The sequence below is a fragment of the Lepidochelys kempii genome, chromosome 1 (assembly GCF_965140285.1).
Source record: "Lepidochelys kempii isolate rLepKem1 chromosome 1, rLepKem1.hap1, whole genome shotgun sequence".
NCBI lineage: Eukaryota > Metazoa > Chordata > Testudines > Cheloniidae > Lepidochelys > Lepidochelys kempii.
Genome location: NC_136380.1, coordinates 291,113,195 through 291,689,910, shown reverse-complemented (window position 1 = coordinate 291,689,910; position 576,716 = coordinate 291,113,195). Strand labels below are relative to the sequence as shown.

Sequence of the window (576,716 nt, the reverse complement as noted above, 5' to 3'; positions counted from 1 at the left end):
AGTGGATGAGGGGGCTCAGGGCCCCTCCCTGCACACTTGTGCCTCTGTACAGGGCTCAGCCACAACTGATGAAGAGAACAGGTACTGCTGTAGGTTACTGCTAGACTGTGCTGCTGGTGCTGGGCCCCCCCAAAGGGGCGTTGGCTCAATTCAGAGATCGAGCCCACTCTGCACCCTTTCCAAGTGTATGCATCCACTCTGCACCCTTTCCACTCTGCACAATTTCCAAGTGCTTCCACTCAGTGTATGCTCCCAGTTGGTCTCAGGGGGATTTATCACTGAGTCAGCTGAAATCTGAAACTCCTGGTGCTGCTCAGCTCTTGGTGCTGATCTCTCGAGGTCCCTTCCTGTTCTATGATTCTATGGACAGTGGCTTAAAGCCATGATTTGGTCTGAGGTGCAATGTGCTTCTAGGACATCTTAAGTTTCAGCAATATTTTAATATGTGAGTCTACACTGTAAAAAGCTTCTGCTCTCCAGGAACTGGTACCAGATTGTAATTTGAGGTCCCACAGAATAATAAGGTTGAAAAAATACATTAAACAGAAAAAGCTGTATACATTACGGTTTGCCTAGGCAATAGAAATTACTCTATTTTAACTCCTGACATCATTTAATCTTCTTGGAGTAGGGATCTTGTCTTCTAATCAACAGTAAAACATCGCATACACCTTTGCTGCTATACAAATAAATAAATAAGAAGAAATAGAAACTATTATCCACAATGCTCAGTCATCCAATATAATCTGAATAGAGGTCTTCATGTCCACATACTCTATATTGAGCTCACAATAATGTTTCAGTATATTTGGTTTTACCATTCATACTAGTGGTTGGCATGACCGCTCGGTTAGCATGTGATCAACATTGTTCCTGGTAAACTCTCCAGAAATAGGCTGTGTTGGATGTGTGTCACTGGAACAAAGTGTGCCGTGTTTGGATTTGCATCAGTAATATTTCATGCTACATCATAAACAAAACACATCAAACAAACAAACAAAAATCCCACAATCCATCCATTTGTGTGAGAGAGATTAGGTACATGTCTAAGTACCATTCAAGGGTCACAATCTCTGGACACAATGCTCAGAGCTGCTTTGGGCTATTTAATGAAAGTGCCAGGACATTTGCTGCTTGCATAATGAATGACGTATCTCTTTATGCTGGTCTCTCTCAAGATCCACAACCTACGGTACCCATGATCTTGATGCTCCCAAACCTCCGATTTACCCAGCTGAACTGGAAATAAGTCCTACAGCTGTAAAAGTTTCCTTGACATAATATACATAACGTGCCACCTTAGAGATTTCAGCACCAACTTCTGTTGAGACTGAACATTAAGAGGAGAGAAGGAAGGAATTTTTAGCAGCAGATAGCTCAATGTATTATGTTACTGAATGGTGGGTGCTAACTATGGTTGTTATTTTAAGGAAAAGATACAGCAAAAAGCTATAGCACAACATACATAGAGCAGGAAACGAGAGGAATTGCTGCAGAATTGGTTATGCATTATCTGAACTTTGCATTAATGTACATTACTAACATTTACAATCAGGAGAGAACTCTTGCTGTTGTAGAGGTCTCAATTATGCGTGATTTAGAACCCAAGTATTCTGCTCAGGAGAGCATATGGGATCTCTGCAAAGGGTGAAGGAATCCTTTCCCCCAGACAGACTGCAATCGTGGCTGCAGTCCTACTCTGCTAATGGCAAGAGTAGGTTCTGCCTCCTTGTTGGGTAAGGACCCGTGGATCTTCCACCCTGTGTCGGAATGCACTCCTGTATTTCCACAATACACACTATTGTAATAATCTTTGCAGAAGGTATGCCTTTGGAGGTATCATTTGAAAACTCATAACTTGCTGATCAGTAATATTATGAAAAATGCATATAGTGACATTTTATGTAAAGATATGAATATAAGCTGAAATCATGACTGAAGTACGTTTCCCAAATAAGTCTAGGGAGTGGTTAAATTTGTTTCTCAAAGACAAAGGACAAGCTGACACCTCAGCCAGGTGTCAACAAAGCTGATGGGCCATTGCCTACCAAGCGGCCATTCTTTGGCAAGAAATGGATCAGTGGCAAAGAGATCTTCATCTTAGCAAAGAAATAGCATGGAGTTTCCTTCCTTCATCAGAATGCCTGTCTCCTGGTTCTCAGCTGGAAATGCATTTAAAAGAGAACCTAAAAAACTACATGGTGAGGAGGGATACCCTTTCTCCCTGTCTGTTTCTGGCATTGCACCTAAGAAGACAGAGGAAAACAGCCTTTGGATTTTGGGAGAAGGGGTCCTGACCTAAAGAGTTTGGTCAGTAATGCAGTTGGAACCATGTGGATTCTTTGTACTCCAGTAGATTTTATTATGTTTGTGTTTTGTTCTGTTCTGTTGGGGTGGGGGCGCAGAGGGATTTTTATTGGCCTAAGTTTAGAGTGTATCTGGCTCTCATGCACACTTTCTAAACTACCTTGCAAAATTCCCCTGTCTGCTGCTCCCGTTCACTAGATCCGCTGGTCTCTTAGAAACTGGCTTTTTAAACCCCTGTTCTCCCTGAGTAGCCCCACCCTTGGTTAGAAGTTAATGGATCCTAAAGGGATGAGGGATCAGAGCTTGTTAAGAAGCTCTTTGCCTTGCTTAGCATTCTTATAATCCTTTTAGAAATATCTGTAAAGACTCTGCATTCATACTGTGTCCTGTAGAGGTGCACATTTCTGTAGGTTTAGGAAGATCAGAGTTGGTAGCCCTGTGGAAAATATCTGCAGCACGGACAGGTTAATAAAACAAAGACATCTGAAATAAGAAACCAAGTAAAGAATGTTCCCGTTGATTAGAAAGTGAAAGGCAAGATAAAACTAATTTCTCTCTGCCTCTCAGGAGGCATAGTACATAATATATGTGGATATTTACTAACAGAGAGCAAAACTGCTGATAGAATATCCTGCATTCACAATGCATGGAACTGTTTCAATCTATTTGGAACATCCCTGTTCCTGAAATATTTAATCTTTCAGTGTTAATTTCAATATGTGACAGCCTAGCACAGTACTATTAAATGCACACAGAATTGCTGTTATTTAGAACCCTGTAGTTTCTAGTAATTATCAGCTAGAAAGTGTGCTTAAACTGAGTACCAGGGAGCCTTGTGTTCGTCTCCTTAATGAAAGAAATGCACCATACTAGAGTTAAGTGATTATGACCATAAGCCGCTTCCTGCTGTTTGACCTGTTGAGAAAGAGCTACAGAATCATAATGAGGAAGAATCAGACATCATAGAGCATATTTTTAGAATGGAAGCCTCCTGAAACCGGCAAAAAAAGTTTTAGAAGTAGATGTAAAGAACTTTTATGGAATACCCTTAAACTGTTGCAGGAAAACTCACACAGATACAGTATGTGTCTATATATTTATATGTGGGGGAAGTATGATCTTGGGAGTAAGCCATAGTACTGGGACTCTGGAAAATTGGATTCTATTCCCAGCTCTTCCACTGACTTCTTGTGTGACCTTGAACAAGCCACTTACAGGGCTGAGTGAAATTCAGAGGACCCGTAAAAGGCCTTTGCTTCGCTCAAGCTCTGCTTAAGTTTTATTTTGAGAGCAAGAAGAGTTTCAGCAGAATACATAATGAAAACTCATTATTGTTCATGTGAATGGATGGTTTCATTCCCTTGCCCATCATGCTGAAATGTTATGCTTTGCAACATCCTTTGTGGACTGCTGAGCTCTATTTTATAAACTGTATTTTTCGTGCATTCCCTTTGATGATCCAGATACTGAAAAGAAAGCTGTGAGAGTCTCTATCTAATGCATATTTATTTTTACATTTTCTTATGAAGATAATGTCTTGATATAAAGGATTTCTTTGTTTCTAGTACGGTATATTAAAAATCAGTTAATGTGGCTTTTAACTAAATGCCAATAAGACATTAAAGAGGAACTTTCATGCTGGAGAAAACTAAAATGTCTCAAATTTAAACATGAGTTAATTTCATATTCATGGGTTTTTAGGTTTCTTCTTGCCTGTTTTTGTTAACAATTAACAGTTATATTTCATCAGGAGATTATCAGTCTTGACAGGTACCAAAACTTAGTTAGCTTAAAGTTGTTGTTTCTTGCAAGTGTTGAATGATTTCTCCACATTTCATTTGCTATAGCAATTATAATAGACTCTCGCTGTCCAGCTGATAGTAGGCAGTCATTTTCTCATGGCATGAGAACATTGTAGCAACCTTGCTGTACACATAATCCACATCATTTGTGCAGTTAGCTCTAGGAGAGTGATACTTTGATAGGCATGTGCAGGTTCAAACAGTCTTCTTGAATGGTAGCAAAGCCCTTTCAATAAAGGAATAAACCCTGTCTGCAATGCTACCACTATAGGATATGTGGCATCATCATCCAGGCCATTCACAATCCTACTGAACAATGCCTTGTTTTATTCAATCAGAAAAAGAAAATAAACCTGGTACCACTGAAGGACCTCTCTTTCACTGCAGAGATCTTTCCATGGGCAGGTTAAGCTGTTTTGGGCGCAGATTATGCTGGCAGGGCAATGCGAAGCGTCCATACTACGCTAGATAATCTGATTTAAGAAGAGCCTAAAAAGATTCTCATTTACACTAAAGTCCATTTGTACTGCTCTGGCATCCACTTTAAAGCCCCTTTATGCTGCCAGAGTGGTATAAAGGGGTGTTAGCATAAAAGAGAATCAGACCCATAAATGCTAAGTCTAAGATAGTCGACACGGAAGCAGAGTGCTGAGAGAGATTATTATCCACTGGCCATTGTGAAAACCTCTTCCACTTCAGAGCAAGCAGGTGCAGGGAAGACCCAGATTTCCACACCATTTAATTCCTGAAGTGTCATTCTTCAGGGGGAGCAAAGCCTGAGTGAAATTGCTGCGGTGTGGAGGCTCTGCACCTGTCATGCATCATGGGGGTTTCTCTGTGTCTCTTCCAAATAGGCCAGTGCAGAATGACCCCGTGAGGGTGTGATGGTTTGCTGGGTGCGGAGGTCTGTGAATCACTCTCTTACCCCCCTGCCTTCAGCAAGAGAGAGACTTGCTTGTGCTTACCTGGGTGTCCCTGAGACCTTCAACCGGTTAGCCACCGAAACAATCTCCTCAGGGCTCTGCCAGCCCTTATATTGCCTTGCAGGTTAACAATAGGTATACCCCAGTCCCTGAACCCCCCTGTAGTGTTCAGCCACTGATCCACTGAACAGCCACAGTAATATGAGATCTGCTGTTTCAAGGGTAACAGTACACACACCAGCATGTTGGGTTCAACTGAGAATCAGCTCCTATATAACATCACAGCACTGAGATATATTTAGAGTGAAAAAAATCATAAGTTTATTGTCAAAGGCTAAGATTTAAGAACTAGTGAGTAAGGATAATAGAAACAACAACAAACTTAGGCTAACCATCTGTCTAAAAGTAATTTTATCTCACCTAAATGTCCTTTATAGTGCTTCCAACCAGGGCAGATTGGGATTCAGTTTTCATGAAGGTAATCACACTGCCCAGTTACTTCCTCAGATGCTGAATAAAGGGGTGTCCTTTTGCCTTCTCCTTATATCCCCCAAAGTTCATTGTTTTCCACCTGAGTCAGGGTGACTTCCTGTGGTTTATCCCCTGGTGTGCTGACTCCATGTTGTCTTCACATCCTCCTGTTGACTTCAGATGTAAATGACATTTCCATTCTGTTGACTTACAATGCTTAATTTACATGTGAACTATGGTAGACAGATAAACATACCTCCTCTCTCTGGCAGAAACCTGTTTGTTAACCCTGCTTTGATTAATTATACATACATATATATACACACAAACACACAAAACTTTTTACATAATGTCATTGTGAAATGTAGGTACAAACCCTAATGTTCAGCATGATCCTGGCTTCCATTTAAGACTTCACACAGTATTCTTTGTGGATAAATGCTATGAAAGCAATATGCTAGGTATACGCAAAAAGAAAAGGAGTACTAGTGGCACCTTAGAGACTAACCAATTTATTTGAGCATAAGCTTTCGTGAGCTACAGCTCACTTCATCAGATGCATTGAAAGCTTATGCTCAAATGAATTGGTTAGTCTCTAAGGTGCCACTAGTCCTCCTTTTCTTTTTGTGAATACAGACTAACACTGCTGCTACTCTGAAACCATGCTAGGTATAGTGAGTTTGTCAGGGCCATCAGGAGTTGCTGTTACAGAACAGTGAACCCTTTGCCAGCTGGCATTGAGGGTTCTTGGAATCACAGAGGGCAGGTCAGGGGAGATGCTGCTGATTCCACATAGGCTTGGATCCCATGGTTCAAAAGCCGGAAATAAGTACTACATCGTAGCTCTGAGGCCTGCCTGCAAGTATGAGATGGTGAGAAGTTCTATCCCAGGCACCGGTATTTACTTCCTACCACAAAGCTCAATTACTCAAGATTTATACAGGGAGGGGTAAGCTTCTCTCTTAATACAGAAAGTCCCAACACAAATAAAATACTATAATGACAGCATTTAAAATACAATCCTTATTTAACAAAATTGTTTCAAGCTACAGCATTGAAAGTTGCATTGCTAAAAAAAATACACACACACACACACAAAAATATAACCTGCCCCTAAAAAGTCCTAGGATAAACGTTAATTTGTCCATTAACAAATGGTAAAGCAATAATGCAAATAACGGTAGAGTGCCAACAAAAATCCTTTACAAACTTTCCTGGTTCAAAGTATCAAACACTTTCCTGTTGTAGTATTTCTCTGGTTGCTTTCAAATAGTGTATTATCCACTCTAGGATATGGAGCTATTTTTCTTCGAGATTGCCTTTAGTACCATATTGAAATGACAGCATATATTTACTCTGTGCAGCTACTTTTTCGAGGGGCTTGAAAGGTGTTCTCTGGGAACGATTTTCCCACAAGAACTGAAGCAATGGAAGATCATAAAATAAAGCTGTCAAAGGCTAACATGTTCTTGTTGACTGACTCTATGTTAAGTTACTCTCTTTTATACATTATGGATAAGATGGAGGTTTGTAGCTAGTGTACAGATATGTTTGTAGAAGATTATAATATAGAGATGCTCCCTCAAAAGGGACAGTTATGAATATAGGAATGTGGAGATCTGCCCTGGAGGCAGGGGAGTGGGAACACCATATGGCTGTGTGCAGCAGTTCATCACAGTAGCGCTTCAGTTTGTTTTATAAAAGTTGTATTCCTTTCTCATTCACTGCTTTGTCATTTAATGAACCCCAAGATTGTTCCCTGGTGTCAGAAGTGCTGAATGAGAAGGAAACTGAACTCATTTGGAAGTTAACTCCTGTGTTTGCAACTGAAAGCAGAGACAAAGGGAGGCACCAGAGAAGCACCTGGAGCACCAGTCACAGAGGCTTTTGCATGTATTTGATGAGCACAATAGGAGCTTGACTAGCTTAAGAAGGTGAAAAAGCCAAAAATGGATGTGTTGCAACCTCCATCCAGTCTGCAACTGTCAGGCAATATAGGAGAAAACTGGAAATTATTCAGAAAGCTTTGAATTATATTTAGCAGCCTGAGGGGCAGAGGAGAAAAATGATAAAGTTAAATCATCTATCTTTTTGCCTGTTGTTGGGGAGGAAGCATTGGATATTTATAACAATTTTAAGTTTGAATAAGGTGAAATCATGAAGTTAAGAAAAATACTGACTAAATTTGAGGAACATTGAATGCCAAAAGGGAATTAAACCTTTGAGAGACAAAATATTTTCACATGCATGCAAAAAAATGATGACACCATAGAGCACTATGTCACAGAATTAAGGAAACTCAGTAAAACTTGTGACTTTGGTGAGCTGACAGTCTCTGGTCAGAGACAGAATCATTTGTTGCATTGAAGACTATGTGTTAAGAGAGAAACTGCTCCATGAAACAGACTTAACTTTAGAAAAAGCTCTCTGCATATGCAGGGCAGCAGAAATTGTGAAAGCACAAGCCAAAGAGCTGTATTCACCAGAAGGGATTATCCATGTACTAAGTACAAAAGAATCAAGCCAAAATAGGTCAAAAGTGGAACCAGTTGCTGTGGAAAAGAATGGAACCACTTGCTTTGAAAACCAGTGCTAAGGGGAATATTGGGTACAGAAGGTGTGGATTGCAGCATGACCCCAAACTCTGTTGCCTTTGGGAAACTGTCATAAATGTGAGAAAAATAACCATTTTGCAAAGTGCTGCAGATCCCAAATGCAGAAAATTCAGGTGCATTCAGTTAAAGACAATCTGGTTGAGGAGTTTTTCATAGACATACTGGGATCAAGCAAGCCTGAAGGGAGGGACTGGCCTATGACAGTGAATGGAACAATTATGCCACTGAAACTGGACAATATTCTGTCTGAGACTAATAAGAAGAGACTAATAAGAAGACCAAAACTGGAACAAACAAAATAAAAGTAACTGGTTATTCTGGAACAAATATACCAGTGAAGGGGACACAAATTTTAGGCCTGGCTGCATCTGAGAAACTCAATTTGGTAAAACGGGTGCTCTCACTACAATATCATATTGAACATGGCTATGAAGCACTCTTTTGGGAATATTGTGACCTGTTTCAATGGTTGGGTTACTTGCAGGGTGAACATATAATCCGGATAAACCATCAGGTTTCCCCAGTTATCCATCCATGTGGAAAGGTGCCATTTGCACTCTGTGATAAACTCAAGGCTGAGCTTGCAAGGATAGAAACAATGCAAGTAATACAAAAAATTGAGGAGCCAGCGAATTGGTGAGCTCCCCAGTCATTGTGGAGAAAAGAAATGGCCAGCTACGCATATGCTTAGATCCCATAGACTTCAACAAGGCTGTAAAAAGAGAAGATTTCAAACTACCAATCAGAGAAGAGATTATGGCTCAAGTTACAAATGCTCAATATTTCAGTAAATTGGATGCATCCTCAGGGTTTTGGCAGCTAAAATTAACTGAAGAAAGCTCAAAACTATGCACATTTAATACCCCATTTGGAAGATACAGATTCTTACACTTACCTTTCGGCAAACCTTCAGCACCAGAAGTGTACCACAAAACCATACATACGATCTACGAACATATTAATGACAGGTTTCAGAGTAACAGCCATGTTAGTCTGTATTCGCAAAAAGAAAAGGAGTACTTGTGGCACCTTAGAGACTAACCAATTTATTAGAGCATAAGCTTTCGTGAGCTACAGCTCACTTCCTCAGATGCATATCGTGGAAACTGCAGCAGGCTTTATATATACACAGAGAATATGAAACAATACCTACTCCCACCCCACTGTCCTGCTGGTAATAGCTTATCTAAAGTGATCATCAGGTGGGCCATTTCCAGCACAAATCCAGGTTTTTTCACCCTCCACCCCCCCACACAAATTCACTCTCCTGCTGGTGATAGCCCATCCAAAGTGACAACTCTTTACACAATGTGCATGACAATCAAGTTGGGCTATTTCCTGCACAAATCCAGGTAAGGATCTACCTGGTTACCAGTTAAGGATCTACAACCTAGTTAAACCCAGTTAAGGATCTACAACCTATCCTAAAGGATGACCCAACACTCTCACAAATCTTGGGAGACAGGCCAGTACTTGCCTACAGACAGCCCCGCAACCTGAAGCAAATACTCACCAACAACCACATACCACACAACAGAACCACTAACCCAGGAACTTATCCTTGCAACAAAGCCCGTTGCCAATTGTGCCCACATATCTATTCAGGGGACACCATCACAGGGCCTAATAACATCAGCCACACTATCAGAGGCTCGTTCACCTGCACATCCACCAATGTGATATATGCCATCATGTGCCAGCAATGCCCCACTGCCATATACATTGGTCAAACTGGACAGTCTCTACGTAAAAGAATAAATGGACACAAATCAGATGTCAAGAATTATAACATTCATAAACCAGTCGGAGAACACTTCAATCTCTCTGGTCACGCAATCACAGACATGAAGGTCGCTATCTTAAAACAAAAAAACTTCAAATCCAGACTCCAGCGAGAAACTGCTGAATTGGAATTAATTTGCAAATTGGATACTATTAATTTAGGCTTAAATAGAGACTGGGAGTGGCTAAGTCATTATGCAAGGTAGCCTGTTTCCTCTTGTTTTTTCCAACCCCCCCCCCCCCCAGATGTTCTGGTTTAACTTGGATTTAAACTTGAAGAGTGGTCAGTTTGGATGAGCTATTACCAGCAGGAGAGTGAATTTGTGTGTGTATGGGGGTGGGGGGGATGTGAGAAAACCTGGATTTGTGCAGGAAATAGCCCAACTTGATTGTCATGCACATTGTGTAAAGAGTTGTCACTTTGGATGGGCTATCACCAGCAGGAGAGTGAATTTGTGTGGGGGGGTGGAGGGTGAGAAAACCTGGATTTGTGCTGGAAATGGCCCACCTGATGATCACTTTAGATAAGCTATTACCAGCAGGACAGTGGGGTGGGAGTAGGTATTGTTTCATATTCTCTGTGTATATATAAAGCCTGCTGCAGTTTCCACGATATGCATCTGAGGAAGTGAGCTGTAGCTCACGAAAGCTTATGCTCTAATAAATTGGTTAGTCTCTAAGGTGCCACAAGTACTCCTTTTCTTTTTGCGAACATATTAATGGTGTTGATACCTGAATCGATGACATCATCATCTGGGGCTCAATGAAACAGGAACATGATCACAGACTTTGGGAAGTCCTGGATACAACTATTGCTGCAAACCTCAAATTAAGTAGGGAGAAATGTGTTTTAGGGGTTACAGAACTGACTTTTGTTGGGCACATTATTTCCAACAAACCTGACAAGAGGAAGATTTCAGCCATTGAAATGATGCCACGTCCCCTGTCAAAGAAAGATGTCCGGTGGTCCCTGGGAAGGGATAATTTCTTAGAAAATCCATACCTAACCTATCTATCAAAGCAGCAACTTTGAGAAAACTCCTAGAGAATAAAAATGAATGTTACCGGGGGGCAGAAAAGGAGGAATCATGGGAAGATTTAAAATAATAATTGATACAAGAACCAGTGTTGAAATTCTATGCTCCAGGAAGGCCTATTTAAATCTCAGCAGGTGCTTCACAGTCTGGGTTAGGTGCAGTGATTTTACAGAAACATGAGGATTATTGGCAACCAGTGGCATATGTATCCAAATCACTGACTGAGGAAGAAACCAGATACCCACAGATCGAAAAGCCACTTTTAGGAATATTGTTTGCCTGTCAGAGAGTCAATGGGTATATGTGGAAGTTGAAATAGACCACAAGCCCCTGATAGCATTATTTAACAAACCGCTAAATGACTGTACTGTAAGGATTCAAAGAATGATCATACAGCTGCAAAAATATCATTTGGTTGTGAGCTGAGTTCCCTGTAAGCTGTGCAGCCACACAGCAGCCTATTTAGCACCATGCAGGTGCTCAGGTAACCTGCCCAGCTGGAAACTGCTGCAGTCAGGGGTGGGGTGCTCCTCCCCTGGCCTCAACCCGGCCCAAGACTTGCCGCGGCCAGGGGAGGGGCGGCCTAATTGGTCCAAATCCTCACAGTAACTCGGGCATTGTTTGGTTCATATTCTTGCACCTCACAGTGGAGAGGGCTTTGATTGGTTTAGAGCCGTGAAGGAGCGCAGACTATCAGGCACCTCCTGCCGGTCTGACCCGTCCACTCCAGGACATAATGTGTGCTGGAACTTGTAATCTGTGCTGGCCAACACACCCTGACACCGGAGAGAAGATTTTGTGATTGGTTCTCGTTGGGCAATGAAACATTGTTGCTAAGGTAGAGGCTGCAGCGGCAGAGAGAGGCACCTCTCCCCCCAGCCCAGGTGCTGCTGCAGGGAGAGAGAGCTGGATGGAGTCCTCTCTCCCTGCTGTAGCCCCGGAGCACCCTCCTGCACCCCAAACCCCTCATCCCTGGCCCCACCCTAGAGCCCGCACCCCCAGCTAGACCTCTCACCCTTGCACCCCAACCCTCTGCCCCAGCCCTGAGCTCCTCATCCCTGGCTCCACCCCACAGCCCACACCCCTAGCCAGAGCCCTCACCCACACTCACACCTCAACCCTCTGCTCCAGCCCTAAGCCCCTCATCCCCGGCCCCATCCCGGAGCCTGCACCCCCAGCTGTAGCCCTTACACCCTTGCACCCCAACCCTCTGCCCCAGCCCTGAGCACCTCACCTCTGGCCCAACCCCAGAGCAAGCACCTCCAGCTGGAGCCCTCACCCCCCACATACACCCCAACCCTCTGCCCCAGCACTGAGCCCCCTCCCACACGCCGAACCCTTCGGCCCCACTCTCACCACATTAATTTTGTTATGTGCACTAATACAAAGGTGATGTGTCACATATCACCTCCATATTGGTGCACATAACAAAATTCATTACACACATGTGTGGGAAAAATTAGAAGGAACACTTTTTTGACATACATGCCTGATACATTCGTGTTCACTGCAAATGCACTTTCCAGAGCAGTGGCTCCCACAAAACCAGAGAAGACTTCAGAGACAGAGATGCAAGCCTGTGTAGTAGATCTGATTGTAAAGTTAATTCCCATAGCTAGCAGGAAACTACAACAAATGAGAGAGGAAACAGAGAAAGTTGAATTGTTGGGAATCCTTAAAGAAGTGATAAAGGATGTCCTGAAGAAATAAGCAGTTGCTGTCTAAGTATAAGAGACTATTGGAACTGCAGACATGAATTTACTTTGAATGATGGGGTGATTTTCAAGGGCAGTAAGGTTGTAAGCCCAATAAACCTCCAAAAAGAAATGCTGTAGAAGATCCATGAGAGTCTTTTAGGAATTGAGAAGTGCAAACAATGAGCACAAGAGGTGCTGTATTGGCCACGGATCAATCACAAAATCACTAATGTGATATGAAACTGCTTTTCCTGCTTGAAATACAAGCCATGCCAACAAGCACAGCCACTGAAACTTCATCCAGTTCCACAAAGGCCTTATGAGAAGGTAGGCACTGATTTATTTACCTGGAAATCAAATAATTATTTAATAGTCAGATTGTTATTCTCTGTATCCTGAAATTTGCACACTGCACAGTACTAATAGTAAGTCAGTGATAGCCAGCATGAAGGGAATCTTCTCCAGACATGAAATTCCAAATAAAGTCTCTAGCAATAATGGGCCACAGTTTTCTAGTGCAGATTTTAGGCAATTTGCTATAGATTGGGATTTTCATCATAAAATATCATTATGCCCAATCAAATGGACTTGTGGAAAGGTCTATATGGACAGCAAACAATCTTATGAAAAAGACTTTTGACAGTGGGGGTGATTTGTATAAAGCGTTACTGGTTTACCGAAGTATACCCCTAGAGAATGGCTTTTCTACAGCTCTGATGTTAATGGGAGGAAGGATCAGATCTAATTTACCAATTACTGATAACCTGCTGAAATCTCATAACAATGAAACCATATGGAAGATGAAAGAAAGTCAGAAGTGGAAGCAGAAATATTGTTTTGACAAAAGAGCCTGTGTCCTTCCATCTCTTAACCCAGGTGATGGAGTGTGCCTGAAGAATAACACCTCTAATACTTGGGGCCAAAGGGGTACCATTAAAGAACAGCTGCACCCAAGGTCTTATGTCATCCAGACATACCAGGGGACGCATTTCGACATAATCGAAGGGATCTATGAGTAATCCCAGAAATATTCAAACACATTGACAGCTGATGTGGACTCTTGCATTTCCCATCTGACTGATCCTTTACCATTGACACACAAAGGAAAAAATGTCAAGGAATAAGAGAACAAGGCTGATACTGAGAAGATCAGAGTGGGAGATTAAACGTTCTGAAGGACTCAGAGACTTGCTGACCTGCCTGGAGATGGAGTATTTGAGGAAAGTGAGTGGTAAAGACTCACTCAAGAGTGATGTGCTGGTAACCTCCCCTCTCTAGGTAGTTGACACATTGGGTTTATGGAAACGTACTAGATGGGTTGAGAATTTAATGTCTGTGTTATTAGATAGCTGTTAGCTGTTTTATATATATCTATAGAAGTTAGTTTTTCTTTAAGATGGAAGATGTAGAAATATGTTTGTAGAAGATTATAATTTGGAGATGCTCTCTCATAAGGGACAATATTATGAACATAGGAATTTGGAGATGCGTGCTGGAGGTGGGAATTGGGAACACCGCATGGCTGTATGCAGCTGTTCACCATAGTAGCTCTCCAGTTTGTTTTTAATAAAGTTTTATTCCTTTCTTATTCACTGCTTTGTTATTTAATGAACCCGAAGATCATTACAGCTAGCATCTTACTGCTAGGTGGGTGGGCATGCTATGGTCATAAAATATAGAAGGCAGAGTAATCCTAATTCATTATTAACAATTTTAAACTATTTTGGAGAGAATGAGAGAAAAGGGTCTGATTGTCCTCTCAGTGATGCTAGTCTAAGGCCACAGTTCTGCAAAGATTCACACACATATGCATGGAGTAGCCCATTGAAATCAGTAGGACTATTTGCAGTGTATAAAGTTAAGCATTCACCTATGTTTTTGCAGATCAAGGCCTAAATCCATTGGAGTCACTGGAGTTCCACTGTTATAAAACCACTGTAAATGAGAAAAGAATGAGGCCTAATATGTGGGTGGACAGTGGTGACGATGACTCTCATCTACTAACATATTCCTGAGATTACAACACTAATAAGACATTTATTATTTAGCCTGGGGGAAAGTGAGTTTCTTATGATTCATTACAGCTAAATAAGCTTCCATCTTTTGCTTTGGTACGGACAGCTGCAGTTAAAATATTTGCGTAAAGCCCATGCTAGAGTTAAGACTGGGGTGTAGTTTCCATCCCCCTTTTTCAGTTTATCATAACTTTATCAAACAAATTCCTCTCAGGCACAAACTTTCCATACTTGATTTCAGTCCAAAGTGCATTTTTATTAGTTCCAGTGATTCTGATAATTTGAACTCTGATCATTTACCTTCCTATCCATTTCATCTGTGATTCTCTACTACTGAGATGTCAGGAAACACCTTGTACTATTATTTATGTAGCGATAGATAGATAGATAGATTAGATAGATCTTCATAGTGGAAAAAGGACACAGAGCCTCAGAAACAAAACTCTTGCCCCAGACTCCACCCTAAGAGCCTGGCCCCGAGCAAGAAGTCAAATATAATTCCCAAGAAGGTCAAGCACTGATGTAAGCACATATTTAGTAGCCTCTCTCTTGTCCCTGCCTTCCCCCATTGCTACCATCCACAGTTGCCTGTTAGGAACTGGCATAAAGTTTACAGAGGTGGCAGAGGCCCTTTTGTCTAGCTACTCTGACCTACCACAGGACTTCAATAGTATGGGATGCCTTATGTGGTCCCCCTCAATACTGTGAATTTCACACATTAAAGCCTGGGGGAAATACATGGTTTCAGAGTAACAGCTGTGTTAGTCTGTATTCGCAAAAAGAAAAGGAGTACTGAAATACATGTTCTTCAGTTATTGTATATTACAATTTGTGCCTATTTGATAGCAGAATAGAAGACCTGCAAAATGAATGCTGACAATATTTTTTCCATTTTTAAATATTTTCCATCAAATGTTTTATTTCTCATCTTTTAAAAAACAAATCCTGTTGTATTTGTTAATTTTTTGTGTTCTAAAGAGGCCATTGGTACATGTATCAAACTTGGAAAACTAGTCTGTTCCTCTGCCACCCAGGGCTGTATTAAATGATGTTAAGTGCTGTGATTTCTCTACTCCTTCAGATGTTTTTAACTGGGTGAATATTTATGAATTCTGATCACTCCTTTTCTATATGCAACTAAAATTTAGGAAAACTTCAGTTATGTGAAAAAATGTTTGACAGAAATTCTCATTACATTGAACATGTAGGTAAATGTCCCAGTTATCTAGAAAAAATACTAAATACTGACAATCACCTGGTTATACACTATATACTTCTGATGCCACTCTACCTTCATCAGTGTGATAATGCTTTGATGCCAAAGATCATTTCACCTTAGTTTCCTATAAAAGGGTGATATTCTTTATGGCCCCCAATTTAGCAGGATACTTTAAGCACATGAGTAGTTCCTTTGATTTCTATGGGGCTATCTGTGCTTAAATATCCTGCTAGAGCCGATCATCATAGACAGCTGTTGTGCATTTGTGTCTAAACGAGGGAACAATGTGCATACAGTGTCACTAATACCTTGAAAGTCAAAGGCTACGCAGGCATTATCAGTGCTGACAATGTTAAATTTTATTCCTATTCTGGCAGTATTTGGTATTTTTCTTATAGCCCTGACTTCTGAGTCCATGGATTACATGAGAATTCCAGCTTTCCAAATGCACATTGGAAAACATAATCCCAACTATACATATAAAATTGGGTCTAAATTAGCTGTTACCACTCCAGAGAGAGAGATCTTGGAGTCATTGTGGATAGTTCTCTGAAAACATCTACTCAGTGTCATCAGCACCAGTCAAAAAAGCTAGCAGAATGTTGGGAATCATTAAGAAAGGGATAGATAATATGATAGAAAATATCATATTGCCTCTAAAATCCACGGGACGCCCACATCTTGAATACTGTGTGCAGATGTGGTCACCCCATCTCAAAAATATATATATTGGAATTGAAAAAGGTTGAGAAAAGGGAAGGGGTATGAAATAGTTTCCGTATAAGAAGAGATTAATAAAATTGGGACTTTTCAGCTTGGAAAAGAAATGACTAAACGGGGATATGACAGACGTCTATAAAATCATGACGGGTCATATAAAATCATGGAGAAAGTAAATAAGGAAGTGTTATTTACTCCTTCTCGTAACACAAGAACTAGGGGTCACCAAATGAAATTAATAGACAACAGGTTTAAAACAAACAAAAGGAAGTATTTCTTCACACAATGCGCAGTGAACCTGCGGAACTCTTGCCAGAGGATGTTGTGAAGGCCAAGAATATAACAGGGTTTAAAAAAAGAACTAGATAAATTCCTGGAGGATAGGTCCCTCAAAGGCTATAGCCAGGATGGGCAGGGATGGTGTCCCTATCCTCTGCTTGCCAGAAGCTGGGAATGGGCAACAGGGGATGGATCACTTGATGATTACTAAGGCTACAAGTCTGTCTCGGAGGTCACAGAAGTCATGGATTCCTTTACTTTCTGTGACCTCCGTGACTTCTGCAGCTGCTGGTGCTGGCCCAGGGGCTGCCCGAGCCAGGCAGCCCCTGGGCCAGCAGCAGCAGTTTGGGTGTGTGGGAGGGGGCTCAGGGCTAGGGGCAGGGGTTGAGGTGCGGGGGAGGGCACTTACCTGGGGTGGGGGCCCCTGCAGCTCCTAGGCAGCAGAAGGCGGGGAGGGTGTCTCCAGCAGGCCCCGTCCCTGCAGCTCCCATTGGCTGCAGTTCCTGGCCAATGGGAGCTTTGGCAGCGGGAGCAGTGGGGGAGCTCCTGCCATGGCCCCTGCCTCTGTCGCCTAGGAACTGCAGGGATGTGGAGCTGGATAGGAAGCCCATGCCAGCCCTGCCACCCTCCCTCCCCCAGCACCAGCGGGGGTCACAGGTCATCTCCCTCAGCGTGCACGGCACCCCCAGACTACCCCCCTCAGGGCACCCCCGCCCCTCTGCCCAAGTTTTAGTCATGGCGGGTATTTTTAGTAAAAGTCATGGACAGGTCATGGGCTGGTGAGTTTTTGCTTACGGCCCATGACCTGTCCATGACTTTTACTAAAAATACCCATGACTAAAACGTAGCCTTAAAGATTACATGTTCTGTTCATTCCCTCTGGGGGACCTGGCATTGGCCACTGTCGGAAGACAGGATACTGGGCTCGATGGACCTTTGGTCTGACCCAGTATGGCTGCTCTTATGTTCTTATATTCTTTCATTAAAATAAAGGAGGTTCTAGCAGTTGCAGAGAAATGCTTGAAAACGTGCACCCGAATGGCTCAAATAACCGAAGGCAAAAGAAAAGAATCCAACTTGAACTATTTTTTAAAATTTTATGATTTTAAAGTCTAACATGATTGTGGGAGGCCTGACTTACGATTTTTGAATATTTGGGGTTGGCTGAGAACTTTTTTCCCAAAATGCGAAAGCTGCATGTAGTACACAAGTTCTTTTTTGCAGTGAGATTTTCTTGCTTTCCTGTAAAGCTTAGTTTTCTCATACAAAATGAGAGTCATTTTAGTCAGAATGTGCCCAAGGTGAACTTCCATTTGCACAGCACATTTGCTGGTATTATGGATTGCTTGTCCACAAGGTAATTATGTTCTCTTGGTTTGACATTGAAAAATGAGGCCAATCACACAATAGGAAATCAAGTCAATTTGTTAAAGCTTTGGTTCAGCAAAATTTTATATGGCAATGTTTTCATGCTGCAGAAACCCATAAAAGACTTGGGAACTCAGCTCCCATGGTTTTCAGCAGACTTCTGCACAGTGGGAGAATGAAAGATTCTTCACTGTGCTGGTCCTCACATGCATACACTCTTTTTTAGGGGAAAAAAGCCAGTTTCACACTGTTATAAACAAAGCATGGTTTTGTGACTTCAGTAGAACCTTAGAATTATGAACACCAGAGTTACGAACTGACCAGTCAACCATACACGTCATTTGGAACTGCAAGTATGCAACCACGAAGCAGCAGAGCCAAAAATTAAGAGAAGCTAATACAGTGCACTAATGTGTTAAATATAAACTACTAAAAAAATAAAGGGAAAGCAGCATTTTTCTTCTGCATAGTAAAGTTTCAAAGCTATGTTAAGTCAATGTTCAGTTGTAAACTTTTGAAAGAACTGTAATATTTTGTTCAGAGTTATGAACAACCTCCATTCCCAACGTGTTCATAATTCTGAGTTTCTACTGTATCTGATGATACTGGTGCAGTATGTGGACTGTAAATCACTTGGTCATCTTCTTCCTTCACTAATGCCAGTGTGTGTGAGTTATAATATATATTTATACACAAATAATGGATACAACTTCTTGGGTGGACTGGCAAGGACACAGGGATGGTCATAATGTGAGTTCTGTGCTCCCTGAGTACAACGTGTGTGTGTGGGGCACTGCAAGAAGCACTCAATGCCCCACAGGAGATTTGGCATGGTTCCTCCCAAACTAGACACCACCACCTGGTTTCAGGGTTGTGCTGAGGGAAGCACATATACACCTACTGGTCAACTGTGCTTTCTTCTGCATATATGGAGAAATTTATGCCTGTGTAACACCGACAGACCCCCGTCGTTAACAGGCGGGATTAAACCTAGGACCTCTGAAGCTTAGTGCATGAGCCTCTACCACATGAGCTAAAAGCCATATGGCTCTAAGCTAAAGCTGTAGAGCAGACTCATTAATCTCTAAATGGTCTCCGCGCCACTAGAGGGGACAGGAGCACCTCACCCAAGAGGTGTGTGGGTTACATCTGCTCTTGGCATCTGGAGACATAATGCCCTCAGCCACCACTCCTCAGGTATTGCTCACTCTTCTAATCCCAGTGTGGATCAGCTCATAGGGCCAAGTTTCACAGCTGTATCTGATAGCAGAATTTTGTCCACTGAGACATAATTTAGGCCATGATTCAGCAAGGTATTTAAGCATGTATCTATCCTGAAGAGCATAATTATTCCCATTGGATTTAAGGTTAAGTACATGCTTAAGTACCTTGCTGAATCAGGGCCATACTAAAAATGTAAATATTGTGATGTATTCATTCTCACCTGAAAAAGTGACCCATTAGGCTTAGAAATCTGTGCATTAAATTAAAGAACTGATCAGTTTTTAAAAGTTAATCAAATAAGTGTCTACCTTTTCACTGTCTACCTAATCCACTAGTTCCTCATCAAAGAGTAAATCAGAGACTAATATGTGAATCACAGCAGAGCATGTGAGCTGGGGAAATGTTATGCCAGCATGAGAGGAAATGACTTTCCTATATTCCAAAGTATTCCCAAATTCCTGAAAATCCCTGAAGTGGAGAGACTCTTCCCCAAAAATATTATTGCAACATTTCTGTAAATTAGGGCATCCTGAATACAATTTAAAAATAAACTTTTTTCACCCATGTATTTTGCCAAAAGGTAGCCATTGAAATACAGAGCATCTGTTTTCCCATCTGCATGAGGGAAGCATTTGGACTATTCCAAAGGGGTACAGCATTTCCAATGAGATTTAATTTGAGTTAGGAGCTAAGGGAAGGCAGGCCGATAATTGGCAGAAGGCTTTTATTCTCCCCTCAGTAATAATGGGAATTATCTGTGCATGAATAAGAGAAGAATATAGAGTTTATAGAGAACCTTACAAATGGCCTCAACACTATCCAGGAGGTTCTTACACAGAATAGACTCAGCTTTAACTGATGGCCACCTTTCTTGGTAGATATTAATGCTGTTCCCAGTAGGAAAAGTGATTTGAGGTAGGCACCTCCATAATTACATTTCTTTTTAATCAAAAAGAAATTAGGTTTGATGAATGTAGCCAGGCTTGAATTCTTCCAGGTCATGTCATAAGTCTAATGGATAATCCAATCAGCAACCAAAGCAAAGAGCAAATGCAGACCTTTTGCTGCCTGCCTCAGCTGCCCTGAGAGGGCTTTGCTGGCTGCTGCATGCTGCTGACATTCACCCTTGTACAGTGAGATTTAATTTTAACATCTCACACATAAATGAACAAGGCATGAACTTAAAATGGTGATCCAAGAACTGGATGTCTTGAGAGCAAATCTTACTACAGTATTTTTAGTGTTGCATGGCAGTAGTCTATTAAGTTTTGTAGATTTAAAGAGGGAGAGTCTGCTTGTTAATGTTGAGGCCCACACTGTGAGCAGCCCCTTTGCCAAAGCAGTCAGGAAGCTTCTCTCTTGCACATCTGGACAATAACAGTCCCTGAACTCCCTGTGTTCTGTGTGGTGCAGGAACTACTTGCTTCCGGACTTGGGTCTGCTTCTGTTCAATATCTTCATCAATGATTTAGATAATGGCATAGAGAGTACATTTATAAAGTTTGCAGACGATACCAAGCTGGGAGGGTTGCAAGTGCTTTGGAGGATAGGATTAAAATTCAAAATGATCTGGACAAACTGGAGAAATGGTCTGAAGTAAATAGGGTGAAGTTCAGTAAGGACAAATGCAAAGTACTCCATTTACGAAGGAACAATCAGTTGCACACATACAAAATGAGAAATGACTGCCTAGGAAGGAGTACTGTGGAAAGAGATCTGGGGGTCATAGTGGACTATAAGCTAAATATGAGTTAACAGTGTAACACTGTTGCAAAAAAAAAGTGAACATCATTCTGGGATGTATTATCAGGAGTGTTGTAACCAAGACACAAGAAGTAATTCTTCTGCTCTACTTTTTTTTGTTGAAAAGGATCTGGGGGTTATATGGATCACAAACTGAATATGAGTCAACGATGTGATGTAATTATAAAAAAGGCTAATATGTATTAACCAGAGTGTCATATGTAAGACATGGGAGGTAATTGTCCTGCTGTACTCGGCACTGGTGAGGTCTCAGCTGGAGTACTATGTCCAATCCTGTGCCCCACATTTTAAGATATCGACGAATTGGAGAGAGGAAAGCAAAAAAAATTATAAAAAGTTTAGAAAACATGACCTATGAGGAAAGGTTATGGGCATGTTTAGTCTTGAGAAAAGAATACTGAAGCGGGGGACCTGAAACAGCCTTCAAATACATTATGGGCTGTTATAAACAGGACAGTGATCAGTTGCTCTCACTGTCCACTGAAGGTAGCACAAGAAGTAATGGGTTTAATCTGCAGCAAGGGAGATTTGGTTTTGATATTAGGAAAAAAAAAACTTTCTAGTAGTTAAATGCTGGAATAGGCTTCCAAGAGAGGTTGTGGAATCCCCATCATTGGAGGTTTGTAAGAACAGGTTGTCAAACACCTGTCAGGAATGATCCTGCCTCAGGTCAGGGGGCTGGACTTGATAAGCTCTCGAGATCCCTTCCAGTCCTACATTTCTTTGATTCTAACCCTAGGAGTGAGAGGGTAGAACAGTTTTCAAGCTCTTTTAATCTGTGGTAGTACTGCTCAGGATGCTACACAATTGTGATGGCGGCTTAATAACGTGGAGGCCACAAGAAAACGAATAGAGGCCTTCATCTCATTTTAGATAGGCCAATGAACTGCCATCACAGGGTAACAATTTTTAATTGTGTTTCCTATTCCTGTGCACTATTGTTCACAAAGCTATTTATAGGCATTATTTTCTAGCTTCCTACTCATGTCCCTGAAAGTTTCTCTTTTCCTCCTCAATCTTCTTTGATATGCCATTGGTACCCTTATGTCTGAGTTTTTCTGCACTGTTCTAGCTCAGCCGCACCTTGTGGTAGAATAACAGACTTGATGCATCAATCTGAGATCTAAAAATATGGGAAGCAATAGTGTGGACTCTTCAGATTCCACTACTAAAATATTGTTCAGAGAAGAAAATGGGCCAGTTTCTTATCTCATTTTCACTGGTTTTCTACTGATGTATCTCCACCAATAATGTCACAAGTGTGGCAGATGTAGGGGAGGATATGGTACCAGCTTCTGCCAGTTGGGAACTCCTAGTGGGGCAGCAACTGCTGCAACTACTGGAAGATTCAAGACAGCTAGCTGCCACCAACAGCCTTCTAGCCTGGCTGTCCAATAGACTGAAGGGAGCAGAGAGAGAAGACACAGTGCAGAGAATACAGGCTTCTGTAGGACTAGACTCATAGAAGTAGAGTATAGGGGATAGTAGGGTAAGAGCTAGATTGGGTGGGGGGTTGGTTGGGACTCAGAGAAAGAATAATAAAAGGATCACAGAGGGTTACATTGTTTTCTCCTACCCTCTCTTTTACTGAAAAATGTCCCATATTTAGTCTAAAAGGAGGCAGGGCATAGAAGAGGAAAGAAGATGTGCCTCCTCCCACCTTCTCCACCAACAAAACACTGTCCAGTGACACCTCCACCACAGAGAAAATGTGTTCACTTATTATGAGCATGAGCCATCACAGTTTGTATCTGAGCACATGATAGATGCCCAGGTCCTCTGGCTTTCTGCCAAGCATTAAAAAGTAGTTAAAATAAACAAAAACAAGCTTGAGAGCTTGTTTCAAAAGATTGTTACCACAAACTGTCAAGGTTCCTTCCCCACTCTGAACTCGAGGGTACAGATGTGGGGACCTGCATGAAAGACCCCCTAAGCTTCTTCTTACCAGCTTAGGTTAAAAACTTCCCCAAGGTACAAACTTTGCCTTGTCCTTGAACCTTATGCTGCCACCACCAAGCATGTTAAACAAAGAACAGGCAAAGAGCCCACTTGGAGACGTCTTCCCCCCAAATATCCCCCCAAGCCCTACACCCCCTTTCCTGGGGAAGGCTTGATAAAAATCCTCACCAATTTGTTCAGGTGAACACAGAACCAAACCCTTGGATCTTAAGAACAATGAAAAATCAATCAGGTTCTTAAAAGAAGAATTTTAATTAAAGAAAAGGTACAAGAATCACCTCTGTAAAATCAGGATGGTAAATACCTTACATGGTAATCAGATTCAAAATATAGAGAGTCCCTCTAGGAAAAACCTTAAGTTACAACAAAACACAAAAACAGGAATATAGATTCCATCCAGCACAGCTTATTTTACCAGCCATTAAACAAAAGGAAATCTAACACATTTTTAGCTAGACTACTTACTAACTAACAGAGTTTCTGAGACCGCATTCCTGATCTGTTCCCGGCAAATGCATCAACCAGACAGACGAACCCTTTGTTTCCCCCCCTCCAGATTTGAAAGTATCTTGTCTCCTCGTTGGTCATTTTGGTCATGTGCCAGCAAGGTTATCTTAGCTTCTTAACCCTTTACAGGTGAAAGGGTTTTGCCTCTGGCCAGGAGGGATTTTATAGAACTGTATACAGAAAGGTAGTTACCCTTCCCTTTATTTTTATGACATAAATATTGGAGCATTTTATGATTTCCTATTGGGTTCAAGAAATCTCCTACGTGGTTTCACAAGGAATAAATTGTTCTTTCCCTGTTTTAATCATAGAACAGGAGTCTAAGTAAGATACTGCTCTTTCCTCAGGATGCTGTGGCTCAGCCTTTATGTACAAAGGCTGAGAAACTCAAGTGGCTTCTTGTGTCTACCTGAGGTTTAAATCATGAAACAAGAAACTAATTTCCCACACTTATTTATAATGACAGCAGGGTCAGTTGAGCGAACGCCTAATGGAACAGATATTGATGCATCCATTTGTGCTATGGAGAACAGCTATGACAAGCTGAGAGACACACACATTGTGCAATTTAGTTCAAATGACCTCCTTCCCCTCTCCATGTTTCATAACAAACAATTACAGAATCATAGTGTTGTAGCTGTCTCGTCAGAACAAAAACAACCTAACAAAACCAGAAAGGGAAACTGTGAATCTATTACAGGTCCTAAATTTAGTGTTTATAATGTGTTTTTTGTGGGGGGAGGTTAGCTTTTAAACAGATAGTGGCGAACTTTTCAACATTAAATCATATCCTGCCCAAATTTGCATTCACACATATGTGAATGTATGACTATCTGAAGTAATAAAGTGAGAGGGAACATCATTGTCATTTACAAATATATGATGAGAATCCTAATGCCAGTAACAGAAAGGAACTGATTAGCACATGATCAAGGGGGCATAACTAGGAACAAGGGGATGAAATTAGGGAAAAAGAAGTTTTGTTTGAATACCAGGAAAAACTTCGGAATGGTGAGATCTACTAGGTTATGGAGTAATCTCCCAGGGGAAGTGGGGGTGGGGGTGGGGAATTCTTGACACTTAGGATGTTTCAGATTAGACTGGACAAAGCACTAGATGCTCTAACTGCCTGGAGGAATCCCAAACTGGTAGGGTGGTGGGCAAGATATCTGCAGATGGCTTTTCCATTTCTCCTGTCTGGGAAGACTGCAGAGGCAGTAGAGTTAATGAGCAGTTAACGAAGTAGGGCAAGGCAAGGAGCCACCCCTGCCTGAACAGAGAGAGAGAGAAGAAGCAAGCACACCAAAATAATTTCCCACAGGGGAAGAAAAGCAGCCCTGCCATTTACTAGAGATAGCTACTGTAGATAGGGAAGGTGGGCTTTGGGGCATCCTACAGGGGAGTACTGTGTGTAGCCCTAGACTCTCCCCACCCCAGACTGTTCCTGTTCTCCCTCTTCATCAAACAGGCAATGGAGCCTCCGTCTACCAAGGCAAACTGATGTGTGTGGAAGTAGTCCATGGATGGTTTGCTTGGGGAGAGGAAGGGAATTTGTCAGAGTGGGTGGTTTACCCGGGGTTAGGTTATTTGGGGGCATGTAATGCAATGTATGAATCCAGACATAAAGATGCAGATGTAACCCTTCCTGTGAAGGAGCAGCACCAAGTGAGCCAGAGTAGAATAAGAGGTGAGGCTGGAGTCCTATATGTGCTTTTATCAGGATGATTGTTTTCCCTTTTAAAAGCAACACACAGCATGGGCATGGTGCACGACAGGTGCTGAGCACCCTTCAATGCTGACTAAAGGGTTGCAGATTACATTGTGGCACCTCTGAGGATTGGCCCCCAAAACACTATTTTATAAGCTAGGAAACTGAAGTGCATGGCTGAGTCTGGCATCTGACATGCTTCTGTGAGCAATTGTTTTCTTCATTAACCCGCCAGTGCTAATGAAAAGGAAGGGTTTGTGTGCATCTTCCATTCACTTTTTTTGTGTCTTGATTGATTTAATAGGCAGGTCTTAAACCAATACAATTTACCTTGCCTAAATAATACCTCCAGCACCTACTTAGTTTAGTTAATTAAAATTTAAACAAACAAGGTTCCTCCTTTTAATTATTAGAGACATAATCTATCTTTGAATGATGACTTGCTGTCTATGTGAAGTGAGTTTTGCAATCACTTTAAATCAGTCCTCAGGAGGCTTTACATTTACAGGAGGCCTTTACATTTAAGGAAGCTGATTACACTTTTATCAGTCAGAAATGGTGTAAAATACACTACTGTGATAAGTTAGCTAGGATGTCTGTCTGCTGTTGCCTCCTCTTTGATGGAATCAGAACATCAGTTGTCCCATCATCACTATCCTGGTTTCTACTGCTTTCCTTAACTCAAGTGGCAGGAGCCAGACCATCTGATTCTGTCTCTGCTGTTGCTGTTAGTTAGCTGTGGTTTGTAGCGTAGTGAAACAATCAACATGTCCCAGGTGACCACATACTTACAATATATATATTGAAGGGTTGTTGAATATCATGCATATCTGGCTTGCATAGTCTTCCTTATTTCAGTGGAGAACTTATGGAGACAACTTCCACCCCTTTCACTCTCAGCTGTGTTAATCTAGTCACTTCCGTTAATATGGAATAACTGTTGTATTGGACGTCAAGCCAAAACAGCAACATTTAAGTATTCTAGTTAACAGTTGTTGTAATATTAACTGGTTTTAAACCATATTTTGAGAACTACAATACAGTAATCTGGGGTAGGAGTTATTCTTATACAATAATTCTGTGAGTGCCTAAAGCAACATGTGAAGAGTTAGAAAGTTGCTTTGTTGTGATGCAAGGGAGTAGTGTTCCCACCACACCAATGATGTAAGGCAGAAAAGTAGTCTTTGTGGGGCCACTGCTCCCTCTCTGGTGCAGGCAGGTAAAGTGGGTAGGGAGGGATGGGGAGTTGGTGGAGCCTTGCCGCTCCCTAGCTGAACCAGTGTGCCCAGGGACCAGGTATAGGGCAGACATAGATTACTTCCTAACCCAGAGAAGGCCTAAGGGGGTGACCAGGAAGCAAATGGTGACTCTGAGTCACAATCTGGTTCTAGATCTGTTCCCAGGTAGTACAACTAGGTGCTGATCCTTCCTGGGGTTGTGGCAAAACTATAATTTAGCCCTAAATTAGTTTGTTTTCAGCCAAAATTACCTGAGGTTTCCATGATGCCATATAGAATTTGGTCTTCTAATAACTGAGGAGGATAGACAGAAGATGCCTCTGTGTCCTAATTAGATTTTATCTGACAGATCGGGCAATTGAAAGTAACCCTACCAGCCTTTAGATTTTGATTGCCAGACCAAATATATATATATATATATATATATTTCAATGATTCTGCATGTCAGGTCATGTGAAGGTGATGAAAAGAGTCCTGCCAAACCCTGGAACAAAGCAGTGAGGGACAGGAGGCTGTGGCTGGCTGATAGTCCTTTCAAGATGGGTGGGAGACATTGAATGTTCCCAGACTTGTTTACAGGGAAGAAAAAGCCAGGCAGGAGGTACCCAATCCAAGGGAGAGAACAAAGAGACCTAATTATAAGAGGCAGCAGTACTTTGAGGATGTAAAACATGAGACAATTAACAGTCAAGCACCCTATGATTGGGTTCTGAGTAGAGCTGGGCAAAATATTTTGGCCAAAACTGCAGTGACACCAAAACATTTTATAAATTGATGTTGGTTTCACAGAACTGTTTTTGTCAAAGTCCTCCTTCAAAAAGTCAATACATTTTGAATTTTTGGTTTGAAAAGACATTCAAATTATATTTCCTCTGCAGGATATCAAATGCGACTCCTTGGAGGTATGACTCACTAGATAATTACCTATGCAAGTCATATTGAGAGACATTAGTAAGCACATAAAAAGTAAACTTGCAGATCAGTGGTGGCATTGACTGTTGTTAGAACCTGAATTGACCATGAAGCTGTTATTAGGACAGCTGTAAAATTTTGGAATTACCAGAATAATTCTAGATATTATCAAGGGAAAAGACTAATTTATCTTATATTTAAGAGCTGTGATCAGCCACTGTAATTATGCTATCATTAAGGTCAGGCAAAAATTAAAGAGAGGTGATTGTGACATAGCAGACATTTTGAAAATGTCTCCTCTTTGGCTATGTAACCATTTTATTGCTGTCATTTTGACTTTCAGTTTAATAGTGCAGTGATTCATTGAGCAATAAGAAATTGGTCATTCTTTCTGAATGTTTTGTGTTATGCTCCCTGATGCACTATCTAATAAAAGTTTTGTCACAAATTTCCTCTCTGGTTTCTTCATTATTCCCTTTATTGTTCTGCAAACATTCTGGAAGCCTATATATGAGCTATATCAAACTATGACATGGACTACCAATGCTAGGACTTGCTGGTGGTTCAAAAAACGACCCAAATAGAAATTAACATTGTTTTTGGTCCATGTAGCCAATGATAACATATAGGATAAGGGACAGAAAATTACATGATAGAAAATATTGTACATACTAAAAAGGGAAGCAAGCAACTGTTCCACTACATTACACTATTAGGTCTTGTCCTGAATTCTCAGTGTATCAATAACTCTTTGAGCTATGTACTAAATGTCCTGGCTTTTGTACCACATCAGCAGTTAGCTTGTAGCACTCATTGCTGGTGCTACAGTGCTGTAAGTGGAAGTGTAAAGCTGCAGATACTTCTTGAAAAAAAAAACAACTGGAAAATATTTACAAACCATACTTCTGGTATAATAGATATTTTCCTTCTCTCTCTCTCTCTCTCTCTCTCTCCCTCTCTCTCCGTTTTTTTTTTTTACCAGCACTTTCATAGAATATCAGGGTTGGAAGGGACCTCAGGAGGTCATCTAGTCCAACCCCCTGCACAAAGCAGGACCAATCCCCAACTAAATCATCCCAGCCAGGGCTTTGTCAAGCCTGACCTTAAAAATATCTAAGGAAGGAGATTCCACCACCTCCCTAGGTAACGCATTCCAGTGCTTCACCACCCTTCTAGTGAAAAAGTTTTTCCTAATATCCAACCTAAACCTCCCTCACTGCAACTTGAGACCATTACTCCTTGTTCTGTCATCTGCTACCACTGAGAACAGTCTAGATCCATCCTCTTTGGAACTCCCTTTCAGGTAGTTGAAAGCAGCTATCAAATCCCCCCTCATTCTTCTTTTCTGCAGACTAAACAATCCCAGTTCCCTCAGCCTCTCCTCATGAGTCATGTGCTCCAGTCCCCTAATCATTTTTGTTGCCCTCTGCTGGACTCTTTCCAATTTTTCCACATCCTTCTTGTAGTGTGGGGCTCAAAACTGGACACAGTACTCCAGATGAGGCCTCACCAATGTCAAATAGAGGGGAACGATCACATCCCTCGATCTGCTGGCAATGCCCCTACCTATACATCCCAAAATGCCATTGACCTTCTTGGCAACAAGGGCACACTGTTGACTCATATCCAGCTTCTCGTCCACTGTAACCCCTAGGTCCTTTTCTGCAGAACTGCTGCCGAGCCATTCGGTCCCTAGTCTGTAGCGGTGCATTGGATTCTTCTGTCCTAAGTGCAGGACTCTGCACTTGTCCTTGTTGAACCTCATCAGATTTCTTTTGGCCCAATCCTCTAATTTGTCTGGGACTTTGGAATTTTGTATAAAAACAAGTTAGTTGGTTCTCAAAAGTCCATCTATTCTTGCTCTTTATATTCATACTTAGGGATGGGTTAACTGGGCTGGCTAATATGACATTGTCCAAAATGTCACCCATCTGTCTAAAGCTCTGATCCTGCAAAGACTTATACACATACATAAATTCACATATATGGGCAGTTCCACTGTACTCTGCATGTATATAAAGTTAAGCACGTGCACACAGTAAATGTTTTCAGGAGCAGGGCTAAGGCCTAGATCAAAGGTATTCAGGTACCTAACTCCCATTAAAACCAATTGCTGAAGGGATGACTATAGTATGGTTATGTATTCACTTGGGGAGGATTGTGCCTTCCACAGATCTGTCCACTGAACGCCTACATCCCACAAGGAAAGGGTGCTCAGTTGTCTGTGGCACCCTTGCCCCTCCTTTGGCCCCTCCACAGTGTTTTTAGGTGTGTAGTTTGCAACCCCTACTCATTTGAGTAGCCCCACTGAAGTTAATGGGACTTCTCTAATAAGTAGGAACCACTCCTGGGAGTAAGAGTTATAGAATCCACTATAAAATGCTCTTCCTCGCCTACCTAGCCTGAAGGAATGAATGTATTAGGAAAGCTGTGGCACTGAGAATTGTTACAGTACCATGCGTAATTATGGGCTCTTTGCTTCAGAAAAGACAACAAATGAAAGACATTAAGTAGTAAGTTTAAGGAAATTAAAAAGCATTGCAACTTCACATGTTACAGCTTAAAAGCTGGCAATAATAAAAGACTATTAGTAGCATTATACACAAGCAGCAATTATTTTAAAATTTAAAAAAAGAACCTCCCAATGTTACCCTACTGTATTATGAAAAAAAAAGTGTGATGTTATTACTGTCTGAAAGCTAAGCAGAAGCCAGATTGTCTCTCTCAACAGCAATTGCACCAGCTGTGCAAGTGGTCATTCTATAATCCTACATCAAGATAATGCCCTTTTAATCTTGTCCTTCGAATGTGATTCCTGAAAAAGGACACCATGTCCCCTTCTCTGTTATTGTATATTCTGCAGCCAAATTCTTCCTTGTACGCTTCACAATTATTGTTCTGGGCTGAATAAGCCTCACATCCATAGAGCTGATCTGAGTTTTCTAACACAAAATATCATTATTTTAATGTTGAAGATTCAAATGCACAGTTGCTTCAAATACATATTACAATTATCTGGGCGCACAAACATTCTTCAGCTCTGAAAATGAAATGAGGTTTCTTTTTCCACATCTTCCAAACCTTGTTTCTAACAAGCTTATGTTGGGGTCATTTCATTTCTATTGAGATTAAACTGGGAATACCACTGAAAGGTGTTTTTAAAAAACAAAACAAAACCCCTGGACCTGATTCTACAGCCTTCACATAAGTAGTTAAATTGACCTCAGTGAACTACTTACCTGAGTAAGGGCTGGAAGATCAGGCTCATGTGGTTGTAATTTTGTAAAAGAAAGTTTGCTTTTTCTATTTTTTTAAAAAGGATATTAACAATAATTGGGTATTTATAAAAATATTTATCAGCTTGATATCTATGCAAGAAGTAATATACTTAGCCATTAGGTCCAAATCCTGAAAAGACTGATGCTCTTGCTTAACTTTATGCAGTCCGTAGTTACAATTGAAGTCAATGGGTCTACTCATGGTGCATAAAGTTAAGTACGTACATAAGTCTTTTCAGGATTGGGGCCTTAGATAGTACTTTTATCTTGAAGGCTTTTTGAAGCATGAAATGATTAAGCCTCACAACATTTGTGTGAGGTGGTTAAGTAAATATTATTTCCATTTCACAGATGGAGAAACTAGCAAAGGGTTTAAGACCAGATCCTCAAAGGTTTTAAGGTGCCTAACTCCCATTAGGTACCTAAATCCTGCTGAGGATCTGGGTTTTAGTGATTTTCTGAAGATGACAGAGAAAGTCATAACCAGGATTAGAACTAAAAGTTCCTGATCCAATTCTTGTTTTCACACTGTGATAGCCCCCAATAACTGTTATGCTGCTAATCTATTTTCTTTCACCAAAAAGGTTAACATCTAACTGCAACTAAACAAAGGTCAATGGTTCCATAAATGTAGTATAATTTTTAGAGCTATTTCAAGCATAGCATTGTAAAAACAAAGACAGACCTCCGATATGCTAATGAAGGGGATTATTTTAAAATAAAATATTTTCAGAAAGTTTTTATTTGTCAGCATAGATACGGAAGCTATTTGTACTATCATTACAAAGGGTGAATTGGCAGCATAGCTATGGTTTGATATTCTCATATTTTAATGAATTCCCAGAGCACTTTTTAAAAAATGCTGGATAATATGGGATTCTAGAGACCAATAGTATAACGAGAGTGAACAGGGCCACACGAGCACAGCTGAGAGTAGTGGCAGCAGCAGCAACTGCTGTTCAAGAATCTGGTATAAAATGTTTGTCTAATGAAGGGTCTGAAACTTTTTAGACTGAAAATCATATTTCCACCTGCTGTCACATGACTAAGTACAAAGGTCACCTAACAGATTTGATATGGATGTTCTCAAATTAATATGAACATCATTAATATGTTTATGTTTATATTAATCCTGCATATGTTTATATTAATATGAATATGTTTATGTTTATATTAATCCTGTTTATGTTTATAGTAATATGAATATGAAAAAATGATTGAAGCCACTAGCCTTGTGGACAGCTCCAGTAATACTGGCTGATAGGTGAAGCTGAGTTAACAGATTATTAGACTTTAAGAGAGGGGATTCCTTTTGGTAGACCCCATGTTGTATACTGAGTGCAGTATTAATCGCTGTAATGGAGGAAAGAAATTATTGCCTGCAAGTTAGTGCAGTATAGGAAAACTGTGGTTACTCATGGAGCAGAGTTGGTTCCTTGAACTGATTTATTTATACAACCTCCAAATGAGTACATGCCAACATTGTCCTTGGAAGGGGGCCAACTCTAACACACACACCACACTGAACTAAATGAGAACAGCACTACTCATCTCAACTTTAACAATTCCACAGTAGTTCAGTGACTGCAAGTGATCATCACCTTAGTTTTACATCTCATCTTAATATGGGTCCTCTAATAGCACAGTATGCTACCCCTAAACATATTGTGGCATTGATTCAACACTGAATCAGAGGGAAGAGTGCCCTGAACCTTAATGCTGAGTTTTAGCACTTGAGCCGGGGTGATGAACACAAGAGCTTTGTATTCCTCTGTGGGTATCCTGTCCTAGTACAGGGCCATTCGGTAAGTGGTATTCTTCCTTCTGAAGCACTACAGTGGGGATGTTGAAGAATAGCAGCAGGTGAGTCCAATTAACTCCAAGCAGGATATAAAGGGGTGGTGGTGGCCATTTTGGGTAAAGGGATGAAGGAGGTTCTGGAGGGAAACCAAAGACCAGCTAAGCTAAGAGTAGAAGCTTAGTCTGAAATTTTAATGGTGTTATTATTTTGGAGGTTACCAGTAAAGGGGGTGAGTTTGGACACCAAGCCAGGGTCTGTGCACTCTACTACTAAGAACTGGGTAGATGCCAGCTAGCACATGTGCACGCATGCTTTCAACACCCTCTGGGTTTTTCTTAGGGGTCTTTCATCTAAGTACTGACAAGGCCTGACCCTCCATTGCTTGTGAGACCACTGACTGAAGTATTATGGCAGGAAGCCAAATATAGAATCAGCAGAGCTCCTGCAGAGCTGGTCTGGAACATTGGTACCTTTTGCTGGCCTCTCTTCCTGGCTATAGTGACAGTCACTAACTTTCTAGGCTACTTCATCTCTCATACTAAGTTCCACCTATCATAATTAGGGAGCAGCCATGAATTACAGAAGAATTGTGCCGAGCAACATCAGAAATCCTATGGGCTTTGCGGAAGGATGAATTCCAGGGTGTGGATGAAAGGAGCAGTGAGGGGAAGAGATCTATGGGATGGTGCTGATTCAAGAAGAAATATAGGGAAGCAAAGGTGGCTAAGAAAAGTAAGGAGAGCAGTGAGAGAGAGAGAGAGAGATAAAGTGTTGGGAAGCTGTATGTGTGTATGAGAGAGAGAGTGATGGGGGGGCAGGGAACAAACAAACAAGCAGGTGGAGAAGAAATAATAAAATCAAAGAAGCTATATACAGAGGAGGCAAAATAATGAAAAGCCATTGCTGGTGACTTTGAAAGTTGCCTAAGGGATTTGGCTGCCTCAGTGGCTTTGAAATGGTGAGGCGCTGATATGGAATGATAGGAGTGAAGAAGTTGAAGAGAGTAAAGAAGTGGATGATGCGAGGGGGGTGTGAGAATGAGAGGCCATTTTAAAGTTAACACATCTGTAATAGTTTGCACATAACTATAATATTTTCCCCAAGCTGCATTGTAATTCCATGACGGAGAATGGATAAGACCAACTGCCATCTGGGAGGAGTTTCTGGGTCAATTGTGGCTGTTGCGTAGGGCAGGATGTCAACCATGCACTCCCTTCTCCCTCCAGTGTGAATGATGGGGAACAACTAAGATACCAGGAAAAGTCTCATCTCATGGAAGTCTTAAAAGGTCCAGAAAAGAGCAAAAGCTTAGAGTTAATGGAGGGGATTTGTATTTGACAAGCATTTGCAGAGACGGAGGCTCAGGGTATGTCTACACTATGAAATTAGGTCGATTTTATAGAAGTCGATTTTTCAAAAGCAGTTTTATACAGTCGATTGCGTGCGTCCCCACTAAGTGCATTAAGTTGGCAGAGTGCGTCCACAGTACCATGGCTAGCGTAGACTTTCGGAGCTGTGCACTGTGGGTAGCTATCCCACAGTTCCTGCAGTCTCCATTGCCCATTGGAATTCTGGGTTAAGCTCCCAATGTTTGATGGGGCAAAAACATTGTTGCGGGTGCTTTTGGGTACATGTTGTCAGTCGACCCTCCCTCTCTCCCTCCCTCCATGAAAGCAATGGCAGACAATCGTTTCACGGCTTTTTTCCTGGGTTAACCGCACAGACGCCATAGCATGGCAAGCGGGAGCCCACTCAGCTCACTGTCACCACTGCTGTTGTGGGCAAGTCTACTGTGAGGGCTGCTGTGATCCAAGTAGCCAATGCAATCACTGACATTCTGTTATCAAGGGTAGTGACTCTGGGAAATGTGCAGGCCTTTTTAGATTTTAGGTGCATCATACTCCTGTCCTTTGTCACTGGTGAAGAATTCTTGCAGGCGCACATTCCACAGGAAACAGCTCCAGGGCTCCTGCTCTTTTGCCTTGGCCACACAGCAGCAGCTCCTGGGTTCCTTCGCATCAATGAACGGCTCCACTGCTTCCGCTGCAACTCTGCAGCAGATGGTGCAGTAGGACTGCTAGCCATCCTCATCAATGGTGTTTTGCTCGCTCCACCACTTCTGCGGCAACTCTGCTATCCTGATCTCCTGCGAGCTGGAGGCTTCTGCCTCAGGCTGCTCTCCCAGCTGGCAGCACTGTGCAGTTTCACCTACCCCAGCCTGCCCCTTGCTCCCATGGCTCATGAAGCCTGACAGTAGTAAGGAGCATTTCAATTATAGGCTGAGCAAGTGCAGAATGGTGGTAGAATGTGACTTTGGACGTGTAAAAGCTCGCTGGCGTTGTTGGTCAGACCCCAGTGCAACCAACATTCCCATTGTTATTGCTGCTTGCTGTGTGCTCCATAATATCTGTGAGAGTAAGGGGGGACGTTTATGGCGGGGTGGGAGGTTGAGGCAAATTGCCTGGTGTCTGATTTTGAGCAGCCAGACACTGATTAGAAGAGCACAGCAAGGCACACTGCGTATCACAAGAGACTTTGAAAACTAGTTTCATGACTGGCCAGGCTACGTTGTGACAGTTGTGTGTGTTTCTCCTTGATGCAAACCCACCCCCTTTGTTGATTTTAATTCTCTGTAAGTGAACCACCGTCCCCCCTTCAAAATCAAGTAACTATTGTTTTGAAACCATGCATTCTTTATTAATTAAAAAAATTGAGATAACGGACAAGGAAACTGCCAGTGGTTTTGGGTACGTGTCGTCAGTGACCATTCCCTCGCTCCCTCCCTCCATGAAAACAACGGCAGACAATCATTTCTTGCCCTTTTTCCTGGATTGCCCACGCATACGCCATAGCACTGCAAGCGGGAGCCAGCTTCGCTCACCGCTGCAGTTGTGAGCATTGTAAATATCTCACATTTGCCCTTGGAGATTTTGGCATATATATTAGCATTACGTCTTTTGGAACAGAGTTCTGATAGCAAGGATTCGTCTCCCCATACAGCGATCAGATCCAGTTCACCCCGCTTTCGGGGGACTGTATGGCCACCTGTGCTGATGAGCTCGCCATGCTGGCCAAACAGGAAATGAAATTCAAAAGCTTCTGGGGCTAACTGCCTGCATGGGGGACAAGTAGGGACAAGCAGGGAATGGTCACCACTTTTACAAACCACCAGAGACTAACTATGGTATCTGGGCAGAGGGGCAGAGTTGTCGAGCTATTCACGTGCCTAAAGACCCAGATAGGCACTTTTGAAAATCCCACTAGGTGCCTATCTGTATTTTTAGGCACCTAAATATCTTTATAGCTCTGGCCCAGACTCTCTGTAGGGTGGTGTAAGGTAAGGGCCAGAGACAAAAGGATGAAATCTAGCATCACCAGTGATTTGTAGGGCACAGGGGAGAGGGTCAGAGTCAGCAGTACTTGTGATAAGAAGGGGGAGCATTCTGAGTGGGTGGCAGAAGGGCAGGGCATGGAAAGAGGGTATTTCAACATCGTGTAGGAGGGGCCTATAGTACATTTAATGTGTGCTGGTGGGGGGATCCATACTGTTAGGTGCCTGCTTCTACGTTGGATCTTCACATGAAAATAGCCTGATGTATCTATACTGTAGTACACAATTGCCAACTACACTGATATCAGCCTTGCAAGGCCTTCCTATTGTGATGTATCTCCAACATACAGACTGTATACCATAGATAATACCCATCTTTAGCCATCCTAGTTTTGTTCAGAGTTTATTTTATGTACCACAATCTCCTGGTGTAACTGTGCTGAGCCAACAGATATACAGCAGGGATGTTTATTGCTTAGTTGTATTGCAATATCAACTTGGGCCTGATTCTGAGAAATCCTGAGCACTTTCAGCCCTTTCAGCAGTTTTGGCTTTATTGGGAGTTGCAGGTGCCCACTACCTCTCCGGATTCTGTCTCTGATTTGCAAAATCCGAAAATCAGTACAGAGCTTTTATTTTTAAACAAACAAAACAAAAACAGACAACTAAACAACTCCCATCCTACCATAAAGTACTATTAACTGACATCACTTCTGTGATGCTCTACTCTGGACACCTAGAACCATAAGCCACCCTGTTACTGCTCTGTCTTAGAGAGAGTGAGGCGGTTAGAACCATTTGTCAGCTCCCTGCAATAGTCCAGGAGATTCTGCCAGTCATAACCTTGCTGTGCAGATAAGATTCAGTGTCCAGTCCCTCTCACTGTGACACTTACAGAAATTAGGTTTGCTGCCCCCAAAGACAGCTTACACACCAGCCTGTTGGCTTGCAGAGCATGCTCTTTACCTTAAAATACCATTTATAGTAAAACTAAGAATAACTTTATTAATAAAGAACAGGGATTTAAGTGATACCAAGCAAGAATAAAAGACAGAGAAAAGGGTAGCAGACAAAACAACCCCCCACCACGCATTCTAGTGCTAAAACTTAATTCTAGCAAGCTATGTCTTTGCCTAACACAGTTTCTCACTTACATCAAACTACCAGCATCTCCAGCCCTCCTGGTAAGAATATCTCCTGTTCACAGAATCCGAGGGTGCTGATTCCTACGTGATGGATCACTAGAAAGTCTTTCTGCTCCCGTTATATTTCCCAAAGTCCATTGTCTTTGCTTCAAAAGCAAGGAAAACTTCCTGAGGGTTCAGACTCCAGTGTCTCCTGGTATGGTCACCTAGCTATTTCCTCCACTGCTTGTTAGCCTGATTGCTTTGTTTACCTTATATGCAAATACACTTTTATTGTCTATAGCTTACAAAGCTTGACCCAGACAGGTAAAGCCACATTTCTTTGTCTAAAGCAGGCTTGGTCTAAAACATATTTTAGGAACACATTTCCAGCACACATACTCAAATCTTTATACACAACCTGTACATACATCACACAATGATATTCATGACCAGCATTTCACTAGTTTTTATGATACCTTACAAAACACTGTTTGGCTAAATATTCTAACAGTGTGTTGAGTGTGTCCTTTCCCAGTTGGCGTAAAGGGGCTATTAGGGTCACAACTTCATTTACAGAGTTAGGCTAATTATTTATGGCCTCAGAGCCATCACTTACACATGCTTACCTACGATTATATTTACAAAAATGTGCAGGGAGAGGAGGGAAGGAGGAGGCATAGAAAAATATTTAGGGCATTTTAATGACATCACAAGCACTGGTTTCTTCTATTATTAATAGAACTGTCTATAGAGTGGACTTCTCAAAGTTTTCCATGGCGTGGACCACATCTGAGTAGAATGTTCATCAGCGCCTTCCTTTTGTTGATCATTAAGGCCACCTCCAATAGCAAGTACAGTTACTGCTAACATGAAATAGTCATAACATAACAAATATGATTTAGCAGCTGGAAACAAGGACAGGCAGGATCATATGGAGCAGTCACTGCTCCTGCTGGTTTATAATCACGTAGCACAGCTCAAGCAGTATGTCTTTTGCAGGTTTATATGTCAGTTAGATGATCAACAGTAGCTTTAGAAGATTTTCATTAATGATAGAACATTGTCATGGCATTGGAGTGCTAGTGGCACATAGCTGCACTAAAAATTAATTGTCAAATAGGGTGAACGACTGAACAAGGAGAGTGCAAAACCTAAGCAACATAAAACTGAAGCTTTGTGTTTGCAGTATAAAAACAAGCAAAATAAAAAACCCTGAACACTAAGGAAAGCAAGTTAAATCTCACGTAGCTCACACTGTCCTTGAATTGGAACATGTGGATTCTCCATCAATGACAGTTTTAAAATCAAGATTGGGTGTTTTTCTGAAAGCTCTGCTCTAAGAATTACTTTGGGGAAGTTCTATGGCCTGTGTTATACAGGAGGTCAGACTAGATGATCACAATGGTCCCTTCTGGCCTTGGAATCTATGAAAGAATGATCTCATATGATTTTGGCTATAGAAAACTACAAACACCAAGATTTAGGGCAGGTTATTGAATGTGTGTGAAGCTGAAGCAAGAGATTAATTTTTGTGATTAAAAAGCCATGGAAAAGAGCCTTTTTAAAAAATAGGTCTGTCAATTAATCACAGTTAACTCATGCTATTAGCTCAAAAAAATGAATCACTTTAAAAAAAATTAATGGCAATTAATCGCACTGTTAAACAATAGAATACCAATTGAAATATATTACATATTTTTGGATGTTTTTCTACATTTTAAAATATATCAATTTCAATTACAACAGAATACAAAGTGTACACGACTCACTTTATATTATTTATTACAGATATTTGCACTTAAAAATGATAAACAAAAAAAAGTATTTTTCAATTCACCTCATACAAGTACTGTAGTGCAATCTCTTTATCATGAAAGTGTAACTTAACTGCACTCAAAAGCAATGTAAACCTTTAGCGCCTACAAGTCCACTCAGTCCTACTTCTTGTTCAGCCAATTGCTAAGAGAAACAAGTTTGTTTACATTTAAAAGAGATAATACTGCCTACTTCTTAATTAAAATGTCACTTTAAAGCGAGAACAGGCATTTGCATGGCACTGTTGTAATGGGCGTCTCAAGATACTTATGTGCCAGATGTGCTAAAGATTCATATACCTCTTCAAGCTTCGTCCATAATTCCAGAGCACATGCTTCCATGCTGATGATGTTTGTTAAAAAAAAAAAAAAGCCTTAACTAAATTTGTCACTGAACTCCTTGGAGGAGAATTGTATGTCTCCTGCTCTGTTTTACCCACATTCTGCCATATATTTCATGTTATAGTAGTCTCGGATGATGACCCAGTACATGTTGTTCATTTTAAGAACATTTTCATTGCAAATTTGACAAAATGCAAAGGAGATATCAGTGTGAAATTTCTAAAGATAGCTACAGCACTCGACCCAAGATTTAAGAATCTGAAGTGCCTTCCATAATCTGAGAGGGATGAGGTGTGGAACATGCTTTCAGAAGACTTAAAAGAGCAACACTGTGATGTGGAAACTACAGAACCCAAAACACCAAAAAAGAAATCAACCCTCTGCTAGTGGCGTCTGACTCAGATGATGAAAATGAACATGCATCAGTCCGCACTGCTTTGGATCGTTATCGAGCAAATCCATCATCAGCATGGACGCATGTCCTCTGGAATGGTGGTTGAAGCATCCAGGGACATATGAATGTGCATATGGCATGTAAATACTTGAGACACCGGCTACAACAGGGCTATGCAAACGCCTGTTCTTACTTTCAGGTGACATTATAAACAAGAAACGGGCAGCATTATCTTCTGCAAATTTATACAAACTTGTTTGTCTGAGCAATTGGCTGAACAGGAAATAGGACTGATTGGACTTGTAGGCTCTAAAGTTTTACATTGTTTTATTTTTGAATGCAGGTTTTTTTGGTACATAATTCTTACATTTGTACATTCAACTTTCATGATAAAGAGATTGCACCACAGTGCTTGTAGTAAGTGAATTGAAAAATGCTATTCTTTTATTTTTGATAGTGCAAATATTTGTAATAAAAAAAATATTAAGTGAGCACTGTACTGTACTCACTGTATTAAGTGAGCAGCATTTGTATTCTGTGTTGTAATTGAAATCAATATATTTGAAAATGTAGAAAACATCAAAAAATATTTAAATAAATGGTATTCTATTATTAACTGTGTGACTGCAATTAATTTTTTAATAGCACAATTGCTATTAATTTTTTTAATTGCTTGATATCCCTAAAAATAATAATAATTATAGTTGTCTCTTTTGCCAGTAGCACTACTGTAGTTGAAGGTCTGTCAGTATTTCCATTTAAGCCTCTAGGGTATATAAGCAAACATAATAATACTGAGCAGTTATATGATGCTTTACAACTTCAAAGCACTGCACAGACTAATAAATACTCACAATGCTCCCATGAAATAGGTATTATCACCCCAATTTTACAGCTGGAAAGAGAGAGCGAGGTTAAGTGATTTGCCCAAGATCATATTAAACCAGAATTACAGTAGGATTAGTCCTGGTTTCCAGGGCTAATCTCAGTCCACTAGATCACATTGCCTCTCAGCTATGCCAGCTACAAAGCTGAAGACATGGTAGTAAAAATTTAATTCAGGATGTAATTTGGGGAAATGAGATCTTAGCCCAGGAGGGAAATTTTTCAGGTATTTTTAGTAAGTGATTTTTAAAACTCTATAACTGTTAAACAATTGTGCAAGGGGTGGTGGCATTTATTATTTAAACAAAAGCTGGTTTAAAAACATAACTTTTCAAATATTACTTTGCCATATAATCCAATTACTTTAATAATGAACTGAACACAACTTTAAACTGTGTAATCCCAGTACATATGGGCAAACCCTGCAGCCTCCTCTTTTCCTGTGTACCAAGGGCCTATAAGCACAGGAAGACTGGAGAAGGTTTTGCTGCACATGGATAGGAGGCAAGATATGGGAATGTTGCATAGTAGATCTACAAACCTGAGGTAATACCCCTATGCATGCTGGATAAAGGGGCTGGAGCCAGGTAAAGGTGCTCTAAAAGCCCCATATCAGAAGATAGAGAATTCCATTGGTACAGAAACTGAAGAAGACCCCTCCAATGACCCCTTTCACAAGCCCTGGTGTACGGGGTGTGCCGAGATGGGCCTGAGGTGTATGTGTAAGGGCCCTGTGGTGAGCCCACAGCACAGCTTTGCAAAGATTCTGGACAGCACTGCGGCCCAAAGGGCAGCCTGAGGAGGCTGTCATAATTTAGGCCGGTCCCAGAGCAGTTTAAAGTACACCAGAATCTGCTTTGTCTTCCCAGCAGCAATCTACAATCAGGAGGGCACAAAGGTGACAAAGCTCCAGGGCTGAGTTCTCTGCTACACTTTTAGTGGCATAGCCCAGAATCTCATCCTAGATGCTTAGTTACCAGGTCGGTAGGTACCTTAGAAAAGCCTATGGCCTTGTTCCTGTATACTCTTTCTCCAGTGACAGATCCTTATTTAGGCAAATAGTCCCACTTAATCCAATGAGATTACTTGCATAAGTAAAGGTTTGCAGCACCTGGCGTTTTGATCCATTCCTCTTCTAGGTCACAGAGCATGGCTTTGAAGGGGTTTCCTGTGCCTCCGTGGAGACTAGTGTGTGGGAACAGGGGCTGAATATTCATGCTGCCTCTGTTATCAGCACATGCCCTGGGCAGGTTCCTCCCAATGCCTGTGGAACTCATCATTGCTCAGTACTGGGAAGATTTGGCACTTTTCAAAGAAGTGTCAGAAATACTTTCTCTTATACCGATCAGCATAGTCACATTACACAGGAGGAGTATAGCATATGGTTCAAATAATTGTTCTTTATGTATAGGGCTGCTCATATGTAGCTCAAGTAAATTCATAACTTTGAATATAGCCTCCAGGGTGCATATCACAGCATGAATAGCACACGATAGAGCTTATGTCAATAGAACAATGTCTGATTACCACAGCTTTTAGCTGTAACCATCTTTTATTATCAGATGGATCTGCCTTTGGCACTTTGTGCAGGTATCTCATCCACTTTTCCATATTAACTATATTATAACTTTCTATATATCTTGTGACTAAACTAACATCTACTTTTGGTGATCAAAACAAACAGTTGATATTGTTACTTTTTAGCCTTTTTAACCCAAAGTGGCATGTTTTAAATAGGGACGGGCCCAAGTCACAAAGTTCAGCTCCAGAGCTCAATGTTTGGTTTTCTCTCTGGTCACTCCCCTCTACTTTACATCCTGTTTTTTCCCTTTCTTTCCCCTCTGTGGTTTTGTCCACAATCTTCCCCAAACAGATCACAACCCCAAAATTATGTGAGATCAAGCAAAACTTTGGGACCCATATTATTTCAGTGGCTTTGCCCATCCTCAATACAGATTTAGTTCCAGAGCTTCTGATTAAATAAAATGAAGGATCAAATCACCCAACTCAGTGAAATAAGGACTTAAAAAGAAGTGGAGTTACTGAAATATCTCATACAGCTGCATATGGCAAACTGCTTTATTCTCTTGATACAAAGTGCTGAAGTTCCGTCAATATTAATGAATGTAATATCAGCATCATACTCTGTACTAGATTTTCAAAGGTGTTGAGGTCAATGGGAGCTGGGTCAAACAGGCAACTTATTTAACTTAAATCTGGCTAGAGAAGACTGATATTTGGCTCCTGTTTCTGAAAAAGTAACAAAAAATGTTTAAAAGGATAGAGTGGGAGATGGCTCCTTGTGGGAAGGGTCCACACAGCCTGATCTACACCCTGCATTTACTGGCAGCTCCTGCCTTTCATGTAGTTTTGGAGTATCTTCCCTTGGGTTGATGGCAAGGACACACATGGCCTCCCTGATCTGGGAGTCACTGGCACAATGAGATGACTTTGTTTTTCGCTTAAAAAAATAAAAGAAAGAAGGTCACTAACACATCTTCCAGAGCAAAAGAATGTTTCCATAAGCCAGTGGGCTAACTCACTGGCAGGCACACCAGAGTGTCAAACTGATCAATGAAATTGTTTTCAATTGTTCACTTTATTAATATAACTTCATAAGCAAAGTTTTATGAATGAAACAACATTCATTCATAAAACCAGTTACCCCAATAACTGGCTAATTGAGTTTCACTTTCAATCCAATTGCTGCTTAAATCACTGAAACTTACATTGGCTTTTATTAGGACCAAGTGGTCTTCAGGCTATCACCTGATCCTGGCCTGATAGTCTGAGCTGGGAGGCAGATCACTAGCCAGGAGGGGGGATTAACCCAACTCCCCCTTAAAGTGGAAGACAGCCTGTGACAGTTTCAGATGTTGATTTTTCCCCAGCAGGGAGTGATCCTCAGAGACAGTAGCACTGTTGTCCTATTGTTACTCTCCCTCACTCATCCCCTTTTGACCAGCACTATTGAACTACCACTCTGTTTTCTACCAGCTTCATCTCGGTTTCGTATCTGCTTCCCTTCTGTGTCTACGTACTCAGAGATGTAAGATAACCTATTTAGACTGCTACCCTTCCATATATGGAGTAGCACTTTACTCCATGAACTGTCCACTGAAATCAGTGGATCTATTCAGAGTAAGAAGTTACTCCATGTGAGTAAGCATGGCAGAATCTAGCCCACAGGTGCTAATCTTTGGAGAGTGGGGGAATTCTAACTGCAGTCCACTGTCCAGCCACTTCCTTCAGTGGCAACCACAGCCAATTATTTGGTCACTTCCTCATTGGTGATGGGCGTGCGGAGACCCAGTCCAGCCCACTACTCTGGGTCCTGGCTCAGGGACCCTGTAGATAGCAGCCACTTGCTGCATCTTCTCCAACTGCTCGATCTCTTTCCCTGGGCCACTTCCCTGGTCCATTAGCACCTTCTTCACTCTTACCTCAGGGTCAGCATGCCAGTCCTAGGAGCCAGTCAGGAGCTCGCTCTCACTCCCCTAATCCTGCCCAACACTACTCTGTCCAGGATGCAAGCTTTCTTCTATCAGTTCTCCATCCTTAAGCTCAAGGGAGCAAATGAACCTGCTCTGCCTGCAGCTCTTCTTATATGGGCCTGCCAGGATCTGATTGGCTGCTCCTTGCAGCCCCTCTCCTATTGGTTGCTTTCTGCGCAGCTTCCCTAGGGTTCCATTAACTTCTTACAGGCTAATGTGGGGCTGACACCCCATCACACATACCCACCAAATGCTTCTGGGCTCTCCCATCTTAAATTAGAAGTTGGATAGGTGTGGTAGTGATCTAAAATCTTTTATGGAAGAGTCCTATATATTAGAAAGTTAAGTTTTAAAAAGATGTAGAAAAAAATCCTGTAAAATGAAATAGGTAGTTGTTTCCCTTCTATCAAAATCCGTAGAACAGCTAAAAAACCACACAGAAAGATTGTCATTAAATACTGTTATTTAGAGTCATCTCTATACAACAATTAATTTTATTGAAATCTATTGGTTTGTTCCCTATTGAAATTCAAGGGGACTTTTCCCTAAGAGATACACCCAGTATTTCAAGAAAGAGCTCAGGAACCGCTGTGATTATTTTGTCTTTCCTTGTTATAAGATATTAAAATTAATAAATAAATACAAATAAAAATTTAACCAAACTGATGAATAGTCTGGGATTTACTGACCTCTAATGGCTAAATTAAAAACTGCTGTCTTCTGGTTATCCTGTGCCTCTAAAATGAAAATATACTTACAGTAGTTATTTGTCTTTCAGGACAATGTCTGCCTACCTACAGTGAAAAAACATGCATCTTTATATTAGCCTAGTAAATAGCACCTCACTCACCTGTTTGAATAATTTGACAGATGAGTCATGTATATACAGTAGTCTAAACTTGCTGCCTTGTATAGATTCACTTTTCTAAGTATCTTACCTGCTTTTATCATCACCTATCTTGCCTGAGACTCCAATACCTCTTGATTGTATATTGTTTTGCCGTAAAGAACAATTTTAAGAAGGTTAGTAGCATGGCCATTTAAAAATCACCATTTGTTTAAATTGATTAAATTGGACCCCCCACTGTAGTGGGTAGACAGGTTGTAGCAAAAATATGGGGACCCAGAATTATGGTCAAGAAACTGTATGTCTTGTAACCTAGTGCATGAAGCACTGAAATATGAGTCAGGAGACCTAGGTTGTAATTCCTGACTCTTCCCCTAGCCTATCAGGTGACCTTAGGCGAGTCACTTCACCCAGGCATGCCTCAGTTTCCCCATCTGTAGAATGGGGCTAATGCTTCCTTTGTAAAGTACTTTGAGATAGTTGGAAGTACATCACTATATATAAGATTTAGGTATGATTCTTACAAGTTCAGGTGCTAGATGCTTGATTCAATAATCAACTATACAAAATTAAAAAGATACTATATGTATTTTAATTCGCAATAAAGGAAGAGAGCCCACAAGCCTTTGCAGAATATATTGTACTATAGTGTAGATGGTAGAATATATACTGTAATTCAACAGAGCATGGGGCACAGTTCACCTGAAAACAAGTTTTTGAAATAAACATTACATTATTTAAATCACCACTTGGAAAGTGTGCCAACAGCAATCCAGATCTATAGGAAATGGACTAATATTTATCTCAGCCTACAGAATTTGTACTGATCAACAGGGCATCCACCCTATCAGTAAGAGATAGTTACTGTTCAAACAGAAATATGTTTCACGCCTTTTCAATTTCACAGACGGACTTGTGGAACAGTTGGCAGGAGCAACCATCATTAGAAAATTATGAGTGAAAAAATCTATGCATCACAGTTAGCTACAGACTGGTTTGTAACAGATAATTAACAGTTTTCTAAATTATATGCAGCCATTTGGAACTTTTGTCAATTAAATGGATTTATATTAATAAAATAATAGTCCAGAACTTTCAATGGAAGAGAAACGCGTTTTAAAATAAATGTTAACTGACTAGAAAAAAGGCCTTGTTCTATGGTCTTCAATGTCACAACCTGCATTCCACTCAGGGGCCCCTCAGTAATATTTCTTGCAAGGATAATATTTGTAACATCTAAGAAAGATGAGGTTTGTGGCAGCAAGGAATTCAAAAGTACATGCTGACACGTACAGGATATTTATATGAGCTAATTATGATCATACTTGTCAGGTAATTAGATAGAATGAGCATAGGGATAATTGAGAATAGTTATCTGCAGACACAGGGTCAAATGGAAAATTGTCTGAACATGGGAACAGGTAAAGGTATACTGGAATACTGAAGAGTTTCACCACATGGAAGTAACACACACTTCCAGCAGTAACAGGAAAACCCTAGAGAGGGTGACCAGATGTCTCTGTTTATTGAACAAAGCAGATGAGTACCTAGAGTTCATTAAAAAAAAAAAAATGAAGCTAGCATTCCCCATTGACTCGTTTGATGAATTCACCAGTGTGATCCTGAAATACGAAGACTTTGTCCAGCAGAAGAGCAGAGAGAACCGAACATTTGCCTTCTGAAGCTATTACATCGTCATGGTGCAAATCTTGCTTCTTTGTCATGAAAGCAACCTATGAGTCTGACTGGGATTTGCACTTTTGCTATCTACTTCATGATGCTGCAGTTCTTCTCTTAGAATTAGGTGAACTATGCCAGCCTTCCATCATATTGTCTAGAAATGGTGAAACTGCCCAGCCTCTGACACCCAGAATGTTACACAGAACTCAGCGCTCCAGGTCAGCGGACAGTCCAGCGTCAATGTGTACATGGATTCTCCTCAGTTTCTTGGTCTCATGCAATTGAACAAACCTGCAATGAAGATTCAAAAACAAAAGGTGACTTGGTTGGATCAACACAAACCTGTTCAGCACTTTATCACTAGATCTTAGCACAATGTGAGAGAGCTGCTGTAATGAAACAGTGTGAAGTGATGGCAGGCATGACTCCAGAGGTACACAAATGGAAAGATCTTGATAGCACAAGAATTCAGAATGATGAGACAGCCATAGTGAGCATGCTGTGCACTACTGAATGTATGATCAATCTTTCTGATGCTCCTCAAGATGGACTAGCATGTTTAAATTCAGGTGTTGTTGCCACCAGTGAGATTACAAATGACTTGCTTGCTGCTCAGGAAAGAGGTGAAATTACACTGATGGACTTCTTGAACCAGCGACTGTTTTCTGCTACTCAGAACATTTTTTTCTCCTGTCAAAAGCCCGAAACTGAACACATTCAGTGATCAAGTCAAGCCAAAAACAAAAGCACAAACTGCTGGCAAAGACGTGTTTCTTCATAATGACAAGAATCTCTTTGCAAGACTCCTTGTATTAGGTCAAAGTAGGAAAACCAATCTCAGGGAAATCTTGTCCTACTCTTTGGGAGCAGTTTTCTACTCTCTTACTAGTGCTGATGGTACTCTGGCAAAAACCAGAAGATCATCTCTGCTTGATCTTCTTCAGTCCAAAGGTGAAGACTGCCTTACTGACCATGTTCCAGAGAACAGCACAATAATCTTTGATGAAATTGCTGTCATCCAAGAACTATGTGATGTTCCTTCCACATCTGGTAAGCTTGAAGACACCATGTACATGATTTAGCTTGCAAGAAAGTACAAGTATACTTGTTTGGACTTTCTCACAGACCAGTATCCTATGTGAGCATCAAAATGTGGAATGGTCACACCTAGCAGCTGGTGGCTCCCAAATCTACAGAAAGGACCAGAAACCCTCCTCTCAGTGGAAGAAATTTCTTTCTGATGGTAACAATAAGGAGGCATGGCAGAAATTATTGTGGAGGTATGCAGATTTGCAAGCTGTAGGTAAGGACATGGGCTATATAGCCCCTGGAGAGGAGTGTCACTGCCTGACTATGCAGAAGGGTTCAGTGACAGCCACAGTTATTGATGAATTAAGTTGTGACCACAAAGAATGTGACACACATATATTTCTTCATTTGAAACCTGCTGCCAGCAACTACCAGAATGTGATAATTAGGAGCCAAGATACAGATGTTGCAGTCATAGGCATCAGTCTTAAGTCACAATTGCCAGTCAGTTTGCATTTCTTCACTGATGTTGGGAATCAAAGCCACATTATTGATTTGGAGAAAGTCACTTCAACTCTAGGCTCTGTACCTCCCTTACTGAACACCAAACATTCACAGGATGTGATGCTACAAGTGCCCTGTATGGGCAGGGAAAGAGACAGATATTTGCTGTGGCCTCTGAGAGTGAAGAGTTCTTTCCACACACCTTGGGAAAGGCGTCACACTTCAAGGCACAACATTCCTTGTGCTTGAGAAATGTGTGTGCCAGCTGTGTGACCAAGCTTCATCCCAGCATGTCACTAATGCCTGATACAAGGTGCTCTGCCTAGCATCATCTGCTATAACGAGGCTCTCTTGTTAACAGGATTAATGCTCTTTCCTTTGCTGACCATTGATGGCGTTTAGAAAACAAGGAGCTTGCCATCAGCTGAATGACAAGAAGTCCAGCACCAGAAAGCATGTTGCAGGCAGTGCATTGTGCCTGAAAGCATGTGAAATGGCCAGTATACCTGATTTGCTGCTGAGCTTTCCTAAACAGACTTGTATAAGTGTCAGACATGCGAGGAGACTGACAAAAAGGCTGCTAACCCTGTTATTCCCAAAGATGGCGTGTCCCATGAGAGTTGACTTTGATGAGCAGGATGTCATGATTGTCAGACTGGGAAATAAAAATGTATGTACGAGGGGATAAGCACGACAATGCCAACAGCAATACACATTATTCAAAATGAACACTGGATTTGAATAAGAAAATAAAATTTTGATTTATATCAATAATTACATCAATTCATATCAATCCAGATAAGCTGTCGCTAATACATATTTGAGAATTAGTGTCATGTAACTGGGGGATTCCAGTAAAAGGGTTTATGTTACTTTTTTCAGTACTGTTGCTGAGGAAAATATGCTGGTTGTCAAGGAAAATAGTAATAATAGTAATAGTAATAGTATTTACATAGAAAAATGCATCAGATAGATTAAAATGTATCATTTCACATACGTGAGACTGGTGTACAAACACTCCCCTTGAGGATAAATGTAACGTAGAGACAAGTCAACAGTGAAAGGCAAGTATGCCAAGAAAAAACAGTTATGGGGATGGGTAATATCTTGACCTATACTTTCTACCAGAAGATTGACTGACATGGTAATTTATTGCACATAACCTGCTAGACTGATGATTGGGGAAAATATTTATGCATAAAACAACCCAGCAGGGCAAGAACAATTCCTTTCTTTATCAGATTTTATTGTCCATAAATACTAAAAAATAAAAGAATCTTCATCCAGATTGGCTATTTGCAACATTTAGTTCTTGTGTATGACTTTTAAGTTCCTCAGGCCATCCAGTCTTGCCTTTAATATACTTCCATATACATTTCAATCATTTTCAGCCACTGGGCCATTACAGGACAAATATTATTTAAGTTATATACAATAACCCTTCATCGGTATGGTGTCAAAATTGGTAACTTTGGATGCACTGTGACAGAAAACTACAGAGTTTCTTGTGGAGAACTTTTAACACAAGATCTCTCAGGTAATTGGCTATATAAATCTGCAGAGAGCAAGTAGTGCCCCTGTTGCCAAAACAACTCATTTTCTAAGCATAATAATGAGCCTCACCATATTACCTACTATTCAGAAAAACACTTATGTATATGCTTAACTTTAACCTTGTGCTGGAGTGCTGTGCTGAATAAGCACCTTAGAGCTCATGATATAGAAGTTAGAAGCAAATTTACCAATCAAAATAGGCTGGTGAGCATGGTAAAGGTAAATATTTCCTTGAGGTTTTGGTACAAATCATTCAGCATTCAAGCAGGAACCATAAATGTACCAATGTCCCCCACCTCCAGCCAGGATGCGATGGGCCTGAAGATTCTCTTTGTCCTATTTCTGCACTTACAGTAAAGTCTGCTGAGAAAAGCCTAGAGCCCGATTTTTTGGGCTGAGTGTTGGCTGAAAGGGACCTGGAACTGTGAACAAAGATATTGCCTCCCACTGTGTTCAGAGAAACAGGAATTTGTTCTTTTCTTTGTAAATAAACAGGATTATATCAAAGATATTTGAATCCATCCTGCCAGGTGGGGAGCTGGGAATTTTATGGGGAGCATATTTTGTTTCAGAAACACCAAAAGGTATTCACTGGGGGAAGGTTTCAGTGTTTCCAAAACAAAATATTGTGGAATTTCCCTTAACCAAAAACTCAGCATTTTCTGTGGTTCTCTCCATTCAGGACAAAAACATTTCAGAAAAAAATGAATTTTTTTCACAGAGCTGAAATTGCATTTCCTACCCAGCTCTAAGTGTTTTCTTTGTGGGAAATAGTCACACAATGCAAATGATTGCCGTACAAAGACAAACTTTGTTGAAACTGCAACAAAATGGGGCACACACAGAAAATGTGCAGGCCTGTGCAAAAAAGCACAACAAGCACCTCACAAGGGCAATGCTTGAGGATTTCAGATTCATCAACTTGCAAGTGACAACATGGAGTCCACTGAAAGCTTTTGTGCATCTAGAACAGAAAGCAGTGGAAGTAGTTAGCAGTATATTGGGACTTCATCTTGCCATCAAGAGAGTTCACAAGTGCTGCAAGGGACAAATCCTGTCTCTCCTCTGTGAGTGTAAGGGCCTCAGATGCAACAGAACTGCTGAGGTCTATTGTTCATGGACAGCATGATTTCTATGGCTGTATTTCACTGGGCTTCTGTCTATGGCTGCACACAATAGCTTTCTGCGAGCAGCAGGGGAAAGAGGACAGTGTTAGATCAGCAGTCCACTGTCTCCTGTACAAGAAGTTGTACTAGGCCACGAAGGCTTGGAGTGTATCCTCCGCCAATCAGTGGCCTATAGATGGAGCTTTACCCCCACATATAACCATGGAGATTTTCAGTGGCCAACTAAGGCCTAGTCTACAGTACACGGTTATTTTGGAATTAGCCGAGTTACCTCGAAATAAAACTGGTTCCGTCCACATGACCAAACCAGTTTTTTAAATTTAAAGGGCTCTTTACTCTGATTTCTGTACTCCACCTCGGCAAGTGGAGTAGCGCTAAAATCGAGATTGCAGTTCCGGGTTACAGGTACTGTGGACGCAATTCGAGGATATTGGCCTCCGGGAGATATCCCAGAATGCTCCCTTGTGACCGCTCTGGGCAACACTCTGAACTCCGATGCACTAGCCAGGTAGGCAGTAAAAGCCCCGGGAACTTTTGAATTTCCTGTTTGGTCACCATCAGCACAGGTGACCATCAGCACAGTACACCATCACAGGAGACCATGCAGAGTCCACCATCTCAAGAGACCACGCAGTCCTGGATTCACAGATGAGCTCCAGCATGGTCCGAATGGGAGGTACTGGATCTCATTGCACACTGGGGAGACGAATCTGTTATGGCAGAAATACGTTCCAAAAAAAGGAAAGCAAATACGTATGCTAAAGTCTCCAGGGCCATGACGGAAAGAGGCTACTCCAGGGACACAGAACAGTGTCGTACAAAAATCAAGGAGCTCAGGCAAGCGTATCAAAAAGCCAGGGAGGCGAACGGGCACTCTGGGTCACAGCCCCATACATGCCGCTTCTACTGTGAGCTGCATGCAATTATGGGGGTGACGCCACCACTACCCTACCACTGTCCATGGACACCTGCAAGGGGGGAGTAGCACGGAGTGAGGAGGATGAGTTTTTGGAGGACAACGAGGAGGAGGAGGAGGAGGACAGTGTACAGGTGGCAAGTGGGGAATCTGGTTTCCCCCCTAGCTAGGAACTATTCTTAACTCTGGAGCCAATAGCCTCCCCCTACTCCCAAAGCATGCTCCCGGATCATGACCCTGGAGAAGGCACTTCTGGTGAGTGAGAACTTGATCAGAGCCACACAGTGGGGGGTAGGAAGAAACTCAGCCGCACTGGGCTGTTCATGTTTAGTTTAAAGGGCTCATCCCTTCTCAGAGCCTCATTGGAGCCATGCTGGGCTGTTTGCGTTTAGTTGAAAGGGTTCATCCCTTCTCAGAGCCTCACCGGAGCCACGCGGTGTGTGTGTGTGTGTGTGTGTGTGTGTGTGTGTGTGTGTGTGTGTGCGGGGGAGGGTGTTGTGTGGAGCAATCATCCCAGAGAGCCCACAGGCTGCCTGCAAGCTGAATTCTGTTGCCTGGCCACTGTCTGCAAGCTGAATTCTGCTGCCCAGCCACATGTGATGGCTTACTCACACCAAAGTGGCAGGCACTTCAGTATAAGAGACAAAATGCGACCTTGTACAGAAAGAACATGTGCTGTGTACTATGAATTGCCTGTTTCACTGAGAAACAGTGTCCCCTTTGTTTTCTAAAATGTATCTTTTAAAATACTACCCTCCCTTTTTCTCCTTCTGCAGCAGGTGCAAATGTTTCAATGTGGCCCCTATCTACTTCGTCCCAGAGGCTGGTCCAGATTATAAGTCGGAAAAAAAGAACCCAGGACGACATGTTTGCAGAGCTCATGCAGTCCTCCCGCACTGATAGGGCCCAGCTGAATGCATGGAGGCAAACAATTGTGGAGATGCGTAAAGCGTTACATGAATACAAAGAGAGGAGGGACGTGCGCAATGAGAACAGGCAGGATGCTATGGTCAAGCTCATGAGAGAGCAAACTGACATGCTCTGCTGTATCTAATGTGGGAAAGGCAGAAAGGCCACAGACTGCTGCTGCAGCCCCTGAATGACCGCCCTCCTTCCTCCCCAAGTTCCATAGCCTCCTCACCCAGATGCCCAAGAACATGGTGGAGGGGAGGCTACGGGAACCCACATAGTCAACCCAAGAGGATTGCACAAGCAGCAGAAAGCTGGCATATCCTAAATTTTGATTTGGTTTCTGGACTTGTCCTTCTCTCCTCCTCCTCCACTCCCCTAATCCAATACCCCTCGCCCCCATCTAGCTTCTGATTTCTCTCAATGTTTTGTTTAACAAATAATAAAGAACTGTTTTTAAACAATTGTGACTTTATTTCCTTTAATATATATATGGGGGCGGGTAACTTTAAGAGAAACAAACACAACTCTCACACTGTACCCTGGCCAGTCATGAAACTGGCTTTCAAAGCTTCTCTGATGCGCAGCATACTCTGTTGCACTCTTCTAATCACCCTGTTGTCTGGCTGTGTGAAACTGGCTGCCAGGCGAGTTGCCTCAACCTCCCACCCCGCCATAAATGTCTCCCCCTTACTCTCACAGATATTGTGGAGCACACAACAAGCAGCAATTACAATTGGAATATTGGTTGTGCTGAGATCTAACCGAGTCAGTAAATTGCACCAGCGCACTTTCAAACATCCAAACACACATTCAACCACCATTCTGCACTTGCTCAGCCTATAGTTGAACTGCTCCTTACTACTGTCCAGGGTGCCTGTGTACGGCTTCATGAGCCAGGGCATTAAGGGGTAGGCTGGGTCCCCGAGGATAACTATAGGCATTTCAACATCCCCAGCAGTAATTTTCTGGTCTGGGAAGTAAGTTCCTTCCTGCAGCTGTTCAAACAGACCAGAGTTCCTGAAGATGCGAGCGTCATGCACCTTTCCCGGCCATCCCACGTTGTTGTCAGTGAAACATCCCTTGTGATCCACCAATGCTTGCAGCACCATGGAAAAGTACCCCTTGCGGTTTATGTACTGGCTGCCCCGGTGTTCCGGGGCCAAGATAGGGATATGTGTTCCTTCTATCACCCCGCCGCAGTTAGGGAACCCCAGCTCATTAAAGCCATCCACAATGGTCTGCACATTTCCCAAAGTCACTATCCTTGATAGCAGCTGGTCAATGATTGCATTGGCTACTTGCAGCACAGCAGCCCCCACAGTAGATTTCCCCACTCCAAACTGATTCCTGACTGACCGGTAGCTGTCGGACGTTGCAAGCTTCCACAGGGCTATGGCCACTCGCTTCTCAACTGTGAGGGCTGCTCTCATTTTGGTGTCTTTGCGCTTCAGGGCAGGGGACAGCAAGTCACAAAGTTCCATGAAAGTGACCCTACGCATATGAAAGTTTTGCAGCCACTGGGAATCATCCCATACCTGCAACACTATGCAGTCCCACCAGTCTGTGCTTGTTTCCCGGGCCCAGAATCAGCATTCCACGGCATGAACCTGCCCCATTAGCACCATGATCTTCCAGTTGCCACATGCCATGCTGTCTGTGTCTATGTCTTCATCACTATAGTAATCGCGCTGTCGTTGCTTCCTCGCCCAGTTTTGCAGGTACTGCACAAAGTGCTGGATAATGCACGAGGTATTTACAATGGTCAAAACTGCAGTGGAGATCTGATCGGGCTCCATGGCTACGGTGCCTGCATGGATAATCCTGGAAAAAGAGCGCAAAACATAGGAGAGCAGAGCGGCAGCGGAAGCTGTGCTGTTTGGTTCACGGTAGCTGAACAAAGGCTGAAAATGGTTGTCTTCTGTGGCTTTCATGGAGGTGGGAGCCCAGGACAGACAACATGGAGAAGCTCGGAAGTGTGGCAATAGCGGGAGAGCAGAGTTGGCGGCGGAAGCTGTGCTGCTCGGTTCACGATGGCCGAGCAGAGTTGAGTTGGAGAGGTGGATTCATAGTAACAGGAGAGCAGCGGTGCACCATCTGCTGAAAGCAGTCTGGCGTCTGCACTCCAAAAAGGTGCGGAAGGATTGTCTGCCATAGCTTTCTGAGGACACACACCCAGAAACACCCGCGAGAATGTTTTTGCCCCATCATGCACTGGGAACTTAACCCAGAATTCCAATGGGCGGCCGGGACTGCAGGAACTGTGGGATAGCTACCCACAGTGCACCGCTCTGACATTCGATGCTAGCCTTGGTACTGTGGGTGTAATCTGCTGAATTCACATGCTTTAGTGGGGACACAGAAGACCGAAAGTATAAAATAGCTTCAGAAAATTCGAATAGAGTAATTTCGAAATAATTTCGTACTGTAGACGTACCCTAAGTGGCTCTAGCTGGTGGCTGGGAAGAGGAATTGTCCTTAACATCAGGATATTACCTCAACAGTATGGAACCACAAGAATTTCATATTATTACCACCTCCTTGTTCATTATTATATAAGTGCAAAAGTTCTTTCAGAGCTGGTCAAAAATCTTTCATTCAAATTTTTTGTTTTGTTTTTTTTTTTAATGGAAAAATGACTTTTCAACTGAATGAAAAAAATTGCAGAAAATGTTTGATTTCGTCAAAATAGTTAAATGAAAAAATTTTAAACAATTAAACATTTCATTTAGGTTTTCAGAAACTGAAAACTGCTGGGGTTTGATCCTACACAAACCCTGCCCTCTTCCTGCTTTCTTCCCTTTTTATACTCCTCTCCCCCAATTTTCCTCCAAAAATTTTCTTTTTCTCTTTCTCTGTGTTTTTACTGCCTCTCCTGTCTTCAAGTGGAAAAAAGCAATAAGGGGAGAGGAAGATGAAAAATAAATAAACAAAAAAACCCAAACTGGAAATGTTTTTGATTTTTAAAACCACAGTGAAAACCCCCCTATTTCCTCTGAAGTTTTTCCTGGAAATTAGTTTGTATTTTGGACTAACCATAATCTGTTTATTTTCTTCCAAACTACTGCCTGAAGTACCTAATGACCTTGAGGGGAAAGTTATGTTTACATTAACATTATTTACTTACAAAAGGGCAGTATTATAATCCCCTTTATTATTTATATATTATTCAATATATAAACAATAACCTTTCCTTTCACATAAATTCCTATACCTTCAAGCTTTAATTTTCCTGCTGTTTTGCTAGAAAGTTATGATAGCTATATCAGAACATGCAGAATACTATAATTTATTATTCTAGATTAAATTTTGTACCAATAAATGTTACAAAGAGAATGTACACAAAAATCTTTGCTAGGGTGAAGCTAAGGTTCTAGGCATGTATTCATGGTGAAAGGTCTTATTATCTTTCAAGAACCCACCTCCCAAGTGTCTGAAACCCAGGAAATGCAGAATTAGGGTTCGAATTACAAAACAAGGTGTCAGAGTAGCAGCTGTGTTCGTCTGTATCCGCAAAAAGAAAAGGAGTACTTGTGGCACCCTAGAGACTAACCAATTTATTAGAGCATAAGCTTTTGTGAGCTAAAGATCAGGTGCCATCTCTTGCCAAGTCTTTATGCCTCAGCCAAGTGCTGACACATTCGTTGCTGGAAACCAGTCTGTCTCACCTGTGTGTTAGTGTGGTTAAGATGGGTATTGGATTTATAACAATGTGCTTAGTGTAAACTTTTGCACTTTACAAAATGCTTGTAAATTGCTGCATGCATTAATCTCACTTATAATGTCTTTATTACATGCTATAAAGTAATATTTACATTTTTATTTTATTACTGTAAAAAATGTTTGCCCTGAAACTGTCAACCAGTCAGAAGGGATAATCTTTGCCCATCAGGGAGGACTATCAAAACTAAATGGGCCACTTTGGGACATCATAATGCAAAGACTTTGCTAATTGCCCCTGCATAGGCTACATGCAAAAGGACTTGTCTCATCTGCTTGAAATCTGAAAGAAGGAAATAAAGACAGTGAAATGTGCAATGGCAGTGTAAAGTGCAAACAAAAAGGTTAGAATGTATAAAGACTGAGATGGAAAATAATAGTGAAAATGTTACAGTACCATTTGATAAAACAAAGACAAACCACCCCTGAGAATACTGTATTCAGTGCTGGTCACCCTATCTCAAAAAAGATATAGCAGAGATAGAAGGATTTCAGACACCAAAAAGTGATTACAGTAATAGAAAGACTTCCAGATGAAGAAAGACAAAAAACTGGGAATGCTCATTTTAGACAAGAGATGAATAAGAGGGTACACGATAAAGATATAAAGTAATGAATGGTATAGAAGAGGGCTGTCAAACTCATTCAGAGGACAAGGCCAGATTCCCTATTTAATTAATGATTCGTGGGCCAGGTTATAAATACAGGATTTCATACTCGCCTCAGTCCATGGGAGATCCCCCACTGATGACAGCGGGATGTTTGCACAGACATCAAGGGCAAAATAACACAGTAATTAAACTTATATTTATGGTTTATTCTGTACTTGAGTGTCACGGTCAGTATCACTAACTGAGACAATGTCCTCTCTGTTAGGGCACTGCTACTTCTGTCCTTTGTTTTTCTTTCTTCTTATCTTCCCTTCCCTCTTTCTCTCTCAGTTTCTTCTCTTTGCAAGTCTCATTTGTTCTTTCTGCTGCATTTCCTTCCCTGCTGCAACTCCCAATTCCCACCCCTTGACAGCTTCACTGCCAGTCCCCTTACTGTTCCATCTTTTAAAGTGATCAGCAACAGAATAGTTAATGTTCACATTAAGATATCATCACTGGGCTTTAGAGTTGACACACAATTGAGGTTAATAGGGAAAGGACAGGTTTCAGAGTAACAGCTATGTTAGTCTGTATTCGCAAAAAGAAAAGGAGTACTTGTGGCACCTTAGAGACTAACCAATTTATTTGAGCATCAGCTTTCGTGAGCTACAGCTCACTTCATCGGATGCATACTGTGGCAAGTGTAGAAGATCTTTTTATATACACACAAAGCATGAAAAAATACCTCCTCCCACCGCACACTCCTGCTGCTAATAGCTTATCTAAAGTGATCACTCTCCTTACAATGTGTATGATAATCAAGTTGGGCCATTTCCAGCACAAATCCAGGTTTTCTCACCACCACCACCCCCCCCCCCCACACACACAAACCCACTCTCCTGCTGATAATAGCTTATCTAAAGTGACCACTCTCCTTACAATGTGTATGATAATCAAGGTGGGCCATTTCCAGCACAAATCCAGGGTTTAACAAGAACGTCTGGGGGGCGGGGGGTAGGAAAAAACAAGGGGAAATAGGTTACCTTGCATAATGACTTAGCCACTCCCAGTCTCTATTCAAACCTAATTAATTGTATCAAATTTGCAAATGAATTCCAATTCAACAGTTTCTCGCTGGAGTCTGGATTTGAAGTTTTTTTGTTGTAATATCACAACTTTCCTGTCTGTAAGCGCGTGACCAGAGAGATTGAAGTGGTCTCCGACTGGTTTATGAATGTTATAATTCTTGACATCTAATTTGTGTCCATTTATTCTTTTACGTAGAGACTGTCCAGTTTGACCAATGTACATGGCAGAGGGGCATTGCTGGCACATGATGGCATATATCACATTGGTGGATGTGCAGGTGAACGAGCCTCTGATAGTGTGGCTGATGTGATTAGGCCCTGTGATGGTGTCCCCTGAATAGATATGTGGGCACAGTTGGCAATGGGCTGTGTTGCAAGGATAGGTTCCTGGGTTAGTGGTTCTGTTGTGTGGTATGTGCTTGCTGGTGAGTATTTGCTTCAGGTTGGGGGGCTGTCTGTAGGCAAGGACTGGCCTGTCTCCCAAGGTTTGTGAGAGTGTTGGGTCATCCTTCAGGATAGGTTGTAGATCCTTAATAATGCATTGGAGGGGTTTTAGTTGGGGGCTGAAGGTGACAGCTAGTGGCGTTTTTTTATTTTCTTTGTTAGGCCTGTCCTGTAGCAGGAGACTTCTGGGAACTCTTCTGGCTCTATCAATCTGGTGGAAACAGCAGACTGGACTTCTACATAGAGTGCTTCCGCTGACGTGCACGGGCTGAAATTGTGGAAAAGCAGCATCACTTGCCCCATAACCTCAGCCGTGCGGAACACAATGCCATCAACAGCCTCAGAAACAATTCTGACATCATAATCAAAAAGGCTTACAAAGCAGGTGCTGTTGTCATCATGAATAGGTCAGAATATGAACAAGAGGCTGCTCGGCAGCTCTCCAACATCACTTTCTACAAGCCATTACCCTCTGATCCCACTGAGAGTTACCAAAAGAAACTACAGCATTTGCTCAAGAAACTCCCTGAAAAAGCACAAGATCAAATCCGTACAGACACACCCCTGGAACTCCGACCTGGGATATTCTATCTACTACCCAAGATCCATCAACCTGGAAATCCTGGGCGCCCCATCATCTCAGGCATTGGCACCCTGACAGCAGGATTGTCTGGCTATGTAGACTCCCTCCTCAGGCCCTACGCTACCAGCACTCCCAGCTATCTTCGAGACACCACTGACTTCCTGAGGAAACTACAATCCATCGGTGATCTTCCTGATAACACCATCCTGGCCACTATGGATGTAGAAGCCATCTACACCAACATTCCACACAAAGATGGACTACAAGCCATCAAGAACACTATCCCCGATAATGTCACGGCTAACCTGGTGGCTGAACTTTGTGACTTTGTCCTCACCCATAACTATTTTACATTTGGGGACAATGTATACCTTCAGATCAGCGGCACTGCTATGGGTACCCGCATGGCCCCACAGTATGCCAACATTTTTATGGCTGACTTAGAACAATGCTTCCTCAGCTCTCGTCCCCTAACGCCCCTACTCTACTTGTGCTATATTGATGACATCTTCATCATCTGGACCCATGGAAAAGAAGTCCTTGAGGAATTCCACCATGATTTCAACAATTTCCATCCCACCATCAACCTCAGCCTGGTCCAGTCCACACAAGAGATCCACTTCCTGTACACTACAGTGCTAATAAACGATGGTCACATAAACACCACCCTATACCGGAAACCTACTGACGCTATTCCTACCTACATGCCTCCAGCTTTCACCCTGACCACACCACACGATCCATCGTCTACAGCCAAGCTCTGCGATACAACCGCATTTGCTCCAACCCCTCAGACAGAGACAAACACCTACAAGATCTCTGTCAAGCTTTCTTACAACTACAATACCCACCTGCGGAAGTGAAGAAACAGATTGATAGAGCCAGAAGAGTTCCCAGAAGTCACCTACTACAGGACAGGCCTAACAAAGAAAATAACAGAACGCCACTAGCTGTCACCTTCAGCCCCCAACTAAAACCCCTCCAATGCATTATTAAGGATCTACAACCTATCCTGAAGGATGACCCAACACTCTCACAAACCTTGGGAGACAGGCCAGTCCTTGCCTACAGACAGCCCCCCAACCTGAAGCAAATACTCACCAGCAAGCACATACCACACAACAGAACCACTAACCCAGAAACCTATCCTTGCAACACAGCCCATTGCCAACTGTGCCCACATATTTATTCAGGGGACACCATCACAGGGCCTAATCACATCAGCCACACTATCAGAGGCTCGTTCACCTGCACATCCACCAATGTGATATATGCCATCATGTGCCAGCAATGCCCCTCTGCCATGTACATTGGTCAAACTGGACAGTCTCTACGTAAAAGAATAAATGGACACAAATTAGATGTCAAGAATTATAACATTCACAAACCAGTCGGAGACCACTTCAATCTCTCTGGTCACGTGATTACAGACATGAAAGTTGTGATATTACAACAAAAAAACTTCAAATCCAGACTCCAGCGAGAAACTGTTGAATTGGAATTCATTTGCAAATTTGATACAATTAAATTAGGCTTGAATAGAGACTGGGAGTGGCTAAGTCATTATGCAAGGTAACCTATTTCCCCTTGTTTTTTCCTACCCCCCGCCCCCCAGACGTTCTTGTTAAACCCTGGATTTGTGCTGGAAATGGCCCACCTTGATTATCATACACATTGTAAGGAGAGTGGTCACTTTAGATAAGCTATTATCAGCAGGAGAGTGGGTTTGTGTGTGTGGGGGGGGCGGGGGTGAGAAAACCTGGATTTGTGCTGGAAATGGCCCAGCTTGATTATCATACACATTGTAAGGAGAGTGATCACTTTAGATAAGCTATTAGCAGCAGGAGAGTGTGGTGGGAGGAGGTATTTTTCCATGCTTTGTGTGTATATAAAAAGATCTTCTACACTTTCCATAGCATGCATCCGATGAAGTGAGCTGTAGCTCATGAAAGCTTATGCTCAAATAAATTGGTTAGTCTCTAAGGTGTCACAAGTACTCCTTTTCTTTTTAGGGAAAGGACAGTTCACATCGCTAAGTCATTGCTTCAGCTGTCTGCACAACAGGAAGATACAATAACATCGGCTAATACTTGGTTCCCATTTACAAGGTTATTTCTGTATTAGAAGGCTAGAAACCTACTGAGTTTCAGAGTATGTCAGGCAGGCCTAGTGTGACCTGATGTCCCAATATTAGTGGGACCATCCCAATATTAGGGGCTTAGGTTTATATAGGCACCTATTACCCCACCATTACTCCCCGCTCCCCAGTCCGTATTTTTCACACTTGCTATCTGGTTACCCTAGGCAAGCCTCATAAATACACTGTATGTGCTGAGTTCAACCTGTGGGCTGTATGTTCAACACCTCTGAGGTAGGGAAGATAAGATCATTCCTGAGTCCCAGAGCAGCACTTTAATAGTCAAAAGTAGGTATCATCCCAAAGGCCTAATTTAAAGTCATTATTATTTTACTAATCAAACTAAAAGACATTCCAGAAAAGCTGAAACAAATAACAACTGTAAGTGTGTGAAAGACAACTGTCTTTAGCATCCACAGGAGCAAAATCCCATTGATAGACAATTGTTTTCCTTTTACTTTCAGTGGGACTTGTAGTCCCACAGCCATGGACAATCTCTCCACTAGGCTGAGAATGCTGATTCAAATCAATCTCTTGTACAATTCCTTTCAAGTCAGGGAAGGTGCACCAATGATAACATAATAAAATTTACTGTGATGAATTTATATCCTGCCTTAAAAAAATTGCAAAATAAAAAATAGTGGATAGCAAACTTTCAAATAAGGGTCCCTTCCTCCTCAAAGCCCTAAGTTAAGAAACCAATTAAGCGATTCACCTATGCCAATATAATTGACTGTAGGGACTGTCACCACAGTATACGTTCACTAGGAACAATTTTTCACGGAACTAACATTAGAAACAAAATATTAAATTTCTGAACCCTCCGAAAAAGGAAATTTTACAATTTTTATCCTGGTGAATAAAATAGATGTGTCTTCTTGCTAAACACAGGGGGCATAATTAAGGGTTTGTGCAGTAATGGTAAATGTCCACAGTGTGGTGCCAGTGTTGCATAACTGGTAGCATCTGAAGGAAAGTCCGGGCCTTCCTTATATGATGCAAAGAGAACAGGAGGACTCGTGGCACCTTAGAGACGAACCCATTTATTTGAGCGTGAGCTTTCATGAGCTGTAGCTGTAGCTCACGAAAGCTGATGCTCAAATAAATGGGTTCGTCTCTAAGGTGCCACGAGTCCTCCTTTTCTTTTTGCAAATACAGACTAACCCGGCTGTTACTCTGAAACCTTATATTATGGAAAAGTCTGTCTTCTGCAAGTATTGCAAATACATTCATCAGAGGCCCCAAACTCTGGCTGCGTCAGGGACACTTTCTTCCATGCTGCCAGTATGAAATGATCATAAAGCCAGTTTAGTTGGCTTCTAGAATATTCCCCTGCTTAGGGAGATACCACTCAAGTGGCATAGCATGGCCTATGCAAGGGGAATGGTCAAGTGAAAGAGGGCATGCAAGGGGATCTCTTCATGCTGGTGAGCTCCAGTCCTACAATAGCTCATTGGGTTATTTGCCACTAATGTAAACTCGAGCAGCTGTAATTTATACTGGGGACCAGCGCAGAGTCTTCACAGTAGGACTGGATGAAAAATTTCCATCAAAATGGCTTTTGATGGAAAAATGGGATTTTTGACTAAACACATTTTTTTCACAAAAAGTGTCTGATTTCTGTGGGAAATCTCGACTTTGTCGAACATCCAAAAATGGAAAAGTTTGGTTAGGAGCAGAGAAATAGGGGAGGGGGAAGCTTTGAAGGGGGAAAACCGTGGGGCTGAGGCTGAGAAACCAGGGCTAGGATAGAAGGAAGACTCCACCCGGGACCAGGTCTGAAGTAAAGAGACCACTAGGCTGGGGGAAACTGTAAGAGAATCAGAGGACTGGAAGGGACCTCAAGAGGTCATCTAGTTCAGTGCAGAGGACTGGTATTACCTAGACCATCCCTGACAGGTTTTTGTCTGACCTGATCTTAAAAATCTCCAGTGATGGAGATTTCACAACCTTTCTAGGCAATTTATTCCAGTGTTTAACTAGCCTGAGAGTTAGGAATTTTTTCCTAACGTCCAACCTAAACCTGCCTTGCTGCAATTTAAGCCCACTGCTTCTTGTCCTATCCTCAGTGGTTAAGAAGAACAAGTCTTCTCACTCCTCCTTGTAACAACCTTTTATGTACTTGACAACTGTTATGTCCCCTCTCAGTCTTCTCTTTTCCAAAACCCAATTTTTCCAATCTTCCCTCATAGGTCATGTTTTCTAGACCTTTAATCATTTTTGTCGTTCTTCTCTGGACTTTCTCCAATTTGTCCACATCTTTCCTGAAATGTGGCGCCCAGAACTGGACACAATACTCCAGTTGAGGCCTAATCAACGCGTAGTAGAGCAGAAGAACTAGTTCTCGTGTCTTCCTTACAATACACTTGCTAATACATCCCAGAGTGATGCTCGGTTTTTTTGCAACAGTGTTACACTGTTGACTCATATTTTGCTTATGGTCCACTATGACCCCCCAGAGCCCTTTCTGCAGTACTCCTTCCTAGGCAATTATTCACATTTTGTATGTGTGCAACTGATTGTTCCTTCCTAAAGGAGTACTTTGCATTTGTCCTTATTGAATTTCATCCTATTTACTTCAGACCATTTCTCCAGTTTGTCCAGATCATTTTCAATTTCAATCGTATCCTCCAAAGCACTTGCAACCCCTCCCAGCTTGGTATCATCTGCAAATTTTATAAGCGTATTCTCTATGCCATTATCTAAATAATTGATGAAGATATTGAACAGAACCGGACCCAGCCCTGATCCCTGAGGGACCCCACTCGTTATGCCCTTCCAGTATGACTGTGAACCACTGATAACTACTCTTTGGTTTTCCAACCAGTTTTGCACCCACCTTATAGTAGTTCTATCTAAATTGCACTTCCCTAGTTTGTTTATGAGAAGGTCATGTGAGACAGTATAAAAAGCTTTACTAAAGTCAAGACATACCACATCTACTGCTTCCCCCCATCCATGAGGCTTGTCACCTTGTCAAAGAAAGCTACCAGGTTGATTTGGCATGATTTGTTCTTGACAGATCTATGCTGACTGTTATTTATCACTGCTGACTGTTACTTATACTTATCAATTTTATGGGAAATTCTCTTTTGCTGGAGGAGATGGACTCGTATTTTGGGGGTGGTGATGTCTGGTGGTCTAGCCCTTTATCATCTTACTCCACTGACATTTCAGAATGTTTAACAGTGAGACATAATCCAGCATATAAATATATTTTATTCCTGAATGGAAGAGAATACCAAGGAAGGTGATTTGCATGTTTGCAGCTCTGTAAAGTATAATGGACAAAGATTTGCTTAATTAAGGTGCCAGGGTCCTTTGAATATTCTGTATTCAGCTTACAGTTTCCTACAAAAGACCAAAGACAGTAGCAGTTAATAATTAGGGCTTTATTTCTTTGAAAAATGCCATTTATGCATTTTTTCCAGCTCTTCTATAACTTTTCTGTTGACTAGAATAAATGTAAACAGAGCCCTCAAACAGGCTATAACTCTCCTAGGTTGAAATACACATTGGATGTGGCTGCACAAACAGGAAATTGGACTGTTTTATTGTTCCTCATGGAAAAGTTATGGAATTTGTCCTTTAAGTGAAACAACTAGTGAGTCACAGGAATGCTGCAGGGAGGGCACAAAAATGAAAAAAAAACAACAACAACAAAAAACAAACCCAAGATAGAGTGCCCTTTGCTGTTTGCTTCTCCTGGGAGCGGAACGTTAATTTAATAACTTATATATTTATTTGTCAGTTTCCCCCCAGGGGATAAAAATCAGCTTGTTTACAGTGCAGATTAGCCCATAGCTGAGAATTACACTCATAAATCACAGATCATTTCCCCTCAGTGGGAGGATTTGGGGACTTGTGCAAGGTTCATGTGAGTGCTGTGGCATTCTCCCTGTTCTCAGAGCTAACCTAAGGATTAAGGGCAGGTCTGGGAATTGAATATATGGGATACTCTCCAAACATAATTGATATAAAAATGTGTAGAGTAAAGGGGGGCAAGATCTTTAGGTTCACCCCACTCCACTGACCTGCTGCAGAAGGGGATCTCAGCCACGTATACATCTAACAGAATGGGGTTCTGGTCCATGACTCGGGCTCCAAGATGCAACGATAATATAAATAACAAGACTCTCAGCAATGGGTCCACATAAACTGGTTTATGGCCTCAGGCTTTTTTCATGGAAAACATACTTAAAACCCACTGAAAACTGAAATTATTCTTCAGAGGCCTCAAAGGATGGCTTTGCTAATGAGGGCCCCCATGAGTTTGCTCCAGCTCTCTAGTGAAACAGGGTCCAGGATACAGCTAGCTGCTGCACAATGCTGGGAAGAAAGATTCCTTCCCTCCTGCCCTTGTAAAACTCCCCAGTGGCCTGTGGCCCCTTGGAATGCAGGCTGGGTCCTGGATTTGGTTGGTAACAAGCATAACAGGTCAGTCATTTCTGACTCATTGTAGAAAACATTGGGTGATGCTACAAAGGTGGAACGGCCTCATGTGGCCTTTTGGCCTCTCACCATGGTTCCTCCTAAACCACGGGCCTTTGCGTTTGTGTCCTCTGCTGGAAGGTACTGTGCACAGACAAGTGTCTGACTGGCAGTGGAGATATCTATCGTTGGGCTCTAAAGCTTCCCATTTCCCTGGCCATTGCCCCATACTGTGATGGCAAAGGGCTCCAGAGCTACCCCTTCCCTCATCCACTTGTAAGGCTGCCAGCTGGGGGAAAGAGGTCACGGGAGAAGGAGGAATCAGCTTCAAAGTGTTGATACCCACCTCCTATTGTATAATTTTACAGTAAGATTAAACTACACTATGGTAATTTCGAAGTAGCTCTCAAGAATGATAGCTCCTTTACCCCAGACAGGGCTCTTTATTTCATGTGAATCTGGACCATTGAATCAATCTGCAAGGGATTAAGAGAGTAACCTGTCTGAGGAGATGTCAGTGTCCTCGCTGTCAGAGTACTGGCATTTTCCAGGCTGCCAGCGATACCAATGCTCAGTTCATTATCTATAAATAGTGCACGTACGCACACACACACACACAGTCCGGCGGCGACGTTTTCACAGATAATTTACAGTAACAGGGCACTGATATGGTAAGAAAAAATACTTCTCAGCTCAAGAATCCTTAAGGGAACTGAATCACTGATGTCTATACTGGAATGCAGGAACTTTAGTGAGCTAACCAGTTCCCTGTGGACTTCCCTGATAGTGGGACAATGATCTTGTCATTTGGACGTGAGTCAAGAATTCTGAGTTCTATTCCAAACTGCCATTCACTTAGTGATTTTTCCCAATTATTTCATTTCACTGGGCCATTTGTAAAATAGGGCTCATGATCCTTCCCTATGCCACAGGAAGATTGTAAGGAATATTAATGTTTAAAAATGCTTTGAGAACTTCAGAGGAAAGGAGCTGTATTGGTGTAACGCATTATTATTACAAGATTAACATTTTCTTAAACTGACTCTGTTTTATGTAGCAAGAACCATTAGAAATAGACAACATGCTTTTTTCTAATAATCTTACAAAATGACTCAGTTTGCATTGTAATAGTTCTAATTTTAAAATTAGAAAGGCCTTAAGTGCCTTAAACTGAGAATATTCCTTTTGTGTACACATCTGCCATATGTAGATCTTCTTCATGGATGGACAGGATCCCAGTTTTATCCTAGTCATGGCATTGTGTATCGGACATATTTTTCTGAAGATCTAGCTTTTGATAGAAATTTCACAACACAAAACTTTTTAAAATATAGTAAGAATCTTACAATGAAGGTAACTATGTCACTGGGTGTGTCAAATAAATAACATCACAACTGTTCAGGTGCTGGAGACAGATTATTATTGTTTATTATTTGTATTGTGGTAGCAGTTACAGGCTAGGGCTCCTTTGCGTTAGACACTGTAGTAACACTGTAGTAAGTTCCTTGCCCTTAAAAGATTACAATCACTCCTTTCTTTTTTCTTTTTTTTTTTATATAAAGTTGCTGGCCAGTTTCTTCTTGCCTTCCCATTTTTAACTTTGGCCCCTCAGTATTAGGCCTTTATGAACAATGTCCTAAACAGAGGAAAGGTTGCACAATGGATGATCAGGAAGGGACTTGTGCCAATATGTGGATGATTCTGATTATCTCTAACACTTGGTGAGGCCTACTTCTTAGGAGCCAAAGCGCCCCCTGATATAGCCTGAATATGGTCTCTTAATGTGCACTTTTTATTTCAGTGTCAAAAGTTCCACTGCTCTGGACAATCCAGGGGTATGTGTTTTCATTTAGCTCAGGGGCGGCCAACCTGTTGCTCCGGAGCCACATGGGGCCCTTCAGAAGTTAATATGCAGCTCCTTGTGTAGGCACCAACTCCGTGGCTGGAGCTACAGGTGCCAACTTTCCAATGTGCCGGGGGTGCTCACTGCTGAACCCCTGGCTCTGCCACAGCCCCTGCCCCCACTCCACCCCTTCCTACCCCCTCCCCTGAGCCTGCAGTGCCCTCACGTCTCCCCCTCCCCCTCCAGAGCCTCCTGCATGCCACAAAACAGCTGATCGGGAGGTGCAGGGAGGGAAGGGGAGGCGCTGATCGGCAGAGCTGCCATGGGTGGGAGCTGGGAGCAGTGTGGGGGAGCTGATGCGGGCCTGCTGACATATTACTGTGGCTCTTTGGCAATGTACATTGTTAAATTCTGGCTCCTTCTCAGACTCAGGTTGGCCACCCCTGATCTAGCACACTAAATACCATCTCTGTCTTTGCTTTCTGGAAGCTTGCAGGGTTTGTCAACAAACAGTCTGGATAGAATCAGACAAAGTCCTGCTTGTACATGCTGTAGCTATCGAGCCAATCTTTAGGAGTTCTTTTTTTTAAACTGTTCTTCCATTTCCATGTATTTATTTGTAAAGACATTCTCTTTGTTCTGCCTGTATTATCCTTAGTATAGAGACATCAACTGATACTTTAAGAAATAGTTAATAAGTGAAATATTTTATGGTGCTTTCTGCAGCAGCAAAGTTAAATCACTAAGGGCCTGATCACCGCACCACGACCATCGGTGGTAAAGCCTACTGGGGGGAGGAAAACTCCACGGAGTCTCTCAGTATTTCTTCTCAATAGTTCCATCTCAGTGGCGGAAGAGAGCCGGGGGGAACTGAATTTGCATTATCCCCATGGAATGAGCCATGGGGCTTGTACCCAAAATCTGCCAATCCCCCAGGATCTGCAGGTAATCAAGGCCATCAATGTAGAGGTCCCATCCCTGCACACTAGCTCTGGAGCCTCAGGGCTCTCTAATATCAAAGCCTCAATGAAACTGTGCTACCAGGGATACCCCTGGCCTCATGGCTGACCCCAGGACCTTCATTAAAATGGAATTCTTGCATGGATGGAGCAATGTGGTAAAGGCAATATGACTCCAGGCTGTATTTCCCTTCCCATGAAATCTCTCTTGGTTTATGGCAGAGCCAATGCTCCCACCCCACTCTAGACAGAGATGATACAGTTCCTGTTTAAACCCATACAGTCCCTGTCCCTTTCCCCTACATGAATCTCACCCCCGCTGAGCACTTCCATGGAGCATAGAGAAATAGGGAGATTGCTGCAGAAGGGACGGCTCAAGAGCAGATGGATCTGCCCTGGTGAGGTGCTGAGTGCCTCTTGCAAGGTTCTGAGCACCATTAACTCCCAGGGCAATAGAAGTTAAGGGCACTCATCACCTCGCTAAATTGGCCTCTTAATCCAATCTCACCTGGATTTCTGTGACAGAGATGTATATTCATAACTACTTATAAGAAGCATAGACTATTTTTATGGAATTATATTAAGTTTAGGTTGCACATTGCATGAGACACATACTCACCTTGGGTCTGATGCTGAAGTTCTTATTCCCTTTTTACTCAGTCCTAACTTAGGCAAAGCTTGTGGAAACTTTAATAAGAGTTTGGCTGCATAAGAATTTCAGGATTTGGTCCTTTTAGGTGCTATGATTAATTAATGAATGTACCTGAACTTGCAGTTTTTACTCAGCCAAATCGCCCACTGAAGCCTTGTTGACGTCAATGGGAGTTTTACTTGAATAAGAACTGCAGGGTCTTTGTTTCTGTACAGTGCTTTGACCATACAAAGTACTACTTAAGAGTTGTTAATTATCATTATTGACAAGACTCCATAAAAGCACACACACTCCCTTTTGATATGGGATCAAACTTTCCACTTTTTGGCATGTCCCATGCATAGTGTAGTTAACCAGTTCTCTATTTGTCCTGTCTCCAGCTGCCTGATGGTCTGAAATGTACATTGTGTGCCTTTGTTTTTAATGGGAAAGCATTTGGGATCACCTTAAAATTCATGCGCACTGTCAGTACAGGAACATTTGTAACATACGATCTGTTCCTTATGTCTTTTTTTATGTTTTTCCCTGTCCAGCTGTATGTGTATTTACAGGTTATTTTTTTCTTAGTGAATTGCAGCTTGGTCTTGTAGCACTTGCTATTTATCAAGTAGGACGGCTGCAATTGTAAATAGCTGATTGTTGTAATTTCTAATTAAAACATTTTCAACAATTATTAGGGGTGAAATGCTGTCAGTGACACCCATGCAAATCAACTGGACCAAATTCATCCCTGGTGTAAGCAGGTGCTGTTCTTTATTACTTCACTTTTGACACTCACTTACATCAGAGATGAATTTGGGCCATTTGTATTACAGTAGTGTGTGGAAGACTCAACCATGATCAGGGCCTCCACTGAAGTAGGTGCTGTACAGACACGTAGTAAAAGTCAGTCCTTAACCCAAAGAGCTTAAATTTAATTAGACGAGACAGACAAAGGGTGGGATGGGAAACCATTGGCGTGGCTGATGTTTCATGGGTGTAACTGAGGGCAGAATATGGCCCATGAGGTAGAGATATTCAAATCTTTATGATGACTGTATCCAGAATAGCTTATCCTCTCTTTGGGCTATTTGATTCCCACTGATGAGGCTCACTGCGCATGGGGCAGTCACTTATGAAAGTGGGCAGGCAGTATGGCCACCAACACCTTCACGGCTTCCGCCACGGAAGGTCAGCTATCGTCTCCAAAAGCTCCTAGGAGCCCCACATGCACAGCTTTTCACAGAGCTCCTTTCCCTGCTCCCTCGGAGCTGCCTTTTCACCTCCCTGGCATTTGCCAGTGACTTCCCACCTCCTCTCTCCTGGCCTTCCCCTAACTGAGTTCCCCACTCTGTTTATGTAATCGCCACTGATCCCCCTTGCAGCTGGGCTCAGTCATTTTAATCAAGTCTCCGATATCACACTCAGCTAGGAGATAGCTGCCAGGTCACTGCCAGTTCTCCTTAAAGGGCCAGTCAGCCTGTGCCAGAACCCTTTCACTTTGCTACCTGAAATGCATGAATGCATGACCATCAAAGGGCCAGCACAAAACCTAAGCTTTTAAGGGGGATTTAAATCCTCAAGATTGCTCCTCCTAAGTGATTCTTAATTGGTGAATAGGATGTGTGCTGCCACTCTGCACAGGAGTGAATTTCGTCTCACATGAGCCATACTCAACTTCAAAATTATTGTCAGGAGAGATTTAAAGGCATTTTAGTTGCTCTCAGCTGTCTTCTGTAATCTTGCTTCAGTTTACTCCCCGATTGATTTAAAAGAAAAGACTGTCTAAGATTCATTTGCCATTAGAGGTAAATGAGAGGGCCTTAGGGAAGAGAGATGCTGCATACACCACCAGTGACATACGGGATTTAGTTAGGTAAATGATCCACCATTAAATATAATTGTCTAGTTTCTAACCAAAAGGTTATATGGAATAGGCTAGCCTAGCAAAATTGCATCTGAAATCCTGCAATGGGAGGCACTGTAATTCAGAGATTAATTCCATTCTTCCAAAATAGTAAAAACTTATACACTCCCTCCAGCTAGTAGCAGTAAATGAAATGCCACATTATACAATATGAGCTCATTAATTACCTAGGTCAAATCTGTCAAAAATAATATGTGCTAAAATACAGAAAATTCTTTAAATAGCTTATTGTACCTATCATTATAAATGTAAATGTGATTAACAGCCAAGTTTATATTGGAAAAGGGTCTGCTACATACCAGTGCCACTTGCTAATGGCCTGTCATGCTTTCTATGATACGGACCATTTATTCAGGGGCTGATTAGTGACTGCTTTAAATCCCCTAGGGTTAGAAGTTAGTACAGATTTCCACAGCCCGTATGCAACACTTAGAAACTGAGGGTACATCTACATTGCAGTAAAAAACTCATAGCAATGAATCTGAGAGCCCAAGTCAATTGGCTTAGGCTTATGGGGCTCCGGCAGCAGGGGGGGAAACAGCAGGGTCTCAGAGCCTGGGCTGCAGCCTGACCCCAAAGATCTACGCTGCAATTTTTTAACCCTGCAGCCTCAGCCCCACAAGCCCAAGTCAGCTGATACAGGCCAGCCGCAGCCATGTCACAGGTCTTTTATTGCAGTGTAAACATACCCGTAGTTATGTTTTGTAAAAATTAGCTTAAATAGTTTAAGCCAATGTTTCTCAAACTGGGGTCTGTGGACCCCTGGGGGTCCGCAAGGGTACTCCTGGGGGTCCACGGGCCCCGCTGATCAACTCCTCCCCATCTGTCCTTCAACTCCTTCCCCTCCCTCCCAGCGCCTCCCGCATGCCGGGGAACAGCTGTTCAGCTGAGAGGCACTGGGAGGGAGGCAGAGGAGTGGGGATAGGGTGTGCTCAGGGGAGGGGGCGGAATCATGTCGGGGCCACCAGCCCCACTGATCAACTTCTCCCCCTCCCTCCCAGTGCCTCCTGCATGCCTGGGAACAGCTGTTCAGTGGCATGCAGGAGGTGCTGGGAGGCAGGGGGAGGAAAGGGAATGGGGCACATTCGGGGAGGTGGCAGAAAGAGGTGGGGAAGAGGAGGGGCAGAGGTGGAGTGAGGGCGGGAAGAGGTAGGGTGGGGGTGGGACCTTGGAGGAAGGGGTGGAGTGGGGATGGGGCTGGGGCTGAGCTGGGGGAATGGGGATCTGCAGAAATTTTTAAATCAAAACGGGGGTCCTAACATTTGAGAACTGCTGGTTTAAGCTATTTTGAGCATCAAATTAGTGACTCTTGGTGGTTAACATATTTTTGTAATACTATAGTCTCAAACAAGAATTATCCTGGGCACATACAGTAAGACTCCTTGGTGTTTTTATCTGGAAGGAAAAAAAATTGAACACATAGCGGTGTCTATATACAGCTCTCATTCTGCAACAGAACTGCCAGTCAGAGATGCACATAAAGATCAAGGGCAACATGTGGCTAGTACAATTTCCTGTAGGACCAGAAAAGCTTCTTTATGACTATTCTGGTTTATTGGATAAATGTGTAATTCTGTTTGTTACTGCATACACCCATTAAACTGGACAAGTCCCTTGGCCTGTTACATTTACCAAATGCCTCACCTAAAGTGACATGTCTCAAGGACCATGCAAGTTCTCATTTTACTTGTATCTGTTCGCAAAGGCCCTGTAATTCTTTATATGCTTCATTGTTTTTCCAAAACTAAAGCATCGCTTATACTAGTGATTGTGCACCCTAGGAGGAAAAGGCATTTCAGTGTCAAGCTGCCAAGGAGTTTTTATAAAGAACAATAAGCAAACAGACAAAACTAAAACTCTGAATAAGACATTAACAATGTCACTTAAAATTTATATTTGTAGCTTCTAGAATATTTTCCCCAGTACCCCAGAATTCCTCCCTGGATAGAAGAATGACCTTTTGGTTCAGGCACTACACTGGGACTTCCTCAGGCAAGTCACCTGATCTCCCTGTGCCTGGGTTCTCCATCTGTAAATGAGGATAATACTACATCCCTATCTCCCTCACAGTGACGATGTGAGGATAAATACATTAATGTCTGAAAGAAATTCAGATGATACAGACTGATCTCCTCCTCCATCACACCCATAGCGACTGGGATGCCCTGTGTTTCTTTCATACCCTAGTGATGATTCCTATATGTGCTCTTCTTTCAACACCGTCCCCCTTAAGGTGAGATCGTTACAATCATTTTTCTGGGTGATGATGACTTTTTGGAACTCCCTCTAGAAACTATCAGGCCACTGCTGCTCTTTCACTGACAAAAGGGTTCCCTCTTGAGATAGAACCTGTCCTTGACTAATACTAATCACAATGGCAGCTGAAAGCTGTGATGCTGTTTTGTTTTATACTTATTTGGTTTTGAAATTGCCTAAATTATATCTGTTTTCAGGTTAATTATGCTAATAAAGGACACTTCTGAGTTGAGATCTTGTGTGTATAGGTTGTCACCAGCCAACTCAGGTAACAAACAGGGGTCATAATGGAAGAACAATCCAGGCATTTTTTCTATATGTGAGGGAATGATATTCTAATAGGTCTCATCTGAGGTTTGTATAATATTGGCCTAAGATACAACACCGTAATGGGTGTAGACAACTGGGGTGTTGAGAAACTCTCATGCCCTCCCACCCACACAACAGGGAGAGCATTAGTAAAGGAAATAATGTGTTTGAAACAGAAGCTTGTTTGGACAAACTTTTTCTGCTCCATAAAGTTATCTCTATCCCACAATTTTCGCATCTATTTTAAAAATCCCCAGCACCCACATGGGACTTGTCGCTGTCCGCCATCTCTGACAGAAGGGCTGAGCCTGCACAACTCTGCACTACTGTCATGAGCGTTGCAAACACAGGCCACGTGATCCTCTGGTATTTGCAGATGCAGAGTTGCTAGAATTGCTGTGGAGAACATGACAATTTTCTGCAGGGCAGATTGCTGTGGGACATCGCGAGAACCAATTTAAGGTTGTTGGTATTCGCGGCACAGCTGCAAATGGTGGAGCACTGCTTCTGATCCTGAGAAACTAGCACTGACTGGTGGGATCACATTGTAATGGAAGCTTGAGATGACGAGCAGTGGCTGCAGAACGTTTGGATGTTTAAGGTCACATTTCTGGATTTGTGTGCTGAACTCATCCCAGCCCTCCAGCGCAGAGGCACCAAAATGAGAGCTGCACTGACAGTGGAGAAGCAAGTGGCAATCACACTGTGGAAACTTGGGAAGCTGGATTGCTACTTGTCAGTGAGAAATCATTCTGGAGTTGGAAAATCCACTGTGAGGGGTATTGTCATGCAAGAGTACAGGGCCACTAATTGTCTCCTGCTATGCAGGACTGTGACTCTGGGCAATGTGCAGGACATAGTAGATAGATTTGCAGCAGTAGGGTTCTTGAAATGCGATGGAGCAATATTCATCACTCATATCCTTATTTTGGCACCAGACCACATTGCCACAGAGTACATCAACAGAAAGTGCTGGTGGATCACCAGGGACACTTCACTGACATCAATATTGACTGATCAAGAAAGGTGCATGACGCACACACCTTTAAGAACACAGGACTGTTCAGAAAGCTACAAGCAGGGACTTTCTTTCCCAACTGGTGGATTTCCATTGTTCTCTGTGATCTCTGGGTAGTGGAGTTCACAATTGTGACCAGAGCTGTCAGTGTTGGGCACTGCAGGACAGCTACTGGAGGACTTTTAGGGTCAATACATGTAATGCAATGTCTACGTTGGTGATGTGTGACCTCAGTATATTGACATGGCTCAACGCCGCTCAGGGAGGTGGTGTTACTATGTTGGTGTAATGGGGAGTTTACATCAGTGGGAGACAAATGTAAATGTAGACCCAGGCACAACTAGTTCGATGCAAGGTGGCTTATGTTGACCTAACTTTGTAGTGTAAGACGGGCCTGTGTGATCTCTCTTTAGCTTGTTTGATAACCTCCCTGTTTTAACAAATGATTCTTATGATAAATATTGAATTTCTCTAATTCTCAAAAACTAGCACTTTAAAAGGTTGCATTATGTTAGTATCATGTGAGTAGAGCTGGTTGACAAACTTTGCTGAAATTTCTATGAAAATACAAGACAAATTTTGTGTGAAAATGTCCCATTTTTCAACCAGCTCTACATGTGTCAAACTGATGATGACATGAGAGCAGTGCTAGGTCAAGCTCTACATGGCTCAAATGAATTTAAGCACCTATATGATGTGGTTTACTTTAAAACAGAAGGGACTGCAAAAGTATTATTGTCAAGGTTCCTCCCCCACTCTGAACTCTAGGGTACAGATGTGGGGACCTGCATGAAAAACCTCCTAAGCTTATCTTTACCAGCTTAGGTCAAAACTTCCCCAAGGTACAAAATATTCCACCCGTTGTCCTTGGATTGGCCGCTACCACCACCAAACTAATACTGGTTACTGGGGAAGAGCTGTTTGGATGCGTCTTTCCCCCCAAAATACTTCCCAAAACCTTGCACCCCACTTCCTGGACAAGGTTTGGTAAAAAGCCTCACCAATTTGCCTAGGTGACTACAGACCCAGACCCTTGGATCTTAAGAACAATGAACAATCCTCCCAACACTTGCACCCCCCCTTTCCTGGGAAATGTTGGATAAAAAGCCTCACCAATTTGCATAGGTGACCACAGACCCAAACCCTTGGATCTGAGAACAGTGAAAAAGCATTCAGTTTCTTACAAGAAGACTTTTAATAAAAATAGAAGTAAATAGAAATAAAGAAATCTCCCCTGTAAAATCAGGATGGTAGATATCTTACAGGGTAATTAGATTCAAAAACATAGAGAACCCCTCTAGGCAAAACCTTAAGTTACAAAAAAGATACACAGACAGAAATAGTTATTCTATTCAGCACAATTCTTTTCTCAGCCATTTAAAGAAATCATAATCTAACACATACCTAGCTAGATTACTTACTAAAAGTTCTAAGACTCCATTCCTGGTCTATCCCCGGCAGAAACCAGCATATAGACAGACACACAGACCCTTTGTTTCTCTCCCTCCTCCCAGCTTTTGAAAGTATCTTGTCTCCTCATTGGTCATTTTGGTCAGGTGCCAGCGAGGTTACCTTTAGCTTCTTAACCCTTTACAGGTGAGAGGAGCTTTCCCCTGGCCAGGAGGGATTTCAAAGGGGTTTACCCTTCCCTTTATATTTATGACAATTATGCTCCGGTAAAATGCCAGACATAGAGCAATCTACTTCAGCCAGCTCCCAAAATTACCAACTCCACCAACGGGCCTAAAGTATCATACAGGCTGAGAAAACAATAGGAACTCCCAATAATTCCTCCCTCTCCCCAACTCTCCCCTTGAACACATTTCTGATGTCTTATATACGCTATCCCTCAGGGAATCAGCTGCCTGTTTCCCACAAGGTTCATCAGCATTCTTGGAGATAGCACCTGCAGATTTACCTATATGTTACCAGTGTGCAGGGAGGGGTTTTAACCACCTCTTTTGCAGTTTATGGGTTCCCTTCTGTCCATCACAGAGGCAACAGAGGATATGCACTGTTTGCCTGTAATTATAGATATTTGGTAATTGTTACAAAGAACAGTTCATCACAGTCCAAAAGGAGGGAACTAGTCTGTTTTGTCACTGTTCACTGTTTGATGTATGTAGGTCTAGGTTCCAGTTGCAGCAGAACAGCTCGGCACTGGAGGATGGAGTTGAGTGGTCAATAAGGAGGCTGGTGCCTCTCAGCTCTCCTTCATTTTAGGCTCATCTCATCTCTATCCAGCACAAATCTGGTGTTAGCTCACCTTCATCATTGTTAAAAATGTTATAACAGAAATATGGGATCAGGACATCTTAGTTACAGACAATATTATCTGTGATAAAACAACTAATCCCACAATGTATGACAGGCAGGGCCTTCAGTGCCTGGGCTCCAAAGCCAGGAACACCAGAATCCTAATCCTGGCATTGGCACTGGCTTATTAGCCACTGCAGGCACTCAGTACCTCTGAAAATCAGCTTACTTGGTTGCCTAATTTTAGGCACTTGCTTTTGGCCGTACTGTCTCTCTGTCTCGGTTTACTTATCTGTAAAAATACATACCTCAGAGAGGAGCTGAGAGTATTAAATCGATTGATATTTGAAAAAAGTCTCTGAAAAAGTACTGTCTTAAATATTATTTAAAAGTGAACTGGAATGCTTTTTAAAAATAGAAAACTGACTAAGATTCCAAATTATTAAGAGCATGTTTGTGTACAAGTTAAAATTTACAATAATAAATACATCTCTCTGTTCTTTGTATCTGTCAAGACTTCAATTCTGAGATCAGGATCTTGTATTTCCTACATCACAGTTAATGACTTCAATAAGGCCTAAAAGAATGCACTGCTGTAGGTCGGAATTATGTCAGCACCTATTGTAGAGGAAACAATGAACCCCATACTCACCTCCTAACTCCTGCCGATTTTTTTTTTTAAAAAGTCTGTTAGTTCCCCTTTAAGTCCCAATGGATTATTATTAGCTTGTCTTTTATTTTAGTTCTATATCATATTCTGAAGTTTAAAATTATAGCAATATAATGTTTAATCATATTCTTACCTTCTTCGTGGAACTGAAAGATTTTTAAAAATTTTACCAGAGTTCACTCTGTCAAGTGGCCATTCTTGGTAAGGAAAGGGGGCTGGAACAAACAGATCTGCATCTTAGGAAACAATACCATGAAACTTTTTTCATCACGAGACTCCATGACTCCGACCTCACAGGAGGAATTAACTTTATCTAGGGGTAACCCTTAGGATAATGCATTTCAAAGGAGGACTGGACTATAAAGTGCGGGGCCAAAACATCCCCAAAAGATCTCTCCCTATCCATCTCGCTCTCTCTTTCACCTAAGATGACAAAAGAAACAGCCATTTGACTTTGGGAAAGATCCTGACCTGAAATTTGATCAGCCCTGTTGCTGGGAGCATGTGGTAATAATTTTAACTTGAACCAAGTCTAGCTTATTAAGTTTTAGCTCTAGAAAGTGATTTATCTTTATTTCTCTTGTAAGCATTTCTGACTTTAATGCCTTATATTTGTACTCACTTAAAACATATCTCTTTGTAGCTAAACAAACTTGTTTGATTCTTTAATCAAAACTAATCCAGTTTTGTGTTTAAACTGAATTGTTTGGATAACTCCAGTTAAAGTAGCAAATTCTTGGATATTGATCCCCTTGGAGGGGCAACAGACCTAAAATATCTCAACAGGAGAGTCAGAACCCATTTTTGGGGGGGAAATTTGGAAATGAGAGTGTGTTGGGGTCACCCTGCATGTGGTAACCATGGCTGGTGAAAGCCAGAGTGTGACGGATGTGTGGCTGGCAGGCTGCAGCTATACACAAACACTCAGGGTGTGACCTGCATGCTGAAAGGCTGTTGTGAGTGGCCCAGGTGGGAGCTACAGCAGCAAAGCACTGGGAGACACTCCACGTTGCAGGACCAGGGTGATGCTGCCCCTCACTGGTCAGTATTCCACTCGGAATATCATAACATAGGATAGACAATAAATTGAGCAAGTGGGAAAGTCAAATCGCTCCAATACTGAAAAGTAAGTATGCCACAACAGTTAATTGTAGTATTACTCATTACATACATTTCCAACCCATTTAGGATTATGAATCTCTTCTAATTTATTTAAGTAAACAATGCTGACTTGCCTGATTCTCAGTCATGCACAGGGAAACTTATCTTCCATGTCCATCGGTAACAAAACATGTAATTTGTCTTTGTTGTTAAAACTGGAAGTATGGGAATATATATTTTTAAGCATTAAATTGGAAAATTAGATAAAAAGGAAAAAAAATTAACATTCTATTGATGTCAGTCTGTTTTGAGAATTTAGCAAAACCAGTTCAAAGATTTGTATGTACTCAGCTTACATGAAGACCATTTAGTCCACCTTGTGGTTCAGGGCTGTTCCTTAACTTACATTTTTTAGTGTCTTGTCCAGTCTCATTTTATATGTCCTAAGAAATGGGGCTTCTTCCACTTGCCTTGGGAGATTATTCCATAGCCTAACAGCTGGCACAGGAAGTTTTTCTTGATTGTCAATTAATTTCTTCTTCCCTTTACTTCTAGCTATATCCCCATCCTAAATAATTCCTCTTCATCCCTGGGGCTAAATCATGGAGCCTTTACTTAGTTCCTCTCCAGGTTACACTCTCAATAGGAGTTTTGGAAAGTGTAGGGGACAATTTCCTGGTGCAAGTGCTGGAGGAACCAACTAGGGGCAGAGCTCTTCTTGACCTGCTTCTCACAAACAGGGAAAAATTAGTAGGGCAAGCAAAAGTGGATGGGAACCTGGGAGGCAGTGACCGTGAGATGGTCGAGTTCAGGAGCCTGACACAAAAAAGAAAGGAGAGCAGCAGAATATGCACCCTGGACTTCAGAAAAGCAGACTTTGACTCCCTCAAGGATCTGATGGGAAGGATCCCGTTGGAGAATAACATGAGGGGGAAAGGAATCCAGGAGAGCTGGCTGTATTTTAAAGAATCCTTATTGAGGTTGCAGGAACCAAACCATCCCAATGTGTAGAAAGAATAGTAAATATGGCAGGCGACCAGCTTGGCTTAAAAGTGAAATCCTTGCTGATCTTAAACACAAAAAAGAAGCTTACAAGTAGTGGAAGCTTAGACAAATGACCAGGGAGGAGTATAAAAATATTGCTCAGGCATGCAGGCCTGAACTCAGGAAGGCCAAATCACACTTGGAGTTGCAGCTAGCAAGGGATGTTAAGAAAAACAAGAAGGGTTTCTACAGGTATGTTAGCAACAAGAAGAAGGGGAGGCAACCTAGTGACAGAGGATGTGGAAAAAGCTAATGTATTCAATGCTTTTTTTGCCTCTATCTTCACAAACAAGGTCAGCTCCCAAACTACTGCACTGGGCAGCACAGTATGGGGAGGAAGTGACCAGCCCTCTGTGAAGAAAGAAGTGGCTCAGGACTATTTAGAAAAACTGGACATGCACAAGTCCATGGGGCCGGATGCGCTGCATCCAAGGGTGCTAAAGGAGTTCGCGGGTGTGATTGCAGAGCCATTGGCCATTATCTTTGAAAACTCATGGTAATCGGGCGAGGTCCCAGATGACTGGAAAAAGGCTAATGTAGTGCCCATCTTTAAAAAAGGGAGGGAGGAGGATCCAGGGAACTACAGGCCAGTCAGCCTCACCTAAGTCCCCGGAAAAATCATGGAGCAGATCCTCAAGGAATCAATTTTGAAGCACTTCGAGGAGAGGAAAGTGATCAGGAACAGTCAGCATGGATTCACCAAAGGCAAGTCATGCCTGACTAACCTAATTGCCTTCTATGACGAGATAAGTGGCTCTGTGGATGAGGGAAAAGGAGTGGACGTGTTATTCCTTGACTTTAGCAAAGCTTTTGACATGGTCCCCACAGTATTCTTGCCAGCAAGTTAAAGAAGTATGGGCTGGATGAATGGACTATAAGGTGGATAGAAAGCTGGCTAGATCGTCGGGATGAATGGGTAGTAATCAATGTCTCCATGTCTAGTTGGCAGCCAGTATCAAGCGGAGTGCCCCAAGGGTTGGTCCTGGGGCCGGTTTTGTTCAATATCTTCATTAATGATCCGGAGGATGGTGTGGATTGCACCCTCAGCAAGTTTGCAGATGACGCTAAACTGTGAGGAGAGGTAGATACGCTGGAGGGTAGGGATAGGATACAGAGGGCCCTAGACAAATTAGAGGATTGTGCCAAAAGAAATCTGATGAGGTTCAACAAGGACAAGTGCAGGGTCCTGGATTTAGGACAGAAGAATCCCATGCACTGCTACAGATTAGGGACTGAATGGCTAGGCAGCAGTTCTGCAGAAAAGGACCTAGGAGTTACAGTGGACAAGAAGCTGGATATGAGTCAACAGTGTGCCCTTGTTGCCAAGAAGGCTAACAGCATTTTGGGCTGTACAAGTAGGAGCATTGCCAGCAGATCGAGGGACATGATCGTTCCCCTCTATTCGGCATTGGTGAGGCCTCATCTGGAGTACTGTGTCCAGTTTTGGGCCCCACACTACAAGAAGGATGTGGAAAAATTGGAAAGAGTCCAGCGGAGAGCAACAAAAATGATTAGGGGGCTGGAGCACATGACTTATGGGGAGAGGCTGAGGGAACTGGGATTATTTAGTCTGCAGAAGAGAAGAATAAGGGGGGATTTGATAGCTGCTTTCAACTACCTGAAAGGGGTTCCAAAGAGGATGAATCTAGACTGTTCTCAGTGGTAGCAGATGACAGAACGAGGAGTAATGGTCTCAAGTTGCAGTGTGGGAGGTTTAGGATGGATATTAGGAAAAACTTTTTCACTAGGAGAGTGGTGAAGCACTGGAATGGGTTACGTAGGGAGGTGGTGGAATCTCCTTCCTTAGAGGTTTTTAAGGTCAGGCTTGACAAAGCCCTGGCTGGGATGATTTAGTTGGAGATTAGGTCCTGCTTTGAGCAGGGGGTTGGACTAGATGACCCTCTGAGGTCCCTTCCAACCCTGATATTCTATGATTCACCTGAGTCAGGAGATTTTACAAACCAAGAGTCTGATTCTTCCATCCTTACTCAAATTGAGTAAAAGCTCACTCTGCCAGTAGTCCCAAAATCAGCAAGGCAATCCCACAATGTGGTTAAGGTTGGCAGAGTCAGGCCCTTAGTCAGTATTTCAGGATCTGGCCATTGGTGTTTAGATGTACCTTTCAAATACTTGAAGTATGAGGGGGATACCAAATATCTGATAAAGATCAAGGAGTTGCTTTCTGCTGGGAACATCTGGCAACTTTCACATCAAAAGTCTGCAATATGCGTTATCTCTGTGGGAATCAGGATAATAGTACCAGGGGAATAAAGTCAGTTCATAAAACCTTGCAAAACCCCAACTATTATATGGGAACTGATGTCTCCCACAATAGAACTTTGGCAATTCCTGTGTCAAATGTTTAATTTTTCTCAGAAGGCAGAGGATCAGGTCACTCTAGTTGATTTCCATTTGAATTTATTTGGAGCTATGAATTTTGAGCATGAGTTGAAACAACCCATTTTTATTTTCCCCAGTACACCAGAATTTCTCCCTGGAAAGAAGAATGTCTGGTTCAGGCACTGCATACTAACACGGTACATTCAAACACAAGGAGCATGGCTGGAGGGCAGTACATGACTGGTAGGCCTAACACTGAGGTAGCTAAGCGCACCATAGAATAGTATCCGGGAATAGTGTAAGCAGTGATTCCAACCCCCCAATACGAAATGGTGAAAGGACTATCTCCATCCCTTTGAGCCTTTAAGATAGTGTTTAGACCCAGCGTGATTACTTTTGAAGGCCTCCTTTTCTCTCCTTTCCCTGGAGGCCTGCAATGGGGGAACTCACAGCCAGAACACTCCCTTGGCCAGGACTAGGTGTTGCAGAGGCTATTCTACTCTAGCACCACCTATTGTCTGCCACTCTGGTTCTGTAACTGTCTGCAGCTTCTGTGGCCCAGCCCCCTGGCCAGGTCACCTTTCAAGTTCAGTCCCCTTTTGGGGTATCCAAGTCCAGCTCTAACCAGTCGAGCCCTAACCTGTTTTTTGTCACTTGGCCTCTTCGAAGTCCTCTCACCCAGCTCTGCCTCGATCCACAGCAAGTCTTTCCAAAGTGAAACAGAACTCAATGGAATCACACTCTTCTTTTCAGAGTAATGGTCCCAGGACTTCTCCCTGGGGTCCATCAGTAAAACTCATGTCAAACCAAACAGCACTGGAGCATCTTTTGCCCTTCTCTGGGCTTGAGTGTCTCATCCCTCTAGACTCCTCTTCAGGAACACTGGCCTCAAGGACTGCCACGCTGGAGCCTTTCCAGCCACAACTCAGCTCAACTGGTCTCCTCTTCAGGCAACTCCCACTGCTGGGCTTTCCTTCTTTTAAATCTAACACTTGATTCAGGTGTAGTGGGCAGAGCTAATTGCATAAGGCTAGCTGACCTGAGGCCTCCTGGCCCTGGCCTCTTTATCTCTCAGTGCCTTCATTTCTGACTATATGAAACCTAGATTCCCTTAATCCTTTGACAGTGCTTCCACAGCAGCTTTCGGTTTCAATGTCCTCTTCTTTTACTACCCACCCCAACCTCTGGACATTCCCAAGGAAATATGGTAGGATGACAGGCTTCTCTCCTGCCTATTCCACTTCCAGATCCTCCCTCTTCCTTTTCCATTCCTTCTCTTCTTTTATATGTAAGATATCTTGAGTTTAGTAAGGCTTTTGACCCAATCCCACATGGCATTCTCATTTGCAAACTAGAGAAATGTGGTCTAGATGAAATAGAGGTGGGTACACAACAGGTTGGAAATCCATACTCACAGAGAAGTTATCAATGGTTTGCTGTCAAACTGGAAGGGTGTATCTAATGGGATCCCACTGGGATCAGGCCAGAGTCTGGTACTATTCAATATTTTCATTAAGGACTTGCATAATGGAGTAGAGAGTAAGCTTATAAAATTTGTAGGTGACACCAACCTGGGAGGGGTTGCAAGCACTTTGAGACAGGATTAAAATTCAAAATGACCTTACTGTATTAGAGAATTGGTCTGAAATCAACAAGATGAAATTCAATAAAGAGAAGTATGAAGTATTTTACTGAGGAAGGAAAAATCAAATGCACAGCTACAAAATGGGGAATAATTGGCTAGGCAGTCATACTGCTGAAAAGGCTCTGGGGTTTATAGAGAAAGACAAATTGTATATGAGTCAACAGTGTGATGCAGTTGTGAAAAAGGCTAATATGCTGGGGTGTATTAACAAGAGTGTTGTATGTAAGACATGGGAGGTAATTATCCCACTCTATTTGGCACTGAGGAGGCCTCCGCTGGTGTACTGTGTCCAGTTCTGGATGCCATATTTTAGGAAAGGATGGACAAATCAGATTGAGTCCACAGGAAAGCAACAAAAATGATAAAAGGTTTAGAAAATTAGACCTATGAGGAAAGGTACACAAAACTGGGCATGTTTAGTCTTGACAAAAGAAGACTGAGGGAGGACCTGATAACAGTCTTCAAATATGTTAAGGGTTGTTATAAAAAAGTTGGTGATCAATTGTTCTTCATGTCCACTGAAGGTAGGGCAAGAAGTAATGGGCTTAATCTGCAGCAAGGAAGAGTTAGTTAGATATTTTTTCCTAATATCTAACCTATAAAGATTGTTAAACTCTGGACTCGTAGGCACCAGCTCAACCCCCTGCTCCGCCCCAGGCCCTACCCCCCACCCGACCCCTTCTCCCAAACCTCCACCCCGTCCCGCTTTTCCCCACCCCCCTGCTCCACCACAGGCTCTTCCCCCTCATCCCACCCCTTCTCCCAGGTCCCCACCCCGCCTCTTCCCCCCTGCTCTGCCTCTTCCCCACCTCTTCCCACCCAGTTCTGCCCCCTCCCCTGAGAATGCCTCATTCCCGCTCCTCCCCCTTCCTCCCAGAGTCTCCTGCATGCCGCAAAACAGCTGATTCCAGTGGGCAGTAGGTGCTGGGAGGGAGTGGGAATAGTTGATTGGTGGGGGCCGACAGCGGGCAAGAGGTGCTGGAAGGAAGGGGGGCAGCTGGCTGCCAGTGGGTGTTAAGCACCCGTGGCACCTATGCCTGGGCTGGGGCCAACTAGCAGCAAAAGGGGGCCTCTCGGTGGGGCTACGCAGGACTGTTTGAGGAGGCACAGCCTTCCCCAGCCTATTATACACGCTGCCCATGTATGTCTTCCTGTTGAAAATGTTTAGAGAACAAAAAAGTAATATATCATCATTAGTTAGCAATATATACTAGAAAATCTAGCAAGTTCAACCATGTTCATGAATGATGTGTACATATATAAATTATATTGAAATGAAATTATCCCACCCAAAGGCTCCTAAAATGTTTTGACCTCAATTCATTAACCCTGGGTGTTCCAAGGCTTTTATTAGAAATTTTATTAGAAAATGACATTACAAGCTGTAATGAAATATAGGTCTTAGGAAAGATCAGAGCTGGAGAATGCCATAAGCCCGGAATTAACCCTGAGGATATATCCTGCAATAGTCCTAGCCAAAGTTCAAATTGAAGCAGTTGAGGGCCAGATTCCGATTTTTGCTAAAATGATGTAAATCCAACCGGGTGAACTTCAACGGAGTTCCTTTGGATTTAGGCTTCTGGGCCTGAGATCAGAATTCATTCTTGACTGAGTCTTGAAAGCTGGCCAAGTCCATCACTGGCAAATATGACATGGAAAGCAGGGGGAAATGAAAGTATAAGATTGCAACAGTATAGTAACTTGTTTGGAACACTGCAAACTCCACTGGAAATTCTGTCAAATATGTTCTATATAATTTTTAGCTCAGGGAAAACAGATATAGCAGGGCTGGGATTATATTCTCTTTAATGTTTTTACTTTCATTTTTTTTATTGTTGATGCTATACTGTGGTCATTATTAAATAGAGCTGGTCAGAAAAAAAAATCCTGCAGAAAGTTTAGACAAAAGTGAAAAAAAATTGTTCAAGTTTTCCATGTAAAATTTAGACTTTTTGAGGAATAAGTGAATAGAAAAGTTTTCAGTTTTGGCCAAAATGCTTTTGTTGAAAAACCAAAAATGTTGGGGCTTTCAACTTTCTGATGAAACTGTGGAATTTTCTGCAGAAAGAAGAAACTTTTTCTTTTTGTCATTTCATCAAAAACTCAATTTTGCATCAAAAATCAGTTTTGATGGGAACATTTTTGACCAAATATACTATTAAAGTACTTAATGTTCTTATTACCCAGTGGCCTACTCTTCTGAATCTCCAGAAATCAAGCATTGTTAGCATTCTGTACAAGGTGCTGTAAATTGATCTTATTCCCACAATCTTACTGTAGAATTAGATTTGTAGGAATGGGTTCTCTAGAGTTTCTATTTCACTACTGCACATGGGTGGCAGATATTTAGAGATTCCAAACATGCTACTCTTGCTTTCTTTGTGCTTTCTTATATCCCCAGACAACATCATGGAGCACTTTAGGTCCAATCCTGAGGTCTTTATCAGTACTTATTTGGGAAATCTTCCCTTCGAATCTATGGTATCTCTGTCCTAGATAGTTATATGACCTTCATCACTGTAGCCTCTGAGTACCTACTAGCATATGGGAGTTTTGCCTCCTAAGGGCTGAAAGTCACAGTCCTGCTCCAAACCCACTTTTAGGCACAGAGGTAATGAACTTGGGTAAGAACTGAAAAGGTCAACATACACACAAGAGAGAGCAGAGACACCTCTGCATGGGTTTAGATATGCTCGGAGCATGTCTGCTGGATTAGGCCCCACAGGGGAGAGAGCTGTGGGAACCCCTAGTTTGTGAATCTGCTGGGGTTTAGGTTTGAGTTAGGTACCAAGTTGCTGGGCACTGTCAGAACTGAGGCAGCGGTGCCCATTCCCTGCCACCAAAATTCAGGCACCTCAGGGACATTAACAGAAGAAACATAGGTGCTTAGAGACTTTAGGTGCCTCTAAGATTAGGCAGCAGGTGAGCAGGGGGGTTGTGAATGACAGTGGTGCCTAAATGTTGGACTTAGGCACTTAGAGAGGCAGCAGGGCACCTGCATCCCCCTTGGTGTCTACTGTGAAATGAGTTGTGTCAAAAATATAAAGGGAAAGGTAAACACCTTTAAAATCCCTCCTGGCCAGAGGAAAAATCCTTTCACCTGTAAAGGGTTAAGAAGCTAGGATAACCTCTCAGGCACCTGACTAAAATGACCAATGAGGAGACAAGATATTTTCAAAAGCTGGGGGGAGGGAAAAAACAAATCTCTCTGTCTGTCTGTGTGATGCTTTTGCCGGGGACAGAGCAGGAATGGAGTCTTAGAATTTAGTAAATAATCCAGCTAGATCTGTGTTAGATTATGATTCCTTTAAATGGCTGAGAAATTAAGCTGTGCTGAATAGAATGGATATTCCTGTCTGTGTGTCTTTTTGTAACTTAAGGTTTTGCCTAGAGGGATTCTCTATTTTTTTAATGTAATTACTCTGTAAGGTATTTACCAACCTGATTTTACAGAGATGATTCTTTTTATTGTTACTTCTATTAAAATTCTTCTTTTCAAGAACTGAATGCTTTTTTCATTGTTCTTAAGATCCAAGGGTTTGGGTCTGTGGTCACCTATGCAAATTGGTGAGGATTTTTACCAAACCTTCCCCAGGAAGTGGGGTGCAAGGGTTGGGAGCATTTTGAGGGGGAAAGACGTTTCCAAACAATGCTTTTCTAATAAAATAAACCCAGATAAACGTTTGGTGGTGGCAGTGGAAGTCCAAGGGCAAAGGGTAAAATAGTTTGTACCTTGGGGAAGTTTTAACCTAAGCTGGTAAAAGTAAGCTAAGGAGGTTTTCATGCAGGTCCCCACAACTGTACCCTTGAGTTCAGAGTGGGGAAGGAACCTTGACAAGTTAGTAGTCTCATCTCAGTTTCTAATCGACAGGGATCCACGCTTCTAAAAAATGCCATCAAAATCAGTGCCCTAGATGACAGTCACATAAGAAAAGCCAAGGACAAAATGGCCTTAAGCACTAATTTGCCCTTTCAGACTCCTACAGGTGATCCCTGGAGATCCAGACTGAGGCACATTGATAGAGTAATGTGGAAAAACTGCCCAAGCTGTACCTGTTCTTTAGCTAGAGAACTTCATTCTCCATGGCTGTTGAGCCAGCTCTACGCATAGTTTTTGGGGGGAATATATTAGTTAAAATATTCAAGATTGGACCTATAACTTGTTAGTAACATTTCTTATTTGTACAGATACAAAAAGAATGTGAGATTACAGATAAAACTCTGTCTGCTTGTTTTTCTGGCTTTTAGTTAATTTAACAATAACTTATTAATTGGGAAGCTTCACATCTGTTTTTTTAAGAAAACACGCATAGGGATATCACACCACTTCTGGTACTTGACTCCTACAAAATCTATTTCCTGGTGAACAACAATTATTAATGAAATACATATCTAAATCCCTTCTCACTTTCTCTTGAATATCAGGCACAACTTACTTTAGAAAATAAGATAAGACTATATAAAAAAAGGCCAATGTACCTTCTTCTTTGTTTTTATCTTCTTCTCTCTATATACATCTGTTTCCCTTCACCGCCATCCATGTATGCTTTGAAGCAGCAAAGCACTTAAAACATATAATTGAAGACAATGGGCTTGCTCAGGTGTCTAAAGCTATGCATATGCTTTAGTCCTTTACTGGATCAGTGCCTTAATTCTTCCCTGCACCGATATATATTTTTTGCTTCACTGGCCTTTCGTGATACCTCGGACCCTCTCTTGCGCCCACTGAAGTAAATGGAATCACAATCAGGTGATTATTCTATACTTTTTACCCATTATAAGGAGAGATTTGCTTAAACGTGGCTTACTCCTAATCATTCTGAGTTGATTGCCCCCTTTTTTGTGATCTTAGCCAAATAATGTTTTGGATGAATCATTAACGGCAATTTTCTTCATAATTCTTCAAACTTGAATTACCACAAAGACTTCATTTGCCTGTGGTCGGGACATAACCTAAACCTTTTACGGATAGTATTGAATGACTCTTCCCTTTTATAATGTGTTACACTACCTCAAGGACAATGAGTGCATTTGCTCTTAAATTGCATTAATTCCATGTTTATTCTCTCTCGAGTCTTCTACAGTTAACATTAGTATATCCTGAATGATAAGGGAGCATTTGAACTGCATGCATACAAGTTCCTCGCTATAATAATGATTGTTTAAATTTTAAAAGGCTGCTGACTCTTTTGGCTCCCTACTTCATCAGCTGCTCCCCATTACCACAATGATTATTGCTTCAGAATAGAAGTCTTCCAACAATATTTTTGTCAATGAGAGGGGTGTTAAATTCTGGGATTCGGTCAAATCCAGGCATCTCTCTGGAGAAACACATTAGAGTAGAAAAGATTGGCATGCTATTTACAGGTCATTGAGACATGGGGGTCTTTTTTAAATATAAGGAAAATACCACATATCTACAAACTGGCAGATTGTACTGATATCACTCCATGTTAGTGTTCTGTTGCTATTAACATTTATAATAATGAGCATTTTTTCTCTCTCCACTTGGTTTAATTTTTCAGTAGATTTAAACTTGGATAAGGTCATGGAGGATAAGTCTATCAATGGCTATTAGCCAAGATGATCAGGGATGCAACCCGATGCTCCTGGTGTCCCTAGATCTCCAAATGCCAGAAGCTGGGACTAGATGGCAGTAGATGGATCATTTGATAAATTGCCCTGCTCTGTTCATTCTCTCTCAGGCATCTGGCACTGGTTGCTGTCAAAGACAGGATACTGGGCTAGGTGGACCATTCGTCTGACTCAGTATGGCTGTTCTTATGTTCTTATTTGTAATGACAATCTTCTATTTTATACCTAAGTGTTTAAAAAAGTGACTGGGAAGTGCTCTCTTTGCCTGTACATTTCAGACGAATGTTGGGTGCTTTAGTAAATTAGGGTAGACTATTATGATAGAGAGAAAGCTGAGCCAGAAAATAAAATTGCTTGAGATTGTGGTCTGTATTTTGCATCACTGATACTTAATCCTTACACGGCACTTTTCATCCACAGATGTCTCAACAGTGTACAAAAGAACGTATCATGATCCCATTTTACAGAAGGGAAAACTGAGGCACACAGAGAAGTGAAGTGTCTTAAGGTCAAATAGTCATTGTCAGCTGGGAATATAATCTAGGCCTCCTATCTCCCAATCAGAACCCTAGACATGGTGACTTAGATTTCTGTGGAAGGAGGGTTGTGAAACTGTCTGTGTATACATGCTGTGTAGTGTTATAAAGCCTAACTGCCTTCTTGCTGTGTGCCAGAATGTGGTAAGGAGACTCGTACTAATTATTGAGCCGCATTAACTCTCCTTCTGTCTTCCAGACTCATTAGAGAGGACAAGTAGGGCAGTATTGAGTGGAAGACCAGTGACAGCACGGCTACTGATGCAAAGTAATGTTAATATGCTGTCACCCTTTTGTTTACACATATCTGTTGGATGTGTAATGTTTTCTAGATCCTTTATGTGGCTCAGTTGTATTGGCTTACTAATTTAGATTGACAGGTTTCAGAGTAGCAGCCGTGTTAGTCTGTATTCGCAAAAAGAAAAGGAGTACTTGTGGCACCTTAGAGACTAACCAATTTATTTGAGCATAAGCTTTCGTGAGCTACAGCTCACTTCATCGGATGCATAAAGTGGAAAATACAGTGAGGAGATTTATATACACACAGACCATGAAAAAATGGGTGTTTATCATACACATTGTAAGGAGAGTGATCACTTAAGATGAGCTATTACCAGCAGGAGAGTGGGGTGGGGGAGAGAAAACCTTTTGAAGTGATAATCAAGGTGGGCCATTTCCAGCATATTTCCAGGAGTTAACAAGAACGTCTGAGGAATGGGGGGTGGGGGGAAATAAACAAGGGGAAATACATTTACTTTGTATAATGACTCAACCACTCCCAGTCTCTATTCAAGCCTAAATTAATTGTATCCAATTTGCAAATTAATTCCAATTCAGCAGTCTCTCATTGGAGTCTGTTTTCAAAGTTTTTTTGTTGAATAGTCACTTTTAGATCAGAAATCGAGTGACCAGAGAGATTGAAGTGTTCTCCGATTGGTTTATGAATGTTATAATTCTTGGCATCTGATTTGTGTCCATTTATTCTTTTACGTAGAGACTGTCCACTTTGACCAATGTAGATGGCAGAGGGGCATTGCTGGCACATGATGGCATATGTCACACTGGTAGCTGTGCAGGTGAACGAGCCTCTGATAGTGTGGCTGATGTGATTAGGCCCTGTGATGGTGTCCCCTGAATAGATATGTGGGCACAGTTGGCAACGGGCTTTGTTGCAAGGATAGGTTCCTGGGTTAGTGATTCTGTTGTGTGGTGTGTGGTTGCTGGTGAGTATTTGCTTCAGAAATGTGCTGGAAATGGCCCACCTTGATTATCACTTCAAAAGGTTTTCTCTCCCCCCATCTCACTCTCCTGCTGGTAATAGCTCATCTTAAGTGATCATTTTCCTTACAATGTGTATGATAAACACCCATTTTTTCATGGTCTGTGTGTATATAAATCTCCTCACTGTATTTTCCACTTTATGCATCCGATGAAGTGAGCTGTAGCTCACGAAAGCTTATGCTCAAATAAATTGGTTAGTCTCTAAGGTGCCACAAGTACTCCTTTTAATTTAGATTGAAAGTTCCTTGGGTCAAAGCCCAGATCTTCCTCTATGATTTGCTCAGTGCTGAGCAAATAAATAAACCAGTATAAAGACATAAGTCACGTGCACAGCAATGTAAATCACTTGTATCAAAGATCTTGGGAGACAGGCCAGTCCTCGCTTACAGACCCCCCCCCCCCAACCTGAAGCAAATACTCACCAGCAACCACACAACAAAAACACTAACCCAGGAACCTATCCTTGCAACAAAACCCGTTGCCAACTCTGTCCACATATCTATTCGAGGGACACCATCATTGGACCTAATCACATCAGCCACACCATCAGAGGCTCATTCACCTGCACATCTACCAATGTGATATATGCCATCATGTGCCAGCAATGCCTCTCTGCCACATACATTGGCCAAACCAGACAGTCTCTACGCAAAAGAATAAATGGACACAAATCAGACATCAAGAATTATAACCTTCTAAAACCAGTTGGAGAACACTTCAACCTCCCTGGTCACTCAATTACAGACCTAAAAGTCTCAATTCTTCAACAAAAAAACTTCAAAAACAGACTCCAATGAGAAACTTCAGAGCTGGAATTAATTTGCAAACTGGACACCATTAAATTAGCTTTGAATAAAGACTGGGAGGGGATAGGTCATTACACAAAGTAAAAACTATTTCCCCATGCTAATTTTCCCACTACACCTTCTTGTCAACTGTTTGAAATGAGCCATCCTGATTATCACTACAAGTTCTTTTTCTCCTGCTGATAATAGCCCACCTTAATTGATTAGTCTCGTTAAGAGTCGGTATGGCAACACCCATTTTTTCATGTTCTGTGTGTGTGTGTATATATATATATATCTTCCTACTGTATTTTCTACTGCATGCATCTGATGAAGTGGGCTTTAGCCCACAAAAGCTTATGCCCAAATAAATTTGTTAGTCTCTAAGGTGCCACAAGTACTCCTCGTTCTTTTTTTTATATCAAAGAGTAACACAGAGTGTAATGTTCAAAAGAGTTTAGAAAAGAAATGTGCTTTAATAAGTGGTTAAGAGACAAAAGTAGAAGCCAAAATTCCTGGGTTATTTTTCCCAGCACTGCCAATGTTATATTGTTTAACCTAAGGTAGAAGTGTTGCAAATAATTTCATAGGACTGAGCATCTAAAAAAATTACCATATAAAGGAGGAGAATGTTATCTTCCATAGAATTGTCTTTTTGAAGTATCTGAGCACAATCTATTTAATAACTAATGATAATAACCCTGCAGCCCTTATTCAAAGAAACTCCCATTGAAGGCAATGTGAGTACTAAATCCGGAGTTCTGCTTATGCACCTGTTAGTAGTGTTAGCCCCTTACAGCAAGTATTATACTTCCACACCAGCACAACTGATCAGTGGAATGATTTAATGCATGGTGGAAGGAAGGTAAAGGGGCTCTGAATGTGACCTATGAGCAAATGGTACAGGACTGCTCAGGGGAAGTCAGGATTTTCGTGCAGATTACCTCCCCAGTGCCCCTGAAAAACTTTCCTCAGACCTTGCCCTTCTCTTCTTTCCCATGCCCAGGGAGAGTGAGGCTCCCATCTATATCTGCTACTTTGGGGTTGGAAATGGGAGGGCTTATTGGGAGGTTGCTTTCTTCCCTCTCTGGTTACTAGAAAGTAAAATGAGTTACATCTTATTCCACCCATAGATGACAGATCCATTACTTGCCTTGGGCTACATTGCCAGTCAGTCTCCCCAGAATACTAATAGATAGGAATGAACCCACCTTCGGGTGCTGAGGAAGAATTCTGCATGCTCAATACCTCCTCAGCACCATCATTCAGGCCCCTGATGAGATAGAAGGCAAGACTGGGCATCTGCAAAAATCTTATGCAATTACTCTGAAAAAGTGGAAGAAGGCTCCAGGATTTCATTAGACCTCTCCAACTGTGGAACCCAACCAAGGACAATTTCAGTGAGCTCTCAGTTATGGAAACAAGTAAGGCCAGGATTTATCTCCAAGTCAGTGCTGCAGGATTGGGTCCAAATTGGGTTTTGCATGTGTGAGCACTGCAGAATGTGGTCCTAGTTTGGTAGTAAAGAAAAAACGTCTTCCAAGTAGTACACTATTTACTCACAAATTAGGAAGTGACTAGTGGGGGGGGGGAATGCTTCTTGCCAACACATCTGTTTCTTATCAAGAAATCAGATCCAAGTCCTTGCTGATTCTTGCATCACGCCACTTATTCCAGTGGTTCCGTCTAAACTTTTTGAAACTGCTGTTATCCCATCATCACCACATGAATAGTAGAGTGCAGAGACACCAGTCTGGTCTCACTTCAGATTGATTTCATTAGGAGCAGGAGCCTTTAAGGGAAAAACTCCAAATGACTTCAATAGAGCAGAAATTAGTGCTCTATCACACTTGAGTGATGATATTTATAATATTTAGTGGAAAGCAAACTGCATATTCTTTGTATTATGATATACATCCCACATGAACTATACATAATATGAAGTAATTTAAAATTTGTTCAGTCCTGAAAACCTTATGTGCATGTAACATTAAAAATCAATGCAGAGTTTGCCTGACCCTGACTCTCCAGATCCTGGTATTTATTAATGGTCTTCTGTATTTGTTTTTGAAAAAAAAACAACCACTTATATAATGCTTCTCAAACAAATCCAGAAGTTTATTGAAGCAAGTTTATACATTTTAAATGAGCAATTATTTATTCATTGGTTGAAAACAGGAAGAACAAGAAATTGTTCATTAGCACACGAAAATCTTACCCTAACATTAACTTCAACCAACTATTAAGAAGCACTTTTGTATCTGTACAGAACACCTTAATTTTCACTCTGAAAAAAAAATTTGTTTAAGCAAAAGAAGAAACTCAAAGTAATAATTACAAAATGTTTGGAATCTCAAATCCTGTCCTATGCAGTTTTATCAAATCAGTTACAAGAACTACATAGCACTTATGAAATACAGCTGCATGGGAAATCACCAAAATTTAGGCATAGATTTTGTAGCATACTTGGAAAACAACTAAAAGACTCTGCTAAAATTTTGAGCCATAATTTGTTTATATTTTATGCCGTTCATTGCCCAACTTTTCATTAAGATTATTTCAAAGTTTTTATTTGTCTTGTCTATTTTAATGTATATCATTATAGAAAAATTCAGGCTAATAACCTTTGATAAAATGTTATAAGCACACCTAGTTGCATAGATGTCATGTACAAAGATAGTAGTATTAACAAAAACATAAAATTAGTCAAAGAATAGCATCTTCATATGAGACATATGCAACCTAAATATGTATCTGATGCTTATGCAGTACACACTGTGTGTATATATACACACACATTTTACACACACACACACACACACACACTCCTTCAATACATACATACATACATAGATTTGGACCAAATTTTATCAACAGGTTCGCATACATTTACTCATATCTATATGTTTTATGTACAACTGTGTACAAACTTTGGTCCTTCAGGCTTTTAAATGCACATTAAAAAGAAAACATAAAAAGAACAATATACCATTTTAATGTTGTAGGCTTTTTTCCCCCATATTTTTGTTCCTGAAGAAATAGCTATCGTTTTCTATAGGGCTAGCAATGCATGAAATCAATCTTTTCTCTGTCAGGACATAGTCTGCCCTCATTCTTTGCAAAACTATTACTGAAATGGATGGAAGCTCCATTAGTACTGTGGAGGCAGAATATAGCTTAATTAGAATGCAGTTCCAATTATTTCTATTATTTCCCCTTTTGAATGCTTAGAGAGATATTGGGCCCAATCTTGCTCTGAATGAAAAGCATATTTAGGGTCAACATGCCCAATATTTAACTAGCCAAACAATAACTAGGGCTCAGTCTTGTTAAATCCCAAATCCTCTTTATTTTGACCTACCAACAACAGAGGTAATTTGTTTCTGATCAGAGGTATGAGCATGCATGTGATGCAAGTATATTTATAAATATACCACTGCTCTTCCACTCTGCTTGATTTTTCATTCTCAAGAGCATGCTGGAAATTCAAATCGGAGTCCTGCATATCACCAGCAAAATTACTGAAAACTTCCATACCTGATGTGCTCAAAAGAATGGAGCAGACAGGTAGAACAGAATGACAGTGTGATAGGTGTGCCTCCAAAACCACACAAAAATGATAGGTCTCATTTTAGGATCACGAGCCTCAACGTTGTCCTTTTAAGAGATTCTTAGGACTTCTAACAAACAGCAAAATTTGTTCAAGGAGCTTCAAAACCAAGCTTTCATGAAAATGTGTTATTAAAGTACTCAGATGCTATAGGAATAACACACAGCAAAGCGTAAGTTGTAGTGGGATACTGGCACACTTTAAGAGTAGTTATGATGATGAATTATGGTTACATGTCAGTACACTTCAGTTGGCAACCATGAAGCAGTGTCTCAATTAAAATTATGACCATGAAACGAAGTGTTAATTATTTTATAAACAAAAAATAAAGTTAACTTTAGAAAAACTATGGTCATTAGTACTCTTTCCAGAGCAATTGCCCACATTCCACTGCTTTGTATGTCATTAATACTTTTCATAAAATAATTTACAGCAGTTCAAAATAGTTTATTTAGCAATATGGTACATTTCATGATATGGCTACTGCTGTAGTTAATTGTTCATGACTAGTGCCTTGACAAGCTTGAAGTGCCACACTATGATACTCACAAGTGCTGTTATTGCACTTGAAGAAGACCTGTCTCTTCTGTGCAACTGGCTCAGGTTGGAATGGGGATGAATTTGGTAGATTTTGATTATTTGGGTGAACCCCTCCACACATCCAAACTGTTTGTTGGGCTTCTGTTGTTGGTAAAAGAAGTCTGTCTTCTGCTAACGCTGTCAGAATCTTCTTTACTCAGCTTTTGTTTTATTTTTTGACAGCAAGGGAAGCTCTGTATACAGTCTTGCAGGAGGTGTCCACTAAAGAACATGTAGATCCATGGATTGCAACAACTGTTCAGACTGGCCAACAGAGCAGTGACTGTAATGACAGTGTTTTCAGAATCTATTTAAAAAAAAAAAAGTATACTGTTTTAGTAGCAGAATTAAAGGAACATTGCCAACATACAGTCAATTTCTTCATTAACCATTTGATTTTTTATGTTAATTGTTGAACAGAAATGAGAAAAGCAATCCTGGAACTGAACAACAACGGACATTTAACACTGTAATAAATACTGTCACTGGTCTGGTTGGGTGCCCTCTATTGGCGGCCCTTTAGATTGTTGTGGGGGAATCCAGCTTCTGGATCCCCAGGTGTTATAAACCCAAGCACTGTCCCAGTCTTGGGATCCCCAGGCACATTGTTAGAATGAAGACCCGCTCTCTTACACTCCATCTGGAGAGCTGTGAACTCATGGCACCCTACCCAGCCCCTGTAAACAGTATGAACTCCTCAGGCTCCCCCATCTCTTACACACATCTCTCCCATAATCTCACCAAAGGTGAGAGACTTCTAGTTTACCTCTCCAAGGGGCCATCATGTGGAAAGTGTTACATATAACACAGACATACAATCCAGAGTTCTACAATGCTGCTGCTCTTCACTTAATCACATGAGAAATACACAGATCCATACAAAAATAATAAACTTCATGCACTTCCCTTCCTCAGTTTCCTCACCACTCCAGATCATTCTTTGGGCTGGAGTCAGGGACTGTCCAGCATCCTTCTGTTACTTGCATGCTGACACATGGAGTATTCTCCCCTCAGCTAGTCCTCTGACCTAGGCTGCCCATGCCCTTCCTTCCTCCCCTGTAAGTCTTTATTTAAAGCCCTAACTGGTCACCTGGCTTCCTTTGCTCTGCACCTGGTAAATTTCCATTTTTTTCCAGTTCCCCCTCCCCTCAGAGAGGGAACGTAAAACTGTTTCTCCTTTAGACCAGAGCTCATCCATTCTTCCAAGTTGTTATCACCTGAATAGAGTCCTTGAGTTCTATGACCCTCCTAGACCAGATACGAGGAGGAAGTGACACAGCCCTCCTAGCCCACAGTGGATACAACAAAGCTGATTCAGCAATTTTCACAGTAACCACTTCATATCAACCAGAATTCAGCAGTTGTACAGATAGATCCTCCAAATCATCCCAAGGACACAATCAGGAAGTCCTTAGTCAGGTAAAACTCCGATAGAAGTTAACTGGACTTTTATCTGAGTAAAGATTAATTACTTCTGGTTTGGGATCTAAGAACCCAAGACAACAAAGCACTTCAGCACATGTTAACCTGTAAGTGTCAGCAGTTCCATTGACACGGAGGCTATGCATACCCTACCACTTATGCTGGTAATACTCATGTCGCTCAGGGCTATGAATTAGCCACCACCCTGAGCGACATAAATTACACTGACCTAAGTGCCGGGATGGACAGCACTATGTTGGTGGGACAGCTTCTCCTGCTGATATAGCTACTGCAGCTTGTTGGGGGCGGGGATTAATTCCCGTCATTTTAAAGTGAGTACACTAGAGATCTTACAGCGACGCAGCTGCAGCTCTCTAGTGTAGCCATAGCCTAAGTAAGTGCTTTGCTGGACAGGAGCCTTCAATCCCAAACCTGAAGTCCAAATTCGATTAGGTAAGAGTGAAATTGACATCACTGGCAAAACACTAGCTTCAGCAAGGCCAGGATTTCACCCTAAGTTTTTTCTTCCAAAATGTATATAGGCGCTGATCCAAAGTCCATTGAAGTCAATAGAAAGACTTTGAATCAGGTCCATAATGCTAGAGATCAGAGAAAGATGCTCTGTTTTTTTCCTTCAACTAAACTTTGTCATAGAAAAAAATTCATCCTCTTACCTCTACTAGTTTAATTAAATTGTCAGACTCTTTCAAGTACTTAGTATATTCAATTAAAAGTGGCCTCACTTTATGAATATTAAGTCTCCACAGTGATATATTCACTGTGTTGTACAGTTCTACAAGATTTTTAGAATGTCTCTTCATATTAATCTCTCTATTTAACAAGTGAAATGTCCTGACAGGTTTTTTTTTCTCCTTTTGAAATCGAAATTATATTAGTCTGCCTCAAACCTTCAATTCTATTTATATTTGATCAACTATGGTATGTATTGTGATTGAACTCAATCCCACATTTCTTGGTAATCAAAGTTCCCACTATTGTCAATGACAGTCTGAAATACAAAAGTACAATATAGTATCATCATCTAACGTTTGTGGCTTCCAGCTTTCACTTTACATGTTTTTACATATATATATGTATGCGTACATTATAATGAATGAAAATTACTTCCAGAATTTTATCCATAGCAAGGGCAAAATGAATTCACTGTGGTATTTCTGGAATAGACTTTTTAATTTAAAAACAAAAAGCACATCTAGAGTTTTGAATTTTGGGGAAACATTTTACTAAATTATGTTTGTTCAAATTAATTCAGCAAATGTTTTAATCAGAACCATTTACCTTTTATTAAATCAGAAAGCAAATGTGACCATTTCCTTCCAAAAGAGCTGATTGTTTACAAACAGCAAATTTATAATCTCTAAAAGCTTTTGTAAAACATTTGAGCTTAGCACTTTTTTTAGGCTGATGATACTTTGATATTTTCCTTGGCTGTGTACAGATAGCTGAAGTGTCAGACACACCGTGAACACCTGGGAAATGCAAAATTCTCTTCTTTTTCTATGTTTTTCAAAAGGTAGAAGTATTACAAGGCAAACATTTAAGTCATCACAGAACTTTCAAGCAGGCATACAAAATGGTTGGCAGCCTTCCTGGTTACTCTAGGGTAGTGGTTCTCAAACTTTTTGTATTGGTGATCCCTTTCGAACACCAAGCCTCTGAGTGCAACCCCCCCTTAGAAATTAAAAACACATTTTTAATATTTAACTCTATGTTAAATACTAAATTTAAACCCTATTGCTTAAAATGAATTTACCTTTTCTCACTGCTTTTAAATTAAGATTAAAACACATTTTTATCAAATTAAATATAAGTGGAAAATTTATTTTTAAGTAGAATTTTATTTTAATACTTGACTGCAATTAATGACCTGAAGCAGCCAAAAAATCAGTGAGATGGATGATGCTGTTTGACACAAGAAGTTTTATTTTTGGTGTTGTTTTAGAAAGGGCGCATCTGATGTCGTCCTTCACATCAAGCCGGTTTCAAGATTTTGTCTTTATTGTGAGAAGGCTGGAGAATCCACTCTCGCATTCGTAGGTAGTGGGAAATGGCAGAAGTACTCTCAGGGCCATTTCAGACACCAGTGGGTATTCACTTGCAACTGAGCACCAGAACTGGTTTAGAGGCAGCTGTGTGAATTTTGCTTTCACTTCATCGTCATTGATCATGTCAACAAACTGTTCCTGTGCGTGAATATCATCAGTAGGTAACTGCTCAGCTGTCACACTGAAAGGGTTCTTCACCGGGGAATGGAGTGCTTCTGGTAGCACTGGGAAGTAGTGTGAGAACTCTTCATGAAGGGCTCTCAAATATTCACTGATCGCTGACTTGAGAGCGCTATCAACGTTAACTTCCTCCTCCTCGCTGAATGAGGAAAGTGTCGGAAACATGCCATATCTGTCTGTGTCCAGCTTCCTGCACCACAGATCCAACTTCATCTGGAAGGCTTTGATTTTATTAGTCAGGTCTATTAATGTTGAACATTTTCCCTGAAGTGACAGATTGAGATCTTTAAGATTGAGATCTTTAAGGCTACCAAAGATATCAACTAGGTATGCCAAGCAGAGAAGCCATTTCTTGTCATTGAACATTTTGTTCAGCTCTTGTTTCTGTTTTCGCAGGAAAAACTCTGCCATCTCTTCACAAAGTACAAAAATGTGCTTTAATGCACATCCCCTAGAAAGCCACTGGCCTTGAGTGTGGAAAAGCAGAACTTCATATTCACCACCCATTTCATTCCAGAGCTCTCAGAAGAGACGACTATTCAGAGCATGAGCTTTAATGTAGTTCACTGCTCATATAACAACATCCACCACAGCATTAAGGCATATTGGCAATGTCTTTGCAGCTAGGACTTGACGATGGCTTCCACAATGAGTGACAATCACATTAGGTGAGACACACTTTACCTTCTGCTGAAAGCCAGACCGTGCACCCATGATTGCTGGAGCACCATCAGTACAGATACCACAAAGGTTTTTCCACTCAATGCCATTGCTTTCGAAAAAAGGCATTCACCTTATTGAAAATGGCCTGTGCTGTTGTGGTTGTTTCAAGTTGTTCACAGAGTAAGAACTCATCCTTAACATCCCCGGTATTTACACACCGTACGAATGCTATCAGTTGTGCGCAGTGAGTAACATCAGTGGTTTTATCAAGTTGCAGGCTGAACATACTGAAAGCAGAATGTTTAATTTCGTGCACAATTTGTTTTTTGATGTCTTCAGACATCTCACTTATTCTGCGTTGCACGGTATCGTTAGACGTAGAGAGCATATTCAGTTTTTTGGCAGTATCATTGCCAACCATGAGTGCCACAATCTCATTGCCTGCTGGCAGAATAAGCGCCTCACCTGCTGTATGCGGCGCTTTGGTACGGACAGTTCATAGTGGCACAACGTAAGAGGCCTCCAGAACTGAGGACGTTTGCTGTCGGAAACTTCCATCAGCATCAGGCCTGGCTGCCTTTGTTGGGTCTTCTCTGCGTTTGAAAAAATCCATGTTTTGATTTTTATGCTCAGAATGTCTAGTGCCAAGATGTCGCTGCAGTTTGCATGGTTTCATTGATTCAGCAGACAAAACTTCACCGCCAATGACGCATTGCGGTTTTTCAATATCAGAGGTGATGATACTGGTAAAACCAAGTTTAATGTAAGACTCGAGATACTTTCATTTTTTAGCGGTTTTAGCAGTACAGGTGGCCATTATTTTCAGGAGTAAGTTTGCACTTGTGTGTCTGATTGTTAATTAATAAAGTACTTGTTCAGCTGCTAAAGAATCAAGCCCTCTAATGTTGTCTCAGTACCAGGGCCAGCTATAGGAAAAATGGTGCCCTGGGCAAACTTCTATTTGGCGCCCTTTCTTTGGAGGTGGAGTAGAGTTGGGGGTGGAGCTGGGCTGGAGGAGCTTGGGGCTCTGAGATCCGCACCTGGTGGTGATGGTGGCTCACAACCAAGTGCCTGGCCGGGCTCCCAGCAGGTGGCAGGGCTTGGGGCTGACAACCCTGTGTGTGGCAGGGCTGGGGGTTAACAACTTTGTGCCTGGCTAACCCTGATAACCCTCAGCATGGCCAGGCTCCACCTGACAACCCCAGTACAGGGGTCCGGGCTCACAGCATCCTGGATGCCCCAGCTCGGGGCTCACAGCCCCGCTCCTGCTTGGGGTTGGGGATCACAACACCGCGCCTGGCCGGTGCTGAGGCTCGCAGCCCCGCAACAAGGCAGGATTAATCTTTTGTGGGCCCAGCAGCAAACATATTTGTGTGCCCCCATGGAGGCAATGGAACATGGGGTGGGGAAGTCCGTCCCCGGAGCAAGGGGCTGGTCAGGGGCAATGGGGCATAGCAAGGCAGGGGCAGTCCCACCTCGCCCAGTGTGAGGACACCATTTAGAAACGCGTGCTCCTGCAACCATGGGGGTGGGCCCATGCCGTGCTCCTGCAACCCCCAGTGCCCCCCCCCGACTCCCTATACCCAGCCCCCCCACATCATCACCCCTGCCCAGCGCACCCCACCCTCAGCCCAACCACAACTGCCCAGCACCCAACACTTCCTAATGCTCCAACACGCACAGATCTCCCCCACCTCCACTGCCCAGTGTCCTTCCCCACAGCCCCACCACCACATCTACATAACAACCCCACAACAGACCCCCACTGCCCAGCACCGCAAAACACACAAACCTCCCCCACTCCCCCAAGCCCTGCCCCCGGCCCTGCTGAGCCGGCACAGAGCAGGGATTCCCCCTCCCAGCACAGTGCTAGGGGGCAGGACAGCTGAAGCTCGGGAGCACAGAGCAGTCCTGGGGCCCCACCCAGCCCTACCCACCTGGCACTGGTGCTGCCCATGGCAGAGGAGGCATTTGCTTGCATGAGGGGGTGGGGGAGCCACCAACGTCCCCAGCCTGCTGCTTCCGCAGAGCCACAGGGAGAGGCACCCCCTGCCCCCAGGGAGCCCGAAGTGGACAGTCACTAGCCCGGACTGGCAGTGGCAGAGAGGAGCCTGCTGCTGGCCAAGAAGAGCAAGCAGTGGATGGGAGAAAGGGGTCACGGCATAGGTGCAGACTTTTGGTTTTGCTGGTCGGTGCCCCATCCTGGCTCCACCCCCTCCCCCAAAGCCCTACCCCCACTCAACCTCTTCCTGCCCTCGCTTTGCCCTATCCCCCTCGACAACCCTGAATGCCTCCTGCCTGCCGACCCCCCCCAATGCCTCCCAACTGCTGCTCACTCCTTTCTGCCCCCTTCTGCCTTAAGGGCAAAGTGTGTGTGCTGGAGGGTGCTCTCCCAGTTTTGAGGGGAAGCTATTTTCAGCATATTTATACACTTTCATTCTAGTTATTGAATGTGTGTCTATCATTGGTATCTCCCCTTCCTGATGTTTCCCACTCTCCACCTGTGTCCCTTTTCCCGGCTCTCTCTCTGCTCCCCATCTGCTATCGGCTCTGTCTAGCTCCCACTCCCACCCACACACTCAAAGCAGCTCTGTCTCCCCCTAACCCCACCCCCTGCGGCCAGCCCAGAAACTGCCCGCCCTGACACAGAGAGCAATTTAATTCAACAGCCCAGCACAGAAATGTCCCATTCATTCATCCTGCTGTATGGCTGTTGTGTGGCTCCAGCTCCTCCCAGTCCCCAGGGCTGCAGCCCACCCCCGACTCCCTCACACACTCTGCAGCTTTTGTGGGAGGGGAGCCCCTCGTGGAACCATAGTCAAAGGCAAGGGGGGAAGAGGGGGTTGATTCCTCCTCTGGGCTGCTACAGCCTGAGATGAGCTCAGGTGTTCCAAGGTGAAGCAAGGCAGCATCTCCTGACTTGAAGCTGATGCGGTGGGGGGAATGCAATCAAAGGATTCCCTGTGAGCTGGAGGGGGGAGTGTGGATCCAGGGAAAGGAAATCAATACTTCCTGACACGGGGAGGAGGGGATGCTGATCTGGGGGGTGGGGGAATAAACTTCCTCTCTGGGAGGAAAAGCCCCTCAGGCAGGCTTGATCTGGGGGAGGGAGGGGGAGAGAAAGGGAGAAAACAGCTTTGAGCTGGGCAAGCGTTATTTTGTCAGGCATGAGAGCCGGCCAGGGAGAAGAGCCTGCAGGGAGGATGTGACTAGAAGTACTGGTGTGTTGCCCCCTCCTGTCCCTCCATGCACAGGGGAAGGGATGCAGATCCCCAGGGCCTGGGTCAGAACCGTAGGGGTTGGGAGTTCCCAGAGCCCGTGTGGGAGGGGTCCGGGCACAGGCAGGTCCGGGCTGGGGGAGGCTACTCATTTGTGGCTGGGGCTGCAGTGAAGCCCATCTCACCTTTGGCCATAGCCAGGCACACCCAACTGGCTGGACGGAGCACTGGGAGGGGGTGAGCTGCTGGCCCCAGCCCAAGTTCGCTCATCAGACACAAGGGCAAGCTTTTCTTAAAGAGCCATGTCCTTTGATTTGTCCCCCTGCCTAGCACTAAGGGGGTCTGCATCTGGTTTCTCCTGGCTGGAGTGGGGCACAGGTATTGGAGGAGACACCAGAGTGGGCTGAGAACGGCTGGCTTGGTCCTCGAGAAACCCCCTGACCCGTACTCCCCCCATTACCCTCCTGCAGCCAGCCGAGAAGCTGCCTGCCTGTCTCCTCCCAGCCCCCTGCCAAGAAGCTGCCCACACCCCATCTCTCCCACCCCTCCACAGCTAGCACAGAAGCTGCCTTGCCCTGGCTGCTTGTCCCCCTAGCCTAGCTCCCTCTGCCCTGAAAATTAAAAGGGCTCACATCTGCCTGCAGTGGAAGGTGGGAGCTTCAGCAGCCTCAGGCGAAACAGCTGATAGGTGGGAGACTTTGCGCCAAACCGATGATTGGCCGCAGCCAGCCAAAGAGCTGATGAGGGCTGCTGCGCATGCTAAATAGCTGATTGGCAGTTGCCAACAGCTGATCTTCCCGGTGGCGCTTGTGGGTCATGGGGTGGGGAGGAACTGGCAGGCAGGGACAGGGGTTGGAGAGAAGCCCTGGGCTGGCCAACTGAGTGGAGCAAATGGTGGGGGGAGAAGCCGGGGGTGTAGAGGAGCCAGCTGCTCTGGGCGCAGCGCAAGTGAGTGGGCTGGGCCGGAGCCCCTTTTGAATGTGGGCCCGCCCCAAGGCGCCACTGGCGCCATTGTAAACCCTGTACTGCCCTGCAGCCCAGCGCCTGGCCAGAGCTCACAGCCCCGCTCCTGGCCAGGGTTGGGGTCAGGGCTCGCAGCCCCACAGTCCCCCATGGAGGTCAGGGTTGGGACTCACAACCCCGCATCAGGGTCGGGGCTTGTGGTTGCAGGCCAGCGCAGGGGTCGAGACTTGTGGCTCGCAGCCCCGCTCCTGGCCAGGGTTGGGGTCGTGGCTCGCAGTCCCACAGCTGCACCCAAGGGTCAGGGCTCATGGTCAGGGCTCACAGCCCGGTGCAGGGGTCGGGGCTCACAGTTCGCAGCCGCGCGCTGGGGTTGGAGCTTGTGACTCCCCACATAACCAGGTCACGACCTCCAGTTTGAGAGCCAATAGTTTAGAACAATCACGTTAAAACAAACAAAAAAACACCACATTTGTAATAGTATGGAGTTCAAAAAGATTTGCTCGTATCAGTTGAACATTGTGTTTTGATCTAACCCAAGCAAGACAGCAAGGCATTGCATCCAGTCCTGCAGTTCTTATTCATAGAACACACTCACTGAAGTCAGGGGTATTTGTCCATGTACTGTATGATTTAGCCCCTCAAGGTTACCTAGCTGTGGTACACTGTAGAATCTTCCCTAGATCTCTAAAGGGTCTGATTTTGCTCTCATTTACTTCAGTGAGAGCAGGATCAGGCTCTAGGTTTACACCCCTTCCAGACACAAACTTTACAATGAAGTGGAATCCCCAGATTAGTTATTTATTTTCTCCTTTTAATCTATTTGAATGCAGGTAAGTGGCAAAACTGAAATGCATACAAGACTGACAGGAGAAGGCTTTCCAGGTAGCAGCTGCATTTCATTAATTATTGCACCAGAGCATTATGTCTGTCACTCAGTAGCAAAAGTAAAACAGTAAGTGAGAAAACATTCCTGTGGTTATTTGCAAGTTACTTAACTCATACATGCAATATAAACACAAGTAATCCTTTAGTTTATGTAAAACTTTTTCAGAAACATGATGATTTTTATTCAACGTTTCCCTAAAGAAATAATTGAGGTGGAGACAAATCGTGCCATCAGTTTTTCAGCAGAACTCCACATTTGTTTTACCAGGGAGAGTTGCTTAAAATCAAAAGCCCCATTATTCAAATTGTTCCTCAAGAACAACTGAAACAGCTGGGTTTCCTTGTCAGAGCCCGCAGGGTCATAACAGCAACTATCAAGGGCAAACTATTAATTGTAAAAAAGGCAGGGTTTATTGCTCTGAGTGAAACTAACTCATTTCCCCATTATAGTCTAAAGAGATAATCTTTGGTCTGCATTTTCCCTCTGCTCCCCCAACACACCCACAGCAGAAGGCAGGGGAAGTACTTTACATCTCTCCCTCAGAATCTTTTCTGAGTTACTTCGGTGTGAGTACGGAGTCACTCCGGAGTGGCAGCAAGGTAAATCAGAGCAGAGGCTGGACACCTGCGCCTCCCCTTCACCTACCGATCCAGGAGAACTGCGGGTCCCAGACGGACCACATCTGGACAGTGAAGAAGGGCGCCCAGCAGGCGATGTAGGCCGAGACGATCACGAAGGTCATCTTGACGGTGCGGATCTTGGCCCGGGAGATGGTCTTGACGCTGCTGACACACGGGGTGGGCAGAAGCCCCCGGCGGAAGGCGCCGCCGGGGGGCCCAGCCGCCGCGGCCACCGCCACCGCCCCGGGCTTGCGGCGGGCCTCGCCGCCCCCTTCCCCGCGCCGGCGGGTCTTGCCGCGGACGTTGCGCCAGAGGTGGCCGCAGATGAAGCCGTAGCAGGTGGCCAGGACCAGCACGGGCGCCACGAAGATGCCGCCGGTGATCCAGGTGACGTAGGCGCGGGGCCCCCAGGGCTGCACGAAGTGCGCCCAGCAGTCGTAGACCTGCGAGCCGCGCTCCACCTCGCTGAGGGAGAAGATGAAGTACTGCGGGGTGCTGAGCAGCAGGCTGAGCGCCCAGGCGGCCGCCACCATGGCGTGCGGGCGGCGGGCGGGCTGGCGCAGGGTCTGCAGCGGGCGGCACACGGCCACGTAGCGGTCGGCCGTCATGGCCACCAGCAGGTAGGCCGAGGCGAACATGCCGAAGACCTGCAGGTGCTTCACCACGCGGCACAGCCCGTCGGGCCCGTGGAAGCGGAAGGTCACCTCCCAGCACAGCTGCGGCAGCACCTGGAAGAAGGCCACGGCCAGGTCGGCCAGGCTGAGGTGGCGGATGAAGAGGTGCATGCGCGAGGCCTTGCGGGCCGTGCGGCGCAGCGCCACCAGCACGAGGCCGTTGCCCAGCAGCGCCGCCGCGAAGGTCAGCGCCAGCACGGCGATCTCCAGCTTGGCCAGCTCCTCGTCCCGCCCGTAGGGGTCCCAGCCGGCCGCGCGGCTCGCGTTGGGGGCGGCGGAGCCGGGCGCCGGGCTGGGGCTGCTCCCCGCCGCCCGCCGCCACTGGCTGCCGTTCCCGGCCGCCGGCGCGTCTCCCCACGAGGGCCCGGGGCTGGCGGCCGAGCGCATGGTGCCGCCCGGCGGGACCCTGCACTCGCACCTCCCGCTCGCTCGCTCGCTTCGCCGCCGCTCGGCCCCTGGCTCCCGCCGCCGGTTGTCTGCGAGCGAGCGCCGGGGGCCGGTGCCTTTATCCCGCCGGGCGGGGAGGGGCGCGGCCGTCTCCGAGGCTGGTCAGCGCTTGACGCCAGCCGCCCCCTCCCCCGCTTCGCTTTGCAGCGCCGCCGCTGCCCCCGGGGCACAGGAGCTGAGCTCTCTACCCGCCCCCCCCCCCGCTTCGGTACCTTCCTCCAGCCCCTCCCCGGGCTCCCCCCGTTCCCACGCGCCCCGGGGTGGTGGACCAGGTTCTCTCCCGCATCGGCCGCTCCCTGGGATCGCTCCTTTCTCTGCCCAAGGAGAATGAGGGGCGCGTCCCCCCTGCAGGGGCATGGGCTCCGGCGCTGTCCGTCAATGCAAGCAGGGGGAAGGCGGGGGCGATCGGCACCTTCACACCTTAGTCTGTGAAACTCCCTTTGCCTGCCCCTCGGTCCCCAGAAGGCTGCGGTGTCTTATTGCGCTGGGGAAGAGTTGCTGAGCGGGGCAGCAGGAGGGGAAGGGTCAAAGGCAGGGAGGGAGAAGAGCGGAGAGAGACAGTAGCATACAGGTGTGGGGCAGCAGAAAGAGCAGGACAAGGGGCGGGCAGGGGCAAGGGCAGGAGAAGGGGGAGAGGCAGGCTGGAGCGCGGAGGGGCAGTGGCGACACCTTGCAGGGGTGTAAGAATAAGAGGAGACGTGGGAGTGGGAGAGAAAGGAACTGGGCACAAGAACAGCAGAGGAGGGGCGGGAGAGTGATCTGCTGGCTGTAGGAATGCTACCCCTCTGCCTCTCCACTCTGGAGCCTTGTTTTTGTCAGGGGTTGTATCATTGCTTGGAAGATTCTTCTAGGTGAGCAGCGAGATGTATCTGATGGCATGCAGTTCTGGGTAATGGCAGTTTCCTTACTCCTAGCCATCTCTTTTGAAGAGTTACTGTGAAGAAAAATATGATCTACAGCATCATCTATTTCCTTAAATCCAAGAGAAAAACAAAGCAGCACTCAAACACAGTCTGTTACTAGTATCTATGAATTATTTTTTCATTTACAGAATGGATTCTAACAACATCTGTCGGCCAGGAGGTTGTGATATGGCTTTGACACTGTCTTCCAGATTTATCCCTTGTACCCTTTCCTGTTGCACACACAGAGAAGAGATGAAAGTGAAATGTGTTGAACTGTTACTCTCCATCTGTCTACACATTCTTAAAAGCCAAGGGGTAGAGTTTATTACAGAATTGAGTTTTAGGGGAAGGCAATAGTGAACAAACAGCGCTTTCAGAATCTTGTCACAACTTTGGTTATTTGGGATAATCAAAACAACATTTTAGAGGAATCAGATTTCAGAGTAAATGTCTCTGTTATTTTTCCCTTCTGTCCTGTTCTTTTGTCCAAGACTAAGCCAAGGATGGAAAGTGATGTTCTGGCATTTAGCAGAGTACTGTCTGGTCCTCTCATGGATTATAACAATTGTACTAGAATAAAGCCCAGAAGAGAGGGGCGGAGAATCAACAGCACAAACTGGAAACAAAGGGTGAAATCTTGACCCCCTTGAAGTCAATGGCAAAGCTCCATTTTACTTCAGTGGGGCCAGGATTTCACCCATGATGGTAGAAATTTACCTAGAATTCAGCACAGAAAAAGGCAGCATGGATCTAAAACCTCCTCTAAAGTACTGTGACTGCAAACATATTTCCATAGTTGATCACTTTAACTTTAGTCATTTTTTAAATATAGAAACTAGCAGATAACTAGATAAAGATTTTCTGTTTCCTTGGTTTCATAGGTTATTCTGGATTTAGGGCAAAATTCTGGCCCCATTGTATACATAGGAATTTTATCATTGATTTCAGTGGGACTGGGATTTGGTCCTTATAACTAGAAACAGCTTTCATTCTGTCATATGAAGTAATACATGAGATTTAAGGTTAGATCTTGCTCCAGTTCAGTTCACTGGTAAAATACCCACATTATCTTCAATAGAAAATCCTGGATCAGGTCCCATCTGACTGGAACAAAACTGTGTTACTTGGGCTGATTTTTAACTAAAACAGCTTTAAGAGGAGAAAAAAAATCTGCTTTATAAAAAAGGGTGTAAAGAATAAAATTTATATTTGGTCTTTCATTAAGAAGGCAGTTTTGAGATTCTGGTTTTAGAGGACTCTTCCAGATTTACTGTAGATGAAAGACTCATGAATTATATACTTCACGATATACTAAATTACTTCCTGCACTTGATCCTGCACTTTGTACCTTATTTGAGGCTTGCTATCATAAAGTGCTCACAGCAGAGCTTTAGAGCTTGCTCCATTGAAGTCAATGTCAGAACTCCCATTAATTGCAGTGGCTGAAGGAACACGCTCTTACTTCACATCTTTGACTCTGTCCCACTGTGTTAGAGATTTTGGGAGGCCTTGTCCAGCGGAGGGGGGATGCCACCATGAGTTTTGCCTGTATAAAGACTGCAGAATCAGGCCTAGACTACACTGAACATTTTTGACCAGCTCTAATTTATGATTACAAGATTTTTTCATTAAAAAATGGCCTTTATTCAAAAATGATTTTTTTTTGTGAAAAACCACATGCCTTTCCCCAGCTTTTTTATCATAAGCATTATTGAAAGTATAAAAACTTTTTTGATAAAAAGTTTTAAACTGAAAACCAGGTCATTTTAACTTTTTTCATGATTTTTTTCCAAAAGACTTTGAAATGGAAATAACTTTGAAATGTCAACAATTTTCACAACAGCTATGATTTAAAAAAAAACATGGCCCATATAATCTCCACAACTACGCAGTGTGGAAAAGAGCAGCTAAAATCAAATGGGACAAGGGTTGAGGTCAAATACAGAGGAAAAAAAGAGGCTACAAGGTATAATTCCCAAGGTAGCCACCAATGAATCCTCCAGATTAAATATGTATGGCCTGCTGTGGTGAGAAATTTGGGAACAGTCACTCCTTTCAACATTGTTTTCCTGTGATTCAGGCATGATTTACAAGGGAAAAATTGCCTAATTAAAGCTCATATGAACAGAATTAACTTAACATGTGTGTCATGTATATGTGTGATACTCTGTATCTACATGGGGAACAAATATTTAATGAGCTCTTCAAACTAGCAGAGGAAGGTATAACAGCATCCAATGGCTGGAAGTTGAATCTAGCCAATCCAGACTGGAAATAAGGTGTACATTTTTAATGGTAAGAGTAATTAACTGTTAGAACAAGCGTCATGATGGATTCTCCCTCACTGTCTATTTTAAAATTATGATTGGATGGTTTTCTAAAAGCTCTGTTCTAGGAATTACTTTGGGGAAGTTCTATGGCCTGTGTTGTACAGGAGGTCAGACTAGATTATCACAATGGTCCCTTCTGGCTGTGGAATCTATGAGTCTATGAATCTATGGTTAGCCGACTGAGGCTGTGTACCACATAGGAGAGAGGCAATCTTTCAGTTATCCAGATCTCAGACCATTTAGGGACTGATAAATAAAACAATACATGAAATACCACTTGGATACTAATTAGCAGCCAGTTCAGATACTGGAGGTATTCATACTAGTGGTGCTCTGGTTTAAAAGAAATGGAGTTGTTGGCAAGGCATTCTTTGTGAGAATCCTGATTCTGATTTTTGACTCTGTATCTTGCTTCCCACTTGGTCCAGTAGAGGTTGAATACCTATAATATCTTCCTTCATTTGTCTGCACTCTAAACGAAACAGTCCAATTCTTTACAATCTCTCCTTATATGGACGTGTTTGTGTGCTTCTATTTTTGTTATGTCTTTGGGCTCCTCTTTCTGCTATATGTGAGATCGGGTGATTAGAATTGAACACAGTATTCAAGTCAAGGGTATACTTTGGCAGTAAGTGGCATTACCACATTTTCAGGGTTTTTTTTTATCCCATTCTTTCTACATCTTACATTCTGTTTGCTGAGTTCGTTTGTTTATATCACTATCATGCATCAAGCAGTTCACAATGATACCCGGATCTTTCCCCCCAGTGGTTACTGTTAATGTAGAAGGACATAGGATGGTTGATTGAGAGTTATTTATAACAAAATCACCAAGTATCAATATTTATTAACCAAAATATTGCTACTTTATAGCCACAGGGTATGATGGTCACAGAGCAATTGCATAATTTGATAGCTACCTACCCTGTAGGAATGTAGGTTTAGAAGATTGAACAAACAGTAAAGATCATTGAGCTGCTATTTTTCTCTCAATCGGTTTACAGAATGCTTTCCAGTTTTACTTATACTAAATGTCCACCCATGCTTGTTTCAACACAATCCTACCTAACGCCACATTGCTTAGTTATAATCAAATTCTTTAGTAAGAGCCAGATCTAGCAAAGCACTTTGAGTATGTGCAAAAATTTCAGTGTGATTATTCATGTGCTTAAATTTAAGTGCATTGTTAGACCAGGGTCTTAATGTCTCTAAAACTGTTCTTAAAAATAAATATATCACTGAATTACAAGTATACCTTAATAATAAAACAGCTGCTGTACTCTTCAAAATCACATTTTAAATCATTAATATAGTGTACACATATGATATGCTGATAGCACTTTTAACTATAATGTGAACAAATAATGTTTAAATTTAGCATTATAATTTGTTGTAATATGTGAACTTTTAACATTGTCTTTTTTCAATCTGTGTTTCTTTACTGTACAGAAATAAAACCTACTTACTGCATTTTACATTTCCTAAATAAATACTTGGTGCATAATTATAATTTAACTAAACAGTAATATTGAGGGCAAAATTTGGCCATCAGAGTAGAGTTAAAGTAGAGTAACTCCATTCACGGTAATGGAGTTATGTAATAACTAGTATGAAAGTGGTATTAAGTGAGATGAAAATCAGGCCCAAAGACTATAATTAATACTGATAGCATGAGCCAGAGTCAGTTCAAGTAAGTTATATAATGGGGATGGCCAAACTTACTGACCCTCTGAGTTGCAAACCATAATCTTCAGACGTTTAAGAGCTGCAAGACACACACAACCTTTACACATGCATTTTTAAAAATATCCTACTTATTGTATCATGGCTAATTACTGCTAGAGCTAGATGCCTTGTGGGTCTCCATCCTGGTTGTAAGTCTTTGGAAATCTGGTTGATACATTGTCAAGGCAGTATGGAGGAGCTCGGTCAGATGTTGATTTGTAAGGACTGCACAATGTTTCAATTTTATGAACTTCATCACAAAGTACAGTGATTCACAGCAGTATGTTGTGCCAAAAATTTAAATGAATTGCATACTAGTCTTCTTGAGTTGAGGATACTTCGTTCCTGGAACTTGCTTCCAGAGCTCAATTGCAGACTGATTTATGCATCATCTTTAGAGCCTGGTCTTTCTGGAGTTCCAGTAGTTCCATTTCTACAGTAGATGTTTCTGTAACCACGGTTTTGGGAATCAGGTTGATCACATCAACCATGAATGGGTTTACAAGAAAGGCGAAGCAGTATCTCAGCTTCTGCAAGTCTTCAAACCTGGCCTAAAAGTCATCAAGCAGTCCTTGTAATTTATCTCTGTATTCCTTGAGTTTGTGATCTACTTTGATTTCAGGGAATGTGTTTACCCTACTTTTGAGATGGGGAAAGTGGTTGAAGTCTCTTGACACTATGTCTCTTTGCAGAAACTTTAACTTGCTCTGGAAGCTGAAGAATGTCTGAGTAAGGTCAGAAATAATCTTATCCTTCCCTTGGTGTGCCAAATTGAGAGTTTGCAGATGCTGCATAATATCAGAGAAAAACATCAGCTTCTGCATGCATTGCTCATCTTTCAGTTGTGGATAGGACTTTTCATTTTCTTCAAGGAAAACACTGATAGACTCCAACAGTTCCACAAACCTATTGCTGGTTTGATTACCACCTCACGATACAGTAGTAAGAGACGTTGTTAGTTTTGTCTTCAAGATCCAGCTCTTCAATTAAATTTTTGAACTGTCAATGAGTCTTCCCATTGAAGTGGATGAAACTGACAATTTCTAGAACTATTTTCGTAACATTTTAATACTTGAAGTATCTGCCTGTGAGATGTTCAGGATGGATGATGCAATGAACAGGGAGAAACTGCGGAAATTTGGGATCACGTTTCAAAAGTCTGATAAGGCCTACTTTTTTTCCCCACCATTGCAGCTGCTCCATCCCTTGCAACACTGATAGATTTATCAAGTGGTACATCGGGGTTTGTAAATGCTTTGTCAAGTGCATTCTTTAGGTGAACACCACGGGTTGTTTCTTTTAGCACCACTGAGTCCAACATTTCTTCTTTCACAGTTACATCTGTGGAAACATAGCAAAAAAATATTGTTAGTTGTGGTTTATCTTGAATATCTGTAGATTCATTGACAGCTAGGCTGAATGCTAGAGAATTCTTAGATCATTTTGCATGTTGCTTGCAACATCGGCACTGATCTTCTGGAAGATACGCCTCTCCAATGTGGCGCAAAATTGGAATTTTCTGTATTAGTCATTGAAGTTTTGTGTTACTTGGATCTAAAATTGAAACCACTTCTGCAATATTCCTCTTAACAAATTCTCCATCACAATATGGATATTTAGCACGAGTGATATTCCATGCCATAACAAAGCTAGCTTCAGTCGTTGTGTCAGCTTCCTTACTGAACTCAGAAAGTAGTGTCTGTTGACTGTTGAAGCATAATTTTAATGTGTTTAGCTTGTTTTTCCTTAATTCTGATCCAGGAGGGTACTTAGATGAAAATATATTGTGAATTGTTTTGTAGTGACATTTCAAGTTGCTCGCTTTGTAGTGAGAAAGCGATGCATTGCAGATTAGGCACATGGGTTTGCAACCTTTACTAGTGAATGCAAAATCTTCCTCTCATTTGCGGAGATAAAGGAAGAAGGAGGCACGTCTCGGGGCCCTATTTCACCCCGAGATGTTTGCTACTTCCCACCACCCAACACAAATGTAATGAGGTTAAGTGGTGTCCATATAAAATAAGTAAGAACTACTAATTATTCCTCAAGAAAGGCTTTTAATGATTTTCGACTATAATAACAGCATAAACAAAACAAGAAAAGGAAAACCAAAGACCAGCACTGAATAAGAATTAATACAAAAGGCAGATTATATTGAAGACAAGTGCAAGTACATGTAATATTGTGGACCATTTGCGAGTTTCTGAACAGTGACTCTACCTATGCTGGTCCTGGCAGGTCACAATAAAAGCCCCAAAGACAGCATAAGTAAAGCTATTATTCACCAGCTCTATATTCCTGGTGACAAACTATCTCAAAGGCAACATAAAGCTGATGAACGATAGCACCAGATGCATTTGCTCAGGCTACTTGAAAGACAAGCACAATACATGCAAAGCTATTATGCATCAGCCACCTACTATTGATTTTATGCTACAGTATCGATACGACTATGATCAATTCGGCTTGAGCAACCAGACTTCTTTACTCCATAGACTTACCCTGCATTTGTCCAAAAATACATTACCCTTCAGTCGGCCGCTTTCTGCACTGGCCAGGTATAGAGAGTCAAGAAGTGCACGTCCCTTCGGTTCAGGGGGTGTGGGTTCCGAAAACACACACACACACAGTCCCATGCCTTCATTCTTTTTATCTGATCTGACGGCCATGTTTTAGAACAGACCAACCAGTCAGGGTGGGCCACATTGTTCATATGGTTGCCCTAGTTGTATAATTGATGCGTATTTAATTTTTATGTCCAATTGTTAGTTGTTCGTAAAATTGAGGCCGATTTATTTTCGGTAGCCGATTAGATCTTGACTGTGGGTAATTTCGGGTTGATAAGTACATAGGAGTCAGCATAAATGGTTATCTGGTTGCAGCGTGTCCTGACCACAAGCTTAAGCTTTGTTTTTGCAAGGCTTGCATTGTAAAGCATATGGACGTTTGAGGCCTAACATTCGCAATACTTCTATTTCATTCAAGCTTTACAAGACAGTTGCTCAATTTATTCACATCATTCTGGCTGAAAACTTAGGTTTTCTTCTTCATACTTGCGTTATTTACAGTTTGAAGATGTCATTGTCATCCACGAAATTAACGTAGGGCTAACACTTAAATCGAAAACTATTCAAATGTGACTTATGAACAGTAAACACAGCTTGTAGTATGCAGCGTGCAGGGAGATCACAGCACATGAAGTCTGCACAGGACTACAGTGATGCAATTTCTGATTATAATAAGTGTGTGCAGCTAAAGTTGGAGCCTAGGTGCCACCTCAAGGGCTGAAGCCCCCAGCACCAGCTCACCTCTTCCTGCGGGGCTGAAGCCCTGAGCACTGCCTCGCTGACTCCTGTGGGGAGGAAGCTCCAAGCCTCCGCCCCCTCCCTCCAATGAGGCTGAAGCCCTGAGCTCTGGCTCACCCCGTTGCAGGATGAAACCCTGAGCCTCCACACCCTCCTTCCCCGCTCCCTCCCACGGGGCTGGAGTCGTGAGCACAAGCTCACCCCCAGTGGTCTGAAGCTCCGAGACTCCGCGTCTCCCCATAGGGCTGGAGCCATGAGTGGCGGCTTGCCCTGCTGTGGGGGGAAGCACCGAGCCTCCACATCCCGATGCAGGGCTGGAGCCGTGAGTGCCAGCTCGCCCCGCTATAGGGGGGAAGCCCTGAGCCTCGGTGCCCCACGGGGGGCTGGAGCCGTATGTCTTGGCTCACCCTGCTGGGTGGGAAAGCCCTGAGCCTCCATGCCCCCCCTCATGGGGCTGAAGCCTCGAGCTCTGTGAGCTGCAGGTGACCTATCAAAGAGCCGCATGCAGCTTGCAAGCTGCGGTTTGGCCAAGCCTGTTATATAATAATAGAATTGAATTTTCATTCTTGTTTTTTCATATTATAATTGTATTTCAACAAAATTAATATTTCTTTGCATGAAATCATATTATTTGAGCTGAAAACAGAGATGAAGAGGTGTAATCATAATGACTTTTTATAGTGCATAAGGTTAACATTATCTTACTTAGGCCTGGTCTACACTACAGAGTTAGATCGACATAAGGCAGATTGCGTTGACCTAATTATTAGTTATTTTCAACAACACTAAGAAACAAAACATATACTAGAGACTAGTATTAGAGAAACTAGAGACTACTTAGAAGGTCTAGAGGAAGAGACTACCTAAAATCTTTCTGAATTTAGGAACAGGTGGGGGAGCCTTGCACCTGTATTTTCAGATCAGAGGAAAGACTGACAGATCTGTTAAAGAGTGTCATGCAGCAAAAAGGCAGTGTTATTTTTGTCATTGGACCCAATTCTGCTCCCACTGATTTTAGGCCAATGTAACTACATTGACTTAAATGAAATTATTCTTCACTTCCACTGGTATGAGATCAGAACTTGGGCTATTATTTTGAAATTACTCTTTTCTAAAGTGAAAAAAACAGGTGAAGTTCTGCTTTCTGGTACCTTGGGGTATAACTAGGGACACTCCTTTGTCTCAAGAGTTATTTCAAATTTGCAATACCAGAGCGGAAAATTTGCCCCGAGCATTTCACAGGACTTGAATGACTTAATAGTTATTTGATAATGTTGCACGCAACTTCTGGATGCCGTCCTTATATATTTAAATTTTAAAGAGGAAGACATCATATCCCCTCAGATCTCTAAATTTAAATGTGTTTTGATATGATGAGTGATGTTTTAAAGAAAGAATTTTCTTCTCACAGTAATAAAGGATTTCAAAAGAACAGCTTGCTCATGTAAGTGGAAAGCTTTACTCCCAGACACCCGAGTTCCAGAGGAGACCAATTGGCTGAGCGATCATACAACGAAGGACACAAATGTTGATTTGTGGCATTACTTCTGCCTTAAGACATACTGATTCAAAATCAGAAATTGCCCCAATATTTTTCTAACATCTTAATGTTTTTACTTGCATATAAAAGAATATCGGCATACAACATATATTTGCAAACAACAAAATCATATGCTGTGTATGTGGTTATCCCAATGTTGGGGACACTGGGGCATGGCCACTAGGTAACTCGAGGGGATGGAAGACCACGAGTGTCGATGAAGCCCCCTCACACTAGGCCCAAGTGTCCTTGGCTCCCCCGCCTGGAGGCACTCGCAGCAGTTATGCTGAGGATCTGCAACAGTATGTTGCAAAGTCAGACTGCCTGAAACTAAACAAGGCCAAACAGGGCAGATATGGAAGAACAATGCTGAATAAAGCAGCTTTATGTATGGTTTAACAGATGGTACAGAGAACAAGGGAACTAGCTGGTAACTGGATTGGCTGGCTATATGGATACTTAGGGCAGCTTGCTATTGGATAAGTATGCTGAAGAAAGAATGTATAAAAGCCTGTGTAACTTCCTGCTCTGTGTGCAGGATTTGAGATTCTATTCCCCCTGTACCTTGTTTGCAGCTGCAAATAAACTTTTCTGCTTCTCCACCCCGTTGTGATTATTGGGTGACGCATACCGGGCAACGAACCTTGCTGTTGTTTGCCTCTGGCACTGGGTGCCGGCAACACCAATATGGATAGTTACTGACAAATTGTTACTGCAAGAGGCTCTATAGATAAAGTAAATAATAAACATCCTTGATGCATGCCACATTATAGAAAAAGCAAATAATAGACATCCTGTTGGAAAGGAATTGGGTGAACTTTCATCATCTTAACCAACAATGAAGTTCTTAGGGATGCATACAATAATTTAATGGCCTTAATACAGCCTGGTTGGAAGTTATATTTTTAAGTTATCCTTAAGTGGTAATTCCAGAGAAATCAGCAAAAGTCCTTTCTGCAATAGTGCTCACAGAATTACCTCTTTCTGGTGATCTCAGGTCTGGTGGATAATGTTCAGAGTTCTTTTGAAGTTATGACTTATGTGTAGATCTGGCTTGAATCTGGATTGCACTGGCTGAATTAATTTTAGCAATATCTGTGAGAGCTGAGTTGTCCAAATTAATCTGGAAATTGATCAGTATAATTGCAATTTTCTAAATATTTGTCCTTTTTTAGGATGAAAGTAAATGATGTTCTGAGGACTAGACTTGGGAAGGACTCTTCTGTGGAGAGAACACTGGAACTTCAGGAGTAACTTGGAAGAAAGCAATTGATGAAAGGACTTGTAGAATTCACTTCTGAACTCACCAGAACCAGGAGATTAGTTACCTGAAAGACTATTAATAGCATTCTCAGTTCAAAGCTAACATTTAATGGAGAAAACTGAGTCTTTTCTTAGGCATAATGAGCATCTCTCAGCTATCTAACCAACAAAATCCTGTGTTTTGCCCCTACTTTGTATCAGCAGTTGAAACAGTAGCCAGACAGTGAGTGACATGCAAAATTGCTCTCTGTAGGCTAAAGGTTGCCAGGATTTCGAAGTCTATCTGGAGGATGAAGTGGCTTGTTACTAAATTCAGTCATTTTCTGTGCAAGTGTTGTTGAAGGTTGTGTCTTACTAGGTCTTGTCTTCACGTACAGCGCTACAGTGGCACAGCTGCACCCGTAGGCACCGACTCCATGGGTGCTGTGGGGGTGGAGCACCCATGGGGAAAAAATGGTGAGGGCTGAACACCCCCCGGCAACCTCCCATCAGCTCCCCACTTCCTCTCCAGCACCTCCCACCCGCCGCAATCAGCTCTTCCATGGTGTGCAGGAGGTGCTGTGGGAGAGGGGCACAGCACACTCGGGGGAGGCAGTGAAACATGGCGGGATGAGGCGGGGCCTGGGACAGAGCCAGGGGTCAAGCACCCCAGGGCACATCGGAAAGTTTGCTTCACCAATGGGAGAGCTTCTCCCATAAGCGTAGTAAATCCATCTCCCCAAGAGGCCGTAGCAATGTCTACACAGGGGGTTAAGTCAGTATAACTATGTTGCTCAGGGGTATGGATTTTTCACATCCCTGAGTGACATAGTTATACTGTTATAGGTCTGTAGTGTAGATATTTAGCTGCCTATAGTAATCTTAGGCCAGGTCTACACTACAGACCTATATCAGTAAAATCCACACCCCGAGTGACGTAGTTATACCAACCTAACCCCCTGTGACGGGGCGTGCATGCCCCGCACTGGGACTGCAGGGGTTCATTCTTGTCTTTGGGCCAAGGAGCCCACGCCCCCTCCAGCTTGCTGGGCATGCTCCGGCTGGAGGCCAGGTATAAAAGGGAGCAACCCAGTTCATTTGGGGCTGACCGCCAGAGAGAAAGGAGGTGTGCTGCAGACTCCTGCTGAAGGACCGCCAACATTCCACGACGCGGAGGCCAGCCAGACAGCAGCGACCCACGAACCCGAGGCTCCAGATGCCACAGATGGAGGAGAGACTGGGGGAACCGTGAGACCACAGGCTGCAGAGAAGCAGGTAGGAAGTAACCCAGGGAGGCTTTGCAGGGAGATGTTTGGAGACCCAGAGGCTAGCTCAGTGTGTTCCAGTTGGATCTCCTCCAAGCTGGTGACAGGCAACCCCACCACCGACAGGGCCGTGGGTTGGGACCCAGTGGAAAGGTAGGGCCTGCGTGCCCCTACCGTCCAATCAGCTCTACTGACTCTGGCCACTAGACTGTGCATCTAATTGCAAGGGCCACTCTACTGACTCTGGCCGCTTGGCCGCACAGCCCTGATAGAGAGGGAAGGTAGATTGACTTTGGCTGTTAGGCCACATTACTCTGAGACCCAGAGGGGTCATGCAGACTTGCCTGCAGGCCTATAATGATCCGTGCCTCATCCCAAAAGGGGACGGGGCATGCATGACCTATGACACCCCCTATTTAGACAGCGCTGTGTCAACGGGAGAGCTTCTTGGGAAGGAGGATTAACTACGCCAATGGCAGAAGCCCTGCCATCTGCGCAGTCGTGTCTTCACTAAAGTGCTACAGAGGCACAGCTTCATGGGTTCAGCTGTGCCACTGTTGCACTATACATGACGACAAGCCCTCAAACGAAGGAATTGTCTGAGTTAGTCAAAGTTGTAGCATCTTCAATTCTTGAAGACTATGGTGATCGACGTTTTACAAACATATCTTTTTCAACACAAATGTTAATTTTTTGAAAAATGAATTTGTCATGGAAAACTGACTTGCAAATTTTTTATTTGTGAAATTGGTTTGTTTTTATTGAAAATATTATTGAATTATTAATTTGTTCAAAGTGAACATTCTAGTTGCAAAAAAGCAGTATAAGCAAAAAGATCAAGCCCTCTATACTCAACAAGTTCTGTCACACAGAGTCAGGGGCAGGAGTATTGCAAGAAGAAATTAATTAAATGTCCGTGAGGCACTCAGATACTATGGTACTGAAGACCATTTAAGTACCTAGCTATTTTCTGATACATGTCTGCATTAGATCGGTCTATTTGTCTGGAGTGGTTGAACATAGCCTCAGGTCCTATGTGTGTGAGTGGTGGAAAAAGCTATCCTTTGTTGCCTGAACAGAAATAAAAATAGAACCACCACCAATACAGAGCAGCAATATGTACTCAGGGTTCCAATAAATTTTACTGCTAAACATTTATTCAATATAATAAAATACTGAAAAATTACCCAAGCTACAGGCAATAGAGTAAGCTGGCAAACCAACAGGGCAGCACACAAATTCCAGGTCTGGAAAGAAAATTAATGAAAATACAGAGCTAGTACCTGTATTCAAACAAACCACCAGTGATTAGTACTTGAGATGAAATTTACAAATAACAGCTGCTTAGCTGTAAAAAGCAAATGTTGGCAGGTGGAGTCTAACGCTACCATTCAGCTCTTGTGTTTGTTTATTAACTAAAACTATGTCAAGTTCCATAGCAGAATGTTTGTGTACATATGTATAGTGTGGATATACAACTGTGCCTGTGTCATACCCTCCCACCAAAATGGAAATGTGTATCTGGACTATGAAATTGAAAATGGTATCAATCAGAGGAGGATGTACAGCCAGATTGTTGTTGTTGAATGGTTAGTGATACTGCCAGTTTTATTCCATTTGCTTTGTTATGTAAGTCTTTGAGGCCTGACTGATAGTGATCCAGGCCTTTGGAAGCCAAAATAGAAAGAAAGTGACTATTTTAACTACAACATAGAAATGTTGATATAAAACTTCCTAACTCTTGCTGCAGTTTGTAAAAATGAAGTAGTAGTGAATAAGACATCAGCTGCATTTCGAACTTGGCACATCCATACTAAGGGGAAGAAATCAAGAGTGAAAGCTTTTCCTGTTTTCCCCATCATGCTGACTTTCATACATACATAACAAATATTGTATGAGAGAGACACAGCCTGGCTATAATCTGAGCCACTGGTCTCTAGTATCTCTAATCTGGAGGATTAAAACCACAGGGGCACTGACTCCCCAACTGCTGGCATTGGCAGCAAAGGTAAAGAGTAAATTTTATTGGATTTCTTGTTGTTGCTTAAAAATTCACTGTGAAGTGCGATACATCAGTAAAATGATATAATTTTTATGGTTGTCTTCATAGCTTTGAAATACGCTAAATATAAAGTATGTGCTTTTATAGATAGCACATCACTATATTCTTGCTTTAAACAGAAAGTTTGCAGTTTTATCTCTAAATATTGTTTTTCAGAATAAGTTAAAGTCTGTCTTTTATGTTCTCTAGAGTGACTTCAACCCACTTTTCAATTATTTCCATCAAGTACATAATAAAAGCCATATACTTGAGATCCGCAGCAGCTGTGATAAAGTACCTATATCTATGAGCCAGAGTTAATATCACTGCACTAACATATCTCATGCCTTTTAATTCCAATACTATGCATTATTGATTCATCAGGAAGCAGCTTGATTGTGATGTTCATGGTCCCCATAGGACCTATGCGGACTGATATCCAGTAAACCAGACTAAAAGGAAATCAAAATAATAATAGGCTATAAGATTTGGGGCAAAGTAAAGAAACAAATGAAATGTCCATGCTTATTAATAAGATTTTCTCTTTGGCATCACTTAATATAATGTGGTGTGATTCTCTTACAAGAAATATTATATACTATGTAGTGAAATATTTGTATTGCTATCTTGTGTGCTTTAAATTACTATAAAATATGGATAACCATCAACGATTTTTCAATAAGAGGCGTACTGCAACTGACAGTGAAGTTATGAATGATGATAAGAAACTGGTCCATAACAACTGTGTTGAAGCTAATCATTATAAAAAATTGCCTTCTATATAGGAGATATGCCAAGAGCTGAGGAGTTTTTATAGCTAGGGAATAAATTGGCACTGTGTTCCTGATTCTAGCTACTTTCTGCATCATAATTCTAACTGAAAGACAGAGAAACCTAATATATACAGAGTAAATGGTGTAATGGCTCAAATAATGAGAAAGTATATTTTAGCAGATATTTTTAGTAAGCATTCTGTAGAGGAGGATTTGAAAATTCATTGTTCTTAATCTGTTTTTCTGTTATGGTTATTCTGAGGGTTTTGTCATGAGAGTCAGTATTGAGAATGAATGCACAGTGTCAATAGAGAAAATCCCATTCAAATTGTTTTTTCTATGATTTGTTAAAATTCATTTTCAGTCCAAGCATCAGCGACCCTCTCGAGTTTTGGCAATTTAACATGATAGCATTACAATATTCCTACTATAGTATGATTGAGAAAGCAGATCCTATATATAGCACCTAATCCTGAAAGATGCCAAGTGTCTTCAAGCCACATTGACTTTTATGAGCATTAAGGGTGCTAGGTGCCTCCCATATAATTTTTTTCGGCTTTTCTATGGCCCTCTACAACCTAAGGAGTTCCAAGGCATGAAGGGAAAATGCATGTACTGCACTATACGTTAGGATATTGTAGCACATACCTCTTTCTGGAGCAGGCAAGCTCTATTGATCTGAGATCCATTGGGCCTAAGTGTCTTCTGGGAAGCAGTTCAAGGGCCACTGTAGCTTGGAGGGAATATGTATTTATTACAAGGTCAGGTCATTGGGTGCAAATGTTTCCTGGAATCCACAAGAGGAACATCCTGCTGTATACACACCACAGTCATACACAGATGTCTTTGTGCATATCTGCCTTCTTTCCATGTTTTTCACAAGGCTCCTTAAAATCTGTCCAGCATGACTTTGGACATTCTGTGGTGTGGTTCAATATTGCATGTGCTGGTAGACTGGTCTGCCTCTTCCGAATGTTGTCCTGGAGCATCAGCTTTCAATGCAAAGATAAATCAACATGACAATGTTTGAGTTTTCAGCAGTACTCTCTCACTTCTTTGCAACTATCTTCATAAATCTCTGAGGCTGGACAAAGCATCAAACATTATATACAAACTCTGGTCTGGATATTTCTAAAGTGACTGTATTTGGCATTATGTTTTGCATCTGTCTTTGAGAAAACCTCACTGGCATGCTTGAGAAGAACAAGTTATGCACTCCAACTGGTTTTGCTTGATCTCTCATGAGATGCTAACCAGTAGATATCCCAGATTTTGCCAATAGCAATCAGTTGTATCTCCACACACTTCACACAGGAAAGAAGTTTTCCCCTCTTCTTGGGAGACAAGTTGTGGAGGGTTTTTTACTGTCAAAGACACCAGCTTTCTTTACTGCTTCCTTCTACTGTGTTTCCAGGAACAAGCTCCAGCCTGTGACTTGGACAGTCACACTGTTACCAGAGATTTTTCTTTTCTTTTCTTTTCACTTGCTTGACTTTTGTGTAGTTTGCAGTACCCTGGAAAGGGATACTGACAGCCGGAGAGGGCGAGTGAGAAACATCATAATTCACCTCTCCCAATTCAGATTTCACAGGTAGCATTAGTATCAGAGTGCTGTAGTTTGCAGGAAACAGTAGTTAGTTTTAAGCTAGATGCTTTAGGGAAGTTATAATTAATGATAGTTTGTAATTAAAAATCCAACATGGCCCTCACTATTATTTTCTATTAGGAATTCCCAAGATGGAGGATGTAGGCTAAATTAACCAATAGCAAGTCAGAGACAAGGGTTAAAAAAAGTTCAGGAGAATGACTCAAACATCTGCAGGGAGGGGACAGGAGTAGTAGCTATGATGTAAGTGTAAAGCTGATTGGCTGAATGAGTTAGCACCCATGCAGGGAGCAGGCAGCTTGAAAGGTCAACCAATCAGAAAAGGTCAGAAAACTGAATATAAGGAGACAATTGGCAAGCTAGAAGGTGTGTAGTGAAAGAAGGAGAAGATCATTGAGAAGCAGCAGATGACTAAAGAACAGAGAGTGAGTGAGAGAGTGACAGATCAGAAGGAAAGGAGTACTTGTGGCACCTTAGAGACTAACCAATTTATTTGAGCATGAGCTTTCGTGAGCAAGTACTCCTTTTCTTTTTGCGAATACAGACTAACACAGCTGTTACTCTGAAACAGATCAGAAGGAGTGAGACAAGTCAGAGGGATTGAGAGAAGGAGTGTGTAAATCTGATTCCCCACCACCACCCACCCATTCTAAAAGACCACTTTTGTGTATGTATGTCTGTCAATAAAGCTGGATTCTGCTGTTGAGTGAGAACTGCCCCACCCCATCCTGTGGGCAGCTGGCCACTGCTTGCAGAATGGTAATTGTTAAGTGTTTCATGTTTGTTTAATGCTATATTGCAGCGCTGTTTTATGCATCAGGTACTTGTATGTTAAACTCATTATAATATAAGGTTATTGTATTATAGATCTTATGCATGTGTATGAAAAGTTCAGCGTGTACTGATATTGCAACACTATTTGTCTTAACAGTCTAATCTCTTAAATGCATGATTTTTAAGTAATCCAGTTGTGCCTTATTACTTACTATACATTGTCATTTCTTTTTCTTTTCCCTTTCTTGCTTTACTGGATATATTGTAACCATTTAACTTTCTTTGAATAAATAAGACTTTGTTTTCCAAGCACTTCTGCTTGTGTGCCTATGCTTGATCAGAGGGCTGTATCTGTGTCTTTTTTCAAGGGCTAGCAGGATTAGCCTGCTCTGGGAAGTCCTCTGCGGGTCAGAGACAAGCTTCCTGCTAATATCCTGGCAATTCCCTTAGGGCGGGCCACTACCTTTCTCCTCATTTGGGCAGAACAAATTGATTAGTTAATTTAGAAATATTGGCAGACCAATATTGAAGTACCTTGGGTTCAAATTTTGGGATAACTCAGAATTCTAAGTGGGAAACTACTTTCTGGAGGATGGTTAATGCTCCATCAGATGCAAAGAAAACCCACATGCTCTTCAGGAATCCGGATTATTATTGTGCTTCAGACAACCTTCTATAGTCCCTGCACACAACCAGTCTTTCATGAGATGGATGAAATATGAAGTTTGTTCCATCACAGCCCAATGGCATCCAATCAGGACTATAGGGACTGAGGTTGGAATCTACTGTTGTAACTTCTGTGCAATTCTGCCCCTCTTGAGCTCCATGTATGGTTTTTAACTTTCAGTTCAGCATAAAAGTAAATCCAGTATCCTAGCCCCTGGTTCCCTCTGGCACCTTCCAACCCCCTGCCCCACCCATTATACCCTCCAAATGACCTACTCAGGGCCAGTACCAAGCCCGCTTCTCTGAATCCAGGCAGTACAGAGCCACCTCTGCTCAGTCCATGAATAAGGGGTGGGGTGGAAGAGTTGTTGAATTTAATCTAGAATGGAAAAGAAAATTAAATTTTAATATGGAAAAGACTGCATATTTAAAGAGAAACTTTTTGAGGTGGCACCTAAGTAGATACTGGTTTTGAAATGCTTGATTTGTAACAAATGTCATAAAAGATTTATTTCTGTTGCCTTTGTCTCAGCTGGCAACTGGTTTCATCACTTTCTTTTTTTAGGCTAGGTCATGACTGAAATTAAAGTGATGTTTGTTATTCACAGTGAAAGCTTGCTATAATATTTTATTGTATATTTATCAAATGAGCTTGTTTTAAAATTCTCTTACTTGCTCTTAGAATGTTTTAAAGCTGCTTCCTTTCCACATGTGGCATGATAGAATCAAGGTTACTGATATTAATTCCTAATGTTTGTCAGCTTCTAATTTCACAGACATAGTTGCCTGACTTTTATGACTTATAAAAGTGATAGGGGGCAGTTTTACCAAAACATATGTCACCATATGAAGGAGCATTGTAAAAAGCAAGTTTTGAGGTAGCATTGATCAATCTAATGATAAGTTAGCTAGTTTTATGTACTGCAGCTCATCACTGTAGTATCTGAGCAACAAGAAAACCCTACTTGTGTGGGGCAAGAATGGGCCTTGTCACTGAGTCTGTGCATGTGTTCAAGGGGTGGGAATGGCCCAAGATGCACCAGGACTATTGGTTGAAGTAGCACTAATACTGCTTACATGCCTCTACCAGAGAAGTCATGCTGCACTTTCCTAGAGGAGCCATCCTTTGGCCTTGCCCCTACTCTCACCCACGCTCTTCATGATGCCACGCCGGGAGCCCCTTTGAGGGGAGGGGCTCATGGCAGTCTGCAGAGAGAGCCTGAGAGGGCAGGGACCACTGCTGTGTAGACAGACTGAGGTTGAGGAAGCAGTGTTCCTGAGCCACAGCATGCGCATATCACAGCCCCCACAAGGCTGCTGCTTTGAGGTGGGGAACAGAGACGACAATGTCATGGGGAGCCCTTAATTCCCAATGCTTCAATAGTGAGACACTGGCCCCCCTCCTCAAGTCCCCCTTAACCAAAATCCTATTTCCCCATAATTGCCATTAGCCTTCCTTGCCCTCACATAGTATTCATCCTCTCCCATGTCCTGCTGCCAATCCTTCCCAAGGTCCCCATCCCTGTCAGCAGGGAGAGGAACATGGATGAGGGTGGGGGGAGCAGAGAGGCACAGGGGGATATGGGTAAAGTCTGTGTTGTGGGGATCTGGGCAGGGAAACAGGGTTGTATAAGTGGGCTGGAGTTGGGGGCAACCCAGTGCCTCTGTACTGAGGCATTGGCACAACCCAGGCTCCCCTGGGTGCTCCTGCCTCAGCTCCCCGGTGTTTGGGATGAGAGTGGAGTTGTGGCAGCTGGAGGAGGAGAAGGGGAACTAAAGAGTGGAGTCTACACAACATATTGAATGTCTTAACTCTGCTTAGTGCCTTGCTTTTGAAAGTTTGTGGACTCTGGAGTCTAACCTTGATCCATCTGTAACAGTTTTTGTGTAGAAACAATAACTCCTAATAAGCAAAACAATGTCCAAAAATCCCAGGAACACTATTCACATAAAAACAGGACATGACATATATTCAGTAAAGAATGGAAAAAAATTAAATACATGAAAATAAACTTGTCCTCAGCACTATCTAAGTGCTTGAAGAAATCAGCTCCCTCCTCACTTCTTACACACTTGCACCACATTAAGTGTGTCAGCCCTTCCTTCCCAGTCCATGTTTTAAGGGAGTATCCCCCTCTTACTGTGTCCTGTTCAGTAGGATTGAGAGACTAGAATTCAACTCCTCCTTTCATGACAGGAAACTTGCTTTCTCCTGACTTCTGAATTTCCAAACACAAGCCTGCCATGATCCCTTTCTTCAGTTGTGTCTTGGCTCCCATTTCATTTCACTCTCTCTTTCTCTCTCAAAAAGCTCACTGAAAGATGCTGGTATCTGCCTTGTGGTGTTATTAATGCTCCAGTCTCATTGATGAAAGTGTCATAGGTCTGAGAATCTTCATTCTATCACACTACCGCTTGTACAATTTATCCTGTCATGTAGGGGTCTCCTTTATTCTTCCTCTATTAGAAAACTAAGCATTTTAATGAAAGCAAAAACCCTACAGAAATGTGGATTAAGAACAATTTTACGGTACAGCCACCACATGTGTGTTAACACCTGTTCTTAATGGCAAATGTGCACATCAGGAGTGCACAGACGATATTATGGACCAAATTCAGAGACAATGTGTCAGTGATGCCACTAAGCGTATGTAAGCTGTGTGACAAAGCTCTGTCCTTGCCTCCGTGGGTCCCACGTTTCCTGGCGGATTTTGCTAGTCTCAGAGGCTCACTGTGACCCTCCATGTAACCCTTCTCTCTCTAGGGACAAGGGTCACAGTCTGAGCCATTTTCATCATAAGCCAGCAAGGCAGGTGAGGAGAAGTTATCCTTCCTTGCACAGTCTGTCTCCCAGTTTCAGTGATTAATCAGGGGGCAAAGGTGGGGGGCAGGGGAGCCCAGGCCCATCCTCTACTCCAGGCTCCAGCCTAATACTATCAGCTATGGTAGTTGACCTTTTAGAAACAGGACATGTACAATTCCCTGGGCTACTTCCCCCACAGCAGCCCTCACTTCCTCAAGCTCCACTTCACCCATACCTCAGGGCCTCCTTCATTGTGCCTGATATGGTATGTACTACTCAGCCTCTGCAACAGTGCAACTTGCTCCTACATGCACACCCACCTGACTAACTGGGAGGCTTTTAACTAATTTCAGCCAGCCCCTGATTGGCTTCAGGTGTCCCAATCAACCTACCATTGTCCCTGCCTTCTGGAAAGTTCTTAATTGGCCCCAGGTGTCTTAATTGACCTGGAGCAGCTGCCATTTCACTTATCCTGGTACCAGGAATTTGTTTAGCCTGGAGCTAATATATATATATCTCCCACTACTTTTCTATAGCTATCTGGCCTTGCCCTGTTACAGCTGTCATAAGGTAGTCAAACTACATCTAAGGGATTTCAAGGTGTGTAATTTATATCAAAGGATCCTTAAGACGCAGTACCTTTTAAAATAGTTAACTTCAGGAAGCTTCCTCCATCTTACATATTTGCTTCCTGTTTTATACTTTTGACTAATATAGTCTTGCCATTTTTAATCTTAAGCTACACTGTGTATTTGATATTTTTGCACAGTCCCTCTGCTCTTCTCATTTCTACATTGAATAACAAAATTTGAATTAACACCTGGTCATACATCTTTTCACCTTTGGCAGTTTTCATGACCAGATGAAAGTTTTAATGCTCAAGGAATAAGAATACTAAAGCAATAAATTATGGGATGGAGGAGGTGCCAATAAAGCAAATAAAAGGAAAAGCACTCCTATTAGCTAAGGTTAGATCTAAGCCATTCATGTCAGAGTGTATAATTTTATACCCTGTGGATGGGCATAATTTTTAACAGCTTAGTGGTAACTTCTATTATTAGGTCACATACTACAGGTGGGAAGATTGAGTAAGGAAATAACTGAATCTGAAGCTGTTTGTTGGGACCACAGTAAACAGGAGTGTCATAAGTTTCACACTGCTGCTAGCCCACACACAGATATGAACCTCATTAAGTGAAGCAGAGCAGCAAGGAACAGGCAACACTTACGGGGGATGGGGAAGTGGGAAAGAATTCAGAGCAGAGAACTCAAGAGGGAAAAAACTAGCATGCTTTAACTTTGCATTTTAAAAAAAATCACTTTGCAAGACTCCTGTAAATGCAACAAAGTATAAAAAGATTTTAAACTGAATGTGTCTGAAACCCCAAATAGGATTATTCTATTGATCCTAATGATTTTTAATTCACCCTGTCTTCCTTTTTGGTAAGCATTTTTATCACTTGCTGTAAGATAAAATGTAATATTTCACTTGCCTGTGTTTTCATTGAAGCATCTCTAGCTACTGTCGGTTATTGTAATTTGAATAATGACATACCCTTAGTGAGTCCCTTGACTTTTCAAATGAGATGTCTACACTGCAAAGTTAAGTCCATTAAGGCATCATACCCTGACCTATCTATAGAGGTGTACACACTGCAGTGCTTCTCCCGCTGCTTTAACTCACCTGGTATGCTTACCTGGACAAGAGGCATAGACAGAGCTTAGCGCAATGTAGTGAGAACAACACAGTGTCAGTGTAGATTGTCCAGGACGTGTCCCACGCTGCCCACTGTGACCCCCCTCTGGTCACTGTTTTGAACTCCGCTGCCCTGCAGCCAGCTACACAGATATGCACCCCTCCCCTTTTAAAGCCTGGGAAAGTTTCAAAATTGCTCTTCCTGTTTGCTCAGCATGGAGCGCTCACATAGCAACTGCCCAGCTGAGCATGCTGACTCCATGCAGCAAACGCACTCCTTGGAGTGAACCAGAGGTGGTGGGTCTCCTGGGTCTGTGGGAGAGGAGGCTGTGCAGTCACAGCTCCACTCCAGCAGCAGGAACTCTGACATCTACGGTCATATTGCTCGGGGCATGGAGGAGAAGGGCTTATAAAAATCAAAGAGCTGCAGCAGGCTTGCCAGAAACAAAGGAGGCAAATAGTTGCTCTGGTGCAGAGCCACAGCCATGCCGCTTTTACAAGAAGGGTAGTGGTTTTTGCGTGGGATGGTTATACGGGGAGCAGTCGGGGGGAGTCAGGGAACTTATCTCAGGCTGAAGGAAAAGAGGGCATAGTTTTAAGGAAGAATTAAAAGAAAGAATTAAAGCTTTCCCTGGACAAGTAAAAACAAATAACATTGGTACTCAATTTTTCATATATATAAACTGATCTGGGTTAAATAACTGATGAAGGGTGGGAAATTGGTACAATTTTTGGATGCTAACTGTAGATTATTCATTAAAGAAAAGAGATTTACTTTTCGAGGAAGGTTTTTGTGTTAAAACAAAACCCAGTTTTCAAGATATCTTCACGTTAGTACGCATATTACATTAAAATTAATTGCAGCATTACATGGCTCTGTACAGCATTATTAAAAGTGAGTCAGTGTCATCTGGACAGATAATGTATTTCCATTACATTGCACATATTAAGAATTGGAATGAATTTTTGTTGTCTGGACAATACGACTTGGTCTCTACCTCCCACAGTGATCATAGATGCACAGTAGTATCCTTTGGAGACTCAAGTCTGTCAAAGGAAGAAAGGGGTGTCTCAAAAGCAATCAGGTTTCAGAAAAAAACTAGTGCCTCCAGTTTAAAAAAAATCAGTCTTTCCACTGCACCTGTATTTATTTTTGCTCTGATATGATCTTTTGACTCTATTGCCTGAATTCTGTATTGGAGTAGTATTGTACTACTGAAATGTATTTACATCAGAATTCATAAGAGTTTGTAGCTGCAGAGAAAGCATAAGCAAAGGGGATCAAATCCTTTCCTCTCTGCACAAGTCCTGATATAAAGAGAACTCACTGTGGGGAGGTGGAGGGAGGGGAAAACAATCACAAGAGTTCTCCATACACCTCAGACTGCAGGGTGCTGCATGTGAATTACAATACTCTACAAGAAGTCATTAGATAAAAATGTAAATAATCTCTGTGATGCTCTGTATAATAAAGGTGACCATTTATATCAATGGCAACAAATCTGATACAAAGTATGTCATGTAAGATATCAATAGAAAAGTTATGAATTGCTAAGTATGATTATCCTGTTCATACACATGTGTCATCTTTTTATCAGAAGTTATGAACATTGGCTATGTAGTTGTATCTTAAACATAGTTGTATTCCTGGGTGACACCCCTCGGATAGATTTACATCATGGTTGGTCAGCAACATGTTGATGGCCCATTAAGGACCCTCCACTTTCACAATAGGCCATTGAAGAATCTCATCCTGCCCAGTAGGTCTTCCTGCATATGCCTCAGAGAGCAAGGAGCCAATGGCCACTCCTTGTAATTCAGTAAAACATGTAGGGGCATGTGATATGCTACTGTGACCCTAGACTCCATCTTGGGTCAGTAATTTTTCATACACATGGGCTGTGGGCTTTGTTTAGGACAGTAAATTTCCATGCACATGGCAGAGGATATAAAAGACACACGAGACATCTCCATTTTGCCTCATTCCTGCTTTAATTCTCTGAACTGTGGATTTACAATTAAAAGGAGTATCTTGAACTATGGACCGAGGACCTTCCAATCTTTTGGAAGTTACTAAAGAGACTTTTGCAAGCCAGCAGTCTATTCCATCACTGCTACAAACCTGATATAAGGACTTTGCAAACATTTGTGTGTGTATGATCACATTCCTGTGGTGGGAAGAACACCTCAACAGGCCAACACTGTGGCATTTAATTTCAGAAAGGGGAACGACGCAAAAATGAGGAGGTTAGTTAAACAGAAATTAAAAGGTACAGTGACAAGAGTGAAATCCCTGCAAGCTGCATGGACACTTTCCAAAGACACCATAATAGAGGCTCAACTTAAATGTATACCCAACTTAAAAAACACAGTAAAAGAACTAAAAAAGAGCCACCGTGGCTTAACAACCGTGTAAAAGATGCAGTGAGACATAAAAAGGCATCTTTTAAAAAGTGGAAGTAAAATCCTAGTGAGGTAAATAGAAAGGAGCATAAACACTGCCAAATTAAATGTAAAAATGTAATAAGAAAAGCGAAAAAGCAGTTTGAAAAACAGCTAGCCAAAAACTCAAAAGGTAATAACATGTTATTTAAGTACATCAGAAGCAGCAAGCCTGCTAAACAACCAGTGGGGCCCCTGGACTATCGAGATACAAAAGGAGCACTTAAAGACGATAAAGTCATTGCGGAGAAACTAAATGAATTCTTTGCTTCAGTCTTCACGGCTGAGGATGTTAGGGAGATTCCCAAACCTGAGCCGTTAGGTGACAAATCTGAGGAATTGTCCCAGATTGAAGTGACACTAGAGGAGGTTTTGGAATGAATTGAGAAACTGAACAGTAACAAGTCACGGGGATCAGATGACATTTATCCAAGAGTTCTGAAAGAACGCAAATGTGAAATTGCGGAACTATTAACTATGGTTTGTAACCTGTCCTTTAAATGAGCTACTGTACCCAATGACTGGAAGATAGCTAATGTAATGCCAATATTTAAGAAGGGCTCTAGAGGTTATCCTGGCAATTACAGACCGGTAAGTCTAACGTCAGTACCGGGCAAATTAGTTGAAACAATAGTAAAGAATAAAATTGTCAGACACATAGAAGAACATAGATTAGTAAGACATGATCTCCCTTTACAGAAACCATATTGACTTTTGTGCAACAATTTATTAGAGTTCTTTGAGGGGGGTCAACAAATTTGTGGACAAGGGGGATCCAGTGGACATAGTGTACTTAATTTATGTAAGAGCCTTTGGTGAGGGACCTTGTCAAAGGCTTTCAGGAAATCTAAGTTGTCATGGGATAAGAGGGAAGATCCTTTCATGGATTGAGAACTGGTTAAAAGACAGGGAACAAAGGGTAGGAATAAATGGTAAATTTTCAGACTGGAGAGGGGTAAATAGTGGTGTTCCCCGAGGGTCAGTCCTAGGATCAATCCTATTCAACTTATTCATAAATGATCTGGAGAAAGGGGTAAACAGCGAGGTGGCAAAGTTTGCAGATGCTACTAAACTGCTCAAGATAGTTAAGACCAAAGCAGACTGTGAAGAACTTCAAAAAGATCTCACAAAACTAAGTGACTGGGCAACAAAATGGCAAATGAAATTTTATGTGGGTAAATGTAAAGTAATGCACATTGGAAAAAATAATCCCAATTATACATACAATATGATGGGGGCTAATTTAGCGACAACTAATCAGGAGAAAGATCTTGGAGTCATCATGATCTGAAGACGTCCACGCAGTGTGCAGCGGCAGTCAAAAAAGCAAATGGGATGTTAGGAATCATTAAAAAAGGGAGAGAGAATAAGGCTGAGAATATCTTATTGCCCTTATATAAATCCATGGTACGCCCACATCTTGAATACTGCATACAGATGTGGTCCCCTCATCTCTAAAAAGATATACTGGCATTAGAAAAGGTTCAGAAAAGGGCAACTAAAATGATTAGGGGTTTGGAACGGGTCGCATATGAGGAGAGATTAAAGAGGCTAGGACTTTTCAGCTTGGAAAAGAGGAGACTAAGGAGGGATATGATAGAGGTATATAAAATCATGAGTGGTGTGGAGAAAATGAATAAGGAAAAGTTATTTACTTGTTCCCATAATATAAAAACTAGGGGCCACCAAATGAAATTAATGGGTAAGAGGTTTAAAACAAATAAAAGGAAGCTCTTCTTCACTCAGCGCACAGTCAACCTGTGGAACTCCTTGCCTGAGGAAGTGGTGAAGGCTAGGACTATAACAGGGTTTAAAAGAGAACTGGATAAATTCACGGAGGTTAAGACCATTAATGGCTATTAGCCAGGATGGGTAAGGAATGGTGTCCCTAGCCTCTGTTTGTCAGAGGGTGGAGATGGATGGCGAGAGAGATCACTAGATCATTACCTATTAGGTTCACCCACACTGGGGCACCTGGCATTGTCCACTGTCAGTAGACAGGATACTGGGCTGGACAGGCCTTTGGTCTGACCAAGTATGGCCATTCTTATGTTCTTACCCATTTATAACTCTTTTCTTTTAAATCTTTAGTTAGTTTACTAAGGATTGGCTGACAGTGTGATATCTGGATAAGATCTGAGATACTTACCCCCAGGTCAACGTGTGTCTGATCCTTTGGGATTAGTAAGGACCTCACATATGATGAATTGGGTTTTCAGTAACCTCTCACTATATTAGACCTGTTTGTCTGGATGGGAGCCAAGGGCTGGAATGCCTAAAGGAAACTTGTGTTTGGCTTCTGATTAACCAGTGTAGTACTGCAGAAGCTCTTGTTACTGGCTTGGTAGATCTAATTATAGAATAAACCACCCATTTTGGGGGACTGTCTGCCCTGATTCTTGCATTCCAGGACCTCCCTACACTTCCCCCCACCCCCGAAGCCATGTATCTTCCGGGGCCACAATAGTACCCAAGGCACTCTACCCCACAGCGCAAAGTCAACCTGTGGAACTCCTTGCCAGAGGATGTTGTGAAGGCCAATACAATAACAGGGTTCAAAAAAGAACTAGATAAATTCATGGAGAATAGGTCCATCAATGGCCAGAGGATGTTGTGAAGGCCAATACAATAACAGGGTTCAAAAAAGAACTAGATAAAGTCATGGAGAATAGGTCCATCAATAGGTCCAGCAATGCCCAGGATGGGCAGGGATGGTGTGTCTAGCCTCTGTTTGCTAGAAGCTGGGAATGGGCAGCAGTGGATGGATCACTTGATGATTACCCATTCTGTTCATTCCTTCTGGGGCACCTGACACTGGCCACTGTCAGAAGACAGGACACTGGCCTCGATGGACTTTTGGTCTGACCCAATATAGCCGTTCTTATGAGATTAAACACGATAGTCTCACGTGCACCCAGCTGTTACCAGGGCAGTTGAAAAGCGGCTGGGAACCTAATAGGATGCCCATGGAATGATGGGAATGAGAAACCTGCATCATGTGACACTGAACCTGCCCCCATGAAGCATTGCAAACCCTTCCCAAAACACCCTACTGGCAGTTGCACAGTGGGATAGGTACCCATGGTGCACTGCTTTCTATGTCGATGCAAGAGCTACTAATGTGGACATGCTCCACCGCCACAAGGAGCATAGTGTGGACATGCACTAGTGGCTTAATTACAGTGGTGGCTGTACGTCTATGTAATTTAAGTCATCTTAACTTTATAGTGTAGACATACCCTAAGAGAGTGTATCCAGAAAAGAATGGATAGTGCACATGCAAATTTAAGTTTTTCCAGCAGTACCACCAAAATCAAGCATTCAGAGTTTACATTATTGAGGAGCAAGAGAGTAGAGCCACAACAATGGCAGCAGAAGTAGGAGATCTAAATCCACCTCTGTGCTTAAGCTTTACATGAGGTGAGGATACAATGTGTCTTATCCCTCCTTAAAGTTTGAGGAATAAATTGGTTTTGTCTGGGTAAGGACTGCAGGATTAGGCTAACTGCTAGTGTCTCACTTCAACTCCCTCTGCCCTTTCTCTTTAGAATCACATGAGGGACACACAGTACCCACTAAGCAGTTATCACTTCCTCATTTATACAGTCCAAATCCTTATAATTCTTATGTACCTCCCTTCCTACACGAAAAAAGACTAAATGCTATGAATAAATGATGATGTTTGAGGCTAAAGGATATAGAAACAGAGCAGAGAGATAATAGTGGGGAAAGAAAGAACAGAATGAAGGAGAGAGAGAGATGGAGAGCACACTGAAAATTTTAAAGGAGAAAAGGAAAGTCCAATTAAGAAATAAAAGCTATTTCTACTGTAAAAAAAACTTACAGAAAAGCCCTCTTTTTAAAAGGCTTTGTGGAATGTTATTTTTATAACTGTGAATGTTAGTGTTACATGAACAGAGTTGTGGCATTTATTGTTGATAAGATACCATGGGTTTATATTAGAGAGACACAAGGGGGGGGGGGGTGAGGTAACATCTTTTATTGGACCAACTGCTGTTGGTGAGAGAGACAAGCTTTCGAGCTTACACAGAGCTCTTCTTCAGGTCTGCTCTGTGTAAGCTCAAAAACTTGTCTCTCTCCTCAACAGAAGTTGGTCCAATAAAAGATATTCCCTCACCTACTTGGTCTCTCTAATATCCTAGGATAAATACAGCTACAACAACACTGCAAAATACATTTATATGGCACTTTAACATCAGGTAAATCAAGAAACTAAAGCAAAATCCAGCTCTAATGTTTATAGCCCTGATGGAGAGTCCTATGGAATTTAATAGGGATGAAACCAATAAAGCTCTATAGAATTTATTCTAAATCTTTATACACTTCAATAGAAAAAAGCATTTTCTATAGTTTTTTAAACGACCACTTAGATATAGCAGCAATATAGTTCTCTATTAAATTCTAAAAGAAGACTTTAAAAAACCTTATAGAAAAGATTGTCTCTCTTAATTAAAGCGTATAGGACTTCTCCATGAGGAACTCTTAAGGCAAGAAGGGGTACAATGCAGTGGGCAGATAGGTGTGCTACGCACCCACCCTATTTAATGAATGAAATGTTCACTCAGTCTGACTGACAGGCTACATTTTGTGGGGTCCTAATTCTGTTACCCTCCACAATGACAAAGTTAGGCACTGTTTATACACTTTCATTGCAAAGGATTCATTATAGCTGAAATTTTAAAAGGCAAGTGAAGGACACCCATTATTTCCCTCACTGGTGACTGAGGGATATCAATTCATCTGAATATTAGAAACAGACTATGAAATAAACTACAATTGACTTAAATAGGCTTTGGACCAGGCCCTAAGGGCCCAATACATCTGCCATTGAAGTCAATGGAAAGTCTCCAGCAGGCCCCAGATGACCTTAGCAATGGGGAATAAGACCCCAATTTACTCTTCATGTGATTCATCTTAATTGGGACTACACAGCAAGATTAGCATCACCCTGGCAGTGCACTTCTTTACAGCATTACCATACAATTTTATTGCATGCATTTTAACTCAACAATATGCAAAGAGTTGGATTACCAGTGAAGTCTTGCAAAGGCTTCTCCTCATTATCTGCTCTACATGAAAAAAGAAATTCCTCCCTTTGGCGTCCATTAGCAAGTTCACCTACCAGTAAAAGCAGCTCATTTAGTTTATATCCAAAAAGAGGCTATTTTTTGTAATAAGGAATCATCTAGAAAAAATGATAGACCACTGTGACACTGTCTGATTAAAATATAATTATGCAAGCCATTATTTCTACCACTGTTATATAATTGAAATGAATCTTATACAAAGTGTAACATATGGTCAGAAAGACATATTAGAAAGGTATGCAAATAGAAATTAGGGCCATTCATGCGAAATGGGCTAGAACTTTGAAACGCAAACCTATATTGTTAGAAGTGATATTAATTGTTTACATGGCTAGAATTAAAGATACACACAGACAGTTCCTGTCTGTCGTTATAGCTACTAATTCAGAGATAAAAAGGGAATATTAACATTTAGATGTATCTTGGGTAAAATAATGTCACTCTTTATATGTCTCTTTGAAGTTTGTAATAGACTCCCTAATGGATAAATTGCCCTATGTTAATTTGTGTAATTAATTACTGGTGGTGTTTAGAAAGCAAAAGGTTAGATCAAAAGTCTATTGTTTAACCAGGACTATGTGATCAAGTGGATGCTAGAACACTGTATAAAAAGACCCTTGGGTTTTGATCCTGTTCATCTCAGATCTGCTTAAGCTTCATTGGGGGAAGTTTGAGTCACAAGACTGAGGTCCCAGTTATGCTGGTATGTTCAGAATGATATTTGGACATTGGACTATAACTTAACTGAATTCTGAAGGAAATCTTTGCAACTACAAAGCTCACCATCTCTGCTGTGAATCTGAACTTCAGTGGATTGAGCTCATGTCTGTATTTATATTCATTTTTTAACCATACTCTCTTTTGTTTTTTAATAAATTTTAGTTTAGTTAATAAGAATTGGCTATAGCGTATATTTGTGTAAGATCTGAAACATTCATTAACCTGGGAGGTAATATGTCTGATCCTTTGGGATTGGTAGAACCTTTTCTTTTATATGATGAAATTAGATTTTCAGAAATAATCATATTTGATTTAGGTACCTAGATGGAGGCCTGAGGCTGGATCACTTTAAGGGAACTGTGTTGTTTGACTTCTGAGTAACCAGTAAGGTAATAAAGAAGCTGTTTTATGCTGGTTTGGTAAATATCCATATTGGTAATATCCACCAGTATTGGAATATCCACCTGCTTCTGGGGGTTTGTCTGCCCTGTTCTTTGCAGTTCACCCTAATTGAGTGACCATAGCTGGCCCCCATTGGGTCCCTGGTCACAACCACAGAAATCCTCTTTGGACTGGTGTCAACTGATAAGAGAATCCCCAAAGATCTGTTGTGCATTCTGCATACTTTACTGGAAGAAATGGATATGAAGGGCAATAGGCACAGACAGGAGTTTTGTTTAAGAAATACACATGAAAACAAAATTATTTACTTGTCTTCGTTGTAAATAATGAAGGCAAAAATTGATCTGAATAGGCTGATGACAAACACTGTGAAGATCTGCCCCTCAAGTGAAAGCAAAAAAGAAGAGCACATTGAATTATCCCTTTAAATGTCACATTTGATCCTGTCCTTTCCACACACAGTGGCACATCAGGATCTTGTGCAAATTTATCAGGAACAGTGGTCTAGAGCAGAAGGACTGGGAATCTTGACAGTTTCACTGACTGGCTTTGCCACTGCCATCTGGGTGATCTAGGGCAGTGGTTCTCAACCTAGACTATTGTACCCTGTGTAGGAGTCTGATTTGTCTTGCGTACCCCCAAGTTTCACCTCACTTAAAAATGACTTGCTTACAAAATCAGACATAAAAATACAAAAAAGTGTCACAGCACACTATTGCTGAAAACTTGCTCACATTCTCATTTTTACCACATAAATCAATTGGAATATAAAGATGTACTTACATTTTCATGTCTAGTATAAAGAGCAGTATAAAATAAGTCATTGTATGAAATTTTAGTTTTACTGACTTCACTAGTGCTTTTTACGTAGCCTGTGGTAAAGCTAGGCAAATATCTAGACATGTTGCTGTACCCCTTGGAAGACCTCTAAGTACCCGCAGGGGTACACATACCCCTGGTTGAGAACCACTGACCTAGGGCAAGTCACTTAACTTCCCTATACTCTAGTTTAATAATCAATGTTTTTGGTAAGTGCGTTGGGAATCCTTGAGTGAAACGTCAAGATTAGTGCAACCGGTGTTTTTTCAAGATACAAAGCCATGCACAAACCCACTCATCCCATCTATGTATTGATTCCTTATTATTTATAAGGAACCCGGTAAACTTGCTTATGATAAAAAGGACCACACCTAAAACTCTCTTGCATCAAAACTATTAGGGAAATTAATGTTCTCTTAATAAAATGAATTTAACATAAGCGTATGGAATTATTAACTGACTAAAATAAATTTCCTGATCCAAGCTACAGAACTGGGTGAAACTGGTATAAAGATGGAAAAAGTGTTTGCAGTATTTTTCCTCCAGTGTATTTTGCTTGGTTTCACAAGTCAACAATTTCACACTAAAGCACCATTTGACAAGAAGGAAAACAATTGGTTTGAAGGTTACTGCAAGCATGTGTTCAATTTGCAACACTTTCTATTCTTGTTATCATTTCAGAGACAGGACTTTACTTATGTTATTGCATTATCTATTAATTGCCTCAGAGACAGGACTTTACTTATGTTATTGCATTATCTATTAATTGCCTTAGTGATAGATGACTCAAAGGCTTGGAGTTCTGCTTAGTTTGGGAAAGCATCCAACTGGTTGCTTAACTACCCATTCCTTATGAGACTGAAATGTCTGCTGCTGTAAGAACAGCTGTTCTTGTGTTAGTTTGACACGTCTGGTAACAATCTCATCTGGAGCCTGGAAGTACGAAGAAACACAAAATAAATAAAAAATAAAAATAGAGGAAACTGATTATTTCAGAACCTTCCGAAAGGTTTGATTTAGCGGTTAAGATTAGCCAAGGATTGGGCAGGAGAGATTATATTTTCTGAAGTAGTACACAACATGGATCTCATTTTCCTCTACAAATTCGGTATCATAATTTTACTGTTTCATAAATGGCCGGGTTGTGCTGTTCTAATCGGATCTTTTCAGCTTTCTATATTTTTTGCCTGGCTTGTTCAGCTCCTTCTCAGCTTCCACCCCAACTTTGGACAAAGGGGGGCATGGCCAAGAAAGCAGAGTATCCTGTAAAATCCAGCACACTATTTTTCCCTCCCAGAAGAAATGCCTTGGATAAGCCAGCCTGGCCAATGTATTTTTACCCCCAAGAATAATCTGTGTTAGTGTAAAACTGACAGACGCCAGCCGTCGGTGGGCAGGATCAAACCTTGGGCCTCTGGATCTTAGTGCATGAGCCTCTACCACATGAGCTAAAAGCCAACTGGCTGTTAAAGATAAAATGAGTTTGCTTTACAGCCTTAACTAAGTGGTCTCAGTGTCACTAGATGGGACAGAAGACCACACCCAGAAGACGTGTGGGTTACATTAGAGTTAAATTTGTCAATGGAGAGGTTTCCAAAACAAGGAAATTACGTTTTTAAATTTTAGATTATTTTGTTCTGGATTCCAAAGAACAACCTTTATCAAAAACACATCTTGCTGGCTTTTATCTAAAGCAAACATACTCCCTGTTTGTTGTCTGAGAGAATTAGAATTTACTGAAGACTTACCACATTACATCGGCGGGTGCTGTTGTACTGCTTAATGGATATTTGTGACCTCCTCTTGAAGAGTCAAAAGAACCCTGTACACGATAGTTTTGAAAAAAGGATATTGGGACTTCTAGCAGGAAGTTGGGGCTGACAAAAAAAATTAACTTTTTCCTTCTCATCAAAAAGAGGTTGTTCTGAAGATAAGAAACACTGATATTTTGACTTCAAAAGAAGAGACTTTAATAAGGTCTGACTAAGTCTGTTTTGCATAGTCACGCAACCATGGTTGCAATATAAATGCTTGTTCTAAGTTCTTATGTTTAACCAATAAATGTTCAATTTGAATTTTAATGCTTCTGGGTGTTTGCCAAGTAACCTAATAAAACCCAGGGCCCTGTTTAAAAATAGCCCCAACCCTATCAATCAATGTTTAATGTTGGACAGTGAGAGAGTTTATAAACACCTTTAACTCTTTGGGCCTTTGAGATCAAGATCCATACAAGAACTACTGGAAGTAACTGGTGAGCGTTTAGGCCCATATCCTACAATGAGCTCCTGCATCTACACAGAACTCGTTACAGGTCAAGGCTTTAGTCATTTTAAAAAAAACTCAAAGAAAACATAAGTTGTTCAGAACGATGTCCTGTATTCCTATCGGTTATGTGTTCCAGCCATTATCTGCCAACAGAAAACTGGACTGTGAACAAACAGAGAAGACAGAACTCAAGGTGCTAAAAAAACAGGAGTTCAGTGCATCTTGAATAAATAACAATAGCCCCATGTTTTTGATCCTGCAAACACATATCAAAGAAAATTCAGGATCTCATAGGCATATGCAGGATCATTCCCATATAGTTAGTGATCAGCTGAGTCAACAGCCCAATGCTCAGTGGTACCTATATTGCTACAGCATGGTGCATAGGATGAGCATCACGGAAGAATAGAAATTATGGAACTAAAAAGAAAAGAGGTTTGTTTTGTAATATTGTGTGTTGAATGCCTTCTCCCCGGCCTGATTATTGGAGGCATTCAGCATATATCACTTACACAATGACATTTGTATATTTTCTCTGCTGTTCACATTTAAAGCAGAGGACGACCATTCCGCCTCCCACTCCCACCCATTTGATGAGAAAGAGACAAAGTAATTTTAAGTAAAATTGTACCTAAAACGGTTCTTGAGAATTCATCTGTGCATGTGTGCCAGGAAGATGCTGACAAGCGAAGAGGATGTTTGTGCTAGGATGTAACTGAGTGCTACACCACAGCAAGCTTCCATGTGAAGGGCTTAAAATGACACATCCAGCAAAGGAAAGGATAGAAAACCTAAAATGTGCACACAAATAAGAAAATAAGTGCCAAAGTAGACGGGTATTGAATTTGAGGGGGGCGGGGAGAACTCACCAGTATTAAGGATTGAAAGAAACATTTAGAATAAAAAAAATTCCGTGCTAGACAGGAGAATGTTGGTACTCAATCACTGGCAAAAATCTTTCAGTTGAAGTTTTACTTGTTATCAACGGGAGAAAGGTTGGCTGGTATATTTTGAGTAGAATTCTAACTTTTAGATTTTTAAGAGGTTTGTTAGTGCTGGCCACACACTGGAGGTTGTATGAACCTTACCGAAATGGCCTCTCCACAGTCCTCATTTAAAAGTGCTCAGCTCTGAATAACAGGTTTCAGAGTAACAGCCGTGTTAGTCTGTATTCGCAAAAAGAAAAGGAGTACTTGTGGCACCTTAGAGACTAACCAATTTATTTGAGCATAAGCTTTCGTGAGCTACAGCTCACTTCATCGGATGCATACCGTGGAAACTGCAGAAGACATTATATACACAGAGACCATGAAACAATACCTCTGAATAAGCGTGGAGAACTGTAGTGTGTTGTCCCTGGAGATGATCCCTTTCATGTCAGGCAGCAAGAGAAGGTTGCAGTGCTGTTGGCTGTGGCTAAGCAGAGCATTGCAGTGTCCAGTACTCTCAATCCAGCAAAAGCCTTTCACTTCAAGTTACTAGGGTAACCAGACAGCAAGTGTGAAAAATTGGGATGGAGGTGGGGGAGTAAATAGGAGCCTATATAAGAAAGACCCCAAAATCAGGACTGTCCCTATAAAATCGGGACATTTGGTCACCCTACAAGTCAGAGAGAGCTGGACTGACCTTTGCCAGTGGGGTTGTAGCCTCCCCTGGTTCTGCTTCAGTTTGTGTGTTCCCCACCAGTGTGAGTAATGCTGACTCCTAGACATTTCCCCTTGTTTGTGCACAGTATCACTGAGATGCTTGGACTACAAGGTGAAACAAAAGGGGCTCTCTTTTACCCACAACTGAAATCTGTGCTGGCTGCAGTGATCCATCCCAGTCAAACTTACTCCACACCCAGAGTCTGACCACATTTGACAACTTACAAGCAAAAGGCTTGGGGTCATAGGAAAAAGGGGATGATCCAGGTTGGTCAAGAGAAGCAGAGTCTGAAAGCAAGAGGATTGTTGCAGGAAGGTGAGCCCCCTGAGCAGGGGTAGGAGTCACAGGCAGAGAGGTTGGAGAAGTGGAACACTGCAAGAGGAGACCTCTGTGGAAAGATCTGCGTGAAGGGGCTTTGGAAAGACTGGTCGCCCTCAGGCAGAGAGGGCTGGACAGCAGGGCCCTGACTCAGGGGCCAAAGGAACTGAGAAGGGAGTGCTGCTATTGACTCTTGGGTGGGTGACTTGGAAGTGATGTCCCAAACCAGCTGTCTGTCTGTTTATTGTGAAGACTGGAAGATAGTTTTACTCTAAGACTTTGTCAGACATGGAGAGACTGTTCCTTTCACAGGCAGAACAAGGAAGGGCATTGTTTCGTGGCCTGCTCCAGGTGAGACCACCTTATCATAAGGCCCAAGAGCAAGTGAGGTAGAATTGCAAGGCAGAAGACCACAGTGTACATGATGGCCATAAACAACATTAACTGAAAGGATGTGGCGAAAGAAACATATGCTCAGTACATAGGCAGGAAAAATAAAATAGTTGGCTAACAGAGGCAGATTAACATCAGCTTAAATGGTCCAGGAGCTAAGAGCAGAGTGACATGTTGGCTGCTTCATTTCAGTGAGGAAGGAAGCAGATGATGAGTAGGTGGTAGGGAGAAAAGCCAGCAAGCACATCACATGCCACATGGCATGTCACAATTGTACCAAACAAGCTCATATTGCTCCAGTCACTGCCGGAGATAGGGACAAAAATGAACTAGGACATTCTGTTCCTATGCCAAGAGCAGGAAGATGGTAAAGGTTTATTGCCATGACATTAGTATTAATCTCAACAGCCATAACCAAAACCTTCTGAACAAAAATACTTCAGTAGTCTTAACCTGGATTAAGGATAACATGTATCCTATCTGCTTGAAAGTTTGCCACAAACAACAATGGAAAAGCCAGACAACCTGAAACAGCAATAAGGACACACACTAGCTAGCTGTGAGAACCAGGGATTTATGGAGAAATTTGGCCAGCTTTTAGGTTGGCTGGCTTGTATCTACTCCTAGACCCTCAAGAGTTTTGGAAACCATATTGTTTATTGGGAGAACTATGACAAGATCAATTTCTATTTTATAAAATTTATTATAACAAACTAAAGTCAGATCAAGAAAACAGCAAAAGTAAGACAAGCCATTAATACTTAACTAAACTGCAAAACTATCAAATTCCAATCAAACAAGGTAGTCTCAACACTGTATTGGAGTTAAATCAAATTAATACCAAAAATATAATTAATCCCTATATAAATGATAAAAGTCCAAGATGCTGTTAGTCTATTTAGTAATAAATCCCAAATAGAGGATTTTACCATAGTCACTCAGTTATAATTTGAGTCTGATTAAGTAGCTTAACACTGAAATCAAATTATTCTGTGGGAACCACAGCCTCTTTCTTGGAATTCAGTTCTTATGTGATGGCTAACCCTTTTCTCCCCCACAACTGTTGGTCCAGTCACACCCCCTCCCCAGAAAAATATTAGCAATGCAGATACAAAATGACCTTTTGTGGGTCAAGTATATTAAAAAGACTGTCACCAATTCATGAAAAATTCAGTACAACTCCCACTATAAAAATAACTCACTAACAGGAAAAACCCTAGCACAACAAAACCAGTCACTCAAATCTTCATCCATCAGAAAAATTAAAATATATTCAGACTTATAATAAAATATCAGTTCCGCTTTCTGCTCTGCTGATTTCAAAATAAATGCATGCTCTTTTTCTTCTTGCAAACAAGGCAATTACAATAACATTCCTGTTTTGGAATGGGGTTGTAGTTCTGGCAACTTATCTGAAGTCTAAATCTTGGAGAAAAATTACTTTAAAGCTGATCAAGGTGAAACCCATTTGAAACAAACTTTTAACTATGACTATACCAACTATTCTCATCATTTTACCAAAAAACACTTTTAATGTAAGATATTTATTTGCTACTTAACAGGTAAAAGCTGAATTTGAGAGTATTAAGCAGAGATAATGTTTGATTCAGTGAAAAGTCAAATTAAATGACATTACTAGTGCAACATTATTAAACTGAATCCCTACCTGACATGATAATTGATGCCAAGAGGAAGAAGCACATGATTTATGCGGAGATTTGATCAGCTAAGGAGCTACTGGGCTTCAGATCAAAGTAGGAAACTAGTAAGGTAAACAAAAACTCTAACACTGATCATGTTAGTCAAGTTCCAATTGAATGCTGGAATGGAAACAAGCTAGAGGAAAAGTTAGTACACTTGCGTGTCAGAAGAGACAATTAATGCTTTGACTGCGAGCAATAAAGGGTAGAATAAAGTTGGTGGAGACATCTGATCAATGGTTTCAGAGTAGCAGCCATGTTAGTCTGTATCCGCAAAAAGAAAAGGATGCTCAAATAAATTTGTTAGTCTCTAAGGTGCCACAAGTCCTCCTTTTCTTTTTATCTGATCAATGTGGTTAGTGATGCATTTGCCATAGGTTCCCCTCTAAAATCAGATAACTTGGTAAACTGTTTACAAATAACTTAGCTATTAAAGCAATTGTAGTTGACAAGACAACCCTGGAGACCTTGACAGATTGTAGCAATACAGCTATAACAGCAAAGCATATAAGAAATGCTGTTTAAAGTTGGATGCAGTTGCATAATGGCAGGGGACCCCAGTCATCCCAACCCAGGCAAAAGGAATACAAAATAGCAGAGCATTGTCTGCACCGAATCATCTCCCTGAACAGCACAAGAAGTGCTGGGGGAATGCAAGACTCCAAAAGAGGAGCCTGTGAGAGACATGGCAATTTCCTGCGCCTTTGGAAGACCTTATAGAACTAAGTTTAAATATCTTTGGGGTCCACTGTACTAAATGAGTGGTTTACATAGTATTGTGGGCTGCAATTGCTTGTAACCTCTCAAACTGGGAGATGTGACTGATGTGAGATTTGGGAATTCACGACTATCTTGAACAGTGTGTCAGACAAGAAAACAATTTTTGTTCAAAAAATCCAAAGTGTTTTTCCTGGGGGAATATCTAGATGGAGGTGAATTCAAATTCTCCATCTTCAATCATGAATAAACCCAGCCTTTAGAAACTCCCTCCCTCCCCCCCAAAAAAGGAGAAGGCCATTGTTTGCTGATCATCTGTTAAATGAGGCTAAGGTCAAAGACCTGACCTGTATACAGGAAAGACTCAACTATTCATGGTAGTTCTGGTTCTGAATCTAAGAAAGTTATGAACTTGTAACCACAGAGGAAACCCACTTGTGGGATTTAAAGAACTGAAACAAACCTCTGGTAAGCTTTTTGCCATGCACGTGTGACACTGCACCCCCTATCCTTCACAGTAATGTTATGATATGATCATGACATAATCATAATGTATTTTATACAAAATAGGTCATGTCAGATATTGTTGGAAAGATTATGATTTCCTGAATATGATTATCCTATTTGTATGCATGTATCATTTTTGTATCTGAAGTTAAAAATATTGTCTATGTATTGTGGCAAAGCACCTCCTTTGTCTCGCCAGATTTAGCACTTCCCACTCTGGCGATGGCAGGCCTGGGGTAAATCAGCCCCACTCTGGGCAGTGTTTGCCTTTCATCTTCTGTGCTCCTTTGGCTGTGTTTTCAGGGTAGGCTCCAGAGTCGGCCTAAGGGGTGATCCTTCACGAAACAAAAAGGAAACAGTCTCAAACACAAAAACAAAAGGGGACACCATTCCCTGCCTCCTTGTTGGGGTAGAGTGTCATCCTGTTGCTTCCCCTGGGGTGTCAGTCCTTCACTTAGCAGGCACTCAGGTTTGGCTGTTCCCCTGGGGGAAGGCGCAGAGCCTCTCAGCCTAGAAAAGCTTGTTTCCCTGCTGCTACTAGTCTGGTAGCAGCATTTGGCTTCGGACCCCAGTTTGTGGGTTTTCTCCAGGTGCTGTACGGCTCTGCAGAGTGTCTGGTTAGGCTCAGCTGGACCCTGACCGAACTGGTCAGCTTTGGGTGAGGAGTACGGAAGGAGTGCCCCCTCTCGGGCCAGCTGTACTCTCCGGCGCTTGAGCCCTTCCTCTGTCTCGTCCCTAGGAGGTTGACGGGGTTGGTGCTGTGAGACCCGGAGCTGCGGCTGGTCCTGTCAGCGTACGCCGACAATGTGCTTCTCGTGGCCCAGGACCCGGGCGACTTGGTGTGGGTGGAGGCCTGCCAGGCCATCTATTTGGCAGCCTCCTCCGCCCGGGTCAACTGGGTCAAGAGCTCCGGCCTGGTGGTCGGGGATGGGTGGCAGGCGAGCTCCCTCCCACCCGCAATTCAGGCCATCCGGTGGAGCGTGGGTCTGCTGCTCTATCTCGGCGTTCACCTTTCTGCCACGCATACGTCTCCACTGGACAACTGCCACGATTTAGAGGGCAGGGTGACAGAGCGGCTCTGGAAATGGACAGGACTACTCCGGTGCCTCTCCCTTCGAGGGAGAGCACTGGTGCTTAATCAACTAGTCCTGTCCATGCTCTGGTACCGGCTCAACACCCTGGTCCCAGCCCCGGGTTTCCTGGCCCACCTCCGGGCATCGATTCTGCAGTTCTTCTAGTCAGGACTGCACTGGGTCTCTGCAGGGGTTCTCCATCTACCCCCGGAGGAGGGTGGGTAGGGCCTGAAGTGTCTACACACTCAGGTCCATGTCTTCCACCTCCAGGCCCTGCAGAGGCTCCTTTATGGTGCAGGTAGTCCAGCGTGGAGCGTACTGGCGCATGCCTTCCTGCACCGCTTCCGAGGACTCCAATATGACTGGCAGCTCCTTTATCTCCATCCGAGAGGTCTTCCACGAGACCGCTCTGGGCTGCTGGTCTTCTACCAGGACCTCCTCTGGACCTGGAAACTGTTCTCAGCAACCAGGTCCGTGGCGGCCACCGTGGGAGCAGATCTCCTAGCAGAGCCCCTGCTACACAACCCCCAGCACCGTGTGCAGGTGGCGGAGTCCCCCTGGGTGCACCAGAGGTTGGTCCTGGCAGAAGTCACCAGAGTCGGAGATCTCCTGAACTACGACCGGGGAGACTGGCTGGATCCCCTGACGCTCGTTCAGCACATGGGCTCTCCAGGCGTCGTACTCCCCGGCACGTACTTCAGGAGGTGAGGGCCGCTTTGCCGCCCACTGCTCGAGTTTATCTCGACCGGGTCCTAAGAGAGGGCACGCTCGGCACGCCCCGTCCACCCCAGGCCCTCCGGACCTTTTCATCGGGCCCCTGCCCCATGAACCCGACCAACCCCCCCGCCACCCCAGCCCCTTCACCGTGAGCCGGCTGCACAATCTGCAGTTGGTCCGCTTCTAGACCCGTGCCAAGGCAACATCTATACATGCTCGTGCTCCACACCCTTCAAGTCCTCACCCTTGCAAACCACCCCAACATAAAGTGGCGGGACCTCCTGCCACCTCTAGAAAGTAAGGAGCCCCAGTGGGCCAGCCTATACTCCACCCTGGTCCTGAGGTCCACTGGGGATATCAGTTGGGGGCTCCTTCACGGGGCCGTGAGCACGGGCGTGTACTTGGCATGGTTTACCCCTATCCCAGACACCTGCCCCTTTTGCGGCGTGAGGGAAAACCTGGCGCATATTTACTTGGAGTGCGCCAGGCTGCAGCCCCTATTCTGGCTCCTCTTAGACATCTTGTTAAGATATTAGTTGCACTTTTCCCCTCACCTTTTTATTTATGCACTCCCTATCCGTGGCCCCACAAAGTCACGGGACCTCCTGGTCAGCCTCCTCCTGGATCTGGCTAAACTGGCCATCTATAAAACCAGGCTGAGGAGGTTGGCCTATGGAGTCTCCTGTGACTGTGGGGCTATTTCCGATCCTCCATCTGTTCATGTATCCGGGCAGAGTTCCTCTGGGCAGCGTCCACTGACTCCCTTGATGCCTTCGAGGAGCAGTGGGTGCTGTCTGGGGTTCTCTGCCTGGTGTCCCCGTCTGGTTCCCTTCATTTGACCCTTTGACCACACTCCTGTCCCTGTTATTTCTTTAGTTGTCCCCCATAATTATTTGGTTACAGGTCCTGTGGACCTCCCCCTCTTAGGCTGGGGTGGGATCCTTTAGCAGTGGGCAGGCAGATCCACTTCCTGGATCCCAATAGGGCTACTAGTTTGGTAGTAGCTTGTCTCTCTCTCCCTCTTTGCTCTCCCCAGAGGAGGGATGTTTTAAAGGCCTCAGGCAGCCCTTGATTGGATTCAGGTGTCCCTAATTTACCTGAGATAACCCCTTCTCAACTTGTAGGAAAAAGGGCCTTTAACATTCTAGGGCTAAGATATCTGTCTTTGAGGACCCTCTCACGGGTGTGGAGCTGCTGCTGCTGCTGGGCCTAGGGCTCTTGCTGCCTCAGCTTCCCATCTGGGCCAGCCCCCTCTCCCCCACTTTGCTGCTGCTGGCCTGCTCCCCGGGGGGGGGAGTGAGGGACCCCGCCCTTGCTGTTGCTGTTACCACCTGAGGGGTCCCTTCTAACTAGTTGCCAGACTGACTGTTGCTGGTGCTGCCTCTGCTGCTTGGGAGCCTGCTGGTGCCTTGAGGAGGAAGGAGGGGGAGTGTGCAGGAACCCTGCAGGACACCGTGGAGGGAGCCTCCTGAAGGACTGAGTAACTTTCCAACTTTGCTCTTGTTGTGGGGGTATCGGCTGTTGCTGTGGGGAGACGGACCGGGGGCAGGCTCTATGCCACACCTCCATCTGTCCCCCCCCCCCCACCACCACCACCGCTGCCCCCTCCACCATCCGCCTCCGCTCCTTACTCTGGGACTCAGCTGCTTGCCTCGCCCTTCTTTCCACCACTTGGGCCTGTAGCAGCAGCCAGAAGAGAACTGCGTCTACAAGCGCACATGCCTCCTCCCTCCCCTTGGAGTGGCCCTTGCCCTCTCCTGCTGCTTTCAGCTGGTGGACTTTCCCATCCTCTGCCTTGTCCACCGATCTCCCTGCAGCAGTTTCCTCCCCTTTAACCTATCTGCCCCGCTTGCCCCTTGCTACCAATTTTTCCCCCCACACACTTTTTTTTTTGCCCTGGCTCCTGGTAGCTTCAGTTTGTTTGCCCACCCCACCCTTTGCACTTGGGAGTTTTGCTTCTTTGCCTGGCCCAGCCCCTGGAGCTAGTCCTTTTCCTTTGCTTGCCCTGCCCCCAGCCTGTTGGTTTCTCCCCTTTCCCTCCGCAGTACCCTTGCCCCGTGCACCCATGTCCCCCTCCCATGTGCTTGTGCCCCCCCTTTATGTTGAACCCTAGTATTCACCGCACTCCCCAATGACATTATAGTCCCCCTCTTCCCCTAGTGCAGCCAGAGCCAGTAATCCCATCTAGTGTTGGTGACTGCACCCCTCCTTCCCTGCCTTGATAGATGCCCTTGTGCTCTCCCCCCTCTCTTGGCCTGCAGCCTAGCGGGAAAGAGCGGTTGGTCGACCTTCAGCCCCCTGTTCTCCCTTCCCCACCTTCCAGTGCTCGTTTCCTGTCCCCACTGACTATGGCAGGGGGAAAGGCGGGTGGGTCCCCTCAGGTGGTACCTGCTGCCCTTCCTCCACCTGTCCCCTTCTGTGGCTACCACCTTGACCACCACTGCCAAACCACCTGCCACTGCCTCAACTGGGGCACCAGCGGTGGGCACAGAGGTGGGCTCCGTTGCTGCCATGCCCCTTGTCCCCTCTAACATAGGGGGAGCCCCCGCAGCCGGCAGACTAAGAAGGGCAAACCCTCTGTGATAGGGGCTGCCCCATCTGCCATGGCCCAGACATCAACCACGGCATTCCCCTGTCCTCTCCCTGCTATTCCTTCCACCATCCGTAAGGGTGTCCCTCTCCCAGCCTCCATGGTGTACGCGCCCAGATGGCGGCCTAGCTACCCTGTCCACCGCTGTGTCATCTCTCCTGGCCGCTGCCTCCAGTTCCATCTCTGCCAGCCACAGCCCCTTCCCCACCTTGACCAGGAAGCATGGTGTCTGTTGCCTTCTGGTGCCCACCTTGTCCCACGTGGAGACCTACGTGTGGGTGTTGGTGAGGGTGGTGGAGCCCAGGGCCGTGGTGGTGGCGGCCTCCAAGATATACAGGAAGGTATTCTTCTTCCTGGCATTGGAGGCTGCTGCTCAGGAGGTGGTGGAGAAGGGCCTGGTGCAGGGCGGGGTGGGGCGGGGCATGTATATTCCTCTCAAGCCACTGGAGGACCTGGGCATATGGGTGGTTCTGACCTCTGTCCCGCCCTTCCTCCCTAATGCCTGTTGCCTTCCCTCTCCACCCTGGGGAAACCAATTTCCATCATTAGCCCTCTCCTACAGAGCTGCAAGGACCCCGCCCTCCGTCATGTCCTCTCGTTCCGCTGGCAGGTGCAACTTCAAGTGCTGTGGGCAACGCCTGATGGAGAGGTGCTAGAGGGGTCCTTTTTGGTCCCTTTATCAGGGAGCCCAATACTGGGTGCACTATTCCTCGGGGGAGGCCCGGTGCTACCTCTGCCGGGCGATGGGACATGTCCAGAGGGACTGGCCCCTGACCTGGCACGGAGGAGCATCCAAGACCACGGAGCCCTGGCAGGGCACCGGCCTCATCACTGCCAGCGACCCTGGCTACCTGGCTTCAGTAGTTGCCCCTCCTCCTTCCCAGCCTACCACCACTCCCACTGGGACCCAGGCTCAGCCCCCACAACATGCCCTGATGAGCAAGCAGGCCCCGCCTCCGCTGTGTGCAATCCAGCGAGGCCCAAAAAGGAGGGTGCGGCAGGGTTACCACCCAGCATGGGAGAGGGCCCGCCCTAGTGGGAGCTTTCCCTTCCCCATGATGCCCCCCCACTACCTGTACCATCGCCCTTGACCTCTGGCCCTGCCCCTGCTAGCCAACCCTCTGATAACACCTTAGAGGGCTGGGTCCTTGTTCTGGGGAAGAGGGGCAAGTGGAAGGCACAGGCTCAGCTCCTCCCTGCCCCTGATGCAGAGGCCCCTTGTAAGACCAGGAAGAGGGCCACTGGGGCCGAGCCTTCTGCCTTGTCCCCAGACAAGCTCCAATCACTGGGGCCGGCTGAGGAAGTCATGACAGCAACAAGGGCAGTACTGCCCCTCTTCTGGAGTCCCTCCTCATGGGGGCCTCTGATGGAGCCCTGCCCACCCCTCCCCCTTGCCATCCGTTCCCCCATCAGCACCGAGAGTGTTGCCTTGGATGCCGGTGGGGAGGCCCCTGCGGTAATGGGTAGAGACTTCTCCATTTTCTAGGCGATCGAGGCCCTGGATCTGATCCCAGTCACCCAGGGGGAGAATGACTCTCTGTCAACAGGCCTCGAGCTGGGCGGCTTCATAACCACCCCCCCATTACCTTCCCCCAGCTGCTGCTCCCACTCACTCTCAGGGAGCTCCCAGAATCATCCAACTGCTCAGCCATGGCTTGCACCCCACTAGTGGCCGCCGAGGCCACTGCAGCAAAGGCCAGTGCCATGTGGTAGAGCCCTGAAGCATTAGGGGTGCCCCCTGTTGGAGTGGGGCAGCCGATTTCCTTCGCAGGTGTGGGTCCCACTGTTGAACTTCCATCCCCTACTGCTGTGGCTACAGGACCAACAGCCCAGCATCACTGAGGGCTCCCTCCTGCTCCTGTTCTCCTAACCCGAGCCCAACCAAGAGGTGCCACACCCTGGGAGCTCAGCTGTCGGAGCCTGCAATCCAGGTCTGCTCCCCTCCCTGATCCCAGTTCCATCCCTGTTCCCGATGCTGATCTCATTTCTCCCCCCTCTACTTCCCATGCCACTCCTACCCCTGGGGTCATCTCGTTCCTCTTCCTGTTGGATGACCCTCAGGGGGTGGCCTTCCTGTTCCCCTGTCCCAACCCCTTAGGGTTTCCTTCCCCTGCCCCCTCCTGAGCCAGGGTCTGGGATGGGCTATGCGGTGCCAATACAATGGGTGCCGTGCCGGGGATCTGCTCCCTGCCTGCCCGTCTCAGTAGGCCAAGGGGCCGTCATGGGGACCCCACCAGAGGACGGCCAGAGGCAGTGACCCCATCCTGCAATGTACTGCGAAAGGAGCTGTGCGTTTTTCTTCGGGACATTCATGGGTCCCAGAATATAGTGCAGCTTGCTTTACAGCACTGGTAGGATTTCCATCAAGTCCTCTGGGCCGTGAGGGCCATTTTGGGGAAAGGTAGAGGGACCAGGAGGCAGGACCCTACAGCCTATTAGCGGGCCCACAGCTTCTGTGACTCCCTGCTGACCTTCCTGGGTCGGTCACAGTTGCTGCAAGGTCCAACAGGGGCCGTTAGTATCCCTGCTAGTGAGGAACCCCCCTAGTCCTCACTATGGCACTGATCACCTTTGCCACATTAAACACCCTGGACTGCAGGATGGGTCTCCCCAGGTGCCAGGTGCTCTCCTTCCTTCTGGAGGGGGGGTACTCTGTTACCTTTCTGGAGAAGACCCATACAGATTCAGCTGCCGAAGCAAGTTAGTGGCTGAAGTGGGGGATGTGGTATATTTTAGCCATTTCAGAACTTGTACGGCTGGAGTGGCTCATCTGTTCTCCCCCGACCTATGGCCCAAGGTGCTGGGGGTTGCTGCACCTCTGGGCCCATATGGAGGGGCTGGTGGTGAACCTTGTCAACATCTCTGCCCTGAAATCGGGCCCAGAGCACGTGTGCTTTTCCCAGCAGGCATCCACCTTCCTCAGCTCCTTGGATCCTCGATAGTGCCTGGTCCTTGGCAGGGACTTTACCACCACCCTCAGTCAGCGGGACCAAGCAGTGCCCAGCCACCATGGATGTCCTCTGGGAGATTGTTGACCATCATTCCCTGGTGGACATCTGGCGCGACCACCACCCGGACGACATATCAACGTTTACCTATTTCTGGGTGGAGGCACATCGGTCACGCCATTCCTGGTTGGACCACATCTACTTATCTCACCATCATCTTTCAAGGGCCTATTCCTCCAGTATCTGGCTGGCCCCATTCTTGGATCACCATTTGGTGACTGACGGCCTCTCTCAGCCTGGAGATATGTTAGATAAAATAGGACATGGCAGTACAATCTGTTGGCCCCCAGTAGAGGAATAGGCTGATAATTTATTAATGAGTCCAGTCTCTATGGAGGAAGTCAGAGAGGCCTTGTGAGCTATTCGGAAAATTAGTGCTCTCGGCCCTGACAGGGTAACAATTAAAATTTTCCCAAAGATCATTAATCTGGACTACCAAATTCTCACTACAATTTTTTCATATTTGGTTTTTAAATATGCAAATCCTGGATTATTTTAAAGAAAATAGAATGATTTTAATCCCCCAGGTACAGGATCCAGAAGAATTAGCTAAATTGTCCTCTTGGAGACCTTGAATCGGTATGGATTAGATTGTATACAAAAATCTTAGCTAAGAGACTGACCAATGCAGTTAAAATATGTAATAGAAATATTCTCCTCACACCGTGGGGTGGAAATAAAACCTTTTTGTCTATTTTAGATAATCTAATTAAGGGAGCTAAACAGAACGGGGATGAGTTAGCTATTGTCTGTTGATTTGGCCAAAGACTTTTATTCTATTGGACATGGCCATATCATATATGGCCTTAAGAGGTTTGGGGTTAGTGAACAGTTTATAGAAGTTATAAAGGATTTGTATAGTAATTGCACAACAAAGGTGTGCATGGGTGATGGTAGCACAGAGTCCATTTTAGTACGTAACAGAGTAAAATAAGGAGATTTATTGTTTCCTATCCTATTTAACATTGCTATGTATCCCCTTTTAACTAAATTAGAGTCTGAGGGATCTGGTTTTATCTTTCAGGGAAATAGTATTACAACATTGGCTTTTGCTGATGATGTGGCGGTTTTAAGTAGTTCTTATCAAGGGATGATTAAAAATCTTGATTTTAAACCAGTCTTATATGAATACTAGCTTACGGGTCAATGTTAGGGAGACTAAAGGGTTTCATATATTACCTAAACATAAGACCTATGTAATTAACCCTAAAGAGAATTGGAATCTAGGTAGTGAGATTATTGACTATGTGCAGCCAGGTCAGTTTGAAAAATATCTGGGAGCAAAAATCAACCTCTGGATTGGGGTGGACAATGTGTCGTTAGAAACTAAGTTGACTGAGTGGTGAAACAGTCTAGGTAGAGCCCCCCTTAATCTGCTCCAAAATTGGCAATTTTACAAACCTATATTTTACCTAGACCATTCTATAATGTGCTTTTAGTTGAGCTCCCTTTTTATATTTTAAGTGATTTGGTTATTTCGGTGAGGAAGGTAGTTAGAATATTTTACACCTTCCTCAGTGAAACACAAATGCTTTTTTATGCTAGAGGTAGAGATGGTGGGTTAGCATTAACAAAATTTAGTTTGCAGATTCCAAATATGTTGATTCATAAGTGGAGGAGACAGTCTTGAGAGATAATTGGGTTGATTTATCCTATATTTATGCTGGAGAAAATCTGGTGGTTAAGATCTTAAACTATTCCATCTAGAAAACTCCTCATCCCTCCACTTCTTAGGGGTAGTGTAGTGGGGTGGCCGCCCCACTCCTATACTAGAGGGGGCTCCAGCAGGCAAGAGGGGCTGTGCGGGTGGGTGGCCAATCAGAGGATGAGTAAGAGAGCGCCAATCAGGGCCAGGCTCAGCCCTATATAAAAAAGGTGGCCCAGGAAGGGAGCAGGCAGTCTCTCCCAGGCCTTCAGAGGGTGAAGGTCTGTCTCCTGTACGAGGGGACTAGCACCAGGGACAGCGCAGCGTAGTGTGGGGCAGGCGAGGGGAACAGAAGGAACTCCAGCCGGGTATCTGCCAGGCTGCAGGCCCCAAGGGATGGGCCAGGCTGGTGCAAAGGGGACGAAGGGGAAGCGACCCAGGGAGAGAGGCGGACAAGGGGAGAGAAGGAGGGCAGGAAGGCTGCCGCCAAAGGGTTCCTGGGTCAGGACCCAGAGTAGGGGCGGGGACTCCCCCTTGTACGTACACCCAGCCGTTGGATGTGACGATAGTGGACTGCACCAGATCGCTGACAAAAGGGGTTGGACTTTGGGGTGTGGTTGGCCGCTGTGGCTGGGCAAAGTGAAAGATTGCTGATAACCCCTCCCCCCCCGTAAGGGGGTGAACGAGGACTAGGGGGCACTGCCGGAGGGCAGTGTCTTGGAGAGGACGCCGCAAGAAGGGAGCAACATGGGTCCAGGTGCCAAGAGAGGACGAGAGACGGACGGGACACCACCAGTGGAGGGCGCACCACGCTGGACTGAGCAGGAGGCACTGCAGTGATGAGTCCCAACCCTGTCACAAGTGGTGGAGAATGTGAGCAACGATCAGGGCCTGCTAGAAGGACCCACATGTAAAAGATGGAGATGGACAAGTTTCTAAAATGGCTGCTGGAAAACCAGCAGCAACAGGCTGTACAACAGCAGCAACAGCAGACGCAGCTGTTACAGCAACTGGCAGTGCAGCAGCAACTGCAGGCAGCAAATCAACAAGAATCCCAGCAACAGCTGGTTCAGGAGTTAGCCGCCCAGCAGCAAGCAAGTCAAGATCAACTCAACAGGTGGCGACCTTGTTGAAAACGGCAGCCAGTCCTCCCCCCAACCCAGCCGGAGGAGGGCCAGGGAAGGGCTGCGGGGGACTACCGGTGCGGCTGACGAAGATGGGGCCGGGGGACGACCCCGAGGCCTTCTTAGTAACTTTTGAATGGGTAGCTATGGCCACTCAGTGGCCCCTTGAGCATTGGGTCACTATTCTCGCCCTGTATTTAATGGGACCTGCGCAGGCAGCTTACTGCAATCTGGACCCACAGGAGGCACTGCCATATGAGAAGGTTAAGGCCGCCATCCTAGACCAGACGGGCATCAGTCTGGAGATATACCGACAGAGGTTGCGTTGAGAGAAATATCCGTCCGGGGCCAGACCACGGGCCGTAGCCCAGAAGGTCCGAGACCTCTGTTAGAGGTGGCTAGAGCCTGATCACCATACTAGTTGTCAGGTGGCCGAGGCTGTGGCGCTAGAGCAGTTCCTCCGGATCCCTCCCACCGGGGGGAAGGAGTGGGTACAGCGACACCGGCCAAAGACCCTTGCAGAGGCTACGTCCCTCGTTGAAGACTTCATGGCGGTGGAACCAGAAGAGCGAGCATGTCTTAAGACAAGGACTTCGACCCCCAGAGGGAGTGGTGCATAAGACCAGCGGGGGAGGTTCCCCTTTGCCCGCCCGGCAGTCGGGGTCTTCAACAAACCCCAAGACACGGGACCCCTCGGCAGTGCACCTGCCCCGAGACAAAGAGGACCCGTCTGGGGAGTCAAGCTTACCGCAAGGCACCCTACCCTCAGAGGGGAATCACGATAGATGCTACCAGTGTGGACAAAGGGGGCATTTCAGGAGAGAGTGCCCCTACATGGACTGTAATTATGGACAGGTCCTGATGGCGGACCGACGAGCCCGGAAGGATGGGCCAGCGAAGATGGTGATCCCGGTGCGAGTGGAGGGAACCCCAACCTTAGCATTGGTTGACTCGGGGTGCAGCCAGGCTGTCATTCGCACAGGACTGGTAGAGAACTCCCTTCCCGCCGGGGCCCCGATACAGTTACAATGTATACATGGGGACGTGAAGGCTTATCCCACCATCTGGGTACAACTGGAGGTCGCCCAGTGAGAGGTGCGTTGCTTAATGGGGGTGGCCTCTAGATTAGCGTACCCCGTGGTCTTGGGTCGCGACTGGCCGGGTTTTGCCAGTCTTATGCGGGGGTGGAGCAGACAGCCCATGAAGAAGAAGAGAACCAGCTATGGGAGGCATGGTTTGTTGGGCCAACCTGGGCCACAAAACTCCTTGGAGGGGACACCAAGAGGGCCCGAAGTAACCTAAGGGAGCCAAACCCCGACCGACGATCTGACAGGAGAAGAGACAAGGTGGCTGGAGGTTGATGGAGATTTCCTGGAGGAACAGAGAGGGGACTCCAGCCTTAGTCAAGCCTGGGAGCAAGCAGTCAGCCAGGACGGGGAGACTCATCGTGGGCAATATCGGCCCCAAGCCCCCATTTTGAAATCTACAATGACTTACTTTATCGAGGGGCCCAGGAGCCAGAGTCACGAGCTGAGGTGCACCAATTATTGGTCCCCCGAAGGTTCCAAAGAGCACTGCTCCACCTAGCCCATGCGGTCCCCTGGGCGGGGCATTTGGGGCGAGAAAAGACTTTCCTACGAGTAGCCCAATGTTTTTTCTGGCCAGGCATACACCAAGAGGTCCGGGATTACTGCACCTCTTGCCCAGAGTGCCAGAAGGCCGGCCCAAAGGGGGTACCCAGGGCCCCCTGGTGCCTCTACCAGTGATTGGCACCCATTTCGAACGGATTGGCCTCTACCTAGTGGGGCCCCTCGAGAAAAGTAGCTCGGGACGTAGATGCATCCTGGTCGTAGTAGACTATGCGACTAGGCATCCAGAGGCAGTACCCTTATGAACAACTACAGCCCCCATCATCGCCAATGAGCTATTACAGATATTTTCTCGGGTGGGATTGCCACGAGAGATACTGACAGACCAGGGGACTAACGTAACCTCCAAGCTGATGGCAGAGCTCTGCACACAACTGAACATCCGGGCCCTTAAGACCTCTGTCTACCATCCCTAGATGGACGGATTGGTAGAACGCTTTAATGGGACCCTGAAGGCGATGCTGTGGAAATTCGTGGGGGACGCCCCCCGTCAGTGGGACAAGTACCTGCCAGCACTCCTCTTCACCATACACGAGGTGCCATAAGCTTCCACCGGGTTCTCCCCATTCGAGCTCCTCTACAGGAGACGACCCCGGGGGATTTTGGACCTCTTGAAAGAACCCTGGGAGGAACAAGAGACCTGGGTCAAAAGTTCGGTCCAGTATATCCTCCATTTGAGGGAATGGCTTCAGAAACTAGGCATCTGAGCCAGGGAGAACCTGTTACAAGCACAACACAACCTGCAGATCCGGTACAATCGAGGGACGAAGATGAGGAACTTCGAACCGGGAGACCGAGTTCTGCTGTTGCTGCCCTCCTCAGAGTCTAAATTATTAGCCAAGTGGCAGGGACCGCTCGAGGTGGTTCGGCGGGTGGGGCGATGTCCGGACAACGAAGGGACACCCAAATATACCACGTGAACCTGCTGAAGGCGTGGAAGGACCGAGAGGGTTTTATGATTGCCCCATACCCCCCCAGAGCCCAAGCTTGGACCCTTAGCCGGTGAGCACGAGGAGCCAGGCAGGGTAGACATTGGCCAGGAGCTCAACCCTGCACAACGAGAACAGATACGGCAGGTGGTAGCCACATTCCCCATGGTACTGTCCACTCAACCAGGGAAGACAACCGTGATCAGCCACCATATCATCACTATCCCTGGCCAAAAGGTGAGAGAGAACCACCCCCTGCTGCCTAAGAAAATGTGGGAGACTGTGCGGAGGGAGTTGGAATCAATGTTAACCCTGGGGGTGGCTGGAGAAATAATATCGTGGAGAATAATCGAGGAGTGACTGGAGAAATCCCATAGTGCTGGTCCCCAAGCCAGACAGCTCAGTAAGATTTTGCATAGACTTTCGCAAAGTGAACACCATCTCCCACTTTGACGCCTACCCCATGCCACAGGTGGATGAGTTACTGGAGAGACTAGGACAGGCAGAATTTATCTCCACCCTGGATTTAACAAAGGGGTATTGGCAGATCCCTCTGACACCTATCTCACGAGCTAAGACAGCTTTTCCTACACCATTCGGCCTGTTTCAGTTTACAGTGATGCCCTTCGGGTTGCATGGTACCACGGCTACGTTCCAGTGACTCGTAAACCAGGTACTGAGCCCCCACAGTTTGTACGCCACAGCATACTTTGATGATATTGTTGTTTATAGCTCCAACTGGGAAGACCATATCCAGCACCTAACCAAGGTACTACAAGCCCTGGGTGACGCAGGCCTCACGGCAAATCCGGCCAAATGCCATTTAGGACAGCGGGAGGTAACTTATTTAGGCTATACGGTAGGGCGAGGGAAATTACGCCCCATAGTAGATAAGGTACTGGCTTTGAGGCACTACTCCACCCCTAAATCCAAAAAACAGGTATGACAATTCTTAGGGTTGGCGGGGTATTATCAGCAGTTTGTCCCTAATTTCTCGACACTGGCTGCCCCCTTGACGGACCTAAGAAAACCCAGCCCCAGAAGATCCAATGGACAGAGGAATGCGAGAACGCCTTCCACGTGCTCAGAGAACAACTGACCAGGGAGTCTGTGTTAACCCAATCCAACTTTACAAAGCCTTTCATTCTCCAGATGGATACATCTGAAGTAGGGATAGGAGCTGTACTGTCACAAGAGGTAGAGGGAGAAGACCACCCCATTTTATACCTCAGCCGGAAGCTGTTAAGTGGTCAGTCAATGCACTGCAGTACTACTTGCTGGGGAACCACTTCTTCTTAGTGACTGATCATGCCCCTCTCTGCTGGATCAACAGCATGAAAGAAACGAATGACCGAATTCTGAGGTGGTATTTGTGCCTCCAGCCCTATTCCTTTCAAGTACTGCACAGGCCAGGTAAGGCCCATGGAAATGCAGACTTTTTCTCCCAGATGGGAGAAGAGAAGGACGAGGAAGGGGACGGGGCAGGGGAAACCCCTGCCATCATTCTAAGGGGGAAGGTGTGTGACGAGGTGGACGGGCCCCGCACTGGAAAGGAGATGGTCAACCCTTCCCTTATGGAAGAAGAAGCCACTCCCCTGAGGCTCTGCTGGGCATGCTCCAACAGAGAGTCAAGTACAAAAGCCTGCAGAGCTGCTCAGTCAGGGTGGGTGCCGAGGAAGGAGGACACCCAGCGGAGGCTCCAGCCCAGGAGCAGGGGTGACTCATACAGGAGGGAGCCGATGGCCCAGGAAGTGGAACTAGAGACTGGCAGCTGTGGGAACCCCAGGGAGCCCCAGGGGCTGAGGAACCTGAAGGCCCTGATACCACTGGGACTGCTACGTAGGGAGAACCAGTAGGAAGTGACCCAGGAAAGGGAAGGGAGTGGTATCTCCCACCATTCTGAGGACAGTGTGTTGTGGTAGGATTCCCTGCTGACCCGGGGCAGATCACGCCCTCAGTGACAGGGCCCTGGGTTGGAGCCCGGTGAAGGAGAGTGGGCAGGCAAATGAGGAACACCTGCTGTTAGGGTCTTTCCAGGTATTTAACCAAAACCAGATATGGCAACAAGTCCTTTTCAAGTACTGTAGCAAAACTTGGAGGATTTGTCAAACAGATTCCCTACATGGAAAAATAATTTTGAGGCAGATATTTTTGCAAGAGCCACAGTTATTCAACACCAGCTTTGCATCCATCCTCCACTTCTGGAATTATTAAGATAAACCTGGACTTCTTGAGTGGATAGTTGCTGCTGGTATGGAATCAAATGGAGGACTAGATATTATGAAATTGGAACATGGGATATAGAACTCAATCAATCTGGATGGCCTTCGATCTTTTATATCTACAGCAAAAGCAAACTATGATATTGATACTAGATAGTATGAAATGCCAAATGTGGTCTTTTCTTCACATAAACAGCAGATTTCAGATTTACTATGCTTGCAAATAGCTGCCATCAGACAAAATTACACAATCAACATGGCAAAAAGAAAAAGCACTGATCAAGTCTATTAATTGCACTTTGAACAGCAAATCTGAGTCAAAGTTTTTTGAACTGGTGGCGTCTACAAGATGCTGCAGCTATAGATGTTTCTGGAGCCACTATTCATTCTACTCTGCACATTAGAATAAATAGAAACTTTAAAGAGTTAACTGGGAAATGAGCTCAAAAATTAGTGATGATGATAAAACTGCAATTTTCCACATTAACTAAATGAATATGGAAGGCAGCTCATCACTGAAAATAGTTGATGTGAGGTGTAGACAAGTGAAGTTGCACATTGTCAACCAAACCACTTGGAGGTATGTTCATTTGTTTGAAGATTTGGCCATACATTCTATGGGGATACCTTCTGAGGCAATTTGGAGGACTGAGGACAGCAGCTTTTTGAAAAATGCTTCTTTTTTCCAAGTCTCAATGACATTAAGATATGAGTCAACCAGTATTTAGAATATTGGATAGGTGAGAGCACATTAGAAAACTAGTCAAATCTAATGCTACGGGAAGCATGCAGCCTGTGCAGGGCTGTAGCCCACGAAAGCTTATGCTCAAATAAATTTGTTAGTCTCTAAGGTGCCACAAGTACTCCTGTTCTTTTTGTGGATACAGACTAACACGGCTGCTACTCTGAAACCTGTCATTATGCAAGGCACTGAATTTAGCTGTATGGAATGGAAATCCATCAACTTCATGAAAAAACTCATACAGATACAGACAGACAATCTTCCTTTCCAAATGCAAACAGATGGACATCATACCAAAAGGACAAGAGGTAAATAATCCATTACAATCTACATATCACACATTTTATGCTGAGAGATTGTGCCACACACTCTCAAACTGCGAAACCACCTGATCAACATCCTATACAGCAAACGGAAAGATTAAGAATGAGCTCTCAAAACTGGATACTCTCATAAAAAAACAACCTTCCACACAAACTTCCTCATGGATAGATTTTACAAAAACTAGACAAGCCATTTACAACACAAACTTTGCTTCTCTACAAAGGAAAAAAGACTAAACTATCTAAACTTCTACATGCCACAAGGAGCCACAACAGTAGTTCCCTTAACCCACCCAACAATATTGTTAATCTTTCCAGCTATACTCTTAGCCCGGCAGAAGAGTCTGTCCTATCTTGGGGCCTCTCCTTTTGTCCCTCCAGGCCCACGAATATGATACAGTTCTGCAGTGACCTAGAATCCTACTTTCGACATCTCTGATTCAAAGAATATTTCCAACACACCTCTGAACAACATACTAACCCACAGAATGCTTCCTACCAACACTACAAAAATAAGGATTCTGCATGGACTCCTCCTGAAGGTCAAAACAGAATGGACTTCTACATAAATTGCTTCCGTCAACATGCACGGGCTGAAATTGTGGGAATGCAGCATCACTTGCCCCATAACCTCAGCCATGGCTGAACACAACACCAACAGCCGCCTCAGGAATAACTCTGACATCCTAATCAAAAAGGCTGACAAAGGAGGCGCTGTCGTCATCATGAATAAGTTGGAATATGAACAAGAGGCTAGGCAACTCTCTAACTCCACATTCTACAGGCCATTATCCTCTGATCCCACTGAGGATTACCAAAAGAAACGACACCATCTGCTCAAACTCCGTGAAAAAGCACAGGAAAAGATCTATGCAGACACATGCCTAGAACCCTGGCCAGGGGTATTCTATTTGCTACCCAAGATCCATAAACCTGGAAATCCTGGGTGCCGCATCATCTCAGGCATTGGCACCCTAACAGCAGGATTGTCTGGCTATGTGGACTCTCTCCTCAGGCCCTACGCTACCAGCACTCCCAGCTGTTTTCGAGACATCACTGACTTCCTTAGCAAACTACAATCCATCAGTGATCTTCCAGAACACACCATCCAAGCCACTATGGATGTAGAAGACCTCTACACCAACATTCCACACAAAGATGGACTACAAGCTATCAGGAACAGTATCCCTGATAATGTCACGGCAAACCTGGTGGCTGACCTTTGTGACTTTGTCCTCACCCACAACTATTTCACATTTGGGGACAATATATACCTTCAAGTCAGCGGCACTGCTATGGGTACCCGCATGACCCCACAGTATGCCAACATTTTTATGGCTGACTTAGAACAATGCTTCCTTAGTGCTCATGCCCCTACTCTACTTGCACTACATTGATATCATCATCTGGACTGATGGAAAAGAAGCCCTTGAGGAATTCTGCCATGATTTCAACAATTTCTATCCCACCATCAACCTCAGCCTAGACCAATCCACTCAAGCGGTCCATTTCCTGGACAGTACTGTGCTAATAAGCAATGGTCACATAAACACCACCCTATACCAGAAACCTACTGAGCGCTATACTTACCTATATGCCTCCAGCTTCCATCCAGGACACACATGATCCATTGTCTACAGCCAAGCTCTAAGATACAACTGCATTTGCTCCAATCCCTCAGACAAACACCTACAAGACCTCTATCAAACATTCTTAAAACTACAATACCCACCTGCTGAAGTGAAAAAACAGATTGACAGAGCCAGAAGAGTACCCAGAAGTGAACTACAGGACAGGCCCAACAAAGAAAATAACAGAACACCACTAGCTGTCACCTTCAGTCCCCAGCTAAAACCTCTCCAGTGCATCAAAGATCGATAACCTATCCTGAAAAATGATCCCTCACTCTCACAGATCTTGGGAGACACCAGTCCTCGCTTACAGACATCCCCCCAACCTGAAGCAAATACACTCCAGCAACTGCACACCACACAACAAAAACACTAACCCAGGAACCTATTCTTGCAACAAAGCCCGTTGCCAACTCTGTCCACATATTTATTCAAGTGACACCATCATAGGACCTAATCACATTAGCCAAGCCATCAGGGGCTCGTTCACCTGCACATCTACCACTGTGATATGCCATCATGTGCCAGCAATGCCCCTCTACCATGTACATTGGCCAAACCAGACAGTCTCTATGCCAAATAATAAATGGACACAAATCTGACATCAGGAATCATAACATTCAAAAACCAGTAGGAGAACACTTCAACCTCTCTGGTCACTCAGTAACGGACTTAAAGGTGGAATTTTACAACAGAAAAACTTCAAAAACAGACTCCAACGAGAAACTGCTGAGCTTGAATTAATATGCAAACTAGATACCATTAACTTGGGTTTGAATAGAGACTGGGAGTGGCTGGGTCATTACACATATTGAACCTATTTCCCTAAGTTAAGTATCCTCACACCTTCTTGTCAACTGTCTAAATGGGCCATCTTGATAATCACTACAAAAGATTTTTTTCTCCTGCTGATAATAGCTCATCTTAATTAATTAGCCTCTTACAGTTGGTATGGCTACTTCCACCTTTTCATGTTCTCTGTATGTGTGTGTGTAGATTGATAGATTATATCTTCTTACTATATGTTCCATTCTATGCATCCGATGAAGTGGGCTGTAGCCCATGAAAGCTTACGCTCAAATAAATTTGTTAGTTTCTAAGATGCCACAAGTCCCCCTGTTCTTTGTGAAGGGCTTGTAATTGAATTAGTAGATCTTACTCCCTATTGGTCATTGCCCACTAGAGGCCACCCACACCAGCTATATAAGAACTCTGAGTGCCAGTCAGTGTCTGCTCAACACAACGAGTGTCTGGCTCCTTTCCCGCTTGGTGTGATGTTGTGCTCTTGGAATAAAGCCTGATGCTGTTATAGTGTTCTCTTGTTCCAAGCTTGGAATCTTGGGAGTCCATTGGAAAGACGGAAACTAAGGAGGAAGTGTTGTGCTGCACGGGTCAGCAGATGGCAGGTTCGGTAAGACAGAGAACTATGGTGGTTTAGTCATATCGTCCGGCTGCCCTGTAGAAGAAGCACAAGGTACTTCAACTAGATTCCCCTCAAGGGAATGGAAGGCATGGAGAGCAAAGAATGACCTACTGCAAGACGATCAAAAGAAATGCTGCCACCAAGGAGATGAATTATGATGGAGTTAAACATTTTGCTCTGGATAGACAGCAGTGGGAAAAATGGATTGCTCCATACATCATTAGGCACAGGAGATTCTAAGTCAGTTCTAAGGTGAGGGGACACACCTGGAAAACTTCTTGCCTGTGTTCAGTAAAAGCCAACTCCTATAAATAAAGTGCTCTTGCCAGTTCAGACAGAGGGTGAATGCATTGTAGAGACAGCAGGTGCCCTGTTCAGTCCCAGAATCACAAGGATTGCTGTCTCCTCACCATCCCATTAGTGGTTCATCATCACTGCTGCAGAGAAAAAAAACGTACCTAGCTTGTTTTGTGGATGAAAACGGGTGTTTCCAGGTGCTCACTCTGCCAGAAACAGGTAAATGGCTTGCAGTTAGACAGAGCAGCAGTCATTGCCATTCCAACCAGGCATTGTCATTTCTTAATTACGTGTAAAATCCATCTCTTACGTCCGCAGACAATTCTCCCCGCAATACTGCAACCTGAATTGACTGTGGCACAATTTGCAGGCCCAGAAATCAAATCATTAAAAAAATTGTTACTTAGAAACTTTTCAGAATAAAACCTTAATTGCGTTAAAATCAGAGCTAGGAAAGACAGTGAGAGTTACACATAATGCAGTTAAGATCGATCTTTCTGTTCGTCAAAGTGCTGCCCAGCGGGATACAGATTGTATGCAGACCAGCAGGATTACACTCTATTACACTTCTCTAACTACTATAAGAAAGTCCAGATAATGTTGTTCTGGTATGAAGAGCACGTGCTTGTTTTTAATAATATGTCAGCACCTGGGTAAGAATGGATTAACATGTTTAGCTAAGTTTTAATGAGCGTGTAATACTGTCACAAATACCAGTTGCAAGTTGCTTGATTTCATCTCTTCAGAATAAAGCCAGTCTGTATGTTTTCTTATGTGCTACATTTAGCTGGATGAATTAGTTTAAAATGTTAAATTATAGCATCTCAACTAGACCAATTTCATTTCATGACATCAATGTGATCTAGTGAACCTCAATACAAAACCAAGCTCAAGCAACTTTATCTTAACAGGACATTGCTATCTCAACATACAGCTTCCAGTCAGAGCTGTGGGAAATTGTTTGCCTACGTAGCAGAAGCAGCAAGTTTGCCCTTCTTGAAAGGGCACCCTCTGAGCAAAAAGTGTGATCTCAGACTCAGACTTAAAAGCCAGAAGGGACCATCATGATCTGATCTCCTGCATATTGCAGGCAACAGAAACTCACCAACCCACTCCTGCAATCGACCCATAACCTCTGGTTGAGTCACTGAAGTGCTGAAATCTTGATTTAAAGACTTTAAGTTATGGAGAATTGATCATTTACTCTAGTTCAAACCTGCAAGTGACCCATGCCTCACATTGAGGAGGAAGATGAACTCCTCCCCCTCCCCCCCGGGCCTCTGCCAATCTGAACTGAGGGGAAAATCTTTCCTGAACTCAAATATGGTGATCAGTTAGACCCTGAGCATGTGTGAGAGACCCACCAGCCAGACACCTGGGAAAAAAATCTGTAGTAATTCAGAGCTCTTTCCCCGCCGCACCCATCCAGTGGACCATCTCTGGCCACTGGAGATATTTGCTAACACCAGTCATGGATGGGCCATATACCATTGTAACCATGTAGTCTCATCATGCTATCCTCTCCATAAACTTTCCAAGCTTAGTCTTAAATATTTATTTATTTATTTGCCCCCTGGGGGTCAGGGGAGAGGTTGCCCCTACTGCTCCCCTTGGGAGGCTGTTCCAGAACTTCACTCTTCTGATGGTTAGAAACCTTCACCTAATTTCAAGACTAAACTTATTTCTGGTCAGTTTATATCCATTTGTTCTTGTGCCAATATTGGCCCTTAACTTAAATAACTCCTCTCCCTTGAGTAGCGAATGAATCCCTAATATTCAACCACCAACAAAAGGTTACACAATTTCAGGTCAGGTCACCAAGGTCCTCCCTTTCTGGGGAAATAAAAGTCCTTCTGAAATAGCTGTCCAGTTGGAATTTCCAGTGCCCTGCATCACTTCCCATTCACTGGTTGGAGAACCCAGGCCCACCCTCTACGTTGGGTGCCAGCCCAGGGACCTTATAACAAGCAGCCAAGGTGTGCACGGTCCTACACCTTGCTGCTGTTTCCCTAAGTTTCTTCCCTTATTGCCCCCCCCACACCCTTCTGGGTTTGCCAGCCAATCTCCCTCCTCCCAGGGAGTGACTGTAGACTACTTTCTTACAGCCCTTTACTGCTCCCAGCTCCTGGACTTTATATAGACCCCTCATGTTCCTGTCTAGCTGAGCCCATTTCCAGTTAGTGGCCTGATCCCTGTTTCCTCAGATACAGCCTGGGCAATTAATTCAGTAAGGGCTCGTCTACACTTGAAATGCTACAGCAGCACAGCTGGAAGGCTTCAGCATAGACACTGCTTACACTGATGGGAGAGGTTCTCCCGTCGGCATAGGTATTCCACATCCCTGGGAAGCAGTAGCTAGGTCACCAGAAGAATTCTTCCATCGACCTAGTGTTGTCTACAGCAGGGGTTAGTTCACACACCCCAGAGTGATGTAGCTCAGTCTATCTAACTTTTTAGTGTAGACCAGGCCTCTGATTCACATTGTGTAACCCACATTCTTATATTGCAGCATATTAAGTCCCAAGAATGGGAGAGCAGCAGCAGGGAGAAGTAATACATTTGTTGGAATCATCTGTCCCTGAACCATTGAGAGCAGAGGAGGGGACTCAGCTACAAATATCCAGAAACATCCAGTTGGCTGTGAAAGTTAATGGGAGTGCTCGGGAGCTTTCCTTCCAATTAGTATGGAAAGCGGCCAGTATGGAGAAGCACTCCGCAGGTCTTATACCTCTTCAGCATGGGAGCTCAGGAAGTCAGAGATGAGGAAAGCAGTGGGGAGGAAATGTTACCAAAAAAAAAATAAAAAGAGAGAGACAGACAGACAGACAGGGGGTTGCACTGTAACTGTTTTATTTGGATCCCCTTATATGGTTGCTATCTGGAAATAAATAACTTTCATGGTTAAGCTGCTTGCTTCTCTTTCTCTCCCCCCATTCCCCGCCTGGGTGTTTTGGGCTTCCCTATTCTCTCTGTAGCAACGCTCCTTGAAGCTAAGCTAAAAGATCCCTGCAGTGCCCCAAAAAATCCTGTGGGGTTTGCTTATCAAGTGGGTTACTAGCAGAACCGCTGTGGCATGAAAGTGGGTTCTGTGCTGAAACTGCTGAACCTGGGGGCATATGAGGGTTGCAGCTTGAAAAGTGCTGATTAGCCCAGCCAAAGGAATGAGGGTAAAAGCTGAAAACTGCTGTTCAACCCAGCCGACTGAGTCCAGGGACATACGAGGGGTCAGCTTGGGAGTGCTGCTTACCCGGCCCTCTCAGCCGTGCTCTTTGTGTGTGTGCTCATCTGATTCGGAGGGTGGAAAGAACCCAGCCCTGGGGAACCTGGGTGCAGGATAGCTCCATTGGGAGGGAACTTACATCGAGGGAAAAGTAGAGCTCTAAGAACACAAGTAGTACATTAATAGAATTATCAAAGCCCCCACACACACACCCAGATAACCCCAATAAATGAGCATACCCCAAGTAATAGGCAAATCTGGTAACAGTACCCAAATACTAAGGGTCTTCCTGGTTAAGTGCATGAATAATCAAGAATCTTTACAAAAACTGTAGAGTCATTTCTTAAATGGTTTGCATGCCTGTAATCATGGTGATTTCTTTAATACATTTAAGTACCACTAAACATGTATGGTAACAGGACTGATTCATCAAATGCTATTTAAACTGTTCCCTTTCTTTCATCATGTGTTGTAGGTTATTGATGTGTACTTGAGTTGTGTGGTCGAGAAAGCCAGTGAAAAGGTAGGTCACTTACTGTGATGGTACATTAAAGTATAAATTGTATCAATAAGTAAACAATCACATGACTATGTGGTATAATATATTTAAGTCCAAATACCCTTGAAATATCAATACAAACCTGAAATTGCAACGTTTTAGTTTATTTACTGCTGCCAAACATGTACTGAAATGTATTTGGAGGTGCATATCTGACATACAATCCTTGACACATTGAGGGCCACATTAGTTTTGCTATACAGTTCAGTGCGTTCCTGAATTAAACACAAGTATGCGAACAGCTTAGTCAGTTTTTACATTAAGTGAGACAAAGCACATTGATTACAAATTTTTGTTTTTACATGACTCTTACATATCTTATTTGTAACACTAAGGATCCCTTACATGTCTGTCTATATGAACTTCATTGTGTTCTTTATGTACCAGAATGATTAATGCATTAACAACTTGGTTGACTGTCAACAGGTACAAGCCATCTCATCAGTACTTTCCCTGTCGTTCTCTCAGGCAGAATAACACAAATGAAAGTGAAGGTAAACGCTAACAAGCTTTCATACATAGCATGAGCAAAGCACATTTTCAGTCAGTCAAACACAGCGTGAAACAGCAAATACAATGCTCTGTTTTCTACTGTGATTTTCAATTTGGAATTTTTAATTCTAACTTTTTCTTATTTTTATAGCACAAGTTTATTCAGTTAGATCAAGTGACTTCCAGTCTGACTGATTTCCTGGCCTGGTGTCAAAACTTGGTTTGCATTTGATCCACCAGTGGGGATTGCCTTTTGCAACTGTTATCCAGCCCTTAGTTCTTTTTTCATGTCATTGCTTGTGTGTAGAACTTGATTCTCAAATATTGAATAAGGGTAGTATACTATCTCATATTACCTCCTTCTCAAGGGCAAAAATCTTCTGTAATTTTTGCTGAACATAAGAATGGCCATAGTGAGTCAGAATAATAGTCCATCTAGCCCAGTATCCTGTCTTCTGACAGTGGCCAATGCCAGGTACTTCAAAAGGGAAAGAACAGAACAGGCAATCAGAGTGATCCATCCCCTGTTATCCACTCCCAGCATCTGGGAGTCAGAGGTTTAGGGACACCCAAAGCATGGGGTTGCATCCCTGATCATCTTGGCTAATAGTCATTGATGGATCTTTCGAGAGGACCTTATCTAATTCCTTTTTGAACCCAGTTATAGTTTTTGGCCTTCACAACATAATGAACATATATCTACAACCCCAAGAATTCCAAAATCATGAGTTATATCATGAGTTCACGCCCTTAGGTCATGAAATTTATAAAGAAATAATTGATAGTGGGTTCTTTTTATGTGCTTCTTTGTTCCTGAGACTTTAGGGTGCAGTAGGCCTGGTTCCACAAAAGCAGGAGCCTAAACATCTGAATGAATTTTGGCCTATCCTCGTACTTTTTCTGGTACCTCTCCGAAACATTTCATATACTTAAGGCCATATCTACACTACAAACGTATGTTATCTCCAATTACATCACCATAGAATCACCATAGTTAGTATGTCAAATGTGCACATGCCTATGTGACTCTTGTCTCAGCACTGAGTGTACTCAGCAGAAATACTTGTACTGATCCAGAGTGTGGTGCACCATGAATAAGTATCCCACTGTGCAACTCGCCACTGTCCACTGTACTGTGTTTTCGGAAGTTCTGGCAATGCACGCTGGAGCCAGAACGGGTCACACAGGGATCAACTTCACAGAGAGCACACTGTTCACCATATCCTAAGTTTAGCTGTATCCCATACGTAAATTTATACATAATTTTTGCACCTTTTTTCCCAAATCGCACAAACTCGTGTGACCCTCCTTACTGTCCGTCATCTCTGACGGAACCATGGAGCCTGTATGGCTCTGCACTCTTGTCATGAGCATTGCAAGCCCAGGGTGCACAATTCCGCAGTATTTGCGGAACCACAAGAATAGAAGTGGGGGAACATGATGGTTCTGTATAGAACAGATTGCTGTGGGACATAGCAACAACCAAATCAAAATTGTTGGTGGCATTCATGGAGCAGCTGCAGATGATGGGGTACCAGTTCTGTGTCTCAGAAACAAGCTCCAACTGGTGGGATCGCATTGTGATACAGGTTTGGGATGATGACCAGTGGCTGCAGAACTTTTGGATGCACAAGGCCACGTTCCTGTGTCTTTGTGCCCAACACACCAAAATGAGAACTGCACTGACAGTGGAGAAGTGAATATAGATTGCACTGTGGAAACGTGCAACATCAGATTACTATTGGTCAGTCAGAGGTCTCTCTACTAAATACAAGGTGGAATTTTTGTTAATTATAAGTAGTTAACACATATGTTAAGAGACCATTCCATGTTCAGTGCCCTGCTAATACCTCTGCAGTCAGAACAACGAAGCAGCATTACAGACTACTGTATAGACTACTGTCTCTTACAACTTTCTTAAATTTCCATTGCAATATTTAGGAGTTGATTTATTGTGATAGCCCCAAAGGTGTGAGGACACATTCTTATAGGCTGCAAGAAAGATGTTTTCAACTCACTTATAAAACTCTGTGACGGTGTCTGTCTGTACATGTGCAGGGCTATCAATACCCCAGGAACATCCAGAAGTGGGGTGTGGCAGTTACTAGACTAATTATATCTATATTTGCATAGGTGGTTTTTGCTGTGAGCAATCCATCTGGCAGGTCATTCACAGTTTATTCACCTGATAGCTGAGTCAATGAGAATGCAAGGGGGGAAAATGTTAGAAATAAGTCATCTTAACACAGTCACATCACAGTGATTCTTCTTCTCTGAAAGAGTTAGCACATCTGCTGTTAGGGCTTCTTTGGTGACAACACTGTGGTATTTTGAAAAGAAAGAGGTGCTGATGTTATCGACAACTGAAGACATCTATTACGTTTCTTCAGAAATTTCTTTCATCCTTTCCATTGTCAATACACTATGAACGTTCTTAGTGCAGACAGCATATATATATATGAAAAAAAGTCTTATTTGTTTCTTTAACAGGAGTAAGACATCTTTGAAAGACAGAGTCTAAGGTAACTGTTTATCATCCATATTTATTACTGCTACACAATGAGGCCTTTAATTTGTAAAAATGAGTGCAATCCATATCAGTGGCACAACACTGCACCAGTAAGCAATATTGCTCCTTGCACTGGCATGGCGTATTTCTGCAGGTTCATTCTTGTAGTTTTTCCTACCCCAATCCCTGTACTACTTTGTTTCTTTATTTCTTTTTCTCGGTTTTAAAAAATGAGCATTAGATTCTGATTGTGCGGCTGTTGAAACCACAGTGTAGTGTTTACTATGCTTACTACCTATGGGCTTATTGAGAACATTTAATAAGAGAAATGTGAAGCATGACTGTAACTAGTACCCTTGCATATAGGTCAGTCAGCCCTGGGAATTAGTGGAAATGGATTTAATAGGGCCCTTACCAGCAACAAAGAAGGGATACCACTATATAAATGACAGCCATGGATTATTTTACCAGATGGGTGGAAGCATTTCCACTTCAAAATAAGTCAGTGTAGGAGGTGGAAAAGAAAACTATACCAATTGGTTATTTGGATGTCCAGAGTGGATATTGTCAGATCGCCGTTCTGAATTCAATAATACAGTAAAGACTTATTTTTGATGTTATTTTTACTATTTGTTCAACCACACTATCATGTCACAGATTATACTGAACATGGGCTTCATTGCCCTGGTTTGGTTTTGTTGTTTTGTTTTTTTTTAATGTCCACTTGTCAGTAACGTTTGTGAACACTCACCTTATTTTTTGCAAGCCCAGCTCTTGGTCACCGCAACAGGGTTGCTATAACATATCTGGGAGGTCTTCACACCCACCAAAAAACCCCCACACATTATTCCAGGAAGTAATACTAAAAGGTGGGATAGTAAAGCACATTAATTAAAAGCAATACCAAATAGGCAAAGGAACCTTCCTTTGGACAGGTCTCGATGTAAGTTTTCCTCTTTCACTTTAACCTGGATATCTGCAAAAAAAAAAAATGGGACTAGAATGTAGCTTGACCATCCCATATCACCCATAAACTAGTGGATTGGCTGAAAAACCCTAACAAACCCAGCAAGAGGTAATTTTAGGGGTGGGACAATTAAATTACAGTAGTAAGACAAGTAGAATGCCCCGTGCCAGAAGATGCAACTTGCTTCCAAATTTTCAAAGTCAGTGTACTACACTGCAAATCTTTTTACCATATCACATATGAAATGAAAAATAACACCACCAGTGCACTGTGATGGCCTCTTCCTTCCATCTTTTTGATTACATATAATTTGTCTCAGTCAAGATTGTATGTTTACTTTTTTTTCCCCGCACAAACTAATCAATCACCATTTGTTACAGAGCATTGTGGAAATTGGTTGATGACACTGGAAGTAATTGGGATAAATTTCTTGATATTTTGTTTTCTTCATGATCTAAACCAAACATGACAACAAAAATGTCACCCATTCGACTAATGTATGGTTTTGAAGCAAGATTTCCAGACCAAGTCTCCAAGAACTATGCAGCAACCGCATTTCAGTACCGGCAGCTTCCGTGTCAATATGTTATTATGAGTCTTCATTTTACAGATGCAACCCCTTGTCCATTTGCTTACACAGCTACCAAATTTCAGTGAACTCATAATGATGAATGAACTCAACTCAACTCTGTGTCTAGATGTATGTGTAGATGCTTGTTTTTGAAAAAATGTTGGAACAAAACTGCTTTTGTTTATATACCTGGTTATAACAATAAATCATACACAAGTCATCTTAACACAGCCATGTCACATTAGTGGCTCCTCTTCTCTGCAAGAGTTAGCACGTGTCTGCTCTGAGGGCTTCATTTGGTGACAACACTAGTATTTTGAGAAGAAAGAGGAGCTGATGTTAACAACTGAAGACATCTATTACGTTTCTTCAGAAATTTCTTTTTCATCCTTTCCATTGTCAATACATTATGAATGTTCTTTATTATATATATGCTGTCTGCACTAAGAACATATATGACAATATCTTATTTATTTCCTTAAAAAGCAGTAAGAAATCTTTGAAAGACAGACTAAGATAATTATCCATTTTTATTATTGCTACACAATGAGGCCTTTAATTTGCAAAAACGAGTACAGTGCATACAAGTGGCACAACGCAGTGCACCAATGAGCTCTATTGCTCCTTGCACGGGCATGGTGTATTTCTGCAGGTTTCTTCTTGTATCATTTTTTCCTACGCCAATTCCTGTACTACTTTGTTTGGTTTTTTTATTTCTTTTTCCTCTGTTTTTAAAAATGGGCGTTAGATTCTGAGTGTGCGGCTGTTGAAACTACCTTACAGTGTTTACTAGGCTTACTACCTATGGGCTTATTGAGAACATTTAATGAGAGAAATGTGAAGCATGACTGTAACTGGTACCCTTGCATATAGGTCAGATAGCCCTGGGAATTAGTGGGAATGGATTTAATAGGGCCCTTACCAGCAACAAAGAAGGGATACCACTATATAAATGACAGCCATGGATTATTTTACCAGATGGGTGGAAGCATTTCCATTTAGTAATAAATGAGCATAGGAGATGGCAAAGAAATCCATACCAAATGCTTGTTTGTATGTCCAGAGCGGATATTGTCAGATCATGTTTCTGATTTCAATAATAAGGTAAAGACTTATTTTTGAGGTTATTTTTACTAATTTGTTCAAGCACACTACCATGTCACAGATTATGGTGAACATGGGCTTCATTGCCCTGTGATTTATTTTTTGAATGTCCATTGTTACTGACAGGTGTTTGTGAACATCCACCTTAGTTTTTGCAAACCCAGCTCTTGGTCACTGCATCAGGGTTGCTATAACTTTTTGGGGGGTGTCTTCATACCCACCAACCCTTTCCCCCCCACACACATTATTCCAGTAGTAATACTAAAAGATGGGATAGTAAAGCACAGTAATAAAAAGCAATGACAAATAGGTGAAGGACTGTTCCTTTGGACAGGTCTCTCTGGAAGTTTATGGCATAAGTTAGTTATTTTCTTTGTTTAACTTGGATATTTAGGAAAAAAATACGAATAGAATGAAGCTTGACCATCCCATATCACCCACAAACCAGTGGATTGGCTGAAAACACTAACAAATCCAGCAAAAGGTAATTTTAGGGATAGGAAAATTAAGTAACAGTACTAAGGCCAGCAGAATGCACCATGCCAGAAGATGCAACTTTTATCTAAATTTTCAAAGTTAATGTATTACATTGTAAATCTTTTTACCATGTCAGATGTGAAGTACCAATGCACTGTGATGACCTCTTCCTTCCACCTTTTTCTTTAGTGTAGTGGGGCAGTCACCCTGCTCTGAGTGAAAAGCAGGTAAGGGAGGAGGATTGAGCAGGCAGCCGCAGGTGTGGCCGCACCCAATTATGGTCCAGCTGGTGGCAGCAAGGGAGACATTGGCCAGCAGAGGGCGATCCAGAGCTAGAAGAGAATTCCCAGACCAAGCAACAAGAGGCGCCGCACTGATGAGTGATCCGCCGTGTTACATATGATGGCGAATGCAGGCATCTGTGGTCCACCCCGATACAAAGGGAACTGTGAGGACTGAGCAAGGTGTGCCAATATAAGGGAAGAGGATGATGGATCCTGGCTATGTAGAGGGTTTTTTCACCGAGGGCTTTTATGCCATCCCTGGCTGGACTCCAGCATTGGTGCCCCAGCGAAAGGGGACTGGTGAGTAATGGGGAAGACTAGAGACACTGCTACAGGTGATCCAGGAGAGACAACGGGAGATGTACTGGGCCCTGCAGGAACAGATGGGGCAGCTGCTTGATGAACAGTGGGGCCTTATAAGACTCTTGAGGAAGGAATCCAGGAGAGGCCACAGAGTGTGGTGGGAAAAGCCCCACGCCAGGGCCAGGAGGCCAGTGGCAGAGTACAGGGCTTGTGACACCTGCAGGAGGCATGGACATTTAAGGAGGGATTGTCTCTACTGGGATGGGGGCAAGGAGCCTCACCCAGAGCAGGGGAAGGGACAAGGCCCTGGGAAGGCCCGCAGGGTGAGGAAACCCAGGGGGTGACGGACATGTTGGGCCTGTGGGCAACACAGACACCTGCAGTGGGAGTGCCCAGGCCCAAGGTGAAGGGTCCAGTTGGGCCCAGCAAGAAGGGGGGACCCAAGACAGACTACGAGAGGCTCAAGGCAGCAAAGGGGTGGAGAGTCTGCTTCAGCTGCTGCGAGCAGGGCCATATAAAGAGGGACTGCCCCCTCAGGGGAGGGCAGCTGAGGAAGAAGGGGCTGGAGGACCAAGAAGGGTCGAAGGCAGGCAGGAGGGATGTTGCAGTGAAGGCAGTAGACCTGCCCGAGAGCTACCAGTGTGAGGTGGCAGAAAAGGGTATTGGGACAGAATGGGCCCAGCAAGAGGCCAGGACCCAGGCGGTCATGGAGCAGGCTATGACGAGGACCCAGACCCTGGTGTTAGACAGTCCAGGGGATGTTGGTATAATTGTGTGCAGCTGAAGGCAGTGGAGCAGGCCTGCTGCAAGGTAAAGGCGAATGCCAGGGACATGGCCAGAGAATGGGAGGCAGCGGTAGACGAACCTGAACGTCTCAGTAAGAAGCTGGCCGAAGCCGAGAAGAGGTGAGCACACCCGGAGGGGCATCCCTGGTCTGTGCCAAGCAGAAGTCCCCCCTACCCTCAGGGGTGGTGATCTTAAGGGCGGGGGGGGGGGTGTAGCAGGTCAGTCACCCCTCTCTGAGTAAAAAGCAGCTGAGGGAGGCTGATTGGGTAGGCAGCTGCAGGTGTGGCCACACCCAGTTAGGGTCCAGTGGGCCCTGATAAAAGGGCTGGGAGCTAGGCGGGGGAGATTCACTCCACTGGTGGAATGGGAAGGACCTGGCTGCTGGCCAGAGGAGGGTATCCTAAACAGAGCCATGCTGGGGAAGGACAGGCAGAGCTGGGGAACTCTGGCCAGGCAAGTCCCCAAGCTGAGGCCAGGCTAAAAGGGCCTGTGGTGGTCAGTGCAGCCAGGCCAGGAAAAGGCAACAGGTCCAAACCCCCTTGCCAATGGTGAGCGGCCATTTCAGACTACAGTTTGCCCCTGAGAAAAGGGGCTAGATGAAAGATGGCAATTGGTCACTGAGGCAAGGTGGGTTAAGGGAGATTGGGAGTTTCCAGGGAGGGGATGACCTGAGTGTGGGGTACTGCCAGGGGGCAGTGCCCGAGCAAAGGGGCACTGCGGGCCGGGAGGGACGTGGGGCCTGAACTAAAGTGTGATGGAGAAAAGGAAGAAACTGGTCGCAGCAAGGGAGACACTGACCAGCAGAGGGCGCTCCAGAGCTGGAAAAGCTAATTTCCAGACCAACCAGCAGGAGGCACCCTGTCACAATTACATATAATCTGTCTCAGAGTATGTCTACACTACGGAATAAGGTCGAATTTATAGAAGTCGGTTTTTTAGAAATCTGTTTTATATATTCGAGTGTGTGTGTCCCCACAGAAAATGCTCTAAGTGCATTAAGTGCATTCACTCGGCGGAGTGCTTCCACAGTACCGAGGCTAGAGTCGACTTCCGGAGCATTGCACTGTGGATAGCTATCCCACAGTTCCTGCAGTCTCTGCTGCCCATTGGAATTCTGGGTTGAGATCCCAATGCCTGATGGGGCTAAAACATTGTCGCGGGTGGTTCTGGGTACATATCGTCAGGCCCCCGTTCCCTCCCTCCCTCCGAGAAAGCAAGGGCAGACAATCGTTTCGCGCCTTTTTTCCTGAGTTACCTGTGCAGACGCCATACCATGGCAAGCATGGAGCCCACTCAGGTAACCGTCACCCTATGTCTCCTGGGTGCTGGCAGACGCGGTACGGCATTGCTACACAGTAGCAGCAACCCCTTGCCTTGTGGCAGCAGACGGTACAGTACGACCGGTAGCCGTCATCGTCATGTCCGAGGTGCTCCTGGCCACATCGGCTGGGAGCGCCTGGACAGACATTGGCGCAGGGACTAAATTTGGAGTGACTTGACCAGGTCATTCTCTTTAGTCCTGCAGTCAGTCGTATTGAACCATCTTATGGTGAGCAGGCAGGCGATACAGATTGCTAGCAGTCGTACTGTACCATCTTCTGCCGGGCAGGCAAGAGATGAGGATGGCTAGCAGTCGTACTGTACCATCTTCTGCCGAGCAGCCATGAGATGTGGATGGCATGCAGTCCTTCTGCACCGTCTGCTGCCAGCCAAAGATGTAAAAGATAGATGGAGTGGATCAAAACAAGAAATAGACCAGATTTGTTTTGTACTCATTTGCCTCCTCCCCTGTCTAGGGGACTCATTCCTCTAGGTCACACTGCAGTCACTCACAGATAAGGTGCAGCGAGGTAAATCTAGCCATGTATCAATCAGAGGCCAGGCTAACCTCCTTGTTCCAATAAGAACAATAACTTAGGTGCACCATTTCTTATTGGAACCCTCCGTGAAGTCCTGCCTGAAATACTCCTTGATGTAAAGACACCCCCTTTGTTGATTTTAGCTCCCTGAAGCCAACCCTGTAAGCCGTGTCGTCAGTCGCCCCTCCCTCCATCAGAGCAACGGCAGACAATCATTCCGCGCCTTTTTTCTGTGCGGACGCCATACCAAGGCAAGCATGGAGGCCGCTCAGCTCACTTTGGCAATTAGGAGCACATTAAACACCACACGCATTATCCAGCAGTATATGCAGCACCAGAACCTGGCAAAGTGATACCGGGAGAGGAGGCGACATCAGCGCAGTCACGTGAGTGATCAGGACATGGACACAGATTTCTCTGAAAGCATGGGCCCTGCCAATGCATGCGTCATGGTGCTAATGGGGCAGGTTCATGCTGTGGAACACCGATTCTGGGCTCGGGAAACAAGCACAGACTGGTGGGACCGCATAGTGTTGCAGGTCTGGGACGATTCCCAGTGGCTGCGAAAGGTTCGCATGCATAAGGGCGCTTTCATGGAACTTTGTGACTTGCTTTCCCCTGCCCTGAGGCGCATGAATACCAAGATGAGAGCAGCCCTCACAGTTGAGAAACGAGTGGCGATAGCCCTGTGGAAGCTTGCAACGCCAGACAGCTACCGGTCAGTTGGGAATCAATTTGGAGTGGGCAAATCTACTGTGGGGGCTGCTGTGATGCAAGTAGCCCACGCAATCAAAGATCTGCTGATATCAAGGGTAGTGACCCTGGGAAATGTGCAGGTCATAGTGGATGGCTTTGCTGCAATGGGATTCCCTAACTGTGGTGGGGCCATAGACGGAACCTATATCCCTATCTTGGCACCGGAGCACCAAGCCGTCGAGTACATAAACCGCAAGGGGTACTTTTCAATAGTGCTGCAAGCTCTGGTGGATCACAAGGGACGTTTCGCCAACATCAACGTGGGATGGCCGGGAAAGGTACATGACGCTCGCATCTTCAGGAATTCTGGTCTGTTTCAAAAGCTGCAGGAAGGGACTTTATTCCCAGACCAGAAAATAACTGTTGGGGATGTTGAAATGCCTATATGTATCCTTGGGGACCAGCCTACCCCTTAATGCCATGGCTCATGAAGCCGTACACAGGCAGCCTGGACAGTAGTCAGGAGCTGTTCAACTACAGGCTGAGCAAGTGCAGAATGGTGGTAGAATGTGCATTTGGACGTTTAAAGGCGCGCTGGCGCAGTTTACTGACTCGCTTAGACCTCAGCGAAACCAATATTCCCACTGTTATTACTGCTTGCTGTGTGCTCCACAATATCTGTGAGAGTAAGGGGGAGACGTTTATGGCGGGGTGGGAGGTTGAGGCAAATCGCCTGGCTGCTGGTTACGCGCAGCCAGACACCAGGGCAGTTAGAAGAGCACAGGAGGGCGCGGTACGCATCAGAGAAGCTTTGAAAACCAGTTTCATGACTGGCCAGGCTACGGTGTGAAAGTTCTGTTTGTTTCTCCTTGATGAAACCACCCGCCCCTTGGTTCACTCTACTTCCCTGTAAGCTAACCACCCGCCCCTCCTTCCTTCAATCACCGCTTGCAGAGGCAATAAAGTCATTGTTGCTTCACATTCATGCATTCTTTATTCATTCATCACACAAATAGGGGGATGACTACCAAGGTATCCCAGGAGGGGTGGTGGAGGAGGGAAGGAAAATGCCACACAGCACTTTAAAAGTTTACAACTTTAAAATTTATTGAATGACAGCCTTCTTTTTTTTTTTGGGCAATCCTCTGTGGTGGAGTGGCTGGTTGGCTGGAGGCCCCCCCACCGCGTTCTTGGGCGTCTGGGTGTGGAGGCTATGGAACTTGGGGAGGAGGGCAGTTGGTTACACAGGGGCTGTAGTGGCAGTCTGTGCTCCAGCTGCCTTTGCTGCAGCTCAACCATACACTGGAGCATACTGATTTGGTCCTCCAGCAACCTCAGCATTGAATCCTGCCTCCTCTCATCACGCTGCCGCCACATTTGAGCTTCAGCCCTGTCTTCAGCCCGCCACCTCTCCTCCCGGTCATTTTGTGCTTTCCTGCACTCTGACATTATTTGCCTCCACGCATTCGTCTGTGCTCTGTCAGTGTGGGAGGACAGCACGAGCTTGGAGAACATGTCATTGCGAGTACATTTTTTTTTCTTTCTAAGCTTCACTAGCCTCTGGGAAGGAGAAGATCCTGTGATCATTGAAACACATGCAGCTGGTGGAGAAAAAAAAGGGACAGCGGTATTTAAAAAGACACATTTTATAAAACAGTCGCTACACTCTTTCAGGGTAAACCTTGCTGTTAACATTACATACATAGCACATGTGCTTTCGTTACAAGGTCGCATTTTGCCTCCCCCCCCCCCGCGTGGCTACCCCCTCAACCTTCCCCCCTCCCTGTGGCTAACCGCGGGGAACATTTCTGTTTAGCCACAGGCAAACAGCCCAGCAGGAATGGGCTCCTCTGAGTGTCCCCTGAAGAAAAGCACTCTATTTCAACCAGGTGACCATGAATTATATGTCACTCTCCTGAGGATAACACAGAGAGATAAAGAACGGATGTTGTTTGAATGCCAGCAAACATACACTGTAATGCTTTGTTCTACAATGATTCCCGAGTATGTGTTACTGGCCTGGTGTGGTAAAGTGTCCTACCATGAAGGACGCAATAAGGCTGCCCTCCCCAGAAACCTTTTGCAAAGGCTTTGGGAGTACATCTAGGAGAACCGCGGATGCCAGGGCAAAGTAATCCTTTCACATGCTTGCTTTTAAACCATGTATAGTATTTTAAAAGGTACACTCACCAGAGGTCCCTTCTCCGCCTGCTGGGTCCAGGAGGCAGCCTTGGGTGGGTTCGGGGGGTACTGGCTCCAGGTCCAGGGTGAGAAACAGTTCCTGGCTCTCGGGAAAACCGGTTTCTCCACTTGCTTGCTGTGAGCTATCTACAACCTCCTCCTCATCATCATCATCATCTTCATCCCCAAAACCTGCTTCCGTATTGCCTCCATTGAAGGAGTCAAACAACACGGCTGGGGTAGTGGTGGCTGAACCCCCTAAAATGGCATGCAGCTCATCATAGAAGCGGCATGTTTGGGGCTCTGACCCAGAGCGGCCGTTCGCCTCTCTGGTTTTCTGGTAGGCTTGCCTCAGCTCCTTCAGTTTCACGCGGCACTGCTTCGAGTCCCTGTTATGGCCTCTGTCCTTCATGCCCTGGGAGATTTTCACAAAGGTTTTAGCATTTCGAAAACTGGAACGGAGTTCTGATAGCACGGATTCCTCTCCCCAAACAGCGATCAGATCCCGTACCTCCCGTTCAGTCCATGCTGGAGCTCTTTTGTGATTCTGAGACTCCATCATGGTCACCTGTGCTGATGAGCTCTGCATGGTCACCTGCAGCTTGCCACGCTGGCCAAACAGGAAATGAGATTCAAAAGTTCGCGGTTCTTTTCCTGTCTACCTGGCCAGTGCATCTGAGTTGAGAGTGCTGTCCAGAGCGGTCACAATGGAGCACTCTGGGATAGCTCCCATCGAATTGTGTCCACAGTACCCCAAATTTGAGCTGGCAAGGCCGATTTAAGCGCTAATCCACTTGTCAGGGGTGGAGTAAGGAAATCGATTTTAAGAGCCCTTTAAGTCGAAATAAAGGGCTTCATCGTGTGGACGGGTGCAGGTTTACATCGATTTAATGCTGCTAAATTCGACCTAAAGTCCTAGTGTAGACCAGGGCTCAGTCAAGACTGTATGTTTACTTCCCCACCCCACCCCCCAGTCTAATCGATCACCATTTGTTACAGAGCATTGTACAAATTGGTTGATGACACTGGAAGTAACTGGGATGAATTTCTTGCTGACATTTTCTTTGTGATCGAAACTGAACATAACAAAACGTCACCCATTCGACTAATATATGGCTTTGAAGCAAGATTTCCAGCCAAGTCTCCAAGAATTACACAGCAACCGCATTTCAGTACTGGCAGCTTCCATGTAAATATGTTATTCTGTGAGTCTTCATTTTACAAATACAACCCCTTCTCTGTTTGCTTACAAAGCTACCAAATTTCGATGAACTCGGTGAAGAATACTACAAAGAATACAGCATAAATTTGAAATCTAGAAAGAATGCTAACATTGCACAGGCTCTTACTAATATTTCTAAAGCACAAGAAAAACAACAAACACTATGCTAGAAAAAAGCATTATAAATATGGGAAAGTAACATTTGAGGTTGGGGACTGTGTTGTTACTGAATGTGAGAGACAGAACAAGAAAGGGAGGCCGCTGCAACCTACCTATTGTGGACCATACAAAGTTACCACTGTTGTGGGTAAAAAAGAATTAAAATGGAAACCATCTCAGGGAAACTTTTAGGATCTATGTACAGTATCTACCACTTAAAACCATTTAAAGGCCCAATAACATAAGGTGTTGAAAATAGATCACAGGAAATGGATCCATTGAAATGGAAACTTTTGTGGGTGACGACAAAAAAGAGCCCACAGAAGAGATTGGAAAAATGGGTGGCCATATATCTCACAAGCCTCATGACAGCAGAGTGATAAACGTGGAGGTCGCAGACACAGAAGAGGAGTGTGTAGTGGACGAAGTTGCAAGCAGCAATCCAAGTGATGTTGATGACATGCTTATGGAGGATGGGGAAGACAGAGTGATTTCTGAAAGGAAATTGTTTAAAAAAAGTGTGTTAAGCAATTTGTTAACGTACTTCCATTTATTAAATGTTAAAAGTTTTCATGTAAAAATGGCAGCACTCAGTCACAATGCTAGAACAGAGAATAAGGAAACTGTATTTCCATGCATGTATATGTGTTGATTTTTCTTCTAGTAAAATTTGTATAGACCCACAACATTACAAAGAGACTAGAGGCCAAAAGGAGAAACTGGTTTTTATGAATTTTCATTTCATGGCCCGAAGCCAAGAGGATGGCTGGTTGATGAGGTACATTTAAATAGCAGGAAACATGGATGGTGACTGGATTGATTCATCAATTATTGAAATTTTATCTATTCTTTCAACATGTTTTGTAGGTTATTGATGCATATTTGTGTTGGAGGGTTGAGAAAGGAAGTGGAAAGGTAGGCCACTCAATGTAATGGTACATGGACATATCAATTATATCAGTAATTAAACCATCACATGACTATGTGGTCAAACATATTTAAGTCTAAATAGCCTTGAAGTGTGAATATAAACCTCTAATTGCAGCATTTCACTGTACTCACTGCTGCCAAATGTGTGCTCAAAAGTATGTTAAGGTGTATACCTGACGTTACAATCCTTGGCATGTTGAGGGCCACATTAGTTTTACAGTTCAGTGGGGCCACAACTTCAGCACAAGTACATGCCCAGGTTGTCAGTTTTTAAACTAAGTAAATCACAGCACATGGGGTCTTAAAAAGAAAAAGGTTTGTAATCTCTTATTTGTACCAGTAAGGATCCCTCGCATGCATGTATTTATGAAGTACATTACGTTCTTTGTGTGCCACAATGATTAATCCATTTAAAAACTTGCTTGAGTGCCAACAGGTACAAGCCATCTCATCAGTAGTTTCTACTAGCATTCTATCCACGAAGACAAAAAACTGAGGAAGGTAAATATTAACAAGCTTTTCTGCCCAGCATGGACATAGCACATTGTCAAAGTCAGCGAAGCACAGTCTTGAGAAACAGCAAATACAATGCTATGTTGGGGAATGAGCAATAGTAATGATGTGATGAAATTGGGAAATACAGTATAATCTATATTGCATGGTTTACTTCATTGGCAACTATAACTGCATTTCTAATTTTTTTCTATGAAACACAGACTGGAATTATGCAAAGTGATATATTATTGCTTTCTTTCAATGCACCAAAGCTTTGGGTTATTGTGGTAAGATGTTTTCCATTGTTATAACTTCGGGATGGTCTGCACGAAATCTAGTAATACTTACCAGGTTTCAAACAGCTGTGTAGCAGTGATATACATTTCCTTTATTGTGAACTTTTAATAAAGTTGAAAACATACAAATGAAAATGGAACTTCAATGGAGGTCTTGAAATTCTGAGGACCACATTTTAAAAAATAAAATGTGTTATGTAGGTAATGTAAATTAAAACACTACAGACTACATTCTTTATATCAAGGAATTCATATGATTTTCTATTGTTAATGAGACATTAGAAATGAGAATATCTGCATGCAATGTTTTGAAAAATTATAAAATTGTTGAAATCATATTACCAACATATGGGTATGTATTTACACTTACAGATAATAACTGACCCCCTTGTGTGATGAGACCACATATGTAAGAGCCTTCCTGAGGAAGTTGAGGTGATTTTTTAAGATACTTATTTGCACAGTTTGCAAGTAGTGTTAGCGTGAAACTATTTTCAATAAAATGTAATAGGGAGGCTAATGTCTTCCTGAAAATAAAAATGGAAACAGCACACACGTGTACTGACCATGCTTACTAATGGACATTGAGTGAACTTGTGCTATTTGAGCATGGCTAACTACTTCATTGAATGTAGACACAAAACACTAGCATTTAGCATGAGTTACAAGGTGCTATTAGCAACAGGGACACAGCAAAACAAGTGATATATATATATAGCATAAGACTGATACAATAATATGAAAACAAGTGTATATGAGCACTAAGTCGTTGCAACCAGTCATTAAATAGAGAAAGAAAGGATTACTAAACAGGTACAGAAACTAAAAAAAGAGAGGTTTCAAAGTAACAGCCGTGTTAGTCTGTATTCGCAAAAAGAAAAGGAGTACTTGTGGCACCTTAGAGACTAACCAATTTATTTGAGCATAAGCTTTCGTGAGCTACAGCTCGCTTCATCGGATGCATACTGTGGAAAGTGTAGAAGATCTTTTCATACACTCAAAGCATGAAACAATACCTCCCCCCACCCCACTCTCCTGCTGGTAATAGCTTATCTAAAGTGATCACTCTCCTTAAAATGTGTATGATAATCAAGTTGGGCCATTTCCAGCACAAATCTAGGTTTTCTCCCCCCTCCCCCCACAAACCCACTCTCCTATTGGTAATAGCTTATCTAAAGTGACCACTATCCTTACAATGTGAATGATAATCAAGGTGGGCCATTTCCAGCACAAATCCAGGGTTTAACAAGAAAGTCTGGGGGAGGGTGGGGTAGGAAAAAACAAGGGGAAATAGGTTACCTTGCAGGAGAGTGGGGTGGGGGGAGGTATTTTTTCATGCTTTGTGTGTATAAAAAGATCTTCTACACTTTTCACAGTATGCATCCGATGAAGTGAGCTGTAGCTCACGAAAGCTTATGCTCAAATAAATTGGTTAGTCTCTAAGGTACCACAAGTACTCCTTTTCTTTTTTTAGAAAAAAGAGAAGCCCATTTATACAGTTGGCTACTGTACTCTATACAAATTTCAGAATCTTCACCTAGGAAGTAACTGGAAAATCCACAAGGGATTGGAAAATAATAGTTGTGGAACACGAGACAAACTGATGGGCACACCTGTGGAACCTCATCCTAAAAGTATTCAATACCAAATTTTCATTGTCATTTGTTAATGTGTAATTAAGATGTCTTTTCTAAATAGATTTATTAGTTTGCAGAAATGTATTTACAGCATAAAGAGATCAGTATTGTAGAAACCACACAAGCAGCTCTGACTATGCTTAGAACTCATTATCAAGGATCTACAACCTATCCTGAAGGATGACCCAACACTCTCACAAATCTTGGGAGACAGGCCAGTCCTTGCCTACAGACAGCCCCGCAACCTGAAGCGAATCCTCACCAGCAACCACATACCACACAACAGAACCACTAACCCAGGAACCTATCCTTGCAACAAAGCCCGTTGCCAACAGTGCCCACATATCTATTCAGGGGACACCATCACAGGGCCTAATAACATCAGCCACACTATCAGAGGCTCGTTCACCTGCACATCTACCAATGTGATATATGCCATCATGTGCCAGCAATGCCCCTCTGCCATGTACATTGGCCAAACTGGACAATCTTTTTCTCCCCTTCCCTGGGTATTCACCCCTTCTTGTCAACTGTTGAGAATAGCTCACTTCCACCTTAATTGAAATTGGCTCATTAGCACTGACCCCTGCCCTCCCCCTTGGTAAGGCAACTCCCATATTTTCATGTGCTGTGTATTTATACCTGCCTCTGAATTTTCCACTCCATGCATCTGAAGAAGTGGGTTTTAGCCCACAAAAGCTTATGCCCAAATAAATTTGTTAGTCTCTAAGGTGCCACAAGAACTCCTCATTGTTCTTGCTGATACAGACTAACACGGCTACCACTCTGAAACCTGTCACATTTACAATGTGAATTTCAAAATGGTAGAAAATTGTGACAGGACAACAAAATCCATCATGGCTTGCTACCTCTCACCTTTGTCATCCTCTGCTCAAGGGGCAGCTAACTGTGATAGATGGTTGATGCCCTGTCATAATTTGCTACCCCAGGACTAGAGGATGCAAAAGGTGAGCTGGCAAATTGTGACAGAGGTCCCCATCTGTCAGAATATACTGTCCCATTAGCAAACTCTATTGCTCTCATCCATCAGAATTTGCTACCCCATTACAAGTGCACGGCTGTGTGATTTGTTGTTCTAGCCCATGTTCTCCCTCACCTCATCCATCTCTACTGTTATGTGCATCATGTCTACAAACAATTAGATCATGTCTTCCTGATTCTTCTGTAACTAACCTAGCACACTCTGGGTACTATAAAATCATCATCATCTACATTTTCACTACTTTATTGAGAGCATGTCATGGCAGAATTATAAAGCTAAATACACTTCAATTGCTACCTATGCTGAATAGGTATGATGGGGGATCTGTGGCATTATCCTATTACCGTACTAAAATAATTAATAACTACCCGAGTTGTAGCAAACTGTACAGCTAAGATGTAGGGGAATGCTTTAGCACCTCAGAGTAAGAGAAACAGTCTATTAAGCAGAGCTGGGTCAGAGTTTTCCCTCTTTTCCATAGTTTGCAAAAAAAAACAACCTTTTGATTTCAGACTGGACAGGAAATGGAATCGCCTGCACACCTGTTGGGGGCAGTACTGGGAAGAGGAGGGAATGGAGAGCATCCTGCCTGAGAGAGAGAGGGGGAAGGGAGAGTTGCCGCCATAGAGCATTCACAGCAGGAGAGGGCCCATTCTGCTGGCTGGCAGCACTTGGGTCGGGGCAAGGGAAACCTTCACAGGTGACCTGCTACCTCTGCCAGAATGCTGTGTGCAGAGCTGCTGGTAGTGGGACCAGTAACCTCCGGCGATATCTTTTACGCAGGCGGCAATATGAGGACTGTGCCAATGCTGTGGGCTGTGGGGTAGAGCCCCCAGCTGCATAGCACCAACACCAGCCTTAGAGTTGTTCCTCATGTAAGCAGGGTCTGAATGAGCTCTCCCCTGACACCTAGTGATGAACAGGGGAGGCGGCAGGGGGAGACTTCTGCAACAGACCACATTTGCATAGACACCTACTTTGCCTATGCAGACAGACTGCTTTGCGAAAGTAATTAATTTTGGTTGCTTTTGTCTAAGCATCACTTTAGTAGTCAACGCAGGGGTAATCAAATGTTATCCAGATTGTATGAGTAAAGGACAGCAGAACTGTACTTATGCCCAGACTGAACCTCACTTGCTAAGCAGGGGGTAGGGATGCCAAGTCAAAGTCAGAGGGGTGGGGAAAGAAATTCCTGTCTGGTGGTGTACACTGTGTTTAAAGAGTCCTGGATCCCATCTGATCCTTCCTCTGTGGTGTTAAAGACAAATTTGATCAGACTCAATTTAGAATCTGCTTTTCTGCTCCTTGATTACTAGCTCTGAAAGCAAGGAGGAGCAGGTCTAGTGTTACAATGAGACACAATACAGAGGCTGTAGTAGCAGTAAGGTTACTGACTACTCAGTGAAATCATTAAGCTGAAATCACAAAGAAGTGATGGAACCACAGAACACAGCAGTGAGCAGACAGGGGTTAGCTGCAGCAAAGGCATTGCATGACCCTTTAGGGTAGGAGGTGAATCCATGTGCAGGCGCCCCTGAATTCTGGGGCTTCACTGACTTCAACAGCCAACAGTGAGTGGGTGCAGCAGAGGGAAAGGGGAGTGGTGTGTCAAGGGACATTTGTCCATTGGACTCTCACACTGCCAGGTGGGAAACTGAGGCAAGGGACACCCCCCAACATACTGTGGGGAAAGTGTTTACCTATGGTTTGTAGGCTTTTGAATCCCTGTTGCAGTGTTTTCCCAAGTTAGTGCTGAGTTCCCCTCTCCTTCTTATTAAAAGTTTTCTTCTGTTATACACAGACTCAGTGCTTGCAAGTAGGGAAATATTGACTCTTAGAAGCACCTAGTGGTGGTGTTTAGTTTTCCCAAAACTCCAGGTGGAGGCTTGAGCTGATTGTTTTGTTATGCTAAGAGGAACCCTTAGATATTGAACCCAGCCTTTGTTGCTGCCAACCTCACCTGACAGAAGGGTTATACTCAAATTCCATCTCCCTCAGCCACACCACTCAGAAGGGGAGAAGCAGCAGCCACCACCAACTCCTGGTTCTAATTCACAGAAACAGGACCAGGTGCTATTGCTACTGAGTGAGGTGAGTGAGAGCCTTTATAAAGGTGACTGCAGCAACTGAGGATAGGGCCCTTCAGGATAAGAAAGAAAGCAGTGACCCAGTGGGAGAAGGACCAACCTATATTGAAAAAAGAGCCCTCCTTCCTCTGGATGGAGAGAACTTGTTGGATCATATTAAAGAAGTTCTGTATTAAAATCACAAGTACATTTGATTCCCATAGTTTAAATTCCAGAGCACTGCTCATTAAGAGGTCTCTTGGTTTGGGGGTTTTTGTTTTTTTTTTTGCTTTTGTTTTTTGTTACTGTTTCTCTCCCTCTCTGTGTGAAACTTGCAAGCTGTTAATTGTGTTAGTACATCGGAAGACAGAGAGACTCAAAGCGATACTATGTAACAGAAACAGCACACAGACTCCCCCACCGTTTTGTTGTATTTATCTCGCTTTGTTAACAATTGTGATTAAAATAGAGATAGAGGATGTATGTGGATGGATGCTTGGTGTGGATAATAAACGCATGATCAGGAGGTGCCAGCCTTGGAGTTCAGTATTGATCGGCTGAAGAATGCGCAGAGTGGAGACAACCAGAGGACCCCCGGAGGGCAGACTGGAATCCACCCAACAGCCTCAAGGATGGGAGAACCGAAGAACAAGATAACATCTGGCAGCACAGAGCTGTCAGGAATGTACCATCTGCTAATTGATTCAGCAACAACATGATGAAGCAATTCCCATAGACTGGCATAGGACTAAATTCCTATAAAAATGGACTCTAGAAACTGAGAACTTTGAGTCTGGTTCTGCTACCACCCTCCAGCAGCATCAGATGCGCATCTGACAAAGACTCAGCTCCACCCTCATGCCCAAGTTACCTGGCCAGTAACTTGGCATGAGCAACCTCTAGGCTGGCAACTATAACAAATTTGCAGAACCTGTGTGTATGTATGAATGAACTTGTGAATGAATGTGAAACTGAATGAAATGTTATAGCTATAACTGACTGCCTACTGTGATTCTTTTTGTATTCACAATAAATGTGACATTTTGTCTTATCCCCTTTAATAAGATCCTGCTGGTTTTTATTTTATTGGTATAACCACCTCAGGTTACTTTCCCCTTCTGTTACCTATCAGCTCTGTGTTCTTGGGAAACCAGGGCACAGTACACAGCCAGTCTGACTGATGAAAGACCTTTCACCCCCACCCCGCCCTGCAGCCTCTGCTTGAGCAAAGCTGATCAGAAGAAAGACTTACAAAAAGCAATGAAAAGGCAGTGGAAGACACCTAAACCCTCAGGAAAAGGGTGACAGGATTAAGGAAACTCCCCAAGCATCATTTGCATCAGAGATGGGACAGGGAGGCATCTCCATTAGAATACAGAATGGAGAACAGAGATTCCAAGGCAAGAACTGCACGGAACACTGGGACCAGAAAAGCAGGGAAGCACTGCATGATGGGGGATCTCTGCTCCAGACATTCATGAACCCACGCCTGCACACACCCAGCTCAGTAGTTATCAGACCAATTCTAGTAATAAATCCTGTACTGGTATCCAAAATACTGAAGCTGCCTAACTACATTGTAAGCTCCCTCGAAGGAACACCGCCTATAGCCAGGAATGAGCAGTCTTATTGTCTACCCTGAACAAAACAACTTTGGTATACTCCCTTGAGCCATCAGTTTACCCACAAACAAATCTAGTGTTCTCCCTTGAATCATTGTTCTTTCCCTACAAAAACTCCTACCCACACTCAAGTGCTCTGATGCCTGGATCCAAAATCTGCATCAGTTCCAATGGGACTTAATCTTCTCCTGACTGACCATGCTGGGGGCTCTGCCTGTCTCCAGCACTCCGGACCCTCAGCTACCACCATCACCTAGAACCCCCGATCAATTCAAGCTTCACGGTGTGGTGAGAACCCATCTCTCTCTCTAGGTATAGCCTTCTGACCCTGACTTGTGTGATCAGTTATAGTTTTCTAAACCTGACTTTTAAGTTAGATTTAATATTATAACTGTTTTGTTTGGCTCCTCTATGGTTATTACCTGGCAGTAAACCACTTTCATGGTTAAACTGGTTGCTTCTCTCCCCCCCGCCCCCCCCCCCCGTGGGTGTTTTCTGGCTTCCTCATTCGCTCTGCAGTAACACTCCTTGTACCTAAGCTAAAGATTCCTGCAGCGCCCAAAAATCCTGTGGAGTTTGCTCATCAAGTGGGTTACTACCAGAACAATTGTAACATGAAAGTGGGGATAGGGACATGCTGAACCTGGGGCATATAAGGGTGGCAGATTGAAAGTGCTGCTCTGGCGTACTCAGCCTGCTCAGGCATACTGTATTCTGGTGCAGTGCCCAGGGCATATGGAGGGTGACAGCTTGGGAGTGCTGCTCGACTCAGCCTATTGAGTCCAGAGACATATAAGGGGTCAGCTTGGATGCTGATTAACCTGGTCATCTCAGATGTGCCTGTGAGTGAGAGTGTCCATCTGATTCTGGGGCTGGAAGAACCCAGCCTTAGGGAACCTAGGTCCTGCAGGATGCTCCATTGGGAGGGAACTTGCAGAAGGGAGAAGTAGAGCTCTGTATAAGAACACTAGTACATAGATAGAATTACAGAAACCCCTGCTCCCCCAGGAAGAGTAACCCTAATAAATGAGCATACCCCAAAGTAATGGGCAAATGTGGTAACACCTCCTCTGCAACAGATACTCCAGTTTGGGGTCTCTTTCTACAGCCAGCAATATATTCATCCACTAGATCTGGAGGAGACCAACCCTCCCTGACTTCTCTTGATTTTCCTTCAATGAGGATCATGAGTGAATCAGGGACTCAGCAAAATGAACATCCTCCTTTTGTTTGTGTTTGTTCTCTTCCTGACTGATTAACAAAAAGCATTTTTTGAAGTATTTTAATTTAGGTAGCAGAAGGGCTGGATTACCCAACAGGTAGATTAAGCATGCGCTTGGGGCACCAGCAAAGCAGGGGGCACCAAAAAATATATATATTTTTGAAAAAAATTGATTTGATATTCCAAAAAAAGCATCAAAGTAGTCATCATGGGAAAAACCAGAACTTTGTTAGACTTCCTTACACTCCACTACATACTCAGAGACTGACCCTTCTTCTATTGGTGAAACAAACACCATTCCAGAACATGTGGATGTGTCAGAGACTGTAACTGATCATCCTACTCCTGGTGGTAAAACAGACATTGCTCTAGAAGGTGTGAATGATCCTGGTATGTGGGTTGATTTCAGTACCAATGATGTAGCTTACTGGATAGATCGTGGACCAAATGACTCAACACCACACTGGGCGTCTGAGAAATCACATCGGACTTTTACCAATGGCAAACAAACAAGATATTGTCCACAAAAAATATTTTTCGGCATGAAAGCGAATGGTGAGAAATACACTAGAGAATGGCTTCTGTATTCACCATCAATGGGGTCTGTGTACTGTTTTGTTTGCAAATTTTTTGCATATAAACCTTCAACATCCTGGTTTGCTGCAGATGGATTTAGTGACTGGCGGAATACTGTTTTAATTGAACAACAATGAAAATAGCACTATTCAATGTTGACATATTTAAATCGAAGACAGGGCTTTGAATTGACACAAAAATTGGAACAAATTAAAGGGGAGCGTGAATACTGGCAACATGTCTTGCAGCATGTTATAGCTGTTATTCAAACATTAGCTGAACGTGGTTTACCTTTCTGGGGACCAAATGACACATTTGGATCATTGCAGAATGGAAATTTCTTGGGATTGTTGGAGTTTGTAGCTCAGTTTGACCCATTTTTAGCAGGTCATATCTCAAAATATGGGAATGCTGGCAAAGGTAACCCATCATACTTATCCAAGACAATATGTGATGAACTCATTGGTCTGACGAGTGACAAAGTTTGTTCAGCTATTGTGGATGAAATAAGTACTGGCGAGTACTTCAGTTTATCTGTCGATTCTCCACCTCATCTTTCACATATTGATCAATTGAGTATTGTACTAAGCTATGTGTCTCCCACAGATGGAAAACCAGTTGAACGATTTATAACATTCCTCAATTTGAAAAGCCACGCTGGTGAAGACATGGCAAATCAAGTACTGCACTATCTGTGCCATGCTTGCAAAATAGATTTCTCAAAGTGCAGAGGTCAATCTTATGACAAAGCTGCCAACACGTCAGGGCGTTATCAAGGACCGTGCAGAAGAAGCTTTTAGAGCAGAACAAATATGCTATATTCATACCATGTGCTGCACACTCTCAGTCTTGTTGGCCGCGGTGCTGTTGATTGTTGTCCGGTGGCAGTACGTTTTTTCTCAACAGTCCAGTTACTTTATACATTTTTCTCTGCCTCAACACACTGATGGGCAGTTCTTAAAACATATTTGGGCAATGATCATGTGTTGAAATCTCTTTCTAATACTCACTGGAAGGCACATGCAGTGGCAACAAGTGCAATTCTGGAGTCCTACTCAAAGATTGTGGATGCATTAGAAAGTATTGCTGAAGACCAATAACAAAAGGGAGAAACTATACGAGAGGCAGAAAACATTGCAAACAAGATGCAAGAATTAGAGTTTGTATTCATGTTGACCATGTGGAATGAAATTTTACAACACTTACCACACAAGTCAAGCTCTCCAAGAAAAAGAATTGGATTTGAACACATGTGCAGACCTCTGTCAATCATTAGCAGACCACTTACACACTTTGAGGAATGATTTTGAAAGATCTGAAGACCTATCAAAAGACACCTTGCCTGATACTAACTACAAAGAAGCCCAGTCCCGCAAGCGAATCAGGGAAAAACAAGCAAATGATAGCAGTGCAACAGAAACAGCATTGAATCCTAGAGACAAATTCGTATATCTACTTACAGTGCCATACTTGATACACTTGAAGCTCATATGAAGGGGAGAGATGAAGTGTACAAAGTAGTATCAAGTAGATTTTCTTTTCTAAATTATATGGACTTATCTGATGAACAATAGTCACAAGGTTCCCAAAAGCTAGTTGACTCATACCCTGTTGACTTGAACATGAATCTCTGTGGAGAAGTACGGCAGTTCCACTGTTATGTGCGCACAAAGTTTAATGAAACAGGAAAAATTATATTCAGGCACATTGATCTTCATGACACAATATTGAAAGACGGAATACAATGTGTATTTCCAAATGCAGAGATCGCACTACGTATTTTTCTAACATTGATGATTACTAACTGCTCCACAGAATGCTCTTTTTCTCAGCTGAAAAGAATAAAAAACCCTCAGAGAACAACAATGTGGCAGGACAGACTTGATTCACTTTCCCTATTATGTATGGAAGCGGACATGCTTCATTGAGTTAGCTTCAATGAACTTATCCAGAATTTTGCAATCAGAAAATCTAGAAAGAAGCTATTTTAATTTCAGCATACATGTAAGTTGTGTGTCATTTCAAAAAACAAAATTTTATTTTACGGTATAGTATTGTTTTTATTTTGAATTACTTATGGGGGCACCATAATCTTTTCAGTGCTTAGGACTTCTAAAGGTCTTAATCCAGCCTTGGGTAGCAGCATAGCTGTATCATAGAATCATAGAATATCAGGGTTGGAAGGGACCTCAGGAGTCACCTAGTCCAACCTCCTGCTCAAAGCAGGACCAATCCCCAACGAAATCTGTAGCTGTAGGTTAGGCCTAAGTTAGGAAATATAGATATATTAGGATAAAATTCTGTACAACTCTAAGTACCTATGGATAGTTACAAATTGGCTTAGGCTAGTGTGTTAGGATTAAGGTACTTTTATATTAGAGTTCTGGGAAGTTATACTACTAGGGTTCAGTTTATAAATTTACAAAAATTAAAACACACACACACACTTAATTTAATCAGCCACTATACCAGCGTTTGGTTTCAGTGGGGGAAAACTGCTCACCCGCAAAAAAAAAAAACAATGCCACACATGAGCTTGACTGGCTGTGCTGAGGCCTCCATTTACGGACATTTGGGGAGGAGGGTCAAAGCTGAAGGCAGACTCCTGGCTTGTCTACACTTGAAATGCTACAGCAGCACAGCAACATCGCAAGACAAAGGATTGATTAATGACCCTATTGCACCTGGGAAATGCCACATGCAAGGGAACTTGTCCTGTAGACTCAAACTGAAGGAAGGAAATAAAACAAAACCACAAGAAAATTATCCATCTTTTTGGCAGTTTAAACTCTGACAGGGCCAGGGACTCTAAACTGAAAACAGATTCCCCACTCCGAACAGCATGATACTTATCCCCAAGGCAGAAGACACAGAGAAAGTCTTAAATATCTGCAGCTGGCAACCTATAATTACTGGATCAATGTGGAAAAAAGACTATTACAAAATTTTGACTACCTGTTTTACCATAATTTGCTCCACCAAAAATTTGTGATTGACAAAAAGGATTTGTAGCAATCCCTGGTTGCAAAGAAAATATATTAATATTTAGCAATAACAAAAAGGAGGCCAAATGTGATTGTGTGCTAAATGTGTACTGGCGGTTGTATTTATTGACCTGACAAAAGGCATTTGAGTCAGTGGGCCACAGCCATATCATATGTTCTAAAAATACACAGAAGTAATATGTTCCATAGATAAAGATTATCGAAGTTTTTATATGGCAGAGATGATACTAATTCTAATCCTTTCTGTAACAGGATCACACAAGGGAACCATTGTTCCCTACTTTGTTTAATATTGCCTCTCCTTGGGGTTGGTTTTAGAATAAGGGCAGGCAGATATGTCTTTCACCAAGGAAATTGCCATTCTCAGTAACGTTTATACCAGTATGATCAAAAATGTAGAGTTATTGAATTAATGTTGTTTCAGTATTGGGCTTAAAATGACAAGGAAAAATTAAAGAGTTCCATAGTATCCCTAGCTACAAAACATATGTTGTCAATCCAAATGAGTTCTGGAAAATTTGGTGGTGCAAGGTCAATTAGTTTGAGACAGGTTTGGGAGCCCAGATTGATCTTTGGAGAGCTGTAATAGATACATCACCATCTATTAATTACTGATTGGTACTATGGAGCTCTACAAAGCTTAATCAAACTAGCCCAGACATTGGAAATTCCCAAAGTTTATATTTACCCTTGTCAAGGTTCCTCCCCCACTCTGAACTCTAGGGTACAGATGTGGGGACCTGCATGAAAAACCTCCTAAGCTTATCTTTACCAGCTTAGGTCAAAACTTCCCCAAGGTACAAAATATTACCCCCGTTATCCTTGGACTGGCCGCTACCACCACCAAACTAATACTGGTTACTGGGGAAGAGCTGTTTGGACGCGTCCTTCCCCCCAAAATACTTCCCAAAACCTTGCACCCCACTTCCTGGACAAGGTTTGGTAAAAAGCCTCACCAATTTGCATAGGTGACCACAGACCCAAACCCTTGGATCTGAGAACAATGAAAAAGCATTCAGTGTTTTACAAGAAGACTTTTAATAAAAAATAGAAGTAAATAGAAATAAAGAAATCCCCCCTGTAAAATCAGGATGGTAGATATCTTACAGGGTAATTAGATTCAAAAACATAGAGAACCCCTCTAGGCAAAACCTTAAGTTACAAAAAAGATACACAGACAGAAATAGTTATTCTATTCAGCACAATTCTTTTCTCAGCCATTTAAAGAAATCATAATCTAACACATACCTAGCTAGATTACTTACTAAAAGTTCTAAGACTCCATTCCTGTTCTGTCCCCGGCCAAGACGACTACAGACAGACACAGACCCTTTGTTTCTCTCCCTCCTCCCAGCTTTTGAAAGTATCTTGTCTCCTCATTGGTCATTTTGGTCAGGTGCCAGCGAGGTTACCTTTAGCTTCTTAACCCTTTACAGGTGAGAGGAGCTTTCCCCTGGCCAGGAGGGATTTCAAAGGGGTTTACTCTTCCCTTTATATTTATGACAACCCTAGATTATTTTATAGTTTATTACCTGCTTCCTGCGAATGCATTTAAACATAGAAATTGGTTAAGAGAGCAGTTTAAAATTTTTTTCATTTACTACATCATATTACAGAGAAATTGGCTGAGGTAACATCTTGTACTGGACCAACTTCTGCTGGTGAAAAATAAGCTTTCCACTTTACACAGAACTGTTCTTCCAGTCTGGGAAAAGTACTCAGTCACAATTAAATATGAGCATGGAATAGATCGGGAGTTAACATGTTGCAAGAGACAATTCATGGTGAAGTGGGCAATTAACACCTCTCTAGTATTAGGATAAAGGAATGTTAGTGGGTTAGAGATTGTTGTAAAGAGCCATCATCCAGTGTCTTAAATCCATGATTTTTTTGGTGTCCTTCAAAAGATGAGCCTGGGAACTCATTCATAACTCTGCTAGACACAAAATCAGGGACTTAATAAAGACACTGGATTTATGGCTCTTTTCAACATTCTGTAACCCACCAACCCTCTTTTGTCCTGTGACTGTACAGGGTTAGGGATAGTCTACATAAGAAGTGCTAAAGTGGCACAGCTGTGCTGCTGTAGTGCGACTGGTGAAGATGCTGTATGTCAACAGCAGAGCTCACGAGTCAGCATAATAAAACCACCTCCTCGAGAGGCAGTAGCAATGTTGGAGGGAGAAGCTCTCCTGCCAACACAGCGGTTTCCACACCGGCACGTAGGTCGATGTAACTTATGTCCCTCGGTGGGGGAGGAGGAGCTTTATTCACACCCCTGAGCAACATAAGTTATATCAACATAAGGGGTAGTGTGTACAAGCCCTTAGACTGGACTGGTTATTGCATAACCATGTATGTGGACCCTTTACAGTAGTGACTGTACGACATACCCTAAAATGAGCATCTTTTAGCACAAAATCAAGATGTCAAGGACAAAATTAAGGCACAAAGGGACAAAGAAGAAGTTCTTTAAATTGCTTATACACCAATGCTAGGAGCCTGGGTATTAAAGGAATTGCTCATTTAGAAGCATAAATTCAAACAAGTTGATATAACTGAAACCTGGTGGGAAGATTAAAATCATTTAGGAAATACTGAGTGGACAAAAGGGGATGGGGGATTGTCAAATAGCATGACCTGTTTCCAAGTCACTGACAACTCTGAACTAAATGATCTTGAATTCTTATGGATCAGTGTTCTAATAGAACAAACACAATAGATAAGCTATTATCAACAGGAGAGTGGGTTTGTTTTGGGGGGGGGACCTGGATTTGTGCTGGAAATGGCCCACCTTGATTATCATACACATTGTAAGGAGAGTGATCACTTTACATAAGCTATTACCAGCAGGAGAGTGGGAGAGAAAACCTTTTGTAGTGATTAACACCCATTTTTTCATGATTTGTGTGTATAAAAACATCTTCTGTATTTTTCATGGTATGCATCCGATGAAGTGAGCTGTAGCTCACAAAAGCTTATGCTCAAATAAAAGGGTTAGTCTCTAAGGTGCGACAAGTACTCCTTTTCTTTTTGCGAATACAGACTAACACGGCTGTTACTCTGAAACAATAGAGGATACTAGTTGGTTTCTGCAAAAGACTGAAGAACACTGGAGAACAGGATAACAAGCTTTTTACGCACTTATCTGTAATATGCAGGGGAAAAGCTGCATTATCCTGGAGGACTTCAATCTGAGTGACATATATTGGAGGTTTCAGAGTAGCCATTACTAAAATACCCTTCAAATTTCTAAAAATTATCTGTGACAATTTCCTAATTCAAAAAGTGTTCCATCCAACATCGGGGGCGGAGGGGCAGAATTCTCTATTAGACCTCATTTTGACAGAGAGGAATTGATCATAGACTAAAGTAGTTTAGATACAAATTATTCATAATATTTGTTGTGTGCAAACAGAATGAAGTCCAAAGTAGAAATGTATATACCAGGTGCTTTGAAAGGGTCAGCTTCAGAAAGCTAAGAATTGAGCCAACCCAGTTAGGAGAAAGAATTTAAACAGAAAAATGTGAAAGGTAATTGAGGGCTGTTTAAAACACTTTACTAAATGCCCCAAAAACCACAATGCTACCATCAAGAAAAACAAACATATTAGTTAAACAACTTGCCTTACAGCATCTATAAAAAACAAACAAAAAACAACCAACACATATTTAACAAATAGATGGGGAAGTTGATGATAGTGAAAACAAGTCAAACTAGAAACTGTAAAAAATAGATAAGGGAATTAAAAGGACACTGACTGGCTCCATGTCTAGTTGGCAGCTGGTATCAAGTGGAGTGCCCCAAGGGTCGGTCCTTGAGCTGGTTTTGTTCAATATCTTCATAAATGATCTGGAGGATGGTGTGGATTGTACCCTCAGCAAGTTTGCAGATGACACTAAACTGGGAGGAGAGGTAGATACGCTGGAGGGTAGGGATAGGATACAGAGGGACCTAGACAAATTAGAGGATTGGGCCAAAAGAAATCTGATGAGGTTCAACAAGGACAAGTGCAGAGTCCTGCACTTAGGACGGAAGAATCCCATGCACCGCTACAGGTTAGGGACCGAATGGCTCGGCAGCAGTTCTGCAGAAAAGGACCTAGGGGTTACAGTGGACGAGAAGCTGGATATGAGTCAACAGTGTGCCCTTGTTGCCAAGAAGGCCAATGGCATTTTGGGATGTATATGTAGGGGCATTGCCAGCAGATCGAGAGATGTGATCGTTCCCCTCTATTCAACATTGGTGAGGCCTCATCTGGAGTACTGTGTCCGGTTTTGGGCCCCACACTACAAGAAGGATGTGGAAAAATTGGAAAGAGTCCAGCGGAGGGCAAAAAAATGATTAGGGGACTGGAACACATGACTTATGAGGAGAGGCTGAGGGAACTGGGATTGTTTAGTCTGCAGAAGAGACGAATGAGGGGGGATTTGATAGCTGCTTTCAACTACCTGAAAGGGGTTCCAAAGAGGATGGATCTGGACTGTTCTCAGTGGTAGCTGATGACAGAACAAGGAGTAACGGTCTCAAGTTGCAGTGGGGGAGGTTTAGGTTGGATATTAGGAAAAACTTTTTCACTAGGAGGGTGGTGAAACACTGGAATGCGTTACCTAGGGAGGTGGCGGAATCTCCTTCCTTAGATATTTTTAAGGCCAGGCTTGACAAAGCCCTGGCTGGGATGATTTAGTTGGGGATTAGGTCCTGCTTTCAGCAGGGGGTTGGGTCTAGATGACCTCCTGAGGTCCCTTCCAACCCTGATATTCTATGACTTTATGACTGACAGGTTGGCACTGTAAGCAAAGGGTTAAGAGCTGCCTGTCTAAGGGATATATAGTGAGCAGAGTTTTAAATAACTCCTCACCTTACTGGACTTTTGTGCTGATTGGGAGCCTAACACTGGAATGCAATAAAGGATGCTGTGCGCTTTCTTTTTTCAGCTTCTTGGTAACCAGCATGGGGAATCAGGAGCACAGTTTGTGACTGGCTACGGAGTCTAACTTTAGTGTTAACTTCCAGTTTGGGGAGAATCTGCTCTCCTTTTTGCAGCCTGCCCTGACGTTGGCATTTTCAGTGAGGGTTACCCTAGGCATCCTGGGTCACACTGACATTTCCCTTCCCTTTACTCCTCTCTCTACTTCTCCCCTTTCAGTATAAAGCAGGACTCATGATAGACTGTGCCCCGGCCTTCATTTGGGAGAACACCCAATCTGCAACACATCTAGCGTCCACTCAGCAGCTATAAGCGCAATTAAAAGCAAGGGACATTCCATACACTTGCCACCAGATCAGAGATTCACCTTTTCTCTCTACCACTTTCAAAGGACACCTCCACCTTATAGATGTGTCCCAAACAACAATAATTTGTCTGCCATGGCCCCTTAATGGACCCTGAAAGGGTGAACATGGCCCCAGGCAGACATCTTGGCAGATACCTACAGAAGGCTAGAGGAGACTTCCAGCCCCAATCAAGACACAGACTAAGACACTGAGGAAGAATCCTCCAACATAGATGTTTCCTTCCATTGCTGTGTTTCAAGATGTTTCTCTGGGCCCAAAAGACCATTTGGATGTTTAAGTCCACCTCATGGGTGTCATTCAGGTGGTGAAAGCTGCTGCAACATGGAATCCCCCTAACTCAGACCAGAGCTATGCTTTCTACAGTGACACCAAGTCAACTGTGCTCAACACTTCAGTCATATCTTCACTAGTATAACAGATCCGCTCCTTTACCAACTTAAAACAGACCTTGTGCCCTCCCTGTGTGATCTGACATAAAAGGCTCTTTTAAGAGCCACCACATAATCCTATGAAGGATCTGCATCTATACCAATCAGATGTTGTGAACAGCTGGTTTTTAGAGGAGCTTTATCTTGAGAACTCCTCACTCAAGTGATCCCAAATTTGGACAACTGAAGTTGGCCTGCACCCCATTAGGCACTGCAAATTTCAAGACAATCGGAGTCAGCATCTATATTTTAGAGCACTTACAGTCAACCCTTGAACTGAAAGCAACACAAGCTTTATAGCAGAACTGGTGCTCTACTGTAGTTCATGCCGTGGAGTTATTTCTTTTCTCATAATAGGAGACCCAAATTGGGCCAGTCTAAACTGTTAAATCAGATCAGGTCATTAACATTTGTGACTGTTTTGCTTATTACATTGTTATTAAGATTCTAGCAGCTATCCTAAAAGAGTTTGAAGACCGTGGCAGGAAGATTGGTCATGAACAAGTAAATGCATAACAGGGGAGGTCAGCACAAGGTACTTTAGCACCAATGAAAGCAATTGTCATGACTGGGAGAGGAAGCGGGGCAGGAGTGTTTAGTGCAATGAGGCCCTGATCCCTAAATGCGGCCTGTATGTATCATCCCAATGACAATGAATAAGTTCACAATCATTATTTCATTCTGTGCTTGTGACTAGAATGCACCTGTACTGCAGGGCAAGTTTGTTTTCTCTAATAGGTTGTCTATATCTGACCCCTTCGAGAGATGTTAGTGTGAACTGCCTTGTATTTGAACAGCTTGTCATTTCTCTTTTCTGAAACGGAGCACGGGCGACTTTTTAGTGCTGGATTTGCCTTCAGCAGCCCACTTTAAATACCCTGTTATCACTGCTGCTGGAGACATGACCTTTTGAAATGCACCTGTAAAACTTTATTGTAGGAATCTCATGTTTACCATTTTTCAGCTACATCACTTCCATGACTTGCCAGTAGGGTGACCAGACAGCAAGTGTGAACTATCAGGACAGGAGTGGGGGTGTAATAGGTGCCTATATAAAACAAAGCCCCAAATACCAGGACTGTCCCTATAAAATGAGGACATCTGGTCACCCTACTTGCCAGCCACCAGGCTATACCCACCTTCCCCTTTTACATTGCTGGAGAGTCTGCATAGACTCCCAGAAGCAGCATGATGTTTTGTGAACTACCTGCTTGAGAACTGTCTGCTTTCGCAAGCCAGTCATATCCTACTCAAATACTTCCTCCATTCTGTTTATCCCCCTGCGCTAGAAACACATTGTCCCTCCATGTTGCATTAATGGGAGATAAAAGGTTCCCCCTCCCTTCTAGCAAAATACTTACTTCTAGATTAGAATGACTGTTCACCAAAGAACCTATTAGCTGAGAAGGTAAGGTAGAGCCTTCCTTTTCCAGAGGTGGCAATTCAATTCCTGTTAAGCTTGTACTTGGAGTCTATTGCGTGAGTATACAAAACATTATCTCTCAAAGGTATTGTAAATCAATCCCTACACTTTTCCTAGTGCAGGGAGTTATTTCTGGATTTTATTTAATATACAGCATTGATTTTCCAAGTACTGCAAAGTTTTATTAGCATATGTTATATAGCTATAAAATATTGTAGCTTTGCCAAATGCCACAGTTGTTAACCTTTTAATTTGGTTAGGGTAAAATATTCATCTAAAGCCATGACTGAAGCGTGTTCTATTTATCAGAGCCCTCAACATCAACAGGAAGTGGCGCCAAACACTGCAACCTATAAAAGAGACTGTACCATTTGGAGACAATTGTTAAGAGTTTTAAATGGGGGACTGACCAAGAGCACCCCAATATTCATACCCTACTCTTTTGTAATAATCTTTGTACAAAATATGCCTTGTGAGGTATCATTTGAAAACTATTAAGTTGCTGGTCAATAGCACAGTGAAATGTATGTAGCAACCTTACATGTAAAGTTATGAAATGCCCCTGTATGATGATGTTAGCACATGTTCAAAATCACACAGCCCTGCCTAGGCAAAAGTTGCTCAACAAGTTTGTCCTGAACAGAGGACTATGTTTACTACTTGTGTAAACTGAGGTAAACAGCATCCTCGAGACAGCAAGGAGAGGTACTGGCAGGAGACAAAGCAAAAATTTGCATCTGAGCAAACACAGGTGGGAAGGAGGAGTCTAGTGGTGAAGGGGGTTCCATGCTCCGTCACCTTCTTTACTATTTATCCCTCAAAGCAAAGTTTATTCAATCTTCAGAAGAATCCACATCAAAGGTTCACTGGACTTTAAGAGAGGTAGAGAGAACCCCAAGTTCTCCCTCTTTTACATAAGATAAAGGCACCAGCACCTTCGGGCCTCTGGAGGAGATCCTGACCAAGGAAACGGGTCAGTCACCATCTTGCGGGAAGACTGTGGGTGAGAGGCTATCTTGAACAAAAGCCTTAAAAAGTTACTAGATTAAGTTTTAGATATTCTGATGTGTGTTTTCATTTTTATTTGCTTGTGACCATATCTAACCTTCTCATATTTGAATTCACTTAAAATCTTATGTTCTTTTGGTAATAAACTTGGTTCAGACTAAAACATAAAACAAGTCAGTGCTGTGTTTAAACTGAACTGTTGGGTAACTCCCGTTTAAGTACCAAACTATGGAATATTGACTCTTTACCAGGGCAATGAACTTTTTAATAACTGAACTGTCCAGGGAATGGTAGGGCAGTGTAGAACACACATTTTTGGGAAGATTCAGGACTCCAAATATGTTGGGGTCACCCTGCAAGTACCAACCACAGCTGGTGGAAGCCAGAGTGTGGCTGATGTGTTGCTGACAGGCTGCTGCACCAGGGTTGCATCCACACGGACACTCAGGGTGTAACCTGCATGCCAGCAGGCTGTTTTTGAGCAGCATGCATCCAGTTTGGGAGCTACTGCAGCAAAGCATTGTGAGGCACCCAAAGTTGTGGGGCATGCGGTGACAACCCATCACTGGATTGCACTCTGGAATGTGTCAGGGCATTCTGCAGGTAGAAACCTGCACATGGTTTTGGCTTTGTTCAAGAAGCAGCCTATTCAGCAAGAGTTAGCCTACAAAAAGCTTTATTTTGAAAAGTACAATTTTGCATCACCAGGGCTAGATGATGCACCTTAGAGAACTGCATGGGGGAGTAGAAACTCAGGCTCAGAAGCTCTGTCTACCCTTCCCCCTTCATACACCATTATTAAAAGTAAGGTCTCATTCTGAAGAACTCAAACACTTTCTAGCCCTAAAAAGGGAGTTGCTGTTCAAACTTGGGAATAATGCCACCAAGTGCTCACAGATGGAAAGATATACCTGACAGAGCTGTTTTTAAAATGCCAATCTTTAAAATAGATCTTTTTTTTATTGTTAGGTGGGTTTTCCACCACCTAATAATTCATGCTTCAAATCAATTTCAGATTTTAGACTCTTCTTCCCAGGAGATAGGGAGACCTTATCTGGGAAGGCAGCCCACTGGAGCCATAAATACTGCAATATTGCCTTTGAATCCCCATAAGTCTGTTTAAAGTAAAATTTCAGAGGCTTTATTGTACATTAAACATTACTTCAATCCTCAGGAAGATGAACTTTCTCTAACCTTAGAATCCAGACACAGACAGTGCAGTGGGACAGTTCATCTAATCTCTTTTGGTATATCTTCTGCTTTTAGATCCATTTGATCTGATTTTTCCTCATTTCTTTGTTTTTTTGTGCTAGCAATCTAAAGCCCTGTTTGAATAGCTTTAATCAACAGTTAATGATGAGACTGCACTGGAAATTTCAAACAAATCTTGTTTTTGAAAGAAGCAAGGTTCACAGAGGATGAGATTAAGTGCCATGTTCTGACCTTAATTTTGTTAGAACAATCTTAGAACTCCCCAAACATAATATTCTATATTTTAACACATCCCTTTTGTAACCCAAGCAGCTAAGAAAAGACAATAGTCAGCCAGAGAAAAGGACATGTGAATTCAAAACTAAACATTAACATTTACTTTTTTTTATATAGCTATTGAAGTTGTAAGAGGTTTATATCTTTGCCATGTAAATATCAGAAATAAAACATCACAAAAGACCAGTACTAAGTTAGAAATTTGTTCTCTGAGGCAGGACTGCAGCTTGGATCAACTTCACCTTACTAATCATGTAATAGAACCACATCCAGGTGTAATCAATGGCATGGTGGTAAGAGTTCATAAGCATCATTAACTAGCAGCCTTTTATCTCCTTTTAACAGACAAGGAGATTTAGGACTGCTGCATATACAAGCAGCATGTCACACAGCAGAAAAGCAATAGTTCTGTGCATGGACCTGGCGGGACTACACCTAGGAGATTGAAGTGATTTCTGCATTACATGTATAATGTAAGTAATTCAGCAGCAGCTCCGAGGACAATTCTAGTCTATCTGATGGAGTTAAGCCACCCTGATTGTCTGCATTTCTGTAAAAACTACTAGACACTATTTGGGAAATAGGTGTGGTCCTTACTGCCTCCACCCAATTTTCCTTGCTTCGTTCCTTTGAAACTGCAGCAGCTCAAAGCATGTCTTCCCTACAAAATTATGTTGGCCTAACTTACATTGGCATGTGGCCACTGCAGTTATTAAATCACTTGTGCACACACTTGGCTCCTTGGGTCTGCAATGCATGTCCTTGCTAGGAGCACCTGTATTGACTGTATTGTCAGCGTGGGGCATTGTGGGAAGGCTCCTGAAAGCCAGTAACAGTTGACACAAGCAACTCAGTGTCTACACTGATGCAGTGTTGACCTAATTACATTTACATTGACAGACTCTTCACTGCTCAGGGAGGTGGTGTTACTAAATTGGTGTACAGGGGCACTTATGTTGGCAAGAGCCAAAGTGAAGAAATTTCCACAGCTAAGTCGATACAAGGCAGTTACATTGACCTAACCCTGTAGTGTAGCCCAGCTGCAAATGTCTGAATTGCTGATCCTGTCACTGTTGCTCATACAATATGTAGAGCACCCCAAGGATAAACAGATCTCAGTGGGCTATAAGTGAAAATAGACTAGCAGTTCCTAAGGAAGATACTACATAATTGGTAGAGAAATGCCCCTTGGGAAGCTTAGCAACAGCGGTGTCAAACCAGCAAGGGTTTGTCCAAGATCCGCATTGATGCAATACTCCCCTATTAGCTTGAAAAGTGACTTCTCCACTCAATGACAAGTGGTTTGCTCTGGAGGGTCTGCTCTGGAGGGTCCCAGCCACATCAGCCAATAGGCCTCTCAGCTGCTGAGAGATTTTTCCCTATCCTATTCCACCTGTATGCAAGTCCTCAGTGACTAACATATTGCATCTATACTAATACACCCTGAGAACCACACCAGGGCAAATGGACTGCCACTTCTATGGTTTAGATTCCAGGCCATATATTATATAATGAGATCACAGGGAGGATAAGCATGAAAAGAGGAAGACCAAGCATATCATTCTTAGATTAGTGAAATCTTTGTGTACCAGCACTGCATCTGAGTAGAGGGGCCTCATGGCTGTTCTACTTTACACTCGCTTTCCTGAGTTACCCAGCAGGACAGCCACACATCTTTTTGACTTGATCATGCTTCATGTTTTGACTTGATCATGCTTTTTAGACTTATACCTTGATTCACAGTGCCAGAGTAAACTGCAGCTACTTTGCACAAAGGGAGAAGCAAATATTAAGTGGGTGCCATATACCACGGTAAGATTTAACACCAGCCATACACAGGCACAGCTACTCAGTGGAGAACTAAGCCTCTTGTGTTAAATGTTTAGCACCCCAATGCCAGAAAATATGGACATTCATATTTTCTGGGAATTCAGAGAAACGAACGTGACCTGCAGTGAGTGACTGACAATTAAAACACAAAAATGTGAAGTTTGGACAAGTAATGACCACATAGTAATGTAATCCTTAAGTATCTGAAAGGTGTGAACACAAAGGAGCAAGTGAATGTAGTGTGAAGTGGTGCAGTAATCAAGACTGCAAAAGGGAAAACTTGGGTTGAATATCAAGGTAAGCTTCCAGACAAGTAGTCAGACTTTAGAAGAGTCTCCCTGGAAGAGGTACTAGATGCCCAGTCATTAACTTTAACAGCATATCTAAGTACTAGAAGATGTACCACAGGAACAGCCCTACATTGGCACAGAAATAACCTACATGATCTCAAAAAGAAAAGGAGTACTTGTGGCACCTTAGAGACTAACCAATTTATTTGAGCATGAGCTTTCATCGGATGCATACTGTGGAAACTGCAGTATGCATCCGATGAAGTGAGCTGTAGCTCACGAAAGCTCATGCTCAAATAAATTGGTTAGTCTCTAAGGTGCCACAAGTACTCCTTTTCTTTTTGCGAATACAGACTAACACAGCTGTTACTCTGAAACCTACATGATCTCAGATCTCTTTCCTCTAGCTTCTAGGACTATGAACATTTGTTAAAATTAGGACCATCTTATGAGAAGTGACAAATATTCTCCAGAGGCTCACATTAAAATATTCATTTCTCTTCTCACTGATCACCAAGAGTGGGGCATAAGAGGTATTTTACTAGGTCACCTCCCACCCCTTCTTTGAGTCATTTTACTGGCTCCCTAATGCTTTCTAGGTCATGTTGAAACTTCTCATCCTTGCTTTCAAGACTCTTCATCTTACAGAATTTGTTTATATCACTGAATAAGTCTCCTTTCAACTTCCTCCACCACCCCAGAGGTACCAGCCATGACACCTTTTTTAATATTCTTAAAGGTTCATGCTTTCTTCCATGCCACCCTGTAGGCTTGAAATGTCCCTCTAAATTCTGTTTTCATAGCCTCCTCACTCATCTCAGTCAAATCACATCTAAAGAGCCATTAGTGTAACATCACCTACAAAATATGAATGTGTTTTACCCTAATAGTAAGTATACTACCGATAGAGACCTAACTTAAGTAATCGTATTATTATAGCTATTTATTTTCCTTCCTTATTCTTCCCTGCCGTGTAGGTCTTAGGCTCACTTATTTGCCAAATCCATCATTTCTATTATATGCTCTTTAAGACTTGTGTTTCTCATATGCTATATTATGAGATAATAGTAAAAGGAATGAGAGTACCCTGGCTTTTTGCAGCTAACAAAACCAAAACTTCTTCTAATTAGAGCATTAAGCTAACATAAAAAGACTTCAGTCACCTTTGTTTCTGAATGAAATTAGTCAACAAAATAGCTTCAATACAGCCTAAATATAATAAAGAACTTGGTGTTACAGCTTTCACCCCTAAAGCAACCCTAACTTCTAATGCAGGCTAAACCAGAGAACAGTGCACAACCTGCCTCTTTTATACTGTGTTGAGTAAATACTTAATTCATCACAGCTGGCCCAGAACTACTACTCTGACAATCCCTGCACTTAGGGCACACAGCTGTGGTTTCTTCATCTCAAGGAAAGACAGTTTTATCCCTTGTCTTGCCAACCGCAAGTTGAGGTCTAAACTTCCTGTCCCAGAAAGGAAAACATATAACACCATCAGACAGAATAGTGTTGAAGGTGTTAAAGACTAAGGGTAAGACACAAATTAGTACTTTGGTCCATATCTACACCTAACTTGTAGGAACCTAGAAAATCACTGGAACAACAATGGGGATCCCTAAGCCTGAGTTAGGTGCCTAGGCTTTCTATACAATGAATGGGGAGAGATAGGAGCCTAAGAATGGGATCCATAAAAGCCAGCATGCTAGGCGGTGACACTACAGAAATGTGTCCTAAGTCCCGTCCCTACCACAGAGTTAGGCACCCCAGTCTGGGATACAGAGAGCCATGTATCTCTGTTTGTGATCCACAGACGGAAACCCCTCTCCTGGAGTCAGGCAGCTTAGGCATCCAAGGGTATATCTACACTTCAAGCTGAAGCTATAAATTCCAGCTGCGGAGGCATATCCATGCTAGCTTGACCAGATGCTAGGCCAGGGAGGGGAAGCATGAATATGGGAAGACAGAGCACACCATTTTTAGATTAATGACACCTTTGTACACTAGCACTGTGAGTCTGAGTAGAGAGTCTTTGTGGGCTGATCTGCCTTATACAGGTAGATCCATGAGGTGGAATTTACACCTGCAGCTCACAGTGCTGACATGCCCTAAGATGTTTTTGGTGAGAATGAGGTAGGTGCCTGCCTCACTCCACCCAGAAGAGCCAAAGGTATTGCCCACCTTATAATGTTTAGTCTGGCGGTTAGCGCTTTCCCCTGTGATATGGGAGACGCCGGTTCAAATCCCTGTCTGCCTGATGGGGGGGGGGAATAATTTGAAGTGGGGGGTGTCTTCCACCTCTCAAGTGAGTACTCTAACAACTAGGCTGTGGCTCTCTTATTGAAGCTGTTTTACAGTACTTTGTATAAATAATTAAATGGAGGAGGGAGGGATAGCTCAGTGGTTTGAGCATTGGCCTGCTAAACCCAGGGGTGTGAGTTCAATCCTTGAGGGGGCCATTTAGGGATCAGGGGCAAAATTGGGGATTGGTACTGCTTTGAGCAGGGGGTTGGACTAGATGACCTCCTGAGGTCCCTTCCAACCCTGATATTCTATGAAAGCATCAGTGGGATTGGATCCTGGGTCCCCAACTTGCCAGGTTACTAACCACCAGGCTATAGAGCAATTACTCTTTATTGTTATCTCTGGCCTGATGACTTATTATTTTTATTATTTAACTCAATAAAGGAAGCAATTGAGAGAGCCCCACATTAGACTATCTCAAAGCCCGGTGATTAGATCACCCTTCTAAGAGAAGGGAGACCCCCTACAAATCCCCTTCCCCACTCACGTAGAGAGGTATTGAACCTGAGTCTCCCAAATTCCAGGTGAGTTCTCAAACTACTGGGCTAAAAGTCATAAGATCTTTCTAGTGCTGCTGCCACTGGCAGATTTTTAACAGGACTTGCCCATGACTTTTATTACCAATACCCTTGAGAAAATTTTAACCTTAGTGATTAGGGACTGAAGGTGAAATTTTTTTAAAAGCCAAATTAGAAAAGATACAACCCTAGCACTGGTCTGGGAACACTGGAGCTGAATTCATCCAGACTATATAGCAGCTGTACAGTTTGAATCTTTCATAATAGCAGTTAAAACAATTACATTCCATTAAAAACAAATCAAGACTGCCCAGAGAGATGGGGCAAGTCACTCTGATATCTGCAGACATATATAAGACTGAGAGCCAGAATTTAAACTCATATAATCATGATGCACCTACCCATACCCATATACCATCTCCAGAGAACATGAAGGCTGGTGTTGCTCTTAGGCAGCAGGATTTGAGGGAGAGGGGGAAGAGATGCCACCAGTGTCAGCTGTAAGCACAAGGTAATTGTCCACTCTACATTCATTTTATAGCTTTCAGGGGAGGAAGGATGGTGTTGTGGTTAAGGCCCTAGTCTGGGTTGGTAAAAATGTGGATTTGATTCCTGGCTTTGCCAGAGGCTGCATAACCATGAGTGGTGGGTCACTTGATCTTGCTGTGTCTCACTTTCCCCCTATGGGACTGATAATGCTTTCTCTTTATGTTAGACTGTATACTCCCTAACAAAGGATTAGCTTTTAGTGTGTGTGTGTCTAGGGATTAGTGCAATGGGGCCCTGGTCTCAGTTGGGGCCTCCTTCACTTCTGTAATACAAACAATAATAAAACAAAGGCTTTCAATGTGCCTTATAGAGAGGGGAGTAATGTGTGTCAAGCCAGCATTAAATACTAGCAATGCAAGTAACTCTTGTGGGCTCTTGTGAAGATTTGCATCTCATAGGCTAGCTTTCTCTCTCCACCTAGACACAGGACCCCCATAACCCAATCTCCTCCTCTAGCAGTAGAAGATGACTGCCTCCTACCTGCAGAGAGATTAATTAAATCTTAAAAAGAAAAGGAGGACTTGTGGCACCTTAGAGACTAACCAATTTATTTGAGCATAAGCTTTCGTGAGCTACAATGCATCCGATGAAGTGAGCTGTAGCTCACGAAAGCTTATGCTCAAATAAATTGGTTAGTCTCTAAGGTGCCACAAGTATTCCTTTTCTTTTTGCGAATACAGACTACACGGCTGTTACTCTGAAACCTGTAATTAAATCTTCATTGTCAGCTTCCATTTAAATGACAAAACTTTACAACAAGCAAGAATTCTTATATGCCAGCATGTATCACTGGTAATAACAGAGTCCTGGGTTGTCCTAAGTGTCTAAATTCCACATTACCTGTGATAGCTCTCGAGACCTTGGACACAGATAGCTAGATCAGTTAAAAACATTACAAAGAAAGATTTAAGGAAATCACAAACCATTTCAAACATTGCAGAGGAGTATCAGTTTAACATCTGTGGGCATGTACTAACAAACCTTATGTTTTGGAAAAAAGTTCCAAATACCATCAAGGATATTTCCTTCTGCCATAATTTCTCCATTTATGAGAAGCCAGCACAGCTATCCTTCTTTCAATTTATTATTGCTAAGAAATATCTTACTCCCACTGCCCACCGGGCAGCAAAAATAAGATCTATTGACTGACAGTATCACTAGTCAAACTTAATTCTGCTGATTTTACTGCTGTAATCATTTCACAGCATTGCTGCTCATTAATTTCCTCCTCTGACAACTGATGGCTGCAATGCAGCTGATGTATTTAATTATCTGATTTTTCCTTTGCGTATATGTATATTCTAGACAATAGAAATCCAGTCACTGCTAGAAAGCACTTCTGACAAATGGAAGGCGTCTGTAAACAGCTTACTGTATTTTGTAAAAAGACACATGAGATGAGCAAAACTTGGTGGTTTTCTTGGAAGGAGCATGCAGTGCAGGTTTTTTAACAATGCATCTCCATTAGTGCATCAATCTTTCATTTGAATGCCATGTGACATACTGGAGGGGCCACAAATGTATTCAATATTAATTATTGAAATAAATGGAGTTGCACTGGTGTAAAAGGGCTCTAACAGGATGGAGAATCAGCCCCAAACCACCTATCCATCATCTTAGAACACTAAACATAGGCCCAGTATCACATGCTGATCCCATGAAAAGTGTGTTTATATTTAAATAGGGCTTTACCACATGATAAGGATAAACGTGTAAGGCACTGAAGATTTTATGTGCATTTTTATTATACCAGCATATTTTTAGGGACTGTAACATCTTGAAAGTTGCTGGCTGGCTCAGTTTCATGCTCAGTGGCTGATTTTAAGTTGCCTTCTTGGTTATTGTGACTTGAAACTAAAATGAACATAAGCAAATTTCCAAATACCTATAATCAGAAAACTACCAGTGAAAATCCAAGGTGGGGTTGGTTCTCTGGTTCTCTACTAAAATATTTTCATAAGTGGTGCTATCTCTTTTAATGATCACCTTAGTCCACTGATGAGAAATAAGTCCTTCTTAGCTGCGTGAAAAATGCAATTGAATATGTTGTTTTACCTTCATAGGAGGCTGGGTGGCTGAAGGAATTAATAAGACACAGAGCATTTCACTTCTAAGTTTCAATGAGTAGTGGTTGAAGGTCACTATGATGTGACCTATTGCAGAATGATAGTCTCAATCCAGCAGTTAATGCACTTGGTATCCACCTCATAAAATTCACCATTCATGAGAGAGGTTTAATTGTCACCCTCATCATCAAATGCAACTCTCTAGGATTCAGTGAAACCTATTCTGTGAGGTGACCCCTCCAGAAGAGAGCTGAGGAACACTAGTTGCGCACTATGCCAATGCCATTGCCCATGCGCTTCACGTTCTGTGGATAGAAAACTTCATTCTCCAGGACTTTGCAAGTGTGATAAATGAAAAGTGGCAGTCAGAAACATTGATAAATTAAATCCTACCCCCTCTTCTGTTACAATGGGTGTCCTCAGTCACAGTAGAACCAATGCAGTCCCATGGCACAGGGATGGTCAGTATTTGTGAAGCCTGGACTAGAGGACCACATACCCTCAATTATTGCAGAGCCTAGTTGCACAGGGACTCTCTGCTCATGCATAAGCAGCAGAGATGGGCCTGTGGCTCTGACACTACTTAGATCTACCACCCATTTACCCCTTCAGAGTGTAGGACTGAGGAGGAAAGATTCCTTCACACACATACCACAGCCCCATGCACCTCCCTTGTGCCAAGCCGGGTTACTCTAGCTTGCTGAGACAGGAAGGGTTTTAGCTCAAATTGTTTTTTAAAGTCTCCTTTTGATAGTCGTTTTTATGTGGTGCTGTACAGTGTTGAGATGATGTGAGATCACAATGGGAAAGGTTAATGTTTGTAGGGCTTGTTAATAAAAATTTGTTTGGGAAAATAATCCATCTCTGGTTTGTCTCTCCGGCTTCTTATATATCCCACGCGCTGCTCCAGGAGTCTTCCTTTGAATAATAGCCAGGAACAAGTACACTGAAAATAAAATAATAAAGACTTTTTTTTAAAAAAGTCACATTTGTTCACTGTCCTGGGATGAAGGGTCTGAGGAAAATGCTTCCCAGTATAGTACTTCTATTCATCTTAATGGCAACAACCACTGAACTCAGTAGGACTGCTCATATATAAAGGCATGAATCCTGCAATACTTATATAAACTGTTTTCAGTTTGTACAGAATGTTTGATTCAATTCACTGTCTCATGGGTCCCAATCCATTAAAGCACTTAAGCACGTGCTTAACTTTAAGCACTTGAGTAGTTCTGCTAAAGGATAGAGTTAAATTCTATACAGCCCAAGTATAACTTGGGGGGAAAAAAAGGTACTTGAAAAACTAAAGACAGAAAAAACCTTCAAAACCAACCAACCAACCAAACAAACATAGGTGCTGGAACTAGGGGTGCTGATTAACAAGAATGTGAAATTACTGACCTCTGGGAGTGGGGGAAAGTGTAACTCAGTCCACACCATCTAACACCTTCAGCTGTTGTTGAAAGTCTAAAACTGATGCTAGTTTTGGTAGTTCCCCCCCAGTTTCTAGTCATTTGGAATATCCCATACTAAAAGACGGAGATAGAATTGAGAAATAGGAAATTGTACTAAAATGAAAAATAAAAGCTCACACACAAAAGGCTCCTGACTCTTCTCCACAGCAGACTGTGGGGTCCAGGATTATTAAAGGTACGAGTATCAACTCATATTCTTTTTTCTTTGTCCAAAAAACACTGCCAACTTCACTTAGTATAGTAGCCTAATGAGTTGCTTACCAAATCTGCATTTCCTTTCCAGTTCCTGTCATTTGTCCAACATCCTCACCAGCTATATAGTATAAGATGAACTTAAGAATCAGGACGGAGCATATTAAAGCTCTGCCCAGTAGGCCAGTGAAGAAATATTGAGAAGGAATAGCAGCTTATTTGTCCAAATGGTAAATAGGACTTTTAACATAATAGACTTGATCACATATGCAACAACTGCAGGATGAGGCCCACCATGTAAATTCTCAGCAAAGTTTATCTGCAACATCACTGACTGAATATTAGGCTTGTTGCTGTGTAACTGCTTTGAAGTTTTTCATCAAACGGGTATTGATAAAATCTTTGTTAAAAATACTGGGTGATATTTTCAAAAGCATTCAGCATTGGCTCACTTTGATCCTATTGAAGTCAATAGGAATTTTATCATTTACTTTGATGGGAGCAGGGTTAAGACAAGGCTAGGCACTTTTGAAAAATCTCTCCCATGGAAATACAATATTCCCTCTTTATAAAGCTCGGTTACAAGACATTAATGGTTTGTATTCCCAGACCTGTAAAAATACATTAGAAGAGGGATGATCTAGTGGGAATGTCAGCCGGGGACTCAAGACACATAGCTGGTTCAGCATACTACATTGCCACAGACTTCCAGTGTGAACTTGCGCAAGTCACTAAGGCTCTCTTTGCCCCAGTTCCTGATCTGCAAAGTGAAAATAATAATACTACCCGGACTCACAGGGGTGTTGTGAGGATATGTTTGCTAAAGATTATGATGCTTATTATAAGATCTATTACAACTGTAATGGGAGCCCCTGAGTACCTAAGATACATACATAAATTACCTCTTAACAGTTCTCATCTTTACTGTGAACACAATATACATGAAACCCACAACTAGCTTTATAGAGAAGGGAAGACTATAAAATAGCTAATTAAAATGAAATGACTATTTGATAATACAAGAATAAGAAACAAAATCAATTCACCTGCTGAATGGGATTATTTGTGTAAGCAGGGCTGGGTTATGAAAAGATTAAACAGAATATTATGAGTAATAAGCTTTACAAAAGAAAAAGGTACATGATAATGTAGAGGCAGTATCAGATGTAAGAAATGCAGTATGCTTCGTGCAATTAGTTATCAAGCTATTGTGGGATTTACAGTGTGTGAATAAGTTCATAACATCAGGTTTTCACCATTTTGCTAAATGTTGCACTAATGATTTTTAAAAAAAAGCCCATAAAATGTCTCCATAAAAAGTTTATGAAATCAACTGTTGTGCAAAGGCCAATAAAAACTACTACTTGAGAAACAGACTAGAGGCTTGTCTACACAATACATCAGTGTGCATCACCTGGGGTGGGCACCAACATGTATCGCACTATGACATTCAGGGGTGCAATCCAGACTAGTGAGGGGTTGTGTACCCATCTGCACTGCAATCTTTGGTGCTGCACAACGCTTTGTTGCTGTAGCTCCTACCTGGGTCCCTCACAAACAGCCTTCTAGCATGCAGGTCACACCCTGAGTGTCTGTGTGTAGCTGCAGCCTGCCAGCACGCTCCAGTCACACTCTGGCTTCCACCAGCCTTTTAACACTTGCAGGGTGACCCCAGCCACTCCCAGTCCTGGATTTCCCCCCCAAAAATGCGTGTTCTGCACTGTCCAGCTCTCTCCTGGACAGTTCAGATATTGGAGGTTTATTGCCCCATAAGGGGTCAATAGCCAACAGTTTGCCAGTTTAATTGGAGTTACCCACACAGTTCAATTTAAACACAACACTGGATTCATTTTGATTAAATAATAAAACAAATTTATTTAACTACACAGAGATAGATTTTAAATGAGTACAAGTATAAAGCATTAAAGTCAGAAATGGTTACAAGAGAAATAAAGATAAAATGCTTTCTAGTAGGTTTGACTTAAGAAACTAATCTTGGTTCAAGGTAAAATTCTTACCACAGGTTCCCAGTGCGTGCGTGTGTGTGAAAGAGAGAGAATACCTGGAGTGTTTCTGCCCCTCCTTTTTATAGTCATCACCCTTTCAAATGCCTTTTCCTGGTGGTTACCCCTAGATACAGTTCCTTCTAGCTGTGAGGATGAAGACATGGGATCTCAGGTCAAAGATGTTCAGTGTTGTTGTTTGTTAAAATGTAGATCAATCTGCTTCTGCCCGGCTTTGCTAGCAAAGAATGGCCACTTGACCAGTGATTGCCATCAGCTTTGATGACTCCTCGATAGAGACATCAGCTTGTCCTTCGTCTTTGAGAAACAGGTTTACTCCCTCCCCAGACTTGCCTGGTAACCACACTTCAGTTATAATTTCATCTTATATTCATAACTTTACATATAATGTCCCTACACACATTTCACCATGATATTATTGATCAGCAAGTTATTAGTTTTTAAATACTACATAAGGAATATTTTGTACAAATATTATGACAATGGTGTGTAGGGTGTGAATACAAGGGTGCATTCATTTACACAAACTGTCTGTGTGGATCCTGCTGGCATGCACTAAAAGTCCCTTAGTGTACATCGATGTAGTCCTGTTTCAAACAGTACTATGTCAGTTCACACTACAGAATTTTTAGTGCACACCAGCATTGTCCACACGGACAGTTAGTGCCTGACATTCTGGTGTGCACTAGAATTTCCACCCCAGTTAACTAATGTACCAAGTGGACAAGCCCATAGACTGCTCAGGAGGATACTTCCTTGAGTTTTATGCACTGTCACTCATTATAAATTAGATTTCTTTGAAGCAGTTAAAGATCATAATAAATATTCAGTACTAGGGTACACTTTAAACTGTTATGATTCAGAGAATTAATGCACCTTAGATAACTAGCAGTGGAAAAATCAATCTAATAATCCTTTCTTGTCAGATAGATTCCCAAGTCTTTTAATTGTAGCGGGAGGATGGAAGGGTTTGAGGTGGGGAAGACAGTTGTTCAGCCAGATTAACATGTTTGGGTCAATGGAGCTATTCCCATTGACACCAGCAGAGTGCTTGGTCCTGTGAGTTCAGCCAGATGGGGGTGTGAGGATCTGACAATTGTTCACCGTAAAGTGAACTGACATAATAACCATCCTATACAACTGCTTATTGGCCCCACAGAGCATTTAAGTCCATTCCTAAAGTTAAATACGTGCTTATGTGCTTTGCTATATCGTGGCTATTAGGGGTCATATTTTGTCCTGCAGCCTCTGATTTTGTGTACTTAAGAATAGATGCTCATCCACCTGCATGCACAGAATCTACATTTACTCAACACAAATCTTGTAGCTAGATATGCAATAACCTGATTTGTGTGTTTAAATGTAGAGGCTGTTTAATGACCAGCTGAATATTTGGTCATAAACAACACCATGAATTATACGGAAAATTTTTGAGAAAGCATGAATAGAAGGAAAAAAGATTGCACAAAATAACTGAGTTGGAATAATAATACACACCCCGACTCAGGAAGGTACCTAACTTAAGCAAACAAATAGTATCATTAACTTCAGTGGGGCTACCCATATATTGAAAGTTAGGCACGTGTTTAGGTACCTTCCTATATCTAGGCCAGAATGAGGAACATTTCAATATAAAAATAGAACTCCCAGGACTTCCTAACATCTGTAGAGAAGACAAAATCATTTGACAAAAATCATTCCCACCCCTGAGATGCATGAAAATTGCAGGCCATGATTTTCTCCTGTTTTAGAAATACCATAGGCGGGGACTCATCTCTAGGCAACTTTGAGAATGAGGTGATTAGATAAGAATTGTGCTCTCTTATTGACATCACCATGATTATAGCCCAATACGGCCAGAATGGTCAATTGGATGGCTTGCCCAATCCATGACCGATTTATTGTACAACAGTGCAGCTTTAGGTGCCCATTTCAAGAGCAAATGTGAAAGTATTGCTGCTGATTTAAAATGTGGTTTACTGTGATTTATAACAATTAAGTCGTTCTTACAGCCATCAGAATAATAGTACGAAGGTACTTATGCCAGCTTTTTTTATGCCAGTTTTTACTGGATTATTTGAGACTCAATTTCAAGAGCAGCTCTGAACATGATCCTGCTGCTGCTGCTCTTATGTGAAAATAGGATGTGAGACAGAAAATTCTGAGTCTCCGCTTAAGAAGACCCTTATGAAAAAGAACAGTAGAAACCCACTATAATCCACATTAAGGATGAGGGGCTATATCCATAAAAGTAGTTAGGCACCTAATTGCTATTTCAGGTGCCTGATCCAACATTTAGGCACCACTGAGATCCTCAAACCCCACTCAGCTGGCACCTAACTCTGCAGGTGTTCCACCATCAGAGTCCCCCAGGCATCTAAGTTCCTGCCAGTGAGCACATGCACAGCTGCCTCAGGGTAGACATACATCTCATGTCATAACCCCAGTGGGATCCTCAAACTAGAGTTTCCCTGCCTAGCTTGCCTTTGGGTCCTGCTCTGGTAAGTGTTCTCAGAGCACAGATAATTAGGGTTCAAATAGTGTATGGGAAATTCTCACCGATTCTGTGACCTCAGATACTTTTCTCATTGTGCTTGTGTAGATGCCTGGAATTAATAAAGTAGGGAAAATATTCGTAAAGTATAAAAGATTTCCCATGAACACACAGATATTGTGGATGATCAGCCTAACTGAGTTTCTCAAGTCACACGCCAGTTGAGTTATGTTACTGAACCAGCCATGCAACGCAACAATAACTCACAGCTATTAACATCTGATAAATGAAATGTTTGAGGAACTTTCAAGGTGGTTGTTTTTTCTGTAGCTCCCGATGAGTTATCACTGAGATCTCTGGCTAGCCTCAGACACTCAAGCAATAGAGACTCATAAATGTAGTCTCAAATCTCCTCTTCAGGATAGGATACAGAGGCAATCACATTCCTGATAACAGCAGAAGTGGATGCTACAGAATAGAAAATGAAGCTCAACCATAAACCATGAAATGTGTAAGCCTCTTCAATATATAAATTCATTTGTAAACACATAGAAAATGTAGGAGATGGATCACCAACTGATATAAATTAATATTGTTCCATTGACTTCAGTGGTATTTTGCCAGTATAGACCAGCTGATAATCTGAATGGTAAATACATAGTACACAACAGCAAAGCATGAAAGAAGATAGACTTTCTGTAAGAGAAATGAAAAATATTGAAATATGCTGGCCCAGAACATAATGGAATAGCTTGTGAAAAAATTACATATAGTAGGTATGGTACTCTATTAAGACATTGCTAATTTGAAGTCTTTATGTATGGCATTGTTTCAATCAACAGTCTAGAAACCAATTCATAACAAGAGTTTAAACATGTCACTTTCCTTGCCTTCACTGTGTCTAATTATATAAACATTATTGGTACTACTATACACCTTAGAACAAGACAAAAGAAGTATGTACTTACAGTGCTTAACATTACCCTTCTCATATAAAGAATAATATTTCTGTCAGCTCTACTAATAACAGCTCTCCAGCTGCATCCTCAAGTTCATTTCTTTTGCATAAGTGAAGTGTATACCTTAATTATCCGTGTGCTATGGATTCTGCACCCACTGTTGTGAAGCCATAAGTTTTCTATTGTTTTCCCTGCTTTCTCAATTAAAATGTCATCTGAGTATGTTATTTCTTTCAGGACATCTTCTTTTAATTATATCTTTAATCTCCAGTTGAATCATTTACAGTTAACTTTAATCTCCAGTCTCTTTTGTAATATACTCTACTGTATTTTTCATCTTTTGTGCTGGTGCATGCATAAATAAATCTTCCAAGCTTTTCTGCTGCAAATGTTTGCATCAGAAACATTAGGAGTCTCTGGGCCTGGAGGGAATCCATGAGAAATAGCAGCTAAAATATATCACCCATGATACTCCCAAGTAGTCTGCTGATACAAACACACAAAGAGGAATTTTCAGTGTTTATTAGCATCAAGCAGATACATATCTCTTACTGGGTGCAACTGTGATGAAAAAGAATATGACTATAGTCATCAACAATATAACAACTCCAAGTTTGAGACTGCAAATCAGTTTCTATTTTGGTTCAGCATCAGTTTCAGAAATCTGTGTTTGGCCAAGTATTGTATTTCTTTTTTTCCTTGCTCATAATTGTATATAACACTAATAATTGATACATCACCATCATCATGAAATATGAAAAGGAGTACTTGTGGCACCTTAGAGACTAATCAATTTATTTGAGCATAAGCTTTCGTGAGCTACAGCTCACTTCATCGGATGCATCAGATGTATCAGATGCATCAGATGTAGCTCACGAAAGCTTATGCTCAAATAAATTGGTTAGTCTCTAAGGTGCCACAAGTACTCCTTTTCTTTTTGCGAATACAGACTAACACGGCTGTTACTCTGAAACCTATCATGAAATATCTACCTCTTATATAAGACCTTATATAAGTAAATCTCAAAGTGCTTTACAAAGAGGTCAGTATCACTATCCCCATTTTAGAGATGGGAAAGTGAGGCACAGGGAGGTAAAATGACTTGCCCATCATCATGCAGCAGGCCAGCTGCCAATCTGGGGAAAGAATGCAGGGCTCCTGCATCCCAGCGCAGTGCTCTGTCCAGTAGGGTGCACTGCCTCTGCAATCAAGATAAAAAAAACACATCATAAAAACGGGAAATATTTTTAAAAGTTGGACAAAATAAGCAGGCCTGGACTGGCACCTTGCAAACCAAACCAATTGAGTGGCACTGCCCAGGAGCAGGGTAGTGTGCCAACTGTAACTTTGAGAGGCACAGTTCAGTTCTTGATTCCATGTTTGGAAGGAAGGTCACCACCAGCCCTCTCCTGGCACACCTACTTCCTCCTTTGTGCCAGCTCAGCTGAGCTGAATGGTGCCCTGGGAAATTGGTGAGCGGGTTCCACCCACTCGCTGCCCATCCAATCTCCATCCACCTTTGTGGGAAGAAGAGTAATAGCCCAATGGCTACTCTCCCCATCACACACAGACTGTGGATGCAGGTAAGAAATGCAGGAGAGTAAGAGGGGCACTTTATACTCCCTTACTCTCCTACACAAGTGCAAAGCCAATCTTATGACTGAGTCCTCAACAACACTTATGCATATAATTAACGTACAGATCCATCCTTTAGGGAACTGAGCATTCCCAATTTCCACCAATTTTAATGAAAGCTGAAGGCACCCTGCTCCTCACAGAATCAGTCCTGGCAATTAAGCCCCAAAGTAGGATTTCCACATTTTCTCAGAAGTCCTAGAGAAGCCTGTTACTCTATAAACTGCCTTTTCCACTTTAAGCAAGCATCAGGGATATTTAATCTGTTCCTCTACTGATTACACTGATTTTCTCCAGTCAGGTATAATATAGTTCCTAGCTACTGAGAAGGCATCTCCAATTTATTTGGCTTAGTTTATACCTGTCTAAGCCAAGTCTGGATAGATCAATAACAATTTTCAAAGTAACAGCCGTGTTAGTCTGTATTCGCAAAAAGAAAAGGAGTACTTGTGGCACCTTAGAGACTAACCAATTTATTTGAGCATGAGCTTTTATGAGCTACAATGCAAACCATTGTCAGCTTAGCATGTCTATGATGCCTTCAAGGCTTTCAGACACTGCAGTCCAGAATGGCCCTGCTTGGGGAGCATCTCCTTAGTCAGCCAGCCAGCCAAAGGGTCAGTTGGGGGCAACCAATCAAGCTGCTCACGCTGAAAAATGTGGGCTATGATTGAAAGGAGAGACGCCCCTGCTGCTTGAGTTGGTGACCCTGCAATGAAGTCCTGAGCCACTTACCCTGTGGGGAAAGTGCAAGTTACTGGGACAACTTTCATTTGATTCCTTCCTGCAGCTCCTCTCAGTGCTCTCTTGTATGTATTCTCTTACTGACTCCTACAACATTGGACTAGCATTCACTACAACGATCTCCAAAAATGCATTGGCTAAATGAAAGAACTTGTATCTTCCTGCTTCTTTTGGAGCAACTAATGAACAGTACTGTAATAACGCTGAATCTCCAACCTGAAAATCTTGTCTCACTTAATATTAATCTTTCTAGCTTTTAAGTCATCCCCAGGGCCATATCCTCAGCTGGTGTAAACTAGCATGGAATCATTGACGTCTATGGCACTATGCCAGCTTACACCACCTGAGGATCTAGCCCAGAGCCTTTTTATTTGGTGTCCTTGCTTCATATATTAGGGCAGTTCCTGAGGACTAGAAGAAAGCTATTGTCCCAATATTCAAAAAGGATAAATGGGATAACTCAGGTAATTATAGACCTGTCAGTCTGACATTCATCTCATGAAAGATAATGAAGAAGCTGATATTGGACTCGATAAATAAAGAATTAAAAGGAGGGTAATATAATTAATGACAATCAACATGGGTTTATGGAAAATAGATCCTGTCAAACTAACTTGATATTTTTTGATGAGATTAGAAGTTTGGTTGATAAAGGTAATAGTGTTGATATAATACACTTAGATTTTAGCACAGTGCTTGACTTGGTACTGTATGTTTTGATTATTAAACTAGAAAGATATAAACTTAACATGACACACATTAAATGAATTAAAAACTGGCTAATTGATAAACCTCCAAAACGTAATTGCAAATGGGGAATCATCATTGAGTGGGTGTGTTTCTAGTAGAGTCAGTAGGGATCGGTTCTTGGCCTTATGCTATTTAACATTTTTATTAATGACCTGGAAGAAAACATAAAACTGTCATTGATAAAGTTTGCAGAGGTGGAAGTGATACAGAGCAATCTAGATTGCTTGGTAAGATGGACTCAAGCAAACAATATGCCTTTTAATATAGGTAAATGTACAAATCTGGGAACAAAGAATGTAGGTCATACACAGAATGTGGGACCCTACGCTGGGAAGCAGTGACTGGGAAAAAGATATCTGGGTTATGGTGGATAATCAGCTGAACATGAGCTCGTAATGCAACACTGAGGCCAAAGGGGCTGTTGGATGTATTGGATGTATAAACAGGGGCATCTTGAGCTGGTGTAGAGATTATTTTACCCCTGTATTTGACATTGGTGTGACCACTGCTGGAATACTGTGTCCAATTCTGGTGTCTACAATTCAAGAAGGATTTTGATAAATTGGAGAGGGTTCAAAGAAGAGTCAAAAGAATGATTAAATAATTAGAAAACAATGATTATAGTGATAGACTCAAGGAGCTCAATCTATTTATTTTAACAAAGAGAAGATTAAGGGGTGACTTGATTGCAGTCTATAACTGCCTACATGGGGAACAAACATTTAATAATGGGCTTTTCAATTTAGCAGAAAAAGGTATAACATGATCCAATGGCTGGAAGTTGAAGCTAGACAAATTCAGGCTGGAAATCAGGTGTACATTTTTAATGGTGAGATTAATTTACCATTGGAACAATTTACCATAGGTCGTGGTGGATTCTCCATCACTGAGAATTTTAAAATCAAGATTGGATGTTCTTCTAAAAGATGTACTCTAGGAATTATTGTGGGGAAGTTCTATGTCCTGTCTTATATAGGAGGTCAGACTAAATGATCACAATGATCACTTCTTACCTTGGAATCTATATATCTTTGACTAAATCAAATGTTATTAAAAAAGGAGTGCTTGTGGGCCACGCAATATCCTTGCAATCAGGTTTTCATTAAACTGATTGCCCCGGTAATGGATTAAACTGTCACGGCATTTCTTAATATATATACCACAGGAATAATGTAAACTTAACAGTAAGTAGCCTGATTAATAGATATGGGTAATGTAGGACACTCCCATGCTATAATCATTTCAATCAATTTATTCCTATTAATAAGCATTTAGATAGACCTGTCAGTCGGTATTTTAACAAAACATGGAGTAAGATACATTGATAGATTATTTGCCACCTTTTATCATCCAACTATTTCATTTCCTATGAGAAAAGAGGCTTCATAGCCCATTTTTCTGTTATGCGGCTCAGGAACAAAATGATTGAGAAGTTCTTGAGAGAGAGATTTTGTATTTCAGAGACAGGAAACATTGATACAAAATCACACCAAATAAAATTGCAGTAAAACAACACTGAAAAGCAGGATTAGTTCTGTTTCATTTATTCTAGGTTTAGGAAAGTGGGATTGACAATAGTTTTTAGCTGTAGAGCTCCATCTCCTGGCTTTAGGTAGCTATAGTAGCTGCTTGAGACATGCAGAATTTCAGAAAAACCTGAGACATATTGGGCCAGATTCATCCTTGCTTTCAGTGAAATTATATACATTTGGTCCATTCTATTTAACATGTGTTTATTTTATTTCTTATTTCACATTATTTTGATAATAACTCCATTCACACTATCTGATCTTGTCATTATATAGTATGAGTCCTTTCCCTGCTTCCTCAAGTTGAACCAAATAAAGTTTTCTCACTTTAAACAGACAAGACTTCTGTTATGTAGAGAATCTCAAAGCAACAGGCTGTTTTCTGTCTCTCTCAGATACAGATGCACAAATTGGAGTACATGGACACACAAAAGTATGAATGCTTCTTTTTAAATGGTCCTAATGTATTTCAGTAGATTTTTGGTGAGATCACTGTTTTGTCCCTACCTCTCTCCATGATGAACGTGGTAAACAAAAGAGTTTTTAGCCCTGAGCCTAGTATTGCCTCAAATAGCACAAAGGAGTGCAAAAAATAATTAAATACACTAAAGTTTTTACTGGAGTGTTAGGGCTGGATTCTCTATCTACCAGTCACTTTGTACCACCAAGGCTGCACAAAGCAACCACATTTTGGATGGAGGTCAGGGCTCTCTTTGCCTGTGGAGGTGGCAAAGCCAAGCCACCTCCTGCGCATCCATTCCACCCCCACCTCTGGCATTCAGGGACGGAAGAGACATGTGAGGGCAGGACAGAAGGGAGTTCCAGTATACCTCTCCTTCACTGGTGTATGGTCATTTAAGGAAGGACATTATAACAGTGGCATAAGTTAGATCAGCTCCTCCAGGTGATGCAGGATTGGTGAGATACAACCATCTCCCTGCAGCCCCCCCTCCCCTCCTGCCAAGCTCCATTCATATCAGGCACAGAGGAGATTTTAGCCCTTAGAATCTCATTCCCAGTCATGCCCCCAAGGAATTTATCAATTTATTCTCTTTGGGAAGTTATCATAGTAGAATGATGTGATAGTAGAATGATAGTTATCATAGTAGAATGATTCTGAAACAAGAATCCGTTGAGATATGTATCACATGTGTGAAATGCAGAGTTGAGCTGGGTAAAATGTTTTGGAAAGTAGCTAGAGCTACTCTGACATACACCAGCTGAGGATCTGGCACATTCATTCTTAGTTATTCAAAAGTCTTTTTGTTCAAATTCCCTGCATGTGTGAGTGGTTTGTTTTTTTTTACTTAAACTTACCAGTTATTAATAACTCACAAGGCAATATTAGCTGGGAGTGTTTGCCTGCAAGTGGACGTGTTTCTAGTGGGATCCCACAGGGTTTAGCTCTTGGCCCCAAGCTATTTAACATTTTTATCAATAACCGGAAAGAAAAGATAAAATCATCACTGGTAAAGTTTGCAGATGACATGAAGATTGGGGGGAGTGGTAAATAATGAAAAGGGCAGGTCACTGGTACAGCTTGACCTGGATCACTTGATAAGGTGAGCAGAAGCAAACAGCATGCATTTTAATACAGCCAAATGTAAAGTTATGCATCGATAGGAACAAAGAATGTAGGCCATACTTACAAGGTGGGGAACTCTATCCTGGGAAGCAGTGACTCTGAAAAGGAGTTGGGGATTGTAGTGAATAGTCAGCTGAACATGACCTTACAGTGAGACGCTGTGGCCTTCAGATCAGAACATAAGGGCATGTGGACACTGCTACCAAATATCTCCAGTCAGAGCACACACCTGAAGTGGAGCACCCATGGGGACAATCACTCAAAGAAGAATTGATACTTTTCTAAAAGATGCTGTAGTTCAAACAGGAATTAATTCAGGGAAGTTCTATGGCTTGTGTTACGTAAGAGGTCAGACTAGATGATCACAATAGTCCCTTCCGGCATTATAATCAATGATGCTGTTACAGGGAGGTGGGGCTCTCTAAATGAAGCAGGTCCAGCTGCCCTGTGCCAGGTCAGGTGTTCCCAGTGTGGCCAATTAAAAAGGCAGTGCAGAACCTGGGGCTATGAAGGAGCAGAGAGCCTCTTAGAGGAAAAAGGCCCAGCCAGTCAGAGAGACTTGGTGAATCAGAGTGGCTTGGTTCTCAGGAAAAGTGCAGGTGAGAACTGCCTGGCAGTGACCGATTGGCAGGTCTGAGGACTGTAGAAGATCCCTGAAGGAAGCGATAGGTGGTTCCTGGTGGTAGACTGAAGGAAGGAGAGCAGCAAGAAGGGTTTGCTAGCTGATCTCCCCAAGCTAGAGAGCCATGGCTGAAGGCCAGAGAGCAGCAGAGGGAGCTGCCTACTGACTTCTACACCAGAGAACAGAAATAAGAGCCAGAGAGGGCTGAAAGCAGAGAAGCAGCCGAGGGACTTACCACTGATGTCTCCAAGATGAACAGCTGGACCCCGGGGAACAGTAAGAGGGTCAGGGGGAGTGAGCGATGCTCCCTGAGTAAGAATGAACTCCCAGCAGAGAGGCTGTGATGGTTCCTGCCGGGAAGAGCAGAGTTGCACTCCAGCTGGAATGGCTAGGGTGGCTGTCCTCGCAGAAGAGGACCAGCAAAGAGCCTAGGTGCACTTATCAGTGTGACATTTTGGGGTTCACTCAGGGCAGTAAACAGTTCTTGTAACCCTGGGTGTCTTGTGGCTGTGCAGCTTTGGTTCACAGCTCTGATCCCAACAGCCTGCCAGCAGCCCACAAACCTCATCCTGGCTTTGCCCAACTTGGTTTCTCCTTACAAGCTGAACTTAGTACTCTTCCAGGCCTGAATTCACCCCAAAATTGTACTCCTGCAGGGTCCACTCCTTCTCTCTGGACCTCACAGAAAAAGCATTAGGTTTGCTGCCTCTACAGAGCATTCCAACCTGTCATCTTTCTAGAAACACACACTTTACTGAACATACGCAGCTAGGGTGACCAGACAGCAAATGTGAAAAATTGTGATGGCGGAGGCAATAGGAGCCTATATAAGAAAAAGACCCAAAAATCAGGACTGTCCCTATAAAATCGGGACATCTGATCACCCTACATGCAGCACTGATGATTTATAATGAAAGCCACGCGTTTATTAACAAAATAGCATGGATGAATGATACCTAGTAAAAGAGATAAAGGCAGCAATGGTTACAAGGAAATAAAAGTGAAAACATGCATTTAAAACGTGCATTCAAGATGGTTTCTCTCATCCGCAGTCTTCTTTTTAGCTTTTCTCTGGCTGGCCTGGCCAGGACCCACTATGGAGATCAAATCATGTGGTTTCTTTGTCTCCTTAAATTGAAGGACACCTTAGGGGTTTGCTCCCCCTCCCTTTATAGTCCAGTGAACCTTTGAAACATATTCTTCTGAAGGGTACCCCCAGATAACGCTCATTATTTCATGTTGAATAAAGGAGCCATGGTGTCTGGAAGCCATGGTGTCTTAGACCCAAGCAAAACTGAAGGGGAGGAACCCTTGAACCTAGGCCACAAATGAATTCTTGGGACAACAAATGAAAAAACAAGAACAGGAGTGCGGGTCAAAGGTTAAAAATCTGGGAACCAGAAGGGAATGCTGAACACAGAACCCCTGACAGCACCCCCAACTCCTCAAAGTTGTCTAAGAAGTCACTGGAGTCACTGCCAGAGGAACTGTGCTCAGAGGGGTGATTTAACCAGGGACTGGAAATAGGCCCTACAGTCACAGAGCACCATCATGTCCCACTTCCTTATTCTGGTGTGATGAATAGCCATCTTGGCAAGCACCAGCAGGAGGCTGACAAGGTCTTGTGACTTGATGGGACCACAGATAAGGTCTATGTGAATCAGGAGGAGTGAGGAGGAAATGCAGCTAGAACCTCAATCAAAAGCTCTGGAAGAGCCAGAAGTGGGATTGAAGACAGCATACTCTATGTAAATACGCACCAGGGCCTCCCAATCACCACAGAAGGGCCAGGTATCAAAGAGCCCTTGAACTGTGCCAGGTACATGCCTGTGCTGACAGCTCCATGGAGTAGCCACCAAAAAGTATTCCTGGCGGGCTGTGGGACCAAGATGGAATATAAGAAGGGCAACTAGGGGTCTCCGCCCTCCGCAGATGGCAACAAGTCCCACCACTTGTTGTCGGGGCAGGATATGAAGGAGAGGCAGTGGATGATATGTAGCACGTGCGTGTACAGATGTTCTCGAGGCACAGTTCAGAGATGGACCTGCTGGATCACATTCAGCTGACTTAGGTGGCATGTCAGAGGCCACTGGGGAGGATTGTGGGGCAGGTCCCGATGATGAGCTCCAAAAGGGCCAGGTTTAAGGGGTGGGTAGGGAGCACCCTCCCACAGGACCCACTTGAGAAAGGTGAGAGAAACAAGGGTCAAGGCTGCCCTCACCTCCCGGAGAACACAACGAGGGATGTGCAGAGTAGGCAACCCCATGCATTGGCTAAGCACCACGGGGTCCATCCAGTCCCTCCAGATGTAGTCCAGGAGGTCTCCAGTTCTGATGACACTAGCCAGGACCATCCTCTGGCACACCAACTGGGATTCTACCATCTGCACATGAATCAGGGTTCCATTAGGAAATCTTCCTCCTCAGTGGCCACTGCAGACCTGGTCACTGCCTAGGTGTGGGAGGAAGATTCTAGACTATGATATGGAAGGACTCCAGGCAGAGAAGCTGGGTTCCTGCTAGGAACAGTGGAGTTAGAAGGACTATGCAAACTGGGTGTGGGAAATGGACTATGTTTGGGACTTTAATTAGGAATCATTTGAACTATGTTTTGGTAATAAAAAGGCACCAAAGAAGGATATTACTTAAGCAAGAGAGCCTGAAGTAGGTATTCTGAAAAGGGAAACTGAGGCAAGTGTGCCTGTTGTGCCATGGCCTGCCACAGGAGGGTGCTCCAGGAAGAGGATGCCTTGCAACAGACACTATGACAAAAAGGAAATGTGCATATTATTTATTATTGTTAATATGGGTTCACCAGCTCTATACAACAGGTGAAATGTGACCAGCAACCAGTAGGTCCCTAGCTCAAGAACTTTACAATCTCATCTTTTCTCTCCTTCTAACTCATCAGTCAGGCTGTCACCAATATCAGTTCTTCCTCTGCAGCTGCTCTAAAACCTATCCATATTTCCCCACTCTCACTGAAGTCAGCGGAGTTACCCTGATTTGCAGCATTACCAAACTACCAACTACCATTCTCATAATGGCTCCTATTTACAGTACATTATTATTGCCATGTATTTGTACTGTAAATGCTTCTCTACTTGTTTATTTATCCCTAGGGTCCTAGCAAATTCATGACCATGAAAAATGCGTCACAGACCGTGCAATCTGATCTCCTCCCATGAGTGAGGACGCACTCTGCCGACTTAATGCGCTTAGTGTGGACATACGCAATCAACTGTATAAAATCGATTTCTAAAAATCAACTTATATAATATCAACCTAATTTCATAGTGTAGACATACCCTAATTGTCAGGGTGCTTAAGCACTGGAATAAATTGCCTTGGGAGGTTGTGGAATCTTCATCATTGGAGATTTTTAAGAGCAGGTTAGACAAACACCTGTCAGGGATTGTCTCTAGATCATACTTAGTCCTGCCATGAGTGCAAGGGACTAGACTAGATGACCTCTCGAGGTCCCTTCCAGTCCTATGATTCTATGATTATTTGGTTAAAATTGGCAGTATAGGACTTATATCAAGATATACACAGATATTACCCACTGAAGCTCATTGCTAATTCACCCCAACAGTCCAGCTTCTGAGGAAATACAGAGGGTGCAGAGTTTTGGTAAAGTCTGTGTTTCTGGATGCTCATATTTCCCTCAAGTTTGTAAGAAATGAACTACAGAGGTTCGGAGTTATTGCTACCCATTTTAGGGTTATGCAATGTGTTTAAGTATCAGCATTTGCGATTACACACCCATCTTTGGGGAAGTTCTGAGCTGTGTTACAGTAAAAGCAAACTGCAATGTTTTGGCATTCTCCAATTTTCACTAAAATGGTATAATAAATTTAGGCTTTTGAGTTAGAGGGTAGGATCCTCACCCATGCTGCAGCCTCTTTATGCTGGCTAGGGATTCCCTTGGCATAGGCACTGTGATAGTCAGCTGTCATAAATATAAAGGGAAGGGTAACGACCTTTCTGTATACAGTGCTATAAAATCCCTCCTGGCCAGAGGCAACATCCTGTTACCTGTAAAGGGTTAAGAAGCTCAGCTAACCTGGCTGGCACCTGACCCAAAGGACCAATAAGGGAACAAGATACTTTCAAATCTTGGGGGGCGGGAAGGCTTTTGTTTGTGTTCTTTGTTTACGTTTGTTCTCTCTTGGGACTGAGAGAGGCCGGACAGAAATCCATCTTCTCCAACCCATCCTAATCCAAGTCTCCAATATTGCAACCAGTGTAGGTAAACCAGGCAAGGCAGATTAGTTTATCTTTTGTTTTATGTGAATTTTCCCTGTGTTAAGAGGGAGATTTATTCCTGTTTTCTGTAACTTTAAGGTTTTGCCCAGAGGGGGATCCTCTGTGTTTTGAATCTGAATACCCTGTAAGGTATTTTCCATCCTGATTTTACAGAGGTGATTCTTCATTTAAGAACCTGATTGATTTTTCATTGTTCTTAAGAGCCAAGGGTTTGGGTCTGTGTTCACCTGTACAAATTGGTGAGCATTTTTATCAAGCCTTCCCCAGGAAACGGGGTGTAGGGCTTGGGGGGATATTTTGCAGGAAGACGTCTCCAAGTGGTCTCTTTCCCTGTTCTTTGTTTAAAACGCTTGGTGGTGGCAGCATACTGTTCAAGGACAAGGCAGTTTGTACCTTGGGGAAGTTTTTAACCTAAGCTGGTAAGAATAAGCTTAGGGGGTCTTTCATGCAGGTCCCCACATCTGTACCCTAGAGTTCAGAGTGGGGAAGGAACCCTGACATCAGCCATAAGGCTGCCAATAAAAGACCCCCTCATTAACCTGGGCATACTGGGTGTGCCAGAGCAGGAGGAGAGTATCAAGGACGGGGCCACAACACTGCAAAGTGTCTGGGCAGTGCTACAGTAGAGTAGCCCAGGAGACTGGTCTAAATTATGCCAGGAACCTCTCCAGCCCCTGGGGCAGCCTAGACTCAGAAACACATAAAGGTGGCTTAAACCCCCACATAATCTTCTCTCTCTCCCCCCATCTTCCAGAGTAGCGAGCACTGGGCTGCTCCTCTTTAGTGGCACAGCTCAGAATCCCACCCAAAGTATTTTCTAATATTGTGATCCTTTTATTTAGGCCAAATAATATGATGATTTTGTAATGTAAGATTTGCAGAAGACAAAAAACAATAGCAGGAGCTTGTCTACTTTCTGTGATTGACATTCACTAGAATTCGGTAATTGGAACCAGCATAGCTTCTTCTCTGACTGCAGCCTGTAAGCATTTTCTTGATCATCAGCATAAATCTACTCTGGAAGTATCTCAGACCAGCCTGGAACAAAAGCAAGAGTTTGCCTGACCTGACCCCAACTCCACCCACTTTGTGACTTCTAATTCCCCACGGGGACCTAAACGCACTACAGCAGAATTCAAAGGCTAGGTATACTGGAAATATCCCTACCCTAGAGAACAAACTTCCTGCATGATTTTGGCATTTCTCAACTCTGTGAAGTTTACTTCACATAAGGGCACAGGATTGGGACTGTCATCTTTTAAGGTCTTCCAGTCTTCACAGGACTACTCACAACCTTGCTGAGGGCTGAAGGGATACAAATGAAGCTCAGAATCAAAGGTGAACTTTGTAACACTGAGATTTGTAACAGGGGTCTCTTTTTAGTTAAGACAGTTTTAAGTAAAGACAGTTTGCAAATTCTAACTTAGGTTCTAAAATGATGTGACTACATTATATCTTAAAATAATAAGAATGCAGATTAAATATTCTCCTCTGCTCTTTTTTTTAACCTTTTAAGGAGAATAGACATGGCATTTATTATATAACCATAGTAACCATAACCAATAATACCTTATTAACTCCTACAACAACCCTGCAAAGATTAACTCCTGTCATATTAAAATTACACATGGTGTACTTGTTAAAAAGGTGACTAACACATAATGTTGGCCAGAAAATTTAAAAAACTTGTCAAAGTAAAACTGAAAACTCCAATAAAATTTATGATTACCGGGAACTGAATATAAAAATAAATATACACTGGTGAGGTTAAAATAAACTCGGATACTGCCATAAAAATCCTTGTCAGCACATTGTCTGTTTTATACATATATGAAATGCACAGTGTTACTTTTAAACAAGACGTTTGGGGCACTTTTTTCCATGCCTTGTTCAGCAGCTGAACATCTCTCTGTGGCTCAGTTTAAATAAACATCTCTTTTCTCACATTGTTACCTCAGGCCATATTGATATTTGGTGGGGGTGGAGAAAGTCACAAAGTGTACCTGACTGATGGCAAATGCATTTTCCTGTAAGATCACAAACATATAATTTGTATATGCTGTAATGGAGGAAGCATCTTTGGGAACACAAGTTGAAACAAAACTGTCTTTCATTCTCTTTACACCTAATTCTTACTAGAGATGGGTCGAAGCTGCTAAATTTGATCCCAGGCTTTTGCAAAGTAAGGATATGGTTGTTCAGATCCAGAATTTTTGTTCAGCCCATTAATGAGAGGAGCCAATGGCAAAGTTTGGATCTGAACTTCCTGAAAGGTCAGGAGTCTTCAGAGCCAGTGTTTAGGTTTGAGCCCATATCTAATTCTCCCGTGCATCCTCAAGTTCTTGCACAGAGGGTTGGATCTGAAAGATAGAATGGGTGTGGCAGTGGTCACAGAGAAGCCATTCATTGTCTGTAGAGATAGCAGTACATCAAATCTCCCATCCTTCCTTATCTGAGAACAAGCAGCAACGGAAGAATTCTTCCCATCAACAAAGTTGGGGAAGGAAGTGGGAGTTGGACTTGTCCTCACTTGAGACAAATCCAGGGGATCTACCTCCTAAACCCATTGACTATCTCCAAGATCAAGTGGATCCTGGGGGATTCTCAGGTCTCAAAAGACATCTGCACGGATGCCCTCTGATTCTGCTGTGCTGCCCAGATCCTGGAGAGGAGCTGCACACACAACTCTCCTAAAACAGTCTTTCAGGGCATGGAAGCATAAGCAAACTTGACCTAATCCAGGTTCTGTCTGTATTAACTTTTGCTGCTTTGGGGTGGAGAATCAGGAGGACCTCAACCAACTGCCACAACCCCTCTGGCCTACTCCTTCCAAGCCCTTCACCTCAATGGAGCTCAACTCATTCCAAACATCCCCTGCTGGAGAGGCTTGCTTATATGGGGAGACTTTGGCAAACCAGTAAAGTGCCTGAAACCACTATGGCTTATTGCTAAAAGCAGCCCAGTCAGCAGGCTGTAAATTAGCCATGTCAGCAGGCTTACCTTAACCAAGGCAGGAGGGGAAGAGGGTTTTTGGGTGCCACAGAGAGGGCAGCTTGACCCCGCGTCCTTCCTTATAAGAATTGTGTTGAAGTTGCTGATACATGCGTCTTAGAAGAGCAGGATGTGCCCCAGGAATGTCTATTGGAGCCTCAAGGCTGCAAACACTGGAAAAACCCACAATCAATAATCAATAATCAGAAGGAACCTCTCACTTGACCATTGAAACTGCTTACTTAACAAGTTTGCTTTAAGGGACATGTCATTCTATTACTAATGTATAAATAAGGGGGAAAAGTTTGAGGTAGAGGGACTCTTCAGGACTGGACTCTCCCTCTGGATACATCTTGTGTTCCCTACTAGCAGATGGGCTGACACTGTGCCACTCGAGAGCCACATTCAGCTTTGGTAATTATCAAGGGTTGGGGGTGTTTTACTAACCTGTTGCAGACATGTGTATAAGTGCTTGAGACTAAGTAAAGTTTAGCTTTAAGTGAAAGCACTCTTGTGTTGTCCTGTTTGTGCCAGCCATCTATTGGTCAGACGGCCGTGTCTCCCCTGATTTATTTCCTGACACCACCTCGCACAGAGTAAAAGTTACCAAGAGCTTTGGGTTGAAAGAACCCCTGGTAACATGCTCAGGGAAGGAAGGAGCAAGCCCCATATGTGGCACTCTGTATTTCCCTATCCCCACCCCAAGGCTCAGAATCATAGGTGCAACCAAGGCACCCATACCTTCAGAAAAAGAAGAAATTATTAGTGATGGAGAAGTAGTAAATATGGTCATGGGGGCCAATACCTAACTGCAGAACAGCAATCTGAAAGGGCAAACTTCTCTAGCACAGTTTACAACAGATAAAACTAACCCCAATTTCTTCAGACAGCACTGTCCAAAATCAGCCCTGCCAGAAGTAACTGAATCTGACATTGGAGTAAATAGCAGCTGCACCCACGTACAGCCAGGCTCCATTTGGCCCTAATTATTTAAATACAATTGGGCAGGTTTTGATCTAAAATTGAGTGGATGGGGTGAAGCCCAGTGGCTCCCTGGATAGAGCACTGTACTGCTATATTAGCGCTCTCAGTTCAAGCGTAACCATAGCTTTTACAACTGAAAGGGAATGAGTACGTTAAAAGCCATACTTTGCATTGCTCATGAGCACCCCTTAGTTATCTGTGGTGTTACCATCTCAAAGGAGTCTCACTACAGGGTTTTGTAGCATCAGTCCATTGATTACAGAGATTAGAGAGAATTTAAATATGTGTTGATTGAATGAGTGGATGATATCCACTCAGTTGCCCACCCTGTTTGTTAATAGATCACCTTTATGTGAGTGTCTGATTTCAATTTAGGAGGCCCAATTAAGCAAAATAGTGTGAGATTAAATGTGAAATCAAATTATCATAATATCAAATATTTGCAGTTGCTTCCCCAGTCAAGGCTTAACATTTACAATTTATTCTCTTGATTTTCAAAAATGAAGGAAAAACATTCCATGCTCATGTAACCAACACACCTCCTGGCCCATCTAGTGGCACCGAGACCACTTAAAGAGAAGGATAAAATGAGTCTGCTCTACAGCCCTAGCTAACAGCCGGTTGGTATTTAGCTCATGTGGTAGAGGCTCATGCACTAAGCTCCAGAGGTCCCTGGTTTGATGCTGTCTGCATTACTCACTCCTACTATCTGCTGCCTTATCTAGGTATAAGAATGGAAAATTCAGAGAAATGATTCCTAATTCAACATATGTTCCCAGCAGGAACACTTATCTTTCTCATATGCTGTATATACTATGCAAGTGATTAGAAGGGAGTGATTTCTAGGAATGGGTAAACTAGTATGGATCAAGAAATAACCAAGTTGAAGGAAGCTGTATCCTATATTCAACATGAAACAAATCCAGACCATTATGAGGTTTGAAAAAAGTTTAGCAAAGTTCTTTTGCTGGTTTGTTTAAAATGTTCATACAGTCCTGCACTTCCTGTGAAGTACTTATCTTCAGGCATGAACTAGATGAGATCTTAATCAAATAGAATGCCAGAGATTGTATTGGAAAGACTTTTAACATTTGAGGTAAAAGAGTCAGAGGTCTGGGCATAGAAAATAATGCACAATCTGTACGTACACTAAAGGAACCAACGCCTGCAGACCCAGTAGGCCTAGTCTCAAAAAGTAAAGGGTCTCCAAAAACTTGCAGAAAGGTTGGTGGGCCATAAACTTTTCCTAAAGGTTATTTACCTTAGCCAGCACGTGTAGAGTAAAGTCATAAATATGGCAAGAAAAAGCACTCCATGGCAAAATATCCATCACAGATGACCAAATTCAAACACAAGACAGGAAAAGGGAAAGCTACTATGGGTGAGGCAGAGTACAGCCAAGGTATGAGAACACTAGGTTAGTCAGAGATGTCATACTGATTCAGGGGAAGCTGGTCACATCTACCTTACTGAACCTGTCAGAACTTCTCTTGCAGTTCTGCTTTCAGAGAAAGAGTTATTTCAAGATATACCAGCAAATCCATCTGATATATCTCTGGGGGAGAGAAAATTGCACAAAAAGTTATGCTATGAAGAAAAACTTAGAAGCCAAAGCGAAGAAGGTGGAAATTGTTGTAATTAAGCAGGATCAAGACTTCAAGAAGTTACAGACTGAAAAAGTGCTTAAAAAGGAACTCAAGAAAGCACATGGAAAACCTGATGGATTTACAAAACAGTAGAATAAAAAACAGTGTTAAACTTGCAAAGACTCAAAAGTATAAGTAAAAATTTAGTAGCAAACAGACAGAATATTAAATTGCTGTTAGAGAAAAGATGGAATCAGGAAGACAAACACATCATGATTTCCACTCAGAGGCATTCAGGACACCAGAAAATAAAATAAGTAAGTTCTTTAAGGAAGAAAAAGTTGCACAAAACACTTAAGTCTGTTTGTGGTAAAATGCCCCCAAATCATAGGATTCCATTAGAAACCTTTGTAAAGCAGACCTCCCTCTTACCACTGCAGAACCAGGGACAAGTAGCATCTTGACTACAGCAAGGTGAAAACTACTGGAAAAGGTCTGCAAGACTATAATGGTGACTACATTTTATGAAACCAAAATTAGAGCGACACTGTCAGTTTGTGATCTAGCCCATAGCTGGAGGCAGCATGTTGTTGTACTGTTCTTGGAGCAGCCTCAGAGGGAGATTGTGACTCATCTCCCCACTGCTCTGGGAAGGGAATAAACAGTCCTCGGTCTATACCTAGCACAGCATATGCTGCACAACATGTCAGGAAAGCTATATTGCCACGCATATGTGGGGGAAGGGAGAGAAGAGAGATGCAAGCTCCCACTTGTGTCCTCCTGCCTTTTACCCCCTCTTTCACAAGAGGGTATGTAAAGCCTTCTACTCCCTACACGCAGTAGTACCACACACTGGTGCAAGGAAATAAGGAGATGCCTTATGTCCATCTCCATTGTGCCAGTATATGGGTTGGGCAACAGTCTGGACTTTCAGTATGTGTTTGTTAGCCCTTTGTGTGGAGAGGGGAAGCGGGTATTGAGGTATAAGACCACTATAATGAATTACATATCCTGAGAACACAGCACTGCTGGAGTTTAGTGCATGAGATATTAGCTGCAGGAGGCCTGTTATGAAACATTATTAAGCCTGCCACTGTGTGCACCCTGGAGTTACTTTCTGTTACTAAGCTAAAAGTGCACTAGGGAACCTTTAGTGCTTGCTAGGAGTGTCTATACGGACCAATTAATGTGCAACACGTTAGTGAATTTTGGAAATCACACCCATATAGTGTGCTTTACCCCACTGTGTAGACAAGACCTGAGAGCCTTATCTCAAACCCACACCTGAGGAGTTCCTCATGTTTTCATTGACTGATGTTCTATAAGACATCAAGAGGAAGGGACTATGCTGGTCCCAGACCCTTTGGTGCTGTTCTACAAAAGGTAGTCACCTGAACTCCCAGAGTCCAATTAAACCTTGCCACAATCCTATCAGGTTGTGGATAATCTGGGATGGTGTGAGTTTTGTGAATCACTATAATCTCACAAACCTATTGAAACTCTCCTTTATGTAATGATAGTTGGAAAAATAGAAAACCACCACACAAGGCGATGGTCCATATGGCAAGGCTGATCAGAAACTAAGCCACGTGGGCTGAGGGGTTGCCCTGGGATTGACTGCAACTGAAGCAATGATATAAACATAGTCAGTGTAGAATATATATATAGGCAAAGGTTTTGGCCAGGAAAATTTTATCACACTTATATATATAAAAGTAGAGTCCTCCTTTTGAATGTCCATAATATTAATAAATATGCAATCAACTACACCATTGTCATTTTAAATTATTCTTACCTCGCATCAGGCAGGATTATTTGAGATACATGAATACAAAATCCAAGATAGCTTTCCAAGCCAGCTGATCTAACTTTGACCTGTCTGTTCAATTTTAATCTGATGGTATTCTAAAGTGGTCAGATTGCAGGATATTCAATATCATTTGAAGTAGAGGGAAGAAAGGAAAGGAAAGAAGTACTCATTCTGAAGTATGCTGTCCTCATCACCCCACTAACTGAAGTCAACAATATAAAAAAATAATCACAAATACTACGATGTCAATGGCATTGTACAAGGTATAACTGGGACAAGTGTTTGGCTCACCGTGTATGAAATCACCATTGACAAAGTTCAGCCTCTGACAATTCACTGACCATGTGCAGAAATTAATAAAAAATATTGGTGACTAGAATGCAGTAATTGTAGACAGTTTATTAATGTAATTATTTCACTTCTTGGGGCACCCAGGACTGTGAGTCACCTTGTTACCACCTGCCTCCAATGTGAGGGAATCTTGCCTGTACTAGCTGGGTGTTAGCTCTCTAACACAACTAGCCCATCAGCCACTCAAGCACTCTCCTCTGAGCTTTTCTTTGTCTTGCAGGTTGACAACAGATGCACCCCAAGTCCCTTCAAAGTGTTCCCCTGTGGTACCCAGCCCCTGATCACTGGACACCCACAGAAATCCCAGATCCTCTGTTCCCAAAGGAACCGTGTACTCCAGTTTACCAATTCTACATTAGACTCTCATTCCTGTATTACATAGCACTTGAATTCAACTACAAAACAAAAGGATGTTTATGAAAGAATAGAGATTCAAATAAAAATCAGTGTGAGAGGTGGGAACAAATGGTTATAAAACAATATCATAACATGTTTTCTAGAAACTAAACTTAAAGTTATACACCTGATTAAAGAAGCTTATCTCACCCCAAGTTCTCTCCAGTGTTTTTAACCAAGCCTGGCTGAGACTCCTTTTTCATGAAGTAAACTTCCTGTCCATTTACTTCCTACGTGAAAGGATGCCAGGGTGTCTCTTTGCACCCCTAAATATACCAGAATAGACATTTGAGGCCCCCACCCACCCTCAACCGTTTACCACCTCCTGTTAGTTTCCTTCTCAAGTTCGCACCATCTCTTCATTAGCATTTGACTTAGAATGCTAATAGACTCCTATTGTATGACATACAATACACATTTGTCCAGCCTGGACATAAGTGACTCCTACCCTCTGTCAGGAGGAGTTTGTCTTAAGACATGCTACCTCTGAGTGACCGGTTTATAACTACAGACCTAAAGAACCTAATTTTTAGCACACTAAAACTCTAAATGTTTTCCATACATGCCTTTGGCAATGGTTACGATGATCAGTCTGACACAGGCTTTCCTGAGAGACCTTATATGACATTCTTTTGGTGAATTCAGAGGATACCAGCACCACTCTGTGCCCTTGGCCAGTTGGCATCGAGATGTTCTTGGGTCACAGTCATTTTCTCATCCTTGTCCATGCCAAGGTGAGGAAACAGGTATTGTTTAACAGCTTGGCAAAAAAGGGGCCTACCATCCTTGCTAATGTCATACTTTAGAGCAATCTTCTGTGATCCAGCACGCGGGACTGCTCTGAGCTGAACCATTGATTTATGTACATTTCAGCACTTTAGAACTGCTAACAATATAGGTCAAGGTGACTTCAGAGCTTCTTTATACTCAATTGACTGAAACCTGAACAACACTGGAGAAAGATTTTATGCATGTGTACCACTGATAGACGCCGGTCGTCGGCGGGCAGAATCTAACCTGGGACCTCTGAAGCTTAGTGCATGAGCCTCTACTGCATAAGCTTAAAAAACCACATGACCCTTAACTAAGGCTGTAGCAAACTCATTAATTGCTAAGTGGTCTCAGTGCCACTAGAGGGGACAGAACACCACACCCAGGAGGTGTGAGGGTTACACATGTTAGTTCTAGAGACCTCTGAAGCAAAGTAAAGCTCTTGAGTGATAACAGAGAGATTTAAGATTTCTAATAAATAATGTTCCTGTTAGCTAAAAATGACTTCAGAAATACTGAATTGTGAAGCAGAGGCTTCAAGGATTGGAACCCACCTGATTCCCCAACCGCTGGAGATTAAGGCCAGATCTACACTACAGTCTTATACCTGTATAACTATATCGCTCAGGGGTGTGAAAAATCCATGCCCCTGAGTGAGGTAGTTATACCGACTTATCCCCCAGTATAGACAGCATTATATCAGTGGGAGGGCTTCTCCTGTTGACATAGCTATTCCCTCTCATGGAGGTGGATTAACGACGCTGAAAGGAGAAGCTCTCCCTTTGGCATATGAGCACTTTTACTTACACTACAGCCTATGTTGGCATAACTTATGTCACGCCGCTAGAACGCCAGCACCCCTAGGCACGTGCCTACTGTGCCTAATTGGAAATCTGTCCCTGTCCCTTCCCCTCATGAGGGGAATGAAGCTAAAATATGTTTATATTGTATCATCTGTATATGTAAAGTTGGCACAGATAGCTCTTAATGTGTGTTATATCATAAAGATTGGGTAATGTTAAGGTAATATACAACAAATAAAACTTCACTGAACTGCTGCTCAGGACATGATAAAAAGTTCCATCTAGAATCTGTGAGTCCTGCATCATTTTAATGTAAGGAAGGTGTGTTTAGCATCCTATGTAGAAGATGTGTTACAATTATTCTTCAAGCAGTCACTTTGATTATCGCTCAGTTAAATTGTTTTAGGCACGATAATGGATTCTCTTATTTTCTCAGAGCACGTGTTTTATTATAAGACCATAAGAGTGGCCATACTGGGTCAAACCAAAGGTCCGTCTAGCCCAGTATCCTGTCTTCTGACAGTAGCCAATGCCAGGTGCCCCAGAGGAAATGAAAAGAACAGGTAATCATCAAGTGATCCATCCACTGTTGCCCATTCCCAGCTTCTGGCAAACAGATGCTAGGAACACCATCCCTGCCCACCCTGGCTAATAGCCATTGATGGACCTATCCTCCATGAACTTATCTAGTTCTTTTTTTTACCCTGTTATAGTCTTGGCCTTCACAACATCCTCTGGCAAGGTTGACTGTACGTTGTGTGAAAAAATACTTCCTTTTGTTTGTTTTAAACCTGCTCCCTATTAATTTCATTTGGTGACCCCTAGTTCTTATGGTATGAGAAGGAGTAAATAATATAATATGGAGATATACCTATCTCGTAGAACTGGAAGGGACCTTGAAAGGTCATCAAGTCCAGTCCCCTGCCTTCACAGCAGGACCAAGTACTGTCCCTTATTTTTGCTCTAGATCCCTAAATGGCCCCCTCAAGGGGTGAGCTCACAACCCTAGGTTTAGCAGACCAGTGCTCAAACCACTGAGCTATCCCTCCCGCTCCATGTCCTTATTTACTTTCTCCACACCAGTCATGATTTTATAGACCTCTATGATATCCCCTTAGTCGTCTTTTCCAAGCTGAAAAATCCCAGTCTTACTAATCTCTCCTCATACAAAAGCCATTCCATACCCCTAATGAATTTTGTTGCCCTTTTCTGAACCTCTTCCAATTCCAATATATCTTTTTTGAGTTGGGGTGACCACATCTGCATGCAGTATTCAAGATGTGGACATATTACGGATTTATATAGAGGCAATATGATATTTTCTGTCTTATTATCTATCCCTTTCTTAATGATTCTCAACATTCTGTTTGCTTTTTTGACTGCTGCTGCACATTGAGTGGATGTTTTCAGAAAACTATCCACAATGACTACAAGATCTCTCTCTTGAGTGGTAACAGCTAATTTTATATGTATAGGTCGGATTATGTTTTCCAATGTGCATTACTTTGCATTTATCGACATTGAATTTCATCTGTCATTTTGTTGCCCAGAACCGAATTTTGAGAGATCCTTTCGTAGCTCTTTGCAGTATGCCTGGGACTTAACTATCTTGTCAGTTATTCTGACTAGGATGTCAGCAGTGCTCTACAATTTTTGTCTCCATTCAGATACAAAGAATATTGTCTACAGCAGTGGTTATCAACCAGGGATCCAGGGTCCCTTGGGTGCCCGTGAGTAGGTTTCAAGGGGGTCCCCAAGCAGGACCAGCATTTGAGTCACTGGGGCCCAGAGCAGAAACCGGAAGCCCCACCATATGGGGCTGAAGCTCGGGGCCTTGAGCCCTGCTACCCGGGCTGACATAGAAGCCTGAGCAAGGTAGCTTCGTGGGGCCCCCTGTTGCGTGGAGCCCAGGCAATTGCCCTCCTGCTACCCCGTAACACCAGCCCTAGCTTTTATATGCAGAAAACCAGTTGTTGTGGCATCGCTGGGTCGTGGAGTTTTTATAGCACATTGGGGTGAGGGCCTTAGAAAGAAAAAGGTTCAGAACCCCCCCGTCTACAGTACCAGCTCACCCCTTCCAAAGAATAACAGAGATGCAATCTAACCATTTTTTCCAGGCACGCCAAACATAGCAGGGAAAAATAAAGTGCTAAATTTAGCAGTATGTATTTATAGCACAGTGCTTATCAACTAACAAAAAGAAAAGGAGGACTTGTGGCACCTTAGAGCCTAACAAATTTATTTGAGCATAAGCTTTCGTGAGCTTCATGCATCCGATGAAGTGAGTTGTAGCTCACGAAAGCTTATGCTCAAATAAATCTGTTAGTCTCTAAGGTGCCACAAGTCCTCCTTTTCTTTTTGCGGACACAGACTAACATGGCTGCTCCTCTGAAACCTATTAACTAACAGCACATCTAACTCATATTTGAGGTTTTATCAATGAATCTGGACTTGAGGAAAAACTTTCTAGAATAAATCACAAGAGGGGCTGTTTCACACCATCATTAAGTATTGACTGAAACCTATATATCCAGCAAATAGCTTAAGTACTTTAGACTCCTGGAAATTGTCTATAGCGTAAGGCAGCTACTGTGCTGCTGAATGCATCAAGTAGACCCTAACTTTTCCTCAGATAGCTGGATAGCTTGAATGACAAAAGCACAGAAGATAACTGGAAGGATCAGCAGCATACAAGATTAATGTAAATTTATATCTCAGTGGTTTGAGCATTGACCTGCTAAACCCAGGGTTGTGAGTTCAACCCTTGAGGGGGCCATTTAGGGTTCTGGGGCAAAAATTGGGGCTTGGTCCTGCTTTGAGCAGGGGTTTGGACTAGATGACCTCCTGAGGTCCCGTCCAACCCTGATATTCTATGATTCAATATTGTTTTTGTACTTCTATATAGATACATTTATAGTCATCTAATCACTGGTATTCTTGGTGGAGTCTATGGCCACATCTACGCTGGGCTAATATACAATGTTAGAAAAAGTAGAAAACATGGTATTAAACGCAATCTAGCAACTTGTGGAGCTGATGATTAATCAGTGGCTACACAAGCCCAAGTCCGCTGTGGTGGATAATCACCTGAACATGAGATCTTACTGCAATGCGATGGTCAAAAGAGGTAATGCAATCCTGGGAAACATGTACAGGGCTCAAGTAGGCATAGAGAATTTATTTCAGCTCTTTATTTGGCACTGGTGTGACTGCTGCTGGAATATCATGTCCAGTTCTGGTGCTCACAATTCAAGAAGGATGTTGTTAAACTGGAGAGGGTTCAGACAGGAGCTACGAGAACAATTAAAGGATTAGAAAACCTGCCTAGTCCTGATAACTGAATTGAGGTTCCTGAGTCTATCTGAACAAAGAAAAGGTTAGTGGGTGGCTTCACTGCAATCTAGAAGTACCTACATGAGGAACAAATATTTAATGGCCTCTTCAATTAGCAGAGAAAGGTATAACACAAACAAGTGGTTGGAAGTTGAAACTAGACAATTCAGACTGGAAATAAGGTGTAGATTCTTAACAGGGAGGGTAATTAACCATTGAACAACTTAACAGGGGCTGTTGGGGGACTCTTCCCTCACTGACAATTTTTTAAATCAAAATGATTTTTATAAAGGATGCTCTAGGAATTATTTTGGGGGAGTTCTATGGCCTATGTTATACAGGAGGTCAGACTAGATTATTTTAATGAACCCTTCTAGCCTTAGTATCTGAAAAGAAGAAACTCCATGATGCCACTGTTGGTCACTTTTCAAAGTGGAACTATGGAAGATTCTTTTAAATACCCACTTTGTGTGTTTTTTTTTAAAAAAGTGTAAAGCAAATGACTTGATCTCCTTTGGTTTTGATATTCCTAAATATTTCCTCATTTTCTGAAATTGGGATTCCCACTTCAGTCTGCACTAGCCAATAATTAAAAGCCATAAATAGACATTAGTGGGAGAAACTGTGACAAACGTTTGGGGAGCGTCCAGATTAGTCTTTACAAAGATACTTATTTGTGATCAGTTTACTGAACGTAAAACTCTAGTGAGTACAAATGGCTACTGTAAACTAGACAAGCCATGAGGCTATTCTGCTTTTAGTTACACAGATGACATAGAGGGATCCCACTGAGTAACACCCCAAAATATCAGATGTTATGCCTTCACTGCAGGGTTAACTTTGGATCTTCCGTGGGTGTTGCCCCAACCGTCTGTCCCACACGTCCACATACATCACCCTCTCATCCACCATTAGTGGTGCTTTCAACCCAGGCTAGCTGGTATGGCTGAGACTATAGATCAGTGGTGTGCAAACTTTTCTGGTCACACCCCCTGCCCCTTACCATTAATGGAATCTGTCTGCACCCACCTCCCGCATTACTGCACAGCCCAGGCTTCCTCAGCAGCAGAGCAGGGCCCGTGGGGTGGAGCCGGTCTAGAAGCGTGGCACTCTCTCTCCACCACTTCATGGGGGCTGGCTCAGGCCTGGAGGCAGAGCGGGGTTGGGGGAGGAGCGAGGCTGGGGATAGAGTGGGGCTGGAAGTGTGGTGCTCCTTCTCTGCTCCTCGAGGGGGCTGGTACAGGCCCTTCTGCATGCCCCACAAATGTTCCTCTGTGCCCCCTGCAGGGCATGCCCCACAGTTTGGGGACTACTGCTATAGGCTAAAAGCTAGCAAGGTTTTCACTCAGGATGGTAACCCACTCACTTTACACTGAGAACTTAGGCTAAATCACTCAAGTGTTGATTGTCTTCCAATGCCCTCTTTCAATTCCTCCTTTATGTCCAGAAGGACAAATTCTTTCACAGTTCACTGAGAAATAATCAAAATGCCTCATCTTACTGCAGCCCAAAGAACCATGGGATATGCCCCCGGAAATCCTAGCAACACATGAGTGATGCAGTACCAGTGAGGACACAATTGGTTAGGGCATGCAGTGTGGCCGCTTACATCCAGAGAAGGAAGTAAAACAAGTTACCTCTGTAGCGAAGGGATACCCTAATAGTGTCAAGCTCTTGATCTGCCTCTTTGCCAATGTCTTTCTTTTCATCATCTCTGTACAGCTCTTTCTGTATAAGATTATTCCCTGGCAGGCAGGCTACATACACAAATTACAATCAGTTTTTGTATAATATGGATGCTCACCCTCACAGAATGTAGCTGCAAGGGAGCAGTGTGCAAAAAACAGAGGACTTGTTGGATTGAGAAATAAACGGTAAAGCTTCTGAGAAGATAATCAGATGGTAAATTGGGACCCTTAAACAGCAATGGCTGACCAAAGTGGTAAGTGTTGCTTTGTGGGTTAATATTGACAATTGACCTATGGCAGATTTTGGGGCACCACATTATGGTTGTAGTACAGGAGTGGTAAGTTTATTAAGAACACATTTCCTTATCTTGTCTGTTTACCCTTGTGGTGGTCTCCATGTTCCCTGAGCATCAGTGACAGAATCCCTGAACTGTTGGTCCCAATACCCCTTCAAGCTGCTGCTGCAAGGCAAGTGAATGAACAGAGGGGAATGGGTTCTGGTTTCAAGCAGGGGTGCCATTTAGGGAGTCTATGTGGGGGGCTCGTGCCCCCACCCCAAGTTTTGTATAGGAGGTGTGCTCCCAGGAGGAACTCTTAACTACAGCAGAGCATTAGTGCGGAATGTGAGTTCTGCAGAGGAGAGGTGCCCCTGGGGCAGGGAGTCAGTATTTTGTTTACAAACAGAGTCAGGGTGATTAAGGATCTGGAAGTCATTAGATGAGCCTGTAAAACAGGAATCCCTGGGGGTTGGCGGGGGCAGGGTGTTGACCAGAGAACACAGAGGATTCAGAAGAAATACAGCCAAGCCCTCTGAGCCAAGGTTACATTCAGAAAAGAGGGAGATTTGAGGGGCATAGATGAAAAGAAAGAGCCAAAACGAAGGGAAGGAATTGCAGTGATATAGAGAGGTTCCCACTCTACCTGTGGTACTTATGTGGCCCCTCACAATGTCCAACCTATTTCTCCTCACAGCCCTTTGGTGAGATAGGGCAGTGCTGTTATCCCCATTGTCAGATGGGGCACTGAGGCACACATTAAATCTGACTAAAGGCCAGATTTTCAAAGGCATTTAGGTACCTAGTGGGATTTTCAAAAGTGCCTAGAAGGTTAGGTGCTTTGTAAACCCCACTAGAAGCCTAGCTGAATCTTTGGGTGCCTAAAAACTTTTGAAACTCTGTCCCTAAAGCACTGGCCTGAGGTCAAACAGGAAGTCCATGGTGGGGAGTAAAACCCAGGTTTCTGAGGGCTAGCTCCCTATCCACTGGACGAGGCTATCTCTCTGCTGCATGCTTCAGAAAAAGAGGATTCTGACAGATGGGAGAAAAACCAAGGAGGCCAGTTCTCTGAAACTCCAGTAAATGATTCCAGGCGGTTGGGAAGGATGTCATGGTTTACAGCATGAAAAGCTGCACAGAGGTCAGGAAGGATGAAGAAAGAGAAAATGAGAGTCAGAGGAGAGGATATTACTTAAATCCCAAGAGGTGGCATGTTCTTCCCCATGTTAGGTTGTAGAGCAATAGCTCCTGTGCAATTTTACATTTTAACTGAAAACCATTTTGTTTTGTCATTTTTTGTTCTGAATTTGAGAAAAGGAAGGAATGAGAAAACGTTGCATTAGTATCAGATGTGTTTGTGCCTCAAATTCTCAGGGTTTCAGCCGTATCCAGGCCAACTCCAGAACAAAGAACAGAAATTGCATCCACAGAGTCCATAAAGTCAGCGATTGTCATGATTTATATAATTCACTGAGTACCATCTGTGTGCTCAACACTGTTCAGAATATGCCAGAAAATATAGTCCCTGAGTCAATGTGTATAAAATGTGTAGCTCTGGATAAGATGGCTGATATTTACGTATGAAGTATATAGATATTGAGCACATGTTAATATCTATGAGTGGAGGTGCTAATGGCAACAGAAGTTTTACTTGATCAAAGACTAGATTTGACCCTCCAATTTTCTTTCAAGAGGAATAGCTGCCCAGAGTTCCTGTGCCTGTTTATTTTCCTTTTCTGCCTGCAGTGGCCCTGACATACCTCAGAAGTCTCAGTTTTTTTGTCTCAACTTTAAAATCTGGAATTTTCTTGGTGTTTGGTTTTAAATATTCTCCTCTGAGAACTGCAACTCCATCACTAGAGTGCTGTGTTTAAGAGCCTTCCAGAAAGCAACTAGCCTTTAAACAGAAGTGACAGCAGTGTTGCCAGCGCTCCTGATTTTGTCATAAGTCTCATGATAATTATTATTTTCTTTAAAGCCCCAGCTCCTGGATTCAAGTGGATATGTGCTGATTTCAGCCTACGTTCTAAAATAAAAATTAAGTTTCTAGCCCTCACGGCTGTGGATAAAGCTTCAAAATGTGACCCCAGTGTACCCTAAAAGCTCAAAAAGCAGAATGCAAATTAAAAATAATAGATTTGGTGTTCTTTTTCATAATCTCATGATTTAAAAGCCAGTCTCATGGTTTTTGGTGAGCCTGATTCATGATTTCTGAACATTTGGGGTTGGCAATACTGTGAGAGTAACTTGAAAGTGTCAGTTTTACTCCTATTTAAGGTCAGTTTCTGGTCTATTATTTGTAGTGGGGTAACACTCCTAGATTCACAGGCCGTTGGGGTATAAACTCAAGGGGCCTTTCCCTAGTAGGATGTTTCCAAAAGTTAAATGATTCATTCCAAGCTTGGTGAACTGCAAAAAAGGGATAGAAAGTAATCTAGATTTTTCTAGAATTGTTGTATTCAAGAGTTAGTAACAAAGTAAGAATATACATTAAAATTTTAAACCTAGCCTGTGTCCCTTAAGTGACTTGATATAAGATGTGAGAATGTTAGTATTAGAGCTGAGTGGGTCTAATATTTATTTAAATTTATTTTTCATATAGCAATTAGATACAACTAACTTCTAACTTATTATCTGGAAAGAAAAAAAACTAGGGTTTTCAGGTGCCTAAGTAGTTCCTGGAATCATGGTTAAAGTTTATTGGTGCCTCTGGTTGCAAGGCCCACAACTTTGGCTCTTCCTATTAAACTAGTTCTTGTTTATAGTTGTGCATTTCTGGTCTAAAATCAGAGAATCAAGAGAGTATAACTTAAGTCAATTAAACCAGCATTATCTATAGAACTGCACCTGTGCCACTTCCTCTACATATGCAAACTAGAATAAAATCCAGTTTATCTACTTTTCCAACTACATATGGAAAGACACAAGCTTCAGAGCTTCTAGAAGTATCCAGGTAGGGGGGCGAGTTATTAGAGCTAAGAAAAAGAAGCTGAGTGTGAAGAGTCATTACAATATAATATAGTTTATATTTAGAAAACTTAAACCACCTTTGACTTTTGAGCATCTAAATCTTCCCAGTTTAACTCTTGGTCTTTTCCCTTCCCACAGCAAAGTTTTTTGATTATGTGGTGAATTTTTTTAAGTAACTGAATGGATTTAAGTGGCTGCATTACAAATTAGTAATTTAGTGTCAGAGCGGCTATTATTTTGATCATTTGAATTTGACTACATAATGAAAGCACTTTGCTACTATATCTGGAGGCTTGTGTACTGCAATTACCATTGGTCGTTTACTTGTTCTGCCACTCTTCACTCTAAAGTGGGTTATTTGAAGCTGAGGCAGTTGATTGTCTTGTGATTATACACAGTGTGAATTATACTGACAAATTTTGCTTTTGACAAGGATAATTTGTCATGATGGAATTTCAAGATGTCCTGTTCTTTGATAAAAGGCATGTGGAAATGTACTCTGTCAAAAGGGGACAAATCAAAGCAATTCCAGTGTTTATATTTTATGTAATCTCACAAATCCCTAATGATTACGGAGGAAAGGAGGTCTATCTAGATCAGAACAAAATGTTTCTCTTTTAATATGGGCAGATGGGAGGAATAGGGGAGGACAGAATAGCTGCAGAAAGGAACTCCAGAGAGAGAAATCACAAAGCCTATGAAACAACAACAAAACAAAACCTGGGAACAGACTTACAAATCCTTGTCTGAACATACTTCCTGAAATAAAAGATGCAAAGGTCAATGTTTTTATTAAATGTGGGTGGTTATTATTACTGTTAATAATGAGATTTTGTCAAGATGGATGAAAATTAACGGTGCTCCTGCTATTTTTGTAGGCAGAGCAATAGAAAGAAACTGTGCTGTGAAAAATCTAAACAAAATCATTTAGAGACATAGACGACAAATTCTTCTGTCACTGTGGCACAGGTTTTAAAGGTATTTGGGTGTTGCTGTGCTCAACATTTAGGAACCTAAATCTCCCTTTCAAAATGGACTCAAGCATTTATGAGTCTATATCTAAGCTTAGAAGTATTAGCAAATGTCTTTCACTGCATGCACACGCGCACACAAATGAAAAAAACCTTCCACTGATGATCAAAATTTAGATAGGCAAAGTAAGAAATGCTGCTTGGGAACTTTATATACTGTTTATTTTGTTTTTTCAACAATGCTAAAGCTTCTTGAATCTCAATGTCTACTCTCATTAAATAATTGTCTGGACCCCGCCCTCCCCCCCCAAGTTCTCACAGTTGTAAACATTTAACTTGGTAAAAATAAGAAAAATAGAAATAAACAGACATTATCCATCAAAATAATGATGAAAAATAAAAATTCTGCCAAGTCTACCTATGTCCTGTTGACTGCCAATGGAGTTTTGGCTCTGCAGTGCCTGCCTAAATTCAAGTTTTCAAAAGATTTTAAGGTCCTAAATCAGTTAGGCACTGCAGTGCTGAGCACAGCAATGTCTAAATTGCTTTAAAAATCTGGGCCTATAGGCCCAATCCAAAACCCATTAAAGTAAATTGGAAGACTCTCACGGAATCATCTTTACTCCTCACAACGTTTTTTTTTTTTTTTGGGGGGGGGGGGGGGTGTCCTTCAGCAAGATCCTCTGTCTCCCTCTTCCACACTGCAGGGGCAGCTCCAGTGGCTCTTCACCCCACTCTGCTCTTTCCCAGGCCAGGGGTGCAAGGAGGGAGAGAAGGAAGAACAGAGGAGTGCCCTCTGCTGCTCTTGCGGTGTAGGAGCAGCCAGAACTGCCCTGAGCTCCTGGGCTCTTTCTGCTCCCTCCACCCCACTTCCCTTCTGTGAGAATGGCTTCAGGTTGCTGAAGGGAGAGGGGGAAGAGATCTGATTGGCTGTCTACCCCACTTGTGCCCTTCTTGATACAGAGTAATCTATCAGCTAAAGTTCACTATAGGTCTGGAGTTTCTCGTGTCATTGCGAGACTGGCTCCGCCAATAGCCTAGCCAAAATCCTGTCACTTACATAAAAGTCACAAGAGTTGGCAATGCTGTCACTCCACCAACTTTTGTCATACATTTCACCAGCAATGACCTGAGCCAAGAAAAGAGATCCCTCATTTGCTAATGATCTCTCACTACCTCTTTTTTTTTTTTTTAAACACCGTGCTAATTTTTCAACAGAATGTTGTATGACCCTGCATTGATTGTTTTACAGGACCCTTATTCTCTGCAGTAGATTAATATTGCCCACATTTGTGTCAGGGTCAAAAAAGAAGTGAGAAGGTTAAACTTAAACTAATAACAGTATCTTTTAGATCCTGGCTAAATTTACATGAAAGGGGTTCAGATTGCTATTGGCACCACAGTGATGCACTGTAGTAATGGGCAAAGTTTCTACTGTTGGACAATAACTATCTATTTGTGCTCTTTTGATTCTGTGTCAGATGTGGTTCTTTACTGAGTTCATAATTAACCTGGTTTACTGATCTAGTGCCTACACCTTACCATTCTGGTGATTCTGATCTCACTGAGTCCTTATTTCAATCCTATTTGCATGATGCTTTTTGCCTTCCTTCATGACCTTTAGATGTGTTGAAGTTCATTTCTGTATTTCATTCTGTAACAGGGGTGGCCTGTCTCTAAGTGGTAGAGGCCTGGGGCCATCCAATTCACTTATTAATAGGACTGTCAATTAATCACAGTTAACTCACCCGATTAACTCAAAAAAATTAATCTCAATTAAAAAAATTAATCACGATTAATCACAGTTTTAATTGCACAGTTAAACAACAGAATACCAATTGAAATTTATTAAATATTTTGGATGTTTTTCTACATTTTCAAATATATTGATTTAAATTACAATACAGAATACAAAGTGTAGAGTGCTCACTTTATATTTTTATTACAAATATTTGCACTGTAAAAATGATAAAAGAAATAGTATTTTTCAATTCACCTCGTACAAGTACCACAGTGCAATCTCTTTATCGGGAAAGTGCAACTTACAAATGTAGATTTTTTTGTTACATAACTGCACTCAAAAACAATGTAAAACGCTAGCTCCTACAAGTCCACTCAGTCCTACTTCTTATGCAGCCAATCACTAAGAGAAACAAGTTTGTTAACATTTACGGGATATAATGCTGCCCACTTCTTTTATTTACAATGTCACCTGAAAGTGAGAACAGACGTTTGCATGGCACTTTTTATAGCCAGCATTGCAAGGTATTTACGTGCCACATATGCTAAACATTCGTATGCCCCTTCATGCTTTGGCCACCGTTCGAGAGGACATGTTTCCATGCTGATGACACTTGTTAAAAAAATAATGTGTTAATTAAATTTGTGACTGAACTCCTTGGGGGAGACTTATGTGTCTCCTGCTCTGTGTTTTACCCACATTTTGCCACATATTTCATGTTATAGTAGTCTAGGATGATGACCCTGCATGTTGTTTGTTTTAAGAAAACTTTCACTGCAGATTTGACAAAACGCAAAGAAGGTACCTATGTGAGCTTTCTACAGATAGGTACAGCACTCAACCCAAGATTTAAGAATCTGAAGTGCCTTACTAAATCTGAGAGGGACGGGGTGTCGAGCATGCTTTCAGAAGTCTTAAAAGAGCAACTCTCCGATGCGGAAACTACAGAATCCAAACCACCAAAAAAGAAAATCAACCTTCTGCTACTGGCATCTGACTCAGATGATGAAAATGAACATGCGTCAGTCTGCACTGCTTTGGATTGTTATCAAGCAGAACCCATCATCAGCATGGATGCATGTCCTCTGAAATGGTGGTTGAAGCATGAAGGGACATATGAATATTTAGCATATCTGGCACATAAATACCTTGCAACGCCAGCTACAACAGTGCCATGCAAATGCCTCTTCTCACTTTCAGGTGACGTAAACAAGAAGCGGGCAGCATTATCTCCTGCAAAAGTAAACAAACTTGTTTGTCTGAGTAACTGGCTGAACAAGAAGTAGGACTGAGTGGACTTGTGGGCTCTAAAGTTTTACATTGTTTTGTTTTTGAGTGCAGTTATTTTTTGTACATAACTCTACATTTGTAAGTTCAACTTTCATGATAAAGAGATTGCACTACAGTAATTGTATTAAGTTAATTGAAAAATACTATCTCTTATTTTTATAGTGCAAATATTTATAATAAAAAATAAATATAAAGTGAGCATTGTACACTTTGTATTCTGTGTTATAATTGAATATATTTGAAAATGAGGAAGACATCCAAAATATTTATATAAATGGTATTCTATTGTTTAACAGCACGATTAATTGCACAGTCAATTTTTTAAATCGCACGATTAATTTTTTGAATAGTTTGACAGCCCTACTTATTAATAATCAGACTTGAACACATCAGGTTTTCTGGTTTCAAAGGGGTGTACAAATATATTAACTAGTTAATGAACTGGACTTACGATCAGTTCTTTCTTTTCAAAGAATATTGGGATAAATACCATTACAGCTGCTTTCTGCCACTCCAGTAGTGCAAAGTAACTGGAAACCTGATAGATCTGGTCCCCTAGGGATTTCCCCATTGTAGGGAGAATTGCCTGACTGAATGGGAGAGGCTTGGGGTCAGCCAGGGTCTGCATGGGGGAGGCTCCACAACTCCCTAACAATCCCACCCCTGCCCCCCAGAAAAACCCTATTCCATACTTCTCCCACCCACCCCCAACAACCCTCCACGTTCATTCCAGGCTCCTTCCCTCTCCCTCAGTTCCTCTTTTCCCCCTGACTCCCCCAAGCCTTTGTACTGCTTCTGACAGGTTCAGGAAATACAGTTCTGTATTGTAATTTAAATGAATTACTCAAAGTTCTGTATTAATATGCCTAGTAAGGAATTTATTTGCCAAAAAAAATTACCAGAATCTTTTTTTTTTTTGGGGGGGGGGGGGGGGGACTGTATTGTTAGACATACTTTCTGACAGATATTTTGAAATAAATTACCAAAACAACAATATAATCATGCCAGTTTAAATTATTTTGACAAATAAAATATCCAGAATTTTGCAGAATTTTAAAATATTGTGCACAGAATTTTTAATTTTTTGGTGCAGAATTCCCCCAGGAGTATCACTGAAACAACTTCAAACTGAAAAGAGAACCCCAGTCTTGGGAAAACTAAAAGGAGGGAATTTCCCTCACCATGAATTACCATAGTCTGAAACAAAGAAAGAAAGAAAAAAAGCCCTGCAAACCCTATTAAAAGGAAAGGGGTTTGAAATGAAGGACACACAGAACTGAGGGACAGTTTTAAAGGCAGGGGTCTGTGAACACTAGATTCTACCCATCCCCTTTAGTGCTAGGTGGCATGCTGTGAAACTGAGCAAAGGCAACAGGTAACTTTTATTAGAAAAGGTTAATGTATAATGTAAAACCTGAGGTTGCATCTTTATATTTTCTGTGTAACTTGTGTGTTTGCTTCCCTTTACTGTTTCGTCTTTGAATCAGTGGTATTTCTATTAAATAAACCTTTCCTTGATCTCTTTTTAACCCCAATCAGGTCTCTGTGCAAACTGTGTGGAGTGTGTCCCCCAAAGTGAACTGGTAACTGGGGACGTGTTTCACTCCTTTGGGTAAAAAAGGAGGGAAAAAATCCGAGTGTCTGGTAGTTAAGAACTTAGGATAGCTGGATTTGGAGAGACTTGGGGCCAAAAGGGTTGCTGAGGTCACCCTGCAAGGAGTAACTAGGCCAGTGGCAGCCAGGGTGAGACCTTTACGCTTGTAGGGTAGATACTGGTACTAGGGCTTTGAGCCATAGCAGCATAGCATTAAGGCACTCAAAGTTACAAGGCAGGTGGTGACACAATCCTTTACTGGTCAAGGTGATCCCCAAAACTTCACACCCACCTCACAGCACCCTGATGTGGCTGAGTAGTAAGAGTGCCACTGTGCTCTCATAATCCCTAGCTGTCAGAAAAGCCTCTCAGACTGTGCGCAGCCTGCCATAATCTAAAGTAGCCCTAGAGTTGCACTAAATTATGCGTGGGTTGAAGTGGCTCTGGACAGCCCTACAATCAGGGAACCACGAAGGTATGTGAAGCCACATATGCACTAACCCCTGCTGTGCCGAGTAGTTTGGTCTTGGCGAAGGGTCAAGTCCAATGTCTTTAAATTCTATAGGTACTCCAAAAAGTCTCTGTGTTAACCACATCTCTTGAAAGCTCCATTCCATAGTGAACAGTTGAGAGCATTAAAGCCTAAATTGGGGGAACAACTGTGTTCACTTCTAAGGAGATGAGTGTTTACATGTGTCAAGGTTCCTTCCACACTCTGAACTCTAGGGTACAGATGTGGGGACCCGCATGAAAGACCCCCTAAGCTTATTCTTACCAGCTTAGGTTAAAAACTTCCCCAAGGTACAAACTTTGCCTTGTCCTTGAACAGCATGCTGCCACCACCAAGCATTGCAATCAAAGAACAGGGAAAGAGACCACTTGGAGACGTCTTCCCCCAAAATATCCCCCCCAAGCCCTACACCCCCTTTCCTGGGGAAGGCTTGATAATAATCCTCACCAATGGGTACAGGTGAACACAGACCCAAACCCTTGGATCTTAAGAACAATGAAAAATCAATCAGGTTCTTAAAAGAAGAATTTTAATTAAAGAAAAGGTACAAGAATCACCTCTGTAAAATCAGGATGGTAAATATCTTACAGGGTAATCAGATTCAAAACACAGAGAATCCCTCTAGGCAAAATCTTAAGTTACAAAAAGACTCAAAAACAGAAATATACATTCCCTCCAGCACAGCTTATTTTACCAGACATTAAACAAAAGAAAATCTAACACATTTTCTAGCTAGATTACTTACTAACTTAATAGGAGTTGGAAGGCTTGTATTTCTGATCTGTTCTTGACAAACGCATCACACAGACAGACAGAACCCTTTGTTCCCCCACCCCCTCCTCCAGATTTGAAAGTATCTTGTCCCCTCATTGGTCATTTTGGGTCAGGTGCCAGCGAGGTTACCTTAGCTTCTTAACCCTTTACAGGTGAAAGGGTTTTACCTCTGGCCAGGAGGGATTTTATAGCACTGTATACAGAAAGGTGGTTACCCTTCCCTTTATATTTATGACAACATGAAAAATAGAACCCATCTAATTAGTTCTGGGAACATTCTAGCCACACACAGGAATGATCATCTTAAGGAGAATCTTTTCCTCAAAAGTTTAATTCACCAATGTAATCACCAAAAATGTCTCCTTTATGGTTGCATTGATCACTGACTCACAGAATCATAGAACTAGAAGGGACCTCAAGAGGTCATCTAGTCCAGTCCCCTGCACTTGTGGCAGGACTAATTATCTAGACCGTTCCTGATAGGTGTTTGTCTAACCTGCTCTTAAAAATCTCCAATAATGGAGATTCCAGAACCTCCCTAGGCAATTTATTCCAGTGCTCAACCACCCTGACAGGTAGGAAGTTTTCCCTAATGTCCAACCTAAAACTCCCTTGCTGCAATTTAAGCACATTGATCAGAAATTATAAGAAATAATTATAGTACATCATTCCCCAAACTACTTGACATTATAGTACTTGTGCTGGATGTTGTCATGATTTGGAGTTGTGGTAACAGTTTTTACAGCCATCACATCTGTAGACAATTGAAAGATTCTTTCCCAAGGAGATTCTACATAACAGGATTAGGTTCATTTTCACTATATAAAACATTGCCCATAAACTGCCTTATCATAAAGAATCCAAAACCGTTCTATTCAGTTGCATGATCATGTACAAGAGAAGGAGCGGCAAATAATTGCGTGTCAAGGGGTGCATATGGAGGGGACCTCAAGTTCTGCCAGTGTCTTCCCTACAGGAAATCCCACTGAATCACACAGTAGCTTGAGGCTTTTGCTGGAAATGAACTAAGGTATTTAAAAGACAGGTTTCAGAGTGGTAGTCATGTTAGTCTGTATCAGCAAAAACAACAAGGAATCCTTCTGGCACCTTAGAGACTAACAATGTTATTTGGGCATAAGCTTTTGTGAGCTAAAACCTACTTCATCAGATGCATGGATGGAAAATACAGTAGGCAGGTATATATACACAGTACATGAAAAGATGGGAGTTGCCTACCAAGTGGGTGGGGTCAGTGCTAATGGGACAATTCAATTAAAGTGGAAGTGGGCTATTCTCAACAGTGGAATACCAAGGGAGGAAAAATCACTTTTGTAGTGGTAATGAGGCCAATGTAATCAGGGTGGCCCATTTCAAACAGTTGACAAGAAGGTGTGAGTAACTGATCATTATAAATAATATTGGGGGGTAAAAAACTATTCCACCAATAACAACTGTGGAAACATGCACTTGAATTGAACTCCTACTAAGATTTCCGTATTTCATTATATGAAGGTACATAAATTGTAAATAGTGTCTATGTCTCCCTGAGATGTGTGATTGACATAGAATTCCAAGGATTTAGGTAAGAAAGTACACTATGAATTCAGGAGATAGAGATATTAAATGACACAATAAGGACACAAAAGGATTTGGGGGTGCAAATCAGAGAAGTACTTGGCTTGGTGAGCTAATTTTAATTTGAGTTCCTGGTCACAATTAAACTCACACCTTCAGAGATGAAATGCAGACTGAAAAGCCTGGGTAGCCATTAGGGAGAAGGGGGAACACAAACCTCTGAAAATTATATTATATATTCATGAATATTTCTTCAGAACAATTGTCATTCCTGTTTGTTACATCATTTAAATGACCAGTGTCCTATGCAAGTTTTCTTAGAAACCTTTAACATCAAACAGAAATATCTTTTTATATATGGTGCCCTTAATTTCTCATGCCATATAACTGAGAGGGCATTTGACATTTATTTGACAACCCAGAGGTTTTTATTAGAAATCCTTTGTATTAAACTTTTTTAATAAATCTTCCCCACCTTTTTATAGAACTTTTCATTCATAATGTAAAGCATTTTATATTAACTAAACTTCACAATACTATTGTAAATAGATATTATAAACATTTTATAAATGAGTAAACTGGGGCCCGAAGCAGCTAAACCCCAGACTTAGATATCTGTGTCTCAGGTTTAGGCACCTACGTCCCAGTTTTGGCTCCACAGCAATCCACAAAACTCCAGCTAAACTCAGTAGCCACGTAAATTCACATAGTGCCTACATTTTTGCAGTAAAAGTTCCCTACTCATTCACAAACCAGGGAAGATAGGCATTCAGCAGATGCCTTTCTGCTATGGTGCTTAGAAGAAATCAGTGAACCAATGATGACTATGTCAGTGGGGGGGCGGGAACTTTTAAATAATTCAGATCCATCAAGCTGTGCACTTTGCAAGCCTATGTAACCACATGACCCACATCCTCCTTTCCCCTTCCTTCCCATTGTTTATTATATTCTCATTGTCACATTTTGTTTTAAATTAGATAGTAAACTCTTTGGAACAAGGATAGTTCAAGTTCCCCCACTACTTGACAAGGAGAAAGGATTTGAACAGAGAACTGCTACCTAGACTATAGAGTCATTCTAACTCTCTCTCTGGTCCAATTAATTTTTAATTAGTGGAACAACTTGAATAGGAGAGATTGAGGCAGACTATTGAATAGCCTAATGCAGTGGCTCTCATTAATATGTGTTTGTACGCCTATCACAAATGGGTCCAGATCCTGATTGGTACCTTTGGGTACTACCACAGTACTTTAAATGTGTCAATTAATAATTTCAGTGTGTGTCTTAAAGTTTGAGGAAAAGAGCACTAAAAAGTAATAGACTGCAGCTAGTAAAGATGTATGTTGTTTGTTATTTTAATATAAGTTATTTGATGCATGTATTCAAAGACAGCCTTTGGGCTTCTCAAAACCCATGACTGCATCCCCTTCAACTTATATTCACCCTGACTTTGAGAACTCAAAATACAAAAGGAGAAGCTCAGCTTTTTTAAAAAAAAATATTTCTAGTTTGTTTCTTTGACATGAAAACACAAACCAATATAAAGTGATCACGAGCATTTAAAGGGACAAGGAGATTTTCTGCTGCAGAAGTGGAGACTGATGGTGCGGATGCTCAAGGACCCCTCACACAAACTTTTTATGTAAAGTGAGTCCATTCATTTTGTGTTCAGAGTTGCCATCCATCTCTGTAAATTTATCACAATTTCATGGTACTGCTGAGACCTGTTCTCAGTTCATGAATTCTGCTCTACTGATGGTCACCAGAGGCTGTTGTTGGCAGCTCTGGGCTGGCCTCCCCGCAAGAGGCTCCTTCAGTACTTCTGCTCATTGTTGTGCTTGTGTATGTGGGGAGGAGCCATTGGGCAGGGAAGTGAGCAAGAGACAAGCCCGAGGTTTCACGCAGCAGAGGGAGCTCCATCCACCCCATCCCCAGGTGAACCAAGGGAACAAATAAAACTAAGGTTTCAGAGTAACAGCCGTGTTAGTCTGTATTCGCAAAAAGAAAAGGAGTACTTGTGGCACCTTAGAGACTAACCAATTTATTTGAGCATGAGCTTTCGTGAGCTACAGCTCACTTCATCGGATGCAACAATAAAACTAAGTGAATAACCACTGTGTGGGACAGGGGCATGATTATGAATTTATTTCCCTGCTTCACCTGGAGTTGGGGTAGTTTGGAGCTGCCTCATGCCCCGGGTCTGGCCTTAACTCCCTTTACTGCCCAATGGCTGGTTCTTATTGGCTTAATTTACAATCCTCATAAGAATCTATGTCTCAGCCACCACTTCTTTCTTCTACAGCCTGCAGGGAGCCTACTACCTGTTTTTTCCCATTGCTGTTGGTACTGTATAGAGGTAGTGGGAGAAGAGGACAGGGCAGTGCCCTTAGGTGCACATGGTAGAGAGCTGGGGCTAGGATACGAGACTGGACACCAGGAGATTTGGTTTCTATCCTCAATTTAGCTATTGACCTGTTCTGCGACCGTGGGTTTGTTTCTTCCCTTCTCTGTCCCTCTGTTTTCCCTCCCATCCTTAAGCTGTCTTGTTTATTTAGAGTGTAAACTCTTCAGGTACAGACCATCACTTACTAGGAGTATAGACAGCACAGAACACTATGGGTCCTGTAGGCAATCCTATTGTAATACAAATAATATTCATAATGGATAAAGGGTGAAGACTCATGAAGGCAAGGGACTGCTTGAGGGAGAACAGCTGAGGGATATTTAGCAAGAGAGGGCAGAAAAGCAGGGCAGGACTTTGGGGGAGAGTGGTCTGTCCATCTGCCAGGAGCCTGGATTTTTCTGACCAAGTAGGATCAGCAATCCATCCTGATATATTTTGACAATACCATTTGGGGGCTTGAGGTCAAAACTTGTAGGCTACACCAGGCTCCAAGGGCTAGAAATGTTTTTACTGTGATTACTGAGCAGGGATGCCTGGATTTTTTGCAGTGGAATAGAAGCAACTAGACTTATTTTCTATTAAGTTTCAGAGTAGCAGCCGTGTTAGTCTGTATTTGCAAAAAGAAAAGGAGTACTAGTGGCAAATAAATTGGTCAGTCTCTAAGGTGCCACTAGTACTCCTTTTATTTTCTATTAGTTGCCTTAGTTTGTGTGTCAGGAGTATTTTTCTTTTAATTAGGCTGGATACAGCAGAATAGACCAATTTGCAACAGGGTCTGGATATTCTGGCGCTCTAGGAGCTGCTACATTTTCTTTTTTTCTCTACTTACACTGTAGATGGTGGTGGTTGGGGCCAGAATATATCAGGATCCAGCAAGATCCAGGAACTATGATTCAGGTTTCTTTTTCCAGGGATTTCGTACCAGGAGGTGTCAGACTTTCCCAGGCAAGCAGGAGTGGCTCCCCTTGCTTTCTGCGTTGTACAATTCAAACGGCCCAAAGCTGCCAAGAGCCCAGGATCTGGCTCTTGAGCCGGGATGCTCCTGCGGTTGCTTTGTGCAGCAGGAACTTGCCCTCTGTTGGGGGCGGGCGAGGGCCCCAAGGGCCGGGCCCGGGTTTTGGAGGGCCGCCGCACCGGGGGGGAGAGTCCCGCAGCTGGCTGGACCAATTCCGGCCCGGCGCGACCCAAGGCAGGCGGGGGCCGCCGCAGCAGCAGCAGCAGCCGCCCCCGCGCTGGCGCGTGACGGGGCGGGAGGCGGGCCCTGGCCAGCCCGGCCAGCGGCCTGCAGGCTGCAGCAGGATGCGGGCCACGCGGAAGCGCCTTTGCTCCGCGCTGCTGGCCGCCTACTTGCTCTTCTCCCTCTACGCCGCCTACAGCGTCTTCCTGCGGCCGCGGCGCCCGCCCGCCTCCCGGGGCGGCCCCCGGCGGCAGCGGCACGGCAGAGGTAACGCGGCGCAGGGGCCCGGCCGGCGGCTGCGCTGTCACGCGTGCCCGGGAGGGAAGCGGGTGCAGCGCTGGGCGCCAGCTGCTGCTATCTAGCAAGGGGCGGTGTGAGGGGGCGCTGCGGTCCCTTCCGGCCCCTTCGGCTCCTGTCCTGTGACATACCCGCCCCGAGTGCCGGGCCTGGCGCCCGGAGATGCTGGTAACTGGGCTGCTAATGCCCACTGCGGGGCAAGCCCCCGGGAGGCTCCTGGCGATTAGGCAGGATTATGGGGAATCAAACTCATTTGTGATTTTAATACAGAACTTCTTTAATATGATCCAACAATGCCTGCAGCACAATGAAGCTTTTGTTGATAAGGTCCACGTCTTTGATGGCATGTACATGAATTTAATACAAAGGGGTTGAGGAGAAGCTTTGCTCCCACCCGGGCGTGGCAAGAGGTGCTGCTTATGTAGCAAGCTGGAGAAGTGGGCAGCCAGCTAAGCTAAGCCTTTTGGGTTGATGAGGGTTAGCTAGTAGTAGGGTGACTAGATGTCCCGATTTTATAGGGACAGTCCTGATTTTGGGGTCTTTTTCTTATATAGGCTCCTATTACCCCCCCACCCCCTGTCCCGATTTTTCACATTTGTTGTCTGGTCACCCTAGCTGGTAGCCACTCATAAGGTCTGAGTGGAGGCACCTGCTTAAAAATCGGTGTATGTTTATATCTACGCTTGGAAGAATTCGCTCTTCAGCAGTAAAGGTCAGTAATGCTGTTATACCAATAAAATAAAAACCAGCAGGATCTTATTAAAGGGGAAAAGGCAGAATACCACATTTATTGTGAATACAGAAAGAATCATAGTAAGCAGTTAGTTATAGCTATAACATTCAATCTCATATTTATTCACACATTCATTCATACAAACACACACACACAGGTTCTGCAAGGTGGTTATCATAGTTACCAGCCTTAGAGTTGCTCATGCCAAGCCACTGGCCAGGTGGCCTGGACATGAGGAGGGAGCAGGGCCTTGTCAGATGCTCATCTGATGCTCCTGGAAGTTGGTTTGCAGAATCAGACCCCAAAGTTCTCACTTTTTAGAGTCTGTTTTTATAGGAATTTCTTCCTATGCCAGTCTATGGGAATTGCTTCATCATGCTGTTGCTGAATCAATCAGCAGATAGCACATTCCTGGTGGCTCGGTGCTGCTAGATGTTATCTTGTTCTTTGGTTCTCCCATTCTTGAGGCTGTTGGATTCCAGTCTGCCCTCTGGGGGTCCTCTGATTATTTCCACTTGACGCCTTCTTCAGCCAATGGACACTGGATTCTTAGGCTGGCACCTCCCTGATCATTCAGTTATTATCCACACCAAGCATCCATCCACATACATCCTCTATCTCTATTTTAATCACAATTGTTAATACAACAAAAGGGCAGGGAGTCTCTGAGTGCTGTTTCTGTTGTTAGAGTATTGCTTTGAGACTCTCTCTCTGTGAATTGCTTTGAGAACAGACTCTGTCTTAGAATGTACTAACACAATTAGCAGCTTGCAAGTTTCACACATAGAGGGAGAGAAACAGTACCAAAAACCAAGAGACCTCTTAATTAGTAATACCCTAGAATTTAAAATATGGGGAATCAAACTCTTTTGTGATTTTAATACAGAACTTCTTTAATATGATCCAACAATGCCTGCAGCACAATGAAGCTTTTGTTGATAAGGTCCACGTCTTTGATGGCATGTACATGATCCATGGTGCCGGTTTGTTCTGAAATTTTCTCCTTTTAGGGCCAATTTGTTTTGAATATGTGAGGCTTTACTGTCGTAACAGTCGTTCTTAATCTAGCCATCAATTCAGATGATTAAATACAGGCCTTTTTAGTGTTCTGGCTTCTGAAGCTAGTCACTCTCCTAACTTTGGTGACAGTTTTTTTGTATTTTGTCATCAGTGAGACGAAACTTTATGCACATCAGTCACCTGGGTGGAAAATGCATATTTCCTGAGTCTTGAATATAGTTTCTATAATATGGAAAATACAGGTCTGTCTTGGTTGTTTTGTGTCTCCCGCTCTCTCGCGCGCTCTCTGTCTCTCTTCCCTCTCCCCCCACCCCACTTCAATCTTTCATTGCAGGAGTTGCTTACAGGAACTTCCACAAAGAAAATTCCTCATGCCCTGGATTAAAAAATTCACTATTTATTGTGGTAGCACCATAGATACCCAGCAGAGCTGTCCAAACGTAGGCCCCAATACTACGTAGGCCCCAATACTGCGCAGGCAGACCTGAGCCCTGTCTACACTAAAGCTTCCACTATTGCTACCTGTGGGGAATTAAAAGTCTAATTTTTGTCACTGTAGACTAGCCCAATGAGCGTAGATGTAAGCTATGCTATAGCCATGGTTGGGCATAAGCATGTTTAGAAAACATCTACTAAAAAGAGACCTGTTATTTCTGTAACAATTAGGAGTAGATTTGTAGACCTGAGGTTCTTAATGCAAAATGTGTGTCTTTTAAACACAGAACGCTCTTCTTTGGGAAATGAAGAATGGAATCCTTGGGAAGGAGATGAAAAAAATGAGCAGATTGCTTCACAGCAGAGATATGAAACTAACCTTCAAATGTTAAAAAATATGAAATCCCAGCAAGAACAAACAGACCTTAAAGTGCAGATCTGGGGTAAAGCAGCCATTGGTAAGCATTTGTGATTAATATGTTTAATACTGCTAAGTGACCTTTGCAAGTCCCTTAACCTTTCTGTGTCTCTCTTTTCCTTTCTGTAAAGGTGAGTATAACAGTGTTTGCTTACCTGTTTAAAGTACTGTGCTATCTATGGATGAAAAGCCTGGTATAAGTGATAAGTATTTATTATTCAGAACTGTATAAACAACACAATAAAAACAAACTTCAGTTCTTTGTCATACTTTGATCATTTTCTTATCCTATACTGCTGTCAGGAACTCTTTGCTGGATTATCCCAAGCAAATTACATAGTGTTGCATTGTTCATTCCAGAGCACATAGTGTGATACAAAAACCTGAAGAGTCCTAATCAATACTTTTTCATGCTGACTTCTAGATCAGAAGTTGAGAAAAGGAAACACTATGTGGGTTGTGCAGATTGGTTCCCTTCCCAAACTTTTTACTAAGACTACTCATCAACTACATTGTCTTTTCTTTTGTGACCCATCATTATATATATATACACCACCTTCTGCCCTAGTACTGCAACCCTAATCCCCTCCCAGTGCAGGGGGGAGGCCAGGGTAGTGGGGAGAGTTGGAAAGTGAGCCTGCCCCTGCTCACCCTTCAGCGGAGGCTCCTGTCCCACAAGACTGGGTGAGGGCTGCATGGGCTGGTAGGACCTGAGTAGAGCTGAGGCTCCATGTGCCATCTCACAAAACCTGGAATGGGGAGCTGCTGTGGAGTGTGTCGTGTGGGCTTAGTCTCCCTCCCCCGGCACCCCCCAGCCAGCTGTGTCCGCCTTTATAGGGTACAGATGCTTTCCCTTAAGCCCAACTGGGCTGCAGGTAGTCAGTCCAGGTGCACTGGACCCCCTTGCTTCTTAAAGGGGCCAGTCATCTTGTGACAAATGTACTTGTCTTAAGGCTGATAATGCTTAACATTTTAACAAATATGATATTTACACAGTCATTTTTTGTTTTCCTGTCCAGCAGTTAACAGGACACTGTCTACGATTTAAAAAATAACTGCCCAAATGTTGGCCTGATGTAGAAAATCCTCCCTTTCTAATTCCAAAGATTGGGGGTGGGTTTGTTTATTTTTGGGGGGTGGAGCAACCAGTCCATGTTAAATAGGAAAATTTGACACCCACATCTCACCATCATTGCCACACAATTCCCGAAAAATTTCTTTTGGTATGATTTTTACAGTAGACAAGAGATGCCATGTGTGCACCAAGTACTCCAGCAGCTCTTCATTATTTGTGTAGGTCTTTACCTCTGGCAACATATTCTTGAAGGTCTGCTTGAACCTGCTGATGTGACTGCTCAGTGGAGAGAAGGAAGCATAAAGGGAGGAAAAACACATTTCAGGTACCAGTTGCATGACACTGACCTTCTCTTATGTTGACTTTAGCAGTCTCTGTGTTGAAAGCCGAAACACTGTAGGAAAAGGTGTCCAGTTGTATATTTTTATCCCTTCCACTCCAACAACTGTAAATATTTTAATAAATGGTAATAAATTACCTTTATTATAAAGGTAAATGGTATAACAATAATGCTTGTTTTGGTAATTCATTCTGACCAACCATGAACATATTTATTGCCATACTTAATTTCAGACCTTGTGTTAAATATGTTCTGTATGACAGTTTGATGTTTAATTTAAAATGTAATTTCTAGAAATTACAAGAACAATCCTATTGTCCATCACTGCTTAAAGTCAGAAGGAGTAGGCTTTGTGCAGAGAACTTAGTGCAAGCTGGCAAGGTTGGAATTCACCCTCTTCTGTGGCCACTCTTCCCACCTACAGATTACAGTTGTAGTCTCTACAACTTTATTCATCTGCCCAAGGACCTATGCACCACTTAAGCCCCCACATAAGAGCTTAAGTGATGTTCAGGGCCTTGCATGGACCCTTTGATCTGAGGTATAGTCTCACAGGGTGAAATTCATCAGTTTAGAAAAGTTTTGGGGGTTTTTTCATGACAGAATATGGCCATGTCACTTTTTAAAATAAAATCATATATGTAGGTTGAAATAAACACCTGATGATCCACAAGAGAAATTCACCAGGCCTAATATTACACTAGTTATCTTTGTAGAAGTGATATTAATAATTTCATAGGTGTTAAGGCCAGAAAGAACCATTATGATGATAAAGTTTGATCTCCCCTATAACACAGGTCATATAACCTCACCCTGTAATTTCTACATCAAGTCCATAACTGAGCAAAAGCATATATTTCACAGAGATATCCAGTCTAAGTGAAGACAAATACACCATGTCCCTAAGTAAGTTGTTCCAGTATTTAATCATCCTCACTTTTAAAAAATTATGCCTTATTTCTAGTCTGAATTTGTCTAGCATCAGCTTCCAGCTCTTGGCTCTTGCTATCAAAAATCTCTTCCCACCTAGGTACTCAAAGACTTTGATTAAGTAACTTCTTAATCTTCTCTTGGTTAAACTAAATAGATTGAACTTCTTTGGTCTCAAACTGTAAGGCAGTTTTTCCAGATCCTGACTAACTGTTGTTGCTCTTTTCTGAACCCTTTAAAGGCGGACACCAGAACTGGATACAATGTTCCAAAAATGGCCTCACTAATGCTAGATGTGGTGATAATATCACCTCCCTGCCTCTACTTGATATTCCCTGGCTTATCCACCCAAGGATCATTTTTGCCCTCTTCGCCCCCAGAGTTCATGTTCAGTTGACCATCATGACCTTTTTAGGTCACTTTCAGAGTCACTGCTTTCCAAAATACAGCTCCCTTATCTTTTAAGTGTGATGTACATTCTTTGTTCCTAAATGTTTGACTTTGCAGTTGGCTATTTTAAAAATGCACAGTCACAAACACTTCAGCTCAATAAGGTAGATAGAATAATACAGAAAGTACATCGGCACATCCATATTCACACCATCTCTTGCTGAAATGTTAGCCATTATGTTCCTCATCACCATCACCTTCCTCATCTTCACCAGTGGGCATCATTCTGGCACCTCCCAAGGATACATCTCTCTCTCCTACTGCCCACAGGCTGGGACGTAACTTTTATAATACATTACGCTGACACCCCTATGTGTAATGCATATTCAGTAGGGGTATTTCCCCTCTTTCTTATTTGTATTTCCTCAGTCTACTGATGTTGAGTTGCCCTTCTTCTATAGGTTAGTATATTAATGATTTGAACTCATTATCCTATACATCAGTTAATTGGTATGGCACTCTTATGACTGGATGGTCTTTCCAAAACTTTCCAAAAGCTGGTGTTAGCACGTTTCTGTGGTTGGCTGATGTCATTCTGGACAAAATTCTCCCTTACGCTCTACTTCCGGTTCCCCAAAACATAGTGGTTACTGTTGGGCCATTTATCTGTGCCAAAGTTCATAGGCTTCAGGCATCACGCTAACTGCTGAAGCCAATGTCTTGCAGGATACAAGCTGCCCCTTGCATTACTGCTGAATGTAATAAAGGCAAGGTAGAATAATAAAGGCAATGTGTTGAGTTTTGTATAGTAAAATGTAACAGCGCTCTTCATCTGGCACATCAGTGTTTAAAATTTGTTAAACTATCCCTAACATATACATAAAATAGAACATCAAGCGAATGGTGTTTTCATGGAAGTGAGTATTTTTGCTCTTTTACAGCATCTTTTTATGATAAAATTAGTGAACTTGGTTTGAGATACTCTTGCTGTTTTTCACAAGTATTTTTTAAAGTAAGGTTCTCTTTAGAATTTGTGTGTTCCTGCTGTCGTTGTACTTTGCTTTAACCCAATCTATAGAATTGCCAGAAATAGCAAGTTCAGGGTAGATGGATTCATTGTGAATCATAAAATGCCATCCTTCCAAGTAGTATCATATAAGGTTGGGTTTTTTTAAATTACACCTTATTTAAGTTTGACTTGTCTAACCTATTATAGCACTTTGTTTAGAATAGTCAGTTTACAAAGGTTGACCCTTAGTGCTTTGCAGTAGTGTAATAATAGTGGTTAGTTTAAGCCTTTTAATGCTCAGAATGGCTTTTCTATGACTCTTAAAGAAAGAGAACTCTTCAGTACAAAGTATGCATTTAAAGCCTGATCCTGCAAGTGGCTGAATGCCTTCTGAGTGATGCTAGTGCACCTTGGGAAAGCTCTGAGTAGCAGTACAGGAGCTGTCCATTTGCAGACTCAGGCAGACAGCGGTGCATCCTTTTATCTTTGAATGGAATGGAAGTTTGGAAGGTTCTTTTCATGAATAGAATCTTTTTTAAAAACCAAAACTTAGAATCTGTATAAACTGATGTCAGTCTCCCAGAAAAGTTTCCTATTTGGTGTGGACAAGAGAATATTTGTCAAGCCTTGGCTTTAACTAGTGATAAGAAATATTTTGCTACGCTTATGGATGGGTTTTTAGAATCTTGACTGATTAAAAACATTTTCTTCTTTAAATTATCTGTCAGTTTCAGGTGAATAATACTTAACAAATTTACATAGATATTAAGAAACTGTCTCATTGGGAGAAAGGACTTCTTTACTGGCATTTAAATAAGCTGTCTTCTGGGTGCAACCAGATTATCCTAACTTCTTTAGAGGAGAAGAGTTTGCAAAATCTCAGTTTTAAGCAAAACCTATTCAGATACTTCCAAAATACAGAGTTAAAAAGTGAAAGTACCAATACAGCAAAAATCAAAAATTGGGATAGGTTAATTATAACCTATTGCATCAAGTATAAAAATGTGAATTCTCTCCTTCTATCTATGATTAGTCTGTTTTTCCTTAATCTGAAATAGCCCAAACTTGATGACTTCCAGTCACAATACAAAATCTGTATGTTTGATAGGATTTTGTGGGGAAGAATGAGGGTATGTTCTTAGGTGTGATGTGGGAATACCGAGGTTTTTTCCTTTTTATATACTGGCTGGCTGAAATAAATTTTTATCTGTATTTGACTATTTAATGTTGCTGGCTCATGGAGTTTGTTTATGTATTATTATTATTATTATTATAGTCTATAGGCTGCTGGGAGTGTGTGCGCTATTGTAAATTATTGGTGGGGCACTGAGACCTTTTTATATGGGTATTTTTTAAAAATACTAACTCTAAAGACATAATTGTCAAAGTACCAGTTAAAATGGGTACGTAAATAAACTCCAGGGTATTTCTTTGTTCTCACTGATGCAGAATATGGTGGCATAACAGGACATGATATATCTACCCCAAAAATTTTCAGAGGAATAATTTAACCTCCCTAGAACTTTTCAAATTCGTAGATATTTAGGTCAGAAGGGACCATTATGATCATCTAGTCTGACCTCCTGCACAACGCAGGCAAATGTAAATTAAATGTAAATTTAAAAAAAAAACACTTTGGAGAACATAGTCAGATTTGACTTTAAGAATAACCCACCTTCCCAGTTCTAAGTTACACTCTGGTAATTTTTAGAACATTAACTCCAACTTGCTTCCCAGATTCTTTGCAAGATCAGAACCCAAGTATTTATGGACATGTTTAACTTCACATATGTGTGTTGTCCCATTTACTTCAATAAGACTACATACATGCATAGGTGTTTGCAAGGTCAGGCCTTTGGATGGTTAAACAAAGGTGAAGTGCAGTATCTGTTTAGGCACTGTAATGATCCCCATTACTGTAGTAACTGAGTACCTCAAAATGTATTAATGTATATGTCTTCACAATCCCCCTTCCCATTAGAAAAGTGCTATTATGCCCATTTTACAGGTAGTGAATTGAAGCACAGAGATGAAGGTCACATAGGAGGTCTGTGATAGAGCAGAGCATTGAACATTATTCTCCTGAGTCCCAAGCTAGTGACCTAATCACTGGACCATCCTTCCTTTCATAGTAGTGTCTGTCATAATACAGTACTACAGATTTCTCATTTCTTACATGAAACTGAAGGTTTTCAGTCCCTATGGTGGTATTTTATATTCTGTTCTTTTTGAAAAGAATAAAAGTTTATGATCTATTTCACAGATGACGAAGCATACCCTAACTAATTATTCTGGGAGTTCTGCCTGGTTTCAATGGATTCATCCAGATTTTCAAGACTTTTCAGTATTTGACTATAGTAAAGGTTCTGACGTTCCTGCAATATACTGTGTTTGCAATTAATTTTGAATCTCTTTATTGTTCAGGTAAATGGCCAATGCGAGCTTTAATAAAGTTTAAATTGTAGTTTTAGACTCTGTACATCTGAAATTTATCAAAATAGCAAAGATACTTCACAGTACATAATGTCTGTTTTAATGAAGAAACAAAACCTCTAAACACTGCAGGCAGATGGTTTACAATGCAGTAAACAGAATATTTATGAAAGTTGGTAACATATCTCAGAAGATGTTAAGTGCTTGTGTTTTATTATTCACAGTTTCATCACTGGTCCAGCCGTAGTACCGGGATACTTTTCAGTAGAAGCTGAAAATGTGGTTCTAGTTCTGAATGGAAGAGAGGAAGCAAAGATCACTTACGCCACTCAGTGGTTGAATTATGCACAAACTTTAATACAAACTCGCAAGCTGAGGCATGTTGCCATTGTGCTGCTTGGAAGTGAACAGTGTAACAATGAATGGATTCATCCATACCTGAGAAGACATGGAGGATTTGTGGAACTACTTTTTGTAGTATACGACTGTACCTGGGTAAACGAAGAAGATATTTTCCAGTGGCCTTTAGGAGTAGCTACGTAAGTGTTAAACATAAACAAATTACACTTAAGGAATCAGTTATGCATGAACTGTACATGCCTATTGTTTTTGGCAGTTATATCTGTAACCTTATGTCTGAAACATTTTATATATAAAACATTTTATATAATTTCTGTCTAAAACTGTTAATGTGACTTTGGTTCATGCTGCTGGTTTTGACTATCTAAATTAAGCTTCAGAAATTTTAAAGGCAAAAGATAATTCGGAAGTTAAAGTGCAGCTATGTTTTTAAAAGCGAGTGTGTTCAATTTGCTTCTTGCAACTGTTCACAGTCAAATTTGCCATATCTGCTGACATTACCAACTATTAACATTTACATAAGGATTAAACAACATTACAAATGATATAGCTTTCCACAGTTGGGTTGGGGGATGACTAGCGAAGAAATGTTAATATGCCGATACAAGTCATCTTATATGTTTTTTCGTGCTGAAAGGCACTCTGAACACATAATAAGAACCAGACTAGCCTAGACTACAATTTTAGTGGCAAAAAGTAAGTGTGATGGATTGCTCTCTCTTTTAAGATGAGGGCAGGCTGGGACCCTTTTCCAGGATAAAAAGAGATTTTACAGAGATAAGTCTGTGGAAAGCTCTGCTGCAGGAAAGAGTTGGAGACACTTCAGTAAGAGGCCTGGGGCTTAAAAAGGGAATCCAGTTTGGATGTATTGATTGTGCTTTTTTTTTTTTTTTTCCTGGGGGTATGTTGGGGGTGGTGGTTCTTTCTTTTGTGGCTAGTAAACTGGGATTTGATACCCCTTGCATTTTTGTAATTGGTAAACTCTGGGATCATAGTAAGATGTAAAAATTTATTGCAAGACTACATTTTAATCCTGTTAGTGTTGTAGAGTAGATACAGCTATGGAAGAGTTATCTTCATTCTTTCCGGTCTTACTCCTGTCTTAACAGAGCTATTCAAACTGCAGAATCTCTATTATCAATAGTGATAATGCAAGCCAGAAAGCTTAATTTTTAGATCCATGTTGAATTTGCAATGCTGGCCATTAGAAAACATGTTTTATTGTAACCAAAGGAAATTTGCTCAGGATGCCATTGACAGAAAGTAAACATGGAGCCTCCACAGTGGCAAAGAACCAGTGTTTGTAAGGAAAGATATATAATTCAATTTTGAACATGTTAAGATGACAATGAAACAACTAGAAGGAAATGCCCTAGAGGTAGGTTGGGATGCAGGACTAAGGGGTGAGAAAAAGAGGGAGAGGTCAGAAGTGGAAAGGTAGATTTACAGTCATTGATGTAAAAGTGGAAGTTAAAGCCATGTAAACGGATGCAATTATTCAAATGAAGAGTGGGTGAGAGTGACAAAGACAAAGTCTGGTAGGAAACCTAGAGAGAGAACCTCTGAAAGAAATGCTGGATTACTGTCCAAAAAAATAGCAGGGGAACCAGGAAAGGACAGAATCATGAAAGTCCTGGGTGGGAGTGGGGAATAAGATGTTCAGAAGGGGTGCGTATGATCAACAGTACCAAAGGCAGTGGAGGAGCCAAGGAAAGTGAGGATGGACTAAAGTACTCCTGAGGGCATTGTGCACCAAAAAATTAAAAATTCTGCACACAATATTTTAAAATTCTGCAAATTTTATTTGTCAAATAAATGTGGAGGCTCCAGCATGACATTGGGGAGCGGAGGCCACTGGCTGAACAGAGCTGGGAGATCACTCTGCAGCTCTCCCCTGGGACATGGACTCAGCGGTGAGGCTGCACCCAACCCTGACACAGAACAAGGACTGGGCCTGCCCCAGAAACACCCCCATAGCCCTGCCCCTCCATGTCAGGCACACCAGGTATGAGCTCAGCCTGGCAGGATCCAAGTGTGGAGGGGCTCAGTGTGGGGGGGATTAAGGTGTGGGTTGAGAGGGTTCTGTTTGGGTCAGTCTGGGTGCAGGCGGGTCAGTTGGGGATCCAGGTGTGGGGGGGGATCTGAATGCACAGTGTCTTGTTGGGGGGTTATGGGTGCAACAGTAATGGGACTCTGGGGGGGGGCAAGTAAAGGGGGTTGGGGCTCAGCGGGGGAGAGGGGAGCTGGATCAGGAGGGATAGAGCTCGGCAGAGGGGTCTTGGTGTGGGGGGCCCAGAGAGGGAGTCTAGATGCTGGGGGAGTGGGGCTCAGTGGGATGGGGACCACGTGCAGCTGGTTGGGACTCAGTGGGGTGGAAATCCGAGTGGGATGGCTCGTCAGGATGGTCCAGATGCAAGGAGAGTGGGGTTTGGCAGGGGGGATTCTGGGTGTGTGTTGGGGGGTGAGACTTGGCAGGAGGGTCTGAGTATGAGGAGGTCTGGGGGTTGGGCAGATGCGGGAGCAGTTCCCTGTACAGTGATCCCTTCCCCTGCAGTTGAGAAGTGATGGGTGCAGGAAGTGGGGAGGCGGGGGAGCAGAGCTTCCTGCAGCCAGTGGAGAAATCTGGGGGTGGGTCTGACCCGGCCCTTCATGCTGTGCAGGGGAAGAGGAAGTCCCGTCCTCCCCAGCCCAGCCGGGACTTGCAGTTGAGCCCGGTGCAGGATAGGATCCACCAGCCAGGTCTTCCCCAGTCCCACCCTCTGCCCCACGGTGATCTACCTCTCTGCTGGCTGACCTGGGCACCCAAAACATACTGCTGGGGAGGCTACGTGACTGTTCTTATGGCTTCCCTTTGCTTCCCCCATCAGAAAGTCAATTTTCTCTGGGGGAGCAAAGAAATCTGCGGGGACATGAATTCTGTACATGCACAGTGGCACAGAATTCTCCCAGGAGTAAGACTAAAGGCTTGTTTTAAAACTAGGAAAATTTTGTGATCAATGTATGGTTTTTTCAAAATTGTTTCCTTAATGTACTAATGTAGAAAGAATATAGAAATAGAAGAGAAACTAGCAGTATTATTGACCCACTCTCTAAAAATAACAAAGTTAGAAAGAAAATCATAGCTAATTTTGAGAATGTGACAGCTGTAAGAGGGACATGCAATTTAAAACAAACAAACAAAAGTACGGTAAATTAGCTCTACATAATGAAGACAACTGTGCCAGCTCTTTAGCTGAACCATTGGTGCTGTTATAACTAAAATTAGTGACTTTAAGTTGAATTCAAAGATTAAATTGATGAAGATGCACAGGTTTTAGGGACAGGGTTGAGTTTTCATTTTGGAGTATACCAATGGCATTGTTTTTACAGCATACGCTTTCAGCTGATTCAAATAACTGAGATGTCAACTCCAAAGGAACCACTAACCCAGCAACTTCAGCCAAAATAAGTGGCAGTATTGAGAACAGCTGCTATAGAAACAGAATGCTTTTAGACGAGCATTCTGTAGCATGTGAACATAATTCCACTTGGTGCTGTCCAAAAATAAGTTAGGGATCTTCTAGGGTGTGAATTGGGAAAAAAACAAAGGGATAATGATAAATATTATACATCAGTGTTTGGCTATCTTTGTTTTTTTTAATTCAGTCAGTAATTAAATATTGGAACTGATTACAAAGCTATTTCAGTTCTTAAAATCTGCTACATAAACATGAACTGGTGCAAAGATCCATCTTTTTCCTTTGACATAAAAATATTTACATCTAATGTATGCATTGTTGTTACAGATATAGGAATTTCCCCATGGTAGAGCCCAACTGGTCAATGCTACGTTCTCCAAGATCATATCTATGTAATTTTTTAGGAACTGTGTATAAGAATTCATCTAGGGAGAACCTAATGGAAGTTTTGAAACAAGACGGGCTTGATAAACTCTGTTGGATTGCAGCCAGAGAACAGTAAGAGCTATGATTTACGATTTATTTATGATTGTAAATGTATAGTTTGCAAGCTGAATTATTCAAAGCCCCTTGCCTAGATCATTGCTGTCATCTTTCAAAATATGTTATGAATAAAATAATATAAATAATGACAATGGTCAAACATAAAACAATTAACCTTGCTGAGCTGAGATTTTCATACAGATCTTGGATGCCTTAACCCCTTGTCTGCTGCAGTACTTTTACATTGTGGTTATGATTTGAAATACTTTAAAAGAAATATCTAACATAATACAGCCAGTCCTGTTTTCTCTCGCACATACCTGGTTTTGGTTGAAGGGGCAGTGGGTATTCAAAATCTGTGTCATACATCCTGTGGCTATTATCCACCTACCAGAAGAGGGGGACATGAAACCAGAACTTTACGTCACCAACCACGTATAAAGATGCTGGCTTCAGCTAAACAATATAGTTCATTCTCTGTCTTCGGGACATAGAACGGATCTTCTGACTAACTGAAAGAGGTTCTAATGGTACTTTTAATTTGCTTCTACCTGAAGCAACTTCTACCTGAAACCTTGGCAGGATTAGATAGGTATTCCCTTTAAAAAGGAGGAGATGCTTTTAAAAAATCTGAATAGTCTTTCTTTGATTATTTAAACTTATAATAAAGTTTTGTACAGTTTCTAAGCGGAGAAAGGGTGGACTGCAGGAAGGAGTGATATGGCTGTTGAGGTGTTTCTAGTTTTGTAAACAATTGAGGGATTACATGTGATCACTTGATACCATCTCAAAAAGAATTATTTTCTTTTTAGAATTTCAGATTTTAGAATTAAACACACAGGCCATTTTAGAATTAACATATGTAAGCCATATACATTTACAAAAAGGATACACAAAGATTTTCAGCGTTCAAATAGGACTGTAGCTTAAGGTGCCAGTTCTGTCACCCTTAATGAAATACTTACTCCATTTAAAATATAAATAATACTAAGAGGATTTTTATGTGAAAAATTTATATTTTGATTTGTTTTCAGTTTTCCATATTCAGTGTATGAATAATAATCTATTTTTAAGATGGGTTAATTTATTAAAATATGTGGAAGAATTTAAAACTAGGAAGAAGTCTTCAAAGTTGCAATAGGGCTGTCAATTCATGGCAGTTAACTCATGAGATTTAAAAAAAAATTAATCGCAATTAAAAAAATCAAGATTAATCACAGTTTTAATCGCACTGTTAATAGAATACCAATTTAAATGTATTTAAATATTTTGGATGTTTTCCTACATTTTCATATATATTGTAGTCTGTGTTGTAATTGAAATCAAAGTGTATATTATTTTTATTGCAAATATTTGCACTGTAAAAATGATAAAAGAAATAGTATTTTTCAGTTACCTCATTCAAGTATTGAAGTGCAATCTCTTACAAATGTAGATTTTTTTTTTTGTTACATAACCACTCAAAAACAAAACAGTGTAAAACTTCAGAGCTTACAAGTCCACTCAGTCCTACTTCTTGTTCAGCCAGCTGCAAAGACAAACAAGTTTGTTTACATTTACAAGAGATAATGCTGCTCTCTTCTTATTTACAGATGTCACCAGAAAGTGAGAACAGGCATTTGCATGGCACTTTTGTAGCTGGCATTGCAAAGTATTTACATGAGAGAAATGCTAAACATTCGTATGTGCCTTCATGCTTGGGCCACCATTCCAGAGGACATGCTTCCATGCTGATGATGATTGTTAAAAAAAATAATGCGTTAATTAAATTTGTTACTGAAGTCCTAGGGGGAGAATTGTATGTCCCCTGCTGTTTTACTCACATTCCGCCATGTATTTCATGTTATAGCTGTCTCGGATGATTACCCAGCACACGTTGTTCATTTTAGGAACGCTTTCACTGAAGATTTCACAAAATGCAAAGAAGGTACCAATGTGAGATTTCTAAAGATAGCTACGGCTATCCCAAGGTTTAAGAATCTGAAGTGCCTTCCAAAATCTGAGAGGAACAAGCTGTGGAGCATGCTTTCAGAAGTCTTAAAAGAGCAACACTCCAATGCAGAAAATACAGAACCCGAACCACCAAAAAAGAAAATCAACCTTCTGCTGGTGGCATCTGACTCAGATAATTAAAATGAACATGTGTCGGTCCGCATGGACGCATGTACCCTGGAATGGTGCTTCAAGCATGAAGGGACATATGAATCTTTAGAGCGTCTGGCACGTAAATATCTTGTGATGCTGGCTACAACAGTGCCATGCAAACGCCCTAAACAAGAAGCAGGCAGCCTTGTCTCCTGCAAATGTAAACAAACTTGTTTGTCTGAGTGATTGGTTGAACAAGAAGTAGGACTGAGTGGACTTTCAGGCTCTACAATTTTACATTATTTTATTTTTGAATGCAGTTTTTTGTACATAATTTTACATTTGTAAGTTCAACTTTTATGATAAAGAGATTGCACTAGAGTACTTGTATTAGGTGAATTGTAAAATACTATTTGCTTTTTTTACAGTGCAAATACTTGTAATCAAAAATAAATACAAAGTGAGCACTGTAAACTTTGTATTCTGTGTTGTAATTGAAATCAATATATATTGAAAATGTAGAAAACATCCAAAAATATTTAAATAAGTGGTATTTTATTATTGTTTAACTGTGTGATTAGTTGCGCGATTAATCACGATTGATTTTTTTTAATCGCTTGACAGCCCTAGTTGCAGTGTATAACTATCTTTAGCTGAGAATGCAATGAAGGCAGAACCAATAAAGGCACGGGCAGAGAAATCTGCTGAAAAGAAGATGACTATACCAAAGAGGAGACTGGAAAATAAACATAGAAATAGAAGGGGACTTGAGAAGAGGACTCTGAGGCAGACTGCCAAGAAAAGAAACAACCCTGAGGCAAGACCAATAGAATAAGATTATAAAGATTGGGTGGTAAATTACAAGGACTGATAGAATATAAATTACAAGGATTCAGAGTAGAACTAAATCTGGTTTGGCTCTGTATGAGGTCGCTGGCCCAAGAGCACCAAAACATCTTTATAATGTGTTTTGACTTGGGAAATGTGGCTCCCTGCATAGTCTAGATGAGGGAAAAAATGTAAATGCAAGCTTTTGGTATTGTGGACCATCTCAATACTGTAGCAGGATTGTCTTTCTGACTATTAAGTGGGTAGACTCTCATCATGATTAAACCAAACAAATTAATTCTGCTCTTAATTAGTTTGTACGATTGTTCTCATGGAAGGTTTAAAAACCTTTATTATAAATTTTAAAAGGATTTAATAAAACTAGAGGCAATTTAACACTTTTTTCTGAAAATTTGGACAAAAGAACTTGAGAAAAAGGCTAATATAGAATCTAGAGCAGGGGTCTCAAACACAGTTTACCTTAGGGCCAATGCCAGTCCTCAAATCCTCCCCGAGGGCCAATAATGTCACTGAAGATGGTGTTCAGAAAAGAAAATGTTTACGTTGTATTTTTTTTATTTTGAATTTCTTAGAAATAATAAAATGTCATACAACTTTATCCAATTCTTCGCCTGCCAGAGAGCTTTTAGTGTTTGCCAGAAACCTGGCAATGCGTCAGTTCTGTCAGTTTGTTGATGTTTGGCCTCAGTGACTGAGCAGTTGAAACCTTCAGGATTGCAGCAAGGTGTGCATCAGACAGTTGTGTTCGGTATTTTGACTGGTTTATATTCGTTGTGGAAAAAAGTGATGCTGCCTCCATGGCTGACTCTGCCCGGCGACAAGTGATGGTATCTCTGTCCCTCTCCCCCAGTCAATGGGAGCTGCGTGGGGCGGCGCCTGCAGCTGACAGAGCCGGCAGGGTGGCTGCATAGGTCTCTCCTCTGTGGGCTGCAGATGGCCCGTGGTCTAGAGAGAGATTTATCTATGGCCTAGAGTGCTGTCACGCAAAGTACCTCGGACTGTCTGAGCAAATTGAAGAGATTTACAATTGCTGCCTTACGTTCTCATTTCGGAACAGTAAATCCCCTTGCTGATTTTAAATATTTTGGGGGGGAAATTATTCTTGCTTCAAAAAGTCTGTCAGAGCATTCTATCTCCATATGCCTATTTTTGAGCCACTTAATAACCTTCTAGTTTCAATTATGAAGTAAATTGATATGGGCTTCCAGTACAAAATATTTTTTTAAAGATGTTTGTTCTCTTTTGTTGGTGTTTGAAGTATTAATGATTCCTTTAAACGCCCTCAGTTGAAAACTGTTCTTATGGAGTTTCTAGCTTACAGGTGAACTTTTCTATAAAGACCTGAAAAAAAATATTTAGGAATAGGTGGGTTGAAACATAAAACCTTACTGATTCTCAGATCTGTTGTTACAAACCTTTCAGCTCTGCAACATTTATCGATACTAAAATTATAACATTGATCTCTGTTTTTCATTGTAATACATCTACCCTTGGAGGGAAAAAGTAATGTTAATTGTCAACTTCTTTATTTTTCTAGGTGGCAGCCTCAAGAAACAAATGAAAGTTTTAGAATCTATCAAGATGCATTGCTGCAGAGTGATCTCACATTGTGCCCAGTGGGAGTAAATACAGAATGCTATAGAATTTATGAAGCTTGTTCATATGGCTCTGTTCCTGTTGTAGAAGATGTAATGACACCAGGCAAGTGTGGAAATTCATCTATATACCACAGTGCTCCACTGCAATTACTAAAGACCATGGGGGCTCCATTTATCTTTATTAAAAACTGGGAAGAACTTCCTGCTGTTTTAGAAAAAGAGAAAAATATGAGCTTACAAGAAAAAATTCAAAGGAGAAAAAAGCTTATAGAATGGTACCGGCACTTCAAAGCACAAATGAGAGATAAATTTATTAATATCTTGGAAAATTCATTTTTACCAAATGATAAAGGAGGTTAATTGCCCCCTTTGAAAATCAAAAATAGATCAAAAGTTTAATTTTCACTGACCTTCAGGTAAGCTTTTCTATAAAAATAAAAAATAAATGAACCACTACCCATGCAGGTACAATTTCTTTGAAGTCAGTGGAGTTGCACCAGCTTATCCCAGGGCTGAGTTTCACCCTTTTTTTCTAAACTACTTTCAGAGAGGATGGAGTCTTACAGGATAGTAGTCCGGATGGATATCAACTTTATTATTATTTTTTGCAGTGACTCTCTCATTCTTAGCAAGTCAGTACTTCTCTGTTTTAATCTAGGTATGGAAGCATTTCAGCAAATAGATCACCCAAAAAGCATAATAAGTGGTGGCTTCACTACACTAATATTTATACTTTTTAGCATTCTTTCCTGAAATTCTCCTGTTATCATTTTCCTTAGTTTAAAATATAGTTTTATTATAGTTTTCATTAACTGAGGAAAAAGAGAACTATGGTCAAGCAGAATGACAGAACTTTTAACAATATCAAAATAAAGTCTTTAAACTATTGCAGATAACGAGAGCTCTTCCCCCTCCTCCCACTTTTGGCAGGTACAAAATGAAGCCATTTTAATAATTTGGGCTCCTCCCATTTATCTAGTGTCTTAGGGGGGGATGTTGTGTATTGAAAAATGTCATTTCTGTGACGTTATCAAAAGAACTTTCCTCTCCAAAACTGGCCATTGATAGATGGAATATTCCCTGCTACCCCACTCATCCCGCCCACTTGTTTGACTAGCTTGCTACCATATACTAAACGTATCTCAGACCATCCTGGAATAAATGGTATCATTAAATCTTTTTCATCCAAAACACTTCTGTAAAGGAATGTCCTCATATTTTAAGTATGTGTCTAAGCTCCTTACCCATCCCCATCCCACCAAAAAGTAATAGTTTACCTTTTATTGGAAGTTTTTCCCTTTAATGTTTTGGTGATTGTGTATGATGTTGTCAGAGTATAAGTACAGTGTGTAAAGATGCATTTGGGCAACATTTTCAACAAAAATGGAGACCCACTTGTTCAGATAAAGTTATAAACACAATTGTGCTTCTATCATATAGCTTTGAGGCCAAGAGTTTAGAAAGATTCAAAAAAGGACTGGGAGTAAAAATGTTCAGATATGCCAGCGTGATCTAGGAGCCCTCTTCCCATGTTCTTGCTCTTTTGTCAGAAGCATCTGGTTCGAACCACTGTTGGAGACAGAACACTGGACTTAGTGGACCACCAGTCTTCTCTAGTAAGCCAATTCTTGCCTTTCTGCATTTGTTTGTGATTGCACCTACACGTGGCCATTAAAGGCTTTGTTTTTAATTTGGTGCTACTACTGCAGAGAGGGTTGCACTCTCTGCTTGTCAGACTCTCCACATGTGTGGGTGAGACAGTGTGCAGTGTCCCTTATTCTCCTCTTTTCCCCCATGCAAGGATCTGCAGAGCTTCCTCCACAGAGACTGGGCACAGAAGGTAGCAGGATGGTGATGAAGAGGTAGCACATTGTCTACTGTGTGACCCTGGGTAGATTGAGGAATGTAGAGTTTCTCTTCCAGGTGCAGATCTATGGATCGCTATCCGCTCCAATAAAAACAGACAAAACTAATTTATCCTTATAGTATGTCATTTGTCTGTCCAGTGAAACTGCTGAAGACCTGAAACTTTATAACATTATAACTTAATCTTTCCATAAAAAATGGAAAAGTTTAATTGAGGAAGACGAGAGCGTACTAGATTTCCAAAGGAAAAATAGTAGATGGTGGTTCTTAGCTCACAAAGAATATTTTTTAAATAAAAAAGATTTTGTGTGTGTGAGCTGCTTTTATCCAACATCGTAGCACTATCAAAGGATAACAGGAATTGGAAGTTATATGGTACAGAGTAACTTTATTGTGAAGAGATGTAAATAATCTATGACCATTGTAAAATAACCAGGCTTCGGTTATTGGTGGTTAAGGTGGTAGATGTGTGTTTTGAAAAATGCAAACTTTCACTTGATTGCTATGTTTGTTATCAAGGAAACTGCTCTAAAGCTAATTAAACATGTATTGTATAAAAATGGTGTAACTATATTTCAGTGTAGAATTTCTGATCCTTGACTTATGCAGACACTTCTGAGAAAAAACTATATCTGGGATCAGATTTTCCCCCTCCATTTGAAAGAATCTTCTCTTCATTCCCGTTTAATATTGGGGCATAACTTTGAGGGGCTGAGCATCTGTACCTCTCATTGACTTCAGCTGAAGTCAGTGAGTTTATCAGGCCATAAGTGCGCACCTTCATGTGGCAATTTTGAGCATTCTCGAAATCTGCTTAAGTTGTCAACGTTCAAAGGGGATTTATAAGTATAATACTGTCTCTATACAAAGAGCTTCGAGTATGTGAGAGTAGTCATGGAGCTCTGGTACTATTTTGCTGTGTAAGAAATATTTAATATGCACTGTTGTAATCACTTCAGTGGATGATATGGCCTGGGCTGCGCTATACACTCTCAATACTCCTGTATTTTTGTATGTAGTTTAGTCAATTCCCTAAATACTATTCTGTCTCTAAATGTAAGAATGCCTTATGGTAACAATTGCATGCATGAATTCACGAGCTAGTTCAACTAAATCTTAAAATATGTACCATAATATTGTCTTTACTGTGATATTTTCTGTGTTTAGAATATACCACAGCAAAGCAATTTTGCAATAGATATTCAGTTTTTAATGGTCCCCACAATAGCTTTTTCTAGATCCTCTCATTAAAAGGGATGAACAGTGTAGCTTAGTAAATTTATATTGTGTCAGTCAGTCTACTAGAATTTTTTTCCCTACAAACCACAGAATGAGATACCAGAGAGATTTGTGTGTGTATGTAAAAGTATTTTTTGGGAAACTTTAGTGATACCATTTTTCATAGGAAATGGCTATTTGGTACATGGGGGATGCAGTCAACAAGTAGAACCTCCTAAGGATCATCTTGTTTTCAAAGCAAATTGGATCAGCTTTTAGCAAAGGTGTCCACAACTGCCAAAATGAGTCAAGTTTGCTTCAAGAAGGTCTCATGCCTTTTATGTATTTAGAAATATTGAAAGAGAGTTCTAGTTGGAGGCTCTCCAGCAACCTACTTTATCAAGATAGCTTTCCATGCAGCAAGTAGAGAAACTGAAGGGGGAAGGAGTTTCTGTCCATTGCTAGTTATTTACATTCCTAACTAAAATAGCCTGGTAAAGCTTATTTATTTTCAGTAGACACAAAATAGCTGGGTAACAATATACACACTATAGCTTCCAAAAACATTGCCAGACATTGTGTATGAAAGTGGGAGAAATAAATGCTTATTGAAGAAGGTTAAATTTGTTTGTTCGGTATCCACAAAGACTGACAATGGAGAGATGCTACTGAAACAGACTTGAGAAATGCAATTCCATTTCTGTCTGAGGCAGCTGTTGTTTCCAAGGACATTGCTGTTCTGAAAGATGGCGGAACTGGTGTTTTCCAATAAGCTTGAAACGGAATCTAGATGTTGTTTATATAATGCTGTGAGTGTATAGGGTGCCACATAAAGAATAGGACGAATCAAATAGAGAACAGAATGCCTGACCTGACGAAACCCTGCCTAAAGGCACGACTGAATCTAACACAGATCCCAAGGTTTAATGTGTCTTTATTGGTCCAGATAACAGCAAAGCAAAGTTCAAAAATAGTTTTCATTTTAGGATATTTGGAGATCAACCCTAAATTTATGCCAGTGCCCAAAACTCCATGTTATCCCACAAAAATTAGGGCAGTTCTAAGCTTGTTTTCTTTGCTCTCATCACAGATGCTTAGGCAGAAAGAAAGAATTGCATAGATTTCTTGTTAATCAAAAGTCCATAAATCTTGGCTGGTAATCCTCTAGATAAGGAAGCTGCTTGCAGTAGGTCAGGCTGTTGAGCATTTATCATTTTAAACACAGTATGTCTTTGCAGAATTTTGTAGTGAGCCTCCCAGCCTTGGTCGACAGATTAGGACTAGGGGCTTGTGCTTAAATCTAAAAATAGGGTGTATAGGCAGTGCTTTGAAGTTGTGGCTCAGGCTGGATCTCAAGTTCTGAAGCCTAGGAATTGGGGGATGTAGACAAACCTGCACATGGAGATACGGCAACAGCCTTGATGGATCAAGATGGGTGCCGGTCAGAACTTGGGGGGGCGAGGGTGGCATTCCAAAGCATAACTCAGAAGTCATGCCTGGGCTCATTTGTTTCCTGACTGCCTCCAAGCAGGAATTCTTGATGACACGTAGTGAGTGTGGCTCTAGCCTTGCTGCAGTAAAAACTCAAATTGTTACATCTGTGCTGCTCTTTTTATTGAGCAGTCAACCACCTTTGGACCAGGTCAACTTGCATAGGCTTAGGCAGCAGACTCTGGGATGGAGGCACGTGTTGGCATGCCTCCCCTCTTCTCCTTACTCTGCTCACACAGCCAGTTATCAATGTGGATGGGTAAGTCAATGCATCCTGGGATAGGTCCAGGGACAGAACAAAAAGAGTAGGCAGCACTGATTAAGGAATCCACTGAATTTCTGATGGTTCCCATAGAAACAATTGGGTAAATGTACAGTGGCTCCCTGCTCCAATGGCAGGGCAACCGCCTAAGCCTGGAGTGTTGTTTTCCCTGCTTCCAGTTGAGGTAGCTGTTCCCAAAGGGCTTGGTTCTCCGCCGGAAGTTACATCTCACAGGTGCACAGAACATGGTTCTTTGCTTGGAAATGAGAGACCCACTCCTGGAAATGATGCTCCATGGGATTTGCTGGGCAATGGGATACCAGCTCCCTCCCTAGAAGGGTCCAGGAGGTCTGAGCAAACTGTCATGGCTGGGTCATGGGTCACCAGGCCTACTGGGTGGAGCCAGAGTGAGTAGGGCCGGAGCCATGGGTCGGAGGCAGAGTTGGAAGTCAGGAGCCAGAGTGAGGTAAAAGAGCAAGGTTTGTTGTAGCAGCTGGCTGGAGATCCTCCTAGTTGCACAACTTCCTGGTGTCCCCTCCCGGTTTAAGTAGTGCACCTGGAACCAACCAGGGACCCAGGAGCACTGCCAATCAAGCCCTTTGTGGCTGGCACATCCTGTTGTGCCTGGGTCCACAAGGCTCACAGCCCATCGATCACTACTCTGCTAGAGCTGTAGGGTGGCAGCTTGAACATGCCAATCTGTCAGGGATTAGTTGACCCAATTTCTAGGCTCCGGATTGTCCCCCTCACCCATTCTATTAAGGTGGTATTGTATGTAATAGCTGATTTACAGGGAAACTATGTATATTCTACTGGTAAGGGCAACAGATCGGCTATTGTGGACACACACATCAATTTGTTAGTTCTAGCCATGTGCCAATTTTCATTCTTTCCTTGAATAGCATGGACCCAACTTTGGCTCCGTCTCCTCACTTCCCCCACCCCTCTAAACTCAAACTGAGCTGGGCTATTGTTATCTAATTGACTCTCTTTCCATGTGATTCTCAGATTATAAAAACATCCTGCAATCTAGTGGAAATAATATTCCTTGTCCCTAATGAGAATTTCTCCGAGGTAGTAGTAGGTGTAATTAGGCTTTTGATGAATTTCTGCCATAGTGCAGCTCTGGCTGTTACATTGCTTGCTGTCAGAAAGCATCTCTGTAGGATATTAGCTCATCTGAGTGCCTGCTTCTGAAACATTTCTAGTCTCCAGTTTTTTAGATGCCTGTGTTAAAATTTTGGTAAAATAAACTGTGTTTTGGGGAGCTCAAAATAGGCACAACCTCAAATGCCCAAATGTCTTCATTTTTCAGTACAGGAAATGCACTTCATGCCCTGAATGAATGAAACTTTACATAATATTTTGGTCATGGATATCTGAGGACAATATATGCTATTTGGTGCCCATCTGTCCATCTTTGGAAATCTAGCTTCATACTGGTAAATTTAGCTTCCTCAGTTTCTCCTATGTCTTATCTTCAAATCTTGGAGTCACTTTTGTTATCCTCCTTTGTATTTTCTCTGCTTTTTCTATATTTTCCCCTATTCTGTGGAGGCCAGAACTGCACCCAGTATCCCAGAGGTGCAGGGAGCTTGGGAGAGGGTTTCATTTTTAGGGCAAGATCTTATGGGAAATGGACAGAGATAACAGGAAGTGCAACCATACTGGAAATAGAAATATATGACCAGAGGAGGTCAGCTAGAGAGGAATGACAGTCCAGTGGTTCAGAAAGTAGCCTAGGACTTGCAAAACCTGGGCGGGTTTCCTGCTCCACCACAGGATTCTTGGGTGACCTTAGGTAAGTTATTTGGTCTCTCTGGGTATGTCTATACCACAATTAAACACCTATGGCCCCTGACTTGGGCTCAGGCTGCGGGACTGTAAAATCGCAGTGCAGATGTTCTGGCTGGTCCCATGTCTATTTCCCTATCTGTAAAATAGTCATATTGCTACTTGTCTACATGACAGCTGTTGTGAGGCTGACTTTGTTAATATGTGCACAGTGCTCTGAAGAGTTAAGCTATTGCACTGATTATTAGAAGTAAATCCACGCATTGGATGACTGTTTTAAGATGTTGAGGTTCTGAGAATAGTTTTTCTAATGATATGACACTGGTTTATACTGTCACTTTGTAGCTTCTGATAGGGATTTCATGTGTGGCTCAGAAATTAATTAAAGGTGTACTTTCTTAAATAGACCTAACAACAGAGCAGGGTATTGTGCTTTCCAATGCTTAAACTAAGCACTTAGTGATGGTCTATACTGGAGGTGGGCAAACTACAGCCTGTGTGCCACATCCGGCCTGCGGGCCCATCCTGCCGAGCCCTTGAGCTCCCGGCCGGCGAGCTAGCTCCTGGCCCCTCCCCTGCTGTCCCCCCTCCTCCACAGCCTCAGCCCATAATGCCGCCAGCACTCTGGGCAGCAGGGCTGCGAACTCCTACTGGGCCGCGCAGTGGCATGACTGGCTCTGGCCAAGCAGCGTGGCTGCCACTTCTGGTGCTCTGAACAGCATGGTAAGGGAGCAGGGGGGCTGGATAAGGGGCAGAGGTTCTGGGGGCGGGGCAGTCAGGGGACAGGGAGCATGGGGTGGTTGGATAGGCGTGGGAGTCCCGGGGGCCTGTCAGGGAACGGGGGTGTGGATAGGGGTCGGGGCAGTCAGGGGACAGGGAGCAGGGGGGGTTGGGTGGGTCAGGGGCTCTGAGGGGGCAGTCAGGGGGCGGGAAGTGGGAGGGGGTGGATAGGAGGCAGGGGCCAGGCGGTTTGGGGAGGCACAGCCTTCCCTACCCAGCCCTCCATACAGTTTCAGAACCCGATGTGGTCCTCAGGCCAAAAAGTTTGCCCATCCCTGTCTATACCTATAACCAACAAGAAATCTCTGTGGCCTATGAGAATTGTCAATCCTCTATCTTTTTTCTTTGCTAACACTACTTAGTAACTCAACACTTTAGCTATAGATTGTACAAGGAATTTCATCCATTCCACTTAGTGTTCGAAAAGTACATCATTAAATTACTTAATCAGAAGATGAAAACTTTTCCCTCCTGAATTCATAAGCTAATAACAAACTATTGTCTAGGTTGCAACACTCCTGGGCTTGGGTTAGTGGTATCTATTCATGCTGCAAAGCTGGATGGCTTCTTGGTCCGGAAATAGTTCATAGAATCATAGAATGTCAGGGTTGGAAGGGACCTCAGGAGGTCATTTAGTGCAACCTCCTGCTCAAAGCAGGACCAATCCCCAACTAAATCATCCAGCCAGGGCTTTGTCAAGCCTGACCTTAAAAACCTCTACGGAAGGAGATTTCACCACCTCCCTACATAACCCATTCCAGTGCTTCACCACCCTCCTAGTGAAAAAGTTTTTCCTAATATCCAACCTAAACCTTCCACACTGCAACTTGAGACCATTACTCCTTGTTCTGTCATTTGCTACCACTGAGAACAGCCTAGATCCATCCTCTTTGGAACCCCCTTTCATGTAGTTGAAAGCAGCTATCAAATCTCCCCTCATTCTTCTCTTCTCCAGACTAAATAATCCCAGTTCCCTCAGCCTCTCCTCATAAGTCATGTGCTCCAGCCCCCTAATCATTTTTGTTGCCCTCCGCTGGACTCTTTCCAATTTTTCCACATCCTTCTTGTACTGTGGGGCCCAAAACTGGACACAATACTCCAGATGAGGCCTCTCCAATGCCGAATAGAGGGGAATGACCACGTCCCTCGATCTGCTGGCAATGCTCCTACTTGTACAGCCCAAAATGCCATTAGCCTTCTTGGCAACAAGGGCACACTGTTGACTCTCATAGAGCTTCTCGTCCACTGTCACCCCTAGGTCCTTTTCTGCAGAACTGCTGCCTAGCCATTCGGTCCCTAGTCTGTAGCGGTGCACGGGATTCTTCTGTCCTAAGTGCAGGACTCTGCTCTAGTCCTTGTTGAAGCTCATCAGATTTCTTTTGGCCCAATCCTCTAATTTGTCTAGGTCCCTCTATATCCCATCTCTACCCTCCAGCATATCTACCACTCCTCCCAGTTTAGTGTCATCTGCAAACTTGCTGAGGGTGCAATCCACACCATCCTCCAGATCATTAATGAAGATGTTGAACAAAACCGGCCCCAGGACCGACCCTTGGGGCACTCCACTTGATACCAGCTGCCAACTAGACATGGAGCCATTGATCACTACCCGTTGAGCCTGATGATCTAGCCAGCTTTCTACCCACCTTATAGTCCATTCATCCAGCCCATACTTCTTTAACTTGCTGACAAGAATACTGTGGGAGACCATGTCAAAAGCTTTGCTAAAGGCAAGGAATAACACATCCGCTGCTTTCCACTCATCCACAGAGCCAGTTATCTCATCATAGAAGGCAATTAATTTAGTCAGGCATGACTTGCACCTGGTGAATGCATGATGACTGTTCCTGATCACTTTCCTGTCCTCAAAGTGCTTCAAAATTGATACCTTGAGGACCTGCTCCATGATTTTTCCAGGATCTGAGGTGAGGCTGACCGACCTGTAGTTCCCCACATCCTCCTCCTTCCCTTTTTTAAAGATGGGCACTACATTAGCCTTTTTCCAGTCATCCAGGACCTCCCCCGATCGCCATGAGTTTTCAAAGATAATGGCCAATGGCTCTGCAATCACATCCACCAACTCCTTTAGCACCTTCGGATACAGTGCATCCAGCCCCATGGACTTGCACTCGTCCAGCTTTTCTAAATAGTCCTGAATCACTTCTTTCTCCACAGAGGGCTGGTTCCTAATCCATGCAGTTGTTCAATCTCCCTGTGAAGTCTTTACCACCTTCTGCTACAAATTATGGAAATAAATGATGCTAAAGGAAAGCATTATTTTGTTATGATCCACACTCTTAGAATTAATATATGTCACTTGGATATACCCATTCTCTGTATGAAAGAGTACATCTTTCAAAGAGCCTATTACAATTTCTCAGCTGTTTAATGTAGCAAGCATAATGTAACTTTCTTGTGAAGGGTACATTAGATGGTAAAATGAAAACAATGTTTGATTTATAACAGTTCAGGAGGCAGAGAGATAATATACTTACTGATTATTTTATCAATTCCCAGCAGAACTTGACAAAAATATCTGAGTTGCTGAGAAATATTTTTGGTCACAAAATAAAGAAGTTGTATAAAATATTTTCTTTTGACCATCCATGTCCAAATACATGTTAATATTCTGTTTCGATTACCTTATTCCTAGAGTAAATTTTCCTATCAGCCAACATTAGCCATGGGGATATACTGAACAATTTCCTATTCTCGGTAGCTTTCAGGACAGAGCCTGTCCACTTATGATTACTAAAGACCTCATGACTGATTTCTAAGAGTAAAGGTGTTAACTCATGTATTTTGGGTACATTACTGACATATTGTGATGGGGTTTACAAACCCCACACTAAGGCTGAGGCAGGAGAAAGGCTGGAGCAGAACTGGGCCAGAAAAACTCTGCACCTCAGGCACTGCCCAGCATCCTCCGGCAAAGGAGCAGGATAAAGAGAGGTCCAGCAGCCCAAGCAGGGTGGGAGAAGAGAAGCCACATCCAGGAGGAGGAGAAGCTCTTACCGAGGAGGTCTGAGTGTGAGTCTTACCCCTGGGGTGAGATCCCAAAGGAGTCAAGGGAAAGGAGGACTACTTGCAGGGCCAGAGAGTCATCTGCAGCAGCCCTGAGACTCTGGGGTTTGGAGCAAAGGATCATAATTAAATAGTAGCCATGCCCCAAATGGAGGCAGGGGCTTGGGTAGGAAGTGGCCCGGGGGAGTTGAGCAGGAGGGGGGCTGAGCATAGGCTATCCCACACTGTCACACTTTCAGGTCTCAGCCAGAACATGGTGGAGCAGGAGGGCCTGGGTTGTCTCCTGCCTAGCCCAGATTCCCCTATGCCTAGTGCTGGGATGGGTAGGACTGGGAGGAACAGACCCAGCTGAACCCTGTTCAGAAGGTCCCAGATACACTAAACTAAAAGAGAAACAGGCCAGCTGACCGAACAGACAACCCCACTACAGCTACCTCAGCTAAACTACAATTCAGTTGATTACATTCTACCCTTCATCCTTTCAGTCCTCTAAACAATAGCGTCACTTCCTGTGCTGTTATTGTGCCGTGTTGGCAGGCACTATTAAGTCATGTTGCACGTACACCCCAGAGGTTGCTGATATTGGTGGTCACTGAAGTGGCTCCTAAATGAACAGTACATCATTAGCAAAGCATGTTTGGGAGAGTGGTGTGGTCTAGTGAGCTGGCACAGAGCTGGTTCTTCCAAAATGTTGAGTTATGCAAGGGGAACAAGATCAGGTAGGGAAATATTATGTCTAGATTATCTGACACTGGAAACAAGAGGAGTCTAATAAACTCCCTGAAATGGGGAGCACAGCATACCTATGGTATTTCACTGCTAGCTAAGTTGTGCCAATAAAGGGCAAGGAGCACAGACTTTGCACCAGAGGGCAGCCACACAAAAAAGTGCTGGTCTTCTGATTTTTCCTGTTATGGTGGTCTGTTTTCTCCTAGCGTGTGTTGAATAGCAGTAATTAGGCTTCGCAATATTCTGTTTTGTTAAGATAATTTATACATGATGAACTGTAGTGATATTTGTGCACTTGCACATTGCTTTATCCACAACAGCTTTAAATAGAAATCAATTTCATCCTTCCTTTTTGATGAGCATTGTCCCTTCGTTCACACTGCAGGTGCCTAAAGCCATTTGTGCATGTTTGTTCCAGTAATTTTCCTCTGTTGATTACATTTACCAATTTTTAAATCCTAAGAAACTAATGAAGTGCCTTCATTAGTGTATGCATTTTTACAGTATTACTGTGGAGCTGAAATAGAAGCTCCCTCTGTAACTAAATAAGATAAAGTACAAAATTTGTTCCTAGAACTAGACTAAAGCTATACTTTGAGGGCTATTTTATGAAAGATCTTGTCGGGGTCTTAAAACAACTATCAGAAGTGGATTTAGTGGAAGGAGCCATAGTACAAAATTATCTCCTTTTTAGGAGTCACAATGATTATTGGGATATCAGAATACCATTTTGCTAAGGTAATATGTGTAGGGCAAAGGCAAATATTTTCAGTGATTACATGGTGGTATTGTAGTGAATTATGAAAATCTATCAGAATCGGGCATTTCCTCCAGACTACTTAAGACAAAGAATATGTAGCTCTTACATGGTGCTTTTCATCCATGGTTTTCAAAGTACTTTTTGTTCTGCGAATCCTGATTCTCTATATATTTTGCCTAGCATGTATCAACGCCACCAGCAAGAAGACCAGGAGGAATTTCACACAGATAAAGTATCCAATCAATATCAGCTTCTCAGCATGGAAACCACAGAAAACATCTCTGACGATCCAGTTGGTGGAATGTGACATAAGTATGTCATACTTATGACATAAGACATGTATGTGACATAAGTGAGGATGACTACTCAGACCAAACCGCAAGACTATCAAGTGCGCTCGTGTAGAGATTTCCATCCAGCCAAATAAGACAGATTTTCTGCTAAGAATAAAGAAAGAAAAGAAAAACATTCTGCAAGGGATAGGCAGATAAAAGGATGATGTGTTGTCTTTCAAGATCCACAGCACGAGATATGACTGAAAGATTGGATTGTCTTCTGATGTCAGCAGACAAAGCTCTACTAGTGAGGGAGCATTTCAGCATGGTGCCTCCCTGATTCTAGGGAACTCTGAAGGCTGCTGCAGGAGAGGAATGTCCAAGTGACCTTCTCAGAGATCCTTCCTGTCCGATGAACAAAGAAAGGCAGAAGATTCTGGACATGAACCACGGGTTAGATGAGCGGTGTAAAGTAGAGGGTTTGGATTTTGTGGAACTTTGGGCCATCATCTCTGGGGAAGGGGAGCTATATAATTTGGATAGCCTCCACCGCAGTAAAAGAACCAATCTTCTAGGAGACAGGTTGCCTAGACTAGTCAGGAGGGGGTTAAACTAACAACAAAAGGGGAGGATGGACAGGGGAAACAAACAAGCGCTCATTTCACACAAAATCAACATGTCAAAAACAAAAATTAATCAAAGCACCAAGGGATGTGAACAGAAGAGATTCTTAATTATATACACCAATGCTAGGGGCCCAGATAATAAACGAGAGGAATTAGAATTGCTTGTTTGAGTATAAATTCAATTTAGTTGGTTTTGCTGAAACCTGGTGAGAAGATTTGCATGATTGGAATGTTAAAATCGCTGGTTATAACCTATTTAGGAAGGATTGTCTAGGCAAAAAGGGTGGGGATTGGCATTGTTTAAAATGGCATTACTTTTTTTTCGAGTAACTGACAACTCAGAGGCAAATTATCCTGAATGCTTTTGGATCAATGTTTAACAGATAAACCACAAGACAGGGTACTAGTTGGTGTCTGCTAAGGCCATCAAATCACTTGAACAGGATAACAGGCTCCTTAAGCACTTATCTATAATGTAAAAAGAAAAGGAGGACTTGTGGCACCTTAGAGACTAACAAATTTATTTGAGCATAAGCTTTCATGAGCTACAGCTCACTTTATTGGATGCATTGTAGCTCACGAAAGCTTATGCTCAAATAAATTTGTTAGTCTCTAAGGTGTCACAAGTCCTCCTTTTCTTTCTGCGAATACAGACTAACACGGCTGCTACTCTGAAACCTATCTATAATGTGTAGAGGGAGGAAAAAGCAGCATTATCCTGGTGGAGTTAATTCTGAGTGATATGGGGGAAGCAATAGATGGGATCTACCTTGATTTTAGTAAGGGTTTTTGATACAGTCCCACACAACATTTTCATAAGCAAACTAGGGAATTTGGTCTAGATTAAATTACTAGAAGGTGAGTGCCCAACAGGTTGAAAGACTGTATTCAAAGAGTAATTACCAATGCTTTGCTGTCAGACTGGGAGGGTGTATCAAGTGAGATACTCCAGAGGTCAGTCCTGAGTCCAGTACTAGTCAATATTTTCATTAATTACTTTGATAATGGAGTGGTGAGTATGCTTATAAAGTTTGCAGATGACACCAACCTGGGAGGAGATGAAAGCACTTTGGAGGACAGGATTAGAATTCGAATTCAAAATCAAAATCAAAATTTCTCCTTGAGAAATTGGAGAATTAGCTTGAATTCAACAAGATGAAATTCAATAAAGATAAGGGCAAAGTACTACAGTTAAGAAGGAAAAATCAAATGCACAACTACAAAATGGGGAATAACTGGCTAGGTGGTAGTTATGCTGAAAAGGAACCAGGGGTTATAATGGATCACAAACTGAATGTGTCAACAATGTGATGCAGTTGTGAAAAAGGCTAATATTCTGGGGTGTATTAACAGGAGTGTTGTAAGACAGACCCGGGAATAATTGTCCCACTCTACTCAGTACTGGTGACTCCTCAATTGGAGTGTTGTGGTCAGTTCTGGGCACCACACTTTAGAAAAGATGTGGACAAATTGGAAAGGGTCCAGAGAAAAGCAACAAAAATGATAAGTTTAGAAACCTGACCTATGAGGAAAGGTTAAAAAAATTGGGCATGTTAATTTTGATAAAAGAAGACTAAGGGGAGACCTAGTTAGTCTTCATACTGTGTCTGACCAAAAAGCAGACCAATCGCTATTCAGTTGAGATTAAGGCATTCTAGTTTTGGGGTTGCTGATAAAATTTTGGAGAAGTTTTCTAGACTGAGTTATACAGGAGGTCAGACTAGATGATCACAGTGGTCCCTTCTGGCCTTGGAATCTCTGAACATGTTAAGTGCTGTTAAAGAGGATGGGGATTAATTGTTCTCTGTGTCTACTGAAGGTAGGATAAGAAGTAATGGGCTTAATCTGCAGCAAGACCGATTTAGGTTAGATATTAAGCAGAAAACTTTCTAACTGTAAGGGTAACTAAGGTCTGGAATAAGCTTCTAGGGGGGACTTTAGAATTCCCATCATGGAGGTTTTTAAGAACAGGTTGGACAAACACCTGTCAGGGATGGTCTAGGTTTATTTGATTCTGACCCAGCACAGGGAACTGGACTTGATACGCTCTCGAGATCCCTTCCAGCCCTACATTTCTATGATTCTATTCTGGAGGTTTGATGCTGCCAGTACTCAAACATCCTTGGAATTACTAAAAATTAAAGATAAAATTTGCTAACTCGAGTAGCATTGCATCCAACACGGCAATTCTATATCAAACCTCACCTTGACAAATAGAGATGAATTGATCATATAACTAAAAATTATTGGTTGCTTAAGTACAAGTGATCATGACTTCATCACATTTATTATGTACAAACAGAATAAAATCCCAAACAATAATTATATATATTAGTTAGTGCTTTAAAAGGGCCAGTTTCATAAAGTTGAGAACAATTATGAGCATAAACTGGGAGAAAGTTTTAACAAAACATGAATGACAGTAGGAACCTGCTTAAGAATATTTTACTAGATGTCCAAAAGCCACAATCCCACACTAGACAAAGAAGGCTATATTGATTATATCTAGATACAAAAAATGAGGCCATACTTCCAAGATTGGGGACTCTATCCTGGGAAGCAGTGATTCTGAATAAGATTTGGGGGTTGTGGTGGAAAATCAGCTGAACTTGATGTGATAGTGTGGCCAAAAGAGCTAATGCAGTCCTATGATGCATAAACAGGGAAATCTTGAGTAGGAGGTGGAGAGGGTATTTTAGCTCTGTATTTGGCACGGGTACAACCACTGCTGGAATACTGTGTCCAGTTCTGTCCCATAGTTCAAGAAGAATTTTGATAAATTGGAGACGGTTCAGAGAAGTGACATGAGAATGACTGAAGGATTAGAAAACTTGTCTTATAGTGATAGACTCAAGGAGTTCAATTTGTTTATCTTAACAAAGAGGTCAAGGTGTGATTTGATTACAGTCTATAAGTATCTACATGGGGAACAAGTATTTAATAATGGATTCTTCAGTCTAGCGGAGAAAAGTATAACATGATCCAATGGCTGGAAACTGAAGATAGACAAATTCAGACTGGAAATAAGGCATACCTTTTTGACAGTGAGAGTAATTAATCATTGGAACAATTTACCATGTAGATTCTCCATTACTGACCATTTTAAAATCAAGATTGGATGTGTTTCTAAAATATGTGCACTAGGAATTATTCTGGGGAATTTCTATGGCCTGTGTTATACCAGAGGTCAGACTATGTGATCACAGTGGTCCCTTCTGGCCTTGGAATTTATGAATCTGTATATCAAAGGTTAGTTGAAAAGTTAATAATGTTGCAGTTTTTATACTGGAGATAAAAACATGGTTTCTGTGTATTTCAGTCACTCAGATCTGTTTGCTAAAATCCCAGATAGTCTTTTACTTGCAAATATCATCAGAATTGCTCCTTGACAGAAAGGTACTAGTTAATGTATTCCTATGTACCCATGGGATATTGCTGTTTGCTGCTCCTCCTAATCTAATAATCTAAACCCATCAAAGCATTTTAATTTTAATCCAGTCAGGTGGAAAAATTAGAGCAGATATTTCTGATCAGCCTCTGAGCCTTAGTTTCAAATAACCAGGAGAATGCTGGCAGATGCTGTTAGGGGGCTTATTCCTTCACCCACTTACTTCCCTGGTCCTTCTCGCATGAATAGAGAGCAACAATACCCGAAGTCCAAAGGTGCAAACAATTCGATGTTTATTGGGGTGAACTTCCAGCAAGCATGATTCCAGTTTCCTTCCTTAGTATCCTCCTTCCCAGCTCTGACACCACAGAGCCTTACACCTGTGTCCCTGTTCCCATTACTACCCTTAGCAAAACATGATTCCAATTTTCTTACCCCCATTCCCTGTTCCCATTTCCCCCTTCAGCAAAACATGATTCCAATTTTCTTACCCCCATTCCCTGTTCCCATCTCACACACCCACATGCCCATGCCCACCCCCGCCCACGCCCAGTCACTTCCTCATTGACTACAGATTATATAGTAAAACTTGAGTTCTGCTTAGCTATACCTTAACCAATCATTTTCCTGAAATTTAACTAACCAATCCTAACATATTGTAACATGATTATGTAACCAATTATATCCCACCACCTCAATTAGTTTACACCCAGCAAAATTAATTATACAGCAGACAGGAACAATCACAGAACCAGACAGAGATTATACAGACAAACAACAGCAAAGTGGGAACTATAATGACAAAACAATACAGAAGTGAGGATTTCACATCCCAGCTATTGATAAGTGAGTTCTTGCCAGACAGGATGCTATCAAACTAAGTTTCCTTTTACATTTTCTAGGCACTTCCCTTTCTCTGGAGGTGATAGGAATACAATCCTGTCCTGATAGTGCCTAACAGCCCAATAGCACCTTATTTCAATGTGACTAGTTTGGAATGTGAGGAGGTGACCGTTCGCTTCCCAGCTTATGGCTGCCTCTGCTGCTTAGCCAAAGGCCTGAGCCTAAGCACAGGGCCACAAACTGTCACAGTAAGAGAAGGCCCTTACACCAGCAGACAGTGATTTTGATTCTTTCTTTTATACCTCTATCACTAGCCAAGTGATAAGAATACACCTAAATTCTTAGAGTATAGGCCTTTGCAGACAGGCCTGAATATCTATATCCTAACAGATGCCTGTTCTGCACACAGAAAGGCAGATCTAAAGTTGCACTTAGCTGCTTACGGACTTTCAATTTTTGCTCAGCAGGGTCTCACAAAATTGTGGGGCAGAGGGAAAGGATGAGCAGGGAGAATCAGTTTCCTACCAGATGGGACATAATCCTTATTTTTCCAGTTTAGTGGAACACTGGACATTTTTCTTGATTACTGTGATTAAAAAGTAGTATGTGTAATAGTCCATTGATTTTTTTAAAAAATGTTAATCATTTAATAGCATGCACCTTTGTGCCATTTGCTTTGTTTGCTCTCATTCAACTGATGATCATGGAAACATGTCCAGGGATCTTAATTACCTTAAAACTCCATCATTATTAACAGCTGTAGTAATGCTTGTTTTGTGTTTTATATTCAAATAAAGTCATAGGCCACAGTCCTGCAAATGCTTAGGCATGTGAGTAACCTTCCCATGTTAGTTGTGACAGCTACCTGAGTGGTACTATTCACATGTGTACAGTTACTCACGTGCATACATTTGTAAAAATAAAAGGTATTGTCAAGGTTCCTCCCCCACTCTGAACTCTAGGGTACAGATGTGGGGACCTGCATGAAAAACCTCCTAAACTTATCTTTACCAGCTTAGGTCAAAACTTCCCCAAGGTACAAAATATTACACCCGTTATCCTTGGACTGGCCGCTACCACCACCAAACTAATACTGGTTACTGGGGAAGAGCTGTTTGGACGCGTCCTTCCCCCCAAAATACTTCCCAAAACCTTGCACCCCACTTCCTGGACAAGGTTTGGTCAAAAGCCTCACCAATTTGCCTAGGTGACTACAGACCCAGACCCTTGGATCTGAGAACAATGAAAAAGCATTCAGTGTTTTACAAGAAGACTTTTAATAAAAAATAGAAGTAAATAGAAATAAAGAAATCCCCCCTGTAAAATCAGGATGGTAGATATCTTACAGGGTAATTAGATTCAAAAACATAGAGAACCCCTCTAGGCAAAACCTTAAGTTACAAAAAAGATACATAGACAGAAATAGTTATTCTATTCAGCACAATTCTTTTCTCAGCCATTTAAAGAAATCATAATCTAACACATACCTAGCTAGATTACTTACTAAAAGTTCTAAGGCTCCATTCCTGATCTATCCCTGGCAAAGACCAGCATACAGACAGACACAGACCCTTTGTTTCTCTCCCAGCTTTTGAAAGTATCTTGTCTCCTCATTGGTCATTTTGGTCAGGTGCCAGCGAGGTTACCTTTAGCTTCTTAACCCTTTACAGGTGAGAGGAGCTTTCCCCTGGCCAGGAGGGATTTCAAAGGGGTTTACCCTTCCCTTTATATTTATGACAGGTATTCTTTACTTTTTAAAGATTCTCAATCTGCCTGATTCTTATCAACTGTTTAAAGAGCTTGTGACAATTTCAGTTTCAGCCTTAATAATATTTATCAGTTTTTAAAAGTACCTAGAATCATAGAAAATTGGAAGCTAAAGATGAAACTTTTTTCTATGAGAACAGTGTCAGAGTATTTGCTAGCCCCTTTAAGGGAAGATACTGGCCCAGCACAACCCTGTTCCCAGTTCAGCTGAAAACTAAGGCATTCTTGGAATCATAGTTGCAGGGGCTGATCGAAAATGTAGGCCTCACAGTAAGGAATGCTGGGAAATAAGCTGTGTATATAAAAACTCCCTTTTGCTTAGTGAGATGAGGGAGACCTAAATGAAATAGGACCTGCTGTTGGGTCTCTCCACTTTCTTTTCATGAGCCTGGGAAGAGGAGAAGGCTAGGGGGACAGTCACAGAGCTAAGGAAAATACCCCCACAGGAAAGGTTGGTGTTTTGACCACTAAGTCAAAGAAAACCAAGCCCCAAGTGTGAAATGAAAGGACTGTCACATAAACATGGATAGTTTGAGGACAGATCAGACAGCCACACCATTGTTTAGGGCCCTGCAGCTGGAGCACATATATAAGGGAGGGTCTCTTTGCCTCTGAGGGATCATCCTGGTGCATTGTTGTGATACCCTAATAGGACCTTAAAAGTCAATAGGTTTATTGTTACTGCTTTCCAGCTGTTTGGAACTATTATTCTTGATGTAACATTATAGCTGATTTAAACAGTCATCTCATCTTAGAAATATTTCTCATGTTGCATATTTTTCTTTAGAAACTAGTACTGCATAACAGCAATAAGACATGACAGAATATGTATAATCCAATAATAACACCTTGTTGGTTAATAGCATTTGGCCTCCAGCCTTGGGCATAGCAACTACAAAGCTTGTTTTTAGATCACAGTGCACAGCCCATCACATCTTAATGATTAAGGGCCTGAAGCGGACAACAAAGTAATCCCCAACTGTTGTCATTGAAAAGATGTTTTCCATTGTATTGCCCAAGAGGGAATGGCCAATGAGTTACAGAGAAGAACAGATTAGAGTTAATCAAATGTATCTTTTTATTAGCTGAGCGTCTGGGAGAGGAAGAACTATCCAGTGAGTAGGGTGCTAGTATAGGAGTTGGCAGACCGGGGTTCTGTTTGCTGCCCCACTACAGACCTCCAGTAGGGCCACCATACTGTACAAAAGAATGAATAGGACTGTATACTCCCCTCCACCCTTCAAACTACACAGCAGGAGAATACAAGCCTCCTGAAATGCACCTCTCTGAAGAGCCAGGAATCTGCTTCATCATCTAGCAACTGGATCCAGGAACTGATACAGGCCTGTGATTTTCAGGGATACAAATGGAAGACTCTTTGGCTATCAAGCTATAAGGAGGCAGGGGAGTCTCTTTCCTCCTGAGCCTTTTCTGACTCTACCCTCCCATGGGTGTCAGCATGGCTCACAGAGCTCCACTCAGTACTCCTGTGCTCTAACCTGTCTTGTGGTCTTTGAAAGCCACGGCGTGGGAGTGATGCTGCTCTGGGAAACAGTTTACAATGCAAATTGCATAATTTTTGCTGCTGTGGCAAAGTGGGATATGCCACACTGATTGTCCATGCCCTTGCCCCCTCTCCCACACAGAACACAACAATCCCTTGTGGAGACCAAAGAAGGAAGAGGGGTGGCTATCTGATGGAGCAGCAGAATATATTTCAGTGATGGGGGTGTATGTGCCAGAGTGGGGCAGGAAAGGAACAACTAGCCATGAAGACTGGCCTGGGATTCCAGGCTTGGAATGAACAGCTGGCAGCTGGAGCTTGTTAAACCACTAGGAGGTGAAAGAGAGAGCTGCACCTCATCCCCTGCTGAAGTGGAGGAAGCAACAAAAATACAGCACATAGATTTTGGGGGAGAATGAAAAAGTAATGTTAGGAAAGAACAGGAGCTGATCTCTACCTAACTCAGGAGACTCCTGAACTAAATCAAAAACAACCTGCAGAGTTCTACAGGGAAAAGAAAAGTGTGAAGATGATAACAGTAAATGGCCGCTGGGATAAAGTGTCACACTGTATGTTTGGTTTGGGAAAAGCTAAAATTTCATTAGCGTATTAGTATATAGGACATAGCACTTTTATTCTCATACCTGGTGCTGTGAAGAAAACCTTCACATTTGTCCTCACTCTACTATTCATCTACAACAAAGAGCTTATCAGAGGTTTGCCACAATTAACAACACCCACACAAAATAAGAGTTTTGTACAGCATGCCCCTTTCTTCAGCAAAAGCTGAAGTTGCAGAAGTATCCTTTTGAACACAGCAGCATCAAACTTACTGGAGGTTGAGCACAAAGGATTTCCACTTTACTTTGAAACCACTTGAGAATCTTACAGTTGCAGAGAATAAAGTTGCCTTTATGTAGGGTGGATTCTCCCATTACTAACCCCCAAGGGCTGTTAGTCAAGTAAGAAAAATATGAAATATACATTTCAGTTTCAGTTAATCCTTTGGTGTGGAGACTTCCAGTGAGGTTAGGAGAATGCATTTTTGAGATTGTTTCCTTCCTCTGTTTTCCAAATTGTACAGTAGAACTTTATTCCTCTTGCACAATAGCATTTTATCGTCAGTTTTAAATAACCCTTCAATGTGTGAAAATTACAGAGTATGCTGGAATGCAATGTTGCCTAACAACTTTGTCAGAAGGATTGTAGGCAAAGCGGCTTCTCCTTAATTTTTAAAAATTCAAATACCTTTCTTCTCTCCCCCCCAAGCATATCTAGAGTTTACTAAGTCAAGTAGCATTTTTGAATCACTTTTCATTTTTTAATCTTACCATATTCAAATTGGATTTTAAAGATGTGATACTACCATTTGGTCAGAGTTTCCCCATAACTAGTTGCATTGACAGTGTCCACATAGCGTCTGCTTTTTTCCCCATAATCTCCCCAGGGAACCACAGTATTTTTTAGTGCATTATTGGGTATTTTCAGATTTTTCACCAGAAAAATGTGGGAAAGGCAGAAGCCATCTATGTCCACAGTGAGACCTACCAGATCTAGATGTGGAGGTTGACGGGATCCAAAAGAACACTTGTCTGTCAGATACACTCGAAGAGGAGACCTCTCCTGCCCCTACATACTCTCTGCCCCTCCCTCAGTTCAGTTCTGGTATTCTTGGGAGGGGCAATAAAAAAAAGGGAAATTATGAGGGTTCCATGTATTTTTAGAGTTCTTCTTTACCACTTTCCAGGCTCTCCACTTTTTCCTGTGTAATCATCTTTTTGTGGCATGACTAAACTGTAATTAGAGTCCTAAGTACTCTAAAGCAAGAATGAAGATGGCAAACTTCAGAGGGTGGTGAAGGTTTAAAAAAGGCATTTAGTGGTCTATGTTAAATATTAAAAGAATGTGTTTTTTTTTAAATACATATACCAATCAAAATGATATGGCTTTGGCATGACAGACAAAGTGACTGTCCACTAGCTTAATATTTCTACTGGTTGACCGCATAGCTGAAAGTATCTAGGATCTACCCCAAAAAATATTAACTACACAGTACATTTAGGAATAGAGAGCATCTCTAATCCAAGCCATTTTTTTTTTCTTAACCCACACGTTCCCTTTGATTCTGCTCCCAATGAAAACCATTGGCTTCATTTTCCATTGGCAGAGCCAACTGCAACAAAATGTCCAGAGACTGAATAAGTACATAATATACAAACTTCTGAATGTTCACTTTCAAAATAATAATCCCACAGTAAAAGTTCATGTGATCTATTGAAAAGGTTAATCAGAATGGTGTTTCTGACTGTAAGACTAGTGTCAAAAGATGATTGTCTATAGATTTATTTTATTTGTATGAAGTAATATCAAAACAAAGTTTCCTTCCGCTTTTCAGGGATATACATAGGAGCTAATCACTGTTATAGAGCATTCATATATTGACCCTTTGCTAATTAAAAGACCAAAAGCTAATAAAAGCAATATGATTTTTTTTCAATATCACCTTCTTTTATTAGAAGGGTGATGGAAATCTGGCAAAATTATACTTCCCCACAGCAAGTAACTTTTTGATGTGAGTAAAATATCATTAAACTTTTTCATCATAGCAAACAGGCCAAATAGGTTTTTGTGCCTCGACTTGTAAATTTTCATTGCATCTTTGCACAGCCGAATGATTCATATAATGGAATATCATTGGAGATTATTAAATACTCGTAAGAAATGTAGTTAGCAAAATATCTATCTCACCCACTACTTCTGTGACATCCATTCTGACCTGGTAGAAAGCCCCCTGAAGTCAGTAGAACTAATGCAATTTATTTCAACAGGCTTCAAATCATTCCCATAATGACTAAATGCAATGCTCCTTTAAGTGTGGTATTTGTTTTGTGTAATGCCTAATTCAGGGGTGGGCTGGGCTGATCTAGAAGAAAATAAAGTTTCTTAATAGTGATGTCAGTGGCATCATTTTGTCCTGCATCACATCTGACCAAAATGGAAGAAAACAAGGATTAAACTAAGGGAAAAAAGAGAAAAACGAAGATATAGAGAAGAAAGCATAGCAAAGCAAATATATCAAATAGCAACATACTGTCATGCAGAAGAAGGAAAAAGTTGTTAATTGCACGGATCATTGCCACTATCAGAAAATCATGATGATCATCACAATACTGATCATCACAGTAGCGTCTGGTAAACTGCAACAGCAATCGCTAGTATTCCTGTGGAGCCTACCAGGAGGGCAGAGTTCAATAATGTGAACTTGATTTGTGGTTCCCTGAACTGAGTCATCCCGTGCAATGTGTCCAATTTTAATATCAAGACCTTTTTATTACATCACCTACAGGTTAACTATTAAATAAACAGTTGACATATTTCTAATTGGTGGTAATTGCCTTTCCTGGCTTTTTGCCTAATTAGCTCAGATTTCCTACATGATCTGTTTACAGGAACTGAAGGATGCGTTCAGAGTTGGAAGTTAATAAAGAGGCTACACTTTTGCAAAATATCAAAAGGCTCTTCTGTGACATCATATTCCTCTTTAGCTATAAAGGTAGCGGCTGGAATCAGGGCTTTAGATACAAAAGAAGAAACTGTTAATACACGGTAAGGTTAAACTGGCTCGGCTCAGTGCTGACAGGGTTTTAAAACAGATCTCTTTTCTACTACATATCCCTATTTCTGTCCCATTTCTTCCACCTATCCCTAATTCTCTCCTATCAAGGCCAACTTTGAAAGGTCCACAGTGTCAATGGCTATTAATAAATGTACAAAGTGTTTTAAAATAGATGACCTGAAATGCATCTTTCACTTACAAATCTATATATGGCATCCTGATAACTCTCTTTGTATCATATCTCAAAGTCATTCTCATCTAAATCTAATACATACAACTATGAAGCTGATTGAAAAAAGTGACCAAATACAAATACAGTAGAACTATCTTGTATTGATGCTTTGATATTCACGCTCTTTCCTGACAGAATAAATAGGGTGTTCCAGTTAACACCCTGCACCTTATTTTAAATGTTTCAGAGCTAGACACAGGTGCTTGAGTCTCAGCGAGGCGCTCTTGACTGTGGAGGTGGCTTCCTCTACTGGTCCAATTTAGCTAACTTTCATGGCCTGACTATACACAGGTTTTGCCTCAGTAGGTGCTTTAAGTGATTTGAGGCTCTCTTGGAGAGGCGGTTGTTGAGTCCCCTAGTGACAATGGATCTGTTTCTGTATATGTATGTGAATCTGAATATGTGCTAAGGGGTGGAAAAAAACAGGCACATTCCATAAATAATTTTATAAAATTACATAAGATTGACATATACATGGGAGAAAAATACAAATAATAAAACTTATTACAGTTAAGATTCTGGAGCTATACCGCTCTACACTAGCTGAAGATCTGGCCCTCCGTTCCTTATGTAATCATGAAGTTTAACAGCTGCCCAGTGCTGCATGTAGCATGCTATATGCAAAACTACAGAGTCAGGATGCTTCAGAAAGTCTATAGATATGACCTGCAGAAGATCTGTACGTGACTTACAATACTGTACTTTTAAGTGGATTATTTTTAAAGGCTTCCAGGCATAAATGAAGACTAGTGTTCCATGTTTTGAGTTTTTACAGATTTTCATTGATAAATTACCAGGGTTTTTTTTTATTAAAAGAGTTCAGTTTTTACTGATTTACACCCATTTATCAATCCACTCAATATTTTTGGGGTACTTATTTTTGTTAAACACTAATGCTTTACGCAATTGTTCTGTCCTGCTGCTCTGAGATTGAAGCAGTTCTGCAGCGTAAAACACAGAACACATACACAGTGGAGGCTGGCAATCAAACAACATTAGTATCATGCTATGATTGGCTCACAAGGAGACGCTGCCCACCTATTTCTTTGAGTCCATTTAGTGCGGTGCTTAATTTAAACAATCAATCCTCCACAGATAAAGATAAGGTAAAAAGATAAACTTTGGGTGAAAACATAAATCTATGGCTGAATACCAACAAGAAAATCAGTGCTTAGAAATTTTCAAGAAAAGTAAAGACGGGAGTGAAGAGGATGCATTGCGCTGCAAATACTGCAGCGTGGAGGTCAGTGCTCATGCTGACAGAATAAAGGAGCATGTCGAAAGCAAGCGGTACAAGAAGCTTAAAGAAGAAAGTGAGCTTCAGGATGAACAGTCAATATCAGGAGACTTCACCAGGGCTTTAATGAAAGAGAGAACACAGCACAATTGTATCAATCATGCTCTTTGTTTTGCCGGACAACCGCTGTTAATTGCAGAGAGGCCTATTGGTGACTTTGTGTAATAATACTTCCAGCAGCAAAAACCCTTCCTAATGCAGACAGCCTAACTCATAAATATCTTAAAGACAATGATGATGCTTTAGTAGCTACACTGATGGAATTAAATGCTACAAATGTGGTATCTAGTCTGATTTTTGACAAGTCTCCTGATGCTTTGGACCATCAGATTCTTGGCCTTTTGTTTTTTTATTTGAAAGCAAAGAAACCCACACTGTTTTGTGCTTATGTGACATTCATCCCCTCTGTTGACACCCATTTTGTTGACACAGCAATAATTGACATGTTTGAGATGTACCAACAAACTTGGGAAAATGTAGCCACAACTAACACAGATTCTGCTTGCAGAATCTCCCATTCTAAGATGGCTTAGTTTGCATGGGAAATTAAACTCAATCAGAAACCAAAGCTGAAGCTACAGATGAAATGAAAGATATGAAATCTTGCATCATTGGATTCAGGGCCATTTTCAAGCTTGTGAAGAAGCTGAAGGCTTCATTTTACACAGTGCAAGATGAGTGCAGAGCCAATTGCCAATTACCTACCCCTGTTGTGCCCACATTGGTGGATGAGCTTGTACTTCGCTGCCTGTCATGTAAATCAGTGGTTCTCGACTAGGGGTACACGTACCCCTGGAGGTACACAGAGGTCTTCCAGGGGCTAAATCAACTCATCTAGATATTTGCCCAGGTTTACAAAAGTTTACATAAAAAGCACGAGCGATGTCAGTACAAACTAAAATGTCATACAGACAAAATGAGAAAGTAAGCAATTGTTCAATAATACTGTGCTATGACACCTTTGTATTTTTATGTCTGATTTTGTAAGCAAGCAGTTTTTAAGTGAGGTGAAACTTGGGGTACACAAGTCAAAGGGGTACAGTAGTCTGGAAAGGTTGAGAGCCACTGATGTAAATAATGCATGGACTGTGCTAAATGTGTCTCCTAGACCATCCTGAGTTTGTTGGTTATAAAGCAGAAACTCTGAAGAGGCTGGCATATAACCAAAATGACTGCCAGATTCTGCGCACCGAGGTAATGTTCATTGTTGAAAACTTGGAATCACTCACTATGTGACACACAGAAAACACTGGAGTTTTCTCCAACATTTGCCAATACAGACATTTACTGGATCCTGACAACCAAAATCTCATCTTAATTGAGCATAAAAGCTGCAGAAGAAACATATGGCGAGACAACCCAGCTGTTTCTGGAAATCCTTCTGACCCCAGAATATGAGAAAACCAAAAAAGCATTCAAAACCTTCAACACAATGCTCAGCAAGAAATGGGAGACAACCGTAGCCCATAAAATCTGAACTCCAAAGTGTGTGGTGCTGAAGATTCTTTTTGGAATGTTTGGAATGTTGCACCCCTTCCTCAAGGTGAATTTGGCAGCAGACTATGACCATTATGCCAGAGTGTTTCAACTATTTGCCACTAAAGATAAAATTTCAAATCTGAAAGGGGAATTTGCTACTTACATGAACATGCCTAACCCTGACAGTGTGAAACTAGATGTGCTAGCTTTTTGTGACAGTCATCAAGACACACTTCCCAACTTCAGCAGAGTGGCATACTGAGCTTTGAGCATACCCCCTGAACCTATTGATGCAGAGCACTCATTTTCAAAGTTTGACTACCTCCAAGACAGCAACACGGTATGTTCAACACGAGTGAGGATACGCTGAAGAAAATTATGCGAGCATATGCAAACCAGGATTTCTGCGAAAAACTACTAGCTCTGAGACAAAAAATATCTTTGTACATAAAAAAAGTTTCAATTATACTGTAGTAGAATGTGTATATTATGAAAGTTTTATTAGTTTTTCTTTTTCTCTGATTTTCCCCAATTTTATTTTTTTAATTTGTAAACCCAATTTCATCCTGGTTTTAATGTTTGGAAAATAAACTGAGAAATTCCCAGAATTTTATTTTTTTTAGAAATAAAAACTAAAAACACGGAACACTAATGATGACCAACAGCTACTGTATAGCTCTACAGGCTAGGCATCAGTATTACAAAAAAGGATCTTTATCCAATTTTGGGCACCAGACTTCAAGAAAGAGGTGAAAAAATTGGAGGAGTCTAGAGGAGAGCAACAAAAATAAGAGGTTTGGAAAATGTGACCTCTGAGGAAAACACTGAAAGAATTGGGCGTGGTTAGTGTAGAGAAGCAAAGGCTGGGGGGCAGGGAGGCATGATAACAGTCTTCAAATATGGTAAAGGTTATTGTAAAGAGGACAGTGGACAATTGTTCTCCATGTCCACCAAGCACAGGACAAGAAGCATTTGACTGAGTTTACAGCCAGGAAGATTTAGTTTGGATATTAAGAAATAGTTTCTGACTATATGATAGTTAAACACAGGGATAGGTTTCCTAGTGATGTTGTAGAACGCTTATCCTTGGAGATTTTTAAGAACAGGTTAGACAAATACCTGTCAGGGATGGTCTGGGTTTACTTGGTCCTGCCTCAGTGCCGGGGGGATGAAATAGGTAACCTCTTGAGGTCCCTTCCAGCTTTACATTTCTATGATTCTATTTCACTATGCTGAATTATCATGCATTTAATGTGGTGTATGTTAGGCCCTAAGCATATTTTAATTATCTCTTTTTCCTTTCACCAAGAAAAACCATTCTAAAGAAGTATCCTCTAATAATTAATTACTGAGTTAACTATTGATTACGGCCCAAACTGGTTTCCTCTGATCTGCATGTAAAAGGGACCCTGCAGATCTCTGTGGAAGGATGTGTCAGGTATTGTCATGGCACATTCCCTCCTCCTAAGGTATCACAGGGCACATGGTGGCAAATGGGCGGGCCTGGGTGGAGCCAATGTCCCCCTAACAGCTTTGTATATCCTACCAGAAAAAGGTAATCTGTCTTCAAGCTTTATCGCCCTTTCCCCAGAGCCCCAGGAGAAGCTGCAGTCAGAGGAGACCCCAATGGCTCCAGTGAAGCCAGGTTGCCCTAGCGTAAAATAAGGGAGATGGGTGCCAGAGCCAGTGCAGATGGTCTTAGGGATTGCAGGGTGTTCCAGAGGTTCCCTCCACACCCCTCCCTCTCATTTCCCAATGGCATGATCTGGGGAAAACTTCATGAAGGAATCCCAATGTAGCCTTCCTTCTCCCATCCCACCTCCAACAGCTATTTTCATAGGGGAAGTGATCCAGCTCTCAATTATTCCAGTGTAGGCCAACTGCTTTAACAGCCATGTAATCATGAAGGAGCAAACGCCCAGTAGGGACTCAGTACACAAGACAGACAAAGGCACCCACAGGATCATCTGTTAAAAGCAATTCCCCCGCCCCCGAAACAGATCAAATGGAAATACCTTAACATCTGGATTTTGATCGAGAATAGTTTGTGCAAACCACATGGATGGTTGGTGACTGGGTGTTAAAATAACATCTCTTCACAGATGTCAGTTTCATCTCATTAATGTATACATAGGAATTGTAATTTCAAAATACATTTTGCTAAAATGTTCAAACTTTTTGTCCTTTTTGAGCTATTGTACACTAGCCATAGTTTACAACTACTCTCAGCCATTGTACATGTAGAGACTAACTTCTCAGAAGTCCTCAGCTTACAACTCCAATTGATGTCAAATGGAATTTTATTCTTAAAATCAGGCCCATAGCTTTCATAGGTGCTGTGACCCCTAGCACAGTGGTTCTCAAACTTTTATATCGGTGACCCCTTTCACACAAGCAAGCTTCTGAGTGCGACCCCCCATTATAAATTAAAAACACATTTTTTATATTTAACATCATTATAAATGCTGGAGACGAAGTGGGATTTGGGGTGGAGGCTGACAGCTCATGACCCCCACATAATAACCTTGCAACCCCCTGAGGGGTCATGACCCCAGTTTGAGAACTCCTGCTCGTGTTTGGAAACCAACCAGTAGAAGAGAGGACCCCGTTAAAGACAAGGAAGAGGAACTCAAACTAGGAAAGTTTCCATTTGTGGAAATTATTGTATACTTTGTGCCTTCAAAGAGTTTTCCCTCCAAAACTGAGTTACCAATCAAGATGGGACAGGGACAACTGACTTATTCATCTTGCTGCTTTCTGCCTAGAGAAAGAAGGGGTCCAAGCCACAAAGATGCTTGAAGAGCAGCTTCTCATTTTTGCACTCTGTGAGTAGGAATATGTGAGCAGAAACTGTTGGAGGGGAATAAAAAGGAGCTGCATCCCATGATTACATGGAGAGCTTTATGTATCCTATGACTCCTGGAATATTTTGTGTGAAGAAAACAGCTGATGGAGAGTTATCCGGGAGCTGCACTACTGTAATTAGGTACTTAGAACAGCTGAAGCACTGGATCTTTGCATGAGAAAAGGTATAAATGATGTGAAAATTAAGATTATTCTTTTAATAAATGTCATTTTTGAGGTGATCAAACAGATTGGCTGTTCTCACTCTTGGGGTCATGTCTTTGTGGTACCCACAAAGACAATTAAAAACACTTTAAGTTGACAGAGCTGTGAACAAACATGAAACTATACAGTTGCCAGGCAACAGCCAATGCACATGAGTTATATAGTGCCAGTGGTGTCTCCCCTGATGCTGCCACCATTATACCTGACTCAAATTCCAATATGCTGAACTATTGCTAAATACAACCACCATACTGAGCTACCTTTTGGTTTACCAGCAACATCCATTATCCATAAGCCCTCTGTCCCCAGCTTTGAAATTTACAGCTTAGTCTGCAAGGAATACAGGAGTTGGGGAGGCAGGAGCAGTAAGTGAATGGGGAGGGAACAATGAATGACATTCATTAACTTTTATTAGTAAAACATGTTTTATATGAAATTGTCAATCTAATATTGAATTTAATTGCTGATGTTTACCATAGCTGGGAAAAATCAATTAAAATGTTTAGAAAATTCTTATCGTACAAGGGTTTTCCACAGAGCCTTTAAAGGATTCTGTGATGGGAAAGTCACAGGAGGAAACAATGGGTATTTTTAGAGTGTTCAGAAATTTTAAAAAATTAAGAATCCCTGTAATAATTGATTCCTGCTTTCTGTTCCCAAGATATCTTTGGGGAAAATGTTCCTGAATAAATTTACATTTTGTGTGTATTAATTATATGGATAATAATGAATTAGCCTTCCCTTAACCTAACTTCTAACCTTAAGTTGGTAAACAAAAGCAGGAATTAGCTATTGCAGGGGTTCTAAATAATGTTGCTTTGTGTTATGAAAACAAATGCAAAATAATACACACACACACAAAGAAAAGAACTGTTTGATTTTTATTCACTGTAATCATTGGTCCCTTTGCTAAAAGATAGTTAGGCTGGTGGGATGTCAGTACAGCAGACCCTAATAATCATAGAATCAAGATTGGAAGGGACCTCAGGAGGTCATCTAGTCCAACCCCCTGCTCAAAGCAGGGCAAATCCCCAATTTTTGCCCCAAATCCCTAAATGGCCCCCTCAAGGATTGAACTCCAACCCTGGGTTTAGCAGGCCAATGCTCAAACCACTGAGCTACCCCTCCCCCCATCCCTATGTATCTGAGACTGCATGGACTAAACATACAATACATACACCTCTGCTAGATAAACAACCTTTTCAGCCTAATATTCTGCATGGAAAATTGGGCCTTCAAGACTAACTTGCCTAGTTTACATACAAGGCTTTTAGTCAAATATTCTCATTTCAGGGGAGTGGGGAAATCAGCTGCTTGAAGAAAAAGTTTCCAATTCTTTTCATTTTTTGAGATTTGTGGGAGCACTGTTCTGACATGAGCCCACTTCCATTACCTTTCCACATGGGGGAGCTGTGACACCTAAAATGTATGTGGGAGAATATGAACATACAATCACTTGGCAGTTGTATTGTGGTCCCACAGAAAATATTTCAGATACTAGATCTTGTACTCTTTTGAAAACTATGGCTATTGTTACACAGATACTGTCAGTTCAGCTACGGCCCTGAATTTAGACTGGATAACATTAAGGCTTAACATCAACGGAAATGGGCGGGGGGTGTCTGTGTGTGTGAGTCTAATGAAAACATTGTTTTGTTGGAAATTAACTACTCCCTATAATACTACAGTGTTTGGGTTGCAAATATCAGGCTAGTGCATGCCTGTAAGAAAAAAAAGCCAAACCTGAGAGAAATGTAATCATCATAAAAGATGAAAAGAAAATTAGATTTTAATTCTTTTAATCTAAGGCAGAATGTAAAACGCTCTGTGGAGAAGAGGGACACATTACATTTTTAGTGATGAGCCATTTTTATGAAGTACTTTTGTTCCTCCCTCCCAGCTCACCATTGTGGTGCACTGAATGCAGGAGCATGGAAGAGAGTTATTTTCTTGTGCCCTCCTCCTATTTGCTGCTTAGCATCCCCTACTGGCTGGAAGACAAGGTAATGAAGAAACAGCTTCTTCTTCTCCACTTCCCCTGCCTAAGAGGTAAGCCCAGACATCTTTAGGCCAGGGCTCAGTCAAAGGGTGAGTCCAGATACTGACTCAGAGAAAAGATGGCACAGCTGCGTCCATCGTTTATAGCAGTGCATTTTTTTAGACTGATAGGCTAAGGCTGCCTGCACTCCCGCTCTCCTACACTGCATGCCACAATAATGAATAAGCACAGTAAGCAGATATTCCTGCTAAAATGAACTATGTTGACATTGAAAGTACCATCATTGGGCTTCAGAATTAATACCCAATTGGGATAAATTAGGATAGTTCACAATCCTCCAGCTACTGTGGTAGGCAACAACAGTGCTACACTGGTTCACATTCAGAAGGTTTTCTTCACAGTTACAGGAGATGGAAAGCTGATATTCTGTGGAATCTGAATCTCTTCTGAGGACCTCACGTGGGAAAACATCAGCCCATAGAGTTTGATCCCCTACCTGGGCACATTCCTGCAACCTTTATTCATGTAAGCACTTGAAATGGAGTCTGGTAATGGTAGCATGATGGAGCCTTTAATTATCTACATGGATATTAATGATTTCTTTTAAAATATATCATTTTTAATGGGTTGGTGTTGCTTTAAGCTTTAAGGGTTTTTTCTCCTTTAGAATTTGATTTAACTTTTAATGTTCACCTCCTAGAACCATTAGCATCACAATGTTGGGAGGACTGCAAAGCAGCAGAAGTTTTTCATTTTTAGTTGAGAACCAAGGAAGCAAACAAACAAAGCAAATGGAAAATGTAAAACCAATGGCTATTATTAGAGCTGTAATTACCTGCTCATCAGAGATTTGAATTACTGCTAACATGGCCCATTAGGCTCATTTGGAAGAGCTCAAAAACTCACTGTTCTCCCATTAGGCCTGGGATGAAAAGCTAAACCAGGAAAACACCCATGCCTCTATCTACAATCGAGCTGTTCTAGAATAAGGCGAGATAAAGAGCCAAAACAAGTCATGAATATTTAAGTGCTTGCTCGTCTACTAATCTTTATAGTATCAAAATACAAATTACAATTCTGAAGTTCCAAAGGCACACAGCATGAATCAAAGAGGCGTGGGCCAGCACAATTACTTGTACATTTCAATTCTTTTCAAATAGCAAGGTTGCCTCAGTCTGTTGTTGCATGGGGAGGAATTATTCAGAAACCATTCCTCTCAGTAATTACTAATGGGGAAGTGAATAGAAGTGCTGTATGAAAAAGGAATAATATACTTAAATACATGGAAAGTGGTGTGAATATCTTATGCTCTTTATTATGTAATTAGTCCTATTAGTGCCACTTAACGTGAACAAAGTTAACCAAGGAAACATTAAACTACATGTTACAACTGGAAAACTAAATATCAATGTACCAATTATGCTAAATTCCATTAATTTCTTCAGACAAAAAGCCCCATAAACCAAATTACAATATTCATCTTTTATTTTAAAACAAACTTAATGGTTATGTGAAGTACCAGCTTGACAACCGTGGGGGCTGAAATCCTCTCCTACCTACAGCAGTAGTATCTTCATCTCAAGCCAATTACATCCTTGGCCTTTTCAGAGGAGGGTACTTTCTGTGATGAGAACCACTCTCTACTACACTAAAACCATCAGTTCATTTCACGTGCAGTAGATCATTCAATACATCAGAGGGAAACTACTTTCAGTTATTTTCAGTTGGAACTCCACACAAATTCCTACTATTAGAAGGCTGTGTGTCCCATTAGCAATCTCCTGAGTCAGTCAGTCCTCACTGTAAGCATCTGTAACACTGGCAGACCAGGTGCCAGCTCATGCCAAGGCCCCTAGGCTCCACTGAACACTGACAAACGCACAGCTGTAAACTAGTCTGGCTCACCTGTGTGTTAGTATTGTTAAAATAGGTATTAGATTTATAATAGTGTGTTTAGACTTTATGACTTTGTGAGTTGCTACATGCATTAATCTCACTTGCAATATCTGTATCCCATGTTATAAAGGTAATATTTAAATGCTTGCTCTGTAATTGTGTAAGTCATCAAACAGGAAAGAATCATTATCAAGTGTGAAATACTAATTTACCAGAAGAGGTGTCATCTCCTGCCCAAGAAAAGACTGTTCAGACATCAGACAAGCCTTTGTGGAATATCAGTGGAGAAAAGACTTTGTTGATTGCCCACCCCACACCCATGAAGAAGAGACCTGCATAAGCACTTGTCACATCAGCCTGAACTCTGGGGAAAGAAAATAAAAATCCTTGTCAAGAAGAAATTATCTCTATGCTACTTCAGCTCTGAAGCATGAAGATTTCTAAGTATAAGCAAGGGATCCCCAGCTGTTTGACCTGGGTTAGCCCTAGAGGACTTACAGAGCTTGCATATTACAGCAGCTGCTATTACCTTTTGAAACCTAAAACTGTAACTCATGTGTGTCTGTGTTTACCTGCTTTAACCTTGTAAATAACATCTTTTTTTCTAGTTAATAAATATTTAGTTAATTTATAATAGGACTGGCTTCATGTGTTGTCTTTGATATAGCATTAATGGCCATACTGGGTCAGACCAAAGGTCCATCTAGCCCACTATCCTGTTTTCCGACAGTTGCCAATGCCATGTGCTTCAGGTGCAATTGACCTGGGATAAGTGGCTGGTCCTTTGGGACTGAATATTATGATTTTTGGGGGAAGGGACCATTTATCACACAGCAAGCTTGCCTGGGAGGCAAGATCTCCTGGAGTACCCAAGAGGTCTGTCTGTGACTCCATGTTAAGGCTGTTATAGCACATGAGGAGTTCACATTTGATACTTGGTTGTAAAATCTAAGTATAAAACTTACAGCCTGTTTGGGGTTTGTGCCCTACTTCTTCACAGTCTGCCTTGAAGCTGGTATTCACTCTCGTGAACCGCTCTAGACAGCCTGACACTGGCCTAGTTGGCAGGATTCACATGCCACCGGTCAACTGGATTTATAGATCAAAACCCAACACTGTTAAATTTAAACTTTATGTTGGGACTTTTAAATGTTAAAGAAATAGACACGAGTGAACCACAGTCATATGATGCTCTTAAGACATAAGACCCAGAACAGTTATCCAAGGAGAGGGGAGTATCCCATAAAAAGAAGACTCCAGCTCAGAAGCTGAGAGCTTTGCTTGTAAGTTTTGACCAGGCATCCGAGCAGCCTCCTGCTCCAGTGCCACAGAGTGAGACCAGTGCAATGGAACTGGGCAGACTGCAGTACTGGGCAGCCCAGGAAGAACGTGAGCATCAGAGACTGATGGCAGAACTGCGGATCAAGAAGACCAAACAAGCCAAGGAAACTGAGGAGAAAGCCCACTAAAGGCACATGGAACAACTAGAAGCTGAGGAAGGGGTGTACACCAGAGACAGATGGAAGCTCACACATTGTTGCTCATAGTACTGGAGCAGTAAAAGGAGCTTCCCCACCCAGGGAGAACACACACACACACATAAGGGAGACAGAAAATGTCTGCTCAATTTATAAAGAATTTGATTGTATAAAAGTACCCATCTGCCTTTGAGAGACTATGTGGGATGCACAATATCCCAGAGGATAAGAAGATGCCTATCCTTCAGATTAACTGGAAAACCAGAGAAGTTTTTAATGATATGGAGGAGGGTGATGTTAAGATGTACATCAAATTTAAAGAAAGTGTATTGAAAAGCTTTAATATCACCCCTGAGACCTATCAACTGAAGTACTGTATAGAAATCTCAAAATGTTTGACAATATCACCTATGTTTAATATGTGCATAAAATGCATAGTTTTATGAGAAAGTGAATAATGGGGGCAGGGGCTGACGGTAATTATGAAAAACTGTTTGATCTGATGGCCCAGGAGCAATTGTTATGGCTAGTTACAAATGAAGTAAAGGCAGCCAAGGGGTCCTGGGGAGTGCAAATCCCAGGGGAAGGGAAATCCCCATATTAGTTAGGTTAAGAGGGAGGAGGGGTTTAGAAATAAATAAACCTAACCCCAACTTTAATTAAAAAAATGCAAGGGAGGCCAGATTTAAAAAAAAAAAACCCACCCTAAGGGAAGGCAGGTAGTTGGCCATAACTATGGAGCTCCTAGCCATATAAAGCCAAATTTGCCCTAAACTTAAAGTAACCCAACAACTCACACTGCCACAGTGAGTGCTGCTTCCTTTGCCTCACAAGCATCAGTAGAGGAGGTGGAAACACCAGTGAATTATATTAGGACTGAGTCTTGGGAAGATAGTGAAGAATTAAGTATGCTAAGGTAAATGGCATACCTTGTAAGGGCTGGAGGGTCACAGCATCCCAAGTCACTTTGGTTAGGGAAAGTTTGATAAGGGAGGACGACAAGCTCCCTGGTAAAAGTTTAAATATATTAGCTTTGGCTGAATTCTCTAACTACCTTTGACTAAGGACCACCTCAAGCATGAAGATTTTCAAGGAGATATTTTTGTAGGCAGGGGTGCCAGAACTGGGGGAGGCTCGTGGGGAGGCCATGGCCCGCCACACTTTTAAAAGTGGGAAGGCTATGCCTGCCTTTTTAACATGGTGTAGTTTGGGAGGTCAGAGGGCCATGTTGCCCTCCGAAACTGCAAGCCTCAGGCAGGCCGCAGTGGCACAGGCAGGGGCTGTGCTTCGCAGCAGGGGAGCTGATCAGTGCTAAGAGCTGCCCAGGAAGCCTGGGCCACTGTAGGGAGCCTTGGATCCTCTATCTGTCCTGGTCAGGGTGCCAGGGTACCAAAGAGCAGCCCTCGGCTTATGCCCTCCCCCACTTCTACTGAGGTTCCAGCGCCCCTGTTGTCAGCATTAGAAATCTGCTTCATGCTGATATTTTAATACATAATGATGTTTTAGCCATGTCTAAGCAGGTTAGTGTCATAACTTGCAGCCAGAAAGAGTATAGCTCTGCCTCACCTGCTTTCCCTGTGAATAGCAGGCAGGGAAATGTCCTCAGTCCTGTGTCAGCTGAAGGCAGCAGCTTGTCCTCAGAGGAGGGGTTTGAAGATTCCACTACCTTGCCAGAGTCCACTCTTAAGTGAGACTCAAAAGGCATCTGAGGCTCAACAGGCTAATCCTTCCCTGGACAAGGAGAAGAATGAAGCTCAAAATAATACCCTGGCTGGGGAAGGATAGATTTTTTTTTCTAGAAGCAGGTTTGTTGTAGAGAGAGGCTCCCCAAGGGAAAAAAGGGCATCCTGGGAAGGTTTGCAAGCAAGTTAAAAAACAAAACAAAACAAACAAATAACACACAACTCAAAAGCAATACAGATTAGAAGTTTTAGCCTAAGTCACTTCTCTCTCTAAATCTGAATATTCATCCTTGAAACTAATGTCTGGGAATACACTTCTAGAACCTACATAGACTTCTCCTTTTCAGTGTATTCAAACTTCAGAAGCCTCCATGAATGTTAATTCTGTTTATACAGATTAGAAATCCTATTGTACAATCACAGGGCTGGGCTGCACAAGTGGCACTTATCACTATAAAGCATCAGACTGCACACTTGCTTTTTGTTCTCTCCATTAACATTTATTACACTTTTTGTAGGCACATGAGCTGGGAGAAAATATGGGAAAATGGAGCCTGTTGAATAACACTTTTTCCAAATCCTCCTTAAAACTGGTATGCTAGTAGGAATGCTTTCCAGCAGGATCACAAACAGGAAACAGAGAAGCTCAGGATACAGAATACATGTGTGTGTAGAAGATGCATGTTGCCTCCTGGCTCTGCTGTGGCCTGCCTCCATTTCCCCTCCTTAATGAGGTAAGGATAAGGTCGCTTGTCAAGGAGAAGTCAACCATTCTACTTTACAACAGTATATTTCCTTTTAATAAAGCCTTCTGAAAGGAGCATTTACTCAAGGGTTTCAAGGCTCTTACCCTCAGAGCCCAAATAAAACTTAGAAGTCCCAAAACAAAAATCTCTGGATTCCAGCAGCAGCTCCTTCTGCTGTAAGGCCTCAGGTTTCTCTACTGTCTGGAGAGCTCTGCAGCTCACACCTCCCTGCCTGGGTAACTTTTACAGTCTTTCCCCTTCTTGTTCAGGGTCTCTCACATACTTCCTTGCCTAGGGAGCTTTTGCCAACTGAGCTTTCCTAAGCCTTTTTTTTTTTTAAAGCCCAGGTGTTCCTTACTTAATTAACTGCTTTTCAGCCACTGAGGCAGTGGACCTGGGTTAGCTCATTCCCTTCAGAGGAGTCTGTCACAACTAGGCTGGTCATCTGATTTCCTTCAAGGGACAGCCCTGTGACCATGTTTTATGTAGTAAGCAGAATATTAAAATTAATAGCCATACTTTTAATAAACCAAGACTAATTTTCAGACTATTTACGTATCTACCAACACAATGCTCCAGTTAGGTATGAATGCCCCCACTTTACCTACATTTAATTAATTCAGCATTTTGTTATATATTTTCCTCTTCTAAACGTGTGGCAGTTGCAGTTTCATAGGCTCATAGATTTAAAGGCTAGAAGGGACAGTTATGCTCTTCTAGTAAGATCTCCTATATAAAATAGACAAAAGAATTTCACCCACTAATTCCTGCAGCAGCCCCATATCGTATGGTTGCCCTAGAGCACAGAGTTCTTGCCTGTTCCTCATTTCAGAGCCTAGTTTTAACTTCACATCAATCCCTACTTCCACTCTATATTATTTATTAGTTAATTATTAAGAGTCTAATCACAACATTAGTAGAATAGTATTACACTATACCTATTAATGTGGTGTGTGCATAGAACATGTGTTGGCTAACAAATGGGATGTTCATATCCACACTTTGCCACGTAAAACAAGTATGTACACACCTATGTACTGATATGAGCATCCAAATCCAGGATATGGACTTCTTGTTAAGGTTCCCATATTTGAACCATTGAATTTTGTGACACTCAGGACCTGAGATGTGCTTGAAACAAAAAATCTGATCAAAGCACCAGGAATGTGTGGGGTCCAGATCCTAATTTTGTTGCTTGCGCCATTTTTATAAAAGACTAATTGTATGCTTTGGAGTCTGTTTTCTCTTGTTTCTTCTGGTATGAAATTCTAGCCCCACTGAAGTCAATGGCAAAACTCCCATTGACTTCAAAGGGGTCAGGATTTCATCCCTAGTGCCTGCAGTACATATATACATACTGTGCAACATCTGTCCCACTCATTGGGAGGACAGGAAAGCTTGCTAGCGTTAAATCTTAAACAGACTTTACTGAAATAATCTCACTTGCAAGTAAATACAATTTTACTCTCTACAAATGCTCATCTTATCTGTGACAAACATTAAACAAGCTCTCTCGATTTAACACTGTATCTAGACTATCATCATTTTTGCAATACCCCTCAAATGTTTCATTGTTTCAATTCAAGCTTTGTTCTTTCATTTAGAGACTATGTCCAATAGTAAGATGATTTTAAAGCATAATTATTTCTGTCTCCTTTTTTAGTCTGAAGAAAATTAGTGTCTGGTTTTGTTACTTAAGGAGGTTGATGTGTTACATTTTGTATTACACAGAGAATATTGCAGGGATATTCCACGAAGTGCAATCAGCTATAGGGTCTATTTTTGTTAGTAGCACAGGCAAGCAAATACTGTAACCGTTCATCAGGACGTGCAAATGAAATACAATAATGAAGTTTTCAAGCAGACAAAAGCCAGCGTGCCTTGCTGTTTTTCCCTTTTTGTATTTATATTCATGAGGTATTGTAGGAACTGCTGTTTGTTTAAACACATCTTTGCTTTACCATACAGATGTGTGTGTTTATTCTAGTAATTAAAAATCCCCAGTTCTCTGTTGGAGTAGATTAGTTAATCTTATATGTTTAGGTGGAAATCAAGAGCACAGTTTACAAGTAAAAAGAAAAGGAGTACTTGTGGCACCTTAGAGACTAACCAATTTATTTGAGCATGCTCAAATAAATTGGTTAGTCTCTAAGGTGCCACAAGTACTCCTTTTCTTTTTGCGAATACAGACTAACACGGCTGTTACTCTGAAACCTGTCAGTTTACAAGTAGTGTACCAGTTTTCTACTACTGCAGTACCCTACTTTATTTGTATTACTAATCCAATAGTGTGCTTTGCTAAAATACACAGTAATACTTTTCCATAACATCCCTCTTTCAAAGATGTAAACATGCTTTGCAAATATTAATTTAGAGTCACAGCACCAGTGTTGGAAAGCCAAATTCTACTATTCCCATTTGACCAAACTGGGACAGAGAGACATTAAGAGCCAGATTTTGACACTGAGGTCAATAGTTATTCCAGCTTTACATCTATGTCACTTAGAACAGAATCTGGTCTTAGTTCAAGGTGAAATCCAGATCCCACCAAAACCAACCTGTGGCAGAGACAGAACTAGAACCCAGTATCCAGAACTCCCAGTATTGTGCCTTAATATAAAGATCATTCTTCCTTTTGCCTTCCATTCCTCTGTCACAGCAGTAAAAAATAAACAAGTTCTAAACATTTATCATATGACACATAATTTAAATGTCATGCATGCCTCTGTTTAAAGGTAGATAATCAAACAAGTAAAATAAAAACCTTCCACGAGCCAATTCATCAAAGTGCAACCAGAAGAAACCAGCAGTTTTACCTAAAAGTTAATCAATCAAAAAATGTCTCTGTCTCAGGTGCAAAGGCAAAATTTGCTACAGTGCATTGTACAGATGGCTTTTTTCTGCTCTCAGTTACATGAGTGTAAATCAGGTGTAGATCTGTTGAAATGTATGGAGTTACACTAGTTTTACACCATGTAAGTGAAAGCAGAATAAAGTCTACTGTATTTCTAGCCATGAGCCAAACCAGTGCCTGTTCCTTAGAGAATTATATATATGTACTCAAACACTAATATTGGAACAAGCATATTAAGTTTATCAAATACAATGTTTGGCAGCCTTCTGCCTAACACCTAACCATTATCAAATTAATTTATGGGGGAGCTGTACGGGGGGCAGTGAGAAAGCCTCTTTATTGTTAATGATTGAAATAAGAAAATGCCACGTTCAAGGAAAACTGAGCCTGATCCAGTTTCCATTTAAATCAAAGGGAGCTTTACACAAACTTCTGTGGGAATAGGAGAATGCCCAAAGACAGGTTTAAAAAACATGGAGACTTTTCTAAAGGTAGTATTAATTTAGAAGGCTACCTTCCAAGCCCTGTTTCTTTAAAAACAGCTTTTCCGTAACAACCTTCTACTCCCTCTAAGGCTCCTCTCCCATATTCATATCTGGTATTATAGAGCGCATGCTAATATAAAAGTCTAAATTCTGTGGGGACTTGCATCTTATGATTGAAGTCTTTGCAGTGGGATTGCATGCAGTGTAAATCAGTGTAGAATTTAGTCCAGACTTGAGCTCATTGACTCCCTGAAACACCTTAAAAGAAGATTACACCCATGTAATAACACACAATCCTTTCCCAATCCTTGAAGAGAAAAATCAGGGTTTTCGGCCAGCTCAGGCTGGTTGCCCTGGAGTTCCAGCATAATTCAGGAACCAAAATTTATCTCTGCTGCTCACAAAGAGCTCTGACTCCTGACTTTGGCAGCCTCCCCGGCCTGCCGTCGAACATGCATACATACATCTCTCTATGCCCATATATGGAAGGTGGCTCCCACTGCTGACACACTAGTAAGTGAGCTAAGCATACTGAATTAACCAGCAATCATCTTGACACATGGGAGAGAGATCTCTGGAGGCAGACTGTGAAATTTGTATCTTCACAGACAATTGTTCTTTAAGGGAAACACATGTATCTGCTTCTGTTTTAACAGATATGTCCATGGGCTTTGTCTTGTCTACGCTAGAAAACGTTGTACCCATTTTCCACGGTGTTAGCCATGTAAATCGTAGTGTAGGCAGGGCTCAGCTTCCCCCCCTTTCTCCCCCCCCCCCCCACACCAGGTCTGATACACTGATAAACTGGTACCAGACCAGGTCTGACCAGGTACATCATTGCTGGAAAATCAGTACAAAATTTTTATAGTGCAGATTAATCCATGATGGTCAGCTCCCTCCAAAATACACGTATGCACACTCTCTATGCAGTCCCACTTCTATCCAAGGGCTAACTGTGAGCAGCAGCTAGGTGACGTAACTTCTGTAACGCCTAGGTTCCAAACCATTTCTCAGGCAGACCTTGCATTTACAGTTTCATTCTTGACTTTTCCCAGTGAAAGAGCTTAGATTCCTCGTTTTTTCATGGCGGTTGTTATGCACTTTCCATTGGTAGTCTGTTTATCCAGATGGGATAGGGCGGGTATACCTTGCCCCTCTGTGAACCAAGAAGGGGCTTAAAGGAGTCTTCATCCATTTTATCAGTGACCAAATAGGTAGGAAAGAGTTCAACCCCTTCATGGGGCAGAAAGGAGGAAGCTAGCCCTTAAAGATTGCTTGAGCTGTTAGACCTGGAGATATGAAGAGTTTGAACCTGTTGCAAACTACTGAGCGATGAAACTGACAGCTGTGCCTTGTAAGAAGGCATGCAAAGGAAGCAGAGGCTTCCAGAAGTAAAGACAGGTTGAGCGGATAGGTGGGCCTAGGGGAAGGGAGTTAATTTTCTCCCCTGAACAATGAGATATATTTCTGCCGGAGACTGTAAACACAGTAAGAACTGGTGCTTTTGGTGGCGTTTTTCCAGCGGGGCTCTTGGCTGTAGAAAGCAATCCTGTGGTTGTAGACACTTGGAATGGATCAAAGGAAGATTCCCTCTTTTAGCTGTGGTTTAGTGTGGGGATTAGGGATTTTTTTATTATTATTTGGACCTTTGGTAAAAGGAGCCGTCCTATTGATGTTGTTTTCCTCTGGCTAAGATAGTAATGTTCTTGTTAGGCTCTAAAAGTAGGGAGAAAAACAAATTAACAAATTGTGACTATAACCCTCTGAGGTGGCTGGTAGTCCTATTACATGGGGCAAATGTTCTTCTGTGTGGAGCTGAGTCTGCCTGATTACTTGGGAATGAGACTAGTACATAGGCAGCTTACATGACTATACCATTGCAATATCTTCAGGCTATTTTTTGTATTATGGTTCGCCACCCTCTCTGTTCCCCAAATAATTCCTAGATACTTATGACAATATAGTCCATCTTGTTGGCAACTATATGTGCCCTCAAACTCTTTATTGTTGTTTTTACTTCGCTATTAGTATTTGTTATTTGAGAACTCGAGTGCAATCAGGTGTGATCAAGGATGAAAAGGCTTTCGGCAGGCATGAGGCATGGCTGACAAACAGAAAGGATGGACTTCCTGAAGAAAAGATAGCACTTGCGTAACTATGCTATCTTTCCAGCTAATCCCCCATCTGTTAGGCACCCTATACTCTAGGGCTAGGTAGCAACCAACTGCTTTTGTGTCTCTTGTCGAAGGGATATAATTTGTAGGTCAAACTCAGAACTAAATTAGCTTCAGAAACGACTTTGAAAATAGCCTTCACTGCTCTGAAAGGGATGTTTTAGCTAGGCTCCATCAGGACTGACAATATGCATGAAGTCTGGGTAAGATAACTCACTAGTAGGGGAACAAAAGGGGATATGACAAAGGTTTTGAAAATAATGAATGACACAGAGAAGACAGAGAGACAAGATGGATAAGGTAATATCTTTTATTGGACCAACTTCTGTTGGTGAGTGAGACAACCTTTCGAACTTACACAGAGCTCTTCTTCATGTAACCTGAAGACCTAGAGTCCAGGTTCCAAGAAAATTCTGCCTCCAGAGTTTGTACCAATAATCTAAAATTGTACCAGCCCTACAGAGCGTAGCCCCCTTGTAGGATTATAGAGGGTGAACCAGGTTCCAGTCCCCCCCAAATGTCAGCAATTAGGATCAGAACTATTCCCAACAGTGGTAGAGGAGGGGAGATGAGGTATCTTCAGAGTCCATGAACACCAGTGATGTCAACAGACCACATACTTCAGTTTGAACTCTGGGTGTTTTTTATTTGTGGGCCACTGGTGTACTCTGAATTCCTTGCACCTCTAGCCATCTTCTCTGTTGACAGACATTCTTCCTACCCTTTAAATCTTTGGGGCATTGATATATAATTTCTTCTGAAGTTACTAAAAAGACTTCTGTTTTTCCCCTCTTTCACTTGGTGGAAGCTAGGTCCTTAATTTGCTGTAGTGATGTTCCCACCAGAGCAGCTGACTCTGTAGGTGCTCCAGGGCTCAAGCATCCACTGAAAAAAAATAGGGGGTACTCAGCAACTACAGGGCCAGATTAATCTTTTGTGGGTCCAGGCACCCAGACCATGGTCCTGCCACCCTTGGCCTCTTTCCCCAGAGACCCTGCCTGCCACTGGCTGAGGAAGGGGTTAGAGAGGAGTGCCTACAGGCAAAAACAAGTCAGCACCTGTGGTTCCCACCCCATCCATTACAAAAAAAAAGTTGTGTATTCTTCTAACCTGCCAAATGACAATTTATGTTCATTTGTATATTATGATCTGAGTTGGCAAATGCAAGTGCTTTCCCATCTCTAGTCTTACCCCTAGATCTAGTGGAGTGATGTGGTTCTTGTTGTGAATAAGCCGTATCAGAAAGGCAGCAGCCTCATGAGACTGAGGCTACAGAAAATGTTGTTAATGATAAAGGAAATTAAACCGTTTTCATTCAGCTCTTGGGCCCCTCCTAGCCCTCCAGCATCTCGTGCTGCCCGACGTCTGCGGTACTAGGAGTGGGGGGTAGAGGGCGTGACCTCTATTGAAAACGAGCAAGAAGAAACAATGCTTTGCTCTGACTGTAAACGTGATCCCCAAACTAAACGGTCTCTTCCCAGCCTGCCCACCTTCCCCCCTCCTCTCCCTATGGCTCCGTCGCGGCGGCTGCAGCGTGTGGATTTAACTTTCCACGCCAGGATCAAGGGCTTTCGATCACCTTATCTCCGCCTCACACCCCTTTCCCCAGCTAACACCCGCTCACCATATGCTCTCGGGAGAGGCCACCGGCTGCAGCAGCTGGTCCCACCCTGCCAGAGCCGAGTCTGGCTCAGCAGCCTCTGGGGCTGGACTGCTCCACGGGAGGCAGCCGGGCAGCCTAGCTTGCTGGGGCCTCCCCCTTCCCCTCCATTGGGGGGCCCGGGAAGGCGTGGCGACTGCGGTTGGCCGCCAGAGGCTTCGCTCTGCGCCGAGAGCCCGGCGCTGGCTCGCCCGGGGTGGGGGAAGCGTGCGAGCTTCGCTCCCTGCCCATTGCCGGCGGGGTGGGCGGGTCGCTGGCAGCGGCGGCGGCGGAGACGCAGTCCGGGTTCGTGCCCCAGGCCAGCAGCAGGGGGGAGCGGGCGCCGCGGGCGCCGCGGGGCGGGGCGGCAGAGACACGGCGGAGGCGAGAACTTTATCCCCAGCGACCCCTCTCGGCGTTGGGCCCGGAGTTGAGGCGCTCGGTGCTGTCGCCTCGGGCTCGCTGCTCTCCCAGCCGGCGGCGGCAGCAGCTGGAGTAACCCGTGGCTGGTGAGGAGCCCGGCGCGGGGCGTTGACCCGGCCGCCCCTACCCTTTGTCCGCCCCACCCCACCCCACCGGCGCGCGGAGGCATGACAGCGGTGCGGGGCAGCAGCGGGACTCGGCGCTAGCCCTGCGCAGAGGGAGCGGGTCCTTCCCACACCCGCCTTGGCCCCGGGGCTGGGCTGGGCTCTCTCTGCCGTGGCTGGAGGAGATGGTGCCCGCGCCAGGGTTAGTCTAGTCGCCCACCCCTGCCGCTGCCGGTCTAGCGCGTGTGGGCGCCGCTCCCCTCGCCGCCCGCGGGGCTCTGCTTTATGACCGTTTGACCCAACTTCAGAGCTCGTAGGAGAAACGCCGCCTGGATAATGTCCACACCGAGCAGATTCAAAAAGGACAAAGAGATTATAGCGGAGTATGAAAGTCAAGTGAAAGGTAAGTGGATGTCGGTGGGAATGGGGGTGGGGGGAAGAAATATTCCCCCCTCTCTTTTTTGCTGCCTGACACTGATCCTAACTTGGGCTCCCTCTGAGGCTCATCACAAAATCCAGAGCGATCACAACGAGTGCTGGGAGGGGGAGGGTAACGAGATGAGTTTCGGTTGAATGAGCTGTACTGTACATGCTGATCAGAGTCATTCTGGAGCCACACTACACTGGGGGTGAGGACCGATTTTCAGACGCCCGGATTTGCACTTCAAACAACGGAGTAATTGCTGAACTCAATTTCCCTTAGTAGTGTCATTTAAGATAGGGGAAGACAGACGCCGCTCATGCAGCCCTTTACAATTTGTCAGGAATCAGTTTGGAGAAGGGCGAGGGGGGGATGGACTGATTTACAGCTGGAGTGGTTATGAACGGTCTGAGATTATGCACCTTTCATTAATCGGGGTTTAGTAACCTTTTAAAAAGCTTGGCAGTGAAACTGAAGAAAGACAATAGCAAGCCTTGCCCTCTTCATAATGCACATGGCTGTATTTCCCAAGGATTGCTTTGTGTGTTGAGCTGTAGCTGCTTGATTAATAAATTGATCTCTTCAATATTATAAAGTGTTTCAGCTTCAACATTAGCTACATTTTTACATCCAAGTACTGTGCTGAGAGCAGTGCAACTGGAGTCTTGGTTTCGCTGCTAATATTCCTTAGACCTTCAATATTCAAAAAGAAAGGAAACCAGTCTCTTTTTGTAAAAATACGTTTTGTGGAACAGAGGACAAGAAATTGATGTTTTAATGACATGGGGTTGTGCATGTTCCTTGGTACATGTTAATTCCTTTCCAGACTGACACAGTGGGTGAAAACTTGTGCTGTTCAATGAAATGCTTACACTATTCCAGTGGATATATATTCCAATGGATAGCTTTACAGACTTGTCTTAACTCAAAATGCTACATAAGCCTTTAACACTGACTGTATTATAAAGACAATATGTAAGCAAATACTAACTAGGGCCCTGATCCTGCTATGTGATATGCTAGTCAGAGCCTGCCTTCACATGGAACCCGACTATGTGGGTGCAGAGATCCCCCCACATATTCAGGATTGGGCCTGTGGATCCAAACAAGGCTTTGGAAAATGGAGAGAGAGTACCAAACACCCCACAATTGTTTATGAAATCCAACAGAATATCAATAGTTGCATAGTCCATCTTCTCTTTTTACTTGATCCTTCAATGAGATCACGATTATATCATCACAAATCCAGCATTTTCATGGCAACCAACTGTGATGAAAGAAGAAAACCGTCACTGTGTTTAACAGAATTAAAAAGATACTGTGCTTTGAGGGGAGGAGTCGTCTTGTATCCTCCTCTGTCTGCTCTCCCTACCTCCCCCCTCATTATTAGCTAATTTCACTAAAAACAAAGACTTGGGTAGTGAAGGCATCTGGTTATAAACTGTCTCCTCAGGTGTTACAGTCCCCCTTTATAATTGCCACTACTTCACAATGCATTTATAAACCTAATGTATAAGGAATTTTGATTTGTTCACATTGTTCCCTGTAGTGTCTCTGAATGTGTATAATGGTTGTCTTGACACTGCTGAAGTGATGACGCCCTTAGCAAAGCTGTTTAGAAAGATCCACTAGGACCTGTGGTTGTAGTCACAGCCTCTTTTTCAAAGACCTTTATAACAATTTAATTCCAGATTAAGAAAGTGATGCCAGAATGGGAAAAAAGTCTTCCTGTAATGACAACTGAATATTTGTGTAATGCCACGGCAGATCTCCAAGGCCAGAGAAGCAAATATAAACACAAATTACAAACAAACAAACAAACTAGAGTCAGATCCTGACCCCCAATATGGTCTCTCTTTTCACTGGGGAAACCCAAAGGGACTATGAAGGTACCCTAGTTAGACAGCAAAGTAACCTTCAGGTAGTGCAAAATCAACAAAGCCAGCTCTGTGCCACTTGTCCAGCATAGGCGTGTCAAGGCATGCTGGGAAAAAGGGCCATGACCCAAGCACCTCTTCCTCCAGTGATATCTAGTTAGTGTAATGTCCCCTAGGGAACTGTTACTATCAACATAAATTAAAGCTGCCCTAGAGATCTGGGGATTAGAGCAGTCCCTAGAATATAGCATGCACAAAGCTGGTATCTTTTGTCCTTTCCTCCCACCAAGGTCCTATGCTGAGTACAATTTGGTGTGACCCAGGGATCATTCTGGTTCCTAAATGCTGCAGTCCCAAAAGCCATAACTTCCAGAATTTGACAACTCAAAACATATGCATTTGAGTAAGCCCAGTTGCAAGACTTATCTGAATATGTTATTGGAGAAAATGGGCTTCTATTATACATCGCTAGTAAGGTGTGATTCTGTAGGTGGTGGTGCCGCCACATATGAAATGGGGATTTTCCGCATCCCACTTTACATATCTTGCTGTGCTGTTAATTCCTTGACTGAGTCAGTTCTATTAGATATTGTGCCAATTAACTTTCAGCTCACATAAGCTAGAAACTATTACTTGCAATACTTTCTAATTGTGTGAGTAGACTCACTTATAGGCAGTTACTACAAGAACCAAAGAAAGCAGAGGGCAGAGTAGATAGTTTGTAATTCTAACAGAAATACAAAGGGTACATTTCATTCATGGGTGGAGCATGCGAACATACCACTCCAGTTTCACCTGGTCCCTCATCTAACCATGAGAAACTTGATCTGCTACTGATTTTAGTGTTGTTCTTAAAGACTGCTTTTGTCACCAGGAATAAAACTATCAAATTTGTGGAAAAAAGAAAATAATTTTAAAATAAGAATCTTAAACTCCAACAAGTGCAAGGCTACAGAGTCTTTGGACCTGATCTTACAGTTAGATCCATGTGGGTGGACCCTTGTACCCATGCTCAGCCCCATTGACTTTGGGGATGTTCCATGCTAGGTGCAAGGCTTGGCCTGATTGGATCTGATTGCAAGGTTGGAGCCTTAATTTGTAGGGAATAGTTGGAGAAAGGCCACTTGCATGTAAACCTAAAATTCAGTGATTCATTGGAGGTGTGAGACCTTTGAGTACAGTGAGCAATGCTGGTTGTACTGTGTACTTAAAGTTTGCTGTTAAGAATAGATACTTTTATTAAACTGATTAGCTGTGTCAATTTCTAATTTAAGACGCCTTTATGAGGGCTAACAGGATTTAGTTTATTTCAAATCCATTTTTAACAGTTGCTCTTAAGGATAAGCTTAAAATTGGTAAGGTAGTCTGGGGCGTGTGCCTTACAGATCTCTTGATTGTTGGATAATTGAATGAAATTACTTGGAATCATGGAAGGGACCTTGAGAATTCATTTAGTACGGTTCCCTGCACTGAGGCAGGACCAAGTATACCTAGACCATCTCTGACAGGTGTCTGTCTAACCTGCTCTTAAAAACTTCCAAAGATAAGAGTTCTACAACCTCCCTTTGTAAGTTATTTCAGTACTTAACTAGTCTTATAGTTAGAAGTCTTTCCTAATATCAAACCTACATTTCCCTTGCTGTGGATTAAGATGATTACTTCTTGTCCTAGCTTTAGTGGATGTGGAGAACAGTTCATTACCATCCTCTTTATAACAGCCCTTAACATATTTGATGACTATCAGGTCCCTGCTGAGTTGTCTTTTTTTTCCAAGACTGACACCCCCAGGTTTTTTTAAAGCTTTCCTCATAGGTCAGGTTTTCTAAACTTTTTATCCTTTTTGTTGCTTTCCTCCAGACCCTCTCCTGTGTATCCACATCTATCTTAAGGTGTGGCTTCCGCAATTAGACACAGTTCTCTAGCTGAGGCCTCACCAGTGCTCAGTTTAGGGGGAAATTACCGTGCTTGTCTTACATGCAAAACTTCTGTTGATACAGCCCAGAATATTAGGCTTTTTTTGCAACTACATTATATTGCTGACTCTCATTCAATTCGTGATCCACTGTAACCCTCAGATCTGTTTTACCAGTCCTACCACCTAGCCAGTTATTTCCCATTTTTGTAGTTGTGCATTTGATTTGTTTTATTTATTTTCTTTCTAAGTATAATACTTTGTACTTTATAGAATTTCATCTTGTGGGTTACAGACCAATTCTTCTGTTTGTCAAGGTCATTTTTAATTCTTGTGTCCTTCAAATCATTAATAACTACTCCGACTATGGTCTGTCAACGTGATTTGCACCTTCCTTATATTAATTTAATCAAAATGGAGGAAGAGACTTAGAGGGGGCCACTTGTGTTCATTTATACTTACTTTATATACCATTCAGTCTACAATTCATATATATACTCTTATGAGATGTCATCTGGTTGTAAAATTTCAGAACTCTAGTCTTGTCTGCTTTTTGGGTGTTTGGGGAGCAAAAAGGCCTTCTAAAATGATATACACTCAGAGATAGCTAGAACTGTGTAGTATTAGAGCAAAATACATAAAGGTACAGCATAACACTGACCTTCAAATATTCAGTTTAACACAATATTACATGTTTTAAAAGGAAATAGGAGAAAGTTCTATTTAGCTCAGCAGCTGACATGTACTCTGCCTGTATCAACTGTATTATTATCCCTCTGGAGCATCTGAGAATGAATATACCTGCCTATCTCAGAATTGTGTAGCACTCTCAAGCTCAAATGTACTCATTCACTTGATTGTCTACTTCAGCCTGACTGTTGTTTTTATTCAGAGACCAACTGGTTCCTGGCACTGTTCTTAAAGTACTAATTTAAAGTAAGACCAATTTGATGGATTTACTGAGGAACCCAGAGAGTTAGACAAACAGTAGGACACATCCCTTGGGGTCTGTATTGGTATTTTTTGTATGATGACTGATCAGTTTCTGAGATTTTGAACATCTGACTTTGTCTGGTTTAAAAAAAAAATTCCCTTTACAAGTAGGGATGTAAAATTGAGCCCTGTGCAGAGGACTGACACAATACCTGTGCAGCACTTAAATTCCCTATAAGCCTTTAAAATAGGCCTAGGCACCCTTAAGTCCTATTAGGGTATGTCTAAACAACAAACAGACACCTGTGGCTGGCCTGGATCAGCAGACTTGGGCTCACGGGGCTTGGGCTATGGAGCTGTTTAATTGTGATATAGAGGCTCTGGCTCAGGCTCCATCCCAAGCCCTGGGACCCAGCAAGCGGGGAGGGTCCCGGAGCCCAGGCTCTAGTCGGGGCCCGAACATCTATATTGCAATTAAACAGCCCTGTAGCCCAGGCCCAAGTGGGTTGACAGAGACCAGCCGTGAGTGTTTAATTGCAGTATAGACATATCCTTACCGGCCCTCCACAAAGTAAAATTCACTTGGTGTGGATAGTAAACATGCTTACTAACTACCTGATCCAAGCACTTCTATTGTAAGATTGTGAATGTTTGAAGGTGTGTGCCTAATGTTAATTAAGGATTGGATGTGGAGCTGGTTAGAAACTTGCCAGTAGAACGTTTCTCTGTTGGAAAATGCCAGTTCATCAAAAGCAAAACATTTTGTGGAAATATGTCTGCTTGAATTAAACTTCGTTTTGAAAGAAAAATTGAAAAAAGTGTTGTGTGGTCAAAACATTTTGTTTTGAAATGAAAATCAAAGCATTCCATTCCTACTTAATTTTGTATTTATGTATTATAGAGTCATAGAATATCATGGTTGGAAGGGACCTCAGGGGATCATCTAGTCCAACCCCCTGCTCAAAGCAGGGCCACTCTCCAATTTTTGCCCCAGATCCCTAAATTGCCCCATCAAGAATTGAACTCATAACTCTGGGTTTAGCAGGCTAATGCTCAAACCACTGAGCTATTATATTAGAGCTATGCAGCGGGAGGAGGTTTCATTTCACAAAGGATTTTAAATTTGGCTTTATTCTGAATTGGAATGATAATCAAACACCGAAATTCTCTAAAGAAAATTTTTGAAATGTATGTTTGTTTTTTATTTCAACTTTTTTTAAATTGTATTTTACAATATATTTTATAATATAAAATAGTTTCAAAACCAAAACTCATAACAAAATTTTTGTTTTGAAAACATTTTAAATTGGATATAATCATAGAATCATAGAATATCAGGATTGGAAGGGACCTTAGGAGGTCATCTAGTCCAACCCCCTGCTCAAAGCAGGACCAATCCCCAGATAATGATGTTAGTATAACCCTTTTCCAGTTTTCTTTGAAATTCCTCAGACAAACTCTAGATATAAAATTTAGAAAGGAAAAATCAAAACAATGTTTTGATTGATCTTAAAAAAACATAAATTCTGACTCTCATTTTGCTGGAAACTTGAAATCTGTGGGGCTTTGTTACATTCTGGAATGGAAACATTTTGAAATTGTGGATTTCCCATGAGCGGAAAAATTGATTCCCTCTCAACTAGAAGGCATCAGGAAGAATTTGTCATGGCTTTCAGAATACAATCCAGGACCTTCTCGTATCTGCAAAAAAAAAAAACCCAAACAAAACAAAAAACTAGCAAGAGTAGAAACTATCATTTTGATAGTTGGGCACTTCGATAGGCTTTATACTTTGCCCTTTCTTACACCTTTTAGATTGTGTGATATATCTGTACTATTGTTCTGTGACTTCCATTTAAAAATAAATCCTTATTTCTGTTCAAAGCAGCTGTTCAGGAGACTCAGAATATCATTTGAATGTAAATTTAAATATTACCAAATGAAAGTCTTCCATCTTGAGGGTTTTAAGATGCTTTAAAAACGTGTAATGAATTTTGCCTTCTTACAGATAGGAAAACTCTGGTACAAAGAAGGTAAGTGGGTTGGCCAGAGTCACAAAGGAGATCTATTTGGCAGAGTCAGGAATAGGCTCAGGACATGTGACTCCCTGTCCTGCATCTTAACCATGAGACCATCCCTTTTCCATTTCATATTTTGTGTTTCAGTGGACATTTGGAGGGAATGGAATCTGGGTCACTTCAGTACATGTGAACAGGCAACCAGTAATCATGAAAGTGGTGGGTCTTAACTGTGTGCGTGTGCATATGTGTGTATATATATATATATATATATATATATAATAATAAGTGTGTGTGTGTAAAATATATATATATAAAATAAATTACCATAGTTAATTATCTTAAATATGGTGATTGGCTTTTGTCACCTTAATGATTAAGAGTGAAAGATCTAACTTCCCTCTTAATGTGTTCACATACCTCATTGAAACCAATGCAATTTGGATCCTGTACAATGGTTTCTTCTGGTGTTCTTTCCAAGTGTTTTCTCCACGATATTTCAGCATTTCGTAGTAAAGTTCTAAATCAAGTTAAGGTTCATTTAATTTCCTACCATTATCTTTTTATTGGTCACTTTTTATGAAGTAAAGTATCCGTTGCTAATAACATCAGACTGATAGCTCGGAAATGGTTCTGTGGTCAGATGGAATGGCTTCTCAGTTCATCTTTCTGCTTCGTTTTGCTTAAATTAATTTCAGTTTCTATGAATACTGGTTCCCTTGCCAATCAGTGCAGCTCCAAAGGCAATGGATGTCAGCACTGGAAAAGGTTGGCTAGCAGCGATAAGACTCTACAGTAAGAAATCCTCTGCTGACGCTTATACATGCTCTTAGCATTGACTCTCTGCTGGCAGTGTGGCATCTGCATGTTGGACAAGACTGGTCACAGTGATAGGGGACAACCACACTAAGCCATGTGCAAGTGGATCAATGGCATGTTGCTGTATTAACAGAATGTCAGTGGCCCACCTCTGACCCCTGTGCTCCTATGAGTAGAAATTAATGCTAACTCAGTTTCTGTTTAATCTAGATTAGTTTCTAATAATCTACCCTTACTGCTCAGGTTTCAAGGAACAATCTAGCACCTCTTCCACCAATTTGCATAACCATACTCAAGTATTAGGATTCTTTTTGTTCTGATGGAAACAAGCCTCATAGCCAGCTTCTCTCACTTTGTCAGTTACTAGTCATAACTTACGTTAAGCCTTTTCTTTACTGCTTAGTGTGGGCAACAATCTATTCCAATGTGTCTTACCCCTGTTCTGGAAAGACCATTCTTGGGGCAGGAAAGCTAATTTAGTCACCTTCTCACCTTACCCTTTCAGCTCGTAGACAAAAATGAATGCAAACTCTGATGGCAGTTCTTATGTGAAAGCTGGGTCACAAGGAAGTGGACTGTGACCGCTTTGCATAGGTCATTAAACTGGTTCAAATGATAATGGCAATTTTCATCAAATCGCAAACTAGAGATGGAAAAGACCTATTATGTGCACGTGTGTGCACGCATACATTCAGAACTGCAGGAGAGTCTCTCTCTCTCTCACACACACATGCGCGCGCACACACACGGCAGTAGGACCCAGGTGGTGTGTCATCTTCCACTGGAACCCCACCACCATGTGGGAGAAGGAGGAGGAAGAGTGCGGAGAGGAGCCAGCTAGAGACTACAACTGGTAGGAGCAGAAGCAGTCCAATCCAGAACCTCTGGACATTGAGAGAACTTTCAACAGTTTTGACTGGACTTTCTCTGTTTTATGCTGATTGGCTGTTAGCTCAAACCCTCCCCCCTCGATTTCACTCTGTACCTGCCCCTCTTACCTCCTCCCCCTCCCCCTCTTCCCTTCCCTTTTTCTTTCCATTTAGCTAAACCCAACTTAAAAAGTGTCACTAACATGATGTTCTCTCCCAGCACATTGTTGACTCTGTGTTATACCCCTTCCTCCACCCTGTCTGTCTTTCTGTTTAGATTGTAAGCTCTTCAGGGCAGGGACTATTTGCTACTCTGTTTAATGCCTACCATAATGCGTCCCCATGCTTGGTAGGCCCTTCAGCACTATAGTAGTAAATGTGACTAGATTGTTGAAAAATAATACATCTGCCAATGCAGGATTATTCCTTATAGTTCATTTTTGTTATATCTTCAGTCCCATTTTAAATGACTGTAGTGATTGGGTGTCCATCAGTCGTCTTGAGAGACGATGCTACAGCCTGAGAGGGATATTATTATCAGGAAGATTTTTTTTATACTGTATTTCAGCTTTCCTCTTCCATCATTATTGAGCCAAAGAGAACATTCCTTTTCCTGTAACCTATCTACTGAGCCACCCAATGCCTCATGAATTAATATATTCTTCAGTTTGTGAAAATTAACTGGAATGTGGTCAGGTCAGTCAGTCTTGGAAAACATCTAAATATAAAGACACCTACCAGATACATGTTGGTAATATCCATGTTGCTTGTTGCATAACTCAGCATTTTATTATCTATCTTGCTTTTTAGTCCGTCCACTGATCAGTGTGCTTCAGGACTGCTTGTAATATACTCTTGAGCAGTTTCAGGTAGCTGCTATTTTTTTAAAAAGGAAAGCAAATCTCTGCCCTCTTCCCCCAGTCTGACAAGGATATTTCAACTTTTTTCTCCCAGAAATGTGGCATTTCCACCCAAAATTGTACCAGACTCATGTGGAAGGCATCTATCTTTGAGTAGTAACAAGCTTAATGTCACATACCTTGCAGCCCACTGGAACTAGAAATGGGAACTTTATACCCCATTGGAAAGGGGAAATACCAAGTGTTTGCATCTAGCCCTGCTAAATCCTGAGGTACTGGATCTCAAAATAACCTTTGTATAGGGGAAAATTACATTAGATTCATTTGTAGATATTTCTGAAACATTAATGTTCTTCTTCCTCCAAGGCCTACCTTCATGGTGTGAAGGCAACCTGATTTACAGTGCTCTTGCTCTCTGTCAGCGAGATTACATTCAAAGTTCTCTTAGAAAATGTGGCATGTACAGAGTGCATTATGATGTACTGTGATATAAAGGTGTCAGCAGTATGAGCTGGGATGATCTGTATAATTAGCTTATGGCTTTGTTACTCTCAGGTGAGCATATCAAAATTATGCTGAGGAAATTTCTATGGTACGTTACATTATCTATATGTGGGTACATATGTAAATGTTCCTTAATTATACTTCCTCTGGAAAAAGCATGTATGTGTACTCATGCATATCTTAAATTGTGGAACTTCTGGAAGTTGTGGGTTTTTTTATAATCTTGATAGTGGGAGAAAAATTTTCTTTCCCTGTCATGAGAGTTCTACCAGGATTGTCTAGAAACGGGTATTTATGCATACATTTTCAATTAGCTTTTTTTCTTGTATATAACTTATTTAAGTTTCAGTTGTAATTTCCTGAGATTTTTTTCCTACAAATGCATAAGTGGAAGTGAGTGGGTAGACTGTGGAAAGGTATTGCTGTTGAATATAGTATATTTAAAAAAACAAACAAAAAACCCAAAACAACACCTGAAAATGTACTTTACGTAAAATGACTTTTTTTCCGAATGGGAAACATAGGTATATTTACAAGAATTAATAATTGGAGCCGTTATGATACAGTATTTCTTGTAAATCATATTTGGAATAAAAACAAGCATAGCTGACTTACTGGATGACGATTTCCAGGAAGTAATGATTGTAACCCTTTATGTAATTAGCCACCATGGAAAAATAAATGAGTATTGCAATTTCATATAGATAGACTTGTCCAGACTGGTCAGCTGACACAAACTTTGTTCATTTGAAATATTCAACATGTGTTTTGTTAACAGTATATTGTTGCTGTAATGTGCTCAGAAGCCTTGCTGCTTTAATCTACTTTTCTCTTTTTGTTTGTAAGTCCACAACTGGATTTCCAATGAGGTGTTAAGAGCTTATATATTCTGATGCTTATTGGCTTTGCCATGGAGTAGAGACTGGGTCTTAGATGCCAGTGTGAAAGGATTGTTTAATATGTGGCTTTATTCAGAATAGTTTTGTATACTGATGTCTAATTTCCAACTAACAGTTGATACAATTAGTCAGACCCTGAGTGTCAAGACAGAAAATGGAACAAAAGTGTTATTAATCTCAACAGATACTCTTAAATTAAAATCTTAATGAAGCGCCGAGTGGGAAAAGGTCTGCTGCATAGAAAATAGAAAGAACTAGGGAGTCCAATATAGGGGCTTGCTGCTGTATATCTGGCCACCAGTGGTCTCTTCTCCAATATGCTCTTATCTCCAAAAGAGAAGGCTTCTCAACAGCTATTGCTACCTTCTCCTCCCCCACTCTTCCAAATGATTTCTGTTGTAACAGCTCCTGATAGGATGATTTTTATGTGCACCTTTTTAGTTATACTTGTGACATTGTAGTTGACTTTATAATCCCTTCCTCATCAACCATTTGTACTGTCACAATGACTCAATGGGTCAAATCCTGAAGTTCTTACTTGGGGAGAATGATCATTAATATCAGTGGCTGTTTTGCCTGACTAAAAGTTGAGTAAAACTGACAGTATTTGGCCCTATGACTTAAGGCAAAAACTAAGCAGCAGGAACATCTTGGCCATTCCTCTCATTTAATCAAGTTACAGTCTTCATTTGAGTCACAAACTTCCATTCATACTGACCTGCTGTTGTCTGTATGTAACTGCAAAGTATTGCCAAATACTGAATCTGGGTTTGGTTGTCGGGAGAGGGGGGGTTAGTAACAGTCTTCATTTGAGGTTTTTAGCCATTTGAAAGTGTGACACTATTGGATGTTTGGGCCTTCGGAGGTCAAGAGCTCTGAATAGAGAAACCAACAAGCCTTAAGAAATAAAACTTCCATTTTCATGCTGATGTGCATAGTAATGCAACTAAAGAGAAATATGAACATGAGCAGAAGTGTTTTCAAATACAATTTCTCAAAACATTTTTTCTATGTGGCATCAGCAGCCCTTTAAAATACTGTCATTTAAGAGGGAGCTTAGAGCCAGTGTGTTTTGGTGTCTGGTAACGTTTAATCAATCTTAAATACAACAAGTTGGCAAGCTTTGTTCTTCCTTTCCGTTATCAGACACATGATTTCTTTCTTACAATAAACATGCTGTCATCAAGAAATGAGGGAAAAATTATTTTAAATCTCTAACTCCCTTACTGCCAGTTCAGCGGAATGCTAATAACATGAGGGCAGGATGGCTCAGGAGATTGGTAATAGAATAAGGAGCATATTTCCTACAGGTTGCCAGCTGAAATCCAGCATAGGTCAGTAATGACTAAATTGATGCCACTTTAAAGCTGCCAGGTGACCAGATGGTATGAGATCTTATTTCAGTTTAAACGGAACAGGTAGGCTTTCACGTTGCAAAAATTCTTGTGGTTGGCAAGCTTGAAAACAGACTCAAATGCCTATTGAGTCTTTGGCCTGTGGGCCTAGATATAGAAAGGTAATTAGGCACCTCACTTCCCTTGAAATCAGGGCTTTTGAAGTTCTGGGCCCTGGAGGTTGATTTGCCCTTGGAAGTAGTTCCTCTAGAATGTGATAGACAGATACACATTTGGCATTCTATTACTGGAAAGTATGTTTGGCTGGTCTACTTGTTTGCTGGATAAATAAGGGAACTCCACCCTCCATATGCTTGTACTCCTTTTTAAAGTAAAAACAAAATTGCTTTTATAAGTAATCATTTGTTTTACTAAATCAGTTTGAAAAAAATCTAGAGGATAATTTATTCAGCACATCCATTAAAGTAGTAGATATCTTGAAGAATAAACAACAATGGGTATAAAATCTCTAGAGAGGAACAGTCGTACTGAACTAAAATAGCCTGAGGATGCATATATTTGAAGACTGCATCCAATTTTAACAAAAAGAATAATTGCTGAGTTGAAATATCCTGGCTCATAATTAGAGGTATGTAAGCTATTCTCTTTCAACAAATTATTAGTACCTTTTTCTGTTTGAATTTTCAACAAACAAAAACCTGAAGTTTATTCAAAATTAATTGAAAGGTTTATGCAGCATACTTCAGTCAAGAGCTTTTGTTCTGAGTATTCTATTTGTAATTTGCTATTCATCCAGTGTAACCAGACATCTAAAGATGCATTATGTTTCTGCTCCCTGATTGCCTGAGTCCCAGGCTCTCAAACCATTCACGATGTCCATCTAAAAAATTTTGCCGCAAAAATTTATCCCAATGAATGTTGGTAGAAAGTAAGGAGGAGAGAGGGGAAAGGGCTCACAAATAGCATCTGAAGCAAAACTGAAGCTTTTACTCGATCAGATAACAATAAATGTTTTTATTACTCGTCCAGCTCCAATCATAATACATTTAGTGGGAAGGAGGAGAAGCTAGTTGAGTTCACTTATAACAATTAACCAAACTATCTGTCATGTTTCATCTGCCTATGATGAAGTGAACCTCATTTCATAAGCAAGCTTGATTGTACAGTTGTATGCAAAGTACCATAGCTCAGGTGTGTGCTTCAATATCAGTGGTAAACAAGAAGAATGAAACTGAATGTCAAAATCTGATGAGCTTGTAAACAGAGGTTTGAGAAGACACTCCTGGTATGTTTCTGAAGGGCTGCTTTAGATTTATTTTGTGTTCAGCAAGAGAAGGGGTTTCTCTCTCTCTCACCCATATCTAATTGCCGATTTCTAATAATTAATATTGATGGGGCATCTTTTTTTGTACTGGACCAGGTGCAGTTCTCATTTTACAATATTTTTAAATACTCCTCTTAGTCTCGTCTTCATCCAGGTAATTAAAGGGATATATTGTTGTAGGGATGTGATAAATCTCCGAGCTTGTAAAGTATCAGGGGTAGCCATGTTAGTCTGTATCCACAAAAACAACAAGTCTGGGGCACCTCGACTCCGAGCTTGTAAACTGTCTTTACATGAATGCACTCAAACTGTAAGTATTTGCATTAACACATTAGTTTCTAAACTGTGGTACATGATCTGCATCTGCTAGTCACGTGATGTTGACTTATCCTCCTTGTTGCCACCTGCTAACTTGCATTAAGAGAGCTGAAAATACATTACTTCCAAATATGAATTTTCCAGGCCAGCAATTGCTGCAGTTGTCAAAGGGGCGTTATTTGATTATTGGGCGGTTGGTAGTATGTGTGATCATGGAGAAGTGATCAAGAAGACTATCCCCTAATGTATTCTGCAACATGTAGTATGGAGGAGAGGCTGCATGGCAAATTTTGCCCTATTGGCAGGTGTATTTTAAGTTCCTTGGAACAAGGAAAATCTTTATGTATTTGCACAATGCCTAGTACAGTAGGGTTCTGGTCTGACTGGCAATCACAGGAGTTACTACAATATAAATGGTAACAATGTTATAGGAGGCGAACACCAGGACTGACTTTGGTCGTAAAGTCTCTGGTTCTGGATGATCAGCTGTACTACATTCTGATGCAATCAAAACTTCTAATCTGTCACAGATGTTCAATCTCTCCCTTCCTGGTCCAAGTTCAGGACCCAACTGAGCCCTGAGGTGAGCCAGGTATAATTCAGTGGATTTCAGTTTACTGTTGACTTACAGCAGGCCTAAATTAGCATTGATTGGCACTAGCTCTACTGAAGGTTTGGAAGAAACTATTAGAAGGAATGTGGCACAGTGGAAGTGCTGGTTTCTATGTAATTCAGTCTAGACTTAAGAATGCCAAATTAGTGTATTATTTGGTGGTTTCCTCAGTAAGATTTGTTTTCCAGTGAGACTTTGAGTGATTAGAAACTTGCTAAATCTTTACTAGTCAAGCTGCCTCCCATGCTCTAGCTTTCTTATCTGTGAATGCACAAGGTAGACTGTCACTATATGAGGTGTCCCATTACCATGAACAATTGCTAACTAATGCAAGACTATGATGTCACTGGCTGTTGAGCTGTACCCACTGTATGACTTGGGGTGGAGAAAGGTGGTAATTATCTGGTTTGGTATCTGCTTTTTTTATAAAGTGTTTGTTACAGCCATAGGCCTCAGTCCTGTAAACAAGGCCATGCTTAAATTTACACACACAAGTATGTTGACCTCACTGGGGCTACTGACCTTCCAAGCATTACTTATGTCTGTAAGTGTCTGCAGGATTGGGGTTTTATTGTATCATGAAAATGTGCAACATGAATGAAGAGCGCTGCAAGTCTTTCCTCATTTGAATAGATGCTCATAATCGATTCCTAGTCCCTAGACACTGTCAGTGTGCCATGTCAAAGTGGCTGCTCATTTGAGTAAGGATCTGACCTGTACTTAAGACCCCCCCAAGCTTCTTGCTAATCTACAATAATACAAATAATTATCTATTGAAACTAGTCAAGAACTACAACTTGACTTGGATAGAATTAGGAGGATAAAATTGGATATGGTAATGGGTATGATTTAGTGGTAATGGATATACTTGAACGTTGTTGCAGTGAAGTCCTTTTAGATACATGCTATTTTACTTTTCTCTGTGTGTGTGCAGTTCAAACAAAATAGTCTAAACAAAACAAGCTTTAAAATGTAAAAATGACTTTATCAGAGACAAAGATTTTTATGGACCTAAAATTGGGGGGATAAATTATTTGAAAGTCACTCTTGTATCTGTGTATCACAAAATGTAAAAAAGTACAAACATACTAACAAAAGGCTGACTTCTTTGACATTTTAATCTTTTAAATCTTTGAAATATTTGTGGGCATCAGAAGGCTTGCTTCTAAATCCACTGGATGGTGTTTTCAGTGTCTCAAATATAGCGTTAAAAATTGTAGCAGATTTAAAAAAAAAAAAAAGTGATCGGAAAGCTTAATGCAGTCAGAACATCATGACCTATTATGTAAAGCAACATTTGGCAAGGCCTTCCCAGCTGCTGTAAATGAACAGTAAGAATTTTATCAGCTGCTTTGACTACTTTATTACATAACCTGAATATTTATGACCCTATTAATGTTTAGCTGCGAAAGTGCAATATTGATGGAACAAAGATTCTATATAACAATGAAGAAGCAGAAAGATTCTTGCATCAAAAAAAAAAGCCAGGAAAATATTTAACACTTCATGTTCATGGTTGAGAAAGTTTGTTGAATCATTTTGCAGATTTAAATATTATACAATGATGTGACCATTCAATTCAAAAGGTACTTTAGTAACAGAATGGTGTTGTTGAACATTGATATATACTATCTAAGTATATATAAGTCAATAAGCAGAATGTGATGATTTATACAAAGGAATCACTGAATCCATAACTGTAAACTACCATGATCTAGCAGATATTCTTTTGATATTAGGTATTTTTTTTAATCCACTCTATCTAGATATTTATGACTCTTTCACTGTAGTATTCAAGTGCCTCTCAAGTTTTTAGAAATAGCGTCAGTTTCTTCCTTCCTTCCTATTCTGTAGGATAAATAGCTTGATTAGTTCACGGGTGTGGGTAGGAGTGTTGTGAGTGAAAAGCTTAAATAAAAAATGAGTATTTGATCTAGTTTTGAAAGTGGTGAAGTCCTTGGTCATTCTTATGCCTTGGAAGAATGAGTTCCATAGTATAGTCTAGATCTAGCTCCAATGAAAGTGCTTCTCCAGCATTCACAATCCTCCCTCTATAGTCTTGTTGTTCCTGTGAAATGCAGCTGTTGTGAGAGGTCATGGTTGTGGATGAACAGGAAATTGGTCATGGGTGTACTTTGGGGGTGGTTAATGGGGCCTGTCCCTCCCCCCCTCAAACTGCAAGCCTGAGGCAGGCATGGATTTTGCCTCCACCCCCCCCCCCAACATGCAGCCCCATTGGCCTGACTGGATACTCCCTCCCACCCCCCCCAAAATAAAGAGGTAAAACTACGCCTATGGAATTGCTCAGTAGCAAGGGCCAATTCCATGGAGGGCTTTCAATGTCAAGACAGAAGTCTAGGTTTTTACATTATGCCCATCAATTTCGTAACTGAGCATTTGGAGTTCTGACTGTCTATTCAGAGTTCTGAGATGTTCTTCAGTTCTACCCTCTCCCCTATTTTGTTGTTGAAGGTTTAAAACTTATGCATCTGGGCTATTTGGGAAGTTATACTTGCACTCAAGAGTTACAGCTACCTAGAGAAATATAGAATGCAGTGGGTCCTGGCCTGGACTGTTAACTTTAAAATTAAAGTAATGAATGGGTGAGCCTTCTGGATTATTAATCTTAATTTTCTTGTTCTTGCCTCAAGTCAGTTTGTTGTAGCTATTATGGTGTTCCGGAAGGACACTCTTCCTTTTCAGGAATTGGAGATTTAAATATGCATTGTTCTTCTGGGCAGTAGTGCTGAGCAGTCAAGTAAGATAGAACAAAGAAACCTGTAATTGGGATAGAAGTTTCAATTGTGTTCCTTTTTGTTTTGTGTAAGACAAACTTGCATTAAGTCTGATAGATAAATAAAACAATGACTGGGGTGGAAGTAGCACATCTGTTTTAAAGTTAAGTGACAAGTTTACAATAAACCAGTAATTTTTACTTGGGAAACTCTTAAAATATTTTTGAAATACTGTGTGTTTGGTTTTTTTTTTTTCCTTAGAGCATTCACAAGTCCCTTCTTGAATATATTTTTCACTCAGAAAACTCCCAAACTTATCTGAATTTATTTCACAAAAAGAATTTTCATGTTGCAACATAAAATGAATAGCCTAGTGGTATTTGTGTGTGTGTGTGGGGGGGGCTGGCTGTAATTTTTGTCATTACTTACATTGTAACCGTGTCCCCATATCCCTAACCTTTAAACATTTTTAGTCTAAAAGTACTAAATACATTCTGTAGCATTTTCTTGAGCAGGAAAAATGGCAGTAAATCTATTCTGCTCCATTCTCTAATATACACTATATATAGAAGCTCTGTTTTGTTAAGGGCTTGATGTCAGTGAGGCTCTGTGGAGGCTCAGCAATCTGTCCACGTGCAATGAACTGGAGAATTGTGGCCTACGAGAAATAATATTTCACAGCTGCAGGGGGTTTTTAATTTGGTGGTAAAGTTACTTTGAGCAGAAATGTGAACGATAAGGTTTCCACTAATCATCAAATTTTAGAGATGGGAGAACTAGCAATTTTTAAGCAGTGTGGGTTTTTTTTTTATAATTTATTTTTTTTTAATTTTCTTAACTAACATTGATTTTGATTTAATGCGTGAAATTAACCAAACATTATTCTATGGTCCAACCTTGATATTTTTTTCAATCAGTTCAAAAGGAGAGGTTTGTTAAAAAATGGGTATTGCACAACTATTTTTATATCTGTCTTAGGCGTTTGTGTTGTGCTCAACTCCAAAATATTTAGACACCAAATGCAATAATTAAATAATTGCTGATTCTCAAACAGCAATGATTTCAATTCTTCCTTCATCTGGAGAGATCTCTATGAGATGTGCTGGTGATAGATAACTAGGGAAATGGGAGATAAATAGGCATTTTCATAGCCTTCTCTACTGAGGGATTGGTGACGATGCTTTGCAGAGAGGTCTTGCATTTTACTCCAGACCCCACTGAAGCCAGTAGAAAGACTACCATTGACATCAGTAGACTTTGGATCAGGAATGACATGGGCTCATGATCTCTGGAGACATGGAATTTAAAAGTCCTGTGCCAAAAATACCCCAGCCTTAAAGAACTTTCCTCTCCTCCATCAGTCAAAATTTCCCTGTAGATTGAAGCATGTGTGGTGGGAATGTGAGGTTTCATTTTTATACAAGGGAACTTAAACCTGTTTTAAGTGCAAAATTCACCCTACCTATGGAGCTGCTAAATTGCCTCCATATTATTAATATATTATGAATTTTATGATGTTTGCTGATTTGAAATTGCTGCCAGTAAAAACTTTTGTAAGTGGCATCAGTTGCCCATGGAGGTGAAATAATTTAATGTGACTGTGTGGCCAGCCATAGACACTACACTAAGCAATTCTACAGTATATTCTTTGCTTGAGCAACCAGAACTGAACTAGAAAACCTCTTTAGTTCTCCAGTAAGTACAGTGATGACACATATTAAGTAACTGTTTCATTAAAAGCTCTTTCAAAACTGTTTAAAATGAAATACTAAGAATGTGCGTGAAGCAAACTGGTTAAAGCTAGAAAACTCAAGACTAAAATCTGACATTCCAGCCTTAGGCTTTACAGTTGCTATGGGCAAGGAAAATGTTTCCATGCCAGATGGTGCCCCTTCCTTATGGAGAAAACTGCAGGAGGGCACCAGAGGAAAAGGGAGGTTTCCTTTCTTTGCATTTTCAAGGGGGAAAAGACTGGGGGACTGTTGATTTGGCATGGGGCATGTTCTCTTACCCCAAGGGATCCTGCAAATCAATACAAGTTAGGAGTCCATCCCCCAGTTCCCCAATCTTGTGGAAGCAATAGCTGTCCTGCATCAATGGCTGCTGCCTCTTTTGCTTCCCTGAATTCCCTCTGCACCTGCTAATTCAGCTCCAGTAGGAGCCAGGCTGCCATTGACTGGCTCCTTTACAACTTCTCTGTATCTGCCATGGAGCAGGCACACTGATGGTTAAAAAGCAGTTTGGAGTGCATTATCTGGGAGTTTAGCAAAGGGCAGTGCATGACGAGCATGGCTGGGCTGACCTTCCCCCAACTCTGCTCCTAAAGCCCTTCCGGTGAAAGGAGGGGTGCAGCTGCCTTCCTACCTCTGTGCAGATGAAGACCTACATGTGCAGTGAATACCATGGCAGTTTACAGTGCTGCTTAAGTTAACTACTGTATAATGGTTTGCTTAAGTGGTAGTGTAAATAAACGTAATACAACTGAGGCAACACACTTGAAAGAATCAGGAAAGCATCAGTGTGTAGCTAGTAAATACTATCCTAATTTTAAATATTTACTGTATTAGTAACCCCCGTGAAGTCTCTAATAAATTCTGTAAGATTGCTTAAAGCAAGAATATCTCCTTTGTTAAATCAATGATATCCATGGATTATAGAAGCATCCATTTAAAAAAAAAAATTAACAGGACTTTTCCATAAGGGGTAAGCCAGTGTGGACAAAAAAGAGCTGTGCATCTTCCAGATTAAGTGAAATTTTAAAATTCAAACCTTGCAAATTGAATGAAACTGCAAATGTTACACATCTTGTCAGAAAATTGCAAGCTATCAGTCACAGCCACAGTGGCTAACCAGACCTGCATCTGTCCTGATGAAGAGCTCAATAGTTTGTCTCGCTCACCAACAGAAGTTGGTTCCAGCAGAAGATCTTACCTCACCCACCTTGTCTCTCTAATATCCTGGGACGCACATGACTACAACACTGCATGCTACAGCTGTCATGTCATTACAAGGATGCCTGCATTACAGTATCATTGTTTAGATTTAGTGTCAGGCCTGCTGAGACCTCTTTTTATTCAGTCCTGAATGTATCCATTTTCATTAAGGCTTTCAAGATTATATTAAAGTCTCAGCAGGGCAAGATGTGGTGGTGGTGAGCCTCGGTTATTTTATAAGCTGCAAGACTGTTGCACAGTCACAGCTGGCCACTTCAATTGTCCACACCAGCCTACCACCAAAGTTGCTATTGAAATGACACAAAACATATGGTACAAAAGGGCATTTTTTCTAGCTAATAAATTAAGCAAGTCTACTGATGCTGTGAGCTCACTTTAATAAAGGCTTTTGACAAATCGGTTTCCGTGCTCAGAAATGTTACTCTTATTTCTAAACTCAGAGTTCCTTCTTGGGTGAGTAATACTATCTGACTAATAACATAGTGGCATTTTGCAAACTATTTTCATTCCATTTGTGGATGACTGCTATACCAGGAGATATATATTTCACACTGGCAGCAGTAAGCACAAGCTTGTTCACAAGCTAAAGGAGACGTACTTCTGTTTCTGCAATTCCATTAAAGGAAAATCTCTTTGACTGTATACAATTAAAAACATTGGGGATATTAGTCACTAACCTTTTTATGCTTAACATTAAAATGCTGTTACTAGTGACCTCGCATAGATTCAAGTAGTGGCTAATTCAGTTGTCACGCCATCTTTCTGACTTATAGGAAGTACTGTATTTTATTAGTGGAGTTATATGATTATAACTTGTAAAAACATTTAACGCTACAGAGCTTTAAATGAATGACTTTTTCCAAACACTTTTTAAATTGAAAATGACTATGTACGTACATAATTTTTTCTGAATTTTTTGTAGAAAACACAAACCACAAATATGAAACTGCTTGCCAGGCAAAGAAAAAAAATCAGTGACTGCACTTTCTTGTTTCCTCCTTCTCACACCACCAGAAAAAAGAATCCAAGACAAATAACTTGCAGATTAGATACTAGTTTTCTGAAGATACCGTTAGCATGCATTTTAGGTTAACACCAAAAAGTTACTACTGAAATGAATGAGGAAAGTGCCTAATCGCAACTGTCACAGTTTCAGGTAATTGCACCTGTACTGTCTCTCCATGGTCCACTCCAGGAGTGCCAAAACAGATCTCCAGCCATCACCTGTCTCTGGGTCGGGGCCCTTATCCCACTCCATTCTGGCTAGAAATTTTTAAGGCTGCACAGCTCCCTGCCTTACACTGTGATATCCCCAGCATGCCAGTCTGGGGATAACAGCCAGGAACTGTGCTTTGCCCTCTCTCCTAGGGCTGCAACCGATGTATTGCCAGCAGTTACAACATAACTCCTCCTAAGCAAGCACATTTATTCTTAAGGTAAAAGAATTGCAGAGAAATCACAGGAATTTTTATTGTTTTTTATGTGTGAATACTAAAAGCTTTCCAGAGGTCGCTCTTATGGGGCCCTGCTAGGCCAAAGTCTTTCCAAACCTTCTGCAAGGATCCCCCCTTGGACAGAAGTTCCTGTCTGTTTGCTGGATCAGAAAGAAGGGCCTGAGTCCCGTTTATAAGAGACCAACCTTTTTATATCAAGAGCCCTTTCTTTGTATGTTGAGCTCTAGAATACCCAGTTTATACCAGTGTAGGTAATTTTCTCTAGAAGTGGTACCTCTCTAGAGGTGTTTACAACCCAAATGACATGTTAATCACCCCGCTCTGTTTTTCGTTCCCGGGGGAGTTGTGGCAACCCTCCCCTAGGGTTGCATACGGTGTGTGGCCTACAGTGAAACATAAATCATTTATGAACTTACTACATTATGGTCCCCAAAGTTGCTGCATGGGTTGCAAGATTTGTCTCAGTAACAGTGAAGAGCATGTGAGTAACAAGGACAGAAGCAATAAAGATAACTGCTATATCTGTTGGGGTTAATAGCAGAACAATGTTGTAGACAAGGGCACCCTTAATGACTTTTTCCAAACACTTTTTAAATTGAAAATGACTATGTACATACATATTTTTTTCTGAATTTTTGTAGAAAACACAAACCACCGATCTGGTGAATTTTAATTACTTATTTTTGGGCAGAAACTCAACAGCCCTATACACAGAATAAATTCAGATTAGTCTGGTAAATGGCTTGCCCAGCTGCACATGGAATTCTCATTTTAGTAATGGATGTTTCTTCTCTCTCCTCCTATATCCTCTCCTATTGAAAGATTCCTTGTACTATAATGAGGCAACATATTTTTCTGTGTTGGGGGAACAGTGGATCTGCAGAGCCATTATGGGTGGTACTTCAATCCTACAGTTGTATAGCACTCCCACGTTATGAATGCTGCTTCCTTTTATGTTTTGGTCTGTTGCTAGGAAGCGCATGGCTCTGGTTGTTGTGTCTGAAATTTCAAAGTCCTGCATGTAGAGGTGTAGGTGAGACAGAGGGAGAGCTGGATACAATTAGGATTGCCAGGTGTCCATTTTTTGACTGGAACACTGATCTCCACTGACAAGGTCATTAAAAGTCCGGTTGGCAACGCTGGCAGGCTCTTGCCTGGCTCTGCGCGGCTCCCAGAAGTGGCCGGCATGTCCCACCGGCTCCTAGGCGGAGGGATGGCCACAGGGGCTGAGCGCACTGCCCCTGCCCTTGCCCCGAGCGTCAGCTCTGCAGCTTCCAGTGGCCACTGTTGCCTGAGGTAAGTGCCGCCCGGAGTCCGCATGCTGAGCCCCCTCCCAGAGCCCGCACCCCCTCCCACACACCAACCTCCTGCCCCAGAGTCCCCTCCAGCACCCTGAAGCCCTCATTTCTGGCCCCAGCCTGGAGCCTGCACCTCCAGCCCAGAGCTCGTACACCTTCTGACACCCCAACCCCCTGCCCCAGCCCTCAGCCCCCTTCCACCCCCAGACTCCCTCCCAGAGCCCACACCCCAGCCCAGAGCCCCCTCCCACACCGTAAACCTCTCATTTCTGGCCCCATCCTAGAGCCCACACCCCGAACCGGAGCTTTCCCTCCCTCTCACATCCCAATCCCTGCCCCAGCCTGGAGTCCCCTCCCAAACCCCTCATTCCCAGCTGCACCCGAAAGCCCTCACCCACTCCCGCAGCCCCTGCCCCAGCCTAGTAAAAATGAGTGACTGAGCGAGGGTGGGGAAGATGGAGGATAGGGGGAATGGAGTGAGCAGGAGCGAGGCCTTGGAGAAGGAGCTGGGCAGGAGCGGGGCCTTGGGGTAGGGGCGGGGCAAGGGTGTTTGGTTTTCTGTGATTAGTAAATTGGCAACCCTACATACAATAATTTAGAAAAGTGAGTGTGTCTCAACTTGCAATCCCTTCACTGGTATGAGTGGCCTTTTAGCTGCCGCAAGTTGATATGCCTGTGTCAAGGATGGCATTGCAAAGCCAGCAAATATTTCCCAATAAGACTAGAATGATACGGAGATAGATGTGCATGGTCAGACCTGGCTAGAGCAAAGTCCATCTTTATTTTGGTTGGATTCCTTTGTTAAACAGAATGTTAATCCAAGAATAAGATGTGGCAAAGGAGGAATATTGATTATTATGATAGCTCTGACGTGACCAAGATTAATTTGATTTTCTGACGACCTAGAACTGTTCACTTCACAACTGGTTATTCTCCTCCCCACAAGGCTGACTCCTTCAGTCAAACGCCACTCACTACTTCCATCTTGTTTTTCACCATTTAATCTTGCATTGCCACTATTTTCTCCCTCTCTTCTCCAGATCATATCGAAAATAAAACAAAGGGGTGGGGGATTTGGAAAGCAGGATGCATGGAGGGTAGAACCACACACAAGTAAACCCTAAGCAAAACCTAAATAAGTAATCTGAAATCTTCCTTAAATGGTCTCTCAAGAACAGCGTTCTCTTTTCTCTTGTTTACTTTATCTGCCCCCATAGTCTGTCATCACTGCTTATGGTGTTAGTTTAATTTAGTTTGTAAGCTGTTTAGGACAGTGACCTCTCTTTTTTTAATGTAACATTATGTACACTAGTGGTCAGTGTAAGGGGACATCTCTGAGTTGGGTAAAACAGACCTTTCAGCAGCCCAGCTAACAATAAATGGCTATTGTAACCAAGTCATTTCTTCTGTCTTTCAGAAGACCTAGCATATGCAGGAAACCAGCCAGAATTTGCTAATTGGCTATGTTTAAGGATTGGAGTTCATAGGTCAACTCTGTCAAATGGGTTAGAATCAGAGGAGGGATCCTCTTATCCACCTATTGTTATAAGATATATTAGCAAAGCAAACTCCTGTCAAGCACCTCTTCATGCCTTTATCTGGTGACTTTTTCTGTCCATCAAGGCAGAGGTTCTAGTGGTAATTAAGTTTAATGGGAAAAGTGTTGGAGCTAGGTGCTCTGATAATTGTTTCTTCCATTATGAGGTAGTTTCTGCAACATCACCTTGTTAATGCCCAGCTCTCTTTCCTTCACACTGTTAGAGAAATAATCCTTTTTGGTCTTTCTGCTGAAATGGCAAAAATTGGCTATAACAAGAGCTCTGAAAATAGTTCTTAAAAGGACTAAAGAGGTTAATATTTTTAGCCGCCGTCGCCTTCTTCTTCCATCCAAACTAAAGGCACAGGGTATCCACAGTCAGCTAAAGTGTTGAATAAAATGTACTGGATGCATAAATACACTCTATAAAATTACAAACAGCAAACCCTTCCTGAAAAAGCCAGACAGATGCAAGCTGTAGATGTCCCAAGAGTCAAGCTTTCCTCCATTTTTATTAAGGAAATGGCATCATCTGGCAAATTATCACTCTGGACAGCTGGACAAACCCAACAGCATACATGTCACTGTTCATCCTGTGAAATGAACCTCATTCACAGTGCATAGTACCATTGGAATATGTTTCCAATTAAGTATATGTAGACTCTTTTAATGCACTGTAGATTGTGCTTCTTTACTTGTTGGTATTTTCTAGTCTGTTAATGTTTCCCATCATTGGCTAATTACTTTTGTGACACCTTTTAAGAAAAAAAAAAGTCTGCAGTTTAATACACAACAGTCTCTAAAAGTAGTTGTAACTTATTGCAGATAAGGTGGCATTTATATTTACTATCAATCAGTTTGGGTTTTTTAGCCTATGTCATGGTATGACCAAATGTATACCAGTGCCATTAGAAAGTGCATATTCTATAATTGAATAAAAACGTCTGGGAGCTGTTCACCACAGTGCTGCTAGAGCTGTAATTTCCCCCCAAAATAGCCCCTCTCAGCCATGAGACCCTTGCAGCATTGCCATTGTTCGGGAGAATGGGACAGATCTCTCCTTAGATGTCTTGCTCACCAGGGCACTTTATTATACTGAAACCCTTCCAGCTTGCAGGAGACCAGAACTGCAATACACACCAAAGTCTCTTGCATAGTCACTAGGCCACTGTACTAATACTGGGGCTGCAATTTCTTCCTATCTGCCAAAATTCTAAATGTGCCTTTCCAGAGCGTTGTGATTATCCCATTTGTCTGTTTTCACCTCACATTGCATCCCATTGTTACTGTCCTTCTACCCGAGGAATTCTAGCAGGGCTGGGGCTCACCTGAGCCTTCAGCACTAATCGTTAATCAAATAGCCTTCACTTCAAATAGCCTTCGATCAACTTCTCACTGTTGATCACTGTGAGACCACGTATGCTGCCCTGGCATCTCCCAGCCAACAACAGTGTTATTTATTTGTGATTTTGTGGATGGATCTTGACCACTGTATTTTTTTTTATTAACTGCTTTATGTATAAATGCAGCTGAAACATTAAATCTAAATCCTGTGATATTTTCCATCTGTTATTGGTTACCAGTTGGACAGACTCAGTGGTCACCAATAATTCCTATGAAAGCAGGTTTCCTTTCACCTGACTTGCTTTTTTTAAAAAAAAACAAAAAAAAACAGTAAAACTCATTGGATTCACTTTTCCAGCTGTTTTTATACTCCTAGTAACAGTGAATAAAAGTTGAGTGTTCTTGCAGTGAAACTGATGAGCAAGGTATTGCCAGAGTAATTCATTACACTTTCATTGTTTTATTAAACAGCAATATGTTTAACACATGTATGAACAGGTTTTGGGGAGAGCTGGAGATGAACAGGCTGTAGTGTATTGTCAAAATTGGTTGCATGGCTTAGAAGGTTAATGCTTTTCTGTTTCCTGTTACTGGAAAAACTTGTATTTGCGTCCACATTTTAAGTGGATGCCTTTCTTCATGAGCTCTTAATTTAATTAAGACTGCTCATAACCTACATCTACCGCAATGCTAAGTGTTCTAACAGCTGGAGCTTTGTGGAAGGGATGGGATGGCAAGAGTGTAGAGAAAGAAGACTCATCCAGTAATTTCAACTTCATGAAAAAACTCGTATAGATACAGACAGACATCATCTTCCTTTTCAAATGCAAACAGATGGACATCATGCCAAAAGGACAAGAGGTAAAAAATCCATTACAATCTACATACCATACAGACTATGCTGACAGCTTGTGCTACACACTCTCAAAGAAACTGCAGAACCACCTGATCAACAACCTCTACAGCAAACAGGGAAAGATTAAGAATGAGCTCTCAAAACTGGATACTCTTATAAAAAACCGACCTTCCACACAAACTTCCTCGTGGCTGGACTTTACAAAAACTAGAAAAGCCATTTACAACACACGCTTTGCTTCTCTACAAAAGAAAAAGGACACTAAACTATCTAAACTGCTACATGCCACAAGGGGCCACAACAGTGGTTCCCTTAACCCACCCAGCAATATTCTATCCAACTATACTCTTAGGACAGATTCTTCTGCTGGGCTATCTTGGGGCCTCTCCTTCTGCCCCTCCACCCCCACAGACATGATACAGTTCTGTGGTGACCTAGACTCCAAGACATCTCCGACTCAAGGAATATTTCCAACACACCTCTGAACAACATACCAACCCACAGAGACCTTCTTACCAAGACTACAAAAAGAAGGATTCTGGGTGGACTCATCCTGAAGGTCGAAACAACAGACTGGACTTCTACATAGAGTGCTTCTGCCGACGTGCACAGGCTGAAATGGTGGAAAAGCAGCATCACTTGGCCCGTAATCTCAGTCATGCAGAACACAATGCCATTCACAGCCTCAGAAACAATTCTGACATCATAATCAAAAAGGTTGACAAAGGAGGTGCTGTCGTCGTCATGAATAGGTGGGAAGATAAACAAGAAACTGCTAGGTAGCTCTCCAACACCACTTTCTACAAGCCATTACCCTCTGATCCCACTGAGAGTTACCGAAAGAAACTACAGCATTTGCTCAAGAAACTCCCTGAAAAAGCACAAGAACAAATCCTCACAGACACACCCCTGGAATCCCAACCAGGGGTATTCTATCTGCTACCCAAGATCCATAAACCTGGAAATCCTGGACGCCCCATCATCTCAGGCATTGGCACCCTGACAGCAGGATTGTCTGGCTATGTAGACTCCCTCCTCAGGCCCTACGCTACCAGCACTCCCAGCTATCTTTGAGACACCACTGATTTCCTGAGGAAACTACAATCCATTGGTCATCTTTCTGAAAACACCATCCTAGCCACAATGGATGTAGAAGCCCTCCACACGAACATTCCACACAAAGATGAACTACAAGCCGTCAGGAAGAGTATCCCCGATAATGTCACGGCAAACCTGGTGCCTGAACTTTGTGAGTTTGTCCTTACCCATAACTATTTCACATTTGGGGACAATGTGTACCTTCAAATCGGCGACACTGCTATGGGTACCCTCATGGCCCCACAGTATGCCAATATTTTTATGGCTGACTTAGAACAACACTTCCTCAGCTCTCGTCCCCTAATGCCCCTACTCTACTTGCGCTACATTGATGACATCTTCATCATCTGGACCCATGGAAAAGAAGCCCTTGAGGAATTCCACCATGATTTCAACAATTTCCATCACACCATCAACCTCTGCCTGGACCAGTCCACACAAGAGATCCACTTCCTGGACACTACGGTGCTAATAACCGAGGGTCACATAAACACCACCCTATACCGGAAACCTACTGACCGCTATGCCTACCTATATGCCTCCAGCTTTCATCCAGACCACACCACACGATCCATTATCTACAGCCAAGCTCTACGATACAACTGCATTTCCTCCAACCCCTCAGACAGAGACAAACACCTACAAGATCTCAGTCAAGCGTTCTTACAACTACAATACCCATCTGCTGAAGTGAAGAAACAGATTGACGGAGCCAGAAGAGTACCCAGAAGTTACCTACTACAGGACAGGCCCAACAAAGAAAACAACAGAATGCCACTAGCCATCACCTTCAGCCCCCCAACTAAAACCTCTCCAACGCATCATCAAGGATCTACAACCTATGCTGAAGGACGACCCATCACTCTCACAGATCTTGGGAGACAGGCCAGTCCTTGGTTACAGACAGCCCCCCAACCTGAAGCAAATACTCACCAGCAACCACACACCACACAACAGACCCACTAACCCAGGAACCTATCCTTGCAACAAAGCCCGTTGCAAAGCTGTGTCCACATATCTATTAAGGGGACACCATCATAGGGCCTAATCACATCAGCCACACAATCAGAGGCTCGTTCACCTGCACATCTACCACTGTGATATGTGCCAGCAATACCCCTCTGCCATGTACATTGGCCAAACTGGACAGTTTACATAAAAGAATAAATGGACACAAATCAGATGTCAAGAATTATAACATTCAAAAACCAGTCGGAGAACACTTCAGTCTCTTTGGGCACTCAATTACAGACCTAAAAGTGGCAATTCTTCAACAAAAAAAACTTCAAAAACAGACTCCAGCGAGAGACTGCTGAATTGGAATTAAGTTGCAAACTGAATACAATTAACTTAGTTTTACTTTGTGTAATGACCCATCCACTCCCAGTCTTTATTCAAGCCTATTTCCCCATGTTTATTCTCATCCCCCCCACCCCCCCAACTGTTCCTCAGACATTCTTGTCAACTTCTGGAAATGGCTCACCTTGATTATCACTACAAAAGGTTCCCCCCCCACCCCCCCGGTGGTAATAGCTCACCTTACCTGATCACTCTCGTTACAGTGTGTATGGTAACACCCATTGTTTCATGTTCTCTGTGTATATAAATCTCCCCCTGTATTTTCCACTGAATTCATCTAATGAAGTGAGCTGTAGCTCACGAAAGCCTATGCTCAGATAAATTTGTTTGTCTCTAAGGTGCCACAAGTACTCTTTTTCTTAGTGCAGGGGGAGTGGAGAGTGAGACTGGCCTCAGAACTCTTTCTTCCTGGAAAGATGGCACAAACACATACTGATGGCTTAACTTTTATTGTATTTTATGGGTTTGTCTTTCAGCGTCTCAACCCAATAAATAACCCACTTAACTATCCTTCTTTCTTGATATGCCTATGTTTTGGCAGATAGATGTAGTTTGAATTTCATTGCTTGTGTGGGGTTAACTTCAATATTAACTCATTGCATTTTTAAAATAAATATTTCTGGACACTGCTTGATACAAAAATTCATAAAATAAAAAAAGCACAACAGGACTCCTAACCTGGAGCTGAGTATGCTTAAACTCTATGAAAAGAGGTATTCAGAGTTGTGGTGCAGTGTTGTCTTCCATCCTCTACACAGCTGATTAGCAGTGATAAGGAAGCAATGCTCTATTCATGCTGACCTTGTATCCAAAGAATCCTTGTCCTATGAACTACTGAAAATAAGGAAGAATTTCCTGTGACATGCTGCTGATGTTGGCATTTGAGGGGGAATAGAATGAAATCTGGGAGCATGACAGATACTATGTCTAACCACACAGGATTTCCTGTGCTGGAATAGAAGCTTAGTAGAAGCCACATTTTTTCATCTTCTTAATTCATTCAGAAAAAAGGGGTCAGCAGTGTGAATTGATATAGCTGCTGTTACTGTTAAAAGCTTAATTGAACAATTGCTAATGGGTATAATGTGATACTAGGAGGACTGCAAGACAGCATTGTTTCATTTTAATATAATAAAGCAACCATGCATCTGATTATATTTAAAACTATGGTAAAAGAATAATTGTGTGTGGATCAACTTCTGGAGATTAACTGTAAAAATGTTACAATAATTAAAAGTTCTGTATCACTAACATCTAATATTGGATTAAAAGCAATATTTTTTTATGTGCATCAATTTCTGTCATTTGTTGTAATACACTGTCTCTTATATAAATGTGTTAAATCAAACTGGATATGCTGCCATTCATTATAAACTTTTTTCATTATGTGAAGATCACATAATTGGAGCAGATATTGTAAAAGAGCATTACTGAATCTTGAATTACTGAAATTGTAAAACAAAAAACAATGAGCTAGGTTGACGAAAGGAGCAACAGATTCTTCATTTGTAGGAGTTTGACAAATAGGATTCCCAGTTGTTTCTATATTTTGCTATTGATTTGTAATATTAACTACTTTGCTTTTCGTTAGCTAATCTTTTTCCTGTGGGATAAGTAAAATTGAAGTATATCACTATGACTTTTAGAGACTTTGCAGTTATGCAGTTGACATTGATTAGATGGAGTGCTTGGGTTTTTAATCTTCTTGTTGTACAACTTATTACAGAGAGGGTGAAATACACATCTATGAAGAAGGGCTATGCCCCACTTAAGTCCTTTTTGAGGGAATGAGTGGGTGGTACATATATTTTGTGCCGGCCCTCTGCACAGGGAGGGGAATTGCATCCACACACTAAAAATAGCTTGACAATTCTTGTATAGTTCTCACACTTGTACTCCAGTGACACAAGCAATTTTCTTATTTTAATTGCTGCAAAAAGATTGTTCAGGCACTGAACTGCTACTAGTTCTAAACCGAAAAATGAAATATATTTACTACATTTGAAATAGCTTATAATGAACTGTAAAAGTTCTAAAGCATGCACACACACATCTCTTAATGAAATGTTGGTACGAAAATAATTTTTAGTGTTATGGTGTAAATACAGTACTTTCTGCTTTAGTCTCTGTGTTTCCATTAAAAAAGAAAGGGATCACAAACTCCTGTAATATTAACCTTTCAAAAGTACTAATAGGCCAGATCCTTCAAACTTTCTGCATGTAGAACTCTCATTGGAATTAATGGGCGATAAGGGCACAGATGGTTTGCAAAAACAGACTCCAAGTGTTTATCCCAAACCCCAGTGTCATTTTTGCATGTTACAGCTATCAGTATAACACTTCAGTTACTTATACACTGTCTCTGCAGTTTGATTTTTACTCAGTTGATTAAGTTAAGCTTTCATTTTATAAATTATAGGGAGGAGGGGTATATGAACCTTTTCTTTCTTTTTCTTTTTTTTTATTTAACTTATGTACTGCTTTGTTCTGCCATGCAAATATTTAGAAGCAACTATTAAGCAAATCCTTTTACATAGGAATTTTTTACTATGCCACCTTTGGTTGTGTATTTAACTTAACAGAACAGAAGACACCCCCCCCCACACACACACACTCTGAGCCACTACAGACAGATGGGTACAGAATCAGTTTTTAAAAGCAAATTGTACTTACTAGTTCAGAGCAGTCCTAGTTTATTGGGTGAGCAGTGAAATAAAGCAGATCTTAAGACATTTTAAAACAAAATGTTTTACACTCTTTTCTCTTCTCCACCCTTCCCCCAATACTTATTTTAACAAAGATCTGCTTTGTGTTGGGGCTGTGTCAAACCATAGACGGGAAACTGATTTTTTAAGTCTTGCATACAGTCACTTAACCATTTTGGGGGTGGGAGAGGAGAAAGTATGATAGCTTTAAAAATAACTATTGGTCTGAACTAAAAATTTACTGGCCTTTTTGGCAACATGAGTATTTTATATAGATGCACCATGGAGCGCATTTGAGAATATATCAGTAACAGATGACATCAAAATCATAGCTTTTTTAGTTTATCTAAAATTACATATTGCAATTTGAAGTCCAACATCAGCTATGAATGTAATACACATTAATATGTTACATGCCTCTTAACCCAGGTGAGTCTGAGGTGATACTGATCTGCTAGCTAAGCAATCTGAAGACTTAAAGTGAAAATCTATAAATGTTCAATCAAGTGAAGTTTTTTACTAATTCATAGTGAGAGTGGTTCTTAATGCTGTAGTCTTATTAGACTGAGAAGCACTGCTTTTAGACTTCTAGGTTGTTTTCACCACCAGAACAGCTATCCTGACAGAAACCACGGTTCTACCTGTCATATGTATTTGCTGAGCCCTGGTCTACACTGTGGGGGGAGGATATCGATCTAAGTTACGCAACTTCAGCTACGTGAATAACATAGCTGAAGTCGATGTACTTAGATCAACTTACTGGGGTGTCTCCACCGCGGCGAGTCGACTGCTGCTGCTCCCCCGTCGACTCTGCCTGTGCCTCTCGCAGCACTGGAGTACAGGAGTCGAGGGGAGAGTGCTTGGGGGTCGATTATCGTGTCTAGTCTAGACGTGATAAATCGATCCACACTGGATCGCTGCCCACTGATCTGGCCGGTAGTGAAGACATTCTCTGAGATAATCAGTGCCTTCATAACTGTTTGGTTGTACTGTTATAATGGGTTTTACCTGGGACTAGCTGTGAAAGTGTCTGGAATGCAGCAGCATGCCTCTTGAATAGAGTGGAAATACACTACTCCTATGCTGTGCTTTCTTCTTCAAATGCTTGCTCATGTTGATTCCATTCTGGGTGTGTGTGCGCCCACGTGCACAGTTGTCTGAAATTTTTGCTTTAGTAGTATCTGTAGGGTAGTCTGTGGTGCCCCCTTTAGTGCTGTGCTTATATGCCTTAATATTAGGCACCGCTGACCCTACGCCCTTTCGGTTCCTTCTTACCGCCCATGAAGGTTGGTCGGAGAGCCTCATCTTGCATTGCGGGAACATTAGTGGTTCTTTACAGCCCTATGTCTATCTTCTTTGTATATCGTTTGTAGGTACTTTTTAGTTAGCCATTAAGTTAAGTGTTAGGTTAGTTGGTAGTTAGAGGCCCAGCAGGGCATGCCGCCTCCTCCCAGCTTCAAACCATGCTCATCTGGCAGATGCCTATTAGTGACCCCCATGCCAGCTGTTTGAAGTGCTTCAGGGAGTCCCATAGAAAGGACAAGTGCAGATTCTTGCACAAACTTTCACCTTAGAACTGAAAAGGAGCAGGGTATCCATTTGAGGGCCCTCCTCATGGATCTCAGCTTTGTCCTATGTTGGAGCCCTTTTGCTCAGACCCCATGCTAAGCACCTCAGCATCGGTGCAGAGTGCACCACTGGCACCAGGCTCCACCTGGCACCATTCCCTCTCGCTAGTGCCAAAGAAGTGGCAAAAGAAGAGCCCCCAGGCACCAGAGGTGAAAGGAGCTCCAGGCAAAGGACCTATGTCAGGCCATGTGCCTGCTCCAGGGCTTCATGGGCTACTGCTGCGGCCAGACCACCCAGCCCGGCCAGGGATCTGCCTCTGACTCCCAGGAGCTTCTGGCTTAAACTAGGGCCCTCATTGCCCGAAGTGGCCTTGGTGGCTAAGGAACAAGCAGGCCAACCAACACTGCAATCACCGCACCAGGTGCCACACTCAGCTAAGACCCCAACACCTAAGGTGAAGCCTGTCATGGGACTGCCCCATAGGGCAGTGGAGCACCCTCAGTCCCTGGACCGCAGGTGGCCTAGGACCCCGGCACTGCACCGTCCGTCTCCGTCAGAACGCCCAGGTCCCTGCTGCTGTGATCTTCCCCTATGAGGCGTGGTATGCAGAGTCGAGGCACCAGTCCCTGTACCACCGATACCAGTGAGTTTCCCATCAAAGATCGCCGCAGTGCAGGTCATGTTCGCCTAGACAGTCTCCCAGATGTTGGTCCCCACAGGGGTAGGATCACTCCCCAACATAGCACCAGTCTCCATCTCCCTGGTACCACTCCTCGGGCAGGCACTGATCGCCAACCAGGGTCAGTTGGCAGACTCAGGCCTTGACGGCCCTGCTTTGGTCGCTGGAAGGGCAATGGTCCAAGTCAGACTGGAACTTCAGCCCCTCGGCAAGGGGGCATGATTTGCTGCCAACCCACGAGACCGGTGTGGCATCTGCAGTAGCAGCGTGGCTGTAGGGACAGTGGCCCACTCAATGGCTATGCTGGACCCTGGGGGGGAATGCCCATAATGCCGGTTCCATATTCCCACCAGTCTTCAATAGCCCCCTCAGACAAACCGCCTCCAGCACTGCCAGCACTGGAGTCGGAACCCTTCACTGAATCCGACGCGGGGGGAGCGCAGCAAGCTTGAGCGTGTAAGGAGTGGTCCCCAGAGAAGTAAGGGGAACCTGCTTGTCCCCTGGCAGTGCAATCATCGTCTTCTCCAGATGAAGTGGTGGTGGGTCCTTCCCAAATGGGCGGTCCTCCTGAAGACTTCAAGGAGCACCAGACCCTCCTTAAAAGGGTGGCTTTAAGGGTGAATTTAAATACTGAAGAGTTCGCGGAGGAGTCAGACGACCACTATAATTTTATATCCTTCTCCACCCCACCCTTGGTCACGCTGCCCATGCAGGGGTCATTATGATCGCCAAATCACTGTGGCAGATGCCCTCTTCCATTCCGCCTACTTCTAAGAAGGTGGAAATCAAGAATTACATCCCTGAAAAAGGGTTCAACTATTTGTACATGCATCCTCCAGTGGCGTCATTGGTCATGTCCGCTGTTAATGAAAGGGACAGGCAGGACCAACTCAGTGGCATGTCAAGAAAGAAAGATGCCAAGAGACTGGATTTGTTAGGCAGAGAAATTTGACTACTAGCCTGCAATTTCGGATGTCTAACTACCAGGCCGTGTTAGGCAGGTACAACTTTAACCTGTAGGACTCCCTTAACAAATTCAAGGAGGCCATTCTGCAGGACCAAGCCCAGGAGTTTGCCACTTTAGTGGATGAAGGCACAGCATTGGCAAGAGGGGCCCTCTATATGGCCTGGAACGCTACCGACTCAGCGGCCAGAGTGATGGCCATGAGACGCAGTTCTTGACTGCAGTCCTCTGGGTTATCCTAGGAGATGCAGGCCACCATTCAGGACCTCCCATTTGAGGGGACTGGGCTCTTCTCCGAGCTCATGGACTCAAGGCTCCATGGCCTTAGACTCCCATACCACTCTCAGCTCCTTGGGCCTTCATACTCCTTAGCAGGCTAGGAAGCCATTCCTGCCTCCACCTCCCCAGTCTAGATCCTTTGATAGATACTGAAGTCAGAAGGGACCATTATGATCATCTAGTCTGACCTCCTGCAGAACACAGGCCACAGAATCTCACCCACCCACTCCTGCGAAAAACCTCTCACCTATGTCTGAGCTATTGAAGTCCTCAAATCGTGGTTTAGAGACTTCAAGGAGTAGAGAATCCTCCAGCAAGTGACCCATGCCCCATGCTACAGAGGAAGGCGAAAAACCTCCAGGGTCTCTTCCAATCTGCCCTGGTGGAAAATTCCTTCCCGACCCCAAATATGGCAGTCAGCTAAACCCTGAGCATATGGGCAAGATTCACCAGCCAGATACCCAGGAAAGAATTCTCTGTAGTAACTCAGATCCCACCCCATCTAACATCCCATCACAGGCCACTGGGCCTATTTACCATGAATATTTAAAGATCAGTTAATTGCCAAAATCATTTGTTATCCCATCATACCATCTCCTCCATAAATTTATCCAGTTTAATCTTAAAGCCAGATAGGTCTTTTGCCCCCACTGCTTCCGTTGGAAGTCAGTTCCAGAACTTCACTCCTCTAATGGTTAGAAACCTTCGTCTAATTTCAAGTCTAAACTTCTCAATGACCAATGTATCCATTTGTTCTTGTGTCCACATTGGTACTGAGCTTAAATAATTCCTCTCCCTCCCTGGTATTTATCCCTGTGATATATTTATAGAGAGAGCAATCATATCTCCCCTCAGCCTTCTTTTAGTTAGGCTAAACAAGCCAAGCTCCTTGAGTCTCCTTTCATAAGACAGGTTTTCCATTCCTCGGATCATCCTAGTAGCCCTTTTCTGTACCTGTTCCAGTTTGAATTCATCCTTCTTAAACATGGGAGACCAGAACTGCATACAGTATTCCAGGTGAGGTCTCACCAGTGCCTTGTATAACGGTATTAAAACCTCCTTATCTCTACTGGAAACACCTTGCCTTATGCATCCCAAGACCACATTAGCTTTTTTCATGGCCATATCACATTGGCGGCTCATAGTCATCCTACGATCAACCAATACTCCAAGGTCTTTCTCCTCCTCCGTTACTTCTAATTGATGCATCCCCAGCTTATAACTAAAATTCTTATTAATCCCTAAATGCATAACCTTACACTTCTCACTATTAAGTTTCATCCTATTACTATTACTCCAGTTTACAAGGTCATCCAAATCTTCCTGTATGATATCCCGGTCTCTCTCTAAATTGGCAGTACCTCCCAGCTTTGTATCATCCGCAAACTTTATTAGCACACTCCGACTTTTTGTGCCGAGGTCAGTAATAAAAAGATTAAATAAGATTGGTCCGAAAACTGATCTCTGATGAACTCCACTGGTAACCTCCCTCCAGCCTGACAGTTCACCTTTCAGTCGGACCCGCTGTAGTCTCCCTGTTAACCAATTGCTTATCCACCTTTCAGTGTTCATATTTATCTCCATCTTTTCCAATTTACCTAATAATTCCCCATGTGGCACGGTATCAAACGCCTTACTGAAATCTAGGTAAATTAGATCCACTGCGTTTCCTAAGTCTAAAAAATCTGTTACTTTCTCAAAGAAGGAGATCAAGTTGATTTGGCACGAGCTACCTTTTGTAAAACCATGTTGTATTTTGTCCCATTTACCATTGACTTCAATGTCCTTAACTACTTTCTCCTTCAAAATTTTTTCCAAGACCTTGCATACTACAGATGTCAAACTAACAGGCCTGTAGTTACCCGGATCACTCTTTTCCCCTTTCTTAAAAATAGGAACTATGTTCGCAATTCTCCAATCATATGGTACAACCCCTGAGTTTACAGATTCATTAAAAATTCTTGCTAATGGGCTTGCAATTTCATGTGCCAATTCCTTTAATATTCTTGGACGAAGATTATCTGGGCCCCCCAATTTAGTCCCATTAAGCTGTTTTGAGTTTCGCTTTTACCTCCGATATAGTAATATCTACCTCCATATCCTCATTCCCATTTGTCATGTTACCATTATCCCTAAGATCCTCTTTAGCCTTATTAAAGACTGAGGCAAAGTATTTGTTTAGATATTGGGCCATGCCTAAATTATCCTTGACCTCCTCTCCATCCTCAGTGTTTAGCGGTCCCACTTCTTCTTTCTTTGTGTTTTTGTTATTTATATGTCTATAGAACCTTTTACTATTGGTTTTAATTCCCTTTGCAAGGTCCAACTCTACTTGACTTTTAGCCTGTCTCGCTTTATCCCTACATGTTCTGACCTCAATAAGGTAGCTTTCCTTGCTGATCCCTCTCATCTTCCACTCCCTGTATGCTTTCTGCTTTTTCTTAATCACCTCTCTGAGATGCTTGCTCATCCATCTTGGTCTACAACTCCTGCCTATGAATTTTTTCCCCTTTCTTGGGATGCAGGCTTGTGATAGCTTCTGCAGCTTTGATTTAAAGTAATCCCAGGCCTCCTCTGCCTTTAGATCCATAAATTCTTCAGTCCAATCCTGGGGGACTCCCTAGCTGAGCACCTTCAGGCTCCATGTCTAGTTGGCAGCCGGTATCAAGTGGAGTGCCCCAAGGGCTGGTCCTGGGGCCGGTTTTGTTCAATATCTTCATAAATGATCTGGAAGATGGTGTGGATTGCACTCTCAGCAAATTTGCGGATGATACTAAACTGGGAGGAGTGGTAGATACGCTGGAGGGGAGGGATAGGATACAGAAGGACCTAGACAAATTGGAGGATTGGGCCAAAAGAAATCTGATGAGGTTCAATAAGGATAAGTGCAGGGTCCTGCACTTAGGATGGAAGAATCCAATGCACCGCTACAGACTAGGGGCCGAATGGCTAGGCAGCAGTTCTGCGGAAAAGGACCTAGGGGTGACAGTGGACGAGAAGCTGGATATGAGTCAGCAGTGTGCCCTTGTTGCCAAGAAGGCCAATGGCATTTTGGGATGTATAAGTAGGGGCATAGCGAGCAGATCGAGGGACGTGATCGTTCCCCTCTATTCGACATTGGTGAGGCCTCATCTGGAGTACTGTGTCCAGTTTTGGGCCCCACACTACAAGAAGGATGTGGATAAATTGGAGAGAGTCCAGCGAAGGGCAACAAAAATGATTAGGGGTCTGGAACACATGACTTATGAGGAGAGGCTGAGGGAGCTGGGATTGTTTAGCCTGCAGAAGAGAAGAATGAGGGGGGATTTGATAGCTGCTTTCAACTACCTGAAAGGGGGTTCCAAAGAGGATGGCTCTAGGCTGTTCTCAATGGTAGCAGATGACAGAACGAGGAGTAATGGTCTCAAGTTGCAGTGGGGGAGGTTTAGATTGGATATTAGGAAAAACTTTTTCACTAAGAGGGTGGTGAAACACTGGAATGCGTTACCTAGGGAGGTGGTAGAATCTCCTTCCTTAGAGGTTTTTAAGGTCAGGCTTGACAAAGCCCTGGCTGGGATGATTTAACTGGGAATTGGTCCTGCTTCGAGCAGGGGGTTGGACTAGATGACCTTCTGGGGTCCCTTCCAACCCTGATAGTCTATGATTCTAAAGGATAGAGACAAGAGGTCTAAGCAGTGAAACCTGTCATCTTCCCATTCATCGGCTCAGCCTGGCCTTTCCAGGAACCGAGGAGGCCAGTTGCAGACATTTTGAGGGTGCACTCAAAGATGTTGCCCCAGTCACTTCCCAGGATCCACCCTATCACTCTTTCCTCCACCGCCAGCACCCCTTCCGGTAGGCCTGGTCTCTGCTGACCTGAGACCATTGAGCGCTCGAAGTAATATCTTCAGGTTATACCCTTCTTGTCTCGCCATGAGTGATTCCTCCATCTGGAAGTGGTCAGCATCACCTTCCAGAGGAGGGGAACTCCCCAGGTGGACCTGTTCGCATCCAGGCAGAACAGGAAATGCCCCATTTTCTGCTTGATTCGGGGATCAACAGAGCATCCCTGTCAGACGCTTTTCTGCTCCCATCGTCAGGGGCTGTGTTGTGCACCATCCCCCCAGTGTCGTTAATTCACAGTGTCCTCATGAAGATCAAGCAGGATAGGGTGAAGGTGATCCTCCTAGTGCTGACTTGGCCATGCCAGCATTGGTTCAGCACACTTTTGAACCTCTTGGTGGCTGCTCCGTTACTGCTACCACTCAGGCCGGACCTGCCGTCCCAAAACCACGGCAGTCTTCTACATCCAGACCTGGCGGCAATGCACCCTACAGCTTGGCTGCCACATGGTTAAATGCGGAGGAGCAGGAGTGCTCAGCAACAGGTCCTGTTCAGCATAAAGCCCTCCACCACAGTGACCTACCTGGCCAAATGGAAGTGGTTTGCGTGTTGGACCTGGGATAAAGGCATTCGGCCCGTGCGGGCCTTGGTGCAGTTAATCCTGGACTACCTTCTGCTTCTCAAGCTTCAACACCTGTCCTTTTCATCTATCAAGGTCCATTTGACCGCTATCTCGATGGTAAGTTGATTTTCTCCTAGCACGACTGCCAGGTTCCTGAAGGGCTTCGAGCGCCTCTACCTGCACATCAGGGACCCCGTCTTTCCGTGGGACCTGAATCTTGTGCTGTTGTAGCTCACAGGCCGCCCGCCTGCCCCCCCCCTTCCTCACCCTCCCCTCCCCCCCGTTAGAGCTTCTGGCTTCCTGCTCTCGTCTCCTTTTCTGGAAGATTGTGTTCTTGGTTGCAATAACATCTGCCTGTGGGGGTCTCTGAGCTTAGGGCTCTTACCTTGGAACCGCCCTATATGGTCTTTTACAAAGACAAGGTCCAGCTGCTGCCTCACCTGGCTTTCCTGCCCAAGGTGGTCTCAGTGATGTATGAAACATAGTATTTTCCCTGCTTTTTCGTTGAAAGTGTTTAAAATTTCTCAAACTATCAGTAGCTTGCTGGATAGTCAGCTACTGTACTTTCTATTCAAATAGTATATGTATGGGTTTTCTTTTATCTTTTCTTTGTTTCTGCCCCCATCAACTTCTGACCTGGAACAGTGGGGTCCTCCCTGCTTTTAACAAGAGACAAATAGCCGCAACCAATCAAAAAAACTTTCAAATTTGGCAACCTTTTAGTTGATCTGGTGATGTTAGCACTAGACTGTGGATGAAGTGAGATAATGCACTCCCTATGCCTCTTTAGAAAACTAATCACTATCTAGCTGTTGCCAAATCTTATTTGTCAAGCCAAATTCATGAACTGCATAGGCTCTCCAGAGAAAAGAAACATACAAGGAGTATCTCCTAATGTAGATGTAGGAGATACATCTACTTCTTCTAATAAGTTTCTTTATTCAACGGGGAGGGTAAAGTTTCTCCTAAGCATGTTCCAGATAAAAAGCCCTGAAAATAGGCTGCAATTATTCTGATTCTTTGGTGTCTATTTCCCTTCACACACTGTCCTCTGCTACAGCATCAACTGAATGGCTAGAGAAATTTCAAGAGATCTGCAAAAAGTTAGTGCAACAGCAGGCTGCAGGTTTCTTTCCATGTATTGGCTTGTAGCAGACTTTATATGTGTTGCAACCTGGATTCTTTGCATTTTGCCTTCAGATTTTATGTTTAGTTACTCTTCCTTAAAAGGTAACTGTGGATAAAGACCCCTTACTATATTCTTCCTGTTAAAACGCAAACACAATCAGTGAGAAGGGAAAAAAAGGATCAACTCTGTACCAGAAATTTTAATAAGAGCGCTGCATCTCTTGGATGTCTGGCAAAATTCAAAGGCAGATAGGGATGATATTACAACATTAATACTTTTGTCCCTCCTTTGGAAAAGGAAGGAATCACAAATTTTCCCCCTCCTGCCCCCCACTAAATCTGCAGTGACAGTTTATCAATCCAATGTCATAGCCGTCGTCTTCAACGCTTAGCTGAATGGTTGGCCCTAGCAATTGTTTGCCATTTGGTCCATTCCTGTGCAGCTGCAAGGGCCTCATGGGCCAAAAGTCCAACATTGGAACAGACTTAATGCACCTATGTAATAGAGGGTCTGCTTCTGGGCCATCTCTACTCCTTGGTTGGTGGAATTTTATCCCAGATGTTCGGAGCCACCTTGAGAACGGTGTTCACTGGAACATCTTGTGGAATTATGGCAACATGTCCAAAAAGCATAAGACGCCAGTTGTGGACAGTGTCCCCAGTAGGCTGTAGACCAAAGCAACTGTAAACATCTGAGTTACGAATGAAATCATTCCACTTTATGCCCAATATCTGGTGTTGGCATTTGTGTGGAAAACCTCCAGCTTTGCCCAGTCTGAGCAACATCGTGTCCCCGTTTCACAACCTTACAGCAGTATGTAGAAGATACAGCTTGAATAGACCCTGAACTTGGTTATCATGCCGAGATTATGTTGATTCTCTATTTGTGGTAAACAAGCCATGCAGGTGCTGCAATGCCAGTGTAGTCTGTGGGAATATCTGGCTTTGCTTCTTGAACAGTAGAAGAAAACTAGGTGTTCTAGGCTATTCTAAAGGAATGTGAAATAACTGCATTTATTTACCTCAGGCATTTCTATCGTTCGTGCAAGTTCTCTTGCCTTCCCTGTGTATCTGACCAGGTTCCTCACCATTTCCTATAAACTGAGGATATTATCAGTATCTCCCTTGCTGTGGTGGCAATACTGTTGGTTCTACAGTAGAGAGTTTTTGAGCTATTTATTCCCTTTACTTTATACTCTGTTAACTGTTAGAAATTCTAGACAGAAAGTAATTAAGTGGGCTTGTCAGAAACATTTCAAAATATAGTCTGCAAAATTAAAATGAGTTCAGGGAATTTACTATGTACCCAGCGAGCCAGGCTATTGAAAGTATCTGTGTTTTCCACTCTGAGTCACTGCACCTCCCACATCCGTTAGGCTAGCATTGTTGTTAACCTTGAGTCAACTGTCCATGGCTGACTATAGTTGCTGCAGTCTAGAGGCATGAGGGAATTGCAGAACATATGTAAAATGATTAGCTGATAGAAGTCTCCTCTCCACCACTGCTTGCTTAGTAATAAGCACACTGTTAACTGTTTCTTGACCATCAGTTGAGAAAATGCATCTGTCAAGCCCTCTTAACTGCAGATCACTCCATCACATTATTATGTTTGATTCCTAGCAGGACAAGGATATCTACTTCAACGTTGAATACAAAATATACTGGACACCTCAATTCAAGTACTAAAATTTCTGTTTAAGATTACTTCAAGGAAATAGGGTTTCCCCCTTGGGAATCTGTTTAACAAGAGACAATCACCAATCAAAGATGTCTACTGCAAGGGCCACATGGCTATCATAGTCTTGCTGGCCACTTTCTCAGTACAAGAGCCAGGGACTTCTCTGTGCCTTTCCTCTGATTCTGATCATCCACAAAATAATTTGAAAATCAGGAGTGACACTGTTTAGTCTCTTCTCATCCCTGTTGACCTCAGAGGGCCTGGTTTCTTGATCTCCTTTTGAATAATCCGTGTGTTCACCTTTCACTAGTTTCTAATGTGCTAAAACAATGGAAATTTCTTTGCTCCAGATACAAACATTTTGAGCTTTGATCATTTGGCATGTGAATGTAGTGTTTAGAATAGCTAAGTTTCTCTGATGGTTGTGGAAAATTTTACTGAAACCTTTAAAAACACTGCTTTTTCAAGGGGAATTTGAAAAGGAATTGGATTTGTGCCTTCAGGACACTCATATTTTATGTTTCAGGTGCCATCAGAGGTAGAATTCAGGCTCCTACTTATTGACTTGAGTTATTCTCTTTAGTCATTTTTCTCCCAGAGCCTATACTTGTATCTAATTGTGTCTACCTGGAGTTTAAATTTAGTTCTAAGCTAACTTTTTTGAATGTTTTCCTCACTCTCGACTTCCAGCAATATAATTTTTCTGGCAACCTTCACTTCTATAGAGAATAGTACAATTGGCAACTTTTATCCATTAGGCATATTTGCTTTGACACTTATCACTGAAGTCTCTCTCCTATTTTTCAGTATAACTAAGAAATGTACTGTTTTTAAATTTCTTCTGAGATCCTGAGTTGTAAGAAGAAAGACTGTAACATTCATGACATCCAGGCAAAGCACTAAAGGTTTCTCTGGTCAGAACAAAATTTTAGAATGAGGTTTTTCCTCCTCTGGGGGGACTGTAAGTGTAACCGTAATGACTTGAATCAGTGACAGTTGTCCCCTGCCATGTGAAATAGGGTTATAACTTATGTCTAACGGGAGCCAACAAATAAAGATCAGTCTGTTACAGTCATTCAGTGTGTCACACCTACAATACAATGAGATATTTAAAAAACCTCCCAAATTATTCTGCTAAGAGACATTCACAACTGTGTCACAGAAGACATGTTTTGTTTCCAACTAAGATTAGGGTGTATTCTGCTCAGAGTATTAATTCTTGATCCAAAAGGGTATAATGCAAGAAGTAATTTGATCAGTTCTACCAATGTTTCCCAATCATTGTTGTTTAGTAGAGCTAGGTGAAAAATACGGGGTTCTGTCTGATGGAAAATTTTGACTTTTTCAGAAAAATTTTGAAAATCAAAATATTTCAATTCAGAATGGCCCCACTGAACCTCATGGGATCTTTATTTGTAGCTGGGTGCCTTATGTGCTCCCATTTTCTTCTGTGAGTCAAGCCCTTTAGCTGCACTACATCTCCCATGATGCAGCACTTTCTCCCCTCTTGGTGAGGGGGACGGAATGTGTGATAGGAGCCACTGGTCTTGGCTTATCATGAGATAAGTAGTGTGGCCAGTTAGCCTGTCTCTCGGAGGAGAATGGGGAATAAGGCAGCTGAACTACTACTGCCTGGATGCACTGCAGTGCCTTTTTGAAACAAAGTATTTCAATTTTTAGCTGAAAACTGCATGTTTCTAAGCCATTCTGGTTTTTGACGAAAACCAGCATTTTTTGTGGAAAGTAGGCACTTTTGCGCACAACTTCTAGTCAAAACCCAATTTTGTCAAAAAAACAACCGGCCATATCATTTTTAGATATGTTTTTGCTTCTGCATAGGTAACCTGCAGCCAGAGTGACCCGCAAGTAATTGCGCCTATAAAATCTTCTGAATGATCATCCTTTTAAAATTCACTTTCTGTATATTTGGACCTGTCAAATAGTTTCCAGTGCTACAGATGAGTGGTAGGTGGAGAAATAAGAAATTTCGTTGTAAATTAGTTTCTGCATTTCAGTGTGCTGACTGTGAAGACGTTCTACCATACTTTATTAAAAGAGAGGTAGGCAATTTTTTTCTTCTCTCTAACTTGGTATTTATTCGTTTTGGGGGCATCTGTGTTAGTTAGGACTGTTGCTAGTTAGTTCTTGATGAGGTGTAGCTATCAAAGACTGCTCCTGGAATAATCGCATTACTTCAGTAGAACATATGACAAGATAAAATGTGTGGTTTTGTAGCCCTTCTGCCAGGCAGTGTAGGCGGCAACAAGAGCTGGGTTCAATATCTAAGGGGTTTTTCTTAACAATAAAAAACAGAACCAGATCAAGGCCCCACCCAGTAATCTGGGAAAAACTAAACACTACCCTGAGCGCCTCTAAGAGGTAACACTTCCCCACTTGCAAACACTGAGTCTGTGTATAACAAAAGAAAACTTTTATAAAAGAAGAAAACACACATTAATCTGGAAAAACACTGCAGCAGTGATTTGAAAGTATGCAACCAATAAGTAAAACACCCGCCCCACAGTGTCTTGGGCACTGTCCTTTTTCTTTGTTTCCCATCTTTAACATAGCACTCCTCTTGTCCCTCTGCTGCACCCCACTCTCAGTTGGGAGACTGAGGATGCGTTTGAGTGGGTTTGCCTCCTAACCCTGAGGGTAGAAGGTGGTAGTGATGCCTCCACCTCTGCTCCTCAGTGTCTTTGCAGTCTCTGCCATTGTTTGTTGCTCTGTCTGCTGCTGTCACTGCCACCTCTTGCTGCAGTGCTGTGTTCTGAGATTCCTCCACTTAGCTCCGTTCTCAGTGATTTCGACTCTCTAGTGATTTCACTAGGTAGTGGGGAGCCTCTCTGCTGCTGTCTCTTTTGAGTTGTCTTTTTCACTGCAGCAGTGTCCCTGTACCAGGTCTAAGGTTCATCCCCTTTAGATCAGCTTATCAGTTAGTTTAGCTCTAGTGATCACTGAGAGAGAATCAGGATACTCAGATGAGTCTAGTCAGCTGTGTCCTTAAAAACTGGAGTTGAAGAGTCAAGTGGCTCCTGCCATTCCATCAGGTTCCCTCCCCCTCTGACTCTTACTTGGATTTGGCATCACTACCCCCTACATAGTGAGTGAGGTTAAGGTAGGGTGACCTCCCTCAATTAGAGCATGCTGCCCTTTATGCATACAGTAAGGATAACAACATTTCATTACCCCTGCATTTAATATTAAAATCAATTTTAAGCCCAAACAGCCAAAATTGATTACTTCGGTAACACAGGTCTCTCTCTCTCTGCTGATCCCCTAGGCCAGTGGTTCTCAAACTTTTGTACTGGTGACCCCTTTCACATAGGAAGCCTCTGAATGCGATCCTCCCCCCCCCCCAATAAATTAAAAACACTTTTTTATATATTTAACACCATTATAAATGCTGGAGGCAAAGCGGGGTTTGGGGTGGAGGCTGACAGCTCATGACCACCCAGGTAATAACCTCACACACCCCTGAGGGGTCCCAACCCCCAGTTTGAGAACCCCTGCCCTAGACAGAGTAGGTGTTTCTGTGCAAATACAGTCTGCTCCTGCTGTCTTTTCCACCAGTTCTTTACTAGATGTCAAGGTGACCTCATTCAGAACCTGCTTACATTTTGATTTGTTGACGTTGTAGTTTATTTCCATGGTGATGAACTCAATTTTCTTTTTTCCTGTGTTGAGAAACCAAAAGAAAATGTATAGTAAGTGATCTTGTGGGTGTTTTTTTAAGGTTGTCTGACTAGTGTGCACTCACTGCAAAATGGGGACCTGTTCTAGAATAGCCAAAGATGGGACTGGACCATTTGTTCAAAGATTTTCTACAGTCCATTGTACTGGTAGGAAAGTTACAGCGTGTCATTTAGTGGATCAGTGTGATATATTTAGAAACAAGACACTTCATCTTGAAGCGGTCCGCTGCTGTTTAAATAGACTTCTGGATATTGAACTATAGTATCTAGAGTGTTTGAACATTAATTGAAGTAGATTCAATTGCTGAAAATATAAAATATTATACACATAATATTACTTTAGAGCTACAGTGTATACTATACATAGATGGGACCAAGAAGATAAAAATGTCTTGTCTGACATATATGTAATTTACTACAGTGCATAGGGAAGCATCTTCAGTCTCCAGTCATCAACATTTTGTGTGTTCTAGAGAATGCAAAACTGTATGTCATTGATCAGTAACGTAGAAAGGAATAGGAAAAGGGTAGAATCAAATAAGTTTGTTTTTTTACACCCCCTGAATAATATGGATCGCCCTGCTTAGAGGCATGAAGGCAAGCATGCAATAACAGGAGAGAGGCACTTAGGGCCTGCTAAAGCCCATTAGGCAATGAAAATACTTCCATGGACTTTGAGTGGAACCCACAAGGGAAGAGAGAGAATTCTTGATTCAGTCCTAAGTAGAGCACATAGTTGTATATAGCGGAACCATTCAGTAATAATGACCATAATGTAATTAAATTTGCCATCTTTATAGGGGGTGGAAAATACCAAAGAAACCCACCATAGTAGCATTTAACTTCAAAAAGGAGAACTACACAAAAATGAGGAAGTTAGTTAAATGAAAATTAAAAGGAACAGGCACAAGGGTGAAATGCTTGAAAGATGTATGGCAACTTCTTAAAAATAATAATAGAGGCTCAAATGAAATGTATACCTCAAATGAAAAAAACAGTCAAGAGGACCAAAAATGCCACCATGGCTCAGCAACAGAGAAAAACAGGTGGTTGGAGGCAAAAACATGTCTTTTAAAAATTAGAAGTCAAGTCCTACTGAGGAAAATAGAAAGGAACATAAACTCTGGCAAATCAAGTGTGTATAATTGGGCAGGCAAAAAAACAGTTGAAAAGAAATTAGCAAAAGACACAAACAAACAGTAACAACATTTTAAGTAATCAGAAGCAGGAAGCCTGCCAAACAATCGGTGGAGCCACTGGACAATCAAGGTGCTAAAGGAGCAACCCAGGAAAACAAGGCCATTGTGGAGAAGTTAAGATTTCTTTGTATCGGTCTTCACTGCAGAAGGTATGAGGGAGATTCCCATACCAGAACCATTCTTTTTAGGTGACAAATCTGAGAAACTGCCGCAGACTGAACCCTCAATAGAGGTGGTTTTGGAACAAATTGATAAATTTAACAGTAATAAATCATGAGGACCAGGTGGTATTCACCCAAGAGTTCCAAAGGAACTCAAATTAGAAACTGTAGTTTACTAACTGTGGCATGTAACCTATTGCATAAATCAACCTCTGTACCAGATGACTTGACAATAGCTAATGTAATGCCAGTTTTTAAAAAAGCCTCCAGAGGCGATGCTGGCAGTTCCAGGCCATTAAGCCTAACTTCAGTATCAGGCAAACTGGTTGAAACTCTAGTAAATAACAGATATCAGATACAGAGGTGAACACAATATATTGGGGAAGAGTCAACACTGCTTTTGTAAAGAGAAATCATGACTCACCAATCTGTTAGAATTCTTTTGTGAGGGTCAGCAAACACATGGACAAGTTTGATCCAGTGGATATAGTGTAATTGAACTTTCAGAAAGCCTTTGACAAGGTCCCCCACCAAAGATTCTGAAGTAAACTAAGCAGTCATGGGATAAGAGGGAAGGCCTTCTCCTGGACCCGTAACTGTCTAAAGATGAGAAACAAAGAGCAGGAATAAATGGTCCGTTCTCACAGTGGAGAGAGCTAAATAGTGGGGTCCTCCAAGGATCTGTACTGGACTGGTGCTGTTCAACATATTCATAAATGATCTGGAAAAGGGGATAAACTGTGGTGGGAAAGTTTGCAGATGATATCACATTTGATGCAAGATAGTTAAATACAAAGCTGACTGTGAAGAGTTACAAAGGGATCTCATAAAACTGGGTCACTGGGTAAGAAAATAGCAGATGAAATTCAGTGTTGATATATGCAAAGTAATGCACGTTGGAAAACCTAATCCCAACTATATGTACAGAATGATGAGTTTTCAATTAGTGTTACCACTCAGAAAAGATCTTGAAGTCATCATGGATAGTTCTCTGAAAACAGCTGCTCAGTGTGCAGCGTCAGTCAGAAAAGCTAACAATGTTAGGAACCATTAGGAAAGAGAGAGATAAGGATACAGTAAATATCATAATGCCACCATGTAAATCCCTTGTACACCCACATCTGGAATACTGCATGCAGTTCTGATCACTCCATCTCAAAAAAGATACATTAGAATTAGAAAAGGAACAGAGAAGGCCAACAAAAATGGCTAAGGGTATGGAACAACTTCCATATGAGGAGAGATTAAAAAGACTGGGACTATTCATCTGGGAAAGAAAACAACTAAGGGGGACATGCTAGAGGTCTATAAAATCATGAATAGTTTGGAGAAAGTGAATATGGAAGTGTTTACTCCTTCATGTAACACAAGTACAAGGGGTCACCAAATGAAATTAATAGACAATAAGTTTAAAACAAACATAAGGAAGTACTTCTTTACACAACACACAGTCAACCTGTGGAACTTGTTACCTGCAGATGTTGTGAAGGCCTAAAGTATAACTGGGTTCAAAAAATAATCAGTTAAATTCATGGAGGTTAGGTCCACCAATGGCTATTGGGTAAGATGGTCAGGGACGCAACCCAATGCTTTGGGTATCCCTAAACTTTTGATTGCCAGAAACTGGCACTGGATGACAGGGGGTGGATCATTTGATAATTACTCTGTTCATTCCCTCTGAAGCATCAGCAATTGGCCACTGCTGGAAGACAGGATACTGGACTACATGTACCATTGATCTGACCCAGTATGGCCAGTCTTATGTTCTTAGGTGCCTGATCCAAACTAAATGGAGCCTAATCCTGCAATATTTTGAGCATCTGAAATGTACCAGGTGCATTCAACTCCAGCATAGTTAACGGAATATGAAGGCACTGGGTGTTTCTGACACTCAGCTCTGATAGGTCAGATTCTGAAAGGTCTTTCTAATACACAATGTTCTTACACAGTACACTGAGACAATCTGGGTGACAAGCTAAGAAAACCAGTGGAAACAAAACAGATGTATAGATTCAGCTTCCAGAGGAAACCACTAATGAACAAGAGAAGCACTATGATTTATTTTATAGAGGAAGCAAGTGACAAAAATGAATTAACAGAGGTTGAAAAGACTGTGTAAAGACAGCAAAATCACATTTTGAGTATTACTACTGACAAACATTGAAAACTATCATAGCAACCATCACCAGGGAGACCAATGAAATTCTGAAAAATGCGAAGGTCAGATGCGAACACTGAAAATCTGTGTTGATTAACAGCTTCTGGACCTATCAATCTCCCTCTCCCTTTCAGTCATTAGATGACTGAAGTATATAATGCTACTGTTTTGGCAGGGGAGCGGTGATTGCCTCAGAACAGAGAACAGAAATATATTTGACAAAACTAAAATGGAAATTGTACAAACATACACGGTATCTAAGGTTTGAATGAAGTTAGTGTTCTAGTGATGTCAGACGTCCCACAATTACGGCAAGCTATCAGGATAATAAATGGCTTTGATGCACAGTTGTGATGGACCTTGTCGACAAAAACATTAGTGTGTGTGTGTGTGTGTATATATATATATATACTCTAACAACCTACTCTGATAGATACTAGATAAATCTAAATGCACTTACAAACAATTTTTTACTTGCTGTTTTATAATTATCTACATTCTGACTGACTTATGTTTCAGGTGTCATGGTACTATGTCCTAAAGCATCATGCTTTAGAATATTAAGGGTTTCTGGTTTTTTGTTTTGTTTTTGTTCTTAACCTGCCTTTTCGGTGGAAGTATTTCTTCACTTGACCAACACACTTATACAAATAGAGTGGAAATAGGCAATTGCAAGTTCTGAACCAACAGATAATTGCTGCTGCTTCCAAACTCTCTTGCTGCCTAAAGCTCTTTAAGTTAATGCTGTTAGGCTGGTTTTGCCTACTGTTCTGGCAGAACTACTGTAACTACCCTCGTAGTGGTTTTGCCCATTGCTTCAATAGCTTGCACCACAGCCTCTGTGCCTACTGCTTCATCAAATTTATTGGTTGTCTGCTTCTTTTAAAGTGTATTTTAGTATGCTTAACATCTGAGTCCATGTATCCTATTACAGTAAATTCTAATGTACTTTATTGGTATGAGATTTTAAAATATATAACTTTTGCTAAATTTACAAGTAGCATATGGGGAAACTTGTATGGGTGCAGCCCATGCTTTGCAGTTAAATAGAGGCTTTGACTGTTTGGAGAACAATGTTGGCATTTTTTTTTTCCTTTGTGGCCTGTGTATTGCTGCTTTGCAAATTGAAAGAGCAATAAACGGGCATGCTGCATAACAAATCTGTATGATGTGTGGATGGTTGAATTCTGCTACTGATTATCTATGACCAGTTTTTTTGGCTAGTGTATAGATAAACCAAAATGAGATAATGTAGCTTGATATTTCACTTTTTAAAAGTATCTGTAATGTTTACATACAATTCTGTTTTGGATTGTCACCCAGATCTGGCAAGTATTGCCAAGACAGACCAGTAACTGTATGAGACTGCCTCTGTTTTGTCATGACTGTGTTGTTTGTGACTCCATTTGTTTAAATATTGACATCTATATTTTGATATCAGATATCACTACAGTGTTCTGCTGTTTAAATCTTTGCTGAGAAATGTATGAGGCAACCAGGTCTCCTGTGAAAGTTATTAGATTGGTGAGGTTCTATGTAAATTAAAATTCCAGATGCTCATGATACTAATAAAAAAAAGTGCTTCACTATTAATCAGTGCTTAAAATAAGAAAGAAAAAAATGGGAGAACTCATGCCATAGAACTGGTACAAGCTATTTAGCAGAGAACAAGGAGTATATTGTATGTTAGTATTGGCGTAAACTCGGCAGAACATGTATATTTGGACTCAAATTTTCTCCCTTTCTATTTAATATCTTGCATCACTTTCTTCTCATTCAAGTGAGACATGATTTTTATTTCTCCCTAGCTTTGGGAGAAGTGTTGGTGTTGAGCTGTTGCGTGGGGAAGAGTGCTGGAGCTTAGCTTCTGTGAGCTCCTATCTACTCTTAACACTGCTTTTGATCTGAAATCAGGCAGATATCTCTAGTATTGTGACTGAGGCCTTGTCTACACTATAGAGTTTTATCTACAAAAGTTATGCCGCTTTAATTAAACCACTGTTGTATGTCCACATTGTGCTCCTTGAGTCGGCAGAGTGCATCCACACTAGCAGCTCTTGCATCCACACGGAGAGCCATGCACTGTGAGTAGCTATCTCACTGCAGCTGGCCACAGGTTGCTTTGGAAAGGGTTTGCAATGCCTCATGCGGCATGTACAGTGTCACATGATGCAGGTTTCTCAATCCTATCATTCTATGGGCATCCTACTTGATTGCCAGCCACTTTTCAACTGATGTGGGTGGGGAGAATGTGTGTGACAGGGAGTATGTATGAGGGTGGGCAGGGGGAAGAGGTAGAAACTGTGCGTGTATGGGGAGTGTGTGAGAGATTGTGGGAGGGGGGAGTGTATATGTGAGAGAGACAGTGTGTGTGTTGGGGGACAGTGAGTGTTGGCATGCTGTCTCTTTAAGTTCAAACAACTACCTCAGCAACCAATCCTGAGGCAGGGGAAGGGGGACACACACACCCCTCCCACATCAGCCCCCATCTCCCTCCCTGGCTCTGCACAGCACAGCAGTCCTCCCTTTCCCCCCTGCAGCAGCAGCATGCCTGCTGCTGTGTTCCTAGTGTGGGGAAGAGCAGGATTTCCACTTTAATGATTTGTTCTTTGCTGCCAGAGCTGAATGGCATGCTCAGCTGTCAGAACTTCCAGGAGCTTGGAAAGGGGAAGGGCGCATGCCTGCAGGGCAGCCAAGTTCAAAACAATGAGCAGAGCAGTCACGGCAGGCATTGTGGGATATTGGTGGAAGCCAGTTACCTCGACATAATGAATGGCAGTATCTACACTGACGTTTTGTCATTTTAACTTTGCTGCAAAAAGCTTTATGCCTCTCATCGAGGTGGTTTTATTTTGTCAGCAAAACAGCAGAGTTTTGCTGCCAAAAGTAGCTTTGTAGTATGTACACTTACAATGTTTTGTCAGGAAAAAGCTGCCTTTTGCCGACAAAACTATGCAGTGTAGACAAGGCCTGAGGTTATGTCTGCACTACTTCTTATGATGGTAGTGTAGAATCTCAGAGTTACGAACACCGTGGGAATTGAGGTTGTTTGTAACCCTAAAATGTTCATAACTCTGAACAAAACATTCTGGTTGTTCTTTCAAAAGTTTACAACCAAACACTGACCTAATACAACTTTGAATCTTTACTATGTAGAAGAAAAATACTGCTTTCCCTTTATTTTTTTTAGTAATTTATGTTTAACACAGTACTGTACTGTATTGGCTTTTTTTTTTCCGGACTCTGCTGCTGCCTGATTGTGTACTTCTAGTTCCAAATGAGGTGTGTGGTTGACTGGTCAGTTTGTAACTCTGGTGTTCATAACTCAGAGGTTCTACTGCATAACTAGGACCCTTTGTTTTCAGTTTTTATTTTATTTAAATTTTCCTGGGAATTTATCAGTGTTTATTACCACAACAACAAAAACAGGTGAAAATCTGTGCAAAAACTATTAATTTTTCTGGGTAAATATCAGCATTTATTTTGGTGGATGGAAAGACAAGGGACAAAAGTATTCTATAAATTAATGCCTTGAATTCCGTTCATCAATGTAGTTTGCTGCAGATCTTAAAACAGAACTCAAAACACAATGCCACTTCTCAGTTTAAGAAAACAAGTTTTCTCTAATCCCCAAAATAAAACTTTTCATTTGAATAAAGTAGACTTAGAACTATTAACCTATAAATATTTACATTTAATAATTGGGCCACACCATTTGCAGTGCATACACTCAACTTAATCCTTTTTACTTGTTTTTGATTTTTTTAAACTTCTGAATATTTCCTTGTATTCTGAAATATATTCTGATAGAGAATTTCATTTTCTTTCATCATCATCTTCATTATAGTGTGTGAAATCCTTATACCGTTATCTGCTAACCACTTGAAATGTGTATGTGGTGAGCATGAGATTCTTCAATATGTTCAGATGTGTACACACTTCACAGCTTGCATGTGTGCTTCTTTGTGTGTGTGTATCTTCTAGACTAATGCATAGCCTTACTTCAACAGGCAGCTTTGCATATACACAGACTAATGTATTATCTTAATACATATATCTCATGCAATGTATTGTATTTTTCTAATAAAACAAGTTATTTTTATACATTTTGAATGATACAAAAGTAGCATGAAAATTGAGGGGGGAAAAATGAATAATACTTTTTGTATTTTGCCCAGGATTTTTCGGTAAAAAGCGGTTTAGACTGAAAATGAAGAGGCTTATGTATAACAAATGTCACTTGGGTGTGAATAAATCACCCCCCTGAACAACATAAGTTACACCAACCTAAGCGCTGGTGTGGACAGCAATATGTCAGAAGGAGAGCTACTCCCACCGACGTAGCTGCTGCCGCTCGTTGAGGGTAAATTAATTAAGTTGACGGGAGAGCTCTCCCCCATCAGTTAGAGCAGTTGCCTTAGAGAGCTTACAGTGGCGCAGATGCATCGGTGAAGCTGCATTGCAGTAAGCTCCCTAGTGTAACTATAGCCCTAGTGGATTAGTGTTCTCCTGCTCTCTTAAACTTGCAACAAGTATGACATACTTGAGACTTTAAAACATTGTCATCTCTTTTTCTTTACAAGATAATCCAGATTGAAAGGTTTGATTCTTCCACTTGTTTACTTAACATCATTCTGTACAGAGTAGCAGAAGTTATAACTTGACTTAAAGCCAAAACTATGACAGCCTAGACTTAGCCAAATCCCATCCGACCTCTCACACATACTTCCCTCATCCTTGCCACTGAAAATTGTAAAACCAGTTTGATCTTTTACTATCCAGGTGGCAGGGTGCCATGCATCTGCAGACATCTTAAACCCATTATAACCTTGTGGCTGAGGTAAATATGTACTCTGAATGAATTAAACACATCTTTTGTGGTTTAACTCGGTGGTTATGCTGTTAAAAACAACTGTGTAAAAATGGCACCACTTGCTCAGCAGATCAGCTCCCTAGTCAAATATGTACCTCCTTGCTTTAAGGAACGGTGTAAGATTTTACTCCTGGCTGCCCTGTGGAACCAACATACCCTGAGAGAGAAACTTGGATTTAAAAAAAAAACCCCACCAAACAACAACCACCCTGGCTCATTCATCATCAGCCTTTTTTTAACTAAGTTGCACAGGTGGGGCTGCAAATGGAACCTAATGCCATTGGTTAGACCTGTGAAACCTGAGAGCAATTGGCTTATGCAGATGTAACTGAGAGCATAATCGAGGACAGTGGGTTTTCACACATGTAACTGAAGACCCAGTTGGACTGGAATCTAATGGTGCATGTGCCATAACACATCTTGAGTCTCTCAGGGTATGTCTTCAACACCGAATTAGCCTGGGCTCTTGATGTGGATGTTGGTCCTAACCCCTGTTCTGTCCAGACACACAAACTTCTCGCTTGAGTTTAGTGTTGCTTTCAAACCTGGGCTGACTGGCATGGTTGAGGGTGTGGGTTAGAGCCCAGGTTCCACATTGACTTGGGCTTGCAACCCATCCACTTTGAAGTGAGTACACAGGCTAAAACACTCAAATGCTGATAGTCCTCTGTGTTCCCACAGTTCCCCTGTGTGCCCAGAAGGACAGAAAAGTTCTCCCACAATTCACTGGGAAAGAATTACAGGGCAGCTCAACTTAATGCAGCACCAAAAAACTAAGGGATATGCCACCATAACTTCTAGCAACACTCTTAGGTGAGTGCAGGACCAGTGAGGATGCAATAACTCAGGTAGGGCATTGCAGGGTGGCTGCTCATATCCATGCTATCTTTACAGTGAAGACGTACCCTCATATCCTAAGCTAAGGTCTTGAATATGCAGGGAGCCTTGCTGAAATCATTGAGGCTCCATGAAGGAACAGGTGTCTGTCCATTAAGAGTTTTGTGTAGGATTGAAACCTATGTTTGCAGGGCTGGCAGGTTTGTTTAACACCGTTTATCTATATAAACTGAGCAAATTAAACATGTGATATAAGTGTACCCTCTTGATGCCATTTGTACAAAGTTGTTAGTGTATATGGAGAATAGATGGGTCAAGAACTGCATTTTAAGATATCTGCAGTTGCAAGGAAAATACTAGAGTGTATTGGTTTTGAAATGGCATTTAGCCATCAGAGTTCCTGGTATCCACCTTACCGCCATAGTGGAGCCAGCAGCAGGCCAAAATGAAGTTCAATCCTTTTGTGACGTCGGACTGCAGCAAGAACCACAAGAGGCACTTCAATGCACCCTCTCACATTCTCAGGAAGATCATGTCTTCCCCCTTTCCAAGGAGCTAAGGCAGAAATACAATGTCCGCTCTATGCCGATCCAAAAAGATGACGAAGTCCAGGTTATCCGGGGACATTATAAAGGCCAGCAAATCGGCAAGGTAGTCTTTACATGAGTGGTGTAGAGAGTAGCAGGTATTTGAGCATAGATTTACAGTTGTTTTCAGGGAGAGTCTTACCTCTGTATTTCCATGCATTCCACTGGTTACAAAGTATTGCCTTAACTGTGAACTACTTGGCCTTCAGTTAGACTGGGACTTTCACAGGATCCAAATGGAGCTGGGCACCCTTTAGGCTCCTTTTGAGAATTTTTGTGGTTTATATTTTAAAACCACAAAACTATTAAAGCACGCCCCTTACGTTAATGATATTAAATATTTACCACCTTAAGTCCAGATTAATGAAGGTAGGGATGGGGTTTTTTTTTGCTCTGGAAATGAAATGTTTTTACTACCTACCTTTCATACGAAGTGACTCACTGATTTGATGATTTATGCTAATTAGAAACAGACACCTTAAATGCTGATTTAGGAAAAAGTAAAAATAAAATAAAATAACCTCTGAATCTTCAAAAGTCTGTTTATACCACATAAAATGTACAGGAATGATGTTTTTGGGAGGATAACATGCACAAGATTAAGAAATACATATGCCATATAAGAAGGTATCCGATACATCTGTCACTACAGTATCCTTTCAAACAAAATAAAAAATATGGCATACGCTATCAAAAACACGTTTTATACTACTACACATTTTAGTCTCACAAGGTAACATTCTTCCCAAGAACATTTTACCTCATAGAAACATATCCTTTGCTCATAATAAGAGGAGGGGAAAAGGTTGCTATACTTGTGACCTAAAAAAAATGGGTTTTATCATCTTCACATAAGCCATAGGAGTAGATACATGACAGGTACATTTTCTAACAATCATCAGACCACAAAATAAACCTTGCATTTAATCAATTGAGTCTTAAAACCCAGATTACCTTAAACTGATTATTTCATTACAATAGAATCCAACATTCCTTTCCTATTGGGTCTGTTCCTGCTTCCACTGATGGCAATGGGAGCATAACTGGGCCAGTTCTTTAGCTTGCTCTCTGTATGAACCTTGATTCTCCACTGCCCTGAACTTTCCTGGGGCATGTACACATGTATAAAATCAGTGTAGCAGGCTACACTTCTGATGTATAGCATTTTTTGTACCCACTCATCTGCTGTAGGGAGACTTTTTCCTTCAATCATAGAAGGAATGGTACTGTCACAAAAGCTGTGTTAAATCAGGCTGCTGGGCTTTACTCTGCGCACAAATAAGAAGAAACTGACCTATGTTAAGGTGACTTTTCATTCATTGCCACACCTTTATAACTTTCCCTATGGGGAAAAGGTAATTGTTAAAGCTGGTAGTCTGTGCATGATATTGGAGGAGGAAGACGCTAATCCACTTCCTTCTCTGCCTTCTAAGGATGTCTCCCAAAATCTGGGTTGTTGACCCCAAGGAGTCTTTCATATGGGAAGATGAAAGGTGAATTATTCTAATGGACAGAACAAAGTATACTTTTTGAATTTGCAATATGTGGAGTATTTTTGTGTTGAGTATGAAATCAGTAGTACCATATTCACTGAACATTAAGGAAGATGAGAACTGTTTAGAAAAATCAGTTTAACCATCTGCTCGCCTGGTAAGTGTTAATACTGTGCCCTTATTTAGGGTATTTATTTTTAGGGCTCCCATTTCTCTAGTAGATCAAATGTGTCTTGAAATAATATCTGGGTTTTGATTGAGCTGAATGTGGCTTCTATAATAGATAGGTTAAGTCAATTCCATCTCTAACTTTCATAATTCTGTATCTAATTTTAAAATTTAAAATCTTGTAAGGGAGGAATTGCTTTCTTTCTCTTCACAGAACAAGTTAGAGAAGTCTTATAAACCAAGGTGGTACTCAGCCAGTGGTTCTTTACCTTTTCCACAATGGGAACCTCTTCCCATATATCTGAGACTTGGCTCCAATTTAGAAATATTGGAAGGGCAGGATGGTTGTGACCCTTGACACCTGTTTGAGAGCCCTCAGGATTGTGGCCCCCAAGTTGAAAACCTATGCTCTAGACCTCAAGGAGGGAGAGTTCCACAACCACATTTATTTTATTCTCTTAGTCATTCCCTTTCCTAAAAGCCTCACTACACCTTTAACTTCATCTAAGATAAGACCAAAGTGAATGTCTTTGGCTATATACTTCTAAACTTTGAAATTTCATGCACTTTTGGGACACCCTCAGAAACTTATTTTGGGAGACCATTGGTTGCTTGTCTCCTTTTCTAAAACCTTGGCAGAAAAAGTGTTGCATTTCTGTATTCGGGGCTCACTATATGACTTACAGAATCATCCATAAATGTAACAGATGATTTAGTTTAAATAAAATACAATGAGTTTTACTTACTTAGGTCACTTACATGTCCCAACTGCTCATTATAATTTGTTTGGTATTGAATTTGAAGATTCTGTTATTGTTGAGACTTTTAATTGTATGTCGGGCATTTCCTTGTACAAATGCTCTCGTTGGAATGGTGCTAGTCAGCGGAGGATATTATATGTTAGACTTTAATTTGATGTGACCATCTGATAAACGTGCTTAGGTCAGATGATATTCTTTCTCTTTCCTAATGCAGTATTGCTACCACACCATGGGTGTGATTTTAAGTTCTGAGTCTCTTGAAGTCTTACATTAGCTGATGTCACAATTACCAGGCAAACTGCAATTCTGCACCCTCCTGATCTCTTGGAGTGCACCCCCATTAGGTTTCAGGCTTCAAGTCATTACCTGGCTCTGGGTGGAATCGTACTCTCAGGCAGGCCCTTGGGCTGCAGTCCCCTGTGTACTAATCACAAGGGAGGTTGTGCAATTCCTGTCATTGGAGATTTTTAGGAACAGATTCATAGAATCATGGAACATCAGTGTTGGAGGGGACCTCAGGAGGTCATCTAGTCCAACCCCCTGCTCAAAGCAGGACCAATCCCCAACTAAATCATCCCAGCCAGGGCTTTGTCAAGCCTGACCTTAAAAACTTCTAAGGAAGGAGATTCCACCACTTCCCTAGGTAATGCATTCCAGTGCTTCACCACCCTCCTAGTGAAAAATTTTTTCCTAATATCCAACCTAAACCTCCCCCACTGCAACTTGAGACCATTACTCCTCGTTCTGTCATCTGCTACCACTGAGAACAGTCTAGATCCATCCTCTTTAGAACTTCCTTTCAGGTGGTTGAAAGCAGCTATCAAATCCCCCCTCATTCTTTTCTTCCGCAGACTTAAACAATCCCAGTTCCCTCAGCCTCTCCTCATAAGTCATGTGTTCCAGTCCCCTAATCATTTTTGTTGCCCTCCGCTGGACTCTTTCCAATTTTTTCACATCCTTCTTGTAGTGTGCGGCCCAAAACTGGACACAGTTCTCCAGATGAGGCCTCACCAATGTCAAATAGAGGGGAACGATCACGTCCCTCGATCTGCTGGCAATGCCCCTACTTATACATCCCAAAATGCCATTGGCCTTCTTGGCAACAAGGGCACGCTGTTGACTCATATCCAGCTTCTCGTCCACTGTAACCCCTAGGTCCTTTTCTGCAGAACTCTTGCCTAGCCATTCGGTCCCTAACCTGTAGCGGTGCATGGGATTCTTCCGTCCTAAGTGCAGGACTCTGCACTTGTCCTTGTTGAACCTCATCAGATTTCTTTTAGCCCAATCCTCTAATTTGTCTAGGTCCCTCTGTATCCTGTCCCTACCCTCCAGCGTATCTACCTCTCCTCCCAGTTTAGTGACATCTGCAAACTTGCTGAGGGTGCAATCCACGCCATCCTCCAGATCATTAATGAAGATATTGAACAAAACCGGCCCGAGGACTGACCCTTGGGGCACTCCGCTTGATACCGGCTGCCAACTAGACGTGGAGCCATTGATCACTACCTGTTGAGCCTGATGATCTAGCCAGCTTTCTATCCACCGTATAGTCCATTCATCCAGCCCATACGTCTTTAACTTGCTGACAAGAATACTGTGGGGAGACCATGTCAAAAGCTTTGCTAAAGTCAAGGAATAACACATCTACTGCTTTCCCCTCACCACAGAGCCAGTTATACCAACACCTGTCAAGGATGTTCTAGGTATACTTGGTCCTGCCTGAGTGGAGAGGGCTGGACTAAATGACCTCTGAAGCTTCCTTCCAGCCCTACAGTTCTATGTAGGTCCATTCTCTTTTATTCTTTTTCTTCTGGGGGTAATGCTGTTTGGTAACTGTATTAATCAACAGACCTCCTTAAAACAAAAAATATCTTAAAAACAATAAAATAGACTGTCCTCGTATCTGCTTACCAGGGGTCTAATCATCTTCCACATGGGGACCCTCGATGGACTGCTTCCTTGTAGACCCTGTCACAGAACCTTCCTCTGTGTTCCCTTGACATTTCCTCCCCCCCCCCCCCCCCGTTTATAGCCCCTTTTGATCTGCTAACTCACACAACAAGGTTTGCAACTCTTTGGAGACATCCTTGAAGCTAGCAGCTTGACCCATTGTCTTCCAAGTGTGTACTTAGATGTTCTTATCTGGAAAACTATTGTGTTGCTTCCCAGTTTGTTCTTTCCACAGCCCCTATTGAATTCAAGCATTATGGCATCTAATAAACATTCCCCTGTCCCTCTATCAATATAAATTATAACAGTCTCAACAAGTAGGTTACGTATCAAGGTTCTTAGATGCTTACATAGTACACTCCTACAGTATTCATAACCTGTATGCTCCTACAGTATTCATAATCTGTCATGGCTGATATCATCCATCTTGTGGATCATGGGCTGGTGTATTTGAAACCTTCCTCCAGAGGCATAATATAACCCTATGGTGGAACTTTTAATAATATTGCTTTTCAACAGTGTGTCAACATATGAAATGTGTTCTTATGGTTAAAAGTATCACACATTTTTTCAAACTACCTCCAAAAACAAAGACTGATCCATCTTGCAACCTTTGAGATTCCCTAAAGGGCTACCTCGGAAAGCAAACTGTTTCTGTCATCGCCAGCAAAAAGACATAAGTAACCACTAAAATAAACCATTTAGAACAAAAGCTTAAACACTTAGAGCTGACATGTAACATGATAAATTCCCATGAAACTTAATGGAAATGAGATAAGAATTTAATGAGGCACTCATCCAATTTGGGTTGAACTACTGATGATTCACAAAAACTCCAGTTAACAAGTTGGATAATATAATTGGAAAGGTATTGTCCTAATAACTTCGGAGGAAAAAAAAAAGGAGGGAATCAGTCACATTTATATGGGATTCTAGTGAATTAGGGGGAGAAGTCTGTCGGTCTATATTTATGGCCCTCAGCACAGGGAGAGATATAGGTATAGTCTTGCGGTTAAATGCCTAGATAAGGTCATTGGATATCTGGGTTCTATTTTCAGCTTTCCCAAATATTTGGGGCAAGCCATTTAATCTCTCCCTCTTTCACTTCTGCACTGTAAAGTGGGGATAATAATACTTCCTTTCTTTGTCTTTATTTGAATTGTGAGCTCTTTGGGGCAGGGACTGCCTCTTAGAGTGTGTGTGTGTGTGTGTGTGTGTGTGTATATAGTGCCTAGCACAATGGGACCCCATTTTCAGTTGGGGCCGCTAGGAACTGTTGTGATATAAATAATAGCTCAAAGTATAACTTAAGATCAGAATGCTGATATAATCTAATCGGTACTTAAATCAGTCATTGAACCATACACATCTCCCAGTTAATCTTTCTTTCCATCTCCTTTTTTTATCTTGAGCCAAATAAAATGAATTCAGAGTATTCAGTTTCCTCCAGGTAATTAAGAGTATTACTTTGTTTAATGCCAAAGAATGAGAAATATAGCAGAAAAGAGAACCCATCATATCCGACCCATCACCCACAAAACCTGCTTTCAAGGTGAGGAGTTTTTGTTTTTATTTTGTTTTGTTTTGTTGTTGGGGAGGTTTGGACCAGGTGTGGGGGTCATCTACTGAGCCAGAGGAAGAAAAATATGAACAAAAATCCCCTTCTTAAAAATAAGAGTAAGGAAGAAACAGCAGCTGTATCAGTAATAGGTCAATCAAGGGTTCCATGAAGGATGCAATCTGGAGTTGACCTGGAGTATCAGCAATAGGATGAACTGTTGGTAGAATTAACAGAAAATTACTATCCAATACAAAATGCTTTAGAAACTTCCAAGGGGAGAGAACTCAAGCTTCTATTTTAATTTTTTGTGATTGCTGCAAAAGCTCCTACATTGTTAACTGTCTTGGCTCCATCAGGAAGTCCCAACACTCTTAATTTGTAATTAATAGATGCACTTCTGTTTTTCTATATAGTCTGGCATTATCCTTTAATGAGAGTTCTATTAAGGGCTGCAGTACTCTCTGATTTTACTTTAAACCCCTTAAATTGTATAAGGCAATTGCTATGCAATGTCATCTGTTATCCTATGATGTTAAATAAGGGCTATTTGAGTCCATTTGCTGTTCCAAGCTTTGTCTTCTGATTTTTATCCATACCTATCTCAAAGACTGTTGCTTATTCAACCTCAGTACTTGAGTCTGCAGCGACAGTATTAGGGTTGTTATCTTGGTGAATACGTTTTTTCCAGCTACTGGCAACCTATGGTGGTTGTTTTTACCAGAGAAACCTGTTTTTGTAAGAGCACAAACATCAGGCACAACCGATGTATTCTTATTCACAAGTGTTTTTTTAAAATTACATTTTTTAACTTAATTTTTTGTCAGTTGTTGTCGTTTTTTTTATATATATCTCTAATCTTGAACCCTATTTTATCCTTACTAAACTTTTTTGACAGGAAGTTTAATATTGACTGTCACAAGCAGAATCTGGTTCTTAAAGCTAAGTAACAAAGTTCTGTATTAAAGCTTGGAAGATGACAGTTGGGCTCATCAGAAGGGTTGCTGAAGGTGGTATCTAACTGTACAGGTGTTTTTTAAACTAACTTTTTGGTTAGTTTAAATCTGAACTTCTCTTGTAACAACTGGGCCCTGTATATTAGCTTAATTAAAGCAGGGGCATTGCTTTTAGACAGATACTTTCTCCAAAAGACAGAAAGGTCTCAGGACTTGGAACAGCATTATACATTTTTTAATCTGTGGATCTCGAAGTATTCAACAGACACTTATAAAACTCACAACATCCCTGTGAGATCATTATTATACTGTACTTATTTAACAGAGGGGTAAACTAAGGAATAGAACGATTTAAGTGACTTACCCAAGATCAAAGCAAGTCAATAGCCTTACATTTCTTATTCCACATGTATAGGGGACTTAAATACATAGGTGAAGAATGATGTTTAAAGGGGCCGGATCCTGCTCCTACTGAAGTCAGTGAAAAAACTTGATTTCAGTGGTGCAGGTGAATAATACCTGCCTGTGTGCTCTCTTTCATAGACCTTAGAGCATCATGCATAATAAAAGCTATTATCTAAACTTAAAAATAACATAACTAAAACAAAAGCATCAGTTTCTGACCTCTGTCTCCCAGCTCTCTCCCTTTATTGCTTAGCTTTCCTCCCCATGTAATACTAACCTGTCCTTTCAGCTAAGAAGGAATCATGTTCTCCACTCAGTGGTCAAATTTTCCAAATGAGCTTCATACAAACATATTCCATACATGGGAGGGAAAAGCAGACTTACATCTTTTCCTCTATTTGGAATCTAATGTTTTTTTTAAAATCTTAAATGGGAGAAAAATCATGTTTTGGAAAATTTTGGTGTAGTTAATTTAATTTGGTATAGTATTAGGACACTAGCCCACATCTTGTGTAGCTGCAAGCCCCCTTCCGGAGCCTGGCAGCTGCGACACAACGCCATCCAAGATCGCCTGGTCAGAGCCCTCCAGCCACCTTTGGGGAAGATTGCCGTGAACTCAGCCATCTCCGGAACAGACAGCCAACTGCGACCGGACAACGAGAACCAGAAGAAGATCATCATGGTGGATTCACAGTGCCCTTTGAAAACAGGCCTCCGCCAGCTTTCCATGATGCCCGCTCTCGAAAGCTGGAGAAACACGCCCCTCTGGCCAACACCCTGAGAGCTAGGGGCTATGAGGTCCAAACTTGTGTGCTGATTGTCAAGCCTTGAGTGCATAGGACCCCAGTAACGAGCGAATGTGGAGTTACCGAGAGAGAGAATGTGTAAGCTCACTGATGCGACAACTCATGGTGTTGGAGATGGTCGAGGGACATCTACATAGAACACCAGACATCGGCAATATCAGAGGAATGAGCTGGAGTACCGATGAGAAGTGCAGTCAGGAAAGTAACTCTAATACTTTCCTGATGGACTGTTTTTTCTCTAACATGGACAATCTATCCTAAATTCTCAATTACTGAGGGACAATAGTCACTCATTGATTATTTTGCTTTCCGCCATTAACTCTCTGTATAACATTTTTCATGAGTAATGTACCCAAATGCATGGATGCTAAATATCTAAAATGTATTCTTAAATTCATTCACCTGAATTTGGGTGATTATGCACTATATGTATCTTATGACTTTAAAAACAAACTTTGTATTTGTGGATAATCTAAGCACTATACCCAGATGTACAGATACTCTTTTCTCAACCTATGTATTATATAATATTTTTAACATTAGTTTTAATTTGTGGAATACCTTTTTATACATGGGCAAAATTTGCAATACTCTTGAAATGAGCCATTTCAAATGTGGGGAGAAGACAGATTTACACTGAACCCTTAACAGTGCTTTAGAAAAAGCCCTGCTAGTGTCCACTTTCATGTTTCTCCTGCAAATGCAACACTGATCATGGATCTGTAGAAATGCATCTGTATGCATGAAAATCCTGTGAGATCTACATGATCTGTCGAAGGGTGACCAAATCGTAACATGTAGAAAGGTCCCCTCCTGCCAAAGACAAACTTTCTAGGAAAACACATTGTTGCCTCAATTATTCTTGGTTTTTTTGTTTCTTTGTTTTTTTTTTCCTGTACGCCATTTATTTAAATAATTATAATGGTGCCTGGGGCAGTTGGACATTTGGCCTTTTTTTGTTGTATTTATATCACAATTTGGAGCCTGATCCTGTGGGAAGAAGAGCATTTTCTGTGAAGCCCTGAGTACCCTTATCTCGCATTAAGTTCAGGAGCAGTTGTGTGTGTACAGTGCCATGTGGGTCAGGCCTTTACTAGATCCTGATCCTTGAGAGACTTATGTACATGCTTAACTTTCAGCACTAGAGTAGTCGCATTGAAGTCAAGTGCTTAAAGTTAAGTATATGCATATGTCTATGCAGGATCAGAATTTTAGTGTCCTTTTGTCAGGGTTGACAAGATCTCTGCTATACCCCAGCCTTTACACAGTCTCCTTCAGTGTGTCAGGTTCCCAAAGAGTCACACTTTTCCACAAGGGTAGGACATGCAGCCTCAAAACCTCCAACACTGAACCTCCCAGCTCCAGAACTCCTGATTCTCACCATGAGCTCTTAACTGCGAGTCTGACTGACGAGTACTCCTGTTCTGAGATTTTACTGGGTCAGGGATAAATGGTCTTAATAAGCATTTTCAGTGATACCAGGCAGCCTTTTCAAAATAGAGTAAGGTTTATTAGGCAACTGGAATACAATGTCAGGAAGTCCTTGGGTTAGCACAGAGAAGCAGAGGTTAAGATGGTGTTCAGATTGGCCAAAGCTAGGGCTCCACCAAGCCAAACTACTGTAGGAGCCATCTTGGCTCTTTTTCTTTGTGTCTCAGTCCTGGATGAGACCCTAGTTCTTATCATAGGTTCCTGTCAGTGTCCTCCAGCTGCAAAACCATGCTGAGTTCACATGTTCCACCTGTGTGAGCCTCCTGTCAATCGTTCAGTCATTGCGGTTTCTGTTGTCTTTCCAGGATCCTCCTTTGATATGTGTTGATTCCAGCAAGTCCTTGGTGGTTCATTCATATCACCCCGGACAGCTCTGTGACACAAACACCTCATACCTACTGTTTTGTCCCAGAAGGATTTTAATCTTTTTGCATCGATTAGATAGCAAAACCAAGCCAAATGGGTGAACTACCATGCATATCATTCATAAAAATATTACAGATAATTTTCACTTTTGTCATACCTTGATTCCGTTACATAACCGTAACACTATTTAATTATGCTTGTGAAATCCACAGTGTAAGAGATGTGTGGGTTAAGTGCTTTAGATTTTTAAAGACACTCATGTTCTGAAAATGAGAAATAGGTGTTCAGATTTAGCGAATCTGCCTTGCTTCTGAATTTGATTTCATGACTACTTTCCTGGGTTCTTGAGTACTTACTGTGATAGTAAACGAGCTTTTGAATGTATCTAACATAACTAGACTTAGATTTTAATAAATATTTTAAAAGCAAACCTTAAATGTACAAAGCTATTCTTGTCACCATTCCTATTTGCCTATTTTCCAATTAAGCTCCCATTTATCTTTCAGAAATTCTCCCTTCAAATTTTTTTCTTTCCAGTAAAAGGAACACACTTTTTTACATTCTTCTCTCCCATCCGCCCCCATTTCTCCATCCCAACTTATATTCTTCCTCATTTTTTTCCCTTCATCAAACAATACTGATCTCTCTGGAGATCCTGTTGTTCGTCATCCTGTTGTTTTCACCAGTGCTCTTGTCTTTGCTACACAGCTGCTTATCTTTTTATTTTACTTGCTTAAAAAATGTGAGCAACACTGCTGTGAGGTTAGCTGGGGGTCACAGTACAGAGGACACTGGGGTCCAGAGGTCCATCAGGAAATAGGAAGTACAATTTTTATTTTTCCTCCAGTTGCAGAGATGTTTCAAATCCTAATCCTGCAGGCTTTTCCTCCAGTGAATAATTCCTATTTGTGTTAATAATCCCAATGAAGCCAAAGTGGACTATCCATGTGCATAGGAATTATAGGATTGGCTCCTTAGCTTTAGAGCCAAAAAAGTTGATTTTGCCTTTAAAAATCATACCAAAAGAAGAAACTTGTGTTCTGTTAGTGAGTACGCTGAACAGTGATGTAATTCAGTGAGTTAGTCATCAAAGGTCCATCAAACCACTAATGTAAATTTTAGGCAAATTATGTTCTGTAGAATTGTTTTGCCTGTTTGTTTGTTTTTTTAATATGTCGTAACGTAATATATGAAGACACGCCTTCAAGTATCACCAGGAACACTTACAGGGATGCTTGCTGTAGACAGCGTATGGTATCGCCTATGAATTATGCAAAGTCAACATATGGAGACAGCCTAAGGAAATGATTAGACCTGTTATCATAACAAATGTTGTTCATTACTTTCACGTGACTGGATAAAATGCAATTTCACTCTGGATTGGGGCTGTGAATGTTGCTTCCAAATGCAATATATTAACAATGCATATGAATATTTAATTGTTGCTGGATAATGTAGTATTTTCAATTATCTTTTAGTTTTGGCTACAGGTTTTGCTTATTGAGAGGCTAGGATTTCTCTTTAGAATTAAACACTATTTTTAAAATGACTACAGCTTTTTTGAGGAGGAGCAGTGGGATAAAAATAGTTTAATTTTTTGTTAATCTGTTTAATTTTAAAGCATAAATTATACTCTAGCAAAAATCACTCTCCAGATGGGCAGCTTTTAATCAAACAAGTTTGCATTTACTGATTTCTATTTTTTATTGTCTACAAGTACGAAATATTATTAAAACCAGGCTTTTACCTGGAATAAGAGGATTTTTAATTACTCCTTTACTCCCCAAATAGGATCAGTTTTTCCTCTAGTGAAAATTCAGCCCTAAACTATTAGAATTTAATTCTGCATTTTGCTAAATCCTGAATTTAGATCTGTGTGAGTGAGTAGGTCTTTGCATCCCTCAGTATCCGCATTTACTTAAAACCTTGACTCCAATTCTCATTGTTGTCTCATGCATTCCATATAACTTTTTTCCAAGGGGAACTGGTTCATTCTAGTGCAGCCCAACCATAGTGCTTTTCTGTAATTGTACAATCACTTCTTGGCAGCAGAGCATACCTGGTGCTTGGGCTAGTGTTTGGAGATCAACTTTGAGTGATTTTTGCTATCTCTAAAACTTGAATGATCGTTTAAAAAATAGTGACACCGATTTAAATGTTAAAAAGTCAAAATGTGTGTTGTAATAGTATGAAACTTCTCTGAAACACTTACTATGAATGGTTTGATGATCGTAAAACAGAGAAGCAAAGGATGGAGGGGAAAAAAGGAAAACCTTAAAAAAAAAAAAAAAAAAAAAAAAAAAAACCCCTCATTTCCTTGAGGTTTGTTTCCAGGCCTGCTGTGTATGCCTCAGCTAATAGAAACTTCAGCACCAGAGGAGGATGATTGTAAGCATACCTAAAATACATCTTAGCTGCATTGCCTACTTTTCTAGGATACTTCACAAACTTTATATGCAAAGTACCATTGAAATGCTGCTATCTTTTGGAGGAGAGAGTGCCAGTCAATTAGTGCACAGCATTATTAGGAGGGGAATATGGCCCAGGACACTGTTGGGGGAAAACCGCTATTCTTACAAAAGGGAAATAAGGTCCTGGGGGGGGGGGAGGGAGGATGTCATAATTATGTATCTCATTGCTTCTCCTCCTTGTAAAAATCTAAGTTACATTGCTTTCAGAAAAAGTTGTACAGATAGCCTAGCCTTCCTTTGGAATAGTCAGAATTTATTACTGCCTTGCCTTGCTCTGCACAGGCATTGACAAAGGCATATATTCTCATTATCATGGGGAGAATTAAATCCCTGTCAATCAAGATGCAAACGTTCTGCTTTCGGGACAGATTTTGATCTCATTTACACAGCTGTAACTGGGGTAGCTCTGGAGTCAGTAGCGTTTATCCACCTTCACACCACTGTAATTGGGGTCAGAATCTGGCCCAAATTATATCTTCCAAGGAGATGAACCTCTCAGGGTACGTTGACACAGCGAGCTGCAGAAAATCTCAGAGCTGGGGTCAGCAGGCTCAGTCTTGCACTTTGGCACAGCTGTGTACACATTGTGGCTGAGTTCTGCCTCTGAAGTGCACCAAGTCTCTAAGCTTCAGAGGCTGAGCTCCAACCTCAGCTGCAAAATCTACACTGCTATTTTTAGTGCCGTAGTGTGAGAATCATGAGCTTGAGTCTGTTGACCTGGCTTCTGAGGCTCGCTGCTGCAAGCTCTGTAGACATAGCCTCAGAGACTTCTCTCTCTTGTCCATCCATATCTGCATCTGTAAATATTAATGTAGCTTTTCTAACTATTTTGCAAGAAAGTCACAAGATTCAGTCCTGAGGTGTCCCAACGGGTTCCACGTAATGCAGGTTGAAATTCCATTCAGTGGGAAATTTTCAAAATTTGGTTTTGGCCACAATTTGGGACGAAAAGTTGTAACCTTGGAATTCTTCACAAAATGAAACATTCCAAAATATTTAGTTTGGTTTTGATAAATCTGAAATGTTTGTTTCAATATTTTTATATTAATTACAATATATTCATAATCCTATACATCAAAATAATAAAGGCAAAACAAAATGTTTTGATTTCCTGTGCAAATGTCAATGAAATCGATTTCGTGAAACATTTTGATTTCGTTGATTCAAAGTTTTCTGAAGGAAAACTGTTCCTTCAGAAACCTTTCAACCAGCTCTAGTTCCATATCACACTCAGACAGTTCCATTGTAGTGAGACTTGGCCAGTGACGTCCTAAAGTGTGAGTCTTTTCTGAAAAATTGCTTTTTAAACGGCACATTCTTACTCAAACAGATACCTGCTTCCTGTTGGCTTTCCCTCATTTCAGCTCACTTTAAGGACACAGATAAGCTTTTACTGCTTTTTTACTCCTGCACAGCCAACACAGCTATGAAGGTGTGAGCTGTGGATTCTATTCTATCAGTGCATCATTAATAGAATTATTTACCCAGTTACAATCAGTTGTATTATTTTAACAAATTGAAGGTAGTGGGGGGGGGGGGGGGGAGGTTACACAGGTGATACCAAGGGCCTAATTTGAAGGCCATGGGTTTGCAGAGATGCAAATCGGGCTAATTTGGCCTGGGGGGAAAAAATGATATTACTGGGAATAATGCATGACTTAGCTTCCAACTTGCTTCTCAGAGCCCATGCTAAATTTGCAGGGCTCGCAATTAGAAAAACCATCTTTTTACTTGTAAATTGAACATACTTGTTATGGAAACTCTTTAAGAGGCAATAAACATGGAATTCCCCAATGCCATTTTGGAGACACTTTTCAGACTAGAACCACACTAAGAATTCTATTCTGTTGGTCAGAGACATACAGTCTGTTTGACTGTCCCACCACTTGGGCATTGTGCTACAGCAAAAAACCAGGTGCGGCTAATGGATATATGAATAACTTGCGGAAGGGAAGTGCTTGGAGTATTAGGAAATAAACCAGATAGGATCAGGAGTTGCCTGGGCTAGCAAAAAGACAGGGAACACGTGTATTTGTGGATAAGGGCTTGCATGAGTAGCATGGAGATAAATTAAAGGGGTCTGGGCATGGTGATAGGAAACAAAAGAAAAAGTGTTGAGTGGTGGGAGAAAGAGCAGTGGAGATGAAGGTGTACTGTGTGAGGTGTGGGAGCAGAGTTTGCATTGTAATTAGGTGTGCAGTTGTGTTGGCATTTTTCTAAAAATTTACACTGTGTCCTTTACCTCTTGAGTTCTACAACAATAAAATAGTAACTTAAAAAAAGCCCTTTGCACAGTAATTTCACCATTTTCTATTAAAATGCAGTAATTGTATTGAGCTTCTCAAATTGATTATCAGGCTTCAGGATGACAGTTTGAATAATGAACTTTATTTGTAGACAGGAAATTGGCTTTAACCATGGCTTTTCAGCCTGCTAATATATGTATCCACTCCTTTGGGGACTGGAGAGTGTTTATCAAACAGGCAACAATAATTTAAAAACAAACAACACCCCCTTTCCTCTTCAGTTCCCTACCATTCTAAAGCATTGTTAAAAATTGTAGAGTTCAAATCTTAGTGTCACAGCCAATGATATACAGAACATTCAAATCTTTTTTCTTGGAATCTTCAAAGATGAGAGTTATAAACTGTGAACATATCTTATCATGAATGCAGATTGGGTGACATTTTCCCAGTTCAGAAACTTTCCATGCTTTCAAAAAAAATTGTACTCTTGTTGATTTTTTTGTTTTCATTTATTAGCATTGTTTCCTTTCATGGAAGAAACTCTCAATGTATCCTTCATAGTAGTTTTTATTTCCACTGCTAGCCCCAGCTGCTGAGAGTAGAGGTAGACAGCTGTAGAGCTCTACTACTTTTGAATTTAGACAATACACTGCTTGAGACTCGGCAGATGTTTGTTTTGTAGACTAAAGGGAGCATTACGTACAGTTTCCTGTCTCCTCCCAGATGCAGATGTCTGTTTCTGGAATTCAAATATGCAGACTTCACAATACGTAGAACAAAATGCTTTCTCTACTCATCTTAGAAGGAAATTATTAGGAAACCTGCCCTAGATTTTTGAGAGATTATTTTAAAAGTAAAAGAAATATTTAAGACAGTGGCTAGTGTTTTGCATATGAGTTCTATACAGGAACTGTCAGTTATTCCTGGATTTTCTCCACCATTAGATTATGTCCTTTGTGGCTACAGTACTTTTGCTGGGACAGGGAAAGAGGGGGTTGTTTAATAGATAAGTAATTGGGCACATAGCTTTGGGAAGGTGACTTTTGGGGACATAGCTCCCCTTTCACTCACAACTACTCCTACTTGTCCTGCCACACAGGCTGCTACTTTTGCTTTAGGCCCTATTTCAAGAAAACCCTTAAGCTTGTGCTTAAATCCATTGCTATTCAGGAAAGCATTGCCTATTGTGTGACCTGGGACTAGTCATTTTAACCTATGTGTACCTCAGTTTCACCATGTACATGACAGAGATAATGATGCTTACCTTTTTTTAAAAGCACTGTGAGTTTTATGGATGAAAAGTGTTATATAAGAGCTAGGTGGTATTATTGAGTTTAATGGGACTTGAGCATGTGCTTAAATACTTTCATAAGTAAGGGATGCTTTCCTGAATTTGGCGGCCTTCCTGGTCAAGCATCTCCAGCTTCTCTGCTATGTTGGTTAGCACCTTATCTCACTTCAGTTACAGGAGGGTGGAGAACACTAGTAGCAACAACATGGATTCTGAAGGGAAGGGGAATCTTGTAGAGAATAATCAGTTAATTTAGCACAGTAATCTCTGTTCTGTCTAGGCCCTTTGTGGCTGAGGTTCTTAGGGTCAGATGAATGAACAAAGATCCTCAAATACCTCCAAACTTCTTCAGAATACATAGGAGGGGGGAAAAGTATATCTCCCTGTCCCCTCCTTTCCCCATAGTATGATGAGAGCAAGAAGAGAGAAATCTTCCCCATTGTCTCCTTGTTCCTTCTTGACAATGTGAGGGCAGGAACAGATGAGATAGGGAAGCTTTCTCCCACCCCTGTCCACCCCCATTTGCATGGTGGAACTTATACAAGAGAGAGAAATGCCTACCTCCCTCACATTAGGGAATGGGGAGGCAAAAGCATCATGCTGCTGTCAGCAAAGGAGATTCTAGCACACCATTTCAGAGTGAAGAGTGGTGTGGAGGATGTGAGAGTAGAGATCAAAAAAATGCATTAGGGAGACAGCACAACATGGAAGGAAGGAATGGGAGTGGGAGCACTACTGCAAACAAGGTACTTGTGTAACACTGGCAGACCCTGGTTGTCAGCGGGCGGGATTGAACTTGGGGCCTCTGGAACTCAGTGCATGAGCCTCTACCGCATGAGCTAAAAGCCAACTCGCTGTTAGTTAAGGCTGTAGAGCAAACTCATTAATCTCTCTAAGTGGTCTTGGTGCCACTAGATGGGACAGACCACCACACTGAGGAGGGGTGTGGGTTATACCTGCACACTTGACACTTTAATTGTGGTGTTGTCCAGACCTGTTCTGAGCAGAGTTAGATGGTACAGTGACTTAAACACCAGCAACCAATCTACGTTAACATTATAACTGTTGATACCAACAATTGTGATCCACTGGGGTCAGCAATAGTATTAGGGAAAAGAAGGATAAACAGATTAGTGACAAAAATAATTTCTCCTGGTTTGCCTGCCTTGTGCTTTTGATAGCACTTTGTTTAGTCAGTTTCACTGTGCTCCCATATAGCTAGTTCCTGATGTTTTTGTTTTTGCAAGTCTATCATATACCAACAGATTTTTATTTATTTATTTATTTTAAGTAGAAAAATGTGAATGTAAAGTCACAGAAATTGGCTGGGACAAGTGTAACACATGATACTACTTGTGACATATTTTTGGAGACTGTCTGGAAGTCAAGTTGATGGTTTGTCTTTAAGGCCTTGAGTGATCAAAACTTAGTGGGTCTCCACCCTGATGAGAGAGAGAAGAGCTTGCAGTGTTTCAAGATTCTGAAGGAACTTTTGATTCTCCCATAGTTATTGATAGCAAATCCATCTCTTTGCAGGGTTCTTTTGCATTTATCTATTTGTGGAAGTAAGTCATGTGAACTTTTTTATGACTTTTATAATATATTGTAATTCCTTTCTCCTTAGACAAGTCCTTGTTTTGTTTTCTGTGATAACATTTTGTGCTACAGCATTTCTTGTTCTGATGTTTTTGCTTTATAACTTAAGTCCCTTTTGAGCAAAGAGATGGCTGTTTGTTTTTGAAAGTCCTGTCACGCATTTTCTTCTCCAATGCCTTTCTGAGAGTTGTAGCTTTCATTTTTTGGGAGCATTCTCTATCCTGGTGCCTGCACTGAAAACCACCTACATAGTCGGTCTAATCAACTGTATGTGATGGGTATGTTCTCTTTCGGAGCTCTTGCCTCAGTGATTTTTTTCTGGTCACTCAGAATGCATTGTATCATATCTTCCTAGATATTTTGAGTAAAATTGTGCTTTTGTTGGGGTGAGAGTGGCAGTGGTAAGGAAAATCTTGCCAATCTCATCTTAGTTATAGGAGGCATCTTCCTGCCAGGTAGCTGCACCAGGGCCGGCCGTAGACCAAATGGCACCCCAAGCGAGGAATGTCTTCGGTGCCCCTCCCCTCAATTTGTTAAACTTATTTGTTACTGCATTTGTAGCTCATTTCAAGACTTTGCACAATTTGTATGCATGATTTATCCCTGTCAGATAAGACAATAAATTTGCACACTAGTATCTGTAAATCTGTAATTAGTCATGCCATGAATAAGCAAATTAAAAAATTGTTTCCTCTAAGCTTATAAAAACTTTTTAATTTTAGGAATAACTAAAGTGTACTAACATCAGGAAATTGAACTGTGCACAAACATTGGGTGTTACAGTAGGTGACAGCCGTAGAATGTTAACCCTAGTCCTTTAGTTCAGAAGGTGCTTTTCTCACCTTTGCCCTCACAAACTAAAGCACAGCGTCAGAGAGATCCAAAGACTGGCTAATGGCATTTTCAAGCAATAAAACGGCAAGTGATGTCAGTCTCTCATTGGCCATCATCGATTGAAGATATGTTTTAATGAGCCTGAGCTTCGAAAAGCTGCACTCACCACTCATGGCTGTGACTGGCAGCATGAGCAGAATTCTCAAAGCTATCCACACATTGGGAAAGCATCTTTCAGCTCTGCATCGTGAATGAATTGGAGAACTTGGAGTGGACGGTGTTTCCGATGTGGCAAAATGTGATGGATGTTGTCCAATTCGATTTAGAGGTCTTTATCATGGACAACCAATCATTCCCCAGTGTCAGTATCTGGTGAAGGTCCAGACAATTGTTCAAGAGTGCTTTCCTGTCCACCAGCAGCATACTAAGGTCATACAAAAAACCGCAGTTCTTTTCGTGGTGCTTCATTTGTCTGAACCTTTCTTCGATGGACACTCAAGCAGTGTCAAGGAGCAAGCAAAAAAATCTCCCTCATGAATTTTTCTTCCGAGCTTCCCATCACCTCATCTCTGCCATCGTAACCAAACTGTCTCTTCTTCTGATGAATACAAGTTTCCTTGAAGACAGGCTCAACTCCTAAGTTTTCTGCCATTTCTTTGGCAGCAGCGATGGCATCTTCAAATCCGTTGTCTCTGTAGGTCACAGTGAAATCAAAGCAGCTTCTTATCAAAGTAGTAGCAGTCACAGTGTCCATCATCTGAGTTTGTAATGCCTTGCTTACATTTACTTGGAACAGGATATTGTGCCAACCACAAATGAGACCAGAAATTTGAAGTCAGTGATCTGCTTTTCCAAGACTTTGTGCCTCATGTCTGATTCCAGCCTCAGTTTTACTCAACTGTGCCAGTTCCATCAGGGTGTTGTAAACCTCAGTCATTTGGTACCCTGCTGGCCTTAGGCTGTCAATATGGCTCTTCCACTGAGTGCCACTTAGTGGCTTCATGGTCAGATTTGTAAGTGTCCGAGAGGATCTTCCACCTGATAGTTGATGCTGAAAACAGGATGTATATCCTTTGTAGTACTCTGAAGAGAGATACTGAATCTAAAAAAGATGATGCTGCATCTGACACAACCAGTTTGAGGGAACGGCAGCCACAAGGCACAAAGAAAGCTCTTGGAATTCAGCACAAGGATCCTTTGGCTGGACATCGCTATTTCTTCCCTTCATGTTTGCATTGTTGTCATAGCTTTGGCCACAGCAGTCCTGAAGCTTTATTTTATTTTCATTCAAATGTTCACAAACAGTTCTGTTAGGCCTTTTCCAGTAGAGTTGTCCACAGACAAGAAACAGATAAAATTTTCCTTTACTTGTATACAGCTATCCTCATCAACAAATCTTACTGTAAATGACATCTTTTCACTGTGACTAATATCGGGAGTGCTGTCCATTATTATGGCATGGTACTTTGCTTTGCTGAGCCGCATCAGTATATTATCAAGCACCTTCCTTGCCATAAGGGCAATCCATTCATTTTGAATTGATTGGCTGCCGTAATGGTCCATAACGTCTTTATGAACTACTTGATGTGGGTACTCACGCATGACATCATCTTATTTCCCAAGGAGCTCTACCATACTGAGAAAATTACCATTATGTTCAGTGAACAACTTATCCAATGAGCCCTGGGAAGCCAGATTATTCTTTCCAAGAAAGAGGGTGTAATTGAGATCAGATGCTTGAGCACGTTCTTCCAATGCTGGGTTTCTACATTAATAATGTGCTGTTGTTCTGTGTCTATGCTTATTATTAGCTTGAGCCTGGATTTGACCTCCAGCCATTTGGACTACGCTGTAAAATGGCCAGGTGACTTTTCATCTTGCTTCAGAACATTAGCTAAGTTATACCAGTAATTGTACCCAGAAAGTGCAAGCAACAATTTGGCATTCTTATCAAATATTTGCAACAGAAACAGAACACTTTGTTGTTGATTTTGAGTACACTAGTCAATGTCGATTCAGTTTCTCTCTTTCGCAGTGTAACTTTGAGAAGTGTGGCTCATTGAGAAGTCTGCTCATTTACTAGAAATGTCACATCCTTGATTTTGCCCTCCCCATTCAAAATTGTACGATCAGTATTGGCAGAGTTTAGGATTGCCAGCCATAAGCAGGAAAGCAGGATCTGATGTATCGATTTGTGATGTGCAATTTTTCTCACTGCTGTTTGTCATCATGCAAGGCTAATTCTTTTTTGTCATTACTCTCCTTTTCATGTGGGCTACATTCTTCTTTATCATCGCTCTCCTTTACGCCCCCAGGAAAACTGGATGATTCTCCATCACTTTCCTCACATTTCCATTCCTTATCTTCAAGTAAATCTGTTAATTCCTTAGTAATAGGATTTCCATCATTTACGCTTCACTCAATTTCTTCTGCACTAGAACAATTGCTGCTGCCTAAGGCCTGGTCTATGTTGTTCTATTTCAGATATTTTCCCGTCAAATTCACCCCCTTGCTTGCTTCAAAGTAGATTGCAATTGAGCTTTTTTGCTTCCTATACTGAGCTCCTGAAGGTTTCTTCAGGGGCATGTTTTATTTTCTGTGGGGGAAAACAGACAATATTAGGGAAAGCAAAAGTCTATGTTCTGCAGTCTTAGAAAGTCATCAAACATTATGTGTTAAGTATGGCAAAAAGAGTAACTGTAGTTATTTTATAATTGTTGCATAGGTAGAGATTCAATAGAGATCTCTGACGTCTCATTAAATATTTCTGATGTCCCTTTATTAGTCACTCTTCAAGTCTTAAAACACAAGTACGCTTTCACAATTTACACAATAAAACAAGGTTTACAATATTGCAGCTGGGTTCTCACTTCATTCTTATGTCTCACTGACTGACTGGAAACTCCATGCCCCTCATATACCTGTGAGGGCATGGCTGACAACATTCTAGGAGGTTCAGGGAAAATGTAATTCTCTGAAAGTCTGGAAGATTCCACAAAGGTCCAGAACATTCTAGGAGGTTAGTGAAAAATGAATCCACATAGAGAATAGCTGAAACGTTACTTCAAACATATTTTGCCTTTTGTTGCTAACAATAAAAACAGTACCCTAGAGGCTGCAGTCTAGCACCCAGTGCCAAAGTTCCTTTCCTTAAGAGTACAGTTTAATTCTATACATCTTTGGAACATCTACCAGTAAACCAAGCACATTGAATTATAGTCTTCTCCACAGTAAAGCTGAACTGCAATCCTCACAGAGGAAACAAGATTAGACAGGAGGTAGTGTATGCCACCAGGAATGGCTGTAGCACAGTTCTTGCTGGGAGACAAATGGCTGCCAAGTTACATCATTGTACCATCCTTTCCTCTCCTCTTTAAAGATAACTGGATTAAGAGGTGGGGGAACCCATATGTGGTCAACTTCTTTCCACTTCTCCCCGCCTCCCACATTCACATGCTATAGAGACTAGATACCACCTATCAGTTGCCCATGGCAACATGGAACTTCCCTCCATCCTGCTAAGAAAACCTTCTCTTTTATTTCTCATCTTTTGTCTCTTGACTGGCAGTGGTAGTTTTTATACATGGGTATGGGAGCAGGGAAAATTTCAGAAGTGGTGGGGGCTTGGATTGCAGTTCTCAGCTCCTCCTCTCGTCTTGTTCTTATTTTATATTTGATTTTCACAGAGAAAATAACATTTGCCCCAATTCTGAAAATACAGTAGTCCATTCCCAAAATTATTCAGTGACACTTACCAATACATAGCCTGTAGTATTCTGTTTATAATATTTTACACAAACAGAAATATTTGATAACATTCACTGTACCTTAACTGCCAACAGTAATGGAAATCATCCCAGCATTATATGGTTTGAATTGTAAGACAGTGAGCCACAGGCATTAGTAGTATTACATTTGTTAAGGTCTTGGCATATCATTTTTTGGAAAATATATTTTAATGAATGCCACACTGCCTACCAATTTGGACCATTGACAGCGCCTTTGCCAGCCCCAAGGAGAAATAATGGCACATTTGATCAAATTGGGCATGAATCATAAAGGATGAATAAACCTTTTCTCATCCCTTTTTATTTTGTGTGTGAATCAGTATATAAATTACTTAAGAGTGAGCCTCACCCTCTGCCAGTGCACCTGTGTGCAGTTCTTTTCTTTGTGTGTCATGTGTGCAATACTGGTATGTTTCTGATTTGCATTCTGTATTACAGGAAGAAGAGGGGTGAATGTTGCCATTTGCAATCAGTAAGCCTTTTAAGAATTCTAAATCTATTTGTCAACAGAAAATACAGTGCATTGACTAGTCATTGTCAAAGGAAGTTTGTTTATTATGGATATTAATTTGCATGACTTGTTCACCCAGATAATTTCCTCTCTAATTCCAGTTAATTGTAGTAGTAATTCACGTAGCCACTGGAAAATTATAGTACATTTTGCTGTATATTGTAAGATCATAAAATATAGAGCTGGAAGGTACTCCGGAGGTCATCTCGTCCATCCCTCTGCACTGAGGCAGGACCAAGTAGACCATCCCTGACCGGGGTTTGTCTAACCTATTCTTAAAAACCTTCAGTAATGAGGATTCCACAACCTACCTTGGAAGCATATTCAGGAGCTTAATTATTCTTATAGTTAAAAAGTTTTTTTCCTAATATCTAACCTAAGTCTCCCTTGCTGCCCGTTAAGCTGATTACTATTTGTTCTACCTTCAACTGATATGGGGAACAACTGGACACATTCCTCTTTTATAACAGCTCTTCACATATATGAAGACTGTTTATTAGGTCACCAATCTGACTTATTTTCTCGAGACTTAACATGGCCAGATTTTTTTTAACCTTTCCCCATACGTCATTTTAATAATTTTTGTTGCTCTCTTCTGGACTCTCTCCAGTTTATCCTCATCTTTCCAAAAGTGTGGCACCCAGAATTGGACACAGTACTCTAGCTGAGACTTTACCAGTTATGAGTAGAGCAGGACAGTCACGTCTTGGGTCTTACATTTGATGCTCCAGCCCAGAATGATATTAACCTTTTTCACAACTGCATCATGTTGTTAACTTGTATTCAGTTCTTTAACCTGTTCTTTCCCTATCTTGGCTTGCGTTCCTTCTCCCTTGTTGTTAATATTAATTGTGTTGAAAATCTGGTCACCATTAACCTTTTTAGTGAAGACTGAAGCAAAATTAGGAATTAAACATCTCAGATTTCTTGATGTCATCAGTAATTAGCTCTCTTTCCCTACTAAGTGGAGGATCTACACTTTCCTTCATCTTTCTCTTGCTCCCATATTATCTTTTATGTCCCTTGGTAGGTGTAACTTGTTTTGTGCCTTATCCTGTCTGATTTTGTCCCTATATGTTTGTGCTACACTTTTTTCTATGTTTCCTCTTTTTGTAGGATTCTTTTTTATTATAAAGTCATTAAAGAACTCCTGATGGAGCCATATTGTCCTCTTACTATTTTTCCTATCTTTGCTTCACATCAGCATAGCTGGCAGTTGTGCTTTTCATATTGTCTTCTTGAGAAACTGCTAGCTCTCCTCCTGACCTCCTTTATCCTTGTGGGACCTTACCGATCAGTTTTCTGAGTTTGTTAAAGTCTGCTTTTTTTGAACTCCATTGTCCTTAAGTCTATAATTTAATTTTGACTCTCACCCAAATTGTCTTCCACCTTTCAGATTCACAACCAATGTCTCCCTTTTGGTCAGAATCAAGTCCACAATGGCTGTTCCCCTGGTTACTTCCTTCACTTTCTGAAACAAAAAGTTGTCCCCCAATACATTCCAAGGACCTAAGATATGGGATGTGGACCTTAGGCTGAAGAGGATCCTAATAAGAGCAGTAAAGAATCCACTGATTATCCTTCATGTGGGAACAAATGACACAGCTAGATTCTCACTGGAACATATCAAGACAGACTATGAGAAGCTGGGGAAGACACTTAAGGAAATGGAGGCTCAGGTGATCTTCAATGGGGTTCTGCCTGTCCGTACAGGAGGAGAATGAAGGCGAGACAAAATTATGATGATCAACAATTGGCTCAGGCAGTGATGCTATCAGGAGGACTTTGGGTTATTTGACCACTGGGAGGCATTCATGAACAGAGGACAGTTCTCATGGGATGGACTCCATCTGAGTAGGGAGGGAAATAGACTACTGGGATTGAGGTTGGCACAACTCATTAAAAGAGCTTTAAACTAGGAGCTCTGAGGCATGGTTGGGAGATGCTCATGTAATCTCCATGGATGATTTTAACATGGAGAGGGAGGAAAATCAATACAGCATTGGAGAAAGGAACAGCAGAGGGTAAGAGGAAGGATAGTGCTGATACCAGTCAGACAGACAATACTGGCAGTAGAATGACTGTACCCAGTCGGGCAAGCAACGTGGGCAAAGCCAAGCAGCAACTGTTAAAATGTTTGTACACCAGTGCAAGGAGCCTGGATAACAAAATGAAGGAACTAGAACTCTTGGAGCGGGAAGTGAAACCAGATGTTGCAGGGATAATAGAAATATGGTGGAATAGTAGTCATGACTGGAGTATAGGTATTGAAGGGTATGTGCTGTTCAGGAAAGACAGAAATAAAGGCAAAGGTGACAGAGTAGCATTGTATGTTTAATTATGAGGTAGAAGGTAAAGAAATCATAAGTGATTAAATGGATAAGACAAAGTCTGTCTGTTTGGACCAAAATCACTTTGGGGAAGAAAGCTACTAGAGGTTCCCCTCATATAGTGCTTGGGGTGTGCTACAGACCACTAGGATCTGATTTGGATATGGATAGAGACATTTTTAATGTTTTTCATTAAATAAATACTACTGAGGATTGTGTGATTATGGGAGACTTTAACATCCTAGATACATATTAGAGGACAAGTGTTACTAAATAGTAGGTCCCAGATTTTCCTGGATGTGATGGCTGACCGATTTCTTCAACAAATAATTGCTGAACCAACAAGAGGTGATGCCATTTTAGATTTGGTATTGGTGAGTAGTGAGGATCTCAGAAGGACTGGTTGTAGAAGACAGTCTTGGTTCAAGTGATCATGAGTTAATTCAGTTTAAACTAAATAGAAGGATGAACAAAAATGCATCTGCCACAAGGGTGCTTGATTTCAAAAGAGCTAACTTAAAAAAATTAAGGGAATTAGGGAAGTGGACTGGACCAAAGAACTGAAGGATCTGAATGTGGAGGAGGTTTGGAATTACTTTGTCAAAGTTGCAGAAGCTATCTGAAGCCTGCATCCCAAGCAAGGGGAAAAAATTCATAGGGAAGGGTTACTGACCAAGCTGGATGAGCAAGCATCTCAAACAGGTGATTAAGACAAAGCAGAACGCCTGCAAGGAATGGAACATGGGAAGGATCATCAAGGAAAGCTCCCTCTTGGAGGTCAGAAAGTGTAGGGGTAAAATGAGAACTGCCAAAAGCCAAGCAAAGTTGGACCTTGCAAAGGGAATCAAAACCAATAGTAAAAAGTTCTATAGGCATAAAAATAAGAAGAAAAGAAGAAGTGGGACCACTAAGTACTGAGGATGGGCTGGCGATTAAGGCATAGCCCGACACCTAAACAAATACTTTGGCTCAGGTTTTAATGAGGCTAATGAAGAGTTTAGGGGTAGTGGCAGGGTAGCTAATAGCAATGAGGATATGGAGGTAGAAATTCTACATCTCCCATCCTAGAATATTAAAGGAACTGGCACATAAAATTGCAAGGCCAATAGTAAGGATTTTTAATGAATATGTAAACTTGGGGGTCATACCCTATGACTGCAGAATTGCTAATATAGTTTCTATTTTTAAGAAAGGGAAAAAAGTGATCCAGTAAACTACAGGCCTGTTAGTTTGACCTCACTTGTATGCAAGCTCTTGGAACAAATTTTGAAAGAAAAAGTAGTTAGACAGAGAGGTGAACAGTAATTGGGATAAAATACAACATAGTTTTACAAAAGGTAGATCATGCCAGACCAACCTGATTTCCTTATTTGAGAAGATAACTGATTATTTAGACAAAAGAAATTCAGTAGATCTAATCTACCTGGATTTCAGTAACACGTTTGATACAATTCCACTTGGGAAATTATTAGTTAAATTGGAGAAAATAGGGATTAATATGGGAATTAAAAGTTGGACAAGAAATTGGTTAAAGGGGCAACTACATTGGATCATACGAAAAGGAGAAGTGTTGGGGTGGAGTGAGGTTACCCAGTGGAGTTCCTCAGGGACTGGTCTTGGGACCAATCTTATTTGACATTTTTATTATTGACCTTGGCACAAAAAGTGGGAGTACGTGCAGATGACCTATAGTTGGGAGGTATAGCCAGTATGGAGAAGTGCCAGAATATCATAAAAGAAGACCTGGATGATATTGTAACTGACATAATAGAAATGGGATGAAATTTAATAGTGCAAAGTGCAAGCCATGCATTTAGGGACTAACAATAAGAATTTTTTATATAAATTGGGGATTTATCAGTTGGGAGTGACAGAGGAGGAGAAAAATCTGGGTGTATTGGTTGATCACAGGATGACTATGAGCAATAAATGTGACATGGCCAGGAAAAGGCTTATGCAGTCCTAGGATGCATCAGGCGAGGTATTTCCTGTAGAGACAGGGAAGTGTTATATAAGGTTCTGCTGAGACCTCATCTGGAATACTGTGTGCAGTTTTGGTCTCCCATGTTTAAGAAAGATAAATTCAAACTGGAACAGGTGCAGAGAAGAGCTACTAGGATGAAAACCTACCTTATGAGAGGAGACTCAAAGAGCTTGGCTTGTTTAACCTAACCAAAAGAAGGCTGAGGGGAGCTATGATTGCTCTCTATAAATACATCAGAGGGATAAATACAAGGGAGGGAGGGGAGTTATTTAAGGTAAGCGCCAATGTGGACATAAGAACAAATGGCTATAAACTGGCCATCAACAAGTTCAGGTTTGAAATTAGGTGAAGGTTTCTAACCATCAGAAGTGTGAAGTTCTGGAACAGCCTTCCAAGGGGAACAGTGGGGGCAAAATATCTAACTGGCTTCAAGACTGAGCTTGATAAGTTTATGGAAGGGATGGTATGATGAGACTCCCTACAATGGCATGTGATCCATCAGCGACTTCCAGTAGCAAATATCCCCATTTGGGGAACGATCTGAGTTATTACAGAGTTTCCCAGATATCTTCCTGGTGGGTCTTGCTCACATGCTCAGGGTCTAACTGATCGCCATATTTGGGATCAGGAAGGAATTTTCCCCCAGATCAGATTAGCAGAGACCTTGAGGGGGTTTGTCTTCCTCTGCAGCATGGGGCCTGGATCACTTACGAGTTTAAATTAGTGTAAATGGTGAATTCTCTGTAACTTGAAGTCTTTAAACCATGATTTGAGGACTTCAGTAACTCAGCCAGAGGTTAGGGGTCTATTTCAGTAGTGGGTGGGTGAGGTTCTGTGGCCTGCAATGTGCAGGAGATCAGACTAGATGATCATGATGGTCCCTTCTCACCTTAAAGTTTGAGTCTGTGAGATTTACTGGACATTTTGTGTTTTGCTGTATTACTTTTTCAACAGATGTCTGGGTATGTTAAAGTCCCCCATTACTACCAGGTTTCGTATTTTTGATATTTCTGTTATTTGTTCTAGGAATGCTCTCTTCCTGATTTAGAGGTCTGTCGTAGTCCCCAACTGTGTCCTAACCCCTATTTTTGCCCCTTTATCTTTACCCAGAGACTTTCAGTTGGTCTGCCTCTCACCTCATTCTGGACCTCAGAACTAGTGTATATATTCTTGATGTATAATGCAATACCTCCTTCCTTTTTTTCTTCCCTGTCGCTCCTGAAGAAGCTGTACCCCTCTACACCAATATTCCAGTCATGAGATTTATCCCACCAAGTCACTGATGCCAGTTAAGTCATAATTTAGTTTGTTACTTCCAGTTCTTCCTGTTTGTTCCCCATTTTCTTTGCATTTGTGTGTAAATATCTAGATGTTGAGTGGATTACTGCACTGATTCCACTCTTGCTGCTCCTATTACCCTATTGTAATTTTTAATTTCCTCTTCCCACCCCGCAAAATATCAAGACCTCTTTTAAGGTTGCCTTTTATTTATGCTTCCCTGTGGGCTTTTGTCATCTGCCCCCTTTGAATCTCTTTAAAGCCATCCTCACTGGGTTGGCGAGGTTTCGCCTTTGTCCCTCTTTCTCCGTCTCCTTTTTTAGAAAAACTGTAAAGGTGTTCTGAGACTTCAGAACACTTAAATATCATAGTGATAGGCCCAGTTAAATATCTAGATAGAGCATTTCTTTCAGTGTATGGTATATGCTTGGGTTATCAATTTATCTTGCTAATTTAAAATGCAATGTGTACAAAAAAATTGGGATTCCCATTCTGCAATATGATGCAAAGCTGTGTGTAGTGGCAGGCACCAGCCTTGATTTCGTAAAACCTTGTAGCCTCTCTCATGCTTCTTAATTTCATCATAATATCAGTAAATCAGAGATTGCTATTAACCGTGGTAGATATGATGGCTGCTAAGTCGTTCTCTACACTGTTTTCCTTCTCTTCCCTCTTCCTAAAGAATTTGTTGTTTATCCTTGATTTCAAAAGGCTAAAACATCTGTCATAATGGTCCCTCCCCACTTACTGCTGACTTTTCACTTAAGAAAGTTGTTTTGCCTCCCTAGTGTGATCGAACACTAAGTTGCAAAAAGACTACATTCTTTAATGGAAAAGGCATTTCAGAAAAGAATCCCATCAAATTTCATGTTTCAGACTAGCAGCCGTGTTAGTCTGTATTCGCAAATAGAAAAGAAGTACTTGTGGCACCTTAGAGACTAACAAATTTATCTGAGCATAAGCTTTCATGAGCTACAGCTCACTACAGATGTGGGGACCTACATGAAAACCCCCTAAGCTTAGGTTAAAACTTCCCCAAGGTACAAACTATTTTACCTTTTGCCCTTGGACTTTATTGCTGCCACCACCAAGCGTCTAACAACTATATAACAGGGAGAGAGCCCACTTGGAAACGTCTTTCCCCCCAAAACCCTTCCCAAACCCTACACCCCCTTTCCTGGGGAAGGCTTGATAAAAATCCTCACCAATTTGCATAGGTGAACACAGACCCAAACCCTTGGATCTTAAGAACAATGAAAAAGCAATCAGGTTCTTAAAAGAAGAATTTTAATCAAAGAAAAAGTAAAAGAATCACCGCTGTAAAATCAGGATGGTAAATACCTTACAGGGTAGTCAGATTCAAAACATAAAGAATCCCTGTAGGCAAAACCTTAAGTTACAATAAGACACAAAAACAGGAATATACATTCCATTCAGCACAGCTTATTTTCTCAGCCATTTAAACAAAACAGAATCTAATGCATATGTAGCTAGATTAGTTACTAAATTCTAAGATTCCATTCCTTTTCTGTTCTTAGCAAAAGTATCACACAGACAGAGAGAATCTTTGTTTCTCCCCCCCTCCAGCTTTTTGCATCCTATGAAGTGAGCTGTAGCTCACGAAAGCTTATGCTCAAATTTCATGTTTGCTATTACTGACTATTAATAACATGCCTAGACCACTTCAACATGAAGTAACACACCTCTGATTTAAATTGTATTCTATATTAAAATCTAACACTACTGAATAGGAAAATTTTCATTTAGATTCCATGATAGAACCTAAAGGTTACATTAAAATGCAGTTTACATAGTAAAATTTTGCCATTTTCTCTGATGCCTTTTATTCTAAGGATCTTTAAAATTCTGCACTGGTATGGGAGGGAAGTATCACTGGGCCAAATTCTGCAGTTGCAGGGTCACTGAGAACTGATTCACAAATAGAGATAAAGTAACTTGGCCCAAGGTCACAAAGGCAATCAATGGCAGAACTGGGAATAATAAAGCCTAGATCCCTGCATACCAGCTCCACTCCCTTTCTCCACCCTCAACCATGTAGCCTCCCCTTGAAAACTGTTTATGCTTTGCTTCAAACCAGGGGCTTTTTTTAATATGTGAGAAGAAACATAACCACTTTTTTACATGCAACATTTGTTAAGGAAGTGCTATATAAAGAGAGAGCAAGTGTTTGGCACATACAAATATACAGATTGTCCATAAGATAGTACCGTACATTCAATACAGTAGTTATGTACTGTAGTTGGCTTTCTGAGTCCTATTCTGAACAAGAGACTTATCATATGCGGGAGGAAACACAACTACAGCTTTGCATAAAACTGTATCTTTGTTATTGACCTAATCTCTACATCATGTACTTTAATATGACAGTTTGTCACCGTGCCTCAGTGGGTAACAGCTGAGGATGCCAAACTGCTGAGAGATAGGGCAAATTCACCCAAAGTGGTGGTTATTCGATCATTATATTATACCAAGCCAGTGACCAATTTGGTGAGACAGAAGTTTACTTTTGTTAACAATAAGTCAAAGATGCAGTCTCCTTAGGCATTCCAGCCCTTGTCTCACCACTCAGACACTTGGACTCTATTTCATCAAACATAAGGCTCTTCTAATCCCAAGAGATAAGCCACATAGCTAGGTCAAATATATAACTCAGATTGTATCCAATAATCTTGCTGCTGCCAATCCTTTAGTAACTAAAATCTAAAGGTTTATTAACAAAAGAAAAGGAGAGTTAATAGTGGTTAATAGATCATATACATACAAACAATTGCAAAGTTCTTATATCCGCTCTGTAGCAGTTATGGAATAGACTGCTAGCTTGTAAAGTCTCTCTGGTAACTTCCAAAAGATTGAAAGGCCCTCAGTCCATTGTTTAAAAAATGCTCCTTTTTGTTGTAAATCCACAGTTCAGAGAATCAGGACTGGAAAGAGGCAAAATGGAGATCTCAGGGGTCTTTTATTTGTGCTGGAAATGGCCCACCTTGATTATCATACACATTGTAAGGAGAGTGATCACTTTAGATAAGCTATTACCAGCAGGAGAGTGGGGTGGGAGGAGGTATTGTTTCATGGTCTCTGTGTATATAATGTCTTCTGCAGTTTCCACAGTATGCATCCGATGAAGTGAGCTGTGGCTCACGAAAGCTTATGCTCAAATAAATTGGTTAGTCTCTAAGGTGCCACAAGTACTCCTTTTCTTTTTGTGAATACAGACTAACACGGCTGTTACTCTGAAAGCTGTCTCAAACAAATCTCACAGCCCAGTTTGTGGAAAGCTATTGGCTTAAGGTGAAGTCCAGTGTCACATGAACATATTACATGTCCTTAAATGGTTTGATGACTTACAGGGGGGAGCCATTGCCCCTCTGGAGCCTGAGGTGTCCACAGGAAGAGCTATCAGGATGAAATGAGTTTCTTCTGTGGTTCATTGGGAGAGTTAAGTGTCTTTGATGGGTTGTCAACAGATAGCTGTCTGGCCTCGATGTACATTTTACCTGGTGGGTGTTACCCAGGAATACAGCACATATGTATGATGCTAGTACATAGCTAATATTCATAACTTCAGATATAAAAATAAAACATGCATATAAACAGGATAATCATACTTAGCAAACCATAACTTTTCCAGTGACACCTTACATGACATACTTGGTACACAGTTTGTATAAATGTCAATTATATAAATGGTCATATTCAATCATACAGCATCACACAGTTGATCAGATATTTTACTGCCACAATGCCACAATTACCAAATTTTAGTAATATTTTAGTAATTTGTTCTATATCATTTCTGAAAGCCTAGAATAGTGAAAGGAGACAAGAAACCTCATGGCTTAATCAGCCAATTTTTTGACGCTCTTCTGCTGCTCCAAAATGTTTCTTTTGTAACTGCCTGTAATGGAGCAAATGCTTTCCCTCCCCCATTTTTGAAAACATATGGGAGCTGAGAAGGGAGCATCTGGGTGCTAAGTAAAACATATTGGTAAACAGAGAGAGGAGTGCAGTGCAAGTCAGTATGTTTCAGAGGCCTGTCTAGTTGCTGTGTAAATATACAGTGAAGTGATTTCTTTTTTCATCAGCACTTTTCTTCAACGCTTTCTTTTTTCTACCAGTTTTTTCCCTCCCCATGCCCCGAAAGGTTCACTTAAGGATGTTCACTCTTTGCTGTGCTACTGCTTTACTTCCGATTCTGATCTGGTTTTTCACTCCCTAGTGGAGGATTCATGCTGGGGGCTAGTCTCGGGTGGGAGTCATAGCATTGCAAATCATCCACGAACCCCAAAGAAACCCAAAACTGGCCAGGGAAATTCTAAAATAGATGTGGATTCAGTTTGGATCCCAGGAGCCTCTGCTTCAAATTAAAACTGCCCTTTCCTAATGGGACCTCTAGGGAGGGCGAGTGGTAGTTCAACCTGCTCTGGAGTAGATAGTCCTAGAATTCGAGGCCAGAAGAGACCACAAAATCATAATCTGAGTTTCCAGCATACTGCAGGCCACTAAACACCACCCAGCCAACACCACACCAAGGCCAATATCCAGAATTAGGCCAAAGTATTACAGACCTCAGGGAGACTAGGGATTGAGGCCCCTGCAATGGCAAGGAATTGATTTAGTGAGATATACCCAGTTGATTCTAGCAAGTGACCCATGCTGCAGAGCAAGGCAATGCCCCGTACGGTGCAGTAGGGTGCAGATTACAACACCCTGTGCTAGTGGCAGGTAAGGTGAGCCCAGGGAGGAGGAGGAGTTCTGGTACTGAACGTGAACAGCTGCTAGCCTGTGTGCTCTTGCAACTGAGCAAGTGTAGACTGAGTGTCTGAGATTGAATGTATGCTGCGTGACAGCATAAGGAACAAGGACAAGATTTTTTTTTCATTGTGTGAATAAACATTCACAATTAAAAGTGCCATGGAGGAAGCTGAGACTCATGAAAGCGATGACAAGTTTCTAGGACCTTCTAATTCCTAACACTGCATATGTGCCTCTTCCAGGCTTCGTCTCCCCCTGTGCCATTTTTAGATAAGTCACTGAGGGTTGTTGGAGGGATTGGCAGTAGTAATTTGTACTTCCTTGGAAGTTTAAACAGAATTCCACAGATTGTATATAATAATTAGAGCTGATCAAAAATCCAGTTTCTAGTTCAGCATTTGTTTTCATCCTGAAGTGGCATGAAAAGCCAAAATATCAAAACTCTCTGCAGAATGGAAAGTTTCTTAAAAAAAATTAATTTGAAATGTCAAAATATTTTGTTTCAATATTTTCAATTAAAACTAAATGTTTAGAAATTTTGGAATTGAAATGTTTTGTTTTCACTTGTTGAACTGAATTCAGATGTGTGTTTTGTTTTTTGTTTTTGTTTTTGATTTTTTCCCCTCCTCAGTTTAACACTGAATTGCATTCGCCTGAGTTGTCCACAATACCTCGCCTTTAGGGGCCAGGCTTCCTGACTGGACTACATCTCCCATCATTCACTGCAGTCTTCCTTCTCTACACAGTGAATCAAGTGAGCTGGATGTAGTCTGGCTGGGAAGCCTGAACCATAGAGGAAACTGGGAGGATGAGACCTGAACTACAACTGCCATTAAGCATAGCAGCAGTTCAGGCAGATACAGATTAACACTGACTGAAAACAACAAACTGTTTCATTTCTATTTTCTCCCAGCATAAGTTTTTTTTTGTCATGATCATTTCATATAGAAGTGGAGAGATACTCAAGGAGCTAAATATTTTAAAGATATTTATAACTCAAATGAGTTGATAAGCATCTTCAAGAATCTTTTGCACAGGTTGCTTCATTTAGACACTATACTAATTCTTAAATGGCTTTTCTATGTCCACACTGTCAGGAGCTCAAGCAGCTGCTTTGGTGTTTGCAGTAGATCCTCATAGGCCCATCAAAAGCTCCAGCTCTGAATATTTGAGCTACCGGTTTTCTGATTTGCGACTTGCCCATCATCAGTAAACAAACTAGGTTAGAATGAGAGCAACCACACTGGGAAATTTTTAAGAATTGGGGCTAAATTTTCAAACATGGATGTCTAAAGTTAGCCATATGTAAAATAAGTGGCCTGTCTTTAAGAGGGTCTGAGTTACACACACACACACACATCCCATTGAACATTAATAAGCCACTCAACACCTCTGAAAAATCAATCCACTTATGTAACGTTAAGCATCCACATTTGAAAATGTTGGCAGGTTCGTTTGGCTATTTCCCCACCCCCTCGAGGTTTTAGCATTATTTTGAAACTTCATTTTGGAGATAAGAACTGGTTTTATTGTGTTTAACCCTAAAGTTTTATCTCTTGTGTATTTTGCTCCTACAGCCCTACTTTTCCATCTGTAAGCCAAATATGGAGGGGAGTGGTGATGAGATTATTTGCATTTGTATCTGAGAACTTTTGGATGTTATAATTGGCCTCACCTTCCTGCAGTTATCAGGTCCACCTTGTATTCTGGCAGCTCAGACCTAAGGCAACTGCAGGATGAGACTGAGGTTTGCAGAAAGAGGATAAATTGTCAGTTGGCAAAGCATGTAGATTTTTTGAGACCTGCATACACTGGCTAAAGATTCTGCAAGTCCCTTTCTATGATAGGAAGGGGGAAGAGATTTCCCCTCCCCTCTCGCACCGGTCATCAGTAAATCAGATTAGCTAAATTTGGGATCCTTTAATTTTTCTGGACTGCACCCACCTATCCTATGCTCCTTCCCTCATCCCCACTACACAGGCTCAACATCTCTATGAAAGAAAATTTTTAAAGAATCTTGTTTTTCACTATTTTAATTATTTATTAAATAAATGTTAATGTGGTACAAGTCACATCATTTACCACTGGCATATGAATCCCAAATGCTGGTAGTAATGAATTATTATTTGTATCACGGTAGTACCTCAGGGGCCCAATCATGGACCAGGACCCCATTGTGATAGGTGTCATGCAAACATAGAACAAAAAAGAGTGTTCATGCCCCAAGGAGCTGACAATCTAAGTAATGACCCTGTGCTTTTCTGAACCTGGTGTTTGTACATAGGTTCACAAATGGGCCCTGCTTCCCATGAGTAGCCTGTCTTGAGAGGCCATCACACTTTTTTTTATTACTTATTATTTCTTTGTATTATTTATTTATTATTTAACATTTATATTGAAGTAGCACCTAAAGGCCACAACCAGATCATGCATTGTTTTGCTAAACATGGTGTAAACATATTATGCATTATAATCCTAGTTCTCCTTTTGGGGGTAGTGGCCAAAGTGACCATGTGGCTAGAGGGCTGTTTGCCTAAAATGCTCCTGAAAGAGGAGTAACTATTCATGAAAGACCTGTTACTGGATAGAGAATTTGCATCCAATAATCTCCAGCAGAAGATGCAGGAGGAACTGTGAAGTGCCTTTCCTATCATTTTGTCACTGACCTCATGCCCTAACAATGGATAGGGTGTGGGAAGGAAGATGCAGCCACAGGACAGTATATCTGGAGAAATCAAACTCTCTTCACACTCTATGGGTTATTTTTATTTTTCACATTCATTAAGAGTTTAATGATATAATTTAGATTGGGAGGGAGCGATATGGATTGCAAGTAACTTGACTCTGAGCTTCTGTCATAAAATATATCTGGGATATATGAAACTGAACTCAACCTTGAACTTGAGAAATAAGATGGCCAGTATTTACTGAACCATCTAGTTCTTATGCTGGTAACAGATAGTTACCCATCCTAATACTTACCTGCATTCCATAAGATACCTGGTACAAAATTCAGCCTTAGAATGAGTGTGCACAACTCCCATTGGCATCATGACATAACAGTACTTTGTCTCTCACACCAGGACTATTTACTTTTTAAAAAAATCTTCTTGTGAGCGACTTTTTCAAAGTCATTTTGAAAGTCTCAACGAATTGTCGACTGGTTTCCCTTTATCTGCTAATTTGTTTATTTGCTCAGAGAATTCTAGTAGACTGTAGAAACACACTTTTCTTTTATAGACGCTCCCCTGGTTTCTTACTTTGTTCATTTAAGTGTCTATTTTTAATTATAGTTTCAAATTACTTATATGATAGTGAAGTAAGAATAATTTCGAGTATCACCCCTCACATTGTTTTTTGTGGGATGGGGGCAGAGCGCAGCGCGAATGCGTACTCCTGCCTCCAGTCTTCTGGTACAGTAGTTGATTTTAGTGAGAGATTGCATATTTTTTGTTAGCAGTTCAACCACTTCACTCTTAAATTCATCCAGTGTGTGTGAGTGTTTACCACGTGGTCCTGATGACTTATTGCTCCTTAGTTTATCAGTTTGTTTCAGCACCCATTCGGACACTTCAGTCTCTCATTCTACCTCATCTATATGTCGATTAAAAGAGTAGACCCAGGGTAGGTATATCTCCCCTACATACTTTGTGGGAAAGACTGATGCCAAAAAATCATTTAGCTTCCCTGCCGTGTCCTTGTAATAGAGGATAAGGGCCACATTGGCCAATTGTCAGAAGCCTCAGAGATGGATCTGATTTACCAGCTTATCTATTTCCCCATCACCACCCCTAATTCCCTTATGTTTTCTCATTTGGCCTCCCCATCTACTGTATTTTTTCCTTCCAAAAGTTTCTCTGTTCATTTGCCTATTGCCCATGTTTGGAGGACAGATGGATAGAGCACAGGATTTTTGCTTTTTTTGTTGGCTACTTCCCTGTGTTGTATGTCTTTGGCTAGTACGTTGCAAACCATACTCTTTTTTTTTTCTATCTTGGCTGACTATGCAAAGCTTGTTTCAGGTCACCAATTTGCCATCCTTGTGCTATGGCTGTATTCTCTCCTCTCGTTATCTGCTATATCAATGACTGATTTATTTAAGGTTTGATTTTAACTTCAAGTTGGTGGGAGGTTCTGACTTCTGTTCCTGTGCTAACCAGGACCTGTAAATGCAAGGAGCATCTGCTCTAAGTCCTAATTGCCAGTCAAATATTTGTACTGCCCTCTTCTTTAATTACAGTGGGAAGGATTTAGCTGCCTGAGTGTCTAAACTTTTAGCACAGTGCGCTTATATTTATACAATAGAATTTTTTTCAGAAGAGGTCTCCAGTTAAATAGCACATGAAGGATTTCTCCCTTGCTCCATTCCTGCTAGCTTAAAGAGATGAATAGGTCTATTTACTGCATCTGTTCTTGATGGCCTCACTACCATAGAGCAGTCATTAGAGCCCTGCTGGAAATCATAACCATCCATATGCTTCTTTGGAGAGGGATTATTTTCAGTATAGGCTTAAATTCATGAGTTATTGCTGGAAGACTGTGCAGGTAAGCAAGTTCTGTGGTGTAGCATGCCAAAATGGCAGTTTTAAGTTTGGATGTGGTCTAAAGGTTCTTCCCTTTTTAAAAAAAAATCTTTTTGATTTCTAGCAGACGGGGGTTTGATTACATTCATGGGAGCTGGTAACATGCATATGATTTAGTGCAAAGATCACTGGGGCAGACACCACCTTGCCTCTTGCCATTGAATGGGTAAACAGGGGTTCTCTCCAATCAATCCCCTCCCCTTGACTCTGATTTTTTTTTTATCACCACCATTAATGGGAACCTCAGGGGAGCCATCCCCTCCTTCCTCCGTAATAATTGAAGCTAAATGTAATTGTATGTGGTTCTCAAGCCAATTTAAACTTCCAATAGTGGGAAACTGGAACAAAGAATCTTCCCCATGAAAGTGAAGGATTTATCTTTTTCAGCTGCTGTTAGTGGATATTGGACTGTCTCTATAAATTGAGTTCAGACTTGCCTCAGTCTCCCATTGAGGTACATATTTCATTTTGTAGCTGAAAAAATATACCTTAACCCAGTCAGTGCAGTACTTAGAGAAATATTAGAAATTGTCTACTCTAATTGTTAAAGATTAAAGGGCTTTAATGTTGTTGTAATTTTAACAGGGGGAATTGGTTGTCCTCAGTATGTTAGGATAGTTTTGATTTCTGTTAGATGAGGGGTATGTTCATTCTGATGCAATTTCAGGAAAGCACTAGTACACTGATGATGCAGTATCTATGACCATTTGGTGCTAGACGAGAGTCTACCTCATAGTCCATCCCTGTAGGGCAGTTGCCCTAGCAACAAGGTCAGAGATTTAACCTGTCTTTACTGAGCTTTAGAAGTAAGGAAGCTGATTAAGATCATTAGGTTTTCGTTACCGGTCTGATTATGACAAACTGATGCTTGATTTTCTTCCTCTGCTTCATTCTTGTATTTCATACTGTTTTCTGAGCACTAGAGAGAGAATTTATTGAGGTTGCGGTTACTAAATACTACAAATGTGGGTATTCATGTTTATCAGTAAGGTCATGTTCTGTGTTTAAACATGTTGCACTGCCATTCTGTCAGTTCACTTCCTTTATCAGCTTGATCCAAGCAATGGAAAATTATTGAAAAGTCTCTTAGAATTTGCAGTGATGTTTATGCCTTCCCTGAGCTAAATTTCAGATTCTACTTTTTGTTTTATAAAAGGCTTCAACAAATTATGATATTGGAATTATCTCAAGACTTGAGTCAGTGAAGTTAATTTGGTTTTATACTAGTGTAACTGAGAGCAGAGTTTGGCTCTATCTTATTTTCTAATCTGCATTACTGTATTACTATAAGAAAGTAGTAGAGGTGCATATAAAATCTTAAATCCACATTTGATTTTCGTTTCCATTTACATTAAATTATAAGAATTGATTTACAGAAGTACTAAAAATAGCTGCTGGCATGAGGGGGAATGGGACAGATGCAGAAGAAGGACCCAACTTGAGTGTGTTTTGACAAACAAGGAGAAAGATTCCAGAGCAGGTGACAGGTTTCTACAAGTTAACAGCAATGAAGCCTAAATGTGATTTAAAAGAGTAAAGTCTGTCTTATTTGTACCTGCAAATTTTGACTCATTTTATTTTCCCCATTTACAACTCTATGGAAACTTGCTTATATTGATGATCCAGTGGTGATTAGGCATATGCTGAAAACAGTGATAATATACAATAGGATTTCCAGGGCAAGACTGACATCTTTTATGCTAATGGGAATGCCTATCTGCACTTTGCTGACATGTTTATAATGATGACCCCAAGATCTGTCAGTCTTTATATGTTGTTCTGTCAGTGCAGCAGCTGGCTATACATTACCCCATCAGATGTGTGAGACTGAGTCTGCCAGCTGTTTCCTGTGTTCTCCATTTCCATCTCTCTTCTCTGTCTCCAGCTCCCAACATCTATCACCCTGCCGGCTCAGACTGGTGTACTGGTGAGCTCAGAGGGGCACTCAGTACAGCAGTCTTCCCTGTTTTTTGGTAAGGCACCCATAGATAGGGTTAGCAGACCATGTAAATCCCTTTTCTTGAATTCTTTGGATTTCCATGGTGATGCTATACCATGAACAAAAGCTAGACTCAGTTATGTGTAGATTAGTTTGCTGTATACATTATTATAGAGATAAAGGATTGGTTTTATGAGCAGTGCCCTGTAAGTGCTGGTATTTCACAGTTGCAAAATTGTGCTCCAAAATGTAAGATCTCATTTTAAAAGAAATTAAATCTCTGGCCTTTACAGTTGTGAAGAACAATATCAAAATATGAACTAAGCAGAAATCAGTACAATGATTTATTTAGAAACTAAAATAATTGTGTCAATTCTTGAGAGCTTAAAGTCTCTCAGCATGCACGCACACACAAAAAACAAAAATAAAAATAACCAACAGTTTATCTCCCAAGAACCATCTGAACTGAACATAAAACGTGTCTGTCTCTGTCTATAAACAGTCTGAAACTGCCCAGCTGGTTCTATAGTTCAGTTCTGTGTTGTACCGTCAACATAAACAACTGAAGCATATTGAAAATTAGAGGATTTTTATTTTTTAAACGTAATGTCAAAATAAAAAATAAGGGACACTATAGCAATTGTATTAATTTTAATATTAATTACAACAAAAACCTCAATTTTTAATGTACCGACAGCTGCTACAGAGTTTCCAGTCTATGCCAAGGGGTGCTGCAGGGTCCAAAGATCTTCCTGTAGAACTTGTGTCCATCTTCCCAAAGAGTACAGAGGTGCTGTGTACAAGAAGCAGACTACTGTGGGAAAATGCAGCATTTTCGTTAATCAAAAATAAACTACTACAGAACAGGCAGATAATCTTTGCCATACCTGTCAGCTACGACTAATAGTGAAATCCTGGCTCCATCGAAGTCAACAACAAAACTCCCACTGACTTCATGGGAACAAGGACTTCATCCTAAGAGTCTTAGCATTTGATCTTTTACTGAAACAGTAACTATAGACATGAGTTTGGCCTGCAGTTGATGCTAAAACTACTTCTGACACTCCAGCAATGGGAAAAGAGATCCTCGGGCTTGGTCTAAACTGCAAAGATAGGTCAACGTAAGCTGCCTTGTATTAATCTACTTGTGCATATATCTAAACTTATATTTTATACCAATATGAGCTGTGCATTACACCGACATAGTATCACCAACTCCCAAAGTGGCATTGAGCCATCATCGATGTACTGAAGTCGATGCAGCATGAATGTAAACACTGCATTTCCTGTGTTGACCCTAATAGTCCTCCGGCAGCTGTACCGCAATGCCCGACACTGACCACTCTGGTCACAATTGAGAGCTCCGCAGCCCAGAGGTCATGGAGACCAGAAGCCCCTCCCCACAACTCTTTAAAGCCCCACAAACTTTTGAAATACCTTTTGCTGATTGGTTTCAGAGTGACAGCCGTGTTAGTCTGTATTCGCAGAAAGAAAAGGAATACTTGTGGCACCTTAGAGACTAACCAATTTATTTGAGCATAAGCTACAGCTCACTTCATTGGATGCTGATTTGCTGATTGTCCATCTTGGCAAGCACACCAGGCAGTTCTCCATTGTTGTGTGCAACTGCCCAGCTGACCAGGCCAGCTACACACTCCAGATGTACTCCAGCTTGGAGTAGACAGGAGATATTGGATCTTCTGGGCCCATGGGGAGAAGAATCTCTGCAGGCACAGAGCAGCTAGAGAAACGTGAACATTTATGAAGAGATTTCACAGGGGATGCAGGCGAAGGGGTAAGGACAGAGATCAGCAGCATTGCTGCATGAAAGAGAAGGAACTGCATCAGGCATATCTGAAAGCCAGGGAGGCCAACGGTTGATCCCATGCTGAACTGCAGACCTGCCATGTTTACAAGAGCTGCATGCCGTACTTGGTGGAGACCCCATCGCCACCCTGCAGACTACCCTGGATACCTCTCGGTAGTCCAAGACATAGACCCTTGGTGTGAACAGCGAGGACGAGGAGGAGGATGGGGAGATGCGACCTGGGGTCCATCTATGCTGTGTGCCAGGACTGTTTGGGACTCTATCACAGTCCAGTCAGTCCTGGCAGTTGAGCCTGGGAGAGCCCAATGCAGGAGAAGAAACCTTGAGTAAGTGTGTACATTTATTCCCCATTACAGTGATGGCACCCCCAACTTAGCAGGAGACAGCTATTGACTTTTTTCATTAATTTATTCAAACTAGGAGAGAGAGCGCTACAACAAATAAAGGTAGAGTTATCTGCTTTTCATTCTCTCGTAGAGGTAAGTGGGGGGAAGCAGGCAGAGCAGGTTGTTTATGTGTACGAGGATGTCCGTTCAAGCCTCCTGAGAGATCTCAATGACACTTTCTTGGAGGTACTCTGCAATCCTTTCCTGAAGGTTTCTAGGGACGGCAGCCTTATTTCTTCCTCCGCAGTAGGATACTTTCCCACGCCAGGCAATAACTTCAGCAGGCACCATTGCAGTGAACAAGCTAGCAGCACATGGGCCTGGGCATCTTCAGGACGCCAGCAGCAACTGTGCTCTCTGTGCCTTTATTACCCTAATAAGTGAGAGATCGGCTAAAATTACTATCCCCTGTGGCAAATGGTGCCAGTATTCAATGCCGTTGCCCTGCATTTATAGTTTCATGCAGCTCAGCTTGGGAGTTCTAAATCTTAACTTTCCATTGTGACTATACTGACAGTGATACCTCTGTGTGCTTTTATTTGTGGCTGCTGCCATTATGACCTTGTTGGGTCCCCCCTCCACACCCAAGGAACATCTGTGCCAAATAAGGAGGAGAAGAAGAGCACTTGCGGCAACATACTCCAGCTGCAAATACAGATGCTGTAGATTCTTGTGGACCTACAGGTTTAACAATCTCCGGCTTGCCTCCCTGTTTACCTCTCCAGTATAGTACCTCCCTGAACCCCTCCAACATTCCATGTGGCGTCAGGTGTTGTATCCCTATTCCCTGGTGTGGAGTGACAGGAGTATTAAGGACAAGCACAGTTTCACCTACATTGATCTGTGAGAGGCACAGTTGATGTATGTGTAGCTAAAATGGACATGAATGTTCCTTCCTGCGCCCCCCTCCCCTTTTTTAGCTCTGTTCCATACATTTATTAAGGTTTTAATGTATTTGCTTTAACCTTGCAGACAATTCCTTTTGAAATGAAACTCTATTCTTTGCAAAATATTCATCTTTATTAGTGCCCGACATATGCTGCAAATCCCTGGCAGTAGTGAAAGGACCCACTAAGTTGTTGTACACTGTGATACAACTCATAGGATCAGCAACAAACACAGTGTAATAATCATAAATGTACAACAAGCACCACAAAATTAATAGGTACATTGTCAGTTTTATATTCATATATGTGCCCCAAGCACCATACTGTTCCTAATAGTCCCTGCTTATAGCTTTTTGAACAGTCATGTGTTCTTAAAGATGCAAGCATCATACATCTTCTCTGACCAGCCAACCTTGATGTTGATGAAGTATCCCCAGTGATCCACCAGCACTTGCGTAACCATAGAAAAATAGCCCTTTCTGTTAATGTACTCCATGGCAAAGTGGTCTGGTACCAAAATAGAGAGATGCATGCTGTCTATTGCTCCACCGCAGTTCAGGAATCACATTGCTGCAAATCCATCCACTGTATCCTGTTTCAGAGTAGCAGCCGTGTTAGTCTGTATCCGCAAAAAGAAAAGGAGTACTTGTGGCACCTTAGAGACTAACAAATTTATTTATTTGTTAGTCTCTAAGGTGCCACAAGTACTCCTTTTCTTTCCACTATATCCTGCACATTGCCGAGAGTCACAGTCCTATGCAGCAGAAGACAATTAATGTCCCTACACACTTGCATGACAATGGCCGTCACAGTGGATTTTCCAACTCCAAAATGATTTCCCACTGACCAATAGCAATCCCGCGTTGTAAATTTCCATAGTGCATTTGCCACTTGCTTCCCCACTGTCAGTGGAGCTCTTATTCTTGTGTTCATGTGGTGGAGGGCTGGGGCAAGATCGACACACAGATCCAGGAGTGTGGCCTTGCGTATCCAAAAGTTCTGCAGCCACTGCTCATCAAACAAGCCTGCTGTATAATGTGATCCCACCAGTCAGCGCTCTTTTTCTCAGACCCAGAAGCAGCACTCCACTATTTGCAGTTGCTCCATGAACTTCTCCAACAATCTTGAAGCAGTTCTCTCTATGTCCCACAGCAATCTGCCCTCCAGGAAATCATATTCTCCACGGCTCTTCTTGAGGCTCTGCAGATATGGGAGGGTTTTGCTCCTGGTGCTTGCAGTACTTATGACAATAGTGCAGATCTGTGTAGGCTCCATGCTTCTGTCAGAGAGGGTGGGCAGCAACAAGTCCCACATGGGTTTGTCAAAATAGGCATGAAAATTATGGGATACAAATGGCATTATGGGGTAGAGAAAGTTATATGGTGGGAACCTGACCCTGCAGTCCCAGTCACCCCTGCACAACTGATTTCTGCCCCACCATGCAAAATTTCCCAAAAGGTAGTGCACTGGATGGTGGTGAGTTGCATACCAAAATACCTACCCATGGTGCAATACAGTGTGCATCAAAACAAGCGCTCCTGGTGAGTACATGAAGGGTCGATGCCAGGAGCATAAGGACTATACTAACTGCAACAGTTTTATGCCAATGTAACTTGCATCAGCAGAAGTTTGCAGTGTAGACGTGCCCTTATTTCTTTTTAAAAAGAAACGTATTTAAAATGAAATTTGAAATGTTGACTACCTATGTTAGGGTTTAAGCTTACAATAATCTATTAATTTAAATTACAAAAAATTGAGCAGAACATGTTTGCTGCCAATATTTTAAAGGAAGTCAGAGCACTGAATTGGTGGAAGTCACTGCAAAGCACCTGAATCCAGACTTTACTGAGGTACTTTTGACAGAAGTAGCCTCTTCTGAAGGTTTCGAGAGAATATTTTCTTCATTTTCAGTTTATGCAATTAGTTCCGTTCAGTGACTAGTTCATTCAAAGTTGAGAAACCCATTGGAAGTTGAAAAAGCAGTAAAGTTTGTTTTCCTCTTCCATTTTATGAATAAAAATGAGGTGTGAAAGAATGAGATCTGCTAGTTCTAAAATCTTAAACAACATGGTGACCGAAAACTAATTGGTTCCATTCATTAATTACAAATAATACTTCCTTTGTTTAATCAGTTAGTTTTAAATCCAAAACATATTTTTGATAAAATTACTTTTTTTCTTGTGTATCTGGCACATTTAAGGTAGTTTTATTTAACTAATAAAACACAAGTATAAAATGCTGGGTTTTGTGCATTTTAGTTGAGTTCCAATTTCCATCAAAATGCAGCTTGACATAAGTCATCAATAAAAAATTAATCACCATCAAGTAACTAAGAAATGCATCATTTACCTTTTTTAATAATAAAGTAAAAACGAAGATTGAATAAATGTTTGTTTAAATACATATGTATAGTTATAGTGTATTCTCCTGGTTAGCAAAAAAAAAGTTCCAAATTATACCAATCATAGAGAATGAACTTTTCTTTATGAAAATAACTCAGAGTACAAATGCAAAATAAAATTAATAATTTAAATCAAGGTTTCTTGCTTGCTAATTATGATTAAATCATGATTAAAATTGGTGATTTTCAGTGCTTTGATTTAAATTAATCCACCCTAGTTTGTTTCAATGATTTTGCTTGGTCAAAGAGTTTTCTTTACATAGAGTGCATGCAGAAAAACTCTTCCATTGTTTAGCCTTTTCATTTTAATTGACTTTTGGAAATGTGTCCCACATGAAGGCGATACATCACTTGTGGCTTACAGAAAATAGAGCAACATATGCTAGGCAATTGGATAATAGAGATAAAGGAACCCATAGCATATAATGGGGGATGACTGTCTTGCAAAATGCTCTTATAAAGAGATTCTAGTCCCATTTGTATTTCACTGTGCTGCAAAGAAAAGGATAATTTGAAGGAGAATTATGAAAGTCTCTTCCCTCTTACACTATTACTCGTCTATGGTAAGACGAGGAGAAAATTTTTATTTTTCTTACTTGTGCTTCAAGAATTTTATGCCTCTGAGGAAAAAGTTCCAAGCCTTTGTCATCCAATGTAAAACATTCTGATGGTCTAAATCGCTTGGAGGCCAGAAAATAAGATGTCATACAAATCCTGACAGCTCAGGTAACCTTAATGGGTTTATAGACACCTAATACAAAACAGCATTTCTAGCTGGCAGACATAGGTGCACACCAGATCCACATCTCCTTCCCTCCTTTCTTTTATGTATTTTTTCTTCTTCTTGAGTGTCAACATTTCTGATAGTTTCTTGGCTTTGTTTTTCATAGAATCATAGAACCATAGGGTTAGAAGGGATCACAAGGGTCATCTAGTCCAGTGGTTCTCAATCAGGGGTACATGTACCCCAGGAGTATGAAGAGGTCTTCCAGAGGGTACATCAACATATCTAGATATTTGCCTAGTTTTACAACAAGCTACATAAAAAGCACTAGTGAAGTCAGTACAAATGAAAATTTCATACAGACAGTGACTTGTTTATATTGCTCTATATACTATACACTGAAATGTACGCACAATAGTTGCATTCAAAATGATTTATTTTATAATTCTATGGTAAAAATGAGAAAGTAAGCCATTTTTCAGTAATAGTGTGCTGTGACACTTGTGTATTTTTATGTCTGGTTTTGTAAGCAGGTAGTTTTAAAGTGCAGTGAAATGTGGGTACCGAAGACAAATCAAACTCCTGAAAGGAGTACAGAGTTTGGAAAGGTTGAGAGGCACTGATCTAGTCTAACTCCCTGCCAAGAGGCAGGATTTGTTGTGTCTAAACATCCAAGGCAGATGGCTACCCAGCCTCTTTTTGAAAACCTCCAGTGAAGGAGGTTCCACGATTTTCCTAGCAATTTGTTCCATTGTCCTATTGCTCTTACAGTTAGGAAGTTTTTCCTGAGATTTAATCTAAATCTGTCATGCTGTAGGTTGAGCCCATTGCCTCTTGTCCTGCTCTACCCTCTGTGGCAAGAGAGAACAATTTTTCTCCATCTTCTTTATGGCAGTCTTTCAGGTATTTGAAGACTGCTATCGTGTCCCCTCTCAATCTCCTCTTTTCCAAACTAAACATACCCAGTTCCTCCAGCCTTTGCTCATATGGCTTACATTGGATCCCTTTGACCATCCTTGTTGCTTGTCGCTGGATCCTTTCCAGTTTCTCTACATCCTTTCCATATAGCAGTGATCAGAATTGGATACAGTACCCCAGTTCAGGCCTAACCAACACCGAGTAGAGCGGTATTATCACTTCCTGTGACTTGCATGCTATGCCTCTGTTAATGCAAGTCAAAATTACATTTGCATTTGCTTTTTTTTTTCTTTGGGCAACAGCATCACATTGTTGACTTATGTTGAGATTGTGATCCACCAGAACTCCCAGATCCTTCTCAGCTGTGCTGCTGCCAAGCCAGTTATCCTGCATTCTGTATTGGTGCATTCAGTTTCCCTTCCCTAAGTGTAGCACCTTGCATTTCTCTTCATTGAATTTCATTTTGTTATCTATAGCCCAGTTCTCCAAGTTATCAAGATCCCTGTGAATTTAGTTCTATCCTCCAAAGTAGACACACATCCACAGTTTTGTGTCATCTGCAAATTTGATCAATATGCTCCCTATTCCTGCATCCAGATCATTAATAAAAATGTAAAATAATACCAGACCCAGAAGAGATCCCTGGAAGGACGTCACAAGTGGAGTTCCACAATCTGACGACATTCCATTAATAGTTACTCTTTGGTTTATGGTTGTTTAACCAATTATGTTTCAAGTTAATGGTAGTTATACCGAGCCTGCATTTATCCAGCTTACTTATGAGACTGTCATGTGTGACTGTGTCAGAAACCTGGCTAAAGTCCAGGTATATTATGTCCACCACATTCCCCTTATCTACTAAACCAGTTACCTTATCAGTTACCAAGCTGGTTTGTCATAATTTGCACTTAGTAAATCCATGCTAGCTGCTAGTGAACATTCCTTCATCCTCCAGGTATTTGCAAATTTGAATCTTTTATACATTGCTATAGTAGCTTCCCAGGTATTGAGGTCAGGCTAACTGGTCTATAGTTCTCTGGCTCCTTCTTTTTCGAGGTGGGCACTACATTAGCCCTTCTCCAGTCTTCCAGCATTTCTCTTGTTATCTATGAGTTTACAAATATTATTGCCAGTGGCTCCAAGATTTCTTCAGCTAATTCCTTCAGCACTCTGGGGTGAATAGCATCAGGCCCTGCTTATTTGAATTCATTCAAATTAATCAGAAAGTCTCTGATGTGTTCTTTACTTATCCTGATCTGCATCCCTTCGCCCTTACTGTGTGTGATAACTTCACTAGTCATGTGGTCACATTTTTTTCTGTGAGAAGACTGAAGCAAAATTGGCATTGAGCAGCTCCACCTTATTTTCTATTACCAGCTCACCACCTCCATTGAGCAGCAGACCCACACCATTCCTGAAGTTTCTTTTTTGTCTGACATATTTGTAAAACCCCTTCTTGTGTTGTGTAACATTTCTTTCCAGCTGTAACTCATTCCTTGCCTTGGCTTTTCCTATTTTGTTCCTACACGCTCACTCTATTCCCATGTATGTTTCCTTACTGACATGTCCCTCCTTCCATTTCCTGCATGTGTCCCTTTTGGTTTTTAGATAGCTAAAAAGCTCCTTGTGTCGCCACATTGGTCTCCTTTGGCTTTTCTTATCTTTTGTTTTTGTTTTGTTTTATGGTTTTTTTGGTAGGGGGCGTTGCAGGGTTGAGTCCCTCAGCCTATTCCCTTCCAAAGGCTCTACACCTGTCCAACAGGCCTTTCTGGACAAGGAGTCCTGGACATTGCTCCTTACTGTTTTGACCAATGGCGCTTCTGGGTAAGCTGGAGAAGGTTGCTACCAAGCAATAGAAGTACTCCCTCCCTCCCTCCCTCGCTCCCTCTCGGGGATAGAATTGTGTGCTGCCTGGCAGGGACCAAAGGATGAAGTCTGCTGTTATGAAGGTTAAGAAAAGATGTAGTGCCAGTGCTTAATTGCTGGCACAAATGAGCAGCTTCTGCAGAATAGACGGAGCTCAAAATGTTATGCAGGCAGCTTGCCTGCCTAGCCTGTGACCACTTGGCACCAGTGCTGTGGCAGAACCATCCAACCAAGTTGCAAGCAGGCAAAATGCCATCCATTCAGAGGACTCTGACTGTAGGCAGCCAGGTGACCGTCAGTTGTGGATGTGAATAGCAGGTTTTTTATCCAGCAACAACAACAAAGCTCCTGCAGCTACATGTAGTATATTTTTGGCTCTTCTTAGCATAGCTTAGCATTGCATGGGGAACAAAAGGGTGAGAGGCATTCAAACGGAGTCCTCTACACCTTTTTGGCTCTGTCTGCCTGGATCCCATGATTGTGCAGACCCCTGGTTAAGAGGATTCATTATTGCTAATCCAGTTTATGGCTGGTTTAATAAAAACTAAAGAAAATATATTTTGGTTGTGTAGAACTAGTTTTAGTTTTCACAAGAAACAGTGATTTATTCTCTCTTTTTGACCTGGATGTTACATGATGGTTATTAAAAGGACCCAGGAGTGCTCCCTGTCATCATTATAGTCATTTATAAACTAAAATTTCTACTAATGGGTGTATAGGAACTCCCTCCTCACCCCCATTTTTAATTTCTTGAATGAATTTATTTTAGTGTTAAGTAAGTAGAGGCAGAGATTTCAACAGACGCTTCAGTGTCCTTGACTTTTGGCTTTCTACACAAGTCTTTCAGATGGACTGAAATAAATCTTGCACCCCAGCCAATGTACCATTGAATAGGTTGTCAAAGAAACATTTTCTTTTGAAGAGGGAGACTATACTGTTTCTGCCAAATAAAATCCCAAGAGAATTAATTAGAAAGCAAATTTAGCCTGGTTCAAAAATTACATATTGGGCAAATTCAGAGATGGCATGTAAGGTGGGGAAGTTTCAGTTTGGCAAATAAGTGAATCCAAAGTAACTTGATATAATGGATATGTTGTGAGTGAGGCCATGTCTACACTTACTGGAGATCGACACTGCTGTGATCGATGCAGCGGGGGCAAATTAGCGGGTCTGGTGAAGACCCGCTAAATCAACAGCAGAGTGCTCTCCGGTCGACTCCAGTAGTCCACCGGAATGAGAAGAGTAAAGTAAGTCATTGGGAGAGTGTCTACCATTGACGTAGCACCGTGGTAAGTCGATCTAAGCGACGTTGACTCTAGTTACATTATTCACGTAGCTGGAGTGGCATAACTTAGGTCAACTTGCCGCAGTAGCGTAGATAAGGCCGAAGTGGATGTAGACGCAAATGAAGGGGGAAGCTACATCAGTTAATGAGCTATCCTACAAACACTTAGGCATATGATTAACTTTAAGCAGATGAATAGTCCTGCCACTGACTACTCATGTGAGTAAAATTAATCACATAAAGGTTTGCAGGATCTGGCTTTAGACTCCTCGATTACATTGTTTACAGACTCACATGATTACAATTTTTACTAGTCTGTTGTAGAAAGTTCTCACTGGGGAATGTGCTAGTGAACTGTTTACATGTGTTTTTCCAAAAGTGTCATAGCTGCATGATTCTCATTCCTGGATCTTTCTTCAACAATGAGTATGTTGGAACTCACAAGCTCTTAAGGTTTTTTGGCCATGAAGATAGCGGTAGCCTGGAGTAGAACATGAGCCAGGCCCCTTCCAGTTGTGGCACAGCATCCTCCTGCCACCTATAAATACAGCTCTCCAGAGTTGCCATTCAAATGCTTTGATTGTATGAGAGACAATGGTCTGAGAAAGAAAAGCGGTTCAGTGCCTCGAGGTCAGTGATGTGGGCTTCATAGCAGCCACTTAGAGGACCAAGAGTGACTGGACCAGAATGTCAAATGTAATACTGTTACCCCGAATCACCACCTTCCTCTCTGAAGACATGAATGTAGGAGGGGAGGACTCAGAGGCACTGATATACTGCCATGTGTTAGGGACTTCATCCAAGGTGCATTGAGTAGCTTCTGGCCCTTTCTCATATATTTCCCTACATCATCCAGTGAGCTGATGCTAAGTACCACTTTGAAGCAGCAAGGCCCCAGGTGATGAGAAGCTAATGCTTGGCCTAGCTAGTGATAATGTCGGGCACTTAATTCATGAAGCTGCCTGCCTGGGCTTATGGGAGAGTGGAGGTTGGATCTGTACTGATGCAGACAATGATGGCACCGAGTAACCCAGTGGTCTTAGCCAACTCGAGCTTTTGCCAGTCTTGCGCTAAGCAACTAGGACCCAGGAATGAGAATCTTGCAAGACCATATCTTCAGAGAAGCAGAATTGCAAGATAAGTAATTTTCTGCCATCTGTTTTAAATAGGAATGTGTGTTATTTACCAGATAATATCTAAGCTGAAATAATTAAATGGCTCTTACTCTAGGTAAACAGGATCTGGTGTATAAATCAATAAGAAGGCCATCAATTCAAGAAAAGTATGGTAGCTGGATTGGAGCTGTATTGTAACACTCCTGGAATATAAGCTCTTAGCACAGTCACTGAGACTTTTGTTTTGTTGAGACAAGCAGATCTGCAAAAACAGTCAATACCCATCTATATTCTCAAGTAGTCCTAATCGACTATTTGTGTGTGTGGTGGGGAGGATTGTTAGCTAATCCTGTCAGTGTTGTTATCCAGTAACTGTGTAAATGTATTAATGCATTTATGTATTTTAATCATTACTTAAATATGTAACTCTCTCAGACAGGATTGAGACTGCATGTGGGCCTGCCACTGCTGTAGCTGCTTTGCCAAAACAGGGGGGGAAGGAGTCTGGATTGTTGCCATTTGGGCATTCCTCATGAGCACTAAATTAACAAACAACAAAGAATGTAAGAATTTTTGGGCAAATACAAAAGTTAGATTCACTAAAAAGGGGAGTAGTTATGATGGAATTATGTATTTTTTTTTAAAATTTAACTAGTATTGCATACACCTAGCATGCCCAGTTCAACACCCATTGAGGTTAATGGGAGTTTTCCATTGACTTCTGAGGGGGTATCTGATTAGGCCTGAAATGCCAGTGTATGTGAAAGCTGGGATGACCGATCTGATTCCTTGCTGACACATAGCTATTTTAATCATTCTGTATTGCATAGCAGTGCATTGCTTTTAGATTGTAAACATTTTGAGTAGGGGTCTATTATTGATATGACACAGTTACTGTAGCATGCTACGTACTACTGCAATGCTATGTAGTTATGAGGTAACATGACTTGGCATTTGTTGTAGCCGCTCAAGTCAGCACAGTAGTGCAGTTTCTACAATTCTGCTTTTACACAAGGCAGTGAAATATGGTGTACGGGTAAGTGTAAGTGTTAAAAATATTATTCGCCTGCAGTGCTTGAATATCTTACCCATTGCCTGATGGAGACTGGGACACGAGTGAAAGCTAGGAACTGAAAATTCGACCCGAGGACACTGGGGTGTAGCTCATAGGGCACAGACAACCACCAAAAGAAATGGCTGAGAGATGTCAATGGGGCCAGCATTTCACCGTATATCTGTGCCCTTTATCACAGTATTTACTGATTGTTATTCTGTTTAGCAGCCTGGGAGTTGTCTTGTAATCCCAGCTGCTTCTGGACCTACAAGGAATGGCCGTTGCCCAAAGTTGGGATTCCCTCCCCACAATACAGACACTTCTCCAGGCCTTTGTTGCCTTGATGCAGGGAGACTGCAGTGTGCTCTATATGCGACTGCACCTTAAAATAATTTAGAAATGACAGCTAGTGCAGAAAGTGGCTTCCTACTTGCTACACTGCCATTATGTCATGCTCTTTTATTTGAGCTGGCTGTCACTTAATTTTGGCGTAAAGTTTTTAAAATGTTAGTTTTTGACTTTAAGAGCCTCTTGATTATCTGAGATGCTACCTCTCTTTCTAAATTAATAGATAATTTGTGTGTTGGGGAAACTTTGGAAAGAAATCAATATAAAGAACTTCTTATAACTGAGGCGGTAAAGGCTTTGAATTTTTTCTGCATGGAAAGTGAGAAATTAGTGTTGTGAAAATTCAGTAGCAATAGGGCTTTTTCATGTCTTCTCATGCTAGCGTTTTCTGAGACTAGGAAAAATCCATGATCTAATTCAACAATAATGCTTGAGGAGGGAGGAAATCTTTGGAAGGTAAAACCATGTTAAGGCCCATTTTAATGTAATGCAGTAGGGATCAGGTTAAAACTGCTGGGATGTAGGTCTGATTATAATGTAACTGCAGCAGAAGAAAGGGAAACATTGGTGGCTGCCATTCACTTTGAACTGGGTGTGTGTGATTAATCAACACATATTCCAGTATACTTCTGTTTTTTCTTTCCAGTACATTATTTAATACTTCAGTCAGCCTGTGTATATTATAATTAACTTTGTACAATTCCCTAATGTTTTCTGTAAACGTCATATAAGACCAGGATATATACGAGAATATAAAAGTGGAGTTGCATGTTAACTTAGTTGTAGTCCTGTATTGTCTTATGCAGGAGAGCTGGATACCATAAATTGCGATTGGGTTTAGTTCCTCAAGCCACTGAGTCGAACTGTTGTCTAGTTTAATTCAGTGATTACCAAACCCCCCTAGCTGCTTCAGGAATAACAGCATTGACTCAGATTCTCTTTTAAACCCAGTTCTTTTCCAAAAAGGTGGTGACTACAACTCAATATTGTTGTACACAGTGAGAGAAGAAATCACTTCATCCACAAGTGAAATGCAAACACCTCTGGCGTGAAAGACGGCAACTCTCTAATATCCGCAGTGCTATACAGCAGAGTAGGATTGCAACTATCCTTTAGCAGAAAAGTCATTGATTGAATGGACGGAGAAACTGAATTCCACCCTAACTCATACAGGTGGCTCTTCCATGTCAGAATTAGTGTCCTGGTGGGGGAGGGGTACCAACCTTTGCCTTTCTGATGGCTATACTGTACCTGTTCATGTATTAATTAGAGAGCTTTGGTCTCTAGTCTTTAATTATGTAGCCTTTCACAATCTTGCATGTCCAGCTTTTAGATTAAATGAAGCATAGTAATACTTCTTACAGCTCTTTGTGGAACTAGGGAGTTGATTTACGCTGAGTGGTTGAAGAGGATCCTGATGTCTTGGTGGAGTTTTCCATAATACTGATTAATGCAAAGCCCATAGTTATTAGTAGTCCTTGGGTATTTACCGCTGATAAACAATTACTAAGGTTGGTTGTCTGTTATAAAAAAAAATGTTTTTAAATCACAGCCTTATTATGACAAAAAATGAAAGTCACAACTTTCTCTTCTTTCCCCTTCTCCCACCCACCAAAATGTCACTGCACATATTGTGTTGGGAGGTGGGGGGCGGGAAATGAGGCAAAGAAAGTATCAGGAGCTGAAGAGAAGGATAAAGCTAGAAAGAGAATTGCTACTTTAAAGTCTGGTGGAACAGATCTTGATCCTCTTGCAAGGGACTAGTCTGCAGTAGTGGAGCCCTCCTTAGATCCCCTGCAGGGGGTAAGAATATAGCAACATCTTCACCTGGCAGCTGAGAGCCCCCCCTGCTGGAGCCGCCCACGAAAGCAGATTCTTCCTCCCAGGAGAGGTGCTGAGAAGTTGGAAATTGTGGTGCACAAAGCAATGGAATCTGTGACTTTCTAGATAAGCAACCAGCTTTAATAATCACTACATCTTACTGCGTCTGTGCAACCTTGAGCTGTATCCATCTTTCAAATATCATTCTCTGTTTTAAAGTATTTAAAAGCTTTAAGGAAATACTGTCAGATAGAAATTTAGTCAGTTTTAAAAGGTTAGTTTAAAGTATTTTTAGATATTACACCTACTCCCAATGATCTTAGCCATTTTTGTAGATTTTCCACTCACATTTTCTTATTTCTTAAATATTTTTCTCTTCCATGTTGCTGTGGAGAAGACCTGCTCAAAGAGGGGAAAGTGTAGTGGCAAGATCCACTGACGTTCAGTATAGTTAGGATATAGTTATTTGAAAAACAAGTCCAGCTTAAAGTTACTAGTGATGTCTCTCTTAGAGTGACTATTTACACAGGCCTGTCTAAGGAATTGGATTTAGTCAGTCAAAATTACTGCTCCAAAAACGAAACTTTTGGGCTTAGCGGTAAATTCATACTACGGTTTGCGAGTTACTTAAGGAATAGTGTTCAGAACATTTCCATTAGAGTCAAAAGGCATTAAAAATAGTGGGCACATCAAGGATCTATTCTTGGGTTTCTCTTTTCTATTTCTGTTAACCTTCCAGCTCCAATGTGTTTTCTCCTCTTTGCATATATATGCCATTGATAGTGTTGTCTTACAGTGGCTCATCCTTGCTGGAGGCATAGTTCTTTTCCAGTGACTTGAGTTGAAGTGAAATGAAAACCAAATACATGATTTTTTGGTTCACCTCCCAGACTATAGAAACGGATGCTCTCATTAATGATTAACACAATAGCTGGTGGCTCAAAGTAGATTTGGGAGAGACCTTTGGGATATCTCCCTCCTTGAACAACTACTGACTTAATGATTTTCTGTGCTAACACTAGTCACTTTAGCATACATTTTTGAATTCCAATTTAAGTGGTATTTCAGATTACATCTTTCCCTTCACCTGTATTTCTAAGAACAATATGGATGCAAATAATAGATACAATAAGACTTTGTGACATTATTGTTGTTTTAGTAGTATTAGTTTATAGCACCCAGTATCGTAGGTACAATATTGGTTTTGTAATGCTCCTCTGTTACAAATGTTGAGCAAACTGTACATGGGTCTCTAATACATTTAAGATTTTCTAAAGTCAGTTTACCTATTAAATGGTCACATAATTAGGAACCAGTTGAGCTCCTTTTTAACATCCAAGAGAGTCTTGCTTTTTTTACTTCAATAGATGTTGACTCAGGCTGATCATATTGTTACATTTGTAGTTTTCAGTATTGTTAACATATTTCTAAATGATTACAAAATGTTTACTCTTTTCATTGCACTATGCTGTGATAATTTTTTTAGCCTGGATTTGAATGGGACAGTGACAAAAAAAGAATATAAATGTTATGAATGAAATCATAATTTTTGCTCTGGGTATTTTCCTATTAAGTGAATGTCTTTTAAAAGAAACAGAAGGGTATTTTTAGTATAGGTATTCCTATAACTTGAGAACGATGTATTTTTACACTACAGAAATATAAACACTAAATAAACATTACCAGATGCTATTTTCAAGTGCCAATGGTGGCCACAAATCTGAAAGGAAAGCTGATCTTTTCTCTTGCCATTCTGGATAAATATTATAGGGAGGTGTTTTTTTTTTTTATTTGATTTTGTTTAAGTGTACCGGAGTCTCAAGGACCCTATGCACATCTGTGATGCATTTTGACTGTCAGAAACACCTGTTTGTTCTACTGTCATAGCTACAAATGCAACACTTGCCAGCGATCAGTATACTTGTGATACAGTAATTTCCACCTATATTAAGAATAAGAAGCAAATGTGAAAACTCAAGAGTTGTGTGGTGACTGTTGGTGACCACTCTTTTGTTGAAAGTAGTAGATAACTGTGTGGATTTTATTGATAGGTTACTTGCGCCATATAACTTTTACATGTATATAACTTCAGATTGTATTTTTTCCTCTTATTTGTGTGCTTTATTCAGAATGTGCAGCAAATATTATTTTTGTGCTATTTTTTTCTTTCCTATTTTCACTGACTTCAGTTGTGTGTGTTTCCTTTAGAGATTCGAGCTCAACTGATAGAGCAGCAGAAATGTCTGGAGCAGCAAACTGAAATGAGGGTGCAGCTTCTTCAGGACCTGCAGGATTTTTTCCGCAAGAAAGCAGAAATAGAGACAGAATATTCCCGCAATCTAGAAAAATTAGCAGAAAGGTTCATGGCAAAAACAAGAAGTACAAAGGACCATCAACAGTACAAGTAAGAGAGGTTCTCATACTCAAACTCAATTCACTTTCCAGTGTTAGAAGTGGTTTAGGTTATTTATTTTGTCAAAGGTCCAAATACTGTGTAATCAGTCATCTCTCTTGCATTTGGTCCCACTAACTTGTGGTACTGTTAAATTAGTGACTGTTCATGGCAGACTGATACAATCTCTTGAAATTTAAATTGCACAAATATTATCGTGTGAAAAGAACTTGGTGGGAAAACAAAATGTAATACACAGCTGGAAGAGATGCACAGCATTGGATATGCAAAACTGTGTGCTGATTGTTGTAATGTAGTTTTCAGAATTTGACAGTCTCATAATAAAGGCTGATCAGCCTTCCAAGAAGAGCTAGGAAGAGGTAAAAAAGGACAGAAGTGGAGGGAAACTTGTATGTATGTATGTATGTATTTTTACATATGGACTTTGCTGCTATCCTTAGAAACAAGGAAGAGTCATATTTCATACATGGCAAATGGTTGTATATGAATGTGCACAGACTACAGTAACTTTTGTGCACCGCAGAGCTGGTCAGATACTATTTGTCAAATTTATTTGGTACGTTTTGCAAAATATTTCATAAAAATTATTTGTTGAAATATTCTCGTCTATATATTTGCCCAACTTACAGAGCTGGTTCAATAATTCATGAATATATTAATTTTGTTTATTACATGTATATATAAAACCAAATTAGCTCATTCAAACCATTTTGCAATTAATCAGAATATTGGTGAATGATCAAAGACAATGCATAACAGCCAATGGCTGAAAGCTGATTCTAGATCAATTCACACTGAAAATAAGGAGCAAATTCTTAACAGTGAGGGACAAGGCCTGAAACTACTTATCAAGGGATGTGGTAGATTCTCTAATTCATTGTTGCAGTGCTTGCAATTATATCCCTTGAAGCATGTGATTATTTATGAATTGCAGCAAGAAAAAGAAAAAAAAATGCCAGGCCCTGTCTACTCTAGAAAGGATTTGTTGGTATAGTTATACTGGCAAAGTCTCCTAGTGTAGAAGCCGTGTAGACCAGCAAAAGGGTTCTTTTGCAGTAAAGTTTCTTCCAGTTTCCCCAAACAAAATAAGCTATGCCTGCAAAAGGACTTTTCCCCCCAATATAACTGTATCTACACTATAGGGTTGCTGATAAGTGGACCCCTGAGGCCACACCCCCTGATCTGCCTCTTCACCCCAAGGCTCCACCCTCTTCTCTGCCTCTTTCCCCAAGGCCCCACCCCATTGTACACTCCTCTTCCCCCCTGTTGCTTGGCGGATCGTCTCAAGAAGCCTGCCTGCAGATAGAAGGCAGCCCCAGCTGAGCACGGGCTGGGACAGATTAATGAGCCAGCACCTCTCCCTGCCCAACAGTAACCGGACTTTTGATTCATCTGCCATTTAGGGTTGCTGGGTCCCCTTTTCAACCAGACTTTCCGGTCGAAAATGGGCACCTGGCAACACTAAATGGCACCCAGACACAGAAGCCAAAAACCAGTCTGTCTGGGTGGCAACTAGGGTTGCCAACCTTCCCGGATTGACCGGGGGTCTCCCAGAATCGGTATTGATCTCCCATGGGCTACTGAAACCAATCCAGGAGATTTTAATAGGGTGCTAGAAGTCCAGTCGGTGGGGGTGATGCAGCAGGGCTAAGGCAGGCTCCCTACCTGCCCTGGCTCTGTGCAGTCCCCGGAAGCAGCCAGCACGTCCCTCTAGCTCTTAAGTGGAGAGGTGGCTCGGAGGTCCTTGTGCACTGACCCCGCCCCGAGCGCCGACTCCACAGCTCCCTTTGACCAGGAACCGTGGCCAGTGGGAGCTGGGGGGTGGGGGTGCGCCTGCAGGTAAGGGCAGCGTGCACAGCCGCCTGACCGCCCCTGAGCCTAGGAGCCAGACATGCCAGTCACTTCCAGGAGCCGCCCGAGGTAAGTGCTGCCTGGCCGGAGCCCGCACCCCTCACCCCCGCCCGCAACCAAACTCCCTCCCAGAGCCCGCACCCCCCCACACCTCAACCTCTCCTGCACCCTAACCCCCGGCCCATCTCCTCACTCCCTCCCTCCCACACCCAGACTCCCTCACAGAGCCTGCATCACCTCCCAACCTCCAGCCCTGAGCCCCCCTCTCACCCAAACTCCCTCCTGCACCCCAATCCTCTTCCCCAGGCTTAGCCCAGACCCTCCTCCCACACTCCAAACCCCCTAGCCCAGACCCCGCACCCCCTCCCACACACCAACTCCCTGCCCCAACCCGGTGAAATTGAGTGAAGGTGGGGGAGGGAGGAGGGATGGAGTGAGCGGGGGCGGGGCAAGGGTGTTTGGGTTTGTGGGATTAGACAGTTGGCAACACTACTACACTAGGGCTTTTACCAGCACAGAAATGTCTGCTATAGGTGTGATTGTTCTTGACACTGTAACCAATATAACTATGCCAGCAAAAGTTTTAAATATAGACCAGGCCTCTGTTTCTAGCACTCATGGTTGTAGAGGAAAACTTGAATCTAAACATTCAAACACCAAAAGGCAAATAAAAAGACTCTTTTAAAAAATATCATTACTTGTAAAGCAGTGCCACATCTTTTTGGGATCGTGATTTTTGCATTCTTGGGGATTGGCATTTTATCTTTAAATCAGGATTGGATGTCTTCCTAAAAGACATGCTGTAGCTCAACGAGAAATTATGATTTTGACGAAGGAATTACAGGGTGAGGTTCTGTGGTCTGTGTTCTGCAGAAGAACAAACTAGATGAATATAGTGGTCACTTCTGACTTTAAAATATATGAATTAGCAGGATATTTTTAAACTATCTGGCTGAAGATCTTTGTAAGTGAATTTAATGTAGTTCACCTACATTGTCAACTATACATGAGGATTCTGTGTACTCTTTGGCAACTCAGACCTAAATCCTGCATGGGAGGGCCTCTGATTTTTGCAATACCAACTTCTGCATCAAACTGAAAATATTGTGGTAGCTTCAAGCAAACTAAGTGGTGTTGTTTAGTGAATAAATATGAAAATGAATAATATAATTAGTACAGGAATCCTGGTGTTAATATTGTAATAAATAGTATTTACTTTATATTGTCCCCATATCTTCAATATGCCACATACTTTTGTAGTGACAAAAACAACTTTTGTTATATAAATTTGTCAAGGACAAAGCTGGAGGTTTTACAACTGGGTAGTGCCAGTTGAGGCTTTTGCATGTAACTTCTTTCCCTTCTGCGCTTGGGAAGCACCAAAATTAAAAGTTATGGGGTAACTAGAACTCCTCCTACCCTCCTCCAGCAACCCTTGACAGCAGCCTGACTTATAAATTGTTCTCTAGATGGTTTCCTAGTTAACACTCCATTGAGATGAATGGGGCAGTTCATCACACTCAGAACTGTTTGCAGACTCTCATACACGGCACTTTATCAGTTGCATTTGGTTCATGTCAGGAAAGTTTTCTTTGCAACTAGAAATGGGATAGCCTGAATATTCTAGATTCATAAGATAAAATCCTGGTTCCACTGAAGTAAATGGCAACACTTCCATTGAATGTCAATGGAGACAGAATTTCACGCATATATTTTAAAGCTAGGGACCACAATGATAATCTAGTAGGAGCTCCATCATAATACAGGCCATAAGATTTCAGTGTGGTAGTAATTTCTGCATCAAGCCAAGAAGCTCAGTACACCTTCTTGAGCTTACACTGTGATATCCCCAGCAAGCCAGTTTGCCTAATGGCCAAATGCCTGTGCTTTGCTTTCTCCCTGAGGGTTATGAACAACAGTATAATGTCACCAGTTACAACTTACCCCACAGCTCTTTCTAAGCAAGCACCTTTATTCTTAAGGTAAAAACATTACAGAGAAAATCTACTTAAAAAAAAAAAAAGATTTAAACACACAAAGTATGCTAGGAGTCACTCACCAGTCTTATGGGGTCCTATTAGATCAAAGTTTTTCCAACCCATTGGCAAGGGTTGGAGCTCCCCTTGGACAGAAGGTCCTGTCCATTTGCTGGATCAGAAAGAAGTCAGTGTCAGTTCAATCTCTTCCTTTTATACCAAAAGCCCTTTCTTTGTCGTCTTGTCTCTGGAAAAGCCAGCTTGAAGCAGTATATGAAAACCACTGCGGGGTGGGAGTGGTACCTCTCTAGAGTAGTTTAGTCTCAGTGACTTGCCTTAGTCACCCTCCACTGTTTTTAGTTCCTGAAGGAGCTGTGGTAACCATCCCCTATGGAATAGAACACAGTTACACATAAACCATTCATAGATTAACACTATATGCACTTTGACAGTAACTACCAAGGAAAGTGGTGGATTTTCCATTTCTTGAAGTCTTCAGATAAAGACTGGATGCCTTTCTGGAAGATATGCTTTATTCAAACAAAAATTGTTGCACGCAGTTCAGAGATCATTCGATGAAATTCTATAGCCTGTGTTGTACAGGAGGTTAGAATAGATTCATAATGGCAAATATCCCCAATGGCAAGAGACTCAAACACTAGATGGGGAGGGCTCTGAGTTACTACAGAGAATTCTTTCCCAGGTATCTGGTTTGTGGGTCTTGCCCATATGCTCAAGGTCTAACTGATCGCCATATTTGGGGTTGGGAAGGAATTTTCCCCCCAGTTCAGATTGGCAGAGACCCTGGGGGGTGGGGAGATTCGCCTTCCTATGCAGCATGAGGCACAGGTCACTTGCAAGTTTACATTAGTGTAAAGGTGGATTCTCTGTAACTTGAAGTCTTTAAACTATGATTTGAGGACTTCAGTAACTCAGCCAGAGGTTATGGGTCTATTACAGGAGTGGGTGGGTGAGGTTCTGTGGTCTGCACTGTGCAGGAGGTCCCTTCCAGCCTTTAAGGCTATGCGGCTATAGATTCCAAGGCCAGAAGGGACCATTGTGATCATCTAGCCTGACCTTCTGTATAACACTGGCCATGGAACTGTCCCAAAATAATTCGTAAAGCATAGCTTTAAAAAAAAATCCTCTCTTGATTTAACAATTCTTCTTTGAGTGATTGCTCATATCCATTCCAATAGGTGTGTGTGCATGCACGATAGTCGGAAGTTTTTTACCCTAGCGGTACCCGTCGGGTCAGCTGTGGAGCCCACTGGAGTGGTGTCTTTATGGCGGTGTATTTAGGTCCCTGTCGACCCCCTGCTTGCTCAATTCCTTCTTACCATCAGTGACTGTCATTGGAGCAACTGGTCTCTTGCTTTAGCAAGTGCTTCCTAGTTGTTATCCTTCACTATCTTAGTCAGTCAGTTAGTTAGTTCATTAGTATGTTTCATTTGGGGGGTTCCCCCCCTATATTTTTTCCTCGTTGCCGGGGCATGCTGCAGCCCCAAGGGTTCAAGCTGTGCGATAGGTGTGGTAAGCCTGTGCCCAGAGGGGATCTGCACGCCACTTGTCTGAAGTGCCTGGAAGACGGTCATTTGTAGGACAAGTGCACCATCTGTAGAGGCTTCAAGCCCAGCACTAAGAGGGAGAGAGACGATCACCTCAAGCTCCTCTTGATGGAGTCCGCTCTCCGGCCACAACCAGCTGAAGAGCCGGCACAGGCAACCTCAGGGCACAGCGCACCGGCCTCGGTGCGGGACACCTTGACACCGAGGAAGGGCTCACATAAGGAACATCAGCACAGTTTCCCTGCGTGGAAGGCTGGCTCATCGGTGCGGCACTGATCACAATCCCCGGTGCCACATAAGAAGAAGGCGGCGGAACGGGGCCGCTCTTCCACAAGAAGAGCGAACAGGACTCCAGCAGGGTGCATCCCACGTTGGGACACCAGAAGGCTGGTTTGTCGGTCCCAGCACTGTCAACTCCAGCCTCAAGGGGAGGTCCGTCAAGTCCGGTGCTGGTGGACTCTCTGGTCCAGGAATTGTTGGAGGAGGACGTAGACCTCCCCTCTACACCGGACACTTTCGAGGCTGCGCAAGGATTTAATTGCCATGACAGCAAAGTCCCCCACCTGCTATTCCCGTGCACTGGCTCAGGTGCAGGCGGCGCAAGCCCCGGCTGCTGCACCGCTTCTGACACCTTCTGCGGCTCTGTCGGTGGCACCGATGGCAGCACCTCCTATCTGGCACCGGGGCAAGCCCACCATGATGCGGTGTCATTCCCCATTGCTGCAGTACCACGTCCTGGCACTGTCAGGATCTACCCCTCCCTGGTCAGGCTCGGACTATTCATCGGAGTCAGAGGCAGAGTTCATAGATACTAAGGTCAGAAGGGACCGTTATGATCATATAGTCTGACCTCCTGCACAACGCAGGCCACAGAATTTCACCCATCCACTCCTGTGAAAAACCTCTCACCTATGTGGAGTTGTACGTGTCCCGACGCAGCTGATACCAGTTGAGATCCTGGCACTGGTCTCGGCACCGTAGGGTGGAGGAACACTCGGTACTGATGGTGTCCTGGCCTCCTCAGTGGCAGGGAACAGTACAATGGTCCTTTTGGACACCTTGGGCCTACCGCCAGGGCCCAGGGCATGGTTCCAGAGCAGCATCGGTGGTCTCCATTGCCCGTGCCCCTCCTTTTGCGACATCTGTTGCCCCTGATCAGTCCACCACAAGGTTCAGACATTGGGCCTCCTGCATCAAGCGCATGGTCAGGGACACCTACGCCGGCACTTCCTGTACTACCAGTAGCAGCGATGATGGGTGTCCCTGAGCAAGTCACCAGGAAGACCCCGTCCCACCTCACGCCTCTTCTTCTTCCTCGCTGGGCAAGGCAGTGGCGGGCACTACCACGTCCCTTCCAGCGATGGACATGAAAGCACACCAGGACCCCCTTAGGAGGGTGACCTAGAACCTCAACATGATGACAGAGGAGGTGGTGGAAGACTTGGACCCAATGGTGGACATACTCACCCCAAAGGGTTCCTCCAAGGTGGCACTGCCTCTTATAAAAACCATTCAGAATGCCATGAAGGTACTCTGGCAAACCCCAGCTTCTATACCACCAACGGCCAGGGGAGTAGAGAGGCGTTACTTTGTCCCTCAGAAGGGGTATGAGCACCTCTTCACCCTCCCCAACCCAGGACCTTGGTAGTGGACGCACCAAACCACAAAGAGCAGCGGGGGCAGCTGAGGCCCGTCCCTAAGAAGCTGGACCTCTTCAGTCAAAAGGTGTCCCGGTTCCAAAGCATCAAGGGCATCATCATCAGCCTCCACCGATTCCCAACTACCATGGCCAGAAACTGCGTGAAGCCTCTAGGGCATATGGCAGCCTGCACATATGTAGTGCAGGTTGCGCCTTCGCCCGCTCCAGGCTTGGTTGGGGAGGATATACAGACCCAGCCGGGACTCTCTGGATAGACTGGTTACCCTTCTGCCCAAGCTTCTTGAATCCCTCAGCTGGTGGCTATAACCTCAGGTGATCTGTGCGCCTTCGCCAAACCTCAGCCTTCACTGTCGCTTGTCACGGACGCATCAGAGGCGGGCTGGGGAATGCACCTGGGCAGTATCAAACTCAAAGCATGTGGTCACAAACAGAACTGTGGCCTCATATCAACATCAGGGAGCTGAGAGCGGTTCACCTGGCTTGCCAGACGTTCCGGGCCCATCTTCAGGGCAAATGTGAATCAGTACTGATGGACAAAACCACAGCGATGTTCTATATAAACAGACAGGGAGTCACCTATTGGAATGAACATGAGCAATCACTCGAAGAAGAAAAGATGGTTACCCACTTTTCATAACTGTTCTTCGAGATGTGTTGTTCCATGTCCATTCCAAATCCCGCCCTCCTCCCCTCTGTTGGAGTATTCCGGCAAGAAGGATCTGACAAGTGGCGGGTCAACAGGGACGTATATACAATGCCATAAAGGCGCCACTCCAGGGGGCTTCACAGCTGACCCAACGGGTACCACTAGGGTAAAAAACTTCAGATGATCATGCACGCAGCACGTGCACACACCTATTGGAATGGACATGAGCAACACATCTCGAAGAACAACAGTTACAAAAGGTAGGTAACCGTCTTTTGTTGGTGATGAAGAATCTACTACGATCCTTGGTAAATTGTTCCAGTGGTTTAAAATGTATGCCTTATTTCTAATCTGAATTTGTCTAGCTTCAACTTCCAGACACTGGATTATGTTATACCTTTCTCTGCTAGTTTGAAGAGCACATTATTAAATATTTGTTCCCCATGTAGATACTTATCAATTGTAATCAAGTTACGCTTAACCATTTCTTTGTTAAACTAAATAGATTGGGCTTTGAGCCTGTCACTGTAAGGCAGGTTTTCTAATCCTTTAATCATTCTCATGGCGTTTCTCTGAACCCTCTCCAATTTATTAACATCCTTCTTGAATTGTGGGCACCAGAACTGGACACAGTCTTCCAGCTGCTGTTGCACCAGTGCCAAATAGATAAAATAACCTCTCTACTCCTACTTGAGATTCCCCGGTTTATGCACCCTGTGATCATGTTTGTCACACTGAGAGCTCATATTCAGCTGATTATCCACCAGGCCCACAAAATCTTTTTCAAATTCAGTGCTTCCCAGGATAGAGTCCCCCATCTTATAAGAATGGCCTACGTTCTTTGTTCCTGGATGTATACATCTACATTTAGCAATATTAAAACACGCATTGTTTGCTTGCGCCCAGTTTACCAAAACATCCAGATTGCTCTGAATCAGTGAGTTGTCCTCTATTTATCACTCCCACAATTTTTATGTCAACTAGGTGATCTAATGGTCCCTACTGGCCTTAAAATCTATGAAATATATTCTACAATGTTTTAATATGCTCCTGGTGCACAGAAGGAGAAGTTACCGAAAATTGCTACTGCTCAGGCTTGGCAGGTAACACTGAAACTGAAATATCAGAGTCCACCACAAGGACTGTTTGCAAGAATTTTTTTAACTAATATTTTATACTAGATGTTAAGGATTGGGGGGAGCCAGAAATCTCAAGAATGTGGTTTTTAGGTCATTAAGTAATTTATTTTGGCATTTTTAATAAAAGGTTTCATAAACTATATGTGATTTAAGTACTCAGACTGGGGTGGAAAGAGTCTGTAATGGAAACACAGAGATGCTGAACTACTGAAAAACAGCCCTGTCATATCAGCGGCCCTCATACTATATCACCGCAATTGACAATGTTACATGAATATTAGTAATCAAATGGAATTTATGAATGCAGATCAGAGTTAGGAGACGCATACTGTTACGGACATTTTTAAAACTGTCACAATTAAATTTATTACAGTGAACAGTATTTTGATAGACAAGCACACCTATGATTTCTTTCTTATAAAGTATTTCGACTATGCTTATTGGGCAAGATTTTCAGTGCTAAGAGAAATAATTAGTACAACTCTTTTGCAATGACCTGTATAGATTCTGAATGTTATATATTGTCCATCTGTGAGCAACTGCAAACTTTGTGTCAAGTTTTTGATATTTGCAGATAGGTTGTAATGATATGAATTATTTAGTTTTTCTATTTGTGCCTCATGGGGCTTGTAAAACATGTCTTAAAATACTATGTAAAGCTTGACTAACCAAATATATTCCAAGAAAGGATTGACTGACTGTTCAGAAACAGATTTAGGTCCAAATCCAGTTTACTTTATTCACAAGAGTAACCCTGTTGACTTCTGTGGGACTACTTGCATGGATAAAGGGATCAGAACTTGACTTCCAGCATTTATCCTGGCACATACATGTGCATTCTTTCTTTACAGAGATCAGTTGTTGTTTAATTTAAATTAAACTTAAATTGTTGGGTTCATGTTTATGTATATCTGATGGAGGATGGGTGTGGCAAGGAGATGTTTCTAATATGTTAATTATGTAACATATATACTCTTTAGGAAAGACCAGAATCTCTTATCTCCAGTGAATTGTTGGTACTTACTCCTAAACCAAGTGAGAAGAGAAAGCAAAGACCATGCAACTTTGAGCGATATCTATCTGAACAACGTTATCATGCGCTTCATGCAGATAAGTGAGGATTCCACCAGAATGTTCAAAAAGGTAATATATATCATGTTGAATTTCAGTTACCATTGAAAGGCAAGTGTCTAAGAGGTAGAATTTTAAGGGAAGATTCAGCAGTCTAGTAACATAATCTGCTTTAGCATATTAATTGATTTTTCATGGCAATTTTCACAGGGAAAATTTTTACTACGAATGTAGTGGGGAACGTACTATCTGATGGTGACCTCAGGAACTGAACTGCTTTAAATTCAGGAGGTGAGGAAGAAGCCCCATTCTTTGCTCAAAAGTGTATTGTGAAGTCAGGCAGGAAGGAAAAAACAGTTCAACCTAGAAGTGACAAAAGAATATTGTTGGATTATTTGTAGAAATGCTGTATGGCCATGGTGGTTCTTCATGTACATGCAGCTGTGTATTCCACTTAGCTGTGTGGGCACCCAACTCATCAGAGCCGGATAATTTTGCCTAACAGTACTCATAAAGGGGCAGCGCTTGTGCTTCGTGCCATAGTTCCTCCTTTGGATATATGAGGCACTGCTGCCTCAACCCCCACCCCTCAGTTCCTTCTTACCACCAGTGGCTGGAGTTGGAGCTCTGTGTGGTTTTCACCTCACAATCCCTCTATTTCTTAATGACTTTTCTAGTTGTATTTAGTTAATTTACACTGTTAGTATCATATTAGTGTTAGTTTAAGTTATTTCCCTGATGATGCCCTCAGCATGGTTTAAACATTGTCCGTCATATGGGAACCAATCCCCAACAATGATCCACGCACATGTGGTGCTTACCGTGCTTAGGGGAAGCCCACATCAAGGAGCAATGTTGGATTTGCAGATTGTTCACCAAACGAATTCAGGTGGCGAGTAATCTTTGTGTAAGCCGCACCTGCTTGAACAGGCTGTTCGGCCTGCTTCGGCACTGAGGTACTCGTCAGATCAGAGGTTGCTCTCGGGCTCTGAGAGTGCTGCCATTTCGTGCTCTGGAACTGGTGCCTCTCCAAAGACACATGGAGGAGTCATTCCCTCTTGAGTGCCCCGAGGAAAAAGCCAGTACAGGTTGCATAGTGATTCATCTGCCTCCTCCAGAAGAAGCATGTATCAGCACGGTGTGAATGCCGGCACGTGGAATGGAGTAGGTCCAGTCAATAATTCCCTGATACCAGGCGGTGAGGTCAGAGACCATTGACTCCAGTTTCGGCCCTGGGGCTTCCATTGAGTCTGGTACCAGCAAGGATGATGCAGCACTGGCTGTTTCTGCATCAACAGTGTATTAGGCAGCAATGAACCTCCTCTCCCTTCGTGTTCCAGCCTCTCCCTTGGTCCAGGACTTTGCCAGTACTGCATCATTTATAGCTCCGTTGGCTGAGTGGCCCACTGAACCTGTGGGTCTGTTGGTATCATACCTCAATGTAACCCTTACACAGTCAGTGGAAGTGGAGCTGAGGCCAGGCTCGGCACAAGGGACCTCCTCAGTACCAGGAACTTTTTCAGCACCCCTGCTGTCAGCTTTATTTTCATCCCAAGACAATTCTATGGTGCTTGGCTCTTCCTCTCCTTCAGTACCAGAGGATTTCAAGAAGCACCAGAACCTTTTGCGGTGCATGGCTGCTTTCTTGAGTATTCAAGGAGAGTTCCTGGAGGAGAACACGTTGGATATCCTGCAGCTGTCTGCCCTTGGAGAGGTGTCCTCCCTATTAACAGTGAACTCCTAGAGCCTGCTAAGATTCTCTGGAGTATGCTGGCTTTGGTACCACCTGTAGCAAAGCACATGGAAAAATCGCTACCTTGTTCCAGTGCAGGGATTTGTGGGTTTTTACTCCCATCCAGCCCCAAATTCCTTGGACATAACCACGGTGAACAATAGAGCTTGGCAGGGCAGATTTACATGCACTCCCAAGAATAAGGATGCTAAATTAATGGACCTGATGGGTAGGAAGATTCACACCACCTCCTCCTTGTATATGTGGTTTGACAACCAGAAGGTATTGCTGTCCTAGTACAACATTGTCAATTGGACAGCTAAGTCTAAGTTTGCAGGTTTTCTGACTTCCTTGTGCTGTCAGTTTAGCTTCCCATACCCTTTCCTCTTCATCCCAACCTACTCAGACAGACTCCTGGTTGCACCTTGCATCCCATGCTCAGCTCACTGGATCTCATGGCGTGGCTGCATAATGGCTGAATAAGAAGGAAATGCGGTGTTTGGTGGCTGTTCAACAAGTCCTACTCAACAGTAGAAAGTCCTCTACCTGAATGGCCTATTCAGTGAAATGGAAGCAGTTTTTAGGATGGTTCTTGATCCATGGAGTTCAGCTGATGCTGGCTTCTGTTCAGGACATCTTGCAGTATTTGCTGCACCTTCAGTCATTGGGCCTTGCGCATATCTCATTGACAGTAAAGTATTTAAGGGTGGCAATTTTGCAACAGAAAAGCTTCAAAAACAGACTCCAACGAGAAACTGCTGAGCTCGAATTAATATGCAAACTAGATACCATTAACTTGGGTTTGAATAGAGACTGAGAGTGGCTGGGTCATTACACATATTAAATCTATTTCCCCATGTTAAGTATCCTCACACCTTCTTGTCAACTATGTAAATGGGCCATCTTGATTATCATTACTAAAGTTTTTTTCTCCTGCTGATAATAGCTCATCTTAACTAATTAGCCGCTCACAGTTTGTATGGCAACTTCCAACTTCTCTGTATATGTGTGTGTGTGTGTGTGTGTGTATATATATATATATATACATACTTACTGTATGTTCCATTCTATGCATCCGATGAAGTGCGCTGTAGCCCACAAAAGCTTATGCTCTAATAAATTTGTTAGTCTCTAAGGTGCCACAAGTACTCCTGTTCTTTTTGAGTATAACTAAAGTGTGTGGTTTTAGTAGGAAGAACACAGGAAGATGGACACAGTAGTTCCAAAATGAAATAGCTGGTATCAGTCAATATCTGTGGGGCAGACTTTTTGTTCTGCAATATAAACCACAAGTCTTCCCTGGATAGGAGGCACTTCTTACTTATAATAAAAGCACGTCGTGTAGTTGTAGCCATGTCGGTTTCAGGATATTAGAGAGATAAGGTGAGTGAAGTAATGTCTTTTATTGGACCAATTTTTGAAAGCTTGTCTCTCTCTCCAACAGAAGTTGGTCCAATAAAAGATATTACCTCACCCACCTTGCCTGTCTTCTAATACGAGGAAACACAGCAATTAGACTGCATATATCTAAAGATATATCTTGATAACAAATCATGCTTTAACTAAATAACTTGTATCATACAGCAGTTTTTCGTTTACTCTTAATACACCTTATTTTCCTGTTAAGTCCTCCAATGTTTTTGTTTGGTAAGGGAGACTGAAAATAAGCATGTGATCTCTTCCCAATTTAATTAAAGTAAGTCCTCCTTTTATTCATGCTTTTACCACAGTTGCACAATTAATTCTGTGACACTGACAAACATAAAAAAACCTACAGAAAATAGAGCTGGAATAATTAGATTAAATCTGTCTCTAGGCCTCGATCTGGCTCCTTGATTTCAAAGCCTTCTCAGTCTAGGCTGCAGCCGTTGGTTTATATGTCTTCTTTCTAAGCAGAAGTTCATACAGGTAGGGTCCGATTAGTGCTTCAGGTACACTGACGTTTATTCATTTTTCAGCAGCAATATCCGGCATTACATGATTTTAATGTCCTTTTAGATCATAGAAAGTTCGAGGTAGTTTTACCTTATCAACTATAATCTTTCAGTTTAAATGCTTTAGAGATACCCAGTTATAGCATTTTGTGCCCAAAGTTACAAGAGCATATTACTTGAAGTGTTTGGGCCCATGAGCCTCGCTTCTTTGTCAAGAGAAAAATTAGGACAGTCCTAGAGAACAGAAAGAAACAAATCAAGAGAAGTAAAAGATGGAAAACTCTTGAGGAGCTTTAAACAATATATATGGCTTGGAAACATTCAGTTGTGTACATAGCTTATGGTATGTTGCAGATTTGTTTACTATAATGAGATGATAGCCCAGTGGTTTGAGCATTGGCCTGCTAAACCCAGGGTTATGAGTTCAATCCTTGAGGAGGCCATTTAGGGATCTGGGGCAAAAATTGGGGGAGTGCTCCTGCTTTGAGCAAGGGGTTGGACTAGATGACCTCCTGAGGTCCCTTCCAACCCTATATTCTTTGATTCTATGATACTCAGTACTATTCAGGATCACATGGAGACAGCCTGTGTTTGAACTTGAAGAAATGGGCCTTGTAAAAACAACAGAACTATTTTTTCAGCTAAGAACGTCATGTCCTAGAAGTCTTTCCTTGTTTGTTTAGGCTTTATATTGCTCTTTCATAACAAGAGACATCAAGCAGCTGTCCCTGGACTAGTCTCCAGGCCCCAGTGGCAGTCCACCTGAAGTGTATTAATGTGAAGATGCTATGTGAGAAGCTATAAAAACAAATACACCTAGAAATCAAGTCAGTACTAGCTGAACACTCATCTGTTGAAACAACAGAAGAGAAGAATCCATCCATAACAAAAGATAAGAACTCGGGCCTTTAATGTTAGAAGCCCTGGTCCCAAAGAGCCCTGCTTATCCTATATCCAGATCTAATACACAGGGACATTTAAATTAAGCCTTCTCCACAGAGGTTTGCTCCCTTCCTTATTCAGTCTTAGGTCTGGTGTACACTGAAAAGTTACATTGCTATAGCTACATCTCTCAGGGGTGTGAAAAATCCACACCCCTGAGAGACATTGCGAAGCCGACCTAACCCCCAGTTTAGACAGCACTAGGTCAAGAGAATAATTCTTCTTGACCTAGCTAATGCCTTTCAGGGGGATGGATTGCCTATAGCAATGGTAGAACCCCTCCTATTGATGTAGTGAATATCCACACTGAAGTGCTCGTAAACTTTAAGGTCAAAAGGGATCATCGTGATCATCTAGTCTGACCTTCTGCACATTGCAGGTTACAGAACTTCATCCACCCTCTCCTGTAATAGACCCCTAACCTCTGGCTGAGTTACTGAAGTCCTCAAATTGTGATTTAAAGACTTCAAGTTACAGAGAATTCACCATTTACACTAGTTTAAACCTACAAGTGACCCGTGCCCCATGTTGCGGAGGAAAGTGAAAACCCCCCAGGGTCTCTACCAATCTGACCCAGGGGAAAATTCCTTCCCAACCTCAAATATGGCAATCAGCTAGACCCTGAGCATGTGGGCAACACCCACCAGGCAGATACCTGGGAAAGAATTATCTGTAGTAACTCAGAGCCTGCCCCTTTTAATGGCCTGTGTCGAGTCATTGGGGATTTTTGCTACTGGCATTCGCCGATTGTCCATATGCCATTGTAGGCAGTCCCATCATACCATCCCTTCCAAAAACTTATCAAACTCAGTCTTGAAACCAGTTAGGTTTTTGCCCCCACTGCTCCCCTTGGAAGACTGTTCCAGAACTTCACTCCTCTGATGGTTAGAAATCTTCACCTAATTTCAAGCCTAAACTTGTTGATAGCCAATTTATATCCATTTGTTCTTGGGTCCACATTGGTGCTTAACTTAACTAACTCCTCTCTCTCCCTTGTATTTATTCCTCTGATGTATTTAGAGAGAGCAATCATCTCTCTCTTCAGCCTTCTTTTGGTTAGGCTTAACAAGCCAAGCTCTTTGCCTTCTCTCATAAGACAGGTTTTCCATTCCTCAGATCATCCTAGTAGCCCTTCTCTGTACCTGTTCCAGTTTGAATTCATCTTTCTTAAGCTTGGGAGACCACAATTGCACACACTGTTCCAGATAAGGTCTCACCAGTGCCTTGTACAATGGTACTGACACTTTCCTGTCTCTACTGGAAATACAGTGCTATAGGGCCACAGCTGTGCCACTGTAGCTTTTTAAGTATACACACAGCCTTAATTTATTAGTGGAGATTCTGCTGCAGCTTCCCTTTAGACAAAATAGTAACGGTTACTAGAATAATTGTGTATTATGGGAAGTGCAGCGTCTTCCAGGCACACTAACATCATTTTTTTCCTCAGACTGTTATTTCCAGGAACTGATTCCACTGCAGATTATCTCCTTTTTGTCTGGTATCATCTTGTATGTTTCTGCCACTTTTTCAATGAGGTCAAAAGCAGCATTTTTTTTCTATACTTAGTTCTTTCTCAGGCAGAGAAGGGAAGGGAAATTCAGGAGACCTCTTTAAAAAGCTTTAAGACCCAAAATGCCTAAAAAGTGCAAATAAAGAAGTATTTCAAGAGGAAACTCTGGAAATGATACTTATAAAGTCAAGGGATGATCTAGCATCAGAAAACTTATTTGCACATTTAGGGGGAGGCTTGTGGGGAGGGGGGGACATCCTGTTCCAAAAGTATTAAGTCCTGATTATGAAACTGATCTCTTTTTTTTCCTGTCTAGGTTTTCAGGGTCAAAATTGGGTTAGTTTAATCTAATTCAGTATTGCCTACTCTCACTATACGATCATGATTCTAGCAATTTTGGGAGGTGTTTTTTTACCTGTCTTATGAAAACGTGATGAAAGACTGCCAACTCCTGAATTTTACCTTCTTCAAAATGGCCACTGTCGTCTTTTTACTGTCAATGGGTCTGTTATGAGCTGGGTGAAAACCTGTTATGGATTGATCTAAAACCATATTCACCCTGATGTGTGAACGTGCCCTTCACTGAAGATAGTTGAAGAAAATAGAGGGGGCATACCTAAAACAAGTCCTAATAGAATCTGCCCAGAAACTAGCACCAGGTGGGCAGAGGGTTCCACTGGGTATTGTGACCAAGTGTGGGAGGGGAGGTAGGTGGGAGAACACACACACACTGGGAACAGACAGCTCAGATAGAGGGGCAGGGCAAGAGTGAATAACAAAAAAAAAAAAAAAAAAAAAAAGCCAAGCACAGCTTGAGTACAGTGTGAGTCGGGAAAAAAAGAGAGAACTTTTGAGTTTGTTGGCTGAACAGGCTTGGGGCTCTAAGCTAACAAATTGCTCCTTTTGTTCTTGGTTTCTCCTGCATTTGGAGAAGCAGGACTTTGTACATTCTTGTAAATAAACAAGATTGCATAAGAGAGAATACCAGACTCCATCAATTTCTACTCCCAACTGGTACGTTCCCAGGGCCCCAGAATTTGACTAGCCACTTCGGTTGAAAAGGGAAACAGGTCTGAAGTCAGCAAGATGTCTGCCATTCCCTACAGTCTGTCTGCATATGAAAGTCAGGGTGCCCTTTATAAAGTTGGCTGCCACTAGTTCATAATTGATGTTCTGTGTGCTGGATGAACCCTGAACTAATTGTATCACCATTTTGTAAAATAGAAAAAATGCTGGTATTAGGTGAGGAGCTGGCTGAAACTTGGGTTTTCTTGTTCATGGGAAATTTCAATATGGTAAAATTTGCATTCTGATTTGGAACAAAACCAACCAATTTTACAAAAATTTCCCATGAACTGGAAATTTTAAAAAAATGTTTGGGAAACATTGTCACATGGTGTTTCTGAAAGGAAGTATGCTCCCTTGGACCCGACAGCTGCTGGCTGAGACTGATAAGAATCAACTTCAGTCAGCAGCTGCCAGGGCGCTTGCATTCTGCAGCTCCAGGGCAGCCCTGCTATGTGGACTGCCCTGGGGCCAGAGACCCCCAGCCTCCTGGGCCAGCTGGCTCACCAAGCTACAGGAGTCTGACAGCACAGGAAGACAGCTGGCCTAGGATTCTGGAAGCTGTGGGGTCCCTAGTCCCAGGACAGTCCACATGGTCGGGCTGCCCCAGAGTTCCCTGCCTTAGCGCAGTCTGCATGGTCTGTATGCTTCCAATTTAGTGCTCAAGCTTTTCTGCCTTTTAGTTGCCAGCATATAAAAGCAATACAGATTGCAATTTTATGTGCAAAATGAACATCACCGTAACACAGAGCCTCAAACAGCAGAGTTCAAACCTATTAAAATGCTGTGTTTTTGCAGATCTTGTCAGGCAGATGGGGTAGATGTGCTTCAATTGAACAATAAAGAAATAACAAAAACCAACAGATGTGAAGAGTATCTCACAGAACATTTATACAATGATACTAGCTGCTGCTGTGTCAATAAACAACTGTATTAATACATATACACAAAATTCTTAACTAGAGTTGTGTATTTATAGTTTATAAAAACTTTATTTCTTTGGGCAGAAATCATAACGAGCTGAGATGAACATATCTCCAATATTTACAGTAAAAGAGGTTGGGGAAGCCAAGCACAATAAATATTTAAGTTCCATAATCTTGTAATTAACTGGAATTATGACTACCTACCTGCTGTAGTTGAAAATTATAAAAACACATAGAGAATCTCTGCATCATTTTCTTCTCATTAAGATTTAAAGGAATTACATTTAACAGTTAAAGGCTAGATAAACAATTAATCACTGCAAACTGGTAGATCTGGGCCAATTTTACTTTGGTTTAGCTATCTGTCTATAGAGAGTCACTACAGCTGGTGAAAGCTGTATTTTTTACAACGGCTTATATATGATCTTTTCTGAGCATAACAAGCCGACTCATTTAAGAGAAATATTCCATGAATAGTGTCACTGAATGCTGTAACTGATGGTAAAATAACATGTCCCACACATAGGTGTTAACAGCATTTCAGGAAAAATTCAGCATAATTAACTATAAAATTTAAATGAAAACCAGTCATAATAATAATTTTGGGCTCAGTGCTGCTCCAATTGAAACTGATGGGAATACGTGTGCTGAGTCAGTGGGAGCAGGCCATTAGTGTGTAGTAAAGTGTTAGGTAATGAAAAGTAAACAATAAATCTAATGAAATCTTGATATGCTACCATTATGCATATATGCCAGTGCTGGTTAGTGTTTAAAGTGTCATTAGAGAGAGCAAAGCATGTATTGTTTAGATTTTATAATTTGTTGGCAATCATCTTTTTTCTCTCTTGCAGTTTTAAACATTAGGTGTGAGACTTTGTTTCCCCAAAAACAATTCCCACCTCCCCAATGTCAAGTAGTACAAAATAGGTTTTATATTCGGCCCCACTCTTGCATATGTTTATGCCTGTGTTTAACTATAAGCATGAGAGTCGTCCCATCGATTTACAGGTGCAGGTCACTAATTTGTACGGTTTCTGGATACACTGATATTTACTGTACCAAATAAATTTAGGAACAATAAATATGTAGGGTTTTTTTACATTTATTGTGATATTGATTAACACCATTTGAAGACAATCGATATACTTTGAAACTGGATTAGGAATTACTGTAATTGGTTTAGTAGAAGTTGTGTTTATAGTTTAACACAAGAAGATCACTATTAATCCATTCTTATGAGGTTGTATTAAGGCCTGTGGTCTTTGCTTTTCTCTACAGTTGTTGGATCTGTGTTATCTCGAAAATTTTAAGCTGAATGAGGGTTACACCTCAGTAAATTTCTTGAGGTTAGAGTGAAGACCAAGGCTTCTCAAAGCTTGTTTTTAGGATCTTGAGAGACTGGTAAGAGATACTGACTTCGCTCCAGGAAAAGGTGTGCTATATCTTGCATGCTATAATTTGGCTTTGCTGAGGATAACTCCCAGAGGAAGGTAACATTCAAGCATACTAAAGTACTGCAGGAGAGGAGAATAAGTAGCATGACTGAAAATGAGGAGGGAGCTGTTAATAACTGAAAAGAAAAGCACTGCACATCTGAGGCATACACACTATATATTACACACTAAAAGCCTTGTTACTAGCCCCTTGAGCCATTTTTTCCTGATGTTAAATACTAATGCAAAATGCATTAGTTCTTGAGAGTTAGTCCATTGGACTGCTAGGAACTGGGGGTTAACAAAATCCCTTCACTTATTTATCCCCTCTTCCCCTCCCCCCCCCCCAATTACAATGGCTAAGTCAGAAATAAACTGCACATCAGCTCCATTACAAGGTTCACTCTGCAGTTCCCAACCTCTGTCTGCTGGGGTCTCTCTTGTGATGAACTGGTAGAATGGGTGCCATATTCTGTATCCCCTCTATCCATGACCCTGCACAATTGCTACTCTGTCCTTTTTTCTGGCCATTCTCTGTCTCTGCTGTCTTCAGTCTGTTCTTTTCCTGCTCATCTTGGTGTTCTTTGTTTTGTTTCTCTTTTTTACTTTCTATTTTATAATTTTAGCTTTCTACTTTTAAAGCTCCTTCTCTCCAGTGGATTTTCCTCTACCCACCCCTGAGCCCCATTCATCCAAAATCTTTGTGCTGCTTGGGAGAGAAGAGAGGGGCATGCCGGGGATGATCATTGGTGGTTCTATAAAGCTGAGCTACATGTGAATTTGTGGCTGTGCTGAGAACTGCAGAAGCCGGGGAGAAGTTTGAGCCAGGGAGCTGCTTCCTAACACAGGAACATATCCCATGGCTAGTTGATTTAAGGCCCAACAGAGGAGCAGTAGGAAAGGCACATGGTTTTCAAAGTGGTACCAGATACTTTAACTGTAACAGTATTTGCAGTGGGCACATCGTATTGGGTTGCCTTCCCTTTGCCCCCCCTTCAACACACACCTGAAACTAGTCTGGGCACTTGCCTGCCAGATTAGGAAACACTGCTTTAGAATCAACATTACTCTCTTTGGGTTTTGATTTGTCAAGTTCGGTATTCAGGCAGTAAAATGTAGGATGTGAAAAAAAATTGGAAAGCGTCCAGCGGAGGGCAACAAAAATGATTAGGGGACTGGAACACATGACTTATGAGGAAAGGCTGAGGGAACTGGGATTGTTTAGTCTGCGGAAGAGAACAATGAGGGGGGATTTGATAGCTGCTTTCAACTACCAGAAGGGGGGTTCCAAAGAGGAAGGATCTAGACTGTTCTCAGTGGTAGCAGATGACAGAACGAGGAGTAATAGTCTCAAGTTGCAGTGGGGGAGGTTTAGGTTGGATATTAGGAAAAACTTTTTCACTGGGAGGGTGGTGAAGCACTGGAATGCGTTACCTAGGGAGGTGGTGAAATCTCCTTCCTTTGAGGTTTTTAAGATCAGGCTTGACAAAGCCCTGACTGGGATGATTTAGCTGGGGATTGGTCCTGCTTTGAGCAGGGGGTTGGACTAGATGACCTCCTGAGGTCCCTTCCAACCCTAATATTCCATGATTCTATGATAATGCTGGCTGAAAAATATGGATGTATTGAGTTGGGGTTGGGGACTGATCTCGCCTCAGGGTTTCTCCATGGATTTATTTCCAACCTCAAGTCCTGGTGTATAGTCTTGTTACTACCATGTTGTTTATATATCTTGGTCTGCAAAAATATTTTTAACACAGGCTGATCATATTTAGTTCCATATAAAAGATTACCTGAAGGAAAACAGGTCTGAGTTCTGTGAAGTGATCGGCAAGCTGCAGCAGAGTCATTCTGGGCTACCATAAAGCAGGATTGTTAACTTTTAGAGGTAATGTGCCAAATAAAGCAATGAAAGGAGTTTAGAATTTTTTAGGATGCTTTTACTGTGTTTCAGACCAATGATTTGCAATATGTTGCAATACATCATGTATCTTTACATGGTGTACTATAAACTATGTAGCTTGCAGTACTTGCTCTTTAGTTATCATAACATAAAATGCATTAGTCTGGATTTTGCAAAGACATTGAAGTAGTAAGCCTTGTTTGCTAGACTTTCAAATGGCAGAACCTACTTGAAGGAGAGATTCAGCATTAAAATATTCCAAACTTTCAAAAGCATAAAGAATGGAAAGATTGTGTGGGGTATCTGTATAACAGAGCTTCAAAACTGCTGTCTTGATGTGGAACTGGATTCTGTTACGACTTAGTTACCAAAGCTGATTGTCTGTTACACAACATGAATCTTGCTAACCCTTTTCCGTCTTCCAGGCTCTCAGAAAATGATCAAAAATCATCTTGCCTTTAAGGCTTCTAATAAAAATTGGAAACTGATGGTGTAGGTGTGACATAGCTTTAAAACATAGGGACAGCGGGGGGAGGGGAAGCAAATGAAAAATGTCTGTTCCAGAAATGTTGTTTAATTTTCTTGGAAAGTGTACTTGATGGCATGTCTCCTCTGGCTCTTCGGGGAATTTGGGTGTAGTATAAAATGTGTGTTTAAGTACAGTTATTCCTACAGGTGTTTCACTGATGTCTAAGTATGTAAGTCGCTAAGATGTGAGTTGCTATGCCACAGATGATTTTTCTTCATCTAATATATAAGCATATAATGCTTTCCACAGCTAAAAATCTCAGTCTATCATGAGATTGGTTTTCATTTGATTTTTAGGCTAAGTGGTGGTTATCAGTTTACTCACAAAAAGCAAAAATGTGTTGAGATCCCACACTGTAGTTTAGCTAGATGCTATGATGATAGGCACTAAAGGAAAAATATTAAAAAGGCAGTTTGCCAGAGTCTATGAATCTTTTACATAATTGCTTTCCAAAGACTGCTGTACAATTGCCTGCAACTCTTGCTCAGTTGCCATCATTTTCATCTGACTGAACTGTTACATGGACAAAAAACAAAGGAATCTATTTGAATGAGGCTCCAATTAAACTCTCCTGTTTTGACATATTTGCTTTCTTCACTAACCAGTGCCAAGTATTTCTTCTCTATGGGTCATAATGAAAGCAAAGACTCAGTGCAGAAAAGTTAAACAAAGCTTTTCAGCTCTCTGTTCCATGAAAAATTATGCAGTTGTTTATCTGTTTCAAAGAGGAACTACAATTACTGCTTGCATAAATATTTACACAAAAGTATAGTTGTATGTACTGAGAAACAAAGGCTACACTCATGATAGAAATGGATAGGATATCCTAGAATGTTATGTTACAAGTGGTTTATTATGTATGTGTATTGCAACAGTTGTAAAACAGTATACAGTTTTTAAAAAGCCATATAACATTAATCCTAAACTTTAGCCTTTGTGTTGGCACCTAATTTCCTGATACTTCATGGGAATCGCACTCTTAAATCACTTCTAGATCTCCTATTAGAAAATTTCTCTCCAGCTGTTGTCTGTCTCTATATCATTGAATCATTAATTTTTAGTGTACTGGAATTCTGTCAAAATGCCATCTTCACAATCTTTATTGTGCTAGCTTTCAAATATGAATGAATGATGAATGCAAATTTCTGTGGAGATTTAAGTGCCTCTTCGTAATAATTTCTTTTTAATTACAGAGCAAAGAGATTGCATTCCAGCTTCATGAAGATTTAATGAAAGTTCTAAATGAGCTTTATACGGTAAGCACATTTAGTTAGCTTCTGTTGCAAGAACTGTTTTGTACAAATTGATTTCTGCACACTGTAAGTATCCCTTTAGATGACAACCATTGGTGCTGAAATTAGGGGTGGTGCTGCACCCCTTGGCTTGAAGTAGTAATAACAGACAATAAATACATGGTTTCCATCAGCAGCACCCCCACTATAAAAATTGTTCCAGCACCCCTTATGGCAACTTGCACCAATAGAAATACCACAGTATTTTTGTCTTGACAAAGTCCAACCAGTTGTTTTTCCTCTCAATGTTTCGCTGAACTTTATACATTTCCTGAAGTAGGTAAACATGCTTAGTGCAGTGCACACCTTATTTATCAGCTGAAATGTTCTGTCTTGCATGCTCATTATAACATTTCCCAATCATTCATAATTTTTGTAAGAATTGATCCTGGAAACACTTACATTGTAAGCATCAAGTAGTCCCATTGAAGTCATACCACTATGCCATGGCTTCTAATGAATATTGAATTCTGTCACAGTATTAATATTTAAGTGTGAGTTTTGTTTTAAGTAGGGCTGTCAAGCAATTAAAAATTAATCAATTAAAAAAATTAATCACAATTAATCCTGCAATATTAAATAATAGAATACCATTTATTTAAATATTTTAACATTTTTTACATTTTCAAATATATTGATTTCAATTATAACGCAAAATATAAACTGTGGAGTGCTCACTTTCTTTTTGATTACAAATATTTGCACTGTAAAAAACAAAAGAAATAGTATTTTTCAGTTCACCTAACACAAGTACTACAGTGCAATCTCTTTATCATGAAAGTTTAACTTACAAATGTAGATTTTTTTGTTACATAACTGCATTCAAAAATAAAACAATGGAAAACTTCAGAATCTACAAGTCCACTCAGTCCTACTTCTTGTTCAGCCAATTGCTAAGACAAACAAGTTTGTTTACATTTACGGGAGATAATGCTGCCTGCTTCTTATTTACAGTGACAATTGAAAGTGAGAACAGGCGTTCACATGGCGCTTTTGTAGCTGGCATTGTAAGATATTTACATGCCAGATTATATTAAACATTCGTATGCTCCTTCGTGCTTCGGCCACCATTCCAGAGGACATGCTTCCATGCTGATAACACTTGTTAAAAAAGAATGCATTAATTAAATTTGTGACTGAACTCCTTGGGGGAGAATTGTATGTCTCCTGTTCTCTTTTACCCACATTCTGCCATATATTTCATGTTATAGCAGTCTCGGATGATGACCCAGCACATGTTCATTTCAAGAACACTTTCACAGCAGATTTGACAGAATGCAAAGAAGGTACCAATGTGAGATTTCTAAAAATAGCTACAGCACTCGACTCAATGTTTAAGAATCTGAAGTGCTGCTCAAAATCTAAGAGGGATGAGATGTGGAGCATGCTTTCAGAAGTCTTAAAAGAGAACACTCCAATGCGGAAACTACAGAAGCCGAACCACCAAAAAAGAAAATCAGCCTTCTGCTGGTGACATCTGACTCAGACAATGAAAATGAATATGCATCATTCCACTCTGCTTTGGATCATTATCGAGCAGAACCCGTTGTCACCATGGACACATGTCCTCTGGAATGGTGGTTGAAGCATGAAGGGACATGCGAATCATTATGGTATCTGGCACATAAATATCTTGTGACGCTGGCTACAACAGTGCCATGTGAACGCCTGTTCTCACTTTCAGATGACATTGTAAATAAGAAGCATTATCTCCTGCAAATCGTAACCAAATTCGTTTGTCTGAGCGATTAGCTAAAGTAGGACTGAGTGACTTGAATGCAGGTTTTTTTATATATTCAGCAGGAGTTAAGTGTGGGAGGAGGCAGGGGGTTGGGGCACAGGATGGGGTGAGACGGGCTCTGGGTGGCTCTTACCTTGGGGGGGGGCCTCCCCGGAAGCGACAACATCACTCCGCCCCCAGAGCTCCCATTGGCCGCAGTTCCCATTGGCTGTGGAACTGGCGCTTGGGGCAAAGGCTGGGTGCAGAGCAGTCTGTCATGCCTCTACCTTGGAGCTGAGCTCAGGGGATGTCGCCACTTCCAGGGAGGCACAGAGCCAAGTAGGGAGCCTGCCAACCCCCGCACCCCACCCCACCCCAGGAACCTCCCGGAGCATCCAGGCTGCCCCCACCCCAGGATTTAGTCAGAGATATATAGTTCAAGTCATAGACAGGTCACAGACCATGAATTTTTTTTTTACTGCCTGTGACCTGTCCATGACTCTTACTAAAAATACACGTGACTAAAATTTGGCTCTAGTCATGAGCAATAAACAAAAACCATAAAATTATTGCAACCTTTTCAGTGTGAAAAAAGTGAAGGGAAACAGTTGAATGTGGTTCAGTTAAGTGAAAGGTGGACTGGTATTGATCTCTCTCTCCTTTGGTTTGTTCTCTTCCTTGCATTTTTTTTTTAATGGAATGATCAGTTTCCACTCATGCAGTTGTTAAAATTAAAATCTTTGAATGCTGACTGGCATTCAGGTACCCCCATGCATCTCTGAATTCCCTGAGTAAGAAGAAGGATTCAAGTTTTTAATCCACTGAAAATGGTGTATGAGGAAGGATTTATAACCTGTAGCATAATTTATTATTTTATAAGAAAGGGTCATTAAAATTACATGACTTTCCAGGTTTAAAAAGCTGCTGTGCTCAAAGATGGATTAAAGACCATCAGAGAGAAAAAAAGTGAGCTAGTTATTAGCTGTAATATCAAGTAACTGCCTCTTTAAGGAGCAGGTGTGGTCATTGTAAATAAATTATGTTTTAGGATTTCTACTGGTTGAGTTTCTCAGTAAGGACCATATCCTGTAAATAGATATGCTTGGGCACATCCCTGTATCTGTGCAGAGCCCCACTGATTTCAGCCGGGTTCCACGTGGCCTCAGGTATCTGCCCAGGTGTGTCCATCTGCAGGACCTAACCCTTAACAGAGACTTGAGCTTGTAGGACCAGATGGAGCCAAAGCAGGGACTTTTCATCCTTTAGACGTTCCAGGCAAACCTTCTCTGTCCCACAGTGATTGGTTGTTTACTCCAACCCTTCCCCTCTCTCCTCAGTCTCCTCACATCAGCTTCACTCCACTCCTGACCCACTTCCCCTGTCACCTGCATCCCCTGCCTTGTCTTTTCTTTCCATTTAGCTGACCCCTTCTAAGTAAACCCACCCAAAACAAAACTAATCGAAATCATGGCACTAACATGATGATTGCTGCTATCACACTGTTGACTCTGCTTGTGTGTTCTAACCCTTTCCCCACCCTACATCTGTCTTGTCTATTTAGACAATAATGTCTCATTGTTTCCTTGCATTCCCCCATCTGTCTGTTTCCATCTATTGTCTCTTATTTTATACTTAGATTGTAAGATCACTGATGCAACAACTGTCTTTTTGTTCTGTGTTTGTACAGCGCCTAGCACAATGGGGTCCTGGCCCATGAGGGGTTCCCTGGTGCTATGATGATACAAATAATAATAATTAATATAATCATTCTAGCAAGCCTTAAAGAACTTTTTTAACAGCAAGTTACGTGTTAGAGAACTTTAATACTCTACCTGGTTACTTCAAGATCATTGGCTGGAAGCAAACTATTATTCCACATCCAAAGGAATTATCTTTTGAATGACACGAGACCGTACCCTCCACTCCAAACATTTTAGCAGTTCAGGCAAGCCTGGCCATTCATACTTCCAGAATGCCCAAACTCTTTATACTGTACAACCTCATTTATCCCAAGGTTTTGTGGGACATTCAGAACTTTTTGATAAATGGATTGTGTTGACTGGGGCTTCTCTATGGGCATCCCTGCTGATTTTTGTTCAAAAATTTATAAATGGAACCTTTTAAAACTTAGGCTTGATCTCATGTGCAGATTGCTAAGTAAGTGGTGCAGGAGTAGTTTTGGAAATAGTGCTACAACAGATGTTCTAAGCTTTTTGTATTAGTGAGGGAGCCAGAAACAAAAGACAATTTCAAAACCCTTCATTGGAAATCCAGTCTTGCACGTCTACCCAGGGAAGTCATTTTTAGCCTGTTCAAGGATGGCTCTCAGAAGACCTAATCTAAAGCCTGCTGTAGTCAATGGGAAGATTTCAGTGGTCTTTGTATTCGTTCCTTAAAGTCAATAGACAATGTTGTAGATTGAGAAAGAAGAAACTAGCCCAAGAGGAAAAATGGAAGAGAGGTCACAAAAGAATTCAAGCTATTTGTCACCTCCTATCGAGTATAAAAAAGGCTTATAATTTTGAAAAATAGCTCTTTTTTGCTCAAAGGCATTTTAAGAATTTGAAAGTATAAGCCTATAATGAAACCCCAAACTCTGACCTTTGAGAGAGGCTACAAAGTGATATTGCTTCGTGTTCAGTATGACAAAGCTTAGAATTGAAAAACATGTAAATGAGATGAAATATCTCCAAAATTCAGGCACACTCTGGAATACTAAAAACCTACTGACACTTTATGGAAAACAATCTTTTAGAGACCATTATGTTGATTTATACTTTCTCTGTCTCTTTCCCTGTTTTCATGAGTATGGACTTCTCTATGAAAACAGGATTCTTGTTGCTTAGGATTTCATCTGTTCCTGTTGTTTTCATAGTCACTCTCTATTTGTAACATAATTAGTGTTATGATGTCATAAACAGGATTGAGGTAATAAACAGCAGGAACAGATGATCCTGGCTTCCAGTGGATAAGCAAAGAACCATGTTGATTTTGGGGAAGCATAGATTCTGAGTGCTGAGCCCCCTTTTTTCCCCCCAGTGGGCAAGAAGGGCTTCCCTGGAGGAATGATCTATGGAAAATCCCACAAGAGAAACATCAGTTTTCCTCTCCCATAAGCCCCTACTTGTGGCTTCTTCTGTGGGAGGAGCCATCTGGCCCATTGTGTGAAATATTCTTGTACCTCGTACATGATACTGAAATGTTTAGTGCATACATCTGTGTATTATTTCAAGACAAATAGTCTATGTATTTTAATTTATTTCAGTAAAATTCTCACTGGTTTCTGCACTTGTTCTTATTATTATTCAAAACATTTTGCAGAAAATAATCAAATATTTAAACTTCATGGTGAAGTATTGCAAATTCAGTACATTAAAAGTGACAACTATTTTTAATTATGTATGTACTTTCCTTTTAATGTGCCAGTCAATCAGTGTTTTCATGTTTCCAGCACCCCACCCCAGCTGCTTCACCCCTTTCTCTTGCTCCAGTTTCTACTGCTCCCTAAATCAATGTAGATTAGTAATTAGCACTCTGAGTTTCTTCACAAGTGTATAAACTGTTGGAGCTAAATATCAGATCTGTCACTGCTGATGAGACTAGAAAGGGGGATATAATGTGTTCTGCAAAAGTAAATTCTGGGGCCTGAGACAGGCCTGGATGGTGTCAGCGTGTACCTCTATAGATTGTGCATGCTGCACTGGGACCTGAAGGATTGCCCTCATTAAGGGTGTGTGTGTGTGTGTGTGTGTTAGATGAGGACCAAATATGTTTCCAACTTTTGCTGCTGTTTGTTTGCTTGGAGAGACCAGTTTTCATAGATTCCCAGTCCAGAAGGGACCACTGTGGTCATCTAATCTGGCGTCAGGCCATAGGACTTTCCCAAAATAATTGCTAGAGCATAGTTTTTAGAAAAACATCCAATCTGGATTTAAAAATAGTTAGGAATGGAGAATCCACCACAACCCTTAGTGAATTGTTCCAGTGGTTAATTACCCTCACTGTTTTAAAAAAAAAAAAAGTACACCTTCTTTCCTGTCTGAAATTATCTAGCTTCAGCTTCCAGCCATTGGATTGTGTTATACCTTTGTCTGTTAGACTGAAGAGTCCATTATTAAATATTTGTTCCCTGTGTAGATACTTAGACTGTAATCAAGTCACCCCTTAACCTTCTCTTTCTGCAAGGTTGGGTTAATGAGGCAACAGAACATCAGTTTCTACTGTAGAGCCTCTTTGCAACAGAAAAGGCTCGAGCTTTAAAAAAATAAAACAAAACACTTCCAGGCAGGTGAAAATACAAAAAATCTTGGAATCTGTCATTTCCCACTATCTCTGCCCATGCTTCATCAAAAGGCTGCAGACAATCCAGTATCCACAATCCACAGAGGTACACACTCGTAACTCCCAGACCAGACTTTTCAGGATCTGCCCAGATTCACCAAAATGAAGACACTTGTGTCAAGGTGAACGAGGAGTACTTGTGGCACATTAGAGACTAACAAATTTATTTGAGCATAAGCTTTCGTGGGCTAAAACCCACTTCATCAGATGCATGCAGTGGAAAATACAGTAAGTAGATAGATATAGATATACACACAGAAAACTTGAAAATATGGGTATTGCCATACCAGCTATAATGAGAGTAATCAGTTAAGGTCAGCTATTATCAGCAGGAGAAAAAAAACTTTTTGTAGTGATAATCAGGATGGCCAATTTCCAACAGTTGACAAGAAGGTGTGAGTAACAGCAGGGGGAAAAATAAGTATGTGGAAATAGTTTTATTTTGTGTAATGACCCATCCACTCCCAGTCTTTATTCAAGCCTAATTTAATGGTGTCCAGTTTGCAAATTAATTCCAATTCAGCAGTTTCTCGTTGGAGTCTGTTTGTGAAGTTTTTTTGTTGTAGTATTGCGACTTTTAGGTCTGTAAGCGAGTGACCAGGGAGATTGAAGTGTTCTCCGACTGGTTTTTTAATGTTATAATTCTTGACGTCTGATTTGTGTCCATTTACTCTCTTACATAGAGACTGTCCGGTTTGGCCAATGTACATGGCAGAGGGGCATTGCTGGCACATGATGGCATATATCACATTGGTAGATGTGCAGGTGAATGAGCCTCTGATAGTGTGGCTGATGTGATTAGGTCCTATGATGGTGTCCCTTGAATAGATATGTGGACACAGTTGGCAATGGGCTTTGTTGCAAGGATAGGTTCCTGGGTTAGTGTTTTTGTTGTGTGGTGTGTAGTTGCTGGTGAGTATTTGCTTCAGGCTGGGGAGCTGTCTGTAAGAGAGGACTGGCCTGTCTCCCATGATCTGTGAGAGTGAGGGATCATCCTTTTGGATAGGTTGTAGATCCTCGATGATGTGCTGGAGAGGTTTTAGTTGGGGGCTGAAGGTGACGGCTAGTGGCTTTCGGTTACTTTCTTTGTTGGGCCTGTCCTGTAGTACGTGACTTCTGGGTACTCTTCTCACTCTGTCAATCTGTTTCTTCACTTCCGCAGGTGGGTATTGTAGTTGTAAGAACGCTTGACAGACAGCCCCCCAGCCTGAAGCTCTTTCACCTGCACATCTACCAATGTGATATATGCCATCATGTGCCAGCAATGCCCCTCTGCCATGTACATTGGCCAAACCGGACAGTCTCTACGTAAAAGAGTAAATGGACACAAATCAGACGTCAAGAATTATAACATTAAAAAACCAGTCGGAGAACACTTCAATCTCCCTGGTCACTCGCTTACAGACCTAAAAGTCGCAATACTACAACAAAAAAACTTCACAAACAGACTCCAACGAGAAACTGCTGAATTGGAATTAATTTGCAAACTGGACACCATTAAATTAGGCTTAAATAAAGACTGGGAGTGGATGGGTCATTACACAAAGTAAAACTATTTCCACATACTTATTTTTTCCCCCTGCTGTTACTCACACCTTCTTGTCAACTGTTGGAAATCGGCCATCCTGATTATCACTACAAAAAGTTTTTTTTCTCCTGCTGATAATAGCTGACCTTAACTGATTACTCTTGTTATAGTTGGTATGGCAACACCGATTTTTTCATGTTTTCTCTGTGTCTGTGTGTGTGTATATATATATATATATATGTGTATATATATATATAAAAAATATACACACTACAAAGTTAGTTTGACATAAGCCACCATGCATCAACCTAGTTATTCATGTGTCTACACTTAACTTTGTCTCCCACCTATGTAAGCTAACCATTATGCAAACACCATCTCCCCGAGTGGCGTTGAACCATGGATGATATACTGAGGTCGACGCAGCGCAAATGTAGACACTACATTACCTGTGTTGACACAGCATTCTGACCTCCAGGAAATCATCATGTTCCCCTTGGCTCTTCTTGCAGCTCTGCAAATACTGGATGATTGTACATCCTATGCTTGCAATGCTCATGACAACAGTGCAGGGCTATGCAGGCTTGATGCTTCTGTCAGAGATAGTGGACAGCGACAAGTCCCACAGGGGTTTGTGAGATTTTAAAAATAGGCATGAAAATTATGGGATAGAGATGACAGTATGAGATGGAGAAAGTTGCATGATGGAAACATGACTCTGCAATCCCGGTCATCCCTCTAAGACTTGTTTCTGCCCCACCATGCATTGCCAAAAACTTCTGAAAAGACAGTGGATGGTAGTGAGTTGTACACTGCAATACCTACCTACGGTGCACCTCACTGTGCATCAAAACAAGCATCCTTGTGAGTACGCAAAGTGCCAACACAAGGTGCCAACTATGCATAGACACAGGCAGTGTACTAACTGTGGTGGTTTATGGTAGAGAACATGCGGTGAGCTTCAGGTGGTGGAATCTCCATCCTTAGAGGTTTTTAAGGCCTGGTTTGACAAAGCCCTGGCTGAGATGATTTAGTTGGGGTTGGTCCTGCTTTGAGCAGGGGGTTGGACTAGATGACCTCCTGAGGTCTCTTCCAACCCTAATCTTCTGTGATTCTTCTTCTTCATGGTCCGCAGAGAAAGTGAGAAATAATTCTCTTATCTCTGATCCAACTCAGCGTCAACCCAGGTTTGATTTTCTGCAAAGGCAACAGAGCCTTCTGAATCAGTTTTGTACCAGACACGGAATTTGCGCTGCAGTGGAATTTCAGTGGCATTTTAGAGACAGTCCAGTATGTCAATGTGGGTAGCCACAAACCCTGACACACATTGTTGAGGACTGCAAAATGACTCAACTTTCTGGAGGTCTTCATGCATTAAATATCGTTGATAAGAACGCTGTGGCTTGGCTTGGATTGCATACACCAAATAAATAAATAAATCAGAGTATCCGCTTTCATTTAAACACAGTAAGTCCCTCTAGACCTTATGGTAGAGGAGACAATCTTGAAAAGATCACCAGAGTGTAATTTATGCAGTGATGTCTGCCTGTGTCTGCAAACAGCCTGAAACAATAGCTTTAAGAGGTGTTAATTGCTTCATGTACCTCAATGGGCATTTGCTGCTCCAACTGAGAAACTTGACCCCAGGAATCTGGCCATGAGCCTAGGGCCTTGGATTGCCTTAATCCAGCCTTGGCCATATACAGTTTTAATAGATTCAGAGGGACTGCAGTAAGTGGTAAGTAAACTGTATTTAAACCTGGATTTAGAATGATCCTTTTGGTGTTTCTCCACTCCAGTCAAATCATTTTGCAGAAGTTAAGTGATAGTAATGACGGACAATATGTGCTGTATGACAGGTTTCAGAGTAGCAGCCGTGTTAGTCTGTATTCGCAAAAAGAAAAGGAGTACTTGTGGCACCTTAGAGACTAATGCTCAAATAAATTGGTTAGTGTCTAAGGTGCCATAAGTACTCCTTTTCTTTTTGTTAATATCTGCTGTGTATATCAAAAACCAGGAATTTTTGAGGCATCCTAAAAATACGTGTTGGTATCCTCTACTCAGCTGTCAAAACCTTCTGCCCTGACAATTTTTGTAAGCAATACAAAAATCTGTGGCATGCTGAAGTCTGAAAATGTGGGGGATAGTGCAAAATAAAATGAATTTAATATTAAAATAAATAACACGGGCTGTTGTACCGATTGTATATCTCATTGCCTTATATAATTCATTAAAAATCTCCAGTGTTTAATTTTAAAGGAAGTTGCTACAGAATTTTCAATTTTCATTAGGAGTGTCACCTAATACAATGATGATACACAGAAGTTTATGTCCAACTTATTGCATAGTACTAGAGATTTGATAGATAGTGAGGTCAGTAATGCCAAGATGGCAGTAAAACATCAGTGATATTTCCAGGACTTGCATCAGAGATTGGTATGGAAGTGAGTAGGATGATGAAAATGTCTAATATCCAGTCTCCTAACAGTCCTCTGAACACAAGTGTGAGAGACCAAGGAAAATGGGAAATTAGTATAAGATTTTGCTTTATTTCTCTTGGGAACTGCCAGCTGGCCAGATTAATGAATCTCACACACACTCAATTTCCAGGAAGAAATACTACTTTACTGGAGGGAGTTTTGAAATAAATCAAAGACAGTAATTTCAGCAACAGTAAGCTGGTGTTCTGTTAAATGTCTGTTGATGTGGACACAGCAGCAAAATGAGGACAGACGCATGCATGGAATTAAGTGGCAGACCACAACTTTAACACGGGGGAGGAGCACTACCCACTCATCACCCATACTTTCCTATACCAGCCATTTAATTGGTTCCAATGCTGCAGGACTTACCATAGAACCCATAAGGCGGGGTATGCTCTCTTCAGCCCTACCCCGCAGGACTCAGTTCTTTCTGAGTCCTAGCACCCTTCCCCGCCCCCACAAGAGGACCGAGGGTGCAGCAGGGTGAGGACCTCAGCCCCCGAAGGCCAGAAGGTCTCATCCTATCACATGAGCCCAAGGCCCAACACCAAAATCCCAGGTCTTTTACCTCTAGAAATCTTTCTTTCTCTTAGCTGCACTGGAAACCAGCCACAGGAAGTGCCAGCAACAAGCTTGGTCACTCTCCACCCAACCACGCCACCTGGTATCGCACCACTTGCTCAATCCATGTCTGCACATGCCGTAGCCGTATGTCAGCACCTCCATCTGATGGATATACACCATCATCCCTGAAAACTTCTGGCCGATTGTAATGGATGTCTCCATGGTGTATCATGGAACCCCCCTTTCTCCAGGAATATCTTGGTGACCCCATTATTTACTTTTTCTAATCTTTCCCACCAGGGCTCTAGCCCTTTTTTGTCAGTGAGTGCAGAAGTGGTACAACCTGATCCCACTGCATGCCTCTTGTGGATACTAACAGCTTCAGCACTGAAGCCCAGCTGAGATCCGTCTGCTGTCCTGGCAGCGTCTTATGGCCCCAGTGCAATATAGGGTGCCAACAAATCCAAATATTGCGTACACTCTGGGTAGCTTCTAAAACAAACAAGCACATTGGGTTACGTATGTTTCGCCGTTCCCTGCCATCTTTTCCTTGGTGCAGACATAAGTCCTGTAGCCCTTGATTTTTAGTGCTCTATTGCCTGCACCTAACATGGTCCAAAACCCTCTGCAGCCACTGACATTTCACTAATCCTGAAAAAGTAAGTACTGCATTTACCCTGGTGAAGACCACAGTAGTGCAGGGTGTTTTTCAGTACCATGCTGAATTGATACCTTGTCAGGAAGCTGCCATCACCACATGAGAACAACAGGCCTGGTTGCAGGCCCTGGATTTTAGTGAGACTCTTATCACCTTTATGGGGAACAAGTGCTTGTCTGCACATTCCTTTAACGCCACATAGGTCCCTCTTCCCTTCTGGTCTGTTTTTGAGTACTGTAAGCACAAGGACACCACTCCTGCACAGAGTTGCACATCTGTTACATTTAACGCACTCTGGGACCTGTCCGCAGCTCTTATAGACGTCAGCTGACTCACTCTCAAAGTGCCAAAGAAGGCAACAATAAATGTCGCCTTAAATAAAATGGACTGCCTCCTACAACTGCAGCCCCAGGCAGAGCCTTTGGAAACTCCAACAGAGTGGGTAACCTGTCGTCACTCTAGCCCTCACCCCTCCAGGACCACCCTTCTAACAGTTTCCTTGCTATGAAATGCCCGCATGGGTCTGGGAAACCCACCAACGTACTCCAGAAGGATAGGCCCACTAGCCGGCCAGAGATAGTGAAGGGAGCCCACCAGTGGTGGGTCAGAGGCACCACTTGTTGTGACCCCTGATGTGTGGGTATAGGCCACCCACAATGAAGCCCTTCCTGTTCCCTAAATTTCGCTAATTCTGAACGGCTGGCCTTATAGGTCCTTAGAGTCCTCAGGGCAACCAAGTTTTCAACTAATTCTACTGCTGTCATGAGCCAATATCCCCAAGTTGTTGGGACAATGGGTGCAAGTCCCTGCTGGCCAGCTGGGTTTGTTCCTGCAATTGGTCATCCTGAGAGCAAGAGAGCATCAGTAACACCATTATCCACTTCCAGGACATTTTCTGCATGATAAAGGATGTTAAACCACCCACAGTGTAAAACAAAGGCCGTCACCAGCCTCATTTATTGTCTTATGACAGGGATAAATCATGCATGCAAATCGTGCAGCAAAGTCATGAAAGGGGCTAGTAATGCAATAAAAATAAGGTATTCAAAAGTTTAACAAATGGGGGGGGGGTGCCAAAGATGATCATAGAATACCAGGGTTGGAAGGGACCTCAGGAGGTCATCTAGTCCAACCCCCTGCTTAAAACAGGGCCAATCCCCAATTTTTGCCCTGATCCCAAATGGCCCCCTCAAGGATTGAACTCACAACCCCAGGTTTAGCAGGCCAGTGCTCAAACCACTGAGCTAGCTCTTCAGCTAGGGAACCATTTGGTCCAGGGCTAGCCCTGGACATGGTTCCAGGGCCACACTCATGTGGCTCCCGGCCTCCTAGGGAGCTCCCAGGGGAGTCGTAATGGAATCCCTCCTGTAGCAGGCAGAGCCCCCATGCCAAGGGAGGCAGAGGTAGACCCTCTGCCCCTGGGGAAAGAGGCCCCAGAATTCTTACCAGCCTTCCTCTGCAACTTGAGGACTGCTGTTGCTGCTGCTGGAAGCAGATGAGTAACCGTTTCTCTGCTAGAATGGAGCCGAAAGAGGTTCCACATAGCCCCTGCGCTGGGCTAAATCCTGAGATCTGGGGATTGCTGGTCAATTAGCACCCCTGTCCCCCAGCTGGCTAAATGGGTGACAGAGGCTCCTAGGGGGAGGAGCTACCTATTGTCCTCTAGCAAGTGTCCCCCTTTCACCACTTGCCCCATCAAGTTCCCCCACCCATTGATGCAGTTGAGTAGCGTTTTCATGATAAACAAGGGACAAGACTATTAATTATGCAGTTTTATTATAAAAATTAGATTTTGTTCCTTCTCTCAGCAGATAATGTTAACGTCTCGTGATATATCTTGGTGCTCTGGGCAGCTCTGATAGTTGGGGGGATGGGAAGTTTTCAACAAAAGAAGTTTAAATTTTTGAGCCAGACCTCAATCCACTATTATGAAAAATGCAGAGCGATGGGAACAATCCTATAACGTGATAGCAAAGAGGAAATGAAAAACAGCCTTTTAACAAAAAAACTTCCTGCCATGTCCCCACAAAACCCAGTTGTCTTACATAGTACAAATTACTTTCTTATTGATGGATCTGCACAATGAATTTGTGCATTTAACTAAAATAATTATCCAATTTTTCTGTAATATGCACTTCACCATGATGCGTGAGTGCCATATACTGCCCTCCATCTACATACTGAACTCCTATCAATGACACTGAGGCTTCCACACTAAAATCAAGAGTAATCTATTTCTTTGCAAATAGAACACTTGTAATTTGGTGCAGCATAACCCTTTCCAGCCACTTTTAGGCTGACTTTGTCATAAAATAGAATATGAGGGTTGGAAGGGACCTCAGGAGGTATCTAGTCCAACCCTCTGCTCAAAGCAGGACCAATCCCCAATTTTTGCCCAGATCCCTAAATGGCTTTCTCAAGGATTGAACTCACACCCCTGGGTTTAGCAGGCCAACGCTCAAACCACTATTCCTCCCTCTAAGATGATCATAGAATACCAGGGTTGGAAGGGACCTCAGGAGATCATCTAGTCCAACCCCCTGCTTAAAGCAGGACCAATCCCCAATTTTTGCTCTGATCCCAAATGGCCCCCTCAAGGATTGAACTCTCAACCCGGGGTTTAGCAGGCCAATGCTCAAACCACTGAGCTAGCTCTTCAGCCTTTGTTGGGGGTCAGAAATCCTTATTTTAAAACATCTGTAATGCACCTATAGCACCTGCTAAATTGGTAGAATTAAACTCATTTTATTTTATAGGAAGACTGATATTGCATTTACAGATGTCTGTCAAATACAGAACAGGAGCGCACTGTATCTGTCATGATGACAGCCCAGCATTTGTGAAATTATGACCTTGCTCTTCCTCTTCAATGAACACTTGATGGCAGATCAATAACCACTTTTGGGACTAATTAAAGTCACTACAGTGATGTATATTCTGACAGTATGGCCTATCAGTTCAACAGTTTGTCAGGCAATTGAGAGGAGCACTGTACATTTCACCAGGATATTTGTTCCAAATAATAGCTTGAGGACCCAGATCAGAACTCTTTGTACAAGAAAATCTCCCATTGACTTCTGTAACTGAATTGGACCCTAAAAGAATTGCCACTGAAATATCTAAGTATTGATGAGCAAGATGGATATGTATTACTGATTTGATTATTTTTTAAATTGTTTTTAATTTTAAAATGCTGCCATTAGGCAGGAAATGCATCATAAATCTTATTGATCTTTGTCTTGATCTTGCATTAACTTTGAATTTTCCAATTATGTTGTAGATTTGCACAAAGAGTAAAACATCCATATATTTTTGAAATAGCAGTTTCTTTAAAAAATATTTGGAAGTGAAGGTGTTTGTTTATCTCATATGGAGGGCTTTTACTAAATAAACAAAACAATAAGAAAATAAATTATAGGATAATTTAATCATTCCAATAGAGAGGCACATTCTGATGGGCAGCTTTAAAATTTGTACTGAGAATTTGTAATTCATTTAAAGAGACACTGACTGGCAGTTTAGTTGCAAAATGTAGGATGTTTTTACATTTTCATATCAGTAGCATTTTCATAACTTCTTAAAAAAATAAACAGGGTTTTTGTTTGGATTTCAATATTCTTATGCAGCATTTGCATTGTAACATTGCACTTCTGCATGAGAACCAGAAAGTGAAACAGACTACCAAAAAAATTAAACTAACGAGTCTGTTTTCTGAATTTAGAATTTAGAGTCCATTCCACAAGCTTTCAGTAAGCAGAAGACTTGGGCAACGGAGGTTTTTACCAATCTCTTCTATGATTTGACATCATTTTAGACCCTCTAGTGCAAAAAGAGAGAGAGAACATCCCGCAAAACATGGTAGAAAATTAAGAAAAAGAGCTAACTGTGCAACTTCACATGCAAACTTCATGTTGTCTGTCTGTCTTGTGGGAACAACACCAAAAATGTTTGGGCCCAGTCACCCCTCTAATCCCTTTCATTTTGTGCAAATATCTGCCTGCTGCCTCTGCAATTAAAGTGTTGCTGCTATTACTGGTAAACACCCACTGGCAGAACCTGGGGAGGACTGTGTTTGTGAGCTCTCCAGAGAATTGCCTGAGAATGATGTAATCATAACAATGCATGAAATAGGAAGTGCCATCAACAAAACACACTATACACAAGCCAAATGCACAAAGTAAGGGCTGGTCTATACTTTGTGCACCGATTTAACGACACCTGTTAGAAACTGATATAGTTAAAATAGAATAACCTTCCAGTGTGGATGCAGACACATCATATATATGTTAATGTCACTGCTGATATCACTGCATCTGCACTAGGGCTGCACTAATTTAACTGTATTAATTTCTAAACCAACACGGTTCTCTCGTTGCAAACGCTGTGTGTAGACCAGCCCTTGGTATACTGCAAAAACAGAACAGGAGTACTTGTGGCACCTTGGAGACTAACCAATTTATTTGAGCATAAGCTTTCGTGGGCTACAGCCCACTTCATCGGATGCATAGAATGGAACATATAGTAAGAAGATATATATACACATACAGAGAACGTGAAAAGGTGGAAGTTGCCATACCAACTCTAAGAGGCTAATTAATTAAGATGAGCTATTATCAGCAGGAGAAGCTCATCTTAATTAATTAGCCTCTTAGAGTTGGTATGGCAACTTCCACCTTTTCACGTTCTCTGTATGTGTATATATATCTTCTTACTATATGTTCCATTCTATGCATCCGATGAAGTGGGCTGTAGCCCACGAAAGCTTATGCTCAAATAAATTGGTTAGTCTCCAAGGTGCCACAAGTACTCCTGTTCTTTTTGCGGATACAGACTAACAAGGCTGCTACTCTGAAACCTGCAAAAACAGACAAACGCAAGTCTCTTCCAATTCTAGTAATTGTATGTTTTACTTATAACACTAGCAGATACGTTTTCAGATGGAAATGTGAATTTGAAATGGACTCTCTGTTCCTCAGGAGACAGAGTCAAGGCCAGGCTTCAGGAGAGGGTGGAGTTGACAAAGATTTGCTTTGGAAGTAGTGTCTATTGAGGTGCTGTGGATTTTGTAATCTTTACGTGTAAGGAGAGGTTGAGATGAAGAAGGAGCTCTCTCCAGGGATATGAAGCTTGAGGGAATGGCACTCCAGTCTGGGCTTATTGGAGTCCTCCGAGAGAGCTAGTTCCTAGCAGTATTCCCTTAGTGCTGCTAGCTGGAATGTCACAGCTTCTGTTTCATGTGTAAACAGTTGGTGGGGAGTGTGAGACACGGTTATATCTCATCAACTAGACTACAGGGGCTCTCTGGAAAATTGCTTCACATCTGAGTGCCTAGTTTGTTTGTAAAACAGCACTACTCAGGCTTAGCCACTTTTGTCAAGCAACTTGAGGTCTGCAGTTGAAAAAGTGCAAAGTGTCATTATGCCCTTTTTACTGGCAAAAAAACTGAGACAGAAAAACTAGATGACTTTCCTATTTGGCCCGGATGGTGGGGTAGGCCTTGGCCTCCGATCTAAAAGAGCATGGTTCTCATTCTGAGGCTGGCATGCTTCTGCTGAAAAAATCTTGTAGGCCTTCTATATAAAAAGTATCTTCTAAAGGCCACAACCCATATTTTTAATTTCCTTTTCATGTCATCTTTAATGGAATCTCATCACTTGCTGTTCTTTTCAGTGTTTATTTTACAAAACAAAATTATTGAAAAATTATGATCTGTTGTATTTTATCAGTTCTTTTATTTCATATATATATAACATGAATCCCTCTGCATAGATTATTTCTTGCTGTTAGAAGTGCTTTTTAGTAAGAATGCCAAATGTAATGGGTAAAACATAACATTCAGTTAAATTTAAGCAATGTACAACTGGGACCCAATAGGCCTGCATTTTGTACCCAGCTTGACCATTGCCCTGCTGTATCGCTGCTTCCTCTTCCAAACCTTTGTCTGTCTTGTCTATTTAGATTGTAGGGTCTTTGGGGCAGGGAGTATCTCTTACTATGCAAATGTATAGTGCATAGCGCAGTGCCGTGCTGTTCTGAATGCATCCTGCCGTAATATAATAATATCATTTCCATATATTAGGTATTTTTGCATAGAAGCTGTAATCCTATGTTTGCAAATGTATTAAAAAATCAACTCATTTTGAAATGCTGTACCAAATTTTCTGTGTTCATTAAGGAAGGAAGTGAACAGTCTGCTGTTTTATTTTCAATATAGATCACATTTTAGTTCTATCAACAGCTTAAGTGCTAAATAGTTTAGTACTTACATACATTATGCACAGTTAGAGTTCTCCAAAAGCTTTTGGGATTTTTTTGCACAAAACTTTAAAATACATCTGTTCTATATTCACCTGAAATAGCATACAGCAGGCTGCTGAGAATCAGTGCTAAGCCATGTTTCAAAAGCTGTCAAATGAGACTAAGTCACCATTGAGCCTATCCAGCTGGGAGTCCTCCTCAATGTCTGCCAGCCTATGAAAGCTTCTTAGGCCTTGCTGACTATTCAGCTACAGAAGCTGCTTCTATTTCTTTAGCGCATGCCACCTGCTGAGGCTTCATAAGATGGTATTTTTATTCAGGGGCCCTGTGATTTTTTTTTTTTATGAGAAGCTTTTTTATATCCATTGTCTCTTAACTCTTCTTTGACCGTCTCTTCCACAGGTCATGAAAACATACCATATGTATCATGCAGAGAGCATCAGTGCAGAAAGCAAGTTGAAGGAGGCAGAGAAGCAAGAAGAAAAACAGATTGGGAGATCAGGAGACCCTGTCTTTCATATTCGACTAGAGGAGAGACACCAGAGGAGGAGTTCTGTGAAGAAGATTGAGAAAATGAAGGAAAAAGTAAATAGGATTTCATTAAAAGCTGGTTGTCCTGTTTAATTTGAAATAAATTCAGTGTAGTTCTGAGTTTCCTTTGAAGCTGTAGCTTAGATGTATATGTTTCTATAGAATGGTTTTAGAGAGAGATTGTCTATTAAGGAAATATGTGGCATATAATGAGTTTAATATAATCTGTGATAAACTAGCAGTAGCTAGTTAGATATATTAATGTTATAAACTAGTAGTAGCTTACAGAGAACTTGCAATTCAGAGATAGTGGGTGATTTTACTCCCCGTAATTTCCTCATTACATGGCTTGTTCATAAATTACATTTTCTGTTGATGGGGTTTTGAAATTGTGTTTCTGTTAAATGCATAGCAAAAATTGAAGTTTCTTTCTAGTTGATAGTAACAATTCATGCACACTTATCTATTTTGTTGAATGATAAATTTGAGGTATTCGAACTTTCTCTCTATATTAATACACAATTTCTTTCTCAGCGTCAAGCAAAATACTCTGAAAACAAGCTGAAATCTATTAAAGCCCGAAATGAGTACCTACTAACCCTTGAAGCAACCAACGCTTCTGTTTTCAAGTATTATATTCATGACCTTTCAGATTTAATTGATGTAAGTACTTGATGTTTATACCTATGTTCTCTTCAGGAGTAATACGTAGTGTTTTTTTGTCTGCTTTTCATCTTCAAAGAGGACGTGTACAATGTTTAGTTACATTTGTCACTGATCATATAGTATATTGATCGCTATAATATTTCATAGTGGAACCAATGGGTTTTCCTTTTAGTTTTATATTTTACAAAAACAAATGCTGGTGGGAAGCTGGGTTCATGTCCTTAAAATTTAGTGGGCAAATTTTTTTCCCCTAGGTGACTGGAGAAAACATAGCAACAATAGCACTAAACACAGAAATGGTTGGCCATTTCCACATTATGGTGGGAAATGTTTCTGCAACAAGAATGAAGAATTTTAATGCTGCAAGTTAAAAACTTTAAACTGTGGTTTTAGTCTCTAAAGTGACCATATAAAAATGGTACCTTACTCAAAAAACCCTGTTCCTTATGTGTACTCAGAATCACTTATGTTAATTTTAATGGCAAAAAATACATTTTTACTGATTTTTAGTCCTGTTAGCACTGCATAGACTATACTGGATCAATTCCACCTTGTACATCATCAACACAAATGTCTGATGAGTTTCAATGAGTTACATCTGTGCAAAGCCATTGAAGGCAGTGGGGTTACACAGGTGTAACTTATCAGAATTTGGCCTGCAGAATCTGTATGCAAGTGATGGAAGAAACCCAGCTTGACTCTGAGCCCAGGATGAGGTTGCAGGCCTGGCATTTTAAAAAAAAAATGTAAACTTATTGTATTAGATACAGAAAACTTTGAGACAGGAAACATCAGATCACCATATTTATAATCACTTTTCAGAGTAGAACTACACTTTAAATGGCATATATATTCACAAATGTCATGCACTGACATCAAGATGTTCTATATTATGGGACAAGCTTGCTTGACTCTGTTTTATAGCATGGGTTTATTGCAGGCCTTGAAAAATTTACATAACACCGACTAGCCAAGGTGCAAAATCCCCACTGCAATTTAATGGACTAGAATAGCTGTGTAGTTTAGTGTTTAATTATAATATTGTAACATTATAACTTCCTTTTAATATAAATATTTTTAATGTAACTTACATAATTTCTCTTGCTTTTGTTATTTTATTTTCCTTCTGCCTTCACAATACCTTTTTTCCTTCTTTCTTCTAAGAAATGGCGTATCTTTTCTTGCTGTTTTCTCAATATCATTTATTTCCTCTTTTCCAGTTTCCTCTTCTCTTCCCTCTTTCTTTTACTCTGTTGCATGCTCCCTCTCTTCCCCTTTGTTTTGTCTCCCAGTTCTCCCAAAATCTCTCTCCCTTAGCACCCATATTTGTCTTTTCTGTCATTTCCCCACCCACATCCATGCATCCACTCACCCCAATCCACCTCCTCATACACTGAAAAATTTACCTGACTCCTAATAGTCAGAAGATAAAGCCAGAGGACTAATCTAAGATTAGAGCCTCCTCTGCACAGGGGCAACACTTTAAGTGAGAAATCAAGCTCTCCAAGACTCTTAGACTGCTGTCCCTGGACCCTGTTTGGGGGTTCCATTTTTGTAGCCTCTAGTTAGTAGTTATCTGACAAAGGTACACCCCGTCTATCTGCTGGAAGGAGGAAAGGAGGATTTTTTTCTGTTTTTCCACCACCATCACTACAGAGCCTCCTCTGCAAGGGTTTTGGTGATGTCCCTGCTAATCGTCACCTTGTCTGGCCTCTATTTTTGAGTCATCCTCCCCAAAGAATAGCTCCAGTCCCTGTTTCCAGTTTTGGAAAGAACTTTCTCAAGCTGCAGATTGGAAAATTGACCTGATTCTGTCAATTTCACTGATCTCCACAGAGTTTTCAATAGCAGGAGTGAAAACTGACCAGACCAAACTGTTTTCACTGACCTGGAGGAAAGATACTACCAGAAGCAGAAGCACTGAAGCTGTTTGTCGACAGACTTACAAAGACAACATTGCATTGGCTAACATTTGAGGTTCATGTTTGAAAAGCTATTAGCACAATCATAAAGACTGGATTTTTTAATGTCAGAAAACTTAAAATCAACAGAATTTAGTGGCACTTGCATGGGAAAGATACCTATTCATAATGGATGAGTAGCTTTTCAAGCCATGGGTTAATATATGCAATAACAATTTTAAATAGGCAACATTGTTTTAAATATGACCATTCCTTAAAGAATTTAAATGAAGGATTGGACTTTGCACTCCATTTACACCATTGATTTACAGGACTCAGCTGTAATTATGTGTAGCTGGAAATTGGTTCAGAGCCATGTTCAGCAATGTAATGTTGCTGTCATGTAATGTTTAAATGAACTGTCTTTTTCAGATATTCATGTCTAATCAGAATATTGTCTATATAAGAAGTCAGTATAGATTTTTTTTAAGTGTTTACTATTTCACAAAGGAAACAGTGTTTTGTAAATGGAAAAGTTCTCACAAGGCTTTTGGGTTCATAATCACAATATGAAACATGCTTTCTACTGCCCACATGTTGTGGTGAATTTAAGAAATCTCATGCTGTAAAACTATTAATGCAATGTTACAATCCTGACTTAAATTTACAAAAGTGAGGAAATTCAGTGTTGTAGTTGCTTATTCGCTCTCTGTCTTCTCTACCTTGTCATCATCTGCCCTCCCTCCCATGCATCCTTGCACGTACACATTATGAAGTCAGTTCTCCACTGCATCTAAGTGCTGATCATACAGGAGAGATTGGGAATGGGATGGAGCTGGTTACACTGCCTGAGTTGTGCAAAAGGACCAGAGTAATATGGAATCTAGTCCTATGTTGGGGAGTATATATTCAATACATAATACTGAGAAGCAACCCATGCCACTGGATACATATATCTTGCAGTGATGACTTAGCTATGTGCAGGTGTACAATGAACTATTTTGTATACTGATTGTAATAAATTATCTAATTATGCAAATAAATTAACATAGAAGAGGTGTTCTATCATATTAGCCTATCTTAATGAACGCATGTTATAGGATGTGTTTAAATATTTTGTGTGTGTGTACACATATGTACACATTTCTGCATTTGAAAAGAACTACAAAGTAAATAATTTCTTTTGGGAGTATTGCAACAGAATGAACTGGATTAAATTTTTCAAGTAACAGTTCATAGTGTGTATATTACCCTAAAATGTAATACAACTTGATTTTGGCAAATTCATACGGATGATCCTAAACTGTAACTCTTCAGCTGAACCCTGAACTCAGTTTGAACTCTTCAATTCATTCATTTCATTAACAAAGCTTAGTGCTTCTTTCTTAAAATGCTGCTGTGCAGTTAATAATCTTATAAAGCCTTCATAAGAAAAGCCAGATAAAAATGTACCTTGAGTCTTAATCATTTTATGGAATAAGTTTTGAGGCCAACCTTGGTAAAATGAGTGGTAGGATAAACATTATTGAATATGTACAATTGTTTCTATTTCCTTTTTATGCAAGCAGAGGAATTTGGATGTCTCTTAAATAGATTATTTCCCTTCTATTGGACCTACTGTAGATCTACTTCATTTGCAGGAGAGAGTGTACTTTTGACTTATATTGTGTGGAAAAACTGGAAGAGAATGTTTTTCAACTAGACTGAGCAAGCTTCATTTGGTTTGTGGGGATGTTTCTTAAAACTAGAGATCTCTGAGCAGCAGTACAGTACATACCCCTGTTAATCTGAGTGCTTGTCCATATGGTGCATATCATTGTTCAGTTATTTGAAAATTGCTATGCCATTCAGATTACAAGGGTTGTCTGTTTGTAATAGGAAGGTATGAGCCCTTTTTCAGACATTTCAAGCACCCACATAATGTAACAGTAATACTGAAGAAACAGCAATCAAAACAGAACAGCATCAACAGCAAATCTGCCTGTAGCCCTGGAATATATAAAATATTCACTATTCATTCTTCCTTGGAGGCCTTCTAATTATGTTCTGTAGTAGTGTTTGGGATGAATAGGAGTTTAAAGGATTTCTAATGTTGTGGGTATTGCTTCTGACCAAACCCTTCATGAAGTTGATTTGTCCTCTAAAGATGTCGTGTCCTGTGCTTTTGTAGTCATTCATAGATCACATTTGAAATAAGGCTAAATTCTATGCAGCTCACCATCTTTATTTCATAAGTTTCTGTGTTGGGGTTTGCAGACCCCAAACTAAATCAAGGCATGGCATAGAGCAGTCCTGGGCTAGGGAGGCCCCACCCCTCAGCAGCTGCTGGGCATGCTCCAGAGGGATAGTTTATAAGAGCACTAGTAGCCAAGGGGAAAGGGAGGAAGGAGCTACAGGCTCCACCATGATTCCTGGAGTTGTTTGAGAAGTTGCTACAGCATTGTTAAGGCTACTTTGGAAACAGAAAAGCTACTAAAGTTAGATACTTTTAAATTAGCAGGTCCAGATAACTTGCATCCAAGAGCTTTAAAAAAGCTGGCTGAGGAGCTTGCTGGACAGTTAATGTTTCACTGAATCATGGATTACTGGGGAACATCCAGAAGACTGGAAGAAAGCTAATGTGACAATTTTTTAAAAGGGTAAATTGGATGACCCAGGTAATTATAGGCCTGTCAGTCTGACTTTGATCCTGGGCAAGATAATGGAGTACGGCTGATACAGGAGTAGATTAATAAAGAACTAAAGGAGGGTAATGTAATTAATGCAAATAACATGGGTTTATGGAAGTTAGATCCCGTCAAACTAACTTGATATGCCTTTTTTCCGGGGGGGCGGGGACGAGAATACAAATTTTGTTGATAAAGGTCATAGTGTTCATGTAATAGCCTTCTGTAAGGCATTTGACTTGGTGCTGCATGATATCTTGATTTAAAAACTAGTATGATGTAAAATTTACATGTCACACATTATGTGGATTAACTGGCTAACTGAAAGATCTCAAAATATAACTATAAAACAGAGAATCCTCACCAAGTGGGTCTGTTTCCAGTGTGGTTCAGGGATTGGTTCTTGTGTCTATTTTATTTAACATTTTTATCAATGGACTGGGAAGAAAACATAAAATAATCACTGATAGTTTGCACATGACCCAAAAATTTGGGGAGTGGTAAATAACGAAGAGGACAGGACACTGATTCAGGGTGATCTAGGTCACTTGATAAACTGGGCACAAGCAAACAATATTGGTTTTTAATATAGTAAATGTATACACCTAGGAACAAAGAATGTAGGCCGTACTTACAGGATGGGGGACTCTAGCCTGGGAAGCAGTGACTCTGAAAAAGATTTTTGGATTGTAGTGCATAGTCAGCTGAACTTGAGCTCCCAGAGTGACACTGTGGCCAAAAGAGCAAATGCAATCCTGGGAAGCATAAACAGGGAAATCTCAAGTAGGTGTAGGAAGATTATTTTACCTCTGGATTTGGTGGGCCACTGTTAGAATATTGTGTCCAGTTCTGGTGCCCATAATTCAAGAAGGATTTTTATAAATTGGAGAGGGTTCATAGAAGAGCCATGAGAACAATTAAGACTCGAAAACCTGTCTGATAGTGATAGACTCAAGGACCCTAATCTATTTAGTTTAACAAAGAGAAGGTTGGGACTGACTTGATTACAGTCTATAACTACTTACATGGGGAACAAATTTTCAATAATGGGCTCTTCAGACTAGCAGAGAAAGGTATAACAAGATCCAGGGGCTGGAAATTGAAGTGAAACAAATTCAGACTGGAAATAAGGTGTACATTTTTAACAGTGAGAGTAATTAACCACTGGAACAATTTACCAAGTGTCATGGTGGATTCTCCATCACTAACCATTTTTAAATCCAGATTGGATGTTTTTTTAAAAGATCCGCTCTAGGAGCTATTTTGGGCAAGTTCTATGCCTGTATTACACACGAGGTCAGATTAGATGATCACAATAGTCCCTTCTAGCCTTAGAATCTATGAAAACCAGCTTGAACCTGCCGCACCCAAAAGTCTAGGAAAACTAAACACCACCTCTGGGCATTTCCACGAGTCAGTACTTCCCCAATGGCAAGCACTAAGTCTGTGTATATAAAAGAAAACTTTTAATAAAAGGGAGAGGGATCACAGCATTAATTTGGGAAAACATTGCAACAGTGATTCAAAAGTATGCAAATCATAAGTGAACTCCTGCCCCACACTATTTTGGACAGGAGTCCTTTCCTTCAGTTTCCCACCTTCAGGTGTGAAATTCCCGTAGACAAATGTCTGTTTAACGTGTCTTTCCCTCAGTTGTACCCCTGTCATAAATATAAAGGGAAGGGTAAACACCTTTAAATCCCTCCTGGCCAGAGGAAAAACCCTTTCACCTGTAAAGCATTAAGAAGCTAAAATAACCTCGCTGGCACCTGACCAAAATGACCAATGAGGAGACAAGATACTTTCAAAGCTGGAAGGGAGGGAAGCAAAGGTTTGTCTCTGTCTGTGTGTTGCTTTTGCCGGGACCAGAGCAGGAATGCAGGTCAAAACTTCTGTAAAGAGTGAATAAGCAATCTAGTTAAATATGCATTAGATTCTGTTTTGTTTAAATGGCTGATAAAATAAGTTGTGCTGAATGGAATGTATATTCCTGTTTTTGTGTCTTTTTGTAACTTAAGGTTTTGCCTAGAGGGATTCTCTATGTTTTGAATCTGATTACCCTGTAAGGTATTTACCATCCTGATTTTACAGAGGTGATTCTTTTACCTTTTCTTTAATTAAAATTCTTCTTTTAAGAACCTGATTGCTTTTTCATTGTTCTTAAGATCCAAGGGTTTGGGTCTGTGTTCACCTGTGCAAATTGGTGAGGATTTTTATCAAGCCTTCCCCAGGAAAGGGGGTGTAGGGTTTGGGAGGTTTTTGGGGGGAAAGACGTTTCCAAGCAGGCTCTTTCCCTGTTATATATTTGTTAGATGCTTGGTGGTGGCAGCAATAAAGTCCAAGGGCAAAAGGTAAAATAGTTTGTACCATGGGGAAGTTTTAACCTAAGCTGGTAAAAATAAGCTGAGGGGGTTTTTCATGCAGGTCCCCACATCTATACCGTAGAGTTCAGAGTGGAGAAGGAACCTTGACAACCTCACTCACAGCTTATCTGTGGTCAACAAAGTATCAGAGTCCCGGAGTATATTCAGGTGGGTTTGGGAGATGATTGAGTGAGACCTCTGCTTCAAAAAGAAAAGAAGTATTTGTGGCACCTTCGAGACTAACAAATTTTTTGAGCATAAGCTTTCGTGAGCTACAGCTCACTTCATAGCTCATGAAAGCTTATGCTCAAATAAATTGGTTACTCTCTAAGGTGCCACAAGTCCTCCTTTTCTTTTTGCCTATACAGACTAACACGACTGCTACTCTGAAACCTCTGCTTCAGCTTGCCAATGCTGTTTCTACTGCTGCTGTTGCTCACGGCTGCTGCTTCTCTTTGCTGTGATGTCATGGTTTGAGTTTCCACCATATAACCTATCTTCTAATGATTTCGCTGGGTAGAGAGGAACTCACTGCTGCTGCCTGTTCTGCATGGTGTTTCACCACAGCCCTGTCCCCACACCAGGACTAAGCCCCCAGGCCAGTTTATTAGTGTGATTTCAGTTCTAGAGATCTTTGAGAGGAAACAAGGACGCGCAATTGAATCCATTCAGCTCTGTCTTTAAACACTGGAGGGGAAAGGTCAAATGATATATAAGGCCCTTTAAACAGAGTCTACACTGTGTGCCGACCCGCTCTGACTTTCACTTGGACTTGGCATCACTAACTCCACTTAGCAAGTGAGGTTGAAGGACCTCACCTTCTCAATTAGAGCATACTACGTAAGGTTCTGCTGCCCTTTATACATACAATAAGCATAACAACATTTTATTATACCTGCATCCAAATCTAAAGTGAACTTTAACCCAAAACAGCCAAAATTCATCACTTTGCAAAGCAGGTCTGTCTACTGATCATGTAGGCAAAGTAGTTGTGTCTATGCAAATGCAGTCTGCTCCTGAAGTCTTTTGCACAGTTCATCAATAGATGCTAGGGGAGAGCTTATTCAGATCATCTGTCCAGCTTCAATGGCTATCCATTAGTTGGCTATGGATCTCTTTAACCACAAGGACTTTCTGCTTTCACTTATTGATGAGTGAATCTCACAAAGGTTCAGAGGTTGAGTTCAGTTTGGATAAATGTCAAAATGTTTTGGTTGCTTATTCAAACTTTCCAGATGTCTTGGCTCTGCAGGCTAGAGTCTGAAAATCTTGAGAGAATGTGCTTTTGTGAGAGATTTGACAATTGCACTCCTAGCAGTGACAGCAGTTTGTAAGGTTCTGAAACTTTTAGATAGTTTTGGTTCTAGAAATGGAGGAAGGTTAAAAAATGGTGACTCTTATCATTTCCAAACTGGTTCAGCCATCCCTATTTTTCACCTGTCATTGCAAGTTTACTCTGGTGGTAGATTAAACCTTTCATCCTTTCTTTTCTTAGTAGTCTTTGGGATACTGCCTGACAGAACCTTTCACGGAGTGCAAAAATCTTTGATCCATCCACAACAAATTGGGTTTTGGATTGGGGCATTGTTTGAAAATATATAGGTATATTTTAACCCAGGCCTTTGAGGTACCAAGCTTCATAGAGTTTTTGTTTTTTGGGGGGTGTGTGTTTTTTTGTGGGGGGGAAGGGGGTTAGAGTGTCTGGATTTTCTTGTTAAACAAAGTAAAGGCAAATTGTCATTCAGTCAAATTTTATTTTTATTCACATATTAATTTTGAAGCACAAATCCAGATTCAAACATTAAACTCCATGTACAAATCTACTGTGCAGAAGTCTCATTCTCACTTCTCTTGCTGGCAATAAGAGTGCTGTGAAGTGCTGAAGAGGGTGTCCTTCACTTGAGAAACCCTTCAGGTTGATTCAGAAGCAGTACTAAGTTTCAAAGATAGTCCCATGCAGCCTTATTTACCCAAACTAATGATGATTGTGGTTTTTCTTCTTGTGGTTGAAGATGGTTGCTTAGTGAATTGAGGGGTGAATCCTGGCATCCTTGGGACTATCAGAGGATGAAGGCTGCAACACCATTTTTTGGCTCTCTGGAGAAGCTACATCAAAATTCCATGTGCTTCTTGTTGTGATTTCCTCTGTAAATAAGTTATTTTGTTAATACAAATCTGAAAGTTCCTATTTTCCTAAATTCAGATTCTAACTGTTTGTAGTTTTAAAACAAGTAACTAACTGGCCACTACAGTAAAACTAGCCATTGCCATTTGTATTTCTTTTTCCTCTCAGTTTAGCCTCCCATGAGTTCTTGCTGAAATTAATACTCCTAAAATAAAAACAGCTGGCCTGATCCTCTTTCTTACCATCAATTTTTGTCTGTCTTTTCATGCAAGATAGTGAGTTGAATTAAAAAGCTTATTTAACACAGAACAAGGGGAAAAACAGAGAGAGGTAATTCCTTTACAAATAAATGCTAACACCCTTATTTTTTTTAGTGTGGAAACCTTTAAAATATGGATGTGGTTAGATTAAAAAGTTAGGGACTTTGGTTTCAGTAAATGTAACAGAAATTTTCCAGTGTGGTGGGGAAAGGCTATCATTGGACATGCACTTGACTAAGATTGAAATCCTTCTTTTGTAGATTTAAACTGGTTCATGTATTGTGTTTTGGGTGGCCATTATCCCATCAGCAGTAAATGACCTGCAGTTACCTCTAAGGCTGAAAGCTGCTGCTCATCACAGCAGTTTTGTGGTCAGTAATGTGAATGAAACAACCCTTTTTCGTCATAGATTTCAGAGCAGAATTTGATCTCTTAGGACTAGTGATTAGAGTCCTAAACATGTAGCAAGGTGTGAAAGATTTGTTTTCATTGAAGGGAATTTTTACACTCAGCTATGGTAAATAGTTTGGAAATTCTTTGTATATATAAGACAGAGGGATCAAAGCATGATATTACTTTCCCTAAGAGACTATAACAGTTAAGAGGGAGGTGCATATGCACAAATACACAATAGGCTTGCTTCACCCTGCTGGAGTGGGGTGGAATGCAAAGTGCCTTTTTGCACCATTCTACCTATGGGCTCTGCAGAGGGAGGACAGCTTTAAACTTCAGTTGGGCTCCCAGGGTGACTGAAGGTGACTGGGGGATGCACTGAAGTAGCATGTCCCCCAACTGCCCTAGCCATGCACCCTCCCTGACTGGTGCCAACCTCCCTTAAGGCTGTAGTGTCCTTGGGGACACCCTAGTACAGTGGTTCTCAACCTTTTCAGACTACTGTAACCCTTTCAGGAGTCTGATTTGTCTTGTGTACCTCAAGTTTCACCTCACTTAAAAACTACTTGCTTACAAAATCAGACATAAAATTACAAAAGTGTTACAGCACACTATTACTGAGAAATTGCTGATTTTCTCATTTTTACCTTATATTTATAAAATAAATCGATTGGAGTATAAATATTGTACTTACATTTCAGTGTGACACTTGAGCCTGTTTTTCACTTGTGAACATTGTGTGAAGCCCAAGCCCCAGGCAGTGTGGCTGAAGCATGTTACTTAGCTTTGTGGGGTCCAGGCAGTTGCCCTGCTTGCCACCCCCTAATGCGACTCCCCTAAACCCAGACCTCAACCCCCCTCGGGGCTGCAACCCCCAGGTTGAGAAACACTGACCTAGATGAGTTGAATATCCCCTGGAATACCTCAGAGTACCCCCAGGGATACACATACCCCTGGTTGAGAACCACTGCCCTAGCAGATACTGGACATTTTGTTCTGCTGCAAACAGCCTCCTGACAGAGGTTCTGAAAGTGTAAACCAAGGCAGGATCAAGCCTGAAAGCTCTGATTTTCTTTAAAAATAGGTGTTGATGAATAGTATTTGCTTAGTTATAGCTTTAAAATATGAATAAAAGATGGAAAATGCAAATCAATGATGTTTTAAGAGGCATTTTTACTCTTTTTAAAACGTTTTACTAAATACATTTTTACTCTGTTTTAGAGGAGGATTTCATTGTGATTTAACCAAAAAACATCTCAAAGAGAGGAGAGTGCTTTGGGTGTTAATCCAAGCACTGGACTGACAAACGGGAACTCTAATTTTAATTCTGACTATGCCACTGACTTTACTAGCTTGTCTTGGAGAGGTTATATAAGACCAGATTAAAAAAAAAAAGTCTAAGGTTCATACACAGAAATGATATAGAAACGTGTCCATTAGCGTGTACAAACTCCCATTTTTCTGTGCAACTGTGGCAATTGCACGTGTATATCCAGAAACATGAATTCGCTTCTGTGTACAGACCTCTGGTCTCCCTTTTGAAATTGTCCTTTAATCTCTCTGCTTTCATTTTTCCATCCATCAGATGGGAATAATAGATACTTATCACCTTGACATGGCTGTTGTGAGGTTTAATTAGTTAGTTTGTAAAGCACTTTGCAGATGAAAAAAACAAAACATTGATACTATTAGTTCTTAATTGTTGTTACGCAGTTTTTTATGTTATGGCTATTGCAAAATGTCTCTGCTTTTTAAATTTGTTTTCTTTTCTCTTTGTTGTTTTATTAGTGTTCCGATCTTGGATACCATGCAAGTCTGAACAGAGCCCTAAGAACATATCTCTCTGCAGAGTATAACCTTGAAACATCTAGACATGAGGGCCTAGATATAATTGAGAATGCTGTTGACAGCTTGGAGCCACGAAGTGACAAGCAGAGATTCATGGAGATGTACCCCACTGCCTTTTGTCCGCCAATGAAATTTGAGTTCCAGTCTCATATGGGTGATGAGGTCAGTAGTTAGTGACTTCTTAGAGACAAGTAGGGTAAATCCAACCAATAATTTCTGTTTCTGCACAAAGGAAAACTTCCCTGGTGTGAATTCTGAATTATTTTCTGCAGGATGTGGCTTTCATCCACTTCTACAAAGAATCTAGTTAAAGTGAAATGTAAGCCAGTATTATTTATGCAGACACAAATGGATCAGCAAACAAAACCTTTGGCAGATCTGGAAACACGCTATTCAGAGTTGCTCAAAATAATTCTGATGCAAGAGCAATCCTTTGTTGTTGTGTTTTGTATTACACTATAATGACATTGGCTCAGATTCTCTTCGTTTCCAAGATGTGCCCAGCACAGAAACAGAGGCAATAATGGCTTTATATCACGAACCACACAGTGGGGCTTCCCAGTGCAACTTAGAGGGGCCTCAGAGCTGTTCTGCACTGCACTTGGAGCATATCATCTGGAGATTGCCAGAATGCAAGCGGTCTCCAACCATGCCCCTATTTTCCACTACATTAGGGACTGGTGGGAGCATAGAATGCTACAGTATCTGGGGATTTCCCTTCCGCAAGGGAAATCTTGGATGTGCACTGCTTTGTGGCCCTGTAGCAGCCAAAAGCCATATTGCAGAGGAACATCAATTCCTATCTATTTTCATAGAATATTGTGACTATTTCCTCATCTTAGGGTATGTCTATACTATGAAATTAGGTAGATTTTATAGAAGTCGATTTTTAGAAGTCTATTTTTTACAGTCGATTGTGTATGTCCCCACTAAGCGCATTAAGTCAGCGGAATGTGTCTTCAATACCGTGGCTAGCATCAACTTACAGAACGGTGCACTGTGAGTAGCTATCCCACAGTTCCCCGCAGTCTCCGCTGCCCATTGGAATTCTGGGTTAAGCTCCCAATGCCTGATGGGGCAAAAACATTGTCGAGTTTGGTTTTGGATACATGCCGTCAGTCCCCCCTCCCTCCATGAAAGCAACGGCAGACAATCATTTTGTGCCTTTCTTCCTGGGTTACCCATGCAGACGCCATATCATGGCAAGCATGGAGCCCGCTCAGCTCACTGCTGCTGTTGTGAGCATTGTAAACACCTTGCGCATTATCCTGGAGTATGTGCAGAACTGGGCTAAGAAACACCAGCATGAGGACGATTGTGATGAGGGCATGGACATAGATGTTCCTGAAAGCACAGGTTGTGGCAATTGGGACATCATGGCTGCAGTGGGGCAGGTTGATACAGTGGAACGCCGATTCTGGGTCCAGCAAACAAGCACAGACTGGTGGGACCTCATAGTGTTGCAGGTATGGGATGATTCACAGTGGCTGCGAAATTTTCGCATGCATAAGGCCATTTTCCTTGAACTTTGTGAGTTGCTTTTCCCTGCCCTGAAGCACAGGAATACCAAGATGAGAGCTACCCTGACAGTTGAGAAGCGAGTGGCGATAGCCCTGTGGAAGCTTGCAACGCCTGACTGCACCGGTCAGTTGGGAATCAATTTGGAGTAGGCAAGTCTACTGTGGGGACTGCTGTGATCCAAGTAGCCAATGCAATCACTGATGTTCTGCTATCAAGGGTGACTCTGGGAAATGTGCAGGTCAGACTGGATGGCTTTGCTTCAATGGGGTTCCCTAACTGTGGTGGGGCGATAGACAGAACACATATCCCTATCTTGGCTCCGGACCACCTTGCCAACCAGTACGTAAACCGCAAGGGATACTTCTCAATGGTGCTGCAAGCACTGGTGGATCACAAGGGACATTTCACCGACATCAACATGGGATGGCCGGGAAAGGTGCATGACGCTCGCATCTTTAGGAACTCCAGGCTGTTCAAGCAGTTGCAAGAAGGGACTTACTTCCCAGACCAAAAAATTACCACTGGGGCTGTAGAAATGCCAATAGTTATCCTTGGGGACCCAGCCTACCCCTTGCTCCCAGGGCTCATGAAGCCGTACACAAGCATCCTGGACAGTAGTAAGGAGCAATTCAACTATAGGCTGACCAAGTGCAGAATGGTGGTAGAATGTGCCTTTGGATGTTTAAAAGCTTGCTGGTGCTGTTTGCTGACTAGGTTAGACCTTAGAGCAACCAACATTCCCATTGTTATTGCTGCTTGCTGTGTGCTCCATAATATCTGTGAGAGTAAGGGGGAGACGTTTATGGCGGGGTGGGAGGTTGAGGCAAATTGCCTGGCAGCCGATTTTGAGCAGCCAGACACTAGGGTGATTAGAAGAGCGCAGATAGGCATGCTGCACATCAGAGAGGCTTTGAAAACCAATTTCATGACTGGCCAGGCTACAGTGTGATAGTTATGTGTATTTCTCCTTGCTGCAAACCCCCCTTCGATCACAGCTGGCAAAGGAAATAAAGTAACTATCGTCTTGAAACTATGCATTCGTTCTTTATTAATTTTTTTTTAAAAAGTGAGAGAACTGACAAAGTAGCCCGGGTGGGGTGGGGTGTAGGAGGAGGGAAGGACAAGGCCACATTGCTTATTGTAGTCACACTACAAATTAAAACTGTTTGAATGACAATCTTCTGTTGCCTGGGCCATCCTCTGGAGTGGAGTGGCTAGGTGCCCGGAGCCTCCCCCCGTGTTCTTTGGCGTCTGGGTGAGGAGGATATGGAACTTGGGGAGGAGGGCAGGCGGTTATACAGTGGATGCAGTGTGGGTCTGTGCTCTTGTTGGCTCCAACAGACGCTTCATCATGTCCGTTTTTTCCCCCACTAGCCTCAGCATTGCCTCCTGCCTCTGCTCTTCGTGCTCACTTAATGCTTTCCTGGCCTCTGCCACTGAATGCCTCCATGCATTAAGCTGTGCCCCATCAGTGCAGGAGGACTGCATGAGCTCGGAAAACATGTCATTGCGAGTGTGTTTTTTTCGCCGTCGAATCTGCGATAACCTCAGGGACAGAGATGATGGGGAGCATAGAAACATTTGCACCTGGGAGGAGATAAAAAGGGAGAGTAAATTTTAAGATGACACATTTCTGAGAACAAAAGTAAGACTCTTTCACAGTGAGTGAAGTAATTCACAACAGACAGCACATGTGCTTTAGGTACAAGTTCGCATTTTGCCTTTTATATTGAGCACCTGCCGGTATGGTGATACATCACAAATGGCTGGGCAACAATATTCAGTTTCCAAGCAGCCATGGTAAGCCTTTTGATATGCAGGGTTGGCTTCTTCTGCCTTCGTAACATGTGGGAATGGTTTCAGACTGCAGCGCCATCCTTTCCCATAGCAAGCAATGCCTGTTGGGTTTCACATTTAAAAGGAGGGGCTACGGTTTTCGGGTGGATGTACAGCACACACCTCCCCCCACCCTGCCGCATGGCTATTCTCTGGGATGATCCCTTCACCCCTCCCCCTGCCGCGTGGCTGTTCTCCAGGGTGATCCCTTTTAGCCAAGTACAAGCAACCCAGCATGAACGGGTTCCTTTTACTGTTCCCTTACAAAAATTCCCCTATTTCAACCAGGTGACCATGAATGATATCACTCTCCTGAGGCTAACACAGAAATATAAAGACCTAATGTTGCTTGAATGCGACCAAAACCCAGGACCATTCACTGCCATGCTTTGTGCTTCAGTGATTCCAGACTACTTGCTGCTGGCTTGGCGTGGTAAAGTGTCCTACCATGGAGGACGAAATAAGGCAGCCCTCCCTAGAAACCTTCTGCAAAGGCTTTGAGTATCTCCAGGAGAACTTCATGGAGATGTCCCTGGAGGATTCCCGCTCCATCCCCAGACACATTAACAGATTTTTCCAGTAGCTGTACTGGCCACGAATGCATCCCAATTCTTCAGGGCAAATCAAACATTAAACACTATTGCTTTTAAACCCTGTACTGTAGTTACAAATGTGCACTCACCAGAGCTGCCTTCTCCGGCTTCAGGGTCGGGAATCCTGCCTTGGGAGGGTATTGGCTCCAGAGTGATGAAAACGTCCTGGCTGCCTGGGAGAACAGATTCACCGCTTGCCTCCTGCGCATTCTCCTTCTCCTCTTCCTCATCTACAAAATCCTCCTCCCTGTTGCATGAGACTCCCCCCTTGCAGGTGTCCACAGACAGTGGTGGGGTAGTGGAAGGGTCCCCACCTAGAATGCCATGCAGCTGATCATAGAAGCGGCATGTATGGGGCTCTGACCCAGAGCGACTGTTTGCCTCCTTTGTTTTTTGGTAGGCATGCCTGAGCATCTTGACTTTCACGTGGCACTGCTGTGTGTCTCTTTTGTAGCCTCTCTCCACCATGCCCTTTGCGATTTTGGCATATATATTAGCATTTCTTCTTTTTGATCGGAGTTTGGCCTACACAGATTCTTCTCCCCATACAGCAATCAGATCCAGTGTCTCCCCTTTGGTCCATGCTGGAGCTCGTTTGCGATTCTGGGGGGACTGCATGGTCACCTGTGCTGCTGAGCTCTCCACACTGATCAAACAGGAAATGAAATTCAAAATTTCCCAGGGCTTTTCCTGTGTACCTGGCTAGTTCATCAGAGTTCAAAGTGCTGTCCAGAGTGGTCACATTGGAGCACTCTGGGATAGCTCCCGGAGGCCAATACCGTCGAATTGCGTCTGCACTACCCCAAATTTGACCCAGCAAGGTTGATTTTAGCGCTACTCCCCTCACCGGGGAGGAGTGCAGAAGTTGATTTTAAGAGCCCTTTAGGTCAATGGAACGGGGTTGGTTGTGTAGAAGCATTCATTTTAAAATCGACCTATCCCCATAGTGTAGACGAGGGCTTATAGTACATACATACTTAAAATAATTGATTTGGAAAATGAAAATCTAAATTAAATTACATTTTTAATAGTTTCAGCAGCAATTCATCTGGTTTTAAAGAGAGTGACAGAAGCTGGTGTTGGTGAATTGAAATTTTCTCTGAGTCTAATAGCCATTTTTGATTCTTTGTTAGGTTTGTCAGGTCAGTGCCCAGCAACCGGTACAAGCAGAGCTTATGCTCAGGTATCAACAGCTACAGTCACGACTGGCCACACTCAAAATTGAAAATGAAGAGGTGAGATTTGTCTCTGCTTGTAAAGTATAATAAACAGCATTTTGGGAGAGGAAGGATTTCCACCATGGAGGCACGTATCACAGGCTGGCGGACGCTAAGCCTCCCCAAACAGCTCTGCGTGGCCCTGCCCATGCTCTGCCCCGAGGCCCCTCCTGCTTGCCGCTTCGCCCTTGGCCCCAGCCCAGGCAGGCTGCTCCTCTTCTGGAAAGCATGCTGGGGCTGGGGCTGGGACTAGGGCGGCTGACCTGTGACCGGGACTTGGGGTGGGGTGGGGCCCCCAGGCACTGGGGTCGTGCCACTTGGCACTCCCGGGTGGCCCAGGGCTGAGGGCAGGGGGGCACTTTGGGCTCCAGTGGGAGGATAAGGGGTGGGGCCTCAGGCAGAAGGGGTGGGCCAGGTCAGGGGCTAACCTCCCCAAGCCCGTGGTTCACCTGGCACCCCTGATTTCCACTGTGTCAAAAACTACGATACATAATTTAGACCAGTGGTTCTCAACCTGCGGCCCAGTCAGCACAGAGCTGCAGCCCATGTGAGATCCTCAGGGCCATACTGGTAGTATTGGATGCGACCCACAGTGGTAAATAGGTTGAGAACCACTGATTTAGACTAAAATGGTTTAAATCTATATGCACAATTTTCATTTATAATATCAAATATCTATAAACATTTCAGAGGTTAAAAACTGTACCCCAAAGGTGAAATTATGCCTTAATACATCTTGAATGCATCACCAGTCAGAGGAGCTGCACAGAAGGTGTACCAGTGCAGAATTTGACCCTACAGATCATTGAGTCACTTGTAGAACTGGATCAGATCAAAAATACCTCCATGGTTTGGTACAAACTTCCATTTTTCTTTTAGGAAAGGCCTGGAATGAAGTCAATAATGAGTCAGAATCAGTTATAAGTGGTTTAAAAATGTGTGTATTTGAGTTTGTGTATTGCTTTCCTTGAGAATTCATTGTATGTGTTTGAGCTTGTATCTATCGATTCCTTTACATTTAGGATTCATCAAAAATATTCTTATTTATGTGGATATTTTTCAGCTTAAAAAAAATGATTCTGTGTTTCAGCTAATGCTTCTGTTTATTTGACCCATATGTGTAACGCATTAATTTTGCTTTTTAAAGAAACACTTGTATTCCAGCTAGTGCATTTATTTTTAAACCAAATATAGTTCAAGTTACTCACATTTAGGTGGTTGTGGTGGTTTTAAACCAATGGCATTTGTTGAAACAACTGCACTTTCCTTGTAACTGTTCAATCCACCTTTACTGAAACTAATGTATTTGAGCAAAAACCAGCATGTTTCAATTCTTGGCAATACATGTGCATGTCAGCCAACGAGTCTTTGTTGAAACTAGCACAGTAAATTTGCCCCTTTTCAGAACCTCATAACTAAGGTCATTGGCAAGCCGCTGCAGGGAATCTCCCATTGCAGCTGTCTGCATGGACTTGTTATACAGAAGAACACAGATTCTAGATTTATTCATGTTCCATGCATTTTGGATTTTCAAGTTTTTAACGTTAGAGAGAGAGAGAAATTTATAAAAACAATAGATTAAAACTGTTACTTTTATTGTCTCCTACAAAATGGACTTTGTCGATTTTGGAGGCAGTTGCTGAGATTCTAAGAAGTATTATGAGCAGAATTACTGAGGTCTAATTATCTAATTCCCCCTCCCCTCTCTCTACCATGGATTTAACAAATGGTTATTTCCCAGATTACCAGCTTTGAAGGATGAAGGAATTTTGGCTGTGTTCTATGGCTGCAGAGGCAGAATCTTTGTTACGCTCTTAGCTAGAGCTGTTTATACATAGTGATATTGAATGCCTTTCCTGATGATGGCTCACCTAGTAAAAAAAAGTTGCTCTTTTTTTTAAAAAGAATAAAAAAAACTAAGGGCTCTTCACACCACTCTGGCAGCATATGGGGGCCTTAAAGTGTGCATAAATTATACTTACTTAAAGAAGTGTAAATGAGAATCTGTTCCTAAAACTAAAAGCCATGGCATTTTCTTACTCTATTCATACCTTGAAGGCCTGAATCAGAATCAAATACTTATGTAAACAAACATACAATAGTTTAATAAACTATTTAAATTCAAAAAGTAACTCAGATTCACCATTCAGGAGATATGGGGAGAAAGCAAGATTAAAGTGAGAGAAGGTAAGAAAGCATATTTGATTGCTCACCAGATGAGTGCACAAATATAGGGATAAGCAGAAGGCTCATGATAGTAGGCCAGGGCATATGAATGGGGAAGCACTGTTTCACAGAGACAGATGTGCGTGTGCAAAGGAGGTGTATGTAGAAGTGACTTTTTATGGAGTAAGCATGCAGGTCACCAACTTCACCTCCAAACATATTCACTACCGCAGAGCTTGATGGTACACGCACTATCATCTGGATCTTATCACTTGACTTTTCATTGTGTGGATGCAGTGTATCTGTTGTTCTGTTTCTAGTCATCTGTGTACTCTGAATGGCCATACTAGCTACACAATTCTGCAGCTAGTAGGAGATGCTGTGATAGCTGTGTAAACTGTACCTTCTTCCATCTTCTCTTCATCCATATTGCATCTGTGGGTTATAGACATGATCTTTACCACACATCAAACCCCTTACCAACATAAGGTAATTGTTGCACCAGAGTTTCTCATGGGAGCACACAGTCCACTGTCAGCCATGCCATCAGATGTGCTCAATCATATTTTAATCTGGGGAGCCGACAGTTCGGGTTAGAGTACCAGTACTGTTTCTATTCACTTCCACTTTTTTTTTCCACTTTATTGTTCAGAGGCCAAATTCTGATGATGATACTCAGTCAACAGGAGAGCAGCCTATGTTTGCTTATAGTAACTTATTAAAGCATAGAGACAGACCTAGGAACCAATGATCTTTTTTTTTTCTATTCTACACCAGTGTAAAACATGGCACTTGCTATTGTCATATACCTCAGTTCATTCACAGAGCATGTAAGAGTGAATTCATTTCAGTCATTAGTTTCCATTGTAAGCTGCTTCTAGAATTTATTTATCTTCCTTTCTATTTGATAAATTGCACATGTTCATACCAGGTTAAGAAAACGACAGAAGCTACTTTGCAGACTATACAAGACATGGTCACCATTGAGGACTATGACGTGTCAGAATGTTTCCAGCACAGTCGCTCTACAGAGTCTGTGAAGTCAACAGTCTCTGAGACGTACATGAGTAAGCCCAGCATTGCAAAAAGAAGAGCTAACCAGCAGGAGACTGAGCAGTTCTATTTCATGGTATGTTGGTTGCTTCTTCAGCCATGTGATCTGGTCCAAACAAGTGTTTTCAAAAGGAATTGAAGTAACAGATAAAATTAATCCATTGATTTTTGTCTCTGCAGAAATTCAGAGAATTCCTGGAAGGGAGTAATCTCATCACAAAGCTGCAAGCAAAACATGACTTACTGCACAGGACACTTGGAGAAGGTAAATGATGCAGGAGAGACTGAAAAGCAATTCTAGGGTGAACCCACTAAAATATTTAAAGTGTATGCAGTGGAAAATTACAAAGCTCGGAGTCCTAGTGCCCAGTAAATATAGGCCTGATTTCTTTACCAGTCATAATTCAATGCAATGGTTAGAGCCTTTTCCTGCACAAGAGAAAGCTATAAACTGGTTTTATTTCTTCAATAGATATTAGTTTGTATTTTTCAAATATAACAATGTGGACAAATGAATGCATTTGGGAATGAAACTATTGAATGAAACATCTGTGTTCTGATTTGAGAAAATAATACACTACTAGACACATACTGAATTAAAAGCTGTGCAAGACATTCTGTTTTTGCTTCCTGAATTTTTTTTCAGAGAGAGTTTTGTAAACACGTAAATGGCAACATTCTGTAAGGCCCCTATCCTGCAACTGGAGCCACCAGCACAGACTCTCATGCCCTGCAGAGCCCCACTGTGGCTCCATTCCAGGATGGGGACCTGTCCTTGGGGAGACAAGCAAATGGATCCATTTACCACAAGACAGCATTAGCGAGTGGGGGCTCAAGAGATGGGAGGAAGCAAGATGCTGGGGGAAGCAGAAATAATGGAAATTTGGTGATAAAATCTGTTTTCACAAAAGTTCCACCTGTTCAGTCAGGATGGCAGATCCAGATTTGCATCCAGGGTATGGATACAGTTTGAATAAAAGTCCAAACTCAGAAGGAATCTAAAATTTGGACAGCATCTGGATCCTGATCACCCCAATCAACCTATGTCTTCTTACTGATAGCCCATGTACATGGGGTTAATATGGGATTTGTTTGTCAAAGTTAAATAAACCACCATGAAATCAACTATCAAGCGGTCAAGCCAAGCAGAATCATGAGTAGACTGACCAGAACATGCAGGTGAATGAGAGACAGATACTTGGGATGGAATTAATCTGCAGGCCACAACCCTATTAATTATACTTTTGGGAAGGGAACTACTTTTCACCCTGCTCTCACGGGACTTTAACCACAAACCAAACAATAATTTGGTGACTGCAATGATAGAGGCCACAGGGCTGGGGACTGCCTCAGTCCTCAAAGACTCCAGGTTCCTCTCCTCTACTGAGAGCAAGGTCCAACAGTGAAATCCTGGGTCTTGTTTACCTTTGGGAGCTGGCTCTTCTAGTCTTTATGTGCACAGGACACCAGCCACAAGTTGCGATGAGTCAGTGGTCATACCAGCATTACATGAATTTTGGAATTCTTCTGCTTTCAACCAAATTTTGCCTCCAGGAGGCTGCAGGGAAGGTGAAAAAACCCACTAGACCTAGTTTTCCCTAATGGGAAAAATTCCTTACTGATCCCTAGAAACAGCATCATAAATGGCACAGCTCCAAATCTACAACCAGTGAAGGGAAGGGAGGGGCAGCTATCAGTAGAGTAAGAGACTTTTGAAACACCCAGACTAGCTTAATAGGTGAAGGGAAGAGAGGTGCTTCCAGCAGCCCGCCATTCAGGTGGGACCATCTCCCCTGGCCCACTTAATGACTAAGTGGAGGACTAAAGGGGAAGGGAGCAGTGGGACAGCCCCCATTCTGCCATGCTTGTGCTTTGGTCTTCTCTCAATCACCCTGCTGTACTGAAGATAGTGAGAGGGTAATTAGAGAAGGTGTCTTTTGAGTATAGATAAATCCTATAACAAGCAGTCTTAAAATTTTTCACTGGTTTCTTTAGACAGATTCATGGTCATCCTGAAAAAGGATTCTGTAAAGTCTAGGTTATCCAAAAATTAACTTAAACTTCCACAGCTGTTTGGGAAACTGATTCTTCTCAATTATATAGATAGATAGTTGGTAATTTATCGTTGAACTGTGACATAAATTCATAGTTTATACAGGCACAGTTTCTAAGAAGTTTGGTGGAAAAACAAAGTGTGCATAAGTTGTAATGCAATGTCATGTATTTCTAACAAAACTGATTTCGTAGCCTCTTGAGACGGTACTTCATTAATTAAAAATAGATATGTGCACACCTTGTATACATAAAATAGATTGAAAGAGAGAAAAGGAAGCTATTTTGGATGTACCTATTACATGGCTTAGTAGTTAACAGACACATATAAAGCCTTGAGTTCTCTTTTCCCTTTGCATACATTCATGTAGCATATGATTGCTATCTTCTTGACTTTCATTGTCCCACAGAATTTTGCAAAGGCCATCATTTTGTACTGGAACTCTCATGTAATACCACCCCCAAATACAGTTTCTTGGTGGCCACAGTTGCTGGAAGTGGCAGAGCCCTATCAAAATTAGGACAAAACTCTGAGCAGGTGGCAATGTTTTGTCAGGTTGGGTATGTCCTTAGCATCACTACACTGTAAAGCTAAGGTTATGTGTACACTAAGAGCTAGGGGTGTGAATCTCTAGCTTGCATAGACATACTCATGCTACCTCTCATTGAGTGGGCACTAAACACAGTAGTGTAGCCATGGTGGCACAGACTAGCTGAGCCAAGTATGTATCCATGGAGTTCAGGCAGATTTTACTGAGCACAGTTAGCCCATGCCACTGCTCGCCACTGCCCATGCTACTATGGCTACCCTACTGAGCTAGCAGGAGTGTGACTACTCACGCTAGGGAATCTCACCCACAGCACCTACTGTAGACATAGACTAAAACACGCTAACCTCTGCAAGCAAACATCACCTGAAGCCAGAGCACACCGAAGGAAGCTTTTAGCTTTTTAGCTGAGGTGATAGGCTACCAAAGTTCGTTCAGTTGCTAAAGTTCAGTTTTTATTTCAGTATTTATTTATTGTGGTGAACCTGTATCTTCAGATTTGGAAAAATAAATTAGAGATGTTCGTCTTCAAGTGCTTGCTCACGTCCATTCCACATTAGATGTGTGCGTGCTGCGTGCACCACTGCCGGAGATTTTTCCCTCAGTGGTATCCATCGGACCAGTTGTAGGGCCCTCTGCTGCCGCACACTTATGCGCCGGTATAAGGGGCCCTGCCGGCTCCACACCCTCTGTTCCTTCTTACCGCCCTGACGGTTACTGGAACTGGTCCTCTTGCTTCGGCAAGGTGTTTTTTCAGTGTTTATCTCTTCAACTTAGTTTGTTAGTCTTAGTGTAGTAACCGTGTAAATAGTTTTAAGTGTAGATAATTAGTCCCCCTCCTTTAGCGTAGAGGGGCTCCCTTTTCCCCTGGGGCCAGGCATGCCCCAGTCCCCGGGCTTCAAACCTTGTGCCTCCTCTGGCAAGCCTATGCCAGTGAGCAACCCACACTACAGTTGTCTGAAGCCTCTGGGAGAGGGTCACATACAAGAGCGCTTTCAGATATGTCGGGACCTTAAGTATTGTACAGAGAAAGATAGGCTAGACTGAGAGCTATCCTAATGGAAGCCGCTCTTAGACCAGCGCCGGAGCCAAGCCGATGGGATTGGGCACCAAGCGCTTCAGTGCGAAGCGCCCCTCTGGTACTGCATGTTTCTTGGCACTGTTCTTCATCTCCAGTGCCAAGGAAAAAACATAAGGAACAGCAGTCCAAGAGAAGACACTCCCCAGTGCCAAGAAAAGGCAAACAGGGGGAAGGCAGTGGAGTGCAACCCACATCAGGCCACTTCTCCATCCCCGGTCCCATAGCGGTATCGTCAACTCCACCCCGAGAGCAGTTGAGCTCAGTGCAGGAACCCGCCCGCACCAGGAAGTCATTGCTGTGCCAGTGGGGTTGCAGTGCCTTCTACCCCAGAGGCCTTTGAAGCATCCAGGAACTTATTTTCTCTGCCAACCCCAATGGGACAACTGCCTGCTCTGATGAGCATGAGCAGAAGAGAGCATGGAGCTCCAAGCTCTTTCCCAGCACCGGGGCCCTCGGTACCTTCCAGAGGCAAGACAGCCCTTCTTTCATCTGTGAGCTCACCCCCGGTCTGACACCAGTCCCCGCACCCTTGGCACTAACTGGTAGAAGCAAGGGGTACCGTGGTCACCTCAGGAGGCCTCTTCTTCGGAATCTGAGGTGGAGTCCTACACCCATCCCAAGAGCCACCAGTGGTATCCATCCTACATCCCACCAGATCCCGGTGCAGGTCCCCCCACCAGCACCTGACTGGCAGGGCAGTGGCCGATGCAGTGGCTGTTCTGGAATCTGGAACCGTCATCCCACCGGTCCTGCTCAGTTGTGTCCCAGAGGCTGGCTCCCACACTGCTCCATTCAACACTGGACTCTGACTCTAGTACCAAGCCTGGTACCTACATGCAAGATGTGGGCCTGGTGAGAGTAATAGGGGCAGAAGAAGAGGAGGAAAGCTCTCCCTCCGGTACAGGCCTCTTACTTCTCCTCCCCAGATGAGTCTGTCTCAGGGCCGAGCAGGAGAACCCCTCAGGAGCTTCGAAAGAGAATAGCTGCTAATCTGGGGCTAGAGGTTCAGGTGTTCAAGAAGTCCATAGCTTCACTGACATTTTGGCTGAAGCAGCACCTTCTAAGGTGATCTTACCCATCAATGAGGCTGTTATGAGTCCAGTCAGAGCCCTGTGGCAGACCCCATCATCTCTTCCTCCCACTTTGAAGAAGGCAGAGGAGAAATACTATATGCCAACCAAAGGGTACGAGTACTTATATTCTCACCCTCCTCCGGGGTCCCGAGTCATAACAGCAGTCAATGAGAGGGACAGACAAGGCCAGGCAAGTGCTACCCCCAAACAGAAATACTTAAAGAGATTAGATCTGTTTGGCAGAAACTTTTATTCAACGAGGGGATTGCAGCTTTGTATCTCTAACCTGCAAGCCTTGCTGGGGGGCGGTATGATTACAATATGTGGGACTCTTTGATGAAATTTAAAGACTCGCTGCCTCATGATGCCAAGCAAGAGTGCTCTGCCCTCTTAGAGGAGGGAAAGAACATAGCCAGAGCCTTCCTCCAGGCAGCCCTACATGCAGCTGATGCGGCAGCCAGAACAATGGCTTCCGCAGTGGCTATGAGGCAATGCTCTTCGCTGCAGTCCTTGGAGCTACCACAGGAGGTCTAACAGTCAATCCAAGAACTCCCATTCGAGGGAACGTCACCATTTTTAAGCAAACAGACACAAAGATCCATGGTCTGAAGGACTCAAGGGCTAACCTCAGATCCCTGGGTTCCTATGCTCCGGCTCTTTCGAGGAGGCATTTCAGACCTCAGCAACTGGCCTGCTTCTCAGCTCTGCCACTGCGACAGGACTTGTTCAAGAAAAGGAGCAGGGGTTACAAGTGTCAACCATCCCCATCCGCCTCAATCTCACTACCGGTGTCACATAGATACTCAGGAGGTCCCAAGCAGAACTTTTGAAGGTGCGCCCAACGGCTCTATACTAGTTCCAACATCAGGTCCTGCTCCTGACCCTTTTGTTTTTGGACCAACTTTCCCACTTCAGCCCAGCATGGTCCTTCATCACATCAGAGCGCTGGGTGCTGAATACAGTTGTGGACAGTTACACCCTTCAGTTTTCCTCCACCCCTTCCTCCCCCCTCCATCCCTCTTCAGAGACCCTTCTCAGGAGTAACTTCTAGCCCCAGAGGTGAAAGCCCTCCTACAGGTGGGGCTGTGGAAGAGTTGCCTTGAAACTTGAGAGGGAAGGGGTTTTACTCCCGATATTTCCTAATCCCAAAGGCCAAGGGCGGGGGGGTTTCATTGACCCATCCTGGACTTGCGCCTCCTCAACAGTTATTCTAATAAACTGAGGTTCTGTATGGTCTACCTGGGCTCCGTCATTCCCTTTCTGGATCCAGGGGACTGGTATGCTACCCTCGACTTGAAGGACACTATTTCCATCTTCCAAGGCCACAGAAAATTCCTCAGATTCGTAGTAAACTAGTCCCATTACCAATTCACTGTCCTCCTCTTTGGTCTGTCTGCAGCACCCTGGGTTTTTACGAAATGCATGGCAGTGGTAGCAGCCTTCCTCAGAAAGCAAAGGGAAACCAGAAGGCAAACGTGTACCTCGACGACTGGCTGATCAAGGGCCACTCAGAGGCTCAAGTAAAGTACAGCATCAGCCTGGTCCAAGCCACCTTCTGAGCACTGGGCCTGTTGATAAATGAACAAAAGTCGACTCTCATTCCAGTCCAGAGAATAGAGTTAGTCGGGGCAGTGCTAGACTTGACACAGACCAGAGCTTTCCTTCCAGAGGCTCCATTCCAGACAATGTCAGATCTGATATCCAGGATCAAGGTCCACTCCGTCACAACAGCCCAGGTTTCCCTGAAGCTCCTGGCACATGTGGCTGTATGCATGTACAGGGTACGAGACGCAAGGCGGTGCCTCAGACCCCTACAGGCATGGTTAGCTTCAGTGTACTCACCAAACAGACATCACTTGGACTCAGTGCTTAGTGTTCCAGCCCCAGTCCTCGCCTCCCTTGGTTGGTAGAAGGACCCCTGGTCGGCAATGGGGGGGAGTTCCCTTTGTCAATGTCCATCTGTTGGTGTTTTGGATGCTTTGGATGCTAGTTTTGGACGCTTCCATCTAGGTTGGAGAGCCCTCCTCCATCGCCTCAGGACTCAGGGCTTGTGGTCCCAGGAAAAGCTCTCCCTACACATAAATGTGAGAGAGCTCAGAGCGGTCTGCTTAGTTTGCCAAGTGTTTCTTCCCCAGATCACGGGCAAAGTAGTACAAGTGCTTACAGACAACATGACAGCCATGTTCTACATTGACAGACAGGGAGGAGTGAGGTCCTCCACTCTGTGTCAGCAGGCCGTCCATCTCTGGGGACTTCTGCTTGCAGCACTCCATTCACCTCAAGGCTATCCATCTTCCAGAAGCCCGGAAAGCCCTGGCAGATCACCTCAGCAGATCTTTCTCCTCTCACCACAAGTGGTCTCTTCACCCAGAGGTTATCAGGTTCATCCTGGCCACACCAACGCTGGTTCAGCACACTGCTACACATGTCAGTAGTGCCCCTGCTACCCTCCCACTCCGCACACACATGATCTCGCAAGACCATGGATATTTACTCCACATGACCCCTGTGGCCCTTCATCTGACTGTGTGAAAGCTCCATGGTTGAACTCGGAGAAACAAGCTTGTTCAGAACAAGTCCGCCAGGTCTTGCTAGGTAGTAGAAAGCTGTCTATTAGTGCTATCTACCTGACCTAGTGGAAGCATTTCTCGATATGGTCTTCCCAACAAAGTCTGTCTCTTACTTGGTCTTCCCTTCAATCTATCCAGGAATACCAGCTCCACCTAAAAATAGCAAGGTCTGGCCCTTGCATCTATCAAGGTACACCTAACAGCGATCTCGGCCTTTCACCTGCCAGTGAGTGGTAGGTCAGTTTTCTCACATGAGATGTCCATCCGCTTTCTTAAAGTATTAGAGAGACTTTACCCTGAGACTTGCGAGCTGATTCTACCCTTGGATTTAAACCTAGTCCTGTCTAGAGTCATGGGCCCTCTCTTTGAGCCGCTAGCATCATGTCCTCTGCTGTTTCTCTCCTGGAAGGTCACTTTCCTGATAGTGATTACCTCTGCCAGAAGGGTCTCGGAAATCAAGGCCCTTATGTCAGAACCTCCGTACACGATGTTCTTTAAGGACAAGATTCAGCTGTGTCCCCACTTGGCCTTCCTTCCAAAGATGGTTTCATAGTTCCATAGTAACCAAGCCATTTTCCTGCCAGTTTTCTTCCCAAAACCACACAGGAATTCAGAAGAGCCACAGCTTCACTCACTGGATGTCAGACATGCCCTAGCCTTCTACACTGAGAGGATTAAGCTGTTCCATAGATCTATGCAACTCCTTGTGACAGTAGCAGAAAGGATGAAAGGCCTGCTGTTTTCAGCCCAGAGAATCTTATCCTCGATAGCCTCCTGTATTTGGGCTGCTACGAGCAGGCGGACATTCCACCTCCTGCTGTCTTGACCGCTCATTCGACAAAAACTCAGGCCTCATCAGCTGCATTTCTGGCCCAGGTCCCAATTCAGGATATCTGCTGGGCTACAACCTGGTTGTCAGTGCATACCTTCTCCTTCCACTACGCCATCACCCAGCAGAGCAGTGTTGTAATCGGCATGTCCATGAACTCCAAGGCCACTGCCTTGGGCACTGCTTGTGAGTCACCTAACATGGAATGAACATGAGCAAGCACTCAAGGAAGAAAAAGCAAGTTACTACCCTTTCCGTAACTGTTGTTCTTTGAGATGTATTGCTCATGTCCATTCCACGACCCACCGTCCTATCCCTCTGTTGGGAGTTAGCCAGCAAGAAGAAATTGAGATGATGCAGGGCCAGCAGTGCCCCTTACACTGACGTATAAGTGTGTGGCACCAGAGGAGCTAAAGCCGGCCCAACGGATACCACTGAGGGAAAAATCTCTGGCAACGGTGCACATGGCATGTGCAATTGTAATGTAGAATGGACATGAGCAACACATCTCAAACAACAACAGTTACAGAAAGGTTAGTAACTGTTTTTTTTAATCGTGTCAATAACAAATATAGGAAACATACTAATTGTTCAGCTGGTTCAGTCCCATGGCCCATCTCGTCCAGTGTCCTGACTCCAGCAAGAGCCAACACCAGTGCTTCGGAGGACGGGACAAGAAACCTCACATTAGGCAGAATAATCAGCCCCTCCCAGTAGGTCTCATCTTGATCTCCAGTAGCTAGAGATGGGCCTAAACCTTGAAGTCTGAGGGTTTTTTAATCTCTTCCAGAATTTGTTTGCATTAACTGTTATGACTCTAATATTCTTTTTAGCCATATAATGTCCAATCCCTTTTCTAATCTTGTTTAAATTTTGGCCCTAATGACATCCTGTGACAGAGTTCCACAGTTTCAATATATAGTGTATGAAAATATATTTCCTTTAATTGATTTTGAATTTGCCACCTTTTAATTTCATTGACTCTCCCTAGTCTACCTTCTCTAGATCATTATTTTATATATATTTTTATCATGTCCCTTCATATTCATTTTCTTTCAAAGGTAAACAATCAGTCTTTAATTCTCTCCTCACATGAAAGATTTTCCATGCCCTGGATCATGGGCGGCAGGTGGACCCCCACTTTGGATGGGGACCTGAGCCCCCCACACCTCCCTCTCATGGCCGCCAGAGGAGCCCTGGGCCAGCCCCAGCCAACCGACCAACCCAAGCTCCAGCCGGAGCAGATCCAGCCAGCCAGCCGACCTGAGCCTCAGCTGGAGCAGCCCCAGCCGCAATGGCTGGCCAGGGGCCAGAGCAGACCCAGCCCAGCCTCCCACAGCAGCAGCTGCAGCCAAGGAAGGCAGAGCCTTCCCTGGCCTATTATACCCACCACCCATGCCCTGGATCTTTCTTGTCACCCTTTTCTGACCCTCCTTTAATTCTGCAAAATATTTTTTGAGATGGAGTGACCAGTAGTACATGCAGAATCCAGATGAGGCTGCACCACTTATTTGTATAATGGCACTATAATATTTTGCATATTTTTCTCCATCTGTTCCTATGTATCCTAACATCTTATTTGCCTTATTGACTGCAGCTACCTTCTCTAGACCATTCATTATATATTTCTATCATGTTCCCTCTTATTCATTTTCCTTTCTAAGGTAAACAATTTTTATCATTGCAAAAGGTTAACAGCAGGGTGACTCAATGTTCCATGTTAAATCCTGTTTAATATATTTAATTATCTAGAGGGAGAGAGATGAGTGGTATTAGCAGTGAGGTGGAAAAGTTTGCAGATGACTAACCTAAATAATTGTGTCAAATCTAGAGAAGACTCAGGAACTTCAGAGGGCTTTAACCAAGCTAAGTGAATGGGCAACACAATGGTAAATGAAATTAATTATTTATAAATGCAAAACAGTGCACATTGGGGAGATAAAAATTAAACTACTCATATACCTCCATGGTTATAAATTAACTATATCAACTCAGGAAAGTGACTTGGGCATCATTATGGACAGGTCAATGTGCAGCATTTATTGTACTCTTAAGAGAATAAATAAATTGTTATTAGCAAGCAGTTACGGTCAAGAGCTCTGCATTTTTGGCATTGAACAAGTTTAGGCACCAGCCAGGATGCAATTTAATCCTGGCATAGCTCTATTTACATATTGATTTAGTCATTAAAATACATGAGCATAAACAGTGGAGGCTATTTGAAATTTTGCATCACATTATTTACATTACCAAATGGTTTTTTAAAGAGAAAATGTCTGAGAAGTAGCTTTATACGTGGATTGTTTTGGGTTATTTAAAACTATGGAGATGGAAGATAACCTCACATTGCCCTGAATTGTTGTACAGTTGTAAATCTTGTGAAATAAACTTGGGTTAAAAATAATTCAGGATGAATAGTATACTGGCAAGCATAAGAATAGTTACATACAAAAATAAGCTTTTATTTCCATAAGCTACAACTGAATATTTCCTTGTTCATTGAACTCCTCTAGGTCACAGAGCTGAATACGTGACCACCAGGTAAGATTTTTTTTTAACCTTTTTTGTGTTGTAGGGAGCTACAAAGATGATAAAGTTTCAAAAATCATCTATATGAACAATGTGATTAATTTGAAACATGACTATTGTTAAATAAATTCTACAGAAGCATACTTGCATCACACATTCTAGCATCTAACTAAGCTAATGCTGTGACTTTGAATTGATAAAGGACTCACTTGTCCATTTTTTTCTGGAATTATAAAGTACTTTTGTGAACACCTTCATAAAATCTCATAAAGTTGAAACACATCAATTTAAAGGTTAATTTTTTGCTTTGGTGAATAGGAATGAAATCTTTTTTTAACATTTCTGCACTCTTTTATATTGTCATGCAATGATCCAAATTGTCACTTTTGCAAGATATCTCTTCTCAGATGTAGTTTCTACTGCTACCAAGGCACTACTGTGGAAACAGAAGTTTTAGGGGAGAAGGATTTCTTTAAGGGTTAATTAAAAGTAATTTCCAGTCCTAATCAGCCCAGAGTCTCACTACCATTTTTTTAGGTTTTAATGTGATTTTTTCCTAACTTTTAAAAAAAGGTTTTCTGTCTTCTATTGACGTCTGAAAGAGCCATCAAAACAAGGGAACCTGACTGGCTATATAGGGACACTAACTACACACCAACAAGTACTGACAAGTGCACAAAATAAATTGTGAATTAGAGAAGAATACTTATTTCAGTAATCTCTTTTGGTTCTAGTCATCCCATGTGTTACATGTAACAATACTATGTAAACATTTAGCAGATAAAAGTGCATCGTGAGTTTTTTATGTTGATGCTATTCCTTTAATTTCTCTAGCTAAATTGCAATGTATTTTGTTTCTTGTGAAAAAAAATTGTCAGTATAAATGTGAGAGGCTAATCTGTTTAACAGTTACTGTCTCCAGATGAAAATGTCCATGAATTGTTTTTTGAAGTGCCTGAGGATTACAATGCCCAGCTTTAATTTTCATTTGAAGTTTCTCCATCATGAGGCAACTTCTCTGTTTAATAAAAGAGGTGCTTAGAATGTTGGTGTGTCATGCTGTGGTTGGCAGGATGGATTTCCGTTCCTGCTGCACATTTCGTGGGTGATCGTACAAAATAAGACCATTCCAATCATACACTTTGGCGGGAGAGTGTACAGTAAAACTTTAAAAGAGGATTTGTAAGGAATGTCAGAATTATCAGTGAGGAATTTCTTTGTAGCAGGATTTTTCCTCTCTTTATTATGTTACACTTAAATCGTGTGAAATGTCTGTTTGACAAGTACTGTTTTTGTTTTCCTTTTCTCCTCTTAAAATGTTTTATTACTTTGCCACGAGCTTATAGATATTTTATAGTATGACTTAATTCTACCTTGCTCAGTAATCACATTCCCTTCTCTTAGGCCTCCAAACCTTCCCCCTAAACCCCAGAAACACAGGAAGCCCAGACCCCGATCACAATATAATGCTAAGTTGTTTAATGGTGATTTGGAATCATTTATCAAGGTACTGACACCAGCTCTCTGGGTGGCTGATCTCAACACTTCTTTCTGTAATGGTCAAAACCTCATGTAAACTGAGGCAAATCACGATGTTCAAATTTGTCTTGGGCCTCTTGCCCAGCTGATCAATATAATACTTCCTAAAGTTAGAGGGAAACAGAAGAATACAGTGTTCACATTGAACTTCCTTACAATTTATTTAATACAAGTATGGATGGTTTTGATAAAAAATTTGCAGTTCATTAGAAGATAAAGTTTAATGTTGTATCCCACAATCTGACATTATTTCCTACCAGCAGTTTTAGTCACTTTAAATAATTCAGAACCCTATGTACAGCCAATAGTACACTGGATCTGAAATCCAGGTTTTCATTTCCCATGACTTCAGGAATTCATTGTATTGTGTGAAATTGTGAGAAGCATACTTCTGTATCTTGTATCTTTGCTGTATTTACTATCTTCTTCTTTTTCTTACTTTATTTCTGATAATGCTTGTAGCCGAGGACGAAGGAACTCTCACACCAGACACCAGGTATAGTTCTAGTGAAAAGAAAGCTGACTCTTCCTCACTAACAAGTTGCATTCATGCCTGGCTTTAAATTAGTTTTCCAGTTGACCTTACAGGGGAGGTTTGCATTAAGAAATTAGATTGTTTCATAATTCAGTTTTGGCTGCCATAGTCCTCCTAGAGAATGACTATGGAGAGATGAACTATAAATTTACAGATATTCCCTTATTCATTAGCAAGCACTTGCTCCCCACAATGTCCTGTGTTGAATGAGAATAAAACTTCAAGTCAACGCTAGTAGTAAGGTTTAGGTAATCAGTTTACAAATTTTAAAAATGTTTTTCAAAATGACAACTCCTGGAAACTCACCTGGGATCTGAGAGTCAAGCTGAGTTCCTTTCTTCTTGTACATCATCACTGGAGGTAAATATTTTATAGGACAAATTCCACCATTAATGGCACAAATATGATCCTACTGTATTCAAATTGAGCTTTCTGTGACACCTACACAACTGCGCTGAAAGCTAATGGTATTACACAGATGTCATTTTGTGATATAAAGACATAATAGTAAATCATGGCACTGGGCAAAACATAAACATCATTATCTTCAATTATCTCTGCAAAGATACAAATAAAACAAAAATTAACACACCCAGGTTAAAAAAATAGAATGTATTGCCTTCTAGCACAATCCAGATCTTGGAACAGGCACTATGAGATGAGGTGGGTGAGAGCTCAGCCACAAGGAGAGAGGCTGTTCCCCTGCATGTCCAGTCTTAAAAAAGAGGTAGCCCAATGACTGATCATTCAGTAAGTCCGGGGAAAGGGCCTCTAGTCAAAGAATGAGCTTTGTATGGAAAGGATGAGTCATTTTAAGTGGCCCCACAACAGGGTAGAAAAAATGGCTCTTTATTACATAACTGCTTTAACAAGACGTGCTCATCGGGCCAAAATACGTGCTTGTTAATAGCAGATATTTTATCTGAATTAATGGCAGTGGAAGGGGTCAGTCTTGGTGACATCTAGCAAAAGCAGATTCCTTGCTCAAATGATTTCTTTCCACCAGTGGATAAAAAAATCTATGGCCTGTTACTTTTGATTTGCAATGAGCTGGACAAATGTGAAAACTAAGCCTGAATGTTTTAGTGTTGTGAGGCTACTCCTAAAACAAGCATTAAAATAGTCATGTGTAGTCTGGTAATTTCTTACTGCAAACAATACCCTTTTAGCAGCTTTACATTCCTTGTACAGATAAGTATGCTAGCAGTATATGTGATATGTGTTCTAATATTTTGCTGTTTTGTACGGACAGCCCAATATTTATTGTTTTTAATTGTTGTAGTATTACTAGGTTAGCAGCTGAACTGTGCAAATCTTGTGCAAATTAATTTATCTGTTACTGAATTGCTACACAACCTGAAATGTAAATTTTGGTGTAATTATTATTGTTGATTCTTAACCATAACCCTCCCTTTGGCTTTTTTTTTAAATAAAATTCTAAAATGTACATTATTTAAAGTAGAATAGTTACTGGAATTATGATAAATAACCCCATTAAAGCATTATAATGTTGCACACCAAAGCAATAGTTAGATCGTCTCAGCAATTCCATTGTAGATTTTTTTCCCCAAATGTATAAGAATATATATACTGTATATTTGCCCATGGTCTTCCAGTAAAAAACTAGACACACAAATTGCATATAGAATCTTTGCCTGGACTTAATTCTTAGCTCTGCCTTCTTTACTTCTAATTTAGTTTAACGTGAAACTAAAGGACTATTTTATAAGAAGAAAAAGAAAGGTTGCATATTTTGAGTGACAGTTTTTTATTTGTTTGTGGTTTTGTAACTTAATCTGTTTTTATATTAAATTTTGAAATAAATTGGTTCATATTTGAGATTCATTTTTCTAAAAATATTGTAGCCACCAAATAATGATTTTTGAAGGTACCTTTCGGTTATGAAAAAAGTTTATTTTTTCAAGCATAAGCAGTAACTATTTTTAACCATATATGGTTCATGTCCTCAATGCATATTTGAGGACTCCTTCAGAGTCCTTAATCTCCACTGGGGGTAAATAGTATCCTATTTTTAAAATGCCAAAATGCAGAGCCCAGCAAACAGTAACCATTCTCTTGGATCTGATCCTTTCAACACCAGCAGACGTTGCATAGGGCATGAACAATGCTCCTCCATCTCTCTCTCTCTCATGCTGTTTGCTGGAATGGCTACCTTTTTGTGTTTTTATAATTTAACTTTTTTACAAGACTGTGTTGAGCCTGTGGAGGACAGAGACTGTTTTTTGTTTGGTCCCTACCCTTACACCTATCCAGTTTGGGTGACCCTACCAGGAGTTAAAACTCCTGCCAGCAAAGCACTCAGGGTCATTGAAACACACATGCCTTCCCACCACATAAAATCCTCAGGGAAGGAATTCTTTTGGATAATCAGTGGTTTGAAAAATAGTCAAATTAAACTTAAACTTTACTGATCTAGAATCCATGTATGGTCAAATACTTCCTGTTCCCTCCCACTGATTATTTTTTTAAACAGTCATATTTAATATAAAACAAAAACCCCTATATTTAGCTAACGCCATGGTTGTGATTCAAGCACCAAAGGCAAGACATTTTAGAAATACAGGTTCTGATCCTGCACACAGACCCATATGGTTGCTTACTCTTATTCAGAATCCCACTGAAGAGAACTTGGGGATCAGGCCCAAATATCTTACCCTCCCTTTTGGACTGTATCGCAAATTGAGGGGTAGGTCTTAACTGGCACCGAAAATAGGCATAATGGATCCCCACACAGGAGAACACATGCTTCTAAAGCTGCATTAATGTGTATCTGTATTCTGGCTGAGACCCAACCCTGTACACAAGCTCCTTAAACAACTTAGTCCTGCTAAGGGTAGGAATACACTGTACAGGTAGCTGTCAGTGGTAGTAATTCCCAGGTCAGGAAGTAGACAGTATACCATCCCGTGCTATCCAGTTGGTGGCTCTTACTGCAGACAGCCTGTGGAGCAATGTTTCTGACACCTCAGAGGAGCCAGAATAGGGGCCACTAACTTCCTTTCCCTGACCTTTCAGGCCTGGCCATATGAGCAAGCATCTGCAAGAATTTGGCCCCAGAGTATATAAAATTCACTCCAGCTACTCATGGAAAAATAAGCTAAATTAATGCACAAGCTTCATTTTTATACCATGATAATTAATGTTAATTGTATATTTAAAAGGAAATTCATTGTTTAACTCATTTTGCTTCAGGAGTCTAAAATAACTGCATGAAATGAGGTTTCATGTGTTTTAAGATAACCACATGCAAAGAGATAAATTGAGGATAACATTTCAGCCATCACTTAGAATTTATTTGATTTGATGATTTGCATAAGAACCTTAATATTACTTTGTTAGCCTCCTGGCAAAAGTGGGGAGACAGTTTTTGTTTGGAAGGGGTTGTTTTAATAAATACTATGAGTCAATCTTGAATTATCAATAAAACCCATTTTCACATGTGATCTAACTTCTGTCTCTTTCAGTTTGTGATTATATTCTTTTTGCTTTTGCCAGGATTCAGGACAAGTCATTCCCCTCATAGTGGAAAGCTGTATCAGATTTATCAATTTATATGGTAAGCTCTGAAACATGTTATGTCACTTCATTAGCACCCTGGCTATTTTGCATAAAGTATATTTTGCATTATAATTTTACACCCTCATGTTTGTCATTTACTTGTTAAAAAATAGATTAATTCTTTAGCACATGATCTCATTGCTCATCTTTTCTTCCCCTGCTCTTCAGGTCTTCAGCATCAGGGAATTTTCAGAGTGTCTGGTTCCCAGGTGGAAGTCAATGATATTAAAAATTCATTTGAGAGAGGTAATTGAATTTTCATCCCTATGGGCAACCTGAGATCCAGCTCTTGAAAAAAAAATCTGTTAAAATTTAATAATTTTCTTGGATATTTAAGCAATTTTATGTACTGTATTCACTGTACTTCAAGCTTTACCTAACTGTATATTTACTTGCCCAGTATAGTAATGACTCTTTCAGCATTTTCACTTTATTCTGCCGCTAGGCACATAAGATTATATTTTACTATACGAGTACACAAGATTTGTGACCCTTGCACTGTCTGTAAAATGTTTTATTTTACCAGTGGTGAACTGCAAAGGATGACTTGTTTGTCTTTCCTGTTTTTATTATCTTTAAGATTCCCAAAAGAACCAAAAATATTAAATGGATGATCAGACAATATTTAACACTATTTGAGACCACTGTTACTGGGTCTTGCAGAATATGAGTGCTGGACTTTCTGGTCCTTCTGCCAAAGTGACATCACAGTCAATACAAGCATAGGTTGAAAGAGTCGTTCCATTTTAAACCTCTATTTTCATTCCTAAGGCAATTTTATCCCAGAGGATAATTTTCTGAGAAAGATGTGAGACAATGAACAGAGGTTTTAAATGTGTTTGTCTTTCAACCTACATTAAATCTATGACTGTTGTGATGTCACTTATTGTGGCAGAGGAACCAGGATCTGAAGGAGCTAGCAATTCTCAGATTGTGTTAAACCATAGTGTTAATTACATTTTTCTTAAAAAAAAAAAAAAAAAAAAAACACAGCTAAGTCATCTCTGAGATTTTTACAAACCGTTTTTTAATTTCTAGCATAACCTTTGCAGATCACCTTTTAATAAGAGGAACCCTTGGAGAACAATCTGTCTTGTGACTAACAGCAAGAAGAAAGAGTAGATGATATTTTCACTCTCCAATATGAACTGCATACCTTGTAAAATCAGATATGATACTTGAGCAGATATGTGCAGTAACTGTTTTTATATGATAAATGTTGCAGCACCCTTATATCTGAGGACATTAATGGATTGTTACTGTCTATCTTTAAAGTCTGCCTTATTAAAATGGAAATTGTTTAGCTACAGAAATGTTCTCGAAGTCATATAATATCATTAAAGCTAAAAATGTTTTAGCATCCAGTTTAGTCTTTTAAATGATGCAGTATTTTGTTGTGACTTTTAGTGGTTTTGATTCTGTACATTGTACTCATACAACTGCATTATGCACATCTTGCTGAGTTTCGGTGAATGCCTTTTCAATCCAAAGAGAGATGTGCAGCTCAAATAAATCTCTGTTTTATATGTTCTATATAAGCTGCCTAGGAATAGTCCTAAAAGTCCTATTTCACTAAGAATGATCGCATTCTTTATTTCACTAATTGCAAATCATAATCTGTCCCAAAATATTCATTCTGAACTTCATGATCTATGGGATCACTGGGTTACATAATTTAAAGAAAGATTTATTTCAGGCTGGGTTTGGTTTTTTTTTTTTTTTCCAGTTTAATCATGGGGCGGGATTTCTAAACCAATGTTTATTATTTTACTACTGTGCAACATCCCACACAGTCAAATCAAATCTTCATTTGTTTATATGAAATACTGTTAAGCAAGAATGCCTGTGTATGTTTCATTTACTCTATTTATTTTTAAGGTGAAAATCCTTTGGCAGATGACCAAAGTAACCATGACATTAACTCAGTTGCTGGAGTACTGAAGCTCTATTTCCGAGGGCTGGAAAATCCTGTCTTTCCTAAGGAAAGATTTAATGATCTTATTTCCTGTGTCAGTAAGTAAAAATTCATATTTCATTCTCTGTAGAATTACATGTTCATAAATACAGTAGCTACCTAGAAAAAAAATGATTTCACTGATTTTTCTGAAACAATTTGTTTGCCATCTACAACAATCTGTGTCGATTATTAGTCATACTTGCAGCTGTGATTGCTCCCTTTTCCCAGAAGGATCAATGTACAGTGTAAGTCTTTGTTTTCAGTACAGCAGGAAGACAATCTTTCTTAGTATATGAAATATTTAAATTTACATACACTGCCATTTTCTTCTAATCTTTAGGGCAGAACAAGGGAATGATGACATCAGTGTGCCAAGAGAGTGCATTACTTCTAGCAATGGTTTCACTCTCTGCAGAAGTCTCATGCAAATGGTGGTGAATAACTATTTAATGACCCAACAGTGTCTGATTCTGAGCACCACCTGTGAGATGCTTAGTGCTCTCAATTTCCATTTGCTTTTTGGGGAGTTGGGATACCTCAGCCCTTTGCAGGATTAGGAGCATAATAGTTCTCATTCCAGGTGATGTTCTTGCCACTGTACACTAGGTAAAGAGAGGAAAGCAGTATAAAAGGGCTCAAAAAGCCTCCGAACCTGCTGATGAAAAATTCCCTCAGCACAGGGAACTGAGACAGATAGCTGCAGCTGTCGTCAGAGGACTTCTTCACAACCCCCAGCATGAAGAGAATGCCATCACAGGGCTGGAGTGGGAGGAAGTGGGACCGCAGCACCTAATGCTGCAAAACATCTGGGCAGTACTGTTGCCCACAGGCAGGCAGGGGCAGGTTACTGTAATTTATGCAACCTTTGATTGCTGTCCGAGTTACACTGGGATACCTTATGGCCCTGGGACAGCCCAGGATCAACAGGGCACAAAACATGGCTTTGTTAGTTCCATAGTTAAGTTCCAGCTCTTGTGGAAAGCTTTCCTCCCCTGAGCCTCACTCTGTTGGCTGGCTGTCCCAGCTGAACGTAAGTGTTATGAAGGGGGAGAAGCAATCTCCTAGGTAGCTACGTTCAATCCCATTGGAGGTTTTAATTAGGACAGGCACTTTGAACTCTACTATCTGCTCAGTGGGGAGCCAGCCCAACATGCAGAGCTCCAGGGTGGTGTGTTTAGGTGCCCTGTGTTGCTCAGCAAATGGGCAGTTGTGCTTTGTACTATGTGGAGCTCAGTGTGTGGTTTCATTTCTAGATAGGATAAATGGCAGTAATCTAGCATGGAGGTTATTAATGAGCGGATCACTGTGATCTCTCGGTCACTCAGGAGAGGGTGCAGAATTTTGGTCATGCTGAGATGGAGGTGGGCACATTTTTTCCACCATGACTATTTGAGTCTCCAGCAGCACTGTGGGCCCCAAAACTTCAGACTAATTTAACAATCTGAGGACAGATTCCCCCAACAGAAGAAGATGTGAGAGAAGACAAGTTCTATAAAGCATTTCAACCTTTCTACCAGCGTTACTTCAGTCTTGTCTGGGTTCACCTTTAACCAGCTGCTCCTCATCCAAGAGCAAATGTCATGGAGTCAAAAATTTTAAGGTCAGAAGAGGGACCATTCTGATCATCTAGTCTGATTTCCTTCATGGGGCATAAAAGTTAACCCAGTAATTCCTGTATTGAGTCCAATAGCTTCTGGTTGAACTAAATAATAGATATGAGAAAAACATCTAATGTTGATTTAAAGACATCAAATAATGGAGAATTTACTACATCACTTAATAAACTGCTCAAATGGTTAATTGCCCTCATTGTTAAAAATTTGCACTTTATTTTCAATCTAATTTTTCTCATTTCAACTTCTATCCTTTGGATCTTGTTATGCCTTCATTATTTTGATTAAGCATTAAGACAGCTGGGAGATAGTGGTGTTTACATGTAGACCTGGGTAAGTCCACCTACTGCTGGCACTTCAACTTATATCATCTCACCAGATCTCCCAATGGCTTTAAATAGATTTGAATACTATGGAGGAAGAAGATTGAGCCTTATAGCTCAAATGAGGGCTTTGGAGATGGAAGAACAGTTGTCCCAAACAACCTGTTAGGTTCTTTCCAAGAAGAGGGGCCTGAAATGTTTAAAGTTCCTTTCCCGCCTTCAGTTTCTCAGATGCAGGACAGGTATATTTGGTGATTGATGGTAGAGTTCTGGCAGAATGAGTATAGATATGCATCCCTTGTCAATAGAAAGGTCAGCTCCAAAGCAACACCATTTTGTGGCCTACAGCTTCACTGAGGGGGAACCAGGTTCATGTGGCACTGGAGACTGGCCTATCTTATCAGTCAGCTTATTTGAGAAAAGTGAGTCTGGGCATTGGGTGATAGTTTGTGGGGCTTCTAGCATCAACCAATGATTTCTTTAGTCTGACTACTATATGTCTTATGGTAGGCAGTAAATTATCTTACTGAAAGGAAGTGTTGACAATCTCTGTTATAGTAGGGCTCCCAGAAGTTCCCTGTTGTCTCTTTGTATCCAGGAAGAGCAGATATCAGAGTCACAGATGGTAACCCTGAATGATGTCACTCCTTTCCTTGGAAAGGGCGTCTTGTGTTTCTGTTCCTGCTCTTGGCTAGTTCCTCTTGTGGTTTATGAGGCCATCTTGGATGTAGGTGACCTTCTTTGTGACAATTACTCACAAAAAGAGGTATTGTGTATTAGGGTTGAGTAGAGCCAGTCTGTATTTCCAAAATGATTTGTAGCCCAAAAAAGTTCTGCTGGGATTCACTTTTCTGCCTCAGTGGCAAAGAAGAGAGAGGCTCTGTTTGCCTTTGTTATGGCAGTGCCATAGGTTTGTAGAAATTCTGTGTGTGCCACTGACTACTTTCAGTTATTTCTTTCACAAGTCAGCTGACTGTCTGCATAGGTGGGGGGATTGAGAGAGGGTGCTTTGATACTAGAATGTCTTTAGCCGTGTTCTAGAAGTGGCTGTAGGACCTAGCTAATTCATCTACTCCTTGGCTGCTTGGTTGGGTAGAGTTTTCTATAAGTAAGTTTTGGCAGGATCCAAGAGTTTTTCTGGGTAGATCATGGTGGTTTCATCTTGTTTTGGAATAAGGAAAGTTCTTATTCCTGTCTGGAGCAGCAAGTGGTCTGATCAAGTTAAGGGGATGGTTCTTGCATTTATATTCACAGCCAGCCCTAGGATCCAGTCCAGGGATAGTCAGCTGTGAACCTACATCTGTAGCTTACCTGTGAAAAACCTAAGGTGGAGAGTTTGGATATCTTTCTTAAAATATTTATAAAACACTTATGTGTGTGTTTGTTTTTAAACACAGTTACTGAGTATCAGTGAAACATTTGGTTTGTATGAAATTCATGGTCTGTTGACTACTTCATCCTTAAAATATTACCTGCATTAAAATGTTTGCCCATCACAATATTTATATATTTGCTTATTTTTGACTTGTTTCTGTTTTCTGCTATGATAAGGTAGAAATGAGTATAGTAGTTCATATGAAATATTATTTGATTTCCAAGCAAAATCCTATTTATTCACACACTATTAAAGCCTAGCTTTTTAATCCAAGGCAATGTCAATTCATGTCCCGAACCAACCCATATTGGTGTTTGTATGCTCAAAAATAGGTGCGAGAACAAAGGAAACCAAAGCAGACTCTAAGCCTTAAACTAAGATTGAAGTAAGCTAAAAAGAGTTTAAGGAATTAAAAGCATTACTTGCATTTTTAGAGAGTCATCATAGAAGAAACATAGTGTAAAGCTCAGTGCAGATGTTTCAGCCCTCCAGAGAACTATTGCACTGAACAAGGCTGTGGATGACTTAAATGTTTGTACTGAACTTTGTACTTTTGTTTCTTCTCTGATGTCTTGAGAGCACCTCAGCAGCAGTATTTTTAATTCCTTTTGTTGATGTGAGTTTTCAGACCCTCTTCAGGGTTTTAATTTTGTCTCTACACTTGTATACTTAGGTTGTGTGCTGCTTTCCAAAGTATAATCTTTTATACAAGAAGACACTCACTGATTTTAGAACTTACTATACCCCACCTGAATTTTGATGGAACCCAGACATCATATATTTACAAAATCCTAGTCCAGTCCCAAATGCAGTTTTTACTGTTGTTTTTTAACCTTAGACATCATATAATCTGCAATGGGACAGACAGTTCGGGCAAAACCCTGCTCCCAGTTTGGATTGTAAATCCTTCAAGGCAGGTATAATCTCTTTTCTGTGTCTGTACCGCCCCAGCACATTGGGGCCTCCATCCAGGTTGAGGCCTTCAGGCACTATAATAATAATATAAATATGCATCATTATTACTAGAGGCAATGGGAGTTTTGCTAATTATTTTTAACAGGAGCAGGCACAGGCCCTTTTCCCGTAAGAGAATAGAAATTGTTAGGACTTGTTGAGATCACTATATAGCATGTAGGTTCTGGAAAGCTTTTATTTCTTAATGAAGCTTGCAAATGCTCCAGTTCTTATTAAATAGAGTTTGTGATAGTACAGTATGAAAATGAATATATCCATTTTCACTTGGTCTCCTTCCAAACAGTTCTTGAAGATGAATGCAGATGTATTTTACAGTTCTGTTTACAAAGATTCCTGTGATTCACAACAAAATAGGATATAGAAATGATACATAAAGTTGGCATTCATTTAAAAATATAAAATGGCAAAATGTCACAGATAATATCTGAAAATATAATGTTGCTAGTGAAAGAACCTTGAAAGTGGACTGTTCAGCTGTGGATGTCAAACATATTTGAGGCTACTACCATAAACTGAAGCTTTTCACAATGTAGACACTGAGGGTTTTGTTTTGTTTTGTTTTGTTTTTGCATTAATGCATACATTTTCAAATGAAATAACATATTGTGATTTAATGCTTTTTCTTTGCAAGTGCTTTGGAAATGGTGCTACAAAAGATTCAGTGCTTTCTGTGCAATTTTCCCCAGATAAATGTATAATAATTATATAGCTAATTTGTTTTGATTTTTGAACAGCTTTGGTTAAATTGGGGGCAAGTTCTGATTGTTCCAGAGCTAGTCTGCAGCAAGTAATAGGGCATAAGGAACTTGTATCATTATGGGCTTCTCTATATCGGAAAGCCATAATTCAACTGCTTCTGCTGCCTGAGCAGAAGGGTGGACACTACTGCTGGTATTCTGAGGGTATTGAATTCAGCCTGTTTCAGTAGATGCTAGTCATACTGAAGGCAATATGAGTGACTCCTTCATACACCGGGGCCAGATTTGGCCACGGAAGCACTGGTGATGAAGTAGAGGGATGGCCAACTGTATCTTGCACTCTCGCCAGTTGCTTTTCCTGATGAATGTAAATTACACTTATTTTGCACACTCACCAACTGCCACATCAGCATAAGTTAAATCACTTTTGTCACTTAGAACCTACAGTAAAACTTGCCTTTAGTGACCACCTCTCAGGAGAGAGAACCTGTCACGAGCTACTACTTGCAGAGGCCACAGAACACCACCACTCTCTGGTGTGCAAACCTTTGAAAAGAGACCACCACTTAAGAGACCACTTTTGCTAACTCCCGTGAGTGGTTGCTCTTGGCAGGTTTTACTGAATTTACACTTATTTTATGACCAGCATACTCCTTATATGAAACTTACACCTCTGTTTTGTCACCATGGAATTTGGCCTAGAAAGGGTAAATATTTGTCGTACATTACTGGGGAGGTTGTGGGAGAGATGGAAATAGAGCCTGACCCCAGTTATTGAGTTATTACCACGTTCTAACCACTAAGTAGTGCTCCATTGCACAATGCTTCTGTGCTCAAATGCAAACATTTGTGGTTTATATACCTGAGCATTTATTGCCTGTTAAATGCTGCACTACTTTGGGATTATTGCTTAAACATCAATTTGCCTGATGTTGTCTTATGTTCTTTAGACAGGATATATTCTTGTCTTCATGTATAATTTAATATTGTGTTATTTGGTTTGGCTTTTTTGTTGTTTTTTCCCCTTCTCTGGTCTACTTTATTCCTTAGATGCAGGTTATTCGTGCATTTCGCTTTAAGCACTGTTTGCAAAAACCTCAAGATAGTTCAACAGGTGATTAAATGTGCTGCCGCGTCTTAAGGAAAAGCAAACGCGCACCCTGGTTCTCAGTATCTCCAAAATGGACAGAGATGACACTGCATTATGAACAGGTTCTAGTGATTTTTGAAATCTGGTGATTTTGAAAATAGAGTTTTGTTTAAAAATTTAAAGCTCTATTACACAGTAAGTGAACTAAGTCAATTGATTAGAAATACACACAAAAACCCAGTGACAGGGTTCAGTACAGCACAGTCTGCCTCACCTCCACTGCATACCTGCCTATAGTATGCAGTCAGCAGTGGCTCCAACCTCTCTGCACTTCTTCCATTAGGTGTTACGGCCTCTGGAAACGACAGTCTCAAAAAGACTATGGTCCCTGAGTTGGTCCTCCCACAGTGCTGCCCTGTCAGAGCTGGTTCAGAGATCTCTGAGTGAGTGCTGAGGCCCTCCTATGCAGCCACTACACATATAGTTTCCCTCTTCCTGAACTCTAGGCTTCCAGGGTGCAAAAGGTCTTGCAAGGCCCTCCACACCATTGTAGATTTCACTCTTGATTTAAATTTAGTTGGCCGCTGCAAAATATGCACCTCTCCACTTGACATCAGTTCCCCTGAGGCTGTTTCAGTTGTGGCCAATATTCGTTCCCTTCTCCAAGCACCTCCCTTCCTTGCCTCCTTCCCCACACATAGAGGATAGATTAATTCCTAATGAGGTTATCCTCGCCAAAGCCAGGCTAATTGCCTGGACTTAAAGGTGGGAGTATTGTCTTGTGATCTTTGACTCCTGGGTCATTCCTCTAATTGTAAGTTCTATTCCCATTTCTGCAACTAACTCTGCATTATTTGGGCAAGTCACATAGGTTGCATACCACAGTTAGTATGTTATATTATAATTTAAATCAGCTTCTGTACCAGATGATTGGAGGATCACTAATATGCTAATTTTTTTTAAAGTCTCCAAAGGCGATCCTGGCAATTACAAGCCAGAAAGCCTAACTTCAATACCAGTCAAATTGATTGAAACTGCAGTAAAGAATGGAATTATCAGACACACAGATGAACAGGATTTGTTGGGGAAGCGTCAACACGGCTTTTGTAAAGGGAAGTCATGTCTCACCAATCTATTAAAGGTGGTAGGTGGATGTAGTGTACATGGACTTTCAAAACAACTTTGACAAGGTCCCTCAGCAAAGGCTCTTAAGCGAAGTAGGCAGTCATGGGATAAAAGGGAAGGTCCTCTCATGGCTCAATAACTGGTTAAAAGACAGGAAACAAAGGGTAATAATAAGTGGTCAGTTATCGGAATGGAGAAAGGTAAATAGCGGTGTCCCCCAGGGATTTGTACTGGGACCGGTACTGTTCAACATATTAATAATTGATCTAGAAAAAGGGATGAACAGTGAGGTGGCAAAGATTGCAGATGATACAAAATTACTCAAGAGAGTTAAGTCCAAAGCTGACTGCGAAGAGTTACAAAGGGATCTCACAAAACTGGGTGTCTGGGTAACAAAACAGCAGATGAAATTCAGTGTTGAAAAATGCAAAGTAATGCATATTGGGAAACATAATCCCTACTATACATACAAAATTATGGGGATCTAAATTAACTGTTACCACCCAAGAAAGCTATCTTGGAGTCATTGTGAATAGTTCTCTGAAAACATCCGCTCAGTGTGTAGCATTAGTCAAAAAAGCTAACAATGTTAGGAACCATTGTGAAAGAGATTAAGAAGACAGTAAATATCATAATGCCCTATATAAATCCATGTTATGCCCACACCTTGAATACTGCGTGAAGTTCTGGTCACTCCATCTCAGAAAAGATATATTAGAATTGGAAAAGGTACAGCGAAGGGCAACAAAAATGATTTGGGGTATAAACAGCTTCCCTGTGAGGAGAGATTAAAAAGACTTGACTGTTGAAGTTAGAAAAGAGATGACTAAGGAGGGGCTATGAGAGAGGTCTATAAAATCATGAATGGTGTGAAGAAAGTAAATAAGGAAGTGTTGTTTACCCCGTCACATAACACAAGAACTAGGGGTCACTCAATGAAATGAACAGGCAGCAGGTTTAAAACAAACAAAAGGAAGTACTTCACACAACTCACAGTCAATCTGTGGAACTCATAGCCAGGGGATGTTGTGAAGGCCAAAACCATAACTGGGTTCTGTTAGGCAAAAGATTCTTTTCCCCAAGAATCAGACAGGCACAGACAATACTGAAGGGGGTTTATTCACAGTACCGGGAAGACTGACAAGCAGCTTCAAAAATACGGTGCCAGTGGCCAGTTATATACATTCTTTTATCAATTCATTTGCATTTATCTGTACATACAGAGACAGACATTGTTACAAATCAAGAGAGAACCCTAAACAAAGATAAAAATAGGAACAGTACATACATATAGAGGTCATCCTTTTGCATCAAGCATCTAGAAAAGAAGTACTTGTGGCACCTTAGAGACTAACCAATTTATTTGAGCATAAGCTTTCGTGAGCTACAGCTCACTTCATCGGATGCATACTGTGGAAAATACAGAAGATGTTTGTTTTTATACACACAAATCATGAAAAAATGGGTGTTTATCACTACAAAAGGTTTTCTCTCCCCCAACCCCACTCTCCTGCTGGTAATAGCTTATGCAAAGTGATCACTATCCTTACAATGTGTATGATAATCAAGGTGGGCCATTTCCAGCACAAATCCAGATTTTCTCTCCCCTCCACACACACACACACCCCAAAACAAACCCACTCTCCTATTGGTAATAGCTTATCTAAAGTGATCACTCTCCTTACAATGTGTATGATAATCAAGGTGGGCCATTTCCAGCACAAATCCAGGTTTTCTCCCTACCCCCCCGCCCCACACAACACACACAAACCCACTCTCCTATTGGTAATACCTTATCTAAAGTGATTACTCTCCTTACAATGTATATGATAATCAAGGTGCTGGAAATGGCCCACCTTGATTATCATACACATTGTAAGGATAGTGATCACTTTGCATAAGCTATTACCAGCAGGAGAGTGGGGTGGGGGGAGAGAAAACCTTTTGTAGTGATAAACACCCATTTTTTCATGATTTGTGTATAAAAACAAACATCTTCTGTATTTTCCACAGTATGTATGCGATGAAGTGAGCTGTAGCTCATGAAAGCTTATGCTCAAATAAATTGGTTAGTCTCTAAGGTGCCACGAGTACTCCTTTTCTTTTTGCGAATACAGACTAACACGGCTGTTACTCTGAAACCTATCAAGCATCTATGGCTGCCTTACGGGGGCAGGAGGCAGGGTCGGGGGGAGGTAGGGATGAGTGCTTACAGATATCTGGTGGGCTGTGAAGAGAAGGTTTATTCTGTTCTAAAATCTGAGTTACTGGGCAGGCATTGACCATATAGGCTTATTAATTGTTTACAGTTGTCAGTGTCTTTGCTTCTCAGCAGTTTCTGTCTTTTTTGCTGGCTGAATTTTAACTCCTTCCTGACAGTTCCAAAAAAGAATTAGATACATTCATGGCTGCATGGGATGGGTGCATCAATTGCTATTAGCCAAAATGGTTGAGGATGCAACACCATGCTTTGGGTGTCCGTAAGCCTCTGGCTGCCAGATGATGGGACTGGATGACTGGGGATGGATCACTTGATGATTACCTGTTCTGTGTATTCCCTTTGAAGAATTTGGCATTGGCCACTGTCGGAAGACAGGATATTGGGCTAAATGGACCATTGTTCTGACCCAGTATGACCATTCTTATGTTCTAAAATAAATGCTTAGGTTATCTTATCTGAAAAATAGGAAAAATACCAATTCACTTCAGAGGAGTGTTGAAATAGGACTAAATTATGGTTCTTGAGAGTCAAAGTAATGAAGATGAAGAAGAGGCCTTCAGCATGCAAGTAGAAGATTCGCTGTACTTGTGTGCAATGGGCTTTACCTCCTTGGCACTGTTATAGCCAGTAATCCTTCCTCACAGTAACTGATCTGCTAGCCTTTGCTATGGCCACACAACAACCCCACCCTTGCAGACGCACCTCCTCTGGAAAAGTAACCTTTAGAGGCAAAGCAACACTGTCTTTCCCCTTGATGGGGTAAGCAACACAGTTATGCAAGGGGGTTCTTGCATCCACTCCTTTTCCCCCATAGAAGCAGCCAGAATTTAGTCCTTGATGTTTGAGATCCTTAGGTAAAAGATTACAATTCTCATCTATCTTTCATTGTAAACTAAAGCAAAACTTGTGAGGGGAATATCAGTGTTTTGGAAATAAACAATGGAGAGCAGCCAAATTCACAGTTGTGCAGTGTTCAGATTTTCAGCAGAGAATTTTTTCGCCACGGAAATGAATGAGAGGTAAGAAAATTGGGACAATTTTACTAGGAATGAGTTAAAATATACGCAGCTAATTACAGCAATGTGTGGTTTGTAATGACTTCTAGTGACTGTTTTACACTGTGTCCTGACAGGTAGCATGTGCTGGAATGTGATAGGACCCATACTATGAAACCTGATGTTCCCTTTTTGCTTACACGGTCTATGCCCTTGGCAGGTAGTTATGAGTAAGGCTATGTTTTAGTCACAGATATTTTTAGTAAAAGTCATGGACAGGTCACAGGCAGTAAACTATATACCACTGACTAAATCTTGCGTGGTCTGGGGAGAGGCAGCCCTGGGGAAGCCATGGGTGCTCGCGGGGGGGGGGGGGTGGAAATTGCTGAGAGGAGCCATGGGTGCTGGGAGGGTGGGTTTTGCAGAGCTGGCAGGCTCCCTGCCTGGCTCCATGCAGCTCCCCGGAATCGGCAACATACATGCCCTTTCCTGGGCGGAGGGACAGCTGGGGGGCTCCATGTCCCAAGCGCTGGCTCTGCAGCTCCCCTTGGTTGGGAATTGCAACCAATGGGAGCTGTGGGGACAGTGCCTGGGGGCGGAGGCAAAGTGCAGAGCCACCTAGCTGCACCTCAGCCTAGGAGCTGAGGGAGGGACATCGTGCCACTTCTGAGGAGCCTCCTGAGGTAAGCACCGCCAGAGCCCTCACCCCCTCCCGCACCCCAAACCCCTGTCCCTGCCCTGAGCTCCCTCTCACACCCAAACTCCTTCTACTGCTGGGGTGTGGGGCAAGGCGGCCCGAGACTGCCCTAGTAGTGCCTGGTGCAGCTGGCCCAGGAGCTGCCCGAGCTGCTCGGGCGGCCTCGGACCAGCCGCACTGGCTGCTGCAGAAGTCATGGTGGTCCTGGAAATTCACGGAATCCGTGACCTTCGTGACAAACCCGTAGCCTTAGTTATGAGCTGCTTGTTCAGCAAATAAAGGTACAATTCCTGAAAACCAACACACCTACGCCCAGAACTGGAATGCTGGGCTACATGCTGCTCTCTTCCATGAGGAGAGGAATACCGCTCACCCCAGGCTGTAGCGCTTCGCTGGTGCTGCTATTGCAGGAGCTTCTGCAGCCCCAACCCATCCCTGCTACAGGAAGTGAGAAGAGAGGATGGAAGAATCTGCTTGTGCACAAGAGATTTCCAGGGACCTAGATTGCATGCAATCAAATCCCTGTTCACCCCAACCCGAATCCCCCTCACACATCCCCGTTCTGCTGGGGAATCTTCCATGGCTGCAGATGTAGGAGCAGTATTTGCCCTGTCGTTTACCAGGCAGAAATATTTATCTTCAAGGAAGTGCTATTGAGGTGCATCACTTTTGTTTGAGAAACCCAAATTCTGCTGCTGTGATGCTCTGCTTGTCATCAGTTTATGATATGAAAATATCAACTGTTAGAAACTGGATTTTTTTCCCTAAGGGGAGAAATATTTAAACACTAATCAACACACATTTTATATCTGAATATGAGTCCTAATTTGTATAAAATAAGCACATGAAAAGACCAAAAATAAACATTGAGAACGCCATCTATAATTAACACTGACCTTTTAGGTAAGTGATTATTTTAAATGTCTTCTGTGAAAAATCTTGTATTCTGTAACAAATGGTTTTTAGCTGTTGGCTTCACCCCCAATTCCTCATTTCACAGGTTCTCAATGTTACCAGTTGTCCATTGCACTGCTATTAGGTGCTATTATTCTAATATTCTACTAGGACTGTGTTTAAATTATGTGAATTGTACTATTATTTCTTGGTTGACTTAGGGGGCATTATTGAAATGTTAAATTGTTCTTAGCAATGTCATTTACACCAAAAATATCTTTGAGAGAAGAGTTCAAGGATTTCTTATTCAGAATAGAGGTTTGCTACTTTGAAAGATGTTTTGCTTTCCAGATGAAGCCCCATGTTCATTCTGAACAATGTAGAAAATCATAGATGCTGATTTCTGTTGTAAGGCAATAGAAACCAATGCTCTTGTGCTGCCTCAGTCCTGCTTTACACAGCTGTTGGTTTGCCTATTTCAGGAACGTTTTGATGGACCTAAATGAAATTATCTAGGGAAAACACATCTGATCATTGTACTTTGTATTTTTGGATTAACACAAGAAGGCATTGATCTAGAATTGACTCTAATAGATTTACAGCTGGAGAGATGGTGTTGACAGAGAAAACTAAGTCGGGAAGGCTTTACGATCAGTGATCAGAAGGATATTTTCAATATGCAAATTCAAATACAGAGAATAAGCCGGTGTTTGGAACTGATGACAGAGATTCCTAGCCTCCTAATATTACTTTTTTACCCTTCGGGGGGAAATCCTCTTATGGCAGTTTTGCAAGCTATCTTACTTAGAAATCTGCAGTAAGTTAGTTTTCAGCAGACTTGCTGGACATATTTAAAGCATCATCTGGTAATTATGTATTAATAAAGCTGGTCAAAAGGGGGGAGGGGAACTCGATTTTTTCCAAAATGTTTGCTATTTTTTTTCCCAAAAATTTGAAGAATGTTGACCAGCAACCTATATTAGCATAAGAATGACACCGTTAAGCTGAATGTACAGGTTTTCTCTTAAAAAGGAGCTGAAGATATTATCTTCTGCCTTACAGGAATAGATAATCTCTATGAGAGGGCTCTTCACATCCGCAAACTCCTCCTGACTTTACCCAGGTCTGTCCTTATAGTGATGAGATACCTATTTGCCTTCCTTAACCAGTAAGTACCTTTCGGTTCCTGCCAGAATGCTGCATCTTCATCCCATTTCCACTGCTGGTGTCAAAATTTCCTTTGTCATCTTCATAATCTTCATGAAATTTACATTTAGGCTTCAGGTAACACATAAGAGGGTATTTTAATTGGCAATGAAAACAGAAGGAAAAGGTCCATTTTCGTACAAACTGAAGTTACTTTTCTTTTTAACTGACTACAAGGTCATGGTAAGACTGATAAAAGTATTGCCTTGTACGCAAGGACTGCGGCTAGAGCTGGAGCTGTAGAACAAAACAACAAACAAAAAATATCCACATTAAAAATAACTTGCATAATTTAGAAGTGAACTTTTTCCCCTACACTCCTATCTTAAGCTGATTTTAACTTTCTGATTGTAAAAAATGTAACATACTCAAACAGCCAAAACACCTACAAGCTGGTGGTTTGATGCTGTGGTGGAACAAGATCCAAATTTCCTCATGTGTGTCTTTTGGGAAATTCACTGGTGCTCTTGCCCAAAATAATGATGGTGCTACAGGGGCTCAGGAACCCCACTTCTTTCCCTTCATACTGAAAAACGGAGACAGTTGTTGGGGTGGTAGGGGTATCAGAAACTGGCCCATTCTGAAGGAAAAAACTGGGCCAGAGGAAAGGGTAGTGTGGGAGAAAACATTGTTTTACCTGTGTCCTTTTTCTCTTTTTTTTCCTGGTCCTGGTATTTTCACTGTGATATGCTTTCTTTGATCAGTGTTCTGCCCTATTTCTGGCTCTTTCTGTTTCTGTACTGCCTGCCTCCTGGGATTTTTGTTCTGTTGCTCCTTAAACCCTCCCTTCCTTCAGCACTGTAATGTGTATTTTGGGTTGAGCTTCTACTATATCTTCCAGGATGTGAATGATAAACTGTGTTATTAAATGTTAATATATTAAATCTACAGGTTTTGTTCTTAGGTTTTAATAGTGTGTGCACATACTGTATATTTGTTGAGGCTAGCCTCCGTTGGACTTGTCACCAAATAAATGATTTTCCAAACGCACACACAAAGTCTTTAAATATAAGGATTTGGGCCAAGTTATTTTTTCCACCTGAAAAACGCAGCTGTATCTGTTGAGAATGGCTATAATAAGGGTATGACAACCAGCAGTGCATGTAAGACTGCTTTTTATTTCCTGACCTCAATCACCTAACATGGATCAGGATTGGTAATACATGTTATATGGTCTGGGTCAGTATTCCTTGACCTCAGCCATTACTAATCCACAATCATTGCTGCTCTTTGGTAGTCTCCTCACTTAATTTTACATTCACCCTAGTAAAATCCCACTCCTCCAGTCTCCACTTTACCTCCCATTCCCCAGCAGCAATGGACCTGCTACCAGCACTAGATGATGATATGCTTACTGAGGGTGCATTTACACTTGAGCTGGAGGTGGAATTTCCAGCTCAGGTAGACTGACTTAGTGTGCTAAAAATGGCAGTGTAGCCACAGCTGCATGGGCTAGCCATCTCACATACAATCCCATCAAAGCTCTAGGCACATACTTGGGACAGTTAGCCCCTCCCACCACCCATTCTGCTGTGGCTACACTATTTTTAGCACACTAGCTCAATCAAAGCTAGGGCAGGTGTGTCTATACGAGCTGGAATTTACACCTCCAGCTCTAGTGTAGATATACCCTTAGTGAATGAGAGATCAGGCCCTTAGTTAGCATATTTCTCCTTTGTTCGTGTTTGCTCCATAATTGAGTGGATCTATTGGGGCTGCACAAAAAACACTTTGCTGAAATAAAAATAGTCTCTTGTACTATATTCCACCAAATGTGTGTTATGGAGAACAGAGAGGCAACAGCATGTAGCTTTTCATATTTCATAAATCAGTTATAACCACCTATGTAGCATAGTTCATGAATAATCAAATGGCTGAATCTCCTTTGTAATTTGTAGAACAAGATTTATGATATCTCAGAATAGCACACAGCACATTAACAAAATATGACACAAAAAAGAGATTTTGCAGAATTGGAAGGGATCATTTAGAGTTCTTGGCTCTTTTCAGTTTGTATTGATGTCACAGTACTGTTGCTATGCAGCAAATGTTTTCTCTATAAAGTATAGTTTAAAGCCTTTTAAGCTGGTGTATTTAAAGATGGGCAAACATACCAGCTGCATCTCTAATCCTTCAGGGTGCCAAGCAGTATTGAATCAATGGGAGTTACGGGACTTCAGGCCTTGTGGGACTGGGTCCTGAGTCCTTAAGAATGACTAATCTGGGGAGCTATAAGCCTCAATCCTCAGCTAGTACTGAAGAGCACACAGTTCAGCTTGCAGGAGGAAAGGATGTGTGTGTAGAGGTAGCCTTTGTGATTCTGGGCCAGGTATTCATTAGGCTGGTCCTCTAGCACAGTTGTTCTCCCCGTGGGGTACACACAGGTCTTCCGGGAGTACATCAACTCATCTAGATATTTGCCTAGTTTTACAATAGGCTACATAAAAAGCACTAACGAAGTCCGTACAGACTTAAATTTCATACAGACAAAGACTTGTTTATACTGCTCTATACACTAAAATATAAGTACAATATTTATATTCCAATTGATTTATTTTATAATTATATGGTAAAAATGAGAAAGTGAGCAATTTTTCAGAAATAGCGTGCTGAGCCATTTCTGCATTTTTATGTCTGATTTTTGTAAGCAAGTAGTTTTTAAGTGAGGTGAAACTTGGGATACACAAGACAAATCAGACTCCTGAAAGGGGTACAATAGTCTGGAAAGGTTGAGGGCCACTGCTCCAGCGTAATTTATAAGCAGTAAGGGGACGACATGGAATCCAGGGATCAGCAAGATGTAGGAAAGCTCCAGCCACACGCTGCTTCTATCGGAGGCTGATTTTTCAGACAGGTGGAGTGACATAGCAGCGACCAGAGGATCCCTCTGACCATCTTGTGGTCACCTATGCTCTGTTTCAGATATTGGAAATTTTGTTAGATACATGGCTTCATAGTAAAGGGGAGAGGGTTCCTTCCCTCCGAAAGCCCTTAGTACTATCTCGCCGACGGTTGTTTGCATTTTTTATTTTTTACACATGGAAGAGTGTCTTTACTGTAGATCACACAGAGTCCCTGAGGGCATGGCTAGACTGGAAACTTCAAAGCGCTGTCACGGGAACGCTCCTGCGGCAGCACTTGGAAGTGCGAGTGCGCTCCTGGTAATCCACCTCCACGAGGGGATTAGCTCCAAGCCTTGCTCCCGGCACTCAGAGCCTGTCTACACTAGCGCTTTAAAGTGCTCAGACTTGGTGCACTCAGGGGTGATTTTTCACCCCCCTGAGCCAGCAAGTTAGAGCGATATAAAATGGAAGTGTAGACAAGCCCTGAGTAAAGGTTTCCATGGCTAAAAAATGATTGATTCAAATTCATTTCTCGCACCCTCCCCCAGTGTCAGTTTATTCTAAATTCTCCCAGTGTTGTATATTGCCAGACAATAGAAGAACAAATTCTTTTTTTTTTTTTTTTTTTGGCTATGTTGTACAGGACTAAGTGTCAAAAAGGGTGGAGAACATTGCATTGTGCTGACAATTTAAGGTTGTTCTGAGCTACTTTTCAGAATTAGGATAGTCACAGAGGAAAAGTCTTTTTCTGATTCTTCTTCCAAAGCCTTTCTCAGTACAGTGATGAGAACATGATGGATCCTTATAACTTGGCCATATGTTTTGGCCCAACACTGATGCCTGTTCCGGACATACAAGACCAGGTGTCATGTCAAGCTCATGTGAATGAAATAATCAAAACAATCATCATCCATCATGAGGCTATTTTCCCAGATGCTAAAGAGCTAGATGGCCCTGTTTATGAAAAATGTATGGCTGGAGATGACTACTGGTAAGTCAGAATATTATCTTTCTGTCTCCATACCAAAATGCTAGGCCTCCATTTTACATGAATGACTCCCATGATATAACAGGTTCTATATAACTAAAACAAATATGAAAATAAAAAAAAATAATTCTAATGTGTGGAAGATTCACAGGAAAGTGGTACTGTGAAACACATGGGGCAAATATAACCATGATGATTGCAGGGTTTCCTAACTAGAAGACTTCAGTGGAGTTAATTTAGGATTCTGAGAACTATCACAGATGTGACCATCAAGTAGTTGACAGAGGTCTACATGTACAATTAGGAGTGGGTGGCCAGGTGGTGTAGTCCCAGTCTTGCATTTGTTGAAGGGTTCCATAAAAGAATTTCAGTTCATAATGGTTTCACCATTAAGCCCAGACATATATACACTAAATTCAGTACTGCTAGAAGGGAAATATCCAGTTACCCTGTTACCCATTTAAATAAATGGAAATGATATCTGAAGGCAAGATATGTTAATTCCTGTAACAGTTACGATTTTACACCCTGGTCTGAGGATTACATTGCTTCTGACTTCAACTTACATATATATATATATATATATATATATAAAACTGTGATTAATCGCAATATATATATATATATATATATATATAAGTTGAAGTCAGAAGCAATGTAATCCTCAGACCAGGGTGTAAAATATATATATAAATTAGGGCTGTTGATTAATCGCAATTAGCTCAAATTAATCACAATTTTAAAAATTAATTGCGATTAATCACAGTTTTAATCACTCTGTTAAACAATAGAATACCAACTGAAATTTATTAAATACTTTGGATGGTTTTTTACATTCTCAAATATATTGATTTCAATTACAACACAAAGTACAAAGTGTACAGTGTTCACTTAATATTAGTTTTGATTACAAATATTTGCACTCTAAAAATGATAAACAAGATCGTATTTTTCAATTTACCTCATACAAGTATTGTAGTGTGATCACTTTATCGTAAAAGTGCAACTTACAAAAGTAGATTTTTTTTTTGTTACATAACTGCACTCAAAAACAAAACAATGTAAAACTTTAGCGCCTACAAATCCACTCCGTCCTACTTCTTGGTCAGCCAATCGCCAAGAGAAACAAGTTTGTTTACATTTACAAGAGATAATACTGCCTGGTGCTTATTTACAATGTCACCTGAAAGCAAGAACAGGCGTTCACATCTCACTTACATAGCTGGCATTGCAAGGTATTTCCGTAACTCAGATGACCCTTCATGCTTCGGCCATCATGCCAGAGGATGTGCTTCCATGCAGATAATGCTCATTAAAAAAAGAATGCATTTCTTTTTGCGGATACAGACTAACACGGCTGCTACTCTGAAACCTTAATTACATTTGTGACTGAACTCCTTGGGGGAGAATTGTTTGTCTCCTGCTCTGTTTTACCCACATTGCCATATATTTCATATTATAACAGTCTCGGATGATGACCTAGTGTATGTTGTTCATTTTAAGAACACTTTCACCGCAGATTTGACAAAATGCAAAGAAGGTACCAATGTGAGATTTCTAAAGATAGTTATGGCTCTCAACCCAAGCTTTGAGAATCTGAAGTCCCTTCCAAAATCTGAGAGGGACGAGGTGTGGAGCATGCTTTCAGAAGTCTTAAAAGAGAAATACTCTGATATGGAAACTACAGAACCCAAACGACCAAAAAAAAAAAATCAACCTTCTGCTGGTGGCATCTGATTCAGATGATGAAAATGAACATGCTTTGGTCCACACCGCTTTGGATTGTTATCTAGCAGAACCCGTCATCAGCATGGACATGTCCTCTGGAATGGTGGTTGAAGCATGAAGGGACATATGAATCTTTAGCGCGTCTGGCACATAAATACCTTGCAATGCTGGCTTCAACAGTGCCATGCGAAAGCCTGTTCTTGCTTTCAGGAGACATTGTAAACAAGAAGCAGGCAGCATTACCTCCTGCAAATGTAAACAAACTTGATTGTCTGAGCGATTGGCTGAACAAGTAGTAGTACTGTACTGAGTGGACCTCTAGGCTCTACAATTGTTTTATTTTTGAATGTGTTTATTTTTTGTACATAATTCTGCATTTCATCTTTCATGATAAAGAGATTGCACTACAGTACTTGTATTAAGTGAATTGACTATAAGGTGGATAGAAAGCTGGCTAGATTGTCGGGCTCAACGGGTAGTGATCAATGGCTCCATGTCTAGTTGGCAGCTGGTATCAAGTGGAGTGCCCCAAGGGTCGGTCCTGGGGCCGGTTTTGTTCAATATCTTCATAAATGATCTGGAGGATGGTGTGGATTGCACCCTCAGCAAGTTTGCAGATGACACTAAACTGGGAGGAGTGGTAGATACGCTGGAGGGTAGGGATAGGATACAGAGGGACATAGACAAATTGGAGGATTGGGCCAAAAGAAATCTGATGAGGTTCAACAAGGACAAGTGCAGAGTCCTGCACTTAGGACGGAAGAATCCAATGCACCGCTACAGACTAGGGACCGAATGGCTAGGCAGCAGTTCTGCAGAAAAGGACCTAGGGGTTACAGTGGACGAGAAGCTGGATATGAGTCAACAGTGTGCCCTTTTTGCCAAGAAGGCCAATGGCATTTTGGGATGAATAAGTAGGGGCATTGCCAGCAGATCGAGGGATGTGATCGTTCCCCTCTATTCGACATTGGTGAGGCCTCATCTGGAGTACTGTGTCCAGTTTTGGGCCCCACACTACAAGAAGGATGTGGAAAAATTGGAAAGAGTCCAGCGAAGGGCAACAAAAATGATTAGGGGACTGGAACACATGAGTTATGAGGAGAGGCTGAGGGAACTGGGGATGTTTAGTCTTCAGAAGAGTAGAATGAGGGGGGATTTGATAGCTGCTTTTCAACTACCAGAAAGGGGGTTCCAAAGAGGATGGCTCTAGACTGTTCTCAGTGGTAGCAGGTGACAGAACAAGGAGTAATGGTCTCAAGTTGCAGTGGGGGAGGTTTAGGTTGGATATTAGGAAAAACTTTTTCACTAAGAGGGTGGTGAAACACTGGAATGCGTTACCTAGGGAGGTGGTGGAATCTCCTTCCCTAGAAGTTTTTAAGGTGAGGCTTGACAAAGCCCTGGCTGGGATGATTTAGTCGGGGATCGGTCCTGCTTTGAGCAGGGGGTTGGACTAGATGACCTCCTGAGGTCCCTTCCAACCCTGATATTCTATGATTCTATGAAATACTATTTCTTGTTTTTTACAGTGTAAAAATTTTTAATCAAAAATAAATATAAAGTGAGCACTGCGCTTTGTATTCTGTGTTGTAATTGAAAGCAATATATTTGAAAAATGTAGAAAATATCCAAAAATATTTAAATAAATGGTATTCTATTATTGTTTAACAGCGTGATTAATCATGATTAACTTTTTTAATCACTTGACAGCCTCTACTTACACACACACACATATATATATATAAATATAAATAAAATTTTTAATAGTGCTATTTGTTTCATAAGAAAATTTAAATGATATTTGCTATAGAAATAGTTTACTCTTGTTAGCTTGGGGGGGGAGGGGTTATGCCAAATATAAGCATCCATTAAGCACTACTTCATGTGCTAATTGCCTGTACTTGCTTAACATTGTGTATTTCTGCAGTGATAGCCCTTATAGTGAACATGGTACACTAGAGGAAGTGGACCAGGATGCCAGTACAGAGCCCCACACCAGTGAAGATGGTATGTCCTTTATGTTACAACTTTAATCCTCTTTTAAATAAATTACATTTACAGGTTTTTCATGCAGGAGATACTCTCTCTTTTCCTCACTGTCTCTCAGTTGAAACTAAATTACTTCTGGGAGGATGCTCTGCTGCTTACACCTCCATTTTTAATCTTCAGGTTTTTTGTTTGTTTTTCACTCTTATCCATCTGTGTTTCGCCAGCTGTTTCCTTGCACCTTTCCTGGCTTGCTCAGTTACAGGAAGGGCAAGTGGGAAACTACTTCAGTCAGCACAAATTACGTTCTGATGTAATGTTCCCTTTTTAAGTGGCCTTTTACCATTTTTGCACAAGATAAACTGATCCAAACCATGGCTTTGAATATTTTAGCTTAGAGAATTGCATTCAATATGCTATATTTTGATATTTAAAAACACAACTTTCTAGAGGATTTAAGGACCCCCAAAACTATTAAACCAAAGCCATTCACTATAACTTGGCTCATGCTCACCCTTGCTGGACTAGGCATCGTAGCTGGCAGTGAGGGCTCAATGGGATAAACATCACCTATCAAATCTCCTCTTCTTTCTTTCAACAGAGTAAGACTTAGGCCTTGTCTAGACAGAGAAATATAATGGCATAGTTATTCCACTATAGCTATGCCAGTATATTTCCCCATATAGGCAAGCCCTTAGTGGCAGACGCCTCGTCCCCTTGTTTAGGGTAGCACAGTGGATAAAGCAGCCTGTGATAACAAGGAGGCAACAGATCAGGAGCCTGGGACCAAACAGGAAAGGGAAGGCAGATAGGGCCTGTAATCTGGTGGGTTGCATGAGAACCTGTTCAGGGGGGCAAGGTAAGCAGAGTGCAGGAGGGCCTCCTTCGCATTTTCAGGAGGAGCAGGGGAGGGAATTACAGGGGACAAAGTGGGGAAGAGTAAGAGGCCAAAATGGTGGTATTGATTTTATTTAGGAGATCAGAAATGTCCAAGTGTATGGTCAAAAATAATAATTTAAAGGATTGGAAAAAGGGTCCTGTTGCCAGCCCCAGACCCACCATTTATTTTGAGCACCAGCCACAACTTGGTACTATGTGTCTCTTCCCGCCTCCCCTTATATACTAATTTATAAGATAGTTTCTCATGTTGCTAAAAAAGACTATTTCAGACTCCTGTTAAATGCTCAGGATTAAATGGATGACAGATCAGGGGGTGAAACACTTAATGATGGAGGAACCTCGAAGAGAAACTTGATATTTCTGACATACATACAGAGGTGTAAATGATGGAAATTCAGATTCATAAATGTACATTTCTGAAAACTTTTCCCTGCACATGAAAATGAAAAGGAGGGAAAAAAGCATGCAACAATCAAAAGTTGTTTTAATCCCTTTGTACACAATTGTAAAATATTAAATGGCATCTGAAAAGCATGGACAGGCAAATCTTGACCATGTGAAAGTAGTATGGTACTTCATTTTTGCCTTGATATCAATCCTGGATGCAATGACTATAGTAAATTTGTAGCATAGCATTACTGATTGAGGCAAAATTGACTGGAGTAACTCTCAGTGGAGCAGAGGTAGCCAAGAAAGGATTAAATTACTTGATCTAGTTTTGTTTATCAGGATGACCAGCAAGATAATCCTAGCTTTTGCCATTCCTTTGTTTTGTGAATTGAATACAGAAAGTGGACAGTCATGTTGTGGATTTGCATGTAAAGGGGGAAAAAGGTAATACAAAGATGTGAACTTTGCAGTAATGCTTGAGAAAAGATGATGACAGTGTAGTTGGTGTGACTAGACCAGTGCATGAAGTGAGAGGCCTCCACTTAACCAGCAAGCTCTAATCAAGTTTTTCCACCAATAAAGGTTTACCTTTAGATAAGCTATTTTTATAATGGAGGGTGGGTATTTTCATCGAACTGGTGCTGTTAACTGTCTTTTTGCACACACATCCCTGTGTTTGTCCCTTGAATAAAAAGTGTTTGCAATAATATACGGTGTGATTCATAACAATTTTACAACTGATTCAGTCTTGAATCACAAGGCTCAGATAATTGATCTTTTGTGGGGGAACAGGAAAGCTTCCATTAAAGGAATTTTTTTATTTCAATAGATTTATTGATTACTAGTTTGTCACACCAGGACCCTGATTTACATGTGTATGAGAGTAAGGTAATGTTGAACTGAGCTGCTACTACTAACTGGACATGTTGTACTTTTGCATTTCCCTCTGTTAGGAGCTGGGCAGAGCCTTCTCTAAACATGTAAATCTTCATTACGTTTTAATCTAGTTCATTTTATACTGCAGTGTTTTTTTTCTCTCAAACCCTCTAGTCCCATAACAATATTGGGCAATTGACATGTAATCCAAAGGCTATAATCAAAAGCAAGAAGATTTATTTTTCTGTTTTGCTTATTTTCACTATAAGAACTACTTTCTGGATAAGGTTAAATTACAAGTAAGTCTCTCTATGCCTACAAGAAGTCAGCTGTATATAATGACGAGGCTGAGCCACTGTGGGGGAAAGTAAAGGTTTATTTATGGAATTACAAAGCTAAAATATTCTTTTAAAAAAAATAAAGCAAGTGTGTGTGTGTGTGTGTGTGTGTATATATATATATGTATATATATATATATGTATATATATATATAAAATGTATGTATGTATGTGTAGGAATAAAATTAGCTTGTCCTCTATCCTTTGAAGGGTTGGGGCATACAATGATGAAGTATAAAAAAGCTACGTACATCCTTAACTGTAAACACATGAGTAGTCACAGTGACTTCATTGGGGCTATTCACATGCTTAAAGCTATGCATGTGTTTACATGCTTCTCTGAATTCAGGTCATAGTGAAGAGTTTTTTTGTGAGGGTAAAAAGCCTTCCCTATAAGAACTTTTATTTACATTGTCTACTTAAAAGAAGAGCATTCCTGCTAAATAGCATTTTCCCCTAGATCTGAAAACATGAACTTTTGTGCATTTCAAAGAGTTCACCTTGTGCCTCAGAATGAGCCATATCTATTTATCTGTAACTTCATTAGAGAAAGACATTTGTCTGAAAATAACTCTTAGAAAAGAGTGTAAGATTCACAGGATACATCTTTATGCTTAATAAGCAGTTTTTGTGCAATTTTCTTCTGAAATTCTTTAACACTGAAGATATTTTACTCTAGTTGATGCATATAAAAGTTGACTAGATCTGTTTCCGAAGGAAATAAGAGAATTTCCTGAGGAAGTCTCAGACACATGGGTAATTCCTGATGTAAAACACAAACATGCTAACATTTTTATTGCTGTTCATTGACACCTTATGATGCCTGACATTTATAAATCAAGAAAGTAGTTCTCACACAGATGGGGGTATAAAAGGACAAATAAGGCTGAGAGTTAGTGCTGTTGTGTCCCTGAATGGTCACCATTGCAGATTTGACTACTCTGAAATAATTCATACTATGATCAACTTTTTTCCAAGTTCTGCTGTAACAGTAATTCACAGGCTTCTTTCCCTTTGTTGTTTTCCAGTCAGAGAACTGCCAGAGAACTTGAGGATAGATTGTTACAGTAAAGCCACAGCCCTTTGATAAGGTGTAGAGTCGAGCATAGGGATCAAGATGTCTTTTGCTTAAGACAAGCACAATGCATGTGGAAGAATTGGGGAGCACAGAGAAGGGGCTGCACTGATGCACCCAGTGAAAGGTACAGTGGATGTTCTCATTCTGCTGGCTCAGCTCCACTTGGCTCACTGGTGTGGGGTGTAGAGTGGCCAGGTGCCAGGTTTTTGACCAGAAAGTCCAGTTGAAAAGGGTACCTGACAGTTTCCGGTCAGATCTGGGGACTGGTTACTGCAGATGGGGGAGGCGCTGGATGATCACCCGTGCCAGCCCCTACTCAGCCGAGGCCCCCTCCTACCAACATTGGGTGACTGCAGCTCCCAGCCCCCAGTTGAGTTCCTCCCGACTGGGGGTGGAGAGGGGGAAGAGAAGCAAATGGGGGTGGGCAGGGCCTTGAGGGGAAGTTCCAGCACTCCTGTTGGAGTGTCTGGTTTTTGGCAACCCTAGCAGTGGGGTGGGATGGCATAGCCCCACCCTTATACCGCCACCTTTTGAGGAAGGCTAGTGCTGTGTTTGGCTCTTGAAGTGCAAGGATAGAAATAGTGACTAGCCTTTGTTTCTTACATCTTTCCCCTTATCACCTACTGGACCTGTACCGAGCTATTTACAGTCTAGCCAGTGATTTTTAAGTGGAAGGCACCATAATGTGTCACTGAATGGCAGTAATAATATTAGCAGAATTTGAGGTCATAAGTGCAAAACTGAGAACAGAATCCCTAGAGCTCTTCCCACAGTTCTTCAGCTTGTCCTAATATTTCTCTTTTTCTATCGTTGTCTGGATCATAGCCAGTGATATTTCAGATGTCATCATATATTTCTTGTCATAGTTAGGAAATGCCTCGAGGTATAGGAGAGAACAGTATAATTATATTTCCCTCTGAGCTGTCTTAATTTTACTGTTAGACCCCATGGCTCAATATCATGCAGAATTTCAGTTGATTAGCTCTGTTCCCTTTCCTTTAGTTGTGAAATGGCTCCCTCCAGTTCTCAATAACATTGACGTTATAAATCTTTTGGGGTTTTTTTATGTCCAAATGGAACTGTCAAGGTATTTTTATATTAATTGTCAATGTTCTACTTGTTAACAGGTGAATTAGTATTTGAAAAATAAGATCTGAGAACTGTCTGCTGTAGAAATGTGCTGTCCAAGTAAAGGGCACATTTTTAGTAATGAAAGTTCCTATCAGAATAAAAGAACAATTTGTATGAGCTTAATACAAGAGTTTCATTAAGAAAAGCAACTATGTCAGCTATACACCACATTGTATAGGGTATGTTTCATAGGAACACATAAATAGCGTGTCTCAGAAGTCTCACTCACTGTCGGTAGATTAATAGTTCAAACAGCTGTTCCCAGTGCAGCAACTTCCTACAGATGTCTGAGAAAGGACGTCAGTCTATAATGAGGTACAGGAAAAGGAAGAATTCAACATCCCATAGGCCTGACTCTCTTCTTACACTAGGCTTACATAGGTGTGGAGTTACTTCTGATTTACTCTGGTGTGCAGTAAGTGAGAAGAATCAAACTCTGTATACTCAAGTCTTTAATATCAAACAATCCATTGAACTTTAAATTGTAGTATAGCTCACCCAAAAAGGAATTGCCATATCTGATCAACTCAGTGCTCCAATATCCTGCCTCAGAATGCTCAGCACCAGATGCTTCAGAGGAAGATGGAAGGAAACCTTGAATATGCAATTATGAAATAACCTGCCTATGGTGAAGTTTCTTCTTAACCCCATCAATTAGAGATTGGCTTATGCCCTCAAGTATGGGAATTTATACTTCCCTGCTCTCCTTTTATTTAACCTAATATAATGTAATAGCATATTCTTATTATTCATACAAACATCTGGTCCAGCTATACTTATGAGCTAATTCTGCCTCAGTATTCGGTGGGGAGGCGGAGAAATAGACTAGATGATCTTGCCAACCCTACATTTTTATAATGTAAGGAATATCTTTTTACAGTGAGCGCCAAAGGCTAACTTTGTGATATGTATAAAAATATTTCCTTTCTGGTGTTAAATTGTTGCCTTTCAGTTTCATTGACTAGCCCCTTATATTATGATGCAGATAAACAGGAGTGCTTGATTTTCTTTCTCCTAACTAATCATTAATTTGTATACCTTTATCATGTCTCTTCTTATTTGTCTTATCTTTAAACTATACGGTCCCAATCTTTTCAGTCTCTCTTCAAATGATGGAAGACTTTCCATACCTATAATCATTTTGTCACATCTCTGGTCCTCTTTGCTTTCTGTTTATATAATTTTTTAGATAAGGTGTCTAGAACTGAACACAATATTCCAGGTGAGAGCATGCCGCTGATTTTATATAGTGCCATTGTAATTTTCACTATTATTTTCTAGCCCATTCTATATACATCTTACCATTTGGTTTGCTCAGTGTGCATTGGTGGTCAAAAAAGCAGAGGTTTTCATTAAGCTAGCCAGTCTTTCCTGAATAAATACAGTTAATTTAGAAACTAGCAATGTGTATAAGTAATTGAAGTGATTCCTGCCAGTGTGCATTACTTTGCATTTGTAACACTGAATTTCACTGCCATCGCCTCACCTAGTTGCGTGTAGGCCTTTCTGAAATTCTTCAATATTTGCTGGGCGTGACTAATCTAAACAAGTTGTCATCTGAACTATTGCAAGTTTTTAACCTGATTGCCTAAAGATAGCCAACTACAGGACAGTCCTCTACAGGTTGGGCAAGTTATGAGGAAATAGCTGCAAACTGTAACCTTAATAGGGCACAAGGATTATATTTCCACATTGCAAGATAGAAGTTAATTTTGAAGAGACATTCCAGCACATAATATTAATGCATAATATAGGAGCAGGAGTCTTCATTATAAACCAAGTTTTTCAGGTATTACAACACAGCAAATTAAATTTGCACCAAGCTAAAACGTGATACGGCAGTCATCAGCCTAGCTATTAATTTCTTTCTAAATTTTGATTTAATTGTATAAGGTATTTTTCATTTTGGATGGCTTTATTTTTGAGCTACTCAAAGCAAACAAAATGTATAATTTGAAAACTGATGTTTTGTGGGCATCGTTTTTAATGCTTTCCTTGGCATTTTGATACTGTGATAAATTTAACCTGACAAATGTGATTTCACAGACATTCGTTTTTCATAACTTTTAGAACTAGCCATTGCCAACATCATACAGTAAAATCATAGCTGTTCCATCAAGGTCCAGCTGACAAAGTAGCAGCTCCAAAGACATCAGTTAAGATCTTACGCTCATTGGCCCCAATTCTGCAAATAGATATGCTAACAAGGGACCCTTGAGGCTGCACAGAGGCCCAATGATGTCCTTGGAGTTGGCACAGGTGTTAGCAGAACCATATCTACTTATAGGATGGGGCCATTGTCAGTATGAACTTTGATATATCAGGAAGTTTTGACAGGGAAGGGAGGTTTTAATTCTCATTTTCATCCTTAAAATGATCTCTGTGAAGATAAGGTTTTTAAAATGCGTTCTTTTAGAGGGAGAAGCTTTACACACACACACCCACTCTCTCTCTCTCTCTCTCTCTGCAGCCGGCCAGTCAAAACTGCTGTAACCTATGCCTGGCTGCTCACAGAATCCATTCCAGCAGCCAGTGACCACTGGGAACAGAGGGACACCTACACTTTGCCCTCTTTCACCTAGCTATGGCCCCATACACGGGGGTGTAACATAGAATTATCCTAGCAGCTCTGTGCCATACAATGATTCCTCATACTGAGATGTACTCCTAAAGGAGTTGGATCTGTCAAATGTTTGGTAGCTTTGCACAAACTGGAGCTTCAAGAGAAACCAGAGAAGGCCCAAGAACAGGTCCCTGTATTTTTTGTAAAATATGAGGTTTACCCTGGGTCTGCACTCTTAGCACAGGAGTGACAGAAATTCTAATAGAGTTCTAAAGCTATTAAATTGACTCATCAGGCAACTCCTGCCTAGAGCCCTGCAGATATCCGCAGATCATGTTTGTGGATCAGATGCAAATACAAATTTTGTATCCGCACAAGACTCTACTCATGCCTATTCTTGCTGAGGAAACCCCTATCTATTCGTTCCTTTTTCACTGCTAATTGTTGTAGCACATCTCTTTGGCTTGTTCACCTGATTTATCAGGCTCCCTCAGGTTTGGTTGTGCTTTTTTATCACCTGTAATTATTTCTGACCCACCACATAGCTTTTTATATTAGGAGACAAGAGCGCCGCCCACTTTCAAATGTTGAGCATTGAATGTATTGTGTGCTCTCTCTTATATTCTCTGTCTAGAGGTCTTAAAAGCAGCCCAGTTGCTTTATACTTGAGGCACACAGACAGGGCCACTGCCTGAAGTATATCTTGGTTCAATATCTGACTTCTGTAAGCTTTGTTTGGATATGAATGCTGAGGGGTTACATTTTACAAAACTGAAATAAACAAATAAGTCTATTCTGGAGTCTGAGATCTTACTTTTTTTCCCCCTAGAAGGTGAGCCTATAGAAGCTATAGCCAAGTTTGACTACACTGGAAGATCTGCACGAGAACTCTCCTTCAAAAAAGGAGCCTCCCTGCTTTTATATCATCGAGCATCTGAAGACTGGTGGGAAGGAAGGCATAATGGAATTGATGGCCTAGTACCTCACCAGTATATAGTGGTGCAGGATATGTAAGCAGTGTCTAGTTATACAGTATACTTGAGTGATTGCTCCTTATTGAGAAGAAGCTTGTTGAATTAGCTAATGGGGTATCACCCAAATGTGAGAGTGCTTTGAAGGCTCATAAACACCTGGGTAAACACCTGGGAGATTTTGCCTCCAAACTGGACGCTACCATCTTTTTGTTACATTTCCCTGAAGTAGTGCCCATCAAGCAACACCACAGAATCACAAAACATTGATAGGCTGACTCGGCTACATCATTGACAAAAGTGATCCCAGTACAGTGTGTTAAGAAGAGGATATTGTACCTATTTTGGTTTTACCATATAGTTGTAGCAGCTGTTACCAATAAACTTCTAAGTAACAGGGGTGAATAACTACACCATGGCACTTCTTATTAGTACTCAGAGGTGTACTTGGCACTTCAAAGCCAACAAAGTGCTTGCTCCCAAAAGGTTACTCCAAATTTTAAGAGGTGACATGACTAAAGTCAATAAACAAATAGGTCATCAATGAGAGTACAGCAGCTGGAGATGCAATTATATGTCTAGTCTTAATTCTATACGAGGACAAAAACAGAAGAGCCATGATGTCTGCTGTCCTACATACCTCACTTCCTGGAAAGTGACTTCTCAATCTATATCTTCTTTTCAGGGATGATACCTTCTCAGATACGCTGAGCCAAAAAGCAGACAGTGAAGCCAGCAGTGGGCCAATAACTGAGGACAAGTCCTCATCTAAGGACATGAACTCCCCAACTGATCGTCACCCTGACATATATTTAGGAAGGTAAGGTTAACATAGCAACATTTCTGCATTGCTTTGCAGCCGTTAGATTGCTTCTGAGTTCATGCAGTGGCAGGATTTCTTCACACACACCTTGTTAATAATGCTAACTTGTCCTATGATTTCTACATTTGTGTAGGCAAAGAAAGAGATCAGAACCACCTCCTCTAAGACGCCCAGGCAGGACCAATGATGGCCATTGCCCAGTACATCCACCACACACACTCACCAACTCATCAGTGGAGCTAGGTTCCCCCAACATGGCAAGTCATTGCAGTCCTCGAGCCCTTCTTCATAATCGCAACCTCAATGCAGACAGCCCCGAAAGAAGACGTAGACCTGGGCATGGCAGCCTCACCAACATTAGTAGGCATGATTCACTAAAGAAGACTGATAGTCCTCCAATTAGAAGATCTACATCATCTGGTCAATACCCAGGTTTCAATGACCATAAGCCACTGGACCCAGAGTCGATAGCTCAGGTTGGTCTAATTTCTTTGCCTTAGTGAGGAGCATGGTCAAATAGATGTAAATGAACGTTTGACTTTCACAACACAGAGAGTTTAATTTTTTATTGAAAAGATGTATCAGAAAAGTATCCCACTTAACTTTCTGCCATGGGAGTCTAGGACAGAGATGTGTTAAAGAATCATGGGAGAAAGGAGGGCCAATAGGAATAAAAGCTGCAACAGCATTAGAGTGAAATAATTTTCAGTTGTACTGAAATGAAACTCTGTGCCACTCAGAGCATAGGGATAATGCACAGGTACTGTTTCTCAGTTATGTAAACCTGTGTGCTCTGATGGAAGTGGGTTTAGTTATAGTATGCAAATCTGTGCTCCAATTGGCTACTACTGTCCTCAGTCATTTGAAAACATTTGCATTTCAATTTGCATTTCAGTCTTTTTAACATAGTTTTTGTACAAAAGTAGAGATTTTTAACTCTTGTAGTTGTGCCTATGGAACATGCTAGGTAGAAGTGCAAATAAATCTGAATAAATAAATAATAGACCGTGCCATCACAATATATGTAGGAGAGGTGGCTAGTCTTTTCTCAGTAGCAGAGAGGTATAGAATAGCAGAGACAGATAGCACCAATAAGCAAGTTATTAACTCTGTGCTACTGAAGTGTGCTAACTCAGTAATAGCCATATCTTGGGCTAATAAATACTTCTGTCCTACTCAAAGCTCATTTAGTTTAAAATATGATCATTATGTAAACACTCAACACCCTCAAATTACCATCTTATGCTCTAATAAATTGGTTAGTCTCTAAGGTGCCACAAGTACTCCTTTCCATCTGATTACAAAAGCATTTAAAATAATCCTGCACTGACATTTCAAAATGTTATGTAACTTTTGCTTCCAAAGTCTCTGCTGCTTATGAAGTGGGAGGAGAGAGTCTCCGTTGTTGTGAATGACTCAGACATCAATTTTCATTGCTCTTATTTCAACCATTTCTAACCTTTTAAATACTAGGTTAAGCTATGTTACCTATTTACTGCCCAGGAGCTATGCACAGCCCTATTTGGCTTTAACTAAATTTGTACACACCTAGACCAATTATTATTTGACAAAGACAGAACTTGAACTTTGACTGAATCATGTAAATGCTGCTGTGAACAAGTATGAAACACCTTATAGTTTTCTTATTTAACCCACTTGTGCCTCACCAACACTGAAAAATTAACCACAAAACCAGTCTTGGCATGTCCTTTTAGCAGATGTACTTTAAGAATAAATCTAAATGTGCAAAACAAACATGGAAATATTCTCATAAATGATCTCACTAAACAGTACCTTGCATGACAACTTCTAACATATCTGATATTCTTCTTTGTTTTCCTTAACATTTAAACTACAAATATGAGGATATTTGGAGCACATCATCATTTATATATTAAAAAAAAATAACCTATTGGATGAACAAGTCATAACAGATATGTAGGGCCCTTTGTTTTCAGTTTTTATTTTAATTTTTCCTGGGAATTTCAGTGTTTATTACCACAACAAAAACAGGTGAAAATCAGTGCAAAAAATATTAATTTTTCTAGGTCAATATAGGGGTTTGTTTTGGTGGACAGAAAGACGGAAAAAGTATTCGATAGATTAATGCTTTGAATTCCATTCATCAGTGTAGTTTGCTGCAGAACTAAAACAGAACTCAAAACACAATGCCACCTCTGAGTTTAAGAAAACAATACATCTCTAATCCTCAAATAAAACTTTTCATTTGAATAAACAGTTTACTGCTGTAGACTTAGAACTATTTACATTTAATAATTGGGCCTCACAATTTGCTGCGCATGCACTCATAGAATCATAGAACCATAGAATATCAGGGTTGGAAGGGACCTCAGGAGGTCATCTAGTCCAACCCCCTGCTCAAAAGCAGGACCCATCCCCAATTAAATCATCCCAGCCAGGGCTTTGTCAAGCCTGACCTTAAAAATTTCTAAGGAAGGAGATTCCACCACCTCCCTAGGCAACGCATTCCAGTGTTTCACCACCCTTCTAGTGAAAAAGTTTTTCCTAATATCCAACCTAAACTTCCCCCACTGCAACTTGAGACCATTACTCCTTGTCCTGTCCTCTTCCACCACTGAGAATAGTCTAGAACCATCCTTTCTGGAACCACCTCTCAGGTAGTTGAAAGCAGCTATCAAATCCCCCCTCATTCTTCTCTTCTGCAGACTAAACAATCCCAGTTCCCTCAGCCTCGCCTCATAAGTCATGTGTTCCAGACCCCTAATCATTTTTGTTGCCCTTCGCTGGACTCTTTCCAATTTATCCACATCCTTCTTGTAGTGTGGGGCCCAAAACTGGACACAGTACTCCAGATGATGCCTCACCAATGTCGAATAGAGGGGGACGATCACGTCCCTCGATCTGCTCGCTATGCCCCTACTTATACATCCCAAAATGCCATTGGCCTTCTTGGCAACAAGGGCACACTGCTGACTCATATCCAGCTTCTCGTCCACTGTCACCCCTAGGTCCTTTTCTGCAGAACTGCTGCCGAGCCATTCGGTCCCTAGTCTGTAGCTGTGCATTGGGTTCTTCCGTCCTAAGTGCAGGACCCTGCACTTATCCTTATTGAACCTCATCAGATTTCTTTTGGCCCAATCCTCCAATTTGTCTAGGTCCCTCTGTATCCTATCCCTTCCCTCCAGCGTATCTACCACTCCTCCCAGTTTAGTATCATCCGCAAATTTGCTGAGAGTGCAATCCACACCATCCTCCAGATCATTTATGAAGATATTGAACAAAACCGGCCCCAGGACCGACTCCACTTGACACCGGCTGCCAACTAGACATGGAGCCATTGATCACTACCCGTTGAGCCCGACAATCTAGCCAACTTTCTACCCACCTTATAGTGCATTCATCCAGCCCATACTTCTTTAACTTGCTGTCAAGAATACTGTGGAAGACCGTGTCAAAAGCTTTGCTAAAGTCAAGATACAATACATCCACTGCTTTCCCTTCATCCACAGAACCAGTAATCTCATCATAGAAGGCGATTAGATTAGTCAGGCATGACCTTCCCTTGGTGAATCCATGCTGACTGTTCCTGATCACTTTCCTCTCATGTAAGTGCTTCAGGATTGATTCTTTGAGGACCTGCTCCATGATTTTTCCGGGGACTGAAGTGAGGCTGACTGGCCTGTAGTTCCCAGGATCCTCCTTCTTCCCTTTTTTAAAGATTGGCACTACATTAGCCTTTTTCCAGTCATCCGGGACTTCCCCCGTTCGCCACGAGTTTTCAAAGATAATGGCCAATGGCTCTGCAATCACAGCCAACTTCAACTTCATCCTTTTTGTTATTTTAAAACTTTTGAATATTTCCTTGTGTACTGAAATGTATTCTGATGCAGATTTTCTTCCCATTTTAGTGTGTCAGATCTTTAACCATTATCTGCTAACTGCTTGAAATGTGTATGTGGTGGGCGTGAGATTCATCAGTACGTTCAGATATGCATGCACTTCAGAGTTTGCATGCGTGTCTGTTTATTGTGTGTATTTTATAGACTAATACATAGCCTTACTTCAACAGGAAACTTTGCAGATACACAGAGACTAATGTATTATCATAATACACTACCCCGATATAACGCGGTCCTTGGGAGACAAAAAAATCTCACCGCGTTATAGGTGAGACCACGTTATATCGAACTCGCTTTGCCCCCCCCCATTCCTTGTTCCCTGACCTCCCGCTCCAGAGACCCCTGTCCCTAATCACCCCAGGACCCCACCCCCTACCCAACCCCCCTGTCCCCTGACTGCTCCGACCCCTATCCACACCCCCAGCCCCCGACAGGCACTCACCAGCAGCGGTGGGAAGCGGAGCAACGTGGCCCCAGCCCACTCCACTCCGCCACCTCCCAGTCGCGGTGCTCTGCTTCCCACCGCCGGTGAGTGTGGGGAGGTTGGGGAAAGGACGCCGCCCGTACTCACGGGTGGCGGGAAGCAGAGCACCACAGCTGGGAGCTGGCGGAGTGGAGCGGGCTGGGGCCAGGCTGCTCCGCTTCCACCGCTGCCGATAAGTGCGGGGGGGATCCATTCCCCCAAGCCCCTCCCCTGAGCAACACGGCTGGGGCCGGGGCGAGGGAAGTGGAGTGGGCTGCTCCCAGCCCCCTGCTAATCCCCCGGGCCACTCTGGGACTGTGGGGCCCCCAAAAGTGTCCCCACCACAGCTCCTGCCTCCCAGACCCTGGGGGCGGGGAGCCCCTGACCACCCCCGAGACCTTCTGCCCCTTATCCAACCCCTCAGCCCTGGCCCAGAACCCTTAACATGCTACTCAGAGCAGCGTGTCAGAGCTTTACCACATTGTATGCGAACTCGCGTTATATCGGGTCGAGTTATACTGGGGTAGAGGTATACATATATCTTATGCAATGTATTGTATTTTCCTACTGAAACAAGTTATTTTTTGTAAATTTGAATGACACAAAAGTAGAGTGAAAATCCAAAAAAAATACTTTTTGTAAAACCTGGGAAATTTTCAGTAAAAATCAGTTTAAACTGAAAATGAAGGGGCTTACATATATGGCAATTTCCTGCAGTATCCTCAAAAGAACTGATTAGTATTAGTGTGGGCTGGGATTGTATGTAACCTCTCTGGGGGGAGATGTGACAGATATTGCAACTCCATGCAGTATCTTTAGGGTCCATTGTTTTAAATTAATGGTTTGACTGTTTTCTATGTCATCAGGGAGGGCTACTTTAACTTCTCCAGGAACTAAAAACAGTGGATGATGATTAAGGCAAATCAGCAAGGTTATAACTCCCCCAGAGAAGTACCAACTCCTTGGGAGGCTTACATATACTACTTCAAACTAGATTCTCCAGAGACTAACGACAAAGAAAGGACTTTTGGATAAATAGCCTGAGTTTAAACTGACACAGGGCCTGATCCAGGAATTGGACAGGACCTTCTGTCCAAGAAGGGGCACCAATGCTACTAGGGCCCTCTGCTAAGCTTTTTGCCTCCTTATGTGAACTTTTATGTTTTTTCTGTAATGCTTTTACCTTAAGAATAAATATGCTTGCTTAGAAAGAGCTGTGTGGTAGCTTATAACTGCTGGCAATTACACTGGTCACAGCCCTCAGAGAGAAAGCAAAGTTCAGGTGCTGGCCTTTTTAGGCAGTCTGGCTTGCTGGGGATATCACAGAATAGGCAGGGAACTGTGCAACCTTAAAGATGCCCCAATCAGGAGGGAGCGAGATGTGGGTCTCCACCGAAGCGAGGTGATGGCTGGGAACCAGAAGCCTGGAGTGGATACCCTTGAGGGGCAATACAGGTGCAGTTGCCCTGAAATTGTGATACAAGCAAGCAGAGCTCACTGCCACAAACATTTTTAAAAGCTGGAAGGGTGGCCATTATCTTTCAAGATGTTCCTAATTCTTAATAACAACAAGGAGTCCGGTGGCACCTTAAAGACTAACAGATTTATCTGGACATAAGCTTTCGTCAGTAAAAAACCCACTTCTTCAGATGCATCTTAATACTAACCACCAACTTCTCTCTCCCCCTAACTGAAAGTTATCAAAAGCACAGCTATTTTACCATTGGTCTTGAATTACATCTTTATTTTTAAAAAAGAGTAATATAGGCCAGGATTTTCAAAGCCAAACTGGATGTCCAAGTAAATGCGTTAGGTGGCTTTGAAAAACTCAATCATAGTTTTCCAACTTCAGTTTTACTTTAATTTAAAAAAATCCCTGTGCTATTGTTCCTGAATATTTCAGGGTAAGATGAGGAGTATAGCACATGAGCTGTTACGCTTCACATTTATTTAAATATTGTTGCAAATCAATCATCAGATATTTGTTCTCTTAATAGTAATTTAACAGCAAGCAGCAGAGTATGTTTTTAATGGCCTGACTGAATTTTGACCCTCTACCGTTAAGTTAATTTATGTTCAACCCAAGCTGCCATCTTGTTCAGGAAGGCCACTTTTAAATGAGGTTGATGTAAATGCATGCAATGTTGGTGTAGCCATGTTGGTCCCAGGATAAGAATAGAGAGACAAGGTGGGTGAGGTAATATCTTTTACTGGACCAACTTCTGTTGTGAGAGAGAAGATTTTGAGACTCACAGAGCTCTTCTTCAGCTCTGTGCTGTAAATGGGCTTTAATACTGCTTCATAATATTTGTTGAAATGAATGGATGGTTTATAACTGAATTCATGCATTTCTCAAACTTCTTCCTGAGCAACTACCCTTTGCATTCAGTATTTAATGACTTGCTGCTCTGTCTCTCTGCTCTGACCAGGATATTGAGGAGACAATGAACACAGCTCTGAATGAACTCCGTGAGCTGGAACGTCAGAGCTCCGCGAAACACGCCCCCGACGTGGTGCTGGATACATTGGAACAAATGAAAAACTCACCCAGCCTGGCCTCCTCAACAAAATCACTAAGCCCTCTCCATAGTGTAGTGTTAAGGAGCACCGAGCCTCAGATTCGACGTAGCACTAGTTCTTCCAGTGATACCATGAGTACTTTCAAGCCCATGGTGGCCCCCAGAATGGGAGTGCAACTAAAACCCCCAGCTCTGAGGCCAAAACCCATTGTTCTTCCAAAAACAAATCCTACTATAGGACCTTCCCCTCCTTCCCAAGGTCCAACAGACAAATCTTGCACAATGTAAAAAGCTAAGCAACCCAGGAGGTGGAGTGTGTTACAGAAAGGAATGGATTAGCGATAGAAGTCAGGGTTCCATAACACTATTAGTTCATGTTTATAACTGGAGATGTTTTGTTTTTCAATTTTTTTGAATGTAAAGTCTGAACTAGTATCATTAACACGGGCATTTGTATTTTGTATAGTTTCAGTTTTCAAAAAAAACTGGACAAACGTGTGTCATTTTAAAACCGACTTGAAACCTTGATGCTGCACCATTTGTAATAAAAGGAACAGATCAGAAATGGCTTCCCACTTTGTACAATATTTCATAGTCTTTCTGTAGTTTACTTAATAAGGGATCCAATAGAAAGGTAACTTGAAGGAATTCATAAGTGGATATGGAACCCCTGACCATTAGATCACTGGTTCAAATCCCAATCTGGTTGGTAAAAGTTAGCACCTGAGGAATTAGTCAATGGCCTGTGTGAAGTGTGTATGTAATCTCAGTCCATATAAATTAAAATAACACTTTCACAGTTAGCACTAAGTATTTAGCATATTTTGGTAGACTTATCAAAGGCCAAGTGCTGAGTAAGTAGAGCAACTGAATTACTCTCTTTCTGACCTCACTCCAGGTCAGGGTTAAAGCATATTGCCTGGATGGTATGAAGTTTCTAATGCTGCCACTTGTGCTGTATCACAGCTTTCTTTTGAAGCTAAAAGTTCAGTCCCCAGGACTGTCAGACACTTTTCACAAGCACTAAATTCACTTACAGTTTACAGTTCAGTGAACCAAGTAACTGCAGGTATACAGGTCTGTGGATCTTTCTGTAGTATAATAAAAGATTGAAAGTAGCAGTTGAACAATAACTCAATAAAACATTCCTTGGACCTTATTGCTCAGTATCTTCTTCAAACCATGAGAGCTGCGATAACCACAGTTTCAAGCTGCTGTATCCTCACTAGTTATCCTTCACAGTGCAAACAATGTGCACGGTTTCTCTATGATGCTTACGAAACTATTTTTCTCCTGAGTTCTTGAATAACTTCTCTCAATTACACAGGAGGTTGTTAGAAGCACAGAAATCTCATTTGCTACTCTCTAGACTAAACCGAAATAAAATTTGCCAGAACCAATTTGAAAAGAAAATAAAAATAGATGTCTATACCTTTCTCGCATCTGTGTGTGAGTGAAGATTTTATCAGCTTTGCTTAGTACACCATTATTAAATTTTCTGTTACATGTGAATTAATTGTACAGCTGTTTTGCACATTAACACTAAGCCATAACATCATTTCTGTGATTATTTTTCAATATTACTTGCCCAATCTATAAGATCATTTATAGCAGGTTTTTAATTTACGCAGCCATGCAGTCAAACTATTTATAAAGAATACCCTGTTGGCTGTTACCTAAAATACCAGGGCCATGACACGAAATCAGCTGATGGTCATGGATAGGAATAAAACTGGCTTCAAATAAGAGTTGTCTTTCCTCATAGCATTTGTTACCTTCGGATCTTACCATTCTTCCTATGGAATGTTTTAAGTTGTTCCGTTCGCTATTCGGAAACATAATTGGGGAGAGGGAAGAGTTAGTGTCTTGTAACAAAGATTTGATGAGTGTATTCTAGTCTGAATAAAGTCACAGAAGCCATGTCCTGCTGTCATTTGGGAATTTATTTATTTCCACTGTGGTTTACTAATTGTAATCACTTGATAAGGAACTCCAAGCCCTGGACATGACAAATATCCCATAAACTGCATTAGAGAGCAATGCTGTCAGGGCCATTCATATTGTTGCTGATATTTGCAGCCCAAGGACGGGTCCAAAAAAATCCAAGGAATCTATAAGTATGTCTGTTTGGGGGCTGCCACATGTATAAACTCTTAGCTAGCACAGTGGACTCTTCAGGTGTCCGTCAGTTTAATCCACTGATGCTACCACTGTATAAACAGGGTAACAATTTGTCAAATTTATGTTTAATCCTGAATCTCTTGACTGTACCCTGCCGCCTATAGTCCTAAACTCCATGGCAAGGTTCTAACTGAAGCCAGTCCCCGTTAAAGGTTGGCTTTAATCTATTGGTATGTTCACCTGTCCAGGACCAGAAGTTATTTTTAAGTAGTTCCCAAACTTATTAGGATCAGTGGAACAAACTGGAATTCCAGCTCTAATTTTCATGCAGTTTTTAGTTCAGTGATTTGTTCAATACCAGTGTGGCATAATTGAGATGAATATCTGTATCTTTAAATTATATAGGGAATTTTGTATGTTTAAATAACACTATTGGACTCCATAATGCTTATATTAGAAATTGTGTAGCAAGAGAAAATATTAGAAACAGTGCATTTAGTGAATGCATCCACTTAGAGCATTCACACAAGTTAAATGTGTAGTTTGATGGTTATTATAGATACTTAACGTATAGTAAGTGGATATGTAACAGGAAAGACTGACAACTACAAACATACTAAGGGGCAACTCCTGCACACCTAATCAAATCAGTATTGTCCTTTACTGTCAGTTTGATAAGTTGCAGTATTGGTAGCTTCCTGCTTGTTGACTGTTACCTAATTGTGTCAATGTACATCTGTAGTATGTACATGTGAAAGTGCCTTTAAAATTTTAGAGGAGCTTTAGCCTTGCTCTTGTACTATTGCATTTCCATTGCGGTCACTCTTGCTTGTATACTGTTGCATTTTCATTGCATTCATCCCTGCTCTTGTACAGCCACATTCCCGCCATTTTCAAAAAACAAAAAAGTTAAAAATACACAGTTATGGAAGAAAAATGTACTGTTAATCTGTTGTGGCAATGCACTTTTATGTATAGTACTGTACATTTTGGCATGTACCATCACAGGCTTCAGTATACATTCAGGTTTGTTCCCCATAGTGTATCTTTATAATAAACAAGATAGTTCTGTCTGCATTTGTGTAGTCTAATGTGTGCAGTCCTCAGTACATTTTTACATGTGTATCCCCAAATGACCTTTTTCCTTCTTGGTAATGTGAAGGCAAGAAGCTTGAGAGGTTCTTCCTGCGATTTTCTGCTAGTTTTATCAACCTCATTAGTCTTCCCAATTTCCATTTTGCCCCCCTTCCTCCAAGTGGCCTTTCCAGAGGAAATCTTACTCGGAGACTAGATGACAAGATCAGAGGCACCTGCATGGGCCTTCAGAAAGGCCTACCTTATCTCCATAAACAACCCGCTGCTTTTTACCCTTCCCTGAAACTTACTGCTGTAGGTCTCCTTTGAATGGGGCTTCATGCCAGCTGCCAACACCAAGCTTTATTCTAAGGTCAGCTGTCTGGAAGCTTCAATACTTGTTCTCCTTCACTAAGAGGTTGAAAGCCTCAAACTGGAATGAAGTGGCTATTAGGGGCAAGACGGAGCTCAATCTGGGTTAGCCCCGAGCAAGCGCTGTCAGTTGTGCCAACAGCCATACATTCGTTTTGTAATTTGCTTAAGCAGAAACCGCTGAAATATCTCATCTCTTATTTGGAAGCTGTGGTTACACTCAGATTAGTTTACAAGAAACACAGTCAATGTTTTATCCACAAACCACACACACAGTTGACTTTAGATTTTTCTGTCAAAGTATTTCTAAGGTTCAGAGGGCCCTGAGGGATGGCCTATTTTTAATCTGGGAGATGTTACCCTACCACACACCCAAGCTCTTTCTGATGCCCTTTCTGACCTACTTTATCTTCCTAGCTTTTCCAGGGCTTTGTGGAAGCAAGAACACACATCAGAGAACCCAAACCAAAATCCTTCTGAAAAATAAGTCAGCAGCAGTCAAAAGGTCCAGAATTGTCTTTTCCCTGGCTGTAGCACTCAAGAGCTATAATATGGCAGGGGAGAATCACTTAGCAGGTTACAGCAACAGGTAGCACCTTCAGGAGTGCTCATCCAATGTTCAGAGGATGCCATTCAACAGGAATTAAGCATCTTTGGCTGATGCTTTATGCAGTAGTATGCTCACCCATCAGCCCATGTTGCGAGCCTTTGCATGCCATCGTCCAGTATGTACCTTATGTATTTCTACTCGTCCCTTATTACACAAAAGTAAGGATTCAACCAGGCAGAGCAAAATGTCATACTTTACTCAAAGCCTGTGTACTCCACAGCGAGCATGATCTAAATTCTGTAGCAAAACCCTACGCTGCAGGGACTGGGGATTGTGCAGCAGTTTGATCAATTTTAAGTTGACATTTTTTATTAACTCATGCAATCACTATAATGGCCCCATATTAGTTAACTTCATAACAAATTCAATGTTGTACCCTGCTTTTTTAATTTTCTATATGCTGCAGAATTTCATACTGAAAATGCTTAGCTATTGTAGAAGTTGCCAGGGAGCGAGGAAGGAGAGTTTGACAGGTGAGTAGGGGCCCACTGGAGCTTCTGGCAGTTGGGAAAGTGAGAGGTGCTGTTTGGTTTGCTGGGGTAGGCATGTTAGCAGACCAGTAAAATGATCTGCCACAAACTAGTTAATGTTGACACTGAAAATTACAGCATTAGGGCAGTTCACACCACTGAAAACTAGTGTTTCAAGCTGCCAGCCCATTCAAGTGGCCAGTGCTACCTCATTTTCATTCCATGTTTGAAGTGTGGGATGAGGAGGGGAGAGAAGGAGAGGAGTGTTTGGATCCATAAGCATGAGAAACTTATTTAAGTTAAAAGCCTGGATGCTGGAACACAATTCTGCAGCGAAGAACAGATTGCTGCTGCAGAGGAAACCTAGACTCTATAAGGATCTAATTATAGGGCTAGCTCCTGTATGGCCAACAGGCATGTAGGTCAGTGACTGCTCCACTGTCTGAATGCAAAAAGAGAGAAAGTTTATCATAAAACAGCAAGTCTGGAGGGGACAGATGGTGGTTTATATGGTGTGAAAGTCTCAAGAAGGGGATTTAAAATGGATTATCTGATTTAACTACCCTAACACCCATAGGGGGTACTGTACCCATTTTACAGGTAAGAGAGCTGAGGTACAGAGTCAGAATCTTTCCTAACATCTAGCAAGTCAAAGGCAATTGGTAAAGGAAACCAAGACTGCACGTTCACAGTTCTCTGTTCTTGCACTCAAATAGCTGCAGTTTCCTTCTATAAAGGTTCACACTAAAGAAGTCTACAGCATGTCCCAGAGATCAGCCTGTCCAGCAGGATTCAAGACTCATTTTATTAAAGCCAGATGCTTTTCAGCAGACAGCACAGGCTGAAGCTGAGCAGGGGGCCGGCAGCTGGGCCAGGCTGCTGGGCAGTGTGCGTCTCTGGGCAGCTGCTTGTGCAGCCTCAGCCCCACTGGCAGCGGTGCAGGGAAGTCGGGGAGAAGCAGCGATGTTGGGGGGGGGACATCTCCACCTACCCCTGCAAACAATCTAATGTGTCTCCACTCACCTTGCCCCTCCAGTTGGAGCAATGAGGTGTCATGTGCTCACTCCACATCCCAATCAGAGGGCAGTGCTGTCTGAGCCCTAATTCAAATTCTTCTCTGCTTTCCCAGGAGCTGGTTGGGCCATCGGAGTTCTCATCCCTGGGCCCTACAAGGAAACCCAGCTGACAAGTACCTGATGGGATCCCACAGCATCTGCTTGTGCCAGGGCACTGAGCACAGCATGCCCCTCCCCCCAGATCCTCATGCCCCCCCATCCAAGCAGTCCCCAGAGCCCCCACCCTGGTCTCGTGGCCAATCCCCGGAGCCCTCTCCTGCCCTCCCACCCCACCCAGCCTCTTTCCATCTCCACAGTACCACAGAGTGACAGAGAGGCCTAGTTTAAAAAGGCATATACACCAAAAGCCAAACCATTGCTCACCTTACTCATGTGATTAGTCCCATGTGAGTCAATAGGGCTATGTGCAGGAGCAAGGCAAGCAGAATTTGGCTGTGGAACAGGAGCGTGAGCTCAGCCAATAGTCTGTGATACCCAGGAGAACACTGGGTCCAATACCATATCACTGGAGAGTCGGGCTTTCAACTCATTGTTTCCAGTACATATGTGTGAGAGAAAATGGTTGGCACAAGACATGCCTACCTGATGTTGAAGTAAAGCTAGTTTGTGGCTAACATACTGCTCAATGACAGTCCATCCTTACTAAAAAATTGACTCAGTAACGTTATCGGTCAATCTCAACTTAGGCTAGTCACAATACACAGCTGAGCGTTGTTTATTTTTTAATTAACGCTATTGATTTTTCCAAATATTGTTGTAATGGACTAACAATGAGATGTACAAACTGAATCAGAGTCAATGATAAAATATAAAAAAAGGAAAATTATGCTGGTCTAAGCCAGTCACATGTTTTCAGGGTTGAAATCAGTACAGTGGCATAGATAAAATAAAAACAAAAAACAAACACTGTCCATCCTTATTCCCATGGAGCATATTGGGTTTTTTTGTTTAATATCTGCTGTGTACATCTTCAGAACTATGCATTAGAATCTATAAGCATTGACCAAACAGAGAAAGGGGATTTCTCATTTATTTGCATGAATTGCTTTCCAGGAGAGCTGAATCACAGAGACCAACATTCCTCTCCATAGTGGAACAGAATGGCCATTTTTTTTTAATAGGGCCTTTTTGATCATTAATGAAGTAGCATTAACATGAAGATTGGTTCTGAGGTAACATCGAGATTAAATTTCAAATAGCCTAACAGTGAAGAGCATCTAGCTGTCTTAATAACTGCTGATAATAAATCATGCTGAACAAGGCAATGACTCCCAGATATATTGGCCAGTGTAATATGTAGTCCAAGGTTTTCAAAGGCACCTATTACCATGGTATCCTGGCATGACTTTATACAACAGAGTAAAAACAGAATCGGTGAATACAAAGGGTATTCCTAATTTTCTGCCTTCTAAACAGAATTTCACTTTGATAGTGTTCTCAGTTCTTTAGTTGCTTTTCCTAAAAAATTGTTTCAAGCGAAGTTTTGTTCCTACAGCCAGTATTCCAGCGCTGTAGTCAAGATTTTCTTTTAATTACAAAATGAAGTTTGTTTTGTGGCTGAACTAAAATTATTCTGGGCAAGCTCAGTTTATCAAAGGTTAGGTCATCCAATCAGAGAATGGAAACGATACCAATTCAGATTTAGGTGACCCATCACACAATGTGAATACAGAATACGAGTAGCAAACAGTTCAAACTATCACAGGCTGTGAATGTGCACAAAACATTCACTCAATCCAGTAAAAAGGCTAAATTTTCTGAATAAAGTGTTTGCTGCAAATTGTTCATGTGGCTCTGGTTAACATACAGTATTTCCTAAAGCGGGAGAGAATTCTCCTGGTGATATCCAATACCACTTCTGAAAACCAGGCTGAGGTGATAACCAGGCAGAGGGCCCAATTACTGGGGAGTACAATACACATAGTAAAGAGCCTGAACAAACAGATATCCAAAAGTGAAGCAAGACTCTGGCTCTGATGAAACTCTGCTGGGAATGAATTCCATAACCAAGGCCCTCTATTAAGAGCTCATGACCCAGGGGTGGCGAGTTGTATGGCCACGCTCCAGGAATATTCAGAGCATGGGGGCCCAACTCCACCAATGTTCGGGGCCCGGTCTCTCCCCCAGCCCCACCTGCCACCCCCAGGTGATCTAAATGAGCCTGGGGGCCCCCACTGCCACCACTGGCAGCACAGCAGGGCTAAAGCGGCTTCCTGCCTGCCCTCGCTCTGCATAGAGCGCCACTCCCAGAAGCGGCCGGCACGTCCCTGCGGCCCCTGGGGGAGGGGGTGTCTCTGCACGCTGCCCCCCCGAGCGCCGACTCTGCCATTGGAACTGCGGCCAATGGGAGCTGCAGGGCCAGTGCCTGTAGGCAGCAGCGTGCGGAGACCCCTGGCCTCCCCACCTAGGAGCCACTGCCAGAGGGGTATGTGGATCACTTTTGGGAGCTGCCCGAGGTAAGCGCCACACCCATCACTTCCTCCCACACCCAAACTCCCTCCCAGAGCCCAACCCTCACCCTGCCTGCACTCCCTCCCAGCACTGAACCCCTTCCTACACCCAAACTCCCTCCCAGAGCCTGAACCCCAACCCCCTGCCCCAACCCAGAGCCCGCACCCAAACTCCCTACCAGAGTCTTAGACAGGTGGGGGAGGGGCAGGACTTGGAACCATTCTGGGCACCACCAAAAATTATACAAATCTGCCACCCCTGTCACGACCTTCTACAAGTTCCATCCTGGAAAATGTCACTTCCCTATTAAATGCACACACAAAACTCCAGGAGCTTGCAAGTTATCAAAAAGGTTTCCCAGGATTTGCATTCAGGAGCAGATCTGTTCAGAATAGGCTCTGTTTGCTCAATTTTCCTTCAGTCACCCAGCACCTGATGTCTACACGCGGCCAAAGTAGGGTTGCACAAAACCAAACACCCTAGCCCTGCAACTCCCTGAGGCCCTGCCCACCCCTTCCCTGGGGCCCCACCCCCTCTCACGACATTCCACCTCCCTCAGTGGCTCACTCCCCCCCACCTCACTCACATTCACTGGGCTGGGGCAGGGACTTGGGATGTGGAAGGGGATGAGGGCTCTGAGGTGGGGCCAGGGATGAGGGGTTTGGGATGCAGGAGGGGGCTCTATGCTGCAGGGTGGGGCCAAGGGATTCGGAGTGCGGGAGGGGGCTGCAGGTTGAGGAAGGGAGTTGGTGTGGGAGGGACTACAGGCTCTGGGCTGGGGGTGCTGGGGTCAGGGATGAGGGGTTTGGGGTGCAGAGGGGGCTCCAGGTTGGGGCACGGGTTTACCTTCAGCAGCTCCCGGTCAGCAGCACAGTGGGAGGAGCTAAGGCAGGCTGCCTGCCTGTCCTGACACCGTGAGCCGTGTGTGCCAGAAGTGCCAGTGTGGGGGGGCCACAGGGCTCTGCGTGCTGCCCCTGCCCTAAGCGCCCTGTGGCCCCCCCACCCACCTAGGAGCCAAACCTGCTGGCCACTTATGGAGCGCAGCACGGTGCCCCAGGACAGGTAGAGACTAACCTGCCTTAGCACCACCAACCAGACCTTTAACGGTCCGGTCGCTGGTGCTGACGGGAGCCACCAGGGTCCCTTTTCGACCGGGTGTTGCGGTCGAAAACCAGACACCTGGTCACCATAGGCCAAAGTCATATTCATGTTACTGCAATGAGATTTGGTTTAATGTAATCTAAGCCCAGATCTTCAGCTCAAGCATCACATTTCTGAGACTCCCGTCACCATGGTACCAAGATGCCATATGTACAATGTATTTCATTTTCAAAACAAATCAAAGAGCACCTATCCAGGGCTCTAGGGACTATTGACAGTCTTTTCTGCTTCCCCCATCATTGCCGTTAATCAAGGTCAGATTTTTATTAAATTAACACTGTACTCTCACAGCACTTGTTACTCACATAAAATTCTTCCCCATCACAAAAAGCCAGGGGAATAAAAGGTGTATGCAGCATGCCCCAAAGATCAACAGATTTGGGCTATTTGAGACAGGGGCTGAGAAGCAGTGAGGTCCACCACAGATAGAGGCCTTCATGGGGAATGCCCTGGCAGCGGCTCCCACTCTTATACAGAAGAGGCCCCAGCTCAAGCACCTCTGCTGTTTGTGGAGGTAGCTGTATAGCATGGGGAGTGGGATGATCTCTCAGATTCATAGAGCCCGGGCTTTTTAAACGCCAACAACCACGATCCTTTCCTCTGTTGATTTGCTGCTGTTCAGCAGTGCTTCTCGGCTTGCTTGTTTCCTGGGGATGTATAGCCAGCCACTCTGTCATTGCCCTTACTGCAGGAAGGCTGGGGCAAACAAGAGTGTCCTGCATTGTGCTCTAAGCATAGCAAGGCTCAGGCTTATTCTGATTTCCAGTGCTAGGGGGATTCCTTGAACAGAGGCTTGAAACAAGACATCCAGGCCCCACCTCCCCAGAGTTTTGCCACAGGCTTTCACCATTTCAGAAATTTTGCAGTTGCAACTGCTGCGGATGGTCTTGCACTGAGATAACAAAGTCCCAGTTCACCAAGGGCTTTGAATATTAACACCAGAACCTTGAAATAGGTTCAGTATTGAACAGGGAGGCAGTGTACAGCCCAGAGCAACGGTTCTCTTTTCTTTTTGTACTGCTTAGTAGGCATGTTGAGCTGTTTGGCCACATGTAGTTTCCAAGGGGCCCCCATCTGCATCACCAGGTAAAGCATGTTACAGTAGATCATCCTGAAAGCGACGAATGCAGAAACCACCGTTGCTAGGTCCTCATTTAATTGGAGAGGGTGCAAGTCTCCTGGGTAGACAAAGATAGAAGAATATGGTTTGGACTTTTACTGCTCCTTTGGGGTTTAGTAGCTGAGAGGAGTCCAGATGAACCCCTTCACCTTGACCACTGGAAAACAGAAACCTTCAGTGGAAAATGGTCACTGTTCCTAATATCTCCTCATAGAGTTTCCCTTTTGCTATTAGCATCACTTCAGTTCTATCTCTGTTAAGTTTCAGATAGTGTCTGCTAGCATCCAGGGACCTAATGTGCTCAGGTATTTGGATGTCGGTGTAGCAGTAATGTCCACATTCAATAAAAAACAATGTAGAGCTGTGTGTCATTGGAACTGAAACATGTGTCATCTCACAGTGTCCATAATGGTTTAAAAGCAACGTAAAAAGGGGGCCAGGCGCGCCCCAGGACTGAATCTTGTACAAGTCTACAAGCCAGAGTTTTTGAGAAGGAAAAGAGACGCTGCCAGTCAACAGCCTTCAGGATATATCCAATGGGTATGAGCATAGCAAGTTCAATGCAACTCCATATACCCCGGACGGGTCATAGATATGGATCTCATGGTTACATCCTTCAAAGCCTTTGGAAGAATAAAATCAGCACTGATATTTTTCTTTCACCACTATCAGTAAGACAGCCATTTGGGCTGCCAAATCTGCCTCTCTACCATAACCTAGTCTGAATCCCAATTGGCAGGGCCTTGGATAATGGCAACATTTAAGAGCAGCTTGGCTCAGCCCACTAACATGTCCTCAGTAATAACCTTTCTCAGAAGGCAAGACTGAAGACAGCATGGTAATTTGCAGGTGATATGTTTTAAGGAAGCTGGCAGGCTGCCCCTCATGAAGGAATAATTGACTGTCTTAATTAGTGGTGTCCCCAGGTTTTCTTTACTTTGTTCATTAACTATTGAAGACTATTGAAGGGCCTGTATCTGATGTGGTGGCTCAAATTTTACCCAGTACATTTAAGACATCTGCTTGTTCAAACATACTAGGAATAGCCATACTCAACTGCATAAAGGCAAATTATTCCAGTGCCAGATAAAAACACCAGGCAGTGAACCACATTTGTGCAAGGCACAAAACCTCTTACAATGAGACTGTAATTGTGGGAAAGACTATATATAATACTTTGTCATTACGCTTGTGTCTGGGGAAAAAAAATTCTATTTTAGTGCTGCTTACATATTGTATTGAGTACTGATTCCAGGAATAATCTGCTTTGTTCAACCTGGTATCTTGACAGAAGTTATGAAGTGATGCTCTTCTGTCCTAGGTCATTTGTAATTCAATCTTGATTTCTGGGAGACACTACTCTTCATACCTATCAGCTGTGTATCAATGCACTGCAGTGGAAAAAGTGATAGCAGACTCATGCTTCACTTTAATAAGGGGTTAGCATGAGTGTTTAACAAATATAGATGGAAGACAAAGACTAGATGGGAAAGGAACTTGAATGAAGAATGTTCTGAAGACAACTGGGGGGACAACTATGAGTAAACTAAAACAATAAGCCTGATTCTCCTCACAGTGGTGAAAAACAGCTGTAAGTCCACTGAGATCTATGATTATGCAGTTGTACAACTGCTGAAAGTGACAATAGAATCCAGCTCAATATAAATTAATATGAGAGAGAACTTTTTCGTTGCAACATTATTAAACAGAATCTACAGCATCTGCACCACAATTAGCAATAAGCATTTATCAAGGCACCGACTACTGAGGTAGTCAGTCCTTGATAAATGCTTATTGCTAATTGTGATGCAATTCTTTTTAGTAGGTTTGCATCTCACCAGTACAATTGTTACTTTCTCCCTGACAAACATTTCTTAGAGCTGCTGCCTACAGGACTACTTTCTTGGCTACCACATAAGGGAAAAAATATTACAAGAGTCATTACAGGCTTCAACTCACAAATCCTCTAGCTCTTAAAAAAGAAAATCTGACAATCATTTTAAATTTAACTCTATTGTGGGGTTCAAAACCTTAACCACTATTATCTCTGATATGGTTCTTTTTGCTGTTGAAGCAGAAGACTAAAGTCCATTTCTTTACAACTGCTGGTTTATTCCTTGGCACTGAAGTTTAAAGGGAGAGATCTAATCACCAGGTTTCTGTTTCTCCTTGGGTAAATGAAAATAGAAAGGCTTGTGGGCAGGGAAAAAGCTCCTCTCTGAAGTGGTTTCCCAAAATAATAACATTAAAGCCAAAAATTTTATCCTATGCATAATGCGTGATTGGGGAGAATAGTAAAGCTGCTGCATGGTATTTCTTCTCAAACTGCTGCCATCAACTGGCCTCACATTCCTTCCCTTTGTCTCATTTTTTGCACCCTTCCACGCTTCCTCCCTTGCCCACTCTCCTTTTCCCTTTCTACCTCTACCACTCAAACCAATTTTGGGATCAAATCATGCCTCTACCCTTCTCCATCCCATCATCAAATACTGGTGCGACGTTACACCCCTTATTCTTTATGGAAATATGCTTATTATATGGATATGGCATAACAGATATATTTTATGCAAGGTAAGACTTGTAAGGGATCATTGGAAAGGTTATAATTTACTGAATGTGATTGTCCAATTTGTATGCATGTATCATTTCTGTATCTAAAGTTAGGAATATTGGCTATGTAACAATTACGACTGTGTGTGTATTTGGGAGATCCCCCACCAGACAACAGGCCATCAGCTTTGATGGGCCATTAGGAAGAAACAAGACGACTTTGAAGATACTAATCCCTCTCCTTCCTGAGAGGCATCCTAGGATGTAGCTGTGACACCTGACACCTGGTACTAAACACCATCTTGGATTTCTAGTAATTTTCCACTAAGAGGAGTGGGAGGTCAAGACTGGAAAACAAAAGACTTCCACCTTATGTAAATCTTTTTTAAGTCCGGGGGGAGTAAGACAAACAGGATTTTTCTCCATTGCTTTGCTGCCCAAGAAGAAAGACTGCTAAAAGTACCTGAAGAGACAAAGGAACTGAGGGTGGGCAAGGGCTGAAAGGCAAGGGCTGAGTCCTTGGACTGAGACAGAAGAGTCTAGTCTGTAAAGATAAATAACTGGAACTCTAAGCTACAGAAACTCTGCATCCTGCCTAAATCAACATTTAGGGTGAGAAATTACATTTTGTAACTTCAAATCCAGACTCCAGCGAGAAACTGCTGAATTGGAATTCATTTGCAAATTGGATACTATTAATTTAGGCTTAAATAGAGACTGGGAGTGGCTAAGTCATTATGCAAGGTAGCCTGTTTCCTCTTGTTTTTTCCTACCCCCCCTCCCCGATGCTCTGGTTTAACTTGGATTTAAACCTGGAGAATGGTCAGTTTAGATGAGCTATTACCAGCAGGAGAGTGAGTTTGTGTGTGTATGGGGGCGGGGGGGATGTGAGAAAACCTTGATCTATGCAGGAAATAGCCCGACTTGATTATGTTAAGAGTTGTCACTTTGGATGGGCTAGCACCAGCAGGAGAGTGAATTTGTGTGGGGGGGGTGGAGGGTGAGAAAACCTGGATTTGTGCTGGAAATGGCCCACCTGTTGATCACTTTAGATAAGCTATTACCAGCAGGACAGTGGGGTGGGAGGAGGTATTGTTTCATGATTTCTGTGTGTATATAAAGTCTGCTGCAGTTTCCACGGTAAACATCTGATGAAGTGAGCTGTAGCTCACGAAAGCTCATGCTCAAATAAATTGGTTAGTCTCTAAGGTGCCACAAGTACTCCTTTTCTTTTTGCGAATACAGACTAACACGGCTGTTCCTCTGAAACCTGTCATTTTGTAACCAGTTTCTTTAAGATCTTAAGCTTAGTATGTGTGTTTTGTTTTATTTGCTTGGTAATCAGCTTCGTTCCATTTTCTATCCCCTATAAATCATTTAAAAAAATCTGCCTTTTATAGTTAATATATTTATTTTGTTGATTGTTAAACCCAGCTTGTGCAATTTCTAACTGGGGGAGGAGGGGGCAAGAAGTTGTGCATATCTTCCTCCACATTGAGGGAGGAGGAGAATTTACAAGTTTACGTTGTACAGATTTCTCTACAGAGCAAGACAATATTATTTTGGGAGTACATCTCAGAATGGGGGTCCAGTCCGTCACAATTGGTATCTCACCAAGTTAAATTCAAGGGTGGGGAGAGGGAGAGACCTATCTGGAAAATAAAATGAAGGACAAAACCCTGGAATTCTACAAAATGCTTCTTTGAACATGGAGCAGCGTGAAACAGGAAATGTTTATCTGAGGAAATGATTATCTCAAGCCCTTGATTCCTATTCACTGCCTTTTCCTTTGGCTTTTGATGCCACAAAATCCCTACCAAAAATAGTTTACTGGGTAGAAGTAAATTTTACAATATCACTGTCAAGTCACTTAATATGTGGATTCAACTAGATTATGTAGACTTTGCCAGGGAAGCTGAAGGACTATTTTTCATGGAATCAGTCAGATTTTTCAGTGACTATCCACCCTTTTGTAAAGAACTGGAGAACATTTTTGTTTGTTTACAAAAGGAATAAAATAGGTCTGGATTATTCCCTTGTATCCTGCATGATAGAAAGCCATTTTTTCTCTTCCCCAAAGAAGTTGCAAGGTTTACTGCCTAACAGATAATCCAAGGGGAGTAGTAAAGATTCAACCACTATGGTAGTTACAGTACATTTGCCTCTACAAGCAGTTACTACTACACAATAAAAGAGAAAACAGAAGCTGCACTCAGGGATTGCAGCTGCCAGTCAGCAACAGGAAAGAAATGTCCGGGAGAGCAGAGGCCAAAGAGAACCTTGTGGCAAGGAAACATGTAAAGGAGGAAAGGGGAGGAGGAGGGGAATGGCAGCAGAGAAGAATCTGCAGGAGAAGTTGGGGAGTCGGGGCAAAAGAATTGATAGGCCAGGGAAGAAAAAATGAAGCATTAGAGCAGACAAAGTGATGAAGTGTGTGGTTCTTTTTGGAAAAAAGTTAATTACATTAGAGACAGCTAAAAATATACACACTTTCCCTTTTTAACTGCAAGGTAAGCAGTTGCCATAAGTATGTTATGCAATCTTAATTGGAAGGGGACATAGCACACACAATCGTGCATAAGAGGTGGTCTGTGCAATTGCAGATGTGGGCAGGAAAAGGTCCACAAGACACCGTCTATAACTAGTGCGGCCTACAGGAGAGATGTTCACAGGCACCAAGAGCAGTTAGGCACCAAACACTCCTTCAAAGTCAGGTACTTGTGCCTCAGAAAATCTCCCTCTACACCTTAAGAGACTTTAAGAACCCCTGCTCTGTACAATGTCATCAGTAAAAACTACATGGCTTTATAGTGGATACTTTTTTAAGCTCCCTGGACAACTGGTGCTTTCAACTCACAATAGGGACCCAAAACGACTTGAGAACTATATTAGTGGGTGTTAAGACCCTGTCTGGACGCCTTGTGACAGAAGGTGTTATATAGGAGATAGATACTTGGGGAAGTTCTACAAGGTCTACTTATGGGTGTTGCGCTTGCTTTCACTTGTGTTATTTTTTATTATGCAATATCCTTTACTTAAATGCTGCAAATAATGTTTATAAGGAATTCTTACTGGTATGAATATGCAGTTCTTAGTCTCATCCCATTTCAATAGGTGAACTAAAGGACACAAAAGTATTTAATAGCATATTGCTGATGAGCACACATTAAAGGAAAAAAATATATACTTCAGTGAAAAGGGAGATGAAAGGGATAAATCTGTCAGTGAGACAATACCACAGTGATAGGCAGGATATTAAAAAAATAATTGAGCAATGGGAGATGCAAGCCCTGTTCTCTTTCCATTAAGAAAATTGTGTCATAAATATTAAGTTAAGATAATAAGGCTTTAAGATTTTAACACTCGACTAGATTCCCCAATCCCAAGTGATTCCACTGGATTATGTAGTGACTGAGGGAATTTACCCTAAAGTACAAGGGAGGGTTTAGAGGCACTTGGAGGATTGGGTGGTTTGTGATTTCAAAATGGAGCACGTCATTATACAAGCTCATATCTCCCTGAGCTGCATTCCCAACATAATGCATGTCTTCTTGCTGCTAGTTCCTGCCTTGAATCTCAAGCTAGGATCAAGCACCTGGTAGGTAGGCCACATCATGAAGTTAAGCAGGACTGAAGAGGAACCAATATAGGAGTCAGAGCATTTCTGTGAAGGGAGGTAAAGTCAATGGGTAGTAAGCACAAGGCTGGCAACAGTGGGAAAGGGTCCAATGGAAAGGAAAGGAGGGTCCTATGGAAAAGACCAGGGAGGTTGAAGCGCTCTCATCCTCTGGGGAAAGAAATAGTAAGGAGGAGAGAAGCAGGGCTCCTGATGGAGAAAGACAGAAGGAGGAGGACTGAAAATGAATTCGCTCATCCCCAGTGTCCTAAGGGCATGTTATAAATATATTTTCTTGGGTGACTATTTGTAAAGTGACCTAATTTAATCCAAAGTAAATTGTCCTTTGAAAACTTCAGTCCACTTCAGGTAGTTACATATAGTACCTGCAGTATGAATGGTAAAGTAATTTATTTTAAGCTCTAGCCTGCACCCTAGAGCACGAGAAGTATTAAAAATTAATGTCTATTCATAATAGTTGCTCACCATGTACATGAGTTTTCTGTACCTTTTTAAAAGAGTTCTGAATGCATATTTCATTACCAAAGTCCTGGCACTTATTGAACCGCACTCACCTTGAGAATGAGAGGGGAACGCTCTCACACACGTCCAAACAAGCAGCAAGCCAAAAAGGATTTACCTGCTGCAAAGAGCAAGAACAAAGGACATAGTTATACCTGCCTTGTACTTGGAACTTTCTTCTTAGACATTGTGGGAACATATTTATTTTGTCCCACAGCAAAAGCATTAAAAGATTATTTTCAATTCATTTGGGTTACAACTTTTCTAATTATTTCATAAGCAATGCCCTCTAAACTAGAACATCTCTTTTCCAAAATACCAGTCCAACTGGATTCTGTGAACTTGCACATGGAATTACAATTATATCGCTATTACTGTACAATTATTTACTCTGCATAGCATCTTTACCAAAAATGTACAGAGATATATATACACAAGAGAACACAGGGCAACAAATTATGGAAAATGATGCTGTAAAGATATTATATGGCGAATAAATTAAAGCATTTAATCAAAAGGTCAACAGCGAATAGGGAAAGAAACTAAGGTGCGCTCTGTTTTTCTGCTTTAACGGTTGAAGGCATCATTAATACAATACTTAGGACAGAAAGAGAAAAGAATAGAGGTGTATGGGAACTGGATTTTCTGTTTACAGAAAATTCCACCAGTTTGAAAACAATTCCAAAACAGAACTAAAACAAAAACCAAAAAAAAAAAAAAATTGTGGGAGAGTCAGATTCTAAAGAAGTTTTGTTTCAAAAAAACAAAAATGTTTCATTCCAATTTTGACATTTCAAAACAAAAATATGAAATGTTCCATTTTAACATCATCAAAATTCTTCCTGCCTTTTTCCCACCAAAATGAAATTTTATCAAAAGACATATTTCTGCTAATTGTTTTACTTTCGACAAAACCGCTTTTCCCAAACATAAACACTCAGAAAAATTTCCTATCAGTTCTAGAAAACAGGCTCACATTATTTAAGGCTGATTGTAGGAAGGGAAACACTGAATTCTGAACTTAGGTCTTCATAGGCAAGCATTATGATTGGAGTAGTGATATTTTATAATTCAGAGACAAAATTAGAAAATAACCACTTTACTGTCATCTTTGTAAAGCACCTTGAGGTCTATGCATGAAAGATGCTATATAAGAGCTAGGTTTTATTTATTAGGAAATGTAATTCAGCTACATAAACAAGTTAACACAGGAATGTTGTGGCTTATTACAGAACTACACCCAACCAATTCCCTCCACAGGATAGTGAGGGACAACCCACGTGACCTGTGACGTATATGGCAGAAGTAGTACATCAAGTGTTAAATGCCTTTTTTGGTTCCGTTTTCACCAACAAAGTCAGCAGTGATTGGATGACTAACATAGCAAACATCAGGGTATGTATGTAACACAGTGAAAACAATAAGAGAACCTACACACATGCTAATAAGCTTACTGGAGATCACCCAACTCCATCAAGGACTGTGGCAGGTGATCAGTCCTTCAAACCCCACACAGGGATTTTTCTGCAGTTACAAGTTCAAAGAACAAGCCCACCCAGTAATCTGACATTCTTGTCTCTCACACTGTTCAATATAGTCCTTTGATCATCCAGGCCCACAATAATACATAACCTTCACATTTAATACAATGGACTCCAAAGATACGTAAATTTAATACAGTAAGATCTCCCAAAGGTACTGTAGGAAATTGCCATATCTGACACAGTAGGTACTAGGTAAAAATCCTGCCCTCAGTGTATGTCTGCCACCAGTGTGAGTGTTCTGATGATGATAGAATCACAGAAATGTAGGACAGCAAGGGACCTTTATAAATCCATGGTACGCCCACATCTTGAATACTGTGTGCAGGTGTGGTCGCCACATCTCAAAAAGGGTATATTGGACTTGGAAAAGGTTCAGAAAAGAGCAACAGAAGTAATTAGGGTATGGAATGGCTTCTATATGAGGAGAGATTAAGAAGACTGGGACTTTTCAGCTTGGAAAAGAGATGACTATGGGGAGATATGATTGAGGGCTATAAAATCATGACTGGTGTGGAGAAAATAAATGAGGAAATGTTATTTACTCCTTCCCATAATACAAGAACTAGGGGCCACCAAATGAAATTAATAGGAAGCAGGTTTAAAACAAACAAAAGGAAGTATTTTTTCACACAATGCACAGTCAGCCTGTGAAACTCCTTCCCAAAGGATGTTGTGACGGCCAAGACCATCACAGGGTTCAAAAAAGACCTAGATAAATTCATGGAGTATCCATCAATGGCTATTAGCCAGCATGAGCAGGGATGGTGTCCCTAGCCTCTGTTTGCCAGAAACTGGGAATGGGCAACAGGGGATGGATCATTTGATGATTATCTGTTCGTTCCCTCTGGGGTACCTGGCATTGGCCACTGTCAGAAGACAGGATACTGGGCTAGATGGACCTTTGGTCTGACCCAGTATGGCTGTTCTTATGTTCTTACCTCAGTAGATCATCTAGTCCTGTCCCCTTCATGGAGGCAGGGATAAGTATTATCTGAACTTTTGAGACAATATACGTGAAGTGGATTTCCTGGGAAATATTTAGGGGGAGGTGAATACCGATTTGGCCCCTTGTCCCTCACCCAGTTATGTAAAAACCCAGCCTTTTGAATCTATGCCCTGATGAGAGGCCAATTGTCTGCTGATTATCTATTGCCAGGGTCCCAAGATCAAAGACCCAGACTATACAAAGGAGGGACTCACAGATTAATAGGTGGGCTTGTTCTGAGTTAACAGCTGTTAGAAACTTGTAACCACAGAAAAACCTGTGTGGGGTTTGTAGGAGCGATCACCTGCCAGAACCTTTGATGGAGTTGGCATGATCTCTGGTAAGCTTATTAGCATATGTGTAGGTTAGTTTATTGTTTTCAATATGTTTTCCCTGTAATGCCTTCATACTTTAATAGTAAATGTGTTTTCCTAGCTGGGCTGTGTAGTAACTTATATCTGTCGGCAATTACATTGTTTGTAGCCTCTGAGGAGAAAGCAAAGCAGACCTGCTTAGGCTATCTGACTTATTGGGGAACTCCCAGTGTGGGCAGGGAACTGTGTAGCCTGGAAATACCCCAGTTAGGGTTGAGAGAGACACAGGTCTCCACCCAAGAAAGTTGACGGCTGAGGAGCCAGGAGCAGGCACGGGACCACAAGGAGGAAAATACAGATGCAGTTACCCTTAACTAGGACACCCACATAGAGCTGTTGATTAACTGTTTACTGCACTGTATGTGACCCACATGAAACAAGGAATGAAATTATTTTTAACTAGTTTATAGTTTGTAAATCTACCCATTTATTCTGCTACAAATTTTTGACACTTTTTTTTTTAAATAAATTCATTAACTTCCAGTGGTGCCACCCAATGGTTAGCTGTTACAGTGCAAATACTTATGTTTTACAATGATCTACTAAGAACCTCTCCTTTTTTCACTTTTGGGCAGGCAAATTCATTAAACTGCAGAAATGTTATAAACTTTGTCTTTTTCTGCTCTGTATTATCATGATTAATTACTTGTGTATCCCGAGAAATGTAAGAACTGATCCTGTTCTCTCTCTGTCAGGTATCCCCTTTCCACCAGTTACAGCAGGAGGGAGAGCCTGCGAACAGACAAAACGCAGTTCTAATCCTGACTTTAAGATACATTCCCTTCACAGCTTTGGAAAAGTTTCTTAAACTCTCTGCCTCTGTAAAAGGGGGGTAACATTTGTTAGGTGTTTTATGGGTATAAATTAATTCATGTTTGTAAAAGGCTACTCGGTTGTTATACCACTGAGATCTCTGTTTGAAAGTTCTCCAACACGCAGCATGTATTTCCTGGCATTTGCGGTTAACCTGTAGGATACGTTACTTCCCTTTGAGTATTGATGTCTTATCCCTTCTTGTCTTTCTTTGAACCTTTAGTGATCAGCATTCTTTGGCGAAACAGCCACTTTAGCTAGATCAACAGTAAGGGTCATGATTGCTCCTTTGCTTATAAGAGAGAAAAGTCATATTACAGCTCCAATTTAAATAGTTCTGTGACAGATTCAGTCACAGAGACCTCCTCAGGACTGTCACCTGACTTGCTGAGATTACCACTGAGCCCATTTTCCCTGCCAGCTTGGGACTCCAAAACCCTGTTGTCATAAATATAAAGGGAAAGATAAACACCTTTAAAATCCCTCCTGGCCAGAGGAAAAACCCTTTCACCTGTAAAGGGTTAAGAAGCTAGGATAACCTCGCTGGCACCTGACCAAAATGACCAATGAGGAGACAAGATACTTTCAAAGCTGGATGGGGGAGAAACAAAGGCTCTCTCTGTCTGTGTGATGCTTTTGCCGGGAACAGAAAAGGAATGGAGTCTTAGAAATTAGTAAGTAATCCAGCTAGATATGCATTAGATTCTGTTTTGTTTAAATGGCAGAGAAAATAAGCTGTGCTGAATGGAATGTATATTCCTGCTTT

General features: G+C 42.0%; 3 protein-coding genes across 16 annotated transcripts; 2 read left to right on the top strand and 1 right to left on the bottom strand.

Annotated features, from left to right (window-relative positions):
* Nucleotides 1–93,931: 93,931 nt before the first annotated feature.
* On the bottom strand, nucleotides 93,932–107,238 carry AVPR1A (arginine vasopressin receptor 1A). Its single transcript, XM_073327912.2, has 2 exons — nucleotides 106,001–107,238; nucleotides 93,932–96,264 (listed from the first exon to the last, which is right to left on the bottom strand). The coding sequence occupies exons 1-2, from the start codon at nucleotides 107,034–107,036 to the stop codon at nucleotides 96,014–96,016; spliced, it is 1,287 nt and encodes a 428-aa protein (XP_073184013.1). The 5' UTR covers nucleotides 107,037–107,238; the 3' UTR covers nucleotides 93,932–96,013.
* A 154,577-nt stretch (nucleotides 107,239–261,815) lies between these two features.
* On the top strand, nucleotides 261,816–293,132 carry RXYLT1 (ribitol xylosyltransferase 1). 5 transcript variants are annotated; one of them, XM_073327908.2, is made up of 7 exons: nucleotides 261,816–262,161; nucleotides 264,667–264,837; nucleotides 266,095–266,197; nucleotides 271,199–271,513; nucleotides 275,120–275,290; nucleotides 279,747–279,910; nucleotides 291,912–293,132. In XM_073327908.2, the coding sequence occupies exons 1-7, from the start codon at nucleotides 262,017–262,019 to the stop codon at nucleotides 292,058–292,060; spliced, it is 1,218 nt and encodes a 405-aa protein (XP_073184009.2). In that variant the 5' UTR covers nucleotides 261,816–262,016; the 3' UTR covers nucleotides 292,061–293,132. The 5 variants fall into 5 exon arrangements, 4 of the variants coding, with proteins under 4 accessions (XP_073184009.2, XP_073184008.2, XP_073184011.2 ...); XR_012156772.2 differs by having other exon boundaries at nucleotides 261,817–262,161; nucleotides 279,747–280,223; nucleotides 291,912–292,000; XM_073327907.2 differs by lacking the exon at nucleotides 291,912–293,132 and having other exon boundaries at nucleotides 261,817–262,161; nucleotides 279,747–282,233.
* A 31,705-nt stretch (nucleotides 293,133–324,837) lies between these two features.
* Nucleotides 324,838–558,285, top strand: SRGAP1 (SLIT-ROBO Rho GTPase activating protein 1). Of its 10 annotated transcripts, none has more exons than XM_073327901.2 (22): nucleotides 324,838–325,289; nucleotides 438,040–438,235; nucleotides 448,065–448,227; nucleotides 461,323–461,385; nucleotides 479,376–479,558; nucleotides 480,039–480,167; nucleotides 491,667–491,888; nucleotides 496,810–496,911; nucleotides 499,991–500,188; nucleotides 500,293–500,377; nucleotides 510,779–510,806; nucleotides 512,796–512,829; nucleotides 516,385–516,445; nucleotides 516,616–516,693; nucleotides 518,326–518,460; nucleotides 531,473–531,578; nucleotides 535,226–535,450; nucleotides 539,100–539,179; nucleotides 547,264–547,444; nucleotides 548,091–548,225; nucleotides 548,362–548,704; nucleotides 555,002–558,285. In XM_073327901.2, the coding sequence occupies exons 2-22, from the start codon at nucleotides 438,093–438,095 to the stop codon at nucleotides 555,377–555,379; spliced, it is 3,072 nt and encodes a 1,023-aa protein (XP_073184002.2). In that variant the 5' UTR covers nucleotides 324,838–325,289; nucleotides 438,040–438,092; the 3' UTR covers nucleotides 555,380–558,285. The 10 variants fall into 10 exon arrangements, with proteins under 10 accessions (XP_073184002.2, XP_073183999.2, XP_073183998.2 ...); XM_073327898.2 differs by lacking the exon at nucleotides 324,838–325,289 and adding an exon at nucleotides 325,296–325,710 and having other exon boundaries at nucleotides 547,267–547,444; XM_073327897.2 differs by lacking the exon at nucleotides 324,838–325,289 and adding an exon at nucleotides 325,296–325,710.
* Nucleotides 558,286–576,716: the final 18,431 nt, after the last annotated feature.

What these genes read in the sequence shown, in the direction of transcription:
- SRGAP1 (XM_078851131.1), top strand. Translation starts at nt 325,644, where the DNA reads ATGTCCACACCGAGCAGATTCAAAAAGGACAAAGAGATTATAGCGGAG. An exon ending in ACCTTTCAGATTTAATTGAT is followed by an intron (nt 480,168 to 491,666) that starts GTAAGTACTTGA and finishes TTGTTTTATTAG; the next exon opens with TGTTCCGATCTTGGATACCA. An exon ending in ATTTGGAATCATTTATCAAG is followed by an intron (nt 512,302 to 516,384) that starts GTACTGACACCA and finishes TGCTTTTGCCAG; the next exon opens with GATTCAGGACAAGTCATTCC.
- RXYLT1 (XM_073327907.2), top strand. Translation starts at nt 262,017, where the DNA reads ATGCGGGCCACGCGGAAGCGCCTTTGCTCCGCGCTGCTGGCCGCCTAC. An exon ending in GCGGCAGCGGCACGGCAGAG is followed by an intron (nt 262,162 to 264,666) that starts GTAACGCGGCGC and finishes TTTTAAACACAG; the next exon opens with AACGCTCTTCTTTGGGAAAT. An exon ending in CTGGGGTAAAGCAGCCATTG is followed by an intron (nt 264,838 to 266,094) that starts GTAAGCATTTGT and finishes TTATTTGTGTAG; the next exon opens with GTCTTTACCTCTGGCAACAT.
- AVPR1A (XM_073327912.2), bottom strand. Translation starts at nt 107,036, where the DNA reads ATGCGCTCGGCCGCCAGCCCCGGGCCCTCGTGGGGAGACGCGCCGGCG. An exon ending in CCCGCAGTTCTCCTGGATCG is followed by an intron (nt 96,265 to 106,000) that starts GTAGGTGAAGGG and finishes TTTTTTAAATAG; the next exon opens with ATTCTGAAAACACTGTCATT.